This window comes from Prinia subflava, chromosome 6, assembly GCF_021018805.1.
Source record: "Prinia subflava isolate CZ2003 ecotype Zambia chromosome 6, Cam_Psub_1.2, whole genome shotgun sequence".
Lineage (NCBI taxonomy): Eukaryota > Metazoa > Chordata > Aves > Passeriformes > Cisticolidae > Prinia > Prinia subflava.
In genome coordinates this window covers 28,040,850-28,544,601 of record NC_086252.1, presented here as the reverse complement: position 1 = coordinate 28,544,601, position 503,752 = coordinate 28,040,850, and the positions used below count along the sequence as shown (strand labels likewise).

Below are 503,752 nucleotides of genomic sequence, written 5' to 3'. Positions count from 1 at the left end.
AAATAATGCATAGTCTTGCCTCTTGCTTCCACTGCAGCAATGAATAAATCATTTAACATAGATCTTATAAGCACAAGATTGTTTTGCAGGCCAAGAACAGAAGTTAGGAGACCTGAATTCAGTTTCAAAGAATGTTGACTGTTACCTATCACAAAACTCTGGCAATTGTCAGTAAGTCTCTAATTTTTTTCTCATTTTCTCATTTTCTTCTCTTGAAATATGCACACACCTGATTTGACTTTGGTTTTGGCCTTTTGGGAGCTCACAGGCTGAAAAGTATCCCCAGAATCAGATCAGAACTCACATCAATCTGTTGGAGATCACAATGAGCAAGGAAACATGATCAGGAACCAGTGTGAAGGGCAGCCCTAAGAGAGACTCTGGAGATACAGGTAGTGATGGTGGGCAAAACTCATGGGTGGATGAGGAGTCTGTGATTGCATGAGGACACTGGGAACAGAGTCTAGGACTGAATGAAGGATTGAATGAGGAAAATGCAACTGAATTTTCAAGTTTGGTGGATGAAACTTAAGGTAACAAGACAGGAGCTAGCAGGACAGCAGAAGATGTGGGCACACCCTCCCCCAGAGCCATTAGATTCCCAGATTTCTGCTCTCAGTCAGTATGTGCCTCAACACACTCTTATCTACAGATGGCAATTTGCTATTTCTATGAGTTAATTCTGGTGTCTCAACAGCCAGGATGGCAATGGGGAATTTTACTGATGTCAAAGATAGAACATCACCTTCAAAATGGAAATTTTTTTTGTCTGGATTTTTTTTTTTTAAAAAAAATAGAAATTTTGCACACATGCACACAAAACTCTTTTCCAGAGGAACAAAGTCACTCACTCAAAAAGTCAGGAAACGCTAGATTAAGAATGATTGAAAAATTTTAGTACGCAGTTGAACGCAGTTTGTGGAATGGGGTTTTTAATGACACAATTATTTTTTCCTCACAGATTGCCTAAGCTGTTTGTTGCAATAGTTGGGAGATGTATAATTAAAGGCAGGAGATAACTGAAAGGAAAAAGATGGTCTTATCGTTAATGCAATGTGACCTCTGTAACATCAGGCAAATTGCTTAAAGGAAAATTTCCCCACATTATCTCTAAATGTTCATATCTCTGTTTCTGAGTATCCAACTTGGTATCTGAACAGATTTGTAGAAATGCTGAGCATTCATAAGAGAAACTGAATTGGATAGGAGCAGTACAGTGCGCACTTAATGCTCTGTACAGCTGACTATTCTGAAATAGGAGATCTTTGCTAAACTCTACACTCAAAATAGGAAACTCAACCATATATTCCTTATGTATGAAGTGGAAAGACATCCTGTTTTGTTCTACTGTGTAATAGACAAGCTTACCACAGACGTGAAGCACTCGAGCTCTTAAATGATAAAGAGCACGCAGAGCTATAACTCACATCAAAGGGAAGTCTGAGAAGCACACAAGGAGGGAGGCAAGGGATACACATGGATGTTAAAATATGAAAACCTTTGCACCTACTGAGCACCCCCTACCCTGTACACTGAAAAAGGAAAGGGATTGTGGGGAAAAAAGTGTGGTCAAATATTAACAGATGCCTGTTCATCTAAGAAAACAGTTTTAGAGGAAACGAGCGGTGACAAGACAAGAATGTGTTCAAAAACATCCTGTCAAGTCTATGCAAAAATGTGTTAAGGACCTATAAAATTGAGATAATGGTACTTTTCCTTGCAAGCAAAGTGCCTGGAGAACTGCTGGTGAAATCTGCTAGGAGACTTAATATATTATTCTTTTCACGGGAACTATAAGATCTTACCAAGTGACTCCAGGATAACTCAAAGGATGAAGACAATTTTAGTCAGTGGGAAGTTAGTTCATTTCAGGGGTTTTGGAGCAAAATCCATGAGCCATCAAACCCAGTTCAATTTTATGAAGTGTCTTGATGTCATGAACTGTACACCCTAGAGACAAAACCATGGAGTTGGGGTTATTAGGGTGACATAAGGCAGGATCTGGGTTTGGTTTATTTTTTAAACAAGTCGTGTCTTGGCAACAACCCAGAAAAAAGCAATATACATAAAAAAATAAGAGAAAGGATAGCATGGTCATAAAACAGCCACTAAAGTCAGTGAAATATATTAGGGGGACAGCACTGAGTCTCCACAAAGGCATTGTCCAATTGAACTAGTATAAAACAATAGAACAAGGCTTAGCTGATGCTGCCGGGGTCACCTCAGGCTCATATTCCCACACATGCTGCAGAAGGAACTTAGCTGAAAGGGACAGGTTTTTTTCACTTTTGTCAGTTATCCAGCAGGAAAAGCGAGCACCTGCTGAAGGATCTTGTCAATGACAAGCAGCAAATGGTAGCACTAAAAGTGCAAGGCAATGCAGTAAATGTGACCTGAGAAATACAGGCCGACAGTGAAAAATGCTGCAGATTTGAAGTGTGCCATAGTTCTCCAAGTTTATGAAAGCAGTCCATCTGGGCAGCTCACACGGGAGACAGTGACAGGGCACATGTCTGTGATGTTACTGTGGAAAGACAGACAGTGCAAGGTACTAAGCATCATTTAGAAAAGGAGTCTTAGTGCTATAGTGAAGAAAAGAGAACCACATTACCCATTTTTGTCACATTCCTGGGCCAATCCTGTTGCCAGATTTGCAGGCCCTGCCCTAAGTCAGCTGGACAGACTGTTCCCAGTGCTGTCAAAATACTCCTTAAGAGGCCAAGGACCCAAAAGCTTCTGCCTGTCACTGGCAGAAGACCTATTCCTCTGTGAATTCCCATGTGTAAGTTTTTATCTCACTTTGCAAACGGTTTCTCTGAGTCCCATGGAAAAGGGCTACAGGTACATTAGTGCTGTAAGTAACAGGGACTTACTGTCACTGCAGCTGAGCTGCAGCTCCTTTCTGTAGCTGAGGGTTTGATGGGCTGGGTGTGCAGCGTCTCCAGGAGTAAAGGGACACCCAGTATTTTCTTCAGTCGATTATGCTTAAAGCCTGCTCTGAGGAGAACATGAGCAATGTGGGATTCAGTGAAGTTGCCTAAATGGAGAATTACCAAACACTCCTGTTCTTCTAGCAAACCTCAGGACAAGAGCTCTAAGGTATGAGCACTTTTATTCTGCTGTCATCTCCTTGGAAGAGGAATCCCCTTTTCTCCAGACAACATCTTGCACCATAGAGTTCTGATCTGCTTAGAAGACCTTCCCACTGGCGTGTTGCAAGTAATTACAGAAATATTTCTTTTCCTTTTCCTCTTGATTCAGTCCTGAGGTGGTCAGAAAAAGACAGAAATGAAAATGTTCAACTATGTGTCATCTATGAATTCCTCCTTACCACCTTATCTCCAACCTTCCTTACCTTGAGTTTATGCTTTTCCCTGTCCCATTAGTGTCTGATGGATTATGGATGCATAAATGCCAGACTTTTAAGTGGGAATGAACTTGGTTTTAATATTGTGTACTTACAGGAGGCTTCTAAGGGCAAGGATCTTTTCTTTAATTGGCATATAGGTAAAATGTAATTCTGTGATAAGGAACATGGATATATTTGGATGACATAAATCAAACACTCAGTTGTGATACCACAAGAGGGATGATATGCCTTATGCAATGGAAAATCATGACTCTCAAATCTTCTGGAATTACAAATCCACAGCTTTAATCAAAATCTTTTGGCTTTTTCCTGTAAATACTTAAGTATTACAATACATGCAAGAAAGATTACATATTGAGACTCAGCAAAATAAGTTAATTTTTCTGCAATCTCAACTCATGTTCCTTTCTTAAGGCATGTTGTGTGGAAAAAGCACAGCTGACTTCTGATACAGTTTTGCTTTTGTAATTGGATTTACATACTGTAGTAAGATGCCCTTTTAAATTTCCTTCTGTTCAAATCTGTTCATTGTTTTTTGCTTACAGTGTTGGCAATACTAACACAAGGACTATTTGATTTATAATTGCATTTTGGCAGACAAATTTGTTAACATAAACATCCCATTTATCTATCCATGTTGCTAGTAAAAATATTTAAAATAATTTTAAAAATCCATTTGACCTTTCACTTTTGATGTGTTGTGGAGCTCTGAGGAATTTCACCAAGTGTATGAGTAAGACAGCTTCCTTCCTTTGGAATAATTTTATGTTTTATGTAATAAAAAATGCAGGGAAAATAAATGTCCTTTGTTTACAAACAACAGACTCCTATTCAAGTGCTGAACAACTGTTATTATTAATTATTTACATTGTGATAGTTGTGCATGGCTCTATTTTGTTAGCTGCTATACAAACATAGATGAAAAAGATGATTGTGACTATTTCATATGCCCAATATGCTAAGTTGCTTAAGTTAACAGTGATTTGTCTATAAAAAGCAGGAAAAGGCCTGGATTAATACAAACAAAAAAAGCCTAATTGTACTGCTAAAATCATTTGTGGTAAGGAAACACAACTAGAAAATAATGTGCTGCACCAACTTCACATCTCTTTACTTTTAACAGAGGGTTCGGTTATTCATATCTTCAGAAGGGCCAATAAAAAAACAAGACTGAAGAAGATGTGAGATGGTCATGAAAGGAAAGTGAGACATTTTTCAATGGCCACTTCCTGCATCACCTGTGTTACACCAGTGCACTGCTGGAGCAGATCAGGCTCTAGAGGAAAACTGGCGACTCGTTACTTTTGCCAGCTTTGGTTTAAACCCGAACAAGCCCTGAGTTCCTGTTCATTGAATCACAGAATATCCTGAGTGGGAAGGGACCTACAAAGATCGTCAAAGTCCAACCTCTGGCCCTACACAGGACACCCCAAGAGTCACACCGTGCTCCTGAGAGCACTGTCCAAACACTTCTTGAGCTGTGCCAGGATTGGTGCTGTCACCCCTGCCCTGGGGACCCTGTTCCAGTGCCCAACCACCCTCTGGGTGAAGAAATTTCTTCAAATATCCAACCTAAACCTTCCCGGACACAGTTTCATGCCGTTCCCTCAGTTCCTGTCACCAATCACCAGAGAGGAAAGATCAGTGTCTGTCCTGTTGCTCTTTCTACTGGATCTTTTTCCTCTCCTATCTATTTCTTCTGTTCCTTTCTCTTTTTAGCTTTTTTGAAGTAAGCCTTTTGATTAGTTGGCCAGGATCTCAGGCCTTGTTGCTGGGACATTAAGTAGACTGAGATCCCTGCATTCAAAATCTTGAATCATATTTAAATTTTAAAAACTGGATGTGAACACACTTTAGATTCACTCATCCTATCAAATTTAAAAAAACAGTGATGCAGGAATCTACAATCTAGGAGAATTGCACTAAACTAAATTTATAAAAAGACTATTGTGCATTCTAATTTTGGACTCAGAACTATTTGGAAGTGTTTCTGTTATTGATACAAACATCATCGGAAGGTATTAATCCCTTAGAAGTTACGGGTTTAAAAGGTGGATGTAGAAAATCTGTGGCATGTCAGGACACTGAAGTCTGTAAAACTACAGGTTAGCATTATCATTACTGGATTACATTTCTTTCTCCTAGCACATTGCCATTTCCAGTAGATTTGGTTCATTATTGTTGCTTCATTTTCAGTATTATGCCAGTTTCTGGAACAACCAACACAATATCCTGAGTTTCTTTGAATTCTCCAGAAACAACAGCCCTCCACAAAGCCCCACTCCCCTCAGAATGCCTATTTAAGATGGGATTTGTGTGTCAGAAAAAAGTCAGGCATGCCTTTTTCTGTATGCCTGCTAAATGATACTTAACCTACTGTGCCAGAATCTAGAGAAGGCTGTTTTCTCCTACAGACTTTTTCTGAGGAAAAAATTGCATCCTTTCTCTCTAGGAGGGTTGTTTCCATCAAGCTTTTGGAGCAGCAATCTCTGCCAGAAGGCATGATCATGACCATAAAGGCACCTCAGCACTGCAATTCATGTATGAGAATTGGAGGGAGCAGCCCCTGTCATTTAATCAGATTCACACAGGGGGCTGAGAAGGAAGCAGACAGAGGCAGTGTCTGCTCAATTTGTCAACAGGAAATCTGACCAAAAGAAGTACAGTTCTGATCTGGTTTAGGTGAAGAGCTGAGCTTTTAATAGAACTAGTTTAATTAAAAATGCTTCTAGTCAATGGTGCTTGTTCTCTGCAGAAAAATGCAGCTAAAGAGTGATAATAATCCTACCATTACGATTTTGTAATATCACTGACTCTTTCATATATTTATTTTGATTGCCTTATACTGTTCTTTTTAGGCTGTGTTATCCCTTTGGTGTGTTGTGGACTGCTGTGATGCACCATTTCCCTGTACAAATGAAGTGGAAGAGAAGGGCATGTTGATCTTCTTATTTATTACGGGGAACCTGACCTATAATGAAGAATGTAATTTTACAATACCTGGACTACAGTTCCCAGGAGGAAGAGCATCTATGTTTAGGAATCAATTTTTTTTCCCCCTGCCATTTCAGGCTATTCTTTATAAAACAAGGTCTCCTTAATAGCCCATTTTCCAGGCAGCACTAACCAAGGATCCACGACGACACAATTGAGGAGACCTATTTAAGGGAAAAAAGAAACCTAGACTTTTTTCATATTTCATCATCTTCTAATGAGTTTATTTTCTTTTATGTGAGGTACTTAGGCTGATTCTACAGAAAAATTGGAAGCTAATAATGATCAGTGTACATTTACTCTGCACATAACAGTAGAGGTTATGATGCATGGCATAATTGCAGTGTACGGAATGTTTCTCTTTTACAGCTGGCTGCAGAGACTGTTACTCATTTCTAGATGAAGGAGTTCCTCCTTCAGCTTAGGAATTTGTGCCTCTGCTGCTGAAATTTCTGAACTTGATCCTGACTGGTACTTGTAGACAGCTGTACTTAATTATCATACAAACAACATTTGTTTTTCATTCTCCATTCAAAAGTACCCAAATACACCTGACAACAGTACTGTATCAAATATGCCTAAGATGCTCTTGGAATGGAAGTTTTCCTTAATGCTGTTCTTTACAGCTGGTAGTTTATCACATGCTTAAATGTTCTTGTTTCTTTGTTTCCTTTCTCTTTCCCTCAATGACAATAAAGAAACAGAGAAGACCCAAGGTTAGAGCTGGCATTACTCCAACACCAGTGTGCCTCTTATTCACCAATTAATTATTTATCTATTTTCCTGAGAAAGACAAACAACATGCAAACAACATCAGGATGTATTATGTGTATTTACAAGCAAGTGAAACACAACAAAGACAAAAGAATTGAAAATTTAAATTATTCTTGTGGAAAAGACACCAGGGATGAAGTGAAATTTCATGAATGCATTCCAGTACTTTGGCCCAAATCCATGCCAGCTATTAATCCATAGCTCACAGATGAATTTGTTTCAGTGTTATTTAAAAAGAGAACAAAACCTGAACCGGAGCTGTTACAATGAGCTGACAACCTTGGTGCAGAGCACAATGTAGTGGATTAGACTAGAGAAAACACATTTCATTACAGCTGTCACCAAAGGGTAAGGATGAGCTTGTAGCTATGGCTTTAGAGCATGACTGGGAAGGGCTGGATTCACGTCTTGTGACATGAAAAACTCCCCCTTTCTGTGGGTCTGTTTCTTGAGTAAAATAAACCAATTTTTACCATTCTGCACCACAAAAACCTTCAGTGAAGATGCGGTGTGGCACCATTTGAGACTATACCTGGGCTTTGCAGAGCTCAATCCGTGCACCTCTTCTGCGTGAAGGACCATTCTCCCAGGTCCTCAGGCATCTCAGCCAAAACGTGGCTAAATTTTGAAAGGAAGGACATAGAGACGCTGTTGTCTGTGCTGGCCCACAGACGGGATGAGCAGCCCGGCCGGAGTCGCCCCTCAGGAGGAGTCGCCCCTCAGGAGGAGTCGCCCCTCAGGAGGAGTCGCCCCTCAGGAGGAGTCGCCCCTCAGGAGGAGTCGCCCCTCAGGAGGAGTCGCCCCTCAGGAGGAGTCGCCCCTCAGGAGGAGTCGCCTGAGGGGCAGCGCTGTTCGGCCGGAGGCCCTGGTGGGCTCCCCGGGCAATGGCTGTTCCCCCGACAGCCGTGCCGACATGCCGCTTCCCTCGGGGCTGGTGTGGTGCCCTCACAGTGGCTGTCCCCCTGACAGCCCTGCCGACATCCCGCTTCCCTCGGGGCTGGTGTGGTGCCCTCACAATGGCTGTTCCCCTGACAGCCGTGCCGACATCCTCCTTCCCCCGGGGCTGGTGTGGTGCCCTGACGGTGCCGGGAGTGCAGGGAGACGGAGCCGGCTCCCGCTGCCATCTCAGGAGCTCCCCGGTGGCTGTATCCAGAGGAGGTAAGGCTGGAGGCACGGCGTCTGTCATCTTTGTGGTGATGGCAGATCATGGTGTTCAGAGCTCCACATTCTCATTTGTAACTGATTTACAGAACCTGTGAAAGGATTTTTTGGGTTTTTTTAGACTGTCCCTCCTGAGTGTGGCAGGAGGCCTCCGGGTGGCCATCAGGTCCCTGTCACTGCTTGCCTGACCAGAGGTGATTTCATCCCCTGTGAAGGAACAGAATGCTTTTGGGGAAGGTGCTGCTGGAAGGTCTGAAGGGAGCCCCTGGAGTCCAGAGGTGCTGAGGGCACTGGCCCTGCTGGGCAGAGCGGCCACTGGGAATGTCCCACTCAGGGCAGCAGTCAGCGCTGCCAGCTGGTGGGGTCTGGGGGATGGTACTCTTAGGATGTTTCTCTGTGAATTCATAACAAATATTTGGGGAGGGGAAGAAAAGACAAACTTTGTTGTGCTGCTTCACAGGGAACATGTGTCAGGTAGCCATAAGAGCTGGCAGCTCCCTGGGTTCTGGAGGCGGCAGGACGTGCCTTTCCAGGGATCAGAGCAGTGGGGGATGCGGGGCAGCTCCAGGCACCGAGCTGCTCCCTGGGCACAGGGACCTGCTGGATAGGACCCATGGATGGAGCTGTGGGGAGCTGGAGACTGGTGCTGCTGCATCATCACAGGCAGGAACTGAGGGCTCCAGGGCCGATCAGGGCATCCAGGTCTAAAAATACACTGAGGGCCCTGGCAGTGGGCTGGAAACTACTGCACAACTGGGCGAGAAATTAAATTAAACAGCAGAGAATTCTGCAAAAGGAAGCATCTGGTAAAAATGAGCACTTTTGCTGGGCATGGAACATACTGTCACAGAAAGCCGCTGAGGCCAAGACCTTAAAAAGATTGAGGAGGGTTTGGTCAGTTATGTTATAGCAAGATTGCCCAGCTTGGGCATTGTTCATGTCAGATTTCAGAGAAATTTTAAAGCATGTGCTCCAGAGAAGTATTGAGTCTCCCAAGAGATTAACTGAGGATTTAAAGCAGGAAAAAAGTACCAGATTATGGCACTGCCTTCTTAGACTACAATTAGAGAGGATTCTGATCTGAAAGATTCCCAAGTTGATAACATATGACAATTTCTATACTCTAGGCTGAGTGCAGCCCTGGAAAACAATAGGGGATATGAAAGGGATGTGATTTTGGATTTTGCAAGGGCTGTGCCAACTTGTTGACAGTTGAAAGCATATCTGACCTGAGCGTCTTTCAATCAGTGAGGTTCCATCCTTCAGGAAGGAGGAATAACTGACAAAAATGTTATTTCTTCCACAAATTAATTCAGGTTTCCAGCTCTTTAATCCGGTACATAGTGCTTTGTTCGCTCTCTCCTGCCCTCCCTTTTTATTCTTGTATGCATAGGAGACAGGAATCCTCCATCACTTAGGTAATCTCTTGTATTTACAGAACCAATCTGGTCTTGTAACGTTTCTGATGACACATGAAAAATCACCTCTGGATGTGCCAGTGTATCAGCACAGCAAACAATAAGAGGGGCATGGAATCCTGTGGCAACTCACATACCAGTTCAGAAAAGCAATAATATGGGAATATGGGAAGAAGGATGCCATCTGTACCAGCTGTCTTCCTGCTATTCCTGGTTTGGCAGTAATATGGGGTTCTTCAAAGTATACAGACTACAAGCTGACCTTAAAGAATTCCTGGGTGAGTCTTAAAGTGAAATTTGCATTGTTTGTATCAGGCTTTTCCCACAAAGCACACATTTGTGTAAAAGGTAATAAATTAGAAACATATTTCTTTATATACTTTTAACTCCATGTAGCAAAATGCCCCAGCGCTTTGGGAGCTATTGAGATTCTTTGCCTGCCACTAAAGTGCAGTCATTCCTTGGCTGCAAAACAGCAGCTACTGCAAGATCCTCTAATGAACAGTTTGAATATTGTGTGGGAAGAATATTATCTCTTGTTGAAACCACATGGCAAATATGAACAGTAATGCATGAATTTACTGATTTTCAAATACTGTATCATCACAATTTGCATCTCAGATCTTTGGAGTCTGTTTTTCCTTCCAGTGTCACAGCCTTTTTCTCAATACTTTCTAACATACATTGAAGTTGCTATAAAAATAGTTAAGCAAAATTAGAGTGACTGTTGGCAACAATATGAAACTGAACTTTCTTCAACAGGAGGTGTGTATCTGCTTTGCTGCACCCTGCATCTGCTGTCATTCAGCATTCTCTTGGCAGAAGTGTTAGGAATTTACACTTGTTACTGGGGACTTTTATTTTCTGTTGCATGCAGACATATAATTTTCTCTCCAGGTCACTCAGTGCGTTGGTTCTATCCTCTTGTTTGTTGCCCTCTTGCTTTCAGCAGCAGCTGAAAGTTTGCTCATAGCTGGATTTTTGCCAGAGATACCTGATACAGAAACAGCTCAGATAAATATGCTTATTCCAGAGTCTAGCTGGTCAAAAAGAAAAAAAACCCAAAACTCAAACAAACAAAAAAAACAAACCCCAAACAAAGCAAAACCACCAAGCTCCAGGACAAAGGGGGGAAAAATCAAACCTGAAAAAGCTTTTGGAAATCCTAAATGAATCTTGACCTGAGCTCCAAGCAGCAGCAAAACATCACAGCCCTGAGACTGATAGATGCTTCACTACTGTGGCAGCAGTGGTCTTAGTAGATTGGAGTTTAAGAACTGCTGCATTTGCTGATTGCCTGGAAACTGAACCACTAAATACTTGAACACCTCTGCAAAGATCTTGCTTTGCTTCCTCTTGCTGTGCAGAGGAAGAATTAGGGATGGAACACAGGTGACAATCTGGATTAAATTGAATCTGAACTCTCATAAAATGTGTCTGGCTCTATCAAAAGATGTGATTATTCAGACCTGGCTTTCAAACTTGGGAGCTGAGAGAACCTAAATTCTAATACTGTTAGAATTCAGGTTCATCAACTGAGCACCTCTGAGTAAGTACAAGGGGGTGTAAAGCAGGACATGCAGTGAGGTGCAGGATGGTGTTTCAGTGCCAGCCACTGAACCTCAGGAAACCTCAGCACCATCATTTGTAGCAATGTGGCACCAACCTCAAAAGCTTGATTGAAATCATGCAGTGCAAAAATATTGGTACTTAGGCTGAATAATTTTTTCCCTTGTTATGTCAGGAGCAAATGACAGTTTTGAGTACTGCTGCTTCAGCTCAGCATCTGATGCATTTGCTTACCTGATGCAGTGTTCTTAGGCAGTGATTAATGACAGCTCTTGAGCAGAGCCTGTGTACTGTGATGAGCATTCACAGGTAAGCCTACAAACAATAAAGGAAAAAGATCCTGAGGGAAGCAAAGGTACTGACTGGCATCTCAGTCTAACTGTATATATTGGTCCCAATCAGACTGTTCAGAAGTCCCTACCTTTCAACCAAAGCATCTTAAGGGTCCAAATTTATTTATTCATTAGAATTAATATTTATAGCCAAATTTGGCTACAGAAACTGGTAGCTAACTTCTCTGATTTAATCAGACCCAGGCTGACAACTCATATTGGAATGCTACTTTTCTTCTGTGGCAAAATCAAAAGTGCCAGCAGTATAGTTCTATGCAGAAACAAGGAGATGCAGAAATATCTGCAATGTTAATGGAGATGGTGGAAGCTCCCTGTTTTATACTCAGGGATATGCAAGTAAAAATATCCCGGATCATTATGCATTTAAGCACTTGCCTATCTTTAAGCAAGTGTTTGAATATCACTGTCTTTCCCTGAACTTTAATGGGACTTTGGGCCTCTGTTCAAGGATAAATCTGTATTTGTGCTCCTTGTACACCTGAGATGGGCTTGCATGTGACTTTTTTGCTTTGCTGGATCAGGGTTTATAAACCTGTAAGTTGATTTCTATCCTAGTCTGTTTAAATATTTCAAACACATAGACAAAATAAACCTAATCTTCTGCCAATATTCCACCTCTCTGGTCTCATGATATCCAGGAAACAAACCACTGATCTTCCCAATGATCTGACTTACAAATCTAGTTTTAGAAGGCACCGGCAGCTAATCACTCTGCAGCTGGAATACCTGCATTACTGCATCTCTGTTGCATGTGACTAGCTTGGAAAATGAAGTTAAACTTGTACAATAGAAGTAATTTAATACATGATTTAGAACTTTAACCATCTTACTACAAATTAATTTGCATGCCTACAACCCTTTACTTGTATGAGTAACCCTATGTGTTTTGATGAGGAAGGAATATTATGAGCCTGTTGACTGTAGCAGTGATTGTATCATAGATCCATGATAATATTTACACAAAATGTAGCAGTTCCACTCATTGTTCAGGGCAGAGCAGCTTCTACCTTTTGTCTTTTCTTCCTTCATTATCACTGCCGAATCTCACATTTTTGAAGAAAAGGAAAGCAGAGTCAAGGTTTGTATATTTCATCATGTTACAATAATAGGAATATAATATATAGGCAATCTAATAATTGATTGCACTTAGCCTGATTATATACCAATCAAATCAGAACTGAGATTTAGATAGGTCACTGCTGTAGAAAGCCATTTCTGTTGACCCCTGACAAGACTTGAGGACCTTTTATGGCTGGTGGAAAGGATACTTAGTATCTTATGGAACAGTGTTTTGTGAGATACTTTCATAGAAAACTTTAGGTTGGAAGGCATATCTGGAGTTCTGTATTCCAAGCTTCTGCTCAAAGCAGGATTAGCTTCAAAATCAGATCAAATTATTCCAAGACTTGAGCTGTTTTGAGAATCTCCAAGGGTGATGACTGAACAGCCCCTTTGGGCCCCTGTTTCAGTGATGCTCTAGTCCCACTGAGATGATTTTTTTCCCTTCCCAATTAGTATTTCCCTTGTTGCAGCTTGTGACTGTTGCCTTTTGTTCTTTTGCTCTGCACCCCTGAGAAATGTCTATGTCTCTCTTCTCCAATGGATTAACACAGTGGATGACTGTAGCTACATCCTGTCCTGGGCTTCTTGTGTCCCGCCTAAGCAAGGCAGTGGCCTCTGCCTCTGTTTGTGCCTCAGGTGCTGTGCTTCCCTTATTGCCTCAGCAGCCCTTCCCTGGAGTCTTTCCAGGCTGTGAGCAGCTGTTTTTGTGTGAGCCCCAAACTCCAGCTGTGGGCCTGTTTGCTCAGCCCTCAGCCTGGCCTGCCACAAGGGCACTTCTGACCCCAGTGCACATCTTCCTTTGGCTTTGTTGAGCCTCATGAGGTGCCTGCTATCTTGCTCCTCTGGTTTGTTGAAGTCCTTTCGAATGGAAACCCCGCTCCCTCCAGTGTTCCACTCCTCCAGTTTGGGTGTCACTTGATGAGGTTGTGTTGTGTCTCAGCATCCAGGGCCATATGGCATAGCAGCAGGGTAACATATTGACTTAGTCAGCGAGTGATAATTTTCAGCTTATCTGGCAGGAATAGGATTCCTGATAATTGTTGACCAGAATTCATGGAATATTTTTGGCCACTAGACTAGACTGAGTATACAATATACTTTGCAGTATATGTTACACTAATTAAAATAGAGGGAGAGAGATTATATTTTGATTATACATATCCAAATGTGTTTTAATCTAGTAAAGGTATTTATGATGAACGACTTTGCATGGAAAAGAAATGGAAAACAGATAATCAGTAATATATCATTACATACACATAAAAGAAGTGGTTGGGATTATCTGAAAAACAGTGCACTGCTTGATACCTGGGACTCAATACCTGACCCTGCCTGTTCCAACCCCCCTGATCTGTGTGGCTGCACCACACACCTTCAGAAGGCACTATGAAGCTCTTGCTTGCTATTGTGTTGTGCCTTATAATTGAGATGCCACCACTACATGTCCTGATGGCCAAGCTGAAGGAAGGATGTGATGTTTTGGAGAAGAAGTTACAGTGTTTTTAATTATTGAAAATATAAAGCAGAAAGCTTCTCTGTGTGCACTCTAACCCATGTGCTGCAATCATTTTCCTTTATTGACTTTCCTGGTGAAGAAAGCAGGCACTCTCTGTTAGGAAGTGAAGCCTAATGTGACAGTGTGCTTGGCTTTCTGTTACTGCAAGGTTTGCAGTATGCCACAATCTCTTTGCTGAGGTACTGCAAGAAAAAAGGTGTCTATCTCTTCCAACTTTTTCTCTAAACAAAAACAGGCTACACACTGTAGAAACGTCCAGCGCAGCCTCTTCCTGGTGATTAGGTTGACTAATTACAAAATAACAATGAATATTCATGTTTAACATACTACTTCTCAACCTAGGCCAAACATTCTCCTTCATCACAGAGTTTCTTCCACCACACTTCTCTTTGTGTGGGTGAGAAGTCACCTTGCCTCACTGAATCAAACAGTGACAAGGGCAGAGAGGGCTTTCTGTGGGACACCGCCAGCTCCTCCCTAATGCAGAGCCTTCCACTGCACTGCCAAGTCACGAAGCAGGACACTGCAGTTCAAGAGGGAACATGGCTACAATGTGCTACCTTTCCCTAAAGTACAAGGAAGAGCTTTTTGTGACATTTCAGGTTTGTTGTTGGGATATGTCTCAACCTGTGAGATTGTATCTAACCTGTCAACAAATGTGGAACCACATTTTCCCAAAAATCATTGACCTGTCTGCATCAGTTCCAATGGGTGTCTTTCCTAAGAGATAAAAGACTTGGTGATTTCATCACAACCCCTGTAGGTGAAGCTACAATACTGTTTCTGATCTAAGCCCTTATTTTCAATGCTCATCTGAAAACCCGCAAAATGGAAGGCTGAAATCTAATCTAGTTGGCCTCCGCCTAAGGATAAAAGTATGTGTTTGAAAGCACTTTATATTTTGATTGAGAAGACTAAAAAAGTTTTATTTTTAAAATATTTTATCTCTTGATATTTTAGTTTAAACAGCCTTGTGGCCAAAGTGGGTGAGATTTGAAAGTCAATTGGTTTTGATTTGAATTATAACATCTGAATATCACAAACTGAGTAGGTAGAGAATGCTTTTTAGTTAAGTTCACTAAAAACATGCAAGTATGGAAGGCCACTATTAACTGAGTGCTGTGAATTTCTTAAATCCTCAGAATGGCTTTGCAGGTCATGAGTTTTGAATACTACAACAGAACTACAATCTGCAGAACAGATACGCCGTTTTATCAGCAAGTTCACATTCCCACTATACTGAGAATTTCATTTGCCAAACCAGACGCTGCAAGTTGCATTATCAAGACATTGGTCATCATGTAAGCAAATGGAGGAAGGAATATTAATACTTTCAAAACCTACTCACAGTATTAATACTTTCGAAACCTACTCACATTTAGACTCAGACTTTTCAGCTTGTTGGACATAACAGTTCGTTGTATAAGAAGGTCCATGTAAAGCTTTTTAATTTAGCCTTTTAAAGGAAAATTAAAATAGGACAAGATCCTGCAAAGACTGTAATGAGAACTTGCAGTGTTGAGCTCATCTTTCAGCTGAATTGCCTAAGGTGGGATATGAAGTCAGCAGATAAGCTGTCAACAGTCCTGAATTCACTTTCCATTAAAACCTGTTTTTTCTGGAGAGTATTTAATGAGATGTCTGATGTGCTAAACAACAGGTCTTTAAATAAAGGTTAAGGCTAATTGTAAAGGTACCTCTACTTCCCAGGGAAAAAAATAAAAATCCCACTAGTATTTACCAAGGAAGTTTTCAGTCCCTCAGATAATATGTGTCTAGGAGCACCATAAAGGTGTTCAGTGCTAGGTTTTACACTTCCAGTCTCAAGGCAAAAGTAATATACAATAAACACAGTCACTATGCTCAGAGCTTGACTTAGAGAAGGGGGAAAACAAGTTTTGATGTAGTGTTACACCTCCTAATGGTGTTGTTAAAAAACTAATTTTTCACTGCTCTTTTTATTTGCCAACAAATAGGTGACTGCTGGTACTTTATATCTTGCCTTAGTGTGGATACTTACTGGGCAACAAGAAGTGTCTCAGTTTAACATTCCCTTCCTCCTAGTGTATCATTGTGTGAACACAACTTTTATGTTTCACAAGTCTGTCTGCAAAGAGGGAACTTTCTACTTTTGTCAGACTCAGTGGGAATACTCAGGCCTGCCTTTATGAAGTGTGATGACATTTGCTGACTTTGTCATGTCGGGTGACATATGAAGATAGGCTCCTGGTGCCAGGGGGGAAAACAACTGTATAGCACTTGTCTGTAGGCTTCAGAAGCAATTCTCTGAAAATAAAGCAGTTGTCCCAATTTAAACTCATTTCATTTCTTTCCAAAGTTAAATACCATCACTCTGGTGACAGTGTCAAGTCATCCCTATATATTATTCTATTTGTTTCATCACAGTGTATTTTCTCCAGGGAGCTCATTTGTATTCCCTTGCATTAAGGTCATCTGACTTCTAGTCAGTGTCATGGATTTAAATTTGACTTATCTTTAGTAAAAAATAAAATGTTACTGTCACCACCAGACTGAGCCTGGAAACCACAACTGTGGCTATTTAGCAATCTATTTTAAATTCAGGAAAAAAAGCCATATACCTAAATATTTTATGCCTAATTGCCATTTGACTTCAGATCTAGATCTCAGTATTCGAGATAATGCTTACTGTTGCTATTGCTGCATGCCATTGCTTCTGAGTATTTGCTGATACTGTGTTTAGAAATGTATTTTTTCTCTTTTGAGGAAACTGCACTAGAAGGGCATTTGGGCTCGACTCAGGGTCAGGCATTTGAATCAGCATAGAGATAGTCTGCTGCATATATTTTGACTGGTTTTTTTTTGTGGCAACTCTGTTTCTTCCCTTGCAGTGCTATGGGGAAATAAAAACTTGTAGTAGGCCAGGGTAATGATTGTCTGAACATAAGTGTCCAGCTCAAATTCCAGCATAGTTTAAAAATTTTGCCACTGATCTATGCACTGTCAGTCTGTGTGAAATGGTCAGGGTATCCACCGCAGAAATAATTTTCCAGTGAGACTGCTGCTAGTGTGGAGTCATGTTCTGGACATCAAGTGTGAGTCAATGTTGTTGCCTAGCCTCCAGACAATGAGGCCAGGGTTGATATTCCTCTGGATCACCCTCTAAAACATCTACCGGGAAAGCTGATCTGAATGCCCAAAACAGCTTAAGCTCAACCAGGTCTGTGCAGTCAGTTCAGTCATAAACAGACTGACCTGTGTGCAGATGCAGGCTAACAGACTGCTGCGGTTAGGCTGCAAAAATACCATTCTGTCTGCAATTTGGGGGACTGTCTTTGGATGATCCGACTCAAAAAAATGCCTGGGTTTGTTCTCTTTTGCCAGGGAGCTCTGTTCCACACTTGTAGGTCCTCGTCCCCAGCAGAACCAACTGTACCTGTTACCTGCCTCCTTCTGCCCTGTAGCCCAGAGCGCTCCCGTCCGAGTCCTGTTCCTCTCCCCTGCAGCGTGTTTCCTCTCTCTTGAACTCGCCCCCGTCCCTCTCCGTGCTCTGCGCCGCCGAGTTTGAAGGCAGCAAAGGCGACCTCTCTTCCCTGCAAGCAGTGGGACCCCCTTCTCCCCTCAGTGTTCCCGGAACGCCTGTGCCAGACGCGCCGCTGCCCTGAGTGGCCAGGCAGGCTGCTCACACGAGAGCTGCAGAACCCACACGGGGTGCGGGTCCCGGCTCAGGGCGTGCGGATCCCGGCTCACGGAGTGCGGGTCCCGGCTCACGGGGTGAAGGACCTGGCTCACGGGGTGCAGAACCTGGCTCACGGGGTGCGGGTCCCGGCTCACGGGGTGCAGGACCTGGCTCACGGGGTGCGGAACCCGGCTCACGGGGTGCGGGTCCCGGCTCACGGGGTGCGGGTCCCGGCTCACGGGGTTCCGACTCACCGGGTGCCCCGCGGTCCGGCGGTTCCGCGCAGGGAGCGGCGTGCGCGGGGCCGGCGCTCCGGGAGGCACCAGCAGCCTCTAGCGGTGACAGCCGCGCCGAGCGCCCGCTCCGCCTCAGCCACACCGGCCGCGTCTCTTCCCCCTGCGGAAAGGGCGTTTCTCCAGCGGCGCTGGCTCCGGACAGGGTTACAGTTCAACACCTCTGCGAGCAACTGTGATGAATCTTGCCATGACCTCGGCCTCCGCCGAGCCCAGAAAAGGAACCCAGTACATCCTCTCCTTTGGAGTCTGGAAACAAATTGTTTGATACAGATCACTTCACATGCAATACCCTGACTTTTCCCATGACATTTCTCTTTTTCATACAATTGTAATTGTACCGCTTTGCGTCACAAGCCCTTTTCTAAAAGGATTTGAGTAGTTTCTCTGTCTGGCCAGTGATTTCTCAGATACCGTGCTGTGTAAAGGCATTAAGGTGTCAGAACCTGACTGTCCATGGAAACATTACAAAACTTTTGTTTATGTGCACATTTTATTAATAAGACTTTGAGCAATGCGTACACACACATGACCAACAGGACTACTCCCAGCCTTGTGGGGAAAGCAGCAAAATAGTGGCAGGACATGCTAGAAGATTTTAGGGCAATCTTTTCTTTAATAGAAAAGTACTATTCATTAGATCTTTAAATGTTGACAGACATTTATGTGGTCTTTAGCTATGTATTGTTCAATGCTCAGTGCCGCATCTGGAAGTCTTAGGAGGAGCAAAGGTTGAGCTGTCTTCTAGAAATTACGTGTGTAGTTGTGGCATTTGGTGAGGTGATCTATGCCCGAGGCTTAGATAACCAAATGACTCGCTCTACAGTAAAACTGAAAAAGAAGACAAATAGTGTCCCAGCACAGAGCCCAACCTTCACTGTGTTCTGCTCTGTCCAACCAGGCTGTTGTACATCATTATTTAAAATTCAGTTCACTAAATTGAAAGATATCATCCTGTATATTAAAGAAATGGAGGGACCATTACTTACTATTCACATGTAAATTAAGGCAATATTCTAAGAAGACACTATTACAAAAAAATTTTTTTAAAAAATCAGCTAGAGGGATAGGGGTTTTTTTCAGTTTTAGGAAAGATGGGGAGCAAAAAAGTGATGCCACTGTGAACGAGGCATTTTGCTCACCACTTTCCAGCCAATGCCTCAAGTCTTCTACCACAGTTTGAGTTTTGAACAGAATACATAGTTAAATTGCAATTGTTTTGTATCCTTTACCCATCCTAGGCTTTCCAGTATGAGTTTTAAAATGGAAAGCAGATAAAAAATGTTATGCATATAAATAATACATTGACTGCTTCATTCAAGGTATCAAAAATGCATTACTGCACGAGCAGATGTAGTGATATAGTTCCTTGATTAAGGAAGAACTGGGAAATTAGGAACAGGCAAACAATTACATGTTGTATAATGATCATCTCAGCAGATCTATGCAGTTACTTCACTGAGATAAGAATTGGGAGCACACCCACTGCCACCACAATTGGCTGTCATAGCACTGATGAGCCATCATACAATTACACTGTTTTTATATAGCTATAACATACTGTCAACATGAATGACAGGATCAGTTTACAGAAGGAAAAAACCCAGCCTCATTATGTATGCACACATACATATGCAACGGCATCAGTGCAGGCCATTCTGTCTGGGGATTCGGCTGATAAATAACTGTGGCTCTTCTCTGGCGATTCGTAAATGTCACTAGACCAGCCCAGATGTGTTTTTATCCTTTGACTGCTGGGCAGCTTGTCCATCAGCAGGGTCTATCCTATGGCTTTATGCGGTTGCCGCTAACGGCGTTCAGGCGCTGTGCATCACCGCGGGGACAGCGCGGCACATCAGCTTTCCCAAATCCACGTTCCCTGCAGCCGCCCCCGGCCTCGCAGCGATCCCGCGCGGGCGGCCCCGGGGCAGCGGCGGGGCCGCGGAGGGACAGCGCCGCTTCTCCCGTGCGCTCCGCGCCGCGTACGCTCCTCGCCGCGGATTCTCCGCCTGAGAAAACTGCCGCCTTCCTCCCCGGGTTCATCTCGACCCCGTTAGCTTCAGGCGAACGAGGGGACATCGCGACGGGGAGACGCGGCCATAGCCCCGGGCCCGAGTGCTCAGTCACGGGCAGGGGACCGCGCTCCGCTCCGAGCTCGGTGCAAGCCCCGGCCCTGCGGCGGGTCCGGGCGGCCGCTGCCGCGGGGGCTGCAAGGGAGCCGGAGCCCCGCGGCGCCGCTCCGAGCCCAGCGCAGCCGCTTCCCTGCGCCCCTCTCCCATCGCAGCCACAGCAACGCAGCCGGCCCTGCCCCTTCCAGCAAGGAGGGAAGGGGCTGGATTTGAACACAAACATCGCTTCGCCGCTCGGTGGATTATTTTCGCTCTTGCCTGGTGCCTCACCTCCACCCTCTCCACACCGGCGGCACTTCAACCTGCCCGCCTGAAAAGTGTGCCATCCCCCATATTCGACCACCTCCTCTCCGGGCCAGCCCCGCCGCCCCCCTCCGCAGGGTCCGGCCGGAGAGCGCCGCTGTGCTCCGCAGGACCCCCCACCGGCCCCGCGAGACCGGCTGCGACCGGCGGGGAGGGCGGCGAGGGCGATTCGCTTGCTAGAGAAATGCCCTGTTGAACTTTGAATATATTAGTTGACATCAGTGCGAGTTGGGGCTGCCAGCCCCTAGCTCCCTCCTCCTTCTTCCCTACCTCCTCCTCCTCCGCCTCCTTCTCCTCCTCCCCCCGGTCTCCGATGGAAAGAGTTGAAGCCGTGCTGATAGGAGCCGCCTGGAAGAGACAGCGGAGCGCCCGGGAGGACTTCGGTCCCAACTCCGGCCGTACCGCGGGGACGCTGCCCGCCGCCGCTCGCATGGCCCGCGGCGGCACTCCCTGAGCGCCGGGCTGGGCACAGCCGCCGCTCCGCTCCTCTGCTCGCCCCGAGCCGAGCCCAGCCGCGCCGAGCCGAGCCCAGCCCAGCCGCGCCGCGGCTACCCCCGCTCCTGCGGCAGCCGGAGCGCGATGTGCCGGTGAGCCCCGCACCGGGAGCCCGGCGGCCACCCCGTAAGCGCAGCGGCGGCCCGGGGGGCGGGCGGCGGGACGGGCCAGGGGGGGCGCAAACTTCCCAACTTGGCGGGGTCGGGGCGAGCGGGCGGCGCTGGGAAGGGGATACGGGGAGGTGGGAACCCCCGGGCTGCTCCGCGTCTCCGCCGCCCCCAGCGCAGCGCCCGGTGATGGGGGCCGGGGGCGACCTGCGGGGCGTGGGGGTGTGTTTGTGCCCGGCGCGCCGTCCCCCTGCCCGCCGGGGAGCCAAAGCGGCTTTTCTTTTTTATTTGTCGCTGTGTTCGCAGTCCGGCAGCGCTGGAGAGCACGCTAGCTCTGAGGTGGCAGTGGAGGTGTTTTTTCTTCCTCCTCTCCCCGCCACCTTCCCAGCTCTTCCTAACCCGCTGAGGGGGGCTGTGGCGGGAGCGAAGGGGTGCAGTGGTGGGAAGCTGGATAGCCTAGACGAAGGGATATTAATGATTTTTGTTTTTCAGATGGTAATTTGTCTTTGTGGTAGGGGTGGCCCATTAAATTTCAGCTCACGTCCTGATGGAGATCAAAAGCGAAGGGGAGAGGGAGAGGGAAGCAGAGAGCCTTGTGCTGCTCCTTAGCTCCGCGCATTGTTAGAAACTTACGGGGAGTGTATGGGGGGGTAGGATTTCCAGAAACAACCTTTGTCGATCCGGGTCCAGTATCCCCACCAAAGTTAGCCGTATTTTCCAGCACTACCATCTGCTCCTAGTGCTGCCCAGGATCACACTTACTGTTACGCCTCAGAGGAAACAAACAAAAGGTGTGCTTACCAAGTCGCTCCTGAACCTGTCTCCTCATGGGCTTTTAGGTGGAGCATTAGGTATAGAGGAGTATCTATGTCCTAAAGGTTCACTGTCCTCTGTTGGCTCAGTTTAGACTCTTAGATAATTTCCTGTCCTTAGAAAGGTCTCCAAACATGGTAGATGTCAGGTCCTGTTTTGTTAGGAGTTTTTTCCCCCCTGATTTATTTATCTGCTTTTGGTTGGGGTTTACATTTATTTTGTTTCCTCATTTCTTTTTTCTTCAAACTATTTATGTATGGATATATCAGTTAGGAACCATAGTAAAGTTCCTTTTTTTGTTGTGCAAGTGTTCCCTCTCATTATAGAAAATACTTTTCCTCAATTATAATCTGAGCTGCAAGAGGTTTGATGTCTTTGCCTCTGGATGGGTTCAGGGTCAGGCTGAGACCCCAGACTGACTGCACTGTGAACAAAATAGAAACCAACAAGGCTAGAAGTTATAATGGGCTTTGATCCTTACTGCTGCTTGAGATCTGTAGAGATTCCAGGTGAGCAAAGGCAAGGAGGAGGAGTGAGGGTAGCTGGAACAAACTAATCATACAGAAAAGTACTCTCATGATTATACATTTGATTTGTAAGCACCTGAGGTAGAAAACTATCATAACTGCAGACAAAGTGGCAGTGGATAAGGAAAATCCTGCTGATATTTAATCAGATTTTTAACAGAGATTTAATTTTTAAACAGACACTTGAATCATCCATATCTTTCATTTTTTTCTCCTTTTGCACTAAAACTTTTCTCATTGGATTGGATGATAAGTAGACTGGGCACTAGGCAATAGCAGGGAATTTCTGTGTTTTATGTTATGCTTCTTGCATTTTCAGTGAAGTCTAGGCAAGTTGTTCTGGTTTTCTCTTTATCTTGTTTTCTTTCAATAAAGAGGCCAAATTTTTATCCTCCCCTGCCAGGGACACGCTTAATCCTGAAGTCATGGGAGGGAGAGAGAGATCCCACCCTTCAGAATATAGATATTTGCTTTGTTCATCCCCCCATCCTGTTAGGCTGATGGAATTGGCAGTGGCTGCCCTCCCTGACCTCCCTCCCTCCCTGCAAAAAGCTGGGGCAACCAGGGAGGAGAAAATGTGCAAACTCCAGCAAGTGAAAAAGCACAACCCCAGAGGACAAAAGGCCTGAACAGAGAGATGCGGGGGATGAGGTTCTGCATAGAAAATTACTTTTAGCAAACTGGCCTTGATCAGCTCACACTGACTGGAAACGATGGCATGGGGATGGGTTCAGTAGGAATGTGGGTAGCCCAAGAAAAGCTCGATCCAAGTGGTGCCATGGAATTTTAGTTGCTTTGCAGTAAGATGAAAAAAGTTCCCAGACAAAATAGCTTTGGTCGTCCAGTGTGATTGCCCTTTATTCTCCAAGCCGACAGCTGACCTGGGGGAACATACTCCCAGACTATAAATCCTTCTCTTCTTACCTTGTAGGCAGTTGTAAAAGTGCTGCTTGACTTGGGCTGAGACGTGATAGGGCCCCGTTAGAGGGAAAGTTCCGGGGAGCAGGCTCACTCTGTGATATTAAACATGGCTCGAACAATAGATTTCTATTTTAGTCAGGACAAATAATCGTGCGAACAGACATACTAGGGTTAAATAAGACCATCTGCATGAATATATCTTCCCGAAAACAAATAGATGCCGGGCAAAGTTTCAGTGTGCAGCCGGGGCTGTTGCCTTGCTGTTCGGCGAAAGGGGGCAGTATCCAACAGTGCCAGGGAAAGATCTGCCGCTGCTGCATGCTCTGTCAGCTGGGATCTGGGAATTTAGGGTGTTATACGGGAGCCCATACCCAGGTGATTCCTTGTGAAGACATCAGAGAGGTTAATTGACTGTCTAAAAGATGCAAGATCAAAGCTGTAATTGTTTTACTTTGTGGTTGCATCACTTCCATATGCTGGTGAACGATTAGAAATTACAGACAATGCTGTATGATTGCAAAGCTAGTTTTGTTCACGTTTAGCAGACACACAGCAGTAACCTTACCCTGTTTTTATTATACTGGTTTTAGGGAAGGCATGGTAAAGCCCTAACTTTGGAATGCTGATGGGTGTAAATTCCCTCCAAGAAATTGTCATCACTGTTCTCTGTAGTAAGAAAACCAAACAATTTCTTCTCTAAATTTAACTTTCTTTGAGAACTTGTTTGTTTTCAGCCTAGAGAAATATATTGATCCATCTCATAAAATATTTGTTTTAGAATGCATTGAAAAGCCTTTTCACCTCTCATTTATCTACATGCCTGGATTATTAGATTAGCATTTCTCACTTCATTTTTTACTGGGAGCCATGGGCAATTTTACCGAGGGTCTGTCATTGGAAAGCCATGCCCTGGAGTCCAGCTTTGTTAGGTCTCCTAAGTGTTGCTTACTGCCTTCCTGACAAGAGCTGCAGCAGCAGGGGCAGACCAGCCCCAGGAGAGGGGATGTGCTGAGGAGTAGGGAGTCAGTCATTATTATGTGAAGATGTTCCACTGCTGGGATAGTGCTGAGATTCAGGGTTTAGATGCAGTCCAGTGTGAAATCTTCAGCTGGATTTGCCTTTCTGCAGATCATGCCCACGAGATCATTTCTGATATAAAACTGGAAAAGGGAAACATAATTACCTGCAGGGAGTGGTGGAGACAATTCAGAATGGTTCTCTAGGGGTAAAATTCATCAGTGTTCATTGTGTAGTGGCTGTGTAAGTACCCAATCACACTGAAATCACAAAGTCGTTCTTAAGTGATGGACTTACCTTTTACAGACTGAATGCTGTGAAGGTGAACTGCCACAGTTTTGGGTTGTGTCCTTTAATCCAGGATGATTTAATCCAGGAGACAAACCGTGGCATGTTGCACTATCCCTGCTGGGCCTTGAAATGAGCTCTGTCCAACTGTTGTTGCTTCTGAGGATCAGTCAGCAGCTCTTTGTTATTGTTCTGTTACTTAAGGAAACAAAAATCAACTCACTGAAGGCACTGTGTCAGATAGTTTTATTGTAGGGATTGTTTCTCTTGCTTTTAGCCTGCTGACTTGTCCAGTGTGCCCAGTATCAGGACTCATCCCATTTCTGTCCATGGTGGCAATTTTCCTTAGTTTCAGTGCGAGCTGAGTGTGAGACTTTGACAGCTCTTTGAGCCTGCAACTTGTGTGGACAGTGCTTGCTGGAGATTATTCTTCAAGCCCAGTTAACCTCAGTATTTATTTCCCCGCTGTTCTCATTGTTGTCCAAAAAAAAAAAAAATTACTGCATGACTGCCGTTATTTCTTAGCCCAGGCTCCAACCATGTGAGTAAAGTGCAGCAGAGCTCTGACAGCACAACTGTGACTTTCAGCACGCAGGGTCTCCTTGACTACAGCGCCGCGACTCCCAAAGTTACCTCTGCTTCAGAACTCACATAAAGCACAATTTTTTAAGGTCCACAAAAAATCACTCAAGGTGATTTTCTGAAGATGAGTATATCAGTAGTAATAGTCCAGAAGTATGACTGTTGTCAAAAATGTATCTACAAACGAAGTGGGTTTTTTGTTTTTGAATGTAATAGCTCGAGGAGGTAATTTGCATGTGAAGGATGTTACCAAGTTACAAAGTATGACTCTGAATCGGTGGCAGGGCTATTCATGTACTTATAATTAAACATGTACCAAAGCACTGTGCTGGTTAAGGACTGATGTGTCTTTATTTACTTTTTTAGTGAGCTCTAAATGAGACAATAAGTAAACATGCTGATTATTAGTTTTAATCCCCAAATCAATTTGGAACACCTTGAGAGTTTATAAATCATATGTGTAATTTCATTGGTGTTCAGAAAGGGGTCATTTGTGGAGAGAACAAAGAATATTTTCTTCCTGGAAGCTGCTGTGAAGGAGCTTGATCTTACAAGGTGCTGCATGTTCTTTATTGTTGTTAACGGGTCTCAGGGAAATAGCACCCGGCACAACCAGACCCAGATGAACACAAACTGTGGCAGTGTCTGACCTTTGTGGCATTGTGGAGCAGGCGAAATGCTTATGGGCTTGTTAGTCTACATAACATACTCCCTTAATAGGCTGTTGCTGCAAGTTAAATAAATTGCACAGTGCTAGTTTTAAAGGTTTGACTTTATCCATAATGCAGCAACACGTGACCAGCCAGGACTTAGACACCTGCAGAGAAGAACCACACTCATCACTTTCATTTCTGCCAAATATTGTGCTGCACTCAAAAGCTTCATCATAACTTCAGACCCATGAGGCAAACCCATTCCATAACTGGGAATATCACGTGAGGATCTGGTGATGCCAAATGGATCCTCCAGTAGCCTTGAACCCTCTGTGCTATGGAGGACATAGCCTGATGCCAGATAGTCTCAGATGTTAGGCAGAGATGCCACCTGCAGTCCTGCAGAACAGCCCAGCTAAGTCCTGCTTAGATGATCTATAAGCCATTTGCAGTTTAAAGGTTTGTGGCTTCGGAAGTTTGTGTATTTTGCAGATTGTTTGTGCCATAGTCTTCAAAAACTGTTAGCTTTTAAGACAACCAGATGGCTTTAACAAAATATATTTGCTGGCACCTGGAACAGGTGGATCTGGAATCAATTTATGCAATGTAATTTTTTCCACACCCCTTTTGGAATAATTTTATACCCTGGAGCCACCTAAGGTGCTTATTATGTAGCCAATAGGGAACAGCTTCTGTCTGACTACATAAGATTTTACACATCTTTTATAGCTAATGCCTAGATTGAAATGCAAAATTTAGTGCTGGGAGTGCATGTGAATTTGTGAAACTCCCAGGAGAAAATGTGGGTGCATGTATCAGTGAATGAATTATGCTCCTCCACAGACAGAGCGAGCTTTTTTTTAGTGGTAACAAATGTCCTGTGTTCAGTGTTTGTCATTTTAAAAGCAGTATTTTTCATTTCAAGTGCAAACCTTGTGGAAACCCTGTGCAGGTTACTGATGTAGAGTAAGAATGAAAAAATAGCTTCAATTTTATTTGAAAGGATAACAGAATGAAAATTTCTTATGTTGTATCAAAGTGTCCTGACTCAGAGATCAAATTGGTGGTTCCAAAATATGGCTGTGACAGTTACAACTAGTTTTGTGGGAAAGAAGCAGATCCTGCCTGTCTTCTTGAAGGGCAGGGAACAAATTTCCATGAGACCTTGGCCACATCCTCATTCTTGCAGCAGAATCGGGGACAAGAAGCTTATCCAGATGTGTGGATTCATAGTAACTTCAAAGGGGTTTTGAGTGGGTGCTGTGGAACCATCTGCACAACTCAGAGGTAGGATTAGGAACTAAATCTGGGAATACTTTGGGGCCAGCTCTGAAGGGAAGAGGAGTTTGACTATGGACGGCCTGTTGGGCAGGTTTAATTGCTTTGCTGTGTTGCTTGGCCACGTGGAAGTTGTTTAGCCTGCTGTTTCAGCTAAAGGTTGCTTATTTGTCTCCTATGGTGCTGATTTACAGCACATCAAAGACAGGGGGAAAAATAAGGCAAGAAAGGAAAGGGTAGGAAGTTCACTCTGGATAACTCAGTTCAGTAGGATAATATAGTAAATTCAAGAATGCAGAAGGAGATGCCTTTGGAGCCTGTATATGTATAACACATGGAAGGAAAAATTGGCTAGGTCTCAGAAGTTTGTTAGAGTGATTACAGATCCCCCTGCCCTGCCTTGTGTTCCTTTCTCTGCTCTCCCTTCCTGACTGAAGGTGATTTTCTGCCAGGAGGAGATTTTCAAACACATGATTTGGACAGGGCAATCAGTCTATATTTATAACACACTTAATATTTCACTCTGACCTTTTTGGGGTCCATTCCACATATGAGGAGTATTTTCATTAGAAGCACAAAGCTGAGACTCAGTTTCTGCCTATGTCCAATGTGCTCCTCCAGTCTAGAAGAGCTTAGCTTTTAGTTGTAATTGCAGCTTGTAACCACCTACTTAAAATCAAAAACAACAGGGGGAAGAATATCATTAGTGGCTTGTGGTAGGATAAAGATACATACTTGCTCAACATGAGCAAAACAGGAATATGCACTGAAACTGTGTGCTGTTCTAATACTGACAGAGGATGAGGTGAGCTAACACATAATATGAAAAATTTCACAGTTCCTGCTTTGTGAGGATAATCGAGTGATTAATAGTACAACTTAGCCTTATTTCCATTTTAACATGCATGCTCGGCAGTCAGAAGTAATAATCATCATGGACAGAAAGTGAGGCATAAAAGGGCTGTGGCCTGGAGAATTCTGTGCTCATCTGTTAAAGATATCATGAATAATGATGCAGATGGGTGCCAGGTAGGGTTGCCAGTGACTGAAATCTGTGCAAAATAAACTTTGAGGTCTGTGAAAAGCTGGTCTTACGTGACTTGCTCAAGGTCATAGAGCATGTTAGTGACAGAGGCAAGGTTACAAGCTCTGAAAACACTTATGCAATTACTTAATTCTGTAAGTGTAGTTAAATCCTACAAATGAAATGTTTCATCTTGTTGCTTTCCTGCATCAAAGCCCTAAACTCGAGCCTTACAAGACTGTACATTTATCTCCATGCACAACACTGCCAGTAAATAACTTGATTGTACAAATCCTTTACTCATCTAAACAGTTCAGTGTAAGTTAATGTGACTCTGGGTCAAGAAAATAAGTACCCTGCTTGCATGTGCACTATCGGTCCCTGTATTTTGCATTTTCATATGCATACCAGACATGCATCTATACAGGTTGAACTAAAACAAAAACAAGTGATTAACATCTTTAAAATTTAACATTTCCCCCCCTTAACCAACAGAAATTGTTCCCAAGAGAGTAATTTACTAGATACATTCTGTATTTGTCTAAGACTGTACATCAGGAATACAAACCATGATTTTACTAATGCTATGTGTTCCCTCTAATGAGTCTTTGAAATATTAAACCAGCTTATATTTGGAATGAATTTTGCACACCTCCTTGTCTATGGTAGCTTTGCAAATCCAGGCTTCACTGTTTTACCTCAGAGAATTATGAGTTTATTATACTCCTGGAATGCTAATAGCACTTCATTTTCCCCCTGAATTTCTTCTTCATATTTATTTATTGATTCTTCATTTGAGCACGGTTTCACAGATAATGATGGTACTACTGAGAATAGCTGGCGTGAGTTAATTTTAAGAAGGCTGAAGTTACAATGCCATCCTTTTTTGCCAAAAATTTCTCTGCAAAGTTCATAAGCTAAGGCATTCAAAATGCTAAATTAGTTAAGATGACTGGATAAGATTACTGCCAGTGCTATATTTCATTCTTGGTTTCATCAAAACAAAGCACATCAAGGCTGACAAGTCTAAATTTAATTTTGCATTGAAAACTCATTGGCGGATTTGAGGATGATGTGTTTTGGGCAAGCAATCTTTGGTCATTTGGTGTTTATTCAAATGGAGTTCATTGACCTGTGAGACAACACATGTAAACAGGGTTTTTAGCATTTTATCCCTTAGTTTGCATTTTACTTTTGATTCCTGGGATTCTTCCCCATCTGGTCCCTCCTCCCTGAGTGATGGACGCCAGGAAGGTTCTTCCAGTCATTTTTTCTGCCTTCCCTGAAGGCAAAGAACTTCCCCCAGACGATTCATGTTCAAGCTGGTCAATTGCTCTAAACGAACATCCAGTTTTGATTTAAATATTTATGAAGGGAGAGAACATCTGCAATTCTTGGTCAAGTGTTTAAAATTTAGCAACTCTTGTGATTATGTTGCCCCTTAGTTGCTAGGTTCTTGGTTCTGTTATGCTCTTATCCAAAGAGGAGAGCATCACATTTTCTCGCTGTGGAAGTACTTTGATCTGCAGTCAAGCAATCTCTTAATTTTTCTGTGATATTTCAGTATGATACAGATTTTCCAACATTTTTTCAATCCTTATTCCTTGGTGTCTCTTCCCTGAATTTTCTAATCATGCTGCTGGCCAAAGAAGACACTAGTACTGACAGCTACAAAGGTTTGGGAGAACTGAAGCAGCAGAGGCTGTGGAGCAGAACTGAGCAGGTAGACAGCAGGATATAAGGATTGTAAAGCTGGAACACAGGAAAAAAGGATGGTGGTGTAGGAAGCTCTTGGCATGGGGAGCCTGGTGTGTCACACGCCTCTTGAAGAACTGAAGTGGCTGCAGTGGTTAGAGGTCACAGCAGGTTTTTACTGGCAGAGGAGGGTGGCTTAGAGCTGGGTAGGGATTGCAGCAGCAGCACTGCTTGTAAATCAGAGCACTGTTGTGTCAGGGGAACTCTCTGCAGGGAGATGTCAAAACATCTGTCTGCACTCTGCCTGGGCATAATCAGGCTCTCATTCAGGAACACTGTGATGCAGGCAAGGTGAAAAGAGACACTCTAAACTAAGCGAGGGCAGAGTTCAGGCAGAGTTTCTGGTGAGGAAGACATTCCATTCTTGTAAGTGCAAGATCTGAGCCTGTATAATCAATGTCACTTTTGCAATCTTTACAAATTTGGGGTGTTACTAATTTCAGTAAAATGACCTGTGGAGGAGAGTTTGCTGGCTTGAGTTCTTGGTTGCTAACACAAGGCAAACAGTTAATTATTTGCAAAAGTTACAGTAGTATTGGGTTGGGTTGCACTAACCTTAACTGTGATACTTGTAGTTTGAGAGGACTAGAATCTTCCCATAAGTAGTACAATTTCTGTTTTTAGTTTGGAAAGATGTTATCATTTAATGAAAACTCTTTGTTTTCTGGCAGCCTGCTCTGCTATCCATTTACAAAGCTCTCAGAGGGCTTGGACGTCCATGAAAAGTTCAAGAGCCCAATTCTACTCACAGATAGATGAGTGCAGCCTCAGTGAGGAGCTGCGGTTGTGCTTGGCTAAGCACTGCAATGCGAGCCCAAAATTTCAAAGACAAGTTTGTACCTATGGAACCAGATTGCACAGGGATGATATTGGTCCAGAGGCACTCTCCAAAATGAGGTCTGCCAGATTATGCTGTTGCAAACCCCAGCACCAAGAGAAGCATTTTTAGTTTTAATTAAAACAAAAACTTGAAACAACATGATCTCTGTTTCTGCTGAATTTTAGGCTTCCACATGTTTGAGAATAAGATGCAGAAGTAATTGATTAGAAACAGAAGTAAAATAATGAGGCTTGCTTTTTTTTCCTTTCCCAAACTGATTCAGCTGAGGAAGGAAAAAAAAATAAAACTTCTGAAGATTTAACGTGAGATGAGTAAGACTTTTCTTCAGCAACAAACCAAATGAACTACTGAATTGCTTCGGTGAAGTTATCACAACAGCCTTGAGCCAGCAGGATTATTGCCATGACAGACGTCTACCTGCTAGAAACAGGGATTTAAATTAATAGTTTAAAAAATTGGAAATAATTGGAAAAAAATGTAGTTCTAATGGTCTAAGATATTTGTTGAAGAGACAAGAGCCTGACCCTGCAACAAGGGATATCAGTAGGAAGTGTTCAATTTTTGAAAGTTAAAAGTGGATTTTTTCATCTTAAAAAACCTCCAAAATATTGCATTATGCAGTTCTTATCCAGTGAATATTTGGTTTTGAAATTGGCACAGTACCTGAGTTAGAGCTGCAGGAGATGGCCCCATGTTTTCAACCTGACAGTGCCTCTTTAAAATGCAGCAGTGTAATTTAGGGGTCTCTTATTTGTTTTGAACAGCAGAGCTAACATATCTGTCAGTCACAAAGACTTGATAGACATGATTAGAAGGCAGGAGATCAAGAAACGTGTGCTTACCACACCAAACTCTCCCCACTGAAGAAGTGAGTGGCTCAGTGGCATATTTACAATTCAGGTGTTACTGAAAGCTTTTTTAGAAATGTGCTTTGTAGACTGCGTTGAAATAGTGTTTTCTATTATGACCAGTTTCTGGAACAGATTATCATGATTGTCGGAAGCACTTCAAAGCAGATTGATGTAGGAAGATCTTTCACCAAAACTTCAGCTTCTCTGTAAAACACAAATCTACAAATGTGTCTGCAATCTGTGTTGTTTCAGTTACAACAGCGTTTATTTGATAGAAATGGTCTGCTCTTAATTTCCAAAGTACTACAAAGCTCTTATTATTTTGCTGGCCCCTCCATTTTACAGTGGAGTTCAAAGGTTACGTTTCCTTTCTCCCATATCCTTCTAAATTTCTGTTTGGTATTTTTTAAAGGCTAAGATTTAAAGATTATAAAGAAATACTGAGCTGCATCTGATAAAGGCAGACACTAATTGAATATATTGCTGGCCAGACTTTCGTAGAACGGACCGTAACACATTGCCTAGTCCATTCCGCCAGCTCAAACAGCATCAACCAAACCTCCACCATTCAGCTGAATACATGCTCAGCTGAACTCAGCAGTAGCCAAACTACGAAAGGAACTGGAAATGCCTTTGAAATGTATTAACTTCTGAATTTTCACACATCAGGCTAGAGATATTTCATTTCATCAACACTGCTAAAAACTTTACTTGTAGGCTTTGAGAATTGAAGTCTTCTGCTGACTAGCAAACACAGGAGCAAATGTGAAAAGCCATCTTTCTGGTTGGGATAAAACCAGGTGGTAACAGCACTCTGAACTGTGGTGGGATGCCAGTAAATTCTTCTTGGTTTTCAAGGATGTTGAAAAGAGAGGAAGCTTGTGCAGAAAATGAAAGGCAGCCGTAAGAACAAAGACAAGAATCAATTAGAACTGTCTTGTTACACTATATTTAGTAGCACATGCAGAGGACAGGAAGAAGAATTTACAAAAACAGTCATCATTGTTATTTTGTGCCTTATTCAGCTGTAATATAACACACTCATTGCATTGTCCTTTACGAGTCTTAAGTGAACAAATTGATTTTTTACCAGGGAAGAAGATGAGACAAAGAGAGGTTAAGTCTCTTATATAAGCTCATAGAGGGCAGCAGTGAAAGACACTCCTGCAGCCACAAACATTTTTTCTTGTTTGACAGCAGAAATATGATGGATTCTTTACATTAAAGAAGGGCCTTGAAATAGTCCCTGTACATTCTGGGAAATCATTTTTTTCCTATAAAGCGAGGCCAAATACTGTTGAAGAATATATTATGAATACTTATGGTGTTAAAAAAGGGGGTTTTATCCTCAGTGTCATTAAATGAACAATTCTGACAATTCAGAAAACAATTAGTTATGTAAAATGTAGTGAGTAAATGAAGTTATCTTATGCAGAGGACTAATTCTGGTACTTTCTGAAAAAGTACAGATCACACTCAAATAAGCTTCTAAAGAAGACAACTCTGGGAACACTTCCTTACCATTTCTTTTCTCCAACAGAGAAAATTAATACCCAAGCACCAATTTTGTGTGTATTTTTAGTGAGTATAAATTAATCTACTTAATATGTATCATGCTTCTTGCACTTACACATAATTAAATCATATTTGTTCTTAGAAACTATTCGTCCTGTGTAAACCTGCTTCCTGAGCAAATATTTCTTTAATTACTAGAACAAATAGATTGTGGGATTTGGAGTCGATTATCACAGCATTTCTTTCCCTGATGTGTGCTTCAGATGTGCACAGCAGAGAGGTCTGCTAAACACAGCCAGGAAACACAGCAACCAGCTTTTCTGCAGTTTGAAAATAAATACATCTTATGAACACTTCACACCTACAGAACTCTTCATCTGGGGATTAAAAAGTGCTTCACCATGCTTTGTGGGTATTATTTATTTCCATTTTAGGCAAGGATAAAGTGAAAGGGAGAGAGAGAGACTAGGGCCCATGTGCAACATCCCCATATTGTATTAATAGAGATAGCTGTACTAAAATGTATATGGTTGTATGCTACTTGTGTAGAACAGCAGAGAACATGGCTTTTCCCAGAGGCTAATGAGCCTCTATTTTTGGATGTCTGGTAGTGCATTTCTGGTCTCAGGGGTCTGAAAAGCTCAAAGCAGATGGAAGTCATGGAGAGTTAGAGACATAGGGATCTCAGAACCAAGCCTCTCCAGCAGGGCACCTCACTATCAGATTTGGCTGCTAGGGTTCAATGGTTTATGGCTGGGATGTGCAGAGCCGAGAGAGAAGTGCAGATGGCCAGTTTCCTGGACATGCTGTGCCAGAACAGGACAATTTAGTCCCAAATGCATATCCTTGTCTTCACTGCACAACTCATCAAGGAGATTGGAAGCTCTGTGTGAACAGTATGACAGCAAAGCCATGTGTCTGTCCTCAGTGCCTCTGTGCTTGCCTCTGGGAAGGTGTGTGTATGTGTGGGTGTCACTGTTTGCCAGGATTTTTTTGTTGAGACTGTATAGGAGTTATTCCCCAGAAGTTATGGGAGAAATATATTTCCTGTGGGAGGAGTGTTTAAGAGTTGTCAGCATCTTCATGTTTCTTAACTGCAGAGTAAGGAGTTTCTGATAGGAAAGGGCAGATTTTGAGCTCTGACATTCTCATACTGAGTTAATTAACCAGAGTTCAAAGCACTTCCTCTCCTAAGCTGGAGTTTCTTATATGGGAAAGAGAGGTAAGGGGCCATAGCCAACTGAGATCCCCAATTAAGGATGCAGGTGAACAAGGCTTGTAAATGACTGTGTTGAATCTGAGCAGAAGACCGTGTCTGCCAGTAAAATACTGTTTGGATATATCCTTAATGAAAAGGAAGGATTTACTATGGAGCCAGCAGCCAAAACACCCTTTCTGCTGTTAAAGTGCAGCATGTCATGTGTTGAGCCTCTTCCTGGCTTTTCTTCAGGATTGCAGGGAATGGAGTAGGCTTGTTTGCCTATTTGGCAAAGGAGGCCAAAACAATTTGGAGGAGGCTTTGGAATATCAGAGCTGAGAGGGGCAATGGGATGTTTCATGATACCATGTTACTGGGGAGAGTTCTTGGTACCTACTTGTCTTTGGATGGGTTAAACTCATAAAACCATCATCACTCACACATGTAGTTAAAAAAGTCCTGTCTTCTGACAGTTGCTGTTTTCTTTTTTCCTCACTGGAGCTTTTAGATGTAGCTGAACCTAGTCAGATGATGGGCTGTGAAGGGACAAATATGTCACTTAAACAAAAACCTCTTCAGCATCTTTAGGCTTAGAGTTTTATTTCTCTATGCACATTAGGTCTGAAAGCTCACTGTTCCTTCATGACCCCTGAGGGTTCTACTTTAACAGCAAAGGTGTCAAGTGCCCAAGGAAGTACCTGGATATTTGTAGTTGCTAATAGAGCCTGTGCCTTGTCAGCTATCACAGGTGTGCTTATCTGTGCAGTGGTTGCATCTCCTGTCTGAGGTGGAATGGTAACTAAAAAGTGCCTTTATGTGGTTTACTGTAATCCTCTCAACCACAAGAAGATGCTCTGACTGTAATACAGTATCCACTCGGGGAGTTAATAGGAATTACCTATTAGATTTACATCCTGGATTATTGGGCAATAATTTCCTTTCTGCAGGAAGTTCTAATTGACACAGAGGTCAGATGATGGTGGGACAGGAAGTTTTGACCAGCTCCAGGAGGATGTCTGACGAGTGCTCTCTGCCTCCACTTTCCCCAGTGAATGAACACTAGGATACATGTAGTCTGTTTTGTTCATTGAGATCAAAAGTTCTTTGGGGATGAGAAGTTACTCTGTGGATAGCAACTTGTGCAGTGCTGCTCATGTAGAACCTCTGCCTGACTCAAACTCAAATATCAGTGGGAATCCATCTGAAATCCAAGCACCTTGTGGTTTAAATGCTTTCTCTGTGTTTTCAGATAGCAATCTCTTTAGCTCTTTGAGGCATTTAATGAAAATTGTTTTAACAGGAGTGCAGCATCATGGAGAACATTGTGTGTGTTTCCATGCAGTGTGGGGGGGTGTGCAACCATACAGTACAGCTGGAGCTGTAGCATTTTACTGTGCTGTGACAAGTAGCATCGATTTTACAGTTAGGTGAGACTGATTTCAAATGTTCCCTTGTTGAGTTTATTGGCACCTACAACTAACAGTGTTAAAAGGTTAAATGGTGTGTACATTACACTGCACACAGCCCCAAAATTTGTTTAGAGAACAAAACAATACTCTCTTGTGACTCATTCCTTCACCCTACAAAATTTCTGTACGTGGATGTCAGTCCTTAATGAGGTTGTTTGAGAACACACGGTCTTCTTACGTCTTGTCTGTGTCTCTTATGGAGAACATTTGTGGGTGACTATTGAACTGAAGGAAGGGCAAAATGGACTCGAGCTGAACATTGGTTGAAGACTCAGAGAACATTTGAAACACCTGGGAATGACCTGGACTTTGTGGCTAGCATCATGTCCTGTCACATGCTTACTCTGTGAATATGAACATGTCCCAAGAACACTCCATGGTTGGTTACTCAGTCTCCCTACAAAGCAAATAGTACTTCACAGGGATGTTGTAAGGCTTTGGTATCTGGGATTTGTAAAGCTCTGGGAACATTTAGTCTGGGCCATCTATAGAATCGCCAGTATTGATACTGGTTGCATTCAAGAAATTCTCTATAAATGTCACCTGCTTTGTCTGTGGTAATAGTTAGAAAGGGACATGAATTGACTGAGAAAGAGAGACACGTGCTGTGATTGCTTAAATACAAACCTGGGAATTTGTGAGTTTTAACTTCTAAACTCATCTCTGCCAGCAGCTCACTCAATGCCTTGGGCAAACACTGGGAAGTCAGTATCAGATTTCTCTGTTGAAGTAATAATGCTTAAGGAAAAAAAAAGACAGACAGCATTTTCTAGAGTTGCAAGAATTAATCAAAGATTGTTTTAGGGATTACCTGAAAAATGCTATGTATTTTAAATGTTTTCTAATCCCTGCATATTAGTTATATGCATAGGAAATAATCAGTCTGAAGCACAGCTCCCATTTGGTGATTTCAATTTGAAATGACCCTTTCTTTCATCAAAACAGCAGAAAGAACAGATATGTGCTATTAAAAACAAGATGTTCTAGTTCAAACTGGCAGCATCATCTCTGAAATCCACCCTGCTGGAGCAGTGCTTTCAGAAAAAGTAGATTCCCACCAGTTAGCTGCTGCTAACTCTTTCAATTAATTGCCTAAATTATTTGCAGAACAGCTGGTATTAGCTGCCCTTACTTCCTTTGATGCAAGAAGTTTGCATATCCAGTTCTTAGATTCCTCTGTATCTGTGCTCTCAGTAACAAGCAGTGATCAGCAGTGAGTCACTTAGACACATTGAGTGTCTAGTGTTGGCTTTGCTCCTAGTGACATGTGCCAGCCTGGGTGGAAAAAAAAAGGAAATTAAAAAAACATAGACCCTAAAGGCATGATAACTTGAATTATTTCCCTTCACCTCTTCCCGAAGTGGAAATCCAGCTTGCATATGGAGTTCACGAACTGGAAACAAGCTGCTGACTCTGTGGCTGCTGTTGGCAATGATCCTCCAAACCTCAGCATTCAAATTGAAAGCCAGACCTCTCCGGTGCATTAAGGCTCTCAAGATAGCTTTAATTGTTGAGCTTCCTTTCAGGACTAAGAGATTACTAAGGAGTTGCCAAAGCTCTCTTGTCTGTATTCCACGTTCCTATGATTCCCTAGATAACTTCACTTTGAAGCGGGCTGCAGATGAAGATGCTCCCCATTCTCTCCTCTCCAAATGTACATCCAACGGCCACTGAAGTTTCCATCAGCTTGATTAGTTGGCACCAGCTCTGATGTGTTCTGAAATGCTGAGAGCAAGTTGTCTTTATACACTACCCCTCTAAAGGTTACTCAAGACATTACTCTATTTGTTCCTCCTGAATTGGAGCCTTGGATTGGCTATGAACTTCCAGCTGTGGACCTGATGTAAAGACCAATGACATAAAAGGGAGAGAGTGTTAAAATTCCTTCCCCTGTCTTTGGTGAGGCTGTGTTTTGAAGATACTTGTCTTCTAATCTGAACCAAGTATTCCTGAGGACTCTGCATGTCTTTACTGTTTCCGAGTTTTTCATTTCACTCCTCCATGCGTGCCCAGTTAACAGTTCCTCTCATTTAGAATGGCTTGTGGTCTGTAGAAGCAGGTTGGTTTTCATTACTGCATCCGACATGGATGGCTACCAAGATTGTATTTTAATAGAAGGTAGAATAGATCAATGTTGTACAATTGAAGTTAGAGCCAGTGGCATATTTTACCGTTAAAATGTGAGTCTACCAAAGTCAGTATTTTTAAAATTGGAACAGGGACTGTACATCTGTGCAGTACAGCTGGAATACACATCGTTAAGGGCAGGGTGTCCTCTCCAGGGCCTGGGTGTAGCACTTTGTATGCTGTCCACCTGCGAGGGACTGTTTTCACTTGGCTGCACTCAACTGTGGTCATGGCTGAAAATAAGCAGATTTGTTATTTAATACCTTTGGCAGTCTGACAGGTAGTTTTAGTAAAAAATCTAAAGCATGCTTGGTTGGCATCCTGTTCCCATCAGGAAGGACTCATGTAACAAGAGATCCCTGCGCTTGTCCTCTTCTGCTAGGAGTGTTATACCTGCTAGAGAAAGGAGAACTTCTAGGGTGTTGCTGTTTGCCAAAACCAGTCTGAGAAGGATAATCACAGTCACTGCTTCTCAGAAAGCCTTTTGGCTATGGCTGTCCTCTTTGATCTGGGGTTTGAGGATAGTGTTTCTCAGCCTCGAGTTCCTGATGCATGGAAGTGTTGCTGTGTTAGCTTCTCCTTAGAGGTTGTGGATCTGTTCTGCTGAATGTGGCAGGGCAGATCTCTGTCGTTTTTCTGTCAGAAATCCCCCCAAGAGCAAGAGCAAACTGCAGCTGAATTGCCTCTCTTCCAAGCTCTTTAAATTACATGGCTTTTTTGGATGGAAATGGGCTAAGCTCCAACCTTTCTCATGCTGTTTGCCCTGTAACCTCTGTTCCTTTCCCAATTCCCACCTGCATTGTCAGAAATGGGCAAGCTCCCGTCTGCCGTCGGCCGTGCTGCTGCCGACAGGATTGCTGCCCTTCCGGCAGGGCAAGGCCCTTCCCTCCCTCTGCCCAGTCCCTGCGGGCTGCAGTGCTTGGATGTTGTCCTTTGCCTTCATCCTCGGAACTGTACCTAATCGAGTGAATACAGCTGTTTGTGTTTCACCAGAAAGCCTCCCCATCTGTCTGGGTGGCTGCTCGGGGTGGTGAGGGAATGAGGAGTTTTCAGCTACTCTGACTTTGGGCTGAAGTACAGACTTTTAATGACATTTTCTCCTGAATGTTAACGTTAGCTGTTTATGAAGCCAAGAATATGTCTCTTCATGCCACTCCAACACTTTAGTGAGGGTGAGGGCACGATTAGTCATTCAGCAGGCAAACATCTGGTGCTTTTGTGTGCCCTGCAGCTCTTCCTAGTCGGGAGGCCTCACCTCGGCCTGGCTAAGCCAGGAATGTGTTACCACAGGCATTTTAATTTGATGCTTTTAACCACCATCATACATGAGCAGGGAGTAAAACGTGGTTTCTTATGTGCTCTTTTTCAGTTCGGTATCCTTGTATTTCTAGGTCCCAGCTCATTCTGCACAACGATTTGTCTCTATAGGTATGTGTGATAGATCAGAGAAATAGGATTTTCAGAGAATTCCTAAGCTACTAGCTCTGTCCTTTCATGCAGAATAGGCATCAGAAAACTAGGGAGAATAAAAATGTCTGTATACAATCTCCTTTCCTTCTCATGCTTGGCTTCTCTTCTAAATCCCAGAGTCGTCCTTTGAATATGGCACTTCATGGCTGATAGTTGAATCATTGCAAAACCTCCTCCTTTTGTTTCTTTCCCCTTACATTGTTTCCTTCATCTCTGGTAACCCACACAGGCTTTTAATTCCAGAATGACAACAATTTTCTTTGTTTTCCACAGATGTGGAAACTTCCAAATGTCTCTGCTTGCTGCTTACCTAAAATAACTGGCTTCCCCAGCACTTCCACCTCTTTGCACACCTTTTGTCCTGTCTGTACATAAAGCTGCTCACTTTGTCTTTTGTGTCATGTCATCTTCCAGGAGCAGTGTGAGATGTGCGTGGGCTCTTAGTCCACCTAGTCTGGGGCTGATGCAAAGTGTGTTGAAGCTTGGAGCATGAGCTGAAAGTGCATTACAGCTGCTAGGAATGCAGACAGTGTTTGTAGCCAGAGCCCGGAATTGCTCCAGGTATCTCAGTAGATCTTAATCACAACCTGTTTTTGTTATCCAGGCATAACTTCCAGGCACACTCAGTCTCAGAGAGACAGGGTGCAACTGCTCTGTTGTTTTGCAAAGTGCAAGGAGGTCTAGTTAAAATGATCCTCACCATCATTTGGCAAGTAAAATCTCTGTGGTGAAAAGGCTTCACTGCATGATATTTCAGTAATTGCAAGGTGACCGTACAGCACATTGTACGGGGAGATTGCTCTCTGCCTGTTGGGTAACGTGCATTTGTGGAGATCAGCAAGAATACTGGGGGTCTTAACCTTTTAACACAAAGAAGAATTATTAGTAAATCATAAGCTAACTAGAATTGGAAAAGGCTGTCAGCCTATCCACTTTATCTCTTACTCATGTGGAATTGTTCCCTACGATGCATTCTCTCCTGTTGGCTTTAAATAACTAAACACCTGTTGATTCTCTGGGGAAGGTGTATCATTGACCAGTAGTGAACTCTGTCTAACAATCAGCCTAAACTTTCCCTAATTTTTTGCCCATTCCCCCAGTTAACTCTTTCTAGGTTTTTGCACTTTTCTAATACTTGTAAATGGCTCTGTTGCTACCACACTTTATGTGAGTGATCAGTAAGCTTCATTCTTATAAATTGCAGTGTAATACAACTACAGGTTTCACTGTGGAGATGTACATCTTATAGTGCCACCTCTCAATGCTCAGCTCAAACTCCAGCATATCCTTTGTCAAACTAACTTGTGCATCTTACGGGCTCTGCATAAATCTGTTGTTTTGGATACCTTTGAAAATGTGGCACTACTACACTACTACTACAAGTGTAGGCTTGGAACAAGATGAGTCCATGCAGCAGAAAGCCACTAAACCCCTCCTTTGATATGCAAACACCTGATTATTTCATTGCCCTAGGAAAGTGATTTTGCTTGATAAGTCAGGACAGCTTCTGAATGGAGGCTTGTGCATGATTAGTACAGATTGCTGTCCCCAAACTGTGTGTGGGTGTGGGTGTGTGGGGGTGTTTGTGATACATGGGTGCAAAGGTAACTGAGAGTCTTCCCAGCTCTGGGTTAGGGGTAATGTCAGTTGTGGGACTATTGTAAAACTTCACAAACTAGATACTAATCACTATTCTGTCAAAATAGGCTCAGCTACCACCAAATCCTAGAGAAGCCTTTCCTTTGTCTTTACCAGATCTGAATTTGAAAGGTTTCAGAGGAAATAATTCTTTTTAGGTTACCTTTGCCATCCTTCAGCCTGATGATTAGGCCACCATTTTCTTTTTGTCAGCTCAATGACCAAGAAACCTGGAATTGCATATCAACTCCTGTTTCATGTATTTTGTGATTCATTGTAATTTGAAAAGAATCCTTCATTGGAAGCCTGAAATTTTACTGGTGGTCAAAGATCCAGAAAACCCATTTAGAGGAAAAAGACTAGTAAAAGTAAGAGAGGATAAGAGGTATCACTGGCTGTGTCTTTTGGTGTAAATCACATTCATTTCATAAAAGTCTTGAACACATCTCTTAAACTTTAATACCTGAATTTCAAGTCCAGCAGTCAGTGGAGGTTTTAGCACCAGCCAGAGAGTGCTCCTAGTTGGCAGGCAGATGGTCCTTTCCCCTCTTTTACATTCTTTTAACGCACTATTGCTGCCAGTTGGGCATTTGAAAGCCTCATTAATTTTCCTTGCTGTTTGGCAATAAGACCTTGCTTGTTCCTTGCTGTCTTCCATTACAGAAACCTGTGAAGTTTTCAGATTGCTCCTACCTGTTGTTTTGATATGGGGCTGGATTATTTGTCTTGCTCAGGAACCAAGTGGTGGAGATGTTGAATGATGCAGAAACACGCTGTGGTGTCAAAAGCACAAGTGGTTAGATTGTAGAGAGGAGAAGTTTGGTGGTGGATGCAAGGAGGGAATTAGAAATGAGAAAGAAAAGGACATGTCAAGACAATATTGATGTTAGATCCAGGAAATTCAGAGGAAACTCTTTTCTCTGTCTGAATTATTTGAGCTTTGATGTTGTGGAATAACCAGTGGTCTTTTTCTCTAGTTTCTGGTGAGGTTTCAGGTTTCTGTGAAGCTCTGGAAGTACACTTAGCTACAAAAAATACTAGTTTTGCCAAACTTCTTTTCTTCCCCCCACAACAGAGAAATGCTTTACAATATAGCCATCCTTAATAAAATGAATCTGAGAAGTGACAGCATGGGGCTGCATGTTGAGTGGTTTCGAATGGCTCTATATCTCATTATCTAGATTACAGTGTAGATTTTTGATTGCCTGCCCTGCAAACTCATTTTGAGACAGGTGTGTTAAAAATGCATGTGTCCTTGGTTACCTGGAGAGAGCAGAGGTGCTTTGTAGCTCAGAGTTAAGTTAAACGACTAAAGCCTGTATTATTCATCAAGACAAAATCATTTTCTGAATCTGGAAGAAAAGAAGCTGTCTTGTCTTTGAAAATCATTTATCTGGCCTTGATTTTCCTCAGGGCAGCAAGTAGAAGTCAAGTTTAAAACAGAGATTAAAACTCTTTTTCAGTGGGATCAAGAAAAGTAAATTGCCAGCAGAACCACTTTTGATCAAATGAGTGTCTGCTGCAGGAATTGACTGCGCTGCCTGTGCTGCACAATGTTACAGTGTTCATCTGCTCACCAGTCAGTTAGCACCGCTTCATGCTCTCCTCTTGGTGTGCCTGGCAAATTGAGGAAGATGGATGTGGGAAAGGCTTTGTCTTTCTGATGTGGACTTCTTGGAGGTGGAGAGCTCCCTGACAGATCAACAGCAGTTACATCTGTCAGCACGGGTACAGAGAAACCAGAGGCGATGGGGATTCGTGGTACCAGCACTCTGCTGATAGCTCAGCATACAAGCCAGCGGCTTGTTCAGTCATGGTGCGAAGACAACGTGACTGGCATTCTGCAGATCTCTACCTGGGGTGGGATTGTCTGGGTTCTCACAGGTTGAGAAGAGGCAGATACAATCAGATCTTCAGTGCAGAACTGAACGTGATAATTATTATTCATGTGTTGACTTCCTCTGCCAAAGGGTAGGATGTTGCTGGTGTTTTTATCTTTAAGGGATGAAGTAATTCTGATAATCTGAACTGTTTTATCACAGTCAGTATCCATCCATTTCATACCTCAGCACTCTTTGCTTTTGAGTCCCTGAGTCCTGAGTACAATTTGACAGGTGGCAAATTGTATCAATTTGTATTCTTGGTGCTGCAGTGAGATACAGAGGAGAATAAATCTCCAGAGAAATGTGTGTTGGGCTTGTGTGTGAGTGAGCACTAAGCAGCGTCACCAAGGGGACCAGGGCAGGCACAACTGAAGGGAATGTGCGTGGCAAATAACAAAAGTAAAATACATTGCTTGATTTTCTTGAACATTTACACCAAGAGAGAGGGGCTGTGCAGAAAGTTCTCCATACAAAGAATTAGGATTGATGAATTTGGATAACCTGGATTCATATTCACTGTTGATGTATCAACCAACTCCTCTCTTCTAAATTAGCCTCCTCAGACTTGTTACAAGTAAGCTCACCAACCAGCCTGTGAGACACAGTAAAAAATAATATGTATTTTTTCCCTAAAAATTCAGTTGATCTCTTTTAATCCTTGATGCCAGTGATATTGTTATTATTTTTTCACTGATTCTCTCCTATCATACTAGTAGTTAGTGAGGTAAAACCAGAAGAGATGCAAGGAATACTTTTAGCCTCTTCTCCAAGAGGAAGCATTCCAGGTGTTCCCTACAACAAGGAATGTTCAAGATATCCTTGGTTATGGTATTCTCTCTCTTCTCTCCTAAAATATTTGTGCATCTGTATAATATGCAGTTAAACAGATATCTGTATTGCTGGGCAGGATGGACTATCTTCTAAGCATAGTTCACAAAATACTTCATCACTCTGAGCATGAGCTAATTCTACCATGAACAGTATATATCCTGTCTTCTTAATAATTCTTAGACTTGTTTTCTTTTAATGGATTAAAGCAAATATACTATTTTTCTTACTCTCTGTGAACTGTACTAGTTGTCACCCAGATTGTTGCAAAAGCATTTTGTTTGGCTGCTTTCTCTTCTTCATTATATACCAGAAACTAATTGAACTGAATGAACTATACATGAACATGAAGTGGTGATTACTCAGCCCTGCTCGTGTTAATTCCCAAATATAATTTAACAATTTAAAAAAGTCTTAACTTCACTCAGTAGTTTTGGAGCATCAATCACTAAATTAATTAAAGCTTTCTAAATACGTCATGCAAATTATGCTTTACACCCCCAAATGCATAAATCATATAGAAATTATAAGTGTCAGGGAAGGCTTATTGCTGCAGCTGCCTGCAGAACACTGATGTGACTACTTACATCATAGCCACAGTGTAATGAGCTGCTCTTTGATGGCTGATTCTCTGCACAGTGGAGGCTGCCATCAAATGTGTTGTAGTCGGAGTCGACCTAGAGTAAGATGTTATCACTCCAGCTGCTAATCTCCAAAATCTTGCTAGAAGTTATTTGTTTTGATTAACATGCTTCACTCATTTGCAATGGGCTAGGAGCACTCATGGAGTCAATTTTTTATGTTCATCTGACAAGTGGTAACATGCTACCACAAGATTTACTGTTGTTACTTTATAGGCATAGCTATTGCTTAGATTATAGTTGTTGCATGTTTTTATTTACCTTTTTATTAACACTCCTGTTGTTGAAATCTTCTCTTCCTCAGCTGCTACTCCCCTCCAGTCATTCTGCTCTCTAATCTTGTAATCTTCCCTTAAATTTTGGCCAGATTATTTTATTAGTTTTTAAGTAGGATGCCTTTTGAATCTATCAGGTAAGAAAAGACTAGGAAAACTACAGTATAGTAAGAGTCCATCATGTTGTGTTAAGCCCATGTATGGTGGGACTTTGGTTCCTCACCAGGGCTGGGGAGTCCCAAGTACCCCACAGAGACGCAAGATTGCAATGACATCTCCAGACTGTTGACCCCGCTCCCTGCTCCTGATAGATGGTTTAGTCCCAGCAAGACCCACTTTTAATAGTTGTCTTGTTGCCACTATTCTCACTGGAACATTATTGAAGAAACTCAGCCCTTTGATAGCCAGAAATATTTTTGAAGGTATAAGCTAATACTATTCAGAGACAGCTTATATAATTTCCTTTCTTGTATGAACACTTTCTTGTAACCTAAATAGTTGTTTTATATTGTTATATTTATAGTTAGTAATCATATCCCCTCTCAGCTTTTGTTTTCCTAAACCACTCTAAGCTCATGAGATCCATAAAGTGTCTGATAGCATGAACAGCTTTTCTCTGGACCTACTCAAGTATGAATTCCTCTGCTTTGGGTACAAGACAGAACTGTATTGAACAGCTCTATTAATACTTTTTTACCTCTGCTAGAAAAATGGATTTTAATACAATGATGTAGCAACTATGCTTGGATAATGGCTTGGGTGGCTTGTGAATGCAGTTATAAACCCAAATCTTTTTATTTCTAACCAGTTATATCCACAATATTCTTGTTGGTTTTTAAGTACCCAATTTTGGCCTTTGCTTTATTTAACTTGATTCATACCTCTTATGCCATGTGTGATACCACTGCTCTCTGCTGTATCACTACATTTTTTGAATTGTGAATCAGCGTCATCTTTCTTTAGAACACACTGCTGAATTAAGAGCACATGAGATGTAACTGGGGCTCCGAGTTACGCTGTAGCGCTTGCTGAGCGTCTGCCTCATCTGCAGGGACTTAGTCTGTAACAAACCCATAGAAGCTGCAGTCAGAAAGTTTTCATCTTTCAGCTCGTGGTAGCAGATAACTCTGAATGTGTTCAGTTAAATCCCCAACATACCAGTCATGTTGGTTTCCACAGTGTTGCAAGATCTTGTTCTGTGCTGGACTATTTCAGTGTGTGCACACTTCAAGGTACCCAGCATATGTTAAGACAAAACTGCTTTGCTCAGGGCAGCTTTTCAGCAATATACATTTCTAGATGTGCCCATACAGAATTCTTTGCAGGACTTGTAGCCTAAATCACTTTCAGTTTGATTGTGATACAGATGAAGTCTATGTCAGACTGTGTAAGGGTATTTATGCTTCCCTGTGTGTGTAGGATTTGGAGGTCACCTGCTGTGACCCACTGTCATTCCATTAATGAAACTGGAGCAAGCATGATTTACTTCAAAGCAGTGGAACTCCATATGGACAAAATTTATGTCTATATGGAGCTCTTCAATAAAGCAGGATTTTATGCAATATTACTAAATCTGCTAATCTAGACAAAGACTAGAAATTCAGCTTACTGGCAAAACCTGAAACTGGTCAAATTCTGTATTAGAATTGTCTATTGCAGGATCCCACTGTCCTATTCAGTAATTCAAGTGAGGTTACACCAGGGGATGAGTCTGGCCAGTTAATTTACCGTTGATGACAGCAGTTGTGCCGCTGATCCACACAATTGGATTGTGTTTTGGCATTGGAGGGACTCCGGGGAATCTCACGTGATCTCTGCTGTGAAATTAATTTGATAATGCACCATTGTTTTTCCTGAGCTTGCTCATTCATTCCCCGCTGAAGCTAAGGCCCTCAGGATCGGATTCATCACGTTTAGAAACCAACTACAGCTTTCCATTTACAGGATGTCAAAATCCCTGTGTGGTCTTTCTCTTAGGGAAAAAACAAAGCACAGCACTGTGTGCAAAAGGAGGCCTGATGGAAGTTTCTGCCAGTGAGGGGCACATTATCATCCCTCAGGCTTTACAGTTTACTGGGAGCACTGTAATCCGTAATCACTGCCCCATGAAAAACTGGCATCATTGAGTTTCCTTAGAGCTGATCGTGGGCGAATCTGCAGGTGCTCATTCATGAAGGAATTGATGCAATCCATTCTGATGAACATGAATCCCGCCAGGTTCAGAGGGAAACATCCAGTCCCTCCAGGCTGCTGTCTTTCTGCATCATGCTTGCAGGTTTTAGCTGTGCCAGCTGGAGGCATTGGGCCAACTCCAGACTTGGTATAAGTCCATTAACATCAGTGGAGTTCCCTGCACCTACACAGGGCTAACTTTGGCCCACTGTGGTTAAACTTCTGTCAGTATTTCCGCTAAGCCCTTTTCTTTATTCATGGGTTTAGAAGCTGGCTGTAAAAATGTGCTCCATGCTGACATTTGGCATACAGCACCTCCTCATCCTGGGAGCACAGAGTACGGATTTTCTCCTTCTGCAAAACAAAATAAAACAAATAGAATACCCAAACCCCATTGAGGAATTTTAGTCTGATTTCCTGGATTAGAAGTAAGTAGGAGTTTGTTTCAGACTTTTTCATATTCACCTGTGTCTCTGGGGTGGATTTGTGTTAAAGATTATCATCTGAATCTGTGCATACATACAGAGAATCTGTTTTTGTGCGTGATGAGAGCCTGTGTTGCCTGTTTTGGTAGTTGGGGTGCCATGGCCCTTTTAGAAAATGCAATGTGTTACTTAGGCCACTGCATCCATTAATCAGTGGCTTGTGCTAAACAGGGAGCTTCTTTGTGATTCGAGATCCCTTATCTGAATCACAACAACTGCTTTCAGCAAGCATAGCCCTGGTTTTTGTCTTCACACAGGGATTTGTGACTTGATAAATTTGTTTGTTACTTAAAGTAAGTGTTCATATAGGCTTTTATGGAGACAAATCTCAGTTTTAGAGTTGCCTGAGAGTAGCCCATTGTGGTTTTGCATGGCTCTCATTTGTTAGTGGCCACTGGTGTAATGTATGAAAGCCACATGTGAATCTGTCATCAGTCTGAGTGAATGGGAGATGTGTTCACTAAAACTGGGGGGCTTAAATGAGTCCGTTTTGCAGATGTTCATGCCAAAGCATATTTACAGCAGCATTCGTGAAACTGCCAGGACTTCCTTAGTGTTCGTTCTTTGTCTAAGGTGTTGGGGGTTTTTTGTGTTTGTTGTCTGGGTGTTGTGTTTTTTGTTTGTTTGTTTGTTTTGTGCAAATAAAAATGCTTTCTGGGCTACAATAAAATCAGCCTTAGAGCTGTTTGTAGACTAAAACGTGTTTGCAGTGCTGGTTAAGAGGAATTTGCTGGAGGGAGTTCAGATAAGAAGGGAACATGGCCGGTGCTACTGCCAACACCTGGGGGTCGGATCAGCTGAGAAGTGGGTGCAGTAAGGGTACACTGATTTGTGCCCTGAGTTCTGTCCTGGATCCCATATGATTACAACAGACCACACAAGGGTAATTAGAAAATCTAGGTGTGGAAGGAGTGTGTCTGTTGGAGTATTTATCTATTTCGCCAGGATATGGCAAATTTTGAAAGATAGTCATGTCCCCGTGTTTTAAACAGCTGTACTGATTGAGGTTGTTACTGTCTCTCAGCTGTTCATTATCTGCTGCTCAGCTGACTGATCATGTAAGTATTCCTAATTTGTTTCAATACAAAGTGAAGCAGTTCATTTAATGAAGCTTTTAATGAAGCTGATAGCAAGAAGGGATGGCCAGATCTTAAAGCACAATTGTTTTCAGAAATAAAGATAGGGCAATAACTGCAACACTTGCAAAAGCCTTTGAAGGGGCAGAGGAAGGAGGTTTGGTTCATATTTTTAAAGATGTGTCTTGCCCTATAGCCATAGGATATACTGTTTTTAGAACATTTTATGGATTGCTTTCTTCCCTTGTAACAAAATACAAAGTCCTGGAAAATTCAGCCAAAGAAAACTGGGGAAAAAATGTTCTTGTAAAGTGCAGACTTGTTGGAAATTAAATCCAGACATTACAGGAAAGCTGTAAATTCAGACTTAACAATACTCATATTCCTTATTGCAGCAGTGTTTACGTGGCCAGTGATGGAAAAACCCCAGCCTTCACTGATCTTTTAAGACTAGAACACCTTCACAGATTTATGCAGTTCCTTGCCATTTTTCAGCTCATAAATCATCAGTCCTGGGGAAGCATATGTCCATGGACCTGTGGGCAGCAAGGCCTTGTTTGGTTCTTTGTAATGGAAATATCACAGCCCATCTGCTTTTCCAATTGTGGAACTGTCCTGGTTGGTGTCTCACTGGCAGACCAGCTGCAGGGAGCACTAGACAGACACACATTTAGTATTAATGTACACTATACAATCCTAGTGCATTTTCACACACTCTGATAACCCTTGTGCTTTAGTTTTCAGTGCTTCTGAGGCTGAGGAAATATCAGGCCCTGAGGATATGCTGGCTCTGCTTTTGAAGACTCTGAGCTTCAGAGGCTGCCAGTAGAAGCTGAGGGGGCTCAGGACCTCTCAAAGCTAAGCCACAGGTTGCATTGTGTTTGCTCATGCAAAATTAGTACCTCATCTGGAAATAGTTCCACTTGCTTCAAAGCAATCCCAAATCGAAGGAGGTGCTTTGCTGAAGGAGTGAGCCCTAGGGCCAGATTAGTGGAGCCACTGAAATAAAGGAGGGTGAGATGCCCAGGGGTGCCTCAGCTCTTTTTGGGAGGGTCAGTCCATGGATGTCTTGGATCCTGATAGGATATTTCTGCATGCTGTGCACCAGCACCAGCTGAGGATCTATGGCCAAGGGATGAACATACTCTGCTGCATGAACACCTATTGTTCCATTACGTTATGGTTTTCAAAATAGAATGTAAGACCCAATGTTGCCATTATGTTTTCCATGTGTTTTTTGGTTTGGATCAAAACCTCAAAGCTAGTTTGGCTTTTATCCTTAATAAATTTCCCTTTCCAGCTCTGTGTTTTCTTTGTTACTGTCTGCCCTCTGTACTCCTGGAATGATTTTAAATATTTGCACAGAAATAAAACCAAGTGGAACTGTTTCTAAGATTCCCCCTTGTAAAGAAAAGCTTGGTATTGTTATAAATGTAGGATAAATAACCAGTTTAACTTTGAAAGCACTTTGTGATGCTCAGCATATCATAGCACATGTATTTGTTAAAACAATGCAGCATTTTTCATGGCTGCTGGTTTTTACTGCTCTACCCTCTGAATGTCCTTCACTGAGTTTCTGACCATTTTGGTACCTGAGCACATTAGGGTACCTGATGCGTTAGAGTGTTAGGGATTTGTTTCTTTGCTTATTAAGTATATGACCTAGTTCAACCTGAAATTATGTCCAAAATGCAGGAATTACAGGTGCTATTCTGTACCCTGAGTAATTCAGAAGGTCATCATAGCTTAATCTGTCCGTAAAATATAATAATTTGTCTAAACTTGTGCAAGTGTTTTAAAGTACTGCAAGGTACAAAGTATTCTAAACAGAGCGAAGAGCCATCATTAGAGAAGAAATGAAAACAGCCTGGCTTGCTTGGCCCAGCAGAGCTGAGGTGGAAAGGGGACATACGCGTCCATAAATATATCACAAGTGTTAATACCAGGGAAGGAGAGAACAATTTAAGCTAAAGTACTAGGCTGGCACAACATTAGGTGTGTATCCACTGGTTGTGAGTTCAGACAGGGAACTGTAGTGTTCCAGCCACTAGAGAAGTGAGAGGCAGTTTTGTGTCACAGCTTCTGAAAGGGAGAGTGTGTTTAGTGGGGATCATGGTTGTTTATGAAAAGGATCAATAGTGTGGTTGTGTGCGAGAGCGGCAGACTGGATGACCCAGCAGAGTTCAATAAAGGAGAACAAACAGCCAAACTTTTGTTATAGGCATTGAAGTGTCCGATTCAAACAAACCCCAGCAACAGTTCAGCCCCTGCAGTTCAGCTCGTCCTTAGCTTACCCCAGTGCACACATTTCCATCACTTTGTAGAGGGTGAGGTCTGGGTATTATGTGTAAGATTTTACTTTACCTTTAAAGTAAAACTTGACATTCTCATGATGGCCAGCAGACTGCATGGTAGGAAAAGAAGTATGTTCTCCTGCTTGTCACTACTTTATTTAGACATGGTTGGATAGAATAAATCTCTTGAGTTATCTTCCATATGCAGTACTCTGTGTCTTATGAATCCCTTGAGTGAAGTTTAATGAGAAAGCAAGGTCACAGAACAATAATGGGAAATTGCTGTGTTCAGCTATGAAGAGAAAAAGATTGATCTAGTCAATAGCCATTCAAGTTGGAGGAAACCTTTACATTGATTTCAATGAAACTGGATCAGAGCCTCGGTGAGTAAATTACTGTCTGGTCTCAGCACCGTGTCTGTCTAGTATCGTGATATAACACAATTAGATCTGTGAGGACATTTTGCTCAGTGTTTGTGCTGTAAGGCATTAAGAATAGAAGAAAAAGTGATCCCAGTTGGAGCATTCTCCACACTGTAGAGGTCATTAATTTTTATCTGGAGCTGTGAAATGTAATTCAGAACTCTATAGAAAATGGACATTGGCGTTTGTGAGCTCTTTTTTAGGAACAGTCGTTTTCCTTCTCAAAAAAAAAAGCAGATAATCACTTTTCTTCGATCAGTAAGGAGAGCTCTGTACATGAGTGGTTTCAATCAAATGAGGAATTTTCTTCCCTTGGTGATTTAAACTACAGACAAGTCCAAGCTGAAATGTTGGATCCCAAACCTATGACTCTGGGACAGGTTTTTAGATTTCTACAGGTTTTTAGTTGATACTACCATGGGAGCGGCTGTCTTAGCTTATTCTTTTAGTCTAGCAAAAAAAAAAAGTTGAATCTGAAGTGAAATCCACAGAGTGGTATCGTTATAGTTGCCCAGAAATTGTAGGTACCTTTTTAACTAGCTGAAGCACAGGCACAAATCACATTGCCTACTTAGGACTCCATTTTTGAAATCCATTTTAAGATGATAACCAGGATAACCAGGGCTGCAGCTGACTGGGGGATTGAGCAGGGGTCAGTGGCAGAGCCAGTACTGACCGTGGATTGTCTGTGTCCCAGTATTTAATTCTAGATACCACCATTTAGGTCACTGAGCTGCCTTTTAAATGTATAACTTCCTCTAGCCTCAATGGGCTCCCATGTCTTCTAAATGTGGAGAAAACAGCATTCTTAAGAAAAGCTTTGTTTCCTCTCATTAATCTTGAATGTTTTTAGAATATGGTATTCATAGGCTTCCAACAGAAATTCCTCTTTTACCTTTCATATTATCAGACAACAGACCAAAGCCAAGCAAAGAAGAAGGACATGGAAAATCTCATGGCAAATTAAATCATATGGCAATTCTGAGCAGTTTAAGTATGGAATCCTGTTTTCCAGCAGACAAGATTGTCCCATATGAGTCGAACTATCAGGTCTTCAGGGATGATGAGACCATCTCATTAGAACGCTGTTTAGTGTGTTAGCATTTTGTTTCTGAGCCATCCACAGAGAATACTTGAATCTGAGTATTATGTTTGTCTGGGCAAAGAGAAACCTCGTGTATTCTCCTTGGTAGCACTGCAAAGCCTCCATTGGTATGCACACACTGCCAGGGTGGCTTAGCCTGCCCTCCCCCCCAGGGAATATGTATGGATCCTGGATGCATTTGCATGCACTTACATCGAGCCATTCTGGCAGGATTTTCTTTTGTACCATCACTGTGGGTTTTCCAGGCCACACAGGGATGGCTTCATGGCTTGAAGGAAAGCTGATAGTCTTTCTGCTTTTTAGCAGGTACTTGGATGTATGTGTTTAACCATTGCTGAGTCAGAGACATAAAAATTTTTGGTGTTGTGTGAGAAAATACTTCAAGCAGTGAGGAGCATGGTCATGTACAGGTCACGTCTGTACTGGCTGCACATCTACAGAGAGCTCTGTTAATCCCTGAGAGCCATCTGCCATCCATTTGCTGGGGAGTGCTGGGACCTCTGTCCTGTTTGGTGAGCCCCTATTGAAGGCTCAGTTTGTCTGTGCATCCTTTGGCTCACCAAGGGCCAGTGCTTGGACAACAGGGCCAACACAGCGTTGCCCTGCAGCATGGGTGTGTGCTTCACAAAGGTCTCCAGAGCTGTTTCCTGTTGTGTGATCCTGTGTGTTAGGCATATCTTCTGTGTTAATTGCTGGAGGACAGGAAACAAGGAGTCTGCAAGTGCAGAAGTTGGAAGCACGTTCTCTCAAATTGCTCAGAAATGTAGAGGACGTTACCACGGTACTGCTGCTTCCCATCTTCCACCCTTCTGAGACAGTTCAGAAAATACAGAGCTGTCTTCACCATTTTCACTCTCTTTTCTCCAGCTTTTAAATGTCAGATCTCTGTTCTCATATTCTCTTCAGGCTCCACCTGTGTTGGTGTTACTGCCCTCTTAGGTCAGCTGCTCATTAGGGGTGTGAATGCGCCCAATGTTTTGGTGTGGATGAGCTGGGGTAGAGTATGTACTGTTTCAACTCAAATGATCTTTCTGCTTCAGCTCTCCATTTGTTGTCTACGTATGGCTTTGCTGATCCCACTGCATGTTGAGTTCCTTGTTTGTTCTGGCTCCCTGACTCCTTTCCTGGAAAGCAGCAGCTCTGTAAGCAATTCTTTAGCTTTCTGGGATGCATTCTTGTCTCTAGATGAATGATCCTCCCCCCAACATTTGAATAAATTAACTGTATTTTTTTTAGTAGAACCAGAATATAAAGGAGTCTGGAGAACATTGTACACACCTGGACTGTGAGGCCCAACTGAATACATCCCTTATTAAAGGCAGATTGTATATTTTTTGCATTCCTTAGCCAGGTCCCTTTTCTGGCTTTGGTCACAATCCCTTCCTCAAGAACTGAGGGTATGGTCTAATTGAAACAGTTAATACCTGTGGACCCGAGTGTTACTATTCCCACTAGGAGCCCAGTTCCGTGTTCCAGGGTGCTCTTTGGCATATCTTAGCTCAGCAAGTGTTCTCTCTTGTCAGTCTTTGTCAGATGTCACTTGTCACCCCTATCACCTCAGGGCCACTGAGGTCAGACAGCTCTCATGCTGTGAGGAGAGCAGAGCTCAAATGCTGCAGTGCTCAAGAGTGCACCTTTGAGATGGGCTGAAGCAAAACTGTCAGGGAAAAAGAGGCCTGGTGAGTGTGCAGATTTGAGAGATGTCTGTCTCCCCTCTCCATATTGATGAGTTTAGCTTTAAACTCTGTAGCTCCACTGTGTCTGGCATTTTCAGCAGTGCCACAACACTTGGTAAGGCAGGAGCTTCTTTAGGAGCTGGACATGAATAGTTTTCCCTTCCCTGAACTGACATTGAGCATAGCCGGCAGAGAGAACTCACAGGAGCGTCGCTGTTAATGCAGCCAGAACTGGAACAGATAGGACATGTGTGTGAATCAGTTCCTGACTTCCCCATGCATGTCTTTATACTCTGCCATTTCAGCAGTGTGGTGGAAACAGATAGCATCCTGAAGCTTTTTCTTCTGCTTTAGCATAAAACACGCAGGATACTGTAGACATCAAATCAGAAATGCATATGAGCATATTTTATGCACAAGCTAACTTGCTCTGTCTCCCTAGGTAGGAAGCATTTAAAATTATTCCAGCAGATTCAGAAGTGCTAATGCAACAGTTAAAGGAGTTGATTGTAGCAGCTTCCTGAAAGGTAAGTGTAGCTTAGTGTATTTGGTACTGGCCTAGGACTGGGGAGCTGAGGTTCTGTTTCTGACTCTGCTGTAAGTTTTTCCTATGCAGTTTCCCTGTTTTAAAATAAAGACTTATCTCCTTTTGGAGAGCTTTAAAACCAGTTAAGGAAAGTCATGGGAGAGCTGTAATAATAAAGAAATGTCTTGGTGCTAGAAAACAATCTGGAATTTTAAATTTTTGTACTAGTATTTAAGCAGGCTCCTGTTCTTTCTTGCCTGAGGGGTCTCTGTTAGGACTTGGTCTTCAGCATATGGGATGCTTTTCAAACAGGCAGTGTAAGTCAGACCGAGCCCTGTCCAGAGGAGCAAGTATTCTGTGCAGCCTGATAGACCCCAGGCCCTGCTGCAGTTAATGGGACACTACTGCCATAAACAGTTTATGGGATGGATGCCTAATTAAAGACAAGGGGCAATAAGTGAGCATTGCAGTAGCAGGGAAATGGAGAGGTAACTGGAATAAGTGGGAGTGGCTGAGCAGTCCAGAGTGCTCACAACTGGATTTCCAATTCTGGTTTCACTTAGGAAAAAAAAAAAACAGCTCTCTGTGCATGCGCTTCTGCTTCCATTTAAATCTAAAGCTATTTTTTAAACCTATGTTTATCTTCAGAAACCTATTTCTGCCTGTTTTCATTTAGTTCTTTAAATTACTAGTTTAACCCAGTAAGACTTACCATGGATTTTCTTAAGGGGAAGAAATGGATTCTGCAATTTCAAGCCAATAATGATGTGTCTGTGTATAACATGAAAGAAATAAATTGAAGGAATTTTTTGACAAGGAGCAGACATCTCTGTAAACTAATCTTTTCTAAGCCAGCTGTGGAGAGGTTTAGCTTTGTGGTGTTTCCCGTGAAAGCATGCTTAACTCAGTGCTGCTGAGGAGTTTCAGGTCACTTGATGGGATGTAATTAGCATTCTGTAATGAACTGGTGAGTCCACTGATAGTCTTGCCAGGGAAATGTTTAGGACTCTGCAAAACGTCCTTTGTACATCACATGCAATAGTTGGATCCACTGAGACATTTCTCCTCAGCTCACAAGATGCATTTGATGCACATGGATGCGTGGTGTGTATAATGGGGCATGGTGCAGCCACAGGAGAATGTACCACATCAAAACTGGTGCTTCACCAACAATTTGGGTTTTGTGAGCTGCCAGCACCATTCCCATGGATGGCCCAGAGAGGAGAAGCTGCCAGGGTAGGACAGGAAGCAGAGAACCTGGTGTATAAAAGAGCTGTGTGTGTGTGTAGGGCAAAAAGCCTGAGATAAATGATACAAAACCCTACTGTGAGTAATCGGGAATTGCCTGATCCTGCCCATCATTGGAGGGAGAAGCTCCATGGGAGAGCAGATGTCTTCTCCAGAGCTAGTCACTGGAGTTTGGAAAGGCTCTCAGGGAAATCCGCTTTATACTCAAAAGCACATGTTTTCTGAAATGCTTTCTGACTGTGCATGTTCAGCACTAGCAATAATTTAGGCCCCAGTCCAATACCCACAGAAGTAATGGGTGTCTTTCTGTTAACTTCTTTTTAATAGACCAGACCCATAAAGAGAAACAAGCATATTTTTAAGAGCCTGCTAATCTGTGGAGCATGTGTTACTTTGAGTGAGATCCCCTAGCACACTGTGAATGGAATGTTTCCAAGAAAAAAAAAAAAAAGGAAATAAAGAAAAAGAGTAAAAAGAGTAAATATCCATTTGTGGAAGCTAAGAAACTGCAATGGCTGAAAAAGGAAAGGTCAGCTGCATTCCAGGCTGAAAACTGATGATCTTTGTGGTTATGAATGTGCTTTTTTCATGTGTGGGAATTGTGAAGATGCCTCAATATTAATTTTATAGGGGAGAAATTAACAACAAATCCACCCCAAAACGCCCAAACCTCCTCACTTTACTTCAAAATAAATTGCATGAGTTTTCGAAGCAAGGGGCCCAACTTCCTTACAAATAGTTGGAAAAACACTTTACCTGCTGTATCATAATCAACACAGCTTTTCTCTTTTTTGCAAAAATGTATTCTAAATATAAAAAGATAATCTGATAGTATTCTTACTACATTGAATTTTTTGGAAATTAATTTCATATCATTTCCATAACTCTACTGTGTATTTATTTTTCTTTTAAAAGCAGAATAGCCTCTGAGTGTCTAGCCTGATTTTCTGTAAAACTTCAGAACACGGAATTTCATGTACTAATTCTGGAATTTAATCCAATAATATATGACTGTGTTAGAACATACCTATACTAGGGAGTAATTCAAACTTAGACATTTAAGAAATTGACAGTCTATGGCATCCCGTGTTGAAGGAGTGGGTAAAGAGTAAAATGTCTGCTTTTTCCAGTTTGTTGTCTAATTTCACCTTCTAGTGCTTTGATGTGCCCGATTAAAGAACTGCCTAGGACCAGATACTGTGCAGGTACTCACAGACTGATCAAATCTTCTCTTAACCTGCTCTTTGATAAGCTAACACGATTGAATTCTCTAAATCTCCCACAGAAAAACATGTTTCCCAGAATAAGCATAAGTCATTCTTGGCCATTTGTTTGATACTGTTGCACTGGTGTAAAACTGGAGGTGCCAGGAGAATCAAGCTCTGTGCTTTATTTATTTTGTAGAGGTTCCTTCAAAAATATTAGGCTTTAAATACCTTCCAAAATGTGACCAGCCCTGTATTTCTGCCAACGAAAAACTGACAGTTATCTAGAAGCATCTTCCCTTGTGTAAATTCACATTTTTAGGTATTTGCATACTGGTGAATGTTTCAGAGAGGCAGTTATGGTGAAGTAATGTTCACTGAGCCTCTGTGGTGCTTGAAAAGCTCTGAGAGAACCAGATAATGTTCTTTCAGAGAACATTTGGACCAGTGTGGTATGAATGCCAATATGATGTTTTTATCAGCTAGTAAGTGAATCATCTGTCTTGATGATCCTGTTGCTGATGAAATCAATAGGGAGTTCTCCTCAGACTCCCATGGAAGGAAGAGAGTATCCAACCACTGTCATCTCCTTGGAGGCTGTACCTGCTCAATCCAGCCGTCTCCATTCTCTGACAACTGCACTTCTTGGGAAATCCAAACATTGAAGTAATACTGTGCTATAACTAAGTATTGACTTTTTGCTGAGATCTGGCTGCAGGTTTTGCTGGCCCAGATGGAAGGAGGTCCTTTGATGTTTGTTCAGTGTTCCAGTAAAAGAGGGAAAGATGCCTCTTGGTTGCAGTAGCACAGGAGCAGAACTGACAGCCATCAAAACCGCAGTTTAGAAGTTCTCCTCTGTGTCATTCACTAGAAATAGCATCTAAAGCCCATTTCTCCTGGTGTCTGCCTCTGACAGCAGGCGGCTGCAGATGCTCAGGGCAGAATCTATGCAGCATGCACTGCGTCAGCGTATAAAGAATTCATCCCTAGAAAGCTCTCCCTGCACCAGGGGTGACATCATCTTTAGTACTCCTACCTTAACCCTTTTTAAAGTTGTATTGTTTGAACTCATTTTCACCAGGAGATAAATCCACATTTCCTAGCTCATGCCAGTGTTAGATTTAGGAAAACGGGTTTATTCAACCCGCCTGTCAAGGTGGTAGTTAAAGTTTTAAGCCCTTTTTGTCTAAAGTATGGCATTTGATGTATGGCTTGGAATCTTAGGACTTCTGGATGAGGAGACAGATTGAGGGATTAAGGGATTAAGGTTTAGCCAAAGAACCATAATATGTGTGCTCATGTATATATTTAAAGGTGGAAAGTAAGTTCTGAAAGGAAACTCAGATGCCTTATCTGACTCTTAACTAAAGGCAAAGTACAGTGTACAAAATTTTGCTTCTTTTATTTCCTGGTTGTACAAAGGAATAATTCATCTGATGTTGGTTGATAACCAAGTAAATGACAGCAAAATCTAGCAGTGAGCCTCCTTTTCCTTAGGACAGGTTCCCCAGAGGCTGTACTTGAAAAACTTCCTGGACTACAAGCAGTCAGTGAGAGCTGAATATGTTCAGGGTGTTAAAACCTACACACCATGAGCATAAGGACTTTGTTCAAGGCTTTAAGATAAGGTATAATCATCTGTGCTCAAAGAAGTTTAAATTATTCCCCTGTAGGCAGGAAGCTGCAACGCATGACATGTACGTGAACATTGTCAATATCCAGCTACTACAATTAGTACAACCGTGGCTGAAGTTGCATTGATCCCGAATGAAGAATTCCTGTTTATGGCTGGCAGAGGCAGCTTGCCTGCAGGATCCACTGGGGTTGGCACATTAAGCACTCTTCAGCCTAAATACATGAACTTCAGCCTCTTTTGCTCTGCTTAGGTCTGCTTATATTTCAGATAAACCACCAGCAGCTTGATGTTTATAGTGGAATGCAATCTGAAAATCAATGTTCCCTTGTCTGCTTTCGCTATTGCACTCCCTTGCTCTTTGTGGTGTTATGTTATTAAAATTACATCAGGTGAGTAGCTGTATTGTTTGATTTGGTAGTTGAAACACAGATAACACTTGGATTATTGGGTCAGACGTATTTATTATCTGTTCAGAGAGGCTGGATATCTGATGTGAATTTCTGGAAGTGTCTGAGTCAATTTTGCACGATGAGGACAGCTTCCCCATCATTGGCTGCTGTGTGCAGACAGTCCTCTGGCTGCCGCTTACCTTTCCTTTATTGTCTGCTCCACTGGAGCGTAATGAGCGTGTATATTGGAAATTGCTCGTTGTCTGTGTGGTGAGAGGCAAAAACCTGTAGATGGAATCCAGCATCCGCTGACTCCTTGGCAGAGGAAGAAGGGAATGGATGTTTCTTGAACCTTTGTACATGCCGTGTGGGGTTGGCACTTGGCTGTGAGCTCAGACGCTTCTGTGTGCACTTACTGAGGGTCAAGGGAGTGGCATGTGTTGATACAGGAGAGTAGCTCTAGTGAGCAGGACAGCCATGAGCACTGAGCAACTGGGAGTGTTAGAATGACGTCCTGTGACACCTGTCTTACTGCTGCCTTTCTGCCGTGTCCGTGCTCTCACTCGGTGTCTGTGGATCAGCCTCTCTCCTCGCTGGGCGCGCCTCGGGGCGGGTGGGGCAGCAGCAGAGGGTGTGCCAGGGAACGCAGCTCACCTCGGGCACAGCAGCACTGAGCAGCAGTTCTCGGAAATGCCCGGGTGAGCCCGGGAGGTGCCTGTTTAGCAATCCAGAGCCAGGTGATGACACCAGGGTGATGACTTTTGGGGTTAATTAGTCTTCCTTGGAAGCAGGTTGCATCAGCTTGGCGGTGTGGTTGCATTGCTCCCAGGTGCCAAACAGAAAGTGATTATGTTTCTTCTTCAAGGCTCAGCGTAGCTTGTTGAGAACTGTCTTGGGTGTCTGCCCAGCAGTGCACTCCAGACACCTACTCTTGGGGATGGAGGCAAGTTTAAACAGACTCATCTTTGCACAGTGAAGAGAAGGGAATCATCCAAACCAGCTTCACAGTGTGTGGCTGGGCTTGTGCAAAGGAGTCACAGCCAGGATGAGCAATTTGGCCTCACTTTGGAAGCTGAGTAATGGAGAAGTACATTTGTGCCTAGTGGCCCAGTTTATAGAAGCCAACATGTGAAAAATCCCCAGCCCCTTCCCTCTCTTCAGTCCTCAGGTCACAGACAGAACCCTGCAGATTCAGAGACTTCAAATGATTGAATCCCTTACAAACTGACATTCCACTACTTTCCCTCCCCAAGAACCAGCTCCCTGCTCAGCGTTTTCTTGTAGGAAGATGCAGGGTTGTCCTGCACCTCAGCTTCTTCACTCAGGTGCCTGCAAGCTGGAGAGGGGAGGTGCAGTGCCTTCCAAGTGAGGAGATGTACTCAGCCAGCAGCTGCTGAACTTCCCTATCAGGAGCTGACACTTACAGACATAAAACATTGAACCCAGGTTCACCTGAAGTCTTAAAAATACTTTACAAAGCTGTATGCATATTACTCACTAAAACAGATTGCACCTGGCCAGCCCTTGCAGCTGTATATCAAAGGGATGTACACACAGAGGAGGGAGGGAGAAAGGGAGCTGGGGAGAGATTTCTCATTAGATTGTTATCTAGGAGATGATGCTTGGCTCAGCAAGCCTGTTGCTTCCAGGGTTGCAGTTCAGAGGTTATTTCTTTGCTGCCGCTATAAATGGCTTCTGGCTGCTGAGTCTGACTTCTCAGATCCTCTCCCTAGGATCAGGTACAGTCTCAGTCACACACCTATTTGTCTCTTCTCTGGCAAGGTCCTGTTTGCAGGGCTGCTCATTTTGTCCCTATCAGCTCATCAGGAGGGACCTACCTCCTTATGGGTCATGTTTGTAGAGAGCTGTCAGTATCAGCTGGGCTCAATCCATGCTTCACTGTCTTGTCCACCTGGGACTTTGAGGTCCCTCACATGCTTTGTTCAAGATTTTGTTTCGTTCTTAGTCAATTCCACTCTTGGGCCTGCATACAAATTTTTAATGATTCCTTCCTTCGCTGCTAGTTCAGTTCAGTTCTCTTCAGTGGTATCAAAAAAAGGAGGTTCACACATGTCTGGGGAGAGCCCAGATATTGCTCTCCCTCAGGAGAGGGAATAACTGGTGCTATCAGCCGAAGGTCTGTTAGTGTACCATACACCACAGTGGACATTTCTGTGAGCAGCAGTGCCTAAATGCATTTTGACCTGCCTCGGTTCTGGATTAAGCTTTTGCAGAGTCCCAATTTTCGTTCTCTGAATCCAAATTTCCAAAGCAAAGAGAACACCTGGAGTGGAAGATACCACAGATGTCAGAGATTCAGGCTATAAAATTATGGGATAACTTTTTTTTCTCAGTATGTGGTTCAGCAGCAGCTAGGCATCCAGGTATTTAATTTTAAACTATTAACACATAACATGGATTTGCAGCTCTATTTTCAGTGCAAATATTTTATAAAATATTGAAATTTAACACAGCTCTACATTCCTTGTTACAGGATAGTTAAACCTATAACGGCAGTTTCTTTCTTTATCAAATCCTGTAGAATCCTATTAGCTGTTGAGCTATAAAATCCAATTGGCCTTTTTCCCGTAAGATCAGCTGAGAAGATGTGATATAAATTCAAAATATTAGCACAGACTTTAGCCTAGGGCAAACACTGTTCTCTGCAAGGATATAGGGTCTTCACCATCCTTACACTAATATTTGTGACATACCCTTTACCCTCAGTTTGAGACTTTGCTTTCCCAATCAACAAACCTGTCAGCTTGAGACTTATTTGATGAAGCAGTTGAAGCATCCTGCTGTGAAAGAAAGTAAGCACAGTATTCAAGGGTCATTTGAAGTCCAGCTGACCAAGTTGCTTCTTTAAGACCACTTGGAGAGGGAGGGAAAATTGGAGAAAATTTCTCTGAAGAGAAACGTTACACCAAAGGAGCAATTTGAATGAGAATGTCAGGTAGCTGCCTGAAGTGGTGGAAAGAGATGGCCACACAAGGTTAATTGCATCTGCAAAGTGTTTCCACATTAAAAGAAATAAGAAAAATGTTAAATCCTACACTTTTTCTTGTCTGGAAAGTCCATTAGTAAGCTTCTTAAACTAGCGTGTAGCTCTGTGACCTCTTCTAGGCCATAATCATGTTACAGGTGTGGTCAGGGTGGCCCACAAGACACTTGTGTTTCCCGTGGGAGAGGGGAGACCCTGTGCTGTAGCCACCCCACCAAACAGGAGTCAGGAATGGTTCTGGCACAGCTGGATCAGGACACATGGCTGGGGCTGGGTCCAAGCCAGCAGAGCACTCGGAGAGCTCTGTGGCTGCAGCGCCCATGGCCCTCAGGTCCAGAAGGATTTGCTTACATGTAGGATTTGCTTGTAAAGGACCTCTGTGGAGACTGAGCATGTAAGCTCAGGCTAATGAGATCTGGGGAGCTAGTGCAGATCAGGCAGAGCTTTTCAGCTTTGTCTCAGAGCTGGCCATGTAGGATCCATGCTGATTGACAGTAGTGAGGTGTCTTTATGATGTTCATTATCTTTCTGTTGTTATTGTTTTTGTTTCTGTTACTTGGGATAGTCCAACTTATTACTTTGAATAGCTGTATGCAGAGGATATATGTGATCTGTTTTTTTCACATAGCTAGAACATAAGGATTTAACACACACCTTATAATTGGCATTCATTATACCAATAAAAACAGCAACTACCTTGCTACCCTTGTCTGAGATTGACAAAACAAGGAGTTAAAATTGTTGCTCAGCAAAATAGGATCTTTTACTTTATCTTAGAAATAGAAACGTTTTAAGGGCAATTCACTTGAGATCACAAGAAAAACTAACCATCGAGGGGCTTGCACCAAGGAACTTGAAAACACAGTGATGGCTTTATTGCTAAATATCTTGTCTTTCCATTACGTGAAGGTATAGAGGAAAAATGTAAAAACAAGCTTGCATTGCCAAGCTTCTTGCTTAGTGAGTTTAGTAGCATAAACAAGCATCTCCCTGCTTCATGCTGCAAGTGAGGTTTGGGTTGTACACACCCAGCAGGAAGCAGCTTGAGGGTCTGAGATGGTTCTTGTGTGAGATTGTTACTTCTTTGGCAGGATGTGAGTCAGCAACAGGTCTGTCTAAAAGGCATGACTGGAGGGGGTGAGTTGGGCCATTTTCAGTTACCAGCAGGACAGAAAGCCCCACATCTCAGCAGTGTATAGTCACAGCCTCGGGCATGTTGTGCCCTTGCCAGATCTTGTATAGGAAATTATATTTGAACAGGTCTGGTCCTAAAGAAAGACTCTTTCAAGGTGTTGGCAGATGATGAACTGGATGAGAGAGCTGTTCCTGATGAATTGGTCAGGCATGGTGTCACTAGTCCCCCAGAAAAGATATTAAATAAAGTTTCTGACATTTGAAATCATTAATTATCACTTAGCTTTTTTCAAAAGTGAAGAGGTCCTTGTTCCATTTTGCATGGTTAATTCTTGGCAGATATAATAGAATAAGAATTCATGTAGGATTTCCTTCTCTGTAGTGTTTAACAGCAAGTGTGCATTAAGCAGTGGCCACAATGATCTCTAGCTCCAATCCAATCCTCAAATTCATTCTCTTTTTCATACATGAAGCCTGAATTAATTCAGTGTAGAATTGTGGCCATAGTGTATAAGACACCATTATATCCTCCAAGGAAAGTACTGTAGAAATTCAAGATCACTATTTTAAAACACCCTCCAGGTCTGGACTGCTGCCTTAAACTCTATCTGAAAATAAGCAGAAGTGCCAGACACTGCCTGTTTTGCCCTGCCGCTGGCCCCCTGCCTTCAGAGCAAATTAGGAACAAATGTGGAACTCACGGGCTTGCTTAAGCACTCCAGCGAGTTTAAAAGTAAACATGATGATAAAAAATCAACAACCTTTTCACTGAGTTTTAACTCTCTCTAACTCATTAGTAATGATGGAGATGTATTATGTAAAATAGAAATGTAATATATATTCATTTCTTCATGATGTCTCTTTATAGCTAGTAAAGGAGTAATGGGGTAATTGAGGGGAACTATTCATATATTGTTGGAGGAAATGAACCAACTTTTCCTTCTGATATCTCCTCCTGTGAAAGAAAACACGTTCCTTCTCTGATGATGTTGTGACTTTTGTCACGCTCTGCTTCTGAGAGTGTTTGTTAATTGGCACCTCTCAGATGAGCCTGTCTGTCAAGATCACAGGTAGCACCTGGATAGACAGTGTAACAAAATACTCCCAGTATTCCAGAGGAATCCAGAATTAATATCATATTCTATAAATAAAGACTCCTTGTTGATATGAGATTGATGTGATGTGCCTTTAATCATAAAAATGAAAAGTGTGCATTTTCTTTCTAATGTTGAAGCTTTCAGATCCCAGATCAAGACAGAACTTGGACCCACGAATAAATGCCACTGAAATTGATGACCCGTAGACATATGCTGAATTTTAAGTAAATGCTTCTTAAATGCTTAAAAGTGAGGCCTCACTTTTCTTCAAATCCATCAGATTTCAATTTTAGACTTTATTGGTGCTCTAATTTCTGTGGATTTGGAAATGTCCCTAAAAATGGGGATAGACTATACAGTTTCCACAATACTGCTTTGGCCGCCATCCTGCAGCCACATCCAATGAGTGCAAACTATTTTCATAGGAACAGAGATTTCTTGTATGCTGGGCAAATCTGTAATTCCCCTTCTTCACTTGTAGCAAGCTAAACTTATATCAAGAACAGATGATCATGGGAAGATGACTAAGTTAATGGAAAAAAATTGACATTGGAGGAAGGGATGTCTATTAGCATGTTGCATTTCCCAAGTGAATTGCATTGTCTCTTCTCATGTCCTGTGTTCCACATTAGCAGCTTTGAAGGTTGCAGGTATGCTTGAGCCTCTTGTTTAGTGATAATGACTGAAATAATTGAACACAGAAAATCTCAACTAAAGCCTGCTGGGGTCAGTGAAAAGGTCTTTACTGACTGGTTTTGATGATACCTCTGTTTTCTGTTCAGACCAAACACTAACGTAGGAACTGATACTATGAGAAAGTGTCCAGCACTTCATGCTGAATACAGGTATGAGTTTGAAGTCCTTTCCCTGGGAAGTGGGGATCTGCGGATATTGCAAAGAGAAGTGTTCTACATTCTTACTTGTGTACACAATGTGGGAAGGCTGGAGAAGCATGTGGCTGAGCATAAAAATGAAGGATAAAGTGCTTTCCTTGCGCTGATGAGAACGAACACACAGACAGAGAAATGTACACAGACAGAATGAGCCCTTTCATGCAGGGAGTGATGATTTACTCATGTGCTGACTGCATACCAAGTGCAGCCGTGATAGGAGCAAGGCTCTGCCCCGCAGGAGGCTGGGGGCAGACACACAAACTCCTCGAGTCCTGTTTTCTTGCTTACACCAATATTGTTCTATTGACGGCATGAATTTACTGCTGACCTATACCAGTATGAATGTTACAATTCAAGCCCCTTCCCATCTTCTTTTGCCTCTATTTCCAAACTGGTGTAAAAGGCAGTCACTTGATACCAGCAGTTTGCACTGGAAGTGCTGGGCTGTCAGTGTAATGTGCTCAGGTGTGAATAACTTTGGTGGCCAAGATATGGGCCTATTTCCTTTAGACTGATGACCACTTATGTTGCTATAGACACCACTGGGCCCCATTCTGCTGGCTATTGAGGAAGAGGCAATCCCATTGCCAGATCAAGGGCCTGAATCTGATTTCACGTTTTCGGTGACAGGTTAAATGGGTTGAAGTCAATGGAGTCATGCAGGGTGAGAGGAGAACGGAGCATCCAGAATGATGGACCTGCCTACTTAAGGAGTTTTTATGGCTCCCAGAGCTGTGATGTTTGAATGCCTCACAAACTTAAAGACCACTCCTGTGAGAGATGGAAGCACTGTCATCTCTGCCTAACAGCTGGGGAGCTGATACAGTAAGATGAAATACCTTGGCCAAGGTCACTGTGGAAATCTGTGACAGAGCAAGGTCTGCCAAATTAAACCTTGCCAGGTTTCAAGCTGGTATGTGGATGAGTGGGCCAGCTTTCCTTATAGCATGGGGTGAATGGGCTGTTCTTGCTTTCTGTCCCCCTCTGCCCCTTATTCTCTTTCCTGAGGTGCGATGGTGGGAGCTGCCTGCCTGCAGGCCACTGAAAAGGATCGGGCAAGGCCCAGCCTCTGAGGTGCTCTCTCCAGCACAGGTTGGCTGAGGTCGCCTGAGGTGCAGGCAGAGGATGGATTCCTGTTTCCCAGGAGTGTGGGAATCTGGGGTCAGCACACCAGCAGCTTGTTCATTACCAGGGTCTGAACCTGTAGCACCTTCCCCTCTCACATTTCTATTATTTAGGGTGACTAATCATAATAACAAATTGATTAAGGTTAACTGGATAAAGTCATCTAAGTCATATTTACTGCTAAACTAACTGCCCAGGGATGTGAATTAATGATCTTTACAGAAACCTTTTATGGTTATTTGGCCACAAGGTGCGATCTGGTTTGATCTTTTATGCAACATAAATCAGTTTAATGGTTAAATCTGTGCAGCTAGCTGTTGAATTTAAATGAGGGCTTTTTAAATGAAGTATGATGCTTTCTCACACACAGAGGGACATTGAGCAGGTGTATATTGCAATTAAATGGGAAAACTTACAATTAGATAATGTTAAGTTTGTGACACTGGCTGACAGAGGCCCAGAGATTCATCGTGAAGGTCCATGATCAATCATTAATCCCTGCCACTGCGGAAGAAGTGAAATTGCAAATGGTTTCAGCTGAGGTCAGAGCAGTGTGGGAGGGTGATACGGGTCGTGCAGCGGATGTCTGATATCAGCCATTCATTTCAATGGCCTTGGGCTCAAATGCTCTGTTGAGTTACAGATGGAATTTATTTGGTCTTGTGAGACAGTTCGCAGCCTTCTAGTATTTACACTGTTTAGGTTAACACCCAGGAAGGTCTGGCAGAAGCCAGGGATCTGTTACAACAGGCAGCTACAAACATGTCCTGGGAGACGGCTTCAGATGGTTGCAGATTTATCAGGATGGGAAAAAGCTAAAAAGGCATTGGTAGCTCTCCCAGCCTTCCTGTACTTTAACACTGCTCCTAAATTGCCTGATGTAGTCACAGCCTGTCCTCCCTCATTTAGACAGCAGCGATATCTCTCCCAAGGGCTTGCTGTTTAAATAGTGAATGCACTTTGGGAGGCATGACAGACCTGTGGCAGTGCACCACAAGTCAACAGCCCAGATCTGAAAATGAAACCAGAGCTTCTGGTCTACACAACACTGCCTGCTGGGTTTCCCATGAGTCCTGTCTTCACCCAGGGATGGAAAAAGGGATCAACTATTAGACAGGACAGCTTAGCCATGAGCTGCTTCCCAGGAGATTCACTGGACTTGAGAGCAGTCTGTTAGACACACCTGTTTGCTCAGGTGTTTCCTAAAGGGAAAGGGAGGAGTGTTTGGGATGTTGATTGAGCACTGGGAAAAAACTGTTTGTATTTGGGAAGGCATGGAGAGGAGTGAATGCTTCCTGTTTGATTGACTTCTGTTCCAAGTGCTCCTATGTTAATGTTTTACTGGAGATATTAAAGAAAAGGCAAACAGCTGACATGGGTGGATGTAGGTGAAAGGATTCCTAAACACTCAGAGAGGGAATGGTCCAGGCAGAATAAGACACTTCTTTCCCATCCACGACAAAGTAGTTAATGGGGCATGGTCCTCCTACTCTTGTCTCCTTGTTGAGCAGATGGCAGTTCCTTAGTTTTTCCTGTAGAGCTCAGTCTCATTAAGTGATTTGGCCAGGTCTTCCTGCAGGCTTGCACTCCCTGGTGTGACCAGGATAGGCAGCACAGGGATGTGCCCACAATGTTGGGCTGGGACTTGGGTCATCCAGTTACAGCTTTAACTCTTGTGTGTTCCCCATCCATGTCCCATCACAGAAAACAGATCTAGTAATGCAGAGTTCTTGTAAATACTGCTTTTAAGTATGAGGGTGAAGTAGCTGTGTAAGAGTTAAGCCTACTTCTCACAGTTGTGCCTTAAGTTTTCTGCTTGAAGTCATGCAGTCTCCATAAAAGTTCCACCTGTGTGCAGGGTCAGAGCACGCCGTGGGCACTTCTTGGGTTACAGTTTTTCAGAACTGCAAGCCAGTTTGTTTTGTTCCTCTCCAGTGGTTCACCTGTGCTGAAGTTCTCTCCCAGTACAGTCAGGAATAATGTTCTAACACTTACAGTAATCATTTACATCTTCAAAATGTGTTGCAAACACAGTGGAAGAGTTGTCAACTAAGAAATTAGTTTTGCCTTTTTGATTTTCAACTTACTTTCTTAAAAACCCTACCTGAGTACTGTAATAAATGCTGCTCATAAAAGAAGGAAAGGAAAATTCCGTGGATTTCCTTTTGTCTTCTTTTTCTGGTCAAAGTTGTGATTGATGAATTTTTAATTCATTTTTTTCTATATTAACTGCCTCGAATCGCAAAACAACAAGAAAAAGAAATTAGCTACATTCCCTCCAGCCTGCTTTTGCTGTGAATTTGCAGTATTGGAAATTGGGGCTGTTTGGATTCTAATGCTTTTACCTTTGGTTCATTACCTTTTTGTGCAGAACAAAATAGAAAGAACATCACAAAAATAGATGACTTTTTGAGCCTTAAAAACAGAATAGGGGGTTCAGCGTAGTGCCTGAAACTGCTTCAGATATTATCTTTTTGTATTGCCTTATTAAAGTCAGTGCATTAAATCTCCCACCACTTTGGTAAGGTAAGTAAATATTATGATCCTATTTAACATATGCCTCGAGCCACATAAAAAAACAAACAGAGACTTGGCATACTTGGAAGTAAATCATTAAAACTGCAGCTCATTAAATGAAGACTGGATTCAGTCCAAAGAGGCAATGTTAGAACTGGAATTGGACTTGGTCATTGACCCATCTCCTGTCCACCACACTGTGGTGTAATGACATAGTGACATATGAAAAACTGTACTGATGATTCTGATGGCATTTCAGATGTTCACTGGCATGATTGTTTCCCTGGTTTTATATCAAAGCTCATAGTTTCTGCTGTGCTTGGGCTTGTATAAAGGGTGATAACTAGCCTTAGATCTGGCTGGCTTACACTCTGGGGGTTCTTGCCTGGAGCCCTGGTGTTGTATGAAGCTGGGATCTCAAAACAAAGTTTGAAAACTTGATTGCCTTCAAGTTCAGTCTGTATCATGGAGAGTATAGCATTTCCACCAAAGTGCATAAGCAGCCTTGAATGCATGCAGAATTTTTTTAAAGTGTGAAGCAGGTCTGTTGTGGCAGGCTTGGAAAGTATTTTTGTTTGGGAACAATATATTTTCTGTAGAAATGCAGTCTGAGACTGGGTGGAGAATGCTGGATGCCAATTGCTTTGTTTCTTTACCACTTCATGGAGAAATTGGCTTATTTTTTTTTATTATCAGGACTCTCAGGATTCTGAAAATGAACATTATTATTTCCCCATGTGAAGCCTGCACTGGTCTATCAGCCACCTTTATCTATATTTCAGGATGGAAATCAAATCAGCAGTCATAGAAACTTTTTTTTTGTTTCCAGACTACTAAAATTGGCTTGTTCATCTCATTTTGATGTGAGGTTTACATCTGAGAAACATCCAGATACAGCAGCTTAATTCTGTCAGCAGAGAAAGTGAATAGTGGTCATCTGAAATCTGGCCCTGACAAAAATTACTCAGGGATGCATAGGTCAGTCTCTGTTCTGATTATATGATTTTCTTAATTTGATGTTTCAAGACTGATTTTAAAAATATGGTTGGCCCATTCTGCTGAGGAATAGATGTAGTCACAAATCACAATAGCCTCACAATTTAGGAAGATCAAATGCATCTTCATCTTTGTGTCCCACTGTTCAAGGAGGAAACTGAGAGGAAAAGGATTGTGTGGGCACTGTCTCTCAAAACACTTGCAGAGTGTCAGCAGTTACTTGTCTCTGTTGCGCTTTCAGGTTTGCCCTGGCAGAGTTGTCCAGTTAGAAATAAAAAATAGTGTTGGAGCCTGCCTGTGGAACTGAAAGAAAGAGCCAGTTACTGAGCATTCAGCATTGCTCTAGATTAAACCTGCTATAAAACACAAAGCAGATGTTGTGAGAGGATGCAGGCACTGGTGAGAAGCAAAGCAAGTGAAGGTAAATCAGCTCTGCTTGCTCAAATGTCCACATCTCCATAACTCTGCCAGATATGCTACAGAGAGGGAACGGGGAAGTGATCCAAACACTTCAGGAGCTGGAAGCAGCTTGCAGCTGGGGGAAGGGAGGTCTCTGGCTGTAGCCCATCTTCATTAATTGTGAAAAAAGTTTACCTACTTGACACTGCTGCTCCAAGTGCTCTGTTTTCAGTCCCACCTGGCTGTGCTCTAAGTCCCATTTTCTGCTTGTGCTGCAGGAAGGGAACAAAGCAGCACTGCCACTTCTCCTGCTTTGCCCTTGAAAGGTGAAGACACTCCATTAGAGGCAGAGAGTAAAGGCCTGTGGTAAGGGCACTAGCACAGGACCTGAAGGATTCTTGCAGGTTGAATTCTTGCCTTTGCCATAGACTGCCTGTGTAACCCCAAGCAAGCTGGTTAATCTCCATGTCCTTTCAGTACTGCAGCTGTAGGGATAATCCTTCCCCAGCCTTTTCCTTTCTTGTTTTGCATATGAGCCACTTGGGGCAATTGTGGTCTCAGTTTCTTTTGCCTAAAGCAATAATGGGTAGGGTTCCATGGGCTGCAGGAAAAATAGAACAAAACCCAAGCCACTCTGAGCTGATTCAGGCCTTGGACAGATGGAATCAGAGGGTAGGGAGCTGGTGCTTGCCAGATTTGGGAGAGCTGTGCCTCATGGGTGCCTGCAGGAATGCCTCTCTGGGGAGAACTCTCACAGTTGTGCTGAATGTCTCTGTGTTGAGTGTGCTGGACATGAGGACTCTGTGACACTGCAGTGCCACGTCAGCCACAAGGGATAACGAGGTGCTCTGCAGATAGGAGAAACTCTGTGTGTGCTGGGTGAATTCCTCTGGGTCCAGATTCCAGAGGCAGGTTCTAAGCAATAAAATTCTACTTGCAGTTTTTGTTTCATTTCCCAGGCCTGGGACTTGCTTTACTTACCTGAAGTTCACAGCACATCTGTTAAGGTTCAGAGGAACCTAGAGGCTAAAATGGCATTTGTAACTCTGTAGGAGAGACACCATTTGAGTTCAGCCTCATTCTGGAAATGACACCAAGAGACTGTGTTCTTGTGGTGACAAGTCACTTCCAAGCTGGAACCTGAAACAGTTTGCCACAAGTCCCTGCGGCTACATTTTAAATGGCCTCGTGGTGCTGGGTCACCCTTGCATGTTGTACCTGTTACAACGTCGTGGGGCTGTCACTAACTCACTGCTGAACCCTCCTGAATCAGGAGAGCTCTGCAGGGCAGGTGCTCCCCAGGATAAAGCAGAGCACAGACGACAGGAGAAAACAAACGACAACAGAGAGAGATGGCTACTGGCCAGGTTTGATGATACAATTTTTAGGAAATTGTGCGTGTCTAGAGAAGATTTCTTTTTTCTCTGACGTGTTAATGATTCTTATGGCTCTAAAGCATTTGAGTGGAGAGGCAGCATGAGAACCTCTTTTCAGTTTTGTGGGAATAAATGGAAACCTTGGAATGCTGTGGGACAGCCCCAGCCCTCCTCAGCAGAGGAATCCGAGTAACAAACCAGAAGTGGCCCAAGCATGTGTTGTGAGCCTGCAGACCCATCCCTGCTGAAAAGCTCTTGAGCACGTTTTGAATAACCTCAGAAGGGTTTGTGTGTTTGATTCAGATCTGGCATTACTTCTGTCACAGCCTCGATTGGCAACATCCCTGCAGCGACTGGGGCCCGAGCAGCGTGATTTACAAGGGAAGTTGCTATGTTAAATAAAAGTTACATAAGGAGTAATTTACCCCCCAGCTGTGCACAATAATGCTGCTGTAATGCCGTCAAGACATTGTGCTGACTTCAGAAACCGCCCCTGTGAAGTCGGAGTATCTTGTTTTTCTCCCCAGGCCTCACAGAGGGGCCTGGAGCCACAGCTGTGCTTCTCTACTGCCCGTCCTCCCCTCGCAGGCAGCCGCAGCACGGGAGGCACGGGCACGCAGCCCTTGCAGCAAGGAGCCCTGCGCCTCCCAGCACAAGCCATCCCCCATGCAGGGTGCTGCGGTTTGGTAGGGGGAATTACCCCCAGCTCTCCACACTTCTGCCTGGCTGGGTGCAAGTCAGCTCCAGCCTGGAGGCTGCAATCAGAGCCTTGGCATGGCACAGAGCTAAGTGCCTCCTTGGGACTTATTAACAAACTCCCCTTTGATGCTCTCTGAAACAGTTCTGTGGCTCCTGGTCTGCATCCAGAGAGCCCGGGGTGTGAGCAGACGTGGTAAGAGCACACACACCTGACCTGCAGGCACGATGGGCAGCGTGCCACAGCAAAGGCCTTGCGGGTCTGAAGGGCAGCTCTGCCACCAGGCTCGCTGGGTCCTGACATCTGGCTGCAAGTCCCGCAAAAGGCTGGGAGCGTGAGCCGGGAGCGTGAGCCGGCAGCGTGAGCCGGGAGTGAGGCCGCCCTGTGCGGGAGTGGCTGAGCCTGGCGCAGTTTACAGCAAACCCTTGTGCAGTTCCCTTCCTTGGGCCCCTTGGAGTGTTTGCGTGCTCGTGACCCCCAGACCCTCTCCAGTGGGACTGCAAGCTATAGCATTTCAAGTGAGAGAAGGATGATGGGGGATAAAGAGAAGCGAGGGAAAGGCACCTAATACGATTTCAGAGAGCCCTCTGGCAGTCTGTCCGTGGGAGGCTGCCATGTATAATAAGGAAACGATTTGTCTGGGAATGATTCAGCATGTAAAATTCTCTCTCCCTGACCTCTTTCGAAGTCCCCAGCATGGGATTGCGGGAGGTTTGCAGCATAGGAGAGCCGATAAGGCGCAATAGTTTTCATATGCTTGGAAGAGAGGTCAAAGTGTCCATGCTGAGGCAGCATTCCCACTGCTGTGTGAGGCTGCGTAGACCCCACATTTCACCTTTACTCCATGGAAGGAGGTGGATTTTGGCTTGCTTAGAGACACATTAACCATCAGGGAACTTTCCTTCCCAGCCAGCCCTTGGGGCTGTCCTTCCCACAGCCTCTCCCTCTGCCCTGGGGACCATGGTGAGCAAAACCCCACCAGCAGCTGCAGAGCTCCTTCCCTGCTGATTTTCACAGGGCTGCCTCCTCACTCTGAGCTGGCCCACTGGTATTTCCCTGAGGTTTCCTTCCCTTTTGTGGGCGACCACAAGGAGGGCTGGATGCTGGAGCAGCTGCACTGTGGGGTCCTGGTACTGAGGTCTGGTTTTTAGTAGGGCAAATTCCTGTGAATTTTCTGGAACTTGCTCTAGATGTAAGGGTTGAGACGTTTTTGCTTCTCAGGTGCTCTGGGAGTTCATCCTGTCCAGCACTATAAGCCTGACTTGCACAAATGATTACAAAACTGCTGTTTCTTGGCATTTGGATTTTATAGGTTGTCAGCCTCTCCCATCAAGTGTGGGAAGGGAAGAGGAGAGAGAGCAAGAAAGTAAACTCAGCCACCCTGAGTTTGGAAATGCTGACTTTTAATGTAGCAGCCACCTGTGTGTGCTTCTTTGTCCCCTAATATGCACCCTAACATTTGCAACCTTTCATTGAGGTCTTTATTATCTGTTGGAGTGGGATCTTTTGCTGCTTGCTTTCTGCAGTAAGCTGTACTAATTCAAAAAAGATACAGAGTGTGAGCAGATCAAAATGGGCAGCCTGAGGGGGCTGCAGGTCCCTGCCTGCTGCCACTGTCCTGTGGGAAAGGAGCAGCTGTGCTTCTGAGTAGTTCCCTTCCAGAGCAGTGCAGCTGTCTCCAGACCTAGCATTGCTCCTTTCCTCTTCATTAGCTGAACGTAGAGATGGCCAAGATTCCCGACCCTACAAGTTCTGGGCAGTCTAAATTCTCCGTGTGGCTGAAGGCCATGAAATGCATACAGCATGCCTTGGGGAGCTGGAGGGGGAGCTGAGCCTAATTTAGAGATGGGAGAAGAGACAAAATCTGCAAAGGTGTGACCATTCCACTGTGAGACGAGGCAGGACTGGGCATGCAAAGAGATTTCAGGGTGAGAAATGAGTGACCATCAGCTCACTTCACCTGCAGCACTGACTTATGCCTGCTGCACTGCTGGCAGTGTAACCCAGCTCAGCCTGGGGGCTGGGTCTGAAATAGCTCTGAGTGTGCACCACATTCACCACAGGCTTAGTGAATTCACAGGGTACAAGGACAAGGTGAGTGAGGCACCCAGTGTTAGCCACAGCGAGGCTGATGCTCAGCAGTGAAGGAGATGTCAGAAGTTCAAACCAGGGTTTCTGAATTCACCTTCTGAAGGCATGGCTCTCTGGGTCCTTCAGAGACACCAGCATGGACTGCAAGTGAAATAACTCTTTTCTCTGTTATTAGATGATATCTATTAGCAGACACCTCAGTTTCTGTTCTGTTCCTGGTGGGGACATTTTGGCCAGAAGCAGTTTCCAATCTGGCAAGCACAGCAAAATTATTATAGGAAGGGAGAGAAGTCCAGATCCATGGAGGAAATATTTTTATTCTCTTTTTCTTGCTGGTTTGAAAATAGCCCCTAAGCAGGATATGTCAGCCAGGAACTGAATTGTTTCAAGTTCCCTCTTCACATGTATCAGCTAGTAACAAGTCCAGTCTGCACTTCTATCTATTTTGTGATTTTGGTGGGAATCTGCCCGGATTTGGATTCCTGTTTGAGCTGTGCATCTGCTGGGTCTGACACTGGTTAAAATCAACTGCCTTGTGGGATATGTGCATGCAACAAATGGTTCTTTGTGAATGTCTTCTCTCAGGTCCTAATATTCAGGGATTGGCTCTGAAATGGCATGTTGCAAAATGGCATTTTGCCTCTCCAGTTATCTACAGTTAGCCATCACAAAGCTGGACAGACTCGTTACCAGTATGAATGTCCAGTCCCAGCTCTGTGTTTTGTACTTTCTCCCCATGGCTGCCAATACAAATGTATTGCAGTCTGTCACAGCCAGGAGCAGAGGAATACCAGGGGTGCAGAGGAAATTTGGTGACTGTCTGTCAGTCATCATCTTCCTTGCTCTGCTGTTCACTTTTGCTGTGTAGAACAAATCACATAACCTCTCTGTGTCTCAGTTCCTTCCCGTATAATGAGGACAAATATTAATTCGTCTCCTAGTGACAGAGGTTGCGTTCATACTCACAAAGTGCTTTGTAATCACAGGTATTCTGTCAGTGCCCTGTATTGTTATCCAGCCATCTGAATGATCAGTGTTTCCTGACATCTGGCCACATGGAGCTGTGTCTGTGGTACTGCATGATCAGCTTCCTGCCGTGCCCAGGTGCTGAGTGCAGGACAACCAAGACACGGTGGGTCTGGATGTGGCATCTGGGTCTGTGCTGCTGCATTTCAGCTGGTGCATTGGTAGCCATGGAGCTGCTGTGGCAAGGACAGTGTGTAGCTCCATGGGGAGAAAAGAGGATGTACAGATCCCTCTTTCTCATCCCATCACCCAGCTCCAACCTTTTGTTATCACTTGCCCTGTGAGCCCCTGTGAATTCTCTGGTGTTCAACCATGGCTTGTGATGGGATGGTCAGCAAACCCATCTGCTCAGGCTCTGGGATCCTGCACCTTGGCATGGTGGGAGGCTTGCTAAGTGGCAATTAACAATGTGCACTTCATTAGCACTTTCATCATGACGTTTCCGAGCAGTCTGTGTCACACCAGTGCTTTCTTCATTACATTTTCCCACTTCACTGTTGAATTAATTCTTTCAGACCTCTTCCCAGAGGAGCTACTGCTCACTCACTGATATATAAGGATTTCTTATAGCCTGGCTTTTTCTGGTTTTCATACCTGGGATATTGTTTCCTATCTTGCCCTGCCTTCCCTAGATATTTAACTCTTTGCATTTCTTTTATAGTCTCTGTCTGATATTTTTTTCTCTGCATTTTGTCATCCCAGTCTTCTTTTTAGCTTTCCCAGTCTCACTCTTGTATACAGGAAAATAGAGTTTTGAGTATTCTTAAATCATCCTTTAAAGTTCTGCAGAGCACAAGCTCCTAGAAGCAGCGTCCTAGTCACTAGCTAAAAGCTATGCCCAGAAGCTTTTCATTCTTCTCTTTAAATACAGGTTTTCCTTTCTGTAAGAACATGGTTGCAGTGCTGCAGAAGCTCTTGGTTGCATTTATGTTGAGAAACCCAGGACTATTCCACAGGGACATCTGTGCAACCACAAGGGAAATCCTTTATTTTAATTCTCCTAAGAGCCTTACAGAAGGTAATCTCCACAAGAACCCCAGGAACTGGGGTCTTCCACAGGTGGGAAAGCTGGCACACAGATGCTTAACTGGGGTCACAGGAGGGAATCAAAAGCAGAACTGGGACTGGGATTTTTGCACAGCTGCCTCCAGACATGTTGGAATGTCTTCAGCAGATTTTCTGCTGCCTTTGTGCATGCACAGCACCTACCTTCTACCACATGCAATGGAAACTGCCACCAGGCATGGACAGCTGACAGATTTTGAGCAGTAGGATTGAGGTGCAGCTTTGGGAGAAGCATGGATTTATGATGACACATGGTACATATCATGATATATGACACATAGGATACATTGTGAAATGTCCCTTAGTTGACTAAAAAAAAAATTTCTTGCATCCAAGATCCCTGCTTGAAAGGATTTCTGTCTACAAATGGCCAAACAATATAAAAGCTAATTGCTCTAATGTAGCAAGCCATTTGCCCCATTGTTGATCTGAAAAATAGTGGCTTTGCATAGGGTGGGAAATCTGTATGGATCTTTTTTTAACACTGACTTGTCAGGCTGTGTGCAAACTCGTCTCAATGGGTTTTCCTGAGCTTTGCATCTCTGGCAACACCGCCACAGTGCAGCAGCAAACCCGGACTGGCTCTGCCCTTGGCTGCCGGCAGTGCCTTGCGCTCCCTCCCCAACACAGCTCTTCTCCCTCCTCTGCTGCACAGGGTGTGTTGGGGGTACCTCGAGGGCTGCAGGGCTCTGGCTGAACAGGCATTCCTTCTTGTTCCAGATGAGACCTGGGCCTTGGGCTGGTCTGCTTTAGGTCTTTGGTCTTTGGCTCTATCTGATCATTACTACATTGTGTTGATCGTTACTATGTCTGACCTACCTGTGCACCAGTGCTCCCAAGCTGCTGGTTTGCACACAAGTAGCTGGCATGCTGCTGCTTGCTGAATATTGTCTTGTGAGTCTTGCTGCAGAGCGAACAAACCAGAGTATAGATTATCTGATCACATGGTATGTGGATTATTGCTTTTTAGTCATAAATAAAATGAAGCAGAACAACCGAGATGTGATGTGGAACACAAAGCCAGTCTGGATGTTTGGCCCTTGCAGCTCAGGCCTGTACCTGCAGAACATAAAGGGTTAGTTATTCTTGCAGTAGCATGATTAGGTGCTATGAACACTAATGATCCAAAAAGCTCAGTTTTACTTTACATGAGAATTGTATCCAACTTTTTCATGCCTGTTAACTTTGCAGGCAGCAGAGTTCCTACTCGAGCCAGAGATCCAGGCAACTACATGAGAACTTACTGCAAATGCACGTAGTGTCTGACTAGACATGTGGTCCGTGGTGGGGAGTTAGACAAGGTGAGACTGTAAAAGGCTGTAATTGTACACAGGAGATGGCTGTGATTGCTTTGAATGTGGAGCCATTGTCAGGAGCATAGAGGGAAAAGCATTGTCTATTTGAGCACTCTTATCTCAAACTTCTGGCTAGAGTGAAGTCAGGAAATGATTGGGGGGTGCTGTTGTTGTCTGTGCATTTTCACCCCTGGGATTTGAAGAAACTTGGGATTTTGTGCTGCCTTTGGCATGGCTTTGCTACCCTTTGCCAAGATTAATTAATCAGCAGCCAGGGGTTACATGAAGGGTATAGTGTCTACCCGATGGGAATTCAAAGACCACAAGGAGAGATTTCAGTAATGTTTGTTTAAAGGCACTTCAAGGTTTTTAAATTATTTTTGGCTTCTGAAACATAACTGCCATCCTTTAACTATTATCAATGGCATTAGAGCTTCACGTAGTAACAGCATGCTGGGATCCATGAGAGTGTCAGACTGGCTTGCTGTTACATGAAAAATGTCACATCTTGCAGCATCTCAGCTCTTGATTTTTGTCTGGTTTTTAGCACTTTGGAATTTGATGCCGTCATATTATCAATGGGAAAAATGTCTCAAATTAGAGCCTGCTTTAAACAGATGCTTTGCAGTCTCAGATAACTACAATTTGTAGACATAACTCACAGAAATTTAAATATTGAAGGCAGCTACATTCACCAAATTGCTGGGATCCACCTAAAATGCTGAATTTTACTCCAGCTTCCCATTACCCTGTGAGAAGATCTTTTCCTTCTGAGGCATTCCCAGTTTGCTGTTGTCCCTGAGACTCTGTGTCTTCTGTGCTGAACAGCAGCACTATCCCCTTGTCTTTGAGTCTCCTAGGCATTGCTGTTCCCAGTTGTGTCATGGTGTTGCACTTCATACATCTCTCTGTGTGGACAGAAAGCCTTAATTATGGCACATTAAATGGAACAATATGTAGGGCATGGGCTAAACTCTGGGATATTTTTAGTCTTTCTTGGCCTTGTCGTGGCCCTTTTGCTGTATTTCTCTGGGAAACAGTTGCTGAGTAGCATCATTTAACTTGTCCCACATAACTCCAGGCTCTTGCCTGCCCGGCTTGGGACTTCTGGAACGGCTGTTTTCCCACTGGGAATGTGCCCATTTTAGCATATAAGACCTCATGCCTTATTAATGTTTTGATGAGTGTTTGGGGTGGAAAGGCAATCTCAGAATTAAATGTTGTATTTGGGGGGAGTAAAACCCCAAGGTCATGAGTCTAAACTGGGATATTGTTTCCCAGTTGTGGCTGGGTTATGTGTAGCCAACATCTGTATCCCCAAGCTCCTTTTGCAGAGCAATTGTATCACTGCATCACTGCTGTCGATGGTTCCTGATGCGCAGGTATCCCATTGGAAAGGGACAAGAAGCATTCCTGTGGCTGGCAAATGAAAATGCTATAGTTGGGTGGGGGACAGGGAGCCAAATCGATGCCTCTATGGAGAAGAAGTTGCCCCAGTGCCACGGTGGCTGACTGGGCTGGGCTGTCAGCTCAGTGATGGGCAGTGTTCAGCTCTGCATGCCAGGCTGTGTGGGGAGAAAGCCATGTCCTGGCTGGGGGTGTGGGACACAGTCTGCCACAAGGGGATGTCAGGAGGTTTGGAAGCGGGATGTTGCAGGGCCAGGGTGGGATTACAGAGGACATTGAAGAGCTGGGGTTATGGTGTGACTGAGCATGGGAGCCAGCCTGACCTGGATCCTGTGGCAGCATGAGCATTGCTGCTTCCAGAACAGCTTCTGTGAAATGCTGGGGTACAAAATGAGGGCGGATGAACCTGGGGCCAGAGACGTGGCCCCACTGCCTGGCCAGCCCTGTCTGTCAGGCCCCTGTTTCACAGCAGAAGAGGTGGAAGGGCAGATAAGCCTGTGCTGCCTCCAGCTCTGTGCAGAACCTCGCCTTTAGCTCAAACCTGAGGCTGATGACTCCACACCGAGATCTCTGGCTCTAAGCTGTTGTGCTTAAGTGCAGACACATGTTCTGCTCTGCTGGTTGCCTCAAGCAATGGAAACCTCTAGCAAATGGTTGAGCAGCCATTTGGGGACGGTGAGGTCTTAAACTGCTGTAACATCATTTGCTAGGGCTGGTCTGGTTTTTAAACCTATGGTATTTTCACCTTTGCAATCTCCTTTCTTACCTTGAGCACTAAAAGCTGCCTTTCCCCCCCTTTTTTTTCCCTTTTTTTTTCTTTTTAAAAATTTTTGGTGTAATGGCAATTTTGTGTAACAACATGACTCCAGAAACTGCAGCTTTATGAAGAAGGCAAAGTTATGAGAGATCGTGTAAAATCATGCTCTATTATATTACATAAAAATTAAATAATACCATACTTCAGAGACAGAGAAGCACTTTTATTAGCTGAGAAAACACAAATGAAATTTGAGTTTTACATGCAACAGCACACAGGGTGGGTAGCAGGACTGGGAGCAGAACAGACCTCTTCCATATCTTACACAGCGAGGGGAAAAAGAGAGCAGCTGAAAATCCTGAATGTGGAATTCTTCCTCTGCTGGGCGAAGAATTACATTAAGAATTAGAGCAATTTATTTTCTGCAGTCATTACACTTGCTTAGCAAAAGAAGACCTTTATATATTCTAGTTTAAAACTAATTGTCTAGTTTTAAAACTGCTAAGAATCCAAGGAGTGAATTTAAGACAGAGTTTTTTGAAGAAAACACTGCTAGTCCCAAATTGGACCAAGACTTAGATGAATCGCAGTCTTCTGTGCAATAGAAGGCATTTGAGAATCCATCTAGTTCATGGGAAAGTGATCTTGGAAGAGCAACAAATAAATAATGTGACCTTTTGACTCTGCTAGCCCTGGAGCTGTGGTAAGTTTGCAGTCAGGCACTTGGTTCCAGACAGGAATTTTCATTGCTGCAGTGAAGTAAATCACCATGAGGAGGAGGCCTCTTTGGCCCTGTCCGAAGGGAAATATTTTCAGAGCTCTAATTCTCTGTGGGTGCCCCCTCCATCAGTGACAATCTAAAGGAAAGATGAATGGTAGACCTGCTCAGGAAGCCTGAAAACCTGGCATCTTAAGCCATTGTAAGGCAATACCAGAAATGCCAGCTTTATCTCTGCTGTGGTCTGCCGTGGGTTTTGGCTAAATCCCCTCGGTATGGGTTGAACTTATCCCCAGGGCAGATTTAGTGAGGGAACTGTAGTGCCTTTCAATAGCATCATCTTGATGTGGCACTTGTAGGACACATTCAGTTTGCCATTCATGTGCACATATCTTTAGCAGTTCAAAGAAGTTGAATTAATGATGGGAAATAAAATACCTTTTGGAAAAACCATTGGTTTTCATGATTATTAATTCAGTGATCCTTAGAAACAAATGGGTTTTAATCCTTATGTTCAAGAAAGGTAATTTCTCTGAAATTATTGTGGCTGAATTTTGTTTGTTTGTTTTGCTTCTGTAGCCAGGCAGAGCTGTGTCTGCCTCAGCCTCAGTTCACATTTCAGCCTTTCCTGGAGCTATATCCTCTCCAGAGCCTGTGTTCATGAAGTTTGTGAGAACTTACTTCTCCTGGAAGCCTCCACTCTGCTCTGGATAAAAGCTGGTCCATGAGTTCTCAAGTTAGTAGAAAGAAGAGAAAGTCCCACTGCACGTTTGGCCTCATTTCCTTAGGAACCAGGAACAACACTCATTTTTGCGTAACTATGGAAACCGTGCTTTAAAGAAATGACCAGCCAGTGCAAGATTTGGGATAAAATTGAGCATTGACAATGATGATTTCTGCTGATGGGTCATCATGCACAAGGGAATAAAAAGCCTGATTACCACTGGAAGAGACAGGCCAACCAGGCTGGATGTTGTTTTGTTCTGCTTGATTGCCACGTTCTCCATGAGAGCTCAGCGTGACACACCTGAGTTGTCACATGAGGAGAGCAAGAGGAGCTTGTGCTCTGTGCAGTTGTTTCCAGGTTGCCCAAGGAAAATATGGGGAATACAGCTTTTCTCAGCATTGTAGCACCTGTTGGGGAACCTCCTGCACCAACAGGCCCATTCAGGTACTCACTGATACAGCTACATGAACAGGCATCCCTAGTGAATGCTCTTTGTCTTTGTGGGCTGTGTGGGCTCTGTCCCTACTAGTCATGTCAAACATGCTGAGATCCATTTAAATCGGTCCTTTTCCTCTAATGTTTGCAAAACTGGTGCTCTCATCGCTGCCATCCCTAAAAGTCTATTATGGAACAGTTCCTAGGACTCACTTCCGAGTAGTAGAAACCTCTGGAAGAGTACCACAGCCTCTGCTGTGGGCTGCAGAAACCTCCTCTCCTTCCTCAGCATATGTGCTCAATCTGAACCTGTGAAATGCTGAAGAAACAACAGCTATAAACTCACTTCTATGAAATACTTCCTTTTCCTCTTCATCCTCTCCCATCTGCTCTTTTCTTGTGCTTCTCTTCTTTTGGTGATAATAAAGACCCCCTATATTCATTCTGTGAATTTCCTCCCCCTCAGGCAGGCAGTAAAAAGTACAAATGGCATTTGATGTAAATCAGAATAAGATTCTTCTAGGTTCCCCCTGCCCCCCTTTCCATGCTCTAGGCATTAGTATAATAAAGGAGAAGGCAATGATTGTTATTTAGTTTACATTCTTTAAGGCAGATGCCTTTGACCTGTGAGGGATGGGAAAAGACAGGTCAGTGTGGCAATGTGTGAATGTCTAAAGTCTGGACTGAGGCTGATTTTTCATGTCTTTGGGCAAAGACAGGAATGTACCCCCTGCCTTCCTTCTGCAGATCCTCACCTGCCATACCCTCCCTTGTGCCTCTTTGAGGGCAGTGATTCACGGGCTCACTCAGAACATGGCAGCTGCTGATGATTCTGGTTCCAGGAATGGTGATGACAACTGCAGCGCTGTTCCACCACCAGCTGAGAGACTCTCCTGTAACTGGCCAGAGCAATCAAGCTGTGCCAGGGATATTCTTGTATTATGCACAAAAAAAAAAGAAAAAAGCAAACTAGAAGAGCTGGGTTAGCCAGACCTGTCCCTGTGCACAGGGGAGTAGAGTCTAATCCCCCACTATGTGGCCCACAATATTTCCTCCTACACTGGCTCATTTCACCATGACAGAGTGAAGGGAAAAAACAAACTTGGTTCTGCCCCTTGTTGTCCCTGTAGGGTGGCTGCAGTGTTTCCCTGTAGTGTTTCTTGCAGTGAAGTGGATACAGCTTTTCTCTGGCAAGACTGAGGGAACTAGAACTGCCTGTGCCACAATTTGTTCCCTGGATTCTGCTCACTGGGAAAGCTGGTGCCAGCCTTTAGCAGAGCACATGATGTCTTACAATCAAGATGTAAGTGATTGCACTATTAGGATTTTTTTCCAAGTCAAAAATGCTCCTCCAATGATGTCAAATTTTTCATCCTTGATCCTACTGTGATGGGTGCATTGTAGTTCTTCTGTTCCCCCAGCACATCTTCCATTTCATAGACAAAGATCCACCAATTCATTCATTTACCATGGTTTCTGTCTTTCAAATACTCCTTAAATTTCCATCACTGGGAAAATAATTAATTGCCTTAAGCCTGCAAAATGGTTTTGAGTCTGGTTTCTTGAGGCTTTGAGGCCAGACAACTTTAGTAACAACAGTGACTGGCTTTGCAGAGAAATCCTACTTTCCAGAGAACATCTTTCCCAAAGAGTTTCACAGCTTATTATGGACACAAATAACTCATCAGAAAAAGTTAGTGATCCTCAGTGCTTGGCAAGCCCTGAGTCATTATCCAGTTAATGCTGTGGCACTGTGCATTTCCAGCTGTGTTGCAGTGGCGTGCAGACCTCAGCAGCTGTTGCAGAGCTCATCAAATGGCTGTTGAGCATCATCCTTGATCTGTCATAAACCCAAAGGTTTCTCTGGGGAGTGAATGTTATCGCCTGCCACAGCCTGGCTACACTACAGTGATGCTCCGGTACTTTTGTTATCATACAGACACTGCTTGTTTGAATTCCTTCCCTCTCCCCGTTCTTTCATTATTTTTCCTGTTTGTTGGGATAGTTGGGATCAGATTATTTATAGCCTTAGGCTTCTAACTGATTTGTCTGAAAATGCAGTCTGGTGTATGCCTAGGGCTACCTGGGTTCATGTCTTCTAAGCAGCTGGGTTTATATTTAAAAAAAAATAGATGCCTAATAAAGAGGCACAGAACATTTTTGTGAACTGCTCAAGTACATTGTCCTTACAAAGAAAAATTGAGTTTTTATGTGTAAGTTATGGTATGGACAAAAGCTATGTGTTATGTAGGATTTTTGTGTTTGCACTTATTCTAAATAGGATCAAACACAGAAAATTTCAAAACTAGAAAGGAAATTCTGAGGTGAGGAAGGGAGGGAGCATTGAATGGGGTTCACAGAAATGCTTTGTTTTAAGAAATGTTTATCTTCAGGCACATAATACTGAGCATGCCGAAGCAAAACCTTATTTCAGAATGTTTTACGCTTCTCAAAGCTTTTCCATGTCTGATTTTCCCCTTTTCATAACTTTCCAAGGTTTTTTCCCTTTTTTACCTTTCAGACACAATTTTAGCAGAACTGATATGATACCACAAATTTTTTTGGCTCTAGAGAAAAAAAGCTTCCAAAGATTTTCTGACCACTTCAATCTTACTACTGCTGGAACCCTACTTCAATACTCATGTACTTCCTAGAGATTTCAAAAATCCATCCCATTGACTGCTGCAAAAGGTGTTTTGCAGATGCAAGAGATCACAGTTAAGTTTCTGATCCTGGTGGCCAGATTGCTTAAACTCTCTGTGCTTCACAACTTTTTTGATATTATGTGAACAACAATAAAGCTCTTTTTCCTTTTGGCTTCTATGATTGTCTCTGCAGGGTCTGAATTATTGCAGTGCCAAATTTCAGAGCCCAGCATTTTAACTCAACCAACACTCAGTCTTTTAGTTTGTAAACACCTTGTTCAAATCTCTGCTAAGTGGCCCTTATGTTTGCATGGAAGCCTTATCAAAAGAGATGGAAGTCACTCCTGGCCACATCCCTTTGTCTCTGAGAAACACCCTGGGAACAGTATTTTTCCTCCCTTAAGTTGCTCTGTAATTGCAAGAGATTTGCAGTGGTCACTTCCAGGGACACACAAGTACTAGTGACAGGGGAGAGTATTTGTGTGTTTTCACAGAGAATTGTTAATTTCGTGACTGCACGTCTTGCAAAACTTGCCCTGTCACCATGACTGGGCTCTGAGTGTCCCTGTGCCTGCTCTATAAATAGCGTGGATGGACAGAGACCAAACAGAACACTTAAGCAGTAAGGACTCTTCTGTTGGGCCTGCTGGGTTTGTGCAGGTTGTCATTGTCACTTATACAAGCTGGCTGCAAAAAATATTTTCAGCTGCTTGAGATAAAATGGGCAGAGGTGGAGACTTTGTGTTGGCTCGAAACATTGAGATGCTTTCAGGCCAGAAATGTTCTTTCTTTTGCCAGCCCCCTGAAGACTTCTTTGGCCTGAAGGCTCATGTGTTACAGTTTATATATTAGCCCAATAAAAGATTCACGATCTGCCTTGTCTTGCTATCAGTCCATCTCCTAAAAAATGTTTCTGCAGCTAATGTAGCTCATTTGATTTCTATCCAGGGTATTTTAAGGCTGCAAACCCATGAAGCAGGATAGGTGTCTGTCTGAGTGCTGTCCCCTGCCTCTTATTATGTATGTTTGTATTAATGATGAGATATCCTGCAGCATTAGTTGATTTAAGTATTGAAAACAAATGTTCTCCTGTTTCTCTGCCTTGGGGCTTGGAGTGATCATTCCAGCCTCTTCAGTGTACAGGAATCTGCATCTGTTGAGGTCTCTATTGTGCTGTGAGCCCAACATATGAACTCAGTTTGCAAATTCATCTGAGAAATGCTAAAATTGGCACCTGGTTCTGCAGGTACCTATACCAGTACTATCCCATGGTAAAAATCCTGCTTGGCTTTAGAAATGCTGTTTTTTTTAAACTTTGCCACTTGGGTCAACATCCTTCTGTCTCTTTATTGTTTACATCTTGATGTTTCAGTATTACCAGGATACATTATTATGACCCTGGGATGCAAACAGTCCACTGCTGATGGTATTTTTTAGTAACTTGGCAACATTATCTAAAGCAAAGCAGACTCTGGAAATTGGGACATACTGCAATTCATAGGGACAATAAAAAGTATTTGTGGTACAGAGTATTTTGCACATTTGAAACCTCTGTTGTATCAATCTTAATCAGAAAAGAGTGCCTGGAGAAAAGAAAAAAAAAGCTGTTTAATATTTCTGATAAAAGTAGCATTTGAAAAAAAATACATTTAGAAATGGTATAAGAGTTTCATATAGTAGCCTTAACAATGTTGATAATGTTGTTTATAAATATGTGGTTAGGGAGACATAAAATTGTAGATCATTGACTTGCTATGCTATAATATCATTTTCTGAGCTATTTAGGTGTGTCGACTGAATGAATGTTTAGAATCCATGCAGCACATGTAGCAAAAATTTGCATGAAGGCTAGATTGATTTCAGGTGCAGGGGAAACATTTCAATGCAGAATAGATGAGCTGCTGGATTTATCTGTATTCTAAGTTGTGAGAATTTGCCCAAGGGACCCCTTCTAGTCCTAATGTGAGCTGGTTCAAGGCAGTGGGGGGCATCACATATGAGATGTGTAGAATGACTGCAAGCTGCAGCTCTTGGGTTTGGCTCCTGGCCTCTCCTGCATATCCCAGCAAGGCATTCCATGATGGACTCCATCAAATGGCCTCATTTCTAGCCCTTGGCACAAGGGAAAGCTGCTCGCACTACTACACTCAGAGAGGTAGATGTTAATCTTCATTCTGCTTGTGACGTGAGTCTAGTGTTGAGTCACCATCGCTTTTTAGTGGCTGCATGATGGTTTTGGCATTTGGAGGCTGCAGAGTTGGGCTACCAGAAGCCCTTGCAGAGCAGTGGGTCAAGGGGGAACCTACATCCTTAGTGAGTGGGCAGTGAAGAGCGCTGGAGGAAAACAAGAAAGCATGGGTCACTTGCTATTAGTTGCAGAGAAATAACAGGAATTTCAAAAAACTGATGCTTATGTGGTGATGTGCCTTTTATGATGAAGTACTTCAATTTATCAAGATCATTTTGAACATTTTGTTTCTTCAAGCCAATGTCAAGATTTTTTTTTTTTGTCTTCAATCTGGAGCTCATCAAGTGTGTGACGCATGGAAAATTCTGTTTATCTCAAAACTGTAATACTGGGGAAAACAAACTTTTAACCCCATTTTCTGTTGGACACCTTCCTCACTCCAAATTCAATCTATTTCAATATGTGCACTCAAACATTTGTATATATGTCTCGCTGTTTTTCAGTGTGGATTTGGAAGTTGGTCTGTGCAGAAATCTCACCTGGTCATCGAGAACAAAATACATAAACACAGAGCTCTGTCCACCTGAGAGGCCTAAGATGGAAACACCCCCTGACTGCCAGTGTTACAGATGGGTATTTCTCTGGAGGGAGATATTGAAGGATGCAGTGCATTTAGGAGTTTGTTGTTGCCTTGCTTCAAAGTGAGAAGAAAATCAATGATTTGTTAGGCTGTGAGCTGACGTCTTGTCTGAATGCCAGCTCCGGTGTCCTCCAGGATAAGCTGCCAAAATGTCTGAGGGAGCAAAGCGGGATGTAAATTCCACAAGTCATTTTCCTGAAACTCTTATGTGGGAAACCTTTAGAAGCCTCTCAGTAAGGACAAAATCCTTCCAGGCTTAATGCTTGTTTGAGCAAAATTCCTTCTGAGGTCAGTAGACCTAATCCTGAAGTCTTACCACTTGTTTACCTTGATGGGATTTGAATGTGTGTGGGGGGAACAGAGGGTCTCGGGACAGGGTGTGCTGAAAATGCTTTCCTGGAAGGCTGGAAGAAGCCTGCCAGGCTCTGCGGAAATGTCTGCATATGTGAAAGGAAGGCTTGCTTCAGTAAAAATCACCTTTGCTTCCCACTTTCTGAGCAGTGGTAGAGGTGAGTAGGTGAGGATCTGTTCTTTCTCTGAAGGCTGTTTGCTGCCTGTGGGTGGCCCAGCCCCATCTCTCAGGGACTGTGCATCTCACTATTCCATATGTGTGTGCTTCTAAAGTGGTTGGCACCTCAGACTTGCTTTTGCACCCTAGATGAAAAAAAAAAAAACAGGCTGGCAACCCACTCATATCTTTTTAATTGTAACACAGTGCATCAGAGTGATAAATAGTGTCAAATGCAGAAGCAGATGAAACTGAGATGTTGTTTCTCCTATCCTTAAGCTCGAAAAGAAGCCCTGGGTTTGTCATGTGGCTCTGGGGAGAGAACCCTGCAGGAGGGTTTGGAGCAGGTCCTGGCTCTGCTTGCCCCATGTGCTGTCACAGTGAAACCCCATAAAAGGCCCCTTGTCCTTGCATTGCAAATCATGGCATGCCAACAGGCCCTCAGCAGAGATTTCTCCTGCCTGTCTCTTTTCTCCCCCTCTTTCTCCTTGCAAATTGAAATCTATCTCCTTTATAACAGAGTCGGCCTTTATTAGCCAAAGATCATGCCTCTTTATTAACCTTTCAGTAAGGCTACATCAGCTGGGTGAAACACCATTCAGCAGGGCATATGGTATCATAAAAGTCGCTGCTGGTGTCACACAGCTGTGTACAGTTTTGTTTGGTTTGAGGCTTTTTGCTTTTCAGTAAAGAGATGGAAAACGTTCTTTTCTTCTTTTCTGCCTTCTCTGGTGAGTGACTTATAAGCAGTCCGTGTGAAATTGGCTCTGGAAAATAGAATCAGAAAAATATATAGGCTGTTGCATTGTTTTTATGAATCCCAGGTCATGGTGCAGGGGAGATTCTATGGTAAAGTTTCATTAAAAGTAAAGAAGGAACACTAAAAGCTCTGCTGCTGATCCAGGGAAAGTAAAACTTTTTCAAGCCAAATAACACTGGGCCAAAGTGCTCTATTCCCTGCTGCTTATCTAAAGCACATTTCTTACATTCAATAGATTTCTACTTCTGGCAGTTTATAACTACATGAGTTTAAGAGCCTTTGACTAATTAAGAGCAGAGAGATTTCCACCATGCTGCCACAGCCCTACTGGAAGAATAATTTTCAAGTGTTTTGCTCTTTGGAGGCATATGAGGCCAAAATTACAAATAAGTGTCTGTGTATATGTATGTTTGTGTCTTTATATATGTGTATATGTAAGTATAGATATACATTTATACTTACATATACACATATATATACAGACACAAACATACATAAATAGATACAGAAACATACATGTGCTCAGATTATATTTATGTCCATATCCATATTTGTTTAAAAAAAAGGAAAAGCCTTAAAAGCGAATAGCTTTGGTGGCAGAATATAGGTACTGTTAGCAGTCTTCTAGGTGGGTCTCTGGTTGGGTTATAAGTTATTTGCAAGTTAATAATGGAAGAATTTCAAGAGATTTGATCCTACAAGTGAAGAAGCATGTGTGATTGTGTGACTGCCCGTGCACACATGCAGTAATTGCCTGTGAGGGATGTCTGTACTTAAACTGATCAGACAAGTTTTACTGCTTCTGTCCATTGATGCTGTTTTGAAATATGGGAGGCTGAGCCTATTAAGGTAGCTCAGAAATGTCTTTCCAAAATGGGGTTTGGTCCAGTTCCAAAGAAAGACATACAGAAAAGGATCACGAGTGAGGAAATGACTGTGTCAAATTGCACTGTAACAGTGAGAAGGTAGAATGCATATGAAAAACAGCTGAGTTAAAAGAACGTAGAAGGGACAAGTAGTTCAGTTGAAACTCACAACTGCATTAACCTTACTGGTGTTGGATGCCTAACTCCACAATAAATCCTTTATCCCACAGCTCAAGATTTAGGAAAACATAAGAGTTCTTAACTTCATTCCTGTTTGACTTCATGAGCCAGTGCCTCTCACATCGCTGTGAACCTGATTGCCAGCTCTCAAAAGGCTTGGGCAGTACGGGGACCCAATGGGTTTTTAATTCCATGTATAGATGTGGTGCCACAAGGGAAGTGTCTGGTCTGAATCAGCAAATCTACCCTGAGATGAGTGATGCAAAATGAACACAGTCAGGAAAAGAAGTATTTATTGATGGAAGTTACCAAAACACCTCTCATTTCAGTGAAGGCTGAGAACCAGCTTTGTTGGGATAATTCACAAATGTGCCATTATGCTGTTGCTAAGATCACACCTGTTGCATCATGCACCAAGATCATGCTCTTAATGTCAGAAACCAGACTCCAAAGGAGGACTGGACCATTAAAGGCAATACAGGAGCAGGAATGAATTTAGCCAGTTTCATTTAGAGAAAAGCTTAATGGCAGGATGATCATCTTAAGGGTCATTTAATACCAGGAAAAGGAAATGATACATAACACAAGTAGCAACACAAAGAACAGTGAATTCAATTTAATAAAGGGCAAATTCAAATTGGAAATGAGGCTAAACTTTTAGATGGTTAGGGGCAGGCAGAGAGGGAAATCGTTTGCTTAATGAGGCAGTTATGACAAACTAGGTAGAAATACTCTGTTTTCTGAAATCAGCGGGTGCGGCGTTCAGTCTTTCCTGCCTGATACAGTTCACAGCAGAGTCCAGCGGTGTTTTGTCAGCCTTGTCCATCATGACCATCAATTGTATTAATAATCTGTGTTCAAATAAAGGCACTATGGTAGCATTGTAGAATCCTTCTTGTTTCTCTAACGCTGAAGAAAGAAATTGGATATTTTGTATCTTCATAATATGAAACAAAAACTTGAGTGTGCTGCCTTTGTACAGGTGATGGAGATTTACACATCATGACTTCTGTGCCTGGTCAGAACTGTGTCCTAGAAAGGCTGAGGGAGACTCTTCATCGGGTTGTGGGGGGCTTGGGCGCTTCACTCCTCGATGTTTACAGGACAGTGGACACCTCAGAGGTATCTGTTGGAAATCCTGCTCTTGTATTCTGCTCCTGCTGTTTCCTCGAAGCAGAGCTAACCCCATGGCTGTTGTTATGCAATGGGTGATCTTAATTCCCTACCTGCGGGGCTTGCTGCTCCAAATGGGCTCTTGAGCTCCTGCCTGCTTACAGCTCTTCTTAGGAGCATGTCTGAAACCAGCCTTGTATCTCTGTTGCCAGGAAGGCTTTATGAAAAAGAGGCTACAAATGCATACTGCCAGAAACTCACATCTCAGTAAGAGTGAACCAAATATATTTTGAGTGCAAATGTACTGGAATTGGTGAACAGTGCAAGAATTGATACTGATATTTAAATCAGTGATTCTGATACAATGAAGACAAGTGATTAGAAAACTATTTATCTCTTTGTAGCACAGATATACAGTTGATCTTGCTTTATTTTAAATATACTGATAGGCACAAAGCACCTAATTGATGAGGTTGCAAAGGGATCCCAGCTAACAGTTAATGATTGCCAACTGATGAGTTTTACAATGTCTGAAAATGAAAGGGTAACATTCAGGGCATGGAAGTGGCTCCTGTTGTCCAAAACAACTCACAATTACTGTGTTTAAGAAAGAGAACTCTCATAAAGATTTGAGCTGCTCAGAATTAAGTGCAATTTTTCCAGGACCTTGATAATCATCGGGAAATGAATGTAAAACTGTGATCTCATGTCATTTGGAAAATTAATGGAATAATCTGATGGGCAGAGCTTGCTGGTGATCTAACTGTACACTGGAAAATAAGTCTTTAGGCATTGGTCTCTGTCAACAGTAATGGAAGTGGAGAAGACAGTAGATTTTATTCTGTAATTATCTGAAATGAAAATGGGAGGTGTTCTAAAGAGAAATAGAGTAGTGTTGCTTTTAGCAAGGAAAATAGGTCAGCCTAAATACTAGCACTGGTTGTTACATGCTACTATGGATGTGTGTGTCAGAGAGCTTGCTGGAAGATTAATTTATTTCTGTAAAAGCATTGCTTTATAGAGATCTGCTTTGAGCTTTGAGATTTTCATTGGAGAAGTGGAAAATTAGCAGTTTCCAGCTACCAGAAAGTTTCAGATGGAAACCTGGTTGCTAGTTAAGTTTCTTTCCCCAGTGCAAACACATAAACACTTGCAGGAAATAATCTGTACTGCTGTGGACATTATTTCCTCTGCAGTGCAAATGAGTCCATTTTTGCAATCTGTCCTCTCTCTTGGTTCTGCAGCATACCCTTACTGGATGTATAGGTCATTTTAGCTGCAAACTCCTCACTCCTGATGGGAGATTTCAAGTTTTTGCTTCTAGGTTTCTGTTGCAATCAAAAGTTTGTATGTTGTTTAGAGGACTTGCCATCCTAGTTGCTCTCACATCTTTTCTGTTCTTTGGTGAAAATTAGTAACAAAGTGTTTGTGATGTTCTGTAGAAGCAATGGCAGCAGTTGCACTGGCAGTAAATGTCAAAGAAAGAAACTGTAAAGGCTGAGGAAAGTAAGTGCAAATTACCAGGAGTCAGCGCAAGAGATTTTGGTGCAGTAACTCAATCTTTTTGGCTGGGGATCTCTCAGATTTAATCCAACTCTCATATGAGGCATTGAAACAGTTGAACAGTATCCTGTGAAGGTTATACTGGTCGTGTTCCAGGACCATAGGAAAGGTTACACTTCCATGGTGTTTTGTCAAAATATTTTTTGGACCTATATAGCACATGACCAGTGTTTATCCACTAATAGGTAGCATATACTGGCCCCAGCTATGTAACTGATTCAATTTTAGTCTTCTATGCTGTGACATTGAGTTGCTTCTTAGAGTGCAAATGCCAGGTGATCTTCCCCTAGCAGGTCTCATGTTTATCCCTGTGTAAAATAGGCAATGCTCTGTGGAACGAGGGAAGTCTTTCCTGCATTGTTAAACTAAGGACTTATTTTAAATATCTTCCTTTAAGTAGGTGTCACATTTTTTGGTTAGATACCACAGACTGAGTCCTTGTCTGCCCTGGGTTTGTAGTTGAGCAGAGTAGTTCCTCTCTAGGGGAAAACAGGTCTTTCTTTATAACTGTTTATAACTCTTCATTTTGTCTTGGCTTGGCAGATTCTCCATCCTTTGTGCCATTCCTCTTCAGCTCACCAACAGAGCCATCATTAGCTCTGCATATAGTGGCAGGCTTGGAGATTTCACTGCTTTTCTGAAGTTTCCTTCACTCTTTCTTGGGTTCTCCTTGAAATTTGTTTTCTTTATAGGTGAAAATTGACGGGTTCTGCTCTGAATCTGGTCTTTGCTCTGTTCTTAGCACTTGTAATGACTACAGGACTGCACTGACCTGAAGTGACACTGCAATTGTGCTTAACATTTCTGTTTGGAAAAGTATTTATGATGCTGGCATGTGCATCTCATTTTGATAGGTTTACTTGTACTGTTTAGAACAATCTTAGGAGATTTATAATTGCTTGTTTTGTAGTACAGACACAAAGAATTAAGTAGAGGCTTTATAAGTAATCTCCTTTTTCCTCTAGCCAAAGAAGCACTGTCATGTTTTCATATATCAACTTACTTAGGGTCAAAGTTTGACTTCTCTCTGAATTTGATAGGCATATATAAGTGCTGCATCTGAGTGGTTCGGAGGGGTTTGGCACTTTGATTTTCAAATGCAGTGCCAAAAGTGTGGAGAGAACAGTGTAGCTTGATGAGAATGGAGCCCGTGCAATGACAGGAGGCACATTTTCAGCAAAAATTACTGAGAGAGGAGATGATGACTTAGGAAACCAATTGCAATTAAAGTTGTTGTTAGAGAGTTTATACTGGAGACAGAAAACTGCTAGCTTTTGATATTTGTTAGCTAGGCAGAAACTGAGAAATTATGTGTTTTCTGAGAACAGAGATACGGAGGAAAGATGGCTTATGTTTAAGGCTCTACACAGGGACTCAGAAAACTGACTTCAGTTCCTTTCCTGGCTGCCTCACAGGATGTCTCTGTAGTCTTGGGGATGATTACAAAGTTTTCACCATATGTTTATTCTGCATCTAGTGATCTAGTGCTCTCATTTTAGTTGGGCTCCATGAAATTCTAGCCTACTAAGTAATATTTATTCACTTGTGTATACCAGAAAGTAAAAACAAATCGTCTCTGGAAAAATTAAACCGAGTTACATTTACTCTGAGTAGGGATTCTGTGTCCTGGTCAGTGATGGATTGAAAGTAGGCCCTTCAGAAATGATGACATATCAGACTCAGTGCTCAGGCCCAGAATGGGATAATTTAAATTGTTTCAAAAAATACTATGACGAGGGAAGAGGGAGAAGGGGAGGTGGTGCTTACCATGAAGTTTATGAGCTATTTTCCCAGGGTCTTTGTCACATAACTCAGGAAAGAGGAAGGACGTGAAGTAGAGAGATCCTTCCTGAAAGAGGACTTTATAACACCATTATTTATATCAGACAAATGCAGATGCACTACTTTTTTTTTTTAATGAAGGAAAAACGTACCATTTAAAAAAAATAGATAAATCATCCACAAACAAGCTGATGTGAAAATTAGAAGGAAGAAGTCCAAAGAGGCATGCCAGAGAAGGCAGTCTGGGGAGTCCAAGGGATTCAGAGAAGGCTGCAGTGGGACTGTCTCTGAGAGGATGTGTTTACATCACCCATTCTTGACTGTTTTACCTTCTGGGACTCTGACTTGGACTGCTGCCGGGGCGTTTGTCTTGGACTTGTCCTGTGGGCTGGTGAGTTAGTGGTGGAATGACACACATCTTTGTTGGGCTGAAACACGATATTTTCAGATTGCTCGGTGTGAGGGGTTTTGGTCTCTGATCATCCTGTCTCCTGCTCCAATGATGAGAGGATATGTCAAGTAGTTAAAGCACAAATCTGGGAGCTGGAAGACTTGGCCACTGTTCCTGAGGCTGCCACAGCCTGTTTGTGATTTTGGAAAAGACAGAGAATGACAGACATCAGATGTAGCATTTTCCAGTGGCTCAATGACTTAACTCTGTCATTAGACTCAGTGGGACTTTCTCTCTTGACTTTGTTGGTAACCTTATATTTCAGACTGTCCATAAACCATGTAGGTTCATCTAATCATTTGGTTATAAATAAAATGTGTGCCTGCTGCAGTGCAGGGAATTGGTGCAGCTTTTTATGTGCTATATAATGGGCAGGGAAGTATCAGTTAACTAAAAAGGTGGGTCACTGCTCCAGGCCCTGGTTATATACTACTTCAAATCCAAAATAGTGTTGGTGTGTTTCGCCAGAGTTGATTGTTACACAAGAACCTACTACTTCTCAGTTACTCAGGACAGATAGATGTGATGTAGTATGAGCAGGGGAATGCTGAATGGAAATTGATTAGTTTGGTCCTAGAATATATCCCACAAAAACTCAACAGATTTTCCACAGGAGCACTACATGAAGGTACTATTTATAGTTTGGGCTCATTTTGTGCTGTCTGAAACTAGGAAGAGTTTCCACTTCAGAAAGGTTGTAGTTTCAGTTTGGAAAATGGAAAGGCAATTTTAAATTCTTTATTAAAAATTAATTTTTTATTTTGACAGCAATGTAAAGTGTTTCTCTCTGATTTTTCAGAATGATGGACCCAACACAGAGTTTTCCAGAACAACCAATCTGGTCCCATCGTGTTGATTCATTTCCCTTTGGTCTGTCTGGCAAAGACATATGGGCCCAGAAAATGTTTTTCCAAGGGAAGTGTCGGTTTCAGTCCTGCAGACAGCTCCCAGGCTGGGAGTCCTCTGAAAGAGAGGAGATGTGAAGGAGGCTGCAGGAATCAATCAATCAAGCGGTGCCATTAGCAGACAACCGTCTGCAGAGACGTGTTCAGAAAGCCCCAGAAATCCCAGATACACTGTTCCTTTGCAGGATGCTATACTGAGCATAGACTTGGTCATCTCACAAGGGAGAGTGGATGGAGAGGGATCATGTGGCCTAACTCTGCTGCTGGACAAAAATACACATGCCTAGAGAAAAAAGGGATAGTCATGTGCTCCTTATGCTCCAGAGGCTTGCTCGAGCAGGTCTCTCCTGTACCCTGGGCAGTCTAGGGGCAGAGGAATGTTATTTTATTGAGAACTGTTTGACTGCGTATCAGGGATCCTAAAAGCCCTGTGAGTGTGATCTTAAAATGTCCTTGGACTTGCAGTGCCTTGGTTCTTGGCATGGCTGCTGCAGGCTGGGGGTCCCTGGCTGTAACAGCCCTGGCCCTCTTGGCTGTTTCGCCCGTGCCCTGCAGCGTGAGCTGGCGGGAAGCTGAGCGGCCACAGACCGGCTCCCCTCACATCTCTTCTTTGAAAGACCCGGCAAAACCAAAAGTCTGGATGTGCCAATGTCAGCAGATCCAGCTTTAATCAGAAAAAAATCATGTTGGAAATTTCTTGGGCAGAGCTGCTCTCTGTTTCCTGGGTCTGGCTAAGAAACAATGTGAAAGGTGAACTTTGCTCAGTGGCTTTTATTTCTTTGATCTACCTTGCCCACAATGGTGCAGCTGTACTCTTTGGAGGAAGAACAGGAATTTTCTTTAACTAAGTGTTTGCAGTCATTTCCTGTCTCTCCTTGAATTTTCATATTCATGGTTTTAATGCTAATGAGAACCATAACTATATGTTAAAAAGATCTGTCCTGTAAAACATCTCCCTCTGAATTTTTGTCTCATCTAATCACCTAAATGAATCTGTTAAAGAAAAGTGTGCAGCTTGGTGTGACCATCCAGGACGCTGTCTGGCCCCATGACTTACCCTGCCTTGCCTGTATATCCAGTGTGCTCTGATGTGGGATTATGCTCTGTCCTCAGGTGCCTGCCATACTTAATGCTGTGTAATAAGACTGAGTTCAGGACAAATGTTGGCTATGACAGAAAACTATTTCCAAGCAGCTGTAGGTCTACTTTGGGCCTTTTAGGATCAAACCTTCATCTCCAGTTTAAATCTACTGAAGGAAAGAGCTTATCTTTCACACCTCTTGAAAGTAGAACCTAGAGTTAAATATTATCTTCGAGCACTATCCTGGGCCCTGCCTCTGTGACCTTCCAAGCATATGTACATGCTTTTGGTGACAGTCTTAAGTTAATAGTCATGGCTGTCTGTGGAAAAGGCAGGAATTAAAGTAGTGCCTAGCTCCAGGTGTTCTAGCAAGCAATGAGGAATGGTGTCTGGGAGGCACCAGCTCACGAGTTGGGGTTCTCCCCTTCCCCCAGCTGTGCCACTGGTTTGCTACAAAATCCTTTGCAAATCATTCACCTTCTCTGGAGGTTCAGTTTAGCTTTTGTACAGCAGGAACAATGATTCCTTTCAGCTCTGCATCCACAGTGGTGATTGCACGGGGCTAACGAGCAGTAGTGCAGCCTTCAGGGAGCTGCAGTGCTGAAGCCACTCTAGTGAGTGTTTTGTGCTGGGAGAATAGATCCTTAAAATATTTAATCAACAGTCACTGGGTATATATACCCCCACTTCTGGATAAAATACTCTTAGTGATTTAGGGCTCTATTATGTCTTTACCTCTTTTGTTTATCTCATCTTCTCATCAATTGGAGCTTCACTTAAGACCATGATAAAGCACTTTAACCATGCCTTGACTGGCTATGGTTGTTAGGAAATCTTCTGCATATTTTTAATATTTTAAAAATAGTGATTCCATTCTCACTTTCTGAACTATCTTGGCTTTTTTAAAGGGAAACAATAATGAATTTCCATATGGGTTATACCTTGTAAAAAGATTATCTCCATTTGCTCTTTTTAGAAACTTTTCAGAAGGGAAGGCACTGTCCCAATGCACAGAGGCAATTTTTCTTTTCAATGGATCCTGTGACTCAAATCTAAACCTTTGCTCTCAGAGGAACACTTTTCAAATGTTTACTTACTGCTTGATTCCTGATAGGCAGTCTGGAAAAAAAACCCAGATGAAGTGTTACTCCTGAAAGTTATACTGCTTTATATTGTTTGAAAGGCAGAGATTGAACTGATTTGTCTAGCAGCTTGCCTTTTCTCAGCTGGGGGAAAAAGTTCCTTTGTTGCTCAGGCTTTATCAACAGTCCAATAAAAGTGTTTAATATATATAAGTAAAAAAAATCATACAACATATAAAGCCTTTTATCTTGATGGCTCCAAAGTAGTTGACAAATTTGTCAAGTAATTTGTCAGCTACTTTCCTCAAAAGTTATATCTTACTCTGGAAAGTTATCATAGAGGTATTTCTATGGTGAAATTATTCTTGCCACTGATAGCTTTGAAATAACAAGGAGACTTGTACTGCATGTGTTATAAAATTTTAACCTATGAATTTTAGAATGTTTTCCTAGCCCTTTTTCCTAGCTGAAACAGGTTGTTGTGTATGGGCAAACCCTGCATGGACTGATGGGGATGCCTGCTCCTCTGTGGTACCTCTGGACCCATCCCAGGCTTGGAGAGGAGCCTCTGGCCAAGGAGTGAGTTGTCTTCCAGGAGCCTCGTAAAGTTCCTCACAGCGATTTGCCCTTTACCTCACCAGTGACACCATGACCTTCCATGGCCACTATTCCATATAAGCCTTATGTATTATCAGTGTTTGCCTCTTCTGGAAGGGCTCTGGATGCACATCCCACACGCACACACACTCTGAATCAGAGGATCCTCTTGGCTCCTGAACCTTTCCCCTGTGCAAGCTGTTGGCTGCCTCATGAGCAAACTGGATGCAAGGTGACTGAGGTTTTGTGAGGGGTCCATAGCAGGACGTGTTAATGGAGTCAAGTGCTATTTATTGGCTCCAGTGCATTTCACTGCGCCCTTGGCGCATTCGCGCTTCCTGTATGAAACTTGGCTGAAGGACTCAGAACTGCAAGACATCATCCCAAATTCCAGCTGGGATGCGTAACTTGGCTACATGACACTCTCCCCTCTTTACCCCCCTTAACTACTTCCCATGTTAAATAGTTCTCAGGACTCAAAGGGGAAAGAGGAAATAATCTCCAGGCCAGTGATTCTCATAAGTAGAAAAACTGCATAAATAAATTAGCAATGATTAATAGGAAGAAATTGTCACTTGTCTCACTTGCTTGGAAGTTGTAGCTTGCTGAAATGACAGTCTTGGTGCCGGGAGATGCAGAGAGTGAATGATGGGGGTAGGGATTTATTTCATATATATTTTCAATTGGAAAAACAAAAAAAAAGTGTGATTTATTTTCCTTTGCTGCAGCCTGCTCCAAATCTTCAGTTTTACATTAATAGCTGTGGGAACAGCAGTTCTTATTGCCATATACTTTAGCTATTAACACTGTGTCTGGTTTGACAGTACATCTCTCAATTTATTTTTTTAATTCCCTTGTGATCATAAAATATGTATCAGCCTTCCTTTCTAATCTCCTTTGGCATGTCCAGCTAGTTATTTTGTGTCTTTCTTTCTTTGAATTTGATTTTTCTAACAACATATACTTAATGAGAAAAAAGAAACCCTCTATTTAAAACTCCCTTTTTTAAAAATTTGAAACCTGATTGAATTCATATTTAATGGAATTATTTCTCCAGTAGCCCCTAACAGCTTTCTACCAAAATTTTTGCTTCACTGATATTTTAATTGCTATAATAATCAGCATTCTGAGTACGAGGTCTTTCCTTTAGCTCAATAAATCCATACTGGCTGAGTAAAGCATGTCTGTGATTTATGTGCAGATAAACAGCTTTGGATCCTATCCAATCACTTCATCAGTTTTAATTCGGCTGCCTAATCAGTAGCAAACAGGAGAGTTGTTTTTTGCTGGTTTGGTTGTTGGGTTTGCTTTGGTTTGGTTTTTTTTTTGAGTTTGTTTTTTTCTTTTTTTTTGCTTTATTTTGTTTTTAACAGGGTTGGGATGTTAATACAGGGTTTGGCATGTTCCCCAGAATGGCACAAATAGCTCCCCATTTCTCATCATCTCTCTGTCAAAATCAGCTGTAACTCTCTGAAAGAGTTACTAAGAAGGGGATGAGATGCCAAGCCGTGCCTTTGGGCTTTCATTGGTATCTAAGGAACCAGGCAGATATGCAGTCTGAACAGCGAGTCTGCTCTTATCTCATGGTTTATAAAGGACATCCCTCAGATGCCTGAGAAAAGTGGAAGAGCTTGTACAGGAGCAGATTTTGTTTACTCTCTGTGTTAGGGGTTGATGCCTTCAAAATCATTTCCACAGCAATTATGTTACTGCAGCTGCTTTTCCTTACTAGGCAAAGTGGCTTGGAAGGGTCCTGGGAGGCGCAGGGGCACTGTGGGGTGCAGCTGTGCAGGGCTGGCACAGGAGCCCCCCTGGCACCCTCAGCCTTTTGCTCACTGTGCAGGTCAGCCACGGACACGGCACTGTAAAAAACAGAGGGCTCCAGATGACTCCAGACTGAGGCTCTTTGAGATTAAGGCTCATGACCACAGTTCCTGACCTCATTTTTGTCTACAATAACCTAAGCAAATGCCTGTTAAGGTTAAAACACTGCACCATTTACATTATCATCTATTAGTGCCATGTGTCAAGAGGTGAAGCATTCTCTGATTTATAAGCAGCCTCTGAAGGATTACAGAGAGCAACCCCCATTTTGGACATCAAATCTAGGGCAAGCAATACCATCTGTAATAACAAAGCTTACCTAAAGAGCTTAGTGTGGTTTGGGTAGTAAACCATGGCAGTGTGTCTATGAACCCTGTCAGCTCTCCTGGCTGCCTTCATTGCAGTGTGTAACTGTGCCTGGCCACTCCATTTATACTGGGAAACTGCGAGAGCTATTAGGAGCTCTTCCTCTGTACCTGATTCTTTTCCTGTTTCATAGCAGCACTTGCAGGCTTGGGAAAGCTCTGCTAGGCTGTGTGGGTACCATTGGAGAGTTTACAGGGCAGATTGATGGGGAAGAGGACCCTGGCATTGCTACTGTATCTTCTGGGGGGTTCACATCATAACCCAGTCGACATGCCACCTTTTCCCCCTGTTGGGTTAAACCATCCCAGCTCTGTGTTTCATTCTTACCAAGAATCTCAACCAGAGCTGCTCAATTACAACTTTTTGGCTCAGCCTTAATTCCTTCACACACCCATAGGTGTAGGGGCTTTAAATAGATGTTTAATTCATCATGAAATTCAGAGAATTAGGCTGGGCTAGAGGGAAGGGCAGGGCATTGGGTATGTGGCATTTTGGGATCAGTTCTATGTGCAAATGTGGGCGTCCCAAGGGACCTGGTGTGAGGTGTGCAATCCATCTGCTGTGGATTTTTTATAGCTTGCAAAAGGGCAACAATGCCTTTGGCTGGCAATGAGGAGAGAATAAAAGCCATTAATGAAGAGAAGACATTTAGGCCCAGTGGTGGTTCTGGTACAGCTCCACCTCCACTAACAGCGCTCACTGGGCTTTTTATATGCAATACTCAAAGACTTTTCAAAAATGATCTGGCAATGTGTGTGAAAGGGGAAGTTTGGCCCTTATACTATTATTTATATTATGCAGCTTTTTTTAAATTGATGACAGCCCTGTAGAGGGACTGTCAGGCTTGGGATTCTCCTGGTGTTGACTGAGCACAATCTATAGTTGGTTCTCTTAAACTTAACAGGAGCTCTGAGCATTCCTGTTAAAATTGATGGGAAATAAACTTCAGTAGTTATGAAAGATGAAGACCATCCCATCTGTCTATCTGCTGCTTTAATGGAGAGATGAGAAAGGTTTCATGCTGTAACCCGGCAGGGAATTCAAATGTCTGAGAAGAAATTTCAGGAGAAGGCTCAGTGTCTTGCAGATCAAAGGGTTCATTTAGGGAATCCTCTATTCTCTAGCCAAAGGGGAGCTCTATTGTGTTTAGAGAGGCAGTGTGCAGACCAGAATTCTTCTGCTGATGAAACCCAGGGTTTGTGCTGTCCAGTGGCTTATTTATAGAAAAGACTACCTGCCGGTCCTGAAGGTTTGAGCTAGCAGATGGATCTTGTTTTCTCACAAGCTGGTGTGCTAGGCTCTGATCTGCCTCCTGGGATATTACCAAAGAAGCATTTCCACTGTCACCATTTTAAAGATGCAGGAGTTATCTGACAGTGAAGACTGAGTCCTTTTGGTGGGTGCCCTGTCACCCCTGGGTTCCTTTGGGTGTCCCACCTTCAGGATTCAGCCCTGGCAGAACAGCTGCAGAAGTGTTCACATCTTCATCCCTTTCTTGTGATTTCTTCCATGAGGAAAGACTGATGGAGAAGGAAGGGAATGTGAGAGTCTGTATGAGTGTTAGTCTCAATATGTTGAAAGAGGGGACTGTGAGAGCCTTTTCTGGGTTATGGAAATGTGATGAATGAGGTTTCTTGAAGGAAACAATTGCTTCAGTCCTCTCAGTGAACTGCATGACTGGTTCCTCTGTTTCTGCAGTCTGGTTTTTTTCAGATAGTGCTACATTTATCATGACTTTCCTTTACAATATTTTTTTCCTATTTTTACTCCCGCTTTCCCTTTTTCCCTTTCACTTTTCCTGATTCATACTGGATAGAAGCCATTGTTCAAAAAAGAATTACTAGGGTGTAAGAATTCTGCCTGTGGCTAAAGCCTGATGGCCCATCCCCAAATCTACAGAAGCCCTCTGGCATTATATAGAATTTTGTCAGATCAGATACTAGTTTCCCTGGAAAAAGCATTTTGTCTTTTTAGTATCTCTATTCCTTGCCTATGATGTCGCATTAGCAGCATGTGCTCCTTCTCAGGAGCACAGTGAGGAAAAACCCATCTGGTTTGTGAATGCTCAGACATTGCTCTAAGGGAAGCCATGTAAATAACTAGATAAATTATTTCACTGAGTTTGTCTGTCAAGCATAATAGGTAGCAGGGTCAGAATCTCTTTACAGTGATCCATTTCTTACTGGCTGCGTGGGATTTGTGCTCACAAGCCATTGTACAGAAGTGTCCTCCAATTTTTACTGTCTCTGTCTTTTCCCTGCCTACACTTTTAGCTCTTTGATCTCTTGCTGGTGAGCTCCAGGGAGCAGAGACTATCATGGCCAATGTCTGCACTGTGCTCAGTGCAAAGAGTTCAGGCACAGGGTAGGCTTTGTGGTGCTGCCATAACTAAAGGATAAATTAGTATGAACTAATCTAGAATTTGCTAGAATTTGTCATAATTTTTGCCTTTTTACTTTCATGAAACTGTTGTGGGGATTGGACAAAACATAAGGGTGAAAACAGTGAGAACAACCTTTCAGATGTGTTTGTTTGAGCAAATTTTTTCATTCTGAGCTTTGCTTTTGGTGTTTCAAAGAGGGAGGTTATGGCTCATAGGCAGTGTGCAGACTGCCCTGCCACGCCTGCTGTGAGACTGGGGGCAAACCATGTAGCCTCACTCACACATCTTCATCTGGCTGCAGCTCCTGCACTGACTTGAGCAGTTCAAATAATTCTTGACTGACCTGAGTGCATTTGTAGTTCAGCTGGCAGAATGGAAGGTGCAATGAACTCCAGCAGGAGTGAATGATGAGGCAGGGTGATAGATGGTGGAGACAGGAGTGTTCCTGATGAGAGCATTGCTAGGAGGAGAATGATATGTGTTCACAGCTCACATTTCTCACTGGTGCAAATCTCCCACTTGGAAACTGGGACAAGAGTGATTCCTTGTCTCTTCTGAGAGGATGAAGCATTTAGGATTATGAAAAGTTCAGACGAGGCTGCAAAACTTCTCAGTCAGATTGATTGTGTTAAAATATTTATTGTTTCCACAAACATTTTCTGCTGCCCAATCTGTGGGCTAGGATTTTTTGTAGGCAGCAAATAATTGCAGCTGAGGCTAGTTTTGAAGCAACCTTCAGATGAGCATTAAGGAACATTTTTACATTGCTTTGTGGTTAAATAATATTTTCATTGCACTTGATTTCCAAATAATGTAAAAATTCTTCCCTATCTGGTAGAAGAGTAGTTAGAAATATCCACTGAAGACTTGTTTTCTGATGTTTCCACAGGTCACTTACGGTTTTCCCTGGAGCATGACTTCGAATATGACACTTCAGTAATGCAGAAGCTGTAAGTAGATAATACCATGTTTGCAGCCATTGCTTGAGAGCTGTGTTTACACTCTTTCCAGAGCTTTGCTAGATCTCATCTTTGCTAGGCTTTGTCTACCTCGCAACAAGCTTGCAGGGAAGACACTGAGAGAAGGAAGACATAGTTTCAAATTTGATCCTGCCGTTTTAGACACTTTGCTTTATCAGCTTCTTGTTTAAGCTAAGATCTCCAATAATGGTTGCCTAATCCTCAGGAAGAGAGCCCAAGACATCTGTCAGTATTGCAGGAAATGTCACAAACAGACAAAATTAAAAATATCTCATTAGCATCTATAAGCAGTGAATAAAATGCAATGATACCTTATCAAATGCTGGCATGCCACTTGTTCCTAGGCACAGAACAAAGGCCAAGAACCTTCTTTTGCTTGTGATACTAGTTAAAAAGACCTACTAGAAGCTGAACAAATGAACCCTAGAGGCTGCTGACCTGGTGATGTATTTGTTGGCTTTTCGTAACTTGATGTCAGAGTTCTGTATCTTGGGAGCTTTATCACAGAGGTAAGCTTTTGGGCAATTCCAGGTTGCAAATGCACAAAAAGGATGCAGTCTCCTTCTCCTCAACATTTTCCATCTTTTTTGAAGGTGAATTAGTAAGGTGCTAATTTTGGTGTCTCTTTTCTGAATTCTGCATTGTTTTTCCTAATCAATTCTCTCAGATCTGCTCAATCTCCGTTTAATTCAGTCAGCTACTCAACATCCAAACCTTTTGTAATAAAGAGGGTGCTAATTTTTCCATTTATTTCAATTGTCTTTCGCCAGGTGTTATCATATAACTCAATCATTCGGCATTGGAATTTGTAATTTAATCAATAAAGGAGGCCATTTTTCTCAAGAAAAGCAAGGAAGAAAGATCTTGAGGAAAATGCACAGTAAAAGGAAGGTGAAGAACAAAAATGGGTAATAGGAACTGCAGTTGGCATTTAACAGCTGCACACCTTGGTGGCTGTACTTGCCTGGCAAGTAGCAAGCAAAAGAGATACCCCTTCTTTAAAATGAATGGGTGTAATGATTTTGCCTGTGCACTCATCTTGCAAAATCTAAAGGGACAATCATGGATAATACCTAAGTTGCTATGACAAGAACCTTACACCATCTCCAGGTGTTGGCAACCCTGTAGATGAGCAGTACTCTTCACATGAGCAGTTTGATATCGAGAGAGGCACCAAGAAAGAAACTTGGCTGTGTGAGCTCCTCCAGCCTTTCTGCTCACGTGGCTTTTTATTGTGTTGCTGTTGCTCTAGATAAGGGCAGAGGAGGGGTGATGTGCAGCCTCCCTCGGTGTGATCACTGGGGGTTTGCAGCACAGGGATGTCCCTGCCCACAGTGAAAGTGGCTGTGCCCTGTGAACCTGCTCTGTCCCTGCCTCTGGCTTTGCTTCTGCTGCTCCAGAGGTGGGGGTGGCACTGTGCTCTGCTGGCAGGAGGAGGGAGTGTCTGTTCATTGCTAGCAGTGGGAGCTGTTCTGGTTTCCTGCCCTGGCCCATCTGGAAGAGCATCTCTGCTAGTTCTGCCAGAGGTGTGAATTTTGCGCCAGGGGTGAAGTTTGTTTTGCATCCAGCCCCTGGAAGACAGCATGCCTTGTGCACACTGCCAAGCAGCTTTCAGCAAGGCCTGGCTGGGGGACTGAATGCTTCACTGGAGAAGCACTTCTGCTGAGCCACAGCTGGGACTCTTTCCTTGGCCCCTTGACTTCACAGTGAGATTACCTGGGCAGGTCTCAAATATCAGGCCTCTGTAGAATCAGCCATGGTTTTGCTGATAAATTGCTTATAAGTATTATGGTCTCTGCTTGGCAAAGTCTGCAAAACACAAGATGAAAGATATCAAAACTCTTCATTCAGAAAATGTTAATATTTAAAATTACAGTAAATCATTTGGTGTTCAAGGCATGTCACTGCTCCTTTGCTTATGTCTCTCCCAAGGTCTGGTTGCTGGTCCTATAGACACATTTTCTGCAAATCAAACATTGAGCCAGCAATTGAAACACCTATCTTGTGGGATTTTAGAAAATGTATTTTAGTTGAAGCAGGCACATTAGTAAAAAAACTTAATAATACAACATTTTTGAGAATTAATATGTGCTGTGTGGCATTTGTCTTCAAGATTTTAGTACTTCCCTTAAGTGCTACTCCAGATAGAATAAACAGGTATTTAGAGAGCCTTCAGGTGCTTATTTTCAACCTGCATTGACAAACTTTTCCTGTGCTAAGCACAGGAGAATCAAGTGTAGAGCTCTACAGTAAATAATCTTACTTCCCCCCGTGCCTTCCATCCCCAACAACACCCTAAGCAGTGGTTACATCTACAGTAAAAGCTGTCTCTTAATGGGGATTGCACTGGAAGGGGCTGCCCACGGAGGTGGTGGAGTCACCATCCCCGAAGATGTTGAAGGAATGACTGGACGTGGCCCTCAGTGCCATAGTCTGATTGACAAGTCAAAATTTGGACTCAATCGAGTCAGTTGGACTTGATGATCTCAGAGGTCTTTTTCAACCTAAATGATTCTGTGATTCTGTGTGAGTCTGTGAAATGAAATGGAGATGAAATTGAAGTGGCTTGGTCCTATATTCTCAGCCACTCTTGAATTCAAGTCTTGCTCCTGTTTTGCACAGCTGTACCAGAAAGTTTTGGACAAGGAACGTGTGGAGTGTGCCAATCAGACTGCCACAAAATCCACAGAACTGCAACTGGATGACAAATCACTCCCTCTGCTCTTGGAAAATAACATAGAAGCCTTTTCTTATATGAGCAATATTGTAAATATTGTTCATCTTTTTTTCATAAACCTCTTTGAGTGTTTGAGTCTATTCTCCAACCTTTCAAGAGTGCCAAAGGATTACCAAACATGCACCATATGATTGTTTATGATCCCTGGTCCCTTCTTGTGCATTCCAAATAATGTCATCAAAGCCGGTGCTGTTCTGCCTGTTGCGTTTGGCCAAATATGAGAGCAGAGTTTCTCTCACGGAGTAGCTTAATGTGCTCTATTTGAAGATTGACTTTTGGAGCAATGACTCTTTGACTGGCCAAAGCAATCAGTGCTTTTCCCAGCCAGGCAGCCTAGGGAACTCAGCTCTAAGAAGCTTTCTGATGAGAACTCTTGCTGAAGACATTTCTCGGGGTTGATTTGGCACTCAAGAGCTCAGAGCTTTGTGGAACTGGAGCATCTTCAGAAGTAAGCAATGGCACATGCAGATTGCTGCTCTGACCTTCCAACAGTAATGACTTCCTCTTTTCACCTAAAAAAGAGAAAATTTTGAATTATATTTTAGTGCTGCTTAATAGTGGTATTTTACACAGAATCATGCCAGTGTCAAGTATGTCCAAAAATATTTACATATATGTTCATTAATTTTTCTCCACTTTGCTTTTGAACTGCTAAAACATTTTGAAACACTTGGTTTGGGTTTTTTTTTGTCTTCCTTCTAGAACCAAATCACCCATTTTAGTGATTCAATGCCGATCAGGAATTTGGGGAGATAGAAAATAAACATTGCAACCACTTTTAGCTCGTCTCCTAGAAGATGTTGGGTTTTGCTCCCACTGATTTTGAATTCAACAGGCAGCAGAAGGACTGGATGTCATTTAGCTATTAGAGATTTTTGTTTTCCTGATCATTGTGAAGTAGCATCATTAACACAGGCAAATTACCATGCTTCAGTGTGCTGTGTCCATGGTACATTAGAGGCCATTTTCCATTGGTAAATCTGGGTCTATTCTTCTGTAAAATCAGGGGCCCATTGGCAGTTCTTTGGCAAGTGAGACAGAGGGACTATTTAATGGGAAGAAGAGTGGTCTAATAAAGGGGAAGAAGTTGAACATGACAAGTGCAAGGAAAGATAGCAGAATGTTGGTTTATAAATCACTGCATAATTGGGCCAAAAATATTCATCCATTTTCATAGGGCCAGGGAGAAAGAGGACAGCAGTTTTGGGGTAAATGAGTTACGTGACTTTTCTAAAGTGCATTTTAGAGAAGTCAAGCACTCTATCAATTTCTCTTCCCAATAAGAGTGCTGTGATTTCAGCCTAATGGAAAATGGTTTGTATTGCTGAATTTTCTCTTTTGAAATGGTGTATTGGCTTTTGGTGAAGAACTTGGACCTGTGCTTGAATATATCTGGATTTTACAAACATGTTCTCCGTTTAATAAGATGAAACCAATTAACCAGAAAAATCATTGCCAATGGATTTTATAAGTACATAAAAATATATTGCTTTTTCTTGAAACATTTCATCACCCTTTTGAATGTTCCTTTTTCTTTCCTTTGCTACCACTGACAAAGCACTGTGATAATTTGTTCCCTCATGCCTTTTCCTGAAAACATTGATCTCTGGCCCTGACTGTGTGTGTGGGGATATTAGGCATGTGCATATGCATCTATTTATTTCTGACTCAGTGTTTATTTCTTTCTCCGGTGTTGTTCAGTGTGTTTAACTTGTGGCCTGAGGAAAAACAGAGCACACAAACTATAAAAAAGTTGTTCTGAAAAGGTTGCTTAAAGTGGCACAGGATCCAAGGGCTAATGAGCAATCTCTCAAAGTCAGGCATTAATGCAACTGCTGAAATGTTTGGCACAGCAGAGACACTGAAGAAATCAGAAGCACCTGATTGTTACCCCTCTGGGATCTCTGGGAGATGTCTCCTGGAAACTCTTCTGAGGTCCCTCATTATGTCAGCTGTGCCTTGCAAGTGAGGCTGGGGACAGAGACCCACTGTCCTGCTGTGGCACAGAGGTCTGTGGAAATGGGTTCTGGTCCCTGCCTGCCTGTCTCTGAACAGAAATGCTCATTTAATCACCTATAGCAATATTTTACTTGGAGGAAATTTTAACATGAGGCTCCACCAGCCTCCTTTACCCCTAAATTTCCATCAACTCTGCCTGCAACGAGGGCTGGGTAACACACAAGACATGGGCGCATACTGAGGAGTTGTAGGATTTCTATTTCCATTACCTCAGCCTTCCCCATTCCCTTGCAGCCTTCCCTTCTGCTTCAAATGCAAAGGGTATTAACTTCTACGAGCATGTGGGGCGGTAACCCAGGCAGGCTCTGCCTTGGGGTGACATGGTTTGCTCTGCTCTGATCAACTCTGTAAACTGAAGCATAAAGAGCCTGCTTTGATCCCTAATAACTTCACTAGTTTGCTTTAGTTACCAGTTGATACAGAGATGACTTAAACATGGTACTGTGGGGTAAAATATAGAGTGTTTGTCCAAGTACATGGCCATGACACACAAAATTAGCTGTTGCAAACAGACGTCTCTGTTCACATCAACTTTGCCCAACTTGTCAAGAAAACATCTGTATCATCTAAAAGAAAAACAAACACTAAATCTGGGTTACAGGAAAGGCTTTAATTCTTTTCTTCTGCAAACTGTGGGAGTGCCCTGCAGGACAATGCCCTTTTTGCATCACTGCTTTCATTTAGCAGTGGTTCTCACATTTTAAAAGTAAGTTTAGATATTTTACCAGCAGCCTGACATCATTACTAAAGCTCTGCATGTTCACCATAGAACTGATGACCTCGTTCAAGGAAATTATTACATGAGAACTTTAAAGGAGATATCCTTTCAATGGGGTGTGAACTTCAACACAAACCTAACAGTTGCCTAAAGTCCTTCTGGATTTGTGAAACTGTCCCATGAGCCACACCAAGTTGTGAATGATGCTGCCCTTCAAACAGCCAGGACAGCCCAACCCCTCCTTCCAGTAGCTGTGGTGTGAGCAGCGTGTACTGGTTTGCATCCAAGCTCATCCACTGCTTATTTAATTCTCACTTTTTTTTTGGCCTGTGTTGAATTCCTGGCCTGTCCTTCATATTAAAATGACCTTATTCCTCCAGGGAAGCCTCTCCCACTCCAAACAAATGGTACCAACACCAAATAGCTGCTTTGTGGCAACCAGTTTTGTCCTGCATTTGTTTTAAAGCTTCCCAGGAACCCTTGGCTACTTCGCGCAAATTGTTAACTTGAGGGTAATAATTTTGTCTGGGTTTTGTCACAGAAATTCAATTAAGGAGGATTATGAACACAGTTGTAGGTCTGTTTCATTTACAGTTGCAAATGAAACCCAGGCCACACACTGATCGTTTATATAGGAGAGGAGATGCTGTGTAGTTTTGAGTGGCTGAATTACCTGCATGTTTCTTTGTGTGGCTTTGCTGATTGCAGAAAGGAGGGGAGTGAGACTTGCAAAAATTAATAAAGTAGTGATATAAAGGTGGGAAAGAAATCACCAAGGGAAAAACTACCCCCACTGCTTTTCCCTAGGAGGCACACATCCCTTCTACACATAATAAACTCCACAGGGAATTTCTTCCTCCTTAGAAAACATATCCCACAGGGTGGGAGTGGAGCAGTCTTTTATTTTTTTATTTATTGTAAACAAAGTGCAATATTCTGTTTTCATGGCCTTGATATGGCTCCAAGTCCCTGAGCCACTGGGGACAAGGCATAAGGTTTCACTTTTTTTTCAGTTCTTATTTCTGGGTCATAGAAGCCAACATTTTATTCCATTTTTCTCTTTTCAAGTTTTTCTGCAAGCAGCTGAATTCCCCAGGTAGGAAAGGGGAGAGGAGGGGGAAGGGAAGAAAGGACGTTTACCATACTGGAGCAAAATGATAGCTGCTGCAGAGGGTGCTCCAGGTGGAAGCAGCATGTTTGGAGACAATGAAACAAGAAGGGAATTTGTTTATTTGGGAGATGCCTTTTTAAGTTATGAAGGGCAAAACAAAGGCAAAACTTGTTTTGATGTCTTTTGATGAAATGTCTGTGTTTGTAGAAGAGCAATATCTCTCAGCTTTGCTTCACATCAACAAACTTGGGAAATACTTTGCACCACTCAGGAGACAGATGAAGGGCATGGTGCGTGGGCCACCCCTTCCTCCTTATCCAGGGTTTGTCCCACTGCTTTGGGCTCTCTCCTCTAACCTTTTGCCCGGGAAATCCCACACTGATTTCCCCAAGGTGTTGCCTGCCTGAAGGCAGGAGTGATAAGGCTTAGCTCCCATATCCTGATTTCTATTCATAAGGAGTTATCAGCATTTTGCAGATGGGGAAGAGAGAGGTGCTCAAAGGTGGAGTCAGCCCTGAGTCAAGGCTAGGCACAGTCCCAGTTCCCTGTATGAAGTGAGTGCTGCTGAAGGACCTACCCAGTGCATCACCTTTGATTAAAGCTCTCCCCAATACTCTATTTAACAACTCGTTTGCCTCTTGTTTCTTACTTTCTTCCTGATCCTTCAATTCTAGGACGGGTTATACTGTCCTTACTGTGGTTTCAACTACATGCCTAAGAGGCTTACTGGATTCTTCACCAGATGAGGGGAAATAAGCTCTTTAGTTTCTAGCTTTAAATCAGATACTGTTTCTGTACCTCTCTCTATACAGACTTGACACTGTTGAACACTGAAAGAGAGGCAGGCAGCTTATTAACTCTCAAAAACTTCAGCAAAATTCACTGTAAAGTGATGCAGTGAGGTGTGAACAATATCGACTTTTGCTTCAAGTCCAGGACAATTCATCCCATGGTAAGGGGCTGTTACAGTATTTTATGTTTCTCAGTGGTTTTGTGAGAGAGTTGTCTGGTGCCAGACCAAACTTCTTGTTAGGTAAAACCTGGATGAAAAGAACGAAAAGACTAATATAAAGGATGATCTGCGACTCTCTTGCATTTTGGGCACCTTTTCTAGAGAAGTTAGGACAATTGAAATCAGCATCCTGAGCAGCTTCAGTCCAGGTGAACATGGCTTTATGGAGAGTACCATAATTAGGTGGATTTGAGTGTGAATAACCTTGCAGAAGTCAGTGGATTCCTGCTGACACAAAAGTAGTGGGGTGGAAAAGGGGGAGGATCAGTATTGCTCATAGCTATCAGATTGTTTTGTTACAACTGATTGGGACAGTCTGTCCAATCCAGATTTGTTGAGTAGTGGAGGAAGGAGATGAGCATCTCCAGAAGGTGACTCACCAGAAGGGCCTCACCATGGGTGGCAAGAGCCGACCTTTGGGACTGCTGATCTCCTGCTGACCTGCCAAGGCCTTGCAGCCTAGCTTAGCTCAGGTGAATAAAGTAGGGTGAGATGAATCTCTGCCTACGTTTCACTCACATATTTTATATTTGGCAGAGCATATAAAAATAGTTCTTTTTTTAGCATCTTTCAATCTGTAGATAGTAGACTTAGATCCTTAGCCAGCATAAATGAGATAAACTTCAGTACTAAAGAGCTGACTTTAATTGAGTAACTTCTGCTTTGCTCCAGTTCAAGCAGTTTCAATCTCCATAGAGTTTCCTGGGGTTGTTTCAGTAGTACCTCTAAGCTTTATACCTCAACTTTAGCAGAAGGATAGAAAGAGGCTGCATGGTATGTAAACTACACATGATTTCAGGTGATACCTTGTGATTTAGATAAAGCATTTTAAATTCATGGTATTTGGCAGCATTGCTCTCTCAGAGTGCAGCAGAGAAATAATCCTTTCAAATCAACTCTGTTGGAGAGTGAAACATTTTTCACCAGCCTAGTTTAAAAATCATATCTGAGCCTTTCTCTCCTGCTAACTGGTTCAGCACAAACAAACAGTGCACACAGGATGTAGCTGTTTCAGCAGTTTCCCTGGAACTTGCTGTACATTTAAAATTATTTTCTAGCTTTTTTTTTTCAGCAAGTTTTTTTTACACAGAAGGTAAAATGTGTAGTTGAATCGCAAAGCTAGATAAAGTATTGTAAGCCTGTGTTGGACTGAAGTCCTTTTCATCCAAATAATGACTTTATCTGCTTATTATGGAGGAATTGAAAGAAGTGTGGGAAAATAAGACTGAAACACACTCAGGAGCCTATATTTCAGCATTGTGGGGGAGGCTGGCCATTAATATGGGAATTAATAACCCTCCAAAGCCACCTTGTCTGAGCAGCAGCACTAGCAACTGGCAGTGAAGAATGCACAGACTAATTCTGTTTCAGAGAAACTAAAATTAAATGTTTGTTACAGCTTTATGTGCATACACTCTCTGCAGGAACAGTTTTCATTCCCTTTAGGCAAACTCAGAAGAGGCTGAACGTTTAACAGCCTTGAACTACCCAGTCTGTGTGCCATATGTACACAGCACTGAGCCATGCCTGTGTTGTCAGTCTTTAGAGTCTTCCTGAAAGGTGGAATCTGGCTGGTTGCTAGCAATCCATGTCCTTAGAGGCACTGGAGCAAAATGCTGATGTTGATCAGAAGGCGAAGGTCTGAAATTGTAAGCAAACAGAGAAGATCCATCATTCATTTTCACAGATGATAAAAGGCTGACAGTGGCAGGCTGCTTATCAAATAAGTAGATTTATTGAAATAGCCTGTGCTCTCATTAACTAGTTTGCTTTTCATATTTTTGTTTTATTTCATCCTACTGAAGGTGTCTGGGTTTTTTTCCAAACCTACTATTGGTGCCGTGGCAAACTGGACAATTTAGACCATTTCTTCTGTTAATGCTTAGAAGCAGCATGGCCTGCAGCGTTCTCTTCTCACTGACATTGCAGGACCTCAGAGCAAAGCCAGTCCCTGTTATGAAATCTGAGATTCCTGGAAAATAAATCAGAAAAAATAATGTAATAATTATAAGTTTGTTCCTTGCAAGACGATAGTGATAATGATAGTGCTGTACATTTCATTTAGCATAAGCCTAGTGCTGTCAGCTATGCTCAAAAAATGGAGTAGAACTGATCATTTTTAATCAGTAGAGAGAAATGAAATGCAGAAACAAAAGTGTTGCTAGCATGATATGACATCCCTGTGCTGAAAGGACCATTCCTTTCCTAACTCAGTGAGATATCACATTTTATGTTTTTGTTCCTGGGGGAACAAGCTTCTGCTTTCCTCTTTTCTGAAAACATTTGTAAGATGGGAAGTGGAATATTAATAATTGAAAATGCAAGTTGCAGTAATGCCATTTGCATAAGGATGTTTCTTGACCCATGGAGGATATTCACTGTTTGTTGGAGAAAATATCAACAGAAGAACTGTGGGAGCCTGATGGATCTAAAAGGCTACCTGGCAATACATTTGTTTCTCAGATGAATCCTACTGTGGTTCCCAGGACTGGAATTCTCTATTTGTAGTCTGCCCTTTTTCCTGGAAGATGTGGTGCACTATCAAGAGATCGATATCCCCCAGTACTGGATGTGGTGCCAGTAAGCAGATATTTAACACAGAGTAAAGGGTTTTTTTAAACAAAGGACATGGAGGCAAGTCCTTCCTCCTGCAGGATTTGCCTGTTGAAGTTTAACAGTCCCAATGACCTTCACTGACAAAGTCCTTCTCCAAAAGCATTTTAACAATGAACCGCATGGAACTCAGCAGCTGGGGTTAAGACTGCTTTGACTCTGCTGGTATTTTAACCTGTCATTTCAGGAATTGTGGTTTTCTGTTTGGACCTTTTGGGGTGTTGTTTGTTAAGCCAGATGCTTATGCAGCAGAGCATCCTTCCATGCTGTTTTGAATGCCAGTGGTACCAAACATTACTCATAAAGTGCGCACGCTGTTACGATTCGTGACTTTAACTCTCAGCATATTTATAGGCCTCATTTCCATTTCTTGTGGTCTCATTAATGGAGCAGCAATAATAAATTGAAATGTTAATGGGGATCATTTCACCAACAGCAGAAGGTATTAATGAACTTGGTACAATAGTTGAAAGGAAAACAACTTTTTAGTAGTGTAATTTTTTTAACTGTTGCCCCTGGTTCTCTCCTTCCAAACATGGGAGTGGGGCAGTTTCCAAATGATGGAAATGATTTCATGCAGACAATCAGCTTCCTGGGTATGTTGCATGGGAGATGCACTGTTTGCAGAAATTCCAGTGGGGGCAACCATTCTTTAAGTGAAGCATGAGCAGACTTTGCTGTAGTCATGGTGGTAGAAATAGAAACCCAGAAAGCACCTTTTGTCTGTGTGAGTTAATAAACTTCATTAATGGAGAGTGAAAACGTGGTCCTCCTTGTCTGAAGTGAGCATTCACACCCTGTTGTGAAATACTTGGGGATGTTGTTAAGATGTGGTCTCATAGGGGACTTCAGTTCCCCAACAGACAAGGGAATTGTGCCTTAGAGTCCCTTGGGGGCAACTGTATCTCACTTTTCCCACTGGTAAAGTTGAGGGCTTTGAGCTAGAGGAACCAGTTGGATTTTAAGGATTGGTCAGTTAGTATCTGTGGAGGGTTAATGTCTCCTGAGGGAGAGAAGTTGCACTGTGGGGCAATCCTCAGCTGCAAATAAGCAGTACCAGACACCATTCAGGACCTTCCCCAGTGCCACGTTGTTGAAGACCTCTGTGCTGAAATTAGTTACAGCTGTAAAGACATTTCTATATGCATGCTTAGAAGTTGAAGGCTAAAATTTGTAATACGTTTGAAGTAAATTTGCATTCTGGCCCCTGGTACAGAGCATCTGTTTGAGTCTTTTGCTGCTTAGTTCTAGAAAGTTTGTTCCCAGTGAGTTTTCATCTCTCTGAGTACATTCATTAATCCTTTCTGGATTTTGCTTACCCACAAATATAGAAGAAGCTTTGAAGTGGATTGGCAGCTTTTCACCACCCTTCTTTCTTTCGTTGTGTTAAATAGTAAGTTTAAGGGTACTAGGGTAGGTCAAGAATTGCATGTTTAAACTGTTTGTTTCCTGCAAGAAAAGAGATTGGCATTTAAATGTGCCATTCAAGCTAATCATCTCATAATCAGGAATTTACTGACCTAGAAATTTATTCTAGTCCTGTGAGTTCAAGTATCTGCAACTTTTGTTTAGAAAACAGAAAAAATATTATTTTCAAATGAGGCATGTGATTGGTCTAATTCTCTCTTTTTTGTAGATACCATTAATTTGCAAATTACTTCTGTGAGGTGCTGTTATCTTGCTTCTGCGCAGGCAAACTGTGAGCCCTAGCCCCCTGAACCAAGCAGAGGGTGACCAAGTCCATATGAAAATGGACAGATAAATGCCAATGTAGACCCATTTGAAACAGGAAGAAAGGAAGGGAAAAGAAAGGAAAAAAGGGAAGATTATCTGTCTAGCCTTATTGGCAAATGATCAGAAAAGTGACTGAAAGCATTATATTGCATTTTTTCCTGCTTAAGGTTTGATAAAAAACTCACTGAAAGAGATGGGAAACTTTCCATGATGTTCTTGATTTTGGGCTGGGAGGCCTGATCAACACTAACTCTGTCTCCCTGCAACAAATTACTAAGTGCCTCAAGCAAATAAAAATATTGTCAACAACCAGCACTATCAATACTACCTGGCACTGGCAAAGCAAACTCATCTGTTGCTGGCAAAAGGACTCCTCAACACACAAAGAGCAAAGCACTTGCTTTGACTGTGGATATGGATATAACCCCATCACGTGGCATGGGGTTATGTGTTCAATAAAGAGTCATTTTTAGATAGACAAGTGACCTTGAAATGCTTTTAACAGTTTTCTGCATCAACACCTTTTAAACGTCTTACTCTTTAGCTTTAGTTCAGTTGTATTTAAGTTTTCTCCCGGTTTTTTAATGCCTTATAAAGTTCAGCGTGTGCGGATTTGGTTTGGGGGTGGAGGTGGAGCACAGCTGGTGGAGTGGAGGAGCGGGGAGTGAGATCTTTTTAGAGCAGCTAAACTTGTAGCCAGAGAAGATACTGCATTTATAATGTTCCCATTCTTCTCAATACTTAACAAGAAAAATGATTGTGTGTGTGTGACGTGAATATTCAGCACAGAGCTTTGGTGGCTGACCGCTCTCTTTTCACAGCCATCCAACCGCACACACATTCCTAAGGGATTACCTCACTGCCAGCGCTCCTCAAAGTGTGGGATTCGCCGAAGCCGACCAACTGCAAAGCTCCTTTCTGCCTGCTGCGGTGCTGCTTTCAGGCAATGACCTTTAAAACCACAAATCTAACCCTGTGCCTACCCCCCAAAAGATTTCTCATTTGTTAGCTAAATGGGAGAGATGCTGGGCGTGGAAATAGGGTAGAGTCTGTAGGTTACATGTAGAAATTCCTTTCCAAGCTTTCCACTCCCCTTTGGCTCCAAACACTCAATAACTTTCCAGCCAGAGAATGTTTGTCCCTTCCTTCTCCCTCTCTTTTTTTTGCGTTCTTCCCTTGTTTTGCATATTCTGACAGCACTGTTTACTTCAGCCTGCAGCTCCCACTGCTTTGTGTGCTTTCTCTGTCTCACAATTGCATAAATAAATCACTAAAGAAAATTTGCATTGGATGGGAATTTTTAGCTGATATTAAGTTTTATGGGTGGAATATAATATATGTGAGTTGGCCTAATTAAACTGAATTGTCATTTGTGACACGGAGGTCTTTATCTGTACAAATTATTTTTGCCTTTCATATTTTTTGCTATTAAACATGCCAGTGGATTTGAGAACCCAAGGATGACAGGTCTCAGAAAGTATCATCTCTCTTGTAGCAAAATATCTGCTTATGCCAAGTGAAGCAAATCAGTATCATCACAGAGCTGAACAGTTAATTTATGCCATGAATTTCTAAATGCCAGGGGATGGAATCTGAGGCCCATATATGTTGTAGCACCCTCTAGTCGCCCTGTTGGTGACTTGTCTCACACTAGAGGACAGAAGGAGTCTGGCAAAATGATTTATATCAAGGGAAATTCAACTAAAAGTTTGTCCAGGGTTTCTGTGCCCCCATATCCTGCCTAGGTTCAAAGTCGTTTCCTTGTCCCGGTGTGTGCCCTGGAGTGTGATGGATTTGGCTTTGGTGAGTGCAGGGTTTCTGGCAGGCAGGTGGGCTCAGCCCAGCCCTCACTGTGATTGCTGGGGCTGCAGACACTCACTGCCCCTTCTGCCACACGGGCTGGGTTTAACATCTGCAGAGCAGTGGGGAGCACACGGGAAATTCATCTCATCAGCTGCTGCAGCTTTGTTTCAGAGGCATGAGGAACCAGCCTCCTAGTTCCCATTTTCACCCTGTTCTTAAATAACTGAATTATCTGAAGGGAAGGGTGGAAATGCCATTTACACACACCCAACTAGAGTGTGTTTAACGCATCCCTCTGCCCAGGAACTTGATCTGTGATATTTATCCTTCCATAAAAATCAGGAAGGGCGTGAGCCTTTTGCAGGATCCCCAGATCTGGCTTCACAAAGCACAGGTTCTTGGGAGGGCTCCATACAAATTCTGTCTTTTTGACTGTTTCTCTGGAAGAAGGCTGGCAAAGTGTAGCTTGAGATTAATTAACACTGATTAATACTAATAATATTGGTGCAGCTCCCCAAAGTGCATGAGGGACTGATTGAAGTACTAATTCCAATTTATTTATTTTTCAGGCTAAAGAGTCCCACACTTTCACAACTCTTTGCTGTCATTTTCCATGCAAGGGGTCTGTGTGCCCCTGAGACTGATACTGCATCTGCTCCTCTGCAAAGACAAAGATAAACTTGTTCCTGGTGTGTTCTTTCGCTCACTCTTCAGCATATGAACAAGCAATAAGAATGCATTTTAGATGATAATGAAATTAATGAAAGCCAGATCTCGGAAACAGCTGAGATTGTTGACTGTCTCAGGCAGATTTTTACTTCATTTCAATTACAGATGAGCCAGAACCAAACCCCTGATTAGAATTGCTCCAAATTTTGGATCCACATCTCTCAGCTTTGCAGTTTTGACCAGTTTCCAGTGTTAAATTTTCTTCCTGTTTTATTTGTCCTTCTGGTTTTACTCCAGGTGTTTTAATGTTTTCATTTTGTCTCCGTGAAAGACCAGCCTCATGAAGGACGTGAGACATGCTACCATAAGTCCCACTGGGACTGCAGAGGCATAATTTAGTTTCAGGATGTGCCTGTACACTCTGGGAGAGCTTGCACTAGACTTGGGGCTGAGAAGTATTTCTGTGCCATCTCAGCAGGCAGGTGGCTGCCCCTGCTGCCATCCTGGCAGCTCAGTAAGGCACAGTCCCTGGGCAAATGTCTTTGTCACTGGTTTGAAATGGCCGTGGCTCTTGGCAAGTCCCCAGCTGCAGAATCTTACTGGTGGCTTGTTACCATGCCTTCACCCATAACTCCAGGCCATCCCATTAACAGTGCCACGTTCTCAGTCTGCATATATATAAATTCAATCATGAATTTATACTCTGATTTAAAAAAAATTTAAAAAGCCTCCTGGAGACAGTGTATTAATAATGAACAAATTCCTGTCTCCTGGATATAAGGGGACCTAAAGCCTCTCCCTAGGGAGAGTGAATGGTCTGAACAATCTAGTTAGAAACCTCAGAGGCAGCAAGCACACAGGAAAGGCTGGTTTATTATCTTTCTTCTTTCATTGCTGTACTCAAATCCCAGGAACAGTGTTACTTTGGGCCCACAGATACTGTGCAGTGCATTTTTAAGGGAGGTTGAGAAAAACACCTGATCATAATAGTTTTAAAAACATTGAAAAAAGAGGAAGAGGAAAAAATAAATTACATTAAATGCTACAGTGCTTCATTTACACAATATAATAAAACGCAAATTTTGTGATTCAAGTAATGATTGCAGGTTATTAAACTGGGCTTTAAAGGCTTCATAAATGAAAGCCTTTTAATAAGTGATGAACATGGATGATAATGCTCTTGGAAATAGAGAGAATTTTTATTAAGCTTGGCACATTTGTTCTCCACCCACCCACTTCCCCATTACTCTTCTTGGTCCCTGGATCACTGTCACAAAAATGCAGCAGTGGGACAAAAGCTTGAGTTTGGATACGAGATGAGAAAGTACCACTTTCCATCACTGCCAGGGCCTGGAGACCATGACATCTTGGGCAGAGGCTGCAACACCATGGATTTTTCTGGTCAGAAGAGGGGTCATGGGGCAGCTGAAGGAGGTGGGAGCCAAATTCATCACCAGAGGGTTTCTGTCCACGTATGTAAGAGAGGTCTCCTCTGCCATTGCTGAAAGATTGAGCAGAGCACTCACCGAGACAGGAAAGTTGCTCTGCCCGGGCACCTGTTCACTTGGGAATCTGGCAGCTGGTGATGGGAGCAGGCGTGGGGCTGAAGGGCAGAGCAGGGCTGGGCTTCATGAGGGCCTGATTCAGAGCACAGTAACATCAGTGGGGGCTTTCTCACTGGCTTGGATCCCGCCTCGACAGTGCCAGAGTGAGGAACTTTGGCAATCTTTCACTGCTTCTTTGTGTTTTCAAGGGTCTGTTCTGAGCGGCATCAGATGGGGACTTACTGACCCAGAGGGGAGGTGGCAGAGGGAGAGGCAGAGCCGAGGCAGGCAGCAGACAATAGAGCCCTCCTTCCCTTGACCACTAATAAACCATGCTGGTGTAGGGGAAACTGTTCCTGCAGGTACTGCCTTTTGATTAGATATCTGAGAGTCATAAAAAACTTCCTGTCATGAGGGTGAGCGTATGAGACAGCCCTGCCCAACTGCAGTTTTGGATAACTTAATTTTACCTCCTCAACGTGCCTCCTCATAGAGTGGAATATTCTGCTCTATTTTGCCTAAATTATTAAAGACTGATGAGGTTTCCAACCTAGCAGTGACTGCGTTTCAGTGATGGATGAGTTGATTCTTCTGTGGATATAGTAATCAAGGCATTTTTCAGCATCTTCAGCATGAAAGGCACAATATAAATGTGAAATATTATTTTGTGCCGTGCAGCTGCTCAAATCTCAAATACACATTATGTCTCGGTAATATAGACAGTGTTTAAGACTGTTAAATTAAACTATTAAAGCCTATAGAAAAAACAGAGATGACAGAGTGCAAATTAAATCTGAATTATCGTTAAATTGCTGTGCCAGTAGTTTTCAAACACATTCATCGTGACCTGGAAGAGAGCAGGGGGAGTGGAATGACATTCACACCTCCTAATTGGAGTCATTATCCATTCTTTGTTATCGTGCAGCCCACGACAAGGGCATGGCTGGGACACCAGTGACTTGGTGGGGGCAGAACGATGCCTGCGGACCACAAGGGATGTTTTGAATGCCCTGCCATCTCTCTGATTTAAAGCCAGGACACGGCCAGGCAGTCACTTGTCAGACAGATAGTTTTTAAAGGCAGTAAATGCCTGCAGGCTCTTTTCTGTGCATGGTGACTGAGGCAGGGAGTTGGGAGAAGAGGGGAGCACGGTGCATGGCTGGGTTATCGGTATCCCAAGGACACGTAGGTCCTTCTTCTCCTCTTTTCCCTGCTAACAGCCCAGGCACACTGAGGGCCTCGGTGGACCAGGGGTTTGTAATAAAATCTATGGGCCTTCCGGGAATATCAGATAGAAAAGGAGCTTTTAAAGTTACCTAAATTATCTGCCTGCCAAAACATGAGTGCACCTGATAGTATGTTCTCAGGTACTTTGTCTGGTTCTTTTCTATCCAGTTGCAAGTGATGAAATTTTCAGAAGTCCCTTTGGAAGTTTATCTGTGCTCCATTCTCTAATAAACACTCCACCGTGCGTTTTCAAATTAAGATTTTGCCTTTGTTTTCCTCAAGTCATTACTCACGATGGTATCTCTGTGTACCTCAAAAAATCCTTTTCCATCCTTAATCTTTACAAGCTTGCAGGCATGTGGATATCTGTTTATTGTGAGTAACCTGATGCCAATCCATCAGTTTGCTTCTTGGAATACTTTATAACAGCAGAAAGTGATTAATTTTCAAAGCAGACACAGCCTTTAATCTGCAGAAAGGGAAACAAACTTTCCCCCTCTCCTTTGCTGATTGAATCTGGAAATGAATGAATGATACCTGACTCAAATGTGTTTCTAAACTAGTTTTCATTAAATATAATCAGTCAGTGCTGATCATCAAAAGTGTCTTGAAGATTGGCCTATGTATGTATATGGTACTAAAGTCAGAATGAGCTTAGTGATCGATATTCATTCAACATCTTAATCTGCTCAACAGTATTAAATGGATTGCCCCAATGTCCTTGCAAAGCAGGGAAATAATGTAACTCTTGAGCAGGAATATTAAAGTAGAGAGGATAAATGTGGTTTCTAAAGCATTGCCAACCAGCTCCTGACTCGTATCATTGCGCCCATCATCCAGCTGCTTGTTGTCATAAACCAGTGCAGCCATAGCTGTGGAAAACTCCCAAGGATGGCCAAGAAAATCCAAGACTGACAAAATTGAAGGAAACATCTCAATGTGTTCCCCTGTATGTGCTATTGTATTCCCAGATCTCTGAACTACTTTCTCCAGTGGCTAAGCTGGGACTAAACCCACGTGCACACAGAACCGTAGATCTGAGTATGGTTTGTTTGTTGACTGGGTGTTTTATTAGTTATTGGGCTCTTCTTCAAATGGTGGGAACACTGATCTTTATCCTTAAATCCATTCCTTGCTTTACTGTTAAAATATATCTCCTGTTTCCAGCATGGGACTGAGCCTCTGTCCATGAGAAGCTGAACTCAAATATGCAAGTCATTTTACATACTGCTGCACTATAAAAATCATACTAATTTTATATACATATACAGTTAGCTCAGTAATGGCTAAAGATCTGTGTTCCTCCCTGGACTTACCATAGGAGAGCTCTTCAATTTCCCTGTTGCAAAATGAGAGGGTAACTAACAGTGTATTTAATTTAGTTATTTGAGGCCAAGACTGCCATGGGACATTTCTTTGTGGCTATGTCTTCTGGGGAGATTTGAATGAATGACCAAGAAGAATCTGAATCATCCAGTCATGCAAATTAAACCATTTCAATAATATGAGGGGTACTTTTCCTGATCCATAGTAATTGATGAGGCTCATTATATGTTAATATCACTCCTTTTTTTTTAATCTTACATGTAATTTGCTACAGTGTTTCAATGTGAAGGTATAATTAAGATTCAGATGGCAATTTCATTCTAGACTGCTCTCTACAGTTGCTTTAATAAAAATTAGAGCTTGGGATGCTATTTTCTCTAGAGGCAGAAAAAATATTCTTTTTGATACTTCAGATATAAATCCACTCAGCCACAGCTGAATTTTCTAATTGTGGAAAAATGCAAAGTACCAGCACTTCCAAGCAAGCACGGTTCTCTTTCCCATATGCATGGTTCAGTGCCCCTGCTGAAGTTCTTGTGTTCAGTGCAGCAGGCAGGACTCAGTTCCTAAATGCTCAGAAGCTCTGACTTCCATATCAGCTGTGCCCAGATCCTCCATCTACACGTTCAATTGCCAGTGCCCATGGTGCTTCTGGTACATCAGCCAGCTACTCCATGATCTGCACCACCAAGCTGCTGGGGGGGAAATCTGGGCATGAACCTTCATGAAATTTCATTGATACTTTATTTTACACACCAGGGGCTTCAAGTGGGCAAAAGGACTTTGCAGTGAGGGCAGGAGAGGCACCTGTGTGTCTGTGTCCTTGCAGTGTGCCATTGCTTTGTGCTGATATCCATCTTTACCAACAGGCTGTGGCTGTATGTGGGATTTAATGGCTGCCTACCAGCTGATTACACACATGAGCTTATGGTGGGGATGCAGCTCCCTGTTGACAGAAATGCTTTGGAATGTGGCATATGAAAAAAGAGCAAACTGAAATGTTTCTGTAATATCATGTGAGGAAAGACAAATGTGGGTGTACATGAAAACATCCCAGCGAGCCTGCTGACTTGGGCAGGGAGAGGGGGAGGTGGGAGTTTCTGTGCTTTTGTAAAGAGAGGAAAATAGTCACCACCTGGCAGTGGGAATTTCTGAAGTGGATGGCAAAATCTCATCTTTTTTTTACAGCAACCATTTTCTGGAAGTGACCACATTTTGTTGCTGTTTTGTGTAGGTTGGCATCAGGTGCTTTGTGAACCTGCTTCAGAGGTTCTCTTTGCTGGGTGCTTGAGGAGGATGGGAGTCTGTGTGTCTGGAGCACAAACCTTGTGCTGGTGTGAGCTGGTGCCTGGAAGGGCACACCAGGGTCACTCCTCTGCTGGAGGGGAGATGTGCATGTTCCAGCACTCTCAATGTGAGTCCCCGTGGGGTTCATGGATTGGAACATACAGAAATTGTCCCACCAAAGCCATGCAGCCTCCCTGGGGGTAGAAGAAGAGCAGAAGTGGAGAGGCTGTTGGTGGAGGGGAGGCTGTAGCTGCCAGGGTGGGGAGGGGGGCAAATCCCCATGTCCTCCTCAGTGCAGGAGTGGATGAGACAATGTGCACTGATCTCAATGTTTTTCAGTGAGATAACTGCTGGGGGGATTCTGTAAGAGTCAGAGTGACCATCATCCTGCTCTACAGTGGGGAGCAAAATCATTGAGTGGCTTTCTGACTCAGTTTCCCCTCCTGTAAGTTGGAGATCTTGCCCAAAGATGCAGTAAAGATAATTAGGGTTACACTGATGCTGTGGTGTGAGGGACCATGTGAGTCCTTCAGAGAGAGAGCTTTCTATCTGACAGCTGCTTTAAGATGCAAAAAGAAATGCAAAAATTTGGCTTCACTTTGCACCCTGTGGAAAAGCAGGACGTGTCTTTTAAGAAAGGAATTTATGGCAGTGTTTTAGTTCTGAAGGACTGCAAGTGATGTGGGTCCTGTTCTCCCAGGGTGTAGCTGCAGCTCCTGCACCAGGCTCACACAAACATGGAAATCTGGGGTTGCCTGTCCATGCAGGTAGCTGCAGTGGGAGTGTGTTGTCTCTGTGCCATGTGTTGTACTTAATGTGAGTTTTGGAACCAAGCCTGTTTTTAATAAATTGTACCTTTCCTCAATTGCTTCCTGTCTAAATACTGTGTGTTAACCCAAAAATGAGGAAACATCACAGCAGCTGTCTGTGGATTTTTGTACATTCTCAGCAAAGACCCTCTGAGGAATTTCCTTGTTAAACAGACGAGCTATCAAAAGCACCTTTTCCTGCCAAAAAGGGCAAAAAGCACAGAAAACTGAGTGAATGTTCAGTGAAATCCTGTTGCAGTTTAATGAGATCAGGCCTTGGAAGGAGTCTCCTTACTTGAGCCTGCTGCAAGGGGAGCCAGAATAATACATGAGAATCTTGAGCATAAACCCTTTATCATCTTTGCTTTGACCCTTTCAGGACGTAGTTTTGAGTTATTTCGGATGGATGCTGTTGCTCCTGGAGCTGAGCTGGGCTGGGGGTGTTTCAGGGCATCATGTACAGTGAGGTGTTGGCTACTCATGGATAAACCCTAATCATGGAGGCTTGGGAGTGTTGTTTTAGCCTTCAGTTGCATTTCAGACTTGATCTTGAGGAGGGAAATAACTGACCTTAATTGTAAGAAAACAAGTGAAGTTTATCACCAGTTCTGTCAATGAGTAAAACAGACCATGACTCTCCAACCTGAAAAAGAGATGGACCAAGAGGACATCTGTGGTAGAGATCCAGCAGATAGGAGAGAGTATGGAAGGAGGCAGGAAGAGGGAAAAAGGATGTATCTTCAGACAGCTGGAAGTCAACGTTTTATTTGCTGTGAATTTTGTGGTGAATTCCAAAGCAGCATTGGTTCAATATTACTGTTGAATGGAAAGCTGTGAGAAGATCAGGATGAGTGGTGATATGGAGGAATTGATCTAGAAAAGTGATGGGATAAGGCTTGATCGAAGCAGTAGAAAGGTAGAACCTGGATTTTTGCAAAGAAAGAAGGAAAATGATCTGATTTGAAACAGAAGGTGATGTTAAAGAGAAATTCTGTGTCTGAGAGGCAAACAAATTGATCAGATGAATTAAGACTATTAATTTTAGTGGTAGTACAGAAATGTGCTGTCTGCTTTTATTCTGTCTCAGCCTGGGTCTGGCCTGGGTCAGTCTGAGTCACTGCTGCCCTTCTGTACAGAATTCAGGTGAAGAACTCTTTACTGAATCTAAGTCTTTCCATTATCTTATTTCTTTCCTAAGGGAGCAAGATTGATTCCCAATAAAGCAGCTGGTTGATTTTTAAGATTCTAGGACTCGCCTGTTTGTTTGATCTTTTGGTTTTGCATTTAACTGGTTGCCTGCTCTGTCCCGCCTCTAAACGACTTTCACGCAGTCTGTGGGCACGGACTGCAGCTCCGTGTCCAGGCTATCGCACACTGCACCACCTCCCCAGGGACTCCCACCACACTGTCAGATATGAAAGCTAATGAAAAGTGTTGTTTCCCCTTTTCCTTCAGTGGTTTTGATTTTTATTCAATTTGTCCCTGCCTGTCAGAACTGAATGACTGGAAAGGAATGGGAAGTCACTGAAGCTCTTTCTTCACAGACCCTGAGTGCTCTGCTTCATTCTCCCCATATTCCCAGGAGTAAATAACCAGGTTTTTTAAACTTTTGCATTTTCTATCTGCTTATTTTTTTACTCTTGTTGCCTTGACTTCTTCTGGCACTGAGATGCATCTCTTTGGGGCATTTCCTACTTTAGTGAGTAGGTTTGGCAGTAATGAACATTGGAGCATGGTCCAGGCCAGCAGTGCAATACACACCTTGATATTTCTTATTTACTTCTGATTAATGTTCACACACTAAACCCAGCCGGTTTTCAGGTTAGAACATTTTTTTTCTCTGTCTCTGACCAGAGCAAACTCTTCCTTTTATGTAGAAAACATTTTTTCCTCCCGCTTTTTAGAGGGATGCAGTAGCACTGAGGTGGCTGGGTTAGGAAGCTGGCTGGTGATTTTGTGTGTTATACACAGGGCAGAATAGGACAAAGCCTGTTCTCCAGAGTTACTTTGGTTGTGTAGCACCAGGCCCTTGTTTGTGAATGGTGCAAATACTGTGCAGATGAAAAAATGAACATAGCAGTGTCTGGTATCCAGCATTATTTTTTAATACCTTCCTGAAGAAAACTTTCATTCAGCAGGACGTTGGTTATTTGACACACCAGATCATTCTTGTGGGTGGTACATTCCTACAGGACTCCAGAAGGCTACTGGCTCAACAATTAAGAGTGCATGTTTTCAGCAGTGCATTTTCATAGACGCAGATAAAAGTGGCAGTATTCTCTCTCCGGTGTGCTGCCAGTGGCAGTGTCCAATGTCACATGCTTTAGGGAAGATATGAGAAGTTACCATAAAGGAGTTTCCTCTGACTCACAGCCAGCAGAGCTGGCTGGTGTCCTGAAGCATGTTGAAGTTGTGCATACAGGGATGTCTGGAGGGAGATGCTGATGTTACAGAGCAGAGCAGTGATGGAAGCAAAGGTAGCTGGACCAGTCTGGCCTGGCCAAGTGTGGAACCAGGGAAAGTCAGGATAAATTTAAATAGCGCGGTGGAAATGCTCAATTTTTATTACATTTATCACTTACAGTCCATACAGTTTAGCCCTTTTGTTCAATTGGATAAATTAAGTAAATCACTTATGCAAGTCCATAGGCAAATATTACAATAATTTTCTCAGAATTATAATAAGCTTTGCTAATGAGTTCTTATGGTCTATCATGAAGCAGTGAAGATTTGTGAGCATCTGAATTACACAGAACTCAAATGAAAAATAGGTGTGCTTTTTTCCTCATTATTTAATTAACCATAGTCTGCTTTCACTTTTAGCTGCTTTTTTATATTTGAGTGACTGTGATTTTGCTCTTTCCTCATGTATTTGAGTCAGCAGAGTGATCACTCAGTTTTGATACAATAACCATGTAAGAGATTTGGGCCACTTGACTTCCTGTAATTTCTTAATTTCCTCCTATCAAAGAGAGAATTAAGACAGAATGGATACAGACAACTTGGCTATAATGTCTCAATGTATAGGATGTCAACATCAGCCAGAAATATCCTTCCTGCAAGTCAAACCTGAGCATTGCCAACCTGCTGTGCCATACCATTCTAGCAGGTGGTTCCCTGTAACAAAAGGAGATTAAATATCCCAAAGAATTCTACTGAGCTCTGTAAAACATTATTAAAAAGAACATCTAAATGAGGTTTGTGTGTTTCTTGCTGTCTGGCTGTGCAATGTCAGGGTGCCAGGCACCGCTGGCTGATTTTGTAGGTGTGGGAGGCACAGACACAGTGTGGTTGTGAGACTCCACTCCTGCAATTTGTTGGAGAGAGGCCCCACACAAGCTGCAGAATTGCAGCAGGTTTAGCCATGGTTATGTGGGCAAATCCATTCTCACCCTACACTATCAGCACAGTGAAACTGAATAGGGCTGAAAATTGTGGAGTACCTTGGCCCCTGGTGTAACAGGCAATTTTCCACTGCTGCCCTCGGGGACAGGCAGAGCTTGCTGCCCGGGCAGGCTCACAGGCACCACCATTCCACCTCTTGTCTTCTCGGGTAGAAATCAACTTGACTTTATGGGCTTGGATTTTTCTCATGTTTTAAAGCTTCAGCACATCTCCACTTTCTGAATACAAAACAGTCCCCTGTAGAAAACTCCATCAGCACAGGGGCAATACAATGCCCATTGCCATCAACTTTGAACTCTTTTATCCTGGTCTTCTGAGAACTTTGCCACTCAGAGAATTTGCATCAATAAGGCAGCAGCATGCAGAAGTCAGCCTGTGCTGAAGTGCCTGAATTTGGTGGCTAACCTGTGCTGATGTCTGTGTGTCTCAGCTCAGCTGCCTTCCCTTCCAGATGTAGCTAAATGAGACCTGGCCCTGTAGACTTTTGTCTACACTGTGCTGCAAACACAGTCTTGGAGTTCCATTAGAGTCTACAGTTCCATTAGAGTACAAAATTACACTTAAAAAATCAAAAAGGCAACATTCAAAAAATGATGTAAAAAGGAAAGAACAGAGAAAAAAATTAAAAGAACATACCTAAGGTCAGCTGCATGCACAGTGTTTCACCATTCTAGGGAGAGAATAGCAGATCTTTCTTTAATCAGCAATTCCAAGCTGCTGAATTGCTTTGGGATATCTGATTTATCCAAATATCCTATCTTACACTGAAATCAGACCCTTAATGTTGCTTATACACACTTCTTACAGCTGAAAATCCTAAATCATTTTAACATTTCATCTACTGTCTTTAGTCCTTTGAACAGAAATAATGGAAAGAGGAGAGATAAAGAAAAACACCAGTGGGAAGTAGAATTAAATCTTACTGATGAGACATAAAGTAGTTAAGTAACAGATGTTAAGCACCTTAAACAAATTCTTTATATATTCTTCCAAAGGCTCATCTCCCCTCACTCTCACAGCCAAGCAGTTTGGGTGTATGCACAGCAAGTTGGTGCAAATCAGAAGCAAAATATTTGTCCGTAGGCTTTCAAGGGGCTTTTCAGTTAGACAGTGGTGGTACAAATGCCAGCCTGATCTGATCTATTAGTGCAGTTGAGTCTAACCTCTGTAGCCTCTTAAACACAGACAAACAACAGCTCTTAAGTGGCTGTGAGGTTTCAATTACATTTGCACCCCTGAGAGATGCAGCAGTGACCTGGTGCTGATGGATTTATGAGTATGTTATCTGACAGGAAGGTGGGTTAGAAACAGTTGCTGCACCACGTGCTTAGTTACTGCACTAAACTGCTTTCCTTGACTTGGACATCTCTATTTTTCTCCTCTCTTCAGGCTCAGGTAGTTCAGGGGGTTCCCACCATTGATACAAAGATTGTTTCCCCATTGATGTTCCAGAAATCAGTATGAAAACAGAAATAATTTTAGATATTAAAAAAGCATATACCAACATTTAAACACCCTAGCATGGTGAGAAAACTGCTTCAGATGGGGTTTTTTTAAAGCTGAGAAGATTATTTTCTCTGACTAGTCTGAGCAAGAGTTATTTCAAATGTAAAAGGACATGTTCGATTTTTGGGAACACTTTTACATCTAAATCCTTAGAATAAACATTGTCTTACCCACATTATATCATAAAAGAGCTTGGTTTACTTAGCTGGAAGCCATAGATGATTTTTCTTGAGAGTTATGAATTGCTTTCCTTATTCCTTTGGAGCCTTTTATTCTCTTTTAGAGCTAACCATTAACAAGAGAAGAATTAAATATTGATGAGAAATAAGGCAAACATTTTAAAGGAGCTGAAAAATACATAATTGTCATGACTCTGAAAGTGTTTAAATGAAATAGTAATATTTTGTCTTTCTCTAGTATGCCACAAACCTACATGTGTACATTCCAGCTCAAAACAACTGTCCTGTGTAATGGTTTTGGTTTTACAGATGTATTCACCATTAGCCTATGTGTGAAGACTACTAAGCAGCTTTTAATTAACTTATGTTGAATGTTGCATAGTGGTACATCAACAAGAACTTAGAGGAACAAATCTTCATTCAGCTCAGATCAATCCACGTGTGTAATTCAGTGCACCTGTACAGAAATATCCTGCAAAGACACCTTAGCTCAGACCCATGAGGCACTGCAGACAGCAGAAGTCCATTTCAATAATTATTTTAGTAACAGGGAGGAATAGAAATATCTCCTCGGATGCTTTTACACATACTAGTAAGTTGCCCATATCTGTTTGCCTGCATTACACTGGGTAAGTTACCTCTTGCAGAGCTGGGAGCTGAACCAGGTGTTCCAGGCTTATCAGCCCCAATTCACATCCTCTTTGATCTGGTAATAACCTGGTGGAAGTGAACGGCTGTGGATTCATGGGCAGGCATCTCTGTCTTCTGCAGACTCTCGTTCTGCCTTTTCAGCTCCTTGGAACTTGTCTAGCAGGCAGTGTCCATGTGTAGCTGTGTGCTGTGAGTGTGAGTCTCTCCAGCAGCATCATGACTCAGATATTCCCAGGCAAGATGTGTAGCTGTGTTCCATTCTGCCGTGCCTAAATTGCTGATGATACCTGTAGGACACATTTTGAAGATGGTGTGAATGTATTTGCACCTGGTTTAGGGATCACAGGGTAGATCAGACCTAAAATGTGAGAGGCTTCTCACTTGAGCTGGTGAGACCACAGAATATGATTGTACTGTCCAGAGGAACATAATACTGAAACTTTATAAGCTATTATTTTTGTATGCCAGTAAGAATTACCCTTTGGGAAGAAAAAAAACCCTATATTATTCCCTATGTAACATTTTTGAGAACACTCCTGCTTTTTTGTCTTGGCCATTTTCTTTTTTCTCTAATAGACAACATGTGCATGAGTCTTTGATATTCTCAACTGGTTCAGGTATGCCTGAGACCATCACCAAATTTCTTAATGGCCTGGGTGCCAATACCTTGCCTGAAGCAAGTGATAAAGACATCACTGGCTGGGTATTTTTTGATGAGAGCTCACCTTCAGCACTGCAGCAAGAGATCTGCTCAGAAGAAATCAGATCACCATGACAATTATGTGGATTTTGTGTGTTGCACAGAAAGAAGCCTAACATAGTCATTTCCTTCATAGCCAAATTTTCCTCTTAACAATATGGGTATGGATCAGTCAGGAACATGATTATTTTCATAATTTTTCCTTATTCCCGTTGCCTTTCAAGTGGTCGCTGCGGTACAAGGATGAGAAAATTTAGATGTGCAAATGGTCAGTATGGAGTGGCATTTGGGTAACTCAGTACCTTGACAGAGCTCTGCAGCAGCAGCAGCATTCCCAGTCCATTTTCTGTAGCTGATCTCTGCTTCTATACAAAACAAACCAGGCACAACAAACAGGAGTGTGTAACTCAGCCATCCCTGAACCTCTCCAGCAACAGTGCTGCATAAATCACTGAACTGTTTACATGATGGGGCAGAGAATATGCAGTCAGGGATTTTCACTTCTCAGTGTGGTTCCTATTTGAGACTTGTGTGATCTCTCTGTTACTGCCAGGTTAGCAGCAATAAAACATTTTACTGAGAATTTTTGGCAAGGAGGGGTTTTATTTTGTGCTTTTCCTGTCTGACAGATGGTTTTTGGTTGAAGTAGGGGTAGAAATTCCCCACAGCAGTTGCAGGGAGACTTGGCCACATCCACTGGCATTAATTATAATAATTGTCCTTTGTAATTAGCTGCATGCCAAAGATGGAAGCACAACGTTGTGTCTCTGCTGACTCTGATTGTTGGGTCCTTCTGTGGATTGCTCTCCCACAACTGGGAAACAGATTGTTTGGGCTGGAATTAGAGAGTTGTAGGTAGGCAGCAGCTGCTCTTGAAATTTTTTCTAATATGCTAGTTAGATGTGTGAGATCAAATTGATTTTGTTCATTTAGCAGCCTATTCCGTGGGGGAGAAAGAACAACACGAGCCCCTGTTACTGGTAACGCTCTGTTCTGATAGAGGCTCTGCCTCATATGACACTCAGGTGTATTTACAACTCTGGAAATGATCAGTTCCTGTTCCCCTGCAAAGGTAGAAAAGCAGCTCTGCAGGTACCTGTGCCTGGCAGAGAAACCCTTAACCATTGCATGTCACACCAGCCAGTGCGGGTGACATTTGGGTTGACCTGAATTTGGTGTAAGCATTTATTCAGGAAGTAGCACTACTGAAATTACTCAGAGATTTCCTGCTTTCTGATTTAAATCTGGAGGTGATCTCTGTCAAGAGACAGAGATCTCATTGTGAAGACCCTCACATTTAAAACATCAGCCTGTCTATGAAAGAAGGGCTTTCATCCCAGCCTAGCTGATGGTGAAGGACCCAGGCATACATATTTATTTAGCAGGGTCCTCTGCTTTCTGGGTTAGAATGCAGACAGTCTATAAAGCGTCACAATTTTTCGTAAAAGGATTTTCCATTGGTGGAAACAAGGGACTCACTTGGTATCTCTTAAACAGGAGTGATGATCTTCACTAGAACTGTGAATGTTGGAGGTGGGCTACTGCAATAACCCCTGCAAGTCATGCAGATAGCCAGGTTGGGATGATAGGGCTTATACTACTAAACTTTCCTCTGAAACTTAGTCCTGCATATCATGCCAATCATATCAAGCTACAAAGGGCAGAAATGTGCTAGCATTCCTTTATTGGCAGAACTATAACATTCCCCACAGTGCATAGAACATTTGATCACATCTGCAGCAATGCTCTGACTTCCCACAGCCTCTTTCACCCTAAAATCTCAATGCATTTCACAAATTTAAGTAACTGTAAGATATTTTGGTAAGAGGAGCAGGCACTCTAAGAACCACATCATCAAAAAGGAAGTTAGTGTTCACAAAGGTTAGAAGAATTGCCCAGACTGTATTAGATTCAAGTCCAGAGTTTTTGCTGGGCAGTCCTGCCCCTAAACATCAGACCTGGACCAGGTGATCTGTTGATGTGCATGGTGGTGACGTGCACTTCTGTCAGTGGTCTTGGACTGAGTTACAGCAGTTGGGCTCCTAACATGTTGTGTGCAAATTGGTTTCATGTTCAGGGTATGACATCAATGCCATATTGAAATGAAATCTGATTTGTGTCACACAGCCCTGACAGAGTAGGAACTGCAGTGATGCTGTAGTGAGTGAACAGGTAACCAACCATGCTGAGCCACAGGGTGGATGTTGTCCAGAGACACTCCTATGCACTGCGTTATGAAGCCTCAATGATAAAATGATTAACTTCTCAAAGCCAAACGAAGATATTCCACTTTATCTGGAGACGAAATGCAGGGTGGCTGCCAACCCTGCACTGTGGGAAGAAATCTATGCTCTTTTTTTTCTGGCCCCATGCCAAGCCAAGGCTCACACCAGGGATGGCTCTAACTGTGCTCCGTTCAGTTTGGATGTGTAGGAGCAGAACAATACAGCTTATTTTGGTACCTAAACCAAAACTTTCAGAGAGAGTGAGACAATCTACATTTTCCTCCTGCATCAATTTCATCAGATGACTTCGTCTTATGATATTACATTGCATTATTAAAGCTAAACTTCAAGGGAGCAGGTGGCCTACTGATGCTATTTCACCTCCCAAGCTGGTTGGCAAATCTGTCATCTTAACATCAAATGAGAATAAATATTGGGGGTTGCAGTCAAGGGCTTTTTTTCAAAAGCAGGGAGTTACTAATGGTATCAGTGTTAAATATTTGGTTTTTTTGCAAAGGAGTTGACTATGGTTTGTACAATTAGTGTAGAGAGGAAAAGGAGACAGCATTTTCTTGGAAGCCATTCAATTCCCAAACCATTTTTGCGAGAGTTGCAGGACTATCTCCTCCCTAAATTCTAAGTGGCGTGTCCATGTTGAGGATTCAAGGGTTATTTTTGCAGGCTTGACTGGAGGAGAATGCATGGATCAGAGCAGGAAATCCTTACTTGTTGCCTGTCTGCATTCTGCATAGTTTAAATCATCTCAAAATTGAAAAGAGAAATTTAAGTAGAAAGAAAACCCATATCCAGCATTCTCAGTATTCAAGGAAAAAAACCCACAAAACAAAACACAAACAACACAAGAGAAAAAATCTGCATCTCAATCTCATTGTTGCATTAAAGGAGATGTCCTGAATTTGCAGAATGGCTGCAGCAAGTTGTGAATAATAAATGAAAGGGGGAAATTGCTTCCCTGTGCACAGAGAGAATGCAAACAGCTGTGCTGTTTGCCTGTGTGCTGCTTGCACAGATACTGGCATCGCTTGAGACCTATGAAGAAGAATGCAGCAAATCCACAGTTCCCAAGTTTTCCCTTTTGCTCTGGCTCAGCCCTTAAGAAAGTTTAAAATTCCTTTTATTGCTTATAATCAATTTTTGTTGCTTATCTCTTCTCTACTGGCAACTGGCCAGTTAAAGGGAGGGAAAAGGAATGAGAAAGAAAGAGGCCAAATAAGGAAACACAAGTCTAAATTCTTCATAATGAAGAGTTTTTTCTTTTTGAAGTCAACCTTCTCTTTTTCAGTGTTGTTGTCTGTTTACTGTAATGAGAAATCAGGATTAGCGGGCTTGGCAAAAGTCACTACCTGGAGTAGTAAATCTAGAGAATAAGTCGTATCTGGAGTGGTTGAGCAAACTCAGGTTCTTTTGCCTGGATAAAAGAAGGCTTGGGGGGACCTTGTTGCTCTCTATATACTACCTGAAAGAAAGGCTGTAGTAAGGTGAGGGTGGGTCTCTCCTCCCAAACTGCAAGTGATAGGACAAGAAGCAAGAGCCTGAAGTTGTGCCAGGGGAGGTTTAGATTGGATATTGGGAAAAATTTCTTCTCTGAAGGGTTGTCAAGAACTGGAACAGGCTGCCCAGGAAAGTGGTTGAGTCATCATCCCTAGAGGTGTTTAAAAGACCTGTAGATGTGGCACTTGGGGACATGGTTTAGTGGTGGCCTTGACAGTGCTGGATTAATGGTAGGACTTGATCCTCTTGGAGGTCTTTTCCAACCCAGATGATTCTATGATTCTGTAAATTTGATATGACAACTCAGAATCTGTTCAAAGTAAGGTTGGTGCATCACTGCATTGCAGGTCAGACCTCCATTTTTTTTTTTCTTGATAATCTCCTGTTCATAAAATCAGACCTCCATTTTTTTTTTTCTTGATAATCTCCTGTTCATAAAATAAGACCTGGGCTGAATTAGGTGGTGTCTTTATGATGGTGTTGAGTAAGGTTTAGGACCAGCAGGACACCAGACTTTTTCAGAAGGTTATCTGAATTCAGACCTTTGGAAAAGAAGGAGAAAGAACACAAACGCATTACATGCTTTTCATTTGAATAAAATAAGCTTTTAATTTTTTTAAAACAAGCTTTAAATCCTACACTCAAAATTTAAGCAGATGACTGAATAGCAAAACACAGCTCTGAAAGCTGTCCCTCACTGCCAGGAAAGCCTTTTGTCTGATGTGGCAAAGAAAACACAGACAATTAGTCATTTTTATGCTTTCAAAGCATTGGTTTGATGGTGCCAAACTTTTTCTGACAGATCTCATCTACTTCAGTTATCTGCCACTCCAGTTTATGAGGTTTCTAGGGCAACTGTCATCTTCATGGTGAACCAGCCAGGATTCATAGAAGGCTGCTCTTCCTTTAGCACTCCTAGATTTCAGTAGCTCACTTTTTAAAATCACAGCAAAGTATTCTTTTAAGAGCACAGGCAAATGATTTCTTGTTTTGGATTTTTGCAAGCCTGGTGGTTAGGAAGGCACCATCTTTCTCCTCTGTCTTCATTGGCAAGGGGTCTTGGCCATGAATATTGTTGTAACTCTCTTGAACTTTGTTGGGAGTAATATTAGCTCCATTGCTCTGGAAAAAATGTAATCGTCTGAACCTGGGAGCTGGGCTCATCTGTGGTAAAAGAGAGGTGAAGAAAAAGGCAGTGGAAATAAAGAGCTCTGAACTGGGTCTGCAGAGAGGGGAAGCTTCTGCAGACTGTTCATGAAATTGCTTCTATCAAAGACTCAGTGCATCTAAGGAAGATGATATGGGATTATTTGTATTGGTAGTATCCAGTCCTAAAAGGACAGGAGCTCGTTTCCTGGCTGAAGAAGATGGGAACCTTTGCTCTGTAAGACCACAGACTGGGGGGAGTTCAATGGGATCCTGTGGTTCTGGAACACTTGCTCAAATATGTTTATTCTGTGAAATGGGAAAACCATTCATCATGCTACCTGGAAGAAATAAATAATCTGGTTAGTCTGAAATTCTTCTTTTCTGGGGGAAAATTTGTATACATGCTGTCAGAATTAACTATGTCTCTAAAATCAAGTCTCTGTTGTTAAAACACTTTCCTGTGAAATGAGATAATTTTGTCATTCCAGGTGAGATGGATTGACAGTGATAAGGAGGTGTAAGGAAGCTGCACCACAGCTGGGTGCGGTCCAGATACGAGGCATGGAGTTCCGCTGATGTGTTCACAGAGACATTCCCCTGTGTGCTATTTTTGTGTTCCAGTGGTGCCTTAGAGCTCTTTGACAGTACTTTTAGGCTGGATGTTGTGTATTTGAAAAGCATCTAGCATGCTGGTGGCAGCTATTGAGGAAGGAGTATTCTTCACTGCCCATTGGTATCACTCTTCCTGCACTGTGTAGAGGCAGCAGCCGAACAGCATTGATCATTCAGATCTCAGTTTCCAGGCCAAAATGTAACAAAGGGGCTTGCTGGCTCGCTAAGGATAAATGGGTACAATGCTTTTCACCAGACCTTCTCTACGAGGGGGTAGAGGGGCAAGGAAATGCAGTTTGCTATTGAAATTAATTGATAAAGTTGCTTGCTCTTCCAGCTGGAGCCTGTTTGCTAACACCATCCATCCCAGCCACTAATGCTTCCCACTTCCCTGATGAGTGGCCATTTTCTACTGCTGGCTTGGTGTAAGAATATCATGAATAGGATTTTTTATTTATTAGCTGTCCTAATGTGGCACACAGGAGCTGCATTACGTTGGGCGCAGTACAAACACATTTATTTAGACTTGTGTGAAAATTACTAATGAGAGAAGATGGCTGGCCAAAGCTCTAGGCGTTCTGACACCTTTGAATAAAACAATGACATCCCAACAATGTTTAAAGGGATGATTCCAGCAGAAACTCAGCCAGCTGCTTTCCAGAAACTCCTACAGAATAACATTACCCTTCTCTAAATACTCTAAAAACCAGAAAAGTTCACAAATGTCTTTACCCTGAAATGTTTACAGTCCAGAGCCTCCATCTTTCAGAGAAGTATCTACTTTTGGTGCATCCAGTGAGAAGTGTTGTTACTTGCCTTCTTTAAAATTATGCATGGCTCTGGATGGTCAAGGCAGAAAGAAAAGGAGAGAATTAAGGAAAATTCTTACTTGTGTGAAACGAAAGAAAGATGGAGACTTAGAGCTGAAGGGCCTTGCCTGAGGCTACAGAGACAGTCAGTGGGAGAGACCAGAATAGAAGCCAGATGTTCCAAGTCCGTAGCAATGTGACTTAACAAGATTTTAACAGAGGGTTGTTTTCCTTCAAAATCTCTTTTCATTTTCCTTTTATTTTATTTTATTTTATTTTATTTTATTTTATTTTATTTTATTTTATTTTATTTTATTTTATTTTATTTTATCTAAAGAGTAATGAGAGGAGTTTCAAATGAAAATAATACACTGAGGAATCTGAACTTTAGGACATTTGCTAGGATTCTGATTTACCATGAGCAAGAAGAACTGCTGTGATGCTAATTCTTAGGTAAGAACCTCCAAGATTGCAAGAGTCTATAAATATTTGTTTTATTTGCAGTGAAGAGTACAGGAAGTTCTGAGTTAGCCTAATTTAGGCTTCAATATAGGCTATTTATGTACTACCTCCTGGGACCACCTCTGATTACCGAAAGAATGACCTTATTGGAAACCAACAAGTAGGTCTGCAGTTAATTATAAAGGGTTCAGAGCCTGCTGCAGAACCCTAACCATGGCATTCTTGTGGATGATGTTATGTGTTTTTATTTAAGCGTTCAAACCAGGAGAGCTTAAACAGATGGCACACACTTCCCTGCTCTCTGAGAACACCTAGAGAAAGACACTGATAATAACTGGGGGAGGCCAAGCCTAACAGGTCAGGAGGAATGGCAAAGCTCAGGCTGTCTGGCCTCACTAATTACCCTCTGAAAGCAATAATGAACTGGTCAGTGGGGTCAGGGACAGGTGATGCTGTGTGGAGAGGAGAAAGGGGGGTTTGTTTGTCTTCTGCATTTGGAAGAAGTGGTTTGGACATCGTTGCCTCTTTTTTAGTTTTACAATAACTTGCATTGACTTAATGTGATCTAAATGTGGCTTTTGGAGAAAATCTGCTTTAGGACTTTTCCAAAATAATTTCCTGAAGAAAAAAAAAAGTGTATCAGTACAGTTCAGGATAATATCTGAAGAGAGAAATGTAAAAAACTGACTTATGGGGCAGCAAGTTTATACATGGGATGATGCTCCTCTGGGGCATCATAGAAAATGATTATACCAGATTTTGTTCATCAAGGCAAAGTAAGCTAAATCAGATACAAGGCAAAGCCCTTAGGAGGAGGAGAAACGTATTCAATTTAGTGAGGCAACTGTGATAGTAATTAAAGCCCAGATGGAAACCTTTGAATGTGTCTGGCGTCTGTGTATCCGCTGTGTTTTTTCTGTTAACTTGACATTATAAAAGGAGCACCCAAAGAATAAAGAGATGGTGTTTGAAATTTCATCAGTCAAGCACTGTCCCAAATTTGATTTATTGTAAACAATCTGCAAAAATTGCTTTGGGTATATATGATACAGGCAGGGAGTTTTCTCAAGTGGTAATTCACAAAGAGAGAAATTGTACATTATTTCTAGATTTGTCTTTGCTGAAATGCAGTCAGGATTAATTACACCATTTGCCAGCTCTACTGTGAACCTCTTGTACTTCGGACGTATGGATAGAATTTTATTCTGCTGTTATATATTCTCTCTGAAGCAGAGTGCTATGCTGGTTACTGTATAAGCAGATACACTACAAGATTTCAGTAAAAAACCCTATACAGTTTAAAAAAGAGTAAAAATCAGGAATTAAGAAGGGAGTCATTGTCCTACTTTTTTCCTATAATACACAAGCCAAGAGCAAAGGTTGTTACTGTATGGAAACACTGCTACAGGGTTAGCAAAACGTGAGGAGTGATTTGCTATTGCTGCTGAATGGAGGGCTGGGGGCGGCTGTAACTCTGCTGGGCTGTCGCTCGCACGGGGAGCCTCGAGTGTCTCCTGCCTTGTGTTTGAGTCATTACTGTATCTGGAGCAGACAGTCCCAAATCCTCCAGCATATGCACTGCTCGATGCCTAGTGCAGGCATGGATGCAGTGTTGAGATTTACTGCCCTGCCCAAGTCTGCCTGGTTTGACATGCCAGGCTCAGCATCCTGGGCTGGCCTCAAGAGCATGGAGGAAGATGTCTGGAGCAAGGCAAATGTAGAAAAAAATAAAGAGAGGAGAGGGGAGATGCTCCTCTTCAGGTGTGATAAATCACTTTTCCCCTTGTCATCTGTAAATATTTGGGGGCCTTTACAGCAGGTTGTTACTCCCTAGACAGTTTACTGGCATGTTGTAATGTTACAGTTCCAGGCAGAGCTGTAGTTAAAAGTTAAATGTGTATAATTAGTGGCAATATTAGTGGTCTTTAATGATACTAACTCTAGGCAGAGGTGTTTTCCCTTCGTTTTCATTACCTTTATGCTGATAATGGCTTATATCCTTTGTACTAAATTCATGTTGCCAAAATCCTCCTGGTGGTTTTCACTTAAAAAAATATCTCCATGTGAGCATATTCCCCCCACATATACTGTCACTCTTCATTACCTTCTTTTTCTCTTTTTTCTTTTTTTTGCACAGAAGTACATGGGGCCTCTTTTGCAGTCTATATCCTGAAATAACAACAAAAAATCCAATTTCTTAAAAATATGACACTTGTTATTAATGGAGAAATTTTGAAGAGCTCTGCTTCTAATCCACCTGCTCTGTGGCTTCTGAACTTCCTGCAAGTGGTTCACTGCTCACTGATGAGAAACCAAAACCCTGAGTCCCAGTACTCATGAATTTGAGACAGATTATATTTTCAGATCTAATTTTATTTTAATCATTATTTTACCTCTGCATTTAATATTACAGGGCCTCACAAGTGACTGTCTGTGGAAGGTGTTTTTCTTACATGAGTCGGGACAGCCCCTGTAACCTAGGAAGTGGAGTCTCAGCGTTCATGGGCTCTGTGATCAATCCTCCGGAAAGGGATGAGAGACTTGCAAGCTGATAAAAGACTTGAGTGTAGTGCTAAAGAGCAGCCTATTCCTGACCACCTTTTCAATCAGCTCCTCACTTCTCATCCTCTGTTTGAACACAAACTAATTGTAATTTTAAAAAAAATAAACAATGACTTTTTTTTATTCCATACAACCAACATCTAGAGTTTATAAGACCACAGGTTATGAGTCTTATACTTCCAAAAGGGATCTGTGATGCTTTTGTCTGCAGTATCATTGCCACCATGGGACTGAGTCTGAATCTTACATCAGTGTACATAAGAGGAGGCTTGAGAGATTTATAATGGGAAAATGCTGACAGCTCCATAATTTACTGCAAGGCTAATGGCAGCACTGTAGCTCCTGACAGCTCTAAACCCTTGTTCTCTGGGATGGTTTGTTTCTAATACACTCCCTCTGCTGAATCTTCCCCCACCCTCTCTCTGGATGAATGGACCTAGGCCTGTGAATATCTATATTGCTGCATTTTCCTTTGGAATTTTAACAGCCTTTCACTTCTAGGACTTCCCATTGTTGAAATTTGTAAAAGATTTCAGGAACTTCACAGCAGAAAGGCTTTTTCATATAATTTGCCTTTTTTCTTGTTGTTCTTTCTTCAGCCTGGAGTATCTTACATATTCATTGTCACACCGGATACTCCAGCAGCAGCTTTACATTTTCAAGCCCTGGTACTTTGCTGTGTCCAAAAAATGGGTAGACACCGAACAATACCTACTTTTTAACTTATTTGAGGAGAATGCTGTGCATCTGCATAATGGTTTCACACAGAAAGTGCTTTATCTTCATGAGTTAGTGAGTCAGTTTAGGGGTATTCTATTGGCAAAAGCTTTCAGAGAAATTATGCATGGTAAATTAATGAAGGCCGTCTGAGGTATTATTGTGTGTGAATGCACATGCCATTAGAATCAATGGCTGGCTGAAAAAAGTTAACGGTCATTAAGGGGCTGTTAAAAAGGCCAGTGGACACAGATTTACTCTCTTGCAGGGCTCTGGTTGGGTTAGGTGAAGACAGAGATTGCTATTTGCCTCCAGGCCACAGGACAGCCCAGGCTTTGTGCTTTCCTGTCCCCATTTCTCTTGGCTCCTGTCAGTGGCAGATTTACGAGAGACTGCAAGAGCCTATCTTCTGAGGAGGTAGAGAACATCTTCCAAGCAGGTAAAGACCTTTCCATGACTTTTCCTTAGTTTACAAGTGCTTGGTAACAGAAAGTCCAAGTGGTTGAGCTTGAAATGGCTTGAAACAGTGTGTCAGTGGTGATGTGAAATGGAACTCTTTAATGGAGAGGCTGCCAAAGAGAAGGCACTGTTGGGTTTGGATGATGCCACCCTATCTGATGGTGAGTCTTTAAAATATTGCTCACTCGAGTTGTGGGGTATTGGCTCCAATCAGACAGGAAGAGCACTGCAACAGATCTGACCATTAGCCAGTGGTATGGGAAATCCTGAATGCCAGCTGGAGATCAAGCAACTGTGTGCCACTGCTGGCACACAGCCAGGAATTTGTCATACACAGAGCATAAGTGATGCAAGCTGTTTTTCCTGGGCACCTATATTCCCCTGGGCTGTGTCATTTCCCTTGAGCCATGTAGATTTCTTTTCCTGCATTGTATTTTGAATGCAATAATTCTGACTGAAATAAAATGCATGGATAGAATTAAGGATTTGGTATCTTCTTGCTGCTGCCAAAAGACATGTAAAAGAGTCTTTGATCTGGTGGCTTTAAAAAAGTGAGCTGGACCGGTTACTGATACTTACTGACCTAAGTAAGTGATAAAGCCACTGTGTCAAAGTTCAATTAGTCTTGATCAAGATAAGTTTTTAAGATTTAGAACCAGTGGCCTTTTGAAGAAGTAAGGCTTCTAATTGTCATTTATGTCACAACATGTCCTTTTACTATTTCTGTGTATCCAGCAGGAACGGTTTTTATTTTAAAGGAAAAGAGAAATGGTTCATTTGATGGGGATTAGCACAGACAAGCTTACTAATATTTGCAGGCAATTTCTCTGCCTTACCTTTTTCCGTATTTCACATCCCACAGAGATTACCTCAGACTGCCGTTGTTAGTCACTCTTATTTATATAAAGATATGTAATGCATTTGTGCTTGAGGGGTCGTCTGTAACGAGGTATGCAATTTCAGACTGTAGAGACTGGCAGGAATTACTGTGAAGAATTGCTTCCAAGTGACAGCTTTATCCTGCCTGTAATATGTCATTGCGTGTGACTCTCAATTAATCACACAATAACAAAACATTGCGTCTGGCGACAATGGTGTGTCCATTAATATCGAGAGGTAGGACTCAGCTTTATGAACACAAATGCTGTCCCCTGCCCACTCGTGCACTTTAATCAGCAGGTCTCAGCCCAGAAGGAACATTTTTCTCTTCTCCTCTCCCGCATCATCCTCTATTGCGATCTATTAAGCTGCAATCCATAACGTCTCATGTCTCTGTAATGGTCTGATGGCGTGTGGTGTTAAATGATTGCATGAATTTGACTTTGTCTCGCTCTGCCTTGACCTTGGTGTCTTCAGTGGCTTCCCCTCCCTCGTTTTCAAATCAGGAGTGGGGAGTTGGAAGAGAAAATGGAAGAGTGACAGAATGGAGATACTACACAGGAGGTTTGATGTTGTTCTTTGAGGAGATGGGGGAGACAAGAGGTAAGAGAGGAACCATTGCTGGGAGACAAAAATGCAATGATTTCCAGATTTGCAGGAGAAAAGCTATCATGCTGTCAAGCATAACCTGCTCCACAGACTGAAGCCTGCCACGTGCAGGACCTCATTGGTAAGCAGAGTGGAAACCTTGCGGTAATTCTTCCCCTTGCTCATTCTTCAATTTATAATACGATTGCTAAGTAATATATCAATTTAAGTAAAATCCCCAAATCTCGTTGTGTTTTACAGCTGTATTTATATCCTGAACAGAAACATAAAGAGGCATCTGGGTGTTCTGTGCTTGGGCTACAAAGAAAGACACCCTGGTCCCAGCCACCAAGTATGAATCCCTGTTATTACATTCAGCCAAGTTTAGGCCTAGATTCTCACTCCCCTGATAGCCTCAGGGGTTTTTTTCAGTTGATTTATTTTGGGCTGGTATTGAAGTTTTACACCCGGTGCAACATAAATAGGAAGTCTGGTAGTAATTAGTGTCAATGCTTTTCTTTTTTTTTGCGAAGGAACCTGATTTTTAAAAAGTGCTCGGCAGGACAGTCTCAGAAGAATCTCCTGAGCATCCTCATTGCTGGCTTACACCAGAGCATTGTCATGTTACATGCAACAGAGGAAATTACTTATTGTATCTCTTCCCATGGAGTAATACTGTTTGTGAATTTGTGACACATTTGACTGGTTACATTGAAAAGTGCACACTGAAAGAGGCATTTGGATTTTGACAATGGTGTATTGGGTGCCTTGCAGTACTTTCATTTTTTGTAAATAAGAAACAAAAGCCTTTGGGATTCTTAGCAATAAAAAGGTTTATAGCTCCTTGGGGAATTCTTCATGCTCTGGCTTGCTGAATCTCCCCATTGTCTCTGAATTATCAGCCAGACAATAAAAAAAATAGTTAATCAAGGATTTATGTCAAACATGATTATTCTGGAGTAATACAGTATTATACCAGAGCCATACAAAGTTCTTGCTCCCTCTGGGCAATGTGACTTCTGCCAGTTAGCAAGAGCATTGGTTTTTGTTCTTTAATTAAGTCTAACCCCATCTTTGCTGCTGTATGAGCAGTGGATCCGACAAGATGCTGAACTTGCTAAACTATATAAAATAAAAGCACCTGCCCTCACATGAAATTGAGGGCACTCAGGAGTGCAGAATGTGCTCTCCTTGGTGATCCCTGGCAGATTCAAACCAGCACAGCTTCATAAAGCCATTTGCTGCCAGGTGTGGGGCTGCATATTTGCATCAGGCTTTTCCATCAGGTGAAGGCTGTTAGTGCATGTGTTAGAATCCAAGCACACACAGGGGAGACCTCCAAGAAGGAGGGTTTGTAATCAATTTCTCATTCCCAAATTATTTTTCCAGGGTCCCCACAGTATGGTGTTTGAGTAACAGAATAATTTCCTAGCTATTAAGTGCCTGAAAATCAGCAGTAATTAACTTAGCACAAGTTCTTCTCTTCTTCTCCCTCCTCTTTGCTCAAAAAAAACAAACAAACCCCCTTTCTCAGCAGAGGAAATGCAGATGGAAGCAGTCTCTTCTGCCTTAGTGCAGTCATGTACAGATTACATCTTTTTCCCCCTTTCAGTTCTGTGAATAATATAATTGCTTTGTTATCCCTCAGGGGATTTGTAATATTAACATTGGTTAATGACATTAATTCAAGTTTTTACCATTAATAAAATGCCATTGCTTAAAATTAAGCATTACATTTCAATTAGTAGTCCATCAAAGATTTTAATAGTCTGGAGCATTAAAGTGATATTTTTTTAAATTTCTTATTAATTTTTTATTGTATCATGCTAATTTCCAAAGAGTGATTGAAAGCCCAGCTGATCCAATGAACGACCCTATCTGCCATGTTTCTTGAAGGAACTTCTTTCTTTTATGACATTATGCAAAAAGGTCACATTTCCACAAAGCAGGAATCTGTTTCAGTCACCTCCTGAATTCATTATCATCCTTTTTACTTTTTAACATGAGGCACATGATATACAGGCACCCCAGGTGGACATGTTTAAATTAATCTAGTAATAATTGATTCAGAAGAGATTTGGAGGACAGAATTTGCATAAAAGCCATAATGAGAGCAAATCCTCCAAGGCCAGACTGAACAGCTAAGTCCCTGAATAACTTACATCTCCTAAACTAATTTGGTTATATATGCAGAATGAAGGTGTGGGGGCTGGAGCACCATGTGATTGGAATTCATTACAAATAATTCATCTTCTCTAGGAAGGCTGGCCTCAGAGTGTATTAAAATTATATCAGCTCCCAAATGCTTGCTCAGACCCTGCCTCTGGGAGATGATGACGAGGTTTCTGTCTGTGGGGTTTTTTTGGTATTTAAAGCATTTCTGAGGCAAAGAGCTGACACCTCAGGGCTGGGGTGTCCTCTGGCAGGCTGCTTCTCCTGCCTGGTGGGAAAATATTCAGATACCCGATCTGAGCTGGACATCTGACTGTCAAAAACATAAGTGCAGAGGAGGATCCCAGCTTTCAGTCTCAGATATTCTTCCCTTCTATTCCAGAATGGAATTTCTTAGCTAAATTGTACATCATTGGATTTGCATTAAATCCTGGATCACTGTGATGTCTTTGGGAATTTAGGGAGTCCCACTGCAGGATGGGGACTCCGTACTGCTTAGTTAAATTAAATCTGCAGACAGACAAAATTACAACTGCAGGTCCTTAAAAGAATACAGCCAAGGCCTTTTTGAAGGTCAGCTGTCCTGCTTGACTTTGCCTTTGCCTAAATACTCTTTTTGAGAAAAGCTCTTAAATTGATGTCTCTGTGACCCAGCATAGGAATGCCTGTGTTCTGAGGCTGGTGAGCTTCAGTTAGCAGGTAGCACAGTACCGTGCTCCTGGTATCAGAGAAGTTGCATAGCATGTGTGGAAGGAGGGGGAAATTCAGCTCTGTCTTTTCAGAAACTGTTGATCACCATATATTTTTTGTGGGAAAATTGATGAGGAATCAGTCCCATTTTGTTCATACACAGCAGTCAGTAATAATCAGTCATTTGTGAGCTGTGCTGCACTGCTTCCTTGCAGTGCTGCCCTGCAACCAGGAGGATCTGGGAAGAGCAGCCCTATTTGTCAGGATCCCAGGTACAGTGCAAGAGTTGGGGCAGACCAAAGCAGCCCTGCTGCACCAATGAGTGGAACAATTAACAGAGCTCAACAGGTACCTGCTGTTGCAAGAAGTATGAGAAAAGCTGAGCACGGCAGGAGAAAAAAAGAGTCTGGCTGACAATGATTGTTTTGTCTGTTCATATTTGGGGCATATATAGGCTAGCTGAATGCTTTCTTGCCAAAGGTTTCTGTATGATAAATGATGCCGTGCTGTGCCAAGAAGACAATGCAGCAAAACATATTCTTGTTTCCAAACAGGCTGAAACTTGGAGTTGTGCTACAGGGATGCTTTATGCTTCTTCTCCTAGAGGTACAATTAAACCATGAGTATGTGTTATGTGGCACCGGGTAATCACAAATCTTTGACAAAACAAGCTCTGGTTTCTCTCTCCTGCATGTGCAAGCATTAAAAGAAAAACTTCTTCTCATCCTGTTTTTCCAATATAGCGGTGGAGAAAGCTGCCTGGAGGGATGAGTTGGGTTTGCAATGTGCAACAACTGCCTTTGGCCCTGGCATGTGGGGCTGTGTCAGTGATGCAAGACGATTTGTTGGATGGAGTAGAAGGGAGTGGGTGTCAGAAGCTGGAGGTAGTGCCAGAGGTTTTAAACAGGAAAAACAAGCCTCTGGGAAAGGCCAGCCCATATGTTATGGCTGATTCTCAGGCAGGAGGTTTGTTGGTGTGATGATTTCATGGCTTGGTGTGTGTCTTCTGGAGACTTGAATTGTGGGATTGCTTTAGGTCAGAGGAAAATTAGGTTTTGTAGGTTTGTTGGTTTTTTTTTTAAATCTTCTTTCCATTGTTTTCCCAGCTCTGTGGACACAGGGGGACCGCAGTGACTGCTACATCGTTTATCAGGATTGCTTATCTGCACGGCACAGTCTGGGGACTGCACTTGACCCCAGATCGCTGTCACAGTGCTGGAGAAAGAAACTTTGTCACTTACCAACCTGTATTAGGTCTAATATAATTTGGAACTATTGTTACTAACTTCCTTACTAAACATCCCATGGGATGTCTGCAATAGACCCTATAATTAGAGCTGAATAAAAAGTAGTGTCAGTAAAACAATGGTTAATACTCTAGTAAGTCAAAAAATCAATAACACGGTTTTTGTATTGTAAGATGAAAGACAAGCCCATACCAAAAAGAATTTTGAAAAGTCAGGAGGAAAAAAATCTTCTTTCTGTCTCTGTGTAAAACTGTCTGCAGATCCTAGTGACTGAGTGTCAAATCTGTGTCCTCGGTTGTAACATCACAGCTGCAGTGGGAGGTGTGTGAGCAGGAGCACCGCGTGTCTGGAATTCACTGCAAATGGAGGATTGTCTCCAGACTGTCAAGGACCAGAGTGTGTTGGAATGACAGTGGCAGTGCAGTGCGGTCTTGGGGACTATGGCTCTGCTATTTCACACATTCACAAACCAACTACATTGTGCAGGGGAGCAACGTGAAGAAAAGCTGCTGTGTTGGTGTTTCTGTAACAGCTACAGGCTTAAGGCATCAGTCTATGGGTTAGTACCAAACCTCAAGCCAGAAACAGCTCCTGCAGCCCGGTGACAATTTGCAGTAAGTGTGATGCTGAATCTCCTGTACTTGCTTTAAGTAGCTGATCTGCACTTAAACAGCATGACTGGCACCTCAGATTTACAGCCCCCATGCAGGAGATTCCAAATCACATGTTCAGTGAGAAAGGTGACTGCACTGCAAGGGGTGCTGAGCTCTGTGCATTCTCCCCTGCTGCAGGCAGGGGCTCCGGAATACTTACTCCTGCTGTTGCTGCTGTCCCATGAGCCCTGGGGTGGCTCCTGTCTTGGACTGTGTACCCTCTTCCTCTTTTTGATTGAGCATCCAGAAACTTTGACTGGAGTCAGGAGCTCCTGGTTCTAAACCTAGGCCCCAGTAAATGTCATGTCTGAGCTGCAGTTGTGCTGAGTACCATAGCATCCATTATGTTCTGCTGTTGTGATAGGCTTTGCCTTCATCTCTGTGTTTCACAGATGGAACACATAAAAGTAATTCCATAGCCAGTCCAGGTCTGGGAATTACCAAAAATTTGGTAATTCTTTGGTGAAACTTTGACATCTCTCTGAGAGGCCATTCTGTGAAGAGTAAATAGAAGATATTTCCATTCCCCCTGTAGAGGCACTTTCCTAGAACACAGTGGCAGCATACCACCAGGGAGATAAATGAGTGTGAGCCTTCATTGCCAAACATAATCTTTGAATAAACAGAAGACTTCAGACTCCAAGGCTCCTTTCACAAGTGCTAAATTCATACCCCAAACAAATACTAACAAAGCCTCTCATGTCTTTATATTAAGTGTAGCCAGTAAGAAAAAAAGATCCAGAGCTCTCTGGGGAGCCTCTTGAAGCGCTTGGGGACACACTCAATGTGTGGTCAGGTTAGCACTACTCAAAAGCAAGTCTAAGTGTCAGCAGAGCAGGTATTTATTTATGCCCACTGCATTTGGCAGGAACCCAGAGGTACAGTATATTTTGCCCTGTTACACAGGCTTTTATTGTTGAATCAGCTTTATTTAATGGAAGCTTTCTATAACAGGGTCTTGTTTTGGAGGGCTTCCTCTACAGGTGAGGAAACAGTTCTGTTTCCAAGACCTTGTGACAGGGGACTGCACTACTAAGGCCAAGTAACCAAGTGGTGGCTAATGGTTTACTGAGGGCCTACATCAGTCCATAGAGAAGTAGCCTGACAATAACCAATTCATTTTGTGCTAAACCTTTATTAAGAGTCTTGTCTCTGCCACCTGTTCTGAAAGAAAATATCCCATTGCATTTTGTGGGCTTGGTTTTGGACCTTGACCAGTCCTGGGTGGCTTTGATCAGCCCTAGAAATAAAGTACCCCCAAGTGCACTGTCAATCTTTTGTGGAATGTACTCCTACGAATATCAAAGTATAGACTATTACTATTCAGCTCCACTACAGGCTTCACGAGCCATGAACCAAACAGTATATTAGGAAAAACTGATTTCTCCCTTGCAAAGAGTTACCTGAATTATTCATACAGATATAGATAACAGAAAGGTTTCAATGGATTGACCTGTGTTGATTGTTTTATTCCTGATACAAAACCTATGATGACACTGCAAGTGGTGTGCTCTGCAGACTCTGTGAGGCAGGAGCTGTGAGAGGGGTCAGCAGGGAGCTCAAGCTTCTGCTCTGCCACAAGAAGCACATTGCCTGCACACACTTGAGATGCACCCTGCTGCTGAACTGCAGGGGGCTTTGAAGACAAACCTTGGATTATATGTACAAAAATGTGGGTTTGTCTTCCTGGGGTGTTGTGAGAGTGAGTTCAGTGTGAGACTCATAGATGATGTTGCAGTTGAGGCCATGGGAAGCCCTGAACAAGGTGGGTACACATGAGCCTGGTGACAAGCAGAGCAAAACCTGTGGCATATAAACTGCCATGAAATCCAGTGAGATCACCAATTCTTCAGAAGACTGTAGGGTGATTTAATTAAAGAAAGACAAGATCTCTTCACAGACTCTCATCTCAACCATAGTCTGACCATTTCCAGAGATTTGCCTCATGAGTAAATAAATGTGCAAAGCTCAGTATCCACAAGTCAATGTAACAGTGCATATGAGATTTGACTTCTGGACAAGCAAGTGCAGCATGCCATGTTTTGGCTGTAGGACAGATCCATGTCCCCAGCATGGGCACAGCTGAGGGCTGAGTGTGTGGATGTGGCCAGGGCAGAGGGAAAAGCTGTGCTTTTTCTTCGAGCATGTGGAATGGCCCTTGGAGCCAGTTGGGTGGGATGGATTCCAGCTGGAGAGGGAGGGAAGGGTGAGGAGCATCAGATGAATAAAGAACCATAGTTTTGTTGGGCTTGGAGCTCTGTTTTCTAGGGCAGAGCTGCCTGTGCCAGCCTGTCATAGCCACATTTCTGAGCTGTCTTTCTTTACAGTGTTTATATTTATTTCCCTTCTTCTTCCACTACTTTTCAAATACTTTAATGTCCACATCTTTCCATTGCTCCTCTTCCCTCTGCTATCCCAGTCTAATAAAACCATAACTGTGGAAATCACAAAAGATCCTGAACAGAAGAATTAAAGCTGTTGCAGGAGGTTCCTTTTTTAGTCTTTTTTAAAGGCATCTCATTCTTTTAAAATGAAAGATGAAGCATTTTCTTTTATCCTTTAACTTTACTGTCACATTTTATTAAGTCAAAATGATAGTACAGTCGGAGGAAAGCAGGATATGAATTCCTGGTACAGCCATTTTTAAAGCGTGCTTTGTTTTAAAGCCTTGAAAATTGATTGAAGGTATTTTTCTTTTAGACACAAAGCTTTAGTCAAAAGGGGCTTGATCTGAGTTACCCTCTGTAAATCAGGATTAGTTCCTGTGAAATCAATGGAGTTGCAATGATACAATATGGAGTGAGTTGGAAAAGACTCATGCTCTGACAATACATAAGGGAGGGACTCTGGGCAATCCCCTGAACCTGCCCTTGTGTTGGGGTGAAGCCACGAGGCAAAGTAGAATTATACCCTGTGCCTCTCGGGCTGCCATGGAATGTCCTGGCTGGGAGGTGGGCAGGCAGAGTGCTGACATGGGCACTGAGGTTGCAAATCTCAGCTTTGGGGATGCTCTGAGTGTGCATGCCTCCTGCCTTGCCCAATTGGAGCAGCTCTTTGCCCATCTCCTGCCACTGCCACTACAGTCAGGGAGGCCCATGAGCTGAGAAAGCCTGATTTAAGAGACAAGACGATGGTGGCAGAAGTGGTGTTCTACAGAATACATGTCTGTGGACCAAATCCAGTGTTGCCTGAATTTATTGACCTTTTTCTGTTGGAGGGGTGTAAGGATTCACTGTTTGGAGTAGAAAAAGGGAAGAAAGATGCCCCATCCATGGCTCTTGCGGCTGTGCAGTGGCTCAGAGGATAGGCTTTCATGAAGAATAAGACAGATAAACTTGGACAGATAATAGTTTTGGACATTTTTATCTCTTTTTAACGTGTCTGCATTGGGCCAGGGAGAGGAATAGCTAAGGTGGTAAAGATGCATCAAGATGAGCAAATAAAGAATTGAAATGATTTGTCCTGTCTGAGGTTTCAGTTTAACCAGGGATGTGAGCTCTTGTCTCTCATCTGCACTGAAACCTTGACAGCTAACTTCTTGAGGCCAAAGCCATTCTGAGCAGACATATAAATAAGAACAGCTCTTTTTACAGTATTTAATTATATCTAAATAGCTTAAGGATAGGGCAGGTTCCAGCACTGCAAAGCACCACTAGTCTGGACTGTGCTTGGGATGTGCCCTATTTTAGCAGTCTGGATGGGGACTAGCCCTAAGCACTGGTCATACTCCTGGCTTCACAGTAAAAATCTGCAGCTTGGGCAAAAATTGAGGCTTGGATTAGGCCACCTCCAATGAAATTTAAACATTTCATTTCATTAAAACACTTCATAACTGCTGGACTCTCCCAGGCAGTTATGAGCTTACTCTTGGCACACAGCTGACCTGCGCCTGCACATGGTACTGCTTCATATTAGGAGTGTGGGGCTCTTTTTGGAAATAAAGTTGCAGCAGCTGGGAATTACTAAGTTAGAGTCTTAAAATACTGAGAAAAAGTGAACAAGGCAGTTTGGGAAGGGACAGGTTGAAGGACTAAGATTTTTCAGTGTTATCCACTGTCTCAATATTGTTCAGCTCTAGGGCTCTGACTTCTGTTGCCCTTGATCAAGCTGGCATTTACCCACTGACTCTGACTCCAGGAAGACACAACTCAGGGCTGCACAGGACACTGATTTTCCTCCATCAGGAGATAGAGAACACGGTGGAGGATATGAGTTTTTTATCCTGTACCTTTTCCACCTTGGTTTGGTAATTTATTACTTTGCACTTCAAATTCAAAACCATTATTTTCATGCACACTTTGACTTTCCCTATGACAATAAGGGAAAGAAGATGGAACTTTACCCCAGATACTGGTTACAGCTTTCTAAGGAACACTAAAGTCTCTTGGACTGTGGTAAAATCTCCCAGGGAAAGTGGCAGAAATCCAGATACTTGGCACATTTTACAACTCGTCCAGACAAAACACTAGTAAATGTACTCTGCTTTGGCACAGACTAGGCTGTGGGATGTTATGAAGCTTTCCTGTATGCAACTTTTTATCATTTCATGACCATAATGAGTGTGAAACTTGAATTTATTCATCTGCTAATTGCACGCCACATAGGGCTGTAGAGGAGCATAGGACCCTATCATGTGTCTTTGTTTAAAGATTTTTTTTCACCTAGCTTGAGATCATTGTTTGGATGATTAGTACATGAAAATGGCCATATTGTCTCAGACTAGAAATCTGTCTAGTTTAGTACTTTCATTCTAGGATTAGTCAGTAATGGCTGCACTGGGAGTAGTAGAGCGTGCATAAAGTGAGATTTCCATGAGTGTCTTTTCCAGTTTCCAGGATATCTGACAGAGAAAAAGTCCTTTTGCCTTTTGTGCATTTCACACAGCAACCATCTTCTATCTTAGGAAAGTTTGGCTTTGACTTTAAATGTATCTGAAAGCTATACAAAATGCATCTCCCTGGCCTTCACATCTCTGTGCTGTGCTTCATTTCTGGATCTTTACTGGAAAAAAAGGATCATTTAATCCAGTGGCTGAAAATATAATGTCAAGCTTCATCATCAATAATTTTTATTACAGTGTGGCTCATACAACATGTCCATCATGTGAGGTGCCACAGTACTCAGTGGTGTACACCCTGCAGTGTGCTTAATGACTAAATGCTGGGCTGGCCTTAGCTTTAAATGATTTCACATCTCTTCCTTCTGCCAGTCCCATTTTTTAATTTAACATTATATTAGCTATGTTTTTAAAAACAGCCACCCTCCATAGTAAAGTGCTGTAGAACCTCTTTTGGAGAGCTGGAAAGGGATTTTATATATCACTGCATAAAATCTGCATGTATATGGGGATGGAAAAAATGTGAGATGCTGTAATGTCTCACTCACACTGGTTGGGAAACCAAGTCCCTAGAACTACCTCGAGCCCTGCATGCCAGTGCTATTTCCAGTCAGAGGTATGGAGCTGCTGCTGAGGACGTGCAGAGTGGATGCACAGGCAGCTCATCTTTATGCGTGTTTAAAATTACAGAGAAATACAGTTAAGAATAAAACATAGGATCCATTTTTCAAACCAACTGTCTCCCTTTTCTGGTGTAAGCAGTCACTTATTGCTCTTGTGATGTCTGAAGATCTTTACAAGTTTCTTCCAGCTGCTTGATGTCACAATATTGTCCTCTGTATTGGAGTTTGCTCCATGTCACAAGCTGTCATTGTGCATCAGTGCCTCATGGTACCTGCCATCCGTCTGCCCATTTCAGGTCACTGAAAGAGTTTTAGAGACTCCAAACAAAAATACAGAGGTATCAGACACTGCAGGTTTTGACAGTTACACTAACTTTATGAATGGCATCTGCAGGGATTGAAAATCTCATTATGTGTGAATTTAATCAGAATCAGCTTTATCACTAGATAAGATTTAAAGGTAGGAAACTCTATGTGTTTGAAAAAATGTGTTTGCAATAATTGAACAAAGGTACATAGGAAAATATACTGTGCACATCAATAAGATTAAATTTCGCAATGCAGATTTTCTTAAGCTGCAGCATCATCTTGGGGAACTTGTGGCATGGGCTAATTAATCCTCCAACCTCTGTCTCAGGCCTGCTAGGCCTGGGGGAATTTTTAGAGCTGTGCCTTTACGGCTACTGTTGTTAAAAATGCTCACGTAGAAAAGGCATGACTTTCCTCTCCCCTCTCCTGAGAGTGAATGCTCCTCCTCTTTAGCTGTGCCTCAGCTCTTGTGACTGGGAGCTATAGCATCCCATAATAATGAAGGCAATCGACTCACTTCTCATCATTTTCCCCTTTAAATTATTCTAATTCTTATGTTACCTCAATTAGCACTTTTCTGACAAGACCTTTATACTGGCTTGTTTTGTTTCCAGACATTTAAAGCAGCAGTGGTCAGATATACGAATCACATGTTAGAACAGTGCTGATTGCCCATGTGTTTTCATGGTGACTGATGCTGGCCTTTCCTTAGCAATCTCTTGAATTTAGCGTGGAATTTACTATGGACACATTGTAAAATTGAGGAGGGACATGTCCACACTGGGGGAAACATTTACACCTGGGATAGTTGAAATTTCATGTTGCCAGTGCCAGCCATTGCACGCCAGGTGCTTTATAACACGCACACGCCAAGCGTACACAGGGATGGGTCTTCAGGGAGCTGTGCACTTCCCCTCTTATGCTTGTAAACTGGGGTGCGTTTTTGGTTTTGTTTGGTTGGTTTTTGTTGTTTATTTTGCTTCATTTTGCTTTATTTTGCTTTGGTTTTTTGTGCTGTTTGTGGAATATTAACCTAATGTACATAAGCACAAGTGGGGTTGGTAGGAAAGGAGAACTCCACCCTTCCCCATGTTACATGCTCTAGACAACCGTTCACCTTTCTGAAAGTGGAATTATTTGTATTTCAGGTATCCTCCGTGGGCCCATCTTGGAAGCTAGATCTGCAGCCTCCCTTCAGTCATGATTGTTTCAAGATTAAAGGCCATTTCCCTGTCATTGCCAAGCCTTTTTCTTCTTGCTTTTCATCTCTCATCATCACAGAATGCACCTGAATACACTGAAGCTGAACATCAGCAATGTGTTAGGAAAGAACACCCCACAATTTCTTTTGAAGGTAAGACCTTCTGTTCCTGTTTCAGATTTCAACTGGATAATCCATTTGGGTTTAGTCTGTGCTGTTTTTCCTTACAACTGTGATCCACAGGCCAGGGGAAGTGGCCTGACGAATCATTTTCCCTTTGATGCCTTACAGTGTTTTAATTCTGAGGTTTCACAGCAGTCACTTAATTCAGGCAGTTTTGGGACTACTGGTCTAAGAATCTCAATTTTCTACTCTGTTACAGGCTCCCAGTAATCTTGTGCCATGCTGAAACTCCGTTTCAGTCTCCTTTTCTCTCACTGGTTTCAGTGATGCCTCATCTGGCTTGCTGGAGCCAGATACTTAAGTGGAATGTGATGGAGAATTTGGACACACCTGAATTCGAGAGAAGTGAGCTGACTTAAAATTGCAGGGAGTGGCTGAGCTTTTGTTTGTGGCATTCCTGGTTTGGTTTTGCTATGTATTTGTCACCTGGGGTAGTAGTTTTTCTGTCGTTCATCTGGGCATTTAAATTGAATGTGAGAGGGGGCCTTTGTGTTGTAATGGCCAATTCTTTTCCTGTTCTTTTGAAGCATGGGATTTCTCTTGTCCTTATCCCAGTCAGATTTTCCATGAACGTACATTTCACATACTCCTCAACTGTTCTCTGAATAATCTGTCCACTTATCCACACAACAGCTAGATCTTTGTATTGGTACCACTATTATTTGAAAATTCACTCCAGACTAATGTGTTAAACTCAGTGTGCCAGCATCAGCAGCTGCTGAGTCTCCTTGCTAAATGTGGTTTCCTCCAAAATGTTGGACTATCGATTTTGGCTCCCATTTAAGACTTTCAATGCATCTCCAGTTACATTCTTTGCTAAAGGCAATTGTACCTTGCAATGTGTCTCTAGTTAGGTTCTTTGCTAAAGGCAATTTAGTTGTGGTTTTGTGACCTTTGAGATAGAGTTTCCAGGAAGAAAGTAGTCAAAGGCTTCCTTGCTGACCTTTCAGGGTTCTTCTAGAGAGCTTTACTATTCTTCACAGAGGAGGAAACTCTTGGCTCTTAATTTGGAAAGTTTAAGAGATTTCTTGTCTGTTTTCCATTATCCATGCCTTAAAGGTTTAAGTGGATTAAAATAAATTAGCAGAATCCTTAAGCCTACATATACGGCACTGGCTCCAACCTTGCTCTGGTAAGTAGACCTTGATTTTCATTGCTAAATAAATCTAACCATCTGTTTTAAATGGAGAGGGCCAAAAGGAGAAGCCCTTGCTGTTAAAAAGCAGTGAAATTCAGTTCAATAGATAAAAAAATAATGAGAATATTATAGGTATGGAAAAGAGAAAAAGTGTTGCTCTCTCTATTTACCAGAAGCAGCAAACTTTGAGTTTACAGAGGATGTGTCTGTGCAATCCTACGCTGAGGTAAATCATTCTGCAGGGAATATTAAAAGCCCCAATTCCTGAAGTTGAGGAATTGGTGGGCATTTCTTGGCACTCAATATGAGTGCTACTCTGCAGAATTGATGGCTGTGTAAACACACTCATAATCTGCCAGTTTGCTTAGTTTTAATAAGGCATGAATATTTCACAGGCAAAAAAATCTGTCCTCCTCTTCTACTGTTCTTGTTCCCTTCCTGTCTTCAATGATAGAGGGCAAAAACTGGTGAGTTAATTAGAACCTGACAATTGTGCAAAAGAAGGAAAGGTTGAAATTGCAGATGCATCAAGAAAATGACAGAGATTATAATTTGAGTTTCTTAAACCCGAGTTAGATTCAGAGTTATGTTTTTTCACAGCACCTCTTCCCTTATCATTGTTCATGATACATTTTAATCTTGTATTTTTTGCTGCAAAGCTGAGCTGGAAAATACAGAGGAATTAAATTAAAGACACCTTTTGTCCACTGCACATAGCTTTTAAGGTCTGTTAAAGAGGGCTCACATGTCCAAAACCACATCTCAGTTCATAATTTGATTTCTCATAAAGCTGTACCTTGTTCTGAGGCTGGCACATGCAGGTTTAAGCTGCAATAGTAGACAGGTAGGGGAATCTAAATTTTATGTGGTGCTCCCAGATTCCTCTGAGGATGTCTCTGCTTAACAGTGTGGCTCAGGGGCTTTCTGTGGGTCTCCAGATGCATTGACTCATGAATCACAACCTGGTACACAATGGGAGTGTGCAGTGACTGAAAGAGTGACCCCAGCAGAGCCCTTCTGATGCTCCTGCTGCCAGGAGAAAGGATTATATTACACCAGCAATTTTCTGTGGATGGGCCGTAATAATCATAAGGCCTCTTACCATTCAGTCATACAGGGTACATTAATTTACTGCCAGAATGAATAGGTTAAAAACCAGTTTATGTTACAAAGGGGTTGAATAGCTTCTTTTTCATAACCTTGCTCACCAGGCTTCCCATCACCAGACAAATGGGATGCCATAGCATGTTTTGTGTTCTCTAGTCTTCAGTTCCCACTTTGCTTGTGCTGAGTCTCTTTATATTATACTTTAGCCCTAGATTATATTCTTAACATCCAGTTGATTAGATAATGTCCTTATTGTAGAAAACTCCAAGTAAAACTTTGTTCTATTTTTCCCTTATTTCCTGAGAAATTCTGTAATTTTTATGTTGTTCTTATTGTATCTTATCCACACTAACCAGTCATCTGTTTGAATTGGTATCTCTGTCTTGCTATGACAGTGGGTAAGAAACAGTACATGTCCTACTCATTTAAGCAGAAAGGAGACTATGTATGTAAAATGCTTTTACTTTAGCTGTGTTCAGACCTGAAGAAGTCCCTGTTTCTTTACAGACTCCATTCCCAAAATTATTCATACCATTACTTGTGATGTAGAGAAAATGGTCTAGACAAGTCAAGGGACATAAATTCTTGTTCTAGATATACAAACTTTAAATGCTAAAGATAACATTTGTTCTGCCAGGAGAGATGTGGGCTGGGGAGGGGCCATGAGCTGAATGGTTTATCTTCGCAGCCTGCACGGAGATCCTGAGGGACACGACAGGAATTTTGTGCTGCAAACACTGTCCTGTGTGTTTGCACAGTACCAAACTTACACAGCAGTGCCCCAGTTTCCCTGGGGCTTATAAATGGTGCTCATTGCACAGTTCACAAGCAATAATAACGTACCCAGTTTGGGCTTTTCATAATTAGATTGTCCTACTCTGTGCTTATAGGAAATCCAGTTAAAGTTTGATTTCCCTTGTTAGATCAATAAGAAAATGATCTTCTACTTCCCAGGAGGCTGTTTCTGGTGTCTTACTTCCTATTTCACTGTTAGTGAGTAGCTACATTAAGGATGTTGCATGCTTGTTTGTTTTTCAGTGAGTTGAGAATTTAGTGAAACAAATCAAGTGTATTCTTGGTGCATCCCTCTTTATTTATACATGCATGTACACATGCATCCAAGTCCCATTTCACAAAACAGTTTGTCATCCCAGCACAGCTCCCCTGTGGTCCACTCTGGCAAGCCAAACACCAGAGAATTTGTTTCTACTTCTTGTCAATCATGTTTATATTTCTCGTCTTTTGTGTATGGATCTTACTGCCAGTAGGTCACTGCCTGCATTTGCAATTGGGCTGTGCCTGTGTCCTACTGTCCTGGTTGCCAGCAGTATACTTCATTGTTGTACAGCTCCTTCTTGGATATAAAGCACCTTTGCTATTCCTTAAAGACATTTGGAGCTCCTTTGTAATGTGCCTCTTGGGAAAACCAGAACCGTCTTCCAGACCAATACTACATAAGGTTTATTATTTCAAGAGCCAGAGGGACATGCATTCATGTTTATAGTGGCTGCAGAGTGTTTGGCTTCATCTTCTTTACTAAGGAAGTTCTTAAAAGTTTGCGAACTCATCTGTGTTATGTGAATCATTTGGATGCTCACAGCTTCACTGGAAATGAGTTGCAGACAGGTTTCCACTTGCAGTTCCTACCCTTATTTATTTCTCATTAATTTCATCCATTAAATCAATATGCTCAGGAAAAAGTACGATAACTTCCCAGGTTTTTCTCTGTTCTGTCTCTCAGGGCCTTTTCCCCTGGGTCATGGCAGTTAGGGTAAGCTGGAAGAACATAATTTGTCCTTGCTTTAATAACTGCAGCCTGTCTTCATCCATAAAAACACCTCAGCTGATCCCATGCTGAGGCACAGGACAGAGGTGGACTTGGTTGAATGGCTTATATCTCAGATCTTCTCAGGACTGCAAATCTCAGCTTTGCAGACTGTATCATTATGGCTGATGTGAGTTCTCAAGGTGTGGCATTTGATACATTGTCTAATCCTCATTCTCTCCTAGATGCAGACAAGTTGCTATGTCTCTTGCCACAGGTTTTCAAAGTGATTTAGTTTGGGAGTGTTTAAATCTGGGGGTTTACTTCAGACTGTATGTAATTATTACCTCCTACCAGATAAATGTGATTCAGGTGACTTGAATGTAGCTTGCTATGTATTTTCCTCAATATTTTATTTCTTTAAACAACATTTCGTTGAAATGTGGCCAGCTTTGAACACTGAAACCTGTGGGGAGCAGCTAAATGTTTTCTTCTATTGAAAGCAAAAGCTATTCTAACTTTGTGGGCTAAAGGATAATAAGGTATGATTTATTTGTTTAGAAAGTTCCTGACATTTCACCAAACACCCCCACTATTGTTGAATTGGTCACTAATACATTATTCCCTTTACTGTATACTGATGAGAAAAAAAGCACATTAGCATTCATGAACTCCAAAGCCCAGCTGGGAAAGCCCCGTAGGAAATTCTGGTCAAGATTTACACTTTTCTTGAGCAAGTGAGATTTTGACAATCCAACCCAAAATTTTAGTTAACAAAGGATGAAGATGATGAGGTGAAGTATTTGAGGTGTATCTATGTAAGCATTAACAGAAGGCACAATAGTTATGGGAGAATTGTCTTCCAGCTCATAGCTTTGCTGCCCTTGGTTCTCCATACAGGGAGTCGAAACATTAATGATGTTTCAACTAATGATGGAGTTTCGACTGGAAACTGGTGGCATCCTGTGCATGCTTCAGAATATTTGACCTTCGGTGCATTTCTGTATGGATTTTGTTTCCATTCAGCAAGGCTTGTAGCAATTTTCCTTTTAATCTTGAAAAATAGAACTGTGGCAAATGGAAACTAGAACTTTCTTCTTTGGATTTGATTTAGAATTTGTTTGAAAATTATGACTGATAAAGCCATAAATATACAGTAGTTAGGGAAATAATTACTCTCAGGCAAAACTTCTGAAAATTACACCCAACTGCTCTCAATATATTTTTCATTTCATAATAATAATTTTAACAGTAATGATGCCAGTTCTTTAAGACTTCCTCATTGATGGTGTCCAAGGCACTTCACAAATAATTGCAATTAGATTTGATTGAAAAAATTACTCAGTGTGCTGTTTCTTTGGACCTCAGGAAGAAAGGGAGGGTTGGAAGAATACCCTTCATTCAAAAATGCTTTAGAGGGAATGAATCATGACAAGCAGGAGAGAAAAGGAAGAGTTTGCAGTGAAGCTTCAGGATGTGAAGTGACCAAGTAACTTACACAGGGGAGTGAGGGAGGGTAAAGCTAAAGAGGTACAACAGCTCAAGTGAAGGAATAATTTCTGATCATGTGTGGTGATGTTAATGAGAGGGAGGCATCCTCAGCAGCAGGACTGAGAGAGGTGAACTGCTTAGCCAAGTTTCACCAGCTGGGACACAGGGCTGTGGCCACATGACACTGTGCAGTGCTGTGTGCCTCAAGCAGGCAAGGTGGCTGAGGAAGTGTTAGGGTGGTGTTTGTCCCAGCTGACAGCCAGCTGAGGAAAGCCAAATCCATTCTTTCCATAAAGTCCTGTGCTATGTAGACACACGTCTTTGGTCCTGTAAATCTCAGGCAGGGCAAATAGACATGCTTATGTCTCATGGACACACGACCATATCCACCACTCTTGCAGCTCTGTGGCATCCCCTCTTGCTCTTCATTTGCCATGGCCAAGGTGAACCTGAAATGGTGTATTTGAGTCACCATTCCTGGAGGTATTTAAAAGAAGAGGAGATGTGGCCCTTAGGGATGTGAACTTGGAAGTGCTGAGTTAATGAACTTAAAGGCTGGACTTGATGATCCAATCTAAATCATTTTATGTTAGTTGAGGTCTTGGTGGGCCTGAGCTATAGGAACTGTGCTGAAGGGGGAGGAAGCTCTCTCGAGTTACAGGACTTCTTTCCCAATCCCCAGCCTGAGGCCTGGGGACTTATCAAGTGAAAGTCTCCTGGCTCCTGGAAGTCTCCCAGCTTTGCCCTGGGTCAGCTCCGGATGGAACGTCTGCCCACTCTTCACCATGTGCAAATCAGGAACCCCAGTGAAACAGAGAGGGATGAGACTGACATCTCTGACAGAACAGAGCTGCTGCACGCTGTGGAAATGTGCCAAACCGGGAATGTGAATTGAAGCCCTTCAGTATCCTTCCTTGAGGTGGCCCCAGGACAACTTGCCAGCACACTGTCCCATACTGGAAGTGAGCACTAGTTCATGCTTATTATTTAGTGTTTATCTGGGATTGAATCCCTGGGTTCTTCCTTATACATTGGTGTGCTTTGCCAGCTGCTCCATATTAATAATAAAAAAGTAAATAAACAAGCAATTATAATTGTACTTTTGCAAAAATTGGGTTTGGACTAAGTTCTTTATTCTTCATATTGAAACAATTTAGCAACACTTGTTTTGAAAAATGATTAAAATTTAGGAAATAAAGAGTCAAAATGCTTGGTATCCAATACGCAATACTTGGTGCTTCCTGTACATCACATGTGTTACAGATAATGATGCCTTGATCCACCAGTCAGTATCCCTAAACCCATGTAACAATTGGAACCACTGAGACATTAAATAGTTTCATGATTTGCTCAAGACAGAGAGCTCCTGTGGCAGTGCTCTTGGGCTCTTGGGAACATGCCCACATCTCCAGCTGTCATTTCTCTCTTGGGGTGGAAGAAGCTCAGCAAGATCAGTTCAGAGTGTCGCTACAGACATTAAGGGAAGAGGCACAAAATCATCCAGATCTTTATATGTCACTATGTTTATTGTGATTCCTATGGTTCTGTAGAGGCAAGACCTGAGTCTTTGGCTTGGAGATTTTTTCCTCCAGGATGGAAGGAAAAAAAATCTTTCTTTTCTTCTGTCCTGTTCTATTCCTTGGTAGCTGAGGGATAGGACTATTCCTTCTTTTACAAGAGCAAGAGAAAAACTCTTATTCTTTCTTTTTCCAGTCATCTCCTATTCACATATTCTGGGACAGTTTGGAGAGGGACATTAGCAACTCCTGCTTCTGGATCTCATGGAAAAGGAATGGCTCACTGCAAGCTGCCATCACAGTGACTCACAGGCCACTCATGGGTTAGTTCATCGTTCTTTCATCTGAGAAGGGGCTTTGTAGTTGGTCAAAACAGGAGAAATTGTTCGAGTGGGCAGCAAATGAGGTAGAAACATGTCTAGAAGGTGAAGACTGCTAGGAAAGAAAGCAGGAATGGGAGGAGAGGTGAATATGGGGTCAGAAGGGTAAACGGAATGAAACCATGAAACTGAAACAGCCAGAAGAAAATCTGAGTTGGGTTTAGATATTGAGGGGAGAGAGAAGGAAACTACTGGTTTGGCCTGTTTTGTAGGAGGGCATGTATTCTGTCAACAGCCTTCTAAGTCCTCAGAGCTGTGAGTGGAGATCAGAGATTTGAGAAGACAATGACACTGGAAATTACAGCAGTTAGGATGAGGACATATTTAATGTACAGTTTATGATTTCAATGGATCAGGTTTAAAGAAAGAAAGAAAGAATACCAGTAATGAGGTGGAGGTGGTGATGGGAAGACAAGACAGCAGGGTGATATGTACGTGTAGGAGGACTTCTGGGGTAAAGCCAGATTGAGTTTTTTGGCCTCATAAGTAAAGTTGAGCTCTGAGTGCTGACACATTTGTTTGCTCAGCTCTGCTCGTGCAGCAAAAGATTTCTCCCTCCCCTGGTAAACTGGTGAAATTGTGGAGTGGTTTTATGTTGTGGAGGCTACTCTTAAAACTCAGCATGGAGTGGGAGTAAAAGTTGATGTCCAAAGCCTATTGCAGTAACCTGTGGTGTGACCTACAACTGAGAGCTAAAATTTAAATTGAAGCTGATATTAAAGTATGATTCATTGTCAGTCCAATAAAGCTAATGCTGTAATTTCAGTGTAACTTCTATGCATTCTTGGAAAAGTCCACACTTGCAGCATTTGAGAAGACAGGTGATAGCATGGCTGGGTAATCATTAGCTTTCTTAGCTTTGGTTACAGCCTCGTTTGCCTTGTCTCTGATGGGTCTGCTCAGGGGCCCACACAGAATGGAAACTGTGGCCTCAGTCTTAGCAGGCAACTGTCTACTTCATGGAAAATCTCTGAATCCTGAGGATAATTGAAGCAGAGGGTAGTCTGAGATGGTAGGTCTGATTCTGAAAAGGGGGCATTTCATCAGTCTATACCAAGAAGAGAGCCTGAGGCCTTTCCTTGTTTTACAATATGATTTGCATCTCTTGGTCATGGTTCAAATCCAGTACTGAGAGTCCTCCAGCCTAGTGGATGGTTTGAAATAAAACTGAGTGGTTGAGTACTGAGTACTTGCAAACTGGAGTATCTGCCAATCAGTATACATAATCTACCCTGTGCCAAGGCTGAAGCAAACCAAAAAGGGAAGATATTTTACAAGTTACAGAAGTCATGGCTGTCATCTGGGCCTTGCCAGGAGTGCTGCAATACTCATGAACAGTAATTAAGCATGTCCTGAACTAGCAAGCTAAGAGAACTTAGAAGAGACCATGCTGAGGCAGTAAGGGAAGCAATAAATGGGTGCTCAAGTTAGCACTGCACAAAAGTAGGTCTGAGTATCTGCAGAGCAGGTACCTCTTTATTGCCATTGAGTCTGACAGGTCCCAAGTGCCGTGTATGCTCTACTTCATTGCACAAACTTTTACTGTTGAATCAGCCTGTTTTACAGAGCCTTATGTAAGGTGTGGGATTCAGGTTATCTTTTCTGGAATGGGGACCCTCTGAATTTATCTCTTTAAAGGTCTTTTTATGATCCCTTTGAAGCTTTTCTGTGCAGTCCTAGGACAGGAGCATGGTTAGTCTGTGCTTGTGGGTATACCCTCATTTTACACAAAGAATCCTTGGTTCTGTTCAGTTTAGTTTCTTTTGCTTCATATAGGAATTCCTTGCTGAGAATTATTTTGCAAGGGCTGTTCTTGAATAGCACTGTGGGTAGCCATACTCCATGCACCTACAATGGTTTTGTGATTTCAAGGCACAGGCATTTAACCTCTCTGCTCTTGTGTGATGTGTGCTGGGCGCACAAAGCTGTTACAGCCTGCTGGGGAAGGGAGCGACAAGAGGGCTTAAGTGAGATGAAGCAGTGAATGCTGTCCTTCAGACAGGGAAGCCTCAGCTCAGTGTTCACATATTTCCTTCCTCCAAAACACACAGAAAAAAAGTGAGGTGGGGAGCAGTTGCTTTTGAGGAGATGCAGACCAGGTTTACCACATCTTTAGAAGCTGATCCAAACCCCATCAAACTCAGTGGAAAACCACCAATGATTTGAAAAGCTTCTGAATCAGACCCTTGAACCCAGCTCTTGCAATTTGGCATGCTGTCCTTTGTGCACCTGAATAATCCTGGTCCCAGCCCTGTGCTCTCAGAAGTCAGAGCAGAGCAGTGTGCTAGGGGCTGCAGGGACCACGCTCTGAAATGGCAGAGGGCCTCTTTTCACCTTATCTTAGGCTTGCATAATAGCTGAGCACAGCTGTGCCTGCAGAGTTACATTTCCTTCAAAGCTTTGTCTTTGCAGCTGGATACCTGAACCACCTCGATCTGTAGAGGGACTCGCAGAGCTTTAGAGGTTCTGAATCGGATATCTGGAGATGGATGGCGTTGGAAACTATTAAACTTTTGTTCATTGGTTTTCATGTGGAGGAAGTGAGAGCATGGATCTTTAACCCCCTGGAAATGATTAGAGACGAAAAGCACAAAGGAGGCCTTGATGAACATTTTGCCCCTAAGCCATGTGGTTCCTAGTTTTCCATCTCCTGCTGCTGACATGCAAAGCCAGAGCCTTGGTTTTTAATTTTTCATACTGTTTTTAAACAGATACTTTTGCAAATGTAAACATACCCCAGCACTGAAGGTTTCCAGCCAAATTAAAGAGTCAGCACTGGAAAAATCAGCCTTCAGAAGAAGGTCAAATACAAGCAATCTCTGGAGTTCATTGGGTCCATATGTGTAAACTTCAGCTAATATGGGGTGGACCTAGGGCAGCACTTACCTTGAAGTACTGATTTTGTTTCAGAGTGAAGCTGAAAATGTTTTTAGGGATGCCTGTGGTCTGAGCAGTAGATTTGAATGTGTTGAATGAAAAAAGAACCATGTCCTGATTCTTGGTTGCAGTTGCATTCCCTCTTAGCAGAAAGAAGTTTGGGAAGGAAAATGTGCCATTTGGCATTAATTCTGACAACTTACATTTATACATTCTTATCTGGGACCATGCTGGGTTTAATAATCTCCAACTACAGGCCTATAAAAGCTTAATTTTGCTATGAGGATGCATGCCTTTCAGCCTTTAATTTAATAACTGGGAAGGGTTTCTTTATAAGTTGTACCACCTGCAGTACTAATAGAAATCAAGACACTGCCTGTTATTTCTGGGGCTTGATTGACATTTGAGCCAACTTGGAAAGATTCAAGCAAACTACGGCCTTTAATTTTTAAAAAATAATTTTTACCTGTAGTTTGTCAGAGCTTGCCATTAAAAGGAAGCAGTGATGAGTGTACCTCTCTGAAGTGGTGAGCTTTGGCTTAGAGCAGCAGATGAAGAAATATTCTTCCTGCCACTGCACTCTAATAGTGGGTTAGTTAGTAGGAAAGAGTCAGTAGAAGAGGAGGTAAAATTACAAGAGGAATTATGGCCTAAAAGCAGGATCCTTAAAAGGTATCATCATTATATGGCAATCCTCTAATCCTACCCCCACCTCCAGCAGAAATGCCAGAAGATCTGCAGCATGTCAGCCAGCTAACCTGCCTGAAAGGTGTTATTGTTGCTGGTTCTGCTGCTTGGCTCAGAAATGTCTCTGCAGCTAAAGAGCTACAGGAAAAGAAGTCAGAGCCCCATTAGTTAGGAGAATGCCAGAGGTGAAACTGCAGTGCCTCCCTGGTGCTAGTACATCATTAAGGGTCCCAGAGGAGTGTAGGAGGTGGAGATGCTTGAAGGTTAGAGGAGTTATTCCTTAACTCATGCCTTTTCATTGAAGAGCAGGGGAGGTACACGTGTTGTGTGTGGTTACACAGTGTGACAGGAATGCTGAGAAGGGCTGAAACCCTCCAGCTCCCAGCAGTAGTTTTTATTATTGTGAGGATGGAGATCTCACTGGCGGAGGGGCCCTGGCAGCATCCAGATAGGCAGGGCATGGGGCCAGGCCAGATGGTGTCCAGCTCCATGGTCAGGGACTGTAGGGGCTCTTATGAAACATGATGATGTTTGGGGCAGAGGCAGAAGCCCCATAACAAGGTCCTGCTTTGGAAAGAGAGGCAGGCCATGTAGACTTCAGGGAATTTTATATTTGTTTTCTTAAGGTTTCTATAACTTAAGGGGTTGATTAAGATTCATCCATCCCTGGATGGAGAAAGGACTTGAAATTGCTCAAGAAAAATCCCTACATCAAATGTTTTAAACCATTGCACATCTGTAATCCTGTGAAGCATGCCAAGACACCACAGGCCTTAGTGAGATTCCTCATCAGCATTGTCCTCTTGCTCCTGTGGGAAGGGAAACTAATGCCTGCAACAAAGCATTCAAACCTGCCTCCAGTGAGACTTCTCAAATTGTCATTGGGGATATAAAATGACAGTGGAACATGTTTTTTCAGAGCTCTTTTGAACTGATCTGAACTACATCATTATTGTTATGAGTCATGGGGTCACTGGCCCATGTATGGGTATCCTGTTGGCATGAGACCAGAAGATATTACCTTCCATGCTGAGCCTCCTGGATCTTCAACAACCAGTCCTTGAATGAGGCAGGGCTACTTGTCAACAGGTCACAGAGAGATTACAGTCATACTGATTTGTTCTCATCTGTGCCTTGCCCCCTGAAGTATTTGGTATTCTCCATGTATTTTACAGCCAGAGTTATTAACAGAATAATTCTCAAGAGAAATCCTCGCAGTAAAGCTGGATGACTTTCTGAAAGACACATTTAAATATATTCCCAGGTTTTTTGTGCAATAAAGGTGTAAGGTAAGATATTGAAATTCTTTGATCTGTAATATACACAAGGCCAAAGTTGGTAGTGGTACTGAAAGGTGGGATGCTGTGAATGCCCTAGCATCATGCCTGAGGGTACCCTAAAAATAGTAATTAGTCTTTTTTCTTTTAAAACGGGTATATTTTTTATCACAACAGGACTTCCTGCCCCAGATTGCTCAGTTGATGTTAACAGATGTAACTTCTGGAAGAGCTTTGTCTCTTCGAGCAAAACATAGCCAGATCTATTGCTTTGCATTTTGGACAGTTGCCTAGATGGGCAAATCCAAGGCAGTTGATAGGCTCAATCCTGTGCAATTGCTCAGCCACAAAGATGCTGTGATGACACCCAATATCCCACCATCTAAAAATGAAGGAAGGATTTAGCTGAGAGGCTGTGAAATGCTAAGTAAAGTGAAACCTAGAAGAGAACCTAAGACCTGAAAGAGAAGGCAAAATCTGTCACTGAAGCAGGCAGGTCTTGAGTGCAGACCACCAGTACTCTAACGTGGTTCTTCATCAGTTGGCACAACCTTCCCTTTCTGGCAGGCAGCAGTTTCCCTTTGATTAGCACAGAAGGCAAGGCTGGGGAAGTGTTATGGCAGGCAGCCTCATCCCTTTACAGCACTTAATCCTGACACTGAAGATGTTTCCTCAGTTTTAACAGAAGTAAAATTGAGCTGCTGTTGTCTCAGAAACCAATGCTGACGCTCCATCATGGATGTGAAAATAACTGCTGAGACGGCTTTGTGTTTGCGTGTGGGCTTTTTGCACATTCTGCTGAGAATCAGAATAAATAGAAACCCTTTAAGGAGATTATTAATTAGCCTTCCCCTGATGGATAGCTCGGTAGGAAATCCATTAGAGAACGTCCGGGTGAACTCACTGCTTCTGGAGCAGCGTTACTGTTATCTGCTTTCTCGTTTTCATTGCAGATCTGAAGCCCTGGGTGTCGAATTTCACCTATCCAGGTGTGCATGACTTTTCTCAGCTTGCACTGGATGCCAACAGGAACCAGCTCATTGTGGGAGCAAGGTAAATACAATCTTTTCATTAGTCTAGGGTTGCTGCTCAAGCTCTCTCCCTTCAGGTTCTGGCTTCAGAGGAGAGTGTGTTTCCAGCTTATGTGGCCAGTTTCCCCCTTGAAAAGAAGGCTATAATTTATGTAGAGGGATTTAGACATCTAATATAATTGCAAAGAAGAGAAAATTACTAGAAGTAAAAAGAAAAAAAAAAGATGCAATCAAAAAGACTGGTTAATGAAGCAGAAAGCTGGCATCTCACTCAGTATTGTCAATGTTAGAAGAGCTACAGTAAATCCCTCTGCCAGCACAGAATTTGACTTTATGGTTTATCTGCCGTGGTGAGACTTTAGCTCAGAACCAGGTTCATCTGCACACCTTTGTGTAAGTGATAGAGCCAATGTGAATGGTTGTGTTCTTCTCTATTGAATCCACTTCAGAACCTGTTTGCTTCATCTGGCTGATGTAGTCAGATCCTCACCCAATGCATTCTAGTGCAACTCTTTCTTCTGGTCCATTGTATATAATTATCATATATTTTCCTTTATTTTTAAACATTATTTTTATTTAGGATGTCACAAGAGGAGGGACGAAATCCGTAAGATAAGCACAGGCGAGGTCTTACAAATTTAGAGCTGCATTTGTAACGGGGAAAAGAGCTATGCATCAGTGAAATTGAGTCATGAGCCCCAACAGCAACTATATTTTATTGCATAATGAACAGATAAGACCAAAAAACCCAAAAGATACTAAGCATGGTTTAACAAATCAGTTAAAGCATAACATTTAGGATCAGATAACATTGTGGTAATAGTTTTGCTGTTAACAAAAATGGAGGGAGAGTGCTTAGAGTGCTTTCTTCCCAGTGTATTCAGCAGCAGAGGACAGGGACACAAGGAGCAGAGGTGGAAGAACTCATGGTACAACCAAGAGAAAAGAACAAGATGTGTAGCAGAAGGAGAGTTTTATGCTTCACAGAAACAACTGAAGTGTGATTTAATATACATTTTCTGCCTGTATATGTGCAGTAAATAACAACACTTATGTTCCTGTAGCTGTTCAAATTGCCAGAGGACCTCCTGCTTTTCACACAGAAACATTTTATTTCTCAAGCTGCGGCTTTACTTCTGCTGGGATCTTTAACCAGAAATTATTAATATTTATTACTTCAGAACGGCATTGCTTTGGGGATGGCTGTGAACAGTGCCTTCTGCCAGGCACTGCACAGGCACGGTGCTCTGAGGAATTTGTGGTTTACATAATTGGGCTGCACGGCAGGTTTCCCCCACACAGTCCCTCATTCCTCCCCAAACCCCACAGCACGTTCTGAAGGGACTCTCTGCCTCCCCGAGAGTTTGTACGAGTGTGCTTAGACAGGGGTACAACATCATCACAAGCAGGGCAGTGACAGCAAGGCTGGCTTCCCGGTGGAGGTACACTATCGCAGGGTATTGCCTCATGAGGGAGCAGTGACAAGTGTTTACAGAATTTGCCTGGAAAAGTCAGTTTTCATGAAGCATTACCCACCTGAATGGGAGACTGAAAGTTTCTGTGGTGCTGCACGGCTGTACTGAGCAGTGTAGGGAATATTTAATGAAGATGTCATTTCCCAGGGTGGTTTTCTTTTTTTAGTTGGATACACATGCTTGGTGTGGAAAAAGTGGGGAGTGCTGAGCCCATTTCCTCATCTCAGCTCCACCCTGTGGGAGGTTACGAGGAGAGGTTCTTGAAAATGGGGTGTGGATGGGGTCCTTAGTGCTGGATGACTCCAGTGCTGAGCTCCTGGAGCTGTGCCTGAGAAATGGGAAGGGGAAATAAAGCCTTTTCTCTTCCCTCCTTCCCTGATAAATCCACACCTTGTTCTGGACTATTTTTAGGGGTGATTTTTTGAGTCATTAGTTGCTCGTGCACCATCTGCTTGAATTTGCAAATGAAACAATACCTCAAAGAGATAGGAGCTGTCTCTATCCATCTCTGCAGGGTGTAATTTATGAAACCCAAATTTAAATGTTAACCATGTTTAAATGTGCTGCTGTAGATCACATTAGTAGTAGTGCCAGCTATTCTGGGGTTGTGGAAGGAGTTTGGGATCAGGGTGGCGTTTATAAGTACTCCCACTTCTCAATTTCCTGGTTAACATCATTCTCTTAGATGATAGCATTATAAATTATTTCAGACTACTTCTGTCTGTCTCTATTTAAAAGCAGTATGACCTCACCACAGCATCTCTTTGGCTTAGTTCATCCTGTGTTTCAAAGCTTCATAGAAAATACTTCCTAGAAAAGCGGGGGGGGATTCGCAAGAGTTTTTGGTTTCAGGAATTGGACACAGCGTGACTGAAACTGTAAGAGGTATTGAGGGCATGCCATGCAGACAGGGAGCTGAAATAACATGAGCCTCAGATTTTGAAGCTTTATTCTTATCTACAAGCCCTCCTTAAATGACTGGTGCTGACTGAGAGGAAACCAGAGGAGTTTGATAACTCCACTGCACCAAACACCTGCCAAGTTAAAATCCCAGAAACAAAAGAATTAGTTTCAAAAGCCCACCATGGTTTCTAAGCAACGTATTTACTTGTCACATCATTTGTAAAATTCAAACGCTTGTGAGAAAGGATATGAATAGTTTAGAACATCGTAAATCTACACTATCCATATTATGAGTCACATTTCATTAAGTATAAAAACACACATTTCAAAAATTCATAACCTTCATTTTGACTCACAGTTCGCATGTTTTGTTTTTGTTTTGGATATAGTGTTAGTGTTTTAATGTACTGTTTTTCTTCTGTGAATGAGTGATTGTTTTGAAATATTTGCTGCTTTTTTTCAGCTCTTGAGCACAAGTGATCGCTATTTGAGCTTATTTTAATGGGAGAGAAAACTATAATCTAGACCTCATTATTAGTGAGAAAAAAATTGAAAATATGGTCACAGTGATTTCACCTGTCTGTTGGAGAAGCAGTGCTCTGCTGTCTCACCTGTGCTGTATGCAGAGTGCCCAGGCCCCAGGGAGTGTGAATTTTGTGGAGGAGGGACATGGTGTAGCTGTGACATTCCACCTCCTCAAGGAGCCTTACTCCTTGAGACTGTCTCATTACTGGCTGGGCACAGACAGAAGCCAGTAAAGAAGTGATGATGTGAAAGACTTTGCTTGGAGGCTGGCCAAAAATCATGCTTCACAAGAGCTCCCTGGCGAGGACAACGTGCAAGGTGTAAAGGAGGGTGGCTGAGACACCGTGTGACAATCTGGCACAGCAGCAAGCTGAAGGGAAACAGCTTGGACAACAGGAGGATGGCACCCAAACAAATGACTGTACAGAGAGTGGCTGGGGAGTCCTAAGGGAAACATTTGACTTTTCCCAGAAGGAAGCTACAGGGATGTGAGCTTGGGGCCATAGCCTGATGGGGCTGTGGATGTGAGAGGCATGGCTACACGGGTCAGCCATTCACGGTGAGTGGAGGAAAACGAGCCAGAAAGCGTCATGGCCAGAAGCCCTCCCAGTCCTGCCTGCCAGGAGGGCTGCCAGCTCCATCAGGAGATGGGAAAGGATCATCCCCCGTGGCTGTTGCACAGGGAAGTGCAGCTCAGGAGCCCTTGTCACAAACGGCTGTTACCAACAAGAGCCCAGAGGTAGAGAGTAGGGAGCAAAAGCTGCACCAGGGGACTCCTAACTGGCAAGTAAAGTGCACCCCATGATGGACTGCCAGACTTCTCTGCAATAAATACAAAACTACTAAGCTGCTGGTGATGCAAGTCTTGATGCATGACAGAGGTGATTTTCATACTTGATTTAGAGCTGATCTGAATGTGCCTGTTGCTGCCAAGTAAGATAGGTGAAAGAGAACAGATATTATAGAATCACAGAAAGGCCTGAGTTGGTAGGAAACTTAAATATCATCTAGATCTAACCCTTCCACCATGGATATATATGCCACCCACTAGATCAGGTTTCTCTGGGCCCCACTAAATCTAGCCTTGAACACTTCCAGGGATGGAACATCAATATGGTTAGTTTGGGGAGCAGGGAAGGTGCTGTATGAATTTTCAAGGATTGTTTTGGGGGAAGCACAGCAGCCTAGGCACACCCTTTTCTGACTATTATGCTTCTGGCTATATAAGCATCCAAAAAAGGTCTGGATTGTGCATGCTTAGGAGCTGAAGGCTAAGTAGAATGACTGATGTCCCAAAAGAGTTCTTCAAGTTGCAGCTTGCAGAAATATGGCAAATTGTAAATATATTCTAGGACCCTCAACCAGCAGGTTTGGCACCCTGAGTTTATTGAAAGTCCCTGGTGTATGATAGATCAGTCTGTCAGGCACCAGGTTACATGCAGATTTGTGGCTGAACACAGGCTCTTTCCTGCCTGTTTGGCAGAAAGCTCCAGAGCACTGCAGTAAAACGCTCAAAGCCTGTGCTTGTCAGTAAATATCACTCTTACCCTTGGGCACCTTCAATCCTGTCCACATCTGGACTGCCACTAAACCTTCCTGTCTCCATAGATAATGTTGTCTAGGCAAAAAGCATTTTTGCCAGGAAATTCAGTGGCAGCAGCTGGGTCAGAGTAGTTCCACAGAATATCAAATCTGTCAGCAATACTTTCTGTTGCTAAATGATCAGGGCCCTTCACTAACATTTATCCTCACAGGGCTTCAGTGAGGCAAGAAAGCACTAATAGTTTCACACTATAGATGGGAATCCGAGGCTGAGAGGGACTGAGTCACCCTGCCCTGTGAAAAGGCTGTGATGTTGAGGCACATGGTTATATAACATACCTGGAAAGTAGTACAGTACTGCACCTAACATAGCTACTCCTGCAGTGAGACTGCACTTTCTGAAGATACCAATCAGGGTCTGCACAATCTGAGTGTGCACTTGACTAATGTGAACATAGCCAAGGCTCTTCTCTGGGCTCAGAAAATCTATGGCAGAGGTGTAATTTGGACCTTTTATTTTTGTATTTCCACTTGGTATTTTAATCACTTGCTCTCAGTCTTGCTTCTCCAAAGAAGATGCAAAATGTTCATGAAAGCTTGGGAGTCCCATGCACTTACACTGGGAAAGTGGGGCTGCAGCATGGCCAAAACAGTCAAGTCTCATAGGGCACAGAGAACTAACATGCAAACAAGTTAACACTGGGCACAACCACATGAACAGAGCCAATAGTTATATAGTGCACAGGCTTGTTCTGAAACAGCCACGAGTGGTGTGCCATTTGTCCCTCTTAGCATCTGAGTACAGGATTTTTCTCAATACTCTTCTGAAAAGAATGGACTGAACCATTTCTGGCGGCTTTGCGCTATTTTTGCACAGTCTTATGCCAGCTTTGCCCCCTGCCAAGTCACATTGGGCTGAGAAATTACCTTGCCAGTTGAGGTATTAATGAGGACGTGAGCAAGCAAAGGGCCTGATAATGTTTTTGATTATATCCAGATCATAGGTGGGCAGCTGAAAGCGCTAGTGCAGAGAAATGGAGAGAAACAAATGCCTTCCTTTCTGTGATTTTTCCTATCAGACAAAAGAATGCTCTAAATAAAGTTACATCCTTGTATCATAGACTGGAGTGGGGCAGATAACATGTGAGGGGGGAAAAAAAACCCCAAATCAGTCTCTGAAATGAACAGAAACTTTCAAAGGACCACCTCTTTTTTTAAAGACATTGGCCTGTGATGTAAAGAATGTGGTGAAGGTGAGAAAGCTGTGATTAGACACTGCAGCTAGTTAAATCCATAGTTGGGGTGCACAGTTTCTTTACAAAGGGAACAAAAGTGTGATTTAAAGTGCAGGTTTTAATCTCTCTGGTTGAGTCTGGGATAGTTCAAAGGGAGAATTTCCTCTCTGATACTCTGCCAGGTGAGATCAGCCCAGCCCTTGTATAAAGTGTGGAGGGTGAAGCCTCACTGGGGTGTCTGGGTTTTGCCTATAGGGTTTGCTTTCCTCTGCTGGTCTACAACCAGTGTGAATCTGGCATACCCTAAATCTATGCTGTCCCTGACTTATACCCCTTAGGGTGGAGGGAAAAAGGTGTGGAAAGGATAAAGGACAGGTTTTGTAATTATGGGATTCTGGGAGGTATAGAGCCTGGCCCAAATTTTGTTCAAAGTGTAATTTTCTTCTTAGTTAATATTTGTGCATTTTTTTCAAGCAAAGAACGTGAATTTTAGTTAACTCAGACTAAATCAATCAAATAAAACGCTACACTGCAACACTGTCAGGTTGTTGGAAGGGATCAATGTGCAGAAGAAGCTGCAGCTGTAGGAGGGCAAAGGGGCAGTTTTGCACATTAATATTGTACATGGAGCAGAGGGTGAGGCAGTGGCAGTCTCTGGTCTGTCATCTTTGTCAGCAGGTAAAACAGTTGGTCCTTCAAATTGCCTGCAAGGCAGCACCATCCACCTCTGCAAGGGATCTCAGCATTGTTGTGGGGCTGAGCACTTTCACAGACAGTGCCTGCACAGCCAGTGCTGTGGGAAAGGCAATCTTCGTGCAGCAGAGACTGATAGGAAGCATCTTTACACAGCAAATTGCAGGCCTCACTAGAAAAATATCTCATATTCCAGATAAAATGAAAATTGGTGATACCCTATCACAAAAGCAGCCATCCATGAGAGGCTTACGCGCTTTAGTAACACACTGAGAATAATTAAGTTTGAAGATTGTGTTTTTGAGAGTGGGATGGATGCAAACACAAGGTCAGGATACTTTGGCAAAAGCCTTGGAGACTTGGACATAATGTGTTTTATAGCATCACAGAACGGGGCTGCAGAGCAATTTTCCTCTGCATTACTGAGAATACTTTCTCTTGCCCTGGTTAAGGTAGTGATATGTCAGTTTTATAAGGCACGGCTCACCACAGTGGTTTGCATATCACTTTATATCCAGATGTTTAGGTGCTAAGCCTACTGTTCTGTGCCACTGCAAAGGTATAAAAACCCAGCAAAGAGAAGGGATTGTTGGGCAATAACTTATCTCACCAGCCAAGTCTGTCAGTATTTACATACAAGTCATGTTGAATACATCCAGAGAAATGAGGATGTTTATCAGCCTAAGTAGGCAAGTGAGGAGGCTGCCAGGGAAGATTTGAACAATAATCAGTGCATCAGAAGAGGAGCAATTTTATGTTGTGACTTACTGAGGTCTCTGTGTGTCTTGGGGCCGTATGAAGGTGCTGTAAGTGCTCTGTGACTGCAGCTGGATGAGAGAGGAAGAGAGGAGCTGTCAGCCATATGTCAAAAAAAACTTGAGGTGGCATGTGGGATAATATGTGATGGTCTGAGAGATGGAGTCACTCTTCCAGGAAAATAAGAACAAACACACACATTAGTTTTGAAAATTTGGCTCAGTTTTCATCTCTGAGATTTTAAAGAAACTCATCTAGTGAAAAAGAGGGAAGAAAATATAACAAAACAAAACGGGAAATTGACCCTCATTTGACAAATATATTCAAACAATATTACAAAAAAAATCCTAATCCCCATTCTTTGAAGTGTCTCAGGAGCATAGTAAATACTATAACCCCCAAGGATTTGGAATCAAATCACCTGTGGCTTTCAGAGGCTTTGCTTCTCCTGCCCTGGGGAAAGAGAAGGGCCAGAGACACCAGAGCCAGCTTGCTATTCCCTTTGCAGACTGGTGGAGGAGGGGACAAGGCTGTCAATCCAAAGGCCAATCTCTTTTCAGCTTTTCCCTTCCCCAGCAGCATCCATCCATCTAGATTTCTGCATATTGGCATAGCCCAAGCGTGCCTCAGCTTTGCTGTTGTCCTGCCTGCTCTGCAGCTGTGTCTGCCTCTTTTGACTCTTCCCAGAGTTGGCCCTGAATATACACCATCAAGAGGAGCAGAGCTGTGCCGTGCGCCCTGTGCCATTAAAGCTGAGGGGAGTTCTCCACTGAATGCAGTACAGAGGAATTTCATCCTCCTTTCCACAGAAAAGTACTAACTGGGCTTCAGTGCAACACAGGAACAGTAGCTGAGCCCCTGGCTTCATTTGGAAGCTGTTTAATACGAATGATATGCTGCCTGCATAAGGATCCTCTTCTAAGAGGTTGTTTCTCTAGCTCTGGCTGAATTTATAACCGAGAAAAGTTACATTGGGAAAAGCAATTCTTCATACAGCAACTGCATCATATTACTGTCTGCCATTTAGTATGGTTCTCTGTTGTACATCTATTGATTTTTGAGGAAGAATGATGTACTGGACAAGTTTTTCTTCAATAGAAACAAAATTACTGGTGAATAAGGATCCAGGTTGTAGGGTAGCTGCTGGTCCTCCACCTTTTCTCCAGCAAGTGTTTGCCAGGTGCTTCAAATGAACCACTGGAGTAACATTTGCAAATGGATTGTCCCATCACACTCTGGACCAGGCATGTAATTAACTCCTCCTGAAAGCAAAGGCCAGAATCATCCTTCAGGAGCTGGGTTTCTTACTATGGTTGGCTAGTTCTGAAATGTGGATAACCATCTGAAAAGTTCAGCCACAGCTGGACCTGCGAGGAGGCATTAATCTAGCATGAGATTTGGTAGCCAGGAGCCCTGGGGTCTGATCTTGATTCCATCACTGGCTTGCTGTGGGCTTTGGAGAAGGTCATTTAACCTTTCTCTGGCTCATTTTCTCCATTAGTATAAGGGGAGAATGATACTAACCAGCTCCTAGGGAGTCGTGAAGCATGACTAAGCTGTGTTTGTCGTGTAGTGTGGAAGTACAAAGTGTATCTAAGGCCTCCAGGAGCAAAGATAGGAAGAGCTGACAGGATTTGCTGGCTCCTAGCCTGAGGCTCAGCCCCAGCACACGGGTTCCAGGAGTGCCAGGAGGGAACATTAGCTGTCATATGCATAATTCCGTGTCTTGTTTCCTGTCACCCAAAGGACCCCCTTCTGTTAATTATTTTTCTTATTATCTACTCTGTGACAGTTGTGAGACCCTCTTGCAAACCTGGACCCTGACTGCAGCACAATCCTACCCTGAGAAGGGGAAATGAGAGGGAAATTTCTTCCTGGCATCCAGTGATAAGATGCATTGGAATGGTTCAAAAGTGTGACAGAGAAGGTTCTGAGTGGACATTAGGAAGCATTGCTCTACTGAAATAATTTATTTTATTTTATTTTATTTTATTTTATTTTATTTTATTTTATTTTATTTTATTTTATTTCTTTTATTTTCACAAGGAGCCTCTTCCCAGAGCACCATGAGCCTATCTGAGGCTCCAGTACCTCACCCAGGCTGTGTTGCATGATTGGAGCAGTGCAATATTAGTCCCCAGAAGGGACAGTAACTCTTCACTCAGTTCTCTTCGACTTTCCCCATCCTGGCTTTGGTTGGAATAGAGTTAATTTTCTTCTTCATGGCTGGTACAGGGCTGTGGTTTCGATTCAGTATAAAAATAAGATAAGACACTGATGTTTTAGCTTTTGCTAAGCAGTGCTTACGCTAAGTCAAGGCCTTTCCAGTTTTCCATGCTCTGCCAGGGAGCAGATGCCAGGAGGGTGGCCAGGATAGCTGGTCTGAACTAGCCAGAAGGGTATCCCATACCCTGGAACATCATGCTTGAGAACATTCACTGGGGGCAGGAGGGGCCAATTGCTGCTGGGGGATGGTCTGGGCATTGAGCAGGGGCCAGTGCAGCATCTGTGTTTCTTGGGCTTTATTCCTTTCTCATTATTATTATTGTAATAACAATAACAACAATTGACTTTGTTTCAATTCTTAAATAGTTCTTATCTCAGCCTGTGGGTTTTACCTTTTCCCAGTTCTCCTCCCAGTCCCACTGAGGAGGGTGGGAGTGAGTGAGTGGTTGCATGGTACTTAGTTGCTGGCTGGGGTTAAACCACAACATTCTCTCAATGTGTATTTTTTATGCATGATTAAACATTATTATCAGCTTCTGTTGGCTTTGTTTCTACTTGCAGAGTAATTGCCTAGAAAGAGAGGGAGCTTAAGATAGCCCACCTTGCAAGGAGGGAGGGGGGGACTTCTCACACCTACGCTAAGGTGCAGGGAAGTAGTAACAACTGAGCAAGTGTAACACGTAGTGATAGAGCCCAGCTAGTTAAGGCAGCATATTGTTGGTTTCTGTGTGCATGTCCAAGTCCTGGGGAGTTCTGGTGGTGGTGAGCATGTGGGCTCTCATGGCTCCAAATTTGGTAGCAGGGGTGTTATTCTGAAATATAGAGAGGTTTTCTTACCTGCTTGGTGTGTGAGGAGTTAGGAAATGTGAACAAGCCTCACTCATTTAAATGGCAAAAAATCTGAAGTTAGGATAGCCTTTTATTTATACATGATCAGTCCATCAACTGCAGGGATGTTCCTCTTGATCTACCACAGCAGAACTGAAAAGCTGCTCTCTCTTAATTAGGAGGAAGCACCTTTTAATCAGCCAGTACAGTGCTGACAGATGTGGTGCCTGAGAAGAGGCACTGGGAAGGAGGCCTGAATGAGGGACTGAAGCAGGTTGCAACGCTTCTCCTAAGACGAAGGGTCTCTGTTATTATTCAGGCACTCTTGTTATGTGGCTTCCCAATGGAAAGGCTTAAATCTGTCTTGTATCTCTGTTGCTCAGTGGCATCGTAGCCAAAGTGCTCTGCCTTCAAAGTAAATTGTTTCAAGGCCAAGGCAACGTGTGAACAAGTGCACGGGCACCATGTTATAAAGTTCACCCAGGGTGCTATTGGCTACATGAAATAAATACTTAATAAGCAGATTTGATTTGGAAATGTCATGGCAAACAGATTTAAGTGGGTATATTCTTCCTTTCCTGAATCACATCTCAGCTGCTCTCTTGCTGCTCTGGTGTGTTTTGTGGTATCAGGCACAGTGAGCACTTAGTCATTTTACAAGCGGCCAAATACAAATTATGAAGCCAATTAACAAATACTTTCATTTAAAGGATTTCTGCTGCAGCCTGACTCCATTCATATGCACAGAGGATAGAGCTCCCAGTTAAGAAAGTAATTCAACACGTACTCATGAATGTAAATGACATTTCAGCACAGGTTTACATTCTGTGCCCCAACTTTGGGTGCAAGTTATTCTCCTAACCAGAGCATAAGCTAATGGTCCAGGAGATCATCTCCTGGTTGTGCTGCAGATATGTTCTGTGATGTTGGCTAAATTGCTCAGTCTGTGCTTTAAATTTAAAGGAGAATGATGTATCTTTTTCTCTCTTGTATATATTCAGATGCCAAATTCTTTAAGCCTAGGTTTTATAGAGCAGGATGGTCTTTACAGCAGCTAACTTTGTATATCTGAGCTGGGGAATAATATCCCACTGCAATCAGAGGTGACAGAGAGAGGATCTGCCCTCAGGCTGTTTGAACAGGCATTGGCTGGGAATCAGTCTCCAGAGGAACATCATCAACCCACTCTGTGTCTTAATGCAACAAAACCACGGCCTTGCCTGAGACTTCAGGGCATTACTGTTTAACATGGGCATTTTCAGAAAGGCTTTGATGTTCATGAAAAATAAGGTTAGTTGTAATATTAATTAGTACTTTGAGGCTTAATGTCATTTGTCCCAGAGTACTCAGAGGAGTGTAGTCACTTGCTCTGGAGATGGCTGAAATGCAGCCAAATTTGGGGTAGAACAAAGCTTGGGTTTAATACTGTGAACTTGTGTGGCCTTTCAGGACAGCAATTAAGAAGTCCTATCTCTCCAAATTTGTGCACCAGCTTTTCATACAGAAGAAGGAGGATATTAGAATATCCTGGCTACACCAGGCAATTGCCCTTCTGGCCTAGTCTGGTGGGTTTAATTTAGGAGAGAAAGGAATTGACCAGCATTCACTTACAAGAGAAGATGGGAGGGAAAGGAAAAGACAGAAAAAAAGACTAAGAAAGTACCTCATGCATTCATGTGGAGATGTCAATGTTCTTATATACTTCTTAATCATACTCCTTCAGCTGCTCTAAATTATAGTTCAGCAAGGTATTAAACAGACATAACTTCAAACACAAGCAGAAAAAAAGGACACAAATGGGGCAATTCTGTCTACAATAAAGCATGCCTGTAATTCAGGGACCTTGCTCATTCTTGGACTGAAATTGCAGTTAAAACGCAATTCATAAAAACGGCACTGTCTGATTCAGCAGATGTTTTCCTTTGGCATTTTACTCCCGGTACAGCTTTACAGAACAAGTATGGTCAAAAGAGCACGTTATTAATTAAGGATTAGTCAGTTCTAGCTGGGCGGGTCAGCTGGAGTCGGTAGGTGTCTCTGATAGCCTGGTTTGCCTACAGGTGTTTGTATTGCTGCTGGTAAGATGTGAGAAGGATCAAACAAACAAAAAGAAACTGCCAGTGCCTGCACAGACACCAGGTGAGGCAAGCTGATAAAAAACACAGGGAAACCCTCCTTCCTGTAAGAAAGCCCCAAGGTCAGGCTTAGAGAGCTAAGGTGAGGATAAAGCTTTTGGAAGATTTTTGTGCTATTCACATTAGCACATTAGTTCCTGCCTAGTTTAGGTCTCAGCCACCCGTGTGGCTTTGTCCAGGTGCTCCAGAGCAGTCACTGAGAGAACAGACTGGCTTTATTGAAATGGACACTATCCCTGTCTGCATCTGTTTTGGCTGAGTGCAGTGAAAATTGTGTCCTTTGGATATGTCTCTTTCATTAAAGATATTTGGGTTGAATTTGCTCTGCAGTGCTATCAGGAAAAAAAATAAAACCTAATATTAAAACTTATTACCTAGTCAAACTGTCCAGCTTTTTGCAAGCCTAGAACAAGGAGCTGAAATCTGCATTATAAGACTTCCAAAATCAATGCATTTAAATAGCATGCTTAACAACAGGAGAGAAACTTCAAGTCCGTAGTTATGAGAACTTTTTTCCTGAGGGTACTGTAAGATTGGAGGCCTTCCCCAGCAGAAAGCTTATTCCATGATAGCTCATGTCCTGGAGCTGCATGAAGATTTTGGTGTGAGTAGCTGTGTGGTGTTCTTAGAGAGCAGTCAGATCTGTCGCTGGATGAGAATTTAGCTCCATTTTCAAATTTTAGCTTAGTGAGTAGCTTAGTTCTTCTGGTCTGCTGCATGCATCTTTATTTAAGTCTGATGCTAAAGAGTTAACAATTTTTGTTTTTTGAAAGTATACAGCCCTTTGAGACAGAATAGGGTTTCAGACTATACAAAAGAAGTGCTGATCTTCAGTGACAGGACTAGGAGAGAGGATGGAGATTTCCTGTGTGTATGTCTCTGTATACGTCTCTGTGTACTTACAGCAGGTATAATAATCACTGATGCATTTTCTTCAGATATTGCTATTGGATCTCATTCTTCTCTGGGTAACCAGTCCCAGTACAGAATACAATGGTGCAAGTCAAGAGCAAGTCAGAGCTGTATCAGCTGAAGATTTGGTATCAGGAGTTTGATTTCCCAAGTTCCCCATCATCCTTGTCCCCATCCTTCTTTATTAAGTCGGCAGCATTTGAGAGCTTTTGATTTATTTATAGAACTGGGACAAAGTACACAGGCAACTCTATGCTTATCCCTTAGATGATACACAAGTAATACATAACAGAAAAAGGAAAAATTGCTGTAGCCTTGTCGTGGTCATTGTGACCCAATATGAACCTCTCACTATTGGAGTTTGAATTACTTTCTTTGCCTGGTCAGGGTGTGCTGCTGACCCTTCAGGGTGTACTGACCCTGAAGAAGGCTCTTCAAGAGTCCTCAGGACCTGTTCATCGCTATAGGATCTTTCTTCTGGAGTAACTGACCTAGGACTGGAACTTGCATTTTCACTAGGTGGGAAAATGTCTGTATACTGGCATTTCTAGAGCAGGTGAACCTATATCATCAAAGCTGCACTTTCTACCATTTAAACAGAGCCACTTCCACAAGTGTAGTTTAATTCACCTTGTATGGTGTAAATGTGTATTCTCTGGGAGATTGTGGTGTCAGTGATGTTGGAAAAGCATCACAGCTCTTTAGACCTTCTGACAGATAGGATGCAAAAAAATGAAGTTATATGTGGCCAAAAGCCTCAAGCACACAATCCAGTCTGTATGGCTTAATATGTCATCTGATTCTCTAACTGCATTGTCTTAGCAAGCAAAAATGTGAGACAAATCCTGTTAACTAGGCCTTATCTGTAGATGTTTTATGCAAATATGTGTTGCCTCCTATTTGTGATGGGATATGAACATTCAGAAGGGTGACAGGAGCTCAGCTCATATGTGGTATCTCATGCTACAGTGACTTCTGTCAGGAATTCCCTTGCTTTGCCTGTGAAGAGACGATGACAGGAGGATTGGGAGTATCTGCAGTCACTGCCTTGATTTCCCTGCTGATTTTCTGTGCAGAGAGATTCCACTGAGAAGTATCTCTTCTCTTCCTGAAGTCCTGAGTGGGAATTCCCACAAGAACAGGCTTGGGGGAGCATTCTAGGAAGTCAGCTCTGCTCCAGCTGGCTTCTGTCCAATCCCAGTTTTCTCAGAATTCAGTGAAAAACATGACTGCAGCCCATACGGACTTCAACGAAAGCCTGCTGAGAATTTGCAAGTGACCCTTTGTCTCTGGGATTTCATTGTGGTTCTTCATTATGGATTCTGGAATATTTAATACTAGGACCTGCTCAGAACGTTGCTACCAGGTTCACTAAGGTACTGATGAACAAGTCAGTGAACAGGCATATAACTGCCTTTGTATTCTGTGGAGAGGAGTCCAGGAAAACCTTTTGTTTGTAGACATGAATGGCCAAAAACTATTACTTGCTTTAATAACTTTTCCCTTCCTTCTTTGGTAGCCTAATGGTTTGTCATATTTCTGCTTGTTCATGCAGGAACTACCTCTTCAGACTTAGTCTACACAACGTTTCTCTTATTCAGGTATGTTCGCTTTTTACTGTCTTATTTTATTTGACTTGTTAATGAAAGTTCTGTAATATTTGATGTACATTTTCAGAAGCCTGTATAGTGTAAATTTGCCCAGAGTGGTGGAGCAGGGAGAAGACAAAGTCCGAACCAAATACTTGTTCCCATTCCAGTGGTAATGCTGAGGGAAGGGTTCTGCTACGCTTGCTCACTTGGATGGTGCTCTCTGCTTTTTGGGTGGTAATGGCATCTGCCAAAAATGTGGTATCTAATGGAAGAAAGCATGGAGTGTGACTGATACAGGCTTAAACACAACAATCAATAGAAATCCTTGGCTTTCTTTAGAGATGACAGCCACATGCTGGAGAAGGTTTTACTATTCTCATCCATCCTCATTTTAGACCTTGTAAGCCTTTGTGAACATGGATTGTTGAGGAGCTGTGTTTTTCTGAATGCATTACTAAAACCCACAATTGGACTTGCAAGCATTCAAGAGGCAAAAGGGTTTGAAAAATGTATGTTACTATTGCCTTTACCAAGATAAAGCAGCTGATGTTTAAAAGGGCTTGAAAATATCCAGCACTATTATGACTTTACTCTCACTGCACTGAATCTGGAATTGAAGGGTGCAGCAAAAATTGTTAAAGAAAACACCAGCTCCTTATCTTTAAATAGATTAACACTTATGCTCTGGGATACTTACCATCTTCTATAGTTGCTAGATCACCGAAGAAGTATTCAGCATTTTTCAGACAGACTGAGAGGCCTTGCTCCTGTACCTGACCACACAAAGAAGCCATTAGAGTAGTATTGCCAGCCATTCTGATGTGCACAAGCCTTTTGCTGTTAGTAAGAGTTACAAGTATAGCTGGAGGGAAGAAAAGATGTTTAATGGTTGTAAAATGCATTGAATCTTCCTTTAAAAGGAAAACAAAGTCTGGAGTTACCAATGACAACAATAAAGAGTTAGAGAAGCTGCTGCTCCCATTTGGCAGTGCCTTCCCTTTTGCAGATCCATATTAGCATGGCTGGAGGCTTTCCAGCAGGCACACAGGAGAGGGAAGTCTCCGTAGTTATGAGAGGTGTCGTACGTTCTACAACACCCGTTATCACACTGCCTGACACAGCCTCTGGTGCTTGTCAGGGATCCCCTTCCACAAAACCCAATTGTGAATCTCCCCCATACACTTCTGAAGCCAGGCTTGGCCTCTTCAGTGCAGTGAATTTCCTTTTCTTCACTGCAAAACATGGGAAGTCTCCTATGGCGCTGGAGGTTGCTGTGGGATCTCCGGTTAACATAATGAGCTTAGTTCGCTCCTGCTTTCTGGGTGTATCCGGTTACTTTGCCAAGACTTTTTGCATGACAAAGAGAGCATGGAATTATGTTGACACACGTGTTGGGAATGATGGAAGTGATTGTTTCCCGACCTAATGGTTGCCTAAGTAGCTGCTTGGCTTGTCTCCATAAAGCTCATGATGCAGTTTAAAGGCACCACCTTCCCTTTGCCGTGCATCATTTTAAAGGTCAGATCAGAAAGTGAGACAAGAAATGCAAGGAACTTGCATATAGTTCTATAGGGGCGAGAGTGCAGTTCAAGAAATAATCACAATGTTAATTTCCATTATTTTGTATGTCCTCTTTGCTTGTAAATAAAATACAGTCTGGATCTTGCCAGGCCTGAATCGGGATAGTTTTTCATCTTGAGATTATATTCTGATTTATTTTTCCTCATGCAACTTTATTGTCATCCTGCCAGTGGTGCTAAATTTGCTTCACGGTGCAGGTTTGTGCTGACAGGTGCTCCTTTGCATTTGTACTTCCATGAGGTGAGGGCAGAAACATGAGGAGCCCAGTGTGTGAAGACATCAGGATATGTTGGCTGTGGGACAAAGCCTGGCAGTGAGAGGAGTGTACCCCTCTAAGCATGTTTTGATGGAGTATAAAGCTGTTTTTTCCAAAGTGTTCTTGTGCTGTATCCTGAGACTGCATGGTTCCTGTGGGAAAGAGGCATGGCACATAGTGCAGATAGGAGGTTAGTGTCGTGGAATTGCAGTAAACTAAAAGACAAAATTTAGTATTAACTGGGAAGTTATTGATAAGGAATTGTGTAAAAAACCAGCATTACTCTACAGAAGAATTTTGACTTCAGGGCAGTGAGAAAAGAGAGTCTGATTTCAGGATGTGTCAGCTCTTGGGCCCATTTATAATTAAGGGGTCAATTCTTTTCCTTTCTTATCTCTCCTCTGCTCTACCATGTGTTGATGTTTCTTCCCCACTTAGAATTTTCTGTTGATTCTGCTGAGGTTGTTTCTCCAAGCCACTAATCTTTTACATGAGAACTAGTGATGGAGTGGAGCAAAAACTAAAACAGAACAAGATCATTACCTGCTCCACAGAACCAAACGTCCCAGCTCCTCAGAGATTTTTCCTCCTCCTCTCTTTGTTTCCAAAGTGTGTTTCAGAAATTCCATTTAGAATCTGTGCAGCTTTTCACCAAGTGAGTTTACTTGTGTGAGAACTTTGGTGGTGGTGAATACTTCTGTGAAAAACTTTTTTGGCTGATCTTCAATATTCATAAGGAAGTTATAGCCCAAGTATTTTGGGGATCTTTTGTGATTTTGTCTACCTCTTTTTCTTGCCAAAACTGAAGCACTTCGTTTAAAAATTACTGAAAATCAGCATCTTGAGGAGGGGTATCCAAAAACACCTGTTAATGTTGGAAACTTTGGCATGTAGCATTCAAATTCTTGCAACAGTCAAGAAGCACAGTTTTAAAGTGGACACTCTCCCCTAAATCTTAAGCCTATCTTTTAAACAAAGTCTCTGTTTCACGTGCATCTTTAAATGATTGTCTTATATATATTGTAAACTGTTGTTGTTAGACGTCTTATAGAACACCTCTTTTAAGTGATGTGCACTTGGAGACCATGCTGTTTAATTTATACATGGATCTGAAACAAGGCTAGCTCCTAATCTGCAGCTTTCATGGTGAGGCCATAGAAAAGTCAGTTTTATACTGGAGTTGGTAATTAATAGAGTAGGTGGAAGGGTCATTTTAAAAACATAAGCCTTTAAGCAAATTTTTTAAAACTCACAATACTGATTGGGATTTCTTAGCAAGGAATGCTACTCTGGGGTGTGTGTTAAAAGCAGGCTATTTGCTGGCATTTCATAAATCACAGTACCGTGCCTACTCTCTGCTCACTGGGATTTTACCTGGATTCTTAGTTCTCAATTAAATTGAGTAGGAAATTATTTTTGCAACCTTTTTGAGATACAAAGATTTCCAACCTTTTTGCACTGAGATGAAAACAAGCTGCTTTGACATTTTTGTAAAATCTGAAGGAGAATGAAATACATGGTTAATTGGCATGCAAATACTCTGGGTCAAGTTATTTTCTGAAATATCAAAAGAAAGAATTTACATATGCATTTCTCCCATCTCAAACAGTAGTCCTTGTTTGTTTGGAGCATCATTTTTCCCCTTCTCCTTTCCCTTCCTCTTTCCCTTTCCTTTTCATTTTCCTTCCCTCTTTCTTTTCTTTTCCTTTTCCCTTCTCTATGGATCTAAGGAGTCCTTCTGGACTCTCATCTGGTAAGTGTAATAGAAAATATTAGAATTTAATAAAATATTTTGTTTTCAATTATTTATTTTAATGGAAGATCTCTTATAAAAAGTTTTTAAACAGTCCTGTGAAATTTGTGTGCTGGTATGTCAGGCTAGTAGTATTTTAAGTATTTAAAATACTTCAAGAGTTTGTACTGTATTTTAACAGACTGTGAAAGAATAAATAAGTGCGCCTATTGCAAAACTATTTGGAAGATACAAGTTATTTCACCTAAGAAAGACAAAAAAAAATTGAGATCAAAATATGCTTTAATTGACAATATTTTTTTCCTAAGGACAAAACCTGAAGTGTGGCTTAAGTGCAGAGAGACAGTGTGTGAGTTCCCCAGTAGCCATAAACCTGAATTAGGAAGGATTGCCTGTGGAGTTCCACCAGCACCTACGTCTATAATTACAGATCTACTGGTGCCCCACTGCAAAAGACAAGAATGCTACTGAGCACACAACTTCATTTGCTTCTGAAGTTTGGCTCCACATTTCTCAATAAGATCCCCTGTATTTACAGGGGCACTTTGGATAGTGCTACCCAGTCACTAGGACAAAACTTGATGAACTTCTCAGTCCCACTGAGGCATAAGGCTTAAAACCAAGCTTAAAGTAATTTATCAATATACTGTATCAGCTCTTAAATCATGACCAGAACCTTACTGAAATAAATTTCTATCCACTGATATTGTTGGGGTTTTGGAATAAGCATTTGTTGAAATGTGAAATAGCAACAAAACATTTCCATAGTGTCCTGTAGAAGATAAACTGCTGCCACCTATCTGGTGCATTTCTGATAAGGATGGCTTTACTCCAGTTTTTCTTCCCTCTAAGAAGCAGCAACATCCCTGCTGCAGAGATGAAACTCTCAAACTGCACAGCTGCTCCTGAAGACACACTTCCCTCCCTGCTACTCCCTGAAGGGATCTTTAACTCTGCGTATAATCACTGGTAAATCAACAGCATGTATCAACAAAGTGTAGTTAATAATAATAAAACTTGCCTATCAGTCCTCAATATATCACATAGCAACAAATGGAACAGGTTTTGTCTGTTGCACTTTGAATCAAACCAAGTATTAAATGCATTATTTTCTACTTATTTAGGTCCCAGTAGTGCCGCACTTATGTCTGCTGATGAGAAACATTGTCTGTAAATGTATACAAGTGTGAGGAGAGGTGGCAGGGTTTAACCTGGTTTTTCTTTGTATAGTTGAATAAAATATGATAAACAAAATCAACAGGGAACAGTGAGTAATGTAGTTTACTGCACAGATTGTCATTCAAGTAATCTTTCCTGGTGAAAATACTTCACTGAGAAATATTAAGGATTCACAATATGTTCATAAAGCCCTGGCACTTATCAAAAAACTTGCAAATGTTAGATAAATCTTATATCCCCAAGAGTTGCTGATAGGCACCAGATGGGGCTTGGAGGGCCAAATTAGTGCTGCTGGCTCTGCCTAAGGATGCGTGAGGTAAAGTTAATCTGCCCAGTTTGTCTGCCTGGTGTTTAAGACGTAAAATAGGGCTGTAGCACTCCTTTATAAAGTGCTGTGGGGTTTGCCACTAAAAGAGAGGTATAAGTATTGTATTTCAGATTTCCTTGCAGAAACATCCTTGAGCCAGAGCTGTTCCTATTTTTCAAAATATCCTTTCAAAGATCATGAAAAAATTAGGCATTGATAATGCAGCACAAGCCCAGGGCTGGGCTGGTCAAACTTTATTGAAGGTATTTATTTCTTCAATCTAGTTGGAATGTGAAGATTATCATCCAATTTAAAATCCACCTTGGGAAGTAATTTTGGGAAAGAGTAAGAATACTTTGCCTATCTTTATGTACCATTGAGTTGCCTGACAGGAACTCTATTTTGAAATGTTCAGGAATACGCTTCACTTTCAAAAGCAGTTTATTATTTGTTTCTTGCAGATTCCCAGATATGCATTTGAATTAAGCGGCACATATTTCTAGGTACAACATTTATTTCCTTATTTTCAGGCCAATGCAGTTCTCTCATTTAAAAACATAATCAAAAGACCTCTACTAGAGCAGATGCAGTCTTTAATATGTGGCTCATAGCTGAGTCCTGGTTGTCACATATTTTATCAGTATGAAACATTTTTTATTAACAGATTAACATATAAATCTATTCATAAATCACCTTCCAAAGCTGCACCTAAAACCTCTCGCTCTCAGCCTAGAGGTTTAAAGCTATTCCATAATAAAGCGTATATTGGCTGGAAGAACTTTTTTGGTAAATTCAGCTATTTATTCTTATGGTTTTGGGTCTCCAAATAAAATCTACTCCCTGAATATTCCCTTCCTTAAAATGACTGGTCAGGAGCTAGATTGCAGCTTTCAGGTGCAAGTCATCCTTCCCAAGATTTATGTAAGAGAGAAATTTCTATGTGGAGTGAGAGACAAGGGATGAAAATAATGCATGTCAGACTGGAGGTGGCCGTGTCTGAAGGCCACACCTCATCCTTCAAGGACACACTTCTCCAGCTCCTTGCTGCAGGGAACTGTTCTTTCTTATGGGCCCTAGAATCTGAGTTCAGAATCAAACTTCTGCTGATGTTACTCATCAGCTGAAATTCAGACAGCAGAGAAAGCAAATCTCTTCTCCCAGTCCATAGTGTTGAGTGATTTCTGAACACAACATCCCCTCTGTCTGAGAGAACCCAGCTCAGGAGTCCATTTATAACCAGAAAAGCTTTTAAGCCCAGGTTTAGCTTTAAATAAATGCCAATTTTCCTTTGAGAATTCTCTGAGTTAAGAACATACTGCATGCTTTAGTGAGCAAAAATGTTTCAATATGCGCATTCATAGGTCTGCTAAACTGGCTCAGAGTCTACTGTCTAGTCATGATCAATTTAATTGCTCTTTAAAGTGAGTATTTAAGCATGGTATAGGAAGTTCTTATATATATATTTACATATGTATTTTTATATGTGTACCCATACACGGGAGGATCACATACACGGGGATAGCACCCCTATAGAGGAGGTCCAGGAGCTGTACCTGTTTGGATTTGTATTTTAAGCAGGGCAGCCTTCCTGGAGTCAGTGAAGGCCAGGGAGCTGATCTGCATCCAGAGGGGAACTACCCTGTTCTGCTTGCACGGTAAAGTGAGGTTTACATGATGGATGTCAGCTGCAGATTGCCAGCCTGCTTCCCTGGGTAATTCCTTAGTTGTCATTCCCTCCTTCCCAGCCTCACCTCACCTAAAAGCCAAAATTACTATGGGGGTTTTGGTCTTTGTCAGCAGACATTATGAGCAGGATTTAGAAACTGAGAATTTAATTAGCTGCTGAAGTCACTTACTGATAAGAGTAGCATATTGGACTCTTTATTTGATAAAACCCTGTCAGGCATTTTATGTGTAAGGAATGAAGACTAATGCTCTTATTTCTTGCAACTTACAGTCAGGACCATTAGACATACTTTAAAGAGGGAGGGGAAAAAATGAAAATTGAAAGAAAAATAAATTCCTTGGACTTCTCATTTCCTGTTACCAATGTTGCTTCTTTATCATTGCAAAATATATTTTGGTTTGCATGTTTAGCCCTTTTTCTCTGTGGGCTGCTTCCCACTCCCGCAGCTCCAGGAGGCTCTGGGGGATCTGCATGTGCTGCCCCTGCTCTGACAAACTCACTCATCTGTGCTGCTGTCAACAAACACAGCCCTGCAGATGTTCTGAGAGGCAAATCAGCCTCTTGTTGTAGGCAACACCTTACCTAAGCCAAGATTTTTACAAAATGAGGTTTATACAAAAATACGCTTTTTGCCTTTGGGTATGTGGGATATTTTTTAGGCACGGGAGTGGTTTGTTCGCTCGCTGAAAGGGCTGGCGTCCCGCAAGGCACAGAGCGCGTTTCGAGTCGTTCCTGTCCCAGTTAAGGCTGTGACACGATCCTCAGTGAGGGCTCCAGCACAGGACGGGTTTAATGTGCACCTTGACAGGAGCAGTCGCTGTGGGAGCAGTGCCCTATTGAGTTCCACAGCCGGTCCTGCTGCAGCCTGTCCTGGGGAGCAGGGGTTGCCCCCCGCGCTGTCCCCGCTCAGCAAGGCCGGGTTTGCGGGGGGCTCCCGCCCGTGGGTCCCGGCAGAGCCTGCGCTCCCTGCCCGGCCCGGGGCTCCTCCGGCCCGGGCGCCGCGCCCCGACCCGGCCCTGCCCGGGGAGCGGGGCCGCGCAGGCTGCGATGTCAGGAGTCAGAGGAGTCCTTGAAAACACAAAGGAGCACACTGGGCATCTTACGAGATGAACAATGGAGTACGTGGGCAAATTACTGGGGAAAAAAAAAAAAAAAAAAAGGAAGCAGGTTGGCGCTTCTTAAAGACTGAGAATGCACAGGAATATCTACATTTTGTTCTCAAAGCAGAGCTTAAGAGAGATCTAAATGATTCATGTCCTTTGCACTGGCTCTCTGCACAGGATTATGTTTGACCCTGTTAACATCCAGTCATTTAAAATGAGAGCATTAAAAAAATCACCATTTATTGATTTGCATCTCTCAAGGGCCCACAAATGACTTCACGTTTCCTCTAAAACCAACTATTGAGCTCTTTGCAAAAAAGAAAAAAATATGTTATAGTAAACACATGTCATATTACTGTATGTATTTTTCTCCCTAGGTAAATAATCCTGCTTTTCTCTGTTAGTAACAGTTTAGCTGATGTGTGTTTTACAGCTTCTTTTAAGCACAGCCGTTCTGAATGACTAATAGGAGGGGATTATTGGAGCTGTGGAGCAGTCACAGTCGTGGCCGGCACAGCTGTTACCAGACACCCAGAGCTGGGGAGCTGAGATGGGAACAGTTTGCTCATCACTCCCACAGGATATCGATCCTGGCTCAGCATGGCAGGTGCAGCTGAATCCCTGAATCCTTTGAAAGCCTCAAAGAGCTTTGGCCTCCAAGGTTTCACCTACCTTCCCCAGGCTGAGCCCAACCCAGTCTAAAAGGGCAGATGGGCAAATGGGCACAACCTTGACTGTGCCTGTGGCATCTCCAGCCACCCTGACTGGAGAAGGATGGGAAGTTTGCATCCTCAGAAACCTTTCTTCAGGGCTGGAGGAGGATCAGCAGCAAACCTTCAGCTGAACAGTATCAGGCAATAGCTGCTGCGGGTTGCCTGCTACTGGGTGGGTAATGGGAAAGAAAGGGTGGGTTACACCACTGGAGGAGGGTGAGGGAATGTGGCTGTGGGGCATAAATAAGTTGCTGGGTGCCACTGCAGCTTGAGCAGTTAACAGGAACAATGATCTTAAGTTATTCTACTGTCACTGAAATGCTTCTTCCATCTAGAAGATACCCTGCCCTGGTACAGCTATCTGTTACATTTTTATAGCTAACATGACCAAGTAGAGACTATTCTGAGACTGCAGAAACCAAGTGTGGTGAGTGGGGGAAAGGCACATGCAGAAAATTGGCATCTTTTTCTCCATTCTCTGTAAGGAAGGCATGGTGGCATGGGCTGGCTGCTTCACTTACAGACAGCTGTGAAGAGGTAAGGTGGTTTCCAGCTGTCCCCAGTCTGAACTTCCCTTTCTCCACATATGAAGCTGAGATAATGACACTTTGTGCTTTTGAAGTGCTCTGAAATATGTGGTTTTCTGTTTAAGATCTAAATGTTGTATGTGATTACATGCACTTGTAAATATAGGAAATATCCCATAACTGTGAGCCTACAAAATTGTCATGTTCTGATTCATAGTAGATGTAGTATTAAGCAGTTGTTAGCTTCACCTCTGCTTTTTAGGTAAGCAATTCCAGCATGCCCACGTGTTTAAAATGGACCCCTTTTCCACTACTTGTTTTCTACCTATTTTGAACGTAAAAATAGAATAGTTGGGGTCTGCTAGGGGAAGAATGCTATACAAATGTATCCCCTCAGATAAAAATACTTAGTATATGAATAAACCAGCAAATTCGTGTAAAAAAGACAGCGGCTTGGAAGGAGTGTGGGAGAGGGTTAATAAAAATGTTTTTGTCAGAAACATTTTTCTGTCAAGAATTCTATACACTATTTAATTATTAATTATTCACTTCAGACAGGAGACAAAGCAAGGTTTTGAGGTTTTAGAAAAAGAATATTGTACTTCCTTATAGGTAAGGAAAAAGGGCTAACAGGGCTTCAGCCATTTGAATAGGCTGCAAGGTCACCCAGAGAGAAGTGATTTAAGCTTTATTAAGAATGTGGAAAAAAAATTCTAACTTAGCCTGGGAATATTAAGAGACAAGCTGCAGTTGCCTAAGAGGAGAGAATTTTGATGCATGGGGCAGAAAGGAATGATCAATGGTTCATAAATATAATAGTGGTAAACACAATGACAGGAGAAAAAAAATGTATGTGGCTAATATGATTGTTACAAATTTAGTAGCTTTTGCTGTGAGATCGGTTATAGAGGATTTAAGAACAAGGCAAAAAAAAAAAAAAAAAAAAAGAAAAGAAAAGAAAAGAAATCTTTTTCAATAGAAGATAAATGTGAAAGCTTTGAAAACCTCCAGAAAGGAGTTAGGTGGAAGAAGCACAAAGAAGTATGCTGCATTAATCCTGTTGCAGAATCATTTTGTATTCCATCTTAATTATAAGGCATATTCTCAAAATTCATTTATGGAATCTTTGACCTTCATAGAGGTCAAATGCAAATGTGCTAGAGGGGAGGTAAGGGAAGAGCCAGGTGGAAGTGGGAATGTAAGGACAGGACTCAAAGTGAAAGAAACTGAAAAATAAATCCTGGGTTGGCAGGAGAGTGCAGACTGGAGAACAGAACAGAGGATCTGGGAGGAAGGAATAAAAGACACTGCACCAGAGCCATCTTTGCAGGAGAAGGACCAAATACATTCCTTGTTGAGATGAAGCTTGGCAGAGCTTACTACAGCATCAGGTGCTGACGTCTGGTGTTGGAAAAGAGGAGGCAGAAGCAAGGCAAACTGTGACAGACCAAGCAGGGAGGCTGAAGGCATCTGTTTGCCAGCCTCAGGAGGAAGATGGGTGGATGGATGCCGTGCACAGTGGTCAGGTTCTGGCGCTGGCAGTGGCAGCAGGCAGGGCTGTCTCCAGGTGGGCTGGACAGTGAGGGGGCAGTAGGGCTTAGGAACACTTGAAATTTTGGTGGTGGGACAGGAGGGGCAGAGAGCCGTCGTCCCTAACACTGCAGTCCAGTTTTGATTTAAATTGTACTGCACTTCCAATAAAAAACAGACTTGAGAAATATCATGAGGATTCTTGATAAATCAACCCCATTGTTTCTTTTCCCCAAACTGACTCCTTGTTCTTCTCTGAGACAAGTATTTGATTTACACTGATCAATTGCTGGACTCAACCTCTGCATGTGTTGCTGGGGATGTGGTGGTATTTGAATTATGAAGCTCTTCATCTGAAGAAATTGAGAGATTCGGGTCCTTTTTGGCTTGTCATTTCCACACTGACCACTGAAAAATATTGCTGTATTTGTGGACAAGTGTAGTCTCCTCTGAGCCTTCCAGAGTATTTAGGACTGGATGGATGTTGGCTTCACACTTAATTGGAAATGCTGAGGACAGGGGTTGGAGGCAGGATACAGAGAATTCTACACTTTGGTTCTTCACTTTCTCTGTATTTAAGCGTTCCTTTCTGATGGAGCACAGATGGTCTTAGATTAAGGAAAATACATGCCAGAACTGCGGGCTAGGCTCAGACTGGGAGTTAAGCTTGACATGAAATAACCAGAAGGCTGTAATTAGCTTATCAAGAGCGTTAGGCACCTGGCGGAGGAAAGCAGAGATGTAATGCACAATGTAGCTATAGAACAATAAAAACCACTGAAATCTCTTTTATGAAACATGGAGGACTTTTCACTGCTGACTTTCTCTTCCAGCCCAGCCTGGTAATTTCTGGAAGGTCCTGCTTATTCTTGGTTATTAGTGATTTATCAGAAATGGCCTTTTTCTGACAGTTTGTGATGCTGACCACCAAACCCCACAGAAGTCAGAGAGTCTAAAGGTCAAAATCTATGTGTGTTGCCAGCAAACCTTGCTGGGAAGCTTACACCACATTTGCCTGTGTACCATGTGAACTCCCTGACTGCAAATATCAGTTGTCTCACTGGTTCCTTTCATTCTTTCTGCCTGTTTTTTGGCAGCCATGTGTTGGGTTTCACCTCTATGCTAGGATTTAGGCCCACTGGGGCAAAATCGCCTTTTAATTTCCAACAGGAATGCCTAGCAGTATGCAGCTGAGTAGTCAGTCCATGTGCTTCTGCAGTGCATGTTAAAATTGTAGTAGGAGCAGGGTCTGGATCTTTTTTCTAGATGTGCTAGAAAACAAATCAAAATTCTCACATACATCTGCTGAACTGAATAGGGAAAGTACAAAGACTCCTTTTTAGCTGAGGGTTTAGAATTTTTTGCCCATATTATTGAAGCTCAAAAACTATTACTTTAGTTTGGGGAAGAGCAAGAGGGAGAGTCTGGTTTCACTTAAATTCCTGTGGTTCAGGCAGGATCTGTTTTCAGCCTGCCTTGCAAAACTTTCCCAATCTCTCTGGCTTGCACAAGACTGGCCTTGGCTCATTAAAGTAGTCTCAGAGCTTTCATTTGGTCTTGATAATGCTGCTTTCACTTAATTAAAGATTTCCAGTGCCTTTTTTTTTCCCTTTTGGTTGTACTACACCAAGCCTTAAGTGCACAACCAGAAAAGAATTTTGATAGGATAAAATAAATCACATGCACATTTATTTGTTTAATTTTGCACCGCACTCTTTTTTTTCCAAGCCAAGGCAAGATTCAAACTATGTTCAACTTCTTACAAAATTTTAATGAGAATATATTGCAGTGTTTGTCATCCGAAAGAGTATTAGCACCCCCCCAATGCAATAGATGTGATTTCCCTAACGAAAAACAGGAGGCACAGAACAGTGAAAATGTCTTCTTAGTTCTTCATTAGTCTCTTTAATACTGCAGGAAGTGCTGATTTTGATTCCTGAGTTTTAGCCTAATTGTTGTAAGAATCAGATCCAAATTGGACAGTTCCTCAAACTTTAGCTTCTTCTCAAAGCAAACAAATAAATGCTGAACAAGTATATTCAATGATGTAACCTGGAGAGGAGTAAAGAATGCAACCCCCTTTAGAAAGCTGGTAATACACAGACATTTCACATGTGCTCCAGTGATTGCATTTTCAGTTTGAAGCATGTATGGAAAGATAGCTGAACCCTTAATGCAGGTGTACAAAACTGCACTCAGTTGACAGTGTAGGATTTGTCCAAAAGCAGAGGGGGAGGGAATGCAAAAACTGTGTACTGGAGAACCCTTCACATCTCTCCATAAGCAGTGAGCTTCAAAGAATTACAATGGTAAGGAAACCCAGAGCAGAAATGGAGGAGAACAAAATCGCTTTGCTTGATGCAGAAATACAAAGGAGACTATAGCCATGGTAAATTGATTTTGTACTGAATATGGGCTGGTCCATTGGAGGGGGGTTGGAACCTCCTACTCCAGAAATCATTGTGTAAAACAGTAAGAGGAGGCTGCTTAGAAGTCTTGTCACATCTATCAGCAGAGGCCACAAAGAAGAAGGAGGGATTTGGTTCTGAATGGCGACTCTGCCAAAGAACATAAAGGGGTGGAGATGGACATCTTTTGGCGGTAGAGGAGCCTTGAGAGAAGAATTGCCTCCACTATATCAAGGGAAACCATTGCTGTGACCACATTTGTTGGCTCACTTCTGAGAAATAGCTTGTTGTACCTTGTTTGTATCAACTGAAGAAAAGAAACCCCAAAACAAAGCCTGTTCTTTACAGAATAAACAGTGCTGGTGCTATGAGAAATAGTGCTATGTGATACCCACCTGGCCAGTGACAACTGCACCTGCCTGTACATCAGCTGTACTTATATTCCTGACCTGTGCTCGACTGCAGTGAAATTTTTCTTTAATTATTTTACCCTTGGTATATTTTAACCTCTTTATTTAGTTATTTTATTGATTTAACATATAATCTTATGTCTCTGCAATCTCCAGTACATTTTGTAAATGTTTGTTATCCTAAGCTGTAAACTGAATGTGACATGGCAAGAAACCAAATTCTACTGTGGCAGTTAATTACCCAGTGTGCTGAAAGTCTCATCTCAGTTTCTGTATGCTTTCAATCTTCACTAATAGGAAAAACATTGTCATCTTTCCCCAACATCCTCTCTGCAGTTCTCCAGTTTCATATGTTGCCATTCATTTTAAACTGGCTATAGGTGAGAGCTTCAAGGCCTTTTTTCACTATCATCCCAGTTTACTGAGACTGTCAATTTATATTTGGCCCCATCCATGCTTTTTCATGCTTAAAAGCAATTGCTTTCAAAAACAGATAAGCATTCCCATATAGAACTTTCAACTAAATCATTGCACTCTTAAGCACTTTGAAGCAAAAGGAAGTAGACCACCAGCTAAATGAAATCATTGTCACAGACTGACATTTTTCTTTACATAGAATGATAAAAATACAAACACTAGATAGTGGAAACAGAAATGCAGTGCCATCTTTATCTCTCTTCTTCAGAGCTGTATCTTCCTTCCAAAGCATCGTGTTGGCGTGTTCATCTAACATTGCTGTGTAAATATGTAACTGTCAGAGCTCAGCATACAGGCAGAGCAGAGTGTGCACTCCTTCCTTTATCATCATGGACAGCTCTGCATTCCAGAATCTTTGTACCCTCACACTGATCACCCTCTCTTCGGATGCATCCCTGTGGCATTGCATTAGTGCTTGTATTAACACTGAGGGTCTTCCACAAACCTTCTTATCACTGTCAGTGAGAGCTTTACCCCACGCTGAATCAGCCCATTAAGCCAGCCTCTCTCTTGTCCTTGGTTAATGTGCATTCTCCTCTTGCTTTTTCCCATGTGCCCCCTTTGGGTCTCAGAAGAATCCAATCCCTGATACAATAAAACTCTTCTGGTTATGAAAACCTCACAATGAGTTATGTGGCTGGTGAGCTGTGACCTTTCCTTTTTGTGTGGTTGTGCTGTGTTGTGTCTCAGTGCTCTGCTGTCCACTGCTACCTGATGCCCCATTTATTATTGCACATTACTTATAATGCATTTTGACAAGGCTCTACCTACACAGGCTTGCACGGGGAGTCCTGGGCTGCAGTGGAAGCTCACAGGTCCTATAAAAACTGCAAATTTGGATGACAAAGTTCCATTATGTTAAAAAGCTCAAATTCTCCTCTGTATGGGATTCAGCATCAAGTTACAAATGTTTTACAGCAGAGTTACTGAAAATACACTTAAAGCAGTGGCAAGACAATCTGCTTACTTCAAGTATGAATTTTAATTTGACAGCACCTAAGACTGAGCCAGCTGCTCCATTGTAGCATATTCTTTGTACACTAAAATTCCTGAAGAGCTCAAAAAAGCTGCAACCAGTACATGACTGTTGTTTATCTTAGAAAACACCATTTTAGTTTTAGTACTTGGTATCAAATGTTCCTTACTAAATCTTTAGACAATCGTCTTTAATAATAAGACCTTGGACTTGTGCAGTGCTTCCATTTGGGTACTCTGTAGAACCCTGATCTGTTAAGCCTCACACAATGCTCCTTTCAGATAAGGGAATGCACAGTCTGGAGTTGTAAATTCCTACCTGACACTGCAGAGAGGGGGGAGTGTCAGATTTACAGACCTTATGTTGTTTAATGGAATCTCCTGCAGGACAAATTGAAGGCACAAAACCTCAAATTTCTTTTTGTAGATGAGACTGTGGCCATGCCCCAAGATGTCAGAAAGAAGAGGACAGGATGCATGGAGTCTTGCCCATTTTTTTAATCTCTAACCCCACTCCCTCACGCACCACTGATTCAGTGGATGCGTTTTGTGACAATAGCAAAAAAAATGCTGTCTAAGAACTCATTTGTGCTGGACAGGAAAGTTTTTAGTCCACAGGAGAGCAAAGGTCAGTGCTCATCTCTGCCTCTGACATGCTCGGTGGCTTTTCCTAGTCAGTTGACCTCTCTATGCATCTAGTTTTCCCTTCCTCCCATGTGCCTGTGTTTTCTGTTTAGATTGTAAGTGCTCTCAAACACAAATTCTCTCCCACAGCATGTTTGTATATTGCCTAGAAATATGGGGTCACAATCTCGGTTCACTCCTCTATGTGCTTCTATAATACAAGTAAATAACAAGGGATTTTGAAGCTGTGAAAGAGAAAATCAGTAGCATTTACCACCAAAGAAGAATTCACAGCAGCTACGAACTTTCTCTGAAAGAGTAATATTTGCAGTTGAGAGCAGATTGTGCCTTTAGGCACAGACACCCAACTGTGGTACAGGAGCTTACCTGCTTGCTGCAGAGCTGTGCAGAGGAGGAAAACTGTGAAGCATTTTACCTTGCACCTGAGATACAGGAGGACCATGAATAGGGTGAGTTAGCGTGGCTCAGCTGAGGCACAGGACCTCCCTTGGGCTGGGATAACTTGATCAGAAAAGCAGAGCTCCCTTACCTGGGGTCTGGGGTCTGTTCTGCCGGGTGTTAGAGTGGTGCTCTGTCCAGTTGTGCCTGGAAACATAAAATGAGAGGACAGACTACTCTAAATCAACAAGGCTTAAGAATGAAACCAAAGAAAACAAAGTCAGTGTTCTGAAAACACTGCTCCCTGTCTCTCAGCTGAATGCTGATGGACACCATTTTTTTGCAATAGGTGAACCAGGGCAGAGGAATGTACCTCGACTATTGCATTTCCCTTTGCAAGGATGTGATAACAGTGTGTGAGACAGAGAATCACTACTATCCAAAGATGGTATTATTTGGAACTGAGTGAAATATCCATTTTAAAATGGGAATATCCTTCTTTTGATGGATTATTCCATCCTTACTATGCCACTTCTTCTCTGGCATGAAGAGAGTGAGCAATTGTGTTCAGCAGCCAATAAATGCCAGGCCAAAAGCAGTCCCTGTACAGTGAGATGCTGACATTTGTTTGTAGAGAGAGGGTCTGACTCAGAGATTAAGGTTACAGGAACTGAAACCCACTGATGGATATTTTCACTTGTTTGTTTGTTTGCCAACCTCCCTTTTCCAAGTGTTACATTTGAGGTCTTCCCTAGCTGGGTTCCTGTCCAGCCACCCCAGATGAGCCATGTGCCTGGGCCGGTCTGTTGTTAGGCACTACAGGTTTAAATGCAGCAAACAGCTCGAGTTTTACCACATCTTGAAAGATCTGAGATCACTTAAGGGAAATCAATTAATAATTTGATGACACACAATGCAATTCCCTTCCTCCAAACCCCCTCCTCTCCCTGCAATGAATTGACTGAATTCTGTGATCATTCCTCATACCTGTCACTGCACGCAGCAGTGATCTGCAATTCGTATACTGCAGTGTGAAGCAGAACTAATTATTGAAGTTTGGCATTCTGTTCTCGGTATTAGTTATCTTTTTATCAGACATGCTTATCACAGTTTTAAAAAATTACTAGTGTTGGAACTTCAGGAATGGCCTCTAGGGTATTAAGCTACTGTTCTCTATTATAAAGAAGTTGGATTTCAAAAAGTTATTACTTATGGAGCACTGTAAATTTTACTTGTCCTCAAGAGCCAAAAACCAACACTTCAAAAAAGGAATTTAACTTCCCACTTTTAGAGTAAAACAGCAAGTATTTATGGAGAAGTTCTGCAGGATTAAATAGGGAAGAAATAGCTGAAGTGTTGTAGAAATGTTTTCACTTTAAACATCATAGAAATAGAAGAACTTCTGCATGGATTTTCTGCATCCAACCTACAGAACTTATTTAATTTCTTTTTTCTTCTAAGTGCTGTAAGACCCAGCATTTATCTTTTGCTTTTAAATGCTGCAGCATTTGCCCAGGGAAGGGTAGAGCTACACTGCTGCTATGTTATGTATACACTACAAAGTATATAGAAACATAGGGAAACACTTGTAAAATGGATTTGTCATTATCAGCAAGAATCTGTGGGTGATATTTTAGAGGTCTGAAATCTGTTTGTCAGTATGTATGGAAAGACTGAGGTTGGCATCTTGTAGGGGAATGAACCAGCCTCTGAGCAGCCACTGTGGGAATGACTCTGCCCCCCAGTTTAGCAAAGCCCCTAAGAATGTGGTTAAGCTAATGTGGTCCAGTAGGGTGTGTAAATATGTGCTTTATTTACATCAAAGTTGGCAGATTCTAAACGTAGGGCAGAAACATAGTCCCTCCATGTCCTTCTCTCCACTTGACTTGAAGAAAAGCTTCCATACCTTGCTGTGAAATGAGCTGATCCAAAACAATTCTGTGAATGTAAATAAGAGATGAAGAGATTTTTGGCCTGTGTATGGAATCCAGGAAGCAAATTTTTGGTTTGTTTCTTTTTTTTTTTTTTTCCAGAGGTACATTTTTCTGAACATACTAGTGCCTTGTACAGTTACTGGAAGGGAAGATGTAGATAAATACGCTGGGAAGGGAATAACTCTGCCAGCTCAGGTCTCTAGCGCACAATAGCTGTCACAGCACAGCACCTCCTGCCCTCCTTCCTCATGCATAACTCAGCAAAGGCTGGTGTGACTGGCAGGCTCTGCTCGGGGTGCCCTCGCAGCACAGCAGAGAACCAAAATCACCTTGCATTCCGTGGGCAGGCTGAGAAGTCTCCTGTGGGCAGTGCGGAGGTTGATGGAAATGGAAACTCCTGCGTCAGCGATCCCTGCGCACCCGAGCCTGGGACACAAGGTGCTGCTTTTGCTTCTGCTTCTGCATCTGCATCTGCTGACAGTAGCAGAATCCTGAGGAACACAGTACCTTCTGGAAAAAGCTGGCCTCTCACAGAAACAGTACCTGACTTGGGGGGTGTTGCTTGTTTGTTTTGTGGTGGTTTTGTTTGTTGAGTTTGTTATTTTTTTCTAGGAAGCTTGTACTTGAGGGATTTTTGTTTCCTTTCAAACATATACAATGTACATTCTGGTAGTACATATTTTTCCCCTAATAGGAGAGAATAACATGATTGTGGGTCTGTCTGCAGGCATGCAAGTGGTTTGCTTGGAGCACTAGTTTCATGGAAATGAGGTTGGTAACAGATGGATAGATTTGTAATAAAACACCTCAGATAGGTCTAATTAACAATGGGCTTAATTGATTAAAATGCATGTAACATATTCTCATCCAATCTTAACTTCCCAGTTTTAAAGCAGTGTTTTGGTTTTGCATGAAAACCTGAACCTCTATCATGCAAGTACAGTGCAGGGATTAGTGTATGCTTAATCTATAAATTCATATTGTGGTGTTGAAGTATAAGTTGCTGACCTGAGTGTAAAAGCTGATCCGTAGAAGTCTAAGAAATTTTCACATTAACAGTTGGGGATGCACATAACTATTGATAACAGGACTTGCTAGTGACAGGCAGGTACTTTGGAAGCCAACACCGGGATGTACAGGTAATTAAATAAATGTGTCTAGAAGGCTTCTCTCAGCAGTGCATGCTGAATAACTGATGTGTCAGCACGGGATGAGTGAGAATTCTAGAACACTGTTGATCTGCAGTCGGAACTGGTAGCAAACTGATGTTTATAATTTCTTGGGAGAGACATTAACTCTTTCTTTCTGTGTCTGGATGTGACCTCTGAATATTCAGATATACACTGAATAGGCTTAGCTATTGTGGCCCCTTCTATTAATTTCTAGTTGGGCAGTGTTGTGCTGGGTACGTGTGATTGTACACATGAATGCTTCTCTGTGATTGTCTCCTTCACCGGACTTCTAAAAATGCAGAAATACTACAAAAAGATGCATTTTTTTATTTTTAATGATTGAGAAAATCTGCCTGCATAGAACTCAAGAAACAGAGATGTGAAGGACCAGCTCTCCTTGCAAACAGGCTGAAGGAAGGCACTTTTATTTGCATTTTCAGTTCAGGGACAAAGTTGCTTGTCCTCTGGTGTCTGTGTGCACAGGTGGCTGGGCAGTCCTGCCCATGGTTTGCATGGCTCATCTTGCACAGCAGCTGCAGCCCTGAGCTGTTCCCTTCACGTGGCACATGAATTTGGGTACCTGAATTTGGGTACATGAATTTGGGTACCTCCATTCTGCAATGGGCCATGTGGTTATAGAGGAGGTCCTCAGAGTGGCTGGAACACTGTCAGAAAATGCATTTCTTCTGAAGATGCGTGAGGGAAGAAATACTTCAGAGTTTGTAAGGAGGTAGCAGGAGAAGCTGGAGTGCTCTCTATAAGGATGTAATGGGAGGAATTGCTGACCCCCTGACAGCCTAAAAAGCTTTTGCTTGGTTGCTTAAGCACATGGCTAGTACATACTATCCTGTATTTGGATACAGCCCTGCTCCCAGGTTTGTCACGTCTTCATCCAGACTGTCTTCCACAACCCAGGCCATGAAAAATGTTTTATTGCATATGGGTCCAGAGATGTGTACTGCTTTTGACTGACACATGTAGCAGGAGGTATAAAAATAATCCCAGATGTGTTTTCTGGGGCTGGGAAACTGAAATGTCTCAGGCAACTGAGAAAATTAATCATAAATTCAGGATGATATCCCAACAGAGTGACCAAAAACATCTGGTGGATACAGTTTGTACCTCATCCAAGTGTGCAGAGGCAGTTAGAAGAGTAAAAAAAGAGAAAAAAATAATTTGGTTTATTGAGGGAGATGAGGAAAGGGAGGGGAGGCACCTCAGCTATTGTTCAAGAACCTGGCTTTTGAGGAGCATTATGATCAGGTAAGGAAGCCAAAGTACAAAGCATCTCTTGCACTGCTGTGGTGTTATGTGAGTGTTAAGTAAGTCTGTGCCTCGCTGATAAGAATATAGGTACACACACATGCACCCTGGAGAAAGGGGTCTTTCTGAAAGTTGCTCTGTCAAATGTCCAGTAGTTTGATCCTGGGGCAGAATGGATCAAAGGCAGAGGAAGAACAAATGTTCATCTGTGGAGGGGCTTTGGTTGGATATGCCAGTGAGAGGACAAAGAGCACCAGCATCCCACAGGGAGTTTGCACAGAGTAGCCCAAAGCAACAGAGGTGACAAGGGTGGGACATTTTGAGCTGAAAAGACAGCTGATCAGTCAAGTAAGAAAACCAAGCAATGCTGGAGAGCTCATGTGAAAGCCCCAAGCTCAGAGGTCTGAGCCTAGCCAGGTCCAAGCCACAGGCCATGGCCACAGATGTGTGCAGGCTCCTGGGAGGCCAGCACAAGGCCCAGTCTAGTCTGTAGGTCAGCAGACCTTGCAGCACAAATATTTAAGTGCACATTAGCTGCTTGGCTTTACAATTATACTTTTATTATTGTCAAGATGTTCTGCTTTTCAGGGTCATGAATATTTTCTTCGAGTCACCAGAGGTCATTGGGAGTTACTCAGCCCTCAAGCTAGCTCCTCTCTGTCCTGCCAAAGGCATGTGTGGGACTTGTAAAACATGCTCTGGGTTGCCATATTGCTTAATTATCCTCTTAGCTCTAATGAAGTGCACCCTGACTAATGGTGTAGGCACAAACAACGCGTTGCTATAATTTGGGCCATCACCAAGATCATCTTTATCACTGCTCATCAAGGTGGTGCTTCAGAAGGCTGAAGGGCAATGTGCCTCCTGGAAGAAAACATTTAGGCACATTAGAACAGAGCTGGAGGGGAGCAGTGCTCTGACTGGAGCTGTTTGCAACATGCCTCGAAGTTCTGTGGTGCAGGTGTCTGGCAGGAAGAGCTGGGTGACCCCTGGGAGGCCAAATTCTTCTGTGCTGTACTGCTGCAATCCCAGATGGCCCAGAGTATTTGCAGAGAAGCAGCATCGATTGCTGAAGCAACCAACAATTTTTGTTTTCATTTTCTCCTGTCAAGCACTGTTAAGGTAAACCGGGCTGTGTAATGGAAAGTTCTCTGTCTCTGGTTTTAAAATGAGAAGAAGGGCCCCACAATAAGTGATCTCTTTTCTAAAGATCTTTTTTTTTACTAAAAATGTCAAAACTTGATTGAAGGTACAAAAACACTGTGCTTTAACGAGCATGGGCTAGAGCTGGGATTACAGATCAAACTCCTACTGTGCAGTTGCTTTGCCAATGTCAATGGCTCCTGGTAGTCAGCAGGCAAAATTCCTTGCTCTTGTGTGATGGCTTACAGTGTGAGCTCTGTTGTGCAGTGACATTCCCTCTCAGGATATGACTGAATGATCCTTTTCAGCAAGGACTTATCCCAGTTCTCACAAAAACACTTCTGAGGCACAAGCTTTTGCCTCCACCCTGGATTGGACTGCAGAATATGGGAGGTATTTCCCAAGTGGCTTCCAGGGACAGACCTGTGCTCTTCTCTTCTCACACCACATCTTTGCCTGTGCTCATGAGGTCTTTATTTCAAGTCAAATTGAATGGAATGCTCAGCTAATGGAGAGATGCTTTTTTAAAAATGTGATTAAAATATCCTTTCCCCAAATATTGTATATAAATGCATTTCCTGTATTTCTTGTGGTTCTAAATAAATGTCTTTGTGGACCTGAGGTGGGAATGGGAAAATTCATCCTCTCTTTTTAGTGGTTTCCCAGATTTCTCCTACAAAAAACCCTGGATTTATCCTGTGTCAAGAGGACAATTTCTGTTGCAGCTTAGGGTTTAAAGAGCATATTGGCTGCAGTGAGAAGTTCAAGAAGAGTTCAGATCTGGACCGAACTTTGAAGCTATTTCCTTTGTTGGTAATGGACTGAGGAAAATAAAGAAAACCTGGCTCTGTTAAGGGAGCTTTGGATCTTTATCTGAACTTTGTGAGCCTGGCCTTTCCCTATGTAATAGAGCTGTTTTTCTGGTACTCAGAATGATGTATTATGTATAGTATGGATATTTATATGTATTTTCACCTCCAGCTAACAATACCTGCTTGAATTTGTTAGGACTATTTTTAAAAAGTGCTGAAGGGAGGAAAATTGGGGAGGGCACTGAATAGTTGGATATGTTGCTAAATATTTTAAATCTAAAAGTTCTCTCTAATGCAGCTCTTCTGGTCTTGACTTTTCTTGTCAAGGAAGGGGCCTCTTCATTCTGAAGCAGTCAGAGGTGACTGGGGACCCCACATGCTCTCAGCCTCCAGTCAATAGTGCCCTCAGCCCTAATGTGTTTTACTCTGCCTCAGGACCTGACCCCACTTGACTGGCATCACAAATCACCATCAGCCTTTCTCCCCTCTTCCCATCTCTCTGGGTTTCACCTGTCAGCTCCCAGTTTTGATCCAGCTTGATTCACTGCAGGGTTCCTTAGAAGGAGATAATCTTGGGGGTAAATTTAAGAAGATCGACAGATTTGTGCAGAACTGCTGGACTTTGCTGTAGGGAATTTTTCTTTTTGGCGGTGAAAGCTGGGGGTCTATACAGCACTGTCCTCTTGAAAAAGAACATTATGACTTGCTGTGTGGGGCTCAGTCTTGGACCTTTCAGCTGAATGATGATCAGAAGTTATATTTACATGTAAATTAAAGTCTGTCCTCTGTGAACATTCCAGTTGCCACTGCCTCTGAACTTCTCATCTATTTATCATTTGTGTGCACTGTGAGCACAGTGGGAGTTAGGTACATGTTTACTGTCACAATGCTGCTTTAAACTGGGCTGCCTAAATTGGCTGGAGATGCTTGCTTTTGTTTGGGGAGTCTCCAGACGTGGTGGTTGGTGGCATTCTTGTGTGACTTGTGTGTTTTGGTTTTTCAGGCAACAGCATGGGGTTCAGATGAAGACACTAGGAGGTCCTGTCAAAGTAAAGGGAAAACAGAGGTAAGTTTTGCTTTGTTACAGTGATGTTATGGGTAAATATATTTACAACATGTGAAATCCAGACAGAGAATGTCTGACACCAGTTTGAGCCTGCAGATTTGCAGCAGTTTAGCTGTACTGCCACATGGGTATAAGCATCACCAAGCAAGCCACTTCAAAGGCCCCCCATCCAAGTTATTACACTTGCTCTGCATGAAATTTAAAGGTGATTTCACTGCTGGAGAGGACACAATTTGTGACACATCAGAGAGCGGAATGGTGGCAAGCCAGGGATAGCATCCTGCAGAGGGGTATGAGGCCAGGCAGGCTGGCTTAGACCAGGTCCTCAGCAATGAGCCACTGGCATTCAGCTACATGGGATTCAATGTTTGCTTGCAGTTGGAGTTCATAGTTGTATAATTCCCTGGAAGGCGAGAATTGAATCTGCTCACACACTGCAATCTGTTCAGGTTGAATATCACAGAGCTGCTATGGAGGCAGGTGCACTCTGTTAAACTGCAGTTTGAAGTAAGAATTGCTTGAACTTGCACATGCTGTCCCAGAAGTTTCAGGGTTTGCAGGCATTTCTGATCCAGCCACGGGGCCTTTCCGCCCTTCTTCTGAGAAGCTAAAACAAAAGCATCTATCTAAAAGCAGGAAAATTTTTGATTTTTCAGATGTGATATTTGTCCTCTTCAAAAATCTTCAGTCCTCAACTGAGAGGGTGTCCATTGTCTTTAGTACAAGCCTGCAAAGAGCTCTCAGTGCTAACCAGAGGAGCTGGACAAAAGTTAAGACAGAATAAGCACAGTCTTTGCTTAGACACAGACAATCAAGCAGAGAGTGATTGTGTGGCTGGCCCAAAATGCTGGAATCTGCCACGTTCCAGTTTGCTGCTTTAAACACAGGATAAACTGATCTTCCATTGACAATATTGTTTTTAGATAATAAAGTTGATGTGATTGCTGTATTAACTTGTATATACACACACACACAAAAAGCTAGCTTGAGTTTTGCCAGATAGGCAACAGTTTGCTTTGTGTAGCTGTGGAGGACAGGAATATGGGTGTCTAGAACATCTGTTAGAGTTTCAAGCAGAAACTGCATTATGCAGGAATCAGCATGGAAGGAAAATAGGTTGGGATGGGCAAACACCAAACATGGCCAGCAATGAGAAAAAGTAGGGCAAAATTGAAAAATTCCAAAATCCAAGACATGAGGAATTTTTGAATTTGTGGTATTTGCACTTTAGGTGTGCAAAAAAGGTTTTCCTCTTTTATTCCATTGTAAAGTCTGTGAGATTTAGATTGTATCCTGTTGTTCATGAAGAATTTGTATTTATAACCCAGAAATATTTTGTCCACCCTTGTTGGATAAAGGGTTGACATACATATGACTGAACAAATTCTAGGGTAATTTCAATCTATCTTTGTTATGCCAAAAGTAAGCAATGGGCTAAGTATTTTCACAGCTGCCTTCTCACACTGCAAAGGGTTTGCCAAAAAATTTCATGAGCATAATGCTCTGAACAGCTGAGTTTATGCTGATTATAACACAGAGTTTGAAATCATTTGGTGGGTGCAGTGACCATGAGTGAAGTTTGGAGGAACAGTAGTTAAGCAGATTGCTAGGCGCTTCTTGATATACAATTATTGGCAAACAAAGGTGTTGGCTAAGACTCTGACAAGACAGGAAGCTACAAAGGCAGAAAGATTCAGCAGTAGCTATGCAAACACTGATCTCGCAGGTCTGTATCTTCTCTAACCTGTGTGTCCACAGCTGAGTCCCCCTCTACATTCACTGTTAGTTACACTGCAGAGAAATGACTCAGCGCCAACTCAAAAATGCCAAGTTCAGTCTAATCAGCTGCTGAAGTGCTCTGCTCCAGCTAAATCCAGATCTGACCCAGGATCTCTGCCCTTGGCTGGGTGAATGCAGCAGGTGAGGGCAGCACTACTGTGAACACTTCTGATTCTGCTGTGCAGTGGTGGTACAAGGTGCAGAGCTCTGTCTGCCCCAGCTCTGCTTTGTCAAAACTTGACTAATGGCAGCTTTCTACCCAGCACAGATGATTTGATGATAAATATGTTAGGGATTGTCAGGCACTTAGATATGTGGTGATAGAGGCTAGAAATAAGGAGAATCTTCAGATCTTACATTAATTCACAGTGTAGTTTGCCTAACTTATATGACTGGTAAATTTTGCTTGCCCATTTAATAATGTATGTATTTTAGGTGAAGCTTTCAAAACTGGCTCATGTATTAAAATGCCTTTTTTATTGTGCCTGTTGAGTATCTAAATAAGATTCTTCCTGCTGCTTAGAAATTCTCTTCCTAAAATGCACAGAGCTGTATGCTAAGAAAAATGAGAAGCACAATAATAAAAGCCAAAAAATGCATATCACAGAAGTGTAATTATTATAATAGTTACTTCCTATTTGAGTACCTATTGTCTACAGAAGAGGCAGATGAAAAATCTGGGTCTCAGATATAAGGTTAGAAGGTACCATTTTTTCTGACACCTCTGGCCATGAATTTCACTTGTTTATTCCTAAATTGAGCTCAGTATCTGTGTTTCTCTGCTGCACCTTTTTGAAATAGATGGAAAGTTTTGCACTGAAGGCCTGAAGCAAATGTACCCCCTGTGCTTTGCTGGATTGTTCTGATGGCAGACTGCCTTTCCTGGTAACATGTACTTTAGTTTTGATTTGGATCTGGCTTCAGTTTTGAGTGGCTCGGTTTCATTTCACCATTCTTTGCTAGATTAAAGAGACCTTTAGTTACCAGTATTTATTTTTTACAGAGGCACTTATATGCTCTTTTCAATGCGGTACTTTGGCTTTTTGATGAAGTAAAAAGATGAGTTCTCCAAGCCTCTTTCTCTAAATAATTTTTCTGCTGCCCTTGAATACTTTTTGTCTGTTTTCTGCACACTCCAGTTTTTCACCTGTATTCCCTTGTCAATCTCTCTAATGCCTCAGTGTGATTAAAACAGCCTTCCATATACAGTTCATACACATGGCAGTTTTGTAAGCTCCTCTGCCACTGGAGATCATGCAGAATTGCCTTGGCCACTGTGACCACTAAATCTTTTTCACAGTTACTACTCTTGGGATGTAATGTCCATGCTTATACATAAAGCCCTTTTGTTCCTCTTTATTTAATGTATAATATCTTTTAAAAATATGGGGGTTTTTTGTTAGGTCCTGCTCACCAACCATCCTGGCACATATCACTATATACATACACACACACACATATATATATACACATATATACACATCGAGGCATTAGCAACTTTTGCCATCTTTGGGTTAAATGTTTGTTAAGAAAAATGTTGATATTGGGCTAGTACCATCGCAGCTGGGGCTCCACTAGAACAGCAAGTTTATGAGTGATTTCACTTTGAGGATATTTTTCATCACAGTAATTTATCAGATTTTAATCACTTAATGTATAAGTTCCTGAACCTGATTTTAAAATTAGCTCTCTGCAATATATCATGCAGTATTAAAACAAACACCTCAGAAAAGTCTCTTTCATTGATGTCATTTTTATCAACTAAAACTTGTGGTTTCCTCAAAGAAGTGTACATGCTTTGCTTGCCATGTCTCTGGAGAGCCACGCTGGCTTCCACAGTAATCATTCTTATTTTTGCAGCATTTATAGAGTGTAGCATGATCAGTATCTTTAAACTGTCCCCTGGAAAACATCCACATTACTGAGACAGTGCAGAGAACAAAGTCAGTGTTATGTTGCCTTTCTTTGTGTCTTCCAAATGAAATGATCCAGAGGTTGTAGTTAAAATGAATGATGGATACAGCAGAAGGGGAAAAGATGTATTTAATTTCATTAGGAGTTGCTCAGTTCCTAGTTTGTAATTGGTTTGTCTCTGCATAACAGTCTCCATCCACCACATCTAAGGAATTTTGCCTAACATGGAAAATTGTGGCTTTTTAAACATTAGAACTTTGGTCTTTCTTTTCTCTAAGCACCGGATTATTTGTTAATGTTCCAAAAGCAGCACACCATCATTTTAAACTGTGTAAAGAAACCATTTGTGAAAATGACAGTGAGAAATGGCAGCTCTTATGTTCTGTCCTAAGAGCTTTGTGTAGCCAGGAGGAAGATGATACACTAATAACACTTCTGGAGCAAGAGAGAAGTGAGAGTAATATCTGATAGGCACCCAGCTAGGTTGTCCCGCTGCATTTCCAGTATAGCTTCTTCCAGGGAAATCCTAGCCCAAGGCTTCAGCCCAGTGGAATGGGATTGGTGCATAGAAATTGCTGAGCTAAATGAGGAATGAGCAATTTCAGGCCTTCCAGTGGCTATGTGTCACACAGAGGATGCTTATCTGGTGGAACTGGGAAACTCCCCACTGCTTAAGGATAACAGGAATCCAGGTAGGAGAGGCACCATAGAAATCCCTGGGAAAACAGAAGTAACTGGGAGGCCATGAACTACTTTTATCCCCTGTGTAACTGTTCCTAGAGACCTGAACCTACGTTCCTATTACTTCTGCTAAGCTATCAATGCAGAATCAGCCTCCAAATAAATTTGATTAGAAGTCTATTAAAGAACATTTGGCTTTAAAAAATCATTAGCAATTCTCTTTACTATCTGTTCCACTCAGAGGAGAAGGGTGGTTTGGTTGGGACCTTGGCTTAAACTGAGTAATAGAATTGCTTGTCCAAAGAAGTAAATACAGAGATCTGAGAGTGTATCAATAGCAGTGCTCAAGAACCAAGTTGGGTCTGGCTTATTTTTTAATAAATTGGGATAAACTGCAGCAGATAAACTAAATGTTTACTGCACTCTAAGATGTCACAGAAGGGGTAACTTGGAGTTCTGCTGGCTGATTCTCTAAGGTTGTGCTCCAGGAGTCCATGTTTCTCTGCTGAGCATGGCAGACTGTCTGCAACAGCTATTTTTCTACAGTGTATAACTGTAAAATATATCAGTATGTGATGAAATAGTGTTAACCAATAATTAAAAAGATCTCTGACAACAGGGCTTGGGTAGTTTATTTATACTAGAAAGCCATTAAAGAAGTGCCTATATATAGCTATGCTTGCAAAGAAAAATGCAGCTGTACAATGAGATTAAGGGTTTACAACATTTTAGAACTCTGGAGTTTAGAGATGACATAATGAACACCTAAGAAGTACCTACAGCTGGCTTATTTGCAGCAACCTGAAACTTTCTGAATTTTACCTCAAATGGAAGCTGCAGGAGGTCAGCCCCTCCATTTGCTGATCTGTCCACACGAATGAGGGCAGTAACAGGGCACCGTTCTTGCTCCTCAGGTTTGGATTGTGCTCTCAAAGCAACCTGATGTCTCTGTGAGCTAGAAAGAGACCTGGTCCTGTCCTGTCATGGACATAGAGCATTCACAGACAGTGTTTGAACAGTAATTCTAAATGCTACAAAAATTCAATAAATGAGAATAGGCTTAAACTGAGGAGGTGGCAGGAAGGGCCTTCAGTGCTTTTGCTCTGACTTGTGAGATCCTGTGGCCTGTGGTGTTGAGCATTAGAAGTTATGTCCTCTTCCTTTCTAGGAAAACAAGGGTCCTTAGGCTGGAGAAAAGTGATACCTTCTAAATTTATGGCCCTATCTCAATAAAAGGATGAGTACTAGTAATTTTGGGAAGGAGCAAGAACTTCAGTGTGTAACATAAAATTCACAGGGAAATCAGAAATATGCTTAATTCTTTGGTGGTGAGCCACAGCTTTTTATCAGCTCTGCCATATATTTAATAATAATCCTAACTAATATATCTGAGTTATTCTTATTAACCATATAAATATGCAGTCTTCCCCCTTTATTTAAAACCTTAATCTCTTGATCCCTGTAATATCTTCTGGTGATGAGATTTGCAGACTGATCATACACAGATTTAACTGTCTGCTCCATAATGTGAGAGCAGGATCCAAATATTGTCTTGTCTGGACAGAGGTGGGTTTAAACCTGCCAGATTTTCTCCTTATATTACAGCCCATCTGATTTTTGCTTCCTGTGTGCCTAGAATTTCCAGACACATGGAAGAAACTGCATTAAATAGTTCCTATTTTCTGTAGGGGTTTGTGAGATCATTTTACTAACCAGTTGCCTCAGCTATGACTTGTTGCAGAGAGCACTGTATTGAATGACTTTTCAGAATAAATCCAGTCTGGTTTAAAGAACACAGAGAGGAGGCTGTTCCTTGCTATTTATTTTGAGAATGGGGTAGTAAAAGGATCTAATTAAACCTCACTGTCTTGAGAAAAATCCTGCAAGCTGGAACGTTTAAGTGGTTCTGTTTCTTTGCTTTTGTTGGGGGTTTCATAGACTGATGTGACTGGCCATGGGTACAGCAGTCAGAAACACAAGGTGGGCACTGTGTTCCACTTTGGGGCAGGCAGGCAGGCTGGAGAGATGTGGTCTGGCAGTTAGACCCTTGTGTGTATCCTCTAACCCAGTGTGTCACCACAGCGGGTTCAGCACCTGCGTTGTTTCGATTCCCCCAGCTGAGAGAGCAGGGCACACAATGGGCCTCTGTTTCAGAACATGACTTTAAGTGTCTAAATTGCTTTGAGACCAGTGCATGAAATGAACACATTATCACTGCTCTTCCTCCAGGAGCATGGAGTGCTGTTACCACCATCAGTTAGGTAGGTCTAGGGAAAATGCCTCCTCAGTTAACTCATAGGAACAGCTACAGGTGGACAAGGTCCATACCTGGCAGCATTATTTTTAAGCAGTAAAAATGGAGTTAAAGTGTGCAACATGTTCATCACTGCCAGTAGACTGCAGCACATAACCTTCCACAGAATTTCTTTTGTGTGCTATCTTCTCAGCTGGGAAAATTTTTATAGAAATAGAAGTTTTTAATCTGCAATATAGCTCTGTGCAAATAAAGGGAATTCTCCAAACTAGGATTTTAGATTTTTACTGGACAGGGTTTTAGTTGGGGATACATTGTAGTAGCTAGGCAGGAAAAGGTCCAGCAACATAACTGATCTTGGCTGTTCTAGGTCAGTAGCTGTGCTCAGACCTTACACAAAGCAAAGGATGGTGGCACTGAAGGGGAGCAGTTGGATACTCTCTTATTGTGTGAAATTTGAGTACAGAACTGCATTCTAGGTTAGATGGCAAATCAGTCATATTCTGAAAACAACACTCTTTTGGGAGATGACCTAATTATTTTTTTAAACAGCATTCATTCAAGAATTTTTAGTACTTTGCAGTCAAATGTATAGTGGTCCTAAAATTATGTGGGATTGAATAACTGTACTCTACAGAAAGAGAAATTACTTAACCCAGTCCTGAAACACAGACATCTCTAGGGCAGGAAGGAGCTGACAGGGCTCTCAGCAGCACACAGCAATGACAGGAGAGGGCAGAAAGGCTAGCAAGCCCTTTGTCTTGTTAAAGAAAGCAATGAGACCACTATTCTCAACACACAGCAGGTGGGAGGGTGCTTCTCAAGGTCCTGTTTGATAGACTGATGCACAGTCACCATGAGTGATCTGCTTCTGAAATAAATGGAGTTGACCCAGCTATGAATCTAAGCTCCCACGTCATTTTTGGGTGCCAGGCACTGGCTGATTCCTGCTGCCCCTCAACACTGGCAGCATGTGCTCTGTGGCACTCAGTAGCCTCTTTCCAGGCTGGGCAAGTGCTCTGGGCTGGCTCTGGAGTGCATTCTGTGTCATTCAAAAGCAAGGATCACACATCATGTCCATGCAGTTGCCATCTGTGGCTAACCCTGGCGGGTTCCTATGTTGAATCATTTCCATGCAGCAAATGAAATAAGATAGTGTGTAATCCAGCTAGGCAAGCCCCTTCCTTTCCAGATGATAGAGAGTGTTTTTACACTGCTGAGTCTTGCAAATGAAGTCTTCAGGGAAATGATCAACAGCACGGAGCGCTGTGAGACAGGGGCTTGCTGAATGATTGCTGCTTACAGGAGGGAGAAGTGATGTCTGCAGCTGTAGGCTCAACTTAGTGGCAAATGATGATCTATTGGAGGGAAGAAAGCAAAGCAGCCCGGGTAACCCAGCTGAGGTTGCTGTTTTTTAACAAGTTTCCCTTTCTGTTTATGGTATAACATAATAGACTTTCTTCCCTTGGAGCCCAGTCATTGCTCATATCCTCTCCTCTGAGGTGGCCCAGGGCCCGGGGCAGGCAGGCTGGTGCACGTGGCTCGCTGGGGATCCTTGGGTGATCCTTGGGGCAGGTGGCTCTGCAGCCTCTTGCACTGCCTCTGGGAATTGCACATTAGTCTCTCACCTTCCTTTTCCTGTGTGAATTGTTAGAAAGTTCCTGCCTTATGTGGCCTTCTCCACCGCCACTACTTAACTCCAGTAGCTACTCAGTTAGCCTGATCTGCACTCCACAGGTCTCTGGATATGAGGCTGTGGGGAGAAAGAGAGACCATGGCTCTCTCTAACAACATGAGGGTGATTTGCTGAACAAAAAGGCAACTGCAGCCTTGTGCTGCCACCCCAGCACAGCGTGGGACATCAGGACCCCCACACCTTTGGAGACTGGCATGTGGAGGGAGTTGCCTGCTGGTACCAGCAAGTGTTCAAGCAACTAAGACTGGGAACTTGCTATTTCTCACTGGCCTGGCCTGAAAGAGAAACGCCTTCTACCATGGAAAATCCTGAAAATCCACACAATCTTCTGGGAGGCAGGAAGTAACAGCCCGTTCAAGCACGAGATTCTCTGACCAGCTTGGTCTATTAAAGAGAAGTTCCTGCTGTTTTCCTGCTGGCACTGGTTTGAATTATAGTGCAGACAGACCTGCTGTCCTTCACTGGAGCTGGTGTCTGGGTAATGTTTTCAAAGCTGCAGCATTACTGGGAAAATAGGTCAGAAGTATCATCATGGAAAAAGGGAGAATTTCTCCTCCGATCTAAGCAGAGCACAGAAAGAGGCACTTGTAGCTATGACAGAATTGACCTGATGGATAACATCCTACCCCAGGACTGTGCAGGGCTACGGTTAGAGAAATAACCAGCAAATGGGGCTTGCTGACTTGAACTGCTGGCTCCCTACAGCTGTGTGCTGCTTGAGGCAACAAACCTCAGCCCGAGTTAGAGCTAAGGAAGGTGATTCCTGCTGCAGTACAGGTATTTTTTAATGTAATCAAGTTTTCAAAAATCCTTTGTCTCTGTCTTGTGTCCCTATAGGAAGAGTGCCAGAACTATGTCCGAGTGCTGATTGTTTATGGCAAGAAGGTTTTTACCTGTGGTACCAATGCCTTTTCACCAGTGTGTTCCAGTCGACAGGTCTGGTTTACCTCTTTTACAGTCATGGAGAGGGTTGGATACATGCTCTGGGGAAGGACAGTCATTTGCAGGCTATCACGGCTGCACAAGACATGTTCTAAATGTAGCTGACTGAAATTATGTTGGTTTTCTTCTTTGGGCTGCTTTGGGGCAATGAGTGTGTCTGCATTTGGGGAGCAGAAAGTGAGTTTGGTCTGGACAAAGGGCTGCTCATGTAAACCTTGGGTATGACACTAAAAATGGGGAATATAGACAAGCTTAGCTGTGAGAACCTCCTGAGCTGAATACTTGAAAATTCCTTTAAAATAAATGGCAAAACTCCCTTTGGATTCAAGACAGACAGGAGCAGGCCCAGAGAAATGTTTATTTGTATGGTTTTTTAAGGCCAGTATGTATTCAGGCAGTGTCTACAGAAGATTAAAAACCTGTGCTTGTGTCAGGAACACCTGATTACACCAAGGGGATTTGGGCTTTATTGGCTGGGGAATCGCCCTTTGTACAAAGCAGTAGGATTGGTGAGGCTCAGACACAGCTTCTTACATTGGCAAATGATGGCTGTAAAGATCAATTTTCAGTCTTCACTTAGATTACATTCTCATAGCTACCTGATCTTTAAAAATCAGGGATTTGCTCGGAGGTACTCACGGGTAAACCAAATTCTTGATACCATTAAGAAAGTCAGGTGCTCTTTAAATTTTCTTCTCTCTCCTTTTAAACACAGGTAGGAAATCTCAGCAAAATCATTGACAGAATTAATGGAGTGGCTCGGTGCCCATACGACCCTCGGCATAACTCGACAGCTGTGATTACATCACGAGGAGAACTCTATGCTGCAACTGTGATTGATTTTTCTGGACGGGATCCTGCTATTTACCGCAGCCTTGGAAATGTTCCCCCACTTAGGACAGCACAATACAACTCCAAATGGCTCAATGGTAAAGTCATGTGGGTCACATCTGAGCAAGAAATGTATTAAAGTCAGCTTGACAGGCTTGTAAATCTTTCTCTCTCTTTTCATATTGAGATCCAGCGTTATGGTGGGGGAGGGCTTCCGGAGCAATAATCAATGCAGCTTAGAAGACATTTAAAAAGAGCCTGGAATTATTTCAGAAAAGTTGATTTAGAATGTAGAAAGTGGGTCTTACAGGCTACTTAACATATATATAGGTCTCTGTCTTGTGAGATGACCAAATACATCATTTTAACAAGAAAACCGCTCAAAGATTTGAAGATCAAAATCAACTTAAAGCATCATATTGTTGACCCAGTTCTGCAGAGTGATAGGCACTCTTTACTTCCACTGACTCAGCGGAAGATGCCTGGTTTCAGTGCAAGATCACTTCAAAAATGAGAAATTTCACAGCACATTATGTTCCATGTGAGTCCATGCTGATGTGGATTTATAGTTATTAAAAGCATCTCTTGCCCTAGCATGATAATACCCTGCATCATGCAAGCTGTAGAATTTCAACCAGTAATTCCTGCACTGAGTCCACACCTTCCAACTGGGGCAAAGCACTTCTAGTCTGAGCAGACTGTAGTGATGGAGACCCCAATATTCCCCCATCTCCTTTTACCCAGGTAAGTTGACCAGATATTTGAAATCTTTCTATTAGATTTCAGGGCCTTTCAATTAAAGATAAGAGCAGTGGGACTGTGCACTCTCTAAAGCTTAATAAGACTGAACTAGGCTTGTGCAGTCATACTTAAGTCAGTATGGAGACCTGGAGTGTAAGGAAAGGATGTCATCAGGAAGGACTGCAAATTAGGACCAAGAGGCATCATAGCCCATATACACTCATTGGAAACATGTTCCTCTTGTCTGTGCATGAATGCAAGCTTCAGAAGGAAGCCACGTTGGAACAGGGGAGTTTAAGGAAGACAAACAGTAACTGAAGTTCTCGTATGTGACTGGAAAAACTAATGTGACTCTTGGATTTATAACCTTGTGCAGCACTGGTGACATTGGAGTAATTTCGTCCTGTTCTGGCCACTTTTCAACAAGAAACAGAAAACCTGAAGGTGATTCACAGAAGAGCCATTCAGTGATTTGAAACTTGGAAAGCCAGCCTCACAGTGAGAGACTTAAGGGGCTCAATTTATTTATCTTTCTGAAAACGAGATAAAAGGTGTTTTGTTCGTGATATGGAGGTACTTACATCAAGAGAAGATTTTGGAAAGGATAAAGTTCTTTAATCTAGCAGACAAGTCATGACAAGAACCTGTGATTGGAAGCTGAAACCAGATAATGTCAAGTGGGAAAAGAAGTACAGGTTGCAGCTGGGTCAGTCTAGTCATTTGAACAAGTCACTGAGGAAAGTGATGGATGTAAAGCCAGGTGACATTGTCCAGTAAGATCTGATCTCCTTGGAAAGATGTGGTCTAATTCTCCTATTAGTTACAGGGTCTGATGGTGGAATTACAGGGTGAAATTTACTGGCTTGTGTTAGACATAAGGTCAGATTGGAGATCACAATGGTCCCGTTAAGGTTCATGGTTAGTTTGAAGGAGAAAGTTTGGCAGGAGATGATTTGCAATACCCCTCCTGCTGTACCATTATCTGCCACCCAAACTTGCCTTGCAGCAGCACTGGCCTGCCTTTTCTCTGTTCTCCTTCCACTCCTGGGCTACAGCTCTAAAGGAATTCCATACTTCCCTTTTTTCTTCTTCTGTTGAACACTATTCAGAAATGAACATTGTAAAAACACCCTATAAAACCAACAGGTTTGGAGAAGGTTGTTTGTTTGTTTGTTTGATCAAATATTATTCATTGGCCAAACTTTTCATTTTACCAAAGAAACTTTTAGGATAAAAGACTATACACTTTAAAGCTTTGTTATATTCCAAATTAAAATATTTATTATTAAACCTACTAAATGAAATATTCTTTTCAATTATTGTGAAAATAATACCGAAAATTTTAGGAGAAAAAGCATTAAGGAGAGCACGTTTCACTGCTGTCAGTATCTGACATGGTTTTGTTTCATGGACATAGGATAATCTTTTGTGCCTAGAAACTGGAAAGGTTTCATGATAAAAGCCAGATGTGACAGTGCTGGGAGAGTAGCTTGAACATTTCAGTGCATCTGTCTGGGGAATGGGGCGGATGCACACAGCATATTTAACACATCATATGGTCCACTTCAAAAGGGAATAGGTGAAGCAGCCCAATGGGAGGGCTTTGTCTTGTAAAAGGAGTATAGGTACAGAGAATAGTCATGCACATGCAAAGTGTTGATCTCTGCTTTCACTGAAATCAGTAGCAGCTTTGCCAATAAAGTGGAGAAACAATGGGGCCTTTCCAAGATCTGGAAAAAGGTACCAGAGCTATATCCTCATATATCATTATCCCCATCTACTGTTTTTATGTCCTCTGCTGACTCCAAACTCCCAGTGGTCCAAGCTTTGACAGACTGCATAAATGGAGCTGGCAGCGCAATGCAGTGAGCAAGTCAGTGAGCATGGATTGATTTCTAACCTATATAAATCTCTTCAAATGTTTGTTTTTCAGAGCCTAACTTTATTGCTGCCTATGACATCGGCTTGTTCACCTACTTCTTCTTCCGTGAGAACGCGGTGGAACATGACTGTGGGAAAACAGTGTATTCTCGTGTGGCAAGGGTTTGCAAAAATGATATTGGAGGGAGGTTTTTGCTGGAGGACACATGGACAACTTTCATGAAGGCCAGACTGAACTGCTCCCGTGCTGGAGAAATCCCTTTCTATTACAATGAACTGCAAAGCACCTTCTACCTTCCTGAGCAAGATCTGATCTACGGTGTCTTCACTACTAATGTGTAAGTTGCACTGGCTTTGCTGCCCTTCCTCTATCCCCAGCAGTCTGAGAGTGACAATGTATTGATTTCTAAGACAGGCTGAGCAATCATTTTTGAAAGATCATTTGGTAAACATGAAAGAATAGATAGGTCTGTGTTACCCATCATGACAATGTAGCCTCTAGGACAGTGTTTTTAATCCATGGTTCACAGATTCCTGGAGTCCATAAAAGATGACTGTGCAGTTTTAGGGTAACTTAATTTGATACAAACCTGGGCATTGACAGACTTCAGACTTTTGTAGAGACAGTGCAACTTGTGTAGTTTAGAGAGATGATCTAAAAATGACCTGACAGAAAGCACATTAATTTCCAGCCAAGCTAATTGCCTGGACAATCTGATGCAATTGTGTGACACTGGAGCTGGCCCATGAGATGGACAGGTGCACACACTTGGGAGAGAAGGGCTGGAAGGAGAAGAATGAGGCAGATGGGATCACAACAGCCTAGACTGAAAACAGCATCTATTGCAGTTGAACAACACTGTAATAGCAAGGTCATGAGGGCCACAAGCCACTGAGGATTTCCAAGGCGGGATCTTTACCTCTGCCACAGACTGTTTGAGGTCCACAAATCAAAAACAGTGTTGGAACTCTGAGGGGAAGGTATGATTTCTGATACTTCATAATCACCTCTTCTTGGCTTGATATTGAAAAAACTTGTAATTGGAATGATTTAGTGTAGCTGTGAAAGCAGAAAGGAGAAGAGGAGTTAATTAAAAAATATATTAAAAAACTCATGATGTATATTTTTAAGTCAGGAAAACTCAAATAACTTTTTCTCTGATGCCTAAGGCTAGGATGATAAGTTTCAAGCTATAACCAGTCTGCATGGTATTGAGTTTCAATAATGCATGTTCTCCAGGGGGGTGTTAGCCTGACATGTGAACTAGAGAATGAAAATCTGAGTAGTTACTCCATATGGCAAATGCTCCAAGTGCCTTCCCTGTGCTGGGCAGCCAGCTTCTTAGGGGTTTTTGTGTGCAGTGCTGTACTGCCCGTATGAAAAAGGGCCAGGGAGCCCACAGAAAACCAAAGAAGTGCAGCCCCACTGAAGTACAAACCCTCCTGTTTAATGTGTCGCCTGCTGGTGTGACAGGGCTTCAACTTCAGCCCCTGAAGTCACAAAACACCAGCCTCAGCTTCTTGAGCTAAAGTGCTGTTGGGGAGCCTCACTGTGAGTCAACAGAGCCTGAATGTTCTTCCACCTCTGTAAATTCCAGGAAATGGGTGTTTGGCCACCCTCATCCCTCTTCCAAGTTTTGTTTCTGTTCCCTCATTCCCAATGTCAGTCAAAAGGGAGAAGCACCTAGAAAAAATAAACATGATTGGGCACTGCACCTTGGCTGTGGACAAGGGGAAGATTTGTCCTCAGATTGAAAGGCATATGAGTCATTCTTTAAAAACATTTAGAGGATATTAGCCAAACTTCCTGAACATTAAAATGAAATCTGGCTATTGCTTTGGGCACTTGAGCTGACCCTTTTGGGGTTTTTTTACAGTTGGAGATGACCTCTGTGCCTATAGTGATAATGTTTTATCTATCCATTTGTCCATTCATCCAGCCAAGAATGGGAGTTGGAAATGAGAAATCTATTAATAACTGTATTTTATTTATCAAATTGGTGACGTTTTTGGACAATCAAAGGGGAGACATAGACCAGCTCTGGCTGGGACAGTTCTCTTCTTCTGTGTCCATCTCCCAAGTTTAACATGAGATGTGATGAGTGTTACCTGTCCCCTCTGGGTACACTTGAGCATTCTTTGTACATCAGGGATGTGGGATCTCTGTTCTGTCTTCTGAAGACAATGAATACGCAACATTTGTCTAATTGAAGAAATTAGTAAGTGATAACAGCTGAAGTTAGATCAAATAACATTTTGGGTCTACAACATGGTGTTCTTTTAAAAGTTCAAAGAGAAAATGTTCCAATTTGTCATCTGACTAGAGAAAGAATGGTAATTATTCTTTTAACTTTCACTGGGACTTATATCATGCTGCATGAGCTCTGCATACCAAAGAGGGTTAATTTATGCACCAGTCTGAGTTTCTTTGTGAAAAAATGCCAATGCAACACAAAACTATGATTTTTTTGTTGTTGTTGCTGTTTTTTACAGGTACTTTTTACTTCGGAAGGTTCATGTTTAATGAATTTAGGGTCATCTTATAACAAAGGGGAGTCAGTGGTTGTGGTAACACCCACGTAGAGATTTATTGCTTCATGTTATGTTATACCCAGCTGAATCAGTGGGAAAGAGAGTTTTTAGGGGAAGCTGCTGATGAAATATTTAATATGTTTTTATTAAAATTTTCTGGGAGGTAATAGAGACAATGTTAAAACCTCTTTGAACTTAACCCATTTTTTAAACAAACTAGTTGGTCACAGGAGGTAGAAGGTGGGAATAAAGGAAGTTACACTTCACACCAAAACACAGGGACCAGCTGCACCAGTTGATGTCACTGGCTTGAGACTGGGATCAAACTTTTCAGAAGGAGGGATGGGAAATATGCCAGGCCACAGATGGAAAAGAAAATGGTCCACAAATTTAATGGAAAACCTCTTTCCTTTCTCCTTTCCAGCAAAGATAAAAGACCAAACTATGAAGTCCTTAGCAGGGCCCTAAAAATATCCTTCTTTTTTTTTTTTTCTAAGTATTTTCATTAGACTAGTGGAATTTTATTCTTTCTTTTCCTTTTTCATTTTCTCCCTCATTGTCTTTTTTTTCCTGTGTGCGCCTCGAGGCATTTACTTGTCATCCATCATTAAGTTTGTCTTAAAAGCTGCTGTCTGTGAGCATGCACTGCATCAGCAGTGTTCAGACAAAAGTGGAGAAAGGTTTGCCTGGCGTTGCTTTGACATGTTCAAAGTGAGCTACTCCATCATTCTGGGGATGCAAGGGGCAGGGGGGAGCAGGGAATGAGAAGGCAAAGCAGGAAGTTCTTCCTGATGTTGTATTGCTAGGAAGAAATATGCTCTGAAAGAATCTGTTCTTCTGCTTTACAGCCTGGAATGGAGAAGAAAGGCTTTTTTTGTGTGTGCAAAAGAGTGTAATTATTGGTTTAGTTAAAAAAATTTAAAAAGTTCTTTTCAGGGAATTCAAATTGCCTTAATTAGCAGAAAGATACATACAGCAGGAGTTGGGTTATTTAAAAGGCACCGTGACGAATCAGTCTCTCATTCTGGCCCTATTTTTAGTTTTATTTTGATTTTTTTTTCTCTAAACTTTGTGGCTTTCCAAAAAAAAAAAAAAAAAAGCGGGGGGGAGGAAAGAAAGAACTGGGAGCAGGTTTGAATTTCCGATCATCACTTACCAAATGTCCCTCTGGGTCAGTTTTGTTGAGGTCACCATCTAGGAAGTGCCCTCCAATCCTCCTGAGGCAGGAGGAGATGAGCTGGCCCAGGGCCCTGCAGAAATGGTTCCTCCAGGACTGAAATGGAACAGCAAAGGCCAACTGATCTGTGTGCAGTGTGGCTGGGCAGCCCAGCATCCTTGAAACACATTCCTTTGCAAAGAGTCCTTCCTACAGCAGCATTTCCCTCACTGTGCTGTGCCTCCCCTGGCTGAGGGTGCTTGGTGAACAGTCTGCCCCAGACAGATCCTGCTCCCTCCTGGGAACACACAGAAGTGAACTGTGGCCATTGAAAACAGAAGTTTTCACAAATTAGCAAGACCTTTCTGCATGCTGAGCTGCTGTCAGAACCAGCTGGATTGTCACTGTCACCTTTTCCCTTCCATTTATTATATTTATATAATAAATAATAAATATTTATTTATTATATAAATATAATAGTAGGTGATATATTTTATAGCCAAAGATTTCAGGAACCCGTAGAAACAGAGTTTCACCTTGAGAAAAGAACAAGAGATTAAAAATTAGCTTGTTTGTAATCAATAAAGGTAGATGGATTGTTAAAAAAATGAAAGTAAAACCAGACACAAATAATCCATGCAAATTAAACTGTATTCCTTTCTTGTCAGAACTGCTTCCATGGCCCATAAATCTCTGACATTTTAAAACCAAACTTAAAATTCCTGCTCAGTATTGCCACACAAATCATCTGCATTTTACAGTTTATTTATTTATTTATTTTTACTCCCTGTGAGATTGGTATCACTGTACATTTACCTAGCAATTTATGTGTATTTTATTTGAGTGGAGTTTGATGTCTGTTATGATGAAAATGTCAATGTTCTAATGATTAAATTGATATTTTTCCCCTCCCCTTTTCCAGAAACAGCATAGCTGCCTCAGCAGTGTGTGCCTTCAATCTGAGTGCCATTACTCAGGCGTTTAATGGCCCCTTCCGCTACCAAGAAAACCCAAGATCAGCCTGGCTGCCAACGTTGAACCCCATCCCTAATTTCCAGGTACTGCTGCTGCTCTTCAGTTTACTGCAGCCCCTTTGACATTCTGTCACTTCAGTGGCTTGATTTGTGTATGACTCATTTTTCCAGGTAGACCCATGGTAGAGATAAATTGTATTTCTTCACATTTATGAGTGTTTTAGTCTGTGGAACTCCTTGCCACAAATTCATGGCAAAAAATGTGTAGTTTAAGGAATAATAAGAATATTCTGGATTTTTTAATAATGAATGATTTAAATCTCTGTTGCACCTATCACTGACACATACTCTGAGGATGTGATTCTCACAAAAGAACATGACATGTCCCTACTGGAACTGGGAAGGACTGAAAGCTGAAGCTGGACAAATTCAAACTAGAATGGAGACAACCTTTATTTTTTAAACCAGAAGGGTAATTAACCACTGTGATCTGTAAGGATGTGATGAATTTTCCATCACTTGATAGGGCCCCTAAGGCTACCAGTGCTTCAGGGGAAGATGGATGACTTTCTAACACATGGTAGCTCAGCCAGAAGCCGTGGATACGCTGCCACAGTAGCTGGTGGAAGGGGACACATGAGGATTGTCACAGGGGTTCCTTCTCCTTTTAAAAATCTCTTTTTTTATGAATGAGCAACTTTCCAGGATTACCAGTTAAGGCAATTTTGAAAATTGCAGTTTGAAAAAGCAGTTGCCTTATCACCAGATCCAGTCAGCGTGGGGCAGAGTATGTGTGAGACAGCCCCGACAAACCTCAGTCTTCTGAGGCATGAGCCATTTTACAGCTCAGCCCCTTCCCAGCAGGGGAATCCTGGGGAGGATGGACTTGCCTTCATGTCCTTGCTTCCCCACAGCAAATCCTTTCAGCCCAGTCGTCTGAATCTGGCTCTCCTTTATGATGGCAAATGCTGAGGCTGCCTGCAAGTGCCATCTGCCTTCCAACTGGTGATGTCAAAAACCTTCCAAAAAGAACTCTAGAGTCGCCTGAAATCACAGCAAGAGCAGATGGGAGGCAGGTCTCTGCTGCAGGCAGGGACAGCCTTATCTTCCTGCTGAGGAACCTGATTTCTCCTCCTGAATTCCCTCTTGGCACATGACTGAGAGCCCCTGCCCATACAAGGTGGGACAGGCTTGGCCTCTTGATCACCCTCTCAGCTTGGTGCACTCAAAACCAAGAAACAAAGCCCTGCTGAAGGTCCAGCCATGCCAAACACAGCCAGGTTTTTGTTGTTGTTTTTCCTGTTTGTTTTTTTTAATTTAAAGGTATTATTAAGGCAAACAGAGAATCAAGGACTTTCTTTCCCTTGCTAGGCTAACCCAGAAGGAACAGTAAAAGACTTTGGAAAGGAATAATAAAGGACTTTGGAAGGCATTTCCATGTAGTGAAAAGTATCAGATAAAATGTGGAGTGTAAAGATTACAGCAGCAAGATGAAAGAAAAGGGTCAGAGGAAAATAAGGAAAGGAAAAAGGGGTATGTGGTAGACAAAAGGAAGATTACAAGAAGAGATTAAGATGTTTTCCAAGTACAGAAGGAACAAGAGGTCAGTGAGGAGCCTTAGGAAGATGACAAGGATAATTTAGTGACAGAAGAGGCAGATATTGCAAAAACATTAAATTAATTTTTTTGCCTCAGTGTTCACAAAGAAAGATGAGGGAAGGATGCCAGATTTTTTTTTTTCTTCCAGAGAGGAAGGAGAAATACTGAAGGATGCAGGGGACCAGGACAGTACAGATAATCAGGAAATTAGAACAAAACAACATTAAACCAAACCAGAGGTATGCTGTGTCAGCACATGAGCTGCCAATAGACCAGAAGAATTATCTGTGACTTGCTGAGAACAGAAAACAAAACCAACAATAACATTCCTGCCACTGGGACTCCTTTTAGGTGATGCTCTAGAAGGGAAAGTGAATGGGGAGAAAAGCATCCAAAGGAAGACAGTGGTATGAACCAGAAGGAGCATAGGATATGAAAAAAGAGAGAGATCTAAGAACTCTTTAGAATGTGGGATGAGTCATGAACTAAAAAAGACCATTGCAATAGAAAATGCATTAAAACCCACCTGAGGGCACAAAAACCCCACTGATGTTTATTTAGTCCGGCTATTCAGGAAGATCCTTAAATTGATTAAAAAGTGACCATGTTCATAGGTTGTGAGAATCAATATAGCTGTGTTCTAGTTCACAGAACCTCTAGAATATTGTAAGGCTTAGTACACCAGCGACTGGAATCCACATTTACTGTGTGAGTGTGTGTTAAATACCTGACAACTCATTTTAGCACATAGTAGTGGAAGGGCTTCGTGCTGCGCCCAGGAAAGGCAGCGATACCACCAGGAGTTGCTGTGATGTGGATCGAGAGTGTGAGCGTGCGAAATTTGTACCCTGCACCTCAAGTGCTGTAAACCAACATCCTAATTCTCAGTATTCTGACTTTTCTTCAAGGAAAGCTCGAACACCTGGACCCAAAATGAAGAAAGAGAAATGCGTGGGATTTTATTTCTAATGAAGTTGCTCAGGTGTGAGTTCTGTTTAGTGAGCAGTGAAGTTGTTCATAGACTGAGTATGGGACTTGGCAGGATTTAGTTGTAACACTGTCTCTCATGGTCTTGGGAAGATAAATAACTAGTCAGTCACCCTGCTGCCTTTTGGAGTAAAACATTTTCTGCCCTCCATGCATGATATTGTGGGGAAGAGTGAGATCCAGCCCCAGCTGGACTGAAAAACTATGACTGGCTTTTGAAAATACTGAGTTCTAGAGATTAGTCTAAGATAGAAACTCAGGCCTTAAAATGCATTATCCAACTGGTAGGATTTACGCTGTTTAAAAGACACAAGATGAGCTCTTTTTCTCCCCTGTTCTTGCTGTACAAGAGAATTGAGTCCTGCCTCCCTTGGTGCTGGAGGATGGGTGCTCATGGCTTGATCTTCATTTGCTGTCAGGAGAGAGGAGTGTGTGGTGGGGGAGCTTGGGGTTAACCTGCCTTGCTTCAGATGCAGCTGGGGGGCCTGTCCAGAAGGGAGCACATCAAAGAAAAGGAGTGTGGCAAGTTTGGTTCTTTGATGCAAAACCAGTCCATTTTCAGGTTTTTATAAACCAGGTTATACAGACTGAGATGCTAGGTGGAGTCTAAAGATTGTCTGAAGTGTTTCAAGGATTTATCACCACAAAACTTTCTCTCCACTGCTACCTTTAAATGTTTCTACAGCTAGTTTTTATTCTTTCTTTTCCTCCACGGTTTGTTAAAGCCTTTTGCCCTTCTGCTGTGCTGGTTGAGGCTATCACAAGGGAATGAAACTCCACATTGCTGATCAGTTGACCACCTAGGAGAAAAGTTTTCAAAGAGTGGGCTACAGGCCAAATCTAGGCTAAGGACCTGTGATCAGGCTATGTACTTAATCCTGTGACCCTCACACAGACCCACCTCCCCAGGAAATCAACAGGACATGAGTTTCCATGCTGGGCTGGGGAGAAGACACACTTTCTGAAATCCAATCTTCCGTATTTAGTGCGGGACGCTGAACGATGACAGCCCTAACGAGAACCTGACCGAGAGAGTCCTGCAGGACGCGCAGCGCCTGTTCCTGATGAATGACGTGGTGCAGCCCGTGACTGTGGATCCCTACGTCACTCAGGACAGCATCCGATTCTCCAAACTCGTGGTTGATATCGTTCAGGGGAAGGATACTCTCTACCATGTCATGTATATTGGAACAGGTAAGAGCATGAGGGCTTCAAACAGCTCCTCCTGCTTGCTTGTAGACCTAGCAGCCCTGACAGCCCAGTTGTGAAGTCCTCACACAGTTGTCACTCAATATGATTTTGGTACAAAACCTCATGGAAGTTTTTTGCCTGAGTAAATTAAAAGCAGGATGGAGGACTTGAGGCAGAGTCCCAAGTGATCAGACTATAAATCTCCATTGTGTTTAAAAAGAACAATAACATTTTTCTCCCTCTTATAAAAATATGTTTCAACTAATCAGGCTAATAAATACCAGTGGGGAAGAGCAGAAGGTCGCTGGAATGCTCTGTGGTTTCATGGATGTCGGTTGCCTCTCAGTGCTGTGAGCAGACCCATCTCTGAATAAGCAATAATAATGTGTAACCTCCGGGCTTGCCCAGGGATTTAATTATGTCTTTCTTTGCACTTCCACATCCCTACTGGTGTATGACTGCCAGTGCTTTTGGGAATGGCCATGCACTGAAGTTTAGGGCAGATATGGAAGCTGAGGCAAGTGCTTTTTTGTGGGAGCATAGCAAGCCAGTGTAGGTGTATGATTTAGTCTCTTAATTTTGACTTCCATCCTCTAATTAACAGGACATGTTGCCTCTTCTGAAAAGCACAGGTTTCTTGGATAAGTGAAGATGCTGAAGAAGGACAAAGTATTATAAATGGTTGTCTTAGCCCATATTCATTCTAATGATAGAGGTTAAATTAAATAGTTTGATTAATCAGAGCATTTGGCCAGCCTCATGGGTATAATGTTGTTATCCTCTATTGCAGAAGCTTTGACTTTAGAATAAGATGGATTGCTTCTCTAAGTGTTAATTTAATCTCACATCTGAATGTAGAGTCATTGCCTCATTCTCATGTTTAGGAGAATGGACCTTCAGGACTATGTCATAATTTATCCAACTTTTACCACCACTTATTTCAAAAATGATCATCTTCGTTTATTATTTATATGTTCTAGCAACACTCCCAATATGGGAACTCCATGAACATTGATTATGATGATAAGATTGTACTTAAATGGAAATATAACATAGTTCTGCCAATATGATATCTTGATATTTGAAGTGAGGAGTCCAGGCTACAAAGCCTTACAGAAAGCTGGAATACTTCCTGCTTCATATCATTAGTGTAGAAAGGTCCAATGCCATAACCTTAACTACTTATGTTTGCTTTACGGCCCTGGTCAGTGGTGGCTGAAGTGTAAGAACTGCTGGAAATGTTTAAACCTGTGAATGCTTCAGTAGAGACAGCCCTGCCCAGAGGCAGCCCTGAAAACAAACCTAGTCCTGAGACTGACTGAGCCCAAACTTCAGTTGTGTTCCACATGTAAGTGAAAGGGAAACTTCACTCCACTATAAATTGCTGAGCTTTGGCACCAATGCAGTTTCAGGAACAATTGGGTTGACAGACCTCTTGGGGGTTTCAATGAAAAGTGGTATGCATTAATCTCCCACAGCTTAGCAGATCTTTAAATTGTTTAGGTAAAAGCACTGAGAGCACAAACATGTGTGTTTCTGTGTATGCACTCCTCATGCCATAACATCGCCTTGTCAAGCTGGCTGCTTCCAGGAAGAGGATCAATTAGGTCTGTGACCCATGCAGTCATTATGGAGGCCTCAGAGATTTCCAGCAGGGCTGCTGCATCTGTTGTCATTTGTCATGACATCAAATCACACTGATCTGCTCCATAAACCAATAGAAATACAGACTCAAGGCACCAGAAATTATTTTTGCCATCCCGGGTCACCTTGCTCTGTAACTCTCTGGTAGCAGGACCAGACTTCTCTGCCTCGGTGCTCCAACTGGGAAAAACTGCCAGGTACTCACTGTCCAGATGGTTCACATCCTTCTGAATTCCCATTGAAGTGCATTCTCAGGTGGTTTCTGCTGAGGATTGTAGCTGGAGCTCTTTACGATGGACAGCAGGTGACCCAGAACTAGGTCAAACCTGCTCTGTAAAGATTACATTATTATTTCACTCTTTAGGCAGGTATGAAATGAAGTAATTGCCTCCAAGATTTATTTGTGCCTTGTTTCTTGTCCTGTTAGAGTATGGCACCATCCTGAAGGCCCTTTCTACCACTAACAGGAGTCTGAGGAGTTGTTATTTAGAGGAAATGCAGATCCTCCCTGATGGACAGCAGGAAGCAATCAAGAGTCTCCAAATCCTTCACAGCGACAGGTCACTCTTTGTGGGTCTGAATAATGGAGTGCTAAAAATTCCTTTGGAGAGATGCTCCATGTACAGAACAGAAGGGTAAGTAAATTTACAGCTCTAAAATATCCCACTTCTGGTTAAAGAAAAAAGCACCAGGGTAACATGTTCCAGTCTGATTTGGTTTAGAAGGCTTTTTGTTTCATCAGTAAGAGACAAAAAACACTGTTGAAGTGCATCTCCTGATAGATGCATGTATAAAGTCAGGAGCAATGAGGATAAGCAAATTTATTTTTTTGTAAATGTTAATAGTCCTCCTCAGAAATTAATCATATGTTTAGCAAGGAAGGGCTTACAAAATTTATTCCTTTTTTTTTAACTTCACATTATAGTGTTGCTTTTATTAAGCCCATGTGTTTTCCTGGTGGTTCTTATTGGCAGTATGGTTGAAGGTTTCTGAATTTGGGTTGCAGCCAGCCTTTCCTTGCTTATCCAAGTGATCACCTCTCAAACGTATGATGAGGCAGGGCTGGGCTGTGTGGCAACTTGTTATTGCTTTTGGAAATCAATAGTTCATCTCAGCTATGTGTGACACCTCTTACACCTGCATAGATTCTGTGCCTTGATTGTACCTCATAAAGAGTGTAGGAAAAATGACTTTTTCTAATTGTCTGCCTTGGCTCCAGGGCAGTCTTCCACATAGAATTGTAGAAGGGTTTTGCATCCAAATGGTGCCTCTCCATTTAAGCAGGTGAAAGGTTGTGATAGCAACTGTTTGAGACAGATGCTCAAGTAATCTCACTGGGTGCTGCAGGCTTGTTTACATCTCCTGAAAATACTTCTCCTCTCATGCTCCTCTCTCTTGCTTTCCTCTGTGAGAGTTTTGTGTGAAACTGATGTCCTCTGTGCTAGACAAGAGGAACAATTTTGTTAGCAACATTTAAACAGGTTTCTTCTTCTATGGCCTACTGAAAGATCTCCCTGATCTCTCTGTTCTCTTGCCAAAAAAAATTATAAAGAAAATGTCACTATAATTGTATTTTCAACAGGTAGAGGTTATCTATCAGCTTGTACTAAATCCATGTATGTCTAAAACAGATGGACAAAAAAGTGTTTAGTGAGAGAAAACCACAGCTGGAAAATGCCATCCTGTCCTCAGCCCTTAAAAGCAGAGATTTTAAAAGGTAGAACATAACAGCTGTCCTTTTCAGGCTGTCCTGCATAGCCTCAGTCTGAGAATATTTATGTGTGTATACATATATATGGTCCAGTTTCAAGAGAAATGAGTTCTTCCTTTCCTTTCCTATCTTGAGTTCAGCTTTCCAGTAATTTATAGATGCTGTCCTATTTTCAGCCTGCCCAAGTACTTTGTATGACACTTCCATTAAAATTCAAATGTTGGAGGTTCACTGAATTGCCTTAAAATGGGGCAAGCAAGAAGAAAGGAGTGCCTGGAGAGTAGATGGGTGGGGTATCTGACAAGAGCACCATATTTAGGTCCTGGAGGCTGCAGGGCAGCCTTCATGAGCTTATCCTAGCAAAACAAAAAACTATCCTCACAGAGGTTCCCTTGCCTGCTGGTGACCAAAAGCATCCTCAGTTTTATGCACTGCATGGCACTGGCTGAAATTACTGGGAAGTTTGTGTACCAGTGCTGTTTTTTTCTAAAACAAACTTTCTGGAGGCAATTTTGAGTGAAATAATAAAACAGCCCAGTTCTTCAGGGCTGGGAGACTCAAATCTTGTCTCCATTGACTAGTTTCATGATAGAAATCAGAATACCCAACCACTGGGCAATAGCAGGGTACAAGAGATGGGGCCTTGTGATGGCATGGTGGGATGTGATAGGGGACGTCAGAATTGGCTCAATTTGGGTGCTGACCATTTGTGTACATGGCAAAGAATCCTTTGCCCTCTAGGCAAGTCTTGTGGAGGGACTGTGCATTTGGAAAAAGGAAAGGGAAAAAGAAAGAAAATGTAGGAAAGCCAAGAAAGTCCATCATTTATTTGTTTGTTTGAGAGGACGTTTATTATATTATTATTACATTTTAAGCTAAGTTTTTTTAGGTTTTGTTGTTTTGATTGTGGGGCTTTTGTTGCTGTTGTTTGGTTGGGGGTTTTTTGTCTGGTTGGTTTTTGGGGGTTTTTCTTTGTCTAGGAAATTATTCAACTGCAATTTTTTCAGCTGCAAGTGTTGGAACCCTTTCTCCACTTAGCATCCTGGCTATGTAGGTGATAAGTCAATTTGACCTCCTTTGTATTTCTTTCAATCCTGCACAGTATCAAGAAGGATATTTTAATTTCCTCCAGTGCATTCCACCTGGCACTTCTCCTGGGCTGTGATTTATTGCTTATTGTTGTGTCTATATTTAATACACGCCAATACTGAGCCACTATGGGAAGAAGGGCTCCCACCCCTACAACACTCCCTGCTTACTTTTCTGTTGTGCAGTGACTTCGTGACTGGCCTCCTCGAAAAGCTCTGGTTTCAGCAGTTTTTATAATGTAATTGTTTTGGTGGGGCGGCTGGGGGAGCTTGGAGGTGATGGAGAGAATTTGTGCCTCCCAGGCAGGAATACCACATTGTCGTAGGCTCTGCCTTCTGTTATCAGAAAACTTTTCAGCCTTTTAGACCCTGGGGGCTGACGTGGGGTTGCGATTACTGATACAGAGCTGTTGTCTTCAACCTTCCTTCCCTGGAACGGGCAATCATGTTTGGAGAGAAAATTGACCCCAGCATTGATCCTGACCAGCGATCTTTGCTGCTCTGCTGCTTTAAAACCTCGGGGCTTGGTACCAAGGCTCAGAATTGGGGCAGAGGGGAAAACAGCGGCAAACAGAAGAGATGGAAAAGGATAAGGATTTCTGCCATCTCCTTTACTGTTTGTTTATTGACACGGCACCAATTTAATCTCTTAAATGGTGACCAGTAACTCAGCCCCATCTCTTGATGTAGAGGGTGTCTGAGCAGTGTTTTGTGTGTGCCCACTGACCTGTCTCAGTCTGTCTTTTCAGAACAGCCACTCTTAGCAGCAGGACAACAGGAAGACATCTGTAATGTCAGCTGCCCAAATTTACAGGCTGGACTAGGCTGCAGGACCTTGCCTTGTGCCTGGGTGTTCCTGGTGTTTGTCTTTCCTGCTCTCTTGAGTGCTGCTGTTCCCCACTGACTGGAGACTCTTAGGAAGGTGTCCAACATGAGCAAAACCTACAAGCCCTGTGAATATGCAGAATGTTTTGAAGGTTGCTTTGCTGGGTGGTAGTTTGGCTGTGCTTGCCACTGAATTTTGCATGGCTTTGAAATCTTTGTAACTTCCCTGCAATTTTCAAATGAGCTTCGATTTTTTTACCTCAAGTTGCCCCTAAGCTTTGGTGAGAAATATTTGAAGAACAAGTACTGCAGCCTTATCACTGACATCAGTGTATCTTTAGAATGTGCCTGAGCAAAATCCCAAATCTGAATTTCAGAGAGCTGAGGACCTCAGATCTGCAGTGTTACTTTCAGGTGGGATGTATCTGTAAGGCATAGTTCAGTAATTTTTTTCAAAAGCTGGGGTGCAGTTATTCATTTTTAGAATTGCAGTCAGACAGATAGGAAAATGAAGCTGGTTGTTACAAGGAATAGTTTATGATCTCTTTCTGTTGACTCTGCAGCATCAGAACTGTGGGCCTCTGAGCAGACAGGTGAGCAGAAACCCTAAGGTGGGCCAAGGATTTTGATTGCACATTTAAATGAGGAAAAGAAAATGTCTGGAAATGAGACAAGACAGTCTCTTGAATACCCAGCCCTTCTCCTCTCCCTGTCCCGAGCAATTTATTTTAATACACTTTATCTTGATATTAATTTCTTCCATTTTTTTTTCTGCATAAAACTTGCAGTTAACGTGATGCAAGTTGCAGTTTTGGATGTACAGTGTGGTTCTGGGATGGTTTGGCTCGCCTGTGCTCTCCCTGCCCTGCTGTGGGTATCTCCCAGGTGTGTCAGTGCCACCTCAGGTTACCTTCATGCCACTGTGGATCCTCCTGCTTCCAGAGCCGGGTCCTCTTGCCCACAGCTGTGCCATGCTCTTACCTGAACCCTTGCCTGCTTTTTGACCCCACTGCAGGGAATTTGCTGTTGAGTGGTGGTGAGGTTTTGCCCTCTTGCTTGGCCTGAATTCTGCCTCGCATGCCCTCCAGCCATGGTACTTAATGCAAAGCTGGCAGCAGTGACTCAGCTGACAAGGACTCTTACTTGCTGACTTGATATCTGAGAGAAGCACAGCTCACCTCTAAATAGCTCTGGGCCAGTGATCAGACAAACTAAGTACATGTAGGTGAGTAACTCCTGAAATGGCTCCAGGGACTTTTTGGAAGAAGAGGTCACCAGCTGCACTAAAGAAGCAGAGAGTTTTCTGCTCTCTTTGTCTCTCTCCAAAGTGGAACTACAGCTCCAAGCATGATCACTGTACCATGTCCAGCTTTGAGGGGGTTGACATCACATGGAGGATGGCTTTGGAGTTTAATAGTATGTTCTTTTTTTTTTTTTTTTAAGCCTTACATGATGCAAAATCCTTTGTAACAAAGGAGTGAAGCACTCGAATGTAGGATTCTAAAACCTGAATTACAAGATTACCATATTTCAGGAGTGAAATTGTTGGGGAATTTGTTTGGAGAAATAACATGTTCTGGGAAGAGGTCTAAAAATCTTCCAGTTTTGGAAAAGGATTTAATTGCACAGGCTGGAAATCCTCTGACTCCTTCATCAGAATGATGATAGTTCCTTGAAGGACAAACAATGAACTATTGTTGGGTAGAAAGAAAAATGTTTAAAAAGGTTGGGGAGGGCACCACAGAGACACTTGTTCAGTGGAGCTCAGCATCCAGCAGATTGCAGAGGTGACACTGATGGCTAGATTGCTCATCAAGGATTTTGAAAACCCAACACCTTTTTCTTAGCTGAGGCTGTTGAAAATCTGGCCCAGATTTTGTTTTGAAGATCTTCTCCCTGAGAGTTTAAAAAAATATTCAGCACATTGAATATCCGTTTAAAAATAGAGGCAAAAGGAAAGGTAACAGACTACAAAAATGTTGTGATAAAGCTTAATCATTAATTTCCATCTGTTCTGGCTGATATGGCCTCTCCACAATTAAGGGAATTAGCTAATTATTGTATCACCAATAATGCTGAAAAGCTTTGGAAGACTTCATAGGCAGAAAGGAAGCTCAGCCCAATGTTTTGTCATCCACAGTATCCAATAATACATCAGAATAAATCACTAAACATCTGGTTTGACATTCTGGTTGCATTTAAGAAAATAGCGAGACTCCCACTGACAGAGAATGAAGACATCAAACAGAACCGTGATCACTAAAGCTCTTGGAAAGAATGAAGTTTGTAGATGAAATGGATCTGTGTTCTTTAAATAGAAGTACAAAATTATACCATTTTCTCTATCCTGACAACACATTTGCATCTGCTGTAGCAGGCAATTACTCTCATTTTCTTTAATGTAGCTGTTTATGTATGTAAGTTAAGTGCATCCATACTATTTGCAGGATATGGACCTCCAAGGTTTGAAGGGATGGTAAGGTCTAAGGAACATGTTCAACTTTCAGAACAGCAGTTGAAGGGCTTCACTTGAGTGGTCTGGGAAAGGGACGTGTCTGAAATTGGAAATAAAAGCAGACAAGGATAAGCAGTGAGGTAGTGAGCTGGGGCATGTTTCCTGTAAGATGCCAGAGAGATTGGTTTTCAGTTTCATCTTATTTGACACTATCTTTAATGGCATGGAAGAAAGAAAATAGCATACTTTGTGGATGGCATTTAAGTATGAAGGAATCACAAATAACAGTGAGGGGAGAAATGCAGTGCGGGGCCAGCAGGGAAAGCAGCAAGAGGCTGAGTTTGAGGAATCAGCCTGTGCTGAGAATTCTGGTGCGTGTGTTGCTGAAAAGGAGAGAGGATACAAAATAGGAAGGAGCTCTGCTCCCAAGCAGATGAATTATTACAGCTTTTCTCATTTCTACTAAATGCTCAAAACAACATATATTATATTAATTTTAAGCAGCCTGTACACTTTCAGGCTCCCACTTGTAGTTCTGAAGTCTGGAAATGACCCTGAGTGAACAGAAGGGGAATTTAGCAATAGCTGGAGTCTAGAGTTATACAATTGCTGAAATACATGAAGGCCACTTCAGAAGCAGCCAAACAAAATCAGCTGATTTCAGTACTCAATTCCTTTTGTCTCCTTCCTATCTAGGTTGCCAATTGGTTTTAGGTTTGCCAGGAGGGAGCACATAGGTTAAACATGCCAGGGCTTTTGTTTGCTCCCTGTTTTAAAGCATCCTGCCAACATGACTTAAGAACAGTTTAGTATATGGATCCTTTTACCTCTAGGACGCTGGCTTTAGGCCAGCTCAGATCAATGCTAAAAGTCATTACCATCTGATGCCTGCTAGGTGGGCTGTGTGAAATTACTTTCAACACAGTGGCAACTGACAGGAAAGCATGTAGTTTTCTTGGAATATGTTATGTTAGGATGACATAGATGCTATTGTTATACAAACAAGATTAATAACTAAAGCTACAAGCAAGCCCCGGGGCAGATATCCATTGCATCTATCAAGTCTTGCCATTTGCTACTATTATGTCATAAGATTTGTATTCTAGGCAATGGTCACATTCAGTAATGTGGCTCCTGATGAAAGGGTCTGCAGCCTTACTGCTGCTGTGGCTGGTTTTCTTCATGTCTCAAGTTTCAGGCAGAATTTGCAGGGTAAATCACAAATGTGTCCAATGTTTATACTGAATTAATATATTGCTACAGATGCATCATTAACTTTTTATCAGGAGATAATGCTGTTTTACCTGTTTGGGGAAGAGGAAGTATCTGCAATCAGAGCAAATTTGGTTTTTCTGGTTCAAGTTTAAAATTTAAGTACATATGAATACCTAAAATATGTATGAGTTATAGAAAAATATAATCTTGTACAGTCTGGTATCTTCTATTGAAATACCCAAGTGTTGTAGAACTGTAGGAACATTCCAGTCTGCAGGAGGTAAAGCCAAATTTCAAGAATATCCATTTACTTCAGTGATGTTTCCTTGTTAAAAAGGTTGCTGATGGTTTTTTAATTACATGGGAAGACACATTGAAGAATATGTGCCAGACCATTTTCCCCCTTTTACAGTGTTAAAATATCTCTCCATTAGAAGGAAGATGGGTTTGATCCTCTGGCTGTAATGGATGGTCTAATATTTATTTGCCTTTTCCACGATACATTAATATACAAAGGCTCTATCTAGTTTTATCTGCATCTTGTTGAGCAGAAAATAATTACCCAGATCTTAACAAAATCCAACTTTCACAAAGGAGCTGCTTGAATATGGATTACTTTGTGCAGCCTAGGTGACAACTGTAGGCTATTTTCAGGTTTCTTTATCATCGTTCACACTGCTTTCTAAGTTTTCTGCCTTTGCAATTTTCTTTCCCATCCTGAGTTCCCATTTTAGTGTAACTTGTGTTCTTAAATCACCAGCATCTTGCAGAGGCTGCATCAGGCACTTGCTTATGTCCCTTGCAGTGGATTTGCTCTTGCCTAAGCCACCCTTTGCCCGTGTCCACCCACACCACCAAGCTGCAGCAGTTTGCCGTGTTCACACAGGGGTCTCAGATCTGCAACCACGAGGCAGAAGTACAGGAGCAGAGCACTTCATGTGACAGCTGCCTCCAGACACTGACTGACACAGGGCAGAGACAGGGAGTAACACTTGAGTGCACTGATTTGCCCAAGCTGCCTTTCCAAAAGGATGCCTGGTCCCCTCTGCCTGTTCCATATGGCAGCCCAGGGGAGCTTGTTTTCTTAGGGCTCAAAAGCCTGCCGGGCTTGGAAACAGTGGTGCTTCGCAACCCGGACAAACATGCCCCACATTCAGGAATTCCTTCTGGCTATTGCTTTCATTAGGACTTCAATAGTATCTGAGTTTTCTTGTGGATGAATGATCCTGTCACTGGTAGTCAGAGACTCTCTGTACTCTTGTTTTTATTAGAGGTCAGTTTTGTTTGGCACAGTGACAAGAATTTCTAAAAGTGTTCATGAAAGAACACTCTTTTTTTTTTTTTAACTAATCTGTTTTACTGATGTAAACATAAATCCAAATTTAATCAGAGATGGCATTATTCTTCATGTTTGAATAAATGGAAAGTTGTTTTATTTCACAGCTTTAAAAATAAAAATAAATTCCTATCCAATAAAGAAGTCACTGTTGCTAGAAGATGATGGAGTGGGATGTCAGAAAGTAAGAAATTGAATAGTTATGTAGCTTGTGCGAGGCCATAATCTATAAACCTCAATCGATTAAAGTGATATTGAAGATGGTAGGCCAGAAGGTGAACTCTAGCAAGCCCGGGTCCCTGATGTGGAAAAGAAAATTAGATGAAACTGCCTGTGAAAATCCTCTGTCTGTGCACTGCTTTTTTTTAATAAGTAACATGTGTTTGACTCATAAATGGACTTCAGTTTTGGAGGTTGTTTTACACCACGGCTTTAATTTATGCATTCAAAGCAAATCATGTGCAGAGCAGCAGTCACTGATGCTAAGCATGTGTGGGTGATAAATGACACATGCCCACTTCAGCTTCTCTGCCTCTGCATCCAATATCACATGCCAAAATACCAAACCTTGTCTGTCCAGATGAACGTCAACTACACCCCTCCCAGTGGTGGTACCTGTGAGCTGTAGTGTGCTCTTCCCAAGCAGGGCCCTGATCCACAAATAGCCCTGTGAATTCCTGATGTAGTGTGTGGCTCTTGAGGAAAGGGCAGTAACATCTGGAATTGAATATATTTACCAACTGAGAGATGAAGCTGCTACTTGACCAGCGTCTGACTAAAGCAGCTCAATTCCACTTGGCTTCTCTTCTCATGGGGAAAGATAATGGATTTGTACAGATCACTCACTCGTTTCTGCAGTTTGAATTTTTAAAGGTATCAAAATTAGAGGGATTGTTAGAATGTCTGGTGCTTTTTTTCCCTTTATAGTCTTGTTTTCTTAAACCACAATCATCCTTTTGATTCTCGTTCTTCTCTTTCCATGCCGTCTGGCTTTAGGGAAGGCAGAGGTCCACTCTTCCTTGCACAGGCTATTGAGGGTGTCAGTAATTACGATTCGGTTGGCTGGAAGCTAATGTGATTATTTGTTTAGTTCATCACCTCTGCAGGTTGCTAGCAATGGGACAGTAAGCTAACCTTGTCAGGAAATGCCTGTGTGCCAAACACAGCCTCACGCTTACAACTAACACAGCTAAAACCCCTTTATTGCTTGCAAAGGGCTGTTCCCTCACAGGAAACCATCGTAAGAGTGCAACAAACCAGCATGGAATTGGAATTTTGAGGCCTTATTGCCCAAAAGAGTGAGGGGCACCTTTGTGCTGCCCATGCTCCTGAGATGCTGAGCATGGATGAGGCTTGTTCAGGATCAGGGTTATAAATGTTTGCACTGCATCAGTGGATATGCCTCTGCTGGACTGACTGCTGATGACCATGGGGTCTAAAGGACCGGGTACAGAGACAGTTCTTGTGTCTCCCTGACAAATGGGACCTTCACTGCAGGTTCCAAACTCATGAGCAAAAACACAGAACTGTCTCCTGGTGCAGTGACAGGCTTTTGTGAGCAAACACAGTTTGGGAAGGAATTCTCAGCCTTTGGGTCTGGAGGCTTGCCTCTGCACATCATCATGTCCTGCCATTCCATTCCTATTTGCTATTGGTCATAAAAAATGAGTGATAAAAAGTTAAATGAAAGAGAGGAAATGAAAACTGGGAGAGTAAGCACAGCCCGGCAGATGAAAGGAGCAGACTTCTTCATTGTGAATATTTCGAATAAGTTTTGTGGCTCTTGGTACAAAATGTGTTTTCTGTCTGGTAGTAAGAATGGGAAGAGGCTATAGTAATTCTTTTGCTTTGGTCTGTCAAAGCCTAACCTCTTGGGTCTGGTTCCACTGATTTGATGATTCATTTATTACAGTCTAAATTTTAACTCTCGGGGAAAAATGACCAAAAGATGAGGTTGTCTAGACCCAGAGCAAATTAAAGTGGGAATGAAAAACTTTTGAAATACAGATGTTTAAGCTTTAATGAAGATTCTGAAAGAAGATGTCATTCAGGACATTACAAAAAAGGGATCTTGGGCAGCATCAGCATCCTGAAAGCAGAAGCCTTTTTATAGCACATACCATAAGTGAAGGCTCAGCACACCAGGTGTTAAAGACAATATAAAAACTCTTTTGAGTCGTAGGTAAGAGTTTCCGTTGACTTTAGTGGGTTGTGGATAGTATCGCTCTCACAGAGTCTTAATCCTTTGTGTTATCCCAGATCACTGCTGTAGAAATGATTGCAACAGCCAACAACAGGGAGGCTTACAGCTCCCAAACAGCAGGCAGCAGGTGAGCTCTTGCGAGCAAGATCTTATTTTCATGCAAATGACCTTAGTAAGTGAGAATGAGGAACTGGAGAAAAAAAAACACCCTGAAAAGGAGACACAAATGGAATTGTTTTTCAATTGAACTTTTTGGTGTATGCCTTTATGCCTCACACAAGACATTTATTGTGAGGCAATGAATTAAAATGAATCACTATTGAGAGTAATGCCCTATCAAAATAAATCCAACCTCTTAGAAATCTGTCAGAGGAGGGTCCAAGTCCTCACTGAATGGCCCGAGGGAAACTGAGGGCATGGGCTGTGTTGTATCATCAAGATCATCATCTTACTTTCACAAGCATCCCACTTTGTAGGATTTCATTAACTAAGTCATTAAGCAGTAAGAGAGTCAGTGTTAACCTGCTATGCTCGTGCAGTCTTCTGGGATAATGAGTTCCCTCTACCCCTGGGAATTGTGATGGGAGACAAGAGGATACTGTCTCATTAGTTCCTTGAGGCATTCCCAGCCTGCTACTGAAGAGACTAAAGTTTAATGTTCCCTTTATGTACAATATAAAATTTGGGCAACTGAGCCAGTGGCAGAAGTCCCGTTTCCTTTGAAACATCAGAATTTCATTGCTGTATGTAAACTCCTTTGTATCTTATTTCACAGTATTTACATACTGCCCTGCAAGACTGCCGGCCCTGTGGCCTCTGTGAGATTTTTCAGTAGTATCATAATACAAAATGGTATTTACATGTAAACATTCCAATTTATTCTGTGTTATGAACACAGGGAAATGCTGTGATATTTTGCATTTTTCACACCATGGTGCCTGATCTACTAAGAATGACGGTATTCTGAAGCATTTTGATTTGGATGTGCATGTCTGCTTGCATCTATTTTTCTTTTTGGTATGTGTTTGCTGATGTGGTTTTATCTTCTAATGGCATAAATAGGGACATATATATTCGAAAGATACTGTATGGATGTAAATTAGTATGGCTTTTGAAGTGTTCACTGGAAGTATTTGCCAGAAATGTCATTTTCTTGTGTTACATCCATCGTAATGCCTTTCCTGCTTAAAAAGGAAAAAATGGGCTAAATTTTGTGTGAGTAAATACATTTCTCCTCACCCCTAAGTGTATCGCTGTCAGCTGATATAATAGGTTTCTCACCAGAGCTGAGGCAGACGAGTGTGCTCTGAGTCCTGAAGGGAGGCAGACAGCATAGCTATTTTGTTTTTAGATTTCAGATGGTTTTGAGGGCCTGCCATGAGATGAGGAGAAGTCTTGAGCTGTGATGGTTGTTAAATTACAGAGTGTGTGTTTTGACAGCCCAGCAGAGCCTGGGCAGGGTAGGAGCTCGTCCCACCCCAGATGCAGAGCGTGGGGCTGGCTGCAGCTCCAGCCAACAGGTGCCGTGCCAGGCGTTTCCCAGAGCCCATCAGCAGGGCTGGCTGTGCCAGGCATTTCCATGAGCCCATCAGCAGGGCTGGCTGTGCCAGGCGTTTCCCAGAGCCCATCACCAGGGCCGGCTGTGCCAGGCATTTCCATGAGCCCATCATCAGGGCTGGCTGTGCCAGGCGTTTCCCAGAGCCCATCACCAGGGCCGGCTGTGCCAGGCATTTCCATGAGCCCATCATCAGGGCTGGCTGTGCCAGGCATTTCCCAGAGCCCATCACCAGGGCTGGCTGTGCCAGGCGTTTTCCAGAGCCCATCAGCAGGGCTGGCTGTGCCAGGCATTTCCATGAGCCCATCATCAGGGCTGGCTGTGCCAGGCGTTTCCCAGAGCCATCACCAGGGCTGGCTGTGCCAGGCGTTTCCCAGGGCTGGCTGTGCCAGGCGTTTCCCAGGGCCCATCACCAGGGCTGGCTGTGCCAGGCGTTTCCCAGGACCCATCACCAGGGCTGGCTGTGCCAGGCGTTTCCCAGGGCCCATCACCAGGGCTGGCTGTGCCAGGCGTTTCCCAGGGCCCATCACCAGGGCTGGCTGTGCCAGGCGTTTCCCAGGGCCCATCAGCAGGGCTGGCTGTGCCAGGCGTTTCCCGGGGCCCATCACCAGGGCTGGCTGTGCCAGGCGTTTCCCAGGGCCCGTCAGCAGGGCTGGCTGTGCCAGGCGTTTCCCGGGGCCCATCACCAGGGCTGGCTGTGCCAGGCGTTTCCCAGGGCCCGTCAGCAGTGCCCGCTGGCCGCGGTGCAGCTCGGGGGTCACGGTGGTGGCAGGGGAGCGCGGTGTGATTCAGTAATGCTCTGTTAGGGATCCAGAGCCGGCCGCTCCCGGCCGGGAGCAGCACATTAGCTCCATGACATACATGATGGTAGTGCCAGCAGAGCGGTCAGTGCCTGACTGGGGTGTGCTGCCACCTGCGGAGTGGCTGAGGGCTGCAGCACTGAACATATGGAGATTATTGCCTGAATTTATGCAGCACATGTTTTCCTATAAATTAAATTCAGAGAAAATGTGTATCATAATAGGGTGATGCTCGCAACAGCCTTCCCTGTTATGAATTACAATGACCTCTCTCAACTCACTGGGTGCCCAGTGACATGGCTTCATGCAACTGGAAACAGTAGTGTATGTGGTGTCAGGGTCTGAAAGCTTGACCAAAAGGCTCTCTGACAAAAAGCGGGGCCTTCCCTCTGCCCACCCCCGTGCCCCACTTCTCTTTTTCTACTTTTCAGAAACTGCCCAGTTCCCTCCTGAGGTGCCAAGTTGTCAAGAGTGTGGGCAGATGCCCCAGGGGCTGCTCTGTATTGAACTGGCTGCTGCCCTTCTGAAGGGCTGCTGGACAGCAAACACAGCTCTGGATGTGGCAGCAGCCCCACTTCATGGGTGAGGGTGGTGCAGGTTGCCAAAACAGTAGGACAGGGGTCTTTAGCCAAAGGAACGAGCAAAGCAGCACATGTCCCTTCTGTGTCCTTGGACTGAGGATCCCAAGTCATTTTCTAGATCAATATTTGATGTTCTATTGCCTGGGGCTGGGGTAAAATAAATCGTCTTTGCCTTTTCCTTGGATGTGTTGAAGCAACTGAAGCAAAAATGCAGTAGAGACAGTCATTGTAACTACCTTCCTAAAGCATGAAAAAGAGGTTACGTTCCTTACAACTCTGTGTGTGAAATCTTCAGGAGCGGAAATGTAGGAGTGGAGCAAACTGGAAACTCATAATTAAAATATTAATGCATCTGTGTATAGATATATATAAAGCGATGGGTACCAGACATCAAAACAATCTGGGGTTTGCTTTGGGACAAATCACTGTGCAGTCAGTACAGAGTAATAGAGGGTTCTCACTTGTGTGTGAGGCACCTGCTTTTTCATTTGCAGCTGATTACAGGCTAATAGGATGTCAAAGATTTCTGGGAGGGAACAGTTAATAACATCTCATTGCATTTGAGGGGTTGGTGTTATGTTTTTATGTATGTTTTATGGTTTTTATGGTTTTTTTGTTTATGTTGAGGGGTTGTATGTTTTTATGATCAGTTAATCATACTTGTACCTTGCCTTAGAATACATTTTATTACTCTCCTGTTTAGCTTCTTGAAGTGATTCTTTCCCCTCAGTCCCTTGCTGCTGTCTAATTGGCAGTTTTCAAGTCATTTGGGATTTTTTGAAAGATCTTATCAGCCTTTTGTGTGATAGAAGAAAGTGGATCATAGGTTTTAAAAATAGTGTTGTGAATCTCTTTTAGGTTTAGTCCTCTCTTTGTCTTTCACTAATACATGCATGATGTGGCTTCTACCTTTATGTTTTCTTAATGAAAATTAACAATTTGAAAGCAACTCATGGGAACGACCAATACAGCTGAATTTTATTGGTACAGACTACTTCTGTGACTGATCTTCTCTGTTCAGTGGCAGTAATAGCCCTAGATATTTTTCTTCAGCAGCTCACATGTTGGGAACACACACTTAGCCTGTAAATATGGATTCTGGAGGAAAATGAATACGGCAGTGTTCAAAGCAGCCAAAAGCTTAGAAATAATGTTCTGCTGTGACTTTTCCAAACTGACATCTTGATGCTGGGATTATAAATGAAACCATTGTTCCAGCAAAGGCCAAGACTAATAGAAAGCCTTTATTACCGGTCCATTGGCTAATTCTGCTTGTCTAACCCCTTTGGATGGACACAGTGTCAGAAGACATACTCACAGAGGTTGCTTTGTGTGAGATTTGGCCTGCTGTGTGATTACATGGGTGCACAAAGATATCTCAATGACAAGAGTTCTTTGACTAAAATTTGTAAAGTCATTTTCTTTCCCTAGGCCTTGGAGAGAAGTGAACTGATTTTTAATCTACAGCTTCTATGAGGTGATATTTGCTGTGTGTCCTATTGCCCTTCTATTCATTTTTCCTCTTTCCAAGCAGGTAAACCTCTGCTTAAAGAAATTGTTTTTTCTGCTGAGCCTTGGTGCAGTTGACAGCTGTCATATACGAGGACTATACTTGAATAGATGTCTTTTGAACTAGACAGCCTTAAAGGGCTTTAATATTTTGTCTTTGCACATGCAGGGAGTGCCTGGGAGCCAGAGACCCTTATTGTGGCTGGGATAGCAAGCAGAAGCGCTGCACCACCATTGAGGACAGCTCCGACATGAGCCTCTGGACCCAAAATATTACTGAGTGCCCAGTAAGTGGACAGAGTGGAAATATTTTTTATATACTGATGTGTGTGTGTGTAGAAGGGAGAAGGGAAGGTGAGTGTGTGGCAGCCTGAAGAGGTCTGGCTGTTCTAATCTGCTTCAGCAGACCCAAGACCAAATCAACATGATATTGCAAAGAGATGGCCTTTTTTCCTGGTCCTGGTCTCCAAGAGATGCTTTCAAAAAGATGTGTCTCTTCTTGAATCACTCTCCAGCTCCCTTCCCAGCCACCCACCAGTCTCTGATGGCAATATCCAGGGCCTGGCTGTGATCCCCAGGAGCTGTCTGGCCAAGTATGATTCCTGCTGCTTGAACTGTACCTCCAGGATGGCTGGGGACAAAAACAGCCTTGTTAAATAAATTGAGGGTGGAGGAGAAATTGTCATTAATGTTCATAGTTATTATCTAACGTCAATTAGCATGTTAATACTGCTAAGTCCAGTAGATAGGGAGAGAGGACTGCATGGGTTATATCTTCAGTACGCTATTTCTGTCTGGAGGTGCTGGGATGTTTATTCCCCTTATCTTCCTTACTCCTCAGATATTTTCCCAGGAAATATTAGTCATTACTTCAATCCATCCTCAGCTTGGCAGGCTTAAGTTTTTCACTGCTGGATTCAGAGGCTTGTGTGTTTATAACCCTCCTGTGTTGAACTGGGATGCAGTGCTTCTTGATTGCCCATGCTGTTATCTCGTCCTGCTTAATGCCTGTGTCTGTTGATAGGTGTGTGAGGTGTTAATCCTCTAGTTTGAACATGTCTGCTGTGGTGCACACCAGGGAATAAACTACTCCAGATCATTGTTTCAAGGTCATAAAAATCCAGCACAGAATATTCAGGAGCTTTAGCTGTTCTTGGGGTGCTAGTTTTACATTTTTTTTAACGTTCCATTGTAGATTATTTTCTGTGTAGATGCTCCCATTCTGTTACATGTATCAGCCTTGTGCTCTTTGACTGACAGGCTGCCAAGCTGTTTAAAATCCACATGCAAGTGTTTTCTTTTTCCTTAACCCCTGCCACTCCCTGGAATGAATTCTCATCGTTGTGGAGTGGGATGGCTCATTTAAGCACCTACATCAGCAATATCAAAGTATTTCCTCGTATTCAGGGCAGGACAAAGGTCGTGGTCAACAGAAGCAAGGGTCTAGAACAACATGTGCAGATGAGCACTGAAAGGAAAGGGGAATGTAATGACCCAATGCCAAACTTCCCTCCTGCAAAAGACCTGTCTGTGAGTTTAGTTGGATGAGTTACTATCATAAGAAGTCCTGGCTCTTCCCACCCTACTTTTCTGGGCTGAGCACCAGGCGCTCAGCTGTGCTGGTACAGCTGTATGTGAGATCACAGTCAAGTGTGAAATGGTGTAGATTAAAAGCACCCCTCCCAAATAAACTTTTTCTAACCCAGCTAGTGTCAGTGAGTTCTTCTGCAGCCTAGCCCACAAACAGATGTCCTGGCACAGCTGAGAGACTGGCATTCAGCAACTTTTAAAGCCAGAACTGGCATATTATTGAATTATATCCTACATGGGCCAGGCGTTTGTGTGAGTCAACCACAACACTAACACAACTTGACTGCTGCTCTTGAGCAAACAGGCTTGTTAAAAGCTAGTCTGAACATCTTTGTACAGCACTACATTGTGCCACAAATTCCCACTCTCCAGCTTTAATATTAAGGGGACTTTAGATAGAGGCTTAATCCTGCAGTGTTAACATAACACACTGGGTAATGGTTGCTGTATTTTATTACTAGATAGCCTCCAGAATCTCCTAAAAGTTCATTACTGAGGTTGCAGTGTCAGCCATTTTAACATTAAGAAATGGTAGCACACAAATTCCACAAACTAAACTGCTCTTCCATGTATGTATCCATGCTTTATCAGGGAGTCCTGATACAGGATTGTACGTGCTTTCTTGGGAGAAGGGAGTGAGGCTTGGAGAAGGGAGGGAGGCGCACTTAGATTTTAGAAAAACAGACCCATCCTATTTTGTTATATCTTACTGATGCCAACATGAGCCATGAGGAATTTTAACTAATAAACGATTAGCCAAACTCATGGTGTCACTGTTGAGGGTGTTTGGCAAGTCAGGAATTGAGTATTCCCAGTAAAGTGTACTGTCTTCCTTATCCTGAGCCAAACAATGATTTTCCTTCCAGGTTTTCCTCCCAGTCCCTCTCTGTGTTTCCAGCAAACCCCTATCTTAGTCATATTGCATCTGTTCCGTGCTACCTCATTTTCTTGCTAATCAGTGGCAGTTTCCCCACTCTGTCTTTGGGTGACTTGGACCCTGCTGTCAATTCATGTGCACTCAGCTGCTCAGAGCTGCAGTGCCCAGGGTGATCCTGCTCGGGCCACACTGAAGCATCTCCAGTGCACAGAAGAGTCTTTGGGGGCTGAGATTAAAATCTATGAATCTCTGAAAACTGAATTTTTTCCCATGTCCCAAGGATTTTATACCCTGGACAGTTTTGAATGGCTTTTCAACGGAATTGCAAAAAGGTGTTACAAGGACATAAAGTTCAGTTCCTTGTTCTAAACACTAGTTTTTTTCAAGGAAAATATTGCTACTTGTGGACAGTCTTTTCCTCTATATTTGGTTTTATAAATGGTTGGAAGTAGTCTGACTGAAACTTGGCAAGAATTTTCAGCTTTATTCAAACAGCTAACATGGAAATTTCCAGATTAAGTAATTAAAGCTTGGCAAAATTATAAGCAATTGATATCTGAATCCTAAGATAAAGAACAGATGAAAGAACAAGGAATGCTTTCAATCTTACCTGTAATATCAGAACAAACATGGAAAATATTCTTGTAGCAGGGATTTGCAGTGGTCAGTCTGAATTTTTAGATCCTGCATTTGAGCTTTTAGATTCTACAAGGAAGAAAGAAAAAGATGAGGCCTTTGGTGTGAGTATGCTGGTTTATAAAAGACAAGAATTCCAGAATTGGCAATATTGTCAGGAGAGAAGGGCATTTGATCAGATGTGTTTTTAAAGATGTCCTCTCTGTCTGATGGGCACTGTGTAAGCTTCAAAGGATTTGTCCTGTAAAGGTATTCCTTAAAAAGATCAGTGCATATGGGTTTTTATCCCACTTCCCAAGTTTGCACTTTTGAAGATACTTTTGTGAATTTAAAGATGGACTAATAATCCATATGTAATTTCTTAAGCATAAAAACTTCCCGCAGTCACAGTGTGACATGTTTATAAATCTCAGCATTTTGGTTACGGTTGCTTATTTGTTTAATTTTTGGGTTGTTTCCCAATATCACTTATGAGCCAATAATTATTTGTTAGCTTTTTTTTTTAAATTGATGCCACAGGCTGTATCATACCATTGATTTCTGAACAGAACTCCCTGCTGGAATCAGCAAGGCTTTCTGGCTCAAAAATGAATAGAAATGATCCAATACTTGGATTATGACTTTTGTAAGGCAAGAGAAAAAAGAAGATAAAAATCTACTATTAAAGATCTCAAAGTACTTATTTTGACTCTCCCCCTCCAACTTCTAGAAACCCAACTGCATTGATTTTTAAACAATGTTTAAAAGAGCAAATTCAACAACAACAAAGCTCAGTGATCTCCTCTGTGGGCATCTTGCCTTGTAACCTGCAGCCCAGAGCAAATTTTTACAACTACATGATAATCTCTTGCAAACAAAGGCTTACAGCAGATGCCTGAAACCCCAGCTGCAGCCTGATGAGTGCAGTCTCAGATCTAAATTGCTTCCATGCCACTGCTGCATATTTTTGATGCTGCTGTAGATGGGTGAGAGGGGAGGATGACAACCCATCAGAGGTACATTCTGAGCATTTAACGTGGTGCCAGTCTTGGAGAATAGGCACAGAGCAGCATGTTTCAGAGGATGAGTGCTGGAAAGCACTCTTGCCGTGGCTGTGGTTGGCTCCCTGCATGTGGTTGAACTCCTGAGCAGGTTCACAGCCACTCCGTGCCTCGGTTTACTTGTCTGTAAAGCAGGAACAATCATTCCCTCTCTGGGGCAGCCCAGGGGACTGGTCCTGCTGGCAGCAGAGCTCTGTGCAGCACGGCACAGTGAGGATTGTCAGGGTCGCTGGTTCAGATCTGTGGCCAGGGCTGCCTGCCAGGGGCCCAGCCTCTTCCTTCCTTCACCCTTCACTGTGTGCAACACCAAGGCCAAATCCAGTGTTGCCATTTGCCAGTGGCTTTACCAAAACTGCTGAGCACCCCACCACCACATGGGTCACCCCACAGGCATGAGCCACTCGCAGGCAGCCACCACCTGTGGCATCTTTGGGATGGGGCATGAGGTGGGGAGCACGGAGGGAGCCAGCAGGGCAGAAGTGAGTCATAGTGCTGTGCTGTCAAAAGGGAGTGGCCGTACGCAGGCAGGGCCAGCACCAATCCCTTTCTGCATCGTGTTTCTCAGGTCAGGAGTAGAGGGGATTCCAGAACAGGAGTGTTCAGGGCAAGATATGGTCTTGGGCTGTGCGATTTTGCAGTGGTGGTGGAGTGGGCACAAGAAGGCAGTAGTGGCCAGGAGAAGCAGGTAGCACACATCCTCTCCAGACAGCCCTGAGGGCAAGGGCCCCAGCAACCTGGTCCCCCAGCCCTCAGCATAGGGCTCCCCTAGAAGCACTGGTTAAAACAGGGCACAAGAGAGCAAGCTCTGACACCCTGTCTACTGGAGAGTTGTCACCAGCCCTGAAGTAGTTCTGTTTCTTGTTCTCTTGGTCTGCCAGGACTACTGTATTTTTCCTTCATTACAGTGTGCAGGAAGCTGTCAAGTCTCAGCCTGTTCAGGGCTGTACAGGCATGAAACAAAGGGCAGATAGCAGCGTGGCCTGGTCAAATCATCTTGAGATGAATTCTTGCTCTTTGGGTGACTATGTGATCGTCAGCATTAATGCTAGTCACCATCATCTCCTTCACTTTTTGTTCTTCATCCACGTGGCCATTTAGACAATGGCTCAGTTCAGAAAGAGAGACAGTTCTTGCTGCAGGTTTGGACAGGGCCAAACTCAGTAAGACCCCAGTCTCAGCTTGTCACTATGGTTATATGAACACTAACTTGGAAAACACTCTGTAGGAACCCCTGCCGAGGCTGGAGTATGATGGAGTGCGGTCACTCAGTAGTGGCCATGGTGGTGCTAGAAAGGCTGAAGCTGTGCAGTGTGGAGCAGGGAGTGTGGTGGCTGTGTGGTGTGGCAGATGGATGCTTGCTCCTGCTGTGGTGCTGGCTGGGTCGGCTCGGTGCCTGTGTGCACATGTTAGGTATGCAGCATGGAATTTGGAGGGTAAACATGGATGTGGCATTGTCTGGAAACAACCCTCTGTTTTGAATCCTGCTCACAAGCACAGACAACTCCCATCTAGGATGCATCCTAATCCCCCAGCAGCTTTGTCTGGCATTTCTATTGTGGGCCTGTCTCCAGAAATGTAAACTTGCTATTAATGACTTTTTTTTCCTCTCCTAAAATTAGGTGAAAAACCTGACAACAAATGGAAGACTGGGGCCTTGGTCCCCATGGCAACTGTGTGAGCATTCAGATGGGGACAGCACAGGCTCCTGCATGTGTAGGTCACGTTCATGTGACAGTCCTCGTCCTCGCTGTGGAGGTCGCAGCTGTGAAGGGGCCAGGATTGAGGTCGCAAATTGTTCAAGGTACCTCAGCGTCTTTGTGCTTCTTAAGGGAACAAGAGTTGTGTCTGTCCACAGCCTAGCTCCTTCCTTGTGACCATGTCATTGTGCCTCAGCAAAGTGAGGTGTGTGAGGTCCAGCTTGAAGTCAGTGTAAAATGAAGAAACCCAAGGGTTCTGAGTGAAAGGCCCTCAGCCAAGGCTCTTGGAAGATGAACACCCCAAATTACTGTACACTACATTGGGTCTTGGTTTCCCTCAGTTGTACAGTGAGTAGTGACCCATCAGGAGGAGGTGAGTAAGGCAGAGGTAGTTGTCAGCCAGCTGAAGAGCAGACTAAAAGAATCAATAAGCTCATAATTTTTCAGAGTTTGGATTCCAAGGTCACATTGCCAAAACCAAGCAGAGCTCCTTCAGAGCAACGCTTGTAAGAGACAGGGCTGAGCCTGGCTCCAGGCAAGGCTTGTTGGCCTTGTTCTGTGAGTCTGTGACCTGTCTGCAGCACAGCCTGTCTGCTGGTCAGTCCAGAGCAGCACCAGAGTCATCCTCTGGCAGCCAGCAGGCACTGGAACAGCACAGGCAGCTCAGCTGTGCCCAAGTGCTGCCTGCCCACGGGAGCCTGGGCAGCATGGAAGCTAAACGTGCTCCTTAGGGTGCCCAAACATAGCCATGTTTGTGTCCGTGTACCCCACCACCCTCAGACTGCATCATGTCATGACTCAAGGGAAGATGATGCAGTAGTGTAAGCACTATTAAATCAGGGTGGGGGCAGCCAGGATTTTGGTAAATATTGGGTCAATACAGTTTTTATCTACTTTATCTTCTCCATAAACATTCATTCCATTAAGGACAGCTGCCTCTTGACTCATCCCTGGAGATTGGTGCTGGCCTTGGCACCAAAAATTCAGCAATACTCATGTTTTAACTGGCATCTCTCCTTCCAGTCATGGGCTGTGTTGCCCAAAAGGTGTGCAGTCATTCCTGCCCCTGTGCTGCCACCGTGGGCTGAGCAAAGCCTTCCCCAGGCAGGCTTTTTCCGTCTGTGGCAAATGGAAAAATGCCAGTGGGATGGATTTCTCAGCACTGTTCTGATGGCAAAAGAGGCAGGAACAGCTTCTAAGAAGGGGATGAAAAACAGATTATTCAATCTTAAGACATACAAAAACAGCATGGTTTGAAAAATAGGGACATCTGGTCATCCTACATCCGCTTCAGCCCTCAAATTTCCTTTAATTGACTTCATATGGCATTGAGATTTCTTTCTGCAGAGGGAGTGGGATGTTTAAAGATGAGTTCTATTAAAAAGCTGGAGATCTGAAAATGGAAGGTATCTTTATTTCTGTTAAAAATCCTAAAACACAAATAGATGCTGAGAATTGTTGGGGTTTTGAGGATTTCTTTAGTAGAAATTACTTGCCCTTTTTGCAGCAGTAACAGCCACCTTCCATTTGTTTTTTTTTCTTTCCATGATTTTACATATATTCATTCTTTTGGATTAAAGAATGATGAGGTAGTAGGTGGTTTAAAACAGCAGAATAATATGGAATAGTAGGATTTTTATATGAGTGGATTTCTTGTTCTTTGACCTTGTTTGGGGTGGGAGAGGGGAAGGGAGAGAGGGAGAGGGATGAGAGAACAAGAGGAGGGGGGAAAGATCTAACAGAGTTCTGAAATAAAGCTGCCAAGAACAGGCAAGAGTTGATAAAAAATACAAAAACTGTGAAGGGCAATGTGGGTTTTAACTTTCATCCTCTGCCCTGATTGGTGCTATGCCAGAAAATATTTCTTGCCAGCAGTGTTATTAGTTCAGTAAATGCTTTGAAAATTAACATCTGTTTTCAAGCTTAGCTTTCAAGAGTCAGGGAGCACCTGAGCTGTTTTTGACTAGACTTTTTAGAAAGGTTTTTCTTTATAAAAAAACGCACCCCAGAAAAGATATTTTTTGGCTTAAGGCACTGAAGTGTCAAGATTAGGCAGTTTTATAAGACAGAGCATTACCACTGGCTCCATATGAAATGAAACCTGCAGCACAGAATAGATGAGATATGATTCCTCCTCTCCTGCTTCAAGGTCCGGCGCTGCCAAATCAGAGGAAGGTGAGCTTTAATAGATGCAAGATTTTAAAGATGAAAATGTTGGCTTTTGTGTAAGCACACGTTTGAGGCACCTGCACGTGCTCAGCCTCTCACAGGAGCTTTGCCAATGTCTCCAGCTCTGAGGTGTGAACTAGGGGGTTTTACATCACACTGGCTTCAGGCTGTGTTACCACTGTTCAGCAGAGATGTGATCACTCATTAAACCATGAAACTCGATGCTGCCTCTGAGCTCTTAATTGCCTTTGGTTTCTACAGATTTAAGGTCACACTATAGTGACGTCTGCAGGCAGCCATGAAAGCTAGAAGCAATTATTGTTATTTTTAATGAAATTTGAGATTTCCACTTAATAGGATTCTATGCTGAAGGCTTTAGGAAAACACAAAATGTTATGAGGTTTGTGCTAAAAACATGGGAGCTGGCAGTGGTGTTGCTGTAAAAGATTTAAAGCATCAGTACCTGCTGAATTAGCAGAGGGTAGGGTTTTTACATCCTTCAGTACAACTGGCATTCGTGATACTCAAAACCAGAACTCTTTGTGCAGAAAAGTTCAGGACATACAACTTTGGGATCAGCCATTGGGTCAGAAGAGCAGGGTTATGATACGTGGGGAAGATGATGGGGGAATAGTCAATGAAAATTACACTAACCACACTATTGCTCAGTAAATCCTAGGAGACATTTTCAAAATCATTCAGCATTGGCTTAGTCTTCCTTTCCAATTCTTAGAGACTTCGAAGGGAGGAAAGTTAGGCCACTGCTAAGCACTTTTGAAACTTCCTTTTAAAAAACTCCCCTGATACAAGGTGTGGTTGAAATGAATAATCTATTCTCCCGTGAGTTCAGCACTTCTCCCACACTCTGTTCTCTCTCACCCTTTTTGCTAGAAACGGCGCTTGGACGCCGTGGTCGTCGTGGGCCCCGTGCAGCACCTCCTGTGGGATCGGCTTCCAGGTCCGGCAGCGATCCTGCAGCAATCCTGCCCCACGCTATGGGGGCAGGGTCTGCGTGGGACAGAGCAGGGAGGAGAGGTAAGGGTTGGCCATGGTGGGGTGCTCATCTCTGTGGTTGTCACGCTGGCAGCTGGAAGTGATGGCTGGGAAGGCAGGTGGAGGCTGTTGGGCTGAACTTGCAGAGCGGAGGCAGTCCCAGAGGCTGGGAGGGATGGGGCTGTTCATGTGCATGGACACTTTCAGTGAGCCTGTGAACATCACACACCTCAGAGCTGCCCTCAATCCCAGGCAGGACCCTTCAGACCTTTGCAAGTATTTCTGTCCCACACAGAGGGCTGACCTCCTCCCCGAAGGGAGAAGCTGTGCCTGCTGTTGGCACTCTAGAGTGTATAGACACTCCGTTCTGATCCATCCCTGGAATGGTAGCTGAGTATGCACAGCTTTCACTTCCAGTTGCACCATTCCCAGGTCTCTATTACTAGTGCTGATGCTCCAAAAGCAGTTCAAGGCAAAATACAGCTTAACTCGCAGACTCAGGCTTGAGTTTGCAGGGCATGGTATCAGAAAAACATCTTTTTCCCTCTCTGAACGATGAAAATTTCACACAAAATTACTAAAATGCAATACCTTCTGAAACCTGCAGAGCCATATGCACTGTAATGCTTCTTCAAGCTGGGCCCCTCATGAAATACATGCTTCAAGGCATCCCAACTTCTTTCCAGGCCTGACATTTCATTAAAGGCCACCTCTATGTGGCAACAGGCTGTTGCTTGTCCCTTGAGTGGTCACTAAGACATATGTCTCTGCATTTCTCAGAATAAAAAGAGCAATTCATTTAACTTCCATGTTTGAAGACATTTTAATGTTTGGTTTGATTTGTGTCCATTCACAATGGTCCTTTTTGGGTTTAAAGACTACCTCTGAGTCAGTTGCAGTTCTATGTGATTAAATTTGAGAACAATATTGATTAAAAAGCTGAACAAAATTACAGTTACTTTTGACACAGAACATGAAATAGCATTCACTTAGGGCCTGCTTTTAGATGCATTTAGGATCCAGTTGCAAACTCGAGCTTGTTAGGGTGGAGCAGCAGTAAAAGCCAGATTGTGTGAAGAGAAGACTGTCAGGTGTTTAGCACCTGCCATTAGAGACAGATCACTGTTGAGTTATCCTCCCACCAGTCATCCCATTTAGGATATTTACTATCCACTCTCTTTTCGTGACACTTTGGTTTTAGTTTATGACCTCTTTTGTGGACTCAGCATTTGTGGAAAAGTTTTGAGACAGAGCACTTCAGAAAACCTGATCTCCACCATTTACTCCAACTCTCACCCTCACTGAGCTCAGCCTGATTAACCACTCCCATTTGGTACAAAGGCTACGTTTCTCTCCATGGACAGGAATATTGCTAATCTGACGCTGTGTCAGCTCTGCTGGCTCTCTGTGCATGCATCAGTTGTGCCCAAATGCAGTGTGCAGTCTTGCGTCCCACATCGTTTCGTCCCTCGGATGTGCTGACGTGGAGTTTTGCGAGCAATGCACTTTCTTCTTTCAGGTTCTGCAATGAAAACAGTCCATGTCCATTACCGATTTTTTGGTCTTCATGGGGACCTTGGAATAAATGTAGCGTGAATTGTGGTGGAGGGATTCATTCAAGGCAGAGGTCCTGTGAGAATGGAAACACGTGTCCGGGCTGTGCTGTGGTATGTATTATTTCCTGACATGGCATGAGGGGCACCTATTGACAGTAGCATCGAACAATGGGGTATTTCTTCTCTCTCCATTGTGGTTTTATTTCTCAAACAAGAAGAAAATGATGCCCTCAGTTTTTGCTGCAGAGGATGCTGAAATGAAACAGAGGGGTGGCAGATTCAGGGACAGACTGGTGTACAGAGTTCTTCCTTAGGCCTCTGTAGACTGATACCAAGTCCTTTACCTGAAAGCTCTATACGTGTTCTTTTCTTCTGTCCCTCTCCCAAGGATGATCCTGTTGAGTCAAGGAGGCCACACACACATCAGAAATCAGTTGCACTCTCATACTTGAGTAAATAACAGATCCAACACCCCATTTGCTCTCTTTACTTTCCCTTTCCTGTTCTGGAAGCTGTTTTATGCAGCTGTTTTAATTGGTCTTGTGGGGTTTCATTTCAGTGTAAGCAGACTTGATCTGGAAGCTCCCATTTCTTCTTCACAAGCTGTTCAGCTTTTACACTAGAATCATGAAGTCCTGAAGCATTACATTTCTTCCCCTCTGCCAGAAAAGAGTTGTTTATTTAGTTATTTTAAATTAAGGACACAAATGTTTGTCACTGGAATTCCTCCCATCAGTGATGAGCATTGTAAAACCCTCAAATCCCCCCATTCCCAGCCAGCCAGAATGTTGTCTGTGCTCAGTGGCTGCTCTACACCAAGGATGACAAATGGTTCATAACCTTCACTAGAGAGTTTGAAAAGCCAACCAAACAAAAAGAGCTGTAAAAAGATCTACTCTAAACCCATATTGAAAATAAAATTATAAACTTACAAGGAATAAACCTTGCTGACATTTTGTCCTCTTGAGGCTCCTCTAGGCTGACCTGAAAGCAGCATCTCAGGGTCAGACCAGAAATCTTGTTTGTTGTTATTATCTATTGCTTGGATTATTCTCCTGCCTATAGTGAGCCAAGCTGTCGAAGCCCCACAGGACTTTGAATCAGCAAAGAAACACAAACCTGAGGGAGACATAAAAACAGCAAGCACAGCTTACCCTTGATGTCCACCTATGTGCCACCACTGCCTCCATAGTCCCCACATTTTGTGCTGTGCCCAGCACTGACTTGTTCCTGTGAGGTCAGATCAGGGGGGTGGGGATTGTTTGAAATCCAGAGAGTACCCCCTTATTTTCTGAAGTGTAAATAAGGCTCTGCCACTTAGGCTGCTGCTGTTTAATAAGTAAGGAGGGAATGTTTTACCTTCTTGGCAGGAATATAAGACCTGCAACCCGGAGAGCTGCCCGGAGGTGCGCAGGAACACGCCCTGGACGCCGTGGATGCCTGTGAACATCACGCAGAGCGGAGCCCGCCAGGAGCAGCGCTTCCGCTACACGTGCCGCGCCCAGCTGCCAGACCCCCACGAGCTGCAGTTCGGCAGGAAGAAAACCGAGAGCCGCTTCTGCCCCAACGACGGCTCCGCAGTGTGTGACACCGACTGTACGTCCCGCGGCTCCCAGGGCCGTGGGCAGGCCTGGGCGTGGGGTGGAAGGGAACAAGCAGCCCCTGACTGTGTCTGCAGTAGTGTCGATATGTACGGCTGGTGTCACCTCAGAGTGGCAGGGATGGGGACAGCCCTGTGACACAGACACACACTCAGGAGCTCTGTGCTTATGACAGTGTATAGGTTAGTTCTTGCTCCTGCTAGGCTGCCCCAAAGGCAACAGGCGAGTAAGGAAGGTGTAAAGAGAAGAACCGTTCTCAGGAAAGTGCATCTTTTCTTTCTCCATGGAGATCCCCTCGTGCACTGTCTCTCATGTGGTTCCCTGCAGGACTGCTGTGAGGCAAGGCAGCATCTTGAGGGCACAGCCTGCACTGCCACAATTTGCTGCCCAGGGAGGTCATTTATCAAGGTTACCAGCAGACTCAACTTGTATGGGTACAAATTTATTTTTCTGTCTAGCTTAGCTGTAGCTCTGGAAAAAAAAAACTCTTGCCAAGGGCTTCCAACAGAAACTATTCTGCAAGGCACATAGATCCTGATTTTATTCATGAGCTGAACCCCCTTTTAAAAGCCCAACAAATGAGTAATTTGTGATCTTATGGTGTCTTGTTTGTTTTCCTTGAAGCTCTTGTTGACGACCTCCTCAAGACTGGTAAGACCTCTGCACGGATTATCAATGGGGGCTGGTCCTTTTGGGGGGCCTGGTCTTCCTGCTCCAGGGACTGTGAACTGGGCTTTAGGATCAGGAAGAGAACATGCACAAACCCTGAACCTAAAAATGGTGGCTTGCCCTGTGTGGGGTCAGCGATGGAGTACCAAGACTGCAATCCTCACCCCTGCCCAGGTAACCATGATCATCTTCCTGCATGGAATTCAGAGGTGTTTTCCCAAATCTTAATGGTAGAGCAGCAACAACAACCACCAAAAATCAGTATTCTTAAGCTGCCTTTTTTTTTTTTTTAAATTTGGGGGATTTTTCCTTATGTTTTATAAAGCTATTGTGATGACCCTATTATGTTATCTTTAGTGCTGACTTAGGTTTCACCTCGGCTCAAGGGTAACATCCCTAGCCACATCCTCTAGGGGAAGTAGTATGGTGGCTTGTAGCAATCCTTTGCTTCAGGAAGGTTTGATGCTCCATCCAGTGGAGGGCATCACGGGGCATCTGCTCCGTGATGAGGAGGCAGGCTTAATAAATGTGGCTTAATACTGTATAGAGATGCTTGATGTGGTGGTTCTTCTTGTGAACACTTGTTTCTTCCCCCTCTCCTGCTTACGTATTGTTCTTGCGATGGGCATCTACTCTTGACATCAGTTACCATTTCCTGCACAGCCAGCAGGGAGTATTCTTGCCTGGTTTCCTGGTTTTCGAGTTTGTCCTCATGTTTATGTTGCACTCCTGGTCCAGAATAGTAGTAATAGACCATTGGCTACTGTATTCTCTCCCGCTTATCCTTCTCCTTGCTCTGTAATAACTGTCTAAAGTAAATTTAAGTGATCTTACACAAATTACCTTGCCTCTTTGCAGTTCCAGCAATTATCTACCTCTGGCAATACAGTTTGTGGCCTACACTTGAAAATGCTCTATTATAGTAGTACTATTATGATTCTAAAATTCAATACAAAGATAAAATTCAAATGCAGATACGATCAGAATGTGCAGCAAGAGCGTAGCAGGAGTGTCAAATATTGCACTCTATGGCCTATAAAAAGGAAATAACTCTAGCACTATAAAGGCAGCTATTAGTACTATTTTGGAAGCTCTCAGTGGCTTTTCACTAATGTCTGTGCCCTTTTTCTGTGCTGTTTTCTCCCCTCGGACACTGATGTTTTATAATCTGTTCTGAGTGCATGATTACTATTTCTCTGTGTCTCCCTCCTTCCCTGCCTCACTCAATGTGTATACACAAATCCTGGGTTTATTTTGCTCTCAGTCATCAGGTTATTATCTTCTGAATTAATGGCATGTGCACCTGCAAACCAGGCAGTTTAGTGGGTGGAGGGTGGGGGATTCAGGGATCTTAAGTCCCTCCCTAATTTTATTATTAACCTCTTGTGGGGTTATGCTTAGATCATAGAGTGGTTTGGGTTGGAAGGGAGCTTTAAAGGTTACCCTGTCCAAAGCCCCTGTAATGAGCAGGGTCAATAAATAAAGCCTCTGAGTTTCTGTTTCCTGGAGGCTGGAACTAGAGGGCTTGGCCTCAGGCCTCCCATATAAGCTCCACTTTGGTGCTACAGCACTTTTTTCCAAGTAAATCAGCTGTTGTATGGAGTTTCAGGAGACAACATTGTCGTTTTTGTTGTTGTAGTAGTAATAATAATAGTAATAATAATAATAATAACATTAATAGCAGCAATGCTGTTTTATAAAAAGAAAAGGAATAGAATAGAGCAGAATATTTCAGTGAATATTAATGACTGCAACAAAGAATAGGTTCTGGTTTTGGCACTTTACGATGCAGAGACTCTTTCTGCATAGATTTCATTCTGCATCCCCAGAGTGAAGTGGATTTGTACCCTCTCTTGAAGTTCTTGTTGTCAGGCCCAAATGTCCTGGGGTGCAGGAAGCTGCTTGCTAGTGTGGGTAGGGTGGAGGTGCAAGGCGAGACACTGGGGCTCTCCAGCTTTGTCACAGTGAGAGGAGTGACCAATGGCCTCTCCCTGTGTGTGCTTGCTTTTCAATGTCCTCCAGTGAAGGGCTCGTGGTCGTGCTGGACCCCCTGGTCTCACTGCTCAGCCACCTGCGGGGGCGGGCACTACCAGCGCACGCGGACCTGCACCAACCCGGCCCCGTCCAGCGGCGAGGACATCTGCATCGGGCTGCACACCGAGGAGGCCCTCTGCAACACACACCCCTGCCAAGGTAGCCCCCCTCAGCCTGCCCCAGCCAGGGGAGCAAGACACAGCTGCAAAATGTTCGAAAAACTAATCAGAAACACCACCAGTTACAAGTTTTTTGGTCATTTATTCAATGTCTGTTGAGCCAGGAGATAAGGAGGCATCCCAGCGTTAACTGCAGTGCAACCTCTTTCTCTTTACCTGTTCACTGGCCCTTGCTCTGGCATTCTGGTGCCAGTCAAGCAAAAATTTGCTAAGAGTTTATCCCTTTCAGGTAACTTAAAAAGTAACCGAAAAAGTAACTGAAAAAGTAACTGAAAAAGTAACTGAAAAAGTGGGAGATTGATTCTTCAGTGTGGAAGCTGACCTGACAAACAAAAGGTGTGATGAGGCAGCAATCTATATAGTTGCTGAAGGGACTGTCCTTACTTTTTGTTTCACAGACAACAGATCAGCATCTGCTACAACTCAGAGGATAGGGTTTAGATCTGTGCTGGTTTTGAACTACCTTCGTGTATTTCTGATCCAGTGCAGGCTGACTCCTGCCTTTAGGAACCTCAGCAAAACTCTGAGTGCTCTAATTTGTGCTGACTGCTCCCAGGTTTCCCTGGGAGTCCACATCAAAAGCTTGAGGTCCTGGTGCAATGTTGCCCCACCCTGCTCCTTGTATGTCTTTAACCAGAGAGCTGATACAGGAGCTTCTAAGTCAACTTTGCTCTGTTCAGCGCTCCACCAAGGGTTGGTTTAGTCCATATTAACAGAACTACAACCTGACAAATAGTGATGCTTGCACTGAGACAATTAAATCCACTAAAGACCCATGGAATAGATGTATGAGAGAGGCCCATGCCAGGATCCAGGATTCTTCAGCATGGCAGAAGCCTGGTATCTCCAGAGCACCCTTTTCCTCCTTGGTAACACTGTGTGTGTGTTCTCCTGACCCTGCATTTCAGGTGGCTGGTCGGAGTGGTCAGAGTGGAGCCTGTGCAATGAGGAGGGCATCCAGTACCGCAGCCGCTACTGCGAGGTGCACAGCCCGGACCCTTCCCAGTGCCTGGGGAACAGCACTCAGTACCAGGACTGCCTGTACAATGAAATTCCTGGTGGGTACCGAGTCATCCAGGGGCACAGGCTGGGCCGGTTCGGAGAGCAGCTTGTGCTTGGACTGTCAGACTAGGCTGAGATTTCCTCTGTTATAAACTGGGCTTGGATGCTTCTAGAAAAACAAGGAAATAGACAAACGTTATAAATTCCCTTGTGGCGGGCACAGGGTAAATGGCTTTCCCTTAAGCAGCTTAACATTTATTTGAAACAGAATTACCTTGATCTGCAACAAATAACTACTACTACTTCACCTGAACTGAAGCTTTTAAACTTGTGTAGTTTGTCTTAGGCTGGGTTATAAAAATTGACTCTGTTCTCAGTATGCATATGGGCAACAGAAGGTCGTTGATTTCAGGCATCCAAAAAGCATCCCAAAAGAGCTGAGAATTAAGGTGAGGCAGATGCAGAAAATTGGGGTGTGAAGGTGGGAGATTAATCCAGGGTCTAACAAAGCAACACTGTTGATGGACAGATGGTCATCAGCATATCCCACCCTGTGCTTTCTGGAAATTGAATCTCCCAGGCAAATATCTGATGTGGGTCTAGACTGAATAATGCTTTTCCACATGTTTTTTTTTTGATTACAGTGCACTGACTTAAAAAATCTGAGATCTCTAGGCAATGGTATTATTTTTCATGGTTTTCTCAGCTACCATCTTTTCCCTAAACTGAAGAAGCTAAAGAGTGATCAGGTAACAGTACTGGAATTATAAGATCTTTGGAGAGGTTTTGTTGCATGTGTTTCAAACCATGAGCTTATAATTCAATTTAGAGAGACTCTCATCTTGCTGCAGAACATATGAGCACCTTCTCGTGTCTGTAGCACAGAGGGTTTAATTACTTGAAGAAGTAAAGGAGTGGCAAAATGACAGCTTTCTCCAATCTCCTTTTCTTTGTTTAGTGATCCTGCCAGCCTCCAGCATCGATGAGAGCACGAACTGTGGAGGTAGGTCACCACTAGCTATATATCTTATTTTTTATCTTAACCTGACTTCTTTTCTCCCTGTGCAATATCAACCAAACCATTAATCTGTACAGCCCATATCCCACTGATAGCCTTAATTCCACTGGAGTCTTGCTGTCTGAGTCAGACTGGAGGAATGTATCGCATGTCCACTTGTCAGTTCCAAGATTCTTATTTATTTGGAAGTTTGGGTTGGCCACTGAGGGTCATTAATTACCAGAGAGCAATTGCTTGTGTCTCTCTGCCTCCAGGGTGAATGGTTTAGGTGGAAGAAAGGGTTATTCCCCATTCACCACTGTAAGCCTCCAGCTGTTTGCAGGCAGGTGTTTTTAAATAACCTATAAAGATTTCAGGGAACAGGGTCTCTTAGACAGATCCTTTGCTGATATAGGATGAGATTATAGGTTTATACTTGTCCTCCAAGCACTTCCTTTCATTCAAGTTCTCACCTCTTACAGAAGCTGTGTCTCCTTTCTGCATGTAACTTGGAGAGATCCAGTCATTAGTGTCACTTTTCCACTGCCCTGGGAGCCCCTATGGTAAAAATGCAGACTGAAGAAAATGGCAGGTTCCTGTAATGTTTTAAAATGCTAGTTTCACACTAATGGCCATGCCAATTCCTGCTAGTGTCACATCCCTGCTTTCCTGAAATCTAGATGATCTTCAGGCTGCCAAAATCTCTTCTCCCTGTAGAGATCATGGCAAAAACCAGCATGCCACCTGTGGCATGGAGATGTGGCTTCTCAGTCTGCACCTGGGCAATCAATGGCATTAAGATTTCAATGTAACCCCTGCAATGTAACATTTGGCTTCCTGCATCACTCCTCCTCCCTCAGAGGGTGAAATGGTTCTGCTTTGATTCCAGGACCCCTTGCTATAGTTTGCACTATAGTTATAGCTTGCACTATAGTTAGGCACTGTACCCACATTTCCTTCTTTTTCCACACCATTGTATTTGCTATTGCTATCTACATTTTGCCATAGCTAATATTATTTATTAGTGTTGTACAATATTTGGCACAGAAGCCAATCAATAGAAATTCTGTTGATGCATTTCAGAAAATCTATATTTTCAAAGTGATGAAGCAGAAAGCTTCCCCCCTGGGCACTCACATGCTGCAAACAAAATAATATGATTTTTTTCCCCCTAAGATACAACCAAAACTCATTTGAAAAATCAGATGGGTGTTTCAAAGGTGAGAGTGAAATAGAAGAGAGCTTTATGTTGTGACTTGCAAATGTGGCAGTGAAATGAAACATTCACTGCAATATAAGCAAAGCTGGGCAGGAGGAGAATGTGGCAGCGTGTCATGTGGCTTTACTGAACACAGTTGCATATTCTATGTTTTAGGTCTCATGAGTGATGCAAAACAGGCAGAGCTTTTTAGAAAGGAAATTTATTTTTGTGAAAAAGTCTTGTGACATTTAGTAGGAAATTATAATATTTCTGCTGGGTTTTTTTGGACCATCATCCAAAACAATAGAAAATGGTAATCTTGCAATGGAATTTTGTAATGTGGTTTGAAAAATAAATGTAGCTCATCAATCTAATAAATTCTGTATGTTCCATGTTGTAATTATGATTGAAGTGAGTTACTTTGCTGTAGAATTCTATTGGTTTTGTTCTTTTTAAAACCAGGAGAATATTTTTTAACTAAAGATTAGATGAGAGCCGTTGACTAATGGGCAGAATCTGCTATTTGAAAAGCATATCACTTAAAATGTAAGATGGCACCAAAAAACTGCACACCGTGATCAGACTAAGAATGAGGCTGCTTTAAAGCCACTGTCTGAGTAGCCCCATTTCTCTGCATACAGTCAAGTCAACACAGCAGTCTGTCCAAATGAATTGGCTTTTTAAGTATTACAGGGAATTTACCGCTGCAGTCGCCACTGAGGCGATGTGACTGACCCTGGACAGCTGCCCTGGGGCCAGCAGTCAGGGTCCCCTCAGGCTCTAGGGCCTCTGCCATTCCTGTTTGAAAGATGACAGAGCAAAGGCAGAGGAAAAGCAGAAGCATTTGGAGTCAAATAGCTGATTCTTTTCTGTATAGTCCCCCTTGCACATAGCAAAATACAATAGGGTCATAAAGTTTTGCCATCCCATAATGCCTCTGTTTGCTTTGATAACTTGGTGGCTCTAATGGTCACTGCTGCTGGTTCTGTTGTCAGTGGAGATCTGGTGGTGTCAGGTTTTACCATGGGTGTGAGACTCTGCGAGGCAAGGGAGGAATGAGGAGCGTGGTTTGGCTTTGTCCTCCCTCACCAGTGTGAGCTGTGAGTTAGATACTTCCCAGGGTGTGGGACGCCCAGCTACAGCTCCTTCCAGGGGTCAGTGCTGGCCTCGAAGGGTGCTGTTGCAATCCCACATGGAGAGATCTCTGCAGGAGGCTTTTTATAGTCCAAGAGCTTTTCTGTTTGAAGTATTTGCACTGTAGCTACTCCACCGGCACCTGCCTGCAACTGATTTCCTATCTCTGCAATTTGTGGAGAAAGCCAACAAAGAAGTGTTTTTAAAGCACTGTCCCCCTTTCCTTTGTCCACTTTATCTTTCCTGCTCTGCAGAGGACTCCTAGTTCACTGTTAGCAGTACAAATCCACCTCAGAGGTAGTGCAGCCAAGGCAATGCCATGCCATGAATAAGCAAGAATGCTGAGCACACTTGGATTACAAGGGGGACGGATGTGTATCTCCCCCACCCCACACACAGACCCACAGGCATTTTGGGCAGCCGACAGAAAGGGCTTTTTCCTCCCTTCCTTCCCCTTCAGAGAAACGCTGAGCATTTTTATCCCCTTATTTCCATGACATGCACATGCTTTGGAATCCATTAATGTGCATTGTTTGTATGGCTCATTTCTTTAGCTGTCAGCTTAACATAATGTTTAGTTTCAATATCAATAGAGGGGCGAGAGGAGAGACAGGGAGGGAGCTTTGAGAAAACAATGCATGAACCTGTTAAACTGCACAAGGCAGAGCTGCAGTGGGGAGACCGATTTGCAGGGAGATTATGTCAGTTTATGTTAGAATGTAAGACTGTGGCTTCAACAGCTTATTAATGTTGATCTGGAGATGTCACTGCTCTGATTTGCACCTGTGGTCTTTTCAGGGGAGGGAAAAGGGCTGTTCTTTAAAAATAGCATCTCCTGCCATTTCCCTCGCAGGTTTTAGTCTCATCCATCTGATTGCCACTGGGGTCTCCTGTTTCTTCGGCTCCAGCCTGTTGACGTTTGTGATTTACGTGTACTGCCAGCGGTGCCAGCGGCAGTCCCAGGAGTCCACTGTGATCCACCCAACCACTCCCAACCATCTCCATTACAAGGGCAACACAACCCCCAAGAATGAGAAGTACACCCCTATGGAGTTCAAGGTAGGCTGCTTGAGGAGAAATACCACAAACAGCTTGAAACTGCCTAAATAATTCTGTATTCGTGTCACGGTTGGAACTGGGTAGGTCTGTGTTTCTGTGCCCAGCTGATGGCATTATACATGGGGTTGAAAGGGCATTTAGCTGTGCTGTCACAAAGGGGTTAAAAAGCCTCATTACTGCAGTGGGATTTTGTTCTGTTTCACAGTCCTGATGAATGCCAGTCTGGCAAGTACATACCAAGATACTCCAGCCCATTCTGACTATTGAATGTATACAAATTGTCCGCTAAAAAAATCAGTAAGAGCTCAGTTCAGTGCATTGTTAGTGCGTGGTAAGAGGAAATGGAGGGGAGGAAGAATAAAAATGGAAACTTCATTGCACAAATAGCTGGGAAAATGTGCATTGGTAGGATGAGATTTTGGAAATTCTTTGGTAACTGCCAAATTGGAGTGAATGAGAAAGCAGAGAGAGAGTTCTGCCCCCCTCTATCAGTACTGGACAGAACTTACCCCAGGCAGCTGTGCAGAATTCAGTGACAGTAGCAGAGTGGGAGCTGAAGCCTTAGGAGATGAGTGCTGAAGTGGCATGTGTTGTTGGCATGTTGGCTTGCTAAAGTGAGCACTGCCCATTATCAGAGCAGATAGGACCAGGGTGCTGCAGACAATACCCTGAGACAGCAGCACTTTGTTGGATTTGAGCAGCAGTCTCCTGATGAAGTGGGATCAGAGCAGTGAGCAGTGGCACGGGTGGAGGGGATTCACATCACCACAGGGGGAGCAGCCTGCCTAGGGTCACTTGAACAGTGTGGAGCATTATTTGGGACATGAACACAAGCCAGAAGGAAGCCCTGCAGCTGCTTGTTCCTTCGTACAGCTACGTGCTGTTGACATTTTGATTGTCTGCCTCTGCTGGGCTGGCCCAGCTTCTCACTGAGACCCAACAATAAGATCAGTGGTGGGACTGTTGCCACAGCCTAAACTCCCTGGGTGTTGAGGACTGTTTCTACGTAGGAATTGTGTAATGCTGGGCACAGGATGACTCCTGATACGTGGCTATGATTTGCAGTGTGAATGCGCATCAGAAATAAGAGCTTGCATCAAATAATTTGAGAAGGGTCAGTGTTGTTTTGCTGTTTTAAAGGAAAACAATTTGAGCTGGAAAATAACTGACCAGTGTAATAAGAATGTGGTGAAATCCTTGGTGGGCACTGCAGCCTCTCAGAGGATCCTGCTGCCTATAAATGCAGTCTCAAGAACACATTTGCTAGCAAGCTTAAGACTTCAGTTGCATACAGTTTAATAAGAGTCCACCATCATGATGCAAGTCAGCATAGATTTGTAGAAAGTAAATCATGTCAAGCAAATTGGATTTCTTTTTAAAATTAAATAAATATTGATCTAGATAGGAGGGAAGCAGCAGACATATCGAGATTTTCAGAGACTTTTAACAAAGTTTCACGGGATGTATTATTCTACACACTCTGCATATACAGGTTCAGTAATAAATTATTAAGACAGGTAAAGAACAGGGACTTGGTCTTGGAAGCATCAAACTTCCAAGTAATCCTTTCAGTTATGGGAGCTGCTGTGGCAAAGTCAATAGGAAGACGTAGATTAAAAAGGCTTGCAGGAATAAAGAAATGGGCAAGAGTATTCCCTTGTTCCTTATATAGCAAACAATAAAGAAAAGAGACAAATTTGTTTTTGTGGCCAAAAGCAGGTAGTTAGAGGGTTGGATTTGTGTCAACATTTCCTTCATGATTTATACTGTGCTATCATGTGTTATCAGATGATGCTAAAATAGGCAGAATGGTTAAAATTTAGAAGGATGAGGTTGTTCACAGAACGGTCTTGATCAATTGGGTAAATGGGTTATGAAATGCACAATGTCTATGTCAAGTGGTGCAGTGAAGTAAAAGTAATAACAAAGCTAAGCAAAGTTTAAAATAGCAGCAGATTAGTTAATGCAGTGTCAGGAGGGAGTTGACCTCTTTGATAGATCCATCTCTGAATGCTTGATCTAGTGTATAGTAACAGTGAGCAGCTGTTAGAGTCTTCTTTCGAGGGACATAAAGAGCTTAGGCATTAGATCAAGTTTTGAAAAGTCTGGATTATTTAAAGGAAGGCATTAGCTAGCTGAGGCTGTATGACTTACACTGGGGGGAGAAGGGACTTGGACACAAGGAGAGATAGACCAGATGGGGCTTATTTACAGAATGTTAGGAAGTGAAAGAGTTCAAGTGCATAAATCTGCAGTCATTGGACAGACCAAAGCTAAATGTTTAGGAGCAAGGGGCTACTTGCTGAGAACTCAGTCATACACTTCAGAGTCGTGAATGAGGCAAAAAGATTTACAAAAAGGGTAAAATCTATTTGTCAAGGGAAGCCTCCTTTTCTCCTTTCCTGTTGAGTATTTCCTTCTGCTCACCTTCTCTATTGCCCGTCCTTTCCTAAGGTCTTGGCTGAAAATTTCTCATTTCATACTACAAATCTGCCACTCCTCAGTGTTCCCTTGAAGCATATAGCATTAATGAAGTAAAAGGAAAGGCTCTGTGTGCTCTGTGCTGTGTAATTACTTATGGAAGTTGTTATTAGCCAGCTTTATATTTAGGAATAACTGATAGATTTTTTTAAGGGTCAGGACGGAGTTTTTCATGCCTTCAAGGAACCTGGGTGGTTTTACTGTGATGCCACAAAAATAAACATTAAAATGATGGAGAAGCTAAAATTCACCTTCCTGAAAAGGAGGGTTGGACTGAGTTAGGATATGGGCCTATCTGAATTTAAAATGTGTAGGTGTGAGAGAAAGAAGAAGTGTCTGAGATTCCAGATTCTAAACCTAAATAAGTTTCTATTCAGGAGATACCAAGAAAACCACCCTCAACAATTTTTAATGAAACCAAAAGAATAATTGTAGGTTTGCATGTGTGTGTGTCTGTGTAAAAGAGTTAATAAATCCAGGATTAAGGAGAGAGAGGGTGTGTAGACTACTTTTCAGTAACAGAAAGGGATAATACACAGTGACATGATGGTAGCAGAAGGCTGGCCATATGCACCAATCTATTATTTTACATACTTTGATAATAATAAACCTCCTGCAACCATCTTTAGTTTGTTTTCATCTTGAAATATCTCTGCTCTACAACCAGCAGGTGAACACTGTAGAAGGTTTGGCAGTGTTACATTCAAATGTACAGCACTGAATGCAAACTCATAAATCAAGGTAAATTTTATATGAAGGCAGATTTTAATGAAGCAAGTGCTAGCTGATACGAGCCTTGTTGGCCATTTCAGCACAGCAGTGCAGTAATGCAGATCAGATGTAAATACCATACATACTGGTGACCTATTGATCATGTAGCTGATGCTAACTTGCATAGGCAGTGTTTTGCAGAAGCATGTTTTATTTTTGTTGGCTCCTTTTCCCTCCCTGTTCTGCTTTCTCAATAATGATGTGACATTTATTATTAGCTATTTTAGCCATGATGTCTTGAAAGATTTCATGCATATGCATTTACCAGCAACACGGTGATGCTGATTTGGTATTCACAGATTGCAGGAGAGAGACCTTTTGGGTCACCTAATAAGCAGTTTATGTTTCATTAATTGGTTGAAGTTCAAACAACACTCTGACAATATTGACGACTGTGCAGAACAAAAGCATAATGAAATAAAAATTATCTGCTCTTCACGTTTTGGCATGATGGCTTACAGAACCACCTACAACCTTCCCAGTACTGCCACGCCGACTAGATAATAACTGACTATCAAAGCAGCAAGGAGATCCTCTTTTTAACATCTTGCTTCAGCTGCTCCATGCCTTGTGTGAGTTATTTACCAGAGATGTGCTAAAGGAAAGCCAGATGATCCTGCAGTAGAGCAGGAGGATGTAGGGTCAAGATTGAGCCCTTGTGAATTAGGATCTCTTGGAACAGCCACACATGGAGAAAGGGTTTGGACTGAACTTCTTCCTATTGCTAAATCCTCTGCCAATAACGAGAGCCAACATTTTGTTCTACGCAGGATTTGGACAAAGGCGTCTGCACGTTGGTCCAAATCCAAAATCCAATGGCCTTTGGATCAGGCCAGATGGGATCAGTGAGAAATGTAAGTTTGCAGGATGGTTTTGATGATGATTCTGCAGATTTTCCTTGTGATTGTGCTGGACAGACCTCCCTCTGTCCTTCCTTCCTTCAACACAGCTTTACTCATGAGTCACGCAGTAAAAGTCTCTGTACTCATGCCTCAAATAAGCTGAGGAAGCACCTGAGCATTGCATCTTCTCTGGCATCAGCGCTGCTGTTGTAGGAACTAAGGGCCAAACGCTGAAGCAAAACAGTCATTTATGTCAAGGATTAAATTTATTGTGGGAAAAGATGAGGTGAGGACTGAGCGAGATTGCAGGATATGGCAATGAAAGAGGGAAACTAAGTGTTTGATGTATCGCTTGTTATCTGAATTTTCTAGGACATTAGAGTACACATTAACTTCAGTAGAACTGTGAGTCCTGCACTTGCCTAAAATTATACAGAAAATATAGATGCATCTACTAGAAAATGGGTTGAATGATCAGATCACTTGGACTCTGTATAAATTAGAAGCTGCAATGAATATTTTCTAATGAAGTGAGAACAATGCTGTTAGGAAACAAATGACAGAGTGCAGAGCAGGCACCCCCTACGAAGGACTCCAGGCCCTGTGATCCACACTTCATTACTAATCCCAAATAATTCATGGCAATAAAATACTAACATGGAGAGCTGAGACACAGAAACCAATTCTGACTTTGCAAGATGAGTCCTTCTGAATAAAACTACAAGCTGGGTGGCTTTCAACCTTGGAAAAATTAGCAAAAAGAAGCTTAGTTCAGTAGGCTGGAGCACGGTGCTTAATGCCAAGGTTATTCTGTATGGGCCATTCTCTTGAGAGATGGACTGGATGATCCTTGTGGGTCCTTTCCAGTTCAGAATATTCTGTGATTTTATTCTGTGAAAAAGAAGTAGAGCTTAGTATATAGGAAAGTGAATCTCTGTATGGATTTTAAATGTCTCTCTCTTGGTGATGGTCATTTTCATTGCTGCTGAAAATCACACTTTTTTATAGAGAGGAGGCAGCCAGTGGTTTAAGTTAAAGCTACTTAAACTGCTGTCAAGTGCCCTAGAGGAATGTTTGTCAAAGTCAACCTTGCTCTCTGAGGATGTTTGCTTCTCCATGGAAAACTTTGTGTTTCGTTGTCCTGCCACTTAATTTGATGTGTTGCTACTTCAACTAAAATTGGCTAACCCATTTATTTTTGGTGATCACAGCACATACATTGATAGCACTGTGGTATAAGATTTTTTTTTATCCCAGTGACCCTTTCACTGTGCATCGTTCAAGCCCCAGGAAGTGGCTCTAAAGTTCACATATAAAGCAGTAGTTGATGATACCCAACGTTATCAAGAAGTTATCAACAGTCTCCCTGAAGTATTTGCTTTAGCTGCATGGTGTTAGCTGATGTAATCAGCTGGGGGAAAAAAGCGATATATATATATAGAGTAAATCAGATTGAAATATAAATTCTGTTCCCAGTGAATTTCATGTTTAACAAAGGCTATTTTCCTTGAACAAAGTGGCATTTAAGAACATTAAGTGTTTGAATGGTAGAGTACGTATTTTTAGTACTTACTGTGAGTATGGTATTATTTGAAATAGAATAGTAGGGGCAGGGGGTTGAATTGGCAAAGAAGCATTGTGCCCTTTCTTGTATGATCCTGCAGTTGCAAATATCACTTCAGGGGACTCTTGATTTGCATAATGCCTACTATGAAGGGAAAGCAAGAGAGCTTACTGATGGGGAAAAAAGGATTAAGTGGTGCGTCTCAGTCAAAATCTGTTAGTGTCTTTTCTCCCTTTCTATCATTGGCTGGAGTCAAATTGAGCAGTCAAGCATGCCCGGAGGTGCGGCTGTCCTGGGATGATTGTGCCCAGAGAGGGATGTGCCTCTCCTGGCGCTGTCCCCTCCCCGCGGTAGCAGGGGCTCAGCGGGTTGCTGTGTGTGAGTCACAGATACGCACTCGCAGAGGTAAAGTATTTAGGAGTAGGGGAGACTGCCAATTCAGATCCAAGTGCTACCTTGCTCCTGCTCCCTCTGGGATACTGAGCAGCTGCTCACAGCAGTCCTCCGATGGGAATTGAGTCTCAGCTCCATCTGCTTTTCATGCAAACCCTTGCTGCTCCACAGGGCTGTTGCTGCTCCCTGTAGGGTGGGAATCCTCACTGTTCCCTTTTCCCCAGCATTTTTAAGAGAGTCTGGCTTTTGGGATGACTTTTTGGTTTTAAGCCACTTCAAGAAATTTTGACACTGTGGGTAGATGCTTCATAGTAATCCTGACACATTTTTCTCTTTATTGACTCTGCTCCATCGTTACAACCAGGCATACCTCCTCTGCAGCCGGGTTAGGGATATGGTCCATGCTCTGCCTTCTCACAGGCTAGATCATCATGGATGCTCACAGGAGCCTTTCTTTGGAGTTGTATTACTGCAGCTGTGACAATCTATTTGTAAGGAGACATGTTTTGGGTTGTTTTTAATTAGATCAAGGAGTGTAGCTGGAAAATCTGGCAGGTTTTTGAACATGTGAGCTGCTGTTTCAGAACTGAAGACAGACAGATGTGTTCTAAAGCTTATCTGATTTTTCCAGCTACACTCATTGATCAAATGACTGATATTACTTTTTTCTTGCAATTTTCCCCTTTCCTAATTTCTCTGAGGTTGACATGTACATGCCTGCATCCACCCAGCTCTGCTGGAAGAATAATTAATTGAAGAACTACAGGAATGGGCATAACAAAATTGCACTGGACTTGCTGCTGCTTGTTTACATGACTTCCCTCTACTGGTCAGCAGAGGAATATTTCAAATATACACTTTCCTCATTTGCCAGAATTAATGGTTCTCCCTTGGTCCAGGTGCTTGGGGCGATTCTCTCTTCTTTGTCACCTCGAAGCTCTGGCTCACAGTGTTATGTGTATGAGCTGAACCAGGAAATCCTCTGCACCGCCAAGTTGTGCAGGAGGAATTAGTTATGTGTTTGCAGAAGACTTTAAAGGGAGCCACGAAAGAGGCAGGAGCTAAAGTAAAGGCAGAGGGTAATATTAGACAAACAACAAATATCAGAAAACATATAACCTTTGTACTGCACCTGGAGACGAGCTTGCTTTTCTTCTTGAGCAGTTCCAAATAATTCTTGCAGACAATGGATTCTTAAGTAGAGGTTTAAAGAAATTGAGCCACGTGCCTAAAAAATAAAGATAGCTGTGTCAGTATTCAGGACTAGAGTTCAGTTTCCAGAGTGTTTGGCAGCTCTGAGTGAGGACAGATGAAACACCTGAGCTTTTTTTCTGGACCGTGACCGCCCAGTCCTGAAGAGTCATTGAGAGCTCAGGGCTGCTCAGGATGCTCTGGCTGCTGCCACAGCATGGGCTGCACAGGCTGGGGCAACACTACAGCCACAGCCACTTTCCCTGGTGCATCATTTGTATTTACAGGAGAGGTCTGGCATAGGGGAAGCAGGAATGACTCTGCCTGCACTCCCATATAGCTGGGGGAATCCTCATTAAGTCAGCTCTGAAATCGTCCTGAGATTTGGCACAAAGCATGTGAATAAAAGAAAGAACTGAAAATCTGTGGCTGAAGGAATCTGGATGGACTGTATCCCAGAGTCTCTGAGAACCAGCTAATGAACGACTCCAATTACCTTTATAAATATCATGGACCTTAGACAAACCCCCAGCGCCATGAATTGCAAAGGCAATACCAAAGTGTTAGAGAGAAAGCAGGCCAATTTCTGCCCTGCTGATTGAGTCACTGTTGAGCTACAGAAGTCCAATGCACTAAAGTCACACAAGCAGCTCCAGTAAGTCTGTGTGGGAAATGTCACTTGGATTGGGCATAAGACAAAACATCTGTGAGCATACAGGCCCACAGTCACTGGAGAATGCCTGGGCCTTCCCCATTCAACCACGCACATCAATGGGGTGTGAAATCCCACTCCGTCTGTAAAATTTGGCAGGTAGGGCCATAGAGAGTGAAACCAGGAGAAACAAATGGGATTGGCTCGACTGTGCTTTCAGTTACAGCAGTGGAAACTCATGGAAACAAATCTGTGTCAGTATTAATATGCAGGAGGATCTGAATTAATATTTGAGAGGCAACATATCACATACCCTGATGAAATGAAAGGTGATTCAGCTGAGCTGACAGCTGAGCCAAGACCTAATGCTGAGCGGGGAGAAATCAAACATAATCACTTTTTGCACAGTTTGAGCTGCAGATTCTCAGCTGGTTAAAAATGCAGCTTCACTTGTCCATACATCTGAAGAAAAGAGGGAGGTATTGATGTCTTAAATAATCTTGTGATGTGTAAATAGAAATTGGCTTGGACAGGAAGGCTGCTGTAGAGATTGAAACCTGGCTAATGGACTGTGAACATCAGGCAATTGTTGATGGGAACAAACAGGGCTATGGGGAGGAGTTGTTTGGGGCACTGCAAGCAGTAATGCAAGGTTTGGCTTTATTTAATATCTTCATTAACGAGCTTGGAGAGCGTGCAGTCAGTGTGTTAATTAAATGAGCAGAAAATATTAAACTGGGAGGTGTATCAAAAAAACAGCCACTGGTATAGAAATAATGGAAAATGACCTGAGGAGGTTACAAATGTAGAGAGGAAATAACAAGGTGAGAGGCAACATGGGGAGAAAACAAAGCAATCCTGAGGAAAATAATCAGAAAGCAGCTATTTAGCGGGTGGGAGAATTTGGAAAGCACTAAGACTGTAAGAGACTGAATGGAGTTAACAGATGGTAAATTGAGCCCAGTTTTTACTTTTATTTTTATTTTTACTACTTCTTTTTTCACCACTGCAGTTACACCTTTGCAATTCTCAGTCTAAATGCAGCACTGTGGGCTGGCAGCAGGCTGCACGACTTGTGCTGGCAGTTCACCAGAACAAGCAGCTCTGAGGCCATCCAAAACCTCAAGGCTGCTTGCTGCAGTGTGAGTGCAGCGAGGCAGTGGCAGCTGCCCCCAGACAACTCCAGATTAGTTACCATCAGCTGAAGCCCAGCAGAGCCCAGTGCTCCACACCATCCAGAGTGACCATTAATGCCAGTTCTAAAGGGCCATGATTATGCCTCTGGTGAATTTGTCTGAGTACTGGAGTGTGTGCAGGCTCAGGTGCTGTAGCTGAGGTGCTGAGCCTCTCTAGTAACACTCTTGTGTGCGTGGGGCACCCAGGAAGGGCATTCACCAACACTCAGGAGTGCAGTGAGGAGACAGTTTACACCTTCCCACACAGCTGAGATCATGTCTGCTGTATCCTGTGCACCAGCTATATTGGGAAGCAGTTGGGACAGCCTTGAATTCCTCTTTTGTGTCTGGACACCACGTCATGGGTGTTGCCACCACCGACTCATAGGTAAGCTGGGGCTGAATTGCCAGCTTTAGGCTAGACACCTGCACTTGCCAGTGGGAAGATTTCCATGACCTCCTCAGACTTGAGTTTGCAGTTGAGAAAAATACTTCAGTTTGCCTTACTATTACATGCAGTTTGTTTTGCCATCTTACTCATGTGCTTGAAGTCAGAGATGTGCCAAAGCATCCTTCTGACAATGGTCCTTTATGTTGCCAGCTCTGAAAGGTTTTATAAGTTTACAATGGCAGTAATATAACTTCACTCCCTTCTAAGTGCAAGGATAAAATAGCTATTTTCAAACAGCTATAGATAACTTTAGCTATTCATTTTCTGATAATTGGATGTTAGTTCTATTGTCAACCTGAGCACATCTACAGATGCTGCCGTCATTTGGGGGTTGTTTAATTTATTTACCAATAACAGTGAACAAAGAATCTCCAGTCTAAAAATATGGTAAGTTTCCATCCAAAAAGAACACGCAATCATAAGTTTAGTAGTCCCAGAGGGATTTTTTTGTATCTCTTTTTGAGATGAATAACCTTCTTATATAGAAAATAGGTTCCTCATCTGTACATCTACACTTCACTGTAAATCCTGCAAACAGCCTTATTGAATTCATCAGGAAAAAACTCAATATATAAACCCTGGCCACTGTTTCCTTTGACTTCATGTAGGCAGAGCTTAAGAGGTTTTATAAAAGCATCAGGTGAGATAGCTTGCTTGGCATAAGACACTAAGCAAGTTTTAAAGAAAAATCAGAAATAGGAATCATTAGAGTCTTCAAAATCACTCCTAGCTTGGAGTAACACACGGGTCTCATAAGGTCTTTCTGGCAACTTTCCATCTTTCCAGGGTTATTTGTAATTCTTAGCTCAAGAGGCACAGCAGTGTTGTGGCATCCAGTTGATCAGAAGAAAGGGAGCATGTGGGTGGGCCAGACGTCATGTATTTTCTTGGTGTCAGTTACTGCCAAAAGAGGTTATTTTAGCTGTATGGTTTATTTTGTTGAAATGTAATTATTATGCTAATTATTCCCAAATTTAGTGGTTAATTACAATTCGGAGATCTCTAACCTGGTACTTCCAGAGATGTGCAAGCTTTGGGAATTGTTTCATAATATTAATATATTTCCACAACCCTGAGTCATTTGGCTAATGTTCCTACAATGCAAAAAGTAACATCCTTTAACAAGAAGACATGGCTAGCTCCATGAAACAGCTGATCTGCATCAGAAAGGCATTTTTCTCCATCTGATTTCACTGCAAGAAGCAAACAGCTTAAAAGGGGCGCCAAAGAAACGAAATGTTGGATCTTGATTTCATTACATCATTGCACAATTCCCTTATCCCTCCGTTTTCCTGGGGAATGAGGGGGCGTAATGGCCATCTCACTGTTGCTGCAGGAGGTCTGTTGGATGCTGTTACAAGGAAAGTTGGAAAGGCTGCCTCAATTCTTTTAGAGATAATTGTGTGACTGAGTTCGGCAGGAGTGTTGTCCTTGATTTCTGCAGCGGAAGGACGAGGGATGCACGTGGGCTTCATTTGGATTTACTAAGAGGAATGTGTTGGCTACAAAGAGCTGTGTGCTCCCCAGACCCTGATTTTAGACCTTCTGCTGTGTTCACAGTGGATGACCAGGGTTAGCAGTGATTGGAGTTGTTACCCCTGGTTTCTTCGCGCCTGCACTCACTCTGGGGTGAAGGAAAGGGGGAGTTTTTCTCTGCAGTACACTGGGACATTCAGCGTTACAAGCAAAATTCCAAGGTGGAAAATTCAACCTGTGCAGCCCTGGCACAGGCAGCACATCTCTGATGAGCCATGGGAAGGTGTGCACTGTATTGTTCTGCCTCTTCACAGGCTGAAGTGGTGGTAGCCATAAACACTGGAAAAAATGGTTTGAAGCTGCCCAGGGAAGGTCACCCAACTTTTTTTCTTTTTTACCTTTTAAGAGAGGAGAGTGTCATGGGCAGGAGGTAGAAGTGAAATGATACCTGTTCACAGAGAAATAGTGGAGAAACTGTGAGGTTGGGGGAAATTGTCCTTGCTCACTGACTTCACTGGGACTGCAGTGCTACATAGCTGGTGAAGATTAACCTACAAAATTCCTGGGAAACTTGCTGACTCTTCCTCCACAACCCTCAAAATAGAAAGGAAGATCTGGAGCTCAGAGAGAATGCTGAGCTCTGAAAAGCTGAGTGCTTTCTACATGAGCAGATTAAGGAAATCTTGCCATCATATGCTCCTCTGTGGGAACTACATTATGGCCCTAATTTTGGTATTAGTTGTACGAGTATCAGATATAAATACCATTTTCATTTTAGCTTCTCAAAAATATATGGGATACCTTTTAATTGGGAATGGGGCCTATCTACTTTTTGAGTCAAGTTTTGAAATTGTCATGACCGTATATTGAAAATTGAAACATTTGATCTGTTTATGTGTGTAAGAAATGTTTACACAGCTTATACTTGCAGCTGTAGGATGGGAGTTGGGAGTAGTACTGGAAGTCCCATAGTGTAAAGATGTTTTGATACATCTGGGAGAATGTGAGCAAGTAGGTCAGTGGATAATGACTTAATGATTTGGAGCAGAGGCAGAATTTGGGGAAGTAATGGCAAGGCCTTGCTGGAGAAAAAGGAACAGACGGAAAATCTGAATGATGACATAGGCTAAAAATATCAATGGAGAAAGCTGAACAAAGTTAAATGTATGCATATGGTACAATAGAGTCGTGTTTAACACACCCAGCACTCGGCTGTAACTGGGAGAAGCAGCCCTGTGAGTGCCCCTGGTGTGAGCTCAGAGCCCCACACAGGGGAGGGATCTGTGACCCTTCCCCTCAGAGTCCTCCACTTCTAACTGCAAACACACTGGCATGAGTGATCAGATTGTTCATGTAATTCCGTAAATACTGAAATACTCAGGATTCTTTTGTGCCTGGCATGGACATTCATGGCAATTCACCAACAACGAGACTGGACCTCTTGGTTAGTTGACAGATCACATATAATGGAGCAAGCTGCCACTCTTTTGCAGTCTGTTAAAGCCATAACCATCTTAGTCCATCTGAAAACATCCCTGCTTGACAAAGCAGAGTTCCTGGGTCAGAGACTTTTAAAATTATATTAGTCATATGCCAATGCAGCCTAGTAAAGTGTCATTTAAAGGAAGCAGTTGAAGTTGGGCCAGCTTTGGAGTGATCCACTTGGCTGGGTTATAGAGTGCTGGTGGCTTTCCTTCTGCTAAGAGGCCCTTGAATTGAGGTTAGTGGTGAGCAGACCAAAAGAAAAAAAATTATATCAGCTATTCCAGGATGGCATGGCTCATTCTGTAAGGGAGGAAGCAGGTAAAAGAACCGATTGTTAGTTGAATGGAGTGTTTTCCTAAGCACATTACACAGGTTTTCATATTAGCTCAGTCTGGCCTCACTTTTTATGTGGAATATTATGCTTGCACAAATACCAGAAGCTCCTTTCTTCTCAAGGCAGGATAGGATCAAAATGAGGGTCTGAAATGCATTTTCCTTAGTGCTTGGAACACATCATATATATGGCACAGAGATTTTGCCACAAGTAATTTGCAGCAGTAAGCATCGATCAGGCTTTTGGTTCTTTCTGCTTACTGAGCAGACAGTTGTAAAAGGTTGTGGCTTCTGGCAAGGGCAGTCAGTAGTGGTTGATATGGGAGAAATCAGACAATAAGAGGAAGATACAGGTTGAGTGTCAGGAAAAGCGTCATCAGTAGGGTCTGGAGGGGCTTAGATGACTAACACATCTATCACTCTGGAGGGTGCAGGATAGTGGTGCAGGAGGGCTCCTGTTGCAAAGGCAGGTCTCTTTTCCTTCCCTGAAACCTCTGGTGAGGACAGCCTGAGCTCGAGTGCTGGCTGGCTTAGCTGCTGCAGCCACTGACAAGTCCCTGCAAAAGCACCAAAAGACTGTCCCTTCTAAGAGGACTTGCTGGGCGTTGTCTTCAAGAATCACTTCTTGGCCCTGGAAATACTGAGGACCTGGCTGAGGGGGGCTGAGGGGATGAGACACAGGCAGGAGTTGGGCTGGGGCCCAGGGTATGGTCTGTGTTTGTTTTTTGTGACGGGCTGTATTTGTGCTTTGGTGACAACTCTCATCTTTCCTGTTGGGACTGTTCATCATTGCTGGGGGCATCCATGGGTGCAGCGTCTGTTCCCGTCCCACAGGAGCTGCAGGGAGTTCAGGCTGTCAGGGGGCTCTGACCTCTATGGCATAACCCACACAGCAGTGGGGAAATGCCTTCCAAAAGGAAAGCTGTTGGCCATCTCTGCACTGTCACTGTGAAGAGCTGCAGGATGAGAGCAGGGGTTAAAACTGAGTAATGCAGCACAGGAATCGACCCAGAGAGGTTTAACTGCAACCTCTTCTCCTGCAGTGAATGCATGTGTGCCTGTGTACATCTCTAAATTTCACTGCTGCCTAATTTCCCTTCTACAGTGTATCAACCAGTTTCTAGTGCCAAGGAACCTAATCATCTGTTTATTAAAATGAGGCAGACAATAAGTTTGTGGGGGTAAATGTTAAGGCAGTGCACATTGATCATGCTGATTTAGGACAGTACTGCCATCGCAGCATTTCCAGAGACAAATTCTTTGCAGCTAATTGCATTATAAATTCCACTAAACCATTTTATGAGGTAGTGCCCTAAGATATAAGCTCTCCATCAAAAATAAACCCAAAAAGAGGAAATAACCGGTTGTGGGATTTTTCATAAGTAAGTATTATATGAACATGAGAAGAGAGAAGAGGAAAAATGCAAATCATATTAATTAATTGCTAAATCTGTTGTAATGGGCTAGTTGTGAATACTGTGGAACATGTTAAAACTCGTACAGATTTTCCATCTCAAAGCCAAAGAAGTTGAGTCCTGAGGTCTTTGTCCTCAGACCAAGATGGTCCTGAGCTATTGCAGGTCAGGATTTTCATCTCGCTAAGTTTCAGAGGTGTCAATCCTGTCACGTTATGAATCTTAACCAACCCAGACAAGCCCTGGATGCTGGACCAGATTCAAGAGAGTCCAGAGACACTGTGGCAGTGGGACTCAGCCTTTCCATCTTCCTTCCTGCAGTGGCCATGGAGTTACGGTGCCAGCAGTGGCTGTCCTGGCCTAGGAACATCAGTAGGGAACAGCAGCCATCATGTACAGCCAGTGGGAACAGCTGTGGGGCTCACCAGAGAGCAGCTCCCCCAAATACTCAGTGGTAGTACTTAGTAAAGTGCCTTTTTACAGGGAATCTCAAACTTTGTTTTTCTCAAGCTGGGTCAGAAGACCTGGAAGCACAGAGCAGTTAATTGGATTTCCCAAGGAAAAGCAGCAAGCTCTGGAGGACTTCCTTGTTTCCCAGCCTCGAGCACAAAGCAGCAGACTGTTGGCCACACTACTTCAATGTTTCTTTGGGCGACTGGGAGCAAAGCATGACATTGCTTTTTTACTTCCATATTGAAGGGCATGAATTCTCATTTCTTGAAAATATTTGTCACTTAGAGCATGCCTATACAAATTTTCTCCTTGGTTCCTACACATGTTGTGCTGTGGGATCAATTTAGGGACTCTAAGGCAGGGGGAGATCACAGTCAGACCAGGAGGGAGCTGGGTCTCCTCCAGTGTTGATGTATGAGATGTTTCAGGCAGTGCTCATTTCTGAAAAACTTATTTGGTGGTTCAGTGGGAAATTTCTTTGCCAGGGTAGCTTTGTCACAGGAAGGCTTTTCCTCCTAATGTCTTGTATCACATTGGGAGTTGTAAGCTCCCGGGGTAGCTGTAGCTGTCAGTCTGCTGATTAGAAGAAAATATTTTCTTTTCTTCCTCCTCCTCTCCCCCTCCCCATGCAGTAAAATGATTTGATTACAAAGAACTAGGGAGGCCTGTGGTCTCTGAGCCCAGGGTAGCCGATCCTTTCAGTGGTCACAGCTGGGTGTGGATAAACCCTGACTGTGCAGTGGGCACATGCACAGGGGAGACCCTGCTCTCCCTCTGTAGGGAACCCACTGCTGTCAGGTCACCCCGCTGCTGCTGGGGCTGGGGGGCACAGAGCCTTCCCCAGAAAGTTCCATCTGCACCTGCCCTCAGGCAGAACAGAGATTTCTCACCTTGCTGATGGAGCCACTTCGCCTGAAGTTCAATGGGTCGAGTAAAGCGGAAGGAGCTGGGTAGTTCATGGACTTGAGCATTAGTTAATTAGTTCTCACCTTGCCCTGAGCTGGGTCAGACATGAGGTGTTCGTCTCAAGGGGGAGCTGAGGTGAAGTGGTTCATCACTAAAGAGGCATCAGATCATGCCAGAGCAACCATTAGGGCCCAGAACAACCATTAGGGCCCAGGACTAGCTGGCTCATTAGACCTCTCCATCTCTGCTCCTGACGGGAGAAATGCTCATACTCTCTTTAAATGTGCTGTTAATTAAATGTTCCCTGAAGATAAGGATGCTGTAGCAGCACGCCTAGTGTTGACTCCCAGATCAAAGGAGTGAGTTCTCTGCACAATAGCCATTAAAGGTGCACTTTGGACTGACACAGACCAGAAATAGGCATAAGAAATTTAAGCCAGAGGTTAGGTGAAAAAACTGATAAAAGTATCTCAGACAAATTGACAGAAATCAGATGACTGTGAGGTAGGAGAAAGTTCCACAGAATTCTTGCACACATACACACAAAGTGTGATTTTATCCTTGTACGTAGGCAACAGCTGGCATAGCAATGGGCTTTAATCTGGGGAGAGGGGACATCTGCTTGTTGGTGGGAAGAGGGGAGGGAGAAAAAATCTTTTCTAAATTTTTCAAGCGGGCATTTGTCATTCTCATTTTTTATGTTATTGTTTCCGACAATTGTTACGTGGTTGTTAAATTTTTTAAGTAATTCTAGATTTCCCAAAAGTGACCATGATTTGTTACTTATACTGTAGCTTACAGAAGTGACACACTTAATATCGGGGGGTCCAAACCTGGATATCTACCAATGGAGATGGAGATCAGGTAAATGCACACCTGCTCTTCCAAAGAGGAAAAGCTGCCGTTTGGCACCTGGCTTGAGAGGGAGCCACAGGCTGTACCAGGAGCATTTTGGACGAGGTTAGAACTGAGCGCTGCCGTTAATCTCCAGCCTTTGTGTAGGCCCAGCATGGCTTTGTGTGACCACGGTGTTCAGACAGCACACGGCCAGGAGACTCCGTGTCCCTGGAGAAGGCCCTGGGCCCCTCCCCAGCAGTAGCTGAGCTCAGGGAGCCCTGGCAGGAGCTGTGGTCCCCAGGCCCAGCCCCGCGGCGAGCGCGAGGTGCCAGCTTGCTCTCCCAGCCGGAGGGAAGGTGGTGGCGGCAGCAGAGCCCGTGCTGGAGGAGGCAGGCGAGAGGGAGGTGCCTGCAGGTAGGAAAGAGTGATTGTGTGGCACTGTGGCCATGCCTGTCATCTCCTCTTCTCTTTTACAGACACTTAACAAGAACAACTTGATACCAGACGACAGGACCAACTTCTACCCGCTGCAGCAAACCAATGTGTACACAACAACCTATTATCCCAGTACACTGAATAAATACGATTACAGGCCCGAGGCCTCCCCTGGAAGGACCTTTACCAACAGCTGATGATGGACAGCTCCTATGGGACTGGATAACTTCCTATATGATTTTTTTTAATTGATTTTATGGACCAAATGCTGGCCCAGCTTCTAGATGTAAATATTGTACAGTAGGGTCTTTTTTTTTTTTTTTTTTTTTCCTTTGGTTAACTGTGTTTCTTGTAAACAGCACATCTCCTCACAAGGACAAAAATTCAAATGGACCATTCTGCAGAGCTTTTGTGGATATTTGTCTGGAGATGGCTCTTCTACTGCAACTGTTTATGGCTGGAAGGTCAGCGTGCTGTCCAAGGCTGAGTTTTTCAAGGAAGGGGCTGTGTGCTGGCTTGGTGGCCACTGAGCATCCACACACAACACTTGGGAGCACTCCGAGCACGGCAGGAGGTGGCCTCCTGGAGCAGGACTGGATGCATCCTTCCCGAGCCAGGACAACAATGGTGCGCTGGACGACACACAGCTCATGGGACACACCAAACAGGACTCCATCATGCCAACAACTTGAAGAACATTTTCTTTTTCCTTTTTTTTAATTTTAATTTTTATTTTTGATTTTTTACGTTTCTGAGAAGAAAAAAAAAAAAAAGTAGTAACTTTCTAGGGCAGTGTTCCCTATATCTTCAACAGAATCTTTTCGCATTACAGGAAATACTCTCTGCAGCCTTCTTTGGTAATATGCAGTTCTGCTGATGAGGAACAACACACAAATGAAGTGCATTATCCAAAGAAGCTTTCCAGAATGTTTCCAGTCTTAATTAAAAGAAAATTATACAGGCAGTGAGACACTGAGAAAAGTAAATGTTGGAATTACATTGGAGACATGAACTTGGAGTGCCTAACAAACAAAGATGTTTATATCACTGGAAAAAGAGATGTGATGATTGCCGCACAAGAGCCATGGGCTTTTTTTCTTTCTTCCTTTTCCTTTATTTCTGAGACAGTGTTAACTTTTTTTGTTCTAGCTTTGATCCTGATTGTGTCTGCCAGGAGAGGCAACTTTAGAGGCCATGCTCTTCTTGTGGGAAAAATCACCATGCTTTGAGCTAATACTTCCTCTTGTTTTTATTATTGGGTTTTAGTTCATATATGTTCAAAAAACGAGTGATTCTGACTTTGCAGGGGGAAGGTATTTTTTAAGGAATGTTTCCATAGTCTGATATGACCCAGAAACTCTGCTGCACGTTCTTATAGCATCTTCCAGTCAGTACTCTATGAAATAGTAACACAGCTGAGTAATGTGCATTGTTTGCCAATATTTCTTTAATTTTTCTGAAGAAAACCAACCCAACAAACAAATGCTGCTGCAGCTATTGAAGTAAATTGGAGCGGCAGCATTATTAAATAGTATATCCAGCCTTGAAATGTAATTTTGTGTATGTGTGTGACTGTGTCTATAAGAACTGTATTAGTCTGATGCAGAAGCCATGTCGTCTGAAACCAGATGTTTGTCTGACATAATTGTTTGGCAAAAAGGAAACTTATTGCTGGTGCTTAATGTACAACTACATCCAGTGTGTTAGCAACGTGAACAAGTCCACCACTGTTATCATTCAGTGTTTCTAAATATTTATGATGAACTCCTGATGCTAAGTATTTTAGAATGTCGCAGTACTGAGCATGAGATAAAAGCACACCCTGAAATACGCATGAGCTCCACGTGGTCCTGAGCTTGGCTTTGTTGTCCCCGGCAGTCCCGTCTGTCCCCGCTTGGTTTCGGGTTTTGCTGTGAGCCCACATCGGTTGTTTCTCAGTGCTGTTCCTTTGCAGGTGCTTGTGTGGAAGCCCAGCTTGGGCCGTGTACTCAGCTCTTTCACGTAGGCAGCTGGTAGGGAATGAAGGGAGCCTGTGTTGCTTGTGACAAGTATATTGCTTTTCCTGCGAGGAAGAGCCAACGTGACTCTGCAAGCCCGTGTGCTATGGCGGTCTGACCAGAGGGCAAGTATAAAACAGCCTCCCGTTTTTAAATTGCTTTGTTTGACTTCAGTTTGCAGTGATTGAAAGCTGTAGGGGTATTTGTAATAAAGTGGGGTTATTAGCACTGCCACGAGGACACCTTAGGCTCAGCAGTGCCCATCATTTTCAGCAGCTGCTTTCTTTATTTAGCAGCTCATCCTGTTCCTGCTCTGGTCTCACCAGGTGAAACAGGCGGGTCAGAGGAAGAGAGGGATGCCCTTAAATAGAATTTTAAGCAGCAGAGTCAGGAGCTGATGCAGACCCAGAAGACTGAAGCACCTGCCACAAGTCTCCAGGCTGGCAGAGTGGTTTGGCAGCCCTGAACCCCCAGCAGCACAGCCAGGCAGGAGCAGCTGGAGCAGAGCAGGATTGCCAGGGAAGCAGGATGGCACTGGTGGCAGGGAGCCTTCAGGGTGGCTCTTCCCAGGCCACTAAATCCCATTTGAGGGGTGATGACTTAGTGCCTCGTGCTGTAACGAGTTCACTCTGTCTCACTGAATTTCCACATGCCCCTCAGCAGTATTTAAAATCCTGACTTAAAGTAGTTCTAACAAGTATGTAGCCCAAGGGTTGGAAATTATTACATTAGACTATCAGGATGGGATTTCCCAGGTTTAATTTATGTGATTCAGGAGAAAACACTGGCTCCCAAGATCATTCCAGCCATTGTAAAATCAAAGCCATCTCTGAGCTTCCCCATCAGAAGATTCCCTGTGGTAACACACTGCAATTACCATGCACCTGGCAAGATTGCAGCTGAGGGGATGCAAGCAAGTCGAACCTTGCAATTATCTCAATTTTCTATTTTTCCTTTCTCTTTTCCCCTCTCCCCCTTTAAATTTTTTTTCCATTTTTAGCCTCACAGAAGAAAATGATGTAAACTGATTTCTTTTTTCCAGAGTACCATATGACATTATTTAAATGGTCAAGTCACCAAGATGGGTGATTACTGCCATTGTGCTCAGGAGGTGGATATTTTGTAGGCTATTGGAGGGCAGATGCTTTGAGGGTGGTGCATGTGGTTATAGTTTCATCAAGACATTCCTTCTTATCAGCCATCCAAAAGGATTTAGCCCTTTTTCATATAATTGGCAATCACAGCAAGGGGCTGTAGTCTCCATTCGAGCAGAAAGCAGAATCCAGGAGAGAGTGAAAAAAAGAAATCAGAACACTGTATTACTCAATTAATGTTTGCAGGAGAGGGCAGTTCTTTAAGGACGATGTTAATGCGGTGTGAGAGTTGCATTTTTCATGAGCTGTCTGACATGTGGCAGGTTAACAACACCATGTGCTGGGATATTCTTGCAGTCCAAGTAACTTGGCACCTTGAGCATCAGGTCTATAGTATCTGTAGTTTGAGTTGCTCCTGCAGCTGGATGTTAAACTTGCTAGAATTTCCTGTTCCTAACACTTAAACTGGAGTGGAAATGCATTTCCTTTGGGAGCATTGCTTTCCAGAAAGTTCATTATGCTATATATATAATTTTTTTTCCTTTACTTCTAAGACAGAGAAAAGGAACCCTGGGTGGTTCCTCTGTAGGTCTGGAGACACTGTGTCTCTGCAAACCCTTTGGACAGGATTCAGGTGTGCAGGACATGAAATATGATGGAAATCTTGCAGCCAGGAGTGTAGTGGAAACATCTGTAATTAGGCCATTCTCTCTTTTTCCACGGCTGCCTTTCTCCCGTCCGAGGGGTGTGCCTGGTGCTGTTACTGGGGCTGTTGTGCCACTGCTGGCGGGTGTTCCTTGAGCAGTAACTCCCAGCTCACTGACACACAAACCACTTGAGGATCAAACCCTCACACGAGAGGGACTGGTGCTCCAAAGGTGCACTTGAATGCTCAGCATATGAGCCAGGGCTGCTCTTAAATGTATGACCTGTACAGATACTATAGGAGAACAACATTTATTGTCTAACCACCACTATTCCTACTGCCTTATGTTCAGAAAATGAAGTGTTTGCTTTGAAATCAGCAGAGAGCAGGGATGGAGCCTGTGTCTGACGCAGACAATTTGATGCCTCTGGTGATAATCTGCTGTTCAGCCCACCTGGAGAGAAAACTGCTGTCCATTGAGATTGATTTATTCTTTGTACCAAATGTAGTGGGGGAGAGTTATATATATACATCTATATATATATATAAATATATATATAAAAATGTAAATTTAAAGTTTCTGTAACAACTTACTCTTCTTTTTGTAACAGTGTATACATCTATCAGTGGATAGATACAGTATATATTTATAATATATACACACGCAATATATATATTTAGCAAAATGCCTGCAGAGGAAACTTAAAATAAGAAAGGCAGTGCTGTTATTCAAATTCCACAGGGACAAACTGAAGAAAAAAACCCTATAAAAATATAGTACTCTTTCCATTAGGTTTTAAAAACCCACTTTTGAGGTAAATAAACATAATTTTTTAATTGAAAAATAAATTGATTTTTCTAGTTAGAAATGCTGATTCTCCCCTAAATCATTCTGGTTAAGAGTTATTAAGAAAGAGATACTTGATACTGTTTATATTTTCATAATAAGCCTCCTAAATTTCTCATGTGTATCGCTCTATTGTCTTTTTAATTATAAGTAGGGAGTAATTGTGCAAAGAAAATTAAAATAGCAAGTAGGAGTAACAGGTCTTGTACCATTAGAGCAAAAGACATCATCTGTTAGAACAGGGAAAATGTCAACATCCGTGTTGAAGGAGTCAGTAACTGCCTTCTGAGTTATTGATCAGCTTTACAAGCCTTGCCTTACAGTCACACCAGGAGGTTTTATCTGGAATGTAGGAAAAGAACCCCTGTGAACCCACAGCTTTTGTTTTTCAGAAGGGTCCAAAAAAGCCCACCAGGCCATGGAGGCACCTGGTGCTGTGGGTGTCTCTGCAGCTTCCCGTGGCAGTGACCAAGGCTGTGCCCAGCCCTTACACACGGCAGGGCTCAGCAGCCTCGGAGCCGTCCAGCATGGCACAGAAATTCCCAGTAAATCAGGGCTGAAGGGTTCCTTCTTCTCCAGCAAATCACTGAAATGCCCTCATGGCCAAGGACTAAACTCCCAACAGATGAACCTTTCCCTGTAGCTTTTTAGAAGGAAGTTTCAGGTGGCTTCAAGTGCAGTTTGAGGATAGGTGAGAGAGCTTTCTGTCCAGCTTTGTTTTGCCTTGTTGCCAGAGCCTTCAAAACTGGGCAGAAACCCCTCTGGAGCTGGGTCCTTGTGAAACTTACCCAGTCTCAGTTGTTCTGCCTGGAAGTTCCTTCTTCAGAACCTTTGGGAAAAATTAATGTCTGCGTTCATCCTAGCTGGAGGAGCAAAACCAGCACCCCACTATTTACACAGCCACAAACGTAAGCGCTCAGTAGCATTCAGTGTAAGTTTGGGTCTCGAGCCTGTTCCTTTTTCCATTCTGCCTCCAGCCTCAGCTGCAAACTCCCCCCTGCTATTCATGAGGCGTCAGTGCTGTAAGAGCAGCATTTGGCTTTCTGCAGGCCCCAGCCACGATCTGGTTTTAAACAAATCTGGTCATGAAAAGTTTTAACACTGCACTCTGGTTCTGACGCCTCCTTCAGCAGGATGCTGCTGATTCTCAGGCCAGGGAGTCAAGCAGAGGTCGGTGTGGATGGGCCATTAATAACTGGAGCAAAAACGTGATTAGTACCAAAATGTCAAACAATGTAAAAGCCAGCCAGCTGCACAGCAGTGTGCTTTCCTTCCACACCCCTCCTTAGACAGCATCCAGACCTGCCCATACCTGAAAGCCATGGGCTTAATTGGGAGCATTCCCACAGAGGAAGCTTTAGGAGGATGCATGGTATGTGAGATGGAAATGATAGGATTTATCTTGTGGTTGAGGTGGGAGAGTGACAGATGCAATATTGGATCTTGGATACATGGGAAACAATTATGTGAACACAGAATGCTTGCCCCAAAACAACAAAACCTGGAGAGTATTATTGGACTCTGTTGTGAAGGCACATCACCTTTCCTATGCAATCGAACTTGATGGTACTTTAGCATAAAGGTGACCTAGACTATAATCACTGCCTTTAGACACTGTGAATTTTTTTTGGGTACTCTGTATTTTTATATATTGTACAATGTAAAGAATAATTCAGAAATAAAACAGACCAACCTGACAAGCGTGTGAGTTATTTCTGCTGTGGCTGGGGCTCCTGACGGCTCTGGCAGGGTGGGCCCGCAGGAATGAGGAGGAGCTTCCTCCTGACCTTGGTGGCCAGTGGCCATACAAAATCCTCTCAGCTGCCTGCGTGGGGATGGGGAATTGCAGCATCCATCCTTCCTGCCTGTCTGCACTTTGGCTGCATCCTGAGGCCCAGGTCTGCATTGTGTTTGTCATGAGCTGTAGTCTCTGTGGACACCAAATTGTGTTACTGAATGTAAGGCTCCCTTCCCCCATCACAAGCTCCACGCCCATCGTGGGGTGCCTTTCAAAAAAGGCTTTTCTGAGTGAGGTGCCCACTGAGGTAAGCTGGAATATGAAATGCAGGGTGCCAAATCCTTACACAGATCTGCAGTGAGTGTCTCCCTTCTGCTCCTCAGCTCTCTGCAGGTGACACTGAGCCCCCAAGGGCACAACTGCTCTCCGTGCCAAGCCAGCAAAAAGACATTCATCCTCTGCAGAGCCTTTCAGCTGTGTGTGCTCAGCTGCAGTGAAACCCTGTCACTGCTGCTGCTGCTGCTCAAGCCCCACATATTGATGCAAAAAGTTACAAAAAGCTGAGGGACACATTTTGATTGAAGGATGAGCGTAGCCTCGTATTGAAGAACATTATAGCTCTTGTTGCATTTATTAATCAAAGTAAAGACCATGAAAAGTGACAGAGTCAGGAACATTTTAGTTTATGTTCCGATACAACTCAAGACTTATATTGAAGTTCCATACAGAAAATTACACCATAATGTCGTAAAAAATAGATTGGGTTGCTAATACCCTGAAACGTGCTGCACCTGCATACATAATATTTTAATCCTACTAAATCATAAGCTATCATTTGGGTGTTTTCATATTCTCAAGTGTGCATACAGGAATTTCTTTTCAATGCAGACCATTAAAAAGTAATTGAGAGGCACAAGATCAGTAAAAACAAACTTGCTGTGAATAAGATGGATCTTTTTTTCCCAGTTAGTTTCCATGATAACACAGGGAGGTCATTTTTGAACAGTTTTGTTTTGCATGAAGACATCTCTGCATACAATTAGAGCAAAGTATTACGTTGGAACCGATTTCCAATTTTCCTTAAATGTGTCTACCACCACATTTTTTTTCTAGTTGCTAATTTGATTCATTAACATAGCAGTTTCACTTTTAGCCTCAGTAAATTTAGTTCTCTCACCTTCACACTGTGCATCCCAAGTGTACCCTTTTCTCTCTTTAATTTTTAATTGTTGAATGAATTGTTGTGTTGAAAACAGGGAAAGTTTCATTACCTTGTGGGTTCCCCGTGAGGTGTGGGAGCACCCCCAGCAGTGTGGGCAAAGCAGGGACCCAGGCCAGGCTGTGGAGCTGTCTGGGGGGGCCACAGCAACAGCTGCAGCCCCACAGACCCCTCCCACCTTCCTTTTGGAATTGCTCCAAGGTTCAGTATAAAAAATGCAGGAAAAGGAAAAAGCAGAAGTTTCCTTATGACTCGTGTCTGGTCTCCCTGTCTCCTCCCAGCTCCCTGCAAGAGGGGCTTTGGGGACATGCTGGGCCAGATGCTGCAGTGACAAACCTGTCCCAGCCCTGTCCCTCCATATGAATATATATCAATATGAAGCCCATTTTCTGGTGTTTTCTCCTGTGTTAAGGGATGAAATATCCATGGTTGGTGGGGCCCTTGCCTGGGCAAGGGCACTGCCAACACTCGGTGCTGTGGGCTGAGGAGGGGCAGAGAACTGCAGCCAGCCCAGGGACTGCCCGTGCTCATGAAAACGCTGGGGCAGGGACTGGGATGAACGAGCTGGAATCACCACAGAGCAGCTGAGCAGATGTGTTTGGGCACCCAGGCAAGTTATCCAGAGCAAGTTCTGTCAGAGCAAGTTAATTTCCTCCTCTGATAGTGCACATCTGCAGGTAGCATGGAAATAAGAACTATCCTGCAGCCTGATTTCAGCAGGGCTGTTGACTCTCTCATGCACGAGCCTCATCTGCTGCCAGCAGCAGTGGCCAGGCAGAGCCCTATGCAGACACACTCCTTGGAAAGCAGTCAGGATGCAGCAGCAAAAAAAGCCTCAGGTGAATCCCCTCCTGCCACAGCCAGCACTGCTGCTGGTGCCCAGCACCAGTGCCCCCAGTCCCCACCACAATGTGACCACAGGGCCTGGCTCTGACTCCCAAATTTCCCTCTGCCCACACAACCATTTCACCCCTCTGTGAGAGCCCAGGTGGTTGTGCTGCTGTGACCTGGCAGGGGGACAGTCCCCACGCTCAGCAACGTTCCCTGTGTTGCCCTAGATCAGCTCAATGCAGCCGTCCCGAAGAGACCAGCACAGAGCAAGCACCTCCTCACTGTGTGTGAGCCAACCTTAAACTGCAAAAGCTCTGCTCCCCCTGGTACCTCGTGTGTGCTTCCCCCTCGAGGGCACAGCCAAGGGACCACGCACTCAGTCACCAAAAGCTTTGGAGACTCATTACAAACTGTTCTGCTAACAGTTGAAATGCATTTTGACATGGTTTGTTTTGTTCATTCGTAAAAAATCACCGACAGAGTTGTCATTGCACTTTCTGGTTAAAAAACTGAGGTTCAAATTAATCAAGAAGGTGACAGAGTTCAGCTGTGCCCAAAGGAAAAAACCCAACCACATGCACACATCCCCTATCTTTGGTGAGAGTTCAACCCTTCAATTTGCTGACAATATCTCCAAACCAACCCATTCTCCTCTGGGGTAAGGACTGAACTGGGTGAAGGTGATTCTGGTGTTGTGACAGAAATGTAAAGCTGGCTCTTGGCAGCTGGGAAGACTCTCACCTTTTCCTGCTTGTCCCCATGTGATCACAGCCCAGGTTTATTTTGTGACCCAGAGTTTTATCACCTTTTTTTTTTTTTTTGTTCCGACTGGCCTTATGTTGACATCTCACAGCAACTCAAATGTGTGTAAGGTCAGCTGGTTTTCATTTTTAAACTCCTAAGATGACAAGGGAGCGTTGTTTTGCTGCACACCAGCCACATCCATCCGTCAGCTCCGTGGTGTGGATCTGTACAGAACATGGAAGGTGCAACTTTTTGGGTCCTCGCACCAGCTGAGGCGGATCTGGAATCCAGCAACCACTAAAAGCTCCTCCTGGATGTGGGGGAGCTGTGGGAAGTATTTTCTGGCTGAGCAGTTGTGCTGCAGCATTGTCACCCTTCAAAATAACATCTCTGGAGATTTCCAAGGTCAAACTTCAGTTTGTGAACTGGCAATTAGCTGGAAGCAAAAGGTAGTCCTGGCTTTCCATCACTCTGGAGACAGTGAGGAGTGTCCAAGACTCAGAGTTAGCATTGACCACAGAGAACAGCAACAGGCTGTTGAGGTTCCATCCATCTCACCCTGCTGTACTCCTTCATTTTTAAACCTCCCGTAGTCATTTCCTCGCTGTCATGGAAATAATGGAGCCAGCAAAGAATTGCTCCCCTCTCAAGCGCAGGGTAATGAACAGCCATCAGAAACATTTGATATTTCCATGATGTGAAGCATCAACGGCCACAGAGAAAACTGTACCCATTTTGGCAGTACTTAATTTACTGTCACGAGCAAGCGATCTGTATGAGAGAGCAGGCACAACGCTGATAGGCTTTTATTACCCTGCCAGGAGCCACATTATTGTTTTCTGTTTTCACATTTCTTAGCTATAACATTTTTTTGTTCATAGGTTTCTCCTATGAGCTTGGCTGGAATTATTTTTATGTTGTCCCCAATTTACATGCTGACTTACATCAGCCTGTCCTCGAGAGAGGGCCTTGCTTTCTGCCTGAAAGCCTCCTGGCAATTACTGCTGTCTTCTGCTGATCCATCACTCCCCTGGCACTGGGGGAGGTGAACCTCCCTGCCTGGCAGAGCTGCCTGTCCTGGGGAGCAGCTCTGTCCCTGGCAGGCCCCACCGTGCCAGGAGGGTCTGAGTGAGCAGGTACAAACCTGTGCTCTGAGCATCCCTTCTGCAGCCAGCCCAGAGCCCCCCACCCCACCCCAGCCCAGACAGAATCATCTCTAACACACTGAGGGTAAAAGGTGGGATGGGATGCAGTGCTGGCCATGGGCTCAGGCCCATGCGGAAAATCTCTCTCAAAACGTTTTTTCTGCACATCAAAGGCAGTGAAGGCATTTCTGTGTGAGCTGTACTGATCTAGTTCACACTCCTGCTGCTCATCCACTCACCACAAACCCTTCAGAGCCACCTTCTCCTTGCCCACCATCACCCTTTGCTCTTCAGCACCAACACTCAGCCATAAAGTTCCAGGCACACTCACAGCTCTGCAGTCCCAGGCAGGTTTAGGGAGCCCCAGGAGGAGTTTCAGAGCACGGCAGGACAGTTCCCTGCCTGCTGGCATTTCCCCTGCCCGGGCTCTCCCATGGGAGTTGTGCTCCCTGCCCACTCCTGAGCCCGGGGCTTGCCGTGGCTGTCTGTCTGTGGCTGAGCAGGTGGATGGACAGACAGAGGGATGGAGGGAGCCCAGCCCATCCTGGTGCCACTGGCAGAGCTTCCCCAGCCCTGGGACCTGCCTGCAGATACAGAGCAAAGAAATGGAGCAAAGCAAGGAAGCTCCCAAAGAGAAACCTCACTGTGGCCATGGGACCTGCAAAGCCCCCCCGGGCTGTGGGGCCCTGCTCCCCTGCTCATTTCACTGCTGAAGAGTTAAGGTGGTTTTTGCAGCCAAGGATGACTTCAGTGGGTGGCTGGCCTGCCCTGGGAGAGTTGCTGCTCCTGGCAGCTGGCATGAGGAATCCTGGCATGGTGCATGCTCTGGACCTTCCCCTCTCTTGGCTCAAAGTTAAGTTGCGGGGGAAAAAAAATAAAAAAAATTCCCTGGTTAGAAATACGCAGTGGTGGGTACAGAGTAACATCAGTGGCTTGTGCCAGGTGAATGCCTTGGGTCTCAAGTCCCTGATGCAAGCCCAAATCATGGTCCTGGAGCAGGTAAAGCCCCACGGCTGGAGGAGAAAGGCAGGTCCACCTGCCCTGGGGGCTGCTGCTCTCGTTTCCCAGCATCAGCGTCCTTGGTGCTGGGCTGCAGCCCAAAGATGCCAAAACACACAGACCCAGCATTTACAAGAGGCCCCAACCTTTCCCCAGCCTCTGCTGTCCCACGGCCATTAGACATGAGGTATCTGTGAGAGCTCACCCACATCTGGGCACATCTGGGCACAGCACCAAGAGCTTTCAACCAGTTGGCCCCAGCCCAGCTGCTCCCCCATGTGCAACTGCAGCACAGCTGAAGAGGGAGATGCCAGCACCCAGCACTCTCTCAGGAAAGACAGAATAAATGTCGTTTATGTGCCAGGAAAACAGCAGGCTTCAACAACAGCAAAGATAAAACAGAAAATGGGGGGAAAAACCTGAGAAAGAACGAGCACAGGGACTTCACCAACACACAAAACTACATCAGGGCTCTGAGACAGACCCTCAGTTCTCATCCCCCTAAGGATGGAGATTTCTGTAACACTGCAAAGATAAATACAACTGGGAACTGTATCATTAGAGGCGCTTTAAGCTCCCTTATATAGCCTGGAAAGAGACTGCTGCTAAGAATAGTGGGGCCCAGATATTCCATGACATGAGAGTTGACAGATTTCTTCCCAGCACTAATAGGATAGGAGGCTATTTTAAACTTGCCCTGGTAAATAGTCAGGGCGTTCTTGAAGAGCTGGTCCTAGAAAATAAACATGGATCAAGAGATGCTGGGTAGGGGCCGCTTCAGTTAAATGCAGGATAAACACAGGGAAGGAAATTACCAAGGGTCTCCTTTCCAAAAGCCCCAGCAGAGACAGTGATGGTGGGAGCCAGCAAAATCAACTGGCCTGCAGCAGCCTGAGCCTGGAGCAATCAGGGTGTGAAATCAGAGTTGTGAGGATGAGGTGGGGCTGCAGGGGCTGCCCCCACGGCCAGGCCCTTCCCCTCCTGCTGGAGGAGACCAAGGGCACACCCCACAGCAATGCCAGACCTCACCCCAAATCCTCACTAAAAGCCAGGAAATCTTTCACTGGCTGGGTTGGGAGACTGGATGAAGCTACACTCATTTAGACCAAACAGCCCCCATTTCGTAGCAGTATCTGCAGTGGGTTTTGGCAGCATTATGGCAGAAATAAACTCCTCCCTGGTGCTTTCTTGGAAGTGATGAACAGTGATGGCAGCAAACTGAGTAACCTCTTTAATGTGCAACAACCAGTACGTAAAGGAACACGCACTTCATGGTCAGAGTCCAGTTTTAAATAGAAATTACACAGTGGATATGTTACATTGACAATTATATAGTGGTTTCAACATTATTTTCTCAAAAATAAAAATACACCACATCGGAATATCGCATACAAAAAGTAGACTTTGCCCTAAAATAAAATTCTATCAAATCACTTAAAAATTTACAAAAGTAAAACGCATACAAACTCCAGTAAAACTGAACAGTCTTACAAGTCGAGGATAGTTTACAAAGATGCTCTCCCACATGTAAAACCCTTGTCCTTCTCCATATGTTCATGCAGTTCAAAAAACCCCAACTGTTAGGTGTGTCCCATAATTAAAAGCTGTTTTTATGACCTTATCAAGTACTTCTTTCTAAAATGCACAGCGGAAGACATTAAACATGGTAGGGGCAGAAGAGATTTTAATCTAGCAAATATCCTAGGCAGAGAAGAGTATGTCTGGAAGATGCACCATTGTCCCGTGGGGACAGCCTGCAGCTCTGCTGGGCTGGCTCAGCCCAGTGACAGCAGAAAGGTCAGAGCACACAGGAGAGCTGTGGGCAGGGAGGGGGCAGGGAACACAACTCCAGTTCATAGTGCACGTTCAGGGTGTCCCTGCTGGGGAGGGACATGGAGCATCCCCCTCCACTGGCATGGGTGGGCACCCCAAGACCCAAGCAGCCCTTCCCCAAGCCCCCTGACTTGTCCCACACAAACCTGCACATCCCCTCTGGGAAGGAAAACGTGGGCTTGGGGTTGTTGTGGCTTTGACAAACACACGGACTAAAGTTGGAGAAGTGGCCTCGGCCTGAACGGAAAACCTTCCCATAAAGAAAAAAGGGTTTGCTGCTGGTATTGTCTTCATACAGGAATACAAAGTGAGTGCAATGAGTCTGTCCAGATGCAACAAGAGGATAAATCACATGGAGGAAGCCACTGGGGAGAGAGCACTGGGGAGAGAGACTCTGTTATTGCAGAGAGCAAGTCCCACCCTGAAAAACCAGCGCCTCTGCATCGTGTGCCACCACGGCAGCTGTCCCTGTCCCTGTGGCACAAACCTCGTCACAAACAGAAAATTAAGGTCAAAAACTCCTCCTTGAGGGAGGAAAAAGTGAGGCTGTGAAACAACTGGGCTTTGGACACCCCTCCTGTGCAAATAACCCAGGTGCCCAGCATTCCCCGTCCTGGGCATCCCGGCTCAGCGCTTCCCCCCTCCCTCTGTGCTGCACTCCCTGCCCTCCACCAGGGCTTGAAGCTTCCCACGGTGCTGCTGGGGCTGAGCAGTGAAGAAACAGTGCTGGGGCTGTGAGGGGCATGAATTGATCCAAAATCATTGCAATCCCAAGTAATTGGCAGGAGCCAGCACATCTGTGCAAATATTTACTTTTGCTTGTCAAAACTTTGGACAGAGTTGCATTTCTTCCTTTATTTATTAGTTTCATCTGTCTTGAAACACAAACTGCAAACATTGTAATCAGATTGACATCCTCTTCTGACTTCACTGGGGCTGTGCCTGCTCTGGGGCAATGCTCTGCCAGCTGAAGGGACACTCCTGGAGGAAGCAAGGCAGATATTCCTGTGCCACCCTCAGCCCTCCTCGAGTCACGGCTGCAGGGAAGGGAATGGAGCCTGCCTTGAACGTTCTGATCCCCTCACGTGGAGCAGCAAGCCTGCAGCCTGCCTGGCTGCCTCTCTGCTGGAAAGGAGGCAGCAGCAAGGCAGCATTTCCCTCTTCTCCCCCCACAGCTGGAATGCTGGGACCCACAGAAGGTGACAAAGTCCTTGTGTGTTTTGGCAGGGTTGGCATCTGCCCTTGCACAACTGTGCATTCACACACACAGCAACCTCCCTGAACACCCCACGTCCCTGCTCTTCCCATGCAGTGCTTTAACAATCCTGAGAAGGGCAGCACCAATATCAGATACCAAATCAACACCCAGAGCTGATGTAGCTTTCCACATCACTGTAGCAGTTGTCTTGCCAAGTTATTATAATGTCCGTACTTAGTATAAAAGGAACCTCCTCAAAACTAATGAAACATAAAAATGCCTTTGTCAGAGATGCTTACTAATTTTCAAGTGACCCAACAGAAGAAATAAACAATTAGAGCCCTGCTGTCACACCATTACAGAGCAGTTATATCCACTGTGCAAACTACGTAATTGCCATTCATATTTCAGTCACTCCTGACAATTAAATGACAATTCCCTTTCTTGTAACAGCCAATACATGCACATCAATCAATGCAGCCTGTTTATGTGGCACTGCAAGGCCACACAGTCACTTGCTCAGTGCTGTAGAACAAGCCCAGCATTAACATCCCTGTCTCCACAAAATTCCAAATTTTATATGGACTTGATCTGTCCAATGCAATATTTTGGCACTGAAATGCCCCCTGGAACTGGGCACTTCTTGTTACTTAATCCAACCTGTTACTCTCCCCAGGTTACCACTACAAACACTGACAGAGTCCGGGGTTTTCCAACCCACTCCAAGATTCAAGCTGTCCCACTCCCACTCCTTTCAGCTCTGTCAGATGGTTGGGAATAGCTGTGATGCTGTGAGCCTGACACACAGGGTACCCATCTGCATGGCTTCTCTAGGTGAGACAGCTAAAATCATAGGTTTCAGGTAAATTACAGCCTGCTTGTAACAGATTATCTGTTCACAACATGTGCAGAATCCTTCGGGTCTGCACTGTCTTCCAGCTGGCATGATTTTCTGAAAAGTCCTGTTCTTATGTACATGGTCAGCCAACCCTTCCCTGTAAAATTGCTCTGGAAGCAAGGAAGCTCTTCCACACACCTCCAGCTCCGGGGAGCAGGCAGCCCCAATGGAGGGCACAGGATTCCAGAGGAATTAATGGGTAACAGCAGTGACCAGGCACACGAAGCAGTGCTGCAGGTGGAGTCTGCATTGTCCTGAGCCCTGAGCCCTGAGCCTCCCCATGAGCAGCATGGGAGCTTGCACAGCTCGGTAGAAGGAAAGGAGCAGCACTGGAGGCTGAACCGAGGGTGTCACTGAGCTAAGCAAACCTGAGGAGCAGCCTATGTTTAAAATGAACCACCAGGAGAGAGGGCTCACTGTGGAGCATCCTTCCCAGCACTCCCAGTACAAACCACAACACAATTACCTGTGTGTGAAGGGGCTCAGCACTGCTGGGGAAGAGTTCTTCAGGGCCCTGAGCTTACAGGCCACCAAGAGAAGGAAATTCCAGGGCTTCTCAGGGCGCCTTCCTCTGCTGGCAAGTCCCAGGCCACGCAGCAGCCAATGCTGTGACTGGTTCAAGCTGGAGAGACTTCGAGATTTCACTATTAAGAAAAACATTTAACTATTTTGAGCCTATTCTGCACTACTGCTAATTGCATCTGCACTGCTGAGGGCTCTCCCTGCGCTTCAAACTCAAACTTCCAACAAAGTGCAGGTAGCCTGGCAGCCTGGACTCCTGCTAAATCCAAACAAGGTGGACCCAGGAATAATGCTCATCCAAAAAATATTTCTATGGGTTGAGCTGTGTTACTGACTTGATGGATTGCTCCTCCACAGAAGGATGCTGCTGTGGGGCACACATGGGGATAAAATGTTTTTCAGAGATCTCAGCAAGCACACTTAAAATCCTCACCTCCATTCTGAGCCAGACTTGCTAATCTAATAAAATCCTAAGCTTGAACACTGTGTGTGTGGAATGCAGCCACGTCCTGCACAATTTCAAGTAATGTGGGAGCAATCCTTTGACTTTCCCTTGGGCAGAGTTCCAACAGAGTTGCTGAGAGCTCGGGTTGAGCCCTGACTGCGGAGCAGTGCCCAGCCCTGGAGAAGGTCCCTGCTCTGGAGCAGAGGCACTGCTGGGCTGCCCAGCCCTGGAGAAGATCCCTGCTCTGGAGCAGAGGCACTGCTGGGCTGCCCAGCCCTGGAGAAGATCCCTGCTCTGGAGCAGAGGCACTGCTGGGCTGCAATTCACACCACACTGCAGGGCCAGGCAGACACAGACACAGGCTCTGCACAGCAAGGCTTTGGCAGCGAGGGGCTGCAGGGGTGGTGTCCATGAGAAGAGCTGGGAGCTGCCCCGTGAGTGCCAGAGCCAACAGCAGCCAGGCTCCAAAGGGAGCACTGGCACTGGCCAATGGGTTCAGCCACGGTGCTAACACCTCTGGGATACCAGACTGAGAAGGGAAGTCCCTGCACAGCAGCCATTGCAGCTGCAGACCCGCAGAGGAGAAGCTCTGCAGGTACCCAGGTGAGTGCAGAGCGAGGGGCAGGAGCTGCTCCAGGCACCTGAGCAGAGATTTCCCTGCAGCCTGTGATGCAGCCCATGCTGAGGCAGCTGTGTCCTACAGCCCATGGGGAGCAGGGATCCACCTGCAGCCTGTGGAGAACCCCGTGCCATGCAGCTGGATGCCCAAAGGAGGCCTTGGGCCTGTGGGAAACCTGCTGGAGCAGAATCCTGGCAGGACCTGTGGCACAAAGGAGAGGAGCCCAGGCTGGAGCAGGTTTGCTGGAGGGATTGTTCCCGAAGGTCTGTGCCCACACTGGTGAAATTCATAGAGGATTGCCTCCCCTGGGAGGACCCCCAGGCTGGAGCAGGGGAAGAATGTGGGGAATCCTCATGTGTGATGGTCTGACCACAGCCCCCACTCTCTGTCCCCCTGTGCTGCTGAGGGGAGGAGGAAGAGAAAACCACAAGTGAAGTTAACCAAGAAAGAAGGGAGGGATGGGGGAAGGTGTTTTCAAGATTAGGTTTTATTTCTCATTATGCTACTGTGATATGACTGCTAGTAAACTAAACCAGTTTCCCCAGGCTGAGTCTGTCTTGCCCATGATGGTAACTGGTGAGTGATCTGTCCCTGTTCTTACCCAACTCACGAGCTTTCCATTACATTTTCTGTCCCCTGCCCAGCTGAGGGCAATGACAGAGCAGCTTTGGTGGGCACATGGTGTCCACCCACAGCCAACTCACCACATGGAGAAACAGCTACCAAAGCATCAGAGCCACAGTGAGCCATTCACACTGACTCAGAAAAACAATCAACAGGGTTTAAAACAAGAGGCTCACTCTTCTCTCGTGACTACAGAGAGCCTGCATCTGGAAGCACTGACAAATATTTTGAATTGCTTGATGCCTTCTGGAACAGAGGAAGAATAGGTTATAGTCTGAATACTGTGTAAAATGCTTCTCCATCTTAAAATAGGACAGTGAAAGGATTAGAAATCTCTGTCACTCAGGACAGTGCCTGAGCTGAGCAATTTTAATCTTTATATAGCTACAGTAAATAGCAGAAATGGAGCTCTGAAGAGCCATCCAAGCTTGCAGTTCTGCCATGACAATGCAACTCCAGACTCTTGGCAAGTGATCCTTGGTTTCAGAAGACAATGGGTAGCAGCAGCTACTGGATACTGAAACTAATCCAGGCACTAAAACATAGTAAAAAAGAAGCTGGACAGTTAACACCACTCATCTGAAAAGTAAGGGATGATGCCAGTGGATCAGAATGTGCTGGTTGGACTGATTTTGTTTTCCCTGTGCAGGTTAGCTCCACTACCACAAAGAGCCTGCTCCAAGACAAGAAAGATCATTTAGAGCTTAATAGCCAATGAGCTAAATCCATTTTCAGTTACTACAGTAAGTACATCAATTGCTCTGAAAACATAAAAGCAGGGAACAGCTTGCTTTATTTTACTGCACAGATACACTCCTGAGTTAAGTCTTAGAGCTGTGTTCTCTCTGCAAAAGGAGAGCAGGCAGAAGGAACAGATCCGTGTCTCAAAGGTAGTCCTGGGTTTATTTCAGTGAGCTCACCATGTCGGTGTCACCCCAGGGGCAAAGAAGAGCCCCACACAGCAGCAGAGGGTGCTTGATTCAACTTTTAGAATGCAGAGCCTCCTCCAACAAGTGCACCATCCCCTGCCACAGCACTGCCACAGGAAATCTTTCAGCCCCTGGGGAGAATCCATGGCAGACCGCTCACGGCGCGTTCCCGCTCATGGCAGTGACTGCCTTGGTTACAAACAAGGGCACGTCATCTTCCCAGACAGGGTCACCTGGAGGAAACTAGGGAAACACACACCCTTGCACAACTTATATATATATGTATCTCTTATATATATAAGTTTTATTTGTGTATACATTGATATAAATATGCACGCCCCCACACACACAAACACACCCCCGTAACACAAAGCACAGAACACACACACACACACACAGAGAGAAATATTTCAAATTATGCTGAACCGAAATCTAAGAATATAATTATGAAATCATTAGCAGGTTTAAAAATTGAGTTAAAAAACTATTCAAAGTGTCTTTAATACTTATGTTCAAGTAAGGGCCAGAAAGACCACAGATTAGTACAGATAAAAAGAGCTGGCATTAATTTCCCATATTATGCCAGAACTCATGAGTTACTCCTCACTGTCAAACTCATTGTCATTTTGACATCAATGCACCTCCTCAACTAGAAAGGTTTTTTTAGGAAACAGTGATTTCTCAAGACTTGGGTTACAAGCAATATTGTTTAGGCACCCTCAGTCATAAACTAATCCTAAAAAACAAACACATCTTAGAGTATAAGGACAGAACTAGCAGGACCCAGACATCCACACCCACAGTATTCAGTGGCACAAACAGTAAAAAAAGCAGTACTGGAGATGGAGGATGGAAAGGTGACACAGTGGTGGCCTTTAGAACAGTAACATTTACCTAGAGTGACACTCCAGTACACCACAGATGCTCCAGATTCAGGAGAACCATATGGAACCACGGTGGCATTTCAGAGATGACTGTGGGTGCAGGTTGGGATTCAGTGGCAGCTAAAGCTATTGTTTACTTGTGCTCCAGGGTGGTAACAAACACCTCTAATAACACTGCAAGGATTACTTGGGATATTTAGTATGGCTAAAAACCCTGGTACCAGTGTCTTATATCAGAACCCACTTTATTAGAATGCAAATGTAGTGTACAAGCACCAAATCATTTTAGCTTAACTGTTTAATGGACACTCAATATATAAATAACTAGTGATTTTAAAGAGATCTTGAAGAAAAGATTTTTGTTTTCTTATTTTTTCCTTTTGTTAAGATTATTCCCTATTTTTATTCTGATAGAAGACTCTGAGGATTACTGGTACCCTGGTGTGTATAACCGTGAGTCAGCACACAGGCACACACACACACACACACACACAACATACACCTCATTGCTGCATCAACAGCCTCCTCAACAGCAAGCCCCAGCCCTGGCACAGGCACCTGGACAGCAGAGAGATTCTCTTTGTGCATTCCAGTGTCACCGTCACCGCTCCTGTTCCGCATTTAGGGCAAATCAAGATGGTCTGGAACGTAAGAACAACCCGTCCCTCACCCTCTCTAAATAAAGCCTTGATTAAGTCTTGAAATTGCTTTGTTTTTCTGCTGTTCAGCTGTGCAAATCCAGGCAGATGTGCAGACTGCAAAGCCGACTTCCAGTCTCTTCCAAGCCCTCACCAGTCCGGCGTGATCACACGGAGACGACGACGTCGAGGTAGAGTCTGTCGTAGGACTCGCGGAAGCACAGGATGAGGAGCAGGCTGAGCAGACACGACCCTGGCAGGCACCAGTTGAACCAGGAAAACTCTGTAAGGTGGAACAGAGACCCAGCCTCGGTTATCAAACACGTTCTGTGTTTAAAGCCACCAAAACTGGGAGTGATGGCAGGTTTGAAGGAAATTGCTGTGTTCTGACAAAATCCTGACACTCCCAATCGATGGATGGTTAACACGGTCTGTGAGCCTTCTCCACGGACACCTGAAGTTACAGATATTTATAACCCATGCCTCCAGCTAATGTGAATCCTCCTTATTCAACATGCCAATGAAGAGAACGGGGAAAAAATAAAATCTATCATTGCTAATAGAGAATAAACCACTTCCAAAGACTCTGCTCATTAGTCCCTTGATTTCTATGGATTGAGAACTAAAATTAAAGGCATGGGAAGAAACTGGGTTTGATTTTGAATCAAACCTGCTACATCATATAAGGAGGGAAAACCAATTCCTCAGAAGAAACTTGTGCATAATACGATCAATTCAAAGTCATTCCAAAAACAGGTCCTCAGAAGCCTCTTTTCAGCTGTTCAACATAACATACTGCTCTTAAAAGCCTGAGTTCTGCACTCAAGAAATCCTGTCATCTGATATTTGACTAATAATTAGCAGTTTGATGCATGGCTTTTTTTTCAAACAGTACAACACAAAAAGTACAACACAATTTTTTTTTAATGTGTCAATGTACTAAAGGAACATTCATTTCACTGGATAGTGTTTTACTTATTTTTTTAATTTTCCATTATTACTATTGTTATGATTATTAATCTTGTTATTATTTATTTATTTTTACAGAATCTAAACTCTCCCTCCAGGTCTGAGTTAATCAAAATCAAGGCTTCATCACTGCTACTCTCTTAAATCTGTAATTTATATTGCTGAAAGAAAAAGCATGATTTATTTTAAACAATGCAAAGGCCAACAGTCAGAAAAGCCTGAAAAATCAACCTTCCAAAACCAGTAACTTTCAACAACACTCTCCCTGATCCATCAGAAATACTTATGGAATTTTTTAGGTAGTAATATTATTAAAACCATAGTAAAATTTTCCTAGGTTTGCAGAAGACTGTTATGGGATGCCAGAAGTCAACAGGCAAATGCTTTGCTATTATTTTCCTTGTAACATTCCTCCCTAATTGGATTAAACAGACTTTAATTCAAATATCCTAAAGACAAAATTTAACTTGGGAATCCTTCATGTCTTTTTTGATCCAGAATTTGTGACAGCACTGGTGATGCAGGAAATGCATCAGCCCTGTGAAGCCAAAGTTTTCTTTTGTTTGTTCCTTGGAAGTCCCTGCAGAAAAAGCAAAGGAAACCTCACCCAGAGGCTGCAGCTTTGGGGCACAGCACCAGCAGCGAGGCTGAGCTTTAGGAAGGTTTCCATCCCCACTCTGCTAGCTGAACCAAAATCTTCAGTGCACTGGAAAGCTTCCAGGGTTGGGGTCCTTGCATTTGCAATATCAGTACAAGGGGAAAAAGAGAAATTGGAATGGAAACTACTGAAAGATTATTTGGTCTAAAAGGAAAGACCAAGGGAATAAGATGAATTTGACTGAGTTCTGATTTATCTGTAGGCTTCTTAAATGCCATTAGAGGATGTATTTGAATCAAATGAAAGCAAATGATTAAGATCATTATCTACCTTTTAAAGGATTTTTTTAGTAAGAGGAGCCAATAGCACCTCTGGCACTGATCCCCCCCAGTGACCACACACTTCTCATACTTTCTATTAAAGAATGGATTTTCCTAAGCAAAAATTACTTTATTTTCTTTCTTTTTGAAGAAATAGGGAAAATATATTAAGTGTATGGGTATACCAATTTCAGGTTTATCCTAACCTGCCATTTACTGACATCTCGTAGGGAAAGAAACAGAGAGACAAAAAATGGTCCCAAATACCCTATTTATGGGAGAATGAGTCCACTTTATTGTAATTCTTTCATCAGAAGCGAGACACCATATCCCCATCGTCATTTATTATGTAATGCCAAACACTGAAAAAATCCTCTGAATATTCTGTGTCATCTTTCCAGCTTCGGGACAGATGTCAGAAACAATAGATGTGTGAACAGAGCTCACACCAATGAATAGCAAAAGTGTATTTTAAAATGTAAAGACTAGCTCTCACACCACCCAAGGCTAGCCCAGATGGCATTCAGATTTTACTATGATACAGTTCAGCATCAGGATTAAAAAAATTAAATAATTTTTCTCCGTTTATGTTCACAGATCACAATTTGGAACAAGGCTGTCATCCTGCTTGCAATTTCCTGGCAGAAAAACAAACCAGGCTGAAAAATTGCCCCAGGTTGAAACCTCGATAATTTCTAGCAGAATTCAATCTGAAATTTGTCACTCCCCTCTTAGTTATAAAACACAACATCTTAAGAAGTAATAATACATTAAAGTTCACATTTTCTAATGATTTAAGAATATTACACCATGACGCAAATGTTTACCACAGTGACAAAACACAAAGAAAAACTCTGCATCTTTGAAAACCATTAATATAGACCACTTCCCTTTGACAGCAAGCTGGCTTCTTATTTTACAGCTTAGAGTAATAATATGTATTATGGTCAACTAAACAACAAGTTGTAGGTTACCATTAGGAGTTAGGAGAAGCTAATGCTTGAGAGATGAGAAACTCTGACCAAATTGACGAAGTGGAATCCGGTTGAGCTGGATTTGGCCATGGGGTTACCCACAGGAATGCCTGCTCTGTCCTGGAGCAGTGGGCACATCTCTCTGCCCTGCAGGGGAACCTCTGCCCCACTGAACAGAGCTGGCTTTGACTGGGGCATTTCTCTCTGCTCCTCCTGGGCAGTCACGTTCTACCCAAGGGCAAGGGTTGGCTGTGGTTCTGAACACCCACAGTACAACCATTAGTCATGGTCACGTTACCCAGGCCTCTGTGAAACATCCTGACACTGTGCACCTTGGCGGTTTCTGGCTGCAGCAAATTCAAGTAGAATTATCTTGCATCTAAGTAATTTCATTTTTATAAGCATGCATCTAGAAAAGAATAATTAAAATTCTCCTTCCTTGCTGCCCTTGCTTGGATTCAAACATTTGGTTATTAACAGAAATTGTATGTGCAAATCCTTCCTTTTACTGACAAAGGTATGTCCTTAAGGAGAACTAGATTTTTCAAGTGGCTTATATTTCTTACCTGTATGGTAAAATGTGAGGAAAAACAGAAGCACTCCCATGAACACATTGCTCAAAAAGGTGACAACTCCACAGCTTATTCCTTCTGGAACAGGGTAGACTGTCTCCACAAAGAGCTCAAAGAATATTGGTATGCTGCTGTTGAGGAATATACCCAGCAAAATGCAGGATGTGTACAGTGTAGCTAGGACAGGAACAAAAACAGTTATTAATTTCATGTTGGTGTTTTTCCCCCATATTCAGAGCTGCCAAGAATACTAATATCTGAATAACGAAAAAATGCATAATCTTATTTTTATCATCTGTGTATCAAAAAGAACATCACATCCTACTAGCTTTAGGAAGAATGAATGCATTGATTTGTGAAAAAAAATCAGAAATACTGACTGATTTATTTATCTGTTTATTTAAACAGAACCCATGAAGATACATTCAGTGATTTGGACTTCACTTGTAAGTAAAACAAACAACAAAATTATGGATGCAAAGCATCACCTAGTTTGACTTACCTCTGAAACAAACAGAAAATATTGTCCTACACACAATTAGGACAGGGAGCAATTAATGCACCAGATTGGAAATGGACATGGATTAACCTTTTGACTTAGCTCTAAAGGTCAAAACTAATTTTGCTTCCATTTTACAAATAAATACTAATGATCTACCAGCTATCAAGACATTAGTATTCAGCACAGCCTGAGCTGCAACATGTTGAATCCCTTCTGGCTTCAAAAGGAAATGAAGGGCACCCAGCTCCTGACAGGAACGGGACAGATTTGATAATGCAGATTATTTGCTGCTGTACAACAAATTGTTTTTTTCTTGGGCAAACCAACAGAAGAATGTGACATTTCTTCAGCAGCCTCAGCTCTTTTGTTCTACAATTTCTGCCAAATACTTCACAGTACTTAATACAGAAGCTTAATATACCTATATTATCATTTAATAAACATATTATAGCTATTTCTGGATGAAAAAAAACACACACAAAACTTCACAAAAATTTAGTATCTATTTAGAAATTTAAGTAAGTTTTTTTTTACTGCTGTCTTGGACAGAGAAGATTTCCTGACTTGCAACCTCAATAACCTGAGGTTACTGACCAAGTAAAAAGAAGAGGGAAATTATCAGAAGGCTTTAAATAACCAGAAAACTCTGGAATAATTTCTGATGTTCCCACCAAAATACTAAGAAAACCTAAAGAAAAAAATTTCAGATACAAAAGTGTCATGAAGTCACAGGTGAATTATTTATAGTGTCTTTTTGCTGCAGTTAAAAGATTATATGGTACAAAATTCTTCAAAGTTTTTTTCATATACATATATATATATGTGTACATATTTCAGTTTAATTTATACTCTTTTGTCTTAGAAAGGGGAGAATGGAAACAACTCTGCTTCATCCTTTGAAAGCCCAAGCTTTCAACTGAGAAACTTAGGAAGCAGGAAACGTTCAGCTTAAAAAAAAATAAAAATCAGCTTTTTAAAATATAAAAAATCATTGAAAGGAAATAAAGGCATCAGAGGACTTGTCCAGACAGGAAAAAGGAGGGAAAGCTGGCCCTGCATTTTTGACTATATCACAGTACTCTGAGCTGTTAAGAAAAACAAACATACAAAAACAAACCCCTCAAAAAAAAAAAAAACCCATGGTAGCTTTCCCTACTCTTGAATTCTCCTGTCATAAACTGCAGAATAAATCGAAGAAATTGATGTGAGATATGTCCAGGAGTTGTCAGAGAGGAAAGAAAAAATCCCCACACAGTATTAGGATGTTCTTCCTAACACGCTCCTCTAAGCTATCACTAAAGACCCAATTCCCTAGTTAAAAGATCCATAGATTTTTGCTGCAAGTCCTGACCAGTATTTAAAGTTTCATGAGCCACTCTTTGAACTCCCATTTACCTCAAACACTGCTGCATTTTGGTCTAACTCTCTTTAACTGCTGTTGGGTGTAGGCAGAATATCCAATCACATTCAGTGGTTTGAAATTTTTGTATTGGCTTGAGAAACCAACACATAAATGAAATAGAAGAATCTCCTAAGACAAACGAACATTTGCCCTTTATTACACTCAGCTGAAGGTGTCTATAGATACACTGGTAACTTCTTGAGAACATTTTCAGAACTTCCCCCAAAGAAGAGAAGGTGGCACCCAGCTGTAATTCCGTATCAGAACTCAAACAGTGGAAATAGCTGAGAAGCTGCTGAAAGCCACAGCAGCACCACTGAGAGTGGAGCAGTGAACAGAATGAGAGAAGCAGCACCTCTGCAAGAGGGCTGAAACATCTTCCATAAGGAGCAATAGTCAGGAAAGGGAGATCATGCCTCTGAACAGAGACAATGTCTAGACACGTAATTTCCAGAAACTTACAGTCACTGAAATGAAGGCAAAAATTAGCAGCCATTTAAAGACTTCAGATTTTGTTTAATACAGTAGGTGCCAGGGTTGCCATAAAATGAGCAGAAGCCTTCAAACGAGATTTGCTAGTTTAAAATATGCCAGCTGAATGACATCATTGCTCACCACTCACTAGAAGGTATTAAGATGACCAGAGCACAAACAAACAAGGGCAGCAAGTCTGTACCTTAGAAAAAACACATTTTCTTGTCACAACACTCACACAAGCGCTGGCACACCTCACACTTCCACACTGAGAGGAGCTGAATACCAGTGACAGCACCTCAGCTGAGCCCACAGGCAGTACTGATAAAACAAGGTCTGTGCAGAGGTACAGGTACACACATCTTTGGAATTAATAAGCAGAAATGGCACAGCAAAAGGACAGACAGAATACAGCATCCAGCAGATGCCAATTTAAGTTCTAACACCTAATGGAAATGATAGTTTTTAATTGGGAAACCACAAAAAGAAGCTCTGAAAATGAGGGAGATGTGCACGTCTGAAAAACTTCTTTAATGGTACATATTGTAGTGATGGGAAACTGCTTTTTATTTCATGCACCTGTAAATCACCCAGGGTTATCCTGAGTGCTATACAAATAAGCTTATTCCAGTAACTTGGCAACTGAGTCACATACGCAACCGGTCAACTAGACCGGAGGAGCTCAAAGATAAGATATGCAGTTTTCGAAAAATAAGTCACAGAAACAAGAAAAAACAGAGTTCAGAAGTGGTTTTTGTTTTTCATTTCACACACTAAATAGCATATCTCATATTCCAGCTCGTGGGTGACAAGATAGCAGGGAGATACCTCCTATTAACAGGGCCCATTTGCTTTCCATCACAGAGACCTTGTGCTGAACGAACACAAACAATTCCCATGATTTTATACTGCAGAAGAACAGCTGCTGAAGTTACAGCAAATGTTCTTTCAATTAAGGCAATCTTAATGACAGTCATTGGAAATGAATATAAGGATCTGAAAGCACTGACAAAAAGAAAAAAATGAGATGATTCACCAAGAAGCTAACATTATGTCCTAAAGAATAACAACTAACTTGGATAGGCATACACTGGAAAAGTGTGTCATGCTACTATTACTAAAAAAAATATAAGTTTTTCTTAGGAAAGGAAATAATTAATTGTCTATGAAGTTATGTGCAAAGTTGTGTATCCAAGACAATGGCAGCTTATGAACATCAACAATGGAACTGGGCTAAGTTTCTTAAAATATGACATTAAGTGAAATAGTTTAAAAGACGTTTGTGTGCATTAAGCAGCTATTTCTCAGGTTGACCACTGCAAAAAGATCAGCAAAGGCAAAAAACCCCATCCAAAGCACAGCTGTTTCAGAGAACTGGCCAGGAACTGCTGCAGCAGGAGGCTCAAGCCATGTTTCATCATCTCATGTTCATGCTTGAGGAATGAGGTAACCCTTGCTATTCCCTCAGCACTCATCCTGCTGGCCAGGAAGGAAGCAAGGAATAAAACATGCCTTGATAATAGAGATATTACCAGTTAGACGACTTGGGACTGATACAGTGGCTTAGCAGGAAGAGGAGAAGTGGCAAGAAGGAAGGCTCCTGACTGGGAAGTTGGGAATTCAAGTGAAGTGATTTAAGTGACAGCCTTCACTTGGTGTCCTCAGATGAGCTTGCAATGCAGCAGAAGGAGACTCAACTATCTCTGACATACAAACAATTTCCCAGAATTTTCCAGGATATTCTGCAACATGTTTAGCAATTTACTCTTTAATTATACCATCACTAAATGTGTAACTCCAGAGCCCGATCCAAACCCAAATGAAATTGATGGAAGGACCTCAACTGATATGACTCGTTCTTATCAACCACTGGCATATGTATCTTGGCTGATTTTTAAAAAAGAATATGAAATATAACCATTTCTTTAAAAAAAAGTTTTCAGATAAATTTACACAGGAAATGCTGTATCAAGTGCAAGCAAGTGGTACGCTGTCTCCTTCCAAACTCCTCTGCCAGAATCTCTTGAAATCTGTACATTTTGTAACAGTTCTCTTCTGAGACACACTCAGCCAAAACTCACACAAATTTTCTACAGATAAACAGGAGAGTAAATACAATGGAATATATTCTCTTGGGAGCAGTACACAATTTAAAGCAAAACCTATGGAGATCTAGGACACTTTGTTATTGCCCATTATAACTGTATCCCAAACATCAAAGTGAATCACGCCTCATGTGGATGCAGGCTTTGTTGACTTCAGTGCTTCAGTATCCCCATGACCAATCTGAACAATCCAAGTTAGTTCCTGCCAAAATCTAAAGTCCATTAAAGCAGAATGAAACCTCCCTGTAATCTACCTCTTGCTACTGGCCATGGTAAGAAAAGTCATGGAAGAAATAACCTTTAATTTTTCCATGAGAAATGTGACTCCCTTAAGGTAAGACAGTAAATTTACTGTAATTCACTTATGGGAATGATAAAACACAATAGAAGGAAGAAATCCCTGTAGTGCACATTTATAACATCAATATGTTTCACTGCCTGGATTTCCATTCCAGTGCACACTGATAAAATTGCTAGCTCATGATATAGTTTTGAAAGTAACCAAAAATCTGATCAAATTTGATTTGTTCTACATTCTTCTCATGAGAAAAGCAAGTAGAATTTGCTTTGAAAGCAGAGCATTCGGTGGAGAACTAAGAAGTGAAAAGATTACTGAGTAAGCCTCAAGAAATGAAAGAGGAGAGGGTTGGAAATGACACAATATTTGCGGTTTGCTACCGATGGATATTTAAAGTGCCCAGATTCATAGATACTCATCCCTGAAATGCTCTTCCCAAATTTCAGGCACTGTATTCTAGTGAACACTGTTTTTAAAAGAAAATAACCTCCTAAATTAGTTCTTCTTTAAGGACTCTTCTACCTGTGAAGTTAAAGAAGCTGTCAGCAAAACAAAGGTCATTATTCCCATCTTATGAGTGGGAAAGCACAGCAGGAGTCAGGGTAATGATTTGCCCACAGCCCTAAGCAGGTCAATGTTTTCAGGCCACTATTTTATCCTCTGCTTCACACTTACCAAGCAATCTTGTTTGTAGTAAAGAAATTAAACTGAAACAACAAACCAATCAGTATTATGTTATTAACACCTCTCCTAATCTGTGCTTTGTAGATGAGGACAGAGAGACAGATATGTTTATAATGTTCAATCTGTTGAACCTGAAAATAAAAGTGTGGGCTGCTTAACCTAAATATAGTCATCAACTAGTGGAGTTGCCACTGTATTCAGTGTTTGCCATGCAGCACTAGAAAAGATTTTGTAAAGCAAACTTCTGCTGAATGTGCTCATAAATATTAGAATATTCTTGATATGCTACACAGAAAACATTCAATCTGAGCTGTGAGCAACTAGTGTTGCATATCAATTTTTGGAAAATGCTAGTATTTGTATCCAGAGATGCTACCAGCAATACAAAGTGGCAAGATGCTGAAACTGGCAATACAATGCCTCACGCAATTATTTTGGGTCGAAGTATCCCATTGTACATAAATTCACATAATGAAGTTCAGTACAAAGCAAACTAACAATGAACTTGGCAAAGAGAAACAGATCGGCAGCTGCGCTGGGAATTCAATGGAGAAAACTATTTTAATGCTTGATGTGTACACAAAATTGTCTTTGAAACTGAAATGCAAATAATATACATTAAAATTAAAATTTCTTAAAATAAAATTCATGCTTGCTTAAAATATAAACCAGTTCCAGAATCAAGGTTTTTGGAGAGCTGTGATTAGCTGATGAGAGGTGTTTTAGACAGATGATATAGTAGCTGGCACTGTATCATTATTGCCTTGCTTTCTTTTTTCTCCACCACGGCTGTTATAGTTCATATATACAACTTCTGAATACACTTTTTATAAAGTCTTTTAGAGTTACATTAAGAAGTCAGCAAATGACACAAAACTCATCTTCCTTCATGGGAGGAGGAAAAACGGAGTGTATTATGCAAATACAAAGCAATGCAGGCATTACTCAACACAAACAATGCTAAACAGTGTAATTTAAAACCACAAATGCAGTCATTGATTTTTAATATCTGCATTAAAGGTCTCCATTCTAAGTAATTACATTTTGTAGGAAATATCTTTAAATTATGTTGTGCCTATTTAAAAGGAATTAAGAGAATATTATACAAACAAGGTGAGGAAAATATATTTTGCTGTGACCATTTTTTCAAATACCTTGCCTCCCCCAATATTTAAACCAGACATTACTAAAACTGCTGCAAAGAACACCAATTAAAACAGAGGTTTGGTTTGCTAGTATTTTAAAAACAGATACTGAGAGATTTTTTCCTTGTCTTTTAGAGTGAATAATTGGCCAAATTCTCTCATGTTTTTTATGCTTCCATAAAAACACATCCACCTACTGCTTCCTCTGAGCCCAGGTGGGAGACAGACAGAGGGTTTTCAGAAGAGGGAGATGAGCTTAGGTCACCCAATAGCCACATGCTAAAGGAAAAGATTGTGTTTGGACACTGCCAGGGTCTGTCTATAGATGCAAACTTTATTCATGGATCAAGCAGCTGCTGATGGTGTCACCTAACCAGCCTTCATCTCTGTGGGTGAGGCCTGCCTTAACACCTGGGCCAGCACAAAGGCTCCCACAAGGTGTCCTGTTTCCTCCCCAAAATGCCTGCCCTGTAAGAGCAGCCTTTTAACTGTGCCAGCAAGCCTTCAGATCATGGGGGTATCTCAGCAGCTCCCAGGTATCGCTGAAGATGGCAACACCTTTGTGGCTTTGCAGGGCACAGCCTCACCTGCTCAAGAGAACAACACTGGAGGCAGGCCAAGGGAGGAGGGGGAAGTCCCTCCCACAATAGGAGCTACATGGTTGGAAGGGAAAACCTCTTTGGAAGATCAAATGTACACCCCCACAAGTTTCCATGTGAGTTTTGAACCCTGCTTGCTCTGCCTCAGCACTTGAACAAGGCTGAAAGCGTGGACAGAGATCCATCACTGGCTCTGGAGCACTGCCAAGCCCAACCCTTGTGCTCTTTGCCACAAGACAGGAGGAAGTGGAGCAAAAAAACAAACCTTGTGGCAACATCAAAATCTGCCTTTAATAACACACCAAGCCCTGCTTTGCAGCAGGTGTCCAGTGCTGCCTGCAAAGTGGCTCTGGAATATAAAGTATTTTATGGACCTTTTCTGGAAGAAAAAAAAAGAAAAATAAAGAAAGAGGGAAAAAAGAGAACAATAGAAGGAAAAACAAAAGAAATTAAAACATTTTAAAAAAATTTAAAAAAAGAAGCTTTTGTTTTGCACATCTTCCAGCTCTACAGAAAATACACAGATAATAACTACTTGGCAGTCCACTGTCAACACTTGTCCACTGGTATGCAGAGTGCCTTCCACCTTTACCAGCTACCACTAATTGCTTCCAAAAGCTGCCAGCCCACAGCCTGCATCTGACCTCCTAGATTTGTACTCCGATACACCCAACATCTCAAACTTTTAATTAAAAGGAGAAGAAAAAAAAAGGAGTTCATCCAAATCAATTCAAATGTACCGTTTCTCCCAATTACTGTGAATGCAGAGGTCATAATCACGTTGCATCATTACATTGAGGAATAATCTAGCATGAAGTCCTATAAATTAGCTTAAGTAGCTTGTGTGTTTTCATCCATAACAGCATATTTCATAAAGATATAGCACTGCTTTTCTGTGTACAAGAAACTAAATTGAACAGGCACATTACATCTATTTTATAAGAACTTTAATGAGAAAAGCCTGATACAAACCTTCCCCCACTGCATATCTATGACATTTAAACAGAAGAAAAAAGAGATCTTATTTTCTGCCTGCACATTAGACTCTGATGATTTAGATTATCTTTTTTTTTTTTTTTTTGAGGAATGCACCACATTCCTGGCACTTCTATTCAAAACAAGCTTGTGTTTTAAAGAAAAGGATTCAGTATTTACAGTGACATATATAAAAAAAGCACTGACAGAAAACTCTCATATATAATTACAACTTAATCTAAGGAATCATCCATTTTAAGAGAAATGGTAAATGCATGAGAAGTACAACCCAACCCCTGTATTAGAATCAAGAGATGACAATTTAGGATACTATATATCAAATCGCAAATACTCTACCTACTTTTATGTCCTGACAATGGATCACCTTTGCAAAAAAAGCAGCACAGTGCACCTACATTCTATAAAGAAGTAAGCATTCTTACAGAACCTATGTTGCATACTGAATTCTTTACAAAAAAAATCCAATAAAATAAAATCAGAGAGAGCTCCATCAGTTTTGTTTTGGAACACTGGCGAGTACGTAATGACTTTCCCCTCTTGAAACGTCTCTGCTTCATTCTTATGCATAGACTTGAAGGGTCATTTATGCGTTTGGCTTGTTGCATCAATTCAGAGGATAGAGTTACTGTAAAAATTTACATTACTGCAGGCTTGTAGTGATGAAGCAGGCAAGCACAAGAAAAAAGCTTTTATTGCTTTTATTTTAGATTTGATGGAAAAGTGTAGCAGTCATTTAGTATGACAGCAGCCATCATGAAATTTGATTTGTTTTATTGATTAAATTATGTTTTATTTAAGCAGAATTTTTGAAAGCATTGAAATTTCAAGATAGAGCACAAATTTGACCTATCCATCCAGATGGTGTTGCTCCTGAATTGATCATGTATTTCAATTTGCTGTACCCACTTTAGTTTATAGTGACATTTGCAGTGCACCAAGGACACTTACTGAAATTCAAACTTAATTTGAGTAAAACACTACTCTATATACTACTCTCCCCACCAAACTCTTTTATGAAAAATGGGCAAAAGAAGTTTTCCTTTCTCCTAGAATGCACAAATTGCTTGTAACAAAGATGGCACTTTATTTAAAATGGATTTATAGAATTCTTTACTAAATTAATATATTTTTGAATCTTGATGGCTTAGGTTTTACTGTAACCTGCTACTCTGTTGAAGCTCTTGCAATCACAGGTGGATCAGACAGTAAGATGAAGGACAGATTTTTAAGAACTAAGCAGTGCTAGCTTTCAGGTAATGGTACAGCTCTCCTGCAGCCCAACTAAACCTCCGAGCTTTTCCCCCACTCCTGCCAACAGCTTTTTTCCTGTCTTTCTGAGGCGCAGGCTGAGTTAATTTCGGGCTGGAAAAGGTTCCCTGAACCTGCATGCAGGTGCAAAAAAAGAGGACAGCACTGTGCAGGGGCAGATTTAGATGGCTGAAAACACTACGGGTCACCTTGGTTTGAAATGCACCACGTGCTTCCAATAACTAATGCAAGTTTCAAACCCCTAAATTCCCAGACATGCCACTGTTTCTTACAGGCAACACTGCTCACGTTCATCTGATTTTTCTTGATTTATTTCTCACTTCGGTTATTCTAAAGGTCTCAAAATAGAAAAACACTTCATCTCCAAATCAAATTTAAATGTGTGTTTGGGGTTCTTGTTATTGGGTTTTTTAAGCTTTTTTATCTTTTTATGAAGTCATTCAAAGCCAGTGAAGATATTTCAGGTTCAAAAGACTTTCTAAACATTTTTTTTTGTTTTAGTAAAACTACTGTATTACTAAAGATACCAAACCAGGTTATAAGATACTGAAGACTGCAAATATTTGCCTGCAATATCAATTATAAAAAATAGGAATTAAAATCATTGTCAATACCTGTGGTTAAAGGCAGATGAGTGACAGTAGTTAGACAGGTGAGAGTGAACCAGGTTGATGCTAATGTTGCTCCAGATAAAAGCAGCAGCAGTATGAACTTCAGCATGCCCCTGATAAAATCTGCAAATCTAAAATAAAAGCACACATCAGAGCAGTACAAGTGCTGATTTTCATATTATTTAAATGTGATGCTTGACAATTAATTCAGTATATTCTCATTAAACATTCTGGAGACTATAAAAACAATTTAAAAGTCATTTCTCATTTTCAAAAATAGAAAAAAGGTATTTTTATAGAATGGTGATATTTCTAGCTGTCAAGCTGAAGAGCCATGGATTTTTTAGCTGTCATGAAGTAACAACCAAACCAGAACAATTCTCAAGCAATTCTCAAGGCATCAAATGAAAACACTGGAGGGAAGTTTTGGGTTTTTTATCTGCATTTGTTGGACACAATATCTCACCACCACTTCCATCGCTGTTTTGTCAGCATTTGCCAGTCTCCCTTGGCAGACACAGAGCTGCATTAGCATATGAGGAGGCTGCCGCATTTCATTCAAGACATGGTTAAGTGTCAAGATTCATTCCTGTGGGAAATGGAAAAACTCCAAAAAATTCCAAAGAATCTCTAGTTGAAGATGACAAGGAACAGCTTCTGAACTGTTGGATGCATTGGTGATGAAGCTCAGGGTGCCTTAGGCAAGGAAGGAACTCTTTACACAGAGGGTCACTCTGCCAGTGGCTGTTTTGGGTTCCAGAAGCCACGAGCTGGTGCTACTCCTCTTCTACACAGAGCCTGCTGACAGACTGGGAGAGGACAGCCCCACAAGTCCTTGGGCACTCTGGCTCTCATATACAGGGAATTATGATCTTTATACCACCTGATGGTACAATTGTTTTTTTCATCTTTTTTTCCTTTTTCTTTCAAGGAGACAGAATGCTTTTGAGCAGTGCTCATGTGGCATAATCATCAGTGCAACTGCTCTTTTCAAAGGGGATGTCAACCTAAGTACTGGGAAAGATATATTAGAAAAGGCAATGTCATTTATTCATGAGTAATTTTCTATAATCTCCTGCTTAGGAGATGCGATTTTGGGATGGACAGGTTAGGCATGTATTTCTAAAGCATATCTTCTGCCCCCCCAGGCTCCTACCTTGATTAGGCTAATGGCAGCATAATCCACCTAGTTTGGTCCATGATGAAATTTGTCCATCAGCTAACTGCCTTCTCTGCCCTGACAAAGACCACTCTATAAACAGATACCTTATAGCTTGATTAAACAAGAAATGCTACCAACATTTTAAGAACTTCTAAATATACCATAAGAGACATAGAAATAATGCAAACACTCTCCACTCCCCCAAACCAACTTCTTTCCTTGTTATTTTGATTCTCCCCATGCCTGAATTCCACATTGAATTTAGCAGTGAGTAATTCAATAAGCAGTAGTGGGAGATCAATGCTGCATATAATCTGAGAAGTTTATGACTGCAGTGTTCAAGTGGCTTATGCATTCATCTCCAATAGCCAGAGGTCAGCTGCTACCTGGTGGATTTTTTTCTGACCATTCAATCAAGGAGTCAGGATCGCCTCACTGGTTTGCCAGTTTCTTTAATTATTCTTTGGGATCACTAGGGTCAAAATCAGCAATTTCAAAAGCTTTGCAGAAGCATCTCAAAGTGTAAACTTCCAGCTTATTCCACAGAGACTCCCTCTTCGCCTGCTGGCAGACAACATCGCTGTTCTTACAGGCAAGGGCAGTGACACAGATCCTGGCTAACAAAACAGTGTGAGAAATATCAGCATTGTGGGAGGGACATTCACAGACAACAGGTCTGGGGGTGATCTCTAGGAGATTCTTGGTCTCTATTCCACCACCCACCAGGGATATGTGGGGATGAGAGGCTGATATGCATCTAAGCCATTCATGACAGCTAAGTGGAGAAAATGCCGACCTTGACCAAGCAGCTGCAACTCTTCCTGACACAAAGAGCCCAGTTTGGGTAGCAGTGTGCTCCAAAGAGCTCTCAGATATCATAGAACTCCAAAAGGGTCACATGTACCCCAAAGTAAAGGTTTATTCAGCTTTTAGATTCACCCAGCAACAGAAACTATAGAAAAAATATTACATAATAACCTAGCCTGAACTTGGTAATTGAAGGACTTCTGTTTCTTGTCTGGTTACAGGAGAATAAAGAAGACTGTAAATCTAGTCTACTCTTGATAATACTTGCTTCAATCAAAAAATATGAGAAAGCACTTTCATCCTCAGACCCTGCACCTGATTTCAAACCTTTGTTCTCTATAAATCCTTCTTCATCATCTAGCATGTAAGGGATTGTCTGCAGCTGCTAAAAAAGTAGGCACAACAGGAGAGAAGGTGTGTGCTTTGCCAGACACAGACCTCTGAGCCTACTGCTGGTAACAGTCTCCAGCCTCCCAGCAGATCCAGCCCCAGGCTGAATCCTACAGTTAAAATCACAAACCTGCACTGCTGACAACACTGTCTGTTGCTAAGGAAATTATCACCATGACATAAAGTTTCAGCATTTTGACTACACTGCAGGTTAGAAGCAGGAACTGAAACTGAGCTGCAGAGGACAAAAACCCCAGAAATATCTATGACCCCTGGCAAATGTGAGGAAAAAAAAATTTTAAAAAATCTGAGAAAAGGAAATGGATTTCTGTTTCCATGCAATTATATGAATGCTGCTCTTTGACACAGCTTTTCTTCAAACTAGTAGCATTTGAAAGCTGCCAGCAAAGGGTACAGCACCTACCAGCTGCCCAAAATAGGCCAGGCTTTTCATTTATAAAAATACATCAAACACATTAGCTAAACATGTAAGTTCATGGCTATCAGAACAGCAGTGGGTGGAGAGTAGAAAGATTTACGTATAATGCTGAGGAAACCTTGCACCACTTTGAAAATGAGATAGATAAACAAATTTCCAAACTGAGCATTACTTTAAATACAGATGATTTAAATACAGGACCTAATGCTCTAGGGCAAGGCTCAGGTTGTTAAAAAATCTAAATTATGGAATCTGCATTGACAAAAATGGAAGGAGCAAATTCCTAAGATGCACCAATTTTGCTTTGACAAATTAGCAAAAGAAAAAGAAATGTAAAAAAACCCACCCCAAAACTAACAGCTTCTTAAGAGGTGGTTAAGGGAGAGAGCTGTTTGCTTGGCAAATCACAGTTCTGACACTGAAATATATCAACTTGTCAGCTTTGACAAGAATCATTACTTAATTTTCCTAATTACAACTTTCAGCAGATTACAGTCAGACTCATCATTGATTCAACTCTACACAGATAAATGCTGAATAGGCCTAGGAGGGAGAGTCATCCATCAGAAGTGACAAATCGCCTCCCCCCTCCCTTTCTGTATGCAAACCCTCCCATCTGAACTGCGCATCCCCCAAGTTAGAAAGACTTTGGAGACAGACTGTTGGTATTTCTTAAATGTACTAAATGCTGCAAAATACAGGTATTCGACAATTTTGAAGCAGTTAAATGGACTGCCAGCATTTCCTGAATCTTAACCCAGGCAATATATTAAATTAATTAATCTACCATAAAGACTGAGATTTGCATGTTGGCATAGAGTCTGCAGATTCTCTCCTAATAAAGTTGAGTGAGCTTCTAAGCTCTACTATTGAAATGTTGCAAATATACTAGAGATTAATTGATGATGAAAAAGATTAAACTGGCACTCCACCTGCTTCAACATGCAACCTATGGCATCTGTGTCACCTACAGCAATTGCTCTCAAACATCGATTCTCTTACAGAGAAAACACTGTATCTGAGCTTGGCTAATCAAAAGCAAGTCTTTTTAGAGGAAATCAGGGCATGAACTTTGTTTGGCTAGATGAAGTCCTTTGGCCTGCATCTGGAGTGGATGCAAGAGAAGGGTTTGTTTCTTTTCCCTAGGTCAGGAGTTTTTTCCTCTCCCTGTTGCAGTTGCTAGGCAGCCTGCAAAATGTCAGGATGTGAAACCTCACATTTCTTTATGCATCATGGTACTGTGATGAAGCACAGCAAGTGAAAAAGAGAGAATTTCAAAAAGAAAAAAACCAGAGTCCTAAAAAGATCACTCTCTCCATCCTCAACACCACGACAATGCAATAATTGCAGATATCTGCATGTGTGCTAAACTCACTGCAGAACTGGAGTCTGAAGAGTGGACATAGAGAAGCCAGGACAATGCTCAGCTATCCCAAAGCAAGGGGAACATGTGATTGGTTTTAACACCTCAACGAAGAAGAAACAGCGGCCCTTTGGAGGGCCAGTCCAATCCCAGTGTAATCAGCATTCAGGATGGACAGAGACAGCTGTGTCTGGATTTATAAAAGACCCACATACACCCAAACTGCAGCCCATGGGATACTGCAGAAAATAGTTAGGCTATGCAGGAATACAGCAACCTGCCCAAAATGGGCCTGGACTAATTTCTCTGTGGAGGAACATAATGTTACTGTGCATGGGCTGCCTGTGCTACATTCTCTCTGTCCCTTTGGGAATCAATATGCCCAAAAGTGTTAATGGAAGGAGACAGACAATAATTTCTTCAATGCTTTCCAAATGTGCTACAATAAGGTTCTCCCTCATACCAGGCAGCTGAAATCACCAGAGCTGTCTTTAAAAGCAGCATACAGGAAGCCATTGTCAGGAACAAGAATCTGACTTCCAAATTCAGGTATGTGCATGTGGAGTTCTCAATCCCCAGCACCCACTAACATGGTATAAATTATTGCTTTACTAGAAACACATTATAACCCCCAAAGGAATTTTCCATTTCAGGTTTCTGGAAGATGAGAGAAAACAAGTTCTGTTCTTAAGAGGATAAACTAAATGACAATCACAGTTAAAGAAATGGAGAAGGACCTGTAATTATTCTTACCTTGCCATTGCTATGCCAACAACACAACCTCCAACTATAGACCAAAATCCAATCCAGCCTGCATCCACCTAACAGGGAAAAAAATCAAAACAAAACACAAAGAAATGTGTTAAAGCTGAGAAAATAAGTTGATGTTACTTTCAAAAAAATGTTGTGCAGGAGCTCCAAACTGCTAACAACAGATCTCTTCAATAATCTGAAGTACAAGGCTTTTTCTAGGAAAGGAAATAAATTCACCACAAGAAAGTATGACTAAGTAGGCTATGCCCTAAATGTGACCTCTCTTTATGGAATCTGAGTAATGTCCTCTGGTTTTTTATAATACTCTATCAAAAGCATAGAAATCATCTTCTCCCCACTTCATCTTTTCCATCAGGCGCACATTATTTCTTTCACTAGAGATGCAGCAGCCAACAATACTCCCATTTGTTTATCTACTTCTTCCTCCTTGTCAAAAGGTGTGCACAGTTCTGAAAACACTCACCACTGATGGAGAGTCAGCAGGGAGAACTGTGACAGTTTGGGATGCCAAAGCCACAGTTCATTTTGTTTAAAATTTCAGGGATGAAAGTGGTCCATTTGTATCGATAGCATGTGAAACATAAAGACCTGATAAAACTGCATGCTAGTGCAAAATAAAAACATCCCACTTACAAAATAGCTGCTGGTTATCAGTCAGGAGATACTTACCTGGCTTACATGAATGGGTGTTAATATCAAATCCAGAACACCAGACCAGCCAGAGAAAACACCCAGTGGTATCGCATAGGCTAACGCAATCATCAAGAATCGGAAATTGCTGTGGAGATAAAACATTCCCATTAGCCTCAGCTTATATTAAAAACTGCACCAAGATTAGGCAGGAGAGTAAATCACACCCTAGGATCTATAACCTGCCCGTCAAGAAAAACAGCAAAGGTCTGAAGGAGGAGTGAGGCAGGGAAAACAAGAAAGGTATCCAGCCATGTCAGTGAATTTCTAGTGGCTGATGTGTTTCTACTTTAGCATTGTGATAATAGAAAAAACCAGTCTCTCCACATAGTTCAAAGATTTCTGCAACATGCTGGGATCATGTTTCTCATTTCTGCTAGCAATTCTTCCATGCATTGGCATGGGCAACCTACTTAGCCTAAGTGTATGTTAGGAATAATAAGCACTAATTTAAAAGATTAAAAGCTTATTTCAAAAATAAAATCAGAGATTCATCCCTCTTGAACTGTACTTAAAAAATAAAAAAACCCACCCAAATCTGTTTTAATTCCCTTTATTTTGGTGAAAGGCAAGGAAAGCTCTAGAAATGAGGCAGATACAATTGCAAGGGGGAAAATTTTGACAATTTGAACTGAGAAAAAAACCGAGACAGATATACTACTCTGCTCTAAATAATAAACATGTTTGCTTTTCCCCCCAGTTATTCAACCTTTAGGATTCAGTAAAGGTGACACATTCAAAGCTGTATCGTCATCTTCAACATACAGAGCTAAACAGGAGTTTAACCAACAATTTCCCTTACTCACCATAACTGAAAGCAAATGTGAAATCTTTGCTAAGAGACATCCAAGTTTTCCTCAAAAATGTTTCAAATGGGAAAGAAAATATACTTTGGAATCTGAAACAGCGATATTTTAAACTGGAGAGATTTTACGGTGATTCCAAGGTCAGTTATCCCATGGGATATCTGTGTAACCCCAAACGTGGCTCGCCCCATTCTCAAACAGTTTACATAAGATTGATCCTGATCAGCACCAGTTCCTTTGCAAGCAGTGGCAATTTGATAGCACACAGTTAAGAAAGCCAAGAGGGAGAGAGAGATTCAATTACTCTCCAAAACACTCATAAATTTGCAGCTTATGCTGCTTTACTCCCTTAGATGCTCCACACACAACACAGCAGCCAGTGCTTTTTGCACTGTTCCCTTTCACACATCCTCTTCTTGAGTAACACATTTCCATCCCATGAACATATCCTCCACTGTCAATATCATTTGTGTCAGATTTATCTTTTAATGCAAAGAAAAACAACTCTCAAGCTCTTCTATACATTAGTTGTATTTCTCTGAATGCTACTGTCTTCCTGACGACTTTTTTTCTTAAGAATGCCATACTCTTATCCCAGTCTATCTTGTATCACCTTGGCATTTGATGCTGTTTAATACTATCCATGTGAAAGCCATTTCACCACCTGTAGAATAAAATAAAAAGGAGTTCTGCACAGACATTGTAGATTGCTAAGAGGAAACAAGTCTAAATGCAGTGTTCTGAAATAACTTGCTGAATACTCAAAATCTTGGGCTACCTGGACCTCAACTTCACTAAAAAGCTACTTTTGAGGGAGAACTTTGTCCTTTACTTGATTAGCATTTTCTGTGGTGTGTTTGTTTTTTGGAACTCAAGCAACAAGACAGATTATAATGTGGGATAGCTGCTCTGTGCCACATCCAACCCCCAGGACCAATCCTACAGGAACAGCTCTGCACGGTGACAATCTCCAGGGACAGAGCCTGCTTCCCTGCCTAGTCTCCATAACAAGGAAGGTGACCAAGAGAAGGAGCCTGGCAGTGACAGAGATGCTGCTCTCCAGGTGTCATTCTGCCCCCTCGTGCTGGCTAAAGCCATTCCAAACACACACCTTCAGCAGCAGCTCCACTTTTCATGGTTCCAGTCACTTGTGCACAGCTTTTGCAATTTTGCAATTGCTCCACTGAAAGTAGAAAAATGTGCTGTCTGTCACACCATCAGCTGTTGAACACACACTGTTTTCCATCCTATCAGCAATGACAGGATATCAGCATTAGCCTCTCTGTTAAACCATTCTGCTGGAATATGAATTGATTTTTTCTTCTGTTTTTTTCAGAAACCTAACGCCACTGGAATCTGTAAGACAGGCTGGTTCAGAGGGGAGCCCCATCAAAGTCAGTCATCATTTTCAGAGTAACTTTGACAGTGCCTATTAATATCAGGCACATTCTGAGCAGCTTCCTTTACTGCATGGTGATGTTGATGAACGTGTCATTAAAGCAATAATGATGCCTAAAACCTCTGATACAAATTTTCAAAATTGCTTACATAGTCCCTAGAAAATATAAAAGCCATGTAACTGGTTAAAAGTGTCTTGTTACTTCAAAAGAAAAATCACAATGCATTTTTAATATAGGTTTTAAGACTGTTTACTTGTATTAGGATTTTTTTCCATTGAAGTTTGTGGAATATCCTGAACTGGGGAAATCAAAACAAGTCATATCTGCTTCATCCAAGCAACTGAGATAGGGCACCACACATTTTCTAATGGAAGTTCAAACTACATTTGTCACAGTGTGTGATAGACTGTTAAAAGATTTGGGCTTAGGTCCCAAACCATGACCAATCTGTTGTCTCCCACTGCTGAGAGAGTTGGTGTCAAGAGATAATCAGACATCAACTAATTATTACTATCTGTCAGAAGGAGGAACCCTCCAAATCAGAAGGAAGAATCAAGTTCCTAAGTTCCCCAGAAAGGGCCCGCAGGGGTGGCTGACCTTTGTTGATGGTGTAATAACTCTGCAAGAAGCAGCTCATGTAGATGAGGACCTGAAGACACAAAGGAGGAGTGTGGGAGTTGTAAGGATGTGACAGATCCCCTTGGTGTCCAAGGAAAAAAGGTCAGGGACCTCAATACTAAAGTTATGCTACGTTGCTTTATTTTGAAGTAATAAAACTACAGCCTGGAGGAGAAGACAGGGCAGTGATGAACATCTCAGTTCTCATGAGTATCTGGTGCATAGCTGGGTCAGCCCACCACCTCACACTCATCCTAATGCCTTACACACAGCTCTCACACCAAAGGATAAGTCAGCAATAAAAAAAGTGATGATCTCCTGGTACTCATCTGCTGGTTACCTTCAGTCCACACCAAGACTAAGGAAAGGCTCTCTGAGCCAAGATGAAGCTTAGATTAGGCAGACAACAGAGCTTAGAAGCCTAATGAACCAGATGATAGATTTCTCTTAGAGCATGGCAGATACCATTTTCTTTTACAAAACTCCCTTTGCATGACAGATTGTTACTGAACAGCTCCCCAAGATAAGTGGGTTTAATGATGAACTGTTGATTGTTCCATGTACAGAGGAATGAAGAAGTGCCTTTGATAAAGGGTAGCACAGAAGAATGCAAGACCTGAGGGAATAGAGATATAATTATCTACCTGTCCACATTTTTAAAAAGCCCTCTTGGTTCTTGGAAACACTGTAAGATATTCTCACTATTTAAGAGTCCAGTTTGTTTTCTTAAATTTCACTGATTATTGTTAACAATAAGCCAGCTTTGCTGCTTACATCCTGACCTTACCAGTATCTCAGGCCCACTGTTTGCAACACTTTGAACATGGAATCTAACAGTTATAAAACTCCCAAACGGAGAACTTTCAACTGAAATTTTATATTTCACCTGCAGAGCCAGTTGCTGTTTGGATTTCTGTTCAACAGCAACATTTTTACAACACAGCCCTTGGGCAGGGTCTAACAGCACATCAGCTTGGGTGCAGAACAGCATTATTGTGTGTGCTAAGTGTCCTTAAGGAAACGGCTATTTTTTAATACCCTGAATAGGTCACTTTGCAGACTAACCACCCCGTACTAACCACCAGCTGTACTCACACCTCCTGAGTGCCAGCCTGCTCCAGGATGAACACATAGGATTAAGCATCTTGCCAACTATTTGCTCTCCCAAATGAAAAAAAAGCCTCCAAAAACAAAAGAAAAGAAAACGCAGTGACAAGGGATGAGTTGTTTTCCCTGCCTCTAAATACAATTATTGAAACAGCCCACAGTAGGTCTGTAGTGACTAAATGTCTAAAGCTGCACAATTATCAAGCTTCAAGCAGCCCTTTATATGCAGATTCAGTGCCTACATCACTCAACAAACAATTACAGTAGAGTGGGAAGCTTCCCAGTGAAGCCAGACATATTCCGTACCAGGGGAGCAGCTCCTCTTTGCCACAGAAAGTTCCTCTGTGCAGTAGCTCTACAGGGCATGGGCCTTCACAATTATTCACCATTAATATTACAGTTGCTTTAGCTGCTCCTCTGAGATCATATTTCCATTACACAAGACTGTACAAACTGTACAACTGTACAAACACTGGGGGGAAGTGGGACTGTGTCTTACCAAAAGAACCCAAGAGGGAGAAGCTGCAATACTGTCACTTTCTTTATAACCTCTCTTTTTTTTTAACCTAAAAATTCAAAGGAAGCTAGCTCACCTTTGAGTCTATCCAGAAACACATCTGGAGACATTTTTCCTATTCTCACTTCATATTTTAACATACAATTAATGAGATTTAATAGATCATATAATAGTTTTAGATAGTTCATTCCTTGCTTCAATGGCTGAATGAAAGGAGCTGAATAATCCTTCAAAAGACAAGTAAACCCCAAATTTATTCCAATATAAAAAGCACTTAGAAGTTAGTTTTGCCCAGCATTGTTCACTGTTTTCTCACTGCTCACTTTTAACAATCTTGTATAACCTGATGTAACAGAAGCACTGCATAAGAAAAGCCATGCTAACAGGATGACTAAAGCACTGCTGGTGCTGAAGGACTGCCATGAAGACTGGAGATATACACAGTGGTTTAAAATTTAATGCCTGCTCTTTAGCAGTTAGCATCCTTTTATGTCTTCTAAATTAATATTTAATTTTATTTTGTTTAAAAGCACTATACACCAACTTGTTTGCTCAATGAGAAGATTAAAGCACACTTGTTTTTATTTACTCAGGCACTGATCTGCTTTGAAGTGAAACCCAATGAGGTCCTACCTTAAGAGTCTGCAAAAACTTCTCCTGTAGCTGAGCCGCTGGCTCGCTGCAGCCACGCTGGGGGGGAATGGAGGGCGCGAGGGGAAGTAGGCCAGCGCTGCAGAAAATATCAGGGAAACCATTCCAAATTCTAAACAAGAGGGCAAAGAAAAACAAAACCAAGAACAGATGTTAGCATCGAAAGACTTATTTCACTGCAGTGCTGTTATCAGCCAGCCTCTGAGACACAAATCCCACCACAAGTGCTTGACTGCTCCTGACAACAGAATTCCGTAACTTGAAGGAAAAATTTCTTTCTCCTTCCTCAAACAAGATTTCAAATTGAGATGGAGAATCAATGAGACTGGCAGTCTATTCCAGTGATAGGTGCTGCAGAGAACCAGGCTCACACACAGGGAACTCAGTGAAGCAAAAGGAAAGCTTTTGCTTTTTCTCTTCAGAGAGAACTGCAATGAGGACTTGGCCACGTTTCCTTGTGATGGAAGTAACTCAGTGCAGGTAACAGCATGCTAGAGACTTTAAACAGATGGGACTGGGGAAGCCCCAGGGCATGGAATAACAATTATTCATTGCACAAGATGATGAAGGCAAACAAAAGGTCAAGCAAGGCAGCAGTTCTAACACAAACAGTACTACATGGCAACAGAATATAAAGAGCAAAGAGCAGAAGCAGCCATGGCTCATGAATAGAAAAAGGACAGATAAGAGGGGGAAAAAAGAAATAATACAGCTGTTTGTGGATACTCTGCTTGTTTAGCAGCAGGTATTCCAAACCTTTGAAAAATTTCATAGCAGAAGTTTGGACGTGAGCTTGAAAAGTGATAAGCACTTCACAGAAAACAGTCCCATGAGCAGACATTCTGAAGAGAAACAACTCTACCCTGAGTCAGTCTAATTAATTTGTTTTACAGGCCTTTTACAATGTGTATCATGTTCTCCACAGTCCTCAATCCTGCTATTTCTTCTATCCCCTTTGGAAACAAGATTCTTTGCTGATAGAGAAAAATGTATAGCTAAAGTGTGTTATCTTAAAAGAATTTGTGATCTTATAACGAAGTGTTCACTGACACCACAAATAAATTCCAGCAGAGCTGGATACTCAATTGCCTTAATTTTCTTTTTTTTCTTCTCTTTTTTAATAAATCAATATGAACATGGCACTTTGCCAGGTCTTCTGCTAAACTAGAAGAAAATAAATTCAGGAAATTGAAAAGTAAATAACACTCAGAGTCTAAATGGATCAGCTGGAGATGAAGAAGGGAAATGAATGCTTCTATTTGGCATATGGGAAAAAGGCACATCGGGAGTGTGACAATGCCATTTTTCATGATCAAACCCTAAAGGACTTCTTTCGAATTACATGGTGTGTCTTTTCCTGCTGTGGTGTAACTGCATGTTTCGAGGGCCAAGGGCACTTTAACTAGACCTTCTCACACCTCTGCTCTTTAGAAAATAGATTAATTTCTATCTCTGTGCACATTGTTTTGGAGACCATGAGCAGTGAATAAAGAACTGCCTGTAACTGACCACTCCAGACCTAAGAAAGGGACAAGAGGCTTTGTCACTACAGGATGATTCTGCACAGCTCTTTAGTAAAACGTGTTTATCTCCCCTACTGGCTCTAGTCTACATATAGGTTTAAAAGCATACAAATGTACATGGCACACACACATTTTAATCTCCTGTTAAAGGAAGATTTAAGGCTGCAGACAGATATAGCCAATCAAGAATGTGATCACACAATCCCATAATTTTTGTCCAAGGTACTCATTATTTAACTTTTTTATACTTCAATGCTATAAGGGGAAAGGCCATGTTTCTTTCTGAGGAATGTAAACCACATCAATAATTTTTTTAAGTCACAGAAATATTTCATAACAGGCGCCTATCTGGGGCCTCATCTATGCACTGCCTCAAGATTTCCACCAGTGAAATTGCTGTAGTAGGAGCAGTACAGTAACCCTCTTTTTTTTTTTTAATTATTATGTTCAGCATGCTGTCCTTGTAGTACCTTCTTGCAACTCTAATGTTTCCCAGTGTTATGCTTTGCAGGCTAACAAATTTGCCTGGATAGCTCTGATCTCATGCACAAATGAAAAGTGACGAATTCACTGTGGAAACAAAAGCATCTCCCTCTGTTGAAGAATATGAGTTTTTAGTGCCATTTTAGCTTTGTATACAAAAGTCCAGGTATATACTCTATCAAAAGTCCAGGTACTGCCAAACATGTCTGATTTCTTTCATACTGAAATCCTTCCTCAATAAGAATGCCCCACCCTTATCTCCACTGTTTACATTAGCAGACTAGAGGAAGAGGAATACAATCTAAAACTTTTCCTGGGCAGGTAAGGAGTGAGTGAAAGGAGGCAAATTTGAGAAGGTAAGAAACAATCAATGCTGAGAGCAAGGGAGCTGCAGCCACAAGAGAGAGGCTCCTCTTTAGAAGCTGCCAGCTTCTCTAAAGTGTGATGGAGGCTCTCAAACAGAGCAAAGCACATGGAATGGGGCAACTCATAAATCGGTGTGCAGAGATACAGTTATGTACATATCTGTGTACTTGTTGAGGAGTGAAACTGGAATGCTTCACAAAAGCTGGGTGCCATACCAACAGTGAGTTGTGATGTGAGAGATACCTGCATCTTAGCCTAGGAAACAGGCACCCTGATGCTTGTGTAAACTCCAAACACACCAACAAAAAAGAAGGAAAAAAAAAAAAAAAGTGGTTTACAGAGCCACAAGGCTCCTTGATAACAAAGTATCTTCCCTTCAGGCTACTCATAGCACAAAAACCTGCTCAGTCCCAGAAATCCTCCTCCTCACCTTGTTCTGTGGGAACGTTCCAGGGGACATGAAGGCCCCTTGCACACACACACTTTTTTAAACAAATAATGATTTTACATTGATATTTAGGAAAGCACAAGGCTAAGAGCTCTGGCTGCAGTCCAGAATAATTCATGCTTCCTTACGTGATTCAGGTAATACAATTCAATCCTGATTTGCTACATCTGTACTACCTGAGCTGTGAACCAGAATGTGCAGCGACACAGATGACACAGAAAGAGGCTGTGGCAATTCAGCTGAGCTCTTAGTCCGTGTTTGAGATAAAGCAACAGCAATTTATTAAAATACAGAAGAGACTGAAGTTAACAGAGCAATTTCAGAATGGGTTTATAAGCAATTGCTTTGTAATCATGCTTGAGCTTAAGTCCTTGGAAAATTTGCACACTCTTGGCACACTACTGATCCCAAGTTAAAAATTCACATCATTACTGTCTTTTAAAAAACATCATCTAACTTTTGGAGGCTGCTTATTTAACGCTAGCTCACACAAAAACAAGAAGCTCATTAGAAATGCAGAGTGCTTACCCTGCAAAACTGGCTCTCCTGTAGTATCTGCAAGGACAAGTCATACCAAACCTGACCACACTTACTGAAGAAGTGGGGAAATGGGACATTTGGGTCCAGCTTCTTGTTTTACTACATTCTGCAAAACCTTACTACTAACCTGTGAAGTCAATTTGAGCCTAGTTTTCTGCACAGCTGTTTAAGGGGACAAACAGTACCCTACTACACCTGCCAGGTATTTTTTGTCCCACAGGTGAACAGAGCAGTCTTTTCACTACCACCCACCATGAGGCAGCTGTCCTTCCACCTCTGGAGCCCTTGGACACAGGAGAGCACAGGGAAGCAGTCAGCAGGAACCTTGTGCCTTCAGCTCTCCAGGGAAACAGGGCTAAGCTGAGACAGAACAAATATCCCATGAGGGATTCAAAGCAAACTCCTCTTTGACAATTCCTTGCAATTTTAAAGCAGTTGGAGGTTTTCCATCATTACTGTGATTCATTGCAGGCCAGCAATGTCCACAAAGCAGCTCTCTGTCATTGTCTGAGCAGCTACAGGGCTTGCAGCTCCTGAAAATACACATCCCATAGGACACAAACACCAGCACAAAGAGACCCTCTCTCTTCAAAGCCCTTTCAAATACTAAGTGAGAAACGCAGATGCCCCACAAAACACTATTCCTAGGAGGCTGAAAAGCTGCTGTAGGATGATTGCTTGCTGGGACCAGTGATCCCAAACAGGTCTACAAGGTGTTTCCACACCCTTGCCAGCTCAGAAATATAGAAAGAGCCATGTTGAGATGTGAGGCAGGCAAGACCTGAACCTTGGTGGCAACATCTATCCCTCTTTCTGAGGAAAATATTTAGGAAAACCTCCCAGAAGAGAACAGAAGAGAATGTGAATCTAATGCACTGCTGAAGGCAACATTTCTAGTGCTACCAGACTCAAAACAGTGGTTTCAAGCACAACATGGTATTTCCTTAGGCAGAAGAATTCTTCCTTCTCCATGGATAATCTGCAGAGGGAGAGCTAAATCACTTCTCTAATTGCTAGGGTTTTCCTCCCCTTATCTACTGCTCCTCAGGACAAAACCTGTCTTACTTTAATTTCTCCATCTTTCACACTAGCCATTTTCATCTGCCATGAGATTTTCAGAGACTAACACCATATTTACTAGTGGAAAAGGCTTAGCCAAACCTGAATTTCCCTGTTATTCCATTTGTGTCCAGTAAAAAGTAGGTTACTCAAAAATACTTGCTGAAGTCATGATCCAAATTCTGTTATATTTTCTTTAAAACAAACATTACAGTGGCCCTCACCCAACAGGAATATTAACTTGACAAATTTCCATAAGAATAACGTCCAGGAATAAATGATCACAAACAGCTAACTCAATCTCCTAAACCTCCATATAAACTACACAGTATTTATATGTTGGGACTTCTGGAACACTTAGGACTAACTCCTGGCTGAATTTCAGAGGATGCAATTATAAGAGGGGAAAACCTCGGATGTGCAACTCTTAATGCTGTACCAATTTATATCCACTAAAAATCATAATGTTAGACATTTAAACCACTTAACCAGTTCTGTTTCCTTAAAGTTTGCTGCTAATTTTTCCAAGCGACAGGAAGAGGCATAGAAGCCATTGCAATAAAAAGAGCAAGGACATAAAATCCAAGTTTTATCAGGTGAATTTTCTATCAGTGATTTTTTCCACTAAACTGTTGTCACTTCATTGAAATTGCTCACCAGTAAGAATTATATGGTTCTAGCTAAAACCAAAATCTATTGTGTTTTATTTTCAATGTTTCTAATTCTGTAGATTCTGAAATACTAATAATCTAATCACGTTTGAAAGACATGTGCAGGTCATAATTTAAGGCTCATTTAATGCAGAAAAGAATTTAATGCTAAAAGACTATTGAATTTCCATCCTTACAGAAACAGTATTAGAAATCCAACTTGTCACGGAAACATAATTTTAATGAAAATCCAATAAGCAAAAACCAGTTTTGAAGCTCAGGGAAACTCTAAGAAGACATTTCTCCCAAGATCAGCCAATACAAACAACCGAATTGCTTCTTTTCGAGTCAGTCTGTACAAAAAGCTATTTTAAAACCTTTCCTACATAAAAGGAAAAAAAAAAAATAAGCCTCCTGGCTTAATTTCCCCTCAACCAGAGAGTAGATCCTGTGCAAACCAGCCACTAGAGGGTAGCGGTTCTCAAGCACCAAGCACAGCGTGCACACGTTGTGGCTCTGGGCGCTGCTGGTTTCGGGTTGACCCACACCTGCGTAGAGCATGGCCTCGATGCGGTCCTTGATGTGCCGGGGGCTGCCCTGCGCCGCCAGCGCAGCGGTGCCGTTGGGAGGGGGCACCACCAGCGGCCCCACCAGGAAGGCGGCGGCGGAGCCCAGCGAGTTGAGCAGCGCGGCGATGGCCGTGGCCGTGGCGCGCTCGTCCGGAGAGAACCACGTCGTGGAGAGGAACGGAGCCGCGTTCATCACCGTGGGCCCCGCCAGGCCGTTCAGCAGCTGCCCTCCGTGGATCAGCCTGCAAGACAGAACACACCGCGGCCACCTGGATGACAATTGCTTGCTGGGTTTTTTTAATTAAAAAGGCATGGGAGATAGCGAGTGCCGGCGATGGAGCTGCTGCACAAAGAAATGGAAGTCCTGTGCGAAAGAAGCATATTCTGTACGCTAAAAGAAGCCAAATGAGATTGATTTAAAGAATCCGGAGCTACTCTGATCTCATTACCTCATATAAATGGAGAAGCAAATGTTCACTTCAAAGCAGAAAAGGAAAAGGGAATAAAAGGGCTTTCGTTGCAGCAAAAAGGTATCGTGACAGGATATAAAAGCAGAAAAGGTGTAGTAGCAGACAAGCTTTAAATTACAAACACTGTAAACCTGACCCTCCTGCCTGCGTAAATCCCAACCGAAGATTTAAATTGGTTATGGCAGATCCAAAATTGAAACACTTCAGCAAAATACTCTGCATATTTTTTCACTGCATTATTTATTTTTATTTACACACTCAGATGAGCTCTATGTGCCTACAGATGAGAAGGCCGGGCTGTTAGGGCTTCCAAGAGAGTCGTCTTCTCCAGCAATCTGGCCATTCTCAACACACTGCTGAAACAGCCAAGTAAACCCAGATTTTTCTCGTTTTTCACACTCATTGGGATTTAACAGATAAGGCTGGTGACAGAACAGAGATAGTACTTCCAAGCAGTGAAGTCTCTGCAAAGTTTGGCTTAATATTAGTACAATGAACAAATAGAGAAAGGACTTTTTGAAGGCTCTCTAATACGTGGAATTTAGTCAGAAATCTTCCACTTTGACTCTTCCAAAAAGTAACCAGCCATGGAAGGCAAAACTATTTTGGAATTTATACAAAAACTTCATCTCTAAAAAACAGCTAGAGAGTCACATGAGATATTGCAACCCTCCAAAGCAAATCTATTCATTGTGCAATAAAGTGGTGGCAGATGATATTTTCAAACGGGTGGTGTTTTTCTAACCATAGCAGGAACTCAGTGTTATTGCTGCAAGACTTGAGTTGTGAGACATAAAAAGCTACGGCCTGAAAATGGGGAAACATAAGCCAGCATTTAGGCAGTGTTTCAAGCCACAAATGGCTGAATAATATACAGTGTAGCAGGAGTTTTTTAAAGCACACAAAGGAACACAATATGCAAAAGAAATGCCTACAGACTCTTTATCGAATTAACATGATCGATTGTAATAGAAAGGAATAGATGCTACCGATTCTCAGTGGATTGGAAATTAAATTTTTAAACAAAATTTATAGAAAGTATACAAAAAAAGAAGCACTATTACGTATCATCTGAAGGAAACTCCTTCTGAGCTGGGACAGAAATAATACCCACTCTTATTTATAAGCAATTCAATTACACACACATATTCTTACCATATACTTCAGATTTAGATTATGTCTATCAAACTCCACCACCTGCATAAAGTTCTATAACCAATCTCTACACTCAAAAAGAACAACAAATGTTAGTTTTACTTTGCAGATTCCAAGGGAGAAGGTAGCAACTTAATCCAGAATTTTAATTCTATATTAGCTTTTTGTCTTTGTCGATTTGCATTTGTTGGGTTTTTTTTTTCCAAAGGGTGAGCCAATTTTGCCTCTCTCAAGGTGTCTTCAGTTGGTGTTTTCCTGGCTGGTGTGCTCTGTTCACAAGGATTTGCATTTCTGGCATTTACTAAGGCTGACATTATCATCCAGGGCAGAGCATCTCTTATCTTCATATTGTTTAATTTCTCAAGTCCAACATATTTGAGTTAATAAACACTATTTTCAGACTCAATTGCCATCAATATACAGACTACTATCTCAAATATCTCTGCATATGATAACAGCTTAAACCCTGTTTTATCTCTTTTTCAATACTGGCTTGAATTAAGCTGCTTTTTCCTGAGAAAAAGATTATTTGCATGGTTCTTCGGCACATCCTTAACTCATTTCCCCAGAGAGGCAGGGACAAGAGATTCAAAATGCAATTCAGAGCATTTACTAAGCTGCTGCTCTGGGAGATGTATGTGCCAGCTGCTCCACCTGACAGAGAAATATGAACACAACAGTATTGGTGGCTTTTTGCTGTTTGTAACAACATCTTATCAGCACTGCACTAGATTTTGGTCTCACAGCCCGTCAGCCTCCTCTCATACACCATCAGTGCTCAAAATTGCTCCAAGACCAAGAGAGGTTTGTTTCTGTTATCCCCTGATTTTCTCCTTGTTTCAGCTACTGAAAAGGTGCAAAGAGGAGCTGCATTTTGCCCATCATTATTCCAATTTCATTCTGCACAACAGGTTTTCTCTTTCCTGAGGAAAAGGTATAAGAAGAAAGCTTTAGCTCAGGATGTTACCCAGATGGAAAAACATTTTTTGGTCTCATTACACTATCAAGTGCAATGTTCATCTGTTATTTACCCAGCGCCATTTTCAGATATGTTGTTTATTCAATCATCATTTAATTATTTTCATGTATCAAAAAGTAGAAAGCTATTGAGGTCAAATGACAGAAAATAACTTGAGCAGAAGGCTTTTTAATCACAATCATGAAAGAGAAACTTGGAAAAAAGTTACACCAGAAATTCTTTCTCGACTTACAAAGCAATTCATGACTGTAGCTTAAAGCAAAATGGGGGAAGTAAACATCTATCTAAAATATTTTGTTTCTAACTGTCTCAGTAGCCAGGTCTGGACTCATTTTGCTATGTCAAGGGTTTTGCACACCTGACCTTCCTGGCTAGTGAATTTATGTGTTCTGACAAACTCGTACCTTGCAATTGAACCCAAGCCCTTTATGAGCCTTTTTAAAGAAATAAAAAAAAATATTTGAGGACTGATGGTAAATGGTAGTGTGAAATGTCATATGCCAGAGCATCACAACAATGAGTAACTTAGACATTTACATTACGTATCTATCTATGTAAGAAAATACACATATGTACACACACACACCTCTGCACAAAATAAAGATTACTTTTGTTCCTAAACTGGCCTCTGAACTGCAAAAATACAGTACAAGGGACAGTTCAAACACAGCAATAGAAATCAGAGAAGAAAAATTCTTATTGTACTATACTGTAATCTCTTTCCCATTTTTTATCAAGTCATGTTATAAATAACTTTAATTATGCAGTTTTCCTCATTTCCCTGAGAAGACTTGATACTAGTATCAGGAACTGACCTGGTTATACCTGCCTGATTCACTCCTTACAGTCACTGTTGCAATATCCTAACAGGCAGCAACAAAGAAAACCATGTAGGGATAAAAATGCTGGAATTACAATATCACTGAGCAAACTGGGTATGAAAAAAGTGAGATTACACAAGAAAAAGGTTCTAGTGACTAATGATAATAGCATACAGTTAAGATGAGAAAACACTTCCATTTACAGTCAGCTTTGTTTTTCTTTTTCTCCTTGTACAAGTTGAAACTTTGCATGCATGGTCACAGTCACATCAGGTACTGGATTTGTTAAGCTATTTAAAAGCTGTGTGTTACGTAAGTGCTTTTTCTAGGTAAAAAATGCAGACATTTAGTGCTCCTACCACTCTGTGTCTAATGTCTGGACTTAGGAGAATTTAAAATGAAAGAAAATCTCATTAGTTTCTATACTCAGATGAGAGAAAAAAGGCAACACTGGAGGGAGAACTACTCACTCAAAAAATTACTTTTGATTCGATGGATTTAAAACCCACAACATTTAAATAAGTATCCAGAGCTCAGTTCTAAGATATGTTAAATGAAGTTTTTCTGGGGAGGCTAACACTAGAGAAGTTGGATCAGTATTTAAACTGATTCATAGTGTGGAATAAGCATTTTCACCTTTTCTTTGTCAGACAACACAGTGAAGAGCAGGGCTGTCAACCCCAGGGTGTTGCTCTGACTCTCTAAACACAATGGCCCAGCCGACTGGAAAATCCAATTCCTTTGCATCCTAGGAGGAAGCAGAGCTGATTTCAAGAGCCCTGAGAAGGCGTAATTCTGGTGCAGGTCTCTTTTCTGAAACTTCTACCATGCTTTTCCCACTCGCTGCCATGAGAACTGACCACTTAGTCACTTTTCAAGCTTCTATGCAAATACAACCAAAATAAACTGCAATTTAGTTTTGCCACTGTTGGGCAAAGTGTGAGGAGCACCGAAGTCACTGGGAGAGCTTATTCTGCAGGAAGACAGAGCTACAGTGTGCCACTTACTGTGGAAAACTTCAGTACATCAACTGCTGATCCTAACAATTCAGGCAAAAAGCAATTCTGGATAAAGAAGTTGATGTTTTGTAGAAATGGATGGCTATTTCTTTCACATGCCTGACAATTTAATTCACTGAAACAAGTAGGTTGTTCAACTCCTGCTAATTTGGAAGACAAACAGGTTTATGTAGTGATTAGCTCATTGTGGGAACTCCTGGAAGCAAATGAAAGAGACCCTTCCACTGGAGGACTTCAGAGAACTTTTGAAGTGCTATTGAATTTAGCTTCACTACATGGCAACAAAGCAAGCAAATACCTCCTACTCTAGAGTGTCTATACTGACATGTCATGCAAACTGCTTGCCCAGAAAAAGCACATGAAAAGCCATGGACTTACCCACATTATATATTAGGAGACTAATTACACCTCAGAGGGAACCAACATGAGCTTTGTCAAGAACCACTTTTTCACAATCAAGCTACTAGAAGTGGATAGAGCTTTCCCTTTAAACTCAGAAAAATAAATACAACAAAAGAACCTCCAGTAAGTGGAACTTTTTCAGGCACTTTTAAGGCAAAGAGAATTAGGGAGGTCAAATTCGTGCTTTACTGCAATTCACTGCTACAGAGTATGGGGAGAACCAATGCAAATGATGTTTTGTTTATACCCCAAAGAGAGCATAGTAAGGCTCTATGTCTGGAAAAAGACTGGAAAGAAAAATACCTCTGGGTAAAGCAATGAATTCATCTATTAAAAATAACATTCTGATAGGTGAATTTCATGGAAATGTGATTCCTTTCAATATTTTCATTAAATTATATATTTATACTACAAAAGCTTTCTGCCTTCTGGATGTTCATGGATTGAGGCCATTAGCATTTCTTAGCTTGTTTTTGATGCATGCAACCATCGATATGTGGAATAATTTAAAGCTGGTTTTTCCCCCATCAGTAAGAAATATTATTACAAGCAGAAAGCCTGAGTCACTGTTGGGTAGATTATCCCCAGAAACAGAATGAAAAAGAAAAGATAAAAACTTAGAAATGCACATTTAGCCATTTTCATCAGGAATTAGGCTCATGTTTTACCCCTGTATGAACAATGGCCTCAGCACAGTCAGTCCATTATGGGAGCGGACTTGGAAGGGACCACAGCATCTCCATCCCATCATCCCAGCCTCATGTCTCTTCTCCCACACTTACAGTAAACAGTAAACACATTTACAGTGGTCTAAAAGACAGTGATTTTTGGGATTAAATTTTTGAAGGATTGGAAAACCAGAGCTACTCCAAAACTTATTACTGAGAGCCTGCTGAGAGAGACAGGTATTTGCAAGGAGAGGAAGCAGCAATCTCAAGCCAAAGCCTGAAGTGTCCATCAGACACCCTGACAAAGGAGAGGGATGAGATGGGTGTACAGTGAGACCCCCTGGCACTGTGGTGACAAATTCCCTTGCATCCTCACACTGTTATTGTGCAGGCATCACACCTGTCACATAGCTGTGTAGGGTGAGGGGGTTCTTCACTTTATCCAGGTTTGAAAGGTAAGGGCACATAAAGTAAAAGCTGACGGGGTTTTTTTTATGAAAAGTTCTGTTTTCTTGTTTTTCTTTTAAAACCAACTAACTCCACAAACCCATTACTAAAAGAAGAAATATTTAAAGCAACACTAATAGGGGACATGCTCATCAAATATGAACAGACCCAAAGTACACAACATTGTAAACACAAAGCAGGCAATTACATTATGGGCTAATGAGGCAAAACATACTGAAAAAAATTACCAGGGAAGTACACCAGGACTGGCTGCTATTTGGGCTGCTGGGGGAGAAAACTGATTATGATTATTTAGAACAAAAGAGATCCTAGCTAGGATTTTTTAGTAAAAGAGTAGGAGTGTACAGGACATGCAGCAAATTAAGGAATGGGATAAACAAGACCTATTTAAATATTCCCGAATAATTTTTTTAAGCGAGTGAAAGAGCAAGAGGGTGTTTTGCGTATAATGCACCAACTTCAATATAAATTTGATTAATAAGAGTTCTTTAGGACAGAAATTAGCCACCATAATATGAGTCACAAACTAAGGCAAAGAGCTCAATATGATAAAAAAAAGCATTCCACAGTTAAGGATACCACCTGCCATTATATGAGATGAAGCTAAATATCCCACAGGGAATATAAATTCTCTTCCCTTTCAAAACCAGCTTGCACTAACTGAGGCCTTGTAGAAGTGCTGCCCACTGCTGCAAGACCAAGCCCTTTCTGAGTTTCTTTTAACGTACTCCAAGAATTTACACAGGCTCTGTGAACTGCTAATTCAGCAGCCACGCTGGTTGCAGGTGGATGACACCCACAGTGCCACGGCCAAAGTCCAGGACAGGAGCAAAAGGAAAAGACCATTTATGACCAGAACTGTCAAGTCACCTCCTTTTTCCACTGAGGCTGGCCCAGCTGAAGGAGAAGCCAATTGAGCGGCAGCGCTGATCAGGAGCTGCTGGTGCATCACAGGACACGCGACTCCAGCAGTGACAGGCAGGACCCCTGGGCAGCCACAGGGACACTAAATCACCCCCCACTACCATCAACAAATAAGCAAAGCTGGAAAAATCATAACCACTTAAAACAACTCACAGGACCTCTCATCTAAAACAAATGCTTTGGAGCAGAGGTTAAAAAATAAACCCTGTGTACAAGATGAAGCTGGTGGAAGTAATAAAATCAAGATAAACTGTTAAGTTACAGGGGCATAAAATTTAAGTATTCTCCATGTGAACCTACTTGTGAATGACCTGTTTCTGTTTTTCCGCACTTTCCTATTCTTCTGATGCCATGGACTAACCCAGCTCAGCATTCCCCCAGCACTGCAGCACAAACCAGCACCATCAGCACCAGGCAAGTGCTCAATCTTAATGTTTTCCCCTTCCTCTTGCTGAGCTACAGCACACAAACAGGTATGTTTATTCATCTTTCTACTCCCAGACCCTCACTTTAGATTAAATCCTTTTTTCATTTCTCTTCCCCAGTGAGGTAGGGAGCACAAAACACTCAGCACACTCTGTCTTTATTTCTTACAGGCTAATTTGTCTACCATCCACTTCTAACAGGCTCTTCTCATTCCCTAGAACACTTTAATTCCTCTTCTTCACAGATGCTCCAGTTTGGGTTGTTTGGGGTTTCTGGAGCACAGGAGTGTGTTCAGTATTACCAGGGAATATGGGAATCCTAGTATGCCTTTCCTTTACTGAAATAACCTCTCCTGAGGTGCCCCTTTGCACTTTTCATACATAAGACTGGTGGCTTATGGCAGCCGTAGAATCAGAAAAGACAAATAATGAGATGATCCCATTAATTCTTTAGTCTTTCAGGGACAGAAAAGAGGAAAATGTGGAATTATTAAAGGGTAAGTCTAACAAGAGTAAAATACAAACTAGGTTGCATCTAGCTAATAAAACCAAAATGTACCAAATATGTGCTAAGAGTGACTCTACAAATATAGTAAAGAGATCACAACAATATATCTAAGAGTAAGAGAAATATTCAAAATCCTAAGAACTGGCAATATTAACAAAAAGACCCATTTACAGGATCTACCAGCTATTGGTGTGTCTCCTATAAAAGACTGTGTAAACAACCACTCTGTTTTCACTGCAATTCTCTGTGCTATTTTGCTGGATTCCCAACAAACATTTTAATGGTACTTACTGCCAAGGAGCATCCTCTCTCTGCCATGATTCAAGGTCCTCAATAACTACTTCTCTGTTGTGAAATGTAATGTGAAGGACAAACACTAGCCCACAGCATAACAAGTTCTAATAAATTGCTTAATTAATGTGTTCAATACAAATGACAAATTATGTTACATCCTTTACTTCCATGTCTTTAATTATCCTGTCTTTCAAGGCATTTTAAGAAGTCTTACATCACACAATCAGTCTTAAAAGCCAAAGATTTATGGCTGTGGGCTGATTTCATCTTTTTATTTCCTTCTTTTTTATATGTTTCAGCGTTTTGGCTCGATTTAAGGCCTAAGATGTATGTAAATCTATTACTAAACACAGAATACAAGGTAAATATGAAGTACTATGAGGAGGGAAAAACACAACTCTGATTTAGTCTATAAAAAAATGCCCTCCCAGTAACGTTAATGTTCAGGATACAATAATCAAGTCCTAAAAGAGTCCAGTGAAAATATTCACTCAGTGACATGCAGGTGCCAGAAAGGAAAGGATTGGACAAAATGCAGTCAAAAAATCATTAGTGATGTTCTTGTAACCTCCAGGAAAGGGAAGAAGATTCAAGAAAATGTAGAGTTTGATAACATCTTTTTTTCTTTTATGCTCCATATAATGTATATTAACTGAGAACTAAAAAATGGGTGTGGCAAATGAAGTTTTCATAACATTTAGAAAGGAGTAATAGTTTAGGGGTTTATTTTTCAAAGTCAAATTTACTGTCACATGTCTGGCACATCTGACAAACCCAGAAATGTGTGGTACATAAGAAAAATTCTTTTTAAAGTACTTGTCTGTATGATACACTCATTAGCCCGTAGGTTACTGAGCTGGGGAGGAAAACAGGTAAAAGCATATGTGTACATTGAGAGGGGATTTATTAGCCCATGTAAAGGATGGATCCTCCATCTGACATGCAAATTCACATTTCAACATTTTCACCATGTACTCCCACTTCAGCCTGCACTGAATTTATGCAGTTCTGGCATGGATTTCCAGTTTTAGGTCACACACTGGCAGAGAACAAAAATTCACCACAGAAAATTCACAGCTGCTTCAAGAGACACACTGAAATGTGCAACTTGAATTTTCCCTCATATGCATAGGCATCAAAAGTACTGAAAAGAGAGGTTAAGGTCCCTGTTTAAAACATGACTCAGAGGACTGGAGATGGTCTTAGTCTGATATTACACACTACAACCGAAAGAATAATTATAGACTAGAAAGAGGCTTAAGAATACACCTGGATATTACAGGTCTGTTTGAGATAAGGAGCATAAAGCAGCCAGGATTAAATGTCAGTCTTAACAGTGATTTCCTTATGTCTCTGACTGCTCTGATAGGTAGTGGGCTTTAGTAGCTCTCCTTAATGTTAATCACAAGAGCTTGGGGAGCAGAGACTGCTACAAAGTACAAAACCTCCAGTCTAAGCCTTATGAACCTCATGAACATTCTTATAATTTTATGTATATTAACTCTGACAGAATTGTCCCATGGAAATCTTCAGCATATTCCCATGGATTACTCACAGACTGAAGGAACACACTACAAAACATGCAAAAGCATTTAAAGAAATTCCAGTTACACTGGCTTCTGAAATGCTTCCAATTAGCTTGCGTGTGATCTTGTCCCTCTGACAAGCTCTGTAACATTCAAATTGTTGTATTAATGCATATAAACATTGAGAATAAGTGCATAATTTGGTGCTCAGCCAGTTGTGGCTAATGCATTGAGCAGTAATGCTCATCTCAAAAAGATTATTTTATTTTGTATCACACTTCAAATAATGGATGAAAACTGGCCTTGAGCCTTAACCCACAAAACAATGCAAGTTAGGCAGTGTAACATTACACAGTCTGTACAATTATTTACAAAGTCTCAAGAAACTTCACTGAAAACCATTCTTTCGCTTCACACAGTTTGCCATAATTAATTCTTGGTAGATTTTTTTAATCAAACTGTGTAAAAGATCAAGCTACTTCCTCATGTAGAGCTACAATTCTTTAAAATTTCTTTTTTGGGAGTAGGCTAAGTAGGGAAATTTATCAGTTTCAGCTGGAGATGATACATATTTCCACAGCATGAATATATGAAATTATTAACCTTTTCCATCAGTATTCTGCTCATACTCTTTTTTCCCCTATATAGTTTTCAAAAAATTTTAACATCATGTTTTATACATCTCACTCATCAGACTCTATGGAGTCTAAAGCCTTTCTTTGTTCCTTGAATGTTTCTCCTTAGTTATGTATTTCATTGTTTTCCTAGGCCTGCTTTCTGCAGCTACACTGGAAAACCTTGTTTAAAGGTGGTAAGAATTTGTGGAAACTCTCCTTCCCGCTCCCCAAATGACACCTCACTTCTGTATCTCACTTGGGAATTTTCATCTTCTCAGGTGTTTACAATCTTCATCTTTGTTTTGGTAAAGTCTAGGGCAGCACATTTCTCCTGGCATACATCATAAATGAAAAGTTAGGTGAAAGACCACATTGCATTGCATTTAAGGCATCTGTCCCGTTTCAGACAACCCAAGACTGATGAGAATGAACAAATTGAATGTCAAGCACCCTTTGACATTTTAAAAAAATGTAAACCAAGGGTAAAATGAGGACAGCTCTTTCTGGCCACCCAAACAGTGCGATTTCCTCAAAAGGGTCACTGTGAAGGGTGGCACAATAGGGTTAGTTCAGCCTGCCCTGCTCACAGAGTACTTGAACACTCTGTCAAAGCAGGCAACACTGGGCAAACAACATCAGGAGCACCTTGAGTGCCTCCTTATACACTCACTGAGCACCTAAGAACTGAAATTGCATCCCCCCTACCTGACACTTTGCTCTTAGTTTACTTATCAGGGCTAGTTTTACAATTCATGTGTTTTTTACATTCTCAGTTCTCTCTCTGAACTTCTTTCTTTGTTTTATCCACAGTGCCCAGTCATCAGCTTTTAACATCACACCAAACATTTTCCTTCTCAGCTTGAAAGGTTCCCAAGCTGATTTTCAGGTTAAGCAATACTAAGTGTGGGGGGGGGGGGGGGGGGTGGGAAATCAAACCAAAAATCCCAAACAACTTGCTGAAGTAACACCAGGACTGTGTGGTAGAATTTAAGCTGGCTAGAATTCAAGGGGGAAAAAACCCAACCCACATAAAATATTTTATTTGTAAGATCTTTTCTTAGTGTTTATATATTATGCAAGCAGAATTAGCAAAGAACCAGTGCTACTGCTTTTTTAAAGTAGCAGGAAAGAGTAGTAATGCCTGCATACTCCCACCTCCTTCACCCTGAGAGGCAAAAGAAAGTGAAGAAATGATCCACATTCCCTAGCTGTACAAAATGAGTGCTACTCCTGACTTACTGAGGATTCCCAGATTCAGGATGTGGATGGAATAATTAAATTGTTTGGTTTGTGGGATTTTTAGGAAGGAATCTGTTTCTATAACAAATTTGTAAAGTGCATGTGTACAACAGACAATCATTTAACTGCAGAAAAAGTACACGGCTACTTCAGAACGCAGACTGGAAGAGACTACATGAAAAAAGCCATTTTGCACAAACAAATTCATCTGTCTCATGACATGATCCCATACATTCTATATGAGAAAATGAACTAATTATTTAACATTTGCATACAAATTACTTATTTTGGGGGATTGAGCCATGGCTCCCTGTGTGATCTTGGGCCAGTTTCTGAACCTCACTAAATCTCTGGTTCCTTATTTGCAAAGCAGATTAATATTAATTATGGAGGATGGGGTGAGATTAAATTAACTCAAGCTTGTAAAGGGCTTTCTGATCTTCAGATATTATGGAGAAGAAGGATGAGAAAAATCCATTTAAGAAGCAAAGGAGCATGTAAACCCACGGCCACACAACAAACATTTGGTTTATCAACTTCATACGCAAAATTTGTACTAACATTTCTTTGTAGTAGCAGCAAAAATTATATTAGCAGAAAGAATAAAACATGTATATTAAAAGTAATTAGTTCACTTACTTCTTCCTAATTTCTGTGTCTGAAACTGGAACACATCTCAGGCCAGCTCCCAATACCATGAGGGATGATGTTAGTAACACTGTTACCCTCAGACCTAAGATGAAAAAAATGAAAGTATTTTACAAGTTGAATCAGTAATGTTACAAAAGAAACATCGCTTAAATATATATTATTAAAAGAAACATTGCTTAAATATATATTATTAAATATATATACAGATATGTGTGTATTTACATGCAGTCTCACAGAAATAACACATACGTCTTTCAAATCATAAGCACTTTGGTGCTGATATAAATTCCAGGTACAATATGAAATCCTGAGTTATTTTCTACACTTACACTCCAGAATTACAAAGGCTTACTCTTGGCATAGCAACGCACAGGTGTGTGTCCCAAATCTTTACAGATGTTCTTGAAAGTGGTAATAAAAGTATCATCAAAATGTACAATATTCCCTTCAGGACTAGAGGCATCGGTGAACATGCTCTACTGTGTTATCTGAAATCTAGGCAGAGGCAGAGAAAAATCTGGACTTGTTCATTCTTCTTCAACCACTTAATGAGCACAGACATAGCACTGTTATTGTTTTCTTTCATAATGCAGACATGCATTTCATCCCAAAGAAACAATCATTTATTCAGAGGAAAAAAAGTGAGAGTATTTTTTTGCAGTCCTTGCAATTAGGGCAGATTTTTTGCTGTTCTCAGCTCAAATTGTCAGAGGTTGTAAATATTGTACATTAGAAAAAAGCCACAATTGACTGATTCCTTGAAGGTGTTTTTTCCTCATGCAATTCTCAACTGAGAAGAGCTTAGATTAGAAACAACCTTATCTTCGTGCTGCAATTCCTTTTGCCAGCAGTTTGCTTGCTGCTGTTAAGGTGTTTCCACCAGCAGCAGAGAGCAGTGATAGCTGAGGGGCTTAAGCTCCAGAATCTTGCAAAACATCACAATCATAAATACTCACAATTAAAAACCACAGGGAGAGTCTGCATGTGTGAAGTTGTAAATTTTGAAATAATTTCACAGCAACAAATAGAAAATAAAGGGCTTCCATGTTGTTAGTAAAATATAATAAAAATTCTGAATGATGACAAACATGTAATACCTCTAACATTTAGGTAAAACTAGAAATTAGTCAAAATGCAGATGGTAGAAGAACCTGTCCTGTGATAAGTCACCTATCAAACAAAAGACTGATTCTTTCTAAAGCTGCCTATTTTCAGAGGAGTACTCCCTCTCTTAGTGACTCATGTAATCAGTACAATTCAAGCAATAGTTGCATTAAATATTTTGTCTCCATGGGAGAGACACACTTTTGCTCATATTGTGAGAGTGCTCAGTGAACCTCACTCACGGCTGTGCAACTCCTTGTGCTGGACACTGCACAAACCAAACCAAAGACAAGTTTCTCTGTCAAACAGCATAGCCCAAGACAACCCAAATAAAAAACAGTTAGGAATTTATGTTACAGCTTTTCTGAAATGGAAGTGAGACTTCCTTTGGTAAGGCTCAGTCATTAACACAAGGAACACCAGCTGCAGTGATGGGACTCCAAAGGTCACCTCACGTCCCTAATGCCCTGGACAAGTATCATCAGCCAAAAATATTCCTTTCCTGGTAGGATTTCCCAATGCCTCCCCCAACTTAGTTGCTTGACTCTGTGCTCAACCAGCAAATGTTGCTGTTAAACTGGTTTTTCAAGTGTGTACAAAGAGGCCTAAATAAATGCCCACTTAATATGGCTGTTCAAAACCTTACATGTTTCTATGTTTGCTGGGCCACCATGAGTCTTCATGGGACATTTAACTCCACATTACCATAGTGCCTGTCTATGCTGGGGGCAATTATGCGTATCTGGACTGCACACAGGATGCTTTTACCTTTTCTTCTTGGAAATTAATCTTTGTTAGCACTGCTTTTGTGTATAATGAAAATTTGTATGCAGTAAGGATTGGAATTTTACTGATGGAAAATTGAAATGCAATTCTTTCATCTGAAAAACCTGAAGTTTTCCATTAGGAAATGCTATCAAAATTTTTCAGGAAAGCTCTAGTAATGTACACACCACCTTATTTTCCATGTAAACTAGGCTCTTTTTGCACTACATTTCAGAAAATACAATGTATTCTGCCCTTCAAGAGACACAAGGACAGCATGGAAGGTGCTGCTCATGGGGCCCTGCTTGAAGTACAAACCAGGGGAGAGCCCAGGACACAGCTGTAAATGAGAAACAGAAATTTAAATTTAAATCACCACAAGACACAAAATGAGTGTTTCCATATCAAAAACTCCTATTTGATTTCCAATTTTTAAGAAAATCCCTAAACTAAAATATATACAAACCAAGAAAGTTTTAAATTAAATCTGCACAAAAATTTCCTTAAAAAAAACCCAATATGCAATTTGGTGAAAAATTAATTAGGTGCTCAAGTTTGCCTCCAGGCTTAAATTCAGGCTTATTTTTAATGTTAACCTCACACGTCAGATAATTTTAAAGTAAAATTATCTGTTGGAGCTTCACAATTGTGTATGCCTGATCTCCATTCTTTGAAGTCCTAATCTTGAATACTATTTACTGGAAGGTATTCCTTTAAAATGTTTTGATTGCCCAGATAATTCTTTGTCCTTTTTTTCTTTTTCCACCTTAACATATAAACATACCTCTGAAAATTCCCCTGATTAATGCTGCATGTTGAAAATGATGACACCAAAGTGAACAAAAGACTGTCAGACAAGCAGCGTATTAGACATTTTCTTTGCTAATTACACAATATAGTTTTACCCTCTAAGCACCTCACCCTGTTATTTTGCTTTACATTTTAACTCTTTTTAATCTTTGTTAGAAACCAGTCTTTTTATTTATTTCAGTATTTTTGTTTTGAATGCTGCAGTTGTTGTTACATTGAATTTGACATCTTGTATTACTCTAAAAGGTGCACCCCAGAGTGCTTAAGATAGCAACCATGAATCATGGGGACTATAAACCAAAATAACCAATCAAGCTTGAAAAACAGCCTGTGAACCTTGCAGAAAATGATGTCTCTACTTTAAAAGATCTAAGTAATTCACTCAACCAAGAGATTTTGTGTAGATGTAATTAACTTCATTAATTCTACCCTGTAAATGCAAGCAGTAATTGGAGGGAGGGAGGAGGGTACAGCTTCTTAAAATCCATCATTCAGTTTCTATCCCTTTCTAATTCAGAGGTTTTTGACACGTGGCTGGAAGGGGAAGAAATTCCTTTAAACAAGATTTTCTGTCAATGGTTTTGTGTTCTTTACACCTTGTCTCCTCAGCAGCTCCCTCCCATCCTGTTCTTGCAGGAGGTTTCTGGGCCCCACTGGTGGCAGTGGCTCTTGAGCAAACTGTGGCTTTGCTCAGAACAGCCAAACCTCACTGCCAGCAACAGAAAAGTCCAAGCAAGCGGCAGAAATTGAGTCAGCAATAAAAAAGATGTATTAATTATCATTTATGAGTTTAACAGTCGATATTGTCAAACTGTTTAACCCTCCTGTGGCTCGTAACACCATCTGCTTTACGACTTCAGCAGTCAGTGCTGCATTTGCTGTTTCATATTTCTTTTTGAAACAACTGTCTCCAAACTCTGGCCACCCTTAGAGATTTAACAAACTCTCAAGCTGCAATCCCCCACCACCCACAGCCCAACAGAGCACAAGCAGAACCCCAGCATGCTGGAACGTGGGGGCAGCAGCTGCCAGTGGCATCCAGCTGCTCTTCAGCTCCCTCACAGCAACATCCAGCACGTGGATGCTGATCCCCCACAACTCCTCCAGCATGCCTTACTTTCAAGATGCTTTTCAAAGCATATGAAAAGAAAATGCATTCCCTCACCCCCCACATTACTGACTTGCAACCCATTGAGTGAATTATTATGCCCAGTTTAATAAGAAACTTAACAAAAGATGCTGTTGTCCTCATTCCAGCAATTTCTACATTAGAGTTTGTCACTCATGAGGAGAATGTGATTAACTCGTTGCTCCCCCACCTAAGCCCAGCACAGCAGCTCCCCTGGTTCCCCACTGCTGCTGCAGAGCACTGCAAGCAGCCTCTGCCGGCTCAGAGCATCACACACACGGCAGACATTGTCTGAGTTTGGTTCCCCCCTCCAATGAAGCACTCATCCTAGCAGAAATCCCAGTTGGATAAACAGACAAGCTTTCATCTTTCTCCTTTTTTTTATCAGAAGTTTGGCCAGAGGAAAGGCTGCTGATTCAGACCTTCCCGTGGCACAGCAGCAGTGATTTCCCTCATTCAGCTCACACCCCTGCTCTTAGATGAAGTAACATTTGAGGGGTTTCCTAACTTCCCCTGCAGATACTAAAATCAGTTCTCACAAATACCAAGTGAAACAAGGCTCTGAGCAGGAACAAGTGGCATCAGCCTCCTGCACTTTTTCAGAGTTTTTAAAGACCAGGCTGAATGCACGAGTGCTCCCTTCTAAAACTGAACTGAGAGCACTCGCTTAACTTCCCTATCATTTTGACTAAAACATATCTAGCTAAGAGAAAATAGAATGTAAAAGTCTGTCCACACATACCCCAGGAAATTAAAAACTCACCAATTGCAACAGCTGCTTCAACAATTCACTGTTAAATTGTGTTTTTCTTCCAAATTTAAAGCAAATTCAAGGAAGTTCTTGTTTTACCCTTCTTGACAAAACAAACCACAGTTCCTGCATGCTTCCTTCTATGAGATTAACCTATAAAAAACAACTTTTACATTTAGGTTCAGTAAGTAAAGTACTGAGCTCCAAGTCTTCCACAATTTTTCTTTGGACATGGAATTGTTTTTATGTCTTACTAAAATGCTCTCCTTATTGCTCAAGCATTATTTTTAAATGGGTTTCTTTGCTGGATACCAATTCTCTGTTTCATGTGATGGGTCTGCTTTTCTCCCTTCTTAATATATGGTTTTACATTTAGCTGTAATTTTAAAAAGGCTTACTAAACAGCTCCCTTTATCTGGGCATCCTGAAAGCACTGTGTACACACACCATCCTCCAGAAATCTTTGGATTTTTAATGTAATTCTAGCAAAATTATACTAATAGATGCAACATTTACTCTCATAACATCAATTATCTTTGCCATGATTAAAATACTTAAAAAAATGTCTTCTAATGAACACAGCAAATAAAACTTGTATTGTCCCTGCTCTTTGCCAAATTGACGACAGTCATTAAGGAGGATAAGTGGCAATCCTCTTTCAGAAGAGGCATCCTTGCATCAAGCAATACAATTTTCAAAAGTAAAGAACCTTTTCATTCATGTAAATATGCGTCATAGCTGAGATGTGGTCCTGGTCTTTCTGCTAACACTTGAGAAGTCAGTAAATTGGGCCTGCTTTGGATTCCACAAAGGCATTTGATTGCAGAGTGGCATAAATTCTGTCTGGAAACTTAATGTAAAATAAATACATTCTCAAGAATGGCATAAATAAAAACTGAGAACCAAATACAAACACTGTGTGCAAGAAAGAACAACTACCAGGTCATATGCAGCTCATTGAAAATTACATATTCACAGATAATTCTGAGGTGGAAGGGACCCACAAGGATTGAGTTCAACTCTTAAATGAATAGCTCATACAGAGATACAGCCCACCACCATGGTGCTATCAGCACCATTAACTCCATGCTCTAATCCCAGTTTGATGGGCAAGGCATCATTGGTGCTATTAATTGCTGTTTCTATCATTGGTGCTATTAGGCACAACCTGGACCTTCCTTTCTCGCTGGGTACTTGATGCTGATGGTCCTGTTATTGCCTCATTTCAAACTTCTGATTTTAAAATAAGCTGAAGCCAAGTGCTTCCATTCATTCCCCTGGCTTTATGTGGCACTGCCAAGACAGCATCCCAATTCCAACTGGAAAGATTTAGGACTGGAGTACTTTTTTTTCTGATTGAAAATGAAGTTAACTCAATTTAAACATTCTGCAAGACAGGTGACAGCATCCTTCGGGCATCAAAATGTAAGAACCAAGCTCTATCATACAGAACCTGTCTAAAATAAATTAAACCCAGAGCTACATTTCAGCCCTCAGTCTTGTCTAGGGCACAAGAAGATCTTTTCCTGTATTAATTCACAACACAATCCAGTTCCACCTTTCAGTGGAGAGTTGCAGGGCAGATTCCACCTGACACTGCTCCAATTTCTGTCTGACATAAACAGTTGGCAGATTGAGATGCCCAGATGAAATACGTACTAGAAACTTCCTGAAATGTAGATGTAGGAGGTAATGATCTTCAGAGGGGCAATTTCTCTTTATAGTATCTAACAGCTTTTGCAACAGAATCTGTCAGCAACTGCTGCCCAGCAAGGCTATCAGCAGGAGTTTGACATTTCTATATAAATTGATTTACTTGCAAAACTTAAATTTGAGGAAGCAAACTCAGCATACTAACATAACAAGTTGAAGTAAATTAGTTCCTGTGATTTGGACAAACTTTCTCATCAGGGTCAGTATTTCAGTCAACTACTGGGGCAGTCCCTGCCAAATCAGGAAGACAGACGGGTGCCAACAGCCAGATCTGACCCAAAGATAAAGTCATCTCTGCTGCTAGCACTTGTTGGACAGACAGCAATGCTGTGTGCAAACTGAAGGCATGAGGACCACAGAATACTTTCTATTTTCCAGTGTACCTCTCAGGTGAAGAACATCCACTCTGCATAAACATCATCATGTGCATCCTTGTAAGCAGAGTATCCCTCCCAAATTCTGAGGTTAGTTATCATTTTTGTAAAAAAACACAACATAGCTCAGAGACTCAAAGCATGAAATTTAGCCAGTCAAGTGTTTCGCAAAGAAGACACTCATCTTGAGGGAAATAACTGAACACAGATAACCACTAAAACAGATATGGAAGCTGACAGAACATAATTGTGAGAAACAAAACTAAACAGAATGCAGTTGAGAGTTATTACAACAATAACACAACCACTCCACAACTCCTGAACTGCTGCATTTTTTTAATGTCCACCCTGACTGCAAGGAAACCAAAACACTTAAGTACACACTCTAACTGCATGGCTTGCTTCTGGTTTGTATTGTAAATACTGCTCCTGTTTTTAAGTTATTTTTATTCTTCTCCACACACATCCCTCACCAACATTCATTAAAGCATATTAAAGTCCCTATTTTTCTGTTTACTCTAGATACAAGAGCTTGCACCTGTTAGAACAAGCTAAAACAATCACATCAAGAAGCTGCAGGGTGCTTTTATCTCATTTGCTTGAATGAAGCCAAGCCCATGTGAACAGTGGACCTATATTGTTTTTAACATTATCCCACCATATCAGGCAAGCACATAATCTCTCAAAATATGTCAAGGAAAGTGTCACTTAATTCTCCTGCTCTCTACTCCTCTACACTTAGTTATTACAAACTTAATGACCCAAACTCTTTAAAGAGTTGGCTCCACTACCACAGATTTAACCACAGTTGGTGACCCACTATACCTGTAAATACAATGCAAGTATTTCAGAGTTAGTGCAGTGATTTTACAGTCTGGTACTGTAAATAAAATAGTTCTGTTTTTAAGAACTGAACAGGCATAATCTAAGCTTTCAGATATACGAAAAGATAGCTTACAAGTAATAAGGCTTCCTTCCACACGGCAGTGAAGGATTTTGAAGCATCCTAACAGTTTAACATCAACAATGGGGAAAAATGGCAAAATATGCAAATTAGAAATCTGCATTGCAAGTTTATACAAGTGTTGTAAATTCTATTCAGCAATCCAGAGACTGACATTTTGCCTGAACAGATAAACAAAGTGCTGAGCTGAATGATATTTGCCTGAAGATCAAAACGATGATTTTAGAATCAGTTTTAGACCCTTTACTAGAATAACTCCTATTCTTTAATAACATGTTTCTTGGTTTCAAAGGAGACCAATTATTTTAGCCAAATACTGTCATTATACATTTTACTGCAGAAAGCATCCATTTTATCTGCAACTAATCCAAGTGCAATGAACCTCTCTTAATGCTTGCAGAGCATCTCAGAGAAGAGAGCACTGGCCCGGGCATCTCTCAACGTGCCTTATGAAATTGGGCAGGCCACCTCCCCTCTGCTTCCTCTTTCTCTCTTTTTTCCCTGCTCTCTGCCTTGTTTATTCAGGCCATGAACAAAGGAAAACAGGAGCCAGTCTCACCATTAGTATTAGAAAGTCTGTTATATCCAGTTTTCTCTTCACCTGAGGTGAGTGCAGATACAACAAAAACCAGCTATTGAAGTCCTTCCTAAATCTGTGACATTAACAAACACTTTTATAAATTGTTCTTTCTTCTCTCACCACATGTAGCTGCTTTCTACTCTCAACACCAGTATCTAATAAAACATGAACATTCAGGTGAGTCATTGAATCCATCTTTGCCATTTGATAAAATTAAATCTACATAATGGCACGTGCTAGTGTAACATAAAGAGAGATGCAGAGCAAGTGACAAATATGGCCAGTAATGCAGCTGGGGCTAACTGTGAAGCTAATGAAAGGATGTCACTAACAAGTTGACAGAAAGTACACGACAAGAAGCCTTTGCTCGAGCTCTCCTGAATGAACACCAACAACTTAAGTGCTTACAGTACCACACAAGGGGAGGGAAGCACTTTCTTTCCTCTTTCCACTCCTTGAAAGGACTCCCAATTGCACAGCAGGTTCCATTACCACACCACTAACTGCAGAGCCTTACCTGTGGCAACAGGGAGAAAAACAATCCCTCTTACACACATCTACCAGGGAAGGTGTTCTGTTGTTACCTTGATGGCACTTGCTCACACCACTCAATAGTGCACGAAATTCTTCTTTTTAAGAAGTACAGAGGCATTTTGCTTTGCCTCAACAGAGTATCAAGAAGCGACCGTGCAGCAAGGATTGGCAGCTACATTAAATACTGCTTAGTGCATCCACTAAGCAGCACACTAAGTGCAAAATTTCTCCTTTTTATTATCCCTGGTGCGAGCTGAAGAAATAAAGAGCTGCAAGAGCTCCACTGATGTAATATCCATGCAGGTCTTGTGACTTATATGAAAGGTCACTGGAGTGAGCTTTCAAATTTTCTCTGTGTGAACAGTTTCAGTGTTACTTTAGCATTAAAATGCATTAGGCACTATTTAGGGTACATAGTTCATTCTAAAAGACGTCTTTTGCAGCACTGTAATGAGTCCTAAAGCCATCATATTTTTTAAGGGTCCTGATCAATTCTTTAGGTTCATGTGATTAATTAAAATTATAACATCACCACCTTTCTCAAGTATTTAAAAGGGATGGTTCTCATCAACAAATAAAGAAGTAAACCAAAAAAGTTTCAAATTGTGGTTATACCTGATGTCCTATATTCCAGAAAAACACCACCATTCTTCGCAAAAAGCAGAAGACCTCTCACTTTCAAAACACGTCATTCCCTCTGGCTGAGTCACAGCTCCAAAAACAGGAAAAATCTAAAAACCCCTCTCTACTAAAAATCTGCATGAGAAAGCTTAATTTACAGCTTTTGAGGAAGTTGGAGCATTGATCACAAGCTCTTGCAGCACAATTACAGCTACAGAGCTACAACAGCACATGCACACGAGAAGCATTAAAAAACCAAAGTCATGGCAGTAAGTGATGGAACAGCTCTGAACGTCACCACTAGGAGAAAGGCAAGGCAAGCCACAATTTCCCCGGCACTGGGAATATATTATTTATAATATTATAATTGTAACTAAAAAACTTCTAAAAGAATTTTTTATCAAGTCTTTGGTCAGCTCAGTTAAGGCTACACCATGCTGCCAATGGAAGAATTCAAATACTCTCCAAGAAAATTTCTAAAATAACGAAACAACTGCCAAAACATCATATTTCTTCAATTTACTTCTGCTCTTCTCAGCACTAACCATGGTTTTGGGGGTTTGGGTGTTTTTAAACAAATATTTTATATCAATCAAATATTTTTATTTGACAATGTCAGACTATAAATTTTCACAATAGAGAAGATTATTTCAGAACCTGTGTTATGCACTGTTTTGTAACAGGCAAGCAAATATCCCTGTTTTACATGGTTCCTTTCCCACAAGCAAGGCATTTCTTACCAGAAGAGAAAGACACAGGTGAAAAATCAGCAACGCAGAAAATATTCAAACTTTATTAACGAGTAATGAACCTCATTTTTGTGTTTGCTTCAGACTTGTTTTTCACTCCTAAAACATAACACGAAACTAACTCCTAGAAACAACATCTGCTGAAAATAATGAATAAAAATGATTTTGTTTATGCAGTTGTATAATGCTGTTACTAGAATTCAGAAATCAGTAAAGTGGGGTTCGTTCAGCATTACCAAGTGAAAATGGTCTTTCTTTGCTCATACTTAGTTCCTTCTGACAAATATCAAAAATAAATATGTTAATTCTTTGAAGAAAAGCCTCAGTTTTCTTTAAAGGAAATAGATTCAGGTTTTGTAGAACAACAACTGAGCTACTCTTTTTCTATTTAATGGAATTCTAAACTAATAGCTTGGAATTATAAATACAGTATAAACATACAGCTAGCAAAATGAATGCAATACAACTTTCCTAAGTACATTACTACTTCCATAATAAAAATCTATGAGAAAGCCCAGGGGACTTTGATAATAAAGAAATTGTTGTTGTCATTCACATTATCAAAGTTCATACCAGCTACTTTTATGCAGCACGGCTGCCACACTATTAAAAACTCCCAGAAGAAAGGAGACTGGCAAATTTTCAATGTTTTTAAAATGCAGCAAGGCAGTGCAAAACAAAACAGCAGTTTAGCTCTTTTTGTCCATTCCACGAGGCTTTCCAGAAGAGGAGAGATACAAGCCAGGGGGGCTGCATCCTCTTCTGCACCCCGCTCCATCACGAGGCCAGACATCCGTCACCACCAAAGCCACACAAGAAGGAAGAGCCGCCCTCCTCTGCGTCAGCAGCGCCCCGAGCCCCGCAGGGAGCGGGCGGCTGTGGCCACCACACCTCAGGGGAGGAGGGCTGAAGGAAGGACAATTCACCCTCTGGCTGACAACAGACAGTGCCAGGCGGAGTTCAGAGCTTTGGTTGTGAAGAGGCAAAACATCGGGATCTTGTTGGAGATAGGAAAAGGCAAAAAGGTCAATTGTGTCCCAGGAGATTCCCAGCTCCTGGTTTTAAAAGCGCTTCTCAAGGCAGTTCACAAAAGCCATGCTGCTGACCTACACTGCTTGCAGGCATCTGCCCCCTCCCCATTTGCTGCTGGCTACCTCAGTCCCATCTCCTACTGCCCCTCGCAGTATCCATTTCTCTGCACCTCCTACTCAGCTTGTTCCTCCAGCTTTCCCGCTGCCAGCACTTCTTGTCCTCTGGCTCCAGATCTCATTTCTGCACCTGTGCCTCCCATACTTCACCCACCACCTTGCTCCACACTCTCCCCTTCTCTCCCTCTTCTCCTCTATCTTTTCTCACTCCTTTGAGCTTCTTGCATCCAACCTCTCATACTCCTCCAACAACCAAGAGGAGTGAAGAACAGAGAAAAATAAGAGGACAAGATTGGCATACCACAAGACAGGTGAGGTGGGAAGTATAGGAGAAGCAGTCAGATTAGAAAGAACTTGGGTCAAGAGAAGGTTATGAGGAATAGTAAAAGCATGTGAGCATACAAGGGAGGTATCAGTGCACAGCTGCCCTGGTATTACACCCTCTGTGGTCAACTTCTGAAAGCTACTGTTGAAAAAATATCTTCCTATCTGGACCTGTGTCCTGACCCAGTTCAGGGATGCTTAAGTGCTTTAACTCTACTTGTATTAGCAGCTGCAAAAGAAAAGCAAGAGGTCATATTTTACAGTGGTAAATTATTTCCCTATTCATCAATCTCCCAACATCAAGGTATATCAAGTAACATACAGAATAACAGAATTGTTAGAGTTCTGAATTGTAGAGTGGGAAGGGGCCTCTGAAGATCCTCTAGTCCAACCCCTCTGCCAAGGCTGAGGGTCACCTGGAGCAGGTTACACCAGAATGCATCCAGATGGATTTTGAGTGTCTCCAGTGAGGAGACATGACTCCATGACCTCCCTGGGCAGCATGTTCCAGTGCTCTGCCACCCACAGCATAAAGTTCTTCCTGATGTTGAGGTGGAACTCCTTGTGTTTTAGTTTATGGCCATCACCCCATGCTCACTGTGCTTGTATGTGCAGTGCACCAAAGCCTAAGAGCATTATCCCCAGATAACATGGCCATTACTATTGTCACATGAGCAATAAGCAAATACAATTATTTTACTTCCCATCATGGAAAAGTTCTGTCAAGTCAAGCACGCAGCTTCCTGATATGCTTCACTATGTGGTGTTTGAACAGCTGTCTCAGCACCCTTACATAACTGCAAAGACCTGTGTGAAGAGTGCAAAGGGCACAGCAGCCACACAGGAGAGCAGAATAAAGAGAAGGTATGGAAACCTGGCAGCAATCAGAGCTGGGGTGGAATCCCACCCACCAGAAAGACCTAGCTCCAGCACAGGACATCTGTCTGCAGCCACCATTGATGATTTTCAACTCAACCTGGCCCAGCAGGAGGTATGGGAAGCACTACTAAGAATCAAGGTAGAATTTCTATGATGAACCAACCATAGTAGCATCAAGTTAATACAATTCCCTGGTAATTAAAGCACTTGGTGTTGCTAATCACTGTGTATCAAGTGGATTTTTGCAAAATGCCTGACTCCAAGGAGGGTGGGCCAATCAATTCTCTCATGAGTCCTCAGTTCTGGAAGCACTTGCACAAATACCCTGTGGATATTCATGTAGCCACAGTACATAAAATTAAACAACAAAAGCCAAGTTTGGTTCAGTCTTTTTCTCTTCTTGCGATGATATAGAGGAAAAGTATGTTTACACAAATATGCACACCACCAGTCATCAAAATAAATTTTGTAAAACCAAGCTGATCAAATACTTGCTCTAGTGGGATTTACCTATATTCAGCTCTCTAATTGCTTCTTTCATCTCTCCGTGTGAAAAGCAACACTTCATCTCATTTCTTACAAGGTTTGTTAGCTTAGGAAAATTAATCCCTTTCACAGGATTTGATAGGTGTGGATCACTATCACTTACAAGATAATAAAATACACATCATTAATAGCATGCAGTAGATGTCTACAGGATGAGAGAGATAGATTGCAGTAAAGCAAGTATTTTCCTTCCAACTTCTTTTGTATTGGTTCAAATGCATCCACCAAATACTTTGACCAAATACATGCACCTTTCACTTCTCATGAGTCAAGGCATTCTCCCCCCTGCTCCTTTCTTAGCTGAAGCCCTAAGTTCACATTTAACTTTCATTCCATCTGAAAGAGCTTCTTGCTGCTCTTGTTGGGAGTTAAAACCTTTGCCCTTTGTAAGAGATATAAAGGTCATAATAGCCTGAAAAACTTTTAAGATCACCAAAGGACTTTGCCCACTATGGCAAACTATATAAAGAAGCAACTGCTCATCTGTGACCACCAAGCTCCCATCCTGCCCTCCCTTTTGAATATGACTCCATGAATTCCTGGAAATTTGGACAGTCAGTTATGCAACCTAATGGGAATTTCAGGTAAGATAAAGGTGGTATTATTTTCTGATTATCTCAGACTAGGAAGAGAAAAACAAGCTGGGGGAGCACTGGTAATAAACACAAAGAATCCACACTGAAAGCCAACACAGCAACTGGGCTGAAAATCAGTTTGGAGTGGGTCCAGCAGGTGGAAGCCACAGCCCACCCATTTAAGATGGGAAGCCCACCAAATCAAAAGAAAAGAAGGAGTAAGCATTGAACTAATTAGCATTGGAAGAAAAGGAATCATTTAAGTAATAGAATAAAAGAACTGTGTAGCCAAATGAGCATTGATTCCTTTGCTTGCTAAAATGTATAAATGGTGAAAGTCTGGAGTGACCTCTGAGAAGACAAGAAGAAGAGGACCAAGGGGCTGTTGTCAGGATCTGTGGGTGGTGACACTTTTCTACTTAATGTCACCCCCTTTCTCCCTCTCTTTTTCTTATTTCTATCTCTATCTCACATTTGCTGTTAAATAAAATCTGTACTACAGACTTGGACATATGGTCTCGTTTGTACCTTAATTTGGGTAGAAGCATCTCTCTAATAACCATAATTACTGGATCCTAACACCATAAATACTAAGTAGAATCAGTTGTTTATTATGAGGCTACTCTCTAATCTCTGCATCACATTTTCCTTTCTTTCTTGCTCCCTTGCGATTCTACTCGCATTTTTGAATCTGTAAGTTTTCCTGTGAGAATTTCTTGTAGGCTGTACTAACCCACCAATGCCTAAAAACTTCTTCTACTGTTGAAGTGTGTGAACACTTTTGGCTTGATGTCACTGAGTTGAAGTCTTACAGCCTTATGCAAAGTCTTATCCCAGATGTTTTTAGCTAAGACTCACGCTTGAACTTAGCACATGAATTATCAAACTGGTCATTTTGAAATATTGGGCACTCATCTTGCAGTCATGAATCTGAGATGAGAAAAGTCTGTTTCTGAGATTATGACAAAAAGGAGATGAAAATGCATTTCTTTGCCAAAGGTGAAAATTCTCAGGGGACATTCTTTCAATGTTCTCAAGTCACCTCTTTTGTCGTTCTGTTAAGCACCTGTGATATGACAGAACTATGAATACTTCCATCAAAAACTTGCATTTTCTTGTGAGCGCCTCCATGGAAAGTACTTCACATAATCCAACTATATCTACAATGGAACCTATCAGCAACTACACTTGCAGCAATTCTTCTAAGTTATTAGTTATATGCTCCAATTCATATTTATTTTGTCCAAAAGCCTGAATGACAGAGAAGGACTCTGAAATGCCAAGCACAATGGAAACACTTAAAAGAATTTCCCTACCTGCTGGATTCACTTGGCCATTCATGTTTGCACTGACGTCTAGAACAACAACCTGCTTCCTCTCTGCACCCACTTCCATAAATAAACCCAAAGGCATTTCACAAACACCTCCTAGACTAAAATCTCAGGAGAAAACAAGTTCACTTGGAGTCACCTCCCTTCTGTCCCAGTGACCCTGCATGTGAGGTAGAAGTATCCAAAGGCCCCCTGAAAGCAAAATCAGCGTATGCACGCAGCACCAAGTGACAACCCAGGAACTCCAAACATGAAAGCTGCTATGCACAATTCTGTTTATACATCATGTGTAATGTATTTTATATGGAGAAAAGTTATTAAGACATTTTTATATTAATAAGTTCCAATTTAGCACTTGTACTCAATATTCATGACAACTTTGTCAGACTGCATTAAAGGATTTAATCTCAAAATTCCCAGGTGGAAGAGAAAGAACTATCAAATATCTCAGAGAAGGAAACCGAGATGCATGATTTAGGAGAAAGCAATAAAATAAAGAGTTTGGTATTCAGGAAAGGAATAACTACTCTTACAAATAAAAACTTCCATGGTGTCAATAGACAAGCCAATCATGATTAAAACCAAAAAATGATTATTGAAGTCTTCTCCCTACTTCATAATGCAATCACTAGAATAACATTGCTGTGTAAATTTAATTTCAGCAAAATAAAGTTACTAAGATTATCTATGCAACCCACATAAGCATACAATTTTATAAAAAGGACCAAGAAATAGATTACATTTCACTTTTTCAAGTAAAATGTCTCATCTTCAAATACATTATAAAACTGTTCACTATATTCCAAAAATTAATGAAAAAATCACCATTGTACTCGATTTGTTTAATGTAAACTGTCGTAAAATATTTCATTCTTCATTGCCTTTTCTTGTTTATATGGGAACATAATGAAGACTGACATATACTGCATCTAGGTCTCACCTTGTAACTAGGAGCTTAAGAAAACCCCCTTGGTGAACCAGATCCAGGGAAGTATGTAAGCTTTTGATTTCAAATTAGATATATAAACACCCTAACAGTCCTGTGTGCTTATATTTACAGTTCTCAGGAAATGAAACACTCAAGGCACAAAATGTACATAAACACTCAAGCATCACGTGACAAACTGTAGCTAATTTTAATCATGCAAACAACAAGGGTCCATCCAATAGCACACTGAAGTAATTTCCCATTTAATTTCAGTCTTATTAAATCTCTAAAGATAATTGCAATTTAAACAAGGACTCTCTAATTCTATTGCTAAAGAAAATGCACCAAATAAGACATGTGTGGCTCCATGGCACCCTCTATCTTTTCACCTTTCTTAACTAAGAAACCAACCAAGACAACACCTCTAATCCTATGCATAGAAAAGTTTTCAAACCCACCCAAAATGGCATATACTCAAAACTGACATATGCAAATATAATTCCTGATTTTCAACATGCCCCCATCCCAGAACAGAACTAAGAAACGTGACAGATGCCACCACCACTGTCCTTATACAGCACCCAGCCAAGGTGCACGGAAACCCTCAAGGGTGCCCAAGGGCTGGCACGAGTCCCCATTAGCCAGAGGAAGCTGGGAGGCAGGAACAGGAACAGTGCTCATTTCCCAAAGAACTTTCAGCTGTGATATGTGAACCTCACTATGCATCTGGAAATGAATGTATTTTTGAGAAGGACAAGAGCTCAGCAATAATACAAAGAAGCTTTCAGTTTACACAGTTTACACACACATAGGCTAAATCCAGGCTTCCTCCAGTGCCTCAAAGACTCTTTACAACAGTGCTGAACACCTTTCAAAAATGTCTTCAATGAGACTGTTCAGATCTTCCAGTAAGATATTCTTTGTGATGCCTTGTGAAGACCATCACTACCTTCCTGATGAAAAATCATCCTCAACTTCACAAAAACCATGATCCCTATAGAGCCACAGAAACACGGGCTTAATTAATTAAACCAAGACTTTTTGTCATGCTGCTTCTGGCACTAAGACCTCTTCTGGGTCATCCTCTAGAGAGGCGTACAGTTGCCAGTAGTATTGCCCTGGGAGCCAGAGGTGACACCATCTATACACCTTTCCCAGTCCACATATTCCTGCCATTCTCCAATTGCCTGGCTTGGGTTGGCTGTAACCAGGCCTTCAGAAGGAGATAACCTCAGCAGGTCAGAAGGAAAAAGGTCACAAAAGCCAAGAAACTTTTTGATGTTAGAAAACAAAAAAAAATTGTAAATTCTCCCTCCTAGGAGGGAGGAATTTCTCTCCTCCTTTTGTACGGAACTGAAAAACAGAGCTTATTTAGCACACCTTTCACTAAAAATAAACACTGCTGTCATCTCTTCTCAGAGGGCCCCACACTTCTCTGAGAAGCTCTAATGGAACTGGATCATGGAATCCAAGAAATGCTTCTTGTAACTATTAACATGCCTATCCATTAATATTTATTCTTTCAACTCCCAATTAGTTAAGAAGCAGAAAAGAAGAAAAAAGTGACCAAACCTTTACAACCAATACTGAAGTAAGGAGCAGGTGCACAAAATGCACAACAGTAGTCTGGTATGGAGACAGATTTATGCTGTGAACTATGTGCTGCAACAAACAAAACCAAAAAGACCAATACTTCTGAACTTCTTCTGAAGCATCATAACACAAAACCAGACTTAAGTGACAGCAGGCAGCTACTTATCAGTTAGATTTACCTCTGACTGTGAAGTATAGGACTATCTAACAGCACAATCTCCTCTCAGATTCTGACATGCCTCATCTACAGTGTCATACTTCTGATACTTGCCAGGTTTTACATGTTGACACTTCACAAATATATTTTTTCCTGACAGCTCCTTTACTAGCCAACTCCAGTGACAGATGATTGAAGTCAAAGAGTAAATGGTATAGCTTCTTCAGAGTAAATGTGGTGTAACAGCAAGCAAGTGAAATACTGCCCTTGCAAGATCAGATTCAACCAAGTGTACAGCTTTAAAGCAGTAGAGTCAAGATCCTCCTGGACACATGTACTCCAAAGAGCAGGTAACTCCCCACAACACGCCTCCAGTGGAAGGGTGCCCCATGGCTGACTCGGGGCTCAGAGCTCTCCTCTCTGCCCCATGATGAACCTAGCAGGACTCCACCATCACTTCCAAAGTGAACAGCACCACATTCTCTGTGGGAATCACCCAGACTCAGAAAACAGCATGAAACAAATATTGGAAAACAATGAGGGCCCTCACAAAACCTGCTGATCAGGAAAGAACTTGCTCCAGCGCCCATATGTACTCCTTGCACACACAGCCAAATGAGCTGAGATGATCTGTTCAGGTTACCTACCAACATCCTCTCAATAAGGAAAGCAACAGACCAAGAGCAAAGGAGTTGTTCTTATCTGCACCTCCAATGAACATGGGAATTCAAACAAACACGCACCTCCAAAGCAATCAGGGAAATGAGGAAAAAAACCCCATTTACATACTCTCATCGAAACAGCCTATACGCAAAACCAAGAAATCCCACAACTACACTACTAATCCCATTATAAAAGAACAAAATACTAAAGTTTCTTTTCCCATGAGTTACTTCATAACTTTTCCAGCATTATTTTGCATTGCTCAGGATCAACTTCATAGAAAATGTACAAATAAAAATACAAACTCAGCTCTCTAAGCACAGGTTCACATTTACCTTTATTTCCTTCATGTAATGAACAGTCAGTCTTCACTGTACAAACCAAAATAACTTAATTTTATGATAATTAACAACACTATTATATATCAGTTGAGACAGATATTGCCAACTTAAGTCTAAACTGCTTGAGAGAAGACTGGATGTACAGCCACCATGGACTCATTTCGAGAATGTACCTTCAGCCCAGAAAATTTTATTCCCTCAGTGCCTCTTCAGTTTTAGGAAAAGTAATTCCAGTTTTGAGACAGGCCTTTTCAAATACTTTTCTTTCTTCCAGCCTGCCTGCCTCTTCACTTTCCCTTCCTCTTCCCCTTCCCTTCCCACAAATGAGCTATTAATTCCTAAACAAATGGAATAAGCAGCATTTAGGATCAGGAGCCACAGGGGTCCACTGGCACCTATCTCCTGTTTAGAGGTCTGTTTAAACAGGAATTAAAAGAAATCCATTCAGTGGATTTAGGCCCAAAAGCAGAAATCTGCAAACAGATACTTGACCTCACTGGAATGGTCAATGGTCCCCTGGGTGACCACAGAGGAACCATGCAGACCCTGGAGAAGTTCTCCAGAGACAAACACCATTTTCTTAAGTTTGGTACTGAGATGCAAGGGCCTGAACACAAATTAGGAAACTCTCCCTTGTACTCACTCCTCTTCGAAACACCAAAGTGCAACTTCTCTGTGTTCTCTGTCTTTATATCTCACTAGCACAATGAAAAGAAATAATTTCCAGCCTGCTTTTAGAAATGAAGAATTTGTTTCAAGATGCAATGGCCAGCCTGAGCAAAGACATTACTTGATCCAAACATCAACGCGTGTTTGTTCAGCAGCTGCTAACCAGAAATCTCGACCATCTCCAGGTCAGACAGCCGGATGGCAATGCCGGACTGGAGCACTCTCCTCCAGACCCACATCTCACCTGCGACGTCAGATGCCCTAATTGCGCTTAGTTTAAGTATCTTCCTTGTGTATGGACTTTGATGTGCCTTCGTTTGGGCAGAGTACTGAAAACAGCAGTCATTATGCCTTTTAAGTATTAGCCAACCCTTTTTAAGGCCAAGGCCACTGGGCCCGAGTGTCCCCGGTCTGACAGCGTCCCCTTCACCGGCCACAGGACAGCGGCGGCGGGGGACACGGCCACGGCGCCCGCGCCTGGCCCGGGGGAAGCCACAGGAGCGGGTCGGGGAGTCCCGAGCCCCCGGCCCCGCCGCCCCCGGCCCCGCTCACCCTTCTTGTCCATGAGCCACATGAAGAAGAAGCAGGGCGCGAAGCCGATGGGCCCCCAGAAGACGAGCAGGGCGATGTCCCAGCCGCTGAAGCCGAAGGCCAGGCGGGCCGAGTTCTGGATAGGACCCCAGGTGTTCCACACCAGGCCCTGCGCGAAGCTCAGCAGCGAGAACAGCAGCAGCACCAGCCACCGCCGCCCGTACACGCGGCCTGACAGCGGCGGCAGCCGCCCCGCCGGGCCCCCCGCCGGCCCCCGCGGCTGCGGCCGCGGCTGCTGCGGCGGCGGCGGCAGGAGGGGCCGCCGCTCCTCCGCGCTGCTCCAGCCCAAGCCCATCTGTGGGGGCGCTGCCCGGGGTCCGCAGGGGAGGAGGGGACGGGGCCGGGGGAAGGGACACCCACACTTCAGCCCCCGAGCGCGGCAGCGCTGCCCCGGCCCGCCACTGCCGCATGCGCGGTCGGGGAGGGCCGGCGGCCGCCTCCTTCCTCCGCCGGCGAGGGGAGGAGGGAACCGGCGCCGCGGAGGAGAGCCGGGCCTGCCGCCCGCGGGGAGGGAGCCGCGCCGGCGGGCAGCGGGGGCGGGCGGGACGGGGAAGGCAGCGGGCCGCCGCCCCGCGGGGAGCGGGACACAGGAGCCTGGGCAGGGGCGCGGCGGCCCCGGCGCGGCCGCCCGGCTGTCACCGGCAGGGCCGGGGAGCTCCGGCCCTCACGCTGCCACCCGGCTCCGCCCCGCCGCGGCTCCCGGGCCGCGCTGCCCCTTCCGCCGCCGAAGGCGGTGCCGAACGAGGCCCGCCCGAGCCGCCCCGCAGGCAGAGCCGCCGGAGCATGGCCGGGGCGCAGAGCTGCCGTCCCCCCGCGCCGGGTAGGTGCCCCTCGCCCCGGGCCCCAGCGCGGCTCCAGGCCCGGGCCGAGGGCGGACGTGCGGAGGGCGAAGCGGCGGCTGAAGCGGGGCCGTGGCCGGGCCCGCCGAGCCTCCATCAGCTCCTCCGGCGCGTCCCTCTCGGCCGCGGGCCCTTCACCGCAGTGTGGTACCTTGGCACAGGGGGTGCTGCAGCAGGGCATCCCTCGGGCATCGATCCTTTTAAAGGGAGAAGGAAATCGTGTGGCTTTGGTGGATTTAGTCAAATCAACCACGGTCCGAATTGGGAGGAAAAAAAATATCAGGGTTCAGATACAACATGCACTGAAATACATTTTAAAAATAACTTAGGTGAATATACCATCATGTGGGGAACACTATATTCATTAGTGTTATCATTTAAATAGATTGAAGTACATATTCATTAGATTAGGTTATGTGAGGATTGATCTGTATATCAGCCATCTGCACTTGTTATAAAATTAATGGCTCGTATGCTGCACAGTGCTTCATCTTCCCTAAAAAATTGGGTATTTCAGTGTGGCTTGATTAGGCATTCTGTCACAAAGTCTGGAAGTTGGCTTGATAAATGCGTGTGTAATTAAATGGGGAGAGCTAAACAGTGGGAGCCCCACAGACTGGTTTAGGTCCAGTGTCATAACTGTCGATGTGCTGGGCAGAGCACAGCTAAATTTCACACGTGGCCCTCATCCCACAGTTTTGGAGCCAGAACCACAGACTCCCATGAAATTCTTCTCAGAACATAACAGACATCACATTTTGTTTAGTCCACACAGCTCAGTTTCCTGGACTGAAAGGGCAAAAAGGAAGTATATGCTGACTGAAGTCAGCAGAACTATGATAGAAAGAAAATGATATTTTGTCTACAAAAGTTCAGGAAAAGTAAAATTCATGCACAGATAATGGAGGGACATACAGCAAACTCAAATTTGAGGCTACTGTGTGCAGCTGCAATGACAAAAGTACAGTAAAAACATAGGATGAGATTCAGATTTGCCTGTGACTGATGTATATTCTGTTAGTGCTCTGGGGCTCCAAATAAGATTAATTCCCCATTTTATTAAGTCTTTTTTCATACATTACCACCTCAGCATAGTTTAGCCCATGCCAAAATGTTCTTTCAATTTAAAAAGGGTATGTTACTACTATAATTTAAGTGATTTGCTGGCATTCATCCAAAGACAAAGTGCTGCTATTTGCAGAAGTAAACAATGTGAAAAAGTACTTTTCTCTTGGAACATTTTTCAATTAACTGTAATAATTGTGGAGGTTTCATGGTTCTAGTGGCAGGAAACCCATGCAGAAATAAGGCAAGTGGGGCTTTGTGGTGTCCTTTTAACTGCAAAGCTTGTCTCATGCCTCATATTATCTGCATGGCCAACTGAAAACTTGAATATAAGCAGGATAAAACTCTTTGATAACTTATCCCAGACACTTCATCTTACGATGGGTTTCAAGATATTTTGACACTCTCATGGGTCAACAAGAAAGAAATTTCTGAGAAACAGCAACAAATTAAAGGGGCTGTCGAAATAGACTCAGAAAATTTTAAGTGTCTTTATTATTGACTTAATGATGATTTAAATAATTTATTTTAATTTCTTGATTTGAAATCCCTCCATCTTTTCATAGCTTCACAACCCATATGCGCATCTTTCAGTCATGGCCTGACCTTTTCTTTTCCAGCTATTTAATTAACACAGTGTAATATTCTGTGTGAATTATTCTTGTTTGCAGGATATGGTATTGGTTAAATTTGTTAATGTAAAGGAGCAGTGTATTGTTGATAAACTGTTGGAAACCAAATTAGCTTTATCTTGCAGCTAGCTGATTGCATTATTTCACTCATGGGTATAATACTCCTCTGAAAATGCTAATTTCACTCTTTTCTCCGTGTGGTGACATTTTTACTGTTCTCATTACTGACATTTGTAATATTTGCGGTGGGGAAATTTTTCTTGCTTTAACCTCATTATAATGTAGCTAAAGAGATTTGAATATTATCAGATGAATTGCACATACATTCAGGCAAGTAGAAAGGTTATTTTCTCTCCTGGCCCATAACTTTCATGTCTGTAGCAGGTCTTGCATGGACAGAATGACACCTAGATCCCAAACCTGTGATACAGATGCCTAAGCACAATAGTGTGTCCATCTGAGGTGGTTGTGTGACCAATTCATGCCTGTCTGCCCGTGTCTCACCTAAAACATTCTGGCATTCATCTTGGGAGGAGTTGGTCGCCTGGAGCTCTGATACACTAGTGGTGACAGACAAAAATTACATGGCTGAGGCTGTTTTTGTTTCCAAACGCACTTGCCATCCCTGAGGCAGGCCTGGTGGACCTGCTTACAAGTTGGCACCTGCAGTGTGCTGATTTAAGATTGGCTTTTTAATATAAACTGAGGTTTTGATGGGTTTGTTACAACCTGGAGGTATCAGGAGAGTCTAGTTCAGCTAAAACACATCTGCCATGTAATGTTTGTGCTCAGCAGTCCAGGAGAGCACAACCCCCAGTTCCTAGCATATTAGAAAGTGCCATTTGCTCTTTCCTGGCGTCATGGTTTTGACAGATTTGCTCTCCATGACATTCTTCAGAGAGACTCAAAGAACTTCAAGAGTCCCCTTGGTTCTTACACCTCTCTCCCAACAGCTCCTAATGTTGTGTGTACAATCCTGTCCTTTCTTGTGTCAACTCGTACCTTGCAATGTGACAAGCAGCAAGTGATTGCATACCCTGTAAAGGATAGAAGCATTTTGGCAAAAATGGGCAGAATCCAAAATTAATTCAAGGGTTGAAAAGTGGTGTTTAGCAGATTCTGAAAATTCCTTCCAGCATCCAAAAAGTTCTCTTTATCAGGGATTTCCCTCAATTTCCAGACTTCAGCTGGAATTGTGACAGTGCACCATAAACAGCACTGGTGTAGCAGGGAGCTGTAATGGGTGTGTTCTTTACACCCCATCTTGAAAAACACCTCTGAAGTGGAGTCTGTGAGGTGTGAGCAAATCCCATTCTTCCTTCCTCGAGTTTTGACATTTTTTTTCTTCTAGTTGCTCAGGAGCAGGTTGGTTGAAATCTGCTCTGGTTTGGGAACCTTCCAGTCTGTGTATTCAGCAACTTTCTTGCTTTTCTTTTTTACTGAGAAGTATGTAAACTCCAGCTCTTAATGTCATACAATTATTTCCTTGTCCTTCACATTTTACAGTGCTTCCTTTTTTCTAGTATCAACAAGAAGCAAAAACACAGACCAAACACATCTTCGTCTTACGAAAGCTAAACAATTTTATTCTTAAATTCAAACTGCAGTGTTTTCCAGTGGGAAATTTATTTATACCTTTTCATTGCAGGATGTACTGCAGGTATATTCCCACTGCAGAGTGACCACTGTAGTGTAGATGATTCCAGGTTTGTGGTGAGCCAGAGCCTGCTGTAAGATTCTCTAGGGAGAGGTGGCATAGCTCCTTTCTCTTGTGGAGTCTGCCTTCGTGGCTGGCTAATGAGAGACATGTCACTAGATTCCCTGTACACCACACTCTAGGTTCTTTACTGCATCTCTCAGAAGAAATATGCAAACATCCGACTTGGGCTTTGAGCACATTTAAATGATTTTGTGCTCCATTTCTGCTTGCTCTGCCATTCATCACCTACTTAATGATGAACATGTAATTGATGATTGTATCTTCTTTGAGGGGGAGGTGGAGCTACACGATGTCTTTCATCAGGGCAATTTCATTGGCCACTTCCCTACCTCACTTAGCCTTCAGGCTCCATGTTTTAGGTGTTTTAGGAAGTTTATGCTGGAACTCCAGCTTCAGCAGACTACTGCCCCTCTGTTATCTCATGTTATTCAGGGCCACCATATGTGAGTAGCCACAAACGACATCAATGGAGTATTATTTTACACCCCAAAGTTATGTTAAGGAAATTCAATTTCAAAGACTGATGGTTTCCTCTCTTCCTGAAAACCTGAGAATTATGCAAATGAACTGAGTCACAGGGATGGTGGAGGATGTCAGGCTTGACTTGGAAAATACAGGGTGAAAATCTCCACCGTCTCCTTCAGTCAGAACTGCCTCGGTGCAGCTTCTCATTGTCTCTGATGCCAGCAAGGAGAGATAGTCGTGGTGCTCTGGTACTGGTCTGTCCATTGTGTCTCTGGTGCATGTGTTTCTCATTTCTTATCAGACTGTGCCATTGTTCTCCTGTTGTCTTACATCGAAGCAGCAAGGGGTAGCTTAATTACCTCTCTGCTATAATTAACAATGTAGACATTAGGGAGTTTGTTTCTGTTAGTCTAGTCACATTTTGCTGTCATACAATAGGTATGCTGTGAGCTCTGCAAATGAGTCATGTGAAGACCTGATTGTCTGGGTAGGTGTTTGGGATCAAATCCATACTGAGGACATAATAAAGCTCACAAAATGTTGTTTGTCGCTGTGAAAATGTGACCTTATCATGTAATTCCATATAGAAAGAAGAGGCTGGATCTATTATTTCTTTGTCTGTGCTTTTCTCAACAGGGACATATATGAATAAAGTTGAAACTATTCTATGCTTTGTGATCACAGACAATAAAATTCTTGGGAGTAGATATAGTAACATGAGATTTTGGGTTCTGTAGGAGTATTTTTTAAAAGAGCAATGGTAAGGTAGTTTGGATGTCTTGGTACAAAAGTGCAACTTTAACCTTTCGCAGTTTTATTATTTTGCTAATGTTCAGGGAGTTATCTTAAAATTCTATGTACTATGTGCTTTTGATGACCAGACATAAAAGACATCATTCCTTCTAATAATAGTATTATATCAGACAGTGGTGAGTAGAGTGATATTAATGTTTAAAAAGAATATGAAAATACTGAAACTCTTCTACTGAAAGGAGTTTTCTATATTTACTGATAGGTTGAAAAATAGTGAGTTTTGGTTGGTTGTGGAAACTTCCACATTTTGGAAACTTCCAAAATTCAAAGCAACAGCACTATCATAGTTTGTTGTATAATTTAAGGTCACCTTTAGTCTCTAGAAATGTAGTTGCAGCTGATTCTAACAGGAGTTCATGGAAGTCTGAGATGTGGGCCTGCAGTCCTTGATCTCGGATATTTAGTCTTGGTGGTTACAGATAAAGAAACTTCACAGGCAGTTGTAATTTGAAAAAGAAAAGAAAAAGGAAATCTCTTGAGGGAAAATGCCAAGGATACATTGACATCACTAGCAGCAGTTTCTTGTATTACTGAGTTGTGAAATATGAGTTCTATGTAAAAAGGCTGTGCTTTTTCAGCTAAAGAAGTGTTTATTTTGTGTTTAATAGTTATATTTAAAAAACAGAACTAACATGAACTAGTTAAAGTTGAAAATTAAGTTAGAAAACCTTGGTAGTTCACATTTTTGTAGACTGTTGTGGTCAAGTGTATCCTTGACATTATGTCAAGCAATATTTTTACAGGCTGTATGAACCCCAGGATTCAAAACATACACTGTTAACAGTTTTTCACCAACAAAATTCATGTTGCAGCATGAGAACCTTTATAAACAGAAATAGCAGTTTGAAGCAAAGATTAAAGGCACTTCTAGTTGTTTTACCCATACTGAAAGAAATGGAATTATGTAAACAATGGAATAATAGCCATACTTTTTTCTTCAGTATTCCTATAATAATGGCAGTTCCTGAATGTAATACCCTTATTGAGCATTTCAGAAACTGTTCTTGAAGTTCACATGGTGGGTCTCTTTCAATTCAATAATTTATGTAATTCAAAAACTTCTTTTACTCTTTTAAAGTATAATCTCATTCTGACAATTAATTATTCCTCTAATTGACTCAGTCATTAATCATAATTTGTATCCTGTGCAGTATAATAGTGAACAAGGTCATGTATACTACTATCATAACCACTTTGGGGATCAAATTCAAAAGGCTCAATTGTATTACTATTTATTACAATGGGCACAAAACATGTATTTTGAGAATACTGTTGAGTATTTACTACAATAGTTTATGGGAAAATAGTGTAAATGAGAAAATTTAGTTTCTTTTGTTGTTGCCATTTTGAAGTTCTTGTCAGTCAAGTTTGCAACTGAACAACAATAAAGTCACAATTGGCTACAGTTTCTGACAGAGAGTTTTATATGGTGTAGTCATCTATTTAAGAGTAGTGCTTTCATACTTTCATATTTCATACAATTGACAAGGAACAGAAAAAGAAATACAAATAAACTTGGCTTATAATATGAACAAATTCTGGTTTTTTTCTTAGAAATACACCTGTTAACTTCCTGACGTGCCAGTTCCCTTACCTTCAGTTATAATGTTATATTAGTATTGAATTTTGTATTAGTTTTTCTGTTTAGTAGGAAATGTCAGAAATGTGTATCAGTGCTGGTGGGCTACTGGGAAGACATGGTTTGGCTACTGAATTCCCTCAGTAGCAGGTGTGTGTAATTTACACCCCATAGACTAACAGAAAGGTGGAATTTTGGCAGCCTAGCTTAAGGAAGAATAGTCTATCATTTTGTATTCTGTTGGAAGGTTTTGGTCTAAGACTATCGTCTGTTCCTCCAAACATTTCTTCTGCTGGAGGAGACCAGAGGAGCTGAGGTCATTCGGCATTCAGTTCATTTGCTGAAAACTGGCATGACTGCATTCTAAAGCTGCGCTGCAGGATGGAGGAGAGACATCAGGCAGAAGCTGGCCAGGGGTGCAGGAAGCGCTTTTGAGGAGGAGCCTTCGGGGATTTAGGGGAAGAATTTCCTGAACGTATGCGTGAGATGATGCGCTGTCGTTTAGAGCAGCAGCGGGAAGCCCTTCCCAGAGCCGTGTTCTGGGCTCAGCCCTTACTGCCCCCTCCCATTGCTTCATCGAAAGGACAAGATGAGGTTTGGGCATGGCCCCCACTCCTATCTTATTCCATGTCTGAAGTCGCTTTGACTTCCTGTAAGAAAAACTGTAAGATGCTCAGCCCTGCCACAGGAACATTGGAAAGTGAGTCCAAATTCCTGGTTTAGCCTCTTTCCTTCCTTTCTTTGGCTGCCCTCCCTTTGCGGTAGCAGATGCAGAGAGAAGGGAAGGCTGTGTTGGCTGCGGGCTCCCAGAGTGAGCTGCAGGTGCCGGGCATGTGAGTGCAGACTGGTCTGTCCTGAGAGTCTCCTCGCAACTTCCACCTCTCCTTCAGTAACCAAAACACCTGCAAATCTAGGGTAGCTGCCTGCTGGCTGTGTGCATTTACAGGATTAACATGCCAGAGTCAAAACTAATAGCAAGAGCAATAGCTGGCTAGGAAGTAATACCTAGATGTTGGTGCTTTTAGAGGCATTCTGTTTGCCCAGAAGAGGCTGATTATAGTGCATAGTGTTGTAATCACATGCAGATTATTTAAAGTTGTTTTTTTAATTTACAGAGTTAATGTACTGTGAAACCATTAAGTCTGACCTCTAAACCAAGTCACATATATTTGGTTTGGGGAGTTTGCTCATCCTCCCCCGTACTTTCTCTTTTCCCACTCCTGGTTGTTGAACAGTTAAGATTCTGAAGGTCAGGTGATTTTTTGACTCATCTGGCTTCTCTGTATTTATGTATTCAAAATGGGGTTTTTTTTCTTTTATTTTTAATTTTTTTTAATAAAAGAAATAAGGAAAAGGGAGCATTACAAATTTGCAAGAAAAACAATTTGATGATGCATGTACCAAATACATTACCAGGATTTCCTTGTACTCCCTATTTTAGAAAATAATTTTAATACCTCTCAATTAAATCTCATATTTAAGCAGCAGGGTGTTTTGGCAGAAGCCAACTGCCACGCACTAATGAACTCTAATAATTTGCTAAATTATTTTAAATGAATGACAGTACATTTAGCTTTTTAATGACGGTACATTTAAGTTTTGAACAACTTTGATCAAGTCCACTTTTAGTAAGACTGCCTGCTGCGCTAAACTCTTAATTCCCAAACCCCACTCAGTTATTCAGAAAATTGTTAATCAGAAACATTAAATTATTTTCTCTTTCAGAAGCACAAAGTACTGCTGGAGAGTAATTTATTACTTTTCTTTTACCTGCTCTCAGTGCTAAGTCTGGATGAGGCTTAAGGTTTGACAGTACTTTGTGTAAAGACAACTGGAGAGTTTTCTTTTTTTAATTAGGAGATCTCTGTTTTGCAAGGTGTTGCCTTTCTAAAGAACACCTGTGTTTTTTGCCAATTATATAGGCTGCCACAGTTACAAAACTTGAGCTAAAACTTGGTTCATTTTTTTAGTTTCTGGTTGGATTCTGTACATGCCTTAGGTAAAGTCAAAACATGAGACAAATTATTCCTGCTTCCTTTTGTACTGTGAAGTCACACCATTTGTTGAGCCTGAGAGAAAGAACTAAGCTGAAGTATTCCTTTTCTCTTGTGGATCAGAGTACAACTGAGAAAATGAGGACTCCCACAGAGCCTTTCTTTTCCAAGGGAATATGCATTTCTATTCTCTCCTGCTACCCAGTCTCCTCAAGGAATTGGATATTTAATGCCTAAGATATGCATTGGATATTTTTCTTCTTTGCTACACATTTTATTTATTCACCTTTTACTTGTGTACATCTTTAATCAAACTGTATGTGCTTATATTTGCTACACAACCTCAGATTTTGCCTTGGATTCAACTACCATCAATCTCAGGCTGTAAAATACCAAGAAACAGTATCCAGTTTATAAGGTCTTTGTGAAGCTATGATAACAATAACTGAGGAAAAGATTATTTTAAACTATAATCCTACTAATCTCTCTTCAGGTCTTCTATCTTCAGATATCTCTTTTAATTACTTTTTCCCACTCGTACAGGATATGGTTCCATCAGAAATCTCTGTTGGTCTTGAGGAGAGATCTCCAAATTATAATATCTATTTGCTGTAGTATATGATATTTACCTTTTATCATGTGTCTTTTCTTTAGCAGGCACTTAGATATGCATGACAAGTGTTATACAGAAAGAATTACATTTAGCTGACTCTGTTCTCACCAAGGAATACATAAAGGCAAATCAAGACACAGATTCTTCACACAAGATCTAGCAAGAATCGACATTTGTCTTTGCAAAAATCCCTAATGTGTATTTATTTAAGCCTTTAAATTTTCTAAAACATTTCAAATGTCACTGTGCATTATATATATTGTATGTGATTATCAGGAGAAGATATATACTTATTTAACGAAGATTTTAATACTGTTTGAAGATAGGAAATATTAGCGCCTTAGTAAGACAGATTGTCCAGTTTCATTTTATCGTAATTGTATAGGGAAATATGTTTATAGCTGAACATGGTGACATGACAATCATTCAGCAGAGGAGGGGCTGTTTAGCCTAATTGTGTTTTTTTTGTTTGGCAGTGGCCCACTCTCCCAGTAGCTTCAGCTCTGAGCTTCCCACTGTGCACTGTGGTTAAAACCACACCTTGCAAAAGCATGATGTACATGTGGAAATCACATTAGAAAACCACACAGAAGCAACAGTTGGCTTCAAAGAGCCTTCCTGTCTCTTCCAGTAAAATTTCTGCTTTTGTATCACATCCCAACTGTTGACTGAAGTTACAGGATAAACCTGAAGCTTTTGCAATAAAAGCCAACTTTACAAATTCCTCCAAAAAAGTGTCACCAGTTTTTCGCGTTTATTTGGGTTTACATCGTCTAAAATACTTAAATATAGTGCCCTTAAAGAAAAAAAAAACAAAACAAACAAAACAAAAAAAAACCCACCCTGAGTAGTCAATAAGATAGCCATGCAGTGATAAACATGGCCTAAGCAGAAGTAATTTCATTTTTATGAGCTGGAAAATCTGAAAGGCCTGCTAGCTCCCACAGGGTGAAAGCCACCTCTGTACAATGTTACAATTGCACTGGTGAAAGACAGAAGTTTTATGAATCCCCAGGGAGTGTTCAAATCTTGAACAGAATCACCGTGAAAAATCATGCTGAGCTTTAACCTCTTGCCGTGCCTCCAGCCAGCTCCTGGTGGCTGCAGCAGCACATGCTGGTGTCTGCAGATGGCCTCTGTGCCTTCTCTCACCGCTCCCCCTAGGTGTGCTAACCTAGCCTTGGAGAGCCCAGAGCCTCTTCCCAGGGGTGGGCAGGACAGATGGTGAGACATACGGTCCCCGTGAGGCCTCCTTCTGGCCTGCTTGTGTAAGTTGCTGGAGTGTGAGACTGAAGGCCAAGTGTCAGAGACATCTCGGTGTCACAGCAACACCATCCTGCCGCGTGTTGCTCTGCGTATGAGAGGAAATGTGGAAAACAAACCAAAATCCAAGCTCCCTCCTCTCGTCTGCCTTAGGAAAGAGAAGCCATTTAAAAACTTTATGTTCCATGAAGATAAAATACCAGAGGTCTTTAGTTTTAGAGCTTCACAATGCAGTTTTCATGAGTGAAAAGTGAGGGCTTTGGTTTCCCTGGAAGTCTGTGGAATGAGAGACTCATTGACTCTAGGAAACCCAACACCTCCTACTGAGTTTGTGTGAAGATAGCAGCTTAATTTAGAAAACCAAAAAGCACAGCTATGTGGGAGTATAAAGCCTGTTGGAAGAAGAGGCACTCACAAAAGTTACCAACAAGATGCAGCACACACCATGCCCAGGACACCTCTTATTCCTGCCATTCCCACTTCAGCATTCAGACATTTATTTTGGATTTTTGTTGTGTTTGAATGAATCCTGAAGAACTTTTCTCAGTGACATTGTTCCCAGTGAGTCATCTTCTGTGTTTCCCTCAGCTGGCTCCACAGGGTTGCCCCATATGTGACTGGGTTCTCTGCTGTCTCCTGCACATGGGGAGCAGTGACAGGCAGAATTAGCACCCAGGAGTGAAGGAAATTTTCTTGGCTGTATTTATTTAACTCCTTGTGCATGCCAGACCATAATTTGACCCCTAAATGAGTGATTGAATTGGTTTGTTTTAAATAAACTGGAAGTCACAGGGAACAATGTGTATCAATTCAGTATGTTAAATCTTAGCAATTACACAGATATAATTTCTGGATGAGTTAACTTCAGTAGAGGTTAAAATAATGGATTTTTTTAATGATCTGAAGCTGTTGTCCACTTCTTAAGCTCTATGGAGATGTTACTCGTTTTAAAAACACCCCAGATTTTCCTTCTGAATATGTCCCTAAAGAAAAGCTGTTCTGAAAGTGCTGAGTTAATTCAAGATTGCCAGCATTTCAGCTTGACAGTTTCGGTGGGGCATACAAATCTCTAAACAGCAAAGGAATAAGTGGAAATGAAATAGCTTGGGTTAGTTTAGTTTTTGGATGGACACAATTTCCTTTTTCTAAAATTCTGTTGATGAAACTTTAAAACGCTTCAAAAATACCTGCTGGTTGGTTATGCCGCCGTTCCTTTGTTTAAAGTGAATCCATGGGGAGCTGGTTTGCTATCTCTGACAATACACTACAATTTTGGAAAGAATCCCATGTGGAAAGACTGTTACTCATGAAATTTATGTTCTCTAAACTGGACGTTATTTGCAAGTTTATTTTATTGTTAACCTATTTCTAAGCAGTTTGGCTACTGTGCTTTATTGCCTAAGATGCAAGTGAAAATTCTAAGCATGTGCCTATTTTTATTTTTACTTTACATTTTATATGCTAATACATTGCTTTAAACTTTAATTTAGTTTTTCCAGTGTTTGCAGTACAACTTCTATTTTTAAAAAATCTACAAATTTAATAAAACAATCAGTCATAAACAAAGGAGGTCTTAGTTCTTACTGTTTTCTGTCCCATGGAAGATGGTAGGTAACACTTCATGTATGATAAATCATCTCTCTCCATCTGTTTTTTTTTCTTTACATAGGTGAAGATGTCAAACCATTTACTCCTGAGAAAACCAAGGAAATTGTGATGTCTCTACAGCAGCCTGCAGTCTTCTGTAACATGGTTGGTGACTGGCCAGCCCTGCACTGGAATGTGAAATATCTTTCTGCCGTGTTGGAGGGAAAGACAATCCAGTTTAGGCTGGGCCTGAAGACAGTGGATTTAGGTGAGAGTGAGGTGGACAGGCATTAATGTCATAGGTCTCTTTTTTAGGTCCTGCAGTTATCTGGCTTTGCATTATAACTGTTCTTTCTCTAATGTATGGCTTTTCATTGCAGACTTTGTTTTTAGGAATAGGATTTGGCCAGCAATACTCATGTGTTTATTCTTAGTAGGAGGTCTAGTGGGTAACACCAGCATTTAAGAACTAAGCCTCTCAGTTTTCCTTCCTTGCTCTGTAGTCTGTGTGTTTAATCTTGGTCTTACACATGAGCAGATTGTTCACATGAGCTGAGCTTCCATATCCATAAGGCTGACTGTGTTAAGAAATAAGCTAAATAATAAGCCTGACTTGGGGTTTTTGTCTGTAATGGTGGTAATTCTCACCTTCCTCCAGAGGTTTTTAAGACTTAGGTGATTTTCAGTGCTTTAGGGTCCTGTCATGAAAGACATGATGGGAGTTTAAAGCATTAAGAAAATAATTTGATACCAGTGCAATCATTTCACTGCTCACCCTCCAGATTGACTCATACATCTTGGAACATGCATGGGAGAAGGACAATTTTCCAACTTCATTTGAAATACTAAAACTTCATCTCTGTAGCCACACAGCAGTGTGTCCATGGACAGACTGAGTTTCATACCATGGAGGAAGATAGAAGAAACATTTTCCAAGGTGATGATCTGCTATGCACTTGAAAGGTTGTGCACTGCTTTATTTCTGCCTTTGATATCCTTTGCCCTCCCAATGACATACCAAAATACATTTTGCCATGCACTTTCTCCCTTTTGCCTATAAAGTATCTTGACTACCTTTCGGAATTTCTTTCAACCCTTAGGCCAGAAAAATCGACTTTAAAAATATTTAATCTGTCATGGCCCTTTAGACCCCACCCAACTATTCTTTCTGTAGTCTTGTAACCTTGTTCAGTTGGGCTTCCTGTTTCTTGGAATGTAGAGTCTGCACAGAGATTCCAGATGAGGGTCTGCCAGTTCCAGTGAAAGGGGCAGGATAACATCATACTCTCTTACTTAACACTGTGAAATTTACTTTCTTCACAGCATCATGACCATGTTACTTCATGTTCAATTTTTGCAAGAGAAGTGATGAAAAAGAAGTGTTAAAGGGAAAATGCTTGGAGTGTTAGGATTTCAAAGCATTTTACCAGCATGGATTAATGATTTGTATGCCATTGCTGGGGAGAAGAGATAATATCTACTGACATGTAGTTTCCCATCTACAGATGGGAAAACTGGGGTGTAGAATTAAAACCTTGGTACACATCTTCATAGAAATATCTCTGTAGTTCAGTGAGGTACTGCCTAATTCTTGCACTAAGTGTGAAATACCTCCCATTGCCAATAGAGAAGGTGTAACATATATACATATATATATATATATAACACTTTCCTTGATACCTTGTTAATATATCTGAGTTTTAACACGTGAGGCCTACCAGGTAAAAGACTAGTTTTGCTCCTACTCTCCATTAATTAGCAGGTACTTTTTGAGAGCTAGATGGATGTTCCAACCAGCAGAGTTTCTGATGGGACTGATGGAGTGTTATGTAGCTAAGTCACAGATTGATGCTACCAACTGAGTAGCTAAGAGTCATCACTTAACAATAACTTATAGTCACTAGAGGTACAGAGTGGATTTAAACTGGAATTTATATCTTGAAGCATCTATCTGCATTTTGCTTTTTCCTAAAGGCATTTATCCCTGTGCAGCAGTTTGTCTCCAGGAACTTCCATTACGTGGTAATGTTGGTTAGAATTGTCTTCAAGGAGATGGGTACAGCCTTCAGGGGTTATATTGTGACTGAATGAGACCTGTGATGCCATAAAAAATTTCAGTGTAAGAATATATTAGTGAAGCCATTATCCAAGCCATTTCAGAGTCTGAAATAATGTAATACATTCCATGTGCCACTGTCATTTGGAAGGTGGTTGATCTCACTCTTGCATGCTTAAAACTACTTTTAGTGAGGGCCTCTCTTTCTTACTGCTCCTGCTAACTTTCCTAGGTGAAATGGAGCCAGTCATGTGGTTAGAGTGAGAACAGAATTTGGATGTTAGAATACAACTAAAATTGCACTGATCTCTCTCTGAATATTCCTTCCATGTTCACAAGAGGTTTATTGCCTTAAGACTAGGTGGGACCACTCCTATCATGGATTTAGGAACATAGAAGAAAAAATCCACTCTCTTGCTTAAAGGCACGTTTTAGTGACATTCTGAAATGGCAGCTTCAGAGTTTCTGAGGTTATTTAAGCCGTGAGGTTGATCTGGAAGACTCAAAATGAACGGAGACTTACTACAGCAACTCCTCATCCTTCTTCAGTGCCACATAACAGCCTGGATGGGTTTCCTGACCTGAAGATTCCTTAATGTGCAAAAGTGAGAATTGCAAATGGAGCAACTTGGTGGGAGTTACACGGATTTTGTATTTGCTTTTCTTACTAGTTTGTAACTTTCTGAGGCATATATCAGTGTGAATGGCACATTTGAAACATAGAAAGATGTAAGAGCTAGCAGTATTATTTCTGTATATCATTTATACCTAAGTGTGTGTTTGATAGTATGCTGTCTGACAGTATTCTGTCTGATTACACAAGTTAAAGAGTTTGTGTCCATAAGAAGGAGAAAAAATACAATCAGAGGACTAAGCATTGACAAAAGGTACCTTCAAAGAGAGTACCAGAGTTCATTACAAGAACACTGAAGGTGCTATTAATCAGGAAATCCCTACCCATCTGGTTCCAGCCACACTAAAAGATTTATTTTTCTGATAATAAATAAAGGGGATTTAGTGGGATAAAGGATAGGCCAAAGCTATCCTAGAAGTCTTGCTTTTAACAGAGGAAATGTGGCACTATTGCTATTCTGTCAGATGGCTACCTGGAGCACACCAGCACAAGGAAGAAAACTTGCACAGAAATGACTTGTGTATGCAGCCATCTCTTGTTTTGACCATTTTGGGTGGTTGCATAGTAAGATGAATCAGCAGTGAGTTCACTGTGAAGAAGCTGGAGAGAACAAGAAGCTGTCTTGCTGATCGGTTTCTGAGTCACCAGATCTCCGGAGGATGTTTCTCTTACTGGTGCTGGATAGAGCTGATGCTGTCAGATGCGCAGTTGGGTAGGAAAGGGCTGTAACTTGACCATCTTGCCAAGAGGTTTTACCTCTAAGGATGGCAAAAGAATTCAGGTCTCTGAGGTTTGATATGAAGGGAGACTGCAAAGGTGGCTGTAGAATCAGTAGCTGAATAGGAGGCTGAAAATACAGTACAAATACTGTACAGTGATTAAATGTTGTATAAAGCTGAGATCTGAAGTGGTTATGGGAGTTGGATGTGCATGGCCAGGGTTTTTTTTTTGTTTGTGAGTATGCCTGTGCTTTGTTGTAGTATTAAATGGCTATTCCTAGCTTGGATTATTAGTTTAATTCCCCAGCAGCTGTGAATAGGGGTTTGGTTTTCTTTAAAGAAATGGAGAAGACATTTCACTTGCATTCTTAATGGAGCTTTAGGGGTTTTCTAAGACTATTACACCAGGTTTTTTTCCTACATTTTCTTTAGTACACGTTGCAAACATTCTGAGAAGGACAGATTTTGGCAACTGTCAGAACCAGACCTCAACTAAGGAGGAGAGCCGCTTCTCCAAAACTCACTTTTCCCCTCTCTCCTCCAATTTCAATCTGTGGAATTAGGGGAAAGAGGAGGACTGTTACACCTTCAGGTACCATGTCATCAGATAGACTGGCAGCCTACTTTAAACTTGCATGGCTTAATCTGCCATTTGTCAATTACAAAACACCCTCAGCTTTAAGTCATTAAGTATTAGCAAACTGGTTAATAATGTTCTTGCTTTCAGTTGCTCATTGTTATCATTTTCACCCTTGTTGCAGCCTACAAAGTCATCTAAGAAAACTGTCTAGGTTGCCCAAATATGTTTTTTATGACCATTTATTTTTCCATAAGCACCCACACCTTGGTACTGAACAAGGCATAAATCAAACCAAGAACCCTGCCCTGAGGAGATTGTATTCTACAAGATAGTCTTGCCTTTCATAGTTGGATTTCTTTTAAATGAAACTTAGAGTGAAATATGCTGAGAGGTAGAAAGAGCATATTTCTTGCCTTTAAAACATTTGCTTCTGAGTTATCTTGGAAAATAGGCAGTGTCCTAAACACTCTTTGTTCTCATGAAAGTAATACAGATACTGAGGCACCCTCAATAGTGCTTGTATCTTTTGTCTTAATTTTTCTGTCAGATCACCTTTTAGTAAAATGATATACATTGCATTAAAAACTGGGTATCAGGAGAGGGACTGCAACACAGATGTGGGATCCAATACAGAGGGTTTTGGTTGTAATTTTGTGAATTGCAAGTGATTTATATGTCTTGTGTGCAGTCCTTAGGTAGGGAACCCATCCACTGCACAGACCCAGGTTACAGACTACTGAATAACGAGGCTTATCTGACATTTTTAGTTAATGATTTGATAGTAGTGGGAAGGAAACCACTACCTATGCTACTACAATGGAAAATAGCAAAATAATAGTGATAAAGCTTTGTCAAAGCTGTGTGAGACTGTGAGAACTGCTGCAGTAACAAAATGAAAGTGGTGAAGAACGAAGAGCTGCTGCTGCACAACAGTGAAAGGATCCCATTTCTGTGCAGCTCTACACAAGTTACACAAGATTAAATTGCAGCTCTGTCATTGTCATTCATTCAGGCTGCAGTAATTTTTCCCCAGTAGTACTTACAGTAAAGTAATATATTTTTTTAACAGTGGGTAAGTCTCTTTTACTGACGGTGGGAAATTAAGATCTCTGATTAACTGCAATTAAAGGATACTGTGATGTGGGTTATCTTACAGAGCTTCCAAGTGACTGACCTTGAGCTGAAAGGCTGTATCAGTCAGCCTGACCAAAGCATGCTGGGAGCAAAACCCTGCTGGTAAACACTTTTTGTGTCTGCCAAGGAACACTGAAATATGTTTTTTGTCAGTCCCAAATGAAAAATAAGGGCACACAGCATTTTAGATGGATTGTTGGCAGCATGCGTGTGGTTCCATGCCTTACTTTCCATGCATGACCACACTGCTTTGGTCATTGCTTTAGGGAAAGGGTAAGATAAACATGTCTCTCTGCATAGATCTATGGAGACAAAATAAAGGATATAGAAGTACTTGATGTGCACATTTGCAACTCACATTTAGGAAGGGAGATGAAGCAAAGTTGTTTAGCAGACTTGGGTGTGTTATTGAGTTACTGTGCTGAAGAACAACACTAACTATTGGTCTGCTTTTGTCTCACAGCAAGTTCAAGGCAATAGCCATTCAATTAAACCTTAATTAAAATGCAATAGTCTCAGACTTTACTTATGAGTTAGGTCATGAGAACCATTTTATTGACCAGAGTCAAGCTACCTAGTCAGATTCGTATCTCGTGTTGCATTTAACCAGAGCTGAGAGAAACTGTGTGTGATTTTTACTGGTCCTGTGCTCATGTAATATTTGATTTTTCTTTTGTTGCTCTAGTTCCTCAGTTTGAAACCAGTTGTAGCTACGTGGAAGCTACACTTGAGGAGTTTTTGGCCTGGAGTTGTGGGCAGCCTTCTTGTCTCTCTGGACCATTCAGTTGTTATGATTACTCCAAATACTGGGCTTATGCTGACTACAAGTACATTGCCAGGATATTTGAAGACAAGCCAGAAATTTTCCAGGTAAAACATTAATATTATCTCTTGCTAGCTGAACCATTGCAAATTATCTAATGTAGCTTCTGAAACCTCCGCTACTATCCGTCTCTGCTCCTTTGGCCACTTATTTCAAAATTCTGAAATAAAAGCTATTGGCTCTCAGGCTCACTGAAATCTGCCAAGTGGCAGCCTTCAAAATTCTGTGTCTCCTTATAAATGTAGAAACACCACCCCAAGTGACAAAAAAGAGAACTGCCAGGTTGGCATCACTCTCCTTCACATTTAGGCCAGATTCACCTTGCACCCAAATGGTGCCCAAATTACCAGCTCCACTCAGGAGGGAGGATTGATGGCATGTATTTCCTTGTTGTAACAAGGCTTTGACATGGCTCTGCTCCATGTTTTGCCTGGTGGCTCATTTCCTTAAGTAGCTCAGCTCCTTCCCTTAATATAATTTGAATTAACTGTTTGTGAGGAGAAGGGATTCTGTGGAGGCAGTAAAATCCAGGCAGTAACCTGTCCATGGAAGTACATAATCTGTGGTAATTACCATACATAGCAGGACAACTACCCAAGGTATTTCCTTTTATTTTCTCTGTGCCTATCTCCTATTTCAATGTCTTACATATTCTACATTCCTATTACTTCTCCTTGAAAATTGTAAGAGGGCAAAATTAAGGATAGCTATACAAAAGGTGTACTTTTTCAAAAGATTTAAAGAAAGAGTAAGTAAAGCCTTATTCATTTCTGTGCTTTGAAAGGTGAAAATGGAATCATAATTTGCTGTAAAATCACTGTATCACCGGAGTGACAATGAGTATGAGCTAAGCCCCCTCAAATTAATTATTTCCTCAGAAAGCATTTCCCATGCTCCTTACATGTATTTTATTCTTTTGGGACAGTAATATTGGTGTTTTTCAGTGATCAGTCTGTTTCCAGACTTTCTGTTGGGTCGGAAGGTAAGGATTGGACACAGAGAGCATCTTACCTTTCTTTCCCCTTTCCTTCCTGAGCACACTGAAACATAACCAGGCTCACATAACCTTGGTCTGGTTCATGTTGTCTGAACTAAACTGGGAGCTCCAGGGATGTTTCAGGCTTCCCCAGATCTTTGCATAACTTTCTCTATCTGTGGTCCTGTCTTGGTCTTCTCTTTTTCTGCCTCCACAGAGAGCATTTCCATGTGTCTTCCAGCACAAGCCAATAGCAGCTCAGAAGCCCTGAATATTGTGCTGCTTCCTTCACACTTGAAGGAAACAACCATTTTTCTACCACTTTGCCCCCATTCAAGAACAAAGTTGAGGCTGCAGGAGTTGCATTTCTGCGCAGGTGTCCTGCCACAACCTGATCACTTGACCTAACACGCAACAGATTGTACTGCCATTTTAGAACAGACACACGCAGTGGTTATGCCATGGATTTCTTTGAAAAGCAGAATCTGGGAAGGAAAAAATTGGTGGTGTTATGCAAGCAAATATGGTGTGTGTCATCTGCCATTTTCACAGGCATGGGAGAGAAATGCAGCCATCAGTTCCACACTCACATGGCTTTTGAAACACTGCTACACAATTTATACCAGCCAAAAGAGTTCTTTGTAGAAATTCTTTTCCATTCTTGTGTGAATTTGATGAGAGCTCCTTTTTTTCTTTCTAGATTTTATTTAGATTTACGTAAGGTTATTTGAAGGGGAAAAGAAGGCCAACTGCACTGTTATTTATAGTGATTAATAGGGCCATTTAGAAGTTGTTTGAAATTTAGATTGCACTGTTTATCATTTACAGTTGTGTGGGCTAAGGTAATGATTCCATTATTCTAATCTATGAGCAATATCTAGCATCTTACATTTTTTGTTCAGTTGATATTTCATTACAGAATTTGAGATATAAATCAGGAGCAAGATACATGCATGAAGTTTAAATAGAAATGAGACCTTTTAAAGTGACATACGGGTACAGATTAACTTCATTATAAGCAGCAAATGAAATAAATATATATCACAAGTAATGTGCCATCTGTTATGGTTGGAACACCTTTTAGTGCATTTCTTCTTACTGTGGCTTTTTATTGTAGAAAAGGAATCCAGTGTGACAAGATTTCAGTAATACTACCAGTTCCTTTTCAGTTCATTGGTTAGAAACTATTTTACCCATAATCGCTTCAACTATTTACTACAGCAGCAGCATTTTCAAAAAGTTCTTTTAAATCTAATATTGATTATGTGTGCTTTCTTTTCACTTAAATTGTAACAAAATATGAAAACTATGTAGGTGTGAGATTAAAGTGTAGAAATGGTGTTACGCTTAACTTTTTCACTGAAATAGTTGTATTGAATTTCAAATTTTATGCCTGCCGAAATCTATGGGAGCAACATTTTCTTTTTGATCTTTTGCTGTCTTTGACAAATGTTTATATTACACTTCTGCATTTTTTTCAAATGATATCTTTAAAATCAATAACTCTGAAATTCAGAATCTTTAGCAACATCTAATTTTTGGGAAAGCTATTGCTCATTTTGAGGGTTTCCTGATACAGAGTCATGGTGAAGTCATCCTTATAATGTCTAGCTGTAGTTTTCCTCATCCATAGATCTTTAAAAAGGATAGTCATCCACCTGTCTGCAAGCAGCAAGCTTACATACTTAAATTAGGACTCTTAGACTCCTATTTTCTCTTTATAGACAGCAGAAAGAGAGAGGCTTTTCTAAGGCTTGATTGAGAGTGCTTTTACTGGAGCAGGAGCCAAGCTTAAATTAGGTTCCTAAAATCAGGTGATGTGAATGACCCCAAAGTGCTTTACTGAAATGGAACAAATACCGTTATCTTCCTTTTCAAGATGAGAAAAATAAAACTCAGAGATGAAGTGATTTGCCCAAGAACATCAGGAAGCCAAAAATTTAATCTCTGTTTCCTAAGGCTTGGTCTGGGGCTCCAGCCAAAAGGTGCCAGTTTCTCTGGCCAGTATTCCTCAAGTGCTTTCCAATAAACAAATGATCAGGCCCTGCAGGTGGCAGGGAGAGCTGTAGATACATGGGGAAGCTTTATCCAAGCTACACAGAACCATTTTGCAAACCCCTTGGATTATCTGAAAAACACCTCACTGTGCCTCTTTCCAGCTGTCAGCCCCAAGGGATTGCCTGTGTGAGCATCAGCGGACTGGAGACATCCAGGGCTGTGTTCATAATACATACACACCTGTTCTGCCCTTCCTCACCCTGACAGCAAGTTCTTTTAAGTTCACTGCCTCTGCAAATGTGTCCATTAAATAATGAGAAACTTAACCTGGCACAACACTGGGTCACAGATGGGGTAAAGTCTGTGTTCCCAGACATGGAGAAAGCTGAAATAGGAGCAAAGAGAGAGTAAAAAATCCACATACATTATCAATTGTTTGAAAAGGGAATAGGGATTTTTCTTTCTTTCTTTCCTTTCATTATCTTTTTAAATGCCATATGTAAGAATTTTTCTAAAAGCAATCATCAGCTTGGGTGGATGGTTAAGGGTGGAGAAAGATATAAAAGAGTATTTGAAAAGGAAAAGAAGCCCCACGTAGCCATGAGAATTTGGGCAGACCTTCTGTAGAGCAAAGGAGTAACTTGAGTGATATGAAAGGTGGGGGTGAGAATTTTGGAGGAAGGGGAACAGACTATGTGTGCTCCAGAACCCCACCATGGAAAAACAGCAGCAGTGGACAAAAGGTGGAGAGCAGTGGAAGGAGAAGACAGGAGACTCTCAGAACTAAGGACAGGATGTGAACCAGTTCAACAGCTTACATAAATCAACCTTTTGTTGCTGTAGGATGTAAGGTGGTCTGACTTTGGTTTTCCTGGAAGAAGTGGAAAAGAGAGCACGCTGTGGATTGGTTCTGAAGGAGCCAACACCCCCTGCCATTTGGACTCCTATGGCTGCAACTTGGTGTTGCAAGTACAAGGAAGGTAATAAGTGCACATACATACAGTAAATATAGGGGATAGTTATCCTGTGCATAAAGTTAGTTTTGGACTCTTTTAGTATTAACTCTAGGTCCTGATTATTTTAGTTTTCTGAGTTCTCGATAACTGAAGAATCATAACTGTTCTACAGGAAATGGCAGAACCTCAGGGTGTTGTTCTGACTGGGTCATGGAGTTAACACAATTTTATTTTCTAGTCTGTGTGTCATATAGTCCAATAGTAAATCTTTAATCTTCCTAGTAGTTATGAATTCAGGAATTTGGAATCAGCAGATAAAAGAGTTAAAAATGCAAAGCCCCCAAACAAAATAGAAACAAACTACTTTAGACCTTTACAATATTGTCTGTGCAAGAGCCTCTAATAGCCTGCTAGATTTAATTTAAAAGGGGTCCATCAGGATGGGAGCAGCCAGCTGTGAGCAAAGTTGAAAAGGACATTTGAGGCTCCAAACTCATTTGGGAGCATGTGGCTGTTGCTGTATTTTTCTGCCTGTTTGCATGCTGTCTTTTTTTTTTTCCCCTATTCTTTTTTTTCTTCTTTCCTTGCATATTGGCTTCAGGGTTGGTGGGGTTTTTTGTTATTCTTGTTGGTTTTGTTAATTGTTTCACTTTGGTTTTGCGTTGTTATCTATTAGTGCTAGAGTAACAGAACAAGTTGCACACACTTTTTAGGTTTGATAGTATGAAGTGGAAAGAATAGTTTGCTAGGGAGTTTTCAATGGGATTAATTACTCTGCCATTTTATAGAACAGTAAGATCATGGTGGTGATGGTGTGGTGAAGGTGCAGGACTGGAAGTCAGGTGTGTTGCCCACTAGCTGGGCAGTGCCACATGCTAACTGGCTTTAAGGCCTGAGGTAAATGAATTTGTCATCATGTTATCCTTAAGAAGGGTAACTCTGTGTAGGGTTTTCATTCATGTTTGTAAACAGCCTTGAGGTCCTTGGGTGGATGTGCAGCAGAGACACTCAAGAAGCCTCCCTCACGCACTGCTGTGCTGCAGCCAGTGCTGTAAACTTCAGATCAATGCAGTAAGTGTTGTGCATTGAAGTCTGGACACTTGAGTGTATTCAGGAGCCAGAAATACCAATGAAAACCATGACTTAAATGCCATAATCTTCTCAGGATCCACTTAAATACTGGGTGTACTAAATAAGTACAGTGATGTAGCAGACACAATACCTGCCAAGCCTCTTTGATCTCTACCTTCAGGTATTGAACTTGAGCCAGAAGTCCAGCATCATGCAGCAATTTTGTCCACCTTCCCAAGGCACTTCCTTCCCCTCAAGCAGACCAAAATCCTTGTTCCTCTTAGGGAAAGAAATCCAAAGCCTTTGCACAGCCTGAAAAGACAAAGTCATTTTCCTCTTCAGAACAAAGCCTTTAAACAGATTGCAAACTTCCACAAGCTTGTGAATCCTGTGCTTCTTCAGAGCAGAAAGATTCCCTTTGGAGACTCACAAACAAGACAGGCTTTGTAACAGAATATAAGCTTATGCTAAACTTAAATAGATTTGCCTTTGCAGGAAAGCCAGGGACAACTCCTTAGCCCTTTGTTGCTATCTTGAATTTCCTCCTTGCATCCCTTAGGCTTCTTAATTTTTGCTTTATGATATTGCTTTGTCGTGAGCCTGCAGGATTAACCCTGAGCCTCATTCTCTGCCCCCTCAGAGGATCTAGCTTGGAGGGCAAAATAAAGTTTCAATAAGGCTTGAGTTTCAGGAGAAGTGGTTTTATGCTTGCATCCAGCAGTTGCTTTGGTAATTACCAAGAAATATCAGCAGCCTATGGCACTTGCATCTCTGCTGGTCTCTAGTTCTGACAATTCTGCTATTTCTATCTCTTCTGTTCCTGTCCCTTCTGGTTTTGTGCCATTTGGTTGCTTTGCTCCCATTTTCAGATCTGTGACTTAGAACTGACGGTCACAAGCAGCAGACAAAATTCAAGAAGTGAGTGCCAAGGGAAAGGACACAAAGAAAAGCCCTTGCTAGAGTCCAAAACAAAGAGAAGAGCTATACAAGCTCTCCAGCTGTGCTGTAAAGTGCTGCCTTTACTTTTCCACTGCTTAGTGCATTGGTCATGCTGTACTGTTTGTCTGGCACCTCTTAAATGTAATAAATGTGTATTCCTCTCTTTGTGTATTCCTCCTGGTTATTTCTATCACCTAAAGTACTGCCATATAAAACTTCTATTTCTAAATACCATATGTACCTGCTAAGATATTTCATTTATAATACCCATAAAACTGGCACCACCACTTCTGGCATATTCTTTTTTTCTCTTTGATCTGGTCTATGTAAGTGAAATAGAGACATTAGCTCCTGAGGACAAAGTGTGGTTTCAGCTCTGCTGGGCTTAGCACTGTGGTGCATTCATGTTCTTCTTTGTGCATGTAGAGAGCAACCTGGCATGAGTGCCCTCATGAGCAGAACGACCCTGTCCTGCTCCATCTGGCATTTAGTCACACCAGTAAGTTCTTAAATGCACAACCAGACACATTTTCATCATGTGGTACTGATAACACAAAAAAGTACAGATGTTTAAGGATGGTTATATCTGTGGATGTATCTGTTTTTTATTTATGCCGTCTTTGGCATTGGGAACATCAAGGTGATTTTTACTAAGAACGGGGGTTCAATACTAACAGCCGTGTAAGAACTGCAGGAAACAGAAGATAATGTCTATACCCTTTAACTGTTGGCATCCTAAACACACAATGCCCTCCTTTCAAAACAAATGCCAGTTCTTAAAGCTTTTCATTCGGTGAACAAAAATACATTGTCTGTAACAAAACTATTTCCTCTAGTTTATGGAGCAATTTTTAATGCTCTGAGCATCTGTAAATGCTGCATGTAAAAAGGAGGAAGAAGAAACCAGATGGGAGAGGTTTTTTAGATTTTATTTTATCTGCCTTTAAAAATGATTGGTGAGAAGCTGTAAATCTTTTCAGTTAAAAAATTAAAAAGTGGAATATTTTAAAAACACTTTCAGGAGACAGTCTGTAAGCACTGGCTGTGTTCTCACTGCGTAGGAGATTCACACAGCGAGGCAGATTTATGTTTTATTGAAAACCTTGCTACTGCCTTTAGTTCTTTGCTGCAAGTGACATGCACTGAATACATTTTTATCTTCTCTCTATTTTCAGGAAGAGATGGCACCTCTTCCCACCTGGTGACACCAGTTTCCTTTATCCTACCAGGATCCCTTATGAGGAATCCAGCATATTCAGCAAAGTCAACATTGCCAACCCTGATCTGAAACGCTTTCCTGAGTTTAGGAACTCAACAGCCCATGTTGTTACACTCAATCCAGGACAGGTACTGACATACAAGCTTTACATTACTTAATATTTATTTAACTGGCTAATTAAGGGCTAGGAAATCTTAACAAATTGACTGTGGAACTTCCCTCTTCTTTCACTCCGCATTCAGACTTCATAGATTTCTCTCAGCACAAGAACTTTCTTTGCTGACACTTACTTGCCCAGACTTTTTTGTACAAAAGCTGCAGACATTTGGAGAACTAGTTCAAGCCTGACTCTATACAACCACCTTTCCTGCAACCACCTGAAATCTACTTCAGAACTTTCTTGAACTCTGACCTGTTTAGTCTGACAGCATATGTTCCATAAAATGCATTTGGTTAATGAGTATATAGAGCTAACAAAGGAACTCATATTTTGGTAGTGAATAGCCTTCATATGTTGCTTTAATAAATACTCTAATGATGATTCTTGCATTTAGAGTGCACGCCATTCACCAATTTCATGGTGCTTTACAGGGCTGTCAGGATGTTTTTCATCCTGCTTTACTGAGAAGGTTCAACTGTAAGTGCCTGCCTTACAGTGACACAGGCAGGCAGCAGCAGTGTGAGAGCAGAGCTCAGGACTCCTGATTCCCAGTCTCCTGCTGTAAATAGTGTCCTTCTTTATTTAATCAGCAAGATCTGTATCTGGAGTGTGAATTACCCTTTTTCATTTGTTCAGCCATGCATGTCCTTGTAGCGCACTGCTGTGCATCTCAAACTGTCACGCCCTTCCGAAGGAATTTTGCGATGGTCATTGCTCAGACAGTGGAGCTGCTGCTTCTGGAGCCCTTTCACCATTCTCCTACCAGATATTGTTACCTCTTTTGACCTGCCAGCTCAACAAGTTGTCTGAGCATTCCTCTGTCCCTAACTGGGAAATCCAGCTGCCTTCAACAATTTAAAGACTGGATTTTTTGCTAATTAAGTTAATTATGAGGAGGCAGAGTGAGGCAGAATAGTAGCTTCCAACAAAAGGATTATACCCATCAACTGGAAGTGTATGCTCTGCAGTTGGTACAGATGCAAATGGGGAATCTATGATCAGCCTTTACTGTTTGCAGTACATTAGATCATATTCATACTCCTAATGCAAAATCATTAGTTTCACATTCAGCACTTTGTAAGGTAGCAGGAGTCAGTAGTTTAAAGCACAAAGAACAAATTTTTACTATTAATAAAAATGCCACATCCATTCAGCACTGCGTTATCCCTGATCCCAAATATTATTTGAATTTTCAATCTCCTTTGCAATGATCAAGTGTACTAGTGAACCTTTAATATGATCTTAATTTTAATTAGGCTTAAAGCAATTACAAATTAATCTTGCTAAGAATAAAGATCTTGAGCCAGCTCAGTAATACAATTTGTCTGCATTGCCATGAACAAGATACTGTTTGGATTTCTTGGGGGGGAAAGTAATGTAGAAACAATGATGGAGCAGTGAGGCATTGCCTTCATCCATTTTATCAGTGCCTTCTGTGTGGTGCTTGCCAGCATCTCATCCAGAAGCTTTTGGGGCAGGGGCTGGGAACTGCTGCCATTGGATGGAGAGGAGAGGAACGACCTAGAAGAACTCCTTTATTAACAAGGGAGAGGATTCCTAAATAATGTCTTGATATGTGCTTCACAGTGGTTTTCACACAGAATTAGCCCAATTACTGCAGAATCTGTAGGCATCTTTATTTTGTGATAATGTGTAGTATCTCAACTCATTCCCAGAGGGTATGCAGAACATTTTGCATTATTGTAACAATAAAAGGATGAAAAAATAAAGACAAAGGTGTTCTTAGGTATTCAGGAAAGCAGCTGCATGTAGGGTGAGTGCAGCTTTGAATATCAAAAACTTAATGTGTCTAATGCCACCTTCTGGTCATGTTTGCTACCAGCCATTTTTTTACACCCTTTTTGCCTGAAGGCAGAATTCCCTCATGTCACTTTGTGCCAGTGCACAGAGCATACTTCAGTTGGATCCTTTGTGCCCTAACACTGTATTGTTCAGAGGTGAACCTCTCTTATAAATGTTAGTATCTGACTGAGACTTAAGGTTTTATAAGGTTTCATCCTGTACCTGACCATGGGCTGTCAGCTGCATTTCGACAGACATAACTTTTGGTTACACATTAGTGATCTCTTCTGAAACAAATTAGGAAAACATTTAGATGTCAAGCTTACTCAAATAGGCAGCTGAGTAGTTGAAGGGCTTGCAGCAATACATGACTTTATCCACTATATTCATGAAGTTACAAGCAAGTTGTGTCACAGAAATGTAGGGGTTCCTTATAAATGTTTGGACCTGGTCACCTGTGTGATGGTTGCAAAGCCGAGGACTAAGTATGGAGCAGCATTTCTAGTAACACCTTGATTCTTTTCTCAAATATAGAAACACTCTGTAAAAGACCAGAAATGGGACAAAACATACCTCTTCTAGTATCTTCTACCCATGCTCTGGGACAAGTGTTAAGAGTGTTAGGGATCTGTCACCCTCAGCTTAAATCCTGTTCAGGACAGGTGTTCTATCTGCCATCAGTGGCACCTGGCACCTCAATAAGGTGGCTCATCCTTCCTGACTTACATAATTACAGTCCTACAGGAACACTCATCCCATCTTGTCCTTCAGCACAGGCTATAGAAGGGGCCTACACACACAGATGCTTAACTTTTTTGATGATTAAAAATAGGAGAGATGAATACCAGCTGAACAGGCTACAAAAACTGAGATGCTGTACAAGGATAAAATCATTGCTCATTCTTTCCTCTGCCCCACTTCTCACTGACTTCTGGCTTCCTTCCTGCTCACTAATGTAATTGCTCTTAATCCATCTCCTTGTTAATCCATATCCACATAACTAGACAATGGTAGAGAGACTGCAAAGTACATCTGAATTTATCTGAAGGTATGGAGAGCAAGCAGCTGCCACTCTGTGCTCCCATGAGCAATCCCATTCCCCTTCTTGCTACCCCAGACAGGTGGGGTTAGAGGCAGTGCTTGCCTGCCCTGTGGCCTGGCCCTGTGCCCCAGTGCAGCCTGCAGCCAGAGGAGCTGCAGTGTGGAAGTGCAAGGAAAAGCCTGACTGAGATAGTTTGAAAGACACATTGAGGCTGAGAAGGATGCCCTCTCTATGGCCTTGAAAAATATTGTCACTGGATGGGAAAAAACAATTTTAGAAAAAGGTGAACATTGGTTGCTGGTTCTCACCATGGTCTGCTGCTCAGAAGCTCCCCTCCCCTGCTTCTGCTTACCTGCTTTCTCAAAGTCTAAAGAAACACATTTGTGTGGCTACAAATACAGTTGTCACTCAGTTCCTGTGTTCAGCTGCAGGATTTTCTCTTTCTGTGCTTCTGCTGCAGAATCTAACACACCATGGGATCCAGTTTGGCAGCAGAGCTCCCAACAGCACAGGCAAACCTCTGACTTCTAACCTAACTGAGCAAGAAGAAATCTTCATGAAGTCAAGGAGGGATTTTCCTGTGTGCTGCCTTTAAAGAAAGGGTGTGAGAACGTCAGGTTGGGCTTAGAGTGGGGAACAGCAGAACACACAGTCCAGATAGCCAAGAAAAATATAATTGATACCAAAGAAAATGTTTTAGTAAGTCAAGAAATGCAGTAATTCAAAGGCAGTGTAATGTTCCAGCTCAAAGTATACAAAAGACTTTTTAAAAGGGGTTACAGTAAAAACCCCTACTTTTGTTGGAGAAGAGTTTAAGTGATTTTACTGAAAGAGAATTCAGAGTTGGCCACAGCATTATGCATAGTAGATGGTTGATAATTCTGTTCTGGGGAAGGAATAAAGAGTTTTCATGTGGGAGACTGCAGAGCTGGCCCCAAGTCACCCCATAGAGAAGGCAGACAACCCAACCTAACCTCAAGACACCAGAGCTATCATCTCCATCACAGAAGAAGCAGAAGAGTCCAGGAGCTGAATTTATGCTAGGATTGGTGGTAAAAACACTGCTCAACCTGCAACACATATGGGGAAGCCCATGAATGCCTCAAAAGTCAGGCAGACCAAAGGTCAAAGCTGCAAGTTCCTGACTCCACTTCTCCACCTCTTCCCTGAGCTTCCCTCATTCTCTCCCCTGGGTCACTATGGACACGGCCTGGCACAGCCCCAGTCCCTCCCTCCTCACGGTGCCTTTCCCCATGGCTGTGCCCGTGTTTCTGACTCCAGTCGCCCTGGGAGCTCCGTTTCAGCAGATGGGGTGACCCCAGGAGGGAGGCAGAATGAGAAGCACCTCCCCAGCACCAGGACAGCCAGGCACCAGCTGGGATGAGGCAGAGATGAGGCTGGGCAGCAGCACTCACACAGGCTCCTCAGGTGATGCTCCCACAGAATTGGGACCTGCCCCTACTTCGTTTTATTTTTCATTGCCATGGTTGCAAACACTTCTGGGATCTCCTTGGGTCCCCCTGGGGCTCGATGTCTTTATCTTCCCATCACAATGGCTTCCTTTTTGTGTGCATTTACCTAAGTACCCTTTTCTAATGAGCAGAAATTTCTTGGTATAATATTTCACTTCAGGGTGTGCTCTCTTTTTGAAGCAATTCCACCTTTGCCCTACCTTTGCACTGTATCAAGTTAATCATGTCCACTGAGAATTCAAACCTGCTCTGTTCTCTGTGCTGTACAAGTCTTCAGCATTGCTCCACTTGCTCTCCCAAATGTTCCTTTGGTTTCTTTCCTCCCATCACAGCATCTCATTTTATCTTTTCTGGGACTTCTGTCCTACTTTAACTTCATTTGCTATATTTGGCTGTCACTAGCCTAAATATTAAAATTATCTGATTGGTTACTGTTTAGATCAGTATCTTCGCAGCACTCATAAAGTTAGATAAGTTCTATAGAAAGCAGGCTAGCACAAGATTATCTCTTAGCTTGGAGTAGTTCTCTCTTGCTATTGCACTTCACATTTTCTCTGTAAAATGTTTGCTGCATTTGTGTGTTGTTGCACTCTGGCTTACTTCCACATTTCCTATAGGAATGTAGCTAAATCTCTGTCCCATATTCATAAACATATGGAAGTCTGCTTTATTTTATTGTGGAATTGATCATTAGAGGCAGCAGCGGTGGGGTTTTTTGTTTATTTTAATTTTGTTGTGCATGTATTTGCTTCTAATTTGAAAACCTAGAAGAATACTAGTTTGTAAATGTAGAAGAATCCTACCTCTTTCTTTTCAGGGTTGTTGGGGTTTGGTTTTTTGGTTTGGTTTGGGGTTTTTTTGTCTTGTTAGTTCTGCTCTCTTGCCAGCCATGTTTTTTGGTTTTAATTACCTTTTTCCATTTTTTCATCTTCCCTTAAGTTTTCATCCTTTTGCTTTTCGATAATTTCAAATTTTTTTGTTGCTGTAAATCCTTATTTTAACAAGCATAAGCTTGTTCAACAATAAAAGAGGGAGAGCAGGTGTCTTTATGGACCCTCTTTTGCCTATTTGAATCACAGGTCTGTAGCTCTTCTATAAACTGCATCAGCAAACAGTGCCAGCTGCAGAAAGACACAACTTTGCAGCTACTACCCTTAAGCTGCTGGTGAGGGAAATCTGATTAGTCTCTAAAGGACCAAGTTCCTCCTCTTTGGTTTGAAAACACAGGACAAGTTGGGGGGATTATATTTTCCTTCTGGCTGTAGCTCCTCTCTGCAAAGCAATTCTGTCTCCATTTTGCACGTGAGTCATGTGGAGCCAGCACGTTCCATGCCTAATTCCTTCTTGGATTTCCAGGCAGCATCTCATTACTGAAACATTCATACACTTCCCTTAATCTGTCTCTTGCTGGTGTTCCCTGCTCCACAGTCCCTCTGCACCAATTCCCCAGTGTCCATCCCCTTCTCCAGCACGGTGGAGGCTCACTGTTCCCACACAAGGCTCAAGGAAGGATCCCCATGTTGCAAACGGCTGCTTACAGGAGCTCTGCTTCCTTCTGCTGTCAAACAGAGTTTTCCAGGGTTCATCATCACCCCTGGTCACTTGGAGGGCACCCAGGTTCTTTAGCAGAGTTCAGTGTAAGATCCCCTGTAGAGCAGATGAGCATTTGGGGTGCAGGGTTGGTGTATGATTTTCAGTCAGTGAAACTGAAAAACACTTCCTTACAGATAAACCCATTGCTGCTAATGCACTGTTCATTTAAAGTGGATGTTTCCTTAATAAAAACAAAACTCTAAATCTTGTTCAGGGTAGAAAACATGTTTTGGCTGCAATTTGTAGGGTTTCATACACTTACATGTCAGGACTAACTAGTGATATTTTTTTAAATAATGACCCTCCACTGACTGACTTCCTTTCCTGTTCTCTATGCTGTACTGGATTAAAGAATAATTTCCAAATGTTTTTGACCTTTGGAGAGCCGGTGCTTTTTTTTTTTTGTTTTGTTTGATTTAAATTGAAGCCTGTGGAGAACATTTTGTCATCTGGCAGAAAAAATGAGTGTTCCAAGAGTCCTGTAAGTGTTTGCAGGGCTGGTGCCATTGTTTCCTCCACAGACATTTTCTCATTAGCCGTGTTTTGGTATAATGAAGCACAGGGCTATCTGGGTAGCAGAACATTCTTCTAAGTAATTTGTGTCTACCAAGAGAAAGAATTGTCTGCAATTCAGATACAGATCATTGCTTCACTTTCCCCACTGTGAAGTGTATATTTTTATCTGTCTCTGACCATTTTTATAACTTGTCAAAAAATATCTTTTATGCTTTCCTTGATAGCTCCATGTTAATCTAATGTTCAGTAATCTGAAAAGCTTGTCCTCTATCATCAAAACAACATCAGTGTCTTGTACCATAAAAGCCATGGGTTGGAATCAATTTTATGTCACAGCTATCATCCTGATATTGTTGTAAAGCTCTGATCTAAACTAGATTGTTCCAGAAATCATGACATTTCCTTTTAAAAGCCTATCTACTAAAAGTGACAAATTTAATACTGGTATTATTTACCAGAATTCAAGCTACATTTTCTCTCCTGGTCACCTAGGTGAGCATAGGGATGCTGCTTTTTGGGGAGACTGGCTGGCAGTCCTAGAGGAACTGGGAAGTCTGCTCAGTTGGAGAGTCTACAAAAGAATTCCTGCTTGGCTGAGACTCTCTCTGACGCCCTGATGTGCTGCTGCACCCCTTCTGTACTGCTGGTCTTTGCTTACCTACAGCAGTTAAAGGTTTTAGTCCTGCTTGGGACTATATGGGAAGGAGTTTGGATGAAAGGTAGTTCTGGATTGTGTCCCTTTCTCACGTGATAGTATTGATAGAGTGGGCGTTTAAGTCTTGAAAAAGGTTCTTTAAAACAGAGAAACAAATATCACCTCTCAACTGTGTCCTTGCCTCAGTTGTCTCTACATCCCACATCCCCTAAATTAAAACACTGTGCCTTTCTTCAGGCTTCTGCTTGTACCCTAATGTAATGTCTCCAATTCCAGGTCCTGCTTGTTCCAAGGCACTGGTGGCACTATGTGGAATCCATTGATCCTGTCACTGTCAGCATAAACTCTTGGATTGAACTGGTATTTTCCTTTTTATGTCCTGGGGGTGTAGCACTTCCAAGGGATTTCTGTCCCTTGCCTGGCAGTTCAGTCCTATTGGGTGTGTTGTGTTCAGAGGCTGGGGAGGGAAGAGCCCTTACGGATCCATTTCTTTCTGGAAGAACCTTTCAAGGTTCCAGATCAGAAGGCCCACTTCAGCAGAAATCCCCTTTCAAGTTTACTTCAATCAGGTAAACAATTAAACACAAGCCAAATTTTCATGCCTAGTTTCTTAAGGGCCAGCCAGCTTTGTGCTGAGTAGAGAACAAAAAACCAGCAACTTCACCTCAAGGACAAGCTTATGTGCAAAGCTAAAGTAGAATTTAAATCAGATTGATATGAATAGGAAGGGAGGAGGAGAGGATTTTTAAATTTTCATTCCTCTGTGATAGTTTTGGTTTGGCTGAAGTTGGATTTTCTCTGTATTTAATTAATTTTCTTCTCCCTAGGCCTTGATTTTTCTTGCTCATGTTAACCAGTATATATGAGATGATTCCAGGGCTATCATAGACTCATGAAATAGTTTGGGTTGGAAGGGACCTTTAAAGGTTGTCTAGTCCAATCCCTCTGAGAGAAGCAGGAACATCTTCCACTAGATCATCTCAATATTCCAGAAGGTTTTCTGATTGACATAATTAATAATCCTAGGTTAATATTAAAAAACAGACCTTTGGAAATGACCTATGAGAGCTGCCTCACTAAAATACTCACTGCCTTTTTCTTTTTTCCTGCTTCTAAAACCTATATTAGACCGGAAATCTGCAGGGGAGGGAGCACATGCTGTTCCAAGACCACACGATGCATTTCTCATACCAACATCAAACCAAGCAGAGCAGAGGAACTCACTTGGGCATTTCCCTCATGGAGAAGTTTTGGAGATGAAACCTGTGTGTTTAGCAAGGCCAGCAGCCCACAGCCCAGACCAGGCTCTTCCATAGCCCCCAGTGCAGTCAGGCTGTTTCCAGTGCCAGAGAAAGCACCAATTACATTGTAGGGCAGCCACTTAAGCCTGCCTCGAGTTTGAGCCTTTGAGGTGATTCAGAGGCCCTGGCTGTGTGCCCTGGGCTTGGGAAGGCCCTGATGTCACCACACACATTTGTGCCCTGAGCTGGGCCTCACAAGTTGTCCCCCTCTGGAGGAGCTGATGGGATCAGCCTGGCTGGTCGCTCCCAGGTGCTGGGGTGTGGACTGAGCATTTCTAACTGTTCTTACGTGTTGCAAGGGAAAAAAAAAAAAAGTGGAGCTAAACTCTATGTCCTTTCCTGTCATAAAGGTCTTGCAGAAGTCACCAAGATCCTGTCTGGTGACAGCAAGAGTCAGTGGTTGTGTGGCATCATAAGGAGAACAGTGTTTGCTGGATCTCGCTAATAAATGACACCCACCCTCCCCAAATATCAGTGTCTGCCATGAGCAAATGTGGCTATTGCAGCCCACGTGAAAGTTCCTGACAGAAATCATCCCTGCAGATGATGGTGCAGCATTGTTTGTTAGATGTTGGACAATCTCTCTATAAAATAAATTCTGACATGGATTCTAAAAGACAATTCTGAGAATATTTGCAGTACCAAACCAAGCAGTTCTTGCTTGCAGCTGTTACCAGCTGCTTTCCTACTGACAGATGTGAATCACACCAACAATTACAGTCCCAGTGAAACCATTAATTATATTGGCAAGAGTTTAGAGTAGAAATTTAATTTGTTTTCAGCTGGATGTGAGCTACCCAAAAGTATTCCTTGCTTTCTAATATACTGTCATGCAATCAGTACAGCCTTGTACTCAGCAGGCCAGGATGAATACCAAGAATGCAACACCTTAAATAATTTCCACATGTAGATACCAAACTCTGTATTTTGGCTGTTAAAAAGCCAAGCATCCAAACCCACAACATGCCAAGAGCACTTTCCCCTGCTTTTATCCCAAATTTTGCTTAGGTTTCCAGGACAGATTTCTGCCTTCAGCACTCCTACTAGCCAGATGTGTGGTTTGCTTGACAAGTTCCCTGGAACCACAGTTAAGACTGATGAGGGCTGTGGGTTGACCATGTTGCATCTTCCCTCCAAAACTAATACATCTAAGCATCTCAATTAAAGCAAATTTATGCATCCACTTCTAGGTACTTGTCAACCAAACCACCATCCTGTTTGGAGTCTACCATTCCTTCCAGATACAGGAAACTCAAATGGGAAAGCAAGCTAAGAGACTGTAAAGTTTTGTTCTGCTATCCAAACCTAGCTAGTGTCCAGCTGTCCAAGGGGGATGATGCAGGAAGTAAAGGCCTGAAACTAAGAGCCTATTAACAAAGTTATTAATTTAGTAGTTTTGTTTTTAGTTTTGCAGGAGAGCTTTCAGAGCAAACATGCTTTTCCTTCTGGTGATGTTCAAAAGTGCAGCAGTTTGTCAGCTGCTGTTACCTCATGAAATATTTCCTAAATTTCCTTAAGATTTACTTTTGTGCTTGTGTAGCCCCTAGGTAGCTGCTGCCTTGCTATAACATCCTGTGTGTTTTGATTGCTTAAATTAGACATAATATGTAGGTATAAAAATGTGCTATTTACTTATATGGCTCTTCTAGTCCTAAAGAGCTCCTTAAATGCATACATTAATTAAATGCTAATATTGCATTGTAATTTCAAGCACCAGATTCAATTAACAAAACACTAATAAGGGAAAAGATTATATACACATACTATTTTTTGCAAATCCTTATTCAGATGAGCAGTCACACCAAAACCTGTGCTGTCACCTGTGTGGGGGCTGTACACAGGAAGAGAGTCTGAAACCTTCCACTGACTTCACATACATGAGTGTGGCGTTCAAACTAAGGCTATCTGTGTTTTTCCTAAGATCTTTCAGCTTTCTGCAGGGACCCATGAGCTAATCTATATCCCAAACCCTCTGCTCTCTTGAGGCAGGATGCAGATCATGGAGCCCGTGTAGAAGAGGCCATAACTCGAGTGCTGGTATGCGCCATAAAATCGGCAGAAAGCCCCAGCGATGGAGATCTCTGGTTAAATCCCACAGAAGTAAGCTCTCTACTACTCCCATTACAGCAGCAATAACAAAGAATTACTGACATTTTGCTTAGCTCCCCCTGAGTCTTTTATGCTGCTTTGAGAAAAAGAATTTTAAGTTCCGTCCCTTCATGTAGCAAAAGTAATTCATGGAAGATAATCATGCAAGGCTGAATTGAAACATGTTCTTTTAACTGAGTGTGTTCTGGTTGTTTTCTTAGGTTGAGGCAACATCCCATGAGATCAATCTTCAGTACCTGAATAAAGCAGTGTCTGCATACCTCAGATGCCAGGAGACAAGTGTGTCAGGACAGGCACGCTCCAGCAGCACCGGTGCAAAGCAGAGGACAAATGCCTCATGCAAGAGGAAGAGAAGGGAGGTTGGCTGTGAACCAGAGAGCTGCACATTACTGACCCAGGAATGTGACTTTCCAACACCCAAAGCTGAAGAACTGCAGAAAATCCCTTTTGGGCCTCATCTTATTCAGGTTTTACCACAGTCTCACAAAACCAGCGGGATGGATGCAGTTGCAGTTGAATGTGGTGGTGGAGATCTCCATGAAAACGAAGGGGAACATTTTGGAAAATTACACTGCAAGAGGAAGAGCTCGCTAATGAGTAATGACTGTGAGACAGCTGCACATCCAATGGATTCAGACTGCAGTCCATGCACCTCACAAACAGCCCTCTCTACCAACGACTTGTTAGACTGTCTGGTTAATCCTCGTGTCATCAGTTTAGTGGCCCAGCTGCTGTTGGAGAGAATGGGAGTGTGATGCTGCAGTGCTTTATCGTTTCTGAACCAGAAATCCAACAGCAGCCTTGTTCTGCGTGTTTAAGATCTGTAATAATTGAATGTTCCATTTCAAATAATTTTTAGGTGCAGATAGACACAGTTAATGGTTAAGTGCAGGTTGTAGTTGAGCTGAAAGAAGAATAGCTGGTTAGTGATGGAAGAGAAAGGTGTGTTCAGTGAGAGAGCTGCACGGTGCTGTGAACAGAGAACACACACAGTCACAGGCTGTGCAGGTGGGATCTCCACAGTGTTCTACAGCTCTGAGCTGGAAAACAAGTGTGGCTTGATGGTAGACAACAGAGGGAGTGCTGGGACATGGGCACACAGCAGAGGGGGACCAAGGCTGGGAGATTGATTGATTGATTGTAGATTGCAGTCCCTGACCACATTTAAAGTAAAATGGTCAACAAGCAATCAGTTGATTATGTTAGAAATAATAAATTCAGGTAAACCTAAACCTCAACCAAGAGACAATGCACTCACTAATGCATCTACTTCCTCCCTTCCACTAAATAACCTCAGTTTTGTCACAAAGCCCTAGGTTGGAGTGAGGCAAAAGCCCTTAGGTGGTTCAGAAGCTCTTGAAGCTGGGAGATAAGGGCCGCTGGAAAGTTGCTGTTATTATGTATTTAAAGCCAGATGTGCACAGTCTGCTATGTCTAAGAAACAAAGCAAAACAGCCATGACTTTTTGCCTGTGTCCCTCTCTTTACCACAACAATCAAAATGTATTTTTTTTCTTTTGGTTCTAAATGGTTGCTGTACAAGATCATCCTTTCTTCAAAGGATGGTGGTCCTTGGATTTGTTTTTGAAGGCTAGGTTGTTCTTTGATTGAAAAGTTAGGGAACAAGAAATTTAGGCAAGAAGGTTTCTTAACTCTGAAGCTATGCATGGAGTCTTGAACACCTGGGAAGAAAGCTGCTAGCATCTTCCAGGATGCTCTCACCTCCTCTGATTTCTGTTTGTGGTGACAACAGAGGCATTTTCCCTAACCACAGTTTCAAGAGACAGCTTCAGGGACAGCTCCTGTGAAACCTTTGCTTTTAAAATGTCTCTTTGCTTGTGTCTGCTAGAGACCAAGAAATCGGTTTCTGTCATCAGCCTGTTCCCGTATCCATCGCCTTGCACCACCAGCCCTCCCTCCAGCTGGTATTTCCTTTGCTTGGTGTGTGTTCCCTGCTAAATACATGAAGCTAGTGCTGTTTACACAAAGATCACCTTCCATTAATTTATAGCTGAAAAATCCTGATAGCAAAGGTGCTTCCTCTCTGCTTTTATTCAGATTGCTTGTTGGCAGGGCCCTGATGAATTATGGTAAGGGCTTTAGATATGCACTAATACATCAGAAATTCAGGAAACCTTGCCATTTCAAAAATCTCCCCAAAATCCTAATACACTTGGAAGAGGATTAAGCTGGAAAGGCTCAAAGGTTCACGTTTAACAAGCACAGAAACCTTGCCCTGATGGAAACAGAGCTGTGTATGTCATTTGCTGGAGACCCTGGCTTTGAAGAGTGGCTGTGAGTCAGTAGCAGAGGCCACACGAGCTCCGTCTCTGACCCACAAATGTGCAGTTCCCACTGTCCTGCTCTGCCCTGGTATTTGGGCTCAGACCCTGATAACCCCTGTGTGTGATCCTCAAGGGCAACCTGCAGGTGAGATACCATTCTCAGCAAGGTGAGAAAATCCACTGCTCTTATTTCATGTCTCTACACCAAAGGCCTCAGTGGGGTTGCACCCTTGCAACCAGACCAGAATTTAATAAACAATCCTGTTGATAACAGTTCCTGTGTGTGTGATGGCACTGCTGCAATAAAGGGATTCAGTCAGGAATCAGTTAGGAAACATCCTGGTCACCTCTGCTGCCTTTAGTGGTTCACCAGGCTCATAGAGCACTCTGTGGAAGAGGACAGACCCATTTTGAGGCACAGGCACATCTCAGCAGAGCTGGGTTTAGCAAGACCCTCCTCATGTCCTGCTTGCTGGGCTGATCAGAGGGGCTGGGACCAGCTAGAGAGCGCTGCTGCTGGGAGCAATTGCACTGGGAAGGAGGGGTTGCACATGCTTCATTTTAATTCACTGAGCAAAAGTAGTCTTGCAATAAAAAAGCTTTTATGTCTAGAACAGATAGAGGTGGGGGAGGAGAGGCACAGGCAGTAAAGTTGAGGAGGAGGATGGCAGCATCATCTTCGAGACCCCACAGTGTGAACATGCTTAGCTTAAGCTTCCCTCCCAACACACAGATCATCCTAACATAGCCCCACGAAATCCACACTGAACTTTTCATCCTTGTATTCCAAATGACTGTCCTTGGAAAGGCTCACTGAACGCATCAGGGGTCTCTAGCACCTGCTCTGATCGCCTTTGGTGCTTATGCCACAGGACCCACCTCGGGCTCAGTGCAGGAGCAGCATTCTCCCCAGGCTGAGCTGTGCTCAGTCACATCCCTCACCACTCCAATCAAACCCTCTCTGTCTGGGGACAGTCACAGTTAATGCCTGTCCAGGTGCAGCCCGTGATTAAGGGCCAGGCTGTGGCCAGAAGCCATTAAGCCAAGGGGACGGAGAGAAGAGCGAGTGAGGCTGTTTAGGATGCAAGGCAAAAGCACCAGAAGGACTTTGTGTCTCAGAGGTGCAATATAAAATCTCAGTCATACACTCTGCACACGGGGGCAGAGAGAGAAATGACCACAAATTCAGCAAGTCACGTCTGGCAAATGGCTTGTGCACCAGCAGGAGGAATTTACAGCCGTGACCCGATGCGCAGGATGCCGAATGCCGCGATTCCTGACGCCGTCTCTAAATTCATGGCCACTGCGTGCAGAGGCTCAGACAAGTTTCTACATATTCATAGTGTTAAAAATAAATGATTTCTGATCTCTCTGGTGACAGCCTGTCTCCAAGAAGAGCAGGAATCCAGTACTCGCCCTCTGCAACTGCTAATAGAAACTTCCTCCCCCAAGAAAGAGTATTTCCCTGTCAGTGTCAGCAGTGGGCATGGCAGCAGTTGTGATCATAGCCTGGAGCCGTCACTAGGGTGGTCGCAGTGGTGACATGCTTGTCATCTTTGCTTTAGCTGAGTGACAGTAAGAGATGGACACTGCAGTGCCTGGTGGTGAAGTTAAAGCCTTGTTCCAGCCCAGGCCAGTCCAAGCAGCGGGATGGACCAGGACATTCATCTCTGCCCACACATCCGGGCTCTTCGGCTTGGCTGGTGCAGACCCTGTGTGTTCCCTGCCCCGGTACCAGGTTTACAGAGCAGCTCATGGGCCAGTCTGCATTATCCCTCCTGGATTGTCGGACATTGCTGCTCGCTGGCCCCACACACCACGCTCACTGAACAGAATCTCCAAAAACCACACCCAGCTCTGACAGTCTCAGCTCTCAAGTGAGCAGGAAGGGAAAACCCCAGATAGTAACATCTTCCAGAGTTTCAGTCTTCTCTGGAGAGCCTCCCCACTAAATTTCTGTGGGTACCACTGGGTTTCACAGTGCTGTTGCCCCATTTGCCTCTCTCAGAACTTCTGCTGTGGCACAGTTTTCTTGATGCCACAGAGCAGCTCAGCTGCAGAGCTGTGACATATGTTATCATACAACATTAACCATAAATTGAGCTTTTAACTAACAACCATGGCATATTGAAGAGGCAAAGAGAATCCCTCCACAGTGCTAATTGCCCTTTAAAATAAAAGTAGTGCTACAATTCAGTCTGTTTGCCAAGCAGTGAGCTCCTTGCTGTGTTTCTCGGCTACAAATGTGAACTGGTTTGGTGTTTGGCATGAGCAGGATTCCACTCACAGGAGTTTCCTGACATTTCCAGTATGGCTGATGGGGAAAGACCTCTGTAAACAAGTGGCCTGGTTTTCTCATCTGGTTCATCCAGATGAGGTAGGAAAAGGATCCTAGATCTCCTGTACCATATTCCTCTGTCCTCCAGACAAAGAGGTCTGACCCACAGCAGGATGGGGACACACTTTGCCACACTGGCTGAAGGGGCAGTGGGATGAAGGCATCTCTGATTAAAGAGCCACACATTTCAGAGCTGTGTTCCCAAGTGGATGCTCCCACTAAACATTAATTTCTCCATCTAATTAGAGGGGTTTGTCCATCTTAGTTGGAGCTGGAAGTTCTGGTCACCTTGGAATAGTCACTTTGGCAGGACCACAGCACCCAGGGCTCCGGGGAAGACTGCAGGACTCTGGGGACAGAGGTGGCAAGTGCTGTGCAACAGTGGTGGGGAGAGGATTTTTGTGAGTCTCCCAGAGGCTCAGAGAACACAAGCAGAAACCCTGGACCTCCCAGTGCCCCTGTGCTGAGGGACACGGGGAGCCCTGGAGCTGGTAAAATTGTCTCATAAGCCAGAAGCATTGCTGTGCAGCCAAATCTCACATGCATCACAGCTCTCCTGGTCCTTGCATCTATTTACAGGGGCAGTGTCATGGGAAGACATGGCCAGCTCCCTGCTCAGCACCTGTTACAAATTCTTGACAAAACCTAGCTCCAGGTTTGGAGGGCGCAGACTTTGCTGCTTCCAAAGCTCTGGTGGAATTGTGCCAGCAATGACTTCTCATTCCTTGTGATGACCTATGAAAACTTTGTGAAGGTCTGAATCTGATACTTTCAGCACTGAAGAACTTTAAAATCCAATTTCACAGCAAAAGAGGTGGCCCCACATCTTTCCAGATCAGAAAGGTGGACTGTGAACGAGGTTTTCATCTCCCTGGGAGATACTGGAATCATGTAGAGTCATTCTCTGTCCCATTGCTGCCTCAGGGAAGGTATTTGAGCTTCAAGGGCAGGTGAAGAGTTAAAATTGTTACTGAACTCCTCTCTCACCCCTGTCACGTCCCCTCCTCCTGCTCCCCAAAGCCTGGCCTATGCCCATTGAAAGCTCCAGGCAGTTAAACCTTCCCTTCTGAGCAGTGCCAGGCTTGTCCTGTGCCCTGGTGGGACACATGAATCCAGCCCAATTAGCAGCAGCTCTAACAAAGCTGGCTGAAAAAAACACTATTAAAATGAAAGATGGTGTTGTGTAAGAAGAAGGCAGAGCAAGCAAGGCCATAACACAACTTATTGCTGTCCCCAGACGAGCCTCATAACTTATGAGGGACTCGGTGCCGCCTGCGATTCAGCTTCCCCAGGGAGGTGATGAATTACCTGCTTGGAGCTTTGTGGGTTTATCCAGAGGGATTAGGATCTCTGCCATGGTTAAGAATGGAGCTTTCTGCCACGGTGTGATAGCTCTCTGCAATGTGGTTTACTCTTTGTTTGCTGCTGCAGCACTGCACGGATCGATGCCACAGACCGCACGTAGCCCACCCCAGCTTTGGCCATGACTGGCTCTCTTCCCATGCCAGCAGCCCCAGCTCCCACCCAGGGGTGGTGCCTGAGGACAGCCTTGCCTGGGTGAGCCTCCTTTCCTTCCTGCTGGGGACTTGGTGGGAACAAAGGTCTCCAAAACACCAACATGGGAATAGACCCGATTGCCCCCAGTTACATTCACGGGGAGGAGCCTTGTGGGCAGAGCAGGGCCAGCTTCAGAGTACAACAGAGGCATCCCCAGCCCCAGGACTGCTCCCCTGGGTCTGTCAACCTTATTATTACCAGTATTAACTGAAAACAAAGTTCAGAGCTCTATCACAAGAAGCACAGGGCAGGAATCAGTAGAAGACAAGCCTGTCCTGGCTGGGGCAGGAGGGCAGAGATGAGATGGCCGTGCAGGTTTTTGCCATCCCTTCCTCTTCAGAGAGTCAATTAGCAAGGCATGGTAATAGTATTTGTGCAGTTACTGCATGCACTGGTTACAATAAATTTTGTCCTGCATGTTAAAGTCAGAAACATCTCGCATCTGCCAAACAGCAATCAGGACCAATTAATGAAGATGTAATTTCCCCAGATGCTGCTATTAACATAATTCACCATGTTCCTAGCAACATGAATACAATTAACCCAGTTAACCACAGCTCTCATCACTGCCACACCAAGCTGCCCTTGCCCTCAGAGGAGCTCCCTGCCCCATCCCCAGTCACATCCAAGGGCTGAGGGACAGAGCCCCTTTCCCTTTCCCTCTTTCCTCAGGGCGTGGGTTTGGGAGCCACAGACGTGGCCTCCCCCCCAGCAGTGCCAGAGACTCTTCTCAGAGGCAGGACAGCACAGGAGCCCTGGCACCCAGAAGGGTTTCCAAGGCTTGGCTGCGCCTCTCCAAGTGATGGTGACCCTGCCCCAGCCCAGGGAAGGCGCACACCCACGGTGGGCAAACACGTGGAAAATTAAACCAGCCCCTTAACACAGCCCCTCCAGCCCTTCTTCCCAGGCTGATGGCAGGGAATGATGTGGCTCACACACAGCTCTGCCTTCAGCACCGTCCAGAGCACAACAACTCACTGTTGGGGGCAGCAGGTCCAGCTGGGAGCCAGGGGTGATCCATGGGGGGCAGTCCTGCAGGGCTGGGACCAGCGCCCATCACACCTCCACACACAGAGAGGCATGAACGAGATCCAGGGTCCAGCACAGTCCAGCAGATGGGAGCAAACGGATTCCAGGCTGGAGAAATGGGATGGTAAAATGCAAGGCCCCTTCTGAGGAAAGGCTGAAGCCAGGACTGGTGGCTGGGTGGAGCTGCAAGAGGCTCCAATGCCCACGGGCAGCTGTGTGTCCCAGCTGAGTCTGGGCAAGGCTGTGAGGGCTCCCAGGTGCTCCTGCTCCTGTGAGATCCGTGCTTGCCATGGGCTGGGACAGGGGATGCTCCTGCTGCTGACGGGGAAGGCCAGAGGCAGTGGGATTTTCTACCCTGGCTGTCCTAACTCAGCTCTGCTGCTGCTTCTAAGGAGCAACTCAGGGTGAGGAAGAAATGAAGGTTCAGGTGTTCAGACCAAATTTCAGGGTTTACCCAGTGCTTTGGTCCTTGAAGAGTTGAGGCAAAAGTCTCATCCTGTGCCTGCATCCCAGACTTGCTCTCCCCTGGTCATTCTCCAAACACTGGAAACAGGAACTGCAGATGCTCTTGGGAAGGACCAAGCCTCCTGCAGCCCCCTGGGCCATGTTTTAGCAGAGAAGCATAATCACTGCCCACCTTCAGGGCTGACACAGGGTGCAAGCAAGATACTTCAGCCAGTCCTGATTGTTTGCACAAAAATTATTTCAGTTTTGCCTGATTTTAGAGAACGGACATTTTCAAGTGGTGGAAATTGGTCAGAAGCAAGTTTCATCCACATCAGAGTGTGCCCTGAAAGGACTTAACAGCTGGGGGTTTGGGCTGGGTTTTATTTAATCATTCCACATTTTCAATGTAATTTCACTTAAAAAAACCCCACGAGCAGCATTTCTGAAAAGCTCAAAAAAGTTGGAAGGGCTTTTGTTTCCTGAGGGAAGAGCCCCTGGTTTCTCTCCCAGCCTTTTTTTCTGGTGAGAGAGGAAACAAGAAAGGATATGTTAAAAATTAATGAATGCCTTTTTTTTTTCCCCCCCCACAAGTGTGGGGAATTTTCAAATGAATTTAAACTATTCAGTTCGTTCTTTTGATAGCTTTGGTCAACAGGGAGTTGATTTCCCAGCCAGCTCTGGGAGCACCTTGAAACTTCTAAAATTTGGAGAAGCATTGACCAAATCCCATTTCCTAGTGTGAGACCACTAGTGCTTTAAATAATTCATCTAGTTTCTCGCAGATTGATTTAACTCAAATCACCTGAAAATTCTAAGTGTAAAGATGTGAATAATCTGCCGGGTCAGAAAAAGCACGACATTTTAATGAAAGCAGAGACCTCTCCAAACCAGTGAATAGTTTAACAATAACCTGATCTAGTAACAAGTAAAAAGATGCTGTGGACAAAGGTGAGATCATTCATGTTAATTAAAGTGTCTGAGCCACAACACTCCTGCCTTAATAGCGGATTTAAACTGAAGCGTTGTAAAGCGATGATAGAACGCTCATTGCTTTCGTGTAATTAAAGGAGAGGAGAGAATTAACAGGGGCTTTTGCTGAGGGCCGAGGGAGCGCTGCCCTCGGATCATCACTGCTCCGGTGGAGGCTTTTCAGGCTTTCCTGGGAGCGGGGAGAGCCGGGGGTCAGCGGGGATGTGGGGTGAGGGCTGCCCCAGCCTGGGAGAGCCGGGGGTCAGCGGGGATGTGGGATGAGGGCTGCCCCAGACTGGCCAGGGGAGAGCCGGGGGTCAGCGGGGATGTGGGGTGAGGGCTGCCCCAGCCTGGGAGAGCCGGGGGTCAGCGGGGATGTGGGGTGAGGGCTGCCCCAGCCGGGCCGCGGGAAGGGTCCGGTCCTGCGGGTCCCGGAGGGCCCCGCTCCCTTTCCCGCAGCCTCTGCCCTTCCGCCGTGCTCTGGAGGATGCAGCCGCCACACCGGGGTCGCTGCCAGCCAGAGGCGCCCCGGGGACACATTTTAGGGCGTTTTTGTTCCGAGCGCCGCCCTTCCCCACCGGGGCCCGGGAAGGCTGAGCCGCGCCCAGGGAGGGATGAAACATTCACGGGAAAAGCGGGCGAGGAAGGGAGCGCCTGACTTCGAGCGGGGCAGATCGGGGCTCGGGCCAGACCCAGTGCTGACACCCAGGGAGCCGCTTCCACAGCAGGGAGAGCAAAACCTTCCAGCGCCCTGCTGCCACCGCCGGAGAGAGCCGGGAGCAAGAGAGAGCCCGGCCCGCCGCTTCCCCATCCTCAGTCCGCGGGGGTTTGTCCCCCTTTTTAAGGGACGCGGTTTGGTCCCCAAACCCCAGAGAGGGGTAGAGACTCTGAGCTGCCAAAGGAGGGACCTGATTCCCCATCATTGCCCTGCTTTCCTCTGGCATTGTGCCCTGCCTGCTCCTACCACAGGGCACCCAAAACTCTGCCAGCGTCTGTGCAGGCTGGGGCTGCAGAAGGATCCTGTCCTGTTCCAGGAGCACCAGCCCCACTGATGCACAGCAAGCACGTGCCAAGGTGGCTTTTTGAACAAAGTTTGCTTCTTCTTCTTTTTTTTTTTTTTTTTTTTTTTTTTTTTTTTTTGTGCCACAGTAATTCTTTTATTCCATCAGCTACAGAAAATCAATGCGTCTTTTCAGTCAGAAGCCCTGGCTTGAGGCTTTCAGTTCTGTAAATCATCTTCCCATGATTTAAGGGCAGGCCAAATCCCTCTCTGGTGCAAGGTGTGTGATGCCTTCCCAGGAGAGGCCCCACCACAGAAAGACAACGTGATGGCACAAGATGCAAGAGGGGCTGAGCCCCCATCCCCTGCCCTTGCACCCCCCGGCCCCTCTGGACCCCTCAGCCACCCCACAGAGCCCCTCCTGCCCCAGTCCAGCCAGGATTGGCTTCTCCACCCTCCTTGCACCCCTCAGCACCAGGGGGGGATCGGTGCTGGCAGGAGCCCCAGCCCCAGGGGAGCCACTGAAACCTCAAAACATCCTCTGAACCTGCACACACATCAGCCTGGTGGGGAAATAACTCCTGGGTGCTGGGGGCCAGCTCCAGCCCCACTGCTGGGAGCACAGGAGTACCCACATTCTAATCTGGCCAGAGGTTATTAAAGCCCTCATCAAATTAAACATAGTGAACTTTTAAGTTCACTTAAGTTTTAAGTTGCCCAGACTAAATCCTTCAGAGAGAATCTGCTAATTGACAGGTTACTTTTAAAAAATTTTGGCAGTTTGCTGGGTTGGAACATTGTGTGGGTGGGATGCTGGTGGGACGCCTATAGGGTCCGTGTGTTTCCCTAATGCTTTATGGACTTGCCTGGAACGGCAGGAGGACATGAATAACCCCAGTAATAATTCCTTTAAATCCTGTTCTGAAGGCTTTTCCCTCCTTCCCAGCCCCAGATTAATTTATTTAATTTCCCCCATTGAAATAAAGACTAATGTTGCTGAGTTGGAAAGCACAGCTCTTTTGTCTCGCCTTGCAAGGAAAGAAAATAGCCTTGCTCCCCTTTTAATGCTCATGCATGAAAAATCTCCTGGCAAATTCTCCATCTATCAAGCCAGATTGAAGGGCACACAACAGAGGAGCTCATTGCCCTGCACCTCTTACCTTGTACCTCTGTTTGTGCTTGGAAGTGCTGTGATTAAGAAGATTGCTTTTGCTTTTAGGTGTCACAGGACAGAAAATTTACAGCAAGGGGAAGCAGGCAGAGGGGTGCAGCTTTACATGGAAATTAGAGCATTTCCTAACAATTAAGAGAGAGGCACCGAGTTTGAGGCAGTGTGGTGACTTCCAGCATTGATCTGGTGTGTGTTCCTTGTCACCAAGAGGCAGTGGGACGCTGTTGGGGATGGAGGGCTCAGGCTGGGCCTCTGCTGGTGCCCACACATCATCCACCAGCTGGTCCTACCACAGGGAGCTGCTCCACCACATCAACACCACAATAGGAATGCTTTCCACAGGCCTCAACACCATCTTTTAAACAATTGTTTGTAGAATTAATAGAGAAGTCAAATAATCCAAATGAATGATAACATTTTAGAGTAATTATTTGCTACAAATTAACACAAATGGTTTCAATACATAATGCATTAACTCCAGCAAAAGGGAAATTCATCCTAATTAGAGGTGTGCTGGGGCTGTGGCACATCATGAGGGCACTTGGCTCTGGGACCTCCCTGAAACCCTTTATTGGCTATAAATCCATATTTTTTCCCTCCCATATAAACTTCTCATAGCTTTTACTTTTCACACATACATGGTGAGCTTTTCCTTTTTGTCCATTAATTGCTCTATTTTGTTCCATTTAATTGCACAGAAGGTGCAGCAATGGAGGGACACAGCCCAGTCATCAGGCTCATCTGCTCTAAAGTAGTTTTTCCTTGCACAGAAAACCTGTAGTGAACAACAAGAGCATCTTAATGCCAGCCTCACTCTGCCAGCAGCCAAATTTGCCAGAAAGGTGGATGAGGCATCCACAATGTTCCAATGGCATGCTGCTCCAGACAGCTTGGATGGGAGCTGCCCCAAGCCCTCCCAACCAAACTCCATCACTTGGAGTTTGGGAGCATGCCTCAAATTGATCATTGGGGCAGATATTTTGTGGGCATAATGCAGTTGCTTCCACCCAATTCAATCACTGCATAATTCAATTACCTTCTCTGGCATCTATTTATTTGTACCAAAAGCACACACTTTCCATCTTTTATTTTTATCCTTCCAGGCAGCTGATGTTGGACGATGCAATCAGTGATGACAGAAAGGTTCTGTTTCGATTAATGAGAGAGCAAAGTTCTGTGGGGAGGAGAGGCAGAAAAGCCAGGATGGAGGAGGACTTGTGCTAATTCAGGGTGATTAGGGCTAATTGCCCTGTTTTGCTGTGAGCTGCAGTTTCTGAGGCAGAACTATCAGGCTGTGAAGGTCTGAAGGTGTCCTTTGGACGGGCGCAGGGATGGTGAGGTGGCTGCCCAGTGTTCCGTGGGGCTCACTGCGGTCCCACTGCTGCTCGTGGAGCCCTGCCAGGATGCTTGGGGTGGGACAAGCAAAGGGAGAGGGACATGGCCCTGACAGAGCAAGCCAGCAGGGTGGAGGAGGAAGCTTGGTTTGCTGTAGAAGCTCCATAAGGAGACAGATGCCAGCGGTGACCCTTGGTGCTTTGCCATGGCACCGCATGGGCAGACAACACCAAACCCAGCCGTGGCTTCTGCCTGCACATTTTCCATGGGGAAAGCCAGAAACTGCCTGTCTGTCCACAGCCTCTTTCCTCCTCCCCTCCCTCCAACGAGGCTGGCTTGCTCCCTGACGTGTGTGCCTTATATCCCTCATAAACCCCGGAGCTGGCTGCACCCCTTCCTGTGACGGACACGTTGGTTCTTAATTCCACTGACACCTCATGGCAAACGAGTCCAGCTAAATATTTCCTTTAGCTGTGTCAGTGCTGCTGCTGTGTAACCACCTGGCTTTCCCTCTGGAGCCTGGCTGGTGTGGTTGTGTTTGCTCTCCTCTAACCCTCCCCTCTCACCCTCTGTTGGCCTCATCTCCATCACCCCGCTTCACCCAGTGTCTCATTGAAGACTGGGGCAGTGAAATGCCATCTTGACAGATTTCAGCAGGATTGCACCAAACTGTTTGTGTTTTTATTAAACAAGGCACATTGACTGCTCCAGTTTACACAGATCACCATTATCCTGGAGCTACACAAGTCAGGAACACCTGGATTGCTGGACTCCCTTGACTGCCTGTTTTGCCAGTGGATGTGTGTGACATCCCTACACTCACATTAGTCTGTTTTTCAAGGCATAGGATTTGCTTTTGGAAATTCCCAATCCTTAGGAAAGCCAAATAAGAAGAGACTTGGCTCCTTCCCAAAAAAACCCCATTTGATGTATGAAATGTTCCTTGAGTGTTGTGAGTTTGCCTTTTCTTTGTGTGGCTTAAAAGTTGCACTAGAATCACGAAAATGGGGAGAGAGGTTTTTATTAGCTTTGCCTAGTTTATAATTTTTAGTGCCTTTATTATTACTAGTGTTATTATTTAAGATTCACCATCTCCGTGGCCTCTCTGTCCAGGTGGGATCCTACTGGGTTTTTCCAGCAGCCACTGCTCTCTGCTGTTTCCCCAGCACCACTGCTCAAGGAGGACTGGGGGCACGAGCAGGATCTAAAAGAGCATTTTTGGCCATCCCTGCTGGGGCTGGCCTGTACCAGATGGGTCAGGTGATGAGGCAGATGGTGGTGATGGGAACAACATGGAAACAAACAGGGTTCCCATTCCCAGGTGTTTATGTGCATTTGTATCTCTGTGCAAAAATGTCCACACTACTGAAACAGTGAGGGTAAGGAAGGACCCTTTTCCAATAGAAATATATTATTTATTTCTGGGACCTAAAATTCTACCCATGTCTCACACCCTGTGGCAGCCATAGGAACAAACCTGCCAAAGTCATCTTTGTGGAGAACGGAAGTTGGAAATAATGGGAAGCTTTTATCCAGAGCAAAACCTTTGTCATAAAACTTCAGAAAATGAATTTCTTTTCAATGGATCCCCTGGAGCCTAAAAAATAAGTATCTGAGGATTCATGTAGTAGTAAAAGTCTATAAAAGTCTTTGAAGCAAATGGGCTATTGAGGAATTATGTGTGGAAATGAATGGCTGGATTCCTCTGCAAGTCTCTTCATGGAGATGCCCTGACATAATGAAGATGCAGCAGGTGCATTAGTAGAAATCATCTTTTTAATAACTGCTATACGTTATGGTTTTTCTAAAGTGAAGGTTTACCTGATGAAAAATCCACTTGAACATTTTTTTCTAGAAAGGAGGCTGTTGTCACTCAGTGGGAAGGAGCCAGCTTGGTTCTCCATGTCCTCCATGGGGTGGGGATGCTTTACCTGTCTGTGTAATACTGAGGAGCAGTGAAAGCCTTTCCCCTGGCAAGAGGTGGCAAAAGATGAACTTGGGTCCACAGCCAACTTTATGACAGCAAAATGCAAGGGGACAAAAGCAATTCATGGCAATGCAGTGGCTCCTGGCCAGGGCAGGGGCAGGCACATCGCTCACAGAGCACCTGACACACAGAAAATGCACACGACAAACTCCTTGCTGTCCCTCAGGCTGGACTTGTTCCATGGAGGTTCCTGTGGCTCCCCTGGGACCTCCAGTCCTCAGAGTGACATCTGCACCCTCCCCATCACCCCCCTGTCCCAGCCCCTGTGACCATGAGGTCCCCACGCGTGGCCCTTGTGCAGCTTTGTCACAGCGCTCGCCCATCCTCGCGGGGAGTTTTCCACACCCCCGAAGAACATGAGCCCAGTTAGTTTTACATAAGTGCTGGGTTCTCTGTGGAAACAGAGCTCCCTGCTTTAATTATTATTGATTTTTCTTTTTTTGCAAGGAAATGCTGGGCCTCTCCACAGCCCCTGCTGCTGACTCCAGAGATCTCGCAGCCATTTCAGCTGAGCAAGCATTTCTCTTGCAAATCTAAATATTTATGCTCCAGCTGTGTAAACAGCCCAGACTCAAATGGGGGGATTTTTATGTTACTGAATTGCAGTGGGGGATCAAGACTGACCCATCGTGTGGGTCTGACATCTTTTAATGCTGTTTGTTTCACGTTGTTGCTGATGGGCTCAGCCCCCTCACCTCCCTTCTCCAGGTGCTTTGCTCTGATTATTTATATGGTGAATCCAGATGGAGAGGAATTAGATGATCATTACTTTATGTTGTATTGTCTGTCCAGATGCCAAATATACATCGGCTTGAATGCAGCAGTTTAAGATCATATGACATTACAAAGGAAATTAAAACTCCCACCACCAGGCTTTGCTAAAACGTGATGTCCATGAGGGAGAAAAGTTACACACTTATTCCTTAGTGTACATCCAGAGATGTTACTGATCTTGGCATGGCCCTCTTCTCATGGAGAAATGATTTACTCAGCATGGAAGAAGCAGGAGTTTTGTGTACAAGAGCTGACCTGGAGGTTACACTATCCATAACTCACTGCTCAAAAGCCAGGTGGGAGTGGGCACATGCCTGGTAAGGTGTGGATGTGTTGGCAGCCCCTTCCCTGATTGAGGCTGGGGTCTGCCTGCACAGTAAATAAGAGGTTTGGATGTGTCCATGTGCAGTCTCTCACAGCTCTGATACCTGCACACATCATGATGCTGGAAGGCAGCCTGAGGAGATGGGAATTGCACAGGATGAGCAGCCTCAGTTAAGTACAGTTCCAAAGAGATAAAATGAATGAATTTTTCCCTCTGGTCATAGAGTGAAAGGATGCACCTTGCTTTCAGGCCCCTTCTTGTGGGGTACAAGGAAAGCACCCCTAAACTTGCCTCAGTCCCACAGTGGAGACATCAGGGAGGCAGCAGGGAAGGACCTCCAGGACCACATCCCAAACCCTCACAGCAGTGCTGTGCCTCCTGGAGCATGAGCCTGCCCAGCAGGGGCTTTGTGATACCTGTCTGGAACAGCTGAGCAGGGAGGGGTGGCAAACACCCAGCGATGGAGGTTTCTAAAGAACCACTTCATTCCCAGGTGGCAGTGTTCCTGCTGGCACCTTGCTTGGGCAGGGAATTCGTTCCCCTCTTCCCATTCCCCTTGGCTGGTGGCATGTCCAGGAGGCACGGCCAGGGACACACAGCTCAGGACCCTGGGCTTGCTGGGGCCCTGTGGGTGCTGCCCTCCTGCTGGGGAGTGACCCCACCAGCCCCTGCAGGAGCTGCCCCAGGGGGGCTCAGACTCGAGGCCTCAAAAGCAGTTTGCACTCAGGTTTTGGTGTTTTGAAGCCTCAGTCACCCTGAATAGGAGCAGTTCTTTGGCATACTCCAGCACCAGTCCCACACATGTGCTCAAGCCTTTTGACAAATCTCAAAATGAGACTCATGCTCCCAGTACTGAGCAGGAACAGAGCTCACACTTCAAGCTGGAGAGGCCTTGTACCACCAGGGGTTTGTCTGACACAATTAATATTAGGCAAACCATTTTTAATAGGGGAACATTCCCAGAAATACAGGATTTTTCTTTTCAGGTGAGTGGGGGCTCAAATTCCTCCTGGTTTTCACCAGGGAGAGGTTATCACAGTTTGCAAAGTGCTGCTGGGGGAAGAAGGACTGAAACCATCTCCTTGTGCTCTGCCTCTTAATTAATTTTAGACCCTTTACAGTAAAGCATAATTTGGCCCAACTTCTACAAATGAGAAGACAGAGTGGTGAAAAAACACCCAGCTCTGTTGCACACCCCAAACATGCTGCAGCCAGACATGGAAGTTCTCGACCTGAATATTAAACAAGCAGTGGAAGGTAATTCGAGCTTCCTAAAATTAAGGGTCTAAATCCATTTACATTTACAAGCCCTGTAATTAAATAATAAACCAAAATGTTATGGTTTGGACTCTAAATGTGAATTCAAGAGCATATGTCTAAGATTACATTACAGCCCCTTATTTGTTTAGCCTGCTGCAGTCTCTGCTTGCAGGGAGGAAAAAATTGCATAGAGAGGAAGAAATTAAATCCCTGAGTCCCAGAGCCCCAGCAGGTCCCTTCTGCTTTAGGCTGGGCAGGTTCAGTCAGGCTTTTCCTTCCAGAGCTGTCCCTGTGGCAGCACCAGCCTCTTCCTCCCTAGTGCCTGACCCACCCCATGCCTGACCTGCTCCTGTTTAACCCAGTGTCCCCAGTGTGTGACGTGTCCCTGAGCTGGCTGCTTGGAGCTGCTCTCTCTGCCCCATCACAGGCTCTCGTGTGCCAAAGCAAGGCACAGCCCTGTGTGCTTGTGCCCACTCTGTGCCCATGCTGGCAGCAGCTCCTCTCTGCAGGGATGTCCTGGGGCTCTGCCTCTCGGCCATCTCTGCCCACCCTGCTTTTGAGCACAGGGACAGTGGCACAGCCACCACTTTTCTGTGCTTTTATTTGCAGTCTCAGCAAAGAAATGAAGGGAGAAGGAAGGGTAATAAAGCAGCAAGTGATGCTCTGCTGCTGTGCTTTACATTTCCCATGGTGACAACAACAAATCACAGCCTCTGTGCAGCACGGTCACTTCTGGGAAGAGAGAGGGGTTTGGGGAGGTTGTTCTGATGTGGAGGATTTTTTAATGGACAATTTACTTTATTTCCTCTTGGGGTGTCCTCTGTCTGCTCAGTGCAAGCTATAGCCCCCTGCTGACATTGCCAAGAGTTCCAGCAGCCACTTAGCAAGAACTTGCAGCAGGGCCAGAGTGCAGAGGGCTTTGGAAACCTTCTCAGTCTCTTGCCCAGCATCATCTGTAGCATCATAAATATTTAATGACATTATTAAATGAGCACATGACGTTCATGTGCATGCCCTGCTGCAGCAAAGTTTCCCCCCAGCCCAGCAGGGAGGAAGCAGCAGTTCACCCCAGGGACAAGCTGGGACCAGTGGCACAGCTGTGTCTCACCATGTCCAGCAGTGGCTGTCACCCACCTGGTCCCCTCCTCTCCATCCCCAAGTGAAAGGTAACATACCCAAAACCCTCACGTCCTCCTGTCAGGGTCACCTAAACTCACCTGTCACTCCTCCCCCTTTTTATTTGCTCCTTTATCCCGCTGTGCTGCTGAAGCAGAACCGGCAGCCACGGCTTGGAGCTTCTCCTTCATCTCCCTGCCCGTTTCAGGAGCTGCGGGCGCCTTTAAAGCCGCGCACATCAATTATCGCCGCCGAGCTTCCACCCGCACAAGGGCACAGCGAGCAATGCAAATGGCACAAACAAAGTGTTTGATATTTACCGATCCCTCGCTGCCTGGGGAGGGTGTGCTCCTGAGCGGGAGGCGCTTTCTCCAGCCGGTGCAATGCAGAAGGACCCCTGTCTCTTGTGACTAATTGAGCCCTAATGATTTTCCTTTATCATCCAAAATGAAAACAAAGGATTTAAGGGATGTTTTATTGCAGCGCTGTGGGTCTTTCTATTCATTTATTATTCCCCATGCTAAAAGCTGTGCTTTGGCTCGTCCTTCTGAACCCGCTTCTCCCTGATGTTGCTGCTGCTCTTGAAGTTCTGTCCCTTTCTCTCTGAGGACTGAAAAACAAACACAGTGTGTCTGCTGCTCTAGCAGCCTCTGCCAGGAATGAAGGTGTCCAAACCGTCCCCATTAGTCACACTGTCCTTCAAAAACTTGTGGATTCGGGTATTTCAAACAGGGTGTGAATTCCCAGGGCCACACATGCACCAAGAGGGAGGTGTGGGAGCTTGGCTGGCCCAAACACAGAGGGAGAGCTCCCCCCAGCTTTCATGGGGTTGATGAAAACAGCAGAAAGGACCAGGGCAGAGCAAATCTTGAAGAAATGATGCTTCATTCCTTACAGCCAGGGGCAACTGTTTGGGATGAGCTGCTAGCTTGCCCTGCCTCCCTGGAAGAAAAGCCCACTGGCCCTCTCCCTCACACACTCATGCACCGGGTGCATATTTAACAGGGAGAAGAAAGGGAAAGCTTGTTTTGCCAGGAAAACACCCAGGGTGTGCATCACACACCCGCTCCTGTGCTGAGCCCAGAGCTCAAGCACAGGCACTGATGTAAAGGAAAGACATCAGGGCAAGTGCAGGACTGAAGAATCATTCTGCAAATGGCAATAGCTCAAACCACTGCACAGCTCTTTCGGGCCATTTGCTGTAATTAAGGCTGGGCTCTGAAGTGCCATCTCCGCCCCACAACACATTTTCAAATTGCTGCTTCTCTGCAAAGCTGCCTCCAGAGCTGTCCTTGAGATGTCAGCGCTGGGGTTAATTGGAATCGACAGGAAAATTGGCCTCTGGAAGGAGAACCAGGGATGCTGGCTGTGTGTGAGCAGTGGGAGCAGAGCCATGCTGCTGCCAGGGCCCAGTGTCCCCCTGCAGGGCAGCAGTGGGTGCTGTCCCCAGGAGATGGGTGACTCCCAGCCCAGCCTTCACTCCAGATGCCTTTGTCTCAGATCCTTATGCAGCTGGACACCAGCATGGAAACCCCACAGGCATCAGTGCCACTGAGCCCACACAGTTCCCCTGTGCCCACACAGTTCCCCTGTGCCCATGGGCAAGGCTGAGGGCCAAGGCTGAGGGTGGATTTGGCCCTTCCAGCTGTCCAGCTCTGGCACTGCCACCAAGCTCAGTGCCGTGATGCTGGCAGGATCTCAATGGGAATAAAAGCCACCTCCCACCTCCCTCATCCTCGAGTGATGCATCAGCTCCATTGCAGGGCTGCAGACTCCTGTCATTTTTCTAAGTATCCCTCACCCCCTCCAATGTCATTAATCACACTATTTCAATTAGCAGACCTGAACCATTGAACAGACCTGTCCTGTGCTAATGCGTTATTAATTGGGTTGGGTTGGATGGCAGCAATATCGAGTGCCAGGAGGCTCTGAGCTTTCATCTTGTGCTCTGGGCTAGTTTCATTTATCTAATCACCTCCCCAGTGCCACAGGGGCCATTCCACTTTGTCCCTCTCCACCCACCTTAAACTCGGACACACTTTCTGCATTGTCTGGTATCAACTACACACTGAAGAGAGTCATACCTAATTCACAGTACTCTCCCAAGAAAAATCAATGATTGTTTACATTACTATCCTACAATCTCTATTTTAAAGTAATTCATGGCAGAGCCAGCACTATTAATTTTATTAAGCCGTTAATAGTGGGCAGATATTATTCTGCTCCATTGATCCTAAGTTGATGCAATTACAACTTATAAAACTTGCACTGTGTGGCTGAAAATTTCAATTCTGTGTGCAAGCTGAAGCTGTACATTAAAAATGTGCCAAAGCCAGAGGCTGGTGGTAGAAATTGGAGAAAGCTAATTCAAAACAAATAAGGAACTGCCCAAATTTTTATAACTTCCACTCTTTTAAAGCTGAGGTACAGAAAACAACCTGGAACTCAGCCATTCCCATATGCCCCATGTCAAATGGAGAGACAGACACTCTCCTCACAACTCCTGGGACCTAAGGTTCACAGAAAACTCATCATCATGGATTATCAGTTCACTGAAACATCCTCTCTTGTGAATGGGAAATTTTATAGGTGAAACTAAGTTTATCTCTATCTGCACAGAAAACATATCAAAAGCCAGGACAGGCTCATGTCCATCTGATGTGCACTGCACTCTGTTTGCAGAGGATGAGTCTCACTCAGCATCCTCAGATCTTCTTTTCCTCTTCTCTGTGTAAAAAAAATTAACAGCAGAGCAGTGTGGGGAAATGGAGAGAGACAAAATGGTGCAAATCACCCAGGTCTCAAACATCTCCAGGAAATCCAACAGCACAGAGTGCCCATGTGATCATGGGAGATGTGAGGGACCCAGCATGTAGGAAGATAAAGAGATTCCTCAGTGGTGATGGCCACCCTGTTGTGGAGATGCCATGTGGGTGCCCAGTGTGGGTCACAAGGCACAAACCCCTCATTTTAGCTATCAGATATTAAAAACTGCAGTTTAAATCAGAAATGAGAGCTCACCCTTAGGCAGCTTGGAAAAAGATTAACTCAACTGTATCCTTTCGATCATGGGCACAAATTCCCTTTGTGTGTATTCGTGAGTCAATAAAAACCTGCCACTCAGGGAATGGGATAAAAGGGACAAAGGAAAGACACTCCTGTGCCAGGATCTTGCACTCTAAATAGAAGATGATGCATGGATGGATGGATGGATGGATGGATGGATGGATGGATGGATGGATGGATGGATGGATGGAAATTGTGGAGAAGAACCAAGAAGAACCAAGGAGGAAGCAGGAGCCATCCTATCAGCCAACAGTGCTAGCAGCCTCGTTGATGACAGTCAAAGGGTTTGGAGGCAAACCATCAAATCTCCTGAGAGCTTCAGCAAAGCAAAGAGGAGGGAATTGAGCCTCCAGGAGGCCTGGCTAACTAGGACCAGAAGCCTTTGGAGTACATACTACTGGACAGGGACCTCCTTTCTTCCAGTGCTTCAGCCTGGCCTAATTTTGAAGTGACAAAGGCATTTGTTTGGGATATACAGTTTGACCTGTGTGCTCTCTCTCAGTCAAATGTATTTTAAAACTCCTTGAAACAACATATGAACTCTTCATTAAAAACTAGGGCACCTGAGTTTGTCAAACTTGTAGTAGCTCATAGCAGCATTAGACAATGTAAATCACCTGGATCTGGAGAGTGATGCCAGGTTACACCAGCTGAGATTCTGGTCCAGAATCCTCCGAGACTAACATGGGAAGGTATCATAAAACTGCTGATTCCTGGGTCTGGTTAATGCTCTGGAGATTGCTCTGGCAATTGATTTATAGGACTGCCTTCAGTCAGTTAAAATGATTGTTCCACGTTATAAAGCCTTGTCTCCCATGCAAAGCAAATAAATGAAGAAATAAATTCTCTCCACAGCTTAACCATGTTCTGGGGCTGGGAGGCTCCTCTGTGGTCCTGCAGGAGTGTGTGTGCCAGGGGCTCAGTGGGCTGGGATGCAGGAGCAGGATCCATGCCATTCAGCTGGAATGCCCCTCGCTGCCTTCTCCTGGTGCCAGCTCCAACCAGCCCAGACAGAGAGATTCTCTGTGGGCAGCAGTGGGAGCATCCCTGAGCCTGTCTGGTCCCCTCAGCCAGGGTTACATGGGGCACAAGCTTCCCCTCAGGAGAGTGCCTGGGGACAGAGGAGCAGGCACAGCAACCTTCCAAACCCAGTGTTTCTTGCCCTGGTCATGAACAAAGCTGTTTGCAAGGTGGTGCTGAAATGGCAGTTCAGATTCATGAGCATTTTTTGCTATCAAAAGGAGTGATTTTTAGCATTTCCCCTCCCTTGTACTCCCTAAACCATTTAAACCAAATGCTTGAATCGGTTTTTTAACCCTTTTGGAGAGTGAACGACTGGGCTAGAAGCTTCTCCTTCCTGCAGGGACTGGTCTGTGAGCAGCAAGAGCAGCACGACCTGTTTGCTGTAGAGGTGTTGGGAGCACAGAGCACGGGCCAAGCCTGCAAACAGCTCCCTCCAGGCAGACCAGATGCACATTAGCCTGAGTGCCTTTCCCCGTGCTTAACACCCTTCACCAGGGGGTAAGTTCAAAGCAAATCCATCCCCTGCTTCTCCATCCAGACAGCTCAGAGTCCCTTGGAAACTGATAGAGTTTGGCTCATTGGCGTATCAGGATCTGCTTTATTTTATCTGTCTGCACAAGCCTGCATGCAGGGATAGATCAGATTAACATGACTGATGAAAAACATCCTCCTCTTTATCCCCTCTGACAGCAGCAACCCTTTATCAACAGTCTGAAGACAAAGTTTTCTCAGCCAGAAGTTTTCTGCCCTGAAGGTTTGTTGTTGGTTTTTTCCAGCAGAAGTTTATTTTTGCTTCAAGAAAAATCAAAACATTTTGATGGCAGATTTTTCAGCCATCCTTGTGCATTAGACATGGTGGCAGACAGGCTTGGCACGCCAACATCTGCTCCTTCTCACTGGATTGAATTTAATATCTGGTGTATGAGCACTTACCCTCCCTCAGAGCTCAGCGAGACAGTTGGAGAAGAAAACAGCCTCTCTTCTGAGGGTTTCCAAACACTTTTTTACAGTGACCCTCTCATAATTTTATCCCCCTTTATTTAGATAACTTCATAATGCCCTCCAGTGGGGTTTTGGGGAGGACAAGGTTATAAATTGCAGCCCCGTGAATCTGCCACTCACTGCTGCTAATACACTGCATTTATCCTCACTGCCACTGAGACTGTGGCAGCAAAAGGAGGAGAGAAGAAGAAAAGTAATTACTTCTTGCTCAGCTTGTCACCAAATCCTCTCATCAGCCCTCTCATGTCTTTCTTGGCTGCCTCAGGAGTGATTTGCCATGCTCTGCGTGCCTGGCTGGATTCAGTGGTGCTGGTGTAATGGGGTGTGAGGATGGGGAAGGAGTTGGGTACCACAGGTACTGGGAGCCCCTCAGTGCCCAGCACAGCCTGGGCTGTCCTGTTTGTGCGCACCAAGTCCCAAACCACTGATGTCTGAATGCCATTAGGAACTCGTAATCAAGGTGTGGGTTTATTTCAGCCTGGAAATCTTATCCCAAAAGCATCCCCAGTGAGGAGTGAGGGAGAAGAGGAGGGGGTTTCTCCAGGGGTGGTGTTTCAAAACACCTTTCAGGTGTTTTAATGTTGAAGAGCCCAATCTCCTGGAGAGGACTCAAACTCCAAATCCCCATTCAGCAGTGGATCAGCCAGATGTTAAAAGATACCGAGTCATGAAACTAACTTAAAACTAGGCCAATTTGCTAGTTGGTGCTGAGGTTCCCCAGGAGCAGCAGCATCTTCCTGAGACCTGAAATTAGGTAGGATATCAAAAGCCCTTACCTGCTGCATGTATTAAATTGAAAACAATTATTTTGACCAGCACCTAATGGGCCACTTTTTCTGGTTTTCTTCAAGTCCTTCAAGATCAAATGGAAGACAAACAGCAAGGGCCATTTTCTTCTGAGGAGGTGGTGGGTGTGGGGGACCACTGGTGATGCAGTCAAAGCATCCCACTCAACTGTCCAGGCACAGCCTTTGCTGGGGTGTCATGCACTGAAACCAATGTGCCATGCGATAAATTTGATGCACTTCACACTGAAATTGATGCATCACCCTTGGAATCAAATTTATCATCTCTTCCATCACACTCCATGTACTGGATCAGAGTCACCACCTACTGAATTAAAAACTTCATGTGCAGTTCACATCACACCATAAATCAGCCCAAAATGGAATTAAGTGCATTGTATGCTAAGAACTCATCCATCATGCCATAAATTAAACATGGAACAAGCCTCTTAGGCTGGATGTCCCCAGATATAGACTGCAGAGTCCATGGGGAAAACATGACACCACTGAAGTCACTGAGGGCTTGGTCATTAATTTCAGTTAACTTTTTAATCTACTGTGTACTAGATCTTCTCTGTCCTGCGCCAATCTGAACCTTGGGTACCCAGAAACTTTTCCTGTCAGTGGCTCTCCTACTGACCCATGAACTTACCCCACTTGGAGGTTTAGGCAGGAGCCTGGAGGAGCGATGCAAATCAGCCCCCTAGCCTGCTCCTGCATGGGGAGGTGGCAGCAAAGGGCTGAGAGGGCTGTGCACCCCTTGCTGGCAGCCAGCACACACTGGGACACACACAGCACCTCTTGGATTCAAAGGGCCTGTGCCAATGAATGGCCAGGCTCAAAGTCCTTGGTGCTGGAGGGGAGAACCCTTCTCCTAAGCTCTCAGCAGAACTGCACAGGGCTGGGCCTGGCTACGGGGGCTGATGGATGCCTGACACATGTTATGTAGTCTTTGGACTTCAAAGAAACAGGAGGGGAAAAAAATAAAAAGAGAAAACCAGTCCCAGGAATAGGTGTTGTGTCAGAGCATCCCAGGCAGTTCAGCCCTCGGCAGGTGTTGTTAGTCCCGTGTGACAAATGGCAACAGGAGCTCAGAGTGGGTGGGTACCAGCTGCTCAAAGACAAAGCTGGAGACTGGGGTAAAGATAAGACTTCGGAAATTCTCATCTAAAACCAGGATACTATTTTCTCCTTTTTGTTATCTGTTAATTTTTGCTTTTCTGACAGCACTCTCACAGCACAGAGCCCCCTGTCCCTTTCCAGTTCCTCAGGGAAAGGTGGAACAAACTTCCAGCTGAAGCACAATGCAGTCAGAGACATCCTTGGATCCAGTCCACAATCTTTCCTCTTATTTTTGTATTCATCTGGTCCTCTCAAAATCTGCTCAGGAGCAATTAAAGGCTGTCAGCTAGAAGCTGATGCAACTTCTATTTAATTAGCCCAGCAGCCAATAAAGATCTCATTCATCAAAACCTCATGGAAGGTATGTCTGTTGGGGGAGGGGGGAGAGATTTGTCACCTCTTCCCCAGATCCAGATGGCCATGGAGCATCAATCAGTGACCTGATCACACACACGGGCTCATTGCACATCTGAGGAGATGGAGCAGCTGGGACACATCTGTCCCCAAAGCAGCAAAGGGTGCAAACAGTGCAGGACTGTCCCAGGTGCTGTGTTGGCAAATCCTTCTGGAAGCTCAGTCTTCAGATCATGACTAACCTCGGCAGCAAGTGGCCCTGGTGGGATGAGCAGATTTGAAAGGCTTTTCCTCTTCTCACCCATTTGGCTGCCCTACCCAGCAGCAGAAAATGGCAGAGGTGTGTAAGGAAGGCTGAACACCAGCAGGTGAATTGGGAGAGGGCTGGAAAAACATTTGAAACATTTGGTTTTCCCAAAACTGTTGCCTTTTCCCTGGGAGGGGTTTAAGAGTCCCTCTCACTGTGCTGCCACTCTGAACCTAAACACATTAGGGATGGCAAAGCAGAAAATAAATCAGTACCCACAGTGATGGATCCCAGTAAAGTTTTGGGGTGCTGAGCATGCCAGAGAAAGTCTTTAGGGTGACATCCTTTTGGCCTGAAAGCTTCTCCCTAAACTGGCTGTCAAGAGTATCAAACACTTGCTTGACCTTCTCCTCCAGGACTGAGCTTTTCCCAGAGACTCTGCAGCATGGCCAGGAGGATGGGGGGAGTGTAAATCTGTGCCTGTGAGGTCACTGTGCTGGCTTTGTGTCATGAACAGAGAGGTTTCATCAGCTCAGACCTGCAGGAGCAGATCGCTCTGGGAATTACGTGTTTGCAGCTTCACCATCACAATTCACTGAACTGAGAAAAAGTAAATCAGCTGTCACCGGACAGTTCATACCTTACAAACATGAGTGATGGTATTTTTATAATTAATGGTTATGAGAAAGCAGCTTAATAGTTTGGTTCCTTGTGAGTGGCTTGATTTGTAATACATGGCAATTGGCATAAGCAAAGCAGGCAATTGGAGCCAGTTTACCCTTGGTGTGTCCAGCTGGAAGCTGCTCTTCACAAACTTCCCTCAAAGCCTTAACCCCTGGGCAGAAAAAGGCTGCAGATGTAACCCCAGTGACAGGCACATTCCCAGACTTGGGATGTGCTTGGGCTGGAATGATGGGCAGTTTCTTGCTGCTGCCCCACACATTTTGCAGGCTGCTGTTGTCAGTGAATCTTCCCTGGCATTTGCAAGGAAAGTGCCTGTGCTCAGCTCAGGGCCTCGAGCCACCCATCTCCTCAGGAGCTATTAACAGGACCATCATAGCTGGCATATTACTGTGATTGATGCTGTATCAATCAACTGGAAAAGTGTAAAGCAAGCCTTAAAAATAAGTGAGATGAAGGCTTAAATGCCAGGCTCAGACGTCCATATTATGGGATTGTTCCAGGGTTGAAAGCAGATGTGCAGAGATGCTGATATCCTCAGCTGTGCCCCTGTCCCTGCTGCTCCATGCTGGCCACACTTGTTCCATGGGAAGTCAGTAATGAGTGCTTGCATTGCAAATTACTGTATGCACTGTGAGTCTGTGGTTTTATTGCTTACCAAATAAAATATAATAAGAAATACTCTCTATTAACACTTTCTTTCAAGCCAAGCATGTTTTTATTCCGTTTCATCAAGTCTTGATTTGGTTTATCTTTGTTTAAGATTGATGTGATAAACTACTCTCAGGATTGCCAACTTTAGTCATTTTTGCTGGTGTGACACTTGGTATTTCAGAACTCAGGTGGGAGGCCTCCTTTTTCAAGGAAAGTCTCAGATTTTCTTGCATTAAAAAATTGTGGCCAGGTCAGTTGTGGAGAAATTTATGTGTGGCATTCAGCTTGTCATACCAAAAAGGCAAACAAAAAACCACCTTCCACAAGAACAAACCAAAACAAACAAACACAACAACAAAAACAGAGCAAAAATACAAACCAAAAAACAACACCAAACAAAACAAAACTAACCCTCAAATGAGTTATCTTTTAATCATCTGTGATTTTCACACACTATGCCCTTGGGGAGCCCAACTCACAGATTTTCTGCCAACAAAGAGTGATTTTCCTTGAGAACAAATTCACTTCTCATCTCCAAAGCCAGGCCCACACACCAGTGAATTCCTGTATTGTGCATGCAAAGCCCGAGATCAGGAACCACGGGGCAGGGATGGCCCCGTGCCCAGGACGTGCTCTGAAGGGGGTGCTCCACACGTCCTTTCAGTCTCTATTCCGGTGCTGGGTTTTCTCCCAGAAGATGCCCCTGATTCCCCTGGGGATGCATGAGGCTTTCCCAGGGGGATGTAGCACCTTCCTTGCCTCCCATGCAGCCAGCAGGAACACCCTTCCCAGGCAGATGCTGGCCATCAGCCCTTCCCGTGCCCTGCACCCCGTGCTCAGACCTGGAGCAGGTGGAGAAGAAGCCACTGCAGAGCGTGGATGTGTTTCACTCCTCCCAGCACCTGGGCTGAATGTTTCCCAGGGCTGCCTCCAGTCCTTTACAGAGAACCAAATCCAGCTTGTCTTTCTGGATCTCTCTTTTCCATGGAGGGTCAAGGTGGTCTGTTTGCTCCCCTGCTTGTGCTCAGAAAGGACTTTAAAACACTTACAGCCTGAATAGACCCAGCAAGCTCAGGGCTGGCAGAGAAAAAATACTCCTTTTGCCAGCCCTTCATGTTAAGTGTCTATATTTAAAATGACTACATAAACTAAAAAATTATTAGCAGGTCTAAGCACTTTACCAGGCAAATCCAATTTCTTCTTAGGGGAACTGGATGGAATAAAGCTAAAAAATTTGCTTTGAGGATGAGATTTAATTCAAAGTGTCAGTATTAGTTCTCCTACTGCACTTGTAGGTTTAGAGAATAAACCTGTTTGCTAGCAAACAATCGTCTTAAACAAGATCATCATTAATCCTGAATTCAGCTGTCAAAAGGACTGAGACTGCAAACTAAGAGGGAACAAGGAAAACCTGGTAATTTGTTTGTTAAATATTTGTAAACTGTCATGTCAGTAATGGATAATAAGAAAATTTTGAGCCTCCAGAGCTGATGCATAACACAAAGCGTTGCTGTACTGCACCTAAACTATTATCAATAGCACATTTATTATAATAATAGATGAAAAACAAGCTTCCTGGCTGAAAAACAAGATCAATTTGAGCTCAAGCCATTTGGACATGTTCTAAATGTTGTAATTAAAATGCAGCATGAATGTTCCTTAAAAAAAAAGTGAGAAAAATAGCCTTGCTACAATTACATATGCCATCCAGCTCTGACTCAATAGCTTGACCCTGAGAAAATAAAAGGACAGGCAAAATTGTATTTGTGTCCAGTCAGACATTTCTCATCTCCAGGGCTTGCTGCAGAGCCTAAGCTAACATGACTTTTCCTGTTGGGTCAGGATCCAGCCCAGGTTGAAGATTTGATGCAGGGAGTCAGCCCTGGTTGCACTGAGCTCCCTGTGCCGGTCAGGATTTGATCACAGTCCAGCAAAGAACCCCAGCTGTATCTTGCTGCAAAAGCAACTGCAGTTTGTGGTGAAAAAAAACCCCAAAACCAAAACAAAAAAAAGCCCACAGAAAAACAACAACAACAACAAAAATCACACACACACAAACAAACACACAAAAAAACCCACCACAAAACCAATCCAAACCAAAAATCACCGCACAAAAAAACTACAAAACCCAAGCAACTGCAAAAAGAGAAAAAGAAGCCACCTGTGTGGAAGGTTTCACTCCTGGACCAAGTGCTTTGGGGACAGAAATGTTTGGAGTGGCTTTCTCCCCTGCACCCTCCTGCAGCACTGAAGCACACATCAAAGCAGGAGCCCCACCTCCCACAGCAATTAGAGACTCACGGACACTTCCCAGGAGCTGCCCGTCGCCCTGGAGAATCTTCTTTTGTTCTGATAAAGAAGTGACTAGTGAGCTAAAGCAATCTCTTGGTAGCTCTCTAAATAATTGTGTTCTCTCATGTCTTTTAATCATAAGTCCCACGAGGCTCATAATAGCACATGTGCACTCCAAACTGGCCCATCAGCTCAGTTTATCAAAGGGACTTAATTTAATCCTAGTCTTTGATGGAGACAGGAGTGGTCAAAGTCTGCCCTAATGATTTTCTAAGTTTACTTATCTTGCAGATTTGGGGCATCAAGGGCACTTGGACTCCAAGTACAGCATTGATAATGAGAAACCGTGAGGAGGAAGACAAAATTGGCAAGAGCTCGACAGTCTGAATCAAGAGAAATCTCAGCAAAAAACTGGAAAAACAGTGGAGCCTGAAAAGGCAAAATAAATCCCATGATCGGTGTCACAAGTAACAACGTGAGACTGGTAAAACAAATTGCTGGAGGCAATATCTACCTCTGAGTGAATATCACAGCTGTGAGAGACCCACCAAGGAGAGGCCAAGAGCAGAGAAATCCAAGCCAGGAAATGGAGAGCCAGAGGAAAGCAGAGTGCTGTGCATGGTGGAACTGCTCTGACCCGGCAGCATGCCCTCCCAGACAGGGCAGGATGCAGTAGGTATGGAAAACACACCTTTACATGGAAAAGTGCCTGCCCTTCCCTAACAAGCTGAAAAGGAGCTCAAAACTTTCAGAGATGAGCAGGTTCTGTCTAGGTGCATCTTTTAAAATCACTGGAATTACTTCTCTGGTCATTCTCAGCCCAACAGGTCAGTGGACCCCAGGAGGTATAATACAGTGACACCAGCTAAAAAATGCTGAGCAGACTGAAGCAAAAACCCAAAGAAAGGAATCAAAATTCCTGGCTTCAAGGGATGCTGAACAATGAACATTAGGACCAAAGGCATCACAGATAAGGGTTTAATGGAAAAGCTAAAAGCCCAGCCTTCTCCTCAGAGAGTTGACAGAAGACTGGAGCAGTGTTTCACTCCCGAGCTGTAAGTGATGGATGTGAACACAGTGGGAAAAAAAGAATTAAAAAAAAAAAAAAAAAGAAGAAAAGAAAAAACTTCACTAGACAAAACCCAGCTGGTTCTGAAGCTCTCAGTGGCCTTTAATAGTTTGCAGCTCAAATGGAAGAGGGAACTCAGAGCCTGCATTACAGAAGCTCGAGAAGTGCTGTGGGCTGTGGGAAATGGAGCACGAGCCCTTTGGTTACAAGCAGCACATACAAAAGAATGGTGCAAAGGAGGAACAAAGAAATCCTCCAGTAGGGATGTAAAGGACTCTGCTGGCACCATTAGTGCAGAGGAATTCTTCATGGCACTATCAAAGTTTTGGCGGAAGATGGATAAAACATCTGCCTGCAAACAGTCAAGGCCATTTATTTATTCTATGAGAATGCATGCACAGAGAGGGCATGTGGTTCAGGACAACCTTTGGGGAGAAAATGTAAAGAAAAACATAGATATTAGCTCCAAAAGTAAATCCACAACCAGCAGACAGCAAAGGGTAAGATGTAAACATTACCCAGGCTGGCTAATCTCCACAAAAGGACTGATTAAAAACAGGTCAAATCCTTGGTCTCATGAGGGAGGTGCTCTTTGGAGAGGTGAAGGACCTGAACTTGAGGAGAGCTTCCAGGAAGGTGCTTGTGGGTGTGCAGAAAACCCAAACCCTTGCTCCAAGTGGGAGATGGGGGACTGCACAGCTCCTTGGCTATCTCTGAAATAACAGGGCACTGATGGCACTGGCTGGTGCCAGTGAGAAAGTGGTGAGAACAGTGGTGAGAAAGGAGCAGGTACACAAATTAAATCCACTCTGTGGAAAGAGGGAACTGTCTTCTCTTTGCTGTGCAGATTTTGGGCTATAGAAAGTGTCAGGCAGCAAAGCTGGCACTGACAGCCCGTGAGTGGCACACACATGGGCTGGCCAGTGCTGGACCTGGGAACTGCCCCAGAGAGGCATCAGAGCATCCCCTGGCCCCTGCTGAGCTCAGGGCACAGCAGGAGCTGGACTGCATGGCCTCACGTGTGGGGAGCCACTGTGACTGGCAGCAGTTTGTCTTTTTGAAAGACAGCAGCTCCTGGTGCCTGGTGGATTCCTGCTGGCCTATTTCACCTCTAACTTGGGCAGGAAAAATCCACATTGGTACAGCACCTTTGGGAGGTGTTTCTCTTTGGTGAGGACAGCATGAAGACTGCTTGGAAAGTGTTTTGATGCACAGGTTAAACAGAGAAAGTGCCCAAACAAAGGCTCCCAGCAGCTCCAAGCAGACTTGGGTAGAGTCAGAGCTCCAAGCAAATTCAGTTCCATTTGAAGAAACTTCATTTGTGAGTGGTACATAAACACAGCAAGGTCTGGGAGATGCCAGTTATTACCCAAGACCTGGTCCCTGGGGATGGACAAGTAGACCAAGAAGGAGCAGAAAGTGCCCTGCCAGGATGCAGCTTGCTGCTCCTTGACCACAAGATTCAGAAGCTGAAGCCTGGCATCACATGGTAATACACAGTGAAAACACAGGGCTCTCAGCAGGACACCGACACTCACCTTTAAAAGGCCTGAAATGTCCACACAGCCAGCCCCACTGACACCAGCTGGCACTGGTGACAGAGGAGCTGCCCCTTTCCACCAGCTGCTGTTTCCATGCTGATGGGAGGTCTGTGGCTGCAAAGGCAGCCCACTGACCACACACCACTGCTGAGATGGACACAGCCTGTGTGGCTTTCTCTCACCTCTGTGCAAGAGAAAGACTCTCAAAGTGGCTGGCATGGCAGGCCATAAATGATGTGTAAGCAGGCTGGGGCCACTGGCAGCACGAATGGATGCTCCAGGGCTGGTGACAGCATTGTGTCAGTCCAGAAATCCGTGTGGCTTTACTTGGCACAATTCAAGGGCTGACTATGGGCAGCTAACCAGGCACAGGATAGGTGGGAGGGAGGTGCAGGATAACCCCTGTGCTCTGCACTGATTTGCCTACAGAAGATGTGTCAGGGCACACAAAGCTGTGACAAAAAGCCAGAGCCAAAGCAGCCAGGGCAGATGCTGCTACCACACAGGCATTTGCCTCTGTGTGGTCTCTGCCCAGACACAGCTCTCCAGTGGGTCAGTAACTTTTCTGGATGCAGGAAAGGGGGCAGCATAAACCAGGACAGCTCCCAAGCAAACATTTGTTGCTGCCAGCAAAGAGGCTGCATGAGTGGAGGAATAAGCAAGGTGCTGAGGGCTGGCAAAGTCAGCAGTGAGAAGTGACTTGTGGGGAGGGAAGATCAGCACGTGGGGCTGAGGGGGCTGCTGCCAGCAAAGGGAGTCATTTGGAGCTAACTTGGGAGTCTGCAACAAGAGGAGAACCAAGCTGCAGCTTGGAAAGGGTACATGGCAAGTCAATTCAGCTTCTTTTCCTTACACACATGGGTAGATTGAACAGGACAGGCCAAGCAGACTGAACAATGTATGCAATAACAAAAAACAATCTAAAGAGGGATGTTTGCTTGATTTGTTCTTCATCTTGGTTGCCAGTTGTCACATTGGTGGATTCCACTACAGCTCCTCATTGCTCTGAATTGCTAAATTCAGGTTTACATTTTTACTTTCTGTAAGCATATTAAAATTTTAATTAAGCAATAAGTCAGTGATTTAGCAAGTTTTTGAGACTTTAGCTGTTTATCTTGTTGATTACAGTTCTCCAGGTCCTTAGTTGTGGCCTAAATTTAGAGTAATTCTGACTGACTGAGCCCTGCAGGATAACTGCTACAACTACTCATTAAAAATGAAGAGATCAGAGTTGATCAGCTGACTGTGGGAGCCTGCTGTGTGTCCAGTCTGCATCCTGACAGTCTTCTGATCTACAGGTGCTAGAGCCAGGTTAATGCTGATCTGCTGGTAAAACACAGCATGAAAAGACTTTGAGAAGATGCAGCAGCTCCTTGATACAAAGCTAAGTAAGGAAGGGTTTCCTTCCCTGTTGTCCTCCTGAGATGGTGAGGAAGGAGGGATTTTAACCAAAGTAATTATTTTTTTTTCATGCAGTTTCTATTAGGCAACATGAACCCTTCTCAGGACAAAATGTTTGTGTCCCCCATTTTTGTCATCTCCTTTGCAGGAAATGAATGAGGGTCCCTGCTTTACAAAGCACGTGGGAAGCTCCCTTGAGGAAGCAATGCCACAGTTCATGTGCAGCCAGCTTCATGTGGAACTTCGGGGCTTTTTTTTTCTAAATTGCTGCAGAATTCCAAAGGCCCCACATCTACTTGTACATGAGAAGTTTATCACACACATTAACATGAAAGACTAGCTATCAACAGCTAGTGAATCCAGCTATCAACATGCAAAACCCTGGCCAGATCTGTCAACATCTGGGACCAGACACATCTTTCAAATGCTGTTTTAAAATTGTATCACAACAACAAATGTATTGCTAATGAAAGGCAGAGTCTGGTACCATCCAAAATTCAGCAGCTGTGGTATTTGTCATGGTGCTGATCTCCCAAGTTTAAGCAGCTTGTGCTTGAAAGTGGTTCTTGTGGCTCAGCAAAGAAATTCAATGCAGAGAAAAAAGGAGATTATCCTTCTGTGTATGACCCTGGCTAAAACTTGTTAACCACCCCTTGTAGCTCTCCCTCCTGTGCTAGTCACATCTCTAATACCATTCAGTTGTTGGTTCTGTCCCAATGGTTAAGCCAAGGTGGTGGCTCCCATGGATGGTGGGGACATTGCTGGGGTACAGCCACCTCCTCCTCTGGTCAGTGCAGACCGCCAGTGCTGTCTTTGTGCTGGTTTTTGCAGCACTCTGGAATGCCAAACCCATTTTCAAACCATGGGAGACCATCTCCCCCAATGGCCTAGGAGAGCTAGGAGAGTGCTCTTCTGAAAGGCCTGAAGTCATCCACTGTTGAATCATCTGAGCTTTCCTCTTCTCTCATCTCATATTCTCTGCAATTAATTCAATGTAACTTCAGATGTTCATGGAGGAATGGGGAAGACCTTTACCAAATAGCCCTGTCTTTCCTCCCTGCCCATGAGTTTGCAGCCTCCTTGCCTCACACCAAAACCAAGTAAAGTGAAAACTTTTCCTTTCACTCGTTTACATTTCACTTTCACAATAAAACCCACATCCAGGTCACTGCTCAGTAAACCACAACTTCCACCAGGGCCAGCCCTGCCTCAGTCTACTTTGCCAGGCCCATTTGGGTATCCAGAGAGGAACCAGCTCCTGTTTCCCAGCCAGTGGTGACAGCACACACCAGCTGCATCCAAGCCAGTCCCACGCAGCCCTCCCGTGGCTCATCTTCTGGAATTCTGGGATTGTGGTGAAAGGAAGATGGAAGAAAAGAGAGATGCAAGCCCCTTGAGCTGCACAGAGAAGCTTGCTGCGTAAAAGCATCTGCCTGCCTCAGAAAGAACAGGTAAGTTTAAGGAACCAACAGCCAAGATGTTGTTCTGCTGAGTTTGAAATCTCATTTTTATGTTTATCTCATGCAAAACTGGAAATAACACTGGTCGCACTTACAACCTGCTAAGAGGAAAAATGGCAACAGCCAGTGCAAATGAAGGGAAATTTTCAGCACAAAAAAATCTTTCTCAGAAAGTACCCTTCAGAGAAACAGATAAACACTCATACGTGCAAAGCCAAACCCCTGCGATCTCCATGAAGGTTTGTGCAGCAACACATCTACAATTCCACACAACTTCTTCCCTGTCCATCAGCTGGAGAGGATAATTCCTGTAGGTAAGTTTGTGTGAGCTTTTCCTAATCTGTGCCAGGGAAAGCTTCACCAACAGCTGAGAGTCTTCAGGGACAGGTGAAGCTGGACAGGCAGGAGACAGCTATTTCTCTATAGAGGTCCATATAGCTTTACATATACTATCACTACTTTGGATCCTCCTGTGATCCTAATGCAAAGAATTGTGAGGAATAAAGAATATTTCTCTAAAACTGGGTATTAAGAGCTGAGCATGGCCCCATCTCTGAGGTGACCATGTGGAAGAAAAACCCAGAGACCTCATTCCTCCATGGAATTAAGTCCCAAACCTTTAATCCAGTCTGGAGTCCATTTGAAAGTGATGCAAGGCCTCCAAGGATGGAGCTGCAGCTCTAAAACTGGAGATGTGCTATGCTGAATGTGCTGTTTTTCCACCTGCTACAGAAGGGGCAGCTCATTAGGGCAGCCCCCAGCCCACTCCTGGCTGGTAGTGAGCATGCCAGTGGAAATCCCTCCAAACTGGTGGAGCATTCCAAATAAATGGGTCCAATTTAGCAAAGCTACAACAGCAGCTGAAGCAGTGGGGAAGGATCATACCAGCAACCAAGCAGGCAGATTAGAGAGGGAAAAAGCTTCCAATAGGTGAAGATGAGAAGTGGGAAGAAGTAACCAGTTCATCTCTGAGAGAAATGTGAACAGAGCCTTACAGTCCCCTGAGCAATTCCTGGGAGGGGCTGCAGGAGCAGCTCCCAGCCTCATGTTAGCACTGTATTTATAGGATTGCCTTCCTGTTCATAATCTTCCCAAATGTGAATTGCAATTTTTCCTTCCCCCAGCATTATGGTGATGGTTTGGAACATGGAGATGTTTGGAAAGTGGCAATTTGGCATCAGGAGTCTAAAAAGCAGATACAGATGACATCCTAAATGTATCTTTTATGAGTTTGGAATGATTCCTTTAAATTAAGCTCAGAGTCAGTGACAGCTTCTGGTAGTATTGCCAATAAGGAAATAAAACAAAACAAAAAAAATAATCATGAGGTTCTCAAGCAGATGTAGTCTTAGAGATCTGGATACCTTGCTTTCCCTCATGCAGCTTACCAAGTGCTTCCCCACCAAAGTGTTTCAATAATTTTAATTTGTCTCTTCACCACATATGCCCTCAAACCCCAACATACTTCCAAATTCAAGGCTTATAAAAAATTAAATGCTCCAATAATTCTAAATTGTGTTTGTTCAGTGTAACTGGAGCCTGGCCATTCCTTCAGTTTGGGGATTTTTGTTTTGTTTGCAGTGGGTGGAGGAAGAAATGCCTTCTATTAGTGCTTCAAGCTGGAAGCTGGTCAAACAGCATCACAGAAGAGTGATTCAGCAGCCTCTGAGCTGATTCACAGTGTGTCATAAAATGGGATTAGGAAAACAACAATGCTTGGAGGAGAAAGAACCCACACAAAGAATCACAGCAGGAGAACAATACCAGAAAGAACAGAGGGAAATAATCCTCACTTGGCTTCTGAGAAGCAGGTTGGATGACCTAATAGGTGGCTTTCAATGCCCTTCATTCCCCATGGAGCTGCAGGGTTCAGCTGCCCAGATTCAGCCACCACAGCCTAATAAATGTCTCTGCATGGCCTGAACACCCCACATGTTCCTGCATGCACATCTGCAGCCTCTTCTCATTTATCTGATGAGACCATGGTCCCCCTCTGGCACAACCCCAGATGTTACTTCACAGCAGGCAGGAGCTTATGCAGAACTGGTGGTGAAAGTCCATGCCCATTTAGGACAGGAAGCAGAGGGAGCAATCTTATGCTGTGAGTTAGAAACCAAAAAGCTGTGTTTTCTTAGTGTTACTCAAGAAGATACACACACACTGGCAGGACATCAAAGGAACTGAGGTGTCAAACCAAGTGTATTTCCTAGCACTGTCCTGAACAGGAATTAAATTAAATGTATTTTGTGATCTCCAAGTATCAGCAACCAACTATGGCCAATGCCAAGATGGAAGAGGAAAGCATAATTTAAAATCTATTCTCTGTGAACCTGAAGATCCTATTGACAGCTGTGTTTTAAATGAGGCCATACCTGTTACAACTGTGGCCTTGGAGTGACAGAGGAAGGCAGGGTCTCTCTCAGGAGTTTTACTAGATCGGCAGTGGTTGAATTACTCCTATGCAGAACATGAAATCACAGCTTCACACAATTGAGGAAAATCAGACAATTATATCACAGTTCCAATAAAATTGCTATATCCAAAGTCTGGTAGAGACAGAAAAACAAGGAGGAAAATCTCATATGCCATGGTTTCCTCTTGCAGACTGAAAAAATGATAAAGTGCATCCTTGTAAATAACTCACTGCAGGATGCCTGGAATTTTATAGAAACTACTGCAACTTGTCTCCCAGTGGGTAATAACTGAGGCATGAGATAAGAAATCAGCCATATCCTAACTTGCAGTGACAGGTGCTGTAAAAGAAAATGCCCAATAAAGGCTTAATGTATAGGAAGATGGCAAATAACTGTCTGGAATTCTGAAATAAGAAAGCATAAAGCAATTCTCTAATCATGTCTAATCAAAGAACACCATCAGTTGCTAAAAACTTCTAGGGGAAAAAAATGGGTATTGGAGAGGTGGTAGCATGCCTGTCTTCGTCAGCTGTGTTTTGGGAATATTTTAGCCTGCAGAATTTAATTCCCTGTTATTACTTCTGAGCCTGAAGGTGAAAGTCGTAAATCAGAACCATTCATAACATGCAATAATGGGATGAAATACTCATAAGGAGAGTTACATGATGAAATCCTTTGGGACTGTGTGTAACCCTTACAGTTCCTGATGAAATTATTAAAAGTCCTCCTGTCACTAACATCTATTCTTCCCTAATTCCTATACTAGTTTTTGCTCTTTCTTCTCTTGTAACATCTCCAGATTTTTGTGTCATATGCCATAACTTCCACCCTTCCTCCCTGCTGCCCTAAATATACGTTTAAGGCAAAATCATAGGAAAGCATTCCATGCTTAAAAAGATGGGCAGGTTGTAAATTACACTGTAATTACTAATAAGGGCTTTTAATACCTGAGGAGCTTTCCCAGGGAGTTTTGCTCTGATTTCAGGACCCCCATTGTTTTATAGAGGGCTATTTGGTCCCATTTATAAGGTGGCTACATTTTGAGTAATAAAGACTGCAGTGCTCTAAAATAAAGTAACACTGTACCCACCCTTCTTTTATCTTCTTAAAATTAAGTTTAAAAAACCAAAAATCCCAACCCATGATGTGTTAGAGCTTTGTTTTCTGAGTAACAAGACCAATCATGTTTCCTCTGCTTGAGGTCTCTCTCTTCTCTTCCTTTTCTTCTAGGTCCTCTGGATCCACACTGACATAGAAATATCCCATGATGGAGAAAATAATGCACACAGCAAAGAGTAGAACAGTGAACAAGACAAATTCAGCCCACTAGGAAAGAAAAAAGAACAGCAGGTCAGGAGACCCCAGACTCTCAGTCTGGGGAATATCTCTGCATTTTCAAGTGCTTTTTAAAGAGCTGGGTGAAAATTATTTTTTAGTTTCCAAAATGGCTCACAAGATAGAAACTTTCTCATCCTGTTTCCTGGTAAATGCTTGTACTGATAATGTAATTACAAATATGTGATACCTCTTGAAACAAAACTGTTAGATTGAGTTGGTTTCATTAAATATTTGTTAGAAATCTGACTGGAACATATCTACCTGGGTTTTTCACCTACGAAATCCTTTTGAGAGAGGCAGATTCATGCTGGCCAGAAATAAACCCCAATCCACACCTTCATGGCATCATCCCAGAAGTTTCACAGGCTGAATTAAACTACCTCTGCACCACGACCTCCTCCTGTAAGCCTGACATCTCAGGGATGCCAAGGCAGCTGGCCTGGCAGGACTCCCCAGGTGAGACCCTTGAGGAAGAGCTGAGTGCCCACTGCTCTCGTTGCTTCTGGTGAGCATCTCAAGGCGTGGCTGCCACTGAGTGCAGGCTCCAGGTGCAGACACAGCCAGCCTGCCTGGAGCTGAGCTCCAGCAGCATCCCCAGTGCAGCTCAGTTACTGGCTGCACTGGGAGGGTCAGGGAGGGCCAGTGCTCCTCAGGGGAGCACCACTGAGGGCCCCACAGAGCAGGGGCTGGGGGACAGCTCACAGTGGGCTCTGTCACCCAGGTGCAGGAGCCTGGGGCTGGGCAGAGAAGCTGTGCAACAGGACACGGCCATCCAGAAGCACCAGAAGCCTGGTGTAAAGCATGACTTCTGTTTTAAGAGCCAAACCATACCTGTGCCATTGGTGCAGCCTCGGCAACAATGAGCACAAAGGTATTCCCCACAGCCACCGTGAGCAGCCAGCCTGCCTGCAGCACCGACTTCATGCTGGCTGGAGACTGAAAAGAGGAGAAGGGCCTGATCAGTGGGAATCGTGCTGTGCCCTTCAGCCCTGCTTCACCCTCTGCAGTCCTGCCCAGTGCAGGGGTCACTGGGCCCAGCCTAGGAGGAGAGGGTGAAAATTCCTCTGTGTGGAGTGGTTAATCTGTGGTTAATCTCAACAGCTGCATACAAGGAGCTTTCGAGACATGGACAGGAGGACACATGAAGAGGCAGGAGATGCTGTTGTTGCAGAGCTGAATCCAGGTCATCCCCAGCCTGCATCATCTGAAATGGTATGATCAGGACGTCCAAGGAGCCACACAAGCCCTGCAGCTTGGAGTCTGGTGCCATGTGGCTGTACACCTTTGGAAAAGAGACTAGATCTTGATGTTAAATTTCCTGCTGAGGACAAATTTTTCACATCCCATTACAGATCATCCCACTGTATTAATTATCCTCATTAATAAACATCTGCACCTTACTCCAGGGATAAATTTGAGTAGCTTCAGTAGCTGTTTGACCATGTAATGTCTCAGTCCTCTCTTCTCACCAACCTCCCCAGACAACAATCAAATCATGCCTTGCACATTCATTACTCTTTGCTCCCTTGTTACAACCTTGCATGTTTAGACCCCTTCAGTCTCTCAATTTAAAGCAGATGCCAAGCCCTCACGCCACCCTGTAGCCCTTGAGATACCTTTGCCTTTGTACCACTGAAAAATACATAGCACAAAATACTTCACTAGGAGAAAACTCTGATATTAAAATATTCAGAGTTTTCCCGTTAACTATCCAGTTCTTTTTTGTGTTCTCAGGTTTACCAGAAAAGGATATTTCCAAGTATCACTGAGAACAGGTACCTTCAGAACATGAATTAATTTAGCTTGAGGGCACCCAGGAAGCTGCGTTAAATCCCACTTTCAGCTGAAGGATAGATAACAGTGTCACATCACAGAAGGTATGACAAGTCAATGACAGATGCAGAAACTAATCTTGAAGTCTAATTGTAAGGCCCTTATCTTTAAGTGGAGTACCTGAGAATAGGAGAAGGCCAGACCTGTAATGGAGAACATCACCTCCCCAGCAGATATCAATAAATATTGTGGTAACTGCCAGGCCATATGCACATTGTTGGCTTTGATGTCTTCTGACTTCCAGGTCTCAACAGCACCTCCAGAAATCTAGCAGGAAAATAAAGCCACAATGATTAGCTCATGAAAGATCACATCTTTCTTAGCCTGGACAACAGCAGCAAATTTACCAAAACAACATTTTAAGCAAAGGAGGAAAAAAGCTCTGCCTTTGAAGCAAACTATGGCTCTCAAGGCTGCCATTTCCAAGCAGGAATGGGGTGACTCCTGCTGCACAGGGCAGAGAGAGCAGGATGGAAGCATTTCAGCTCATTCAGGTACCACAAGACTTCCCTAAATCATTGCAAACCAACAATTTGTCTTCTGTAGCGGGGCTGGAAAAAGCCTGTGAGGTTCCAGTGCAGAGCCTGTGACCTGCTGCTGTCCCCAAGGTCAAAAAAGCATGAGAGGGTAAGTGCTCATTGCATCCATGTTGTCACTGCTCCCATTTTACCAGCACTGTACAACTTCCCTATGATATCATTGACACCTGAACAAATTCAGCTCAAGAATGCCAAGAGTAGCAAAGACTGCTCCATATTAGATCTATTCAGATAGTTATGGTAGCTGTATTCATAATTATTTTTGTTTCTTTTCCCAGGTGTCATTAATACTGCCTGAGATGCACAGAGGCTCAGAGGCTGAGAGAGATTTGACTAGAAGCCAGGAAAACACTAGATTGAAATGACTTCAGGCAGAAAGCCCTGTGTTCAAGGAGAGTGCTTGGGAAAATACAAGGGATGTTTACGATATGTTCTTAATCACCAATCATTGCCAGGGAGACAAATCAAGAGACTGTATTTCAGCAGGCTAAAAAGGGGTGAGAGGAGAGCTGTGCATTGCTCTTTAGCCCATAAAGAAATGTCACAAGCACCATGCTGTAACTGCACACTGAGGAAGGCTGGGTAGAAGGCAGCATCCCCATGATTTAAGTTTCACAGCTCAGCTACATTAGCAGACTAATATATTGTATTCTTGGTTCTTCTATATGGCACTCCTGGCAGAGGAGCAGGGTTCAGTACAAATCACTGCAATAATTAAAAGTGATCTTGGCCTCAAGCAAACTAACTCTCTACAGAAGGCAGAAACCACAGAGAGAGAGATGGAAAAACAGAGGGTGAAAAATATTAAAGTACTAGGACAGGGTTCAGAAGGGCTGAGGCACAGAGCCACCCTGAGCAGCCAGGGCTATAGCAGGGACTTATGCAGATGGGACCACAAGCTGGAATCCTTGGCACAGTGACATGGGGCACATCCACTCAGCTGGCCCTGTTACCAGAGGCTCTGGGGCAATTTTCTTAGTGTTATATTTTTAATGCAACTTCTCTATCTGGTTTCTCATCTGGTGAAAGAGGCTTGCAGCCATGGAAGAGGGGCCTGGCCAACATCACTTCAAGTGTGTGTGTTTTATGTACATAAATCTCTGCACTCACAGATGGCAGCATCTGCTTGTTCCCTCCAGGGCTGTAGATCCCACTTCAGCTACTGGAATTGGAAAAAAAAAATGCCAGGTGCTTCATGGCTATATTTTTCCCCCGATGTATTTGGACTCTGCAGACATGAACAGCTCCCATTAATTGCCCAACAGGGAGATGCTGCTGCCAGGGAATAGCTGACAACACTTTGCTCTGCTCATCACAACACAGCAGCCAAAGTCTCAGAGGGCAGCTTAGCAGTGTGTCCTGTCAGACCCAGTTTGTCTGTGTGCCTTTGTGGTGGAAAGGTTGAAATGGGAACTAAGCTGATCACGTTCATCTCCGTGGCTCCAGCCAGCTGGACCAGGGTTGAAGCAGTGTGTCTGAGAGGCTGGCAGGAAAGGAAAGGAATCCATCCTCTCAGTGGTGCTCAGACCCCATCAGGGCTAGGCTGTTCAGAAAACCATGCCTTGACTTTACACTAGGCTCCAAATTATCTGTACAGACAGTGAAAGGAGGAAATAGATGTACAACCTCATCAGCCTCCTCCCTCAAGACTTTGTCCCTCTTCCTCCTATGCATAATCTACAAAATCTTGGAAGATCAGTAAGCTAAATGTGAGGATAGAGCAGACTGTTCCTGCAGTTTTTGGGGTGTGAGGCACCATCAGGTAGAGTATTTTAAAGCCCACAAGCACAGTCAGCTCTTGGCAGATGGTAGTAACTCTGCAGTGCTCTGGGTCAATGTTAACTGCTCAAGGATGGCATGAGACCAGCACAAACCACAGATCACATGATTTTCTATGGAGAATTTCTATCAAGGAAAAGATTTTACCTCTTTTTAACCTATACAATCTGACATGATCACAGTGTAAGGTGGAACAAATACACCCCCACCTTGCTCGTGTAGGAATCCCAACATTTTACTATCCCTTTCATAATGGACTACAGATGGCGACTGCCCAGGGATCAGAGAGTGGACAAAGCAAGTGAGTCACCAACACAGGAACAAAAGCACTACCAGAGAGTGGAACAGGAGTGTGTTACCATCACAGGAACACTTACATTAGTTATCACAACCGTGTATGAGGCACCAAAGTCAAGCAGCCCCAGCTCCAGGGGGAACTCTCCTGTTTCAGTTATGCATTTTCCATTATTATATCTAGATAAAAGGATGAAGGACAGTATTTCCCAGTTAGTTCCACAAACAAAAAACACAGAGCAGAGCTATCAAATATGCCCCTGAAATGGAGCAGGGAAAATCCAAGATGAAAACATGCAGTAGATTTTACATCAGACTGGAGTTCTTGCTGTCTTATCCTTCCAGAAGCACTTAGACACTGACTGGAATTCACCTAATGACCCAGGCCATTGCCAACATTTTGTAATGGTTTCTGCTTCTGCTCAGTGCTGATGTTTTTTTCCCCCCTCAGGTTTATTTTCCTCCCCAACTTTGCTGCATTTCTTCAGGAAATGTAGGCCAGACAAGTAGTCAACAGGAACTCAGAGATGTGGACCCAGAAGCAGCTTTGTTTCCTTTCAATAGAGCAAATTAGCCTTCATATTTGTTCTTCTGGTTTTGGATATGTGAGATGGCACAGAGGCTCAGCAGCATTGCTACAATGGCTGTTGCGTCCTACTAAATTGCAGCAATAAATATTTTGGATGGAGCTGATGCAGAGAAAAGCCATGGAGCTTGTTTTGAAACATTGGAAATGCTAGAAATACCCTACAAGAGCCAATTCCAGTGCTGCCAAACCAAGGCCATATGGAGCCCCTGTTGAACAAGCCCAGCCTGCAAAGCCATGAAATGCTACTTGATTTTACCAACTCACCCACATTCTAACACGTTGTAGCATGGAATATGAACTGGCCTTTCCCTGAGAGCACCCTAACACCAGGTGCTTGGGCCTGAGAGAATAACAAAATAAAGCAGGCACTAAATGGCAGAGGAGACTTTACCATGTTTCATCTCACTTCACTGACAGATGCACAGGAATGGCCAGTCTCTTCCCTCCAGCCCCCCACATAATGTGAATAAAAACTTCTGCACACACACGAGTGGACTGGAGCACCTGCTCTGCACTGAGCTGGTAATTCTGCTTTTTACAAATATCTGCCCGCACAAGCACATGCCAAGACAATAGTAATGCAGGTTTTGCTATTAGGCTGTGAAAAGTCTCCTTGAACCAAAGGAAATGCCTCAGCAAGGACCTTCAGCTCAGGAAGGGAGACTTACATGTCCCTCTCCAGCAGCGAGTACTCAGAAGCACTGTAGTTTTTCTGAACAGCAATGAACCTTTTGCTGTTGATGGTGAGGTTGACATCTTGGCTCAAGCCATTAATGAATCTGCAAAGAAACCACATTTCATTGTCCTGTCAGAAGGGCAGAAGAAGCATAATAGCAAACACTTTAGAAGTCTGCATACTCTCCCAAAGCATTCTGTAATTCCATAAGGCGATAACAGTCTTTTCTGCAAGTTACCAAAATATTTGTCTGATTCATTGCCTAGTTTTTCAACACAAGGTTAGCTTCCCTGTTGCATAATTTTACTCTCTTACTCTCTTTTCTATGAAAAGTGACTCTCACTTTTTGTGGTCTAGAGCTTCCAGGCAATGCAACCTCAGAGACCAACAAAGATTGCAGCAAATTCTGAGGAGGCCACAAAGGTGATCAGAGGGCTGGGGCACCTCTCCTGTGAAGACACAGTGAGAGAGTTGGGGCTGTTCAGCCTGGAGAAGAGAAAGCTCCAGGGAGACCTTAAAGCGCCTGAAGAGGTCCTAAAGAGAGCTGGAGAGGGACTTCTTACAAGGGTATGGCATTAAGTTTTCTAGCATAATAAGATATCTTCATCAAAACTAAAACTTACATGGGAACAGTTTGTTTGATGTTTTTTCATACACAAAAGAGAGTTTCCTTCTGGCAATTCAAAAATTGTTAGTAAAACCAAATGCTTTTATTTGATCTATGTTTTAAGATACTTTGGTTTTCAATTCTTTAAATGGGGATGAAACCCCTGAAGTTAGTCAAATGCTTAACAGAATTAAATTTTTAGTCAAAAAATAGTTTCTTCCTAGTGAAACTTCTTTGCAAATTGTTAAAGGGAAAGTCTGGGGATTTTGTCAAAAATCTCCACAGGAAAATATAAAACAATTCTGACTGAATCAAGTCCTCAAGGTGTTTAGTCAGTAGAAACCTTCACAAGCACAGGGCTACAAAGAGATACTGGTTTCCTACTTTGTCTATACAGGCTTTCAGATAAAGGGGTTGGACATTGTTTTTAAGGTTTGTTTTGTTCGGTTGTTTTTCAGTTTTGCTTTTGTGGTGGGTTCATTTTGTTGTTTTGGACTTTTTTTAATTTCACCTCGCCCAAATCCTCTAGAAAGTCCAGCTGGAATCCATTTTTGTTGGGATTGTTTGTTTTTGGTTTTGGTTTTTGATGGGGTTTTTTTTGGGGGGAGGGTTTGTTTGTGGGGATTTTTGTTGTTTGTTTTGTTTTGTTTTTGGCAAATTTGCATCTTCTGCACCTCAGCAGCCAGCACAAACCAGCACAGGAGTGTTCATGGACTAAATGGAGTAGCTCAAATTATGAAGAGTGGACTAAGCAGAGCCCAATGCCCAGCTGAATTGTTTATGAGGATGTAAAACTGTTGCTGTATCCAATTTAGTGGACGCTTGTGCATGAGTTGGGTGAACGTCATTGGTTGGCCAATTTGCAAAGGACATAGAACAGCTCCTATCCAAATTGCTGCTTCCCCTTCATCATTGAGATGAATTTGCCACTTTTCCAAGGAAGGAGCTCTTTTGTGTTGCCATCTCAGCCCAGACTATCCCAGGCAGGGAGCAGCAATAGTTCTCAGCTCTGCATGGCATGCGTGGGAGGTGACACTCTGTCAAGCCTCCACAGCTGACACCCAAGTCTTGCATGAGAAGTGTGGACTAGATTCCAACCCGAGAACATCTGGGCTATGTTACATACAGATGCATTAGACAAAAGCACTTTCCCTCACCCAACCACCGCCAAATCCTCAAAAAAAGCCATTCCTACCTAACAGCTGCCAAACCATTTTCTGGCTTTGCTTCCAAGTCTGTAATCTAAAGAGGGGAAGAAAAAAAAAATCAAACATGTTTATTAATGCTGCCTTACAACGTGTGGCAGACAATAGTGGTCTCTGTAGAGTTACACATGTGCTGCAAAGCCTGTGGAATTTGACTGGACTCTCACATAAGCTTTACATCAGGCCACAGTTGGGGAGCCCTGGCACTATGAAGCCAATGGCAAAATTTCATCTCCTCCAGGGGCTCCAGATGAGATCATACCTTTTCTCCTCATGTCTTCTGTAAAAAAGGCTACTGAGTTTCAGCCAGTCACCCTTCTACTGAGGCATGTAACACTCTCCAAAAAAAGTATATTTCTTGATCTTGAGATAGCAAGAGAGCATTATCCACATTAGCATCTTTCAGTGACTAGTTACAATTAAACTTGAGTGCCTTAGTCCTACAAAATCTGCAAATGCCCAACTTTCAGACCCTGATTCTTTTCATATTCATAGACTTCACAGAAGTCTAAAGCTGAGAGGAACTACTAGGGTACAATATTAATCATCATGCATCACTCAAGCTTTCTCTGATCCTTGATACTCAAGAGATTAAACTCTTGTAATGTGCAGGGAGAGAGTACGAGAAACCAAGATGTACTGAGTTTGTTTGTGCTCACAAACAGATACCTGCAGACAGATCCTTGAAATGCCATCTGGATGGGCACACTGGGAGTGAGGGTCCCTCTCCTGGAGACCTCAGCTAGAGCAGCAGCTAGATAGTTAATTAACATTCATTTAGAGAAATCTATTTGGTGGACAATGCTGAAAAAACACAGTTAAGACCCAGCCCTGCCCTGGAGGTTGTATGTCACAAACAAAAAGAACACAAAGCAAAGCTCTTGGCTGGTAGAAATCCAGACCTGTGCCATGTCCACTGAAGATGGCAGGGCAATTTCAATTTACACTGCCCACAGATGGAACCCAGGCAAGCCAAAAGGGACTTTCAGTAACTGGCTCTCTCTCAAAATTTTCTGGCCCTTTCTCCACATGTTTTTTCCTGATGCAAAACCATGAGTTTCTGAGACCAAGGATTCAGAATTTCATTATATCTGTAAAATGTCTATTGTACTTCAGAGTAATATGCTACCCAAAAATAACATATGCCCTAAATAATAAATAGCCACAGTGAATAATAAATATCAGAGCAATAAATAATAAACGGCAGCATCATTTTTTTTCCATGGGAGAATACTCTGGGGATGAATACTCTGGCTCGTTGCAGACAGACCAGCCAAATTATTACTTGGTTTCACTGATGATCCCCAGAGCTCTCAAATTCATTTCCTGCCTACTCAACAGCCCACAAAGGAGAAGAAACCAATTTCAGATAGGATCCTTCCAGGAAAGCACTCCCACCTGAGTGAGTGGGCCAAACCCAGCAGTGAGGGAGGTTACTCCAGGGGGAGCCCTGCAGCACAGCAGTGATGCTGGCATTGCTTTCTTGGTGTTGCAATGCTGCAAAAGTATCATTTACCACGCTGTGTTCCACATCTTCCTTATCTACAGCTGTGAATGACAGGTCAATAGCATCACCAACAGCAGAGCTGTTTCCCAGCACATGAGAGCCTGCCTGTGCCAGGGTGGGCATCAATTTAAGCACAGTCTAGACAGCTGGGGCAGCAGAGATGTACTGGAGCTCTGAGATTGCTATGCTCCAAGCCTGTTGCAGGCTTCTGCTTCTTAAGGACTGCATGAAAATCACAAGTATCCATTTATTAAGAAAAAAGCATACAGTTTCCAGGGTCATAAGGAACCTTAACTTTGTGTGGTACTGAGCCCCAGACTCCAAACCATAAAGTTTGACCATCAGCAAAAAACCTTGATGCTATGACAAAATAAAATCTTTAAGGTAATTTCAAAAAACAGTTATATAATTTCTGCTATATAATATCAAATGCTTGGTGTGGCTACCCTGCAAGGTAGAAGGCTCAGGAACTGCAAAAAGAATGGATATTTTAGTAGGAGGACAGATTCTGATGGCATTTACATACCTGTCATGATGTGCAATAACACCATGAATTTCAAGAGAGCTTCTCAGGATACAGCTATTCATAAAAGATATCAGAATTTGCCCTACACATCCTATATGCCCCTCTCTGATTGTTGCAGAAATACACAGAAGTCCAGATACAGCCAGCTCTGCTGCAGAGCCTGAAATGAGCTTAATCATTTATTCTGTTCAGCAAAACAAATGGGCCTTCTGTGCTTTTTCACTAAACGCTTGCAATAACTAATCCCAGAATCATTCCTCTGATGCTTTTATTCCATGGCCAACCCTAGAGCCTCTTTAACATCTTTGCTTTATAAAACCATCTTTGGGGGAAAATCTCTGGCTCTGTTTGCCCAGCTTTCTCCAGCTCTCCTGCCTAGCAGGCATGACTCTGCTCTCCCACTGCAGCGCTCAGTGGATTAAAGTGTGCCCAGAAACTCTCAGATGCCACAACGCCTCTATTAATCAACAAGCAGAAATGTGTACAGATCAAGTGCCTCTAGCTAAGAAGTGAGGTTTAGAGCATCTGAGAGCAATCAGACAGACATTGCAACTGAGCAAATGAATTAATGAGCCTATTACCCCATTGTAGCATCACAGCCATTGAATTAATACTGTATTTACACTTCACTCCCACACTCACTAAGCGGCTTGATAGGCTTCTTTCTGCCTCAAAAACAATTAAGCTGTATACTGATTTTTCCTTCACGGTGTAGTTAAAAGCAAGAGTCAATCCTTGATGTTGCAGCATGAAGTGAAGACTCTGTTGCTCTCCATTCAATATTAATTTTGAGTACTCAGCTGGGTTCTGTGGAAAAAAATAAACTTGGTTACACTTTCTTCAGATAACAGAGGATCTGTCTTTTCCTACCACGTGAAACACTATCCCCTCTTTAAGAGAGACTGTAATCCCGTTATCTTTTATTTCTAATTACAGGTAAATGTAAGGTGTATCCTTTGCCAGGGAAATTTTTCTCCAGATGTTCAGTTTCTGTTTCATATAACAGAGATCTTATGCTTCATTTGTAAAGCTATTCCCATGCACTTCTAAGGCAATGGAGCAGAACAAGCTTTTGCATCTGTGGGCTTTATTAGAAATGCCTAAAAAGACACCCATCCTTTCTTTAATGACATGCAAGTCAGGCCTTTCAGTCTCAAATATATGCTTACCTGAAAAGACTCCACGGGCTGCTGAAATAGGTCCTTCTCTTGGATTGTGACTTGAACAGGGTTCTTTGCCAAATTCAGGACTCGAATTAAACTTTCTTTTGGGACAAGTCGAGGCATATCAGTTTCCTAATTAAAGTAAAAGGCTTTAAGTGCCATCTGTATGCTTTATTAGCACTTTATTATCTCCATTTTAGCCATAATGGTTTTCCTCTCTGTAATGACACATTTCCATCCCTTCCTCAAGAGAAGTTGCACTCAGAGAAAACTGAACATAAATTTTTTTTTTAGGGAAGTTTCCTCATAGTAGCTCAATGGCCAACCCATCAGTCCTCCCAAAAACTGCTCTTCACACCACTAAATGTACAGACTGCACACCTACTGAGGCGGTAGAACAATGTCACAGCTTTCACTATACAGCTCCCTTGTGCCTGGATTTAACTAACTACCACATCAGAATGGAAAAATTTGTGCTTAGCTTTCAAAAGCAGTGAGCAGAATAATTATTTCCCACAGCAGTCAGTGACTGGGAAAAGAATCAGACCAGAAGTTAAGTAGTTTTGAAAATCCCAGTCCAGCTTCATGTCTGTAATCAGTGCTTTTGCATTACTGGACACCTTGCTATCTATACAGCTGACTATAGGTATTATTCCTTGTTTTCTGAGAGAGGTAAGCTGATGCCTCCAGCACTGAGGTATCTCCTTCTGTCAGGAATCATTTCCTAGAAAGAGCACATCAATCAGTGTCAGCCTTGTACTACCTGCAGAGCTAAATTTTTTTTTAACTTCTCTATTTTTCTCATTTTATTTTCAAGTAGCTGCCAGCAACACTGCAGAGCTATTTGTTTTTCTTCTATCTTATCTGATAATTTGGGTATTGCAAGGAGGGCATTTTGAACCTGACTTGGTGGGGAGACACACTCCACAGAAGGCAGAACGAGCTGATTTCCCTGTATCCATTTGCTGCTCTGGACCAGCAGGCCTGCCAATATTATCCAGCAAATTCCATTACTGTGGCTTTTCACTTCTGCTACCCTCAGTCAAGTGAAGGTGGAGAATCTTATCCTCCTCTTTGCTACATCTTAAAATGGCCTTCAGGGTAAAATTTTCATGCATAGTCAGGAGGGAACCTCTAACTCACCTTACCTCTGCCCAGAGGAGTCACCCACAGCCAGAGCAAATTTTGGTGCTTGGCCAGAGATTCTGGTGGTGGCAAAGAGGGCATTTCTTTGCTCACATAACAAGATCAGAAAAAAGACTGAACCCACACAGTCTCGTTTCAGTGGGAGGCCTGTTAGGGGATTCACCCGAGGAACCAGCAGATGTTAATCCAGGGCTGTGAGCCAGCCACTCTAACAGAACGTTTCAAGTATACATAGAAGCTTTAAAAATTAATCCTATAGTAACTTTTGTGAGACAAAGGTCAGCCAAAGTCTACACAATGCTGGTCATGAGCCAGAAACAAACAGTACAAATCTGCAGAAGCTAACATAGAATTTGTAAGAGATGTGCTGCCATCCTCTCTGGTGATGCCTGGCAGTCCCTGATGCCTGTGACAGCATTCACCTGCCTCCCCAGAGAAACAATTTGGCTTGTAAAAAAAAAGCCATCCCCACCCTAAAGCAGGAAAGTAATGAAATCAAAAATGTTTAAAACAATTAAATTAAAAAACCAAAACCACCACACACATACAAAAGACCCCAAACAGAAAAGTATAGGCAAGCTACAGCAAGAAATAGGAGAGAGAACAGACTACCTTTTGGAAATTAATCACTAGCATTAACTAGATGTCTGTCAAGCACTTTGATGATGGAAATCTAGAATATAGACCAATACAGATGACCAGCACAGCAAAACTGCAAAGACTAGAAAGAAAGACACAGAGACAAAGAGAGGGAAAAGTAGACAAGGTAAGAAATATCATTAGCAACTGGATCAGTTGTAAAGAAAATATTACAAATTTTGATCAAGGAGCACAATGGCTTAAAGGATTATCTACCAGACATCAATAAAAACATCCCATAGAAAGAAAGTAGTTCTGAGGAATGCCTTGTGCTTTACTTACATTTATTTTGACTTCTATAACAGCTGCAAGTCCAAACGCCAGCCCTGCAAGGATCATACCTGTTGCCATTTTCCTAATAGGTCTATGGAGCAAATGAAAGAGGTGCCATTAAGGAAAAAAAGTAATTTCAACTATAGAATACCATTCCTCAGAGCTAAAGATGTGCCAAAACCATGTAATAAACTGTCCAACAGGTGGCACTCAGTGTGACAGGCTGCTTAAATTGCCAATGTCTTAAGTTAAAACTATTCTATTATTCTCTATGAGGTCAGCACTGAGGCCAATTAAAACTGATTTGCTGTGAAAAGAAGTTCTTTCCTTGCAAGTTTCATATTATCTTTTTCCTAGCTCTTCTAGTGGGAATAGCTCATGACATTATGTTAATCCATGATGTTGGAAGGAGCACCAGAAATGATGTATCTTCAAGTCCCTTTTGGAAAAGGCAAAAGAAAAGTAACATTCTACTTAGCAGTGGGAATAAGGAACAGAAAAATGTGTAGTTTGTGTCATCAATGTTTCTGACCATCTGGGGCATCATTCTGGGTTATTTCTCATGCCAATACATTTACATTTCTAGAAAATAGAGAGCTTTCTTCTAAACTCAAGGCAAAGCTAGTGCAACTTTACCAGAGTTACACGAGAAAATCTGATATAAGTCAGAATAATACATGTCCAGAACAGCAGATTCAGACTGAGTATTGAGTTGTTGAGATTTGAGACAGATCTGGTGCAAATTCAGTGATCTCCCCTCCATGTAATGGTCTCTAGCCCTGGCATTCAGTCCTGGTTGGTGCTTGAGTTTGTGCTGCTGGGTGGACTGCTCTGTGAGTTGGCATCAGCAGGAAGTTTTCTGCCAGTCAAGGCACAGTCCAGGCCATGGACTCTCAATGGCATCAGGGAGAAGAACAGCCTCTGATGTGTATCCTCCAAAAGGGGCACCATTGCAGGGCTGCACAATGTTTTTGATATGTCTTCAGGTGTGAGTAATTCAGCACGGAGGGAAAGGACCACAGGGTGAAGAGGAAGGCTTCTTAGGCACCTGCCACCCCCATTTTATATGGTTTTGTCTGTCCAGCATTTTAGTTTGGATTACAAACATGCTTTTTAAGCAAATCACCCCACTCATTGCCCTTTCCTGTGCTATGGTTCTCATGCAGAAGTGCTGCTGGAGCATAGAAACTTGGCTCCTTCCAGTTGAAATTCCACTGACAAAGGCACTCAAAGAGCACACATAATGTACTTCCACTGCTACAGGGCATCAGTCCACAGAGGTAGAATGCAAATACTCTGACATTAATTCACACAAAATGCATAAAGTGGGTCTCATGAACAACCTGAGGTCTGCTCCTATTACACTGCACTTCTTGCTAACATAGACTAAGGATAAAATGCTTGGCTCATGGAAATCCCGTTATGCACTCATTGGTTCAGATCCTAGCCACCATGGGACCATGAATTTGGTCCCACAGGGACTTTCCAGGGTGGGAATTATTTAGGCATGACATGGGAAACAAGATGGAAAACACGTTGATCAAATTCAAAGTGAGACTATTCATATCTGCTTTTGGAAAAATCTGTACAGAGCAGAATCCAACATCACTGAGTTTTGCCCTCTGACATTTCCATGGTCTGTGGAAGCGGGTGATGCTGCCACTTTGGACTGAAGAATACTCAAGTATTGGGAAAGGTGAATGAAAAATTGTGTTTCTCTTCCTTAACAGCAATTCTGCACACTTATGGCAAAAGAAAAAGCACAGATGCATCTGCATTGTCCCCAAGTACTTACGTGAAATTCAATTTGCACATGTTTATCAGGGGGTAGAGCCCAAGGTCAAAAATTGGGATGAAGACAAGAATAAGAAGTGGATTTAAGAACTGCAATACAAAAGAATGGGAGTTCAGTGCCTAGAAAGCAACTTTCAGTAATTAAACCCACAAAGCACTGTCCTCCAGATATAATTCCATTACAGAAGGGACATGGATAAACACTTAAAATCTCCTTTTAAAATATAATCATAGTTCACACTTAACAGCTTCTGCTATTTAGTTTTCACAGGCATGAATACATTTTGTTCATATCCTCCCCTCCAAGAGTCAAGCAAGCATCACTGGCCCAGTTTCCCTGGAGAGAGAACTGAAACATGATGTTTTTAAAGAGTACAAACCCCACTGACAATAGAGACAGCTGACCTTTGGTGCTGTGGTGGGACCTTACAACAAATCAGCAACAATGGAAACATCTTGAGACTCCAGCAAAATCCCAGAGGAACAGGCACTATTCTGTGAGATTGGCAATTTCTTGCACTTCAACACAACTGAGTAATTCCCCAGGAACAAAATTTCTCCTGGGAGGGGCACAGCTTGTCTGCCAGCCAGCAGTGGCAGAGCAAGGAAATAGAGAGTGATGAAGAACAAGCAGAGAGAAATGTTGTTTTAGTTCCAAAGGAAGATTTCAGGGAACAGAACAGCTTTGAATTTCTCCAGAGCTGTTCACCATAAGAATTGTAATCAACTGTGACAACACAGCACCATCTAGGAGCTTTCATGTTTTTATCTACCCTGCAGAAAGGGAGGAACCAAACATATTTCAAGAAAAACGCTCATCCCAGGACTGGGGCCTGTTAAAGGAGATACAGGCTGTATTCTCCACATGCCAGCACCAGCTCAAGAACTCTGATGGTGCTATGTTACCCCACACCTCTGCACTGTTCCACGGGAGTCAACTTCTGCATTAGGACATCCACAGGGTCTTCTGAACCCCAAGCTTGCAAAATAGCCTAAGAACAATAAGGCAGAGGCCACACCACAGCAACCAGCAGGAGCACTGCTATTACCTTGAAAAGGAGCAGAGAATGGCCACTGGCCCCATGAGAAAAATATAAATAAGAGAAAAGAAGAAGATACATTCTAAGGGTTATTTCCTACTCTGTAATATCTTTTACCTGCATTTGGTCAGGCTGAAGGACGTATATTCCCTGAAACAAAAAGATATTCCAAGTGATTCATAAACACATAACATATCAGTGCATATGGCAAATACATAATCGGTCCCAGAGAGGCCTTTGCAGCCAAGGTGGTTTCCTCAAATGCTTTATGTTGGCTTTAGCAGCTGATATTGTGCTCTCACACACATTGCTGTCTAAGGACAGTGTTTAATAAGATCATGTTGCAGAAGGAGGCTGCACTCAATCACAGCTCATGACAGGTACTGAGGCTCATCTTTCAGGCTGGCTGAGCCATGAACTAGGTGAGTGGAGAAGAATTGGGGGTGTTAGTGTCCAAACTGGGAGGCAGGCTTAGAGCTTCTTCCCTCCCTGCTTCTATAATGTGAAAAGCCTATAAGGGAGTATTCCCAAGCTTCAGGACCCTGTGAGCTCTGTTGGCATTTCTCCCAAGTTCCCAAAAGGATAATAAAAGACCATCCTTGAGCCAGCGGCTGCACAAACACCTCCTTCCTCCCCCCATCTGCATCTAACAGGCTTTGGACAACTGCAGGTTCTTGGTTTGAGCCAAGAGCCCTCAAGGCTAGAAGAGATGCCTCATACTTGCATCACTATCCCAGCCCCCACAAATGGGCAAGGTCAACAGGAATGGATGGATGGAGAGATCCCAGGCTCCAAAAGGAACCGTGGATGGGCCTCCAGGGAGGGACTGGTGGTTTTCTGAACTCCATGAAATGCTTTTAATTTGAAATTTAGATGAAGGGGCTGGTGGGGGCAGCCAGCAGGTGGTGAGGAAGAGTGCAGGAGGGAAGAAATTTGGAAGGAAATAATCTATTTCCAAGAAAATGCTGTGGGAGCTTGTCTCCTGTCTGCCCGTCCTGTCCTGAGCTGAGTCTAAACTGGCTGCCTGTCTGGGAGAGTGGAAAAATACCAGGCAAATACCCCCTCTTCCTGCTTTGCACACACTACAGAAATGTGCCATTAGGAAATGAGCCTGCAAATATTTCATCTGACACTTAATCATTCCTTGTTTGACTCCAGACTTCCTAGCTGTGCCCTTGTCCACTGAACAGAAAGTCATAGAGTATCACAGACATGAACTCCAACAAGCCTAAGGGTGGGATCACTCCGTTGCTGCAGTTAATTTTCACTTTCTTGAGGTGGGGCAGCTCACGAGGGGACAGCAGAGGAGACTGAAACAAAAGCCAAGGAGCTACCCAAGTTGGTGTGACAAAAAAAAAAAAAAAAAAGGCTTGAATCTATCTTTCCTCACCTGGGAGAGTCCAGTAGTGACACCTGGTGATACTTAGCTCTCCTGCTAATGGATCACTAAGCGCATGTGAGCGAAACACCAGAAAACAAATGTTTTAGCTATACATCATATAGACTGCATGGACTTTGTTCTGTCTTTCTGAGGTGGATAAATATTACCCAAGGTGTAGTCTTTTTCATGCCTCATTTGAACTAATTAAGCCTAATGAGTATCACATATTGAGAGCCCAATTTTTAACAGGAGTGACATAGAAGGTCTCAAATTTGTGGCTTTAAGTCAATTTTAAACTGGAAAATGGACACTTACAATCCCACATTTTGATGTGAGGATCTGCAGGCAAAATCTAGATGGCCTGTTAAAATATATATGTCTGAAAAAAGCCCTGTGTGGGGACATCTTTGGGCAGATAGCTGATCTACATTTATCTGTTACTGCAGCCTGCACCATTTGCCATTCACACCTTTGAAGAACTTTACAGAAACTAGCTAATTAATCCCTATCACATCTTTATCCTACACACAAGATGCCTGCTGGTTTTAAGAGGCTGATTAATGTATCACCAAGTGATCCAGTGAAGAAATATACAACTACAACAGCTCTAGGCACATCTTAAAAGGGCTCAGTGGCTTGTTTGCCCTCCATGGGGGCAGCAGGCTGAAAATCCCACCTGCTCTAGGTTGCAGGGCCACTGGCTTCCAGTGGGTCAGCACCCCTGATCTTGCAGGCTGCTGGTGGCTCCCCAGCCCTCACTTCCAGCTGAGATGAGCTGTGATGAACTGAACATGGCTGCATGAACAGAGCCTCTGGCTTCTAATCACCAAAAGTGAAACTCACCCAGATTCACCAAGCAGGCGCTCTTAGTACTGCAAGACTCCAGTTAATAAGCAAGAGCAGGGATGTTACTACTAGTCTTACCAGCCCTGGTGACATTCAGTACTTACAAAATCAGCATTCATTTTTGTGGCTTGCAAAGTCCACCTGGATCCCTAAGGAGAAAACAGACAGCTGTGAAGCCTTCAAGATGTTCTATGAGGCTAGAAAACCTGGGGACAGAGAAGATGACAGTGATGGAGGTCTTATTTCCCATCTCTTCCTTCCCTTTCTTGTAACACCTGTCATTAGGCAGGGCACATTCTCCCCTCTCATTCTCCTGTGCCAGACACCTGGCAGGACTCTGAAGGGCTGGCCAGCAGTGGTGGTGGAAGGCCCTGGACACTCAGTAGGAGCGTGGCATGCTGTGTCCCCAGGATGCTTTGGCGTTACCCCAAAAGGACAGAGGTGGCCCACAGAGCTGTACACACTGTACTGTACCTGCTGATCAAACAGGGCCCAGAACATTGGCAGTGGTATGAAGAGGAAGAGAACACGAGTCACCATTTTAACCTCCCCAATCAGCTGTTTCTAAAAGAGAACAGGCAAAAAGGTAAAGTAGGGGTGTAAAGCCAAAGGTGATTCAATCCACAAAGTGCAACTCCTATTTCTTTCTTCATGGCAGTTCTTTATTGCACTTACTTGTGACATTGAATATGTTTGCATTTCTACATTTCAGTGCAGCACCTAAACCGTCCATTAAGGGTCAGGAGAGTACAGATGTGGAAAGGACAGGAAATGGTATGTGAGGAATGGTGTGGCCAGGCCAGTCTTACTGCCTCCCCTATCTGTCTGCCCATCTCCCCCTTCCCACTCCAAACCTACCAGGTAAGTCATCACCTACCGAGTATTTTTCTGATGCCCAGTCCAGCCAGTGATCTCTCTTTGGAATCTCACGGGAGCGGTTTTTCAGCCGGTTCTTAATGGCAAACTAGGGAGAAAAACAGGTAACTCACTCATGCCATGACTGCCAGTGTCACAATCCCAACTCAAAGCTACCTTCCTCATCTCCAAATATAAGTAGTGCCAGAACATTGAGGGGGATGGGTCACTGGATACTTCTAAAATCTCAGGTTGGATGCTTTATGATGAATTGTTTGCAGGGAAGTTTCTATGACACCGGCTGATTAAAGGCATGATGGGGGAATGAATCATAGAATCATTGAATCTTAGAATATCCTGAGTTGGAGGGGACCCACAAGGGGCACTGAGTCCAGCTCCTGTCCTGTTTATGCTGTGTGCTCCAGCCACTGAACACAGGGAGTCACACTGGCAAAAAAAAAGTGGCAGACTTCACTTAGACATCCTGTCTTTAAGATCCTGCCTGTTTCCCCAAGGTAAATTTGGCACTAGGACTGACCTAGATAAAAAAGAAAACATCTGCTGTTAGCAACAGCTTCCTGAAATAGAAACATCATTATCCAACTAACAACAAGAGAGTATTTTTTCACATACTGCATTCAGCTCACACACCATGAAAAACAATTTATAAGGCTCTAATGCAACTTCAGCAAGTGTCTCTTGCATTTACATGAACACGCTGAATGTCCATAATATGAATGTGTGCTATTACTGTCTGCTAAACTGATAAAGTTCAGAAAAATTATTCAAGTAAAAAAAATAGAGTCATATATCTGAAACTCTCTGAGTATCTGAATTTTCCTTCCAGTTTTGTTTCCACCACCATCTGCCACTCATGTTCTACTGACATCAACTGAACAGTTCATGGAGCTAAGGGAAAACAATTGAAATGCTGAAGGAAACTAGGACTTAAATGTGTTTCTTATTTCTTACAGCTCAGCAGCAAGATGTCCTGAAAGCACCATAGAGAAGAACTCCAAAAGTGACCTCTGCTTGCCCTTTGCACCTCTTTGTCCTGCAACCTCAGAGTAATGCATGAAAAAGAAAATGATACACACTTACACCGATGCATTTGCACACTTCCAGCAAGACATTTCCTTGTGGTGGTGTTTTTCTGTACAGTCCACTTCCAGCAATGAACACAACTGAAAAAATATTATAATCCAAATGGGGATTCACATGGCTGAACCTTGAATCCTGCAATGGCTTCTGGGAAGGATCCCCCACTCCTGTATTCAACAGAAATGCTCTGCCCTTGGGGCACACAGGATTGCACTTCTAACTAAATAAATATACTAAATAAAAGGATTCCTTCAATTCCTACAGATGGAAGAAAATGCAGCATCCTACAAGAGGCAGTGTGATCCCTGGAAAGTCACCACTGTCTTAATATCTGCTCTGGCACAACAGATCTGATTCATGCTGGGAACCAAAAGTTTGAAAATTCACTTTGTCTATGCTTTTTGTAAACTAAACTTAAAGTACAATCCACATTGAATTTCTGCATCTGATGTTGGAAACCCACTCCCACCCACTGGAAACCTGTGAGGATTAATCCAGATACAACACAGGCTCTGTGCACTTGCATCTCAAACATATTTCAGTGGAAACTGCCCAAAGACCCCTGCCTCACACAGAGACATTAACAGAAATTACCTCCATTTATGGTTTCCACAAAGGGATATACAATTTAAGATGCTGTTTTATCTTGGTTTTCTCCCTCAAAGCACAAAGAATATCAGAACGAGACTTCAAAATCCTGTCAGAGATGGAGTTATCTGATTGTGTATCATTTATCCTGCTCTGTGATGTCTTTGAGCACATTTGAATTCCAAATAGATTAGTAGGAAGAAGCACCTTAAAACTGAGCAAGAAAACTATTTACAAAACTAACCTGATCTTTTAAAACTATCCCAATTGTCTGGGTCAGTCCACAGGCAGTGGAGATTAGCAGGTACTTCTGTCCTAACACAGGAGGCCTGAGACACTGCAGGGAACTCACCTTTGCTCTTATCTGACTGTGAAGACCTTTAGCATTCAGGCTGGACTTGCAGAACTTGAGAGACCTCTGAAGTCAGGTTAGGTGAGTAGCACTTTGCATTTGTGCAAAGTCACCCAGAGTGGGTAGCTGCACTACCTAATTTTTAGCATCTCCCTGTGAAGATGTTGGTACTTTTAAAAATGTGATCCATTATGTTTGCTGAAATACCTTCTGGCAATGCCATTGACTCCTTTGGGAGCTGATCCTGCATTAGATTTTGCATTTGGAATGAAATAGTGTCAATCTTCCCCATCCTTCAGGAACCGTAGCAGCCCAGAAAATCTTGCTCTGAATCTGCCTCTAAATCTATCCTGGCTTTCCATCAACACAGGGAGAGGACCAGTCAGGGCTGAAAGAGTATTTTCTCCAGTCCTGCATGCTGCTCACATAGTCAAATATATCACTTCCCAGAGCATTTTAGCATCATGTTACAAAAGAACAGAGGCTGCTTTGCCAGGCAGGACGTGGAATCTGGCAGCAGGACACTAGCTAAAAACACATTTCCACCGATGCCCCCACTGAAACTGCAATATTTACACGTTCATTTTCCCCTGGGCAACTACTGCTCTGCTAGAAACATTCATCACAGCATGGTGCACAGAGTGAGCCTGTGTGGCCCTAAACTGATTGCAACAGGTCACAGGGGAAAACAGAACCTTCTCAGGCCTGTGACCATGCACTTTTTTGAAAATAATTGCTGTAACGTTAGCTGTGGCCTGATAACATTTCTTCAGTTTCCTGGTTCTTCTCTCTGATGGAAATTTGCATGGAGACAGCAACATTTACATTCTCTGGGGGACAAACTTTTCAAATCCCAGATGCTGCAGTGAAATCACACAAGCGCTTGATCTCTCAGTGAAGGTAACAAGCTGAATGGGAAGTCACCCCATGCTGTGCCAAAACCTCACACATCCAGGGTAATGAGGGGACTGCTCTTCTCAGCAGTTTGCAGCTGTGAAACTAAAGCTAAAGGGGTATCCTCTGTACTGGCTACCAAGGAGTAACATGCCAGAGAGTAAAAATGGGGAGATTGCTGAATGTTTTATAAAGGTTGGAGAAGAAATCTTTACAACCACATTAATGGGGCTAAGATGCAAGCATTAAGAAACATGGGGATCGTGGCTGTCTCCTGACACTTGGATAATAAGGATTTTTTATTGCAACATAATAATAAGTTGTCACTGTAATTGTGAGAATTACTGCAGCCAAGCGAACTAAGACAGCTCAGAACAAACTAACATCTCATTTAGCTCCTTCTGCAGCACACAGATTCAGCAGCAGAAGTCTGAGCCATTAAAGACCGCCCTGAGCTGCAAGAAGCCTGTGGAAAGGTTAGAAGTGGCATGTTAAGCTTCTCTTCTGTAAGTTGGGGATTTTGAGGACTGCTCAGATTGCAATTCAGAGGCCATGCCTACTCATAGGCAAAGCTGCAAGCCATCAGGAGAATCATTTTGGTGCCTCCCTTTGCATTAGAGCAAAGCAATTATACTGTAAAGCACCCACCAGACCACCCCCTTAACAGTATCACAATAAAAGATTGCAGTAAAACCATGCCCACTATCAATGAACTACTGATAGTTATTGCCGTTCTGAACTAGGGAGCTGTTAGGTGACCTTGAACCCTTTCATCTCCCATCACAGTATCCATCCAGAATTAGTGAATTTGTGCATTTTCTCATCTATCTGTGGACCCAAAATTGGTAACTCCTATTACAGGCATCACTGCTTCCACTCACCAAGTGCCAACACCATCAGTGCTGCTGGGACGCCAAAAGCCAGTGCATAACAATCCTCTCCAAAACATTTCACATCCCCTGAAAAAGAAGGCAGAAATAAAAGGAGCTCATTACATCTAGACTTATGTTACTGAGGCTTTTGATTTGATTCCCTGAATCAGTCACTTCCCCTGGTTTTAAATCTTTGCTGGTGCTTGACACTGTGAATTGAATCTCCTTGAAACAGTTGTCCTCCCTTGATGAACACAATTTGGAAGCAGGGTTAGTGTCTGCCAGCAAAAGCAGCTGATAATGGGATATTGATGCAAATAGTAGAAGGGAGGGGGTAGACAAATAGGTATAAAGAAGTACTAGGAACTGTAATTGGGGAAAAAAAGCACAACATTTAAAATAACCTGAAATCATTCTGTATTTGACTAGATCTAAATAACCAGTACTGTGCTGCATCAGTCTTGAGTGAAAAACTTGAATCTGATTTCATAGCGACCTACAGTGGACAAAGTGGAAGCCAATGCCTGCACTGTGTAAATGGGAGCCCAGGATAAGCCCTAGAACTCCAGTTCCCTCTCTCACCACCACCAACCTCCCGAGGGGCAGCCTGCTCCAAATGTCAGGTCTTGCATTGGGAATCCAGGTGTGTTACAGCATGGGCTGCATCCATCTCAGCTGTGGGTCACTGAAACCCTGTTTCAGAGCCTCTTGGACCAGGTCAGTTCTTGCACCATGCTCCAGCTGCAAACAGCAAGCCAGCAGTGGGCTCTGTGTTTGAATGCCAGGGACTAGACATTACTCCATTCTTACATGGATAATGACAAAATGGCTACGGTAAGCCAACAGAGTTAACAGGAGACCAATCCATGAAGCCCTCGGCTGCTCCTCTTTGTTGTAGCTGGAAAGCCACAGCTGCACAGCTGTGTGCATGCACAGCATTTATTTACTTATTTTCATCAAATTGGCTAAAACCCAACAAAGCTGACAGCATGGGATCTCTGGGCATGCTCAGCTTTTACCATGCAGAATGAGTTGGACTTCTCCATCTAGAAGTATATCTTTCACATTTGTACCAAATGTCTACAAACTGCATTTCCTGCTCTTCCACGAAAAGATTTCACATTTAGCAAAAATATTACTCTTTCCCCATCCTCTCCACTTCAGTTCCCTGTTGCAGCTAGTTTACACTGGCACATGTTTTGATGCTTCAAGGGACTGGATTTTCATCTGCCCTTTGTCTGCTTTAAGCAAAAGCCCTTCCCAACTGAATTCTGACCCGGAGACACCAGAGAATGAACAAGTAAGAGATACAGCATTTGTCTTTGTCCCTGTGCATGGCATAAACATGAGACAAGAGCCTGTTAAAATGACACTCCAAACAAACAGAGCTTTCTGGAAGCCATGGAATGGAATGAAAAAAATGGCAACTAAATGTGAAGACTACCTTGTCCCTGTCCCCATCACCTATGGCCTGCTGCTCGGCCTCTGTGCCTGTATTTAGAGCGTGCCAATCCCTTTGGCTCCGAAGTGGTGCCATACAAAGAAGTAAGTGCAGCAAGACTCTGGGACTAAAAAGGGTTTTGCAAGCAGGCTGGAATATAAAGTAGGTCTTAAATGGGGCACAGGCCTGTGCTTTGTCTTCAAGGCCAGTTGCTCAGGGCAGCAATCTTGCAAGCAGACCTACGCAGACAAGCCTGAGTGCCAGGACAGAGCCCTCCAGAAGTCAGCAGCAACTCGTGGGAGGGAGAAGGTAGGACTTTAAAACCAGCCCTAAGTTTTTTTGCCCTAATACTGCACAGGACAGCAAAGCTCTTTCCCCATCCATAGTTTACCTGCAGGCAAGTCCTTCACTTGCAGTGGGGATTATATGACCATATAGGTCCATCCACCTTTCATGTTTTAATTCTGCAGTTCAGGCTGGCTTTGAAATACAACCAGGAACATAATTTCTGTGAGTGTCTGCCTGTATTATAAATCTGTTATGCTGCTACTGCAGGATTAACAAGGTGTAAATACAATACACTGACCACTCCACAGATAATATAATTTCTGCCATTCTGTTGTCATAAGAGTCTAACTATGCACAGCAGAGTAGTTAGAGGGCAGCTAATTTATTGTTTTATTCTAAATCCACACTGACCTCTTAATACAGGAGTTACAAACGTGGAGATCAAACTTCCAGCATTAATGGATAAATAGAAGATGGAAAAAAACTTGCTTCTCTCCGAGGTCTAAAACAAGAGAAGACAACATCAATGTCATGGCTAAGGCACAGCATTGGGCTTGCAAATTGAACACTATCAATTCTCTCCTTAGGAAGGCTGGGTAAATATTGACACAAAGTGCATAAAATGTTAAGCAAACAAGCTTGTCTTCAGGTGATGGTAAATGCTCACACAAATCAGCTCATGTTACTCGAGAAGTGCTTTGGGGCTTTTTGGCATTTCAGAGGAAAAGCTGCTGCTTTGAGAGTGTTGTGAGATTGGAAGGAGGGGAAAGCATTTACTTATTCAGAACAAGTAGCATGATTCAGATCCTTTGTCACTTAATTCAATCCAATTTGGCATGGTTTGACAAGCTCATAATTTCTTTCTATGTCTGAGCTCTTCCCCTCCCCCCGCCCCCCAGCCCCTCCTCTCCTGGGTAGAAATAGAAAAAGAAACCTGTATATTTTAAGGAACTGGTAATCACAGCATAGATGAAATGGTGCCAGCGAGTGAGAAGTATCCATCAAAGAGGATACCACCAAGGTGAGGCCAACCAACCTCAAACTAAAGGGTAAATTAAATCTAGGGGAGCAAACTCAAGAGCCTGGTGGAGGGATGAACTCTAAGAGAAAGAGTTCTGAATTTAACCTAAGCTGTTATTGTATTGTAGTTTATAGAGTCAAAGGATTCCTGCTGATCCTCTTTCGTCCCACATAATTCATAATTTGGAAGGAATCAAGAATCTGGTCCTTTGTGCAGGAGTAATGTGTGTGTGCAGTCTCTCCTTGCTTGTGGGAGGGACAAACATACACAGACACACGTGTGCTGTATACAGTGTTAACCTCCTCCCTGTGCCTGGGTGGGCCAGCAGAGAGGGGAAACAAAAGCAGACTACCTGCCCCACTCATGGTCCTGTGTATCAGCAGCTCTGGGACACCTGAGCTGATACAGGTAGTGGGGAAAACTGCGTCAGACATGGCATGGTGCCCAGCAGAGAGCTTCTTAGGGCACCTTGAGCCTCCTCCCTATGACCTGAGCATCATTTGAATGCAAAGCTTTAACTTAGCTGAGTGCTAGAAAACCCCTCAGGGACTGTTGTTCTGTCTCCTTTCCTTCTAATGTGTCCTCCTTCCGTCTGCTCCCTGAGACACAATATTCACAAGGCTAGAAAACTGGAGACAACGTGAAGAATTGCAGGCAGCTAAAATAGGACAGCTGTAAAGTAATGAATCCTGAGCTCCAGAAATGTAACAAAACTTCCTGTAACTGATGGTGCAGCCAACAGGAAATATTGCTATTTCGAATGGCAAGAAGCCTCTTATCACAGGGGATTACTGCAGGGAAGAGGGGAAGAGGGAAGAATATGGGAGGGCTTCTCTTTATGTCCCCTTGTGAAGTGGGTAGTGAGAAGGTGAGGGTGAGAGCTCCATCACCTTCCACTGCCACCCACCAAGGAGTCTGGGGGTCTCCTTACTTGGGTTAAGGGCTCTCTGCCTTGACCCAGCACAATTAGGAAGACCCCATCAACTTGGGCTTTTGGCTTTTACACAATTTTATTTCCTAGTGTGTTCAAGGCTGACCCATACATTCCTCATAAATTATTTATCCTGGACTAAAGGATTTGAAAGCCATACAAAAATCATCTCAATGGCATGTTCTCATGGTTAATAGAAAACAGTGGTGGGTCTTACTATCTGTTATATTCCATTACTCGCTGGTGGATTTGATAAGCCGGAACTTTCTACTGCTAAACTAGTAAAATTATATTTTCTTTCTCATTCTACTTTGTGACAAGTTATTTGTCATCATAGAGAAAACCAGAGAAGTGAGCAGCCTCAGCAATATTCCCCAATCCTGGATAGCCCTCCCATGACTTGTGGAGGGTGGTGCAGTAGAGCCCTCACAGTCCTGCCCTCTTCTAGCCAAATTGTCAAGGCATGTCTCTAACCCCTCATATCTGAGCAAATCAGAATTTCTGAGAGCTGTGATAAACTCATGCATGCAGCTCTTGACATGATAAAGTCTGGAGCAACAATTACCAAGAAGAAGGTGGGAGTAAGAGGAGAGGATAGTGATGCATAAAGAATTTGGTGCATTTTATTTCACACATTTTCAGATTTTAGAGATGGAAATAAAAACGGTCACAGAAAAGCTGAAATAACTACAAAAATAATGACCCAGCAGCTTGCGAATTATACAGATTGGAATAAAGAATTTCCTCCCTACTGTCTTAATCTTTAGAGCAGACATACATTTAACAGCATGATTTGGATTAGCTAATTTGAGAAAAGGTACTGTACATGATAATCCTGATCTCCTTGGCAACCAGAAAATAAAGAAACAAAGGAAAGCTATTTAGCACCTTAAACACCATACTGCACTGTTTGAAAGCAGCTTTGGTCCCTAATTAATATGCGCAGCACCTTCACATTCATTTAACATATCGTAAATATAATTTTGATCAGGCTTTTTAAACTTGGATTTCTAATCCCATAGACAAAGGCAGTTGGAAATCTCCTGCAGATAAACCTGTTTTCCCTATTTGACCTCCTGCCAAATCAGTCCCCATCACTGTCTGTAGTAGGACCATTCCCAAAGTGGCAGATCCAAGGCTATTATGCTCCTGAAGTACTTAAAAGGGGATCAGATTGGTGTTGTATATTTACCTCAAAACATAAACTTGTCTGTAGGAATAGCAGGAGCAATTTAGCTGTTTATACACAAAACTACCTCATCCCCAGTTTTCAGACAAAAACAACTAAGCCTGTGCATTTAAGGACTCAGATGAAATTTATTGGTGTCCTGAAAATTAAGGGGGAATCAAATGCTTCATTTCACAGGGAATTTTCAAAACTTATTTCAGCCTACCTGGAGTGGAAGAAAATAAAACACAAGGCACAGCTCCAGAGGAAAGAAATATTCTGGCTGGCCTCCAACCTTTCATTCCTTACAAAATCAAAACTTCTCCTTCCAATTCTGATGACTTAAACTTCCTATCACATAGCATAAAACATTTGTTTCTTCTGAAAGGCCAAGTAATTTCAAAATGGTAAAATAGGAAACTTTCTATTTTGAAAAAAAATGTTTGAAAAAGAACAAATAGAGCAGGACACATTGTTCTTATTAGAATGCTTTTTACAGTTTTCTTTCTCTAAATTAGTTTTCTTGAAGGTAGCACACAGGTGAATGTTTGAGCCTTTGTGTTTGATAAATTTGTTGGAGAGATGCAGTCTGAATGGGTACAGGCCCACACAACCACAGGCAGTTCAGGTTTTCTCTCTGTAACACAGCTGTAGTCGTAAATTTGGAATAATAATATGTATGTGCCAGAGAGGGGTTCTGAGATTCATTAGCTGAAGTCTATAAAACACTCTGAAGATAAGTGTTACATATCATCATACTGTAATTAGGTGGTAATTGAAAGATGCTGGATAAACACTATTAATCATTAATATTCATAGAAGTAGCACTTGTGTAAATGCTGCTGTTGGACCTCTTACAATTCTTTTGGGACAACTATTGGTGCAGCAAGCCAGGATGCCTCTGCACTGGGCTGCATGCAGCTATCCCAGAGTACGTGTGCTGTGCTGCCAGCCTGCTTCTGGTCAGGGTTGTGCCAGCTAGGGAGGCTGGAGACCACCAGAACATTGCTGATCCCTCTTCTGCAGCATCCCCCTAAAGCACCAGGTGCAGCTGACAGCATGTAGACATGCTGCAGGAGGATTTGCTTTGGACAAGGGACCACAGAATATCCCATGTTTTGTTACTTCTTAGTAATCATAAGCTCCATCACTTCAGCATCACTCAGTTCATGTGCAGAAAGCACAACTCTTCCCAAAATCTTCAATTTAGTCTATATTATTTCATTACATGTTGACTTCATACTGGGGCATTGCAAAAGAGAAAATTGGGGAGAAAATTGCCCTACTGGGCTCCTTGTCCAAGGGGTCAACTCTTATCCAACTTTACCAGTGCTTTTCCCGCCACACTATTAATCTAATGTCCTTCTTTAATGCCTCCTTTGATGGGAATTTCCATCTCCCTAAGGCCCTAGTATTTTCCAGTATTTCTCCAAATCCATTTCTGGAAAAAATTTTCACACTGTCAGTCCTCAATAACCCTCCCTGAGTTTAAGCCTACTCACCACAGACCCCAACACTTACTTTCTTTAAAGTAGCAGTGGCCTTCTACATATTTGCAGACTTATGCCATGCACACAACTTGGTGATCTGAATACTTGTCATTAAGAAAATAGAATTTTTTATTTGTGTGTTAGGTCAACAGAAATTTAATTTGAAGTCAATTGAAAAATTTAGCATTTTGCCTAAGGATTAGCACTTCCTGACCTGCTTTGCTTCCTTAAGCACTACCTTATCCCCAGCTGAGCCCCTGTGCTGAATAATGGGAGTTTGAGATTAGTGCAGATGAGGGGCTAAGCACTCATGACAGAGAATGAGGACACAAAGCACCTGGACTACAATTCACAGGACACACAGCACAAACACAGCGAAACAGAAACATTTTCTCAACTCTTCAGAACTCTCCATTCTGGAATATCCAGAAAACATTCGGGCATTACTTGCTAAAGACTAGAATTCTGTATAGTTCTTTCTGAACAACATCTGAGACACAGACTGTGACTGATTTGAGGAAAAAATCCCACAGAAGCACAGGCTAGTGATACAGTTTTTTCTTTCATTTGCTGTATTCCACTGCAGTGCATTATAATCACCCCTGTTAAGCTGATCCATGATATATACAGTTCCACGATATGTAAGAAAGGATTTTTCAGCTACTCTGCTGTCCAATTAACATTTAGAGGATTTGATGCATTTATGACCTATCCTTTCCAGTATCAATCCTGTTCTTCTGTGATTTTGCCTTCCTGAAGCATCTAGATTCTCTCAAGTCTTATGCAAACCATTCTATCTCATGTCTTACTACACCTTTTCCAGCAAACTGGCCCTTATTCTAGCACAACAGGATTTTGATCACATACACATCCTCACAAAGTCAGCAGACACTGCAGATTTTAGGAAAGAAAAGAAGTCTTACATGTTCCTCTTCAAACTGGTCCCCACCAAATGCAGAGACACAGGGCTTGATACCTCCCGTTCCAAGGGCGATCAAAAACAGACCAACCATAGACAGGACCCTTCATGCAAGAACAAAGATATCACCATTGCAAAACCTTTCCAGAGCTTGTGAGAGCATTTTTATTGTCATCCAACCATGTTTCCTCTAATAATGTTGTCTTTTGCATATGAGTAATGATGATGAGCCAGATAAATAAACAAATTAAATATTCAAATAATTTGAAAAACAAATTAATTGTCCTAATTTCTGCATTCCATACCAGTCAATCAACCAAACTGGTTTTGTCAGTTTCTTGTTATTCTGAGGTCCAATGGACATATAGGAGATCAAAGATTTATGGAATTATTTTTATTCATATGACAACAACAAAAGCTGTCAGAGATCAACTGAGAAAAAGGAAAAAAAAAAGAAAAAGGGGTGTACTTTTTGCAGCCTTGTCGCCTGGATATAAGCAGACAAACTGTTCAAATTAGGCTCATTCTTGTGTGCTTTCTACTTCCCAGTGGTTTTCAAAATACCATTGTTGGCCTGACAGATTATGTCTCTAGGAACAATAGTATCAGAACTGGTCAGGTCTGGGACAAAAGAAAACTTTCTGTAAACAACATGCACTCCTGCCTGCATGTGCATATTTTTTGAGCCATGACCACACAGACAAAACCAGCTTGGAGGTTTCAGAGTCACTACTCTGATAAGCCTATAAGTCCAGAATCTGGGGGGTTGTATCCTGTGGAAGAGACAGGCCCTTCCCCTGTCATCAGAAAAGGATTTTGATTTCCGCTGTCAACAGAAAAGTTTTGTGTTCCCATGCATACGGGGGAACCTTGCTGAGCTGGGCAGTGTATTGATGAAATGAGGAGGATGGAGCCTGGTGCAGGCAGCTGGATGGAGGAGACCAAACCAGCAGCATGGTATAGCAGAGAGGGGTGGTCCCCAGTGCCTGTGTTAAAGGGGTTAGAGTCTGTGTGGTGATTTCCAGCTCCATCTGGCATGTTCACACATTAAATCCACCCTTCTGCTCTTACTCAGACATTGCTAACCCTTCCCTGATGAAAGTAATCCATGCACAGCTGAATCCCAAAAAACTGGCCTGATGGAGATGAAACAAATTGCAGACTTGGGTAAACTAACTACCATCACAACCTGCTACAGCGCTGTGGCTTCAAGGGCTACTTACACATGAACTGCCTGGTTGCCCAGGGATGGAATGGCACCGACTGACTTTATCAGATGGCCAACAACATACACAATGGAGAGGTAGATGATCGTCCTGTGAGGAAAGCAAACAGCAGTGACTGAGGGTGCTGGGTGATGTACAGACTGAAAACAGTGTGCCCATGAGCCCTGATATGGCAGCTCTGCTTGGCAGACACACAAGGAATTGGTTTGTTCCACCAGTGGTACAGCAGGCAGCTATAATTCCTTTGTGTCAACACTGAGTTGAAGGAAGGAATAGACATGCAAATGGATTCTGAATAAGGAGAGATAGCCCCTGGTTTATTTGTAGACATTACTGAGCAGAGTAAATGAAAAGTGTTCCAGTCTTGTCACGCATGGAAGACTGCAAAGAGAAGAGCACTGTTCAGGTCCAACTCAGTTTCCAGATTACAGATAACTGGCATTTTGTAGGACGTGCATAAGTGAATCCCTTGACTGGAAGGGATGTCTAGAGGCTGTTGCCCACATTCAACCCACCTAACCAACAAACCTGAATTAGGAGTATTTAGTTTAGGTTTCCTCATTGTAAGTCTGTTTTGGGTCCCAAATATCTCTGAAAAACTGAGCTCATCTATCTGCCTCCCATGCATTGGTGAGGGAGAAGAAGAAATATTAGCAGGATGGTCAGACTCTTGAGTGTATTCTATTCCTTTACCACCTTCTAGATTAAGAGATATCTATGTATTCATATGCTGAAGACATGTACAGAGGGAATCAAAGGATTTGTAAGGAGAGAAACACTAGAAGAAGTCCTATGAGCTTTGAGCATGGAAGAGGTCCCTGATGCATTCAAACCCTGGTTGCAACAGCTAATTTAGCACCCTATCACATCATTCCAAAAAGCCCCTCTAATCTGTTATATTGGCCAAGGTCCAGCTACTACAGCAAAAGCCACTTCCCAATAAATTATAGGGATTACTCCAAGGAAAGTCTCTTGCCTAACACATGAGCATTTGTGTAAGGGTTTACCTTCTCACAGCATCATGCTGCAAGATAGACATCCTCAAATACCAATGAAGATTGCTAGGTGACCTTAAATAATGAATTTAATAAAGCCCCACTGTTATCTTTTTCATTCAAAGGGACAAGAAAATGACTAAAACTGAGGACAGAGAAAAAAGAACACTGACAGCTCCTTAAGAACTTTCTTCTGGATAGGCATATGGCAGCTGTTTCTTTCCTATTGAGACTCTTCTGCCAGATAGGCTTAGTCTTAGAAAGAAGAGTTCAGCTGCACTTCATGTGACAGCCAAGACCCCTCAGACAATGGAAAAACAGTGCCAAGAAAACAAAGTCCTATATCCAGCTGCTCATCACCACTCCGGGGCAGATATTGGCTCCCCAACTTATCATCAGAAGGGAAGATTGCCTAAGAACTCTTACTCAGGAAGAGTTTACCTGGTTATGTGTTGCTAGACATGATTTGAGAGAACACAGGTTTCTCAGGCATAAAAGTGGGTGTGCTGATGCATTACCTATGCTGTGAGAAGTGTAAGTACGTTACAGTTAGTGACATTTCATCTCCATCTGTGAGATCCACATGATGACATTGCCTCCCCACTATCTTTGAATCCTTCTCAGAAGCAGACCTTAACAAACTGAGCGTTAATTGCCCTACACCTCAGCTTCCTGAAGTCAGGTAGGGAAGGACAGTGGAGGAAAAAGGTTATTGTAACATCTAGTTTGTCCCAACTTTGTTGCCTATTGGCCTTTGTGTGTCAGACGAGCACAGAACAGCATGAGCAAACAGATCAGCTCTGTTAGCAGAGAGGAGCTGACCTTCACAAATGTGTCTTTGCTGCACTCTGAGCTAGCTCAAAACTGGGAGTACACACAGGCTGCACCGTCTCAATGCATGCCCACTGAATGAGAGAGATGTCTTCACTTACTTGTATTTCCCCAGCCATGAGTCTGCCATGATGGCTCCGATGACAGGAGTGAAATAACACAACGCGGAAAAGGCATGGTACACAGCAGTGGAGAGATTCTCATCCCAGTGGAAGAAGCTTAAGAAATACAGTGTCAGGACAGCTAAAAGGAAACAAAAAAATCGTATCAGATAATTAATGTGTATATCTGCAGGTAAGCAGGATCATGGTGGCAAGAAAACTACTGATTCATCTAGGAACTGAGCAGTGCTGTAGAAAGATTTCTGCTTCCAGATCTGTTCCTCATAATCTCTGACACAGGAGAAGCTAAAATGAGATATATGAGTATCTGACATCCATTGCTCATAAACATTTATGTTTAGCTGAAAAACATATTTTCTAGCTTATCTTACCCTAACCTGTAGTTCTGTTTATGCACATTTTCTATTTGCAGATTAGCTGCCTGTAAGATTCAATTCCCAAACACACTGATTGCACATCAACTATGAAAGACATCACACAGAAACCCCGGTTTGATATAGAGAATTGTATAATAATTTAGACTGGAAGGTACATTTGGAGCCCTCTAGTCCCAACTTCTTCTCATCTTAGATACAGCAACCATGTTAGGGTACGCTGTTCATATATGCATTCCAAAATATCAATTAACTTTGAATGCCAGCTGATCCTACACACAGCACATCTCAGAAACACCAATCCAGTTTGTGTAAAGACCTCAGGACCAGAAAGTCACTCCCCATTCACAGGCCACCTACCTCGCATGCCATAGTAGGAGAAGCGCTCGCAGAACTCGTTCACCACAATGAAGGCAATGCTCAGGGGGTAGTTGGAGCCACAGAGTTTCTGTGGGAGACAAACAAGAACATATCAACTGTCAAAGCCTTCACCCCAACATATTCCCACAGTGTCTGGGTGGTGGAGAGGAGTCCAGTCCAAAAACCACATGTCCACAGGTGCTTGACCAGCCTGTGAGCTGGACTCAAAAGAGACCTCGCACTACTCCTGCTTTGATTTGGGCTCCCCAGTGAATCAGCCTGGCTGACATGGGCCCAGTCAGGACTGCCATGGGGATTCATGGGCTGTCAGCAGCCCACCATGCTTGTACCTCCAGGAACTCCACTGGAAGGGTGATACCAACTCTCAACTGCAATGTTAAAAAGTCAGTGAGGCAAAAAAAACCACCTTTGGATGCCTTTTCTTCTGCACTTCATATAAAGCTACCACCCTGCCTCAAAACTGCTCCCTCTTCTAGTACCAGACCTTGCCTCAGAAACTGGGAGACCCCAGGGATGTGCTGTCTGTGTGTGAAGCTGCTATCTCTCTCAATCTCTGCTCCTCACTTGTGCTGAGCTGTGCCACCACTCACTGAAGCAGAGCATCAGCCTCTGTCCAGCACTCCCTCAGGCATGGCATCCATTTCATATTCCAAGATTGCTGGCATAGCCATGGATAATTCAATTTATTAATCAGAACTTTTTTTAAAAATCCAGCTATAGGACTGTCAAACCTGTCTAAGTGTGGCCACTCTTTCTCTGAGCCTGAATTTACTCCAGCTAACATCAGCATTTCCCCAGTGAAATACAAGGCATTAAACAGATGAGTCTTGGCACGACCTCATGTGGGCCTCTGTCCCTCTTGCTACCCCACAGTGGTCTGAGCTAAGCAGCTTTCAGCTTCCAGCTGCTTAGTGGTTCCACTGCCTCGCAACAGGAGAGCAGGTTTTCACAGCACTGCCCAGCCCCTGCCAATGAGTGGCAGAGAGGGGCTGGCCATGGGTTTGGTGAGGAATCTGGGGGGAGTGTGATATTAACAGATGCAACTACACTCATAGATTTAACAGCCATGGTATGGGCCAGTGAAGTGAGATGAACTCTTCACGTGCATTTCTGGGCCTCATGTCAGAAATAATGAATTCCTGTATTTCTTCCCAGAGTCCCAAATGCAAATACAGTACCAAAATAGATGTGCTTATTCAGGTTTATTTCACCAGCAAGAGACCTAAGCTTACTTGGATTCCCAAAGCAATGGCATCAAGTTTAGAAGAGTCTAGCTTAATGACGCTGTCTTCCTCAACATTATGAAAGAGCAACAAAACAGACTGATTGTAAAAAATCAAAACGCCACAACTCCCACCTCCCCTCTACTTTCCATTAATTAATCCTCTAAAGACAAATATTTTTGCCCATTTTTATATATAATACATATGTATATATTTTTCTCACTATTTATGGGCTGCCTTTTTATAAGAAACCCTTGACTTTTTTGTTTTACTAGAGTAAATACACAATTATCCATTTCATTTATGATTTACTCTGAAACCATTGTGCTCAGCAATATGGTTTGTAAGAAAGAGTGGGCTCCCTTGGAAACTGCACTGGGGCCTCCTGCTTTTAGACTAGCCTAAAAATGGTGGCACATATAAGCTGTAAATGCACAAACACACAACCATATGCACACACAGAATATATTTTTCTCCAGCAAGTTTTTCATAATAAAATAAGAAAATCCATAAGAGGCAGATTATGTTTCATGTGGGTGCTAGGAGGCATTTTATGAAATTGGAAGTTAAATTGTACAAAAGGGATCTTTTTTCCTTCCTCTCCTTCCCAGACCTCACTATACACACTCGTGGCATTTAATAACATTTGGTGGAGGTGCAGAGAGTGACTGTCCAAACCAGGTGGACAGGTGGCAGGAGCGCTGCTGCCAGAACTCACCCCTCCACACCCAGTGCACAAGTCCCAGTGGATTTATCACCTGTTTGAGGGGCACTGACTCATTTGAGCCACTCCTGCTCTGGAATGGGCACCTCCTACAGACGAGAAGGAGAAAGGAGGGAAAGGGGAGCAGAGGGCAGTGACTTCCCAGTTAAACCTTCCCAAGTGCCTGAGCCACAACCCTGAGTAAGTGCTTACAAAGACAGAGCAACGACTTACAAGCAGGGGTACTTCCATCTGGCTTGTGTGTCATGAGATGGCATCAGCACATGCAGAAACCCTCATGTATTCTCTCCACTGAATCACTGACCTGCCTGTGGCCTGCCTGGACATCCAAAAGTGGGAAGCTTTCATCCATGCAGAGAGCCAGACGCAGTTTGCTCGCTTTTGCGGAGGAGGACCGTGCTCAGCGGAGAGCCCCAGCAAAAGCAAAGAGGTTAAGCCTGGATTCATGAACACACAGATAGTGTGCAGTGCTTAGCTACCACAGCAAGCCTGGGATCTGTGGGATTATGGATCTCTTAAAGATACTGTGGAAGTTGATAGACTGTGTTTTTGGAAAAAAGAAAGCTCATTTAAAGTACCCATTACAGGAGACATTTGTTTTCAGCTCTCCTTCTTGCTGACTAATGGCAAAATGGGATAAAGATTAATATTTCCCAGGAGCTCTGGATATCCAATAGTTAATGTCTGCACTGTAATTAAAATTGAGTTAAATAGTTGGTTTGCTAATGACATGACTGTGAGTTTTAAGACCAAGTACTACATATTATCCTGCAAGTCAAAGCAGCTGCAATATAAGCCAAATTCTTCCTGAATCCTATGCAGTGAACTGTTTTCAGGGGTCAAGCACTCAACAAGAATTAGCCTGAAAACCTGCACAAACATCAAAGCTGCAAGGCAGCAACCCATTCACCTGAATCAGGCCTTAAATCAGAGCCAAACATGTAAACCCAAGGCTCTGGCACTACAGTTGGGCTCTGTAAGACTCACCAGCGGCCTGTCTTCAGTCCCTGTCCCTCCTTCTGCTTTTCAGCATCTGGGTACCCTTCCCTGGTGGGTTTCATCAAACTAAACAGAGTTCAGCTCCCTCCCTCCTATGCACAACAGCCCCATCCATTTCAGAGATCTAAGTTCTTTCCCACAGGGAAAGTAGTGTTCAGGAAAAAGGCAGCAAAACTCTCACCCTTTTCCCCAAACATTTAGACAGTTTGTGTTTTCCCTTTAAGCTGCACTTTCTTAACTTAATCAGGTTAGTGGAGGGATTTTTGCCTTGAGTTGTTAAGGCTTATTACAACCCTCTGCAAGAAAGGGTGTTTGTCTCTAGCCAGAGCACAACAGAGGAGAGAACAGAGAGATCTTGCAATGTTTAAAACAAGCTGAGCAGAAAGCAAAGCAAAGGAAACCAGCAGTAACACTTACCGGGGATTTTTTCTGGAGAGGGAAATCTCCTTTGGGGTGATCATCTCCTGCAGAAATAAAAGTGAACAAAGTTTCCTTGGATTCGTTTCTCTGAAAAGCGTTCATCTCCCCTCTCGCCTTGTCTCCCACCATGCTATGTGGCTGTGGTGAGTTGACTGGGAAGATTTCCAACCTCAGGCACGAAGTTTGATTCAGTTTGAGTTAACCCTAATTGAGCACATTTGTGCAGCCAGCACAGAAAGGGGAGGGAGATGCTTCCAGGAAAGACACCTCCAGAGTTCAAGAGGAGTCAGAGAACACAGCCCAAATCAGTCACAGGTTGGTGCTCTCAGCACTCTGTGGCACAGACCTCCCTGCTGTTTGGCTTCCCCCCAGCTACTGTATGTGCACCAGCCCAGCACGGTGCTGGATGCTGCACAGATGTGAGCTGAATGAAAATCTCAGGTCCCAGATACACCTACAGCCTGCGGATTTAGGAGCAGAGCGGGCATCTCCCTCCCAGTGTGGTAATGACAGGTTTACTCTGCAGGGATCTCATTTCACTGGAAAGCCACACATTCCAAGACATAACTACTAAAATGTTCATCACACCAAACCCTTGGACGCTGGATGTCACAGATGCCTGCACTGTGTTAAATCATTTCTTTGCTGCTGAAGGAGTGAAGTGACCCAGGGTCCACTCCCACACCAATTCCCTAGAATGACCTTGCCTTTTCCCACAGGACAGTTTAATCAAGGGGGCACAGTGAGCACCCAGAAGCAGCCCCAACCCCTCTCTCTATTTTCTATTATCCAGAAGACCACTTTAGGCTTCCATATGGGATAAATATAGCCTATCTGTGCTAGGAGTCCCTGAATTCCCCCTGCAGCTACATGGGCTCATCTCCCTGCAGGTACAGGGCTGTCCTTCCTTCCATGCCCTTCCCATGGCAATAGTGGAGCTCTTCAATAGTATTCTTCCAGTGCCAGTTGCAATTGCAGAGCAAAACTCACAACCTTCCCATAAACTATCCTCAGTGCTTGTGGCTCTGCTGTAACCTCAGCGCAATGCAGAGGTTTTTTCTTCCTCTTACACTTGGCTTCTTTAAAAGGCAAATGTTCAAAGACTTTTCCCAAATATTTCTCCCTTCTCTTATCAGTAATGCACAGACCACACCCAGAATCCACAGCTGGTACAAGGAGTCTGCATAAACTCATCCTTGCAAGTAACTGAGGTGCTGAGAGTGTTTGGTTATCACAAGAACCAGGTTTGCAGCTGACGATCCAGGAAAGAGGCCTTTGGCCACACCACAGATCCCTAATCTGGCTTCAGCTATTGCTCACAAGACATGGAGAACACTTACACAATGGAATCAGATGTGATGGACTGCACAGAGGAAGTATAATTAATATCCACATTCCATCATGTGCTCTGGCATTGCTTCCTCTGAAAATCCCCCGAGATTCTGTTTCACTCCTGCTAACTGGGCAGTTAAACAAGAGGTAAACTGGGCAGCTGACTTGAAGGCCAAACTTCAGATGGTGCCAGAAACTTCTACCCCTTCTTTGTTCCTTTTTCTTCTACAGCAGTGGCAAAACAACAGTTTGGTACCTCCTCTGTACTGCCACAAACCAGCTCCTTGTCCTCAGCCCTCCCAGTGACCTGCACGCACAGCCTTGCTTTTCACCGGGGTGCAGCCTCCAGGGAGCTCAGGTTCATCAAGTCCTTTTCAGGGGCACAAGTGCTCAAAAGCAGACCCAGTGCTGGGGGCAGAACAGGACTTGTTCACGTGGGTCCTGTCCCTACAGGCCAGGTTGGCACACACTCGCGTCCTGCAAGTCTGACCCCATGCAAGAGGCAGCAGAAATATTTCTGAGCCCTCTGCTGGCATCTCACGCCCCAGGTATTTCTATACAGCTCCCAGTAGAAAGCTGCTGTATTCTAACATACACAGGCAAGCAGAGCAAACAAGCAGAGCAGCAGAGTTATTAAAGGAATAATACAAAAGGAAGACAGGAAAGGTTTCACCATCCCTTGCACAGCACTCCCATGCTGCCACAGTGTGATGCCTTAATATTTTCAGCCTCCTGCAGCTATATTTCCTCTGTGTGTATACAGCCCCATGTGTCACATAAGCTAAATGATTTTTTTTTTTTAATACTAGCATGAAAAACCCTATCAGTCAGTAGGATTAACATACCACTGTTCTAATACACTGCAGAGCTGTTTAGGCCATTAGCTGCCAGAAGGTCTTCTCAGACAAAAAGGAAGAAAAGGAATTCAAATGTCTGGCAATAAATGGTAACTTGTAGCAAACAGCAAAAACAAGTTTAGGAGAATAAATTTGCAAGCACCTCAGATACAAATACAGAATAATAGTTGATAGAAGGAGACCTGGACTGGACTGAAAATCAGGAATGAATTGTACCACAAATGGAAATAAGGTGGCATTTCTGAAGACAAGTATAGACAAACAGATCAAATACGGAGCAGCAGAGGTGTGACTGCAAAGCTAAGGCACAAAATGAACTACAGCTAGCAAGGGGACACAAAAGGCAATAAGAAAAGGTGTTAGAAATGCTGTCAATATTGGAGAAAGAGGAAGGAAAATGAAAAGCTGTTATTTAAACCAGAAAAGAAGCAAACAAAAGCTTATCCAGAGAAGCCAGGAAACTTGTGTCCTTTTTGTTATTTTCACTAAAAAAATAAATTGCAACAAGGTATGCAACACCTTTGAAATGAACCAGCAGGAGTATGTGTGAAATGAGACAAAAACTGCTTAAATAATATTTGGATATCTCAAATGTGCTCAGATCATCAGAGCCTGATGAAATTCACCTTCAAGTGCTGAACACCATATTGAGCCACTTCCCTTGTGAAGGGCAAAAGCAGAACAAGTATCACCACTGCCTTTAAAAAAGCAGATTTTTCCTCCAGGAGTGTTCCTCCATAGTGAGAGAGATACTTGATCAGATAATCCCTTCTAAGCATTAAAAGGAGACATTTCAGATTGGAAAAAATGCTCTCAAACTAGACTGTTTTATTCTTTGATAAGTGGAATAACAGCTAGAGCAGCTCTGTGTGTGATATATCCTAACTCCAGTGTCTCTGATCTCTCACAAGGAAATAGGGTCCATATAAAATGCCCATAATAGTGAACAACTGGGAAATCCCTCTAAGAGTATCAATGATTTTCCATCAGATTAGGAAAGCATGAAACATGCAGGTCCTCAGCTTTTCCATGAGCAAAGGAAACTTCAACACAGGCAGCACGGTGCTCTTGTTTGTGCTCAAAACCAGGGTGCAGAAGCCTGGGGGACAACAAGGTATGAATCCAAAATGGTATTGCAAAATGGGAGAAACCATTTTATGATTCTGGAATGAAAACAATGAAATTTGGGAAACAAGAATATCAAATGCAACTCCTTTCCAGTGACAGGAAAAACAGCCAGAGAGATGAACTATAAACCATTTCTGTTGAGGATAAGACAAGAGAAATAACTGACTTTTTCCAGTAAAGAATATTTGGGGCTCCTTTTTCCAATTTCCTTTTCAGTGAGGACAGATGAGCATTGGAACAGAGATGGTGTGGCTCAGCCTGCAGGGTTCATACAGCCCATGATGTCTGTTATATAAGAATGTGTGAGGAACTACATAAATATGAGGTCCTCTCTCAGAATAGGCATATGGATGAGGTGTCCTCCTGAGTTTCTGTGAAAATCTTGTGCCAAACAACTTCACTTGGTAAGCATGAAAGCAAGGACAGCTTTCTGTAAGATTTCCTCTTTTCTGAATTATCCTTTATGCAACTGGGGAGTTTGTAGGATGATTCATGCTTAAATGTTATATTCAGCTACCAGATGCTTTGTATAGCCAGAAGTTCCCATGAATACATTTTGCTATGACTTTCAATTCATAATTTATTTTTTTTTCTGGTTCCCAAATCCCCAGAAAGAGAATCTGCATTTCCATGTTGCTTTTACAATCCTCACATTCTCACCCCTCCCTGCTGCAGCACTGCGCACTTTAATCTGTTTATACTCAACTAAACTCTTCATTTTTACCTGCATTCATCTCATGGTACAATCCCGTCTTAATTTTCAGCTCAGCCACACTTGTCTTTCAATAATGAGCCTTATTTTTAATTCATATACACTAGCCATACTTTTATAGCCCTTTTACCATATATGTATTTCTCTCCTCTTTCTCTGTTTCTGAGATAAGGTTTTAAGAAACTAGATGAATGTGTGGCAGCACCTCTTTGGGCTTAATGACCAGACCCTGGAAGGACATGATAACCTCTGGAGATCTCTTCTGGCTTATTTCCTCCAATTCTTTGATCACAAGAAAGAGCAGGGCTTAACTGATTTATACAGATCAAGAGTGGTTTCCATTGCCTGCAGACTTCTCCCAAACTTCAAAGTGATTTAAGAAAATGATGTATCAAATCATTTGAACAACCAGGAAAATATGCCAGAAGACTTCAAACCCACAGCTCTCCTCTATTCACCAGCCATTACAGACCCAAATTTGTGAATACCACCAATAATATCAAGTACCTAATATGTATTTAAGAGCCTGTCATCTGGTCACAAGTCAACCTATAACAATCAGAGAAACTTCTCATCCCTCTTCGTGCCTTTTTGCCTTTAGTTTCTCCTACTATCAGCAAGAAGAAATCTTTTAAAACCTCCTCACCAGCTTGGGCTTCCTTAGGCTGTGGTGTGCCGTCCCCCTCTGCCATTCCGGCCGTTTCCCGAGCCTTGGACGACCCCAACTCTGTTGTGCCTGAAGATGAACCTCGTTGAGCAATCCCAGTTCTCTTTCACCCTGCTGTTAATGTTTCACTTCTCAACAGCAGTCCTTTGGCCACCAATTAAATAGTTAAACTTCCATTTATTTCTGATCTGAAGTCATCTCTGCTCCGCTCTCAGATGTCATAGGGAATCTGCCTTTCTTGAATACAGCCTCTGAGGCTGCATGGCACCTTTCATGGATGTTCACGATCAATCACTTCGCACTGCAGCTACACTATCTTGAAATAAAATAATCTACTTCTAGTTGAGGATAGGGACTGGCTCTGTGACTAGACAGGATCTACAGCTGGCCATAAATCCAAATTTTTGACACTGTATACCAGCTACCAGGCTGGTCTTACCTATACGTGACTTTCACTATCACAGAATCACAGAGCAGTTTGGGATGGAGGGGACCTTCAGTGCACCCATTCCAACTCCTCTGCAATAAGCAGGGACATCTGTAACTAGACCAGGTTGCTCAGAGCCCTGTCAAACCTGATTGTGAATGTTTTACAGGGATAGGGCACCTAGTGTTTAAGGTTGTGAAAAAACACAGAGTTTCTCCAACAAAGGTTTCACCAACCTCTGACAGACTGGCTGCACTTCCCAGTTCTTCACATATCAAACAAGAAAGCAGATAGAACATTGACAAGCTGTTCCCCCAGACCCTTTTTCACCTTCAAGGCATGAGATGCCTGAAGGACGATCAACAGTTTTTCTACTGCACTCCCACTGTTTACCCCTTTCTACTTTCCCATGTAACCTCCTGTAAACTGGTGTGACTTTCTTTCAGAGAGGCTTTGGGGAAATTCTTCTGCAGGGGAAAACCCCAAATATTTTCTGCAGACACAGAAGTAGCTTAGAGTGAGTTCAGCAGTACAGTAAAATGGAGTCTCCATCACCCAACATCATGGCCCTGAATCCATCTGCATCCTTCACCTTTTAATTGCACTCAAGTCCCACCTGCTTCAAGGCCCCATATCTATCATCATCACCTCAAGACAAAGTCAAGGCTACAAACAGGCTGTCAGTTCCTGATGAACTCTGCTATTAGCTGGACATAGATGATCCAGTGGAACTGGGCAGGAGGACTAGAAAGATGCACTAGGGAAATACTGAGAGACACCTGAATTTAAGAGTGAACAGAAGCATACAATAGCTACAATGTGCAATAGTGAGAAGCCTAAGCTGATCACAATCAAACTCCAAAATGAGACGAGGGATAAATTCCTACATATGATGATTCATTTGATAGAGCAACAAGGGATGCAAAGCCTGAGGTGAAAGACAAAGAACAGCATGAACAACTCATAAAAAGATGATGGCAAATCGTGAGGGGCTTGTGAAAGGAGGATTGAAGCAAAACCTTAATAATGGCTACAAAAGAGCAGGCTGTGCACAGAAGAGATATTAAAGAAAAGATAGATGGTAAGAAGAATTTAAATCTATAACCTAGGAAGTATGGCCAGGATCCAGGGAGTGTTATTCATATTACAAGAAGATATAGCATAGATAAGTACAAAGCACAGCATGGCAAAGCCAGCAGCGTGAGACTCTGGGCAAGCACTGTGAAAAACAAGCAGAAAAGACATATGAGCACTACAGGCCAGACAATACAAGAGAGAAGAAAAGCTGGAGGGAGAATAGTGGTTGGGAAAAATAAAAAGCTTCACTTGGTAATGCTTATGACTTATATTGGAAGATTGGGGCAGGGAGAGTTGGGGAACACAAGAGAAAGGGCTTTTATTTCTGAACAATTATTTAAGAGGGCATCATAGCAAGGAAAACTTAGGATTTTTCTCTTCACTGAAGGGAATGTTCAAGCAAAACACTACCCTGTGTTTTGAGAGAGCTGAGGCAGGAAATGAAGAAAACTCAGCACAAACAAAATACAACCATGATTTTAAATTACTTTCTAGGCTCTCAAGATGACAGTATCACAAAACCACTGAAAAAAAAATGGAAGCTGGTTCCAGAATAAGACTGGAATCTTTCAGAACAGACCACTGATTAACAGCAAGTGAATACCAAGGAAAGCTATATATTGCATAGAAAATCAGGTTTAATGTAACGATTCAGGCTGTCAGTAAGGAGATGGGCTAAGGGACCTCTTGAATAATTTTCCAGCTATTTTCCTCTCCACTCCTAAGATGTACATGTTACTGTGGTATAAGGTACCATGCATTGACTGGTAGCACTGGTTTCAATAAGTTCAAGGCACAGAGAAAATGAACATACAGGTGCTCCAGGCAATGGGAACATGTCCAGTTCCTGGAATGTTTCTATGTTCTGCCCTTCATGATAGTCCTTTGTTCCCCCTTTACAGAAATTTAAAGCATTTTAGGAATGCTGCCCACTGCTTAGAGACAGATACTAGTTGAAAAAATAGCTATTTTTAGTGTTCACATAGGTATGTAAAGTCAGCAACAGAGAGAGTGCTCTGAAAAAAAATGCAGAAAAGGAGAGCCAAGACAGTGTGCAAGTGCATGTGAGCTCAGTTTCTAACAGTGCTGTTTGTCTCTCGCAGTGCAAGTGATCAATTCTGACTGTCACAACGCGTGCTGGTCCCTGAGGCACCCAGTGCCATACCTGTTGGTACTGAGATACCTGTCAGGCTCAACTCAGGCTCTCTGTTCAAAACTTCTAGCAGAGAGAGCCTGGAAACAGAAAAATCTAAATATTTACCCAGTCCACTTGCCTGGAGCTGAGGCTGGGTCATCCCCTTCCTGGTGTGAGAAGGTGGGAGGTGCTTCCCTGCAGCTGGAAGAAAGATGTATGTGGTGAGGCAGAACTTTGGAAAAACACTTGAGGACCATTTGATGTCCCAAGAACATTTCCTCCCTGGTGGTTTCAGAAGCAGGATCTCACACAGTGCCTTTCAGCAGCAGGTCTCAGGGCATCTCACTGAGCGGGTATCAGTACCTCCATTTCAAAAAGGAGCAGAAGAAGTAAGAAGCATCCTGATGAAAGCAGACTCCGCTGAAACCTCTTGTATGTCAGCCCAGCAATCTCACTGTTAAGCTGCCCCGCCTGCTGTATTATCAGAGCAAGTCAGCAACAGCTACAGATTTATTGTGCCGCAGGCTCTGAGGGACAGCTCAGCCACTGAGGACATCACAGTCTGCAGCAGCCTGGGTCTGGAGGAATGCTGAACGACAGCTGCATCCAGGGTCTCAGCCACCCCATGGGTGCATTGCCCTACCCTCCGTGCTCACTTCCAGCCTCTGGGACAGATACTGCCTTGGGAATTTCTCTTTCTACACTGATCTCTCAGCTGACCAGTAGCTCTTTTCTGGTGGTGTGTCCCACTTCGACTCCCACCCAGCAGTAAAAGTACTGCTTTTACTGGCTTCAGTGAGAAACCAGAAATCCTGTAACTACAGTATTCCTCACAGCCAGCTCACAGCGATGCCTGGAACATGGGGGGTCTGTTGGGCAGTGAAGGAGGGTCTACAGGATGTGACAGCAGGACCCTGGGGTTTGGTTCTGACTACGCTGCTTGTCAGGTGCTTGAGCACTTATTTCAAGTTCCCTAACCTTAACTGCACTGCCCATAAAAAAAAACACCAAGCAGCATAATCTCTTGTACATCTGGGGCAAGTGGTTTCATTCTTTAATCTGGCTATTGGACTAAGAAAATCCCAGAGAAGGCATGAATTCCAGTTTTGCCAAATTTTTTTTCCCATACAACCACAGTAAACAGCCTGTTTGTTGCTCTCTGCAAGTTTTCCTGTGTTAGGAGACATAATGCACTGCACAATTTCAAATCTTTGCCATCACAGAGAGGGTATTCTCACCATAACCCAGCACACAGCTGATTCTTTGATTATGGTTTAAGTCAGATTGTGTATTCGGCAATTGTGTAATCACTATTTCATCAAGGCAAGCTGCAGGGACAGAGAAGATGTAAATTCCAAAAATACCTCTGTTCTGATGAAAAAAACTTTCCAGATCTAATCCACAGAGATCTCAGCTCTCTGACAGTGGCCCCTCCCAGATGCAAGCACTGACAGATATGATCTGACCTTCTGTATTCTAGGGTCTGTCATTTCCACTGAGATGTTAATCAAATCCTCCCCACCCAGCTCCCTCTACCACCACACCAAGGGCCAGGCGGATTAGAGGCTCATCCAAGATTCATTAACTCTGCTTCCCCGCATTCTCATAACGAGCTTGCAGTGCCATCCATTCTTTTCAGCCTCCCCCTGCAGTGACCATGGGGATCAATTTGCTAACACAGTGAGTGGGCGCAGCTCTCACCAGCTCCAGGGGGAAGTGCAGTCGTGGGTTTTCCCTGTATCACATCTCAGAGGAACTGGCACAACATTAGAGATATTTTTGCTTTTTAAAATCTTGATCTAAACATACAGAGTTTGGGTCTCCAGGGACCCTAACACTTTGTAGCACAATACTTTTTGTTCTGGGCATCCTGTGCCCAGAGCAGTCTGTTCTCCACTAGCACTCATGATAAAGTCCCTCAGAGTTTGGCAGGGATAACGGTTAAATTCTCATAGAAGGAAGAATTCGTCTGTGACTCTTCATCCTTATGCTAACTCCCAAAAAAAGGTCCTTTTTTCCTAGCAGATGAGTAGCATCTGATCCACCTGACATCAGTGGGACCAGGAGAGCTAACCCTTCCCTTGATGCCGATCCCAGAGCACATGTCGTCTTCTTCCTGCTCAACCATCTTTCTCCCAGATCTCCAGTCTCATTACCTTAACTGGAGCACATCCTCTGGCTGTGACTGAATACTGAGTTAGGCATTTGCTTTAATCCTCCTCCTCCTCCATCCCCAGCCTGTCTCCTTCCTCCGGGGATCTTGCATGGGGTTGTACCCACCACACAACAGCTGAGTTCTGCATCACATACCTGCAAACACTCTGTGTGTTTCTCTTGTGCAAACAACAACCCTGAACAAAGAAATGTTTTTTCCTTGGGCCCGCAATAACCACTCTGGTGTTCTCCAGCTTGTGGCCACCCAGAAACCATAGGGCAGTGCTGAATGTGCTGGGCAGCAGCATGGCACATACCCAAGCAGCAGGCAATGGTGTATATTAACACATCCACTGCAGTCTCATCTGGACAAGTGGGGATGGTGTTTCCACCCCAGCTGGTGCATAGTGGAGCTGGGGATACACTGCTACAGGCTTTCCACCACTCTTTCCACCCCTGGTGCCCACAGCTGTCTTTGCTCTCTGGCATTCAGTCTTTACCTGTCTCTAAGTACTCCTTAGTAGACAGAGGAGACCACACTGTCAGAGAATTCCATTTGTGACAACATTTAATAACTTTGATAAATCCATGCCTAAAAATGCAAACATCTTTTCCACAACCTCCAGCTACACCTATGCTATATGAGAAGGTGTAGCCATGCCAGTCCTTTAAGATGCAGACAGCCACTTGAGTGAATTGAATACATTCAATTGACTTCAAAGAACCTTTGAGTGCTCAGCAACTTGCAAGAGATTTGTTTATAGAAATAATCACTTTCAGAAGAAAAGTGTACATGGCACTTTTTCCTCTATCTCCCAGTCAGTTTTACCTCTAATAATAAATCTGAAGAGACTCAACATGGAATGGCTTGGCATTGTATTCACCTAGAAATATTTCTTTCCTGTATAAACTCAGATTAATATTAATTCTCTCCAAGATAAAGGCAGCTAGAAATAATTTGAGGGCATAAAACCAGTTTTCAGCATTCCTGACACTTCCCATTGTTAACAAACAGATGATCTTATAATGGTAAATTCAGAGGAATAATTCCTCTCTTATATGAGGTCTGATTGACTAGACATGACAGATGGTGTTTTTATTACTTTCTGTTCTAAAAGAGATTTCATCTAATGCAGTCCAAGCTGTGTTAACCTCTCAGATAAGCAAACCTTGTTTCATCAGGTTAATGGATCCTTACTTGATTCAGGAAGGCAATTTTCCTTAAAGTTATTCTAATCAAGTACTCAGAGCCCAAATTGTCCTGCCTGATTGACTGCCAGCAATGGGTAAATCTCTCCACGAAGAACCATATTTATTTTCAAAGAGGGAAAGCAAGTTATTATTATTACAGAACCAATTCTATCCTGTATTCAAGGGCTTCTCCTAAACTGGCTTTTACTGCAGTTGCAGAATTAAAGACAAAACTATAGTTAATGGAGCCTTTCTCTCAATGGTTTTGTTAAATAACAGGGAGGGAAGGAAAATTAGAGAGGCGGCCTGCTGTCTATTGATACCCCCTCAATTACCTGCCCCTATGGCAATAAGATCTGACCCTAATCAGCACAGAACTTTTCAAGCAGACTCACTCTAACCTGTCTTCCTGCATCAGCCCCCAAACTGAGGGCTGCCAGCCTCAGTAGCTTTGCCACTAAGCTGAGAAGTGACAGAGGACTATCCACTTTCTAAAAGAAAAGCTGTGAAGGAAAACCAGTGCCTGAAGGATGCCCCGTGTAAGTCCCATCTCTTGCTGGCATTTGGTGCCACAGGCAGTTTGGTGGTACAGCTGTACCACACAAGGACAAGGAGAAGGGCAACCACCTCAAGGCTGTGCAGAAAACACACAGAACACATGGAATTCTTGCATAGAAACAAGAACTGAGTCCACAGCTCCTGAAAGATCATCCAGTCAGTGCTTTTACTTCTCAATGCACATATTAGCTTTTCACACAGCCTCACAAACAGAATTGGTAGCCCTGATGCCCCATCAGACACTCAGAACTGGATTTTCACCTCCAGAAAATCTGACCCCCAGGAGCCTTAGCTGGAGTTTGCAGAGCAGGCAAAGTGAGCTTCATAACAAAAAAGGTTCCTTTGCAATTTTCAGGGAAGCTGAGCTGTTCTCCTGTACAGCTCTGCTGAAGTTAATGATACCTCAAATGAAACAATCATTCTCAATAATTTTATTTACCAACCACCAGATTTTTAGGGTTTTATGATGCAGAGAATTGCATTGTTATACCAAGGCAGGCATCTTAAAAATAGTGATTATTCTACATGAATGATAAAGCTATGGATAGCAGGTGAAAATGGTGTGTTTGAATCAGAGACTCCCAAGCCAAAAAGTTTGGAAGTCTGGCTTTGCCTCAGGCTCAAGAATCAGAAGTACCCAAGCTTTCTCAAATGTATCTGTTTCAAATGTATCCTGTCATGTAGCCTGTCACATTTAAAACACACAGCACACTTCAGGAGAGGCAGCCTTTTAACAGTGCTCTCCTTGAATATCATTGCGGGGTTGATTGCAGACACCTTTAGACTCAGAGCAAGCACCACTGCTAATTGTTCAGATGGGGATCAATAGAGAAGCATAACTTAAAAACCTGTTACTTGTGGAGACAGCCTCAGGGGACAGCCTGGGAACTGTCCCCACAGTTCAACAATCCAGAAGAAGCAGGCATCCATTACTGTTAATTACTGATGGGAAATCAGGCATCAGAGCAGGAGGAGGAAGAGATGAGAGCTTGACTCTTTACTAGGTCTCTTCTGTTATATCAGTTTTGTAAAAGAGCAGTGTATGGTGTAGAGAACTTGTCCCTGGGCCTGATGCAAATCCCCATAAATCAGGTGATTAGGCCATAAGCAAATTTCCCTCCCATCCAGTTTCCAGTGTCTAGAATAGCTGACTCCAGCTGCTTTGGAACTGCAAAGTGGCTCCACAGCTATTGGATAAGCTGCCCCAGTGGGTTTCTCATTGCCTTTATTGAGTGTTGGGTCAGACACCATACGCAGAAGTGTCTGAGATCAATGAGCCCAAGTTTTGCTAGTTCTTTACACAAGAACTTATTCACAGTTAATCCAAACCAACTTCATTCATGAAACTGGCTGGAAATCTCATTAGAACAGGCTTTGCAGAGAGACTTCTGACTCTTTTGCTTCAAGCACCAGCTGAAAATAGAGCAAAAAGATACTCCAGCTTCCTCTGAGTAATTTGGCATATCTGAAGGTGGGTGATTAATTCATAAAAAATAACAGCACCTTGCTCATTATCTGCCTTTTGCTTTTTTTTGCCCCCTATGAACAGGGGTATTTTTTCCTTAGGCTTATATGTTTTTCAGAACAATCTGTCATGTAGTTTCTGCAAATCATTTCAGCTACTTAACAGCATTAGTGATCTGCAATACAGGCACAACAGGACACAGGTTACATTATATGCTTCCCAAGATTTCCATCTGGATAAGCATACATCTTAGAAACAGGTTTGCAGTACAGATTTGCACAACTCTCATTCTGAAGCTCTTTCATGGATATTTTGGACAATTGCCTCAAAACAGCCCACTCCCATCAACATTCTGCACACGACATCTGCCCGCTCGAGCACTCCCAGCCAGGGAACACGGAAAGAACAGGAACACAATCCAAGCACGTTACTTACGGAAATCTCTGCGCAGAGTCTCAAACAAAGGTGTTGGCAGAGTGTCCCCAGATGGAGGGATTTCCATGGAGAAAGCAGAGAAATGGTCCAGTGCAAAAGAAGAGCACTAAGACCTGTTTAAACTTCAGAACGTGTCTGAGATAAATGCAGGCTATGGGGTTACTTCTTCTTGTACCCACAGCCGCACTTGTATTCCATGGTAACGTACAGAGAACAAACGGCAAAACAAACTCTTGGCCTCACAGGAACATTGTTCTGTTTGTTGTCCCTGGAGACTTCCAGTTAATCTTCATCTGTGGGACTGGCCAGAGAAATGTACTGGTGAACCTCCCCTCTCTGATTTCTCAATTCAAACTTAAAGCTTCTTGAGGATTCATTAACTCTTTACTTCATCATTTCATGTATTTCAGGATAGTCTTTTGTATTTTCTGTACCATTCAGTGGCTTTGTAAGTGCAGAATTTTTGGTGAGGTCCCTTTCCAACTTGGACATGTTCCAGAGCAGGGCTCAAGAATAAACAGCAGGTCATACAGAGAGGATAGACAGCTGAAACAGGTACATTGGATCTAGCTTGGCCAGACCTGGTCTCTCTCAGCCCTGGAGTTTCCTTTTTTCCCATTCCCTGTTGGGGAATGGAAAGCAACTCAAACGATTTGACTATATCAAGCCAACTTATCAAAACTGATCAGTAAGCACAATTGATGCCATATGTTTTCCAAGAGTTCATATTCAGCTTAATGCCTAAAATTAGATTTAGGCTTTGGTGATGGACAAGCAACTTCTCCAAAAAGCCAGTCCTCCTGTGAGTGCCAAACATTTCTCAGGCACCTCCAGTTTCTACTCATGCAAGAATCACTTTGCCATTCAAGTCCAGGTTGCAGTGAAATAGGAGCAAGCCAGGCAGGTAGACCTGTGTTCCTAAGGCAAAGTAACCTTGAGTGTTTTAACTGATAAACAAAAGAAGTTTCCACTTGCTTCAGTCTTGCCTTCATAATCTACTGCAAAGCTGAAATTTGCTGCTCCGAAGAGCTGGCATGCAGAAGGACAGAGCCTGACTCAGGTGGCTGACCAGCCATCCACCCAAGCACCCCATGCCCCATCTCCTCAGCACCCAAACATCTCAAATGCACCAGCAGCTTCCCCCTGGTTCAGGCACAGAGCTCCAGAAAATACAATCATTTCAAACACTCAGGTTGCTGAACCACCTGTGGCATGTTAGTTGTGAAATAAGGATGATTGATGAGCAGTGTATGGATCATTTTAGAGGAGATAAACCAGACATTCAAGATGCTTGTGGCAGAATAATTCAGAGGACATGTTTAAATGCCATTGCATCCCTTGAGATTTAAGGCCTGATTCTCTTCTCACCTAGGCTCTGCATTGCCTGTGAAGCCAAACCTGCAGTAAAATGGCTTGATAGGAAGAATCTCCTCCTTGGATGTTGGCAGGACTGCTCTGGAGTGAGGATATCTGGGCTGCAGACCTCAGTAGCCTCTGGCTGCCCAGGGAACCCAGCTCATTCCCACAGTGAGGACCCTGCAAATCCTTGGAGTATGGGGGCTTCCAGGCTTCCCAGCATAGAGGCAGGAGCCTGGAAACCCCAAACCAAGTTTGTTGTTTGCATTGCTGCCTCTGGCGGGGAACCCCAGACTTCTGGGGTCTCCTACACTCCTAGATAGAGTCAGACCACGGCATGTGAACAGCTCTTCAGACTGCAGTACAAGCATCCAAGCCTCATATGGCTGGGTCATGGATACAGAGCCCTCCTCAAAGCCAGCAGAGAAAAGAAATGAGGTACATAAAGGCTGGAATTGAGGCACTAATGGCTGTGAGGTCACCCAGGAGAGGAAAGAAGGGAAGCAAAACAACACGAAGGGAGCTCAATTTGCCATAAAAATCATAGGCGGTAATACAAAATCTTTTTAAAAGATTCCTTCTGCCTCAGAGCTCATGCACAGGAAGAAATCTGTCAAGGCAAACATGCCCCAAGAAAAGACCACCTGGGAAATGTTGAGGGAGTTCTGCCCAGTCCCCTCAGCACATTAATAAGTCAGTTCAGTGAAAACAGGGCTGGACAACACTTCAGTTTATAAAAAGGTCAAGGCTATTTTCAACCAGCTGCACTTGGTATGTGCAGCAGCTCCAGCTCATCTCATTTGTCTGCCCCTAATGCTCCATCCCTCTGGGCTTTCAGAATAGCTGCTTTGACCAGAGTCAGTAAAAGCAAATAAATCTGTGTTTTTAAAAAGGGTTGTGTAGGAAACTTGCCATGTGTAAGTCCAGAATAAACGGGAACCTGTAGAAAAACTGTGTTTGGTGGTTGCCACATAGAAATAAAAGCTGGGAATGAATCACATGGGACAACCAAGGAAGCAAGAAATTACCATAACTGAGTGCAAAGAGAGTCTGCTCTCTGCAATCTCACACTGCAGTGGGAATGAGGGGGAGAGGGATCCAGCTACAAGCCTGAGCAGTGAGCATGAGGCCAGGGATGCTGCCTCTAGACTTGTCTGGAGACAGAATCCCTGCCAGGTGCTCTCACGACTGTCTGTTGTACCCTGGTGCTACCCACAGCCAGGGAGACAAGCAGGAACCAGCTCATCCTGCCCATCCCCATGTGAGTGAAAAAACAGGGATTCAGTGCAGAAAATCGACACCTAAGCACAAACACCTTCCTCAAGCCCCTCGTAGCACCAGGATGGAAGATGGATCGTTACTAATAAAAACAGAATGTTTTGCTTTCAAAATGATCTCAGGGAGTCAGTGTCTGCTGGAGCAAAAAACCTATTTCATGAAAATTTAGCAGGGGAATAATTGAATGGAGCTCAGATAAAAAGCAGTCACCTGGAACTCAGATTTAGAAGAAATTGCCTTTTTTTTTTCCAAATTACTGGTTTGGAGGTTAAATAAGGAATATTCATCTGATTTCATTTTTCTCGCATATTTTCCCTGATGGGTGCACTAATGAACTCTAAACTGTACAGCAAAATGCTTTCAGTCCATCCTCACACCTCCCAAAGAGCAAATTCTTTATTAAAAACTAATGATTCTCTTTTTCTAAATTAGCATCTACAAGTTTGGAGGCAACTTCAAACCTGGTAGAAAAAGAAGCAATTCCCTTTGCAATGATTAGGACTTCCTCCTTCTCACAAAAATCCCGAGGGCCTCTTAACTTGACTGTCTTGATTAAAGAGGGGCTTAGCTTTAACTGGGTAATTGCTGTGGTTTGTTACTCTTGGTTACAGCAGAGGTTTCCTCTGTTGCATCTTGGCCAGGCAGGGTTGCTTCCCTTGCACCTCAGTTCAACCCTCCTCAGGGTGAACTGTTCAAACAATTACAGGTGTTACATATCATCAAAATGCACACGAATACATGCACATGCAGCCAGTTTAATGTGCCAGCATTGGAGGAGGCATTGTCCTGCACCACAATGATGCTGTAGGCAAGTAGCTACAAGAGCTGGTATGAGCTAGCTCTTGTAGGGAGACTTAGCTGAGGATAAAGCTCAATAACATACATTTTCTTGAAGCCCTTTAGAGGGATTTGGAATCAACTGCCAGTGGGTGAGAAGCTAATGTCTTTGCTTGCAGTTAGGACTGTAAAACCTCAGGATGTTCATGTCTGTTTGCTGCCTCACGATCAAATGATCTCTAAGTGCTTTGTGAGGCTTCTTACAGTGATTTCCTGGCTTAAACCAAAGACAGAATAACCAGCTTTTAAAACTGAGCTAGAAGATAGGAAAAACTAGTTCACGAGTTAACTTTATATCCAGTGGTAACCTCTTTGACATCATTTATCATACAGGAGATAAATTCCCTGACTTTGCTCCTCAAAAGCTCTTTCTAATTGAATTAGGCAGATTTAAATTACACCATCTGATTTTTTTTAAAGCAGGAAGTGGGTATTCACTTAAACCAGTGAAAAATATGGGCTTGCAGAGAAAGGAATTGATAAGATTGTCTTGATATATGAAATCAGAGAGAGAATGAAATTTCAGCATTATTCAAATATGTCATTTCAAAGATTTTGGTTGTAGATAAAAAAATCTGCAAACACATCATAAAAACTTACAATTGAAACAAAACATGTCAAAAACATTTTGACTGACTCAAGCTATATTTTTCGTGTTTTTATTCTTTTCAAAATACAGGCAGTTTATTCTGCCTCAGGATAGGAAGATTTTCTAAATCTCAGACATTCTGGTGAGGTGAAAATGTGCATCTTTAAGTCTCTGAGACTGTTAAATTTCCAGATCTTCCAGAGCCAGATGACTGCATTGCCAACGTACACTCCTTGCACTTCTGCACCTCCCTAAAGGAGCGCTGGCCCAGACAAAGCACAGCAGAGAGGCAGGGTCTGCCAGTGATGACAGCACCGGTTCACACTGCCTCAGCTGCCTCTTCAGTGAACACGGCTCATTTTCCACAGCCAAGGTCAAGCTCTGGAGTTGTGTTTGCTTTAGCGAAGGGCAGGGCAAAGAGAGTGGCTGTTTTCCACCTGCATGGGCCAAATCTGCCCCACCTGTGCACCCCATCCAGCCCTGCCTCCCTGGAGCAGACCCTCAGATACCTCAGCCTTGCACTGGCTGCCAGAGCCACTGAATCTGAAGCCACAGGCACTCAAAAAACTGCCTATGTGACAGGTATTGTGACTCTGGTGGACACCAGGGATCCAGGTGGTTATAAATGGGGAATGAGCCCAACTCATTTGAGCTGCAAGCTCAAAAGCAATCATGGCAGGGCAGAGCCATTGCTTACTAAATTCTGCTCTATAGCTGTGCAGTTGGAGTACTTGGTCACTTGCCCTTTACAACAGATCCTAGTGGTGCACAGATTTGCCAGATTCTGGGCAGGCCCATTCATGCAGAACAGATGACTCTGGCCATGCCAATGAAAGCTGTGGCAGATGCAATGGGTGACTGCCTGAGGCAGTTGGTTTTCATGTGCAAGCCAGAGAGGGGAAGCAGGTTTGCCCAAATGGCAGGATGGCCAAACATAGCTTAGATGGCACAGTAAGCAGCTCCACTTCTGCACCTGAGGATGGTCTGGAGAGAGGCAAGTCTGCAGCACTTAACACCTTGCTGCAGGACAAGTCACAAAGGGCTTTCTTAGGCAACAGTCATTGAAGGCACCAGGCTCCCTGCCTGCCTACAGGCTAAGGAAAAACCTTTGGGTCCACTGGCTTGGACTGCACAGCTCTATCTGCCAGAAAAGCTGTATGTGCAGCACCTTCTGCTCTCCTGTATTTTTGGCCCCTGCCCCACCCTGGCAGGCAGCAAGGATGGAAGTTATTTGACATGTGATGAACCAAGGTGAGCCAGAAACAGGAAGGCAAAAGAAAGCCAAAACCAAGACAAAGGATGGGCTTACACAGAGCACCAGAGCCAAGCAGCTGCCCCAAAGGATATGATATGAAAGGTCATTCCTAGCACTGAGTTCTCCATGAAATAAATATTCTTTGGCTTCAGAGCACACAACAGAAGCTCAATGAACCTTTTGCTCCCAGCATGCAGCTGGAGAGTGCTTGTCCTGCTAGTGACTCCAAGATCATGGTGATGGGCTATCAGCTGACAGATGGATTTGCCTCTCTGTTCTTCAGTATGTGAAAGGCCACTGATCCACAGATTATTCTTCCCTGGTCTTTTTCCTTCCTGTCAGCTGTGGAAGTCTCCATGCTCATTCTAGCCCTGATGGGTAAGGTAATCAGCCCTGCATTTCTCCAGTTGTAAAAAAGTACATTTGCATTTCAGCAGCAATCCAGCAACCCACCTAAGATGAGCTACTGATTCCATTTGGCTTCCCAAGAAAAAACAAGCAGATACCAAAGCCATGCCCATCTGTCATTGACTGCAGAAAATAGAGGAGACACAGCTCTCCAGGACAAAGCAAACCAGGCTGCCATACCCATCCCATCATTGCTAGGAGAACCACTTGACTAAGCAGATAAAGAGGGTGCAGGCTCTGCTCAAGGAATGGGTATTCCTGCAAATTTTATCAGGCCTGAGAAGCCAGATCATGGCTGAATCCATCTCTTTTGGTTGAAAAGGAGGCTGTTTCTGCCATAAGATCTGAACTTGCTCTGCTAAGAACTGATTTATGAGGAATCTTGCATTCTAGCAAACATACAAGGTTTAACATTTAAAATGCTAAAAGAGAAGCCATCACAAAGCCATTTCTTGAAACACTCTCATGGCCCTTCAGGCAAGGAGCAGTCAACCTGAGCTGACTTACTGTCATCTTGCTAGTCATAAAAAAAATAAAAGGACCAGAGATAAAAAGGCCAACAATAATGTAATGCACGTCACTGCCTTCAGTTAATGCTGCACTGAATCTGGCACTACCATTTCCCTCCTTTTGCTTGAAAATTGGAATGATAGCACTTTGCAAACAAAATTCATGAGTTTACAAAACAGCAGTCAGATGGGAGGCTGGCTGGAAAGGAAAAAGGGCAGTGACTCTTGTCTGGGATGGGCCATCCTCAGGACCACAGCATTTTCTGCTGTGCAGTCATTCACATGGAACAGCTGTCCCTAGTCAGGCATGAGCAACACACTGCATGGAGCATGCAAACTGAGTTAGGAGTGGTCTTGGTTCCGAAGAGGACAGCAAGGTACTATCCAAGTATTAAAGGAACAGAAAGGATCAGAACTAACATGTCTGTCTAGCTATTCAAGTGAACAGATTCTCCTTGGAGCCAACAGGAATTACAGTCCTGATATAAGGAAAGGGGTGATTCTCAGATCAACCACAAGCATAAATCCATCTAGAGTTTCTACAGAGAGGTGTGATGGGCATCCTGTGGCTGACCCAGACTCCTTTGGCTGGACTTAGAAAACAGGAAAAACAAAAGCTCCACCTCAGAAGCAATTCAAGTGAAAGCAGCCACTACGTTACTTGTCAGAGCCAGTGCAGCTTGGAAATAGTCATGTGGAGCAACGAGCATGTTCTTGACAGGAGCACTCACGAAATTTTAGCCCAGAAATATCTCACTGATTTCTTTCAACTTTTTAGAGCAGCATTGTCAAGAGAATGGAAAAATAAAACTGGCTGCCCTACATTTTTGGAACTGCTTGGGAGCATCGAACCCAGAGCAGGGTTTGTCACTGCATCACACAAAGGTACAAAGCCACTTCCCTGGGCTTCCTCACTTCTTCTACACCTACAAGACCAGGGCTGAGGGATGAAGACAAGGCACAGCTGAGGGAGCCTGGGTCTGACACAGGAGCAAGTCCTCAACCTCACACAACACAATTCCTCTTTCAGACACCATTCACCCACTGGTTGTGCTTCACACTGCAGAAATGTTTCCCCACCATTCTCCCTCCCGAATTCCCTAGCACAAGCATACAGAAAACACCCCGCCAGATTTTGAACACCCCGCCTGTAATTCTTTTCTTTTTCAGCTGCCTGCCAACCCCAGCAGAACAGGACTGCTCATTTGCAGAAATCAGCACTCTAATCCACTGACCTTTTCAACATTGTACAGGATTGACTATTTCTTATCATCATAACCTATTTTAAGTAATCTTCTAGATGTTCAGTTCATTCTTCTGCTTGCCTAAGGAAATATAAAAATTTACACCTATTGTAAAAGCATGAATAAAAGCTGATTGAGGAAAGTGGAGACAATAATGTGCCCATAATACTAACAAGCTCACTTGTACTGCATTTCTCTTTAAAGGAAGATTTTTCTGATTATCAACAAGGTGTTGATTTAGACTGCTGCTAAAATTACCACTGTAAAAGTAAACCCACTTTTATTGCATTAGTACAGAGAATAGTTATGTACTGTTTAAACATTTATGTCTGTTGCTGGGGGTGATCAATCTCTTAATTATCAATCCAAAAAGGGTTCCGTACAAAAGATGATATATTTAGTGCACTTGGGATATTTTTTGAAGAAGCTAAAATTTACAAAATAAAAATCAACAAACCTTTTTTAGAACAGAAATCAGCAAAGCTAGTAGCAGAATCAGGTATAGAATTAATGGCATTCTTAGATCAGACTGTTTGACAAAGCCAAGTGAGGACAATGCTCTAGAATGTAAGATTCACATTAACTTTCCAGTTCTAAACAGACTCATCATGTGACTGCAACTACCTTTTGGGTTTGGTGAATGTTTTTTGCACTGATATTGTGCAATTTTTCTAAATATAACAGTAAGTGTATGAACTACATGCCCCACTAAGAGTCAGTCACCTTCAGTGATAACTATATGCATTTTAGTTACTCTTTACACAGTTCTCTGGTGACCTGAAACTTGAGATGTAGAACACAAAGTTTTCTTTGGCAGCAATGTCACCCTCTTCACATTCATGCATGCCTAATCTCAATTCTCTAATGAATCACAAACAGCAAAGAAGGAAGAAGTTTGTGTGTATTCTGCGTGGGTTTTGCTGTGTACACTATCCTGAGAAATAAACCAGGAAGAAAACATTTTATATGAGCAAGCAGAGAGTTGCTTAGATCTCGTAGTGGCCAGATGCCATCAATTTCTGCTAAGTGGAGACCATTAAAACTGGAAATGTATCTAGAGATATTCTTCCTTTGGTTTCAGCACACTCAGTATCGATTCAGTCCTGGCTCAGTGTTCCAACTGCTCAACAAGAACAGCAAGATCTGCTCTGGCCATTGGGAGCACTGTGTCTCTGTGACTATTTCTCATTCAGCTAAAATCAGAGTGGCTGAACCATGGGCTTTTCAGCCCTACACAGCTCACAATCAGCTATACTCTGGTCAGCAAGGACAGGGAGTTGGCAGCAGGACTAGAGGGCAACATGAAAAATACCAGTTGAAATCACTTCTGTGGATAATTTACAAAAAACGCATTTAAAAATGAAAAGCACATTTAGCTGAAGAACATTTCATCAGTCAGAAAGTCACTTGAATGCACTCACTGATGAGGAGCACTTTGGAGAGCCCTCAGGATCCAATTCTTTCTAGTACAGCTTCATTATGAGATTTGAGTAGACTTGCTTTCCAGTTGGGTGATGTTGCTGGGTAGGAGCATTGGTTTGAGTGACTGATAACTCTGGTGGTGCAGGCTGGGTGGGAAGGCTGAATGCTTGAAATGAGCATCACAGGAACTGCCTTTCAGACTGCAATTGTAGACCTGATCTTCCCTAAGAGAAACTCATTGACTAAAACATTTCAAAAAAGTGGGATCATGAAGATTTAATGACTGATCAGAGAGATTTCTAAGATAACTCCCTCACCAAAGCAACAGAACTACCAGCAGACAGACTATATGAGAGAAAATCCTGTAATTCAGCCTATTTCAGTGCATGAGAGGTGGCACACAAAAGGTTGTTAAGGAACAACCTTGGTTCTCAGCTTTGTCTCATCTTCCTGTCATCATCCTGGGCAAATGACTTGACCTCCCATAACTTTAGTGCCTTAGTTTTGGAATGGGGAAGATTCTGCAGCCTTGATTACTTGGCTTTTAAGCAACTTGAATGAGCATCTCTGTGGGGGTTTGTACAGTACCTAACACATGCTCTCTGTAGCTATTTTGAGGAGAAAAGCTCCATGCTTTATGTACTATTGTGAACACCACTAATTAATAGTCACTGGAAGTTTTCCATTGCATCTATATAGTTCAAGAGGGGTGTTTTCATTCCCAGGCCACAGAAATGAGTAGAACAGACTGAATTCCTCATGCCTTCATCAAAGGACTTCAGCTGGGACATTGGCTGTCTGCAGGTTAAAGGTTTTCAGCAACCCTTTGAAGACACTGGCATTGCCTGTGGAGTCTTCAGCCCAAACAAAAGAGCAAAGACCCTTCAGGTCTTTTGGGACTTAAAGCAAAAGAAGTCTTTCTTTGGATTGAGGAAATCTTTAAAGAAGGGACTTCAGACCTATAGTGATAAAGGAAATAAAAAAACATCTACACTGACAGCTCCAGTTAGGAGCAAACAGGCACAAAAGACTTTGAAAAACAACTAGCCTTTCATCTTCAATAGCAAGCTCAACAGCTCTGCACCAGCTGCTCTGTAAACAGTATAGCAAGGGAAAGAAAATCACTGGCAGCAAATGCATTAAACATGGCAATGTCTTCAGATGACATATTTTGTAAATTTCCTCCTTAAAAGTTATGCCATATCTTAAATCTAAAGGATTACCTGCTGTATAGCAGCAGAGACATTCTTCCAGGCAGCTCGGCAGCTTCATTACCTTTATTTCTTGCCAAGCTTCCCATGATGCCAGCAGGCAGCTTGGCTAAGGTGGGACATCAGGTGACTTGGGCTCATCTCCTGAGTCTGCTTTACATTTTCTGAGACACCTTTAGCAAAGCACTTCATCTGTGGGACCTGTTTTCACCTGGAAAAGCAAAGAAATTATTCTTCTGTCTTAAAGCAGTCAGCACTTTGTAACAGTCACGTGCAACCTTTTATTTACTGTGGATCCACAAGAACCTTTTCAGGAGATGGGTACACACTGCTTGGGAAACTAAAATCCATTAATAGGGTGACTTTTCCCAGCTCTGGACTACAGAGGAATAGCCCAGGAGCATCCAAACATGCATATCACAGGCTGAATTTATTCCAAAGTGTAAGCTCCTAAACATCAAATAAGGGAAATTTCATCTTAGATTTGGTGTGGCTTAATTTAATTAAGTCGTGCCCTGTGAAATATAAACCATTCTAGGCAAGGGGTAAAAGAAAACACTGAGAATCACTATACAGTATTTTGGATGCTGAAACAGGGAAATATATTCAGCATCTATGTAGATATATGGAGAGGGATTGCATCCTCTAATCAGATCGGTTATTGGGATCTATTAACACTGAAGTGTCATTTTCTCCAATTTCCAAATTCCTTTCTATTATGAGAGCTATGTTAGAAATAAAGAAGCACAGTTAAGAACATCCAACCATCACTTCTAATGCCTGTGGTAAGGCATGACAACACCTCTACCTTTCCACTTTCTCTTCATTCCAGAGTCTATTAGGATTCTGGTCACTTAAACTTCCTAAGCCTCATTTTGCTAACAGAAGAATAACAATGCCAGACATTCCCAGAGTGCACCAAGGCTTAACAGTAACATGATATACTTAATGCATCTGTACTGTTTAAAAACCACTACAGGTTAAGTAACTTACTACCTTTAGAGGGAAGCAGCTGCAGATTGCTCCTGCAGCCACGTTCAGCTCTGCTGATGGTAATCAGAGTCATAATCCACAGCGGACAAATCCTACTCAGCACCTGACACCCACTCAACTGTGCCCTAAAATGCCCCATTGTATAGGTTGCAGTCCCCTCTCACCTGGCACTTGACAGACCCATGAAAGGCACCTGACACTGCTTAGGGGGAAGTGTTTGGCACTCCCATCTGTGCCTTGGTCTTTGCCAAGGTGTCATCCAAAGATTTCCACAGCAGGAAGCCTTTTCCAGCTCCTCCACTTTTGGCTAACTGGCTGTTGCTACACCAGATGCTTTCCCTTCCATCAAGCATGGATAGGTGACTCCTCAGGAACTGGCTTGAGAAGAGCACAGCTGTCTCAGTGTGCTAAAATAGGCAATTTAATTTGTTCTCCCTACTTTGACCAGTGAAATAACATATGGGCATCTGCTCTCTTTAATTTGCTGCCAAGCAGCCCCAGGGTTTCAGGAGACAGCATGTGGTGATGGCACTTGCAAGAATCCTGAACACTTGTCCAGCTGGTATCTGCACAGTTACTAACCACTCCAGTGTGAGGAACAGCAACATGCATCCTGTATGTTCTCAGGTCTGCACCTCATGTCTTAGAGCAGATAGCACTGGTGGCTCAACCCTACACACAGCACTTCAGAGAAATTTTCCTAGCCAAGTCCTTTAGCAGCTGAGTTGCTATTCAATACCTGAGAGACAGGAGCAGGCCTTGCTCCCACTCAATTCAGCATTAAAAATCTTATCTTCTTTCCTCAAAGTTGACTCATGCAGCAAGTATAGCCTGTGGAAAGCCAGTGTTTTACTTAGCCTGTGAGGTGAGTCCTTAGGACTCGACTTGAGGAGTGTCCTTTAGGCAGAGACATGACATCTTCAAAGGGGGACCACAGCCTGGCTGGTACAGAGGTAACCTTAAAGAGCCCTGGTGCCGTTTGGACCTCGTGGGGATCCTTCTTCCTGTTTTAAGGGATGTTGCATTCTTTTAAGGGATATTGCATAACCTTCCAGCATTAAGAGATGTTTTCATGTGGCCAGAGACAGCCACTAGTTTAATAGCAAAGGCAAATATCCTTCTGCCTTAGTCTCGAAACCAACCTCCTTTCTCTCACTGGAGCAGCAGCCCCTCAGCAGTGACAGCTGTAATGACACAAAAACCCTTATTATCTCCTCCCTCCCTATAGTGTTATTATCCTGATATGAAAAGGAGAAACTGAGGCAGAGATCAAGGCTGCAACTTGTCCATGGCTGCTCGGGGCATTGCAGACAGTCAGGAGGCTATATGAACTGCTGGTCTTTGGGCAGCATCTGTTTGCCTGCTGCAGGCTCAGAAAACCAAGCTCTGCAGATGGGAGGATGCTTTTTTTTGGTTTCTACATGAGGTCTGAATAACACCAGGACGACCAGACCCTGATCTGCAGCAGGGTTAAGGATCCTGTCAATGCCTGGCTTTCCCAGGGACAGTCAGCACAAACAGGTGTGTTCCCCATTGCCTTGGAAGCCCCTTCTCTCAGGCAGCCAGAAGAAGGGGAGATCTCTTCCCAGCTCCCCAGCCCAGCCTGCTTCTCACCACAGCACAGCTGACCCCAATTCAAGCTGCTGACACTTATTTTCAGGGTGTTTCAGTGCTTCGTTATTTGTGAATGCCTTTTTGTGTAGCGCCATTGGCACTAGCACAGCCTGTTCCCAGCCTGTTCCAGCAGCTCCCCAATGACTGAGGTGACAGGCTCCAAACAAGGCATGGGCTCTGAGCAGTCCTCAATGGGGTCAGTCAGAGACAGCAAGCATCCTGGTGGATCTCCCTCCCCTTTTCAGCTTCACCTCTCTGTACAGAGCCTTCAGTTTCTGTTCTCCAAGAGCTCAGTGCAGAGACTGCTTGGTTAAAAATACACATACACATTTTCAAATCCCCAGCAGCAGGCAGGGTATTGACAAACTGCATGACACTGGGAGGAAGGCAGCAGAAATGGCTTCTGGGGCTGATTTGTGAGGATCAGATTAAAACAGACTAAACAGCTGTTTCCCAACTAAGTAGTGGGCCTGCCAGGCTCCGGGCAGGGAGCTGGCTACACACATCACGGAGATAAATGCTACAAAGAACAATCCACAATATCTACAGCTACTGTGAGAATGCTATATTTAAAAAAGGGAGGCTTCTCCAGGGGGGTTGCTGCATAAACTGGCAGCCAAGGACCAGTACCTGAAATGCTCACTGCCCTCTCCACACACCACCTGTAGATGCTGCTAGGCTCAAATTAATGAAGAGACCAAGGTATGTTCTCAATCAGCTTTCCAGCACAGAGAGCAGGTAGTAAAGTAGTGGGTTAGAAAAACAGGAATAACTAAAAAAAAGCAACAACCAGCATTACCAGGATAAATGTTGTCCACTTTGATCAACAACCTGCCTCCGATTGTAGCCAAATATGCTCAGGGGAAAATGAAGCAACAGGGCAAATGCCACAATCCCAAATGCTCCTCCAGCTCTTCCAGCTTCTGAGTTTGCAGCTCAGGTGCTTCTGGTCCAGAGGAAATTAATGACAAAGAGAACCCCAGGTGGAAGATCAGAGCAGAGTGAAGTCTCCTGGGAGCTGAGAACTTGCAGAAGTGTGCCAGGTGAGTGGTGATGCTTGGGAAGAACACTGATCTCTGTGTACAAGCAATTTCCATAGAAAAACAGCTGTGCCCTGTGTGACAAGCCTTAGTGGGCATCTCGGTCTCTATGACACGGCTAGTTCACGATGTTTTTCTTAAACACATTTCACATTTGAAATTACATTACAGCTTTAGGCAGCATGATTTTCCCATCCCATATAATTTGGAGAATTCCCTCTTAGTAAGCATGGCTGGGAAATCTGGCCCTTGAGTCGCTTTGCACAGTAACTCCTTTCTGCAGGGTCTCATCCAGGGCAGCAGCTCCAGCAAGGAGAGTCTGCATTGTGACAGGGTTGCTCTGCTCGGCACACCAACATGTACCTAATCCAGCTCTGCTGCCTTTTTGTCAAACCCTTGCTGTATCTGCAGGCACAGCACTGCTCCCAGACCTCTATTTACAAGTGACACCTTCTTCACTGCCACAAGGGGAATTACTTTTTTCCAACAACAATAAACACCATTTACTGAATACTGAATACAGTTATCAATGCTGGGTAGCCTTGGCTGCTCAGGAATAAAGGCAAGGAGCTTTCACACATACAAGTAGGAGGTCCAGTCCTGAGTAGGCTGATGAAAGGGTACAAAGCTAAAAAGCATCCTCAGAAACATCCACAATCAGCTGAGCTTGTTCTTGCTGCCAAAGGCTAAATTTCCCTGTTTATGATCTTCAGCATGAATGTCTTATTTTTCTATAAAGTGTGACATTTGAATTTCTCTATTACAAATTTACAAGTAGCCTCCTGTGTCAGTCAATGGAAAACTATTAAAAAACAACTGCTTTCAAATTCAGGCAAAAATAATACAGGCCAAAGCCCAGGAAAATAGCCATTGCTACAATGTCATTGCTACAATAAAAATTAGACTTGTATAGCAAAATACTCCATGTTTTTAATTTTCCCTTGACAGTGTTAAAAGATTTGTGCAGTTGTCCTACTGGACATGGGACATGGCTGATGGGACGTGGCTGATGGGACACAGAAGTACCCAAAAACAGCCCCCAGTTTAACATTCTAAAGCAGCATAAATCCAAAGAAGAAACTGCTACCTTCATTATCCTTAATTAATTGAGGAAAAAGAGCATTGAAGCAGTACTGGACAGGCTGCAAAGTTTTCTCTTCCCATTCCAACATCCCCAGATGGTCAGAAGAGGGAAAGGGAAGACCACAAAGAACTAGGTGAGTCATGGCCACTTTACTGTTGGGCTGTCACTCTCCATGGAATGACTTTTCAGTGCATTACAGGCATTTCTGAATTAAAGCTAGAGTTTAAACACCAAAGACTCCTACACACTCCATTTCATTGATGGAAAAAATCCCAGGCCATAATGCCAAGGGAAAGAAATCTGGTCTTCTTTCTCCAGGCATTTCCTTTTTTCTCCTGGCATTTCCTTCTTTCTCCTGGCATTTCCTTGTTACTTTAGTTTCTTTCTGTTGGTTTTTCACTTTCTTTACCACTGAACTTGTCTGCCCTGCACCTGGACTGGGCTGAGCAGACCCATCCTGCAGTCAATCACAACGAGTCACTCAACTCAAAAGGTAAATGCTGAAACCCACATTAGAGGTCAGGAATGAGTAAATACTGCCCTGATGGGTTTTGTATTTAGACACAGGTGTTTGTCTTACTGGGAAGCTGCTTTAATTCATTATTCTCAGCTAAATAAACCAAAGAACACAAGCAAGCCACGGACATGCTGAAGTGCACGAAATCTCCAGCACATACCAGAGTGGCCAGCACACAAAAGCACAACAACTAATTCAAGTGCTTAGATATTGTCAGATGAAAACTGTATCATTACACTTTATTATTTAGAGGTCTTGAGTGCTCTAGTGAGACAACAATTTAATCTGATCACTCCTCATGGGTAAAAGCTCAGCCTCTGGACCAAGATGACGATGACAACCTTCATGACAAGAGAGTAGAGGTGTTTTATACCCTCCTCCATAAAACACCTCGCAGGGCACAGACACAAGTCTTTTGTCCAACACACAAGTTACAGGCTAGTGTTGATCATCCCATGAAACGAGATGAGCAAACCATCCTCAGCCAAATCAGCTCTCCTGAGTGCAGGAATGGATTTCCCAGCTTTGTCCCTGCAGCAAAATGGCACATCCGAGATCATCCGGCCCGAGCAGAATGAGCGGCTGCATCCTCCCATGACACCAGGCTCAGTCAGGCTCTTCTCAGGTGAAAATCTGGGTTCATTTCAGCGGTCAACACCTGAGCTCAGGGCAGCAA

General features: G+C 42.9%; 4 protein-coding genes across 7 annotated transcripts; 2 read left to right on the top strand and 2 right to left on the bottom strand.

Annotated features, from left to right (window-relative positions):
* The first annotated feature begins 21,087 nt into the window (after nt 1-21,087).
* On the top strand, nt 21,088-285,675 carry SEMA5B (semaphorin 5B). Its single transcript, XM_063400862.1, has 23 exons — nt 21,088-21,221; nt 103,613-103,673; nt 154,407-154,612; nt 167,835-167,934; nt 182,698-182,743; nt 205,991-206,053; nt 215,215-215,313; nt 216,035-216,248; nt 218,825-219,110; nt 223,383-223,518; nt 227,007-227,214; nt 229,283-229,490; nt 244,303-244,420; nt 249,896-250,077; nt 253,034-253,177; nt 254,655-254,802; nt 256,062-256,287; nt 256,917-257,135; nt 258,984-259,154; nt 260,083-260,232; nt 261,135-261,179; nt 264,362-264,567; nt 281,469-285,675. The coding sequence occupies exons 3-23, from the start codon at nt 154,459-154,461 to the stop codon at nt 281,622-281,624; spliced, it is 3,279 nt and encodes a 1,092-aa protein (XP_063256932.1). The 5' UTR covers nt 21,088-21,221; nt 103,613-103,673; nt 154,407-154,458; the 3' UTR covers nt 281,625-285,675.
* An 8,220-nt stretch (nt 285,676-293,895) lies between these two features.
* Nucleotides 293,896-363,457, bottom strand: SLC49A4 (solute carrier family 49 member 4). Its single transcript, XM_063400861.1, has 9 exons — nt 363,124-363,457; nt 343,312-343,405; nt 331,137-331,399; nt 325,502-325,631; nt 320,400-320,508; nt 319,710-319,777; nt 314,799-314,926; nt 304,705-304,887; nt 293,896-301,560 (listed from the first exon to the last, which is right to left on the bottom strand). Exons 1-9 carry the CDS (start codon nt 363,455-363,457, stop codon nt 301,445-301,447), a joined length of 1,425 nt encoding a protein of 474 aa, XP_063256931.1. The 3' UTR covers nt 293,896-301,444.
* A 113-nt stretch (nt 363,458-363,570) lies between these two features.
* Nucleotides 363,571-402,045, top strand: HSPBAP1 (HSPB1 associated protein 1). Its single transcript, XM_063400860.1, has 8 exons — nt 363,571-363,982; nt 375,815-376,000; nt 381,541-381,725; nt 385,496-385,632; nt 388,794-388,965; nt 396,355-396,438; nt 399,369-399,479; nt 399,689-402,045. Exons 1-8 carry the CDS (start codon nt 363,571-363,573, stop codon nt 400,241-400,243), a joined length of 1,842 nt encoding a protein of 613 aa, XP_063256930.1. The 3' UTR covers nt 400,244-402,045.
* Nucleotides 402,046-426,055: 24,010 nt separating this feature from the next.
* SLC15A2 (solute carrier family 15 member 2) lies at nt 426,056-487,968 on the bottom strand. 4 transcript variants are annotated; one of them, XM_063400856.1, is made up of 24 exons: nt 487,720-487,968; nt 482,043-482,117; nt 474,579-474,625; nt 471,195-471,282; nt 470,440-470,581; nt 468,510-468,602; nt 467,291-467,390; nt 462,169-462,259; nt 460,038-460,115; nt 457,323-457,405; nt 456,244-456,330; nt 455,841-455,930; nt 455,471-455,515; nt 453,257-453,289; nt 452,101-452,189; nt 450,315-450,396; nt 448,254-448,379; nt 447,727-447,891; nt 445,042-445,088; nt 443,232-443,342; nt 442,058-442,154; nt 439,483-439,629; nt 438,361-438,465; nt 426,056-437,517 (listed from the first exon to the last, which is right to left on the bottom strand). In XM_063400856.1, the coding sequence occupies exons 1-24, from the start codon at nt 487,784-487,786 to the stop codon at nt 437,341-437,343; spliced, it is 2,265 nt and encodes a 754-aa protein (XP_063256926.1). In that variant the 5' UTR covers nt 487,787-487,968; the 3' UTR covers nt 426,056-437,340. The 4 variants fall into 4 exon arrangements, with proteins under 4 accessions (XP_063256926.1, XP_063256929.1, XP_063256927.1 ...); XM_063400859.1 differs by lacking the exon at nt 482,043-482,117; XM_063400857.1 differs by lacking the exon at nt 487,720-487,968 and having other exon boundaries at nt 482,056-482,173.
* Between the last annotated feature and the right edge of the window lie 15,784 nt (nt 487,969-503,752).

Bases quoted from the DNA above. Each gene is read 5' to 3' on its own strand.
- SEMA5B (XM_063400862.1), top strand. From the start codon at position 154,459: ATGATTGTTTCAAGATTAAAGGCCATTTCCCTGTCATTGCCAAGCCTT. The intron at 223,519-227,006 runs GTACTGCTGCTG...TTCCGTATTTAG, and splicing joins ACCCCATCCCTAATTTCCAG to TGCGGGACGCTGAACGATGA. The intron at 261,180-264,361 runs GTAGGTCACCAC...TTTCCCTCGCAG, and splicing joins TGAGAGCACGAACTGTGGAG to GTTTTAGTCTCATCCATCTG.
- SLC15A2 (XM_063400856.1), bottom strand. From the start codon at position 487,786: ATGGAAATCCCTCCATCTGGGGACACTCTGCCAACACCTTTGTTTGAG. The intron at 460,116-462,168 runs GTCAGTGTGGAT...CTTCTTTTTCAG, and splicing joins TGTAACTCCTGTATTAAGAG to GGGATGTGAAATGTTTTGGA. The intron at 442,155-443,231 runs GTAAGTCTCCCT...CCTTTTATCTAG, and splicing joins TCGCTGCTGGAGAGGGACAT to ATATAATAATGGAAAATGCA.
- HSPBAP1 (XM_063400860.1), top strand. From the start codon at position 363,571: ATGCGCGGTCGGGGAGGGCCGGCGGCCGCCTCCTTCCTCCGCCGGCGA. The intron at 376,001-381,540 runs GTGAGAGTGAGG...TTGTTGCTCTAG, and splicing joins CCTGAAGACAGTGGATTTAG to TTCCTCAGTTTGAAACCAGT. The intron at 385,633-388,793 runs GTAATAAGTGCA...CTCTATTTTCAG, and splicing joins GTGTTGCAAGTACAAGGAAG to GAAGAGATGGCACCTCTTCC.
- SLC49A4 (XM_063400861.1), bottom strand. From the start codon at position 363,457: ATGGGCTTGGGCTGGAGCAGCGCGGAGGAGCGGCGGCCCCTCCTGCCG. The intron at 343,406-363,123 runs GTGAGCGGGGCC...TTTTCATCTTAG, and splicing joins GTGGCTCATGGACAAGAAGG to GTCTGAGGGTAACAGTGTTA. The intron at 301,561-304,704 runs GTAAGAAATATA...TCCACCTTACAG, and splicing joins CCTCACATTTTACCATACAG to AGTTTTCCTGGTTCAACTGG.